The sequence below is a fragment of the Vanessa cardui genome, chromosome 19, assembly GCF_905220365.1.
Source record: "Vanessa cardui chromosome 19, ilVanCard2.1, whole genome shotgun sequence".
NCBI classification, from domain to species: Eukaryota; Metazoa; Arthropoda; class Insecta; order Lepidoptera; family Nymphalidae; genus Vanessa; species Vanessa cardui.
The window spans coordinates 5,271,518-5,846,033 of record NC_061141.1 but is presented as its reverse complement, the minus strand read 5'-3'; the positions used below and the strand labels follow the sequence as shown (position 1 = coordinate 5,846,033).

The window sequence follows — 574,516 nt, the reverse complement described above, 5'->3', positions numbered from 1 at the left end:
TATAGTAACAATTTACAGTAAAAATTTCATTATAGGCCATCATTAACGCCTCTGATCAATTTAAAAAAGGAACCTTTTTGCTAAGGTGTGGGAACACAGATAGCCCTAAGTATAAGTCTGTGTAAGAGATTTTAACTCGCTGTTAGTTTGTTTAATTAAGTCAAGAAAGAGAAGCAAAAATAAATACTTGAAAAAAAAAAAAGTTTTGTTGTTATATTTCGACAAATATATGTAAGCTTACAATCGGACTTGAGTCAATTGGCGCATTTTCATACGAAAAGTCATTTTATATAAAAATGGACCAGTTTATTTTGTTAGCTGTTATTGATATAATTTTTTTTATCATATTATACATATTGGATCCGGATCAAAACGAGTATAATATCAATGCTAATTGTTATTATTGTTTCTCAATATTAAATAAGAATTGGTATATTTTAGAGATAGCAGAAAAGTTTATTTATAAGATTTAGGAATAAAATCTCGATCTTAGGTCGCTTTGGCTTCCCAGGAGGTACCACTAAAAGCATCACATATTTAATCACCGATCAGAAAAACTTAGTACATATTGTTATATTCGAAGGACTTAACATGAGGCCGCTGATCTTGCAATCCGTGGTTCTAACTTCAGGTCGGGCAGATTTAAATTTATTAAATTTCTCTTACTTAATATAGCCCGAAGTCTGGAAACTAAGTACGGAAGTCTAGTATTCCGGGACCACAGAAAGCAAATAAAGTCCGGTGCATAACCATAAATGAGGTGTATCGGATTTGAAGTCTCATCGTATCATTAAGTTCGTCGCCAATCTAGAAATTTGGGCTGTCAAAATTACCCTTAAACCGAGAACAAAATATTGGTGTGTGGCGATTTAATAAACAGCAAGAGGATGGAATCCTAGAGCTTATGTAAAACCTGGCATTGGCAAAAATAAACATATACAAGAATATAATATAACTTTGAAAACAGCAACAACATGTTATTTTATGTACTTCGATATCCATAACGTAACTCCGCATATTATATAACTTTCAAGAAACTTTACGTGAAATCACGCGAAAGGATTCACCTTTAAACAAAGTAAAACTTACAAGCAAATATGTACAATACAATTATTACGTACAAATAAACGCAGTAGCGTATCTGAAAGTATTTATTATTAAATATTAAAATACGAGATATTATATGAATATTTAAGTTTGAATAAAATATTCACTATATTTAAACTACTAAACTATTGTAATATTTAATTTACGTACTCACCAAACATTTTATGATAATCAAATAGGATATTGTATATATGTATCATTTTACTATCACAAAACTTTGAACGCTTGGGTAACATAATTCTTCGTTTGATATACTAATATTTTAACACGGTTTTTTCGAATTATTTTAGTCGAAGTTGAAAACAAAACTCTAAATACTTTATAAATTAATTATTTATAAGAATACTTCATAATTGTAAATTACTATTTCTGAATAATAAACCGAGGAGACCGAGGCAAAAAGCAATATTATAATAATGATTTCAAATAAAAGACAATAGACATAATGTTCCATTTTTAAATTATCATTTAACCGAAAAACTGACAACAATGATGAAAGTCGTCATTCGTTAACGAAACGTTCCAATACACGTTAGTCGTTAATCGTAAGATTACTGCTCGCATTATCTTTATTGCAATAAATTTAGCGTAACTAAAAATATGTACTATTATTAAAATATTTTTTGTATATAAGATTAAGTCTACTTAGGGTTTAATTTCATTCTATAATATGTAAAAGTTTTGATTTTACATTGACATATAATGAGCATGTCATATTAAATTTTTGGGTAGTGTCAAAACTGTCAAACACGTAGACGTAGTTCATTACCTAGTCTGAGGATTAAACACTTTTACAATATTTATTAAAAATGCCTTCAAGTGATAGCGAAGATTTTGAAAGTGCGGATGAAGGTCATAGCAGCCCTAGCAAGAAAGAGCGCAAGAAGCGCTTATCCTCATCAAACTATAGTGATAATTTGGAGTTAGACCACGAACCTCAGAAACCTCAAGATCAACAGTCAACAACATTAAAAGAATCAACAAAAAAACAGGTTAGTGAAAAAGTAATCCTATGCAAAAGAAAATCAAATAAAAACTATCTCGTCATTATATATAACATGAGATTTATTTATAAATTAATAGCATACTATTGTTTCATTATAATATAAATAAAAAATTAATACACTCATTTCTTAATTATATAACGTAATATTTATATCTTAAGATATCACTTTTATGGCATATTTTATTATTATATTATTGTTATCTGATATACTACTTTATTTCCATCATTTTGAAGGCTAATCCAGATGGTTGGGACGATTTTGACATTGATGAAGAAGAAACTGAAACAATTACTGCACAAAAAGAAAGTAATATTTCAAAAAAAGAATCAACTGCTAAAGCTGCTCCAACACAATCAGGCTGGGAGGACTTCGATGAATGGGGAGACAGTAATGTCAATGAGGAATCTCAGGTATATGATTACAAAATTATTTATTAAACAGACATACATAATCACATTTTGACTTGTAAAATGTGTACCGTCGTTACTTCTGATTTCCATAACACAAGTGCTTCAGCTACTTACATTGGGATCAGAGTAATGTATGTGATGTTGTCTCATATTTAAAAAAAAAAAAAAATATGTTGTAAATTCTTGTGTGATGGAAATCTTCGTTCAAAAATTCTGCAATTAGTTTGACTTTTATTTAATAATATTGTTGTGCTAGTCTAGAAACTTTAGTTGTAGTTAAATTCTTGACTCAGCATAGCAAAGAACTTTGTTAATCTGTTGCATCTCTAACCTTATACTCAGAGATTCTTTATTTTAAACATTCATAATAAAATGACAATTATATTAATGTTATTGTAAGTATATAAATATTGATAGTTACTTGTTTTCAATTTAATTTTGTATGCAATGTAGAATATTAAAATGAATTTATAGTTTTACTCTTTTTTTTTTTTACTGAAGTATATTACTTCTAATGTAAGGAAAAATATTTATTGGATTTAAATTCAGAACTGCTAAAAAATTAAGATCCATTATACAAATTTTAAATAAATTTTCAATATTCTATTTTTAAATAAATAAAATATGTAAACGTACAGTATAAGTCTAAAGCTAAAAAAAAAATATTTTCTAAAATAGTATAAGTTATGCATTCTCTGTAAATTTGCAGCCCTGGATACTTGCTTACTTACAGTATACAGTAAGCCTTGTGTAAATCCAGTGCTGATCTTTAATCATCTTAAGAAAACAATACACATATCAATATTTATACCAAAGAATTATGAAACCACACATTAAACCACTCTCGAATTTTATTTCAGGAAACAATGAAACATCAAAAGCGAGACGAGCCACAAGCTGTGGCAAGTACAGCTCCTCAACCTAAGAACGAAGGATGGGGATGGGGTTGGGGTGTTGATTCCCTCCTCAGCACAGCTACAGCCGGCATCAGCAATTTAACAACACAAGTTTCACAGGTATAAAAAAATATTAAAAATTTCATAACCCTATCTCAATTTTGTATGCTTTGTTTTATTTAAAAAGTTAAGAATATTATTTTCATGATCTATTAGTTGTAAATTTTAGTTATATCACACACACACACACACACACACACACACACACACAATCAAAAAGGTATTACTATTTTTATCTGTGATTTCTAATTTATAACTTAAACTGTTTGACAGTACTTAGGCTTGCCTAGCAGTGTATATATATATGATACTTATGGGTATAAACTGACTATTTCTAAACAATATATTTTTTTAATTTAATTTACAACATCCACAGGCTCGTAGATGCCTGCGCCTTTTTTAAATTTTATATTAAATTACATTTTGGCGTTTTATATTTTATATCATCAGCAGATCTTCACTGGAAATCATTTTTGTTGTCTTCTGGGAGACGTGGCCCACACTGATATATATATATATATTTTTTTTTTAAATAATATATACATAATCTATAATAAATTATATATAATAAAAATATATAGCAGTATATGTGTAATTCGTTTCTAAACAATATTAATCTTAAATACTTTTGTTTTAATTTGCAGGGAATATCAACTGTTCTTGAAACGGGTATTGGTGCCCCAGATCCTGAAGAACTGGCAAGGAAATCTGTGAAAAATTCCGAAAGTAAACTGAAAAGTGCTGAGAGTGAAGAAATTCAAAATGCAGAAGCAAAGTCAGATCAGAATGTGAACGATGGTGCTTTTCAATTTGGTAGCTTATTCTCTGGTGTTACCAAATTTGTTGAAACTACCGGTGAGTTGATATAACTTTTTTCTCATTTTCATATATAATATAATTTCATATATTCCAATGGCAGGAAGCAAAATTAAACACATTAAAAAACCTTACATTAATGGCACACCTTCGGTCAAGGTTTAAATCATGATAGATCTGAAAATGATATTTTCATTGTCGGTGGACTAATTTTTAATATTATACGTATTTAGTTATGTGGACTAGTTATATTAATAATAATATTCATCTTAAACTGTATATAGCAAAGGTCTTATATAATAGATATCATAATAATTCTAAGATTGATTTACTGACATTGGCATACAGTATGCCTTTTTGGTTTTGTTATAACATTATGAGGCTGAATGGGAAATTTCTGTAAAGAAATTTACAGTGGCAACACATACCAATTTTATGTTCCTGTCCAATAGAAATTTTATCCTGTCCTGAAACATTTTTGGACTATAAAGTCCCCCCCCCCCCCCTTCTGACTAATTAAACACTGAGAATGGTTAGTCTGTATATACTTTTATCACTATTACATATCCTGTACAGATCTTGTTATATATAATATAATATATAAAATAACCACTGACCGAAACTAGTCAAAAATATAGTATCCTGAAAATCGTACTAAAATATATTGAATTGGTCATCTTCAGCTTGAGTTAATGAAATTCATATTTTTAAAAAGAGAACATTGCTCCTTGTAAATCTGAAATAATGTCAGATTCCGTTTTATTTATTTTAAGGTACAAAAGTAATAGCAGGTGGACTGGATACCCTAGAGACTATAGGTAAAAAGACAATGGAAGTTCTTCAAGATGGTGATCCAGGTCTGGCCAAGAAGAGAGCTATGCTCGGTCTAGATTCTGGTGACAAACTCGTACTATCTCAGGTCTTGAGGGAAGCAAAAGCGAAGGCTGATGAAGAGGATCTTATGAGGGAAGCCAAAAGGGAGGCGAAAGAAGTCCATTATGAAACACTGTTTGATGATTTTGAAGGTACCATTCTTCATAAATGTTTAATAACTTGTTTAAAAAATATATAAGTATTGTTCATTAATAATTATATTAATTTAGTTTTAATCATAGTTCTATAACATGTTAATTTTTTCAAAATAAACACACTGTTACATTTAATCTTAAATGGAGCGGCAAATTGAGCCATTTGGCAATGTGTTTGTATGGGAATGGCCCTCCTAAGTGGTGATGACAATTTCCGACAAGTTATCCTCAGTGTTTTGAACCTGTAATTATACTAGTACTATATACATTTACAACAGAAACAACAAAACTAAGTATTGCACAAAGCTCTTCCACCAAGTGAAATATACCATAATGTCGAGGAGAGTCGAGATGGCCCAGTGGTTAGAAAGCGTGCATCTTAACCGATGATCGCGGCCAGGCAAGCACCGCTGATTCATTTGCTTAATTTGTCTTTATAATTCATCTCGTGCTCAGCGGTGAAGGAAAACATCGTGAGGAAACCTGCATGTGACAAATTTCATAGAAATTAACACATGTGTAATCCACCAAACCGCATTGGAACAGCGTGGTGGAATATGTTCCAAACCTTCTCCTCAAAGGGAGAGGAGGCATTTAGCCCAGCAGTGGGAATTTACAGGCTGTTGTTGTTATTTGTTTTTTTAAAATAAATAATCATAAAATCAACGAAATATTCATTACATCTAAACTTTAAGGGCGCGGCAATATCAGCCATTTGGCAATGTGTTTGTATGGTAATGGTCTTCCTAGTAATGATGATTAACAACAAAACTAAGTATGGCACAAAGCGCTTCCACCAGTGAAATAAGCCATTATATAATAACTTGTTCTCACGTCTCGTTCTGAGTAGAGATTGATAAGAACTAAATGTGTAAATATAATCACGTTTTTCAGGTCTAGTGCATCTGGAAGCACTGGAGATGCTGTCAAAGCAGGTGAGCATGCGTATCGACGAGCGACTGCGCAACGCAGCCCCTGAGAAGCGACACGACATCAAAGAGACACTGCAACAGGTTGCAGGTTAGTTCTGACACATTCATACACAACATTTAATCAATGTTATAAGTTAAGCCAGTGTAACTACAGGCACGAGGGACATAACATCTTAGTTCCCAAGGTTGGTGGCACACTGACGATGTAAGGAATAGTTAATATTTATTACAGCGTCATTGTCTATGGGTGATGGTGACCACTTACCATCAGGTGGCCCATATGCTAAAAAAAGTTTAAGTTATATCAATCAATCAAAATACTCTTTATTGCACATCAGTAAATAAATCACATAGACACGGTTAGGATAGATGTACAAGAGGCGGCCTTATCGCTAACACAGCGATCTCTTCCAGGCAACCTTAAGGTAGAGGAAAACAGATATAGAAAGAGTTAGAGGTGTACAAAGCGGATATAAACATAATATATAAATACACACTGTATTTATTTATTATGTTGTAATATTAATATATTTAAGTTGTCTCTGGGAAGAAATAATCGACATGAAAAAGAAATAACCATACAAGGTCATTCAAATTTTCATAATGAAACTTCAATTGTGAACTGTCTGTAAAGTAATTGAAGGATATGTACAGAATATGTACAGAAAAATCTATGATGTCATATTACTTTAAAAAAACAATTATTTATTAACAAATAAGTTTTTATTGAACAGAATATTTGTTTTATATATAACTTATGAATAAAAATACCATTACGACCAATACAAAAATACCATAAGCAAAGGCTTTCACAATACATGTTTAGCAGTAGAATATCTGATGAGTGGGTGGTACCTACCCAGGCGGGCTTGCACAAAGCCCTACCATATAACTTATAATATTAATAGTTGTTATAAAAATTTGCAGAACTCTGTGAAATGCCTGAAGAAGAAGATGATGATGAAGAAGAGCAAGAGGAAATATCAGAAGACATATCCAAGCCTGATGCATTCCACGAACGACTGCAACGGGCTACAAGAGACATTGGCTTAAAGTTACAATTCCAACCTTTAATTAAGTAAGTTATAAGACCATATCTAGTGTAGAATTCTACTTCTCTAATCTAAACCAAAAGAAAATCTCTCCAATTTGGACATTTACGTTCAAAAACTCTTATAAGTTAAAATAAATAAATTAGTATGAGACAACATCACACACATTACTCTGATCCCATTGTAAGTAGCTAAAGCACTTGTGTTATGGAAAATCAGAAGTAACGACGGTACCACAAACACCCAGACCCGAGACATCATAGAAAACTAATGATAATCTACATCGACTTGGCCGGGAATCGAACCCGGGACCTCGGACTGGCATGCCCATGAAAATTGGTATACACACCACTGGGTCACGGAGGTCGTCAAATAATTTATAAGTGTGAAAGATACCTGCTACATCTAAAGAATAATCAGTTAATAAACTGTTTATAGTCTAGCCTAGTGAATTTCTGCCAAATCAAAATCATAAATAATAAGGAGTAGCAAAGATATAACAATACATTTAACTAATTTTCAGTATGAAAAATCAATTAGATTTTCTGCTATTGTAAGATACATACAATATTATTGATTGACAGTGCCGTAAATAGCCTTTTCTGCGCCCTGTGCGAGCTTCCATAACTGCGCCCTATTTAAGCAGACCCTTTGCCTTTTTTACTGCCTCACTCACTAAAACTTAACCGCAGGTTCACTACTGTAAATGCGTTGCCCATTAACGATAAACACTAAAAACAAATACGCTCGTGCGCTGCCAAAAAAATTTTGTTGTTCGTAGTATGTTTTTAATGATACTAGCATGTAAGTATAGTACGACACAACTTAGATGTCGCATCGGCAAAATTCGTAAAACCGATCATATCCGAATTGAGTACACTATCCCAAACTATCAATAATTATTTCTCATGCGAATATGATCTTTACACAAACCTAATAACTTGTAGTATTATATGACCTTATATATTCGTCAATTTGACGCGTCGATTTACTTGCACTTGCTTTCTCTGACGCGTGAATCTATAGCGACGAATAGCGTCGAATGGCGGGATAGGGAGCTGTTTCTATTGGTTATGTAAATCGGTAGTAATCGGTTTTATTTTCATTCCATTGCATTTTCCGATGCTACATCTAATTTGTGTCGTACTATACGTTTGTATTGGAATCGAGTACTAGGGGCTCAGCGGAATCTTAACAAGAGCAAAACGAATAAACAATAGTTCTGCCTAGTCTGTCTATTTTTGCGCCCCGAGAGTCTACGCCCTGTGTCTGGACACCGGTGGCACCACCCTATTTACGCCACTATTGATTGAATGAATGTTGTGCTAGCTACTGTGATTAATTCTTTATTGTTTCTTAAAATCTATAGACATATAGCAATGTATTATGTCCAGACTGTTAAGGTCATTAAAATATTACAATATTAGATTATTTTATTCATATAATAAATGTTTAAAATTGTTATATTGATATGTCGACAAAAATAGAATCCATCTTTGTTTAATAATATTGGAGGTATTTTAATATTTATTGTCAAATGGCAAAGAAAAAGATGCATTCATAGACCTCTATGTCTAAAGCTCTCATGACAGCTGCAGATTTTAGCAGATTAGAGCAGGACCATTACAACGACAAAACATCAGACTTAACAGTTATAATGAGAGCGAGCACATAGAAGGATGTCTGTCTGATTTTGAATAAAGTGAAAAACAAGTTTTCGATGTTTAAATGTCATTTAATTTAATTTTAAATTTTAATTAAAACGGTATCTAAAAGCTAAAAATATTGGTATAGAGATGAGACATCAATCATTGTTAACTAAACTAGATGGCGCCAGCGCTCATAAAAATGTCATGTATCAATTTAAACCAGTTTATTTAGATATTTTTAACGTTTTTTTTACAGACAGTACACAGAAATTCTAACTTGGTTTGAGGAAACAGAAACAGATATAGCTGGAAAGGCAATATACAAGAGGGCAGTTAGCGGCCTCGCACAAACAACGGCACTATGCGTGGAACTGTACCACAAGACAGCTGAAATGCTGCTTGTCAAGAACAGGCGCTCCACAGCGGATGAAGCTGATGCTCTAACGCAGTAAGTAAAAGATTAATTTTTTAGAAAATAGGCTATTTGAGTGGTTTTTAAAATCCATTTTATTTTATTTAGTAGAAGTTAAGGAACCTAGTAAAAGTTGTTTTTTTTATTTCTAGTACATATTTGCCGAAAAATATCATATTAAAAATTCCATATTTAAATAATGCGCGAAAACGCTACTTGGACAATATGGCGCTGCAATGGGGTCGGTGACGTCACTTTGCTGTATTTTAATCTGTGGTACATATAGTAGAAAAGCAAGGTTTACAAGAAAGTGACTTCATCATAAGGCCGGCCAATCAAGAGCATTTTGTGTCACGTGACAAACGTTTGAAAAAATGCATTTTTATTTATTGATTTTTGAATAAATTATGCATTATTTTCAACTTTCGTTAGTAAATAACCATTTATAAACTCATAATATACACTGATTACAATAATTCACAATTTATTTTTCGCATTGTCAAATAGCCTATTTTACAAATCCAAACTCAGCTCGATTAGATATAAATACATTTTTTTTATCATAATAGGTTCAATCGGCATAATTCCAAGTTGTACAATCAATCACCCTTAATTTTTCACGATAACCCCGGATTCTGACCATCGACCGCTCTCTTCTGTTTTTCTTCTTTTATTTTTCCTGTCACCTCACAATCTGTCCAGTCATCCAATTGGTCAGCCGATCAAAGTCGGCTTTCTTTAACAGCCAGCTACGACGCAACAGTGTTACCATCTCTTAATCAGAATAACATAATTAAAATCATCACAAACATTTATGAGTCTTGTCCGTCAGTAGACAATGAAATTGTTAGAAGTGTAAACCTTGTGTGCCAGTAATTACGCTGACTAACTCACACATACATTTAGTTCTTAATAGATGACGAATGTCTTGAAACAAAATGGGCAATTTTGTCAATCTTAAACTACAGTGTTTTAATGTAATCTTAATAATATTATATTGAAAACATATTCATCAAGAAATATTCAAAAGTTTAAAATGATGATGGCTGTAGTTTGATTGACATATGCCAGAGCAAGTGTTGCTAGAAGGCAAAAAAAAATAAGGGAAAGAATAGATATGCTTCGTATTAATATATTTACTGTGACGGTTGCGCACCCAAACCTCTTTGAAAATAGTCTTATACCGGCTTTTATGACATTATTGGAAAGTGACACAATAACATACTTCTTTCAGGATGACAGTAGTATTGACAAGGCATATAAGCGATCTAGCGACACAGTTCACAGAGAAACTAAGCAGTCATCCATCAGAAAGTAAGGAGCAAATAAATGGTTACATCACCAATGTGTTCTTAGAGGTAAGCAGACTTTATTTTTTCTCAAAAATCATTCATTAAACTGACTATTTAAATTTTTCTATACTAGAATAAATTACATTTTGATTTTAATTTTGAGAAAATCAATTGGCATTTCTGGTTTATATCAACAGAACTACCATTTATCTGATAACCATGAATGTTAGGAATAACTCGTTAAATCATTCGTATAAAGATTATCATATAATCCACTAATGAAACACTCGTTGAGTTTTTACAGACTAAACAGTTTTTATTTGAACGGAAGACACAATGACACAACAAATAGGGTTGACATACCTAGAGACAGATATCGCTAGTAGTAGTTTAATAGGCTATTTGACAATGCGAAAAATAAATTGTAATCAGTGTATATTATGAGTTTAAAAATGGTTCTTTACTAACGAAACTTGAAAATAATACTTAATTTATTCAAAAATCAATAAATAATAATGCATTTTTTTCAAACGTTTGTCACGTGACACAAAACGCTCGTGATTGGCCGGGCTTATGATGAAGTCACTTTCTTGTAAACTTTGATTTTCTACTATATGTACCACAGATTAAAATACAGCAAAGTGACGTCACCGACCCCATTGCAGCGCCATATTGTACAAGTAGCGTTTTCGCGCGTTATTTAAATATGGAATTTTTAATATGATATTTTTCGGCAAATATGTACTAGAAATGAAAAAATCAACTTTTAATGGGTTCGTTAACCCCTACTAAATAATATAAAATCGATTTTAAAAACGAGTCAAAATAGCCTATTTTTATTTCGTTATATAAATCTAACATCCACATAGTAGTGAAGTTAAAGTGACAGTATACCGTCTGACCGATTACTGTAACAATTGCTATATACAAAGTATATGCAACGGCAAAATATCTGCTGGGTTTTTGTAGTCTATCCATACAAAGATATATATAATGTGTTTGTCATAGTTATTTATTTTAGTATGTAAAATTAAATCTGGTGTGACATTATTAATTATTATTTAACATGACTTAATCTGTCATTAATATTATTATTGTTATTTTTTAATATTTAATATAAATATGGATTTTATAAATTGATGGATACTGTTAAATTACATGTAAACGGAGGAATTATTAATAATATGTTAGTTAACTTAACTAAGGTAGTGGCTTCCTGTAATGTTAATTATAAGTTTGTGTTTTGTAAATAAATAAATAAATGTTTTTGTTTCAGGCCGGTAACAGTTCTAAGTATATAGAAAATGCATTCCAGTTAACATTGCCGATTATTCAAATAGGAGCAGTATAAAGTTTAAATGAAAATATATTAATGTAATTATTGTGTATAATATTTGTGATAAAATTGTTTTAATTATTCACAATAAAAAATATTTTATTTTATAATAATCTGTGAAAATGTTTCTTTGTCCTGTTTCTTTATCCAGATACTAAAAAAAAAGTTATAGAAGAATTATATTTAATACATAAGTTTTGTAATTAGTATATTTTAATTGTATAGTGTATGTCTGTATATGTTATTCCAATCAAAGAAGGAGTAAAGTCAAAATAAAATTAGATTTACAAATTTTTATTTTATTTCGATTTAATAACAGTACTCTAGTTCTACTATATTATATACTGATATTATTATATATGCTTAATATGTCTTAATCATTATCATAACATAGTATAAAACATAGTTGCTTATCTGCTGTCACTGTCTGTCCCTATGTATGCTTATATCTTTAAAATTAAGCAACGGATTTTGATGTGTTTTTTTTTAATAGATAGAGTGTTTCAAGAGGAATTTTTTGGATATAAAACATGAGCAATAGTTAACAAACATTGATAATTTTATAATTGTCAATGTAGTCGTCAATAAATAAATTCTGTAGTATGTTTAGTTTCAGTATTGCAGTGTGCGAAGCTAGGGCAGGTCGCTATAGTATAATGTTAATTTGACTTATACCTTTTATGTAAATTTCTCGCGAATCCATAATGAATACTGTAGTATACACAGATCTGTAATAATATAATAAATATTATTGGACTTATATTGTGTATGGATATATATATTATCTGTGTATTTATGTATCTGTCCTCTCGAGTGACACAAATCGCGGAAAGCGCGGGAATATAAAATATATGATTTGGGCGCGGGTGAAGAAGTGTGTGTGCACGGCGAGTGGATATTTAAATATAATATATATTTGTATGTTTCTTGTAAATCGATCTTACAATCTTATATATGACCATTACAAATACCATAGATTATTCGCGCTCTGGACCAATGACATCGCGTTCAAAGACAAAATTGTTCTATAAGTTTACTCCTCCTGTGATCGGTATAGTCTATGGTGTATTTATTGCTCGAAGTTCAAGAAGACAATAAAACTTTTACACAATACAATGTTTTATTTAGTACATTTGACAGTTTTGAAACATCGTGAGGAAACCTGCATGTGACAAATTTCATAGAAACTCTGCCACATGTGTATTCCACCAACCCGCATTGGAACAGCGTGGTGGAATATGTTCCAAAACCTTCTCCTCAAAGGAAGAGGAAGCCTTTAGCCCAGCAGTGGGAATTTACAGGCTGTTGTTGACAGTTTTGAAAGTACTAACACCACCTTAAATATAACTAGCTGTGCCCGCGACCTTGTACGCGTTTGTATTTAACAAAAATAAATATTATTGTAGCCTATGATACTCCTTATTGTATCAGTTATCTGCTAGTGTAAGTCCCATCAAAATCGGTTTAGCCGTTCCAGAGATTTGACGACCTCCGTGGTCGAGTGGTGTGTACACCGGTTTTCATGGGTACGCCACTCCGAGGTCCCGGGTTCGCTTCCCGGCCAAGTCAATGTAGATTATCATTAATTATTTTATGTTGTCTTGGGTCTGGGTGTTTGTGGTACCGGCGTTACTTCTGATTTCCATAACACAAGTGCTATAGCTACTTACATTGGGATCAAAGTAATGTATGTGATGTTGTCTCATATTTAAAAAAAATGAGATTAGCCGGAACAAACAGACAGACAAAAATTGTAAAAAATGTTATTTTGGTATATGTACCGTGTATACATACACATGCATTGAGTACAAAAGGGCTATTTTAATATTACAAACAGACACTCCAATCTTTTTATATGTATAAACGAGGAGGTAAGCATAACTTCGCTATAAGACATGAATGGTTACAGAGATACCCTAGCCTTCAATACGGTGTTATGAAATTTGATTTTATGTCATAATTTAAACCACACTATTATTGCATATTATGAATATAGCAGGGGCTATTGAATTTACTTTATTAGATACAATTATTATTTTAATATATTACAGTATTCAATTATTTGTAAAACTGTAATTAATATTATTTATACTGGCATGAGCTGAGATGGCCCAGTGGTTAGAACGCGTGCACCTTAACCGATGATTGCGGGTTTAAACCCAGGCAAGCACCACTATATATATGCTTAATTTGTGTTTATAACTCATCTCGTGCTCGGCGGTGAAGGATAACATCGTGAGGAAACCTGCATGTGTCTAATTTCGTCGAAACTCTGCCACATGTGCATTCCACCAACCCGCATTGGAACAGCGTGGTGGAATATGTTCCAAACCCTCCTTAATGGAAGAGGAGGCCTTATATCAGTAGTGGGAAATTTACAGGCTGTTACTTTACTTTACTTTACTTATACTGGCATGTAACACTATTTCTTATTTTAAATATGATTGAGCTGTCATTAGAAAAAATTTGGACGATAGCGGGGCATTGTATCAAAAGATAGAGAGTTTGGAGCATCATTGTAAAACGATAATATTATTTTGGCCATCCCGAACTATCAGTAGTAGTATAAAAAAAAAATGTAATTTCAGAATTACACATGATAATATTCGAAATATACGTCTAGTTGTTAACGGTAATATCTCCCCTTTCGATATTCTTCGAAATATGACTTTTCAGCTGTCATGTATTCTACATCATACTTACGTTGCCAGCATGTACGATAAAAAAAATAAAAAATCCTAATTAACCTTTTTGTTTCCTCGACATATAGATTTTGTAATACACTAATAATAAAAAGAATTGCCGAGTATTATTAGTATCGATAGCACACCTTGGGAATGAAACGATCGCCTCCTGGCTATTTCATCTCATATTAAATTATTGTATATAATATATGAGACAAACAAAAAAAAAATAAAAAAAAACTAAAAATAGTTTTATTGAGAGAATATATTTTTTTTTATATTCTCTCAATAAAACTATGATAACATAACTGCTGCTGATAATTATGTTCATATCATAGTTTTATTTACATTCAAATAATCTTAAATATATACTTTTACATATTCACATATATGCTATTAAGATTATGTATAAAGAAAAACTTCAACGAATAGTTTGGAAAATAATTAAAAATTCAATTGTTAAGTGATTTAGGAGTTGATTATCATCCGTGAGGTATAAAAAAGCCTTTATGTTTTAATGGATTCACGAAATAAGTCCAGTCCAGTGGTTTGGCTTTGAAAACGTAACAAATATAGGCAGAGTTACATTCGAATTTAAGATATTAACAAACCAGAATCCTATGCAATTAAGTCTATAACGAAAAACTGTAACAATATATATATATAGTATATTCGTAGTTAAAAAAAAGAATAACTTAAGTAAATATTAAGATAGAAACATTTTTTTATGGAATAGGTTGGCGGACGAGCATATGGGCACCTAATGGCAAGTGTCACCATCACCCATAGACAATGACGCTGTAAGAAATATTAACTATTCCTTACATCTTCAATGAGCCACCAACCTTGGGTACTAAGATGCTATCTCCCTTGTGCCTGTAGTTACACTGGCTCACTCGCCCTTCAAACCGGAACACAACAATACTTAGTTATAGCTTCTTTATATAATAGAAAATATTTAGCTATAGACATATATCAACATATGGTCGTTTAAACCAATCGAATATATAAATAGTTTAAATGTTCTCTATATATGTATATTATTAGGTAGACTAATATGTTTTTAATATATTCTTTATAATACATGTACCGTTGTTATACAATCATACAAAAAGTATTAAGATGAGTATACATACTACACTTACAAGGAAATGAAACAATGCAGATAAAATGCGAACGCTAACCGGACCACCTGTTATCAAACTGTTGAAGGTTTACATAATATGGACATGCCACAATAAATTATTTTAAATATTCTTAAATCTTTGTATTAACATTGAACTACATTATACTAATTTTATTAATGCGAAAGTAACTTTGTCCCTTACCAGTTCACGCTTTTACAGCTGAACTTTAAAGGTGAAAATTAGCATCGATTCCCGGGGAAGGAAGGTCGTAAATGACAATCAATTCTAGCCTATCACAAGAACGTGCTAATCAAACGAATATTATAGAACTATATACATTAAATTGATCTCATAGTTCGGTAGAAAGGCAACCCGACACGAACGGGAAGAAATACGAAAGTAACCTGTCATCTTTGTAACCCTATCTTACTAACATTTATTCTCCTGACGTTCGGATTAGCGGTGATCAAGATACAAGCGAGGTATGTGCTTTATTATCTTGACTAAGGCTGAAAACTAATTTCTATAAGCTCAGCACGAAAACAAAGGTACAAATTGTTTTTTAACAGTTAATATGCATTCTCGAATCTAGTGCCAACATAATATTTTATAAATATTGAAATTATTTTATGAACTTTGTCATAACAAATTAGATCCTATGGTTGGTATTCCATTGACGGGATTAATAGTGGTTTATACTCCTTGTATTTGATGTGATTTAAGTCAAGATTAATTTCATACAGTTATATATTGTTAAAACAATATAGAACTCTTCCACATTATTAAGTAATTTTCTTAGATTATACAAACAAAAAGAAGTACTTAGTGGTAGGGCTTTTTGCAAGCCTGTCTGGGTAGGTACCACCCACTCATTAGTTATTCTACCGCCACATAACAGTACTCAGTATTGTTGTGTTCCGGTTTGAAGAGTGAGTGAGCCAGTGTAACTACAGGCACAAGGGACTTAACATCCTAATTCCCAAGGTTGGTGGCACATTGAAGATGTGATGAATAGTTAATATTTCTCACAGCATAATTGTCTATGGATGATGGTGACCACTTACCATCAGGTGGAATATATGCTCGTTCGCCAACCTATACCATAAAAAAAGTATTATAAATAAAATCTTATCTATATTAAACTAGCAACACAAGAATACGAAAAAGGCGAAAGCAAGCGGTATTCGCAGGATGGCCCACATCTGCTCAAAGGGGTCTCTCGGTAATATCACAAGAGTATTCGGTACCATTGCAACACGTATGCATGATATGCGATGCGGTTTTTGTAAATATTTTCGGAGAAATTTTAACTTGTTTCATTTTTTTTTCCCGTTTTTATTTCGTACCTTTGGGTATTTCGTTCAAAGTCTCTAATAGAAATAAAGTTGTCAATTATTGCCAGTATAATTTATTACATATTTTTTAATTAATTTACATTATATTCTTTTATTCAATCAAAAAGCTGCTACTTAACATTAATACATATATGTAAAAACGTTAAAACCTAACCGAATGATTCTTAACATTAATAGCTACATACATATATGTAAAAACGTTATAATTATAACTAAACCTACTGATGCTTGCTTAGATTGTAACTTACCATTTCGATTAAGATCAAAGTGTTTCTCTAGCTAACCATTATTACATATTTTTTGTAAGTTTATTACATTTATGTAAACTTGCGATTAAAATATTGCTAATAGACAATATATTGTTGAAAAAAGAGTAACTACTGAGTCTCTCCGGTTCTGCTCGGTAGAATCTACTTTCAGAACCAGCGGTAGCTTCACTTAATTGTTAAATGACGATTCAAAACTGATTGTAAAAGCCTACTTGAATAAAGTTTATTTTAATTTTATTTAACAAGTGTAATATATTTTCCTATCAATATGTGAGGCTACAGCACTATGAGATTCTGGATCTAAATTAGGTTTCTCTTTTAAGGATTTCTCGGTAGCAGCCCAAAGATTGTGATACTAATATATGATTTCTTTATTAACCTAATCTAAATATTAATATAATCTTCTTTTCACTAATTACCAACACGTGTAATTCACGTGTTGACATTATTTGAATATTCTAGATATACATTAAATTCAAATTTAAAACATGTGTTAACTATTATTTTTACGTTTCATTACACTGACCTACAATTACATCGACGCGTGCGCAGTATCATTACACGCATGTAAAATTAATATTATCGCGTGACGTAATAAAAAGCCGAGTTATTATTAATAACAACGTTTCCTGTTATATCGAAACTATTATTAAAGCGTACAACTATTTGTCACTCTGACTAATGTTATGCTTGAACGGACCGGGTATAACATTTCGAAACCTGGTAACTGGCAAATTTAACTAAGTAAATAATATAAGTATAAAACAAAAGTAGATTGCAGTGTCCTGTAATAAAGTGCTAATAAAATTTCAAAATATAATTTAAACGTAACGCTACTATTTATAAATGCGTTCATAAATTAAATCCTTAGTTAAATTTAATGCAATACGACGGAAGAGAAACTCCCTTTTGCGTTAAAAACGTTTGATATGAAAATAATATTACTTTTATATAGAATAAAATATTACTCTCATGTAATCTAATGAATGAATATCACTTCTGATATTATATTTTAATTAAAATTAGAGCAAAACATCTCGAGTTCATTGTCACAGCACAATTTAATTATTGTTTTAATGAAAAAAAAAATGTCAGTGTGGGCGACGACAAGCTTGAAGTCCTACTAGTAAGTATGTAGTAGCCTAGTAGGTCTGCTAAAGTTCAGTATAAATATAAAATATAAAAACACCATCAAAATGTATTAAAGTAGAATGTAAAAGAAGCAACTGTGAGCTCGTCCATGTTGTTTAAAAACAATTAAATTCAAAAAGCTCAACAACTAATATATATACATAAGTATTATTGCTAAACATAAGGGAGACTAATAATTAACTTAACTTAGTAGGATTATTTATCTAGAAAAGTTTAAAAAACACCAAAAATTAAACAAAATGTTGTCTTTTACAATGTTTTGAAATTGAGTAGACGTATTAAGTAATAGCCAAGAGTGTCACGTTAATTAATTTATTTACGAAATGCATTGATGAATGCTATGCGACACCTGCAACGTGCAAATTGAATGACTGTTTTAAGTGTACCTTGTTATTGTCGCCGACTTCATAAAGCAACTTCGCATATGGTTCTATCTTAAATATTCAAAAAAGTAATACATACATTTTCTATTTAGATGGCCAAGTGGTTAGAACGTTTGTGTTTAAAATTCATCTCGTGCTCGGCGGAAAAATCGTGAGGAAACCTGCGTGTGTCTAATTTCATTAAAATTCTACCTCATGTGTATTCCACCAACCTGCATTGGAACAGCAAGGTGGAATATGTTCCAAACCTTCTCCTCAAAAGGAAAGGAGGCCTTAGCCCAACAGTGGGAAATTTACAGGTGTTGTTGTTATCCAGAATTAATTAATTCTTAGACATCGTATGTTATATGCTGTATATTGTAGAATTAATATGTATAATTGTATCACTATAAGCTTGTGATGTTACCCTATGTAGTTAAAAAAATATATTTAATCTGTGCACTTTTTAATGAATACTTGTATTACTGCTATAAAACCTCTTTTGGGGTTAACGTTTTTATTAAAACTCGGTATTGTCTATTTGCATCGGTACAATACTAAAAAGGATAATTTGAAATATACCAAAGATAATTAAGAGATTTGTAACGAATAATTCTTAGTAATCGTTATTTTTTATCAAAATCCGTGATATAAGAACAAATATTAGAAAACATAATTGGTTTAATAAAACTTTAATGAAATAAAAACATTCTATTCAAGGATTAATGGAATACAGTTTAACTTAGGAATAATTAAATACTGTGTGTGACAATAAATATATAGAATATGATCTCGATTCAATTCTTTTTGATTTGCTTTTGATTTGATTATGTCAAGGCGAGTCGCAACTGCATTAAACAAATGCCTTATCTAATATTACAGTTTTGACATTAATTACCTTTGTATATAATTCATTAATTCCGTAGATATATTTCGAATATCTGTTTATATTTAACGAATATTGTAATACTATGTGTGTTCTGTATATATAATGAAGAATTTGTAAACTATATCATTGAATAGTAATGTCATTTAATGTCATGTAAAATGTGATTTGAATGATTGTTTTTGAGATCGATTGTTTATCGAGTAAGGTAACTTTAACTGCACACCTATAAGGAACAGTACCTAACCAATAACGCTGAATTATATAAGTTAAATGTATAACTATAATTAAAATCGATTGAATGGTGAACTGACTTGAACGGTGATAAATATAATAACATTTTCTTTCTAGCGAATACTTTGGTACATCGGTTCGCACCAACTTATAGATTCATAAAACACCTTTTGCCGTATTAGGACGCTGTGTCCGCTTTCAACACTTGAATGGCAATGAATCCTTTTAGGAACATAAACAGACGCCGATTTATTCAAAACACACCTTTCGCAAAGGTGTCGGGTGCATCTGGGCTTATTATGTACATGAAAGGGTCGTCGGATTTTTGATTTATTTGAACTATTGACGTTGTATTTATATTTTATTTAATTTAAGTTACATTTTTGAAAAACGATGTAAAATATAATTAATATTTTACTTATTATTTTATTTTCGGTAAACACTGTACACAAACATTGATATCAAAATGTGTTTTACATAAGCCAATAAAGTTTATTACGCAACGGATTGTGATGCGATTTTTTTTTAATAGATAAAGTGATTCGAGATGAAGGTTTTTGTATATAATACATGCACAAACATAGTAAAGAAACACTTATCTTTTTAGAAGTTCCTAATGTGATGTCGCAAATAAATATAGTTGTACAAAATTCGTAGTATATTTAGAATCAATATTGTTATATTACAGATAACATTTATAGGATACACGTATCGAAATGACGTATCCCTGTAAAACGCTTGTCAATATTATAAAGTGAGATACGAAGTGATTTACAGGATTGCACTGCATTAAGTTAATAAAGGGCTACCTAAAACTGCTAAACTTATTTAAAAAGTTATATCATTGCATAAAACGTCATGTGTAACGGCTACCATTACTATTCGCTAATTATACTCACAAATTGTCACTTTATGTGCAATCAAATCGTTTTCCTATTATACTAACACGGAAATCCAGTTGCAGTTCGGTCTTATACATCGAAATATAATCGAGATCATATCGATATAAATGAGTAGAAAGGCCCTCAATTACGATAAAGCCGTGCTATATTTTTGTGAAAAACAATCGATGTTGCATCGAAATATAATCGAAAAAGTATGATAACCTTTCTTCGTTATAAGTTGCAATAGAAGTGTATACGTAAATTATCACAATAAAACATGGTCAATTTGGATATAGCTTTATATATAATTAATATCCTAATTGATAAGATAGTATGGACACCCTACACTGCTTATAATATACATGAAAAAAAGTCTTTACAATCAAGTATTAACAATTATAACGTTACGAATACGCAGCAAAGAAATGTTTCCAGTTGTTAAACGCAATTTTACGTTTATTGGTGCTGGTATTGTTTGCCGAGAGGCACCGCCGTTATACAAGATTTACGATTTGTGCTTAGCCTTTTTTAATCAGCTTTGAATTTCGTGCTTACAACATTCTATTAATATGCTTGCTTTACTCAACATTCGATTTATAAATGTATAATATTCCTGACATAGCGTAATTATGTCGTAGCTTAGAGACTAACCTCCAGAATTTAATTCTGTTTGTGGGTGACTCAATAATTTTTCAGTAGCAACCCGAAGTTTAGGAGTAGATAGTGTTAAACAAATGCCTTGTTAAAATATTGTCACTCCATCTCAACTCTTGATTAGAGACAATAAGCAAACGCTAGAAGCGAGTGCATGATATGTAGGTTCAAGAATAATTGTATTATACTTAATATGTTCCGTGCTGTTAACGGGTGGTCCTCTCCGGATGTCTCATATTTCAGAAATGTGGAAATTGCTGATATCATCATTAACACTCTCAATCTTATAAAACTGTCCAAAAAAAGAGACTTAATAATTATTAAAGATTTGTAAAACCTTGTTGTTATTTTGTTACATATTAGTTTATTTATATATTATTTAATTACTGTTTTTATATTGAGGTCTAACGACAAAGGAAACAATTTTTAAACGCATTATTTTAAAGATCTGCTTACCTAAATGCAAACACCTAAAATACGCCTTTATCAAATCCGAAAATTATCCTTAACTAAACATTGCATATGCAATGAGTTGTGCACACAAGTACGTGAGTAACAATTGATGCATCGTTCTCTCTCACCCCCATAATCACATTGGGCGACAATCCCAAATCCAAAAAATCTGGAGACAGTTAAGCACACCATTCTAGATGGCCTGTTTATCGCTTAGCATTATTAAGAAAGGGAAACGAAATACTTCAAATTAATCAAAAAAAAAAAATCAAAATATAATTCATTCAAGTAGGTTTTTACAAGCAATTTTGAATCGTCACTAAACAATGATATTCTAATAAACAGATATGTTATATCCATACTAAACAACAGAAAAAAGTGTGCCGCGCCGGGGACCGTTTATTTTAGTTTATTTTTACATTTCGTTAAAAGTAAAAAGGGTAGCTTGATAAAAACAATAAGTAAAGGGATAACTAGATGTTTTAATTACCCAAATGTATTACTATCTGTTTACTAAAACATCATTGTCACTAAACAACTATTTTAAGTGAAGCTACCGCCGGTTCGGAAAGTAACTTACCGAGAATAACCATCAAGAAACTCAGTAGTTACCCTTTTCAAACATGTAGAATTCATTAAGAAATCATTATTAGTAAAAAAAACATAACGTGTAATGTATCGTGGTCGAGTTACCTGTGTCCGGAACGGGAGTATTGTTTAGAACCAAACAATGAGACAATGAAAACGGAATGGCTTAATTAATTACAAGAAAAGTTCTGTAAGCTGTTACGCTGTTGACGATTGAAGCTATTAAAGCTATGCAAGGCGGCCTTAGAAAAAAACATGTATGTAAGTCCAAGTCAATGGTAGGAGTTGTAAATACATATTAACAACTAAGAGCTGAGATGGCCGAGTGGTTAGAACGCTTGTATCTTAACCGTTGATTTCGGTTTCAAATCCAGGCAAGCACCACTATATATATATATATGTATAAATATGTGCTTAATCTGTGTTTATAATTCATTTCGTGCTCGGCGGCGAAGGAAAATATCGTGATGAAACCAGTATGTGTCTAATTTCATTAAAAATTCTGCATAATCTGCTAAATGTGCATTTCGCATTGGAACAGCGTGGTGTAACATATTCCAAACCCTATCCTTAATGAAAGTACTTTACTCTTTTTTACTTTTTATTAACAACTTTGACCTTAAAATTGGTATTACATCCATTGGTTAATATTTTCTTTATTTATTCATTATGAATTAATAATTGTGTTTTTTTAATATCGATGGAGTCGTTATCGAAATCGGTAGTAAGATCATATTGGAGTAGTATAGCAAATTAAAGTAGTAAATTGGAATATAGTTGTATTATGGTAACAGAAAAAATAGTCAAGAATTGCTTTTATATTGATGATAATATGTATAAATATGTATGTATGTAAATGTACAAAATTGTATTATTAAGTTTATTTTTACTTCTCGTGCCATTGGAATGTAGTATAAATATACTACAACTTCAGCTTCTTGGTAAATACTACAACTAAATTATCTAAGCAATAAGTTGTTGAGAACAGACATTAATAATTAAATTATACACACGATTGATGATACAGTAATAGTTATTACGTAAAAAAGATAAAATAAATTTTTAGTTTACTTTTAAGTCATGAATACAATATTTATACTATGTACTTAGGTCATCTTCAAATATGTATATAAAAATAATAAATCAATTAACCGACGATTTCGGGTTCAAACCCAGGGAAGCACCACTATATATATGTGCTTAATTTGTGTTTGTAATTCATCTCATGCTCAGCGGTGAAGGAAAACATCGCGAGGAAACCTGCATCTGTCTAATATCTTCGAAATTCAGCCACATGTGCATTCCACCAACCCGCATTTGAACAGCGAGGTGCAATATGTTCCAAACCCTCTCCTTAATGGGGGAGGAGGCCTAAGCCCAGCAGTTGGAAATTTACCAGGCTGTTACTTTACTTTACTTAACTATGTTATATAATAATTATTAGTTCAATAAAAGTATTAACAGTTTGAGTGTTGTTTATATACTGGAACAATTTATTTGAACTTAAAAATATTTAAGATAAGTTTATTGATAAAAGAAAAATACACTTAATCTTTTAAAACGACATTGATACAAATTACACTTTCAGAACTAACAAAAAACGTGTTGACATTTATATATAAGACCATAATTAAATGCTTTAAAAGTATATTAATTAGAAAAGATAACTTTTTTTCAAGTTGCACAAAGAATGAAAGATATAGGATTGAAGCGAGACATTGAGATATTTCCTAATTAAGATGAGCTAGACACGACCGGTCTCTAGGGATGATATTTATCGAAAATACCTTGATATCGACATTTAATAGTTTAAAATAGCCCCCAATAGCATTGGTATGTAAGAAATGGTTAAAATTTCACTCGGCGCCACTAGAACACTTACTATTGGATGGCCCATTTACATATATATATGCACTAAAAAAAAATATTAATATGTAAACAACATGTAAACTTTTTATATTATATATTTAAAAATAGATACTTGAAATCCGTGCATACTAAGGAAAATTTAAAAAGATTCTTAAGAGCGAATGGCATAAATACCTAAGTATTGAAACATAAATTAATTTAAAATAAATTGAGTGCCTTGTAACAAATGTCAATTTAAATAATAAGATACTGCACGTAATAAAACTGCTACAATTAAAATAATATCAGAATGCTTGTCCAAAGCAAAATTATTTTTAAGAACATAGTTGTTCATGATTACTTCTTGATCTTGTACCAATGAAATAAATATTACTGCAAGGTCTGCAAGTATATTTACTACAATTATTTCGATATTTTTATACAAGTTTTATTAGCAATCAATAGATGCCTTGTTTGCTAATATGCTCGTTGTAATAAGAAATCAACTGTAATAAAAAAAAACAGTTATAATTAAAGACAATTTATTTCGATAATTATCGTTAATTGGATATCGATGTTATTTTATATCGTACATCTCTATCCTGGAGTGAGAACGGAACTGAGTATCCGGACATCTGTCGACTGTCCTTAGGTAGAGTCCAGACGGAAGACAAGTTTATATTATGAACAGACAGATATTTCGTGATAACTTTCGCTTAAGAGCACTATAATATAAATCTACTTATAATAACCATAATTGTATAGAAAAAAAAATTGTGTTAATTAGAGAACAATTTAAAAAAATTTAGTGGTTCTTATGGAATTAAAAAAAAAATCTTGTAGCTTCATCTAAAACGAAACCTCTTTCGAAATAATTTTACAGAATCAGAACTAACATACGATTTAAATATCTAGATTGCTCCAAATGACAGTATGACGTCACTCATGTCATTCAAATCAAATCAAAATGCTCTTTATTGCACACCAGTAAATAAATCACATAGGCCTGATCACTAATACAGCGTTCTCTTCCAGGCAACCTTAAGGTAGAGGAAAACAGATATAGAAAGAGGTAGGGGTGTACAAAGCAGATATACAGATAATAAACAAATGCAGTGTAGTATTCATATATTTAAAAAATAAAATAAAAAATAATGTACATTACCTGATATCTAAAATGCAAATAATTATTTTTAATTTTGCCGTAAAAGACAAAGGTATTATTTAAAGGTGTGCACACCCTTATTACAAAAACGTAATACCGTTTTTAACGAGGGGCAAAAACGTTTCCCGTCCTTCAAGTATTTGGATTTGTTTTTATAGATGAGACACCTCCGTCTTGATTTCACGTTTCAATAAAAAAATAGGACATGACACTTTAGTTAAAAGTTAAATTAAAAAAATCAAAGTTCTATTGTTTCTTATCTATCAATAGGATACGTCAAAGCCGCTTTCGCCTTTTGGCTTGTTCGCTATTTCTTCGGAACAATCGTTTCTTTTGATAAGGCTTACACCGTGATTTAGGTTCTTATTTTTTTTTAGTTACTAAAAATAATAAATAATGTATCTATATATGTGGATACATATATCTAATCTTCTTTAAAAAGGTCTTTATAATTATATCTATATATGGCTCCTGCTTTTACAAAGCCTTCCTTTATGAGCTTAGAATAAAATATAACTTTCTAGGTGGAAACACTGCTCCAATGATACGTATATTTTTATTCGACACGTGCTATCAATCTCGATAACGATCTTACGACGTGTTTTTCCAACGCTGAGAACGAGAGTTGAGACTATTTGAGAACTAGAACTATTTATCGAAAGGGCTTCGTCCGACAAACCCTCATCTTAAAAATTCGTAACTATATATATTTGCAATAATTGAACATCTTAAAATAATAGTGAAACTAATATGATAACCGCTTCTCCGTTCTGGTCAAGCTTTTTTGTCCCATAAATCTTATGCCCTCAATCAGATTAAAGCTTTGTCAGTCAAATTGGATTAGTCAGTTCGGTGATTTAGATGTCACAAGATAACAAACAGACTGACAATGTTACTTTTGCATTCATAATATTGGCATATATATAAGTTTAAAAACAATTACTATGTAGGTTATAAAACTAATATGTTTTCATTGAAAATAGTTATTTTAAAAAAAATTGCAATTGTATTAACTTGGTTTAAGGCTTTGTGCAAGCTTGGCTGGGCAGATACCACCAATTAATGAGATATTCTATCGCCAAGTAGCAATACTTAATATTACTCCGATTTGAAATGCAAGTGAGCCAGTGTAACTACAGGCACCAATAATATAATATCTTAGCTCCCAAGTTGGCGTATTGGATTGATAGAAGTAATGTTTATTATTACTGACAGCGCCAATGACGAACGGTGAACAATTACCAAGTCTAACCTTCAACCGTATATGTATACAATAAATAAAAAATAGCTCTATCATTTTAACGCCAGATAAAGCACTTAATTAAAGACTATGATATTTTATTTAAGATTTTCTTTTAACATCAAATGTCCAAGTGTCTAAAGTTCCAAAAAACACTATAAATGTTAAGAGAGAATGAGTAAAAAATATTGTGCTCCATATGATTTTATATTCCATCCACATTTTTTTTATCTTTAAGATATCCCATCATATATATCCCATTCAAGACGATGTGACGGAAGGTGCAAAACGCACAAACTTCGCACAAAGCGGTAGGAAATAGTAATAAAAGCAGAATAAGAAAAAAAAATCGCATTAGTGTTCGAGTCACAAGGGCGTGAGACAATACTCGTCCACTTCCGAGAGCCACAGGTAGAGTCGGAGAGACGGGGAGAAAAGTGACAAGTTTAAAAAAAGCTTTCTAAAAGTTCTTTTTTCAAATATTTGTTAATAAAGAGTCCGTTATGTAAAACTGTGGTTGAAAAAATTGAATTTTTAAAACGCTGCTTAGAACATATTCAATATGTTGCAGGTTTCTGATATTCATTAGTGTTATTTGGGATTGTATTATTATTTATTTCAGTTTAAGGCACTTCCCATTAATTAAATACATATTTTAGCACATGAATACTATATTTTTAATGTTATTTACGTAATATATTTGAACAAAGAATCGAAAATGAATATTTCTTGCAAGTCTCTCAGTTTCAGCAGATTGAAATCCATTCCACAAAGAACATATATACTTAAAAATGTCTGTTTACGAGAATTGACTGAGATTCGTGATCTAGGCATCATTATTGACAAAAAATTACGTTTTCACACTCATATTGATTCCATTTGTTCAAAAGGATTTAAAAGTCTTGGTTTCATTTTACGCAATTGTAGTGATCTGAAAAATCCTTTGACTTTGATCACATTGTACAACGCTTTTGTCCGTAGTGGACTTGAGTATGGCAGTGTAGTCTGGAACCCGCACTACGATGTTTACGTCAAAAGGTTGGAAAGCATTCAAAAACGTTTCTTATGGCATCTCTGCTTTAAATTCGGCTTAGCAAAAAAACTCCCTAATTACAAAGATCGAATAGCCTTTTTCAAAATGAACACCCTTGCCGATCGAAGACGCTTACTGGACAACATGTTTATCTATAAACTAATTAACGGCACTTTGGATTGTCCAGACTTATTATCGCGGATACATATTTCTGCACCTTCCAAGTCATTACGCACTAGCAAACGCACGATTTTTTCAGAGCATATGTCTAAATCTAATTTGGGTCATTACTCCCCTCTCAATAGAATTATGAGAGCCTATAACTCAATAAGCGGAGACAGAGATTTAGATATTTTCGGTAATATAAAAAAATTTAAAAATAAAATATTAATTGTAAATACTCAAAATTGTTTAGTTTAGATAGTTTACTTATGTTATCTTTATTTTAATTTATTGTTGTTATGTAAATTGTCTTTAATTAGCTTTTTTTACCTTCTATTTGTTGTCGCTTAACTTTAATTTATATATATATATATATATTATATATATATTACCTATAAGTAAGATACGACTAGTCTTATTTTTTATTCATGTATTTGGAATTTTTATAGTGTGTATTTTGTTGGTGATCTAATAAATAAATAAATAAAATAAATAAAGTCTCAAAGTAAAAAGACAGGTGTATTCATACCACGTTCTCCTCTCGACTGTACCGGAAGCCGGCATGATGTAAGTACTTATTGTGACCATTTCCGCCATTTTTACGGTGCAGGCGCAGATGAATGGGACTCGGTGCCCTAATGCACTTCATGTTGCAAAATATTTTAATTTAATTAAAATATCATTAATGGATCTATTTTACATTTCAAACGATATAATATATTAATTAATATAAAGTAACAAAGATACACATTAGAGTAGCCTGAAGGGATACGCTCCAAGCCTTATCCTTAAAAGGAGAGGTTTAGGATATTATCATATTATTATTATACCAGAATTATACCAGAATTATTAACAACCCAACTCAATTGTTGTTTGCAATACCTCCTTGTTTGTAAATACATATTTTTTAATCTGTCTAATGCAAATCCTCCAAAGGTTTGTTTTTAAAACACTTTATTTTTAAATCCTATTATCTTATCCTACTTTGGACGAATGTGATAAGAAAAGGATTGTACCTGGACAGTTGGACACCACTGATCCTTATCCTCAAGATTTGCATGAATGAACATAATTTGACAAAGTCTGTTAGTGAGTCGAGATGGATCGATACGAAAAGTGATACGAGATTCTGGATACGAGCTATTGTCCCTGAGGAGAGACGTTGAGAGATGAGATGGCCCAGTGATTAGAACGCGTATATCTTAACCGATAATTACGGGTTCCAATCCAGGCAAGCACCGCTGTTTCATGTGCTTAATTTCTCTTTATAATTCATCTCGTGCTCAGTGGTGAAGGAAAACATCGTGAGGAAACCTGCATGTGACAAATTTCATTGAAATTCTGCCACATGTGTATTCTATCAATCCGCGTTAGAATAGCGTGGTGGAATATGCTCCAAACCTTCTCCTCAAAGGGAGAGGAGGCCTTTAGCCCAGCTGTGGGAATTTACAGGCTGTTGTTGTTGTTGTAATTTGTGTTTGTAATTCATTACGTACTCGTCGATGAAAGACACGTCGTGAGGATCCCTGCATGTGTCCAATTTCAACGAAATTCTGCCACATATCAATCCACCAACGCAGATTGGAGTAGCATGGTGGGTACTCCAAACCTTCTCCTCAAAGGGAATGGAGGCCTTAGACCAGCAGTGGGAAATTACAGACTGTGAGGCATGTTAAAATAATTCCAAATTTAAAATTTACTCTACAATGATATTCACCTGTTCCATCCACTGAGTCTCGCCCCAATATTGTACATGCTGTATAACAATGTTCCTACATATTTATCCCTGTCTGTATAGGTCTAATGTCAAGATTTTATATTTAAATCCTTAATGTTGAGAGAATAAGATTCAAAATTCGTTATCCAACGTATTTAAAGTTAACAGTATAACAGCATAAGACCCTAATTTCACGCTACTGACCCCAAACATTGGTTTCCATTTTTCAATTATTAATTTTTGCTTGTAATGATTTCCGATATAATTATTTTGACAGTTGAACGGTTTTGTAAAATTAATAAGTAATTTACGATCCCTTATTTGAAAACGATTGTGTACATTGCTGGCTTTTTTTTCGAGTTTTTTATGATTTTGAATTTTATACATAAACTAGCGACCCGCCCCGGCTTCACACTTGTGCATTATTTATACTAAATATACTACAGTTTTTTCTTGTTTCTTTAATATATTGTCCATGTATTTTATACAAAACCGTCGATTGGAATCACTCCATCTATCAAAAAACAAACCTCATTAAAATCCGTTGCGTAATTTTAAAGATCTAAGCCTACATAGGGACAGACAGCGGTAAGCGACTTTGTTTTATAATATGTAGTGATAGTAATACAAACACCGATCAAACATTCTTACTAGCAAATTCAAATTGTGGATAAAACTGAACTCGTTGCATTTATGTGATAATTTGTGTCAATAATAAGGAAACCAGCAACTGTTTTAAAAATCTGAAACATTTGTATCCGCTTGTTTGGAGCAGCGGCGGTGGATTAGTCACCAAGCCTTATTTGCGAGGAAAAAAGAGCCTTTATATAAAGGGATATATAAAGGTTTTCGATTCTCTTATTCAAAAATAAAATCAAAATCAAAATAAAATCAATTTTATTCAAGTAAACTTCACAATGAAGCGTTTTTGAATTGTCAACAATTAAATACTACCACCGTTTCGGAAAGCAGCTTCTAGCGAGAAGAAACGGCAAGAAACTCGTAAGTACAATAAGTACAGTTAGGTGATGTTTTTTTATAAATATTATTGGCAACATAATATTGTCAAAATCAACATCAATATCAAATTTATTCAAGGATCATAAAAACATTTTTGAACCGTGTAACAATATTTAATCTATATTCAATATTATAAGATGAAAGTAATTTTGTCTGTCTCTCTGTATGTCCGTCGCTCTTTCACGACCAAACCAATGATGAAATGAATGTGTTTTGTGAATGAATTTGAAGAAATCTGGTGTATAGCAAACTTGAACTCCAAGAAAGGTTACCGTTTTTGCCTAAAACATGGCTACCAACCCCCTATAACGCAAGCGACAAGTAGTATCACATAAACCCACTTTAATATCACTGTTATTTTTTATTATAATATTTGAGTAAGAAACTTGATTTATATACAAAAGAAACAGACATATACAAGTTTGTTTTATTGACTAATGTTGACCAAAAAATAGCTTACCAAAATAAAACATACATCTATATCATTCCTTAAAACTGCAGCAATGTACACACAAAAAATTAATTGCTTTTCGAGCCAATGTGCGTGTTGTGCGTTACCGGTAAACCAATTGATTGTTGGTAATTTCGCTGACGATTTCCGAAAATTAACTCGTAATAACCACCACGTGCTAAATTGTATAACAGATGTCACGGTACGAATAACCTTTTTTCAATTATAGAACCCCATATTGTTTTTTTTTATAGCGTTTCAATAGAAAAATATTATCATACTGTCAAAAGCAAAAACCTCATCAAAATGCTCTTTATTTAAGTACGCTCAAATAATCTCCATTGAATTGCTGTTTTATATAATTAATGTTACAGTACTGATTCAAGATAATGTACTGAGAAGAACGAGCAAAAACTCAATACATAGTTACTCGTTTCTACACATTGGTCATATTATCCAAAGTAAAAACAAATCAAAATATTCTTTATTCAAGTACACTCAAATAATCACATTTGAATTATTACAGCACTGAATTGAATGTAATGTACCTACCGAGAACAACCAGCAAAAAACTCAATAGTTACTCTTTTCCACACATTTTAATTACAGAATATGTTATTAACATGAAAGAAATTCCCAAGAATTTTAATGGCCTTTGTCGTGCGGAGTCTTGTCTAGGTTATGAGCGAAATAATCTAGCAAGGTATTTATTATTATCTGTATTTGCATAGATTAAAAATACAAGATTAAATTATTTATTTTATTATTAATATTTAATATTAATTAGTAGTTATTCCACCTCCCAAATAACAGTACTCAGTATTGTTGTGTTCCGGTTTGAAGGGTAAGTGAGCCAGTGTAACTACAGGCACGAGGGACATAACGTCTTAGTTCCAAATGTTGGTGGCACATTGACGATGTAAGGAATAGTTAATATTTCTTACGGCGTCATTGTCTATGGGTGATGGTGACCACTTACCATCAGGTGGCCCATATGCTCGTCCGACAACCTATACCATAAAAAAAATAGCCCTGGGTTAAAAGTCATTTTTTGTCCATTTGCTAATAAAAACACAATAAAAACAAAGTTTATTAATATCTAACTTCCACTTAAACGAATTCACAAATACTTAAAAAAAAATATGTTCGTATACGAAAGATTAATTTAATCATTATTTTTAAACCTTACGTTATCTGCGCTTACGCAAGCTTCAAGATTCAACAAGCATGCCCACGGCCCGTCATCCAAGGATTAATTACCTTTTTATATAAAAAGCTTAATTTATATTTAAGCAAATTTGAACAGTAGATTATGAACAACATATAAAAATAGTTTTAACTTATTTACTAGTTGACAAATTGTTCCTTGCGGTTTTACCTGTTTTATGTATATATAACTGCTTTACCACGTGGGTTATAAGCATGATGGTGTATATTTGTCTTTTTGTAAATAATGGTAAATAGGACAATAAACGTAAGTAATTAATACAAAAATTCCGATAAAATGCTTTATTTTAGATATTTCAAAAAGTTGCTAGATGCACGCAGTTCATTGTCATCTCCTGTAGAAATCTTTAGAAGCTATGTATTAAATTATTCCAACCAAAGAGGATAAAAGCCAAATAAACAACATTTGATACCGAATTGAGAGAATATTAAGGTAGGGTTCAATAATCTATGATATTAATCATGGATATCGTAATAAAAAATTTCGAAAATTTGGAAGCGAAATTAAAGTGAGTATAGTTAGTTGGAAAAGTGTTGTATTATAAGTAATGATATATTTGTTCATGTCTATGTTAATCGATTATTTTTATTAGTCGTCATTAATAGATGGCATTAGTAGGATTTTAAATCGCGCTATAGTTGTCTTCGTTTTGTTATGATATGTAAGGCATTGTTCAAAATAAAATTTGAGTTTCCTTTTTTTTATGTCATAGGTTAGCGGACGGGCATATGGGCCACCTGATGGTAAGAAATATTAACTATTCCTTACATCGTCAATGTGCCACCAAACTTGGGAACTAAGATGTTATGTCCCTTGTGCCTGTAGTTACACTGGCTCACTCACCTTTCAAACCGGAACACAACAATACTGAGTACTGTTATTTGTCTGTAGAATAACTGATGAGTGGGTGGTACCTACCCAGACGGGCTTGCTCAAAGCCCTACCACCAAGCAAATTCCTTTATCAATAGTTCTTTCATTCGTCATCTAACAATATTCATCAAGAACATTTGACAGCGCCAATGCCTCTGGGTGGTGGGGAATTACCCTAACGTGGCCTAATTGCAAATCCGCCAAACTTTGTTAAAAACTGATCATATCTTGACCAGGATTTCAAACCCATGACTTCAACATCGTCGTTCAACCAAAGGAGGTATATGTATCACCATATAAACTGCTAACCGCCTCGCGTTATAATAAGCTACATAAACATCCTTCTCAATTTATTTGTCGGAGTTAAACAAAAATGTGGGAATATATGTTTAGATGTAAATCATGTGTTCTAGTTTTGCTTGTTGTCTGTCAGACGTGGACTTAAGTCATTATATGAGCAAACGGACTCGTAAAATACGTTATCCTTTCGTTTACCTTGAGTACAATCGAGTAGAAAACGCTTATATTGAATAATAAAAGAAAGTCCTATTGGCTGTAATACGGAGTAGTTTTTTTAAGTGCTATTATGGTCCATGTATTTTAGTGGTAAAGCCATAAATAAATATAGCCCTTGTATTATTAGCAAATAGAAACTCACACACCTAAACTTCATAGAAAGTAAAAACCAGATTATTCAAGTAACAGTATTCATATCGAGCTACCTACCATTGTAATTAAGACCTTAAGTTAATAACATAAGGTTGATATTGAAAGTTTACGTAATATATTTTAGTATTGAATTTAAAGGCAGTTTTAGTACCTATTAAATATAAATTATATTACATAAAAATACATCGCTTCGTACGTATCGAAATAATATGTTTTTTATGTATATTACTACGAAAGCTAAAATTGTTTCAAAATAATAACATACTGAGGTGACACACATATATATTCATGAAACATAGCCCTTAGTTTGCGATGCAAGGTGGATGCAACACAACAATTAATTTGCAAATTATATACATTTTAAAATAAATTTACGGCCCGCTCTGGGTTTGTAGTGTATATTTTTCAATATTCCATTTTACATTACATTTTAGGTGACATAGCTCTTAATATTGTGAATATATTCACTGACTATTTGTTTACAAATAAAACTTAAAAACACTTTACAAATTCTAATAAAATAATTAATAGTCAATTACAACCTAAAAAGTTTTTATTGACTACATTTTATATTTATTTCTTACTTTTTAAAAACAGCACTGCATTTTTGTCATACAACAATTACGCCTTCGAACATAACAGTTTAAAAAAAAAAACAAATGTCGCAAATGTCAAAATTATTTTTCTCATTTAATTTAAATAACCTTTTAAAAAAAGAACCGTCTTAAAAACACAATAGTGTACTAAACACTTCTCGGGAATACTTCAACGTTTATAGTAACTTCGTATTAGCATATTGCATTCAATGAATTTCTCGGATCAACGCATATAGATGCGTTTTTCGTGCTGGGAACCTAGCTTAAAGCGATTGACACGTCGATTATTCTCGTCAGTCTTGAGAAATTTTAAATACTTAAATATATATCGGCGATGTTAATGTATGTATTATACAATTAATAAAAGTTTATTGTATACACGACAATATAACAATTACAAATGTAAGGAATACTTTAAACAAAATATAAAAATATTTATAATATAATCTACTATTCACAATAATACTATTAACAAACAAACACAATTATTTATATCTATACTAATATTATACATTTGAACGTAACTTTGTCCGTCTGTCTGTCGCTCTTTCACTATCAAACTTGGTAAAAACTGAACCGAATTTGGTATGAAGCAAATTTAAACTTCAAGAAAGGGCATAGGCTAGTATGCCTAACATGATAACCAAACTCCTAATAAAATATTCTTTTTTAAATATAACACCGACTTCAAAGTGATCACTAAAAAAGTAATAAAATAATTTGATTTAAACACGTATTATTGAAATCGGCCGATCGTATGTTCCCTCCCTCGATTTCTCCAGGATCACATCATCAGACTCTGATATCCTCATCATGGTACCTTTCCAGGAGTATCTTCTTACTAACAAAAAAAAAAATCATCAAAATCGGTTCATAGATGGCGAAGGGATCGGCGAACAAAGATAAAAAAATATATACATATACCGGTCCAATTGACAACGCTCCTTTTCTTGAATTCGCTTAAAAAGCGAGCGAAGCCGCGGGCTACAACTAGCATTGTATATGTATACTTTACCAAAACATAAATTTAACTTACAAAAATAAAGCAAAAAAGTAAAGCAAAAAATTCGTGTCATAAATATTTGAGATAACTTTACTTCAAGACGCATCCGCAATCTTTGCTCATGAGCTCGTTATAGAAGTATGCCGCGATGGGAACTGTCGAAAAAACGCTAACTATTCCCGGTTTTCAACCCTCGAAAGACCACACAAATTTTGATCAACATCTAAATAATTTTCTTGATATTTATTTTTTCAAGTTTAATCTGAAAGGATTATAAAAAAAAATGATTCGTCATTATGAAAATATTTTTATTGAAAATATTGTTTAACTGAAAGGGAAGATAAAATTAATGAAAAAATTTAATTACAAAATATTGAGTTTTAAATTTCATTCCTATCAAGGGAAACTTTATTTTAATCAGTATCGTGCATGCTTTCTTGAGGGGAGGTAATTTTTACATTAATTTCATCTTCCCTTTTAGTTATTGACATAGCTTTTCCACATAGGAGTATAATGAAATTTTAAAGTCAATATTTTGTAAGATTAAAAATTGCTAGTTTAAATTATTATTATGAAAATGTACTAAGCAATTATGTACGGCAGTGTACACGGTCAGCTTACTGCGGGTAGCACATTACGTCAGCTTTGTCTAAGCAATTAGAGACTGCCGTTGTTTTTTCACTGTTTCAAACGTTAGGTACGTTTTTTAATATTAAATAATATCATGTCATTATCAATTATTGTTCAGTCACGACTATAAGCATGGTAAGTCACTGTTTTCTGATCATCCTCAGGGACAACAACAACAAACAACAACAACAAACAACAACAACAGCCTGTAAATATCCCACTGCTGGGCTAAGGCCTCCCTTGAACAGAAGGTTTGAAACATATTCAACCACGCTGTTCCAATGCCGGGTGGTGGAATACACATGTGGCAGGATTTCTACGAAATTAGACACACGCAGCTTTCCTCACGATGTTTTCCTTCACCGCCGAGCACGAGATTAATTTATCAACACAAATTAAGCACATGAATATTCAGAGGTTCTTGCCTGGGTTTTAACCCGCAATCATCAGTTAAGATGCACGCGTTCTAACCACTGAGCCATCTTGTCTCTCAACGTCTCTCCTGAAGAACTATACGATCTATTGGCCCTGAGCCAATAGCTCGTATAGCTCTTCTAGTCAAGAAATTTTCTGTTGACGTCTACCTCACCTTTGCCTTGATGAGCACAGACTATATAATTCACAGAATAATTTATTGATATATGATATTCTACTATTTTAAAAAAGGACTTCAAAATGTGAACAATCCTAAAATGAAGCAACAAAGAAATATAAATCAAAATAATAAATAAAATTTTTGCCATTAAATTTAATATAATTTTAAACCTTATTTATCCCCGATAAAACGCTGTCAGTCTGATAGTGACGTCGCATTGATAAAATCAACAGTTGTGTATGTAAGACTGACACTCATTTAACGTTAAGAGTTATAAGTATTTGGTATTTTTTGAGGAAAATAATGAATTAAAATTTATTTGGTGGTAGGTCTTTGTGCAAGCCCGTCTGGGTAGGTACCACCCACTCATCAGTACCGCTCATTCTACCGCCAAATAACAGTACTCAGTATTATTATGTTCCGGTTTGAAGGGTGAGTGAGTCAGTAATACTACAGGCACAAGGGACATAACATCTTAGTTGCTAAGGTTGGTGGCACATTAATGATTAAAGGAATAGTTATTATTTCTTACAGCGTCATACCATACCATAGCCGCTCGTGTTTTAATTGTTAATTTTAACATAATAAAATAATAATGCTGTTTTATGACTCCAAATCCAAATATTTAAGTCCATTACATATATTTTCACGTTTATCAAATTTCGTAATTTATTTTTCAGAATGATATGCTTAACCTTAAATAAGTTTTTGTATAAGTATTAATATTGGGTTCTCATTCTTGATTTTATACTAGTTATACCTTACTCCTACACGTATTATAAATACGCCTCATATAATCATAGACAATGAGATTTAGACATAGACAACATCATTACTTTTAGTAATAATTATATATAGTAGATAGTAAACATTAATAAAAGTTTTACTTCAGTATTATTAATGAAACTAACAATATAAATGAGTTGATACATTTATCATGACAAATTAAATAAAAAGTCAGAAAGCACTTTCATAATTGCATTCGTCTGATCGCGATTGCGATTGAGAATCAACCAATCAGAATCAAGGATTGTAGAACGAATGCACATTTGCGTACTCTCATTTTCCTGCGTGCTGTTGAGTCTGTCTGGCTTTAAATTGGTCAAGAAGTTATCCGTATATATTTTTGGTAGTTACATACTTGTATTTCTATATGTAACGCCAATGATATTCTAATAAACAGATATGTTATATCCAGACTAAACAACAGAAAAAAGTGTGCCGCGCCGGGGACCGTTTATTTTAGTTTATTTTTACATTTCGTTAAAAGTAAAAAGGATAGCTTGATAAAAACAATAATTAAAAGGGTAATATTAATAACTAGATGTTTTAATTACGCAAAACGTATTACTACGTAATTATGATGTATTATAACGTATTACTACGTAAAACTAAAGGAAAACGTCCCAATTAGGACGTCTTCTAGTCTTCACTTTTTGCGCGATAATAACATATCTGTTTACTAGAACATCATTGTGTAACGCCCACACCTACTATTGCCAATTTAAATATTATGTTTAATACTTATATTTCTGAATCAATTATTAATATCAGTGAATCATTTCGTCTCCCATTTATTAATAGTCTCGTCTGTCAATTTATTATCGTTATTATTATTTAGAATTCTGACATAAGTGCGATATTTTATTGATTAAATTCATCAACCAAATAATAATTAAAATATTCATAGTTTTTTCTTTAACAATTAGATTTTAATTTTATGTCACAACGATACAACAACTATAGATGTTGAATGTGTGTGTGTGTTTAACACCGTATGATAAACCGGGGGATTACCTAAATGATAAATAAAACCACTAAAATTTTCTCTACATATATTTTAGAGGAAACTTGCGTAGAATATGAATATATTTACAAATTAACTTAAAATATTACGTTGATGATTGGTATACACAGAGGCCTTACCCGCTTTGTTTCAAAAAATGTCTATTCGCTTTCCTATGTTCTAGACTAGAACCTAGGAAAGGGCATAGACATTTTTTGAATCTAGAGTCTGTAATATTGACCAAATTTTCTTAGAATCGGTCCAGTAGTTTTGGCGTAAAAGCGAGACAGACAGACAGACAAAGTTACTTTAGCATTTATATTATTAGTATCTCATAAGTTTTAAAGATAAGTCGGTACGTTCGATATTCTTCTGTCGTAATTATAATAAAAAATAAAGACGCTGTACATAATCTATACCTACAGTAGGTTCTAATTAATTTCGATTTTGACGTGTATAACTTTGGTGGAAAGGCTTTGTGCAAGCACGTCTGGGTAGGTACCACCCACTCATCAATTATTCTACTGCCAAATAACAGTACTCAGTGTTGTTGTGTTCCGGTCTGAACGGGTGAGTGAGCCAGTGTAACTACAGGCACAACATAACATCTTAGTTCCCAAGGTTGGTGGCACATTGACGATGTAAGGAATAGTTAATATTTCTTACAGCGTCATTGTCTATGGGTTATGGTGACCACTTACCATCAGGTGGCCCATATGCTCGTCCGCCAAGCAATAACATAAAAAAATATAAACTGCGATTTAATCAAATCTTATTTAAATTAAATTTTCTGTCAATTTTTTTACACTTGTATATTAAATATGAAATGTTTGAAGAGAAACCTTTATGCTTTCCTATAAAAATAAGTCATCATTTCTATGAGTGTAAAATAAATAGTTATTGTCCTCCATATACTATTTTATTGACATATTTATATTCTAACAATTCACGTTATGTTCAGGATGTATAATTTTTGCAAATTAAGTGTACTTTGTCCGGTATTCAGCTTTCAACACAATGGGCTGTAAAAAATCGTGTCTCACACTGTAAGATTACCTACTTCTGTATAATTTGTAAGTGGAATATTTTACGAATGCATAATTTGAGCTGGGATGGCCCAGTGGTTAGAACGCGTGCATCTTAACCGATGATTGCAGGTTCAAACCCAGGCAAGCACCACTATATATATATGTGCTTAATTTGTGTTTTAATTCATCTCATGCTCGGCGGTGAGGGAAAACATCGTGAGGAATGGCATGTGTCTAATTTCATCGAAATTCTACCACATGTGCATTCCACCAACCCGCATTGGAACAGCGTGGTGGAATATGTTTCAGACCCTCTCCGTAATGGAAGAGGAGGCCTTATCTCAGCAGTGGGAAATGTACAGGCTGTTACTTTACTTTACTTTACTTAATTTGACATTCACTATTTAGTGAAATATGTTGTTATTTGTAATTCTAAATGTTTCCTGATTTGTACGTTTGAAACTGTATCATTACACAGTAAAAAACAAAGTCGCTTACCGCAGTCTGTCCCCATATATGCATCGATCTTTAAAATTACATAAAATATTTTGATGTGGTTTTTTTTTTAATAGAAACTATGATTCGAAAGGAAGGTCGAAGGCGATGGTCACCTCACCTCACTCACCGTCACCAATAGACGCCGGCGCTCTAAGAATATAAAATATTAACAATGTCTAACCTCTGCTGGTGCATAACAGCATACGATCACACTGGTTCACTCACAATTCAAACCTGATCAAAACCAATTAAAAAATACTAAGTTTTCCCGTCTGTAAGTGTCACTTGATTTGTGAAAATTGATAGGTAAGAACTAGCGCGCACTGGTAACTCTTGTCACGGTGACTGTTTCGTCACTCTTGTCGAGTCCATGAATATGTATGGAGGTGCCCGTCACCGTGACAAAAGTTACCAGTGCGCGCTAGTTCTTATTGTAAATTTATCAATAGTGCACACCTTATGATACATTTATTATCATTAATACTCCTTATAGGTACACAAAGTATTGGCACAGAAGCTGTACAAGAGGTCTTATCACTAGCAACCAGTGACCAACTAGGGAGCAGCCAGGTAACCTTACTGCTTGAGAGTGAGCACGCATAATTTTAAAGGCTTTCTATAGCATAAGGACACGTGACGCCCGGTTAGAAGACCTCATTCTCCCAATGACCCGAGAGGCAGATTTATTGTCACTGTATTATATTTATTCTAGATAAATGTAGCATTTGTCAATCTACCTACATAAATTAAAATATCAAATCATCTCCATTTTTAAATGGACAGATTACTCTACATAACGTCGAATTTTGTTAACTTGAAAGGTTCCGAAGTATCAACCTCGGACATCGATACCACATGTTCAAACGGTATCAGATGTTGACACATCGATACCAAAAAAATATCGACTTCTAAATATCGATACTTCTCAGTAAAGCGATAAGTGATGCCTAAAAATTAATATGGTGCAACACTTAGCTATCGATATTATTAATCAGCTATAGTATAATAATCAATTTCTAACCGATTTCAATGGGGGGTATTCTTAAGTGCGACTAGTCTGTGAGGAAGTTATTACAGTACATAAATGTGTGTGTTACTATCACAATACGTAGATGGAAGGGCAAACGACATCGCCGGAGAAACTTACGGAAGATCAACTTTACTTTCTTTTCAAATCTCAGCCGAATTATAATTCCGGTCTGTTGCTAAGAATTCCTTCTCAGAAATGCTCAATAACTTTTAATTTACTGGGACACAGTTTTAATTACGGACCTTAACCTCTTTGAGCCTTCTAAGCCAATTACAAAACCATATAGCAAAGATCACAAAGAAAAATTAGAATTATAATATTAATGATTGTAATTAATACTCATTACGAAATATGTACTTTCAATAAAACAGTAAAATTAAAGTAGAAAAATAAATAAATGAACAAATAAAATGTTATATAATACATATTATTTATCATCGATATTATATTCCGATGGAAGGAAGAGTTACATAAACAGCTTAGAACTTGAATTGTTTTGACTACAGTACTATAAAATAGAATTCTGAATATCGGCGATGATGTTATCGTAACGTTAGAAGCAGAATTGAAATTGATATAAGTTATTAAGTGATAATATAATATTAACCGAGAACTGTTTGTTATGCATAAAGCGAAGGTTTGTCCATCTTTAGTCCTTCTAGAATATATTAAAGTTGTAAATGGACATTGCGGCGAATATAATTTGTTAGTAATCAATCTTAAAGATATATTTTTTAAAAGGAATATAGAAGCAGCACTTGATTTTATTTATTGCCAGAAATCTACTAGAGGTTTGGGAAAAAAAGGAACTGAAATTGTGATCTCAGAAGAACCAACGGAAATCGTTCTTTTTTTTTAATGCCGTCATTAACATTTATTGTCTTTATACAATAACAAAAGATATATCTTCGTTATTTCAAACGCAGCTCCACTGGCAACGAGTTCCACTGGCTAATGTCTGGATGAAGCCGTTGTATTTTATGATAAATTACCATCTCGCTAAAATCCTTTCCACATCACAGTAGTTCAAACTCTGTCTGCAATTGTATGTTTTAATTTATTTATTTGTTCTAAATATAAACAGTAGGGTTATTCTGTAACAAGAAATTCGAATCTCACCGCAGAACACGATTGTTGAATGTCAAAAGATGGTATGTGATATTGACTATAATAATTCTAAAATTTAAAATATTCACGTATCGAAATGGCGTATCACTGTAAGTCAGTTGTCAATATTTCATCAGTGTATAATATACGCATGGAATTCTTACAGAATCGCACTGGATATACTCTACATATCAAAGTATTCATAATAGTAAGTTAATTGCAATAAAGTTTAATTGATCACTTTTTTCTTTTGTATCGTTTAACGCAATCAATAAAAGTTAGCAATACGTCACTATAAATTTTACTGATTTGTAAAAACAGCGGCAAAAGCCTGCAAAATATTGACGAGGCATAAAAGTCATAAACATTTTACGAGATCTCATTAGTGCATGTTCGTGAATAAATTACAAACGAGAAACAAAATGAAAACTTTTCTTTCTATTCCAGGAATATCTTCGTGAGAGAAAATGAACGTATGTACAAAGAACCTCCTAATTATAAAGACTGCTTGTATTTCCGAAACTCTAACAATTATCCAAACCAAAATATACTTGGTTTAACTATATTAAGTGAAGCTATCACCGGTTCGGAAAGTAGATTCTACCAAGAAAAACCAGCAAGAAAAGCAGAAGTTTCTCTTTTACAAAATTTAAAAATACAGTTATATTAGTTAAAATATGGACGCCTTAGCCCAGCAGTGGGAAATTGACAGGCATTGTTGTTGTTGTTAGTTAAATGCAATTATAGGTATATTATATCCTGCCTGGAAGTCAACGAGTATTAATTCCACGATTTTGTGTCGTCTATATAATCTTGTCATTACTTGAGGGTCTTGTATTAAATATTCTGTTAGGTCTGCACCAAATTCTTAAGTTACTCTTACAAGTAATTCTCAGCTGAAATGTGATGATCTCCATGCCTCAGAAGCATCAGCGATTGACGTTTCACCGGTCTTCATGGAAATTGTACCAATGTTGGCGCTTATATTTGATGTTTTTATACACTGCGCTGATGATTTATCCTAGAGATTAACAGTCTTGGCCAACGTTTGGTTAGTTGGTTTGGTCTTTCAATTACTTAAGGTAGACTAGTGGGTCTCCCGCGAAATATCGCGTTTTTTTCTAGTTATTCGATGAGGTATTTCAACTCTCTAACCGTCTAGTAATTTTGTACACTCTCTAATATATTTTTTTGTTGAGTCACAAGTTAGTACTTTGCAATCGAGAATCCTCTTTATTTTTATGCACATTTATGGCTAGCTCTTTAAAATGAGAACAAAACCAATTTTCTATGTGCAGCTACACTCCCATAATCACTGGGTTAAAAATGGAATTACGCTATTAATATATAAGATTAAGAGCAGAGATGGCCCAGTGGTTAGAACGCGTGCATCTTAACCGATGATTGCGGGTTCAAATCCAGGCAAGCACCGCTGTTTCATGTGCTTAATTTGTCTTTATAATTCATCTCGTGCTCGGCGGTGAAGGAAAACATCGTGAGGAAACCTGCATGTGACAAATTTCATAGAAATTCTGCCACATGTGTATTCCACCAACACGCATTGGAACAGCGTGATGGAATATGTTCCAATCCCTCTCCTTAATGGAAGAGGAGGCCTTAGCCCAGCAGTGGGTAATTTATAGACTGTTACTTTATATAAGATTCGGAGTGTTATCATTCCACGAGACATAAAAGTATTTGGTAGATAAAATCAATAAGCTTAAACGAACATTCTGTATGAAATAATTTTCACTAGTTATATCATTAAGCAAGAAGTATGAAGTCAATTAAAAAATATAATTGAAGTCATCAAAAATCATGTCTCTTTGTATGAAATTATTTATATTTTTATTGTAATTTGGATTTTGTATGGCTCTGTATGTAATATTTATCATCATCTATACAATCAGGTTACGACATAAAATAAGTGGAATGTATTACAGAAAATATTTAAAATTTGCCTTATTTTTATGGTCAACAATTTATTGGTGTTATAAAGGTTATACGAAATTCATTTTTATAACGTGTCCAAAACGTAATCCAATGTATTGCTGCAGTCATTAAATCCTTCCTCATAAAACTTGTGATTTAGTTCCAAACATTTTACTGTTGAACACAATAGTCAATTAATCATTGTTGAAAGTGTTAAGTATTCTTTTTTATCTACACTTATTTCCAAATAAAGTAATATAGTTATTCAACACTATGCTATAGCTACAAAATTAAATAAAGGAAAAATTGGTCTTTTTCTATTGGGTAGGTAAATAAGCAAGGCATTGCCATCGTTCGAACCAGTTTTCGAAATCCACCAACCCTTAAATCGCTAATGAATCACTAACCTTGAGGACTAGAATGTTACGCCCTTTTAATAAACGACAACAATAATATAAAGTTTTGCTGTTCGGGGGTAAAATGTTATATAACGAGTGGGTTTTGCGATTCACCAAGAATAAAAATAGATACGGTTGATAAACAGAAGCAAACGGGGTACCGAGCTGTGTAGCCTTTGTTTAACTATCTATATTTTTTTATATAAAAAATTATTGTATTTAACTAACATGACTTAATATATTAATATTAATTTAAATTATTGTATTTAACTAACATGACTTTGTATTTTTAAATGTTTAAAAAGACTAAAGTTAAAGAAGAAACTACTGAATTTCTTGCCGGTTCTTCTCGGTAGAATCTACTTTCCGAATCGGTGGTAGCTTCACTTAATTGTTAAATGACGATTCAAAAGTACTTGTAAAAGCCTACTTGAATAAAGTTTATTTTGATTTGATTTGATTTAAAATTTTGAAGGTTCACAATATTCCTCAAATTACGACAATGACATTTTCAATGCATCACAGTTCTTATTCTGTAGAAATAAACTCGGAACTCTACTTACAAATCGATCATCAAATTAATTGAAATTGACTACAATATATACCTAGCACAGTTGAAGGATACGAGCATCTTCAATTCAATTCAATTCAATTCTTAGTTTAATGGCTTTTAGTTGTGCCGGCAGGGCACAGATTATTTTGCCAATCTCAAGTAGGATGGAGAAGACACGAATGAGATTGATCGGTACGGTTGAGATACTAAACTCAATTGAATTTTAAAGCCAAGAATAGTACTATTAATTTCCTTGTTAATCCTTAACCTAGAACAACACAAACATTGAGAGTTAATAATAAGATAATTGAAAATAGTTGTTAGTATTCAAAACTATATATGTAGATAATAAAATATGAAACTAAATTGGACTATATACATGAGCATTTTCGATGATCGAGCGAATCACGCTTTGGTCGATCATCGATTGTCAAATTTGATTGAGTCATTCATTTTTAAAATCTTAAAACCAGATCTGCAACAACCTTTACAAAATTTTCTAGATGCTATGACTAATACGAGTACCAACTTAACCTCAGAAATATTGTTTAATACATTACTACTAAATTCTTCTAGATAAATAATATATTTACGAAACAAATAAATTTTAAATAAGTAATATAATTATTATTTCACTTCAGTCTTATGTAACAACTACAATAATAAATCATGTCTCTTAGTTATCGCTGTGATAACGACGTCACAGTACAGTGTCTATTTGTAAATTGTAAATCATTGAGTCAAAAGGATCTTACGAACGTCATTGATACACAACATTTTATTTTCGCCCCTTTTAAGAAGTACACCTGTATCCCGAGACGTATAAAAAGCGTCCTTGGGACTATTGTTGATTCGAGGGTTTGCGCGCCAAGTGGCTGCCAAAATCGGCGCACGCGGCGATGCGCGGGAAACGAAGCGTCAGTCGTGTAAAGTCGGCAAGCGCGCGCGCACGCCACCGTGTTTTAGGTTAGAATTGGCGCGGTTTCGCTGGCCAGGTGCACTCGCCGCCCCCGCTCGCACGCCGCGCTCCGTCTCTCTCTCGCTACCTGACAGCTGTTTTCTCTCGGGAGATTATTAGTCAGATGTTTCTGTGAACCAGTCGGTGCTCACCTGACGCGATACTATGGCAGCGGGCGGACGTACACCCAAGCAACGGAGGTTCGAGATAGCTTCTAGTATGGCTCTGAGGACTGCAAATACTCCAAGAAGGAGACGAGGTAGCTGCAAGTGTTTATTTGGAGCCCCGGATAGAGACGAAACAAGGCGTCTCATGGCGGAACAGTACGCTAGAGATAGAAAAAGATTCATCCGTCGATTCAACTTTGACGTCGAAACAGAATGCTCATATAAGGGGAGCAAATTGGACTCGCCTGTTAAGTTTTGTGAGGGAGATAAGGAAAATGGGAGTCCTAGGACGGGAGCAGAGGCGTTAGCGTGTGTTGAAAACACTGATCTCCGGATGCTGGGGTCGCCATCGAGGCGCAGTGCCGGAAGCTCGCCAAGAACCCCGTCGAAGACTCCCCGAACTCCGAAGACTCCTCGTGCATCAAGGACTCCGAGGACCCCGCGTACTCCAGCGTCTAGAAGACAATTGCAAATGACAGGTTAGTACTGACACTGAAATAGCATTACATTATATATAGAATCGATATTAGTCACAAGTATGCGTATTTTTTCATTCTTTCATCTCATTAAATAACCTTATATATGAATAATATAACTATTAATAAACTACTTTCGCTTCTGCGTGCAGTGTTTTACGTATGTGTGAATTATGAGTACAAAATAAGATACATTTTTGCCGAACACAGGCGATATAGATGACTTATTAAATGATAGTTGTAGATGTTAAAAATACAGATAATATAAAGTGCAAATAGAAATAAAAAACCCGGTAAAATACGCAGATGGACAGTTCGTTCCCGCGCTTCTCTTCATTTGTATTCGAGGCGTATCCGTATATCTTTAAGCTGATCGGCCTATTGTCAGCTTATGAGGTCACATTAGGTTAAACATGCTCGCCGTAACTTGTTTGATTTGATAAACCAATATCGATCATTAATATTACACAATTATTCTCAACACGTGCATACTTATTTCACCGATGATTTAAATAATATATCATAAGCATTGTCGCCTTATCTATATTGTAATGTAATGAAATAATCTTTTAAGTAATAAAGTGAACAAATTGTCAGGGTCAAAAGGTTCGATTCCCGAGTCAGCTAAGCGTTAAGCGACAGGGGAAACTTTACGCTTACATGAATGTGAACAGAATGGCTTTGGTGTTCAACATTATATTATTATAAAACACAATTAGGTATATAGAACTTTTTGTTAATTATTTAAATATCTAAATTTGTTTTTTTTTTTTATAATGTGATATATTTCGTTGATATGGATTAATAAATAATTGACCAAAATATTAGTATTAAAATTCAAATAGGTATTAAATAAATCATACATCTAAGGATAATTATAGTCGCGTTTTAATTGAAATTGTTATTATATTTTTATTTAATTTAAAGTTGTTTAATAGCCACGATTAATTTATCTTATTATAATAATAATTAAAGAATTAAAAAAAGGTTTTAGTTGTAAGCATTTAAAATAATTATTCATGTTATACTCTGTATAATATATTTTTAGCTTAGATCAAGTCTAAATCTAGCACATAACACGGATATCATGAGCGTAGTTCAATGATCCTGACGAGATATGCATCTGTGGCTAGCATTTAAATAAATCTAAGGTCTGGGTTACCTGCTGTTTGCGCAAGTGCAAGGGGAGGCGAGTAAACTTTGCGTAAATAATGATAATAATCATTATTGTTTATGTACGTGATCGCTTTCATCGCTGTTTCGATTAAATCTACAACCAAATATATACAAAACTAGCTCTGCCCGCATACTTGTACGCGTTTGGATTTAACAAAAAAAAATTATTGTCGCCTAAGTTATTCCTTATTATATCAATTATCTGTCAGTGAAAGTTCCGTCAAAATTGGTCCAGCCGTTTCAGAGATTAGCTGGAACAAACAGACAGACCGAAATACAAAAATTGTAAAAAATGTTATTATGGTATATGTACCGTGTATACATACCATATGCATTGAGTAAAAAGGGCTATCTTGATATTACAAACAGACACTCCAATTTTATTATATTATATGTATGTATAGATATACAATCCGATATTAATGTTAAAACCAAATCAAGATTTACGAATTAAAAAGCCACGTGTTACCAAATGCGTTTATTATGTATTTTCTTTTATATATTTAAATCTATTTTCTATCTATTGTATAATCTTATAATATACGTGAAACGAATATATGATTTGTCTTTACAGGAAGGAAGTAGCTCTTTCCTAATTTCTATGTGATTATTTAAATACATTTGTACATTTGATATTCATACCATGACCGTCCAAATACGACTCATGGCTAAGGGTCATCGCTCCGTTACGTCATTTCAGTCCACACCATTAAATTTTTTTGTACCACCTTCTAATTCCCAGCTTCACTTACAGCCGTCAAAATTTTTTCATCGGTTACTGCTTAATTACTTGTTTGCCGAACGACTTTCTTAAAGGATCGTATTTAAGACTTGTGCGTTGAGTCCGGCTTCTCGTGATGACAAAAAAACCCATAGATCAAAGAGGGTATCATTACTCGAGTTTAATGACAGAACAGATTCCTCACAAGTTATGGCATCGGTTAATGAACTCGTTCCTATGATATTTAGAGTACTGTTACGATTAGTTTTGTAAGAAAATGTATTTGATATCATTATTAGCAATCTTCAATAACCACTTGGTAAAAATCATACATTATTTTAGACATTAAAGTAGCATCATTTAAAGAAACTTTTTTTTTTAATGGCAAAGGCAGCAACTGTCAACTAAGTTTTTTTTTTTTAATTGATATTATTTTCGACTAAAAACATAAACAATTTTAAAAATCGAACGTCCTCATGATTGTAATGGCTTAGTTCAATGTATACCGCATTGTTCACAGACCGTACGAAGGAGCTTGTATTTTAAATGTCTTCGCCCCGTTTCCTATTTCCAATGCAGCGTAAATAATGTTATATAATAGTCTATTCAGAGTTGATTTGAGAGCGTGCATCGAGGTCGTTGTACCGCGCCGAGACGAATGCGGCATCTCCGTTCTTGTATCTTAGGTCTAACTTAAAGCTGTCTATACCAAGTTATAGATAACTTAGTGCTTGAATATTTGTATCAGGTTTTTATTACGTCTTTGAATATAGTTTTTTTAAATAAATCATAAGATTAAAACATTCATCTATCTGACAGGTTTGCATCATGTGTTGCTTGAAACAAAATTAATAACGCGATTTATAATACCAGTGGTAAAAATATTATAAGTGTTACTAATAATAACCATGACTTATTGCTTTTTAGTAACTTATCCTCTTCATAATAAGAGGGTTAATTTTTCATTAAAATATTTCAAATCAAGACCGAAATGTAATATAAGCAATATCAACTTTTGATTGAATTCCATTTTTGAAAATTTTCATTTACTTGACGTCTATGATTTTTTTTTCAAAGTAGGTTCTATATGTATTTTTATACGTGTAAGTTAAAGTACAGCAATCTCATCTAGAAGTAACTAGTTCATGTCGTGACGATGAGGGATACCGCAATTCAATACGTGACTGTGACGAAGAAAACACGTGTGAACAGTTTAAATCATTTCGAAATACTTCTACAATACATAAAAATAACATGTGCTTCCTATGTGCACGCAAAAACTACAACTACTACTTTTACAGTCTGCTATTATCAATTTTAAGACATAATAAATTTTCTTTTGATAGGATTTTTATTCTATGTAATAAGAATAACTAAATAAAAAATAGCTGTGTATATATTTGTATGTATGTACTTACATGTCAGTAAAAAAGAATTTGCGTTTCTATGTAATAAGAATAACTAAATAAAAAATAGCTGTGTATATATTTGTATATACATGTCAGTAAAAAAGTATTGCAACTCACAGACGCATTAACTAGTTTCGAATATTTTATTAAACCATTTTTTATATTCTAGACTTCATATCAGAGCGTTGACTCTGTTTTTTTTTTAATTTTCGAATAGTATCAGATGCATGCTTAAATTAGTAAATATAAAATGAGTTTTTATAACAAATAATTTATAAATATGACGATTTCAAAAGTTCAGCGACCGAATGTTATAATATTAATAAACATCGCTAATAATGTGTTTTTTTTTTGGGGTTTCTTTAATTCTTTCGATCTTTTATTTTCTATATTAAGAAAACATTATAATACTAAACTCGAATAATTAAAACAAATTAAATATTTGACGATGCAAGCATTGCGTATTTTTTACAAATATTTCATTTTATAATAATTAATAAGGCATAATACTATTTTCTTTGCCCATTTAGATTTATGGGGATTTATTTAAAAAAAAAACATGGAATTATTTGTTACCATATCAAAATTAGAACAGTTAAACATTCGAGTTATCATTTTCTTTTATAACCTATATTCCGATAAAATCTAGACAACAAGACGACGAACATTAGGGTAACCAAACATTTGATATTTTTTTTGATAAAGATTTTCAGTGATTGTTATTATAAAATGCGATTGTCTTACAATAATAAAAAAATAATAATTAAATTGTCGTTACAAAATTCCTGAAATTTTGTTTGGGTTTATGGCTGAAACTTAAATTATTTATAATTGATAGTTATACCAAAAACAATATATCTGTCAAGATTATAAGAATAAATTATCGTTTCAATTTTTAGTTATTTTTTAAAAATGGAACAATATTCATGAACAAGAGCTAAATATACAGCATAAATAAAAAATATAATGTTTCATTGGCTAAAGTATTTGAATAATTTCTTTCAAATTCGGTGGGAAAGCAAAAAATTGCGAGATATTTATGAGCAGGAATTCTACATATCTTAAACATATTTAAAATATCGAATGTATTTTTTTTTATTTAGAGAGTCAGGACAAAGTCTTAATCTTTTTGATAAGTTCCGTGGCGATCAATTTACATATATTTTTAATTATGAACAATAAAATTTGTCCTAATTAAACAATAATATTGTACAACTCGCCTAAGCGCCAAAACTTGAATATCCAATAGTTGCATTACAGAGTTAATATTTGACACGATAAGGATAGTAGGTTACATTCCGATGGGGGCAAATAAAGGCTTGGCCACTTGACACCGATCACCTTGCTGAAATACTACAAGTTGATTAAGTATTTTTTTTGTATTTACAAAATGTGTGTTTTTTTGTGTTAAACAAATATTTTTCTCTGACTTATGTATTAAATTTTCGGGTTACATAATGTCATACTTATTGTTAAAACATAAAAGTCTTCTTAAAAATAACAGAATATATTAGTACTGTAAAACAACGAAAGTGACTATCTGGGATTTGCCCACTGTTGGGCTAAGAGAGGAGGCTCCCTTTTAAGACAAAGTTTGAAGCTAAGTCCACCATATTGTTCAGTGAATACAAAAATGGAAAATTTCATTGAAATTAGGCAATGCCAGTTTCCTCAGAATGTCTTTCTTCAACGCTTAGCGCGAGATTAATCTATTTCTAATTCTAAACACTGGGCCATATTGGCTAAGTGTTAATTGTTAGGCAATATATATTTTTACTTTCATTCTGTTGTCAGTATCTACGTTCTGAACAGCTTGTTGTTACAATATTATTATAATTCTTAACTTGGTGGTAGGGCTTTGTGCAAGCCCGTCTGGGTAGGTACCACTAACTCATCAGTTATTCTACCCCAAGTAACAGTACTCAGTATTGTTGTATTCCGGTTTGAAGGGTGAGTGAGCCAGTGTAACTACAGGCACGAGGGACATAACATCTTAGTTCCCAAGGTTGGTGGCACATTGACGATGTAATGAATAGTTAATGTTTCTTACAGCTTCATTGTCTATGGGTGATGGTGACCAGTTACCATCAAGTGGCCTAATGCTCGTCCGCCAACCTATGCCATAAAAAAATCTGAAGAGCTTTGAAGTTTTGTCATTTCATTCTGATATTAATTGCACCTTTTGTTCTAATTATAATTTTATTTAAACGTATTCGGAAATATCGTTTATGGTAAATAACCAACATCGCCTATAGCCATATATTTGATACGTTAACTATTAAACATTTGAAACAAAAACTCGCATGATTCACATCACAGGTTCGATCTTGTCCATGGCATGAGTCATTTTGAGTCAGGTGTGGTCACTGGTCACTCATTACGGTTAAGTGACGTAATTATTAGTTATTGATGGGTTATAGCCTTGGTTTGTTATACATATAAGATTAGTATTGTAGGTACTATCATTCTCTTATTTTTATTTAATTTTTATAATTAATTTGTGTCTTGCATAATGAACTGAGATGGCCCAATGGGAATGCTTGGATTTTAAACGAATATGATGATTAGAATGCAAATAATGCTTTTGTATACTTGAATACGTGACTCCATAATAGAGGAAAATATGTGTGTATGTGTTGCAATATTGATTTACAAAATTCCCCTATATATGTGTGCATGCTCTCACTGGATAAAGCTTCGTAGAAACAGTAGCAGAAGAAGCTATAAAGAAACAGGGATATATAAATGTAGAATGACAAAGTTGTTATATGTCTGTCTGTATGTCTTAAAGTTGTTGAGTACAACCTACGTAATGGTTTAGTTTACGCGAATTATTACAAGTGTTGCCAACATTTTCTTTTAAAGAGTAACATAGTACCCTTAATTTTATTACAAATTCAATGAATTAAGCTATACTCGTCGAAATGTTTTATTTCAAATTAAATGCCGGGCAATATCCTTTTGGGAGGAAGGCTGGGAGCTTATTTAAGGAGATTACTCTAATGCGGGTTAGTCAATACACGTCATCTCACGAGCATAAGATAAATTCAAATTCAAGCATATGCAAAGTGCTTGATTTTATGACTTCATTGTTGTGGTGCTTCGCTGAGGTTGTGGTGGATTTTTTTTTCGTAATTAATTCTGGAGTTGATAAACATCACAGCGATTGTTTTTCTAGCTTAAAGACTACTCGTCAGCTTGATGACCACAGATAATATACATTTTAATTCAGCATTCTCAATGTGTATTAAAAAAAAGTATTGACATGAAGGTTAATGTAAAATGGTATTTTAAATAATATAATATACTATGTTAGTGAGAATTTTTTTCGGTTTCACGTCTTAACTACTCAACCGATCATTATGAAGTTTTGCATGTACGTTGTCAGGGGTAGAAAAAGGATAAAGGGTACCTAACACCTGTCCCCTATCCCGAGCGCGGGAGTTGACTATTATTAATTCTTTTTGCATATTCATATATATACTTTTTTGTGAAAAAAATTGTGATTTAAGTAAAAAATAACATACATTTTTAATAGTTAATATTTGGTCTAGTAACACTTCAATTTTATAAGGTCAATAATCTCTGAGGTCTAAATCCCAATGAAATAGAAATAGACTGACGGACAGACGGTCGCTTCCTTGTATTGTTCTATTGTTTCCTCCTTGCCGAGTTCGTGCTCATTTTATACATTTATAACCTACTAATATGTAGTGTATAATTGAAATAAGGTGGCCCACCTACGTCAGTAGTTGAAAACTTGAATCTTAACCAAAAACCTTGCTTCAAATCCAAGTGCAACTGATTTCCATACTTCCATTTTGTGTTCAGCGTTGAATCTTAATAGAAATCTTCCATATAATATTTGTATATATAATCTGCATTGGACTGTTCTAATTACAGTATAACCTCATATCTGTTTTCTTAAATGGAAATGGCTGTGGGGCTTTTACAGGCTGTTACTTTACTACGAATGGCCTAAATTACTAAGCCGAGGTTTTTCCCTTAGTCGTTATTCATGCTCTTTTTACTACAAATTTGTGAAATGATATTGTAATAAAAATAAGCTGTTACTTGCACTTCAAAATTTAAATGCAACGGTATGGAACCAACTTTAAACAAAAAAAAAAAAAAAACATTTATATTCCGTTGTGACGTCAGCCGGAACGATCACGGGCCGTGACGGGAGGGAGACCGCCGTGGTCTATGGGAGAATTTAAAATGAACCTATTTGGTATAATTTTTGAATGTTTAAAGGAGGTTTATGGCTATTTAAAAAAAACTTTAAACGTTTTAGTTTTTAGTACACAACATGTTTGAATCGAATAGTATTTTGTTAGTGTATGTTTTTATTTTATGTTTTATGCTAAGGACATATTGTTATTTATTGCAAATGATTTCAGGATGACTTAGTTCTTTTGTTATATTTACTTTTTTAATGAATGCAACGAGGCATGCAACAAGGAGGATGCATGCACCAACAGATCATTTGACACCTCTTTAATGGCGTACCTCCCTCCCTCCTGGGTTAAAGAGGATTGACCTTTCAATTCGACTTTTTTTTTATCAAAACACGTTTTGGCAACTCTGTTGCACACAGCGTATAGAATTGTAATGTATTCTAAATTTAAATTTCGACATCTGATGTAGATTAATTCACTTTAAATTATATTAAAACGATTATGTAGTTAACCACCGGAAACGATATTATAAATAATCTGTAGAATTTCTTCGAAAATTTTCATTATACCAACAGCGAACAGAATAAAATTTGAAATATTCCAATTTTGAAAATTTCTTCACGCGATAGCTTACATATATTAAAGTCACATTATAAAAAAGACCCTAAAGGGCTAGTAACAAAGTCGAAAGTAGCGCGGATTAAAATTTATACAAAGAGTTTCATTATGATACGCAGAATAATGTAGTAGCATTGTCAGCCATTTTGTTTCATCTGACAGCCCGCTATTCATTACCTTCTGTTGACTGATAAGTTGCGTGTCATGCCTTTTAAAGGAAGCAATGAAATGCTGATTATCAACTTAATAAATATAATCTGAAAGATTGAAGTATTACAATTGGCGATTTACGTGTGGAACTTTGGATATGAAAGCCGCATTTTGCATTGATTTCTGTAGACACTTCGTCATTTAAAAATAAAACTGTATGAAGTATAAAGTATAAAAACGTACTAATATAATTTTTATAGTAATGATTAAGTTCCAAATTAAATTATTAATTATCAAAATATTTTCCATAATGTATGATTGGTATATCATTGCATTAACGTGATAAGTAATTCTTTAAAGTTATTTATTGTGTCATTCTCACAATTGTACTCAAGAAATATGTTAACTTTTGATTTTGACGGAAATCGTTGTATTACAATTTCGCAAATGACATATAAATGTGCAAATATTTTGCAACCTTTTTTACTCGAGTGTGCATAATGCAATAAGCACGGGCCGGTGAATGACCGCCCGTGCCCTGATAACGTCTGCTTTGGGCTTATCCGATAACAAACAAACTCACGGTATAGTTTTATGTGCATAGTTTTCTGTGTTAGTTAAAGTATGAGACACTGATTTGAGAAAGAAAAAAATTACAGCAATTCTATTTTTGATATATTGATATAGACTATACATAACATAATACAGATAAAAAATGCAATTTGACATTTGATGGAATATTTTTTTAATTATGGCAATCTTATTAACTTTTTTTAATGGCCCTTAAAATAGTGGCAAAGGACATTCTTGAACACAATATGAAGGCGAAAAAGACTATACAGTTTTTTATTTACTTTTTCATGTACATGGCCAAGTATTAACAGTTGTACTTACTAATATACTCTTTTAGCTATTTAATTTGTCAATCGATCATCAATGTTTGTAATGGTTTTATAAAATCTGTGGATTAAAAATTCAAAACCGGTATATAATGAAAAATATCTTGATCGTTAAAATAATTATGCAGTTAATTGTTTATTGAGCTTTATGGAACAAGCCATTATCTATTTAAACGATATAATTTATTTATGTATTTTATGAAACTTAAACTTTACGTAATCTACTGAAATATAAACATTTTAGTATGCTTTTATTATAAATTAAACAAAATATCATCTCCAGTGAAGTATAACAACAGCTTGTAAATTTCGCACTGCTGGGATAAGGCCTCCTCTTCCATTAGGCAGAGAGTTTTCAACATATTCCATCACGCTGTTCCAATGCAGCTTGGTGGAATGCACATGTGGCAGAATTTCGATGGACGCGTTCTTACCACTGGGCCATCTCAGCTCTCATTTCCAATAGCAAACAATAAATGTATTTCATATATAGATTTTGTTATATATAAATATATGTGATTATGCCCTTACAATTAATCCTCGACGTCCAAATATTTAAATTTATTTGGATTTCAATTTTAATATAGGCTGGGTTTGACAATTTAAACTCTTAATTTATTGACTGTGTATTTAACAACACAACTTTTTTCTCAAATCAATCGAAATTTAAAAAAGCTTTGATTGCAAAGACATTTTGAACACATTGTGATACATTGAATCCGCCATTGTATTAACCAGAACCAAAATGTCAGCTAAATATAATAATTACGCTGAATTTCATTATTATCGATTTAGTAGAACTGATTAAAAATTCGCAGCGATGTAAGAAGTCACTTCTCACTTCACTCGTTCTTCACTCACACTTATCATGATAAATGTAACCAATACACGCCATTTTGCTGATCGAACGTACCACTGAATTTTAGGTGCTACATTTTTATTTATAACAATTAATATTAAAACGTGAGGAAACCTGCATGTATCCGACAGTCAGCCTTTTAATATGTAAACGTTATAGTTGATATGTTTTTTATGGTATATATGTTGGTCACCATCACTCATAGACAATGACGCTGTAAGAAATATTAACAATTCCTTACATCGTCAATGTGCCACCAACCTTGGGAACTAAGATGTTATGTCCCTTGTGCCTGTAGTTACACTATATATAAGTCGATATATTTGCTAGTATACAAGAATAAGTGCACGTACGATGTACATACTGTACCGCTAATCGTACATTTATATGTATATATATTTGCAATACTATTGACATTCTTTAATTCACAAGTTCCTTAACCTATAACGGTATATACAGGCTCTGTTGATAAACAAATGTTCAATATTTCGTTTTTGCCATAAAGAAAATATATTTCGCGATTTGTATTTTAATTGTCTGTGGTATAATGTGTTTTTTTTATTAAGTCTATATGTTAAAATCTATTTTAAAATGAATTTATATATCAATACTATTTTTAAACATTGTATAATATTTATTTTTATAACTCAATTCGATAAAATTTAATAGGTGATGTAAAAATATATTTATTGTTTTTATTATAAAACTGATGAAGTCGCTTTTATCGTATATTTCGTTCATAAAGTAAAATCTAAGTACATAAGTAAGTATATAGATGTAATATTAAATACCTGAGCTTAACGCATATGTATCTATTGATATATTCTATAATGTTGCCACTTACAATATATAATAATGCATTTATTTAAATAAATAAATAAATTACACTAAACAAAAGGCAAAGTAAACTTTTTCTTGTTAGTCTGTTTTTCTTTCCGAATCAGGGTTACTTTTATCTTGATAATCAATAAGTAAGTGTGATACTTGTATATAGAATTAATAAATAAATAGTTGATACAGATTATATTGATCTTGGTCATAGGCTCGAAAACAATTTGAATATAGAACGACTTCGTTGTTTTATAAGCTAGTCACGTGATCGAAGAGCTTGTCAATAATGCCAATCAATAGAGGCGTGTAAATAAAAGTATTCTAACATGCAAATCCCAATATGGCATGACCAGCAGCAATCTTCAGGCCCTCATTAAATTACAATCGTAATTTACGAAATGATTTGTGGTTAACATCGCTCAAGGCACTTCTTGGAAGGCGAGTGAACCCTTGCTTCGAGGAATCTAACGACTTACTCTAAATTAAATGTAACGTAATACCCGAATTGAATACAGATTAAAAAAAAAACCTTTTTTTTTTTGTTCGAAATGATTAAGTTATGTGTTGAAGGCGTATGTTTATATGGTTGTTGCTTGTAAACAATTCGGAAAAGTATGATGCGACTTCAAATTTATTTTTAAATATAAAACGACGATCTTTTAATACTAACTATAAAAAGCATACGCATTAGGGATTAAAAATGGTTTTAGGAAAACAACAATTAAAAGGATTCATAAGTCCTTTTTATTGTTGTTTTTTTTTCTCATTTATAATTTGATTTATGTTATTTTAATATGCCTGCCTGCATGTAGTTAATGCCAGGGATCACAATCTAAATTTAAATTTGAAAATTAAAAACAAAAATTTATCCTGAAGCATAGTTTGAACGCCAAATACAAAATTATAAACCGCATTTGAAAATTCAGCATTAATTGAACTTGGACTGAACCTACGGTCTTCGGTGTATCCTCTGCCAAATAAAAAAAGCCTGTAAACATCTCCAGGTCAAAAGCCTCTGCTTTGTTACGAAGATATATTAGGAATATCCTTGTACCTCTATTCGATTCTGCATACAGGTCCCACAACTTCTCTAAACACTAAAATCAAACTTTGTTTTTAAGAATTATAGAATATAGACAAAGGTAAATCAATTTACAGTCTAGACTTTTATAGCATACCTATAAAAAATCAATAGGAATTCAATTTAAAAAGTTATTAAAAATCACCGCTTTCAGTATTGTAATTAAAAAAATATATAATTTATTAAAACTTACCTCTTATTATTAAAAACTACCTTAAAAATATAATTATAAAAATCTTGTCGAGTAATTTACGATAACATCTCCATTTTTCAAAAGTTAAATAGAACTCGAAAAGGTTTTTTATAATGTAAACACGAAATTAAATTAAATCCATTCCCATGCACAGATAATAATAACCAAATATGTGGAGCGTACAAAATTAAATTTCGAAATTCAAATAAAAACATCGGTAAACCACAATGTGTCTTTTAAAAAAAACCTTATTTCTACCAACAATGTTGCAGCGTAACTCAGGTAGCGGGGCTCAATAAAATACCTTCATGTATCTTAATATTTTTTTCTTCGCTTTTTTACGCCATGTCAGACACCGGGGCTTGGAACAGGTTACGTGCTGTCTCGCTCTGACCAGGTTAGATAGTTTATTTGTTCCTTTAATCAAATAGACCTTGTAATTGTTTTCTTCGTGTTCGCTGTTAAATTATAATGCAATATATAATGCGGGGGAAATTATAAATGTCCTATTGTGTACTTATTCACTAATACACAAAGGTACTTTACATTTGACTGGTTTAAATTTTAGAGTAAAATAGTTTTACTTTACTAAACTAAATGAAGGCAAAGAATCGAGAAGACTAGCGCGGATTGATTGATTGCATTATGACTAAAACATAGTTCATTAATTACTTATTAAATACTTATTATTATATGTTCCAAACCTTCTCCTCAAAGGGAGAGGAGGCCTTTAGCCCAGCAGTGGGAATTTACAGGCTGTTGTTGTTGTTGTAATTACTTGAACCTAAGTTCAAGTTAACTTAACTTGTACGAAATATGCCTTTACCAAAAAAAAACAACAGACTAACAATGAAATTCTGGTACAGACTGTAACTTATATAAAATCTCAGTTCGACACGTGTTAAAAAATCCATACAATACAAGCCCTTTAATATATAATAACTTAACAATAAAATGCATGTATTATGTAAATATATTGTTACAAGCATTCACTCAGCGTACCCACGATGGATCACATATCAACAATACGTGTAAATCAAAGACGCGTTGATTCCGATAAGATAAACATAAAACCAGCGGCGAATCAAAGTGAGAAATACTCAAAGCTTACGCATCCTTACATTACAAAAGCTACAACTTTTGTCGTGCACTTATCTACATATGTTTGGCACAAAAATCAACCTTATAGTGTTGTGTTAAGAGTTAATTCTAAATAAAATGTGTTTACAGATAATACTGTGTGGTGATGTTATCGGATAGGAAAATTGCAATAGTTTGCAAATGTTACCATGTCGTTAAAGTAAATACTGATTTATTTGCCACAGATGTAAATACTTTATGCGGAAAATTTATTTCTATCTATTTTTGTAAACATTGCAATGTTTTTTATTTTTAATTTCATTTTAAAAATGGAATAATCTTTGCCTAAAATAGTATAGTACAATCGATAATAAGTTCTTATATTTTTAAATAAAACCTCTTTAGTGTTTTCTTAATAAAATATAATGCATTCCCAATAATATGCATAAATATTCGCATCGAAATAATATAAGTGTTCAGGTTCTTGCGATATACGGCGATATCAGAATTCCGTCATGCAAATTACATGACACAAAATTATAGACAACTTGTGTGTATACGATATTTGCAAATGTACATGACAGCTAAGTAAACAGTACGACGTTAATTAAAATTCACGAAATGACATTGAGATAATAAGCAACCTGAGTCAGTCTGCGACATCGCCTGTGTTTGTTAGGGGAGGATTGATCTATTTGCAACACTAAATTCTTTTAAATAATTTCGAACGTTACTCAAGATACCAATTGAGAAATCGTTGGCGGTAGTTGCAAATAATATTTTCTTTTGTTCTTCAAATAGACAAATGCCACCTTAGTCTACCCGTGGCCACGAACGCTGTAAAGTGCTCGAAACGTCGGGATGTCCAAAATAATTAATATACGCGATTAAAATCCGCAATAACTAGTTTTATTTAAATGTGTAATAATCGCGAAAATTTAAGTCAAAACTAAATTCTTTTCTTTACCACTGGCAACATCTATACAAAAAATCATGACTTTTTATTTTTGTAATTAGCTGTCCCCATGGATCGGTTGTTAGGTGTTAAGTCTGGTTCAAGACTCCTTCCGATGATTATTTATATATCTAGATAGTGTATTACAAATTAAAATAACAACTGTATTGGTACGTATCGTATTCCACCACGCTGCTCCAATGTAAACCTACATTGGAGCAGCGTGGTGGATGTGCATGCACATGTGGCAGAATTTCGTTGAAATTAGACAAATGAATTTCCTTCACCGCCGAACATGAGATGAATTATAATATAAATTAAGCACATTAAATTCCGTGGTGCTTGCCTGGTTTTAAACCCGCAATCATCGGTTAAGATGCACGCGTTCTAACCACTGATCCATCTCTGCTCACCCTTCCTTCATCGGTTTCTTTCACATTTATTATATTAACTTTGATTGCAATCCCTTAATATAAGACCTTTTTTATATACTGATCCCTAAAAACAAAATGTCAAATACATAAGCAATTAATCGACGAAGATTGTGATCAGAGTTGTAAAATTTTACGAGTTTTTATTGACAGTTATCATTATTTATAAGGTTGTAAAGATAAAAATAATAAACATTTCGTATTGATGTTTAATGCAATAGGTGTATATATTTAAGAAGTATTCAAATATTTTTACTAATTAGGTATTCAAAAATATAATTAAAATTCGCATAAATTAATATGTTAAAAAAAATGCATCGGTCCTTTATCCAATCGATTTGAAATTTAAATTCCATTTTTAAAATAAAACCATCGCTTCATTTTAAAATAGGTCATAAGGTGTATATAGGTTATATGTGTATCTTGCAAAATATAAAAACTTCTTTATATTTAAAATTTGAACGCCTACCCTTATTCTATTGTTTATTTTATTCTGTATTTAAATTTTGCTAAACTTTTTCTTTTTTTTTCAGATTACTGGACGTTAAGAAAACATTCGGATTCAGCGTCGAGTGACAAAGAAAATTAATTTAAATTTAAATAAAAAAAAATATTGATATATGACATATCATGTTCTAAATTATTAGAGAGAACCAATTTATTAAATATTTAATATAATAAGTGTAGTGTAGGTCTTTACTGATTTCATACAAAATGCATTAATAAACATTAAGTAGTTTGCTTGGCGTTTCTGTTAAATATAAGTAATTAAATAAATAATGAATGTATTTAAAAATATTTTGTAATAATTCTGAAGAAATCTACTATGAACTATGCTTAAAATAGTTTGTATTGCAAAAATATTAGGCATAAAATTAAAAAAAAAAGATTTACATTTGTAGTTTAGAGGCTAACAATGTACTAATTTGGAATATGGAAAATTTTCAAGTAAAATTGTTTATATAATTATATATTGAATATTATAAATTTACATTAACGAAAATATGCAAGATTTATGATGAAGTCCATTAGAACTAGAAAAATAATTAAGTTCCCTTTATGTAGAATCTAGTCTGTGATCTCTGCAATAATATTTTTTTAACTTTGCGTGAAACTTGAATAGGTATAAGATATCGTAAACCTATGAGAACATATTAAAGCTTCCTAATAATTTCTTAGTTTTAAGTTATTTTATGTTTAAGTTCTTTTTTATATAATAAATCAATTGACACAGATAAAATTATTTATATTATCTGTGGTCACAACTTCATGTAATAAATCCGAAAGAAATTGAATTTTCGTTTCTTTTCTTTGTTATTATAATTATCATTTAATATATTTTATTAATGTAATACATAATATGAAATAATCCACCGTTATCATGCCTTAGGCAATATGAACCACCGAATATTTAATCTTAAATATAAAAGTGGCACTTAGCAAATCTTGTCTTGTGCAGGGTTACCATTTCACGAAGTTATAATTGCAATATAAGAAAATTAAAACGATTTCATCCCGAGGTTTTTTATTTTGTAAGTGGCCTGTACTCTCAGATTAATAATGAATTATTCTAAAATAATCCAATGTGTGAGGCCAAATCTTAATTGAATTAGGTGAAATAAATAAAATTTTATAAGGAAAAACTAAATGTTGTAATACGCTTTTTAAGAATAATAAATCATTTTAATAATTATTATTTGTTTGTTTAATTCGTCAATAGCTCAACCTACCTACCTACCTTTAGCCAATGATGGTTTACTTTTTAATATGACTAAATTTTTTGTGTAATAAAACCTTTTAGTTGAGTAACATAAGAAAATATATCTGATATTTACTAACATTCGATAAAATTGAATTAAAAAATTAAAAGTTGACAGTAATTTAGAAACCAAGAACACTTATACATTATTAAAAGTATTGATAGATTCAATGATAAATCGAATTTAATTTAAAGAGTTATGGTGAACATGAAATAAGAATACCGTTCGTCCTTTGTCATGGATTGCTTGAAAAAAAAGTAAAACTTGGCGGGAACGCGTGAGTCACGAAGTGAAGAGGGATTCCGTTCCCAATGATTCATAACTTAGTTAGGGTTACTATATAAATTCCTAAATTTACAGCCGAAGAGAAAAATATCCCTATACTTACCTATTGTATTAGTTTTACTTCATGTACTATCTAATAATTTTCGTGTGTAATATAGTGTAGGACGTTGTGTGACATATATTTTCTTGTATTAAAAAAACAAGAATTTTTTTCGATTTTATTATGTTAGTATTTTAAATATATTATGTAGCTGGTTAGTGTATAAAAAAACAAAAATAGATTATTAATATTTCAAATCCAACGCCTACATAAAACATCTTAGCAATTCCACGGATCGTCTTAAGATAATACTGTGCATGAAAAAAACGTAAGGCGTTTCGTAATCACATTATATCAATAATTATTAATCAGTCACATTATAATATAATATTGACAAAGAATTCAAACACATTAAAATATTACGTTTTACTATTATTGTCAATATATCCATTAAAATTGGTTTCAAATAACTTTCTTTATTTTAAAGTTTTGCCCTAAAAAATATTTATCTATTTTGTTATTATCTTAACAAGTTAAATGTCGCTTAATTAGTTAAATATTTAATAAAATTAATAAATTTACCATTGAACTTTAAATAACTTTAAGTAACCAAATTACTAATAATCTACAAAAATCCCAGATGAACGCTGCTGCGCCTATACAACAAGCAGTAGCAATTAAATGAATCATCTTTATGCTATAAGAAAGTTTAAGGCGTTCAGAATTTTCATATTAAATTTGATGAAAATAATAAGAATAACGTTTTTTAATTCACATATTTAAGACACTACATCACAAATAGATAAAGAACGTGAAAGATTATTAAATAAAACAATAGAAAAATATTAGATTTGTTTTATTGTTTTCAATTCAACAACAAAACCGTTGAATATCTCAATAAATTATTGTGACTGAATCAAGAATATTTAGGAATCGCTTTCATCATCATCTTCTACCAGCGAACACTGATCTTGGAGAAATGTTCTTCTTTCTTTGAATGGTTCCACCTAAAATATAAAAAGGAAAAATTAATTAATATTCCAAACAGACACTATCATTTTTGGAACACTAAAATGGTACAATAATTTTGAAATAAGAAACAAATCAATTCACAGATGAAAAAAACTATTGAACCTCTTTACTACAAACAAAACTACATTTATAAAAAATATAAATTTAAAATGACTACCTTTCATTTACACTAACAAAGACTAGATTCTATTAATTTGTGTTTTTAATTCCACAATAGAAGCCGTGTCCTATTCGCAAAGCGTGTCTTGCCGGGAATGAGGTAGATTTAATCCCGGGCAGCTTTTATAGGGGAGGTATCGCGCATATTTTACGCGCATCGATCAATACACCCCCACATGTTGGGACCAACACACAGGACAATATTGGTAATCCAATTTTTTACATATTAAACACATGTCTCGAACATTTAGCCAGCGAAATTATGATTACTCCATAATAGGCTTGGATATTCTGTCGTAATTATATGTACTTAGTAATCATGATATTTTAAGACGTTGAGAATTTAAAAATGGAATAAAATAATTGTTAGTTTTTACGAGGGTATTTTTGTTATAGTTGATATGAAGTTAAATGCTTTTTTAATTTTTGTCTTAGTCAACAAACAAAAATTTTAAAAAATGTAATCAATATAACGTTCTATTGCCAGTTACCAGTGCCAGACTAACTACTGTCAAAATTTGTATTTCTTTGTGGTATGACAAAATTGATTTACCTGCATAGGTAAATGTTATTGTAAATTCATATTTTATTTACAATTGCATAACATGAGTGGTATTATTTTTTAAATACCAGAACTATTTTAAAATGATTGTGTGATTCGGTGCTTGCAAAGATATGAAAATAGTTTCATATTTAATCATGAGGCTGTTTTTATCACTTCCATAAACCTGCATGACATAAACAGAATGGAATACTAAGTAATAAGTTTTAATAAATTCTATCTTAATTTTAAAAGAGGTAATCCAAATGTATAATGTATGTTTTTCTTAAGTCTTGCATTCAAAATAATAGTTTCACTCATACCCTAAAGTTATTAATAAGAATAGTAATGACATGACATTTAATATTATTTAATCTGTAAAACAAACAAAAACAATCTACATGCGTCGCTCGCAACAAGTTGCTATCGTAATTGGAGCCAATGTTGGTGATGCAGGCCAATCATAGGAACCCTAGCTCTCTATAAATGTATTTCGTTGTAGGGTGGTCTGTCTGGGGAGGTGAACACCACCCAAACCTGGATATTGATCTGCACTGTAGTAATAAATATAGGCACATAGAAATAAAAAATAAAACAAGAACATTATTCTTAAACTAAAATGTACCTATACCAATTGATTTATTCATAGCGTTTTTATATATTTTTGTAGATAAACAAAGAGTTCACACAAAATAATTTTGATTGAAACAAACAGATGTGTAAAAATACTGGTACCATTTCTTTAAAAAAATAAAGTACACCAGATTATACACACCTTGAGTTTTAATTAAATAATGAAACCTGCATACAAAATATTTTATATTATCATTATAGTGTAATCGATTTTATTATTAAATGGATAATGCATATGTATATTTTAATTATTTCACAACGTGACCTAAAATTAACCTAACTTAGGATTCCTAAGCATCAATTGAATTCTAAAAACATAATTGTCAGTCATATCTTTTCAAACAATTATAATAACATATTTCATTGTCTACTTCTATTTATTAATTTCAACGAGATAACACAAAATATTTTCAATCCAATAAGAAATATTGCTGTAAATTATGCTACGAATAAACGAACGAATAAATTAAATGACAATAATACGAATTAAAATTTTCAAAGCATATCGTTAAAATATTTCTGAATACAGAAATTTAAATCAAGTTTTCTGTCCAACAAAGAGTCTCGTGTATCACCCGTGCCAGCTCACAATGAGATTTAGCAAAAAGTTTAACAATTGCCCAATTAGGAGTTATTTTAAAACCATTTATATGCAAAATGTATAAAATTGACATTTAAAAACGACGTCATTGCATGCACCATTGTTGACGAATTTAATTATTTATTCAAAAACGTATTTTAAGAACTTATATATACCTATAATGTCTAGATATTGAAAGAGGTAAAATAATACATACATTAACAGCCTATTTTCCTTCTGCTTGGCTAAGGAACCCTTTTGAGGAGAAGGCTTGGAACGTATTCCATCACACTATTCCAATGCGGGTTGAAAACACGTGTGAAAGAATTTCGATGAAATTAGACATATACAGGTTTCCTCGCGATGTTTTCCTTCAACGCCTAGAACGAGATGAATTATAAACACAAATTAAGCATGTGAGTATTCAGTGTATACTATATAGGTATACATATATATTATTTGTTTAAAGTGCAGGGATTCCTTAAATGATAGGTATTCCAGGTGGAAAATATTTTTCTCTCTTTGTTTCGTTAATAGTCAACAGAATAAAGGCACTAATCTATCAGTATATGTGTTAACGATGCTACGGACATTAATATATCTTACAGTGCCAATTATTATTGGCGATGGTGACCACTTACCATAATTTGGCCCATTTCTATGTATGTATGCTTACTATATAAACAACAATAATACATCACTATTAAGGATAAAAATAAACATAATATAATTGGGTATGATTAAAGCCAGTTTATATGTTACCAACACATTACTATACTTACTTGCAAAGAAATAAACATTAATGAAATAAAACGAAATGCTGAGCAAAATGTTATTAAAGGTAACTAAGAAACCCTTTGACAGTGAGCTATGAAGCAGCGTGATGATTAGCTACGAAACTGCTTTTGCTTTTTATAGTCAGAGTAAGAAAACCCTTCGTCAGATTTCAAATTCATTCTTTTATCAAGTCTTAAACACTTAGTACCTTTTGAACCTAAAAATCAAATCATTGCGACGCAATACGTCATTCTCAATCGGTAAATCAGATTTTCGCTCATACTGAGCACACGAAAATAGATCTTAAGGTGACGAACCTTTTCTTATCTCGACAGAACATACAATACGAATATAGCAAAATTCAATGAGAATCTTCAAGCTAGGTTCAATTATGTTTGACCACCTAGCTTTCTAATGCCGTTTCGAGCTGTAGTTAATTAATATCCGAAATAAGTAATCCTTAATTTTCGTAAATATATTTATTGTTTATAACATTTATTGGATATACTTCCGAAAAGCCCATACCTCTGATTGACCTGAATTTTGGTATGTATATGTATTTTGTGACGCTGATAATGAATATGATAACCAAAATACCCGCAAATTTTATTTTCAAGGTCAAATCTAAAGAAATACAAAAAAATGGATTTATGTTTTTCAAGCATATTATAATATGAAATACATATCCATACAAAAATTCAGGTCGATCAGAGGCATACCTCTGATCGACCTGAAAGCCCATAGGCTTTTCGGAACTACACCCCAATTATTTTCTAACTATTATGAAATTATTATAATTATATCTACTAATATGAAGACTACAATGATATTTTGTATGTCGAACGTCTTAACAATTTTCTATAAACCGAAAAAACAATAATAAATTATAAGGAGTAAAACCGCCTGTCATAATATGTATACATATAAAGTTGAAATTAAATTTGAAAGTCTTTTCATCTGCACAAAAACGTTTAATTAAGTATTATCAAATATGGGGTTAGATGTATGAATGATGAGCGCATGCGCCGCAGAACGTTTTTGATTGGCTATTGTTTGTTGCAGCTTGTCTGTGCATCTGGTGCATTGTGTACATCTTAAATGTTATTTTATTTATATATTTTTGACTTATGAAATCGAAATTTTCAAAACCAGCTTGTATACTACGCGTAGCAACGAATTCATTATTCGTACATTTTATTCATGTATTAAATTAAAAAAATATCAGAAAATTGTTATATACGTTTTTTTTCAAACGTTCATTTTTTGAACTTTATCAAATAAACATTGCAGAAAAACGAAAAAATGCATAATCATGATGCTAATTCTAATTATTATTTTCTATTACATACACATAAATAATTTATTTGATTTAACCGTATGAATTAAATTAATTAATTGTTTTTTATTATTTAGTATACATATATATAAAATTAAGTTTTCACTGCACAGGTAAATTACACAGTTTTATTAAACTAACATTGTCGGTAACTAACATAACGGTGTCAGATTTTGTACTTAAAATAAATGAAAACACAAACAGCTTAAAGCTGAGCTCAAAATTTTACATGAGCGTTTCATTTCTGCATTTGAGATTCACAATGAATGTAAATAAACATAATTTAATATTATATATTTATAGTCATATATTTTAAGTTTTCTCTCAACCAGCTTTTATATAATAAAATTTATAATAAATTACATATTTACTCTTGTATGTCTTTAGTCTTATAACAGATGGCGCTACAAACACCCCATCAACTTTTGCTTCTCACTACGAGATGTCTCTAAAATACTTGTGCTTTAAACTATAACTTCACTGAATTATAACCAAAATATAAGAATATGCTATTGTGAGGAATTATGAGTAATTATTTGACACGATTAAATTAAATTTAAAGAACCGACAAGAAACTCAGTGGATGCCCCATTTCCAACATTCTAAACTACCAAAACATAGAAAAAATTCATTCGAAAAAAGTTACAGTGTTGTAAAGGCTTTTTTTTATTTGTGTTTGAAATTTATTCGTTGTTAAAGGCATTAAGATATTTCACCATAGAACAACCTAAAGAAGAATGAATTGACTAGGAAACCAGATTAGCCATACCATTAGTATACCATAGAAATAAAAATATAAAATAAAAGTTTGTTTTTTTTTTTGTATTTAAATATAATTTGGAGTAGAACGGCTCCGAGTAAGTTAACAATAGCAAGTTTATAAACTGACAGTGATATATCAGTTCTTTTTTAGACCACAAATACGAAGTACGAACGGACATCCGGGCATCCTTTCCAAAATGAAAACACCTAATTGACAGCGTCGCGTATAAATTATTCGCATCGCTAACCGGGAGATAGTATTTGTGCATATAACGTACAATTCAAATTAAGAATATAATCAGCTGTGCCCGCGCCTTTGTGCGTGTTTGAAATTAAAGAAAAATTATTGTTAAGTTATTAATACAACTTATTAATTTACAGAATTAATAAGTATAAGCAGCTTGCGTGCGCGAGAGCTGCACGCGGTACTCGAATGTATTTGGATGTTGCAGCGCTCTTTTTTTGTTCTTTTTTTATATAATTATAAAATATAGCCTAAGTTACACCTTATTACATCAGCTATCTGCCAGTTTAAGTCTTGTCAAAATCGGTCCAGCCATTCCAGAGATTAGCCGGAAAAGACAAAATTGTAAAACAATGTTATTTTTTAATATGTACCATGTACACATACACATGCATTTAGTAAAAAGCAGTTATTTCGATATTACAAACAGACACTCCATTTTTTTTATACGTAAAGAGATAAGTAATGTACATACATAACAGCGAATAGTAAAGATTACTACTCGTTATAAATATTTATAATACATAATTAAACTAAATGCACGTAAAATTAAGTACTCTATTTTATTATACCGTTCGGAAATGAAACAAATGTTTTAAGTATACAACATATTGTATCTAATAAAGTTTCTTTTAAAATTATATACGAAAAGCTGTACCGAAAGCAAGTCCTAACTGGTTAATTATTAGTAGAAATTGCCACATACATTGAAAAGCAGGTAAACACTACTCTTCAGACTGTTAGCTACTGAGAATACTTTTTACTGACTCAAGCTTTTAACTCAGTATTACAAGTTCAAGAATTATATTACCTTATAAACTACCCATTTTTTCAAGAAATTGATACATTTCTAAGTGCCTTAGGGTTGGGATTCTGATCCACTAAGACCACAACGATGGCTGTCTTTGACACGGATCGAAGAGATTGTTTAATCATGGCGATAAAACGCATGCGTTGTCTGTATTCCACTTTTAGCTCTCTATTGCTCTTCTCAACATACATATAAAGGTAATGCTCCCCCCTCTCTAGTGCGTCCAGCGCATAGGCCATCCCAGCTGTTGTCCTCATTAGGGTCATCTGAATGAGGATACGTTATTAATCAAATCAATAGAATAACGAGGCTACCTATAAATATAAACCGTTAACAAGAATGAATGTTACACAGCTTATACCTTAAGTTATAATTTATTTCTAAACCTTTATCCCTCAAGGTGTAAGGAGGTTCGTTATGGCCATAAATTTCAACCCCAAACGTCTTGGTAAGGCACGGTCCAGGTGGGTGCCTAATTGGAAAAAAAAGTAATTTTGTACAACCCTTGTGTCTTCCGTATAAAGACTTGGCATAGAGTTAAGAAAATAATGTTAACATTTATTAAGATTTTCTTAGAAGTCCGATGTGTGTTTATTTTAGTCTATAAATAACCAGATTGAACCAGTTTTTATGAATCAAAGATAAATTACTAACATGTTTTCGATGAACTTAAAACCCATAAATATAATTGAATTTCATAGAATTTCTAATTCAATTAACAACTATAGTTATTTCTATTCAATTTTTGTCATAAATTATGATGGACTATTGCCTGAATTTGGAATATTTGTGACATTATTTAGTAATTGCCAGTTCTGTAGATTTTTATGTCTTTATGATATGGTTAACTACCAGTTAAATATGCACCTGGGTGGGGTATGACGTCATTGTCTTAGATATAAGATAAAGATATTATGGTCAATTTTATGCGCAGCGCCGGTACGTTACCGGGTAATTTTATTAATTACAATACACCCCTTATTTTGTTCGGTTAAATGTTGTGTATGAAAGTTTAAAGATTATCATCTTTTATAGAAGATTTAAATTAACTATTTAATATGATCCAGTCTTATTAAAAACTTTTTCGTTTCACACTTGGTGGTAGGGTTTTGTCTAAGCCCGTCTGGGTAGGTACCAACCTTTTATCATATATTCTACCGTCAGCAGCAATGGCAGAAAGGTTGACTGAGCCAGTGTAGCTACAGGCACAAGGGATACGACATCTTACCTCTCTTATTTTATCTATCTGAGACCTTTTTATATTATGTATGTAGTAGGGATGTACTAGATTTGATTAATCATAAATAAAAATAAACTAAAACTAAGGATTCTGGAACTTATAATAGACCATTATAGCGAATACCATTTGATTATAATTTGATTTCAATTTCAACTGTTGAACAATTTACCAGAGTCAGTTATATATATTTATGTGTTATCTATACACGTTAAATGTATTTTCCCCCAATTTTTTACTTTCAACTTTTTTTCTAATGCTTCTTATAGACTTAGGCAAATCACCTTAATCTAAATAAACCTACTTAAATTCGATTGATCAAACCGCATGTCATCGTGGTTTCGTAACATTTACATTATCTGTGGCCTGTCCATCTGCCACGCCACCTGGCGGGTGCTGAATTAATTAGGACAGTATTGAGTGGGCACGCGCTGTTCAAATCATCTATGCATTAATTCAACTGTATTATTATATCAAATAGAACTATTAGTGTTATGTAGTGTATAATTTTGTATATTTGATAGTGGTATATATTTCCTGTAACTATTGCTCAAATTACACACATTTACTTAATAGGCTACCTGATGGTAAGTGCTTTGGTTTCTTAAGCCAGAGTATTTTCATTCAGTGTAAGTTTAAATGCGGCAACTATTTTTGAATTAGATTCATAGTTACGCAGATTAGCCTTTAGATATAAACAAACAAATTGTATCTCTTTATAATATTAGATTTTATTTAAAACAAAGTCGTTCCTGTAAGTTTTACGTGTTTAATTGTAGTCACTATTGTACAAATTTCTAATATTATATAATAATTGATTTTTTTTTACTAAAATATATTTATTGATTTTCATTATAGAGATAATAGGAATAAATATTAAAAAGCACATAGGTATATGCGATGACGAAAAATAAAAAGGTTTCGGAAAGAAAATATTTTTAGCTTGACATATTATTTAACTTAAAAAGAAACTTAACGGTCGTAATTAAGAATGCCTTTTTAATTAGCATGACATTGCATTAGCCCAGATGTTATAATGCGACTTTAAGGTATGGCAGTGGGTTCATTTCCCCCTTTGATCGTTAACTTGATTACTGTGAAATAATTATTCTATTCCAGAAAATACATCTTATTCACTTTCACTTTCATTGAAAAAGTGTAATAAAACGCTTGTATAAGCAACTAAATATGGTAAAAAATAGTGAGTAACATTGTGACCTCTTTTCTTCTATGATTTTTAAAGTTTTTCTGAATATTTGGGTAAATTTACGTTTTGTTCTTACAATTTACTATCTATAAATATTATAAATGATTCTGTTAATTTTGAAATCTATTTAATTAGTAGAAAAAGTTATCTATTAAATTTCTTTTGCTATTATCATCAGTTAAAACAATAGTCTAATTAAGACTTAACAAATTTAAATTAAGTTATTTAAATATTTTAAATTTTTTCATATATAAAATATTCTATATTTGTTCGTACAATATTTTTGCGACGACTACGCTTATATAAATGTTTATTTGTAATTTGTTTTCTATATAACTCAAAATTTTAATAGCTATGTGTTACTGAGATAAATTTCTGAAGACCACACCTTGGCAAGCGTATCGCAAAACTTCAACCAGCTGGCATAACGTTAAACTTAAACGGCAAAGTACAGGAAACTGGTGGATGGAAGTTCTGAGATCTGTGGAGTGCCATTAGAGAGGTTTATGTCCAGAACAAGACGAGATGATGATTTGCATGACCGTGACGGTACTGGCCCAAAACGTAACAATATTTTTTTATTACCCTCAAAATACTTTGACTTGGTATAATCGTAATACAAATGAAGAAATTTACATTTTCTATGCAACTAAAAAGCCTAAATTATAGGGTGCGCACGCGCCGCATTTGCATACAATGACCGCAATTTACTATATCCGATGTTCTAAATGACTTCCATTGAAATTGGTAACAATTATAGTATGTTTAAATATTTGGAAACATATGAAATTTATTTTAAATTTCAGAACGCTACTGGTAATCGCTGAAGCGAAGATGCTGGCATCGACTTTGAAACTGTTATGCATCCTAACAGTACAGTTACAGTAACAGCCTGTAAATTTCCCACTGCTGGGCTAAGGACTCCTCCCCCATTAAGGAGAGGGTTTGGAACATATTCCACCACACTGTTCCAATGCGGGTTAGTGAAATACACATGTACCAGAATTTCGAAGAAATTAGACACAGCTTTCTTCACGATGTTTTCCTTCACCACCGAGCACGAGATGAATTATAAACACAAATTAAGCACATATATATTTATATATATATAGTGGTGCTTACCTGGGTTTGAACCCGCAATCATCGGTTAAGATGCACGAACTCTAACCACTGGGCCATCTCAGCTCATGTATCCTATGCTAAGCTTAGTATAGGAACAGTTAGATTGCACACAATAAATATTTATCTTTCAAATGTTTTGTTTCGTTATATTTTAAGTTTTTTTATCTTTTACCGTTGCCCTGCGTGTGTTATCTATTATCATTATATCTGTCTGTGCATAAATTAAAACAGTTGTTAGTATGAAGCGACACCTCCACCTCTGCGGGACACCGTCAACATGTTTCAACTTTGAGCACGTACCATTTGTTAAGGGAGAGCGCTTACATTTCACTTTTATTTAATTTAAAAAAAAGTAACAAATGAAAAGCTGATACTAGAGTATTATAGTACGACGCAATTTAAATTTGAAATCGAAAAACTAAAAAAAAAATTTGGTTTAATTCAATTTGGTTTAATTATAAATATTTAGTATTACATTGGACAGTACCAATTATTACGTTTTCATAAAGATTATTATCTCATAAGAAATAAAAGAAGATTGACAATTGGGCAGAGGCAGCTAATTCGGATGTGATCAGTTTTACGAATTTTGTCTATGCTTCATCTAAGTTTTGTAGTACTACACACAACACTATTTTATTTTATTGTCATTTATTTATTTTTGTACGACGTAATGAAATGTATTCTTTTATCGTATTATTAATTGTTATCAATATTATTCAAGTTTTGTTGTTATCTATCAATTTTTTTTTTATATGATTGTTCTCAGTATCAGAAATGTGACACTAATTATTTTTAATATATCCTGTGAGTATATTTATTGTAATAATTGAGTAAATAAATAAGTATCCTTTTGATTTATTCTAACATACTATAATCACACTAAGAGTAACGTAATTATTTATATGTCTATAGATCTTTGTTTGTTAATACCCAATGTCAATTTAACCAAAATGCTTTAAGTATTTTATATTATTTTAATATTTTACTTAATAATTATTAATGTACTATGTATACGTAAAATCTTTATTAAAATTGAAATTACTCATTAATACTAGTAAGTCATAATAGAAAGAAGAAGATTTTGATACCAGGTTGAAGGCAGAAGGCGGACAAAAAGGATTTTGGCGCATCTTGGAAAAAATGCCCAGCAGTCAATTACGTTCTAATATTTATAATATATCATTAAGTATTTAAAATTAAGTTAAAATACAAATAACACATATAAAGCTACGAAATAATATTCAATAAGGGAATTAACTTCACCTTAAGTGTATATTGACATTCGGCGCGTGCGCATCACGCATGTAGAGGGCGCAGATAACATCGCGCATCTGCCATTGCACCCCCATGAGTTGAACAGAGATAGATAACGGAATTACTACTAATTGTCTATGCGGTTATTTCAGTTTTAACTATTTCGTTTATAGATAAACGAATACGTGATAACTATAACACTGTTTTATTCGACTATAAACATTTAATGAATATGTTTAATATTTTTATTACTCGTAAATTAACTGTTTGTGAAAATCACACATAGTATACTCATAAAATTGTTCTCACTAATAATAATCAACACAAAACAAATTACGGAGTCTCGTTACTTGACATTTGGAACATAGTTTTATAATAAGGTTAGTTATGCGTAAGAAAAGATTTTCGGAAATTTCAACAATTTTAAGGGGGATGTTTGTATAATATTTGTAGGTACGTGACGTAAATGTAAAATATTTTCTTACAAACACCCGGAAAAGTAAAAGTACTCAATTAAAACAAGCAGTAGGTATATTGTTCCATATATTTGTACTCTTCTTAGTTTATAAAGAGCCATCAAGTCATACAATATTCCTAATTGTTAAAATTAATAAGTGCATCTAATGTTACACAACAACAACAACAGCCTGTAAATTCCCACTGCTGGGCTAAAGGCTTCCTCTCCCTTTGAGGAGAAGGTTTGGAACATATTCCACCACGCTGTTCCAATGCGGGTTGGTGGAAATATGCTATATGTTAAATCAAAAATATAATATAAATAAAAAAAATATGTTATATGCTAAATCAAAAGAACTACTTAATTATGATTTTTCTTCTTACACGTCATTTTGTGTTCTACGGTGAAGGAAGCATGTGTCTGTAGTAAATGACATCCAACCCGTATGCTGGAATAAAGTTCAAACATTCGTCGCCAGAAGAGAAAGCTCCAGTCCAGTTATGAAGATTAACTGACTGTGATTTTATAAATCATCTAAATTAATCTCGATATCTTATTTAAAAAAATAAAAACTTAGCTGGGGTACAAATTATATTTACTCTAGAACGCTCAGTGATTTTTTTCTTAGAACTGGATTATACATTTCAAAGACTACCCCAACATACAAATTCTATTTATATAACTGTATTTGTATATATATAAACGTCTAAAACAAATCTACAATTAGGAAAAATTAATATAAAATTTCTGCCACGATATAATCTTAAGTGACTTTTATTATTTATCTTCGGGAAGCCTTTTTTTCACTTTTTAACAATGAACAGTGTACGTCTATTGATATTAATGATACAGCTTAAAAAGCCATTATTCATGCCATAAAACACATGGCTATCGATTTGTTTGATAAGGGGTTATGGAAAAGAATCGTCGCAGTTTACGTTTTAAGTCGCCTGCATTGTTTAATTTACGTTAAAAAATATAAAAGATTGTTAATACCGTGTTAATATTTTAGTAATTGATTAAATTTGTTTTAGTGAAATTATCATAGTTACGTATATATTTTCAAAACAATTAGTATTTTTATTTTATATCTATACTATAAATTAGCCGAGATGGCCCAGTGGTTAGAATACGTGCATCTTAAACGATGATTGTGTGTTCAAACCCAGGCAAGTACCACTGATTGTTCATTTGCGTATTTGTGTTTATAATTCGTCTCGTGCTCGGCAGTAAAGGAAAACATCACTGGGCCATCTCGACTCAATACAATCACATTAGTAATTAAACCTTGTTACTCAGAATCAGATATATCCCTGATTATGTATTACTGTACATGCTATTGAATGAAACTACATATTTGGGTACGTACATTTGTTTTTTTTTTTAAACTTTATTTCTTACCGAAGGAGTCACTACCAACATACTGATAACTCTATTTGAATTTATGCATATAGGTAATATGTTGAGCGATTTAATTTAAATAAACCTTCACCGAGAAGAGAATTATGCTAATATATAACGCTCCAAAGGTCTCTCGTTTTTAATTTCGTTTTTAAATTTAGAACTGAAATTATTTTAAATATTATTTAAACCAATGAACTTTGACCACTCGAACGTCGTGAGAACCTTTTCAAGCACCATTTTATTGTGAAGAAATGGGGCTACGGCCAAGTGCCCACATGCCCGCTTGGTTTATCTCAAATATATTAGTTTAATCAATAAAAATCTCACCAGCCCTTTTTTAACCATGCGTTACCGCAAAGCGCCCTTTAGTATCTTCACAAAATACGGGCATATTCTGTTATAATTTAACTATAATCTTGATACTATTATTTATATATAGGGGTTCAAAATCGTAGCGCCTTCTATAAATCGACACTCTAAAATATCTGAATTTTAAATATTGGACAACATCACATACATTACTCTGATCCTAATGTAAATAGCTAAATCACTTATGCTATGGAAAATTAGAAAGAACGACGATACCACAAACATCCAGACCTAAGGTAACATACTAATACACATTACTATAACATAAAACTGACTAACTTTTCCTACATCGACTCGGCCGGGAATCGAAACCGGGACCTCGGAGTGGCTTACCCAAATCGGTGAACACACTACTCGATCACGGAGGTCATCAGAAATATCGCTCGTAATAAGACGAAAAAACTATTAAAAAGGCAAGACACTCAAGTATAACGCTGGTTCTCGAGTCAATTGATCTCATACATGAGCAGACTTTCATGGGAAGGCTTGAAGTGTTCCACTAAACTGCTCCAACACGCCTCGATATCCATCAACGCTTGTGGCAGAATTTCAACCCATGTATAATGTTTACATTCGCCAACGAATACAAAATTATAAATGCTAATTACTCGAGGTTATGTAGTCTTTGTCCAGGATCGAATCTGTAATCTTTGATTGAGACTCACGCCTAACGCACTCACCATCGAAATTGCGAATGAAGTTAAAAAAAATTGGATATATTTATCTATATAATAAAAATTGGAGTGTATGTTTGTAATATTAAAATAACCGTTTTTTTACTAAATGCATATGTGTGTATAGACGTGACATAATAAATACCGAAATAACATTTATGTACATGTGATCATGTCTGTTTGTTCCGGCTAGTCTATGGAACGGCTGAACCAATTTGGATGGAACTTTCACTAGCAGATAGCTGATGTAGTAAGGAGTAACGTAGGCTATTTTTTTTTATTAAATTCAAATGCGCACAAAACATTGCAATATTTTTTATATGTATCGCTTTTTCGGAATAGTAGAATTTTGTGTCAGTCATCTTGTATTGTATACGTGAAAAGAATAATGAAAGAATATTTTATTACTTGTATGAGTATTTTCGGTACGTTTGTATGAAATAATTATATAGTGTGGTTTTAGTTAAAAACGGTATTTTATTATATCTATTCGACACTAGATGTCGCTAGCCTAAATATGACATTGAAATTTTTAACCGTTTACATTGGGTAGATAATAAAAAATTGCAGACGATGGAAACATTTCTTTACATTCTTTTAAATCTTTATGTTTTATAAAAATTTGGAAATAATTTTACTATAAAAGTCCTTTATAATTAACCTATGTACATAGGTAGTCTTATTAATCGAATCAAACAAAAGAAGTTTTCATTTCATACTAGCAGTTGCTTATATGTTATATTTAGCTTTGAAATGAAACAAATAGTATGTTTACATATTTACTATTGCCATACAATCACAATCATGATATATTTTAATTCAAACATTTTAATGCGTCTCTATATAAGAATCAAATATGAATCTCTTGTATACTCCAATAGACAATCAAACGATTTACGAATTTAAATTATTATTAATGAATTATTAATAAATATATAAATCCTTTTTCATTTCTGTTCTTTTTTCGAAATCAACACATACTTATTACCGGAGATGTTTATAAAAAGTTCGCCCGTTTCAATCTGTGGTCTCATAAATCATGGCGAAAACCAAATGGTTCGACAAAAACCCCCACAAAAACCTGCCACGGACCATGGTGTCAGGTTGTGCGACATCTGGAATGTGTAATACGCCAACCGCATGTGCTATTCATGTAAATATTTATAAAAATCTAATATTCAAATAATATCAATACTTTTATTTATTTAAGACTACAGAGTAAAGAGTCTGTTTGATGTTATTTGTTGAAATCTTCTTTATCAGACAAAACATTGGTAATTAATTAATAATGTAGTAATGTAGAGTCGAGATGGCCCAGTGGTTAGAACGCGTGCATCTTAACCGATGATTGCGGGTTCAAACCCAGGCATCTCGTGCTCAGCGGTGAAGGAAAACATCTTTACTTTTAACAAGTCTGCCACATGTGTATTCCACCAACCCGCATTGGAACAGCGTGGTGGAATATGTTCCAAACCTTCTCCTAAAAGGGAGAGGAGGCCTTTAGCCCAGCAGTGGGAATTTACAGGCTGTTGTTGTTGTTGTTGAATTAATAATGGTATACTGGACCAGCGACTCCGACCTTACGAAATTAATGAAACTTTTCCTTTTAAAACCATATTTTTAATCACTCAAGGTCAATTTTAAAAAAATAGCCTACGTTTTTCCCCTTGACTCAAACTATCTCCACACCAAGTTTTATCTAAATCGGTTCAGCAGTGTAAGCGTGTACAGGTAACATGAGGAGATACTTTCACATTTATAAAATCTATACTAATTTTATAGGTGTGAAAGTAACTCTGTTTATCTGTGTATCTTACGCTCTTTCACTACCAAACCGCTGAACCGATTTTGATGAAATTTGGCATGACCTGGTGGTAGGGTTTTGTGCAAGTCTGGTTAGGTACCACCCAATCATCAGCTATTATACCGCCAAATAACAGTACTCAGTATTGTTGTGTACCGGTTTGAAGGGTGAGTGAGCCAGTGTAACTACAGGTACAAGGGACATGACATCTTAATTCCCAAGGTTGGTGGCACATGACAGCGACATTGTCTATGGGTGATGGAGAGCACTTACCATCAGGTGGCCCGTATGCTCGTCTGCCAACATATATAACAAAAAAAAAAATTGAACTTTAAGGACATGACAGACAACCCCATAAAATACGAGCCAAGCTGGGGGCAACAACTAGTATTAGTATAAATCCAAATTTAAGATTTACATTACAGACATACACTTGTCAACATCTTAACATATTCATTGATCGCAAGTGTCAAATCTCTCGGGTTTCAATTCGCGATCTTCGTTTCAGACTATATAGATCCATTACAACCGCTGAGTAATCAAATCAAATCAATTTTATTCAAGTAAACTTCACAAAGAAGCGTTTTTGAATCGTCAACAATTAAATACTACCACCGTTTCGCAGCTTCTAGCGAGAAGAATCGGCAAGAAACTCGCATAGTTGCTCTTTTTAACCGACTTCAAAAAAAGGAGGAGGTTCTCAATTCGCCGGGGCCTTTTTTTTATTTTTTATGTATGTTACCGAATTACTCGAAGATGGCTGGGCCGATTTTTTAAATAAAGAGATTTACAATGCTGTTGTAAATGTGCAATTTATAGTAATTAGTGTCCTATGATAGAACCCGGCGTTCTTAAGCCTATCTCCAGGCGTTTCTTTCTAAAAAGTGCTCTTTTAATGAATAATAATAATAGTAATCACGGCCAAGTCTTCTCGTAAGGAGGTATTTTCATTTTTGACCGCACATTTTTGTCACGGCTACCCTTAAGTTACCCTGTTGTGCTTGAGGGTAGTATGGGTTTAATCGATTTGACTTGGTATCGGGGTTAATTGAGTTTCGAATGATTTTACTCGAATAGTTTTTTTGATGAATATCGATTTCACTATAAACTGGATTGGGTCTTTGATACCCTATATAATAAAAAAAAATCAGGATATGTTACGAGTATCTACGCGATGACCATACAAATATAATAGTTTTAGAAATGTAGTGTCTTTACAATAATATACAATAAATGATTTTCTCTTTTTCATTTTCGGTTTCGCTCGGGGGCTATATCGATATAATGATAATGTGACTAAATATACTACAGAATTTTTTTATTTACATTACATTAGAAACTTCGAAAATGATCAGTGTTTCTTCACTATATTGTCCTTTGTATTTATATACAAAAACCTTCGATTCAAATCACTCTATTTATTAAAATCAACACAACAATATCCGTTACTCAATTTTAAAGATCTAAGCATACTTAGGGACAGACAGCGGTAAGCGACTTTGTTTTATACTATGTAATGATGAAAAGTGTTTCTGAGTTGTCGTTCCAATTTTAATTTACGAGTAACTTATAATTAATGTTATCATAGATTTTTTTATGGTATAGGTTTGCGGACGAGCATATAGGCCACCTGATAGTAAGTGGTCACCATCAACCATAGACAATGATGCTGTAAGAAATATTAACTATTCCTTACATCGTCAATGTGCCACCAACCTTGGGAACTAAGATGTTATGTCCCTAGTGCCTGTAGTTACACTGGCTCACTCACCCTTCAAACCGGAACACAACAATACTGAGTACCGTTATTTGGCGGTAGAATAAATGAGTGGGTGGTACCTACCCAGACGGGCTTGCACAAAGCCCTACCACCAAGTAAATATATCTATAACTTACATTTATATTATATAGTCGTTTTCATAAAAGAAATGCGACTCCTATCTATATTAAGTTTTTAAGTCCGGCTTACACGTACTAAATGTAGTAAAGCCATTAGTCCCGCGCCTTAATTCTCGGTCGTGTCGTATTGCAGTCTCATCGGATTATACGAGTGACGAAATGTGCCTATACATATATAACATACTTGTGAATTGTATGTTGTACAGTACGATACATCACACAACTTAGGTGTAGCATGGGCAAACTCAATAAAATCGTTTACTGCCGATTCTCACAACCAATAGAAACAGCTAAACTATAGTCAGTAGCAAGATCACAATTATAGATAATTATAAATTCCGCAATTATAGATGATAAATATTATTAATAAATTGATTGCAGTGACTCGATATATAGCACTTTTTGTAAAATGTTTTAGCTTTACTTCTTAAGATTTCAGTTGGGAAATCTTTAATTAACAAGGCGTCTTACATAGCGGGATAGAATACAATTATTGTACACTATTCTACAATTATATTTTTGACTGGTTAACAGATAAGACTGATTATTAAACGTCTCTTCATTTACGGAAGAATATACATTCTGAATCGGTAGTAGTTTGAAATTTACTTTAATCCTGGAAAATGTAATTTTTTTATTATTCGGTTAGGCGGACGAGAAAGTCACTATCGCCCACAGACAATCGCGCTGCAAAACTATAAGTCATTCCTTGAAGAAAATGCGCCAACCTTGAAACTCAAACTCAAACTCTAATTCTTTTATTCAATATAGAAGCATGACACTTACTTATTGATGGTCAAATTAAACACTACCACCGGTTCAGAAAAGAAAACACCCTGACCTGAGAAAAACCGGCGAAAGAAACTCAACAACAGCCTGTAAATTCCCACAGCTGGGCTAAAGGTCTCCTCTCCCTTTGAGGAGAAGGTTTGGAACATATTCCACCACGCTGTTCCAATACGGTTCGTGGAATACACATGTGGCAGAATTTCTATGAAATTTGTCTCATGCAGGTTTCCTCACGATGTTTTCCTTCACCGCTGAGCACGAGATGAATTGTAAAGACAAATTAAACACACGAATCAGCGGTGCTTGCCTGGGTTCGAACCCGCAATCATCGGTTAAGATGCACGCGTTCTAACCACTGGGCCATTTCGACTCGAAAGAAACTCAGCGGGTCTTTTTTTGTCAAATTAGATTGACTTGATTTAGACTAGATTAAATTCACTTGAGAACTGAAAATAAACTAAACTAAAATAAATATATATTTAGTTTCAAATTAAGTCTGATTTCAAATAATACATTATCCGTTAAGCCAGCATCCTATAATCTCGAAGTAGTAAAATGTGCGATAAAATAAATTTTTATTCGTTTTACATTGGCCGAGCCCGTAATAATATAATAAATTAGTCCCCCGCTACAGTTTGAGTCGGTTTCAATTGATTTAGGGCTGTTATATCGATAACGGTATCCCTATCCCTTTGCTGATAACGCATTGATTCAAGTCTTCATCATAATATTGTTTAAAAATATATAAGATTATGGAAAAATGTAACTATCGTTTGGGTAGGTTATCATCTGTTCAGAGCGTCACGGTAGCATGTGTAAGCGATCCCGTGGCGTCCGCCGGGTACCGCTGGTTTTTTAGTGGGTAGTGGTAACCGGGGAGTCGAACACCCGCCCCCCCACTTTCTATCACGTGGGGGAAGCGCGTAAAGCGTTTTTCCAGTGAAAAAAAAAAGGTTATCACCTGTTAGGCAAAAAAATCGCTTACGTTCTTCCTTGGACTCCAAGTTTGCCTCATATCGAATTTAATCAAACCCAATTAGACGGTTTGGTCGTGAAAGAGCGACGGACAGATAGACAGAGTTTGTAGTACACACACACAGTTTCACATTTGTTATATTAATATATTAAATTTGAGTTTAGTCATGTTAAAAAATATAAACCTACATGGCTTAATGGCTAAATTTTCAAAGGTTATCGTACAAATATTTGTGTATTGTTTCATGTAAAGTTATGTAAGTAAGGCTGTAAATGATTCACTATTGGAATGAGACCTACTTTTTGAAGTGAAGGTTTGTGGGTAGTGAAGTTTGGTGGGTATGTAGCAGTGTAATGTGGCAGATTTTCATCTTATATATGGCGGTTTTCATCTGATTCCCCTTCACTATCAACGTCAGTCTTATCTCGCAATCTAAGGTTAACTTAAGATGTTCTAATTGTTGCTCGTTGTAAACAAAAGATCAAAATAAAAATATGCTTTATTCAAGTACAACAACAACAACACAACAACAGCCTGTAAATTCCCACTGCTGGGCTAAAGGCCTAATCTCCCTTTGAGGAGAAGGTTTGGAACATATTCCACCACGCTGTTCCCATGCGGGTTGGTGGAATACACATGTGGCAGAACTTCTATGAAATTTGTCACATGCAGGTTTCCTCACGATGTTTTCCTTCACCGCTGAGCACGAGATGAATTATAAAGACAAATTAAGCACATGAATCAGCGGTGCTTGCCTGGGTTGAACCCGCAATCATCGGTTAAGATGCACGCGTTCTAACCACTGGGCCATCTCTGCTCATTCATTCATTTATTCAAGTAGTCTGATAAAATCATTTTTGAATCGTCATATTACAGGGTAAAGCTACCATAAGTCCATAGTTTTGCATCATTAATTTCTACAAGTAAATATCAAATTACCTTAAAAGTAAAGAAGCTCCTGAATGGATGTTTACTTCCTTCATTACAAGATGTCGTTTTACTTTGCACATGCTGACGAAACCTTAGATGATAGTATCCGGACATCCGCTTCCAGTGTTCTTGTATTGGACGAGTTTTTGCTTGACTTGTTTTTGTATCGAGCTGTAGCTTTTCTTTATCTATTTAATATAATAAATACGAAGGTATTGTACGACGCAACTTAGATGTAGCATCGACAAAATTCGTAAAACCGATCACATCCTAATTAAGTACGCTATCCCAAATTGCCAATTTTTATTTCTGATGTGAAAATAATCTTTACACAAACGTAATAACTTGACACGTCGATTTACATGCAGTTGCTTTTAAACTGACGTGACAATCTATAGCGATAAATAGCGTCGAATGGCGCGATAGGAAGCTATTTCTATTGGTTGTATAAATCGGCATTAATCAGGTTTATTGAATTTGCCGATGCTACATCAAATGTGTGTTGTACCATATGTCTGTCAGTCTCTATGTTTTCTTTCACGGCCAAAACATTGAACCAAATTTGATGAAATTTGATCTGAAGCAGCCTATAACTCCAATTTTGTTAGTATCTGGCAATGTGTTTATAAAAACATGTTTATTAACAATTTTCTATTTTTCTGAGTCGCAAATTAAAAATTTTATAATTCTTGGTTTTAAAGACATATAATGCAATCTGCACTAGTAACGTAAGTAAAAGAGGTTTAAAAAAAAACACATAATAGGTCTTTGTGAATGAAATAATTCCAGAGTACGTTGGTCATAAGATTGTTTCAAGTTAAAGGAGGGTGTTCATTCAATCCATCTACCTGTCTCAACCCTTCAGCGAAAAAAAACGTTAGCATTTTTATATCCCTTTATCGAAAGATTTGTCCCGGGTATCGGACCGTGGCCAGGATTTCCTCTTCATTACTATGCATGAGATTCGAGTTTTCGTGGTATTCTGATGCACCAGTCTTTCCGCCGATAGAGGTTACTAGAATGAAAGTGAATGTGACTTGATTCATCGTCCAGACGAATGTCTGTTTGAAGATCGAATTCGAATGAACTCTTTGTTACTTACAATAGATTCAAACTGATAGAATCCAATATTTAAAATTCGAATTTATCTGTGGAAATATGACGTATTGTTTAGCATTTCATTTTATTTGAATTTGGAATGTTATTATAATTATTTTTTTAAAATTTTCAACCTCAAATAGTATATCATTATGCCAAATACAATTTTTGGTTTAGAGTAAATGACATACATTTACTCTAAACCAAAAATTGTATTTGAGTAAAATGAGTAAATGTTTGTTAAATTTGAATGTTAACCACTATTGTTCCTTACATATATTTACAGTGTGGTAGGACTTTTTGTTTGTGTGCATTTTTGACTTAAAGATTTACTCCGTCTAAAAGTGAGTGGATATAAAGTCAGTGATGCAAATAAAAATTTAATAAAAATCTATAAATTTAAAAAATATCTATTGTATCTATAGATTTTTATTATTTTTTTTTTAATGGAAAGTAAATAACAGGAAAGTGAGTAGCAGCCCAAAATAACTGTAACTATATTATTTTTATTAAAAATGAATTTAACATTTGCATAATAAAGGATATCTTATGGATTAAGTAAACGAAAACCTTGTAAACATCCCACTCATTACCTGATAACCGCTTCAATGCGGTTTTGGTATATCAATGGCGGAATTTTATCCGGCACCAAGATCCCTGTCATCGAGATGAATTACATACATATTAAACACATACAAACTTAGGTATGGTTGCCTGGATTTAAATCCAAATTTTCTGATAGTGTTTTCATATTCTACCTACTGAACTATTTTTTTTTTTTTAATAAAAGTAGACGGATATGCAAACGCTCAATGTGCTTCGACAAATTAAAAACGAATAAATATTATTTGTTTTATTAAAATTTAATACCAAAAAGATCTCATATCATAATTGCAAACTCAATTAAGGATTTATAAAAAATACATACCTAATAAGAAAAAAATCTAATTTTCTATAGATGTAGAAAATGGTCCGAGGTTTGAGCTCTGAATGCACTAGGCCAGTGGTGAAATAACGTACATCGTTATCAGATGTAAGCAAGTCCGAATAACCTCATTTAAATTTGCAGACAGGAGCCAGGGCTGCACCACATGCTCAGTGGCCGTGACGCTTAGATTGCATCGCCGGTGTGCGGGTTCGGTCCTGTTCCCACGGGACAGATTTAACTGTTGTTTATTAATGTATCCGTTTGTGTTGATACATATTCATCGTATGTGATTGCTCATTGCTCACACCAACAGTATCTCACGTTTGAAAATTGGGTTTTATTAATGCCACACATTTTCAATTTTTTTTTTTTATAAACTTTTACTTAACTATCAATTCTATGTGTTGGTTTTACGACCTAATTTGAAAGTTCGAAGAAGTTATAAAGCACTTTTGAAATTGTTGAATGTACTCAATTTTATTTTCTTTGGTAATAATTTTTTCTTGGTGGTAGGGCTTTGTGCAAGCCCGCCAGGGTAGGTACCAGACAATCATCAGATATTCTACCGCTAAACAACAGTACTCAGTATTGTTGCGTTCCAGTTTGAAGGGTGAGTGAGAAAGTGTAACAGGCACAAGGGACATAGCATCTTAGTTCCCAAGGTTGGTGGCGCATTAACGATGTAAGGAATAGTTAATATTTCTTACAGCGTCATTGTCTATGGGTGGTGGTGGCCACTTACCATCAGGTGGCCTATATGCTCGTCCGCCAACCTATTCCATAAAATAAATAAAAAATAAAATAAAAAAATATTTAGTGTTTTAAACGCTTTTAATATCAATATTATTTAAAATACGCTCGAAATACGCAGCCGACTTCTCACGGGTGCAATTTATTCATAAAGAAAATGATGAGATAATTAATATAATTTACACCTTATATAAATTAGGAATAATTAAGCTTCCTATATGAGAAACAAAATTTAGAATTGTATTCATAGTTCAGGAGGTTACTCCCTAAGTACAAATAAAAACAAATTACTTTTCTTTAAAAAACATGTTATTGTAAAGAAATATTTAAGTTTTTATATTTACATAATTAATCAGAAATGAATGAATTTTGCCAAACATATTAATTTTTTTAAACTTTTAAAAACTGCTACTTCAAAAATAAATATTCATTTCGTAGCTAATATTACACCTACCCCCCACATAGTATAATTCAAGGATATATATACGATATAACTAAATAAAAAATATTGTCATAACAATACACCTTACTTATTTTGAAGAATTTTATATGTAAGTAAACAATTAATTAACATAGATTTAGTGTGCAACAGTAAAATAGATAAAAAAAAATTAAATTAAATTAAACAATTTACTAACAAACCAAAAATAGTTTTAACTTCGAATTTATTTTAGCATAAATATAGAACCAAATCAGACGTTGTTTACTTACTCAGTTAAGTTTACAATTCCAAAATAAAACGCAATAACACTTATTAAAAAAATAAAATTCGCGCCAATATTGACCTTACAGTTCGCGCCCAAAAAGAAATATACCTAATGGCGGTTTAATTCAGTTTCGCGCGCTTTTGTTTTTTTTTTCTTCTAGGCAGTTTTATGGATAAAGGGATCTCTTAAATATAGATAAATTGCCGTATACGTGTGTTTTATTGTTGAATATATAAAAACCGTCCACAAGTCCCCCGTATGTGTGTAAAGTTAGCATCTTAGCTATGAGCATCACATAAATAAACTTCAGTTCTTTGGACATCCAGCATCGTTCTACAGATTCATTGTATCCAGTCCCATCCTGTAAGAACTTCAGCCTCTATACTAATATTATAAATGCGTTCCGCTGAAAAAACCTATAAAGCGACTTTGAACCCCGAGGATGGTCATGGGCTAGTTATAATTGACCTGACCTGATGACTAGTCCTTAAAAAGCAAGCGAAATCCTGGGCATCAACTAGTCAGCGCATTATTCATAAAATATCAAGTTATGAACTGAGTCATCAATTGAATCGGATATTAATACACGAATTATATTATTTTAATGATAAACAAATCGTTTTGTTCCCTATTAAAATGTAAATCGGTTCCTAAACGCAAAGTCCTTGACCCGTGGGGGAAATAGACACAATTTATTATAATAATATTTTATTAGATACAATTGACGCGTTTAAAACAGTAGGGGCAACATACCGGATACGTGAGGGAAGCAAAAATCTAACATTCCTTGTTAGACTATGACCATCGTAAATTTCGTGTTAAATTTTGGTGTTGCCACTTAACAAAAGTCCCTAATAATGTCACCAATAACCAAAAAATATTAGATAATTGCATGCAAATTACATTTTTATTATAATGTTTAATGATGTTATTGTTAATAAGTATTTAGTAAGAATAAAAAAAAATAAAGTAATTTTATATGCCATATCTTACTCTTCTAGTTTTGATAAACAAAAACAGAAAATAAGCATTAGTAATTACGAATCAAGCTTATTAAACTTAGAAAAAGTAATTTGTGAATGTGTGAAAAAACTAAAGGTTACTTTTGATTAGATAGGATAGGATAGGATATACGTTAAAAGATTTAAATATAAATGCAGAAAAAAAGCTGAAATCCAACCTACACCCAAGGTACAGTACAGGTGCACTCTGATTCGAAATTTAAAAGTATAGCTGTCAAAATGATTGTGACGGAATGCGACTAGTCTTATTATTAGTGAAGATATTCATTTCTTCAAAAAACATTTTTTATCTGATAAGAAAATGCTATTGCAGTAATGCGTCTGAAACACCTGCGTTGACATTATTGTCTATTTATTTTCAAAAGCGCTTTTACTACTGACTTCCTCTTTACTCATAAATGTATACTTTAATATAACACCTCGCCTAATTGCCTCTACTGGTGACAGGAGGGCTGGTTCGTTTTTTGCCCAGAGGATCGGTATTGCGATTCAACGGGGAAATGCTGCCAGCATTCTTGCCACCATTCCACGTGGTCAAGATTTATACAGTAACTAGTTTTAGTTCATATTTGTATATATATATATATATATTTAAGCATTTAATGTTGTTAATTCTTATGTTAATAAAGATATTGATGTATGTCTTTAATATTGATTTCCATATTTCTAACATCGTATATTAATTTCCATACATACTTTTATCCCATAAGATTTCAATTAAGGAGATGAATATTGAATATTCTCGTTAGATGAGGAAATTCTGCCAAAAAGGTCATCTTATAAGATCCAGTGACTCAAGATGTGCGTTCTATGTCAGTAATTATTTTAATATTTAATAAGTAGACATACGTAGACGCAAGTACAGCCGAAGCATTATATGATGCAATGATAAGCATATTGCACAATAGGTATCCTAGCAACAACAATGTTAATATGCGATAGGACTAAAGCCCATTACACAATGAAAAAAATAAGATATAAGAGATAAGGAATAAGGAACAAGTAATAAGGACTAGCGGAATCCACCGATGGCAAACTCAAACTCAAACTCAAACTAAAAGAAAATTTCCGTTACGATGGAAATTTGTTTCTTTCCTTACCTTTCTTCCTTTACCTTATTTCTTATCTCTTATTTTTTTCATTGTGTAATGGGCCTTACTGATACAACACTTACGTAAATAAACGAAGTCTATGAATAGGTTTTCAAATTGCACGTAGATTAAAAGAATTTACTTTCAAAATTAAAATATTACAGACAGTGATGTTGTAGTAAACAGATATGTTATTAACGCGCAAAAAGGGAAGACTAGAAAACGTCCTAATTGGGACGTTTGCCTTTAGTTGTTTTACGTAGTAATTAATACGTTATAATACATCATAATTACGTAGTAATACGTTTTGCGTAATTAAAACATCTAGTTATCCCTATTACTTATTGTTTTTATCAAGCTATCCTTTCTACTTGTAACGAAATGTAAAATAAACGGTTCCCGGCGCGGCACACTTTTTTCTGTTTTTTAGTATGGATATAACATATCTGTTTATTAGAATATCATTGATTACAGAACTATTTTTTTAAATAAGATTCAACGCAGTGTCGGATTCATCCTTACCGCGGTTTTGGAAACAAATTTTCACTAATATGTATATCTCCTGTATATCTCCGATATCGCAACATATCGCAGTACCGGACAAGATGCAAACATAGGGGAATAAATCGTACAATTTAACTATTCAATCCGTACTTGGAGAGTAGTAGAGATTTTCGAGATTTTCATGAATTTATGTTTTTCTTCACACAAAATATCTTTAAATATTCATAGCATTAAAAAGGGAGTAAAAGTCATAGACTAATAATGTTATTTTTGATAGTAGAAATAAATAACATTTTATCATGCTGAGTCTTCTACGGTTAAATTACGGTCCACTGTGCGCCGGGTCTGGGCTGTGTAAATGAAGTCCATTATTGAACTTTTGCTGAAAATGGATAAAGTTCGATACACATTTAAATTAATTTAAGGAGCTGAAATGACCAGTGGTTACAACGCGTGCATCTTAGCCAATGATTGCGGGTTCAAACCCAGGCAAGCACCACTATATATATGTGCTTAATTCGTGTTTATAATTCACCTCGTGTTCGGCGGTGAAGGAAAACATCGTGAGGAAACCTGTATGTGTCTAATTTCATCGAAATTCTGTCCGCATGTGCATTCCACCAACCCGCATTGGAACAGCGTGGTGGAATATGTTCCAAACCCTCTCCTTAATGGAAGAGGAGGCCTTATCCCAGCAGTGGGAAATTTACAGGCTGTTACTTTACTTTTTTATTTTTTACACATTTAATATGGTTTAAATGACTCATACATACTATGTAATATAATAATTTTAAATATTTTGAAATGCTGCGATAATTGAATATCACGCACACAATTATTCAGTCTCTTCTAAAATTAAGTATAAATAAAAGAAATAATATCAATGCCAATAATTTAATTACAAAATCAATTACAATAAATAAATTCATTATTAAATTATAAATAGGTCTAAATTAAAGACTATACAAAATATCCACGTCATAAGCGACAATCAATAAAATACGAGAAATTTTAATCTTTACTCCATCGTGGGAATAAGTACATAGAATAATATAAAAATATCTTATAAACCCAAACTACACGAATATTCGAAAATTTCCTCCAACGAAATGAACGGTCTTAGCTTTAAGCACATATGGTCATTTTCTATTTCACAGTCTGGATTTGAAATCGTGATCAGATCACGGCTTCAGATATAAACAATCAAAACAGCTATCTTTAGTAAATAGCAGTGTTCAATGAGGTGAGGGGTGATGTACAGGTTTAGTGATAAGTTTATAATTATATAATATGCATCCTTATTATTTCTACAAGTTTACGGACTTTGGGTACAGCTGTTTAAATATTACTTACATAATGTATGTTAGTGAGTCATTTGTATTGACCAAATCGGGTATTACAATAATACTAAGGTTTCTTGATAATGTGATTTTTAAAATCGATATATCAGTAAATTTAAATAATTAAACTAATTAGTAAATATTACAAGACTTAAATAATGATGTAAATATTGTTATTCATTAACGCGTTCTTATATTGGATGCAGAATTATAAATTGTTCAAAACTATGATATACATTAAAATAGAAGTATTTATAAAACAAAAGCAGTAACTGTATAATGAAATAATTTCAATAAAAGAAGAGATTTAATTATAAAACTCAGTGCTTAATTTATTTCAAATCAAATTAAAGCTAGAACAGACCGCTATAGTTAAATTTCTCCAAACGTAAAAAGTATTAAATACAATATGACTTAATTTTTAAAATACAATCAATCGGTGATCATATTCGTCCTTTAAGAAGATATTAAAACTAAAAACTTGAAAGAGATCAAAATTTTAGAATATAAATTGTTAAGTTTCGAAATAGACAAATGTTAGTTACTTAAATTAATTAAATATTATTACAAGTGACTTTTAAAGTATTGTGACTTTAATTTATTCGTGAAATATGTGGAATGGTTTTAAAAAGAACCTAAATCTAAAAATACATACGATTAATTTTGTTTTAAAACGAACAGTCTTTGAGAATAAATATACACATCGAAATAAATTGACTAAAATAATAATAAAACTTAAATAATACTATAAATACATTTACAAACTAGAAATTATATCAAAATCTGGCACATAGAAAATATTAAAAATCGACTTAGTGATTGCACATTATAATCCATTAGATAAATTTTCTTCAACTAAATTTATACTGGCACTAGTAGAAGGCAACGTGAGTTTGTTACTTTAAAATAAATATTGTGTATTTACAAACATCGAAAACAATCAGATTGTTATTTAAAAAATTGATTGTCAATTATTTGGTGCTAAAAACACTCGCAACTTTAATTGTGACACAATCTAATCAGTGTCAATGACACTTCATAGAGCAGCATTCGTTGCAAGCAGTAAGAAGTCATTGCACAGACATTCCACACAGCACATAAATAAGTCATTTGCGACTACAATTTTAGTTTTCAGAAATTATACAGAGCAATATTATAGAGCAGAGCAGTTCTTTATCAGTTATGTCAATTGGTTTTGGTTCATAAATACGATGTTAGCCGATGCACAATATTTAGTTCTAAAGTAGCGTATATTTCATATAAAAGAATACAGACTGACAGTGGCAAGTATTGCCATAATTGCAACTTGCAAAATTACTATTGAAGAATTCAAAACAAATATTGTCATTACTAAAACTTTTGGTCATATACGATCAGGAGCATTTTCAAGGTGAACATTAGCTACAAATTTTAAACTAATTTAAGTTTTGGGTTAAAAGAAATATCAATTTTGCTCAGCAAGATTACTTCAAATATCTAGTCAAAGCTGATCCTACGCCTAGCTGTTGTGTCAGGCATTGCGTCGACATTCCTTCTCCGCTTCCTCAATATTGGTAAAGTTTTTCCATCTGTCGTTCTCGGTGTAGCTTCATTTTCCATTTTCATAGCGAGACATGAATTATCTTCACTATCAGTATCCTCTTTTTCAGATTTAATACCAATCCAATCTGCTGTTTCATTACAAGGATACCATTGGTAGGTGCCCTCTAAAGGTACTTCTTTTTCGAAATCAAAGTTCCATTTTTGGGACTTTTCTATTCTATCCCTGGTTATCGATTCCTGGAGGATATTGGCAAAGTTGTCGATTTTAGCTTGGTCAGTTAAGTCATCAGCTTCGAAGAGACGTCTCCTGACACGAGAGTTGTTCGAAAGTCTGAGCATCTTTGGTGTGGTGAGGTAGTCTGGAAAGAAAGACAAAAACAAATTATTAACAATTATTTAAGCCATGTTTGTATCAAATACCCTTTAAAGTTGGTTGGTTGATTTAGTAGGACATAGAAAAGAAAACAATTTACAAGAAAAGTAATTCGATTACAAATGTCATATTCCTTTTCATCGAATCAAAAGCCATTCAACATCAATTTGATTTATAAATAACAACATCAATCGTCAGTTCAATTAACAATTTCACTCTATTTATAAAATTAATTAACGCAGAGTCATTACGAGTATGGACTCGATTGAAAATTAATTCCGATAAACCAATTGAATCGATAGCATTTATCGATTTGACGGCTCATCTTTCATCGAGCTCATGAGTGTCTTTAGAGTCACTTGACGTCATCGAGACATTTGTTTATAGATTGAACCATACACAGATGACACGAATGAGGCTGAAATGTCGTGTTATGAAAATATCGATTCTTCAATATGTTCAATATTGTCGGCTGCAATACTCGAACCCTGAGAAAATTATTTGGTATAGTCGTATGGGCTTTCTGCCTCTCCTCCGCTCTAGATATATTTAAAAATCGATTGAGTTGTTTCGTTTTAATGAAAGCGTCTGTTTGATTAATAGACTGCGATAGCAACTGACTATTAATCATGTTCGTTATCGTATGTTTTCATGAAGATGTTTTATAATATAGAATTTATTCCAAATGGCTGTTGCCGTTTCAACATATCAACTTATGTATCGTTCAAGCATTCGCCTCGACTATTCATATCTATTTGCGGACAACTCATCGTTGGCTGGATTTTGGTAGTCTAATATAACTCAAATCTCTAACTCAAATTATTTTATACAATATAGAAGGATAACACTTCTACACTTACTTATTAGTAGTCAAATTAAACACTACCGGTTCAGAATAGGACAGCCTGATGCTGAATATCTCAGCATCTGAAGGTAACAACAAATCTGATTAATTCTTTGTTAGCAGATGTCAAAATCTGGCTACATGATATTGAAACAATGACTCATGTAATTATTTGGCAAATTGCATTTGTATTATATAATTGCCCAGGAGAAATAAACCAGTTATCATAAATACATTGTATTGCTATGTTCCGCTTTGAATTTTAGGTGAGTCAGTTTAATTACAGACACAAGAGACACATCTCAGAACTAGCGCGCACTGGTAACTTTTGTCACGGTGACTTTTTCGTCACTCTTGTCGAGTCCATGAATATGTATGGAGGTGCGCGCACGTTACGACGTGACAATTGGGTGACATTTGTGTCTGCATCTGTTTGACAAGAGTGACGAAACAGTCACCGTGACAAAAGTTACCAGTGCGCGCTAGTTCTTAGACCGATGAAAGAGTTTGAATTTCGAACACTTGGCTCTTTTGCCAATCTGGGGCGGTCTTGGAAATTCAGCAAACGTGGTATTCATATCAATCTTTTAAAGTCAATCATGCAAAACTTCTTTTATGTGTCCTTACCATATGAAGCCGGTCTACTATGGAATTCGGTTTGTAAAGTATACAATGTCATACATTTATTAGCGGTATTCGGTCGGATGTTTGGTAAACATATCTCTACGCTCATAAGGCGGTGTATACACGAGTGACCACATTTGATGATAGACGTTACCAATACGTAAACAAGGGCTGCGTTCAACGTGAATAGAAATAAAGCTATTTTGGAAGATATATACGAATATGCATATACACTCAGCGGCAGAAAATGTGGCCCAAACTCTAAAATTCTTATAACATGCAATTTTGGTGTTGCGTATGAGAATTTTAAGTGGCAGCGTATCGTGGCGTTAGTTTTTGTTAATTTATGAGTTTCAAAGTTATAAAAAAAGGTTATTTGTTTAACGTAAGTGGCACTTAACGTTATTTAGTGTAAAAACGCCCAAAACTCAGTTGAGTTAAAGTTCGATATTCAAACGGTCGTGCATTTAACCCTTATTGTTTTTTTTTAATTTAATCTTTAGTCATTTTTCTTACTAAAAACTGAAAACTATGGCCTTAAGTTCAGCACAAATCGCTCAAACTGTGTTACTTCGGAGTCAAGGTTTAACGCAGCGTGAAATCGCTGTATCTTTAAATGTACCACGTACAACTCTAAGATATGCCCTAAAAAGATACGATGAGACCGGCCTATACACGAGGAGACCAGGAAGTGGCAATATCAGATGCACATCAGCTCGAGATGACCGATTTATCATCCTCGCAATATTGAGAAATCGTTTCCTTACTGCGGGTGAAATAATGCAGCGTCTACAAACGACAAGAGGCGTCCGTGTAAGTGAGCGAACAATAAGAAGAAGAATGGAGGAACAAAACCTGCGTTCCCGAAGACCAGCACGAGGTCCAGAACTGCTCCGACATCATCGTGTAGCTCGACTTCAATTCGCTCGCGAACACGCTAATTGGACTCACGAGCAGTGGGCTAAGGTCCTGTGGACCGATGAATGCAGAGTAGCCTTAAGGCATCCAGATGGTCGCGAACATGTGTGGAGAAGGCGAGGAGAAAGGTTTTTACCCACCACTACCTGGCAAACCGTAAGTGATCATGGTGGCTCTGTTATGGTCTGGGCAGGAATAAGTTCAGACGCACGTACGGAGTTAACAATAATCGAAGGTCGCTTAACAGCAGTGCGATACATCGAAGAGGTCCTCCAAGAACATGTTTTACCATAAATGGAATTTATTGGAAGCCAGGAATTTCTTTTAATGCACGATAATGCGCGACCTCACACAGTATTTTGCGTGAATAGCTACCTATCGGAGGTAGGAATTTTAAAATTGGACTGGCCAGCACGAAGTTCGGTTTTAAATCCAATAGAACATGTATGGGAGATGCTTAAAAGACGCATCAGATCCAGCATCAACCCTCCAGAGTCTACCAGTGATTTAAAAACCGCCTTGATAACCGCCTGGGAAGAAATACCCCAGGTTGACATAAAAAACATAATTAAATCCATGCCTGATCGCATGCAGGCAGTCATCAAGGTTAGAGGAGGCAATACCCGGTATTAATTTTAAGTCCCGTAAGTTTTTGTAATTTTTTTTTAAAACTTTCTTTTGTTTATTTTTTTCCAATTTTAGAGTTATTTGTTATTTTTAAGATAAAAAATTAATTAATTTAGATATTACTTTTTTTTTACTTAATATTCACTTTAATACCTTTAAATTTTATTCACAAAAAAAAATACCCCTATTTCGTGTTTAATTTTGGTGTTTAACCACATTATGTGTTTGGGCCACATTCTGTGCCGCTGAGTGTACTAATATTAAATTATTTTTTAAACCTTTTAACATATTTTAGGGGAGTAGCTACACAGTCAATAAATGCCGTGTCTTTTAATATAACAAAATGTTTATAAACTAATTGCTAATGCCTGGAAACATTTACAAAATATTAATTGAAATTTGTAAGAGATTTATTTTTAATAAATCTTTAATTAATCTGACGCAGATTTAATTACAAAATTCGTCTTCTATATCGAAATATAAATCATAGAATGAAAACACAAAATATCAATTAAAAAAATATATTAGTATCGATTCCAATACATGTAATATTCATGATACATCATTCAAAAACATGAGTGCGAAAGAGCAACATCTATTATGAATATTTAACAATGGTCTGTAACACGGCAGCGCGGAGTTAATTAGCGAGATTAGTCAAAACAAAGTAACAGTTAACCGACCTCTACTCAGACACTAATCGCTCGTTTCCTCTTGAGTACCGCTTCACGAAAATAATAACGGGCTCAGGGTTCATTTGTAAGCCAGTTTAAGTTAGCTTGTGTAATTACAAAGATGAATTCATCTACGTACATTACATCAGACAAGATATTCTAAATTTAAAACAGTTTAAATCTGCGAAACTTACTATAATATATATAAGCTATGCCCGCGACCATGTACGCATTTGAATTTGACACAAAAAAATTATTGTATGCTAAGTTATTCCTTATTATATCGCTTATCTGCCAGTGAAAGTCCCGTCAAAATCGGTGCAGCCGTTCCAGAGATTAGTCGGAACAAACAGATAGACTGACAGACAGACCAATAGATAGACAGACAAAAATTGTAAAAAATGTTATTTTGTGTATGTATGTGTGTGTGTGTGTGTGCGTGTATATGTACCGTGTATACATACTTATGCATTGAGTAATAAAGAGCTCTTTTAATATTACAAACATACACTCCAGTTTTATTATATTTATACGTATGTAAGTAACAAAATTAGTGATTAATACAATAATTGTCTCAATGTGTGTGTACTTTCATTAGTCAACAAAAGCTTTTTTCTGTAGAACTCATGTCCGAACCGATGATAAACTTACTAGTACTTAATAAATATAAATTTAAAAAACGATTAAAAACTCCTTAAAACGATTAAGACTACGTTTATAACCTATCAAGATACAAAATGAAAAATGCATTAACTGCTACAAAATAATCCGTAAATACATAATCTACAATTATTAAGTTCAAATCAACAACTTTTTTAAATAAACTTTTAATTCAATTGTAGAATTCAACAAAAAAAATACACAAAATAATTAATATAAAATTCTACTATTTAAAATTATACTACCTTAATATAAAACATACAGACACATCAAAATAATAGAAAGACAATAATGACGTATCTATGAGGGTCTATTAATTTATAAAAAACTAAAGTAACCCACACACTAACACGCGATCTTAAAACTTACAACTCCATATTTGCAGTGAATTAAAAAAAAACAAAGCTGACGGCGAAAAGATTAAAATGTCATAAGTGACTTACTCATATGAAAATAATTTATCATTTAAAATCTTCATTACATCAAAGTACGCGAAGAACATTACTGTTGCGCAATAAACACACTAGCTATGCGCCCTGTCTTTACACGGGCAATTTATTTTTATGCTATTGGTTGGCGGACGATCTTATGGGCCACTGGGACAATGGGGCTGTTCCTTACAGCCATATTAACCATTCCTTTCATCGCCAATACGCCAACCCTGGCAACTAAGATGTTATGCTCGTGCTTACAGTTACACTGGCTCACTCACCCTTCAAACCAAGTACAGTTGTTTGACGGTAAAATATCTAATGAATGGGTGGTTCCTACCCAGACGAGTTTGCACAAATCCCTACCGCCGAATAAAAATAAAGATAATTAAATTTTCAGTCGGTATTAATTTTTCGCACAAAACACTTTCCCTTGATGAAAATCCTATGAAACCTAGCTTCAGTTTATTGCGTTCAGACGGACAGACGCGACGGCTGATTTTATTTAATAATATCTAGTGATTAAAGTCTGCCAGTACTGCAACTATTACGAACCGGCTTGACAATCATTATGCATGCATTATGGTGTTCAAGGAGTGTAAAAGTAATCGTAATAGTCGTTTCGAAAATGTATTTTCATTTTCATATTGGATATTCTTCTTTATATTTAAATACTACCCGCCCAGGCTTGGGTGCAATACTGATACTAAATATACTACAGAGTTTGTTTATTTACGACATCACGTTACAAACTTCTAAAATAATCAGTGTTTCTTTACTATATTGTCGATAGTGTTATGTACAAAAACCTTCCTCTCGAATCACTCTATCTTCTAAAAAAATCGCATCAAAATCCGTTGCGTAGTTTTAAAAATTTAAGCGTACAAAGGGACAAAGGGACAGAGAAAACACCTTTGTTTTATAATTCATATTGAATGAAACGGAAATGTAGTTTTTTTAGAACTTTTAATTTAAATATTTAACTAATAATTTGCTAATAATAATAATTAAAATCACGTCAAATTTATTTCTATAACAATTAATACTTCTAAACACAATATAAACTTACGATTATAACATTTGCCTTCAGAAAGAAATAAAAAAAAACTCAGAGATTCCGTTTTAATTGTCAAAAATTTACCACCAAAATACCTCGCACCTCAAAAAACCCACTGAAATAAATTAACCAACCAATTGTACTTTATTTTCCGAACTGATGGTTTTGTTTCATTTGGCAATCAATTTTATGATCAAAAAAGGAATTGAATTTGATTTGAAATATATATTATAGTATATTTGTTATAAAAATGCACACACACACACACACACACACACACACAAACGCACACAAATATTAAACACAGTGGTACTGCTAATTGCACTATAAAAATATAGTATAAAAAGTTGAAGAGTAAATGAATAACTTATATTACACTTAGCATACGAAAGTACATACTCGTACTTAAGGTCAAGCATTAAATACTTCGTAAGACTTATAAAATTAGTATCCAAATGTCAATCTTTACGCTTAACAAACTCGAATTACATGCGTAGATAATTTTTTAACTGTTTACATCGAAAAAGAGAGTTATTTTCAACAAAATAATATTTTTTTTTATTTCAAGTTACAATTTGCATACTATTAACCAATAATGAAATATGAATTAAAATTATATATAATGATTATATCTTCATAAGATTGCTATGAATATTTTCAATTCAAATGGAAATGAAATTTCAATAAAAATAAAATGAAAAATATTTTCTACAAAATAAAGACTGACGAAGTAAATAAAAGGCCTATAAAAATCAATTCGATGAAATATTTAACAAATTACATATAGTACGACACAACTTAGATGTAGCATAGGCAAAATTCGTAAAACCGATTACTGCCGATTTATACAACCAATAGAAATAGCTCTTTATCGCGCCATTCGACGCTATTCGTCGAATATATAAATCGACGTGTGAAATTGACGAATATATTGGGTCATATGATATTACAAGTTATTAGGTCTACGTAAAGATCATACTTACATAAGAAGTAAATATTGATAATTTGGGATAGCGTACTTAATTCGGATGTGATTGGTTTCACGAAGTTTGCTACATCTAAGTTGTGTCGTACTATACTTATTTTAATAAATGTTTATTCCTTTGTCCATTTATCAAGAACTATCAGTTCCTCACCGCACTTATAGAACAAGGGTCTAAATTAAACGGTTTAAATATAATAACATTTTTTTAGACATTATTGGTCGGAGTATATTTTTCAACTTCATCGTCCTATTTCAGCCAATTAACACGATACCCTTAATGAACACATTCCTAAACCGTCCTCATGAAACATTCCATCCTACAGTGAAAACCGTATAAAAATCAGTTTGATAGTTTCTGAATTAATCGCGCACAGACGCGGGGTTTTATTATAACATACTAACGACCCGTCTCGGCTTCGCACAGGTGAAATGCTAATTTTTTTTTATGGTGTCGATTGGCGGACGAGCATATGGGCCACCTGATGATAAGTGGTCACCATCACCCATATACAATGACGCTATAAGAAATATTAACTATTCCTTAAATCATCAACGCGCCACTAACCTTGGGAACTAAGACATTATGTCCCTTGTGCCTGTAGTTGCACTGGTTTACTCACCCTTCAAACCGAAACACAACAATACTGAGTAGTATAGTATAGAATAACTGATGAGTGGATGGTACCTACCCAGACGGGCTTGCACAAAGCCCTACCACCAAGATACTAATACTAAATATAGTACAGAATTTGTTTATTAACGACATCATATAAGGATCATCTAAAATTATCAGTGTCGACTTTACTATATTGTCCATGTTCTATTTACAAAAACCATCCTCTCGAATCACTCTATCTTTAAAAAAAAACGCATCAGAATCCGTTGCGTAATTTGAAAGATCTAAGCATACATAGGACAGACAGCGGTAAGTGACTTTGTTTTATACTATGTAACGATGTTCTTGGGGCTAGTGATGTTAGTACAATGTTAATTTAAAAATATTTGACTATCACTATCACACATAGCAAGTAGTGACTATTTATATCATTCGAACAAGATATATAAACATGTAATAGATAATTATTATAAGGCATTAAGAAAGCACTTACTGGTAATGTTAGAAAATAACGGAATACCGCTTACAACCAGTTTTAACCGGTACTAACTAGTAGGATATCCTGTTTTGGGTGATGATTACACCGTGTAACGTCGCGGCTACTCTTACCCTTAACGAGAGTTTGAAAGATGACTAATAATATGAAAATAAGTAGGAAAAGTAAATAAATAAGAAGCGTTAAAGTTAGTACTCTACACAATTTGTGATTAGCGTAACACCTTTATGAATTAATTTAAAAACATTAACTAATTAATCATTCACAATCTTTACTAATATTGTATAGAAAAGCGAATGTCTTGTCGTGCCCTTAGAGGTTTGTGAGCAAATCACGATTAAACGAAGAAATAAGGTAAAAGATCGAAGCACAATTCGAATTCGAATTTAGTTTTTCCAAAATCACTTCGACGCTCATCTGCATTATTTTATTTAGTTCGAAACATTAAATTAATTCAACACACGTACGTATATCCTACACGATTATACCCGTAATACCCTGTAGACATATAAGACGTGTAATAAGAACCACCCCATCACAGAACGTGGGTGTCCTAACAACGAAATAAAGGGCTTTTGATTACGCGCTGCTAGACTTATTATCAAGTGTTAAAGCGCTTCCATCACTTGTATTGTAGCGCAAGACCAACCCATAATCAATGATCAAGAGTGTCGATGCCATGGTAAATAGTCACTACCCAACTTCGTGATGGAGACTCCGAGCCTATACTGAACAGCGTGGCACCACCAGTGGCGGTTACTTGAAAAAAAAATTGCAATTCCTTATATCATTAGTCTGCGTGGTATAATTATAAATTCCCTGTATATATTAAAATCGATACACATCTGAATATAGTTCACGCTTACTTAGTTATCAATAAAAATGTATATTTTAAGATATACTCGCAAAAAACATCGTTTTTATAAAAGCTACTTTACACTTTGTCACAGTCTAAAGATTCCGGGGGGACGCTTACTCGACTGCTGATATTTTGCAATCTATTTTGAATATTACTTAATAAAAAATTTAAACATTATATATGCAAAGCTTTAAACTTGCTGCAATTGAATATCTCAATAACAAATAAACAATTATAATATTTTTATATTTAAAATAAGCCAAGATGGGCCATTGGTTAGAACGCGTGCATCTTAACCGATGATTGCGGGTTCAAACCCACAAAGCACCACTGATTATTTTTGTGTTGAATTTGTGTTTATAATTCATCTCGTGCTCGGCAGTGAAGTAAAACATTGCGAGCAATCTGCACGCGTCTTATTTCAACGAAATTTTGCCACATGTGAATCTATACATCCGCATTGTAGCAGTGTGGTGGAATATGCTCCTAAAACCAAAACCTTCTCCTGAAAGAGGGAGGAGGCCTTAGCCCAGTAGTGGGAATTGAAAATTACAGGCTATTGTTGTTGTTATTATATTTAAAATAGGTAGGTAGACTATTGTCACTAACCAAAAATAATAACAGGCGGTAGAATAAGTGATGATTAGATGGTACCTACAAAGGCAAACTTGCACAAACCAAATCAAGTAAAACATAATTCTAATAGGTATCGACTAACTGGCTCTTAAACTTTGTCAAGTTATATAAAACGCTTATAAATTTAAAAGTCGAACAGATCCATATAATAGTGCTTGTATGTTTAGTAATACATGTTTAGCCGTTAAAGATATCCACACTGTAACTCAACACCTTGTATCCTATTACGTATCTGTCGTATATCAATATCACATGCACTTGTTCGAGTTCACAGCGGAAGAGGTTCGTTGGGACGCCATTTTGCATCGGCGCGTGCGCAGCGCAATTAGGACCCGCGCCCCGTTTTGAATTTGGAACGCTTCCGCGCCACGCTGTCAGTTGTAGGATGTAGACAAACATTTGAATGGATTCTTCCTTTGACGTACAGAAATGTCAATTTTGGTTTCGAATTACGCGCAAACGAACGACAATTGTTTTTAAAAATACGCTGCGTTGTTTACATTAGCGGAATATTTACTCATCATTTGTATAAATACTATATTATATAACAATATAAAGAAATAATTGTAACATTTATATGTTATATATTATGCATTTATTATTATTATTTATTTATTATTATATGTCTTGAATTAGTCTCCTCGCTGATATTAAAGTTTTGGTTCCCGTCTCTCAGTGACAATGTAGTGGTAATCAATAAAATTTAAAATTACGTTAATTTTTTTTTATCTGCTAAAAATAAAGATAGCCGGGAGAAAATAGCTAGATGGTCTCATATAGTTGTCAATAGTTTAAATAAATTATTTTAAAAAATAACAAACACAATAATTGAGTATTGTAATTTTCATTATCAAAGTATTCTTACTGCAATGTATATGTATGTATTTAGTTTCATGTATGTTAACAAATATTTTGACGAATGCCACGTGATCAAACACAAGATTACAGTTGCGTAAATAAAATTCAAACTTCGCAATGTAACGATTAACAAAATGTATGTTCATGAATTTGATATTTAAATACTCCTTAAATATTTTAAGTGTATCTATATACATTTGTATTATTTTACGATTTCAAATCGAACTATTTATAATTATATATGTCATGGCAGTTTATTGCAATTATTAACCGCAAGTAATAAACGAGTAGTATTATTTACATCGTTTTACACGTGTCATGTATTCGCTTGGTACATTTATAAATCTCAAATTCTGTTTTATTTAAATGATAATAAACAAAAACCAATGTAATTCCAGAACGTAAACATGTATATATATATTTTTATTATCAAGTCATTCAAATCTTTCTTATTTTCTGATAAATAAGGAAATTTTTAAGAACTATAAAACTAATGCACTTAAAGCTTATACCAGGAGAATCAAAATTTACCAGAAGAAGCAACGCATTTCAGACAATCGAATACTCAAACTTAGTATTTAATATTAATAACATAAAAACATTGTATTTTATTTCTTATAAAAATACGAGTGACCTTGGGGAGCAAGTAAGGAGCCTATGTATAAATAAGATCAAGGATTGCAAGGATATATTCCAAACCTATTTAAGCATTCATTTACGGCGGCATAAAGATATTTACATACATACATAAACCGTCAAAACTTTACTCTTCTTTTTTGGGAAGTCAAATAATAATTAGGAATACTTCGCAGATTCACTCGATTTAAATTTGAATCATTTATGTGACAAGCGTGAATTTCATGTTCTCTTAATTAGATAAAAGGCAATGACCTGAATGACTGACAATCAACGCGCTCAACTTGGTGGTAGGGCTCTGTGCAAGCCCGTCTGGGTAGGAACCACCCACTCATCAGTTATCCTTCCGTCAAATAACAGTACTCAGTATTGTTGTGTTCCAGTTTGAAGGGTGAGTGAGCCAGTGTAACTACAGGCACAAGGGACATAATATCTTAGTTCCCAAGGTTGGTGGCACATTGACGATGTAAAGAATAGTTAATATTTCTTACAGCGTCATTGTCTATGGGTGATGGCGACCACTTACCATCAGGTGGGCCATATGCTCGTCCGCCAGCCTATAACATAAAAAAAAACAGTGGATGGGTCACATAAACTTCAAACCAGAATACAACAAAATTGACACATATTTAGTAGTAACCATTTGGCGGTAGAATACTCTTAATTGAACATAGTAGGCACATTAAAATAATAGACAAATGTCAATCCAAATTTAAAAAAAATATATATATACCGATAGCTCAAACGAAACTGCGGAGCGAAATCGAAAAAAAAAAACATCTAAATATGTTCATCAATTTAGAAACAGGCGGTTAATCTCGTTAAAAAAACATTCACGAAAACGTTTAAACAACTAAACGTGCCAATAAATGTCGTCATTATTTTATAAATGGCTATTAATAACGAACGGCGGCAACTTATCATTTTGTAATAGACCATTATAGATAAGCTCGCATTGAATAGATTTGATAAACTAGGACAGAGAGAAAATAATATGTGCTAATGATTTTAATATTACGGATTTGTTAACCTATAAATAATAAAACAAAAGAAAAATATACAATACTTTTTAAACGTGAATTTTGTTGCTTGTATTAACGAATAAAAGTCACTCTCTAAGTTTTTAACACATTTCATTGAATTGATTATAACGTAATGCAGATATTAAAATTTATGGGTTCACAAAACCTTAGTTATAATAAAAATTTTTGCAAAAAGAAAAACGACTTCATTCAAAACACTATTTTAAAACTAATTATGCACTAATAAAAATAATTGCATATTCAAAATATTTTTTAAAAGTCCTTTTAAATATAATGAAATAAAAAATATTAGACTACTTAAACGTCGATTTACGATTATACAACGTAGTTATAGTTATTGTTATATTTGGAATCGGTGTCAGCCGAGAAAACCCTACAGCATATCTATCAAAAAACAATACGAGAATACTTTAAGAAATATATTTTTTACAAATTTTACACCCAGTTATGATGGAACAAATAAAAAAAAATTCAGACGAATTGATAACCTCCATTTTGAAGTCGGTTGAAAAACATTCACTGGGTTTGTATTAAGTCATAACATGCGTACACGCATGCTAACTTCGAAAATGTTACGCGGCGGGAGAATGTTGTAAATAGAAATCCGAAAGCACGTAGATCATTGCGAGCGGTCGTAAATGACAGATTTAGCAACGTTACTTTTGTATCTTCAGGTCAAGTCCACGGGAGATTTAGGACTAAAATAAACCGAAAGTATTTTAAAGTCGACTATTCTTTATTAGCGTTTGTTTATTTGGAAATTATGAAATATTTAATACTCATGTATTTCTTTTTTTAATATTTTTTACTTTATATTTATAATAAAAAGGAAAATTGGTTTTGATAATATCACCATATATTTTAATTAAAACTTAACATTCTTAAATATATCCTTGATATTAATAATAAGAGCTAAGGGCTGTCCGAAATGGATCAGCGTAGAAAACGCGTAGATTCGAACGAAAGATCATTTATATCTGAAGTCTGAACAACACAAGTTTTCACTTGCTATTTAATGCTACTTCATATTGCGCTTAAAATTATTGTAAAGGAATCTTCCTAAGCATTGGAAGATGATTTTGCCACCAATTTGTCTACAAATTCCACTCATTAGAGGATAAGGAGCCACTTCAAATTTAACTCAAACAGCAACCAAAAAAAACATCTGTATGTCGTGTCAGTAAAAGAACCAAATTTACTTTTCTTACAAAAATAATACGCAATATAAATGATATACAAGAGTGGATGAATTCAAAGTCAGATAAAATCAAAATATACAGACGTGATCAGATACGAAGGGACTGAACAACACGTTAAAACAGTTTAACGACGCGTAAAAAAAAACTAAAAAGGGCGCAGTCACGTGATTAAAAAATTCCATTCAATTTACGTAAAAACGAATTGCCCAAAAGTCTGTTAGATCTATTGCCTAAGAGCAAACTACAGCTAACAAATAAATTGGTGACCAATTTATAGCTATTACTTGATCGTAACCTATGTCGGAATTATCGCCCGCATCCAGCATCCCTCTCGAAACATACCAATTTACATATGACAGCCTGGGACGATGATTAAATTGTATTTTAGCAAGTCACTGTTTGTACAAATAGGATTAACCTCATAGGCCGTGCAAGTGTACGACAAACTCAAGCCCAAGTGTAGGGAGCGCTGTAAGATGTGTCTTCAATTTCGGTTACAGATATAAGGATCATGTGAACCGTTACTGAGTATTTTTTTTCTACATAAAAAAATATATGATTTTTAAATAAAAAAAATATTTTGAGGATTTCCTAAATCAAATTGATTACTTACTTTTAACATCGCGCTATTTTGAAAAATTAAGCAAACTACATTTCCTTTATCATACTGTGTAACTAAATACACGCATTAAACTACACGTGAACCATAAAAAGATAGATTGCGATATTCTTATTATTATCTTGAAAATTCCCAAAATGAAATCAATCTTAATAAAGTATTCAACTAAATATTAAGATAAATATTAAGACGAAATATTAAGATTTCATTGAAAATACCCCACACTCCTCGTGGTATCTGCCAAAGATACAGGAAATAATCGCGTACTAATTTAGGGTTTAAAAAGATTCGAAAGAGAAAAGAATTTTTAGTTCCCTAAAATATCTATATAATGAGCCAAAAACAGGTATTGATAGTCCCCGAAATACTTTACATAAATAAAATATACTTATAAAAAAAATAACAAGAATAGTTTAAAACCATTCTCACGGGACCATCTTTGGACGGGAGAAAATATGGTTTCAATTCACAATTACGAAAAATAAAACGATATTACAGCATCTTAGATACTACAGCCGAATGAGCCAAAAATAGCTCAAATATTCTCACAGTCCCCAACTCCCCTAGACGAACGGAAGCTGCGGATGCATCCCACATCCTCGCGTGAAGGGCAACCTCTTATGCTTCGTTCGAATGCGGTACAGTATTCAATCGAGTGACTAGGATCAAATATTTAAATGTTCTATTTAAACTACAACAAATATACAATATTAAAAATTAGTAATCATGTCTTCATTTTAATTTTACTTATTAATAATTATAACGTACGTTAATATAATATTATAATCATAATTAATTTACAGACAAACTTCCATTGCACGCTACTTATATAATTTTTTTTTATATTAATTTTGATAAATCGTTATATTTATAATCGCTTCATAAGATATATTGATCATACGTCTATCTTACTGTCCAATATTATATATACATTATATGTATATGTTTATTCATATAACTAAATTCTGGTTTAGTGTACGGAGAGAGAATTTTGCTTTATGTTTAATCTTGTAAAACGATATATGAAAGGCGCTTCGTAGACCCCATTTGTAAACATATAATACATGTCCTGGGCTCAAAATATCTACGTAATAGTCAAGGTCAAAGTCAAAAACCTTAATTCAAAAGAGAAGTGTTAACACTTTCTTATTGATTGTCGAAAATCTACCACCGGTTCGGAATGTAATACCTCAGACCTGAGAAGAACCGGCGAAAGAAACTCAGCAAATAAATTTTATCAATATCGATTTAGCGGTCTAAGCGTGAAGAGGTATCAGGCAGAGTTTCTTACGCATTTCTTAATATTCGTTTAGATTTAAAAGAATAAGATGCACCAATTTAATTACACATTGAGATTTAACAATATATTTACTACAAACACTTGAATTTAGTATGTAATAATATGTTATGAGTAAACAATTCAGTATTTGTCAAAAAATAGTACAATTGACGAATTGCTCGCACGACTTGAACGTTCAAAGGCAGCACAGCGATAATGAGTTACCGTCATGATTTTGAAAGATGTTTATTATGATATAAGTGCACTAAAACAAATCAAAAACATTTTTATGTGTTTTTGAGTGACTTATAGATTCAACATGTGGCTTAATGGACCATTAAAATCTGATCTACGACATTTTCAGATCTTGAAGATTAAAAAATATACATTTTACATTTAATTAAAGTCAATTTTGAAATGTTTAGAATGCATACGATTACATATTATCGCGGATGAAAACTCGTGGATCTGAGCGTAAATGAAAATTAACTGATTAAAAATAATTTCCTGTTTGTTGTTCTTACCTCTTAACAATTGCAAATCATTTATCCAATGTTATTATGTTACCGTCATGTATAAAAAAGATATATTTAAAAATATTTTGGTAAGAGGTAGTTTAAGAACTACACATAAGTATTGCTTAGGCAATATTTGGTATTGATATGTTGCGTTTTTAATTTGACAATCATAAAAGGAGAGGCACATTGGCGACGTAAGTATCTTTCCGGCCAGTAATTTTTTATCGTCACTATTTTTTTTTTAATTATAACAATTTAGTAAACGCAAATGAAGAATTTTACTGCACGTCTGCCTCCATCTAACATTCCATTATCACTAAGAAAAGACGAATAAAGTCAGATGCAATCTTATTACAAAATAATAAAATTCTCACTGCAAGCTACTAGAGCTAGTAGAGCTGGTATATCTAGTATTCTAACCATGAAATCCTATCAGGCAGGCAAGTGGCGAGCAGTAACCTCGTAACGTGACACCGTAACACTAGACGGGACGGGAGCGCCCTCCACACCCATCCGGGCTCGGGGCTTCATCCGTATGTATTTTTTAAAGGAAGGAAGGTTACCTTATGGCACGCCATCTTTAACATATCGATTCATAAAACAATAATAAAACAAACTGGCTTATATTTGACTTCAAGTATTAGTTGTAAGATTAGGAACAGTATTAAGAAAATACTTTTCTAACAAATTCAAATTTTGTACAATAGCGTTCTTAATTAATCATACAATTATATACAATTTAAGTCTTTTTAAAATACAATTATAACATGTGCAAAAACACTACTTTGATATTCAAAAAATTTATCTAAACGTAAGGACGTATGTAAGCATGTCTACTAAAATCATTTCCTATCTCACAAACGTATGTAATTCTTAGCGATCTCATTCCAGTGCAGAAGAGAGTCTTACTCAGCTCACAGACTGTGGGTGGCATAAGTACCCCATAAGTGTCTTTTGTTTGGCGCATCTATGTAACAAACACCTAAACCTACCCATATCGTAGCCGTCACGTCGTCGGCCCGGTTGTTAGCGATGCCTATGTCTTAGTTAATCACACAACGGCTTCCTTTAACAAATATTTAAAAGATATTGGCAAAATTTGCTCTTTTATAAATCACCAATATACAAGCTTATAAAAGGGAAATCAGAACTTAGTGACATTTTCTTATACGTATATTGTTTATGTATTTATTGTACATATTTATTAGACATTATAAAACCCAGTAGTGCATAGGGCTAAATCACAATACCACTTATCCCTGACTAGGAATCATAAACAATTATAACAGTATATAATCAAAGAAAATCAAGTCTGCATAATCACGGAGCATAAAATACAAGCTAGAGCCATACAAGTCGAGACAATAGGGATGCGACACTATTGTTTAACGTCGATTGTTTCAACGTACCCACCCGTGAACAGGAGACGCAAGCGCAGCTAAGCACGACACTATCAATTTCACTCGAATGAATCTTAAAATTCATACAAACGGTTTTCTCTGCTAGTACTTGCATATTTTCTACTAGCTTTCGTTCGCGTTTAAGGGGTTTGGTTGCCATGTGTTAGGCCAAAAATGTCAATGTCCTATCTTGGTGTTCAAATTTGCTTCATAACAAATTTCATCCAATTCGATTCAGTGGTTTGGTAGTAAAAGAAAGACAGAAAGATATTCAGATAGACAGAGTTACTTTCACATTAATAATTAATATTAATGTAGACTATAGATTATTGAATTACCTTCATATTTATAAATCTATTTTACTGTTTGACTATCAGCGCACATCTTTACGCAGAATTAGACTGAAACTTAAAATCAAGAAGCGACCAAAAAAAGTGACGACCTGGAAAGATTTTGGCTTATTTAAATTGACCTCTTATGTTAAGCAACAACAACAACAACAACCTTAATTCGAGAGACCTTTATTAAGTTATGAGATATTAATGAGTTATTACATATATCACACAATGGAAATCGATAGATCATAAATAAAATTTTAACAAAAAGAAAAACCGACTTCAAACAAAACACTATTTTAAAACAAATGAATATGCACGAAAAAGTAATAAAAATAATTGCGTATTCAACATATTTTTTAGAGTCTTCCTAAGTTAAATGAAATGAAAAATATTAGACTACTTAAAAGTCGATTAACGATTATATCATGTAGTTATAGTTATTGGTATATTTGGAGCCGGTGTCAGCCACGGTGCCCTTGCCCCAACAATCAAAAGAAAGAAGCGATACGAGCCCCTTGATTGATCCAGTATATTATTGTGTAAAAGGTAATTTGTAAAAAACATATTTGTTAAAGTATTCTCGTATTGTTTTTTGATAGATATACTGTAGGGTTTTATTGGCTGACACCGACTCCAAATATAACAATAATTATAACTACATGATATAATCGTTAATCGACTTTTAAGTAGTCTAATATTTTTCATTTCATTTAACTTAAGAAGACTCTAAAAAATATGTTGAATACGCAATTATTTTTATTACTTTTTCGTGCATATTCATTTGTTTTAAAATAGTGTTTTGTTTGAAGTCGGTTTTTCTTTTTGTTAAAATTTTATTTATTTTTTGATTTTAAGTGAAGCTGATGTTGACTAACTAATTTTTTTTAATATGGATAGATTAAGCGTTCCGTTTATATGAGTCAGAAACTACTTCGAGGACAATTTCAAAGGAAACTTGCGAATAAAGCAAAAATAGACTTTCGAAAATGCGGATTTAATACGTCACGCGGCGTGAACTACAAGGATCCCTCGAAAGAGCTGTAATCGAACTCAGCAAAAAAACTTTGAAAAAGACCAACTATATTTCGTACATCATATGACATCACATCACATACACAAAATTTGATTAAAGATAGTAAGAAATTCTGCCCCATATCGCAACCCTAACTGCGAGCCGTATAGGAGTTCCATCACTACATAATATAAAACAAAGTCGCTTTCTCTGTCCCTATATCTTTAAATCTACGCAAAGGATTTTGATGCGGTTTTTTTTAAAAGATAGTGTGATTCAAGGGGAAGGTTTGTGTATATAATACATGAACAATATAGTAAAGAAACACTGATAATTTTAGAAGATTGCGATGTGATGTCGTATATAAACAAATTCTGTAGTATATTTAGTATCAGTATTGCACCCGTGCGAAGCCGGGGTGGGTAGCTAGTTGATTATAATATTCGACTATGATAATTACATAAACATAACCACATTACGGAAGGTGACTCAAATATCCAAATAACCTATAAATAAAAGATTCGACCGAGTATCGCTAACGTGCTCCTCAGAATTGTTCCGTTCCCTTCCGTTCCGTCACTTTGTCATGGATCCTGTGCTCAGAACCTTACCAAACTTTCACCAAATTACCCTTGAAGTATATATTTTATAATCAAAAAAGAATTATCAAAATTGGTTTACGTGATTTTCAGTTATTCACCTATTTGTCGCGCATATACATAACGCAAATTTAAGACTTATGTCGTTTTCACATGGATACCATCATCGGAAAAAAAAATAAAAAAAATGGGACCCCACGGGAAGCACTACCTTTCAAACAAAAAAAAATTATCAAAATCGGTCCACCCAGTGAAAAGTTATGAGGTAACAAACATAAAAAAAAAAAAAAAAATACAGACGAATTGATAACCTCCTCCTTTTGGAAGTCGGTTGAAAATATCACTGAATATTTATGCTGATAGTTCGATCGATTTTAATTTGCATTACCTGTGGATCCGCTGACTATTAAATAAAATTATATTTAGCTCTGTACTTTTGCTTTCGAAATAGTAAATGGGAAAGTATATTTCGTAGCTTTTTGTTCATAAAATTAAAATCAACAACAACAACAACAACAACCGGTAAATTTAAGGAGAAGGTTTGTAACATAACTGACCACGCTGTACAGTAGGCATTGTAGCAGTGGCAGAATTTCGATGAAATAATTGAATAATTAATTAATTCAATGGTGCTTCTTAGATTTGAATCCGCAATCATCGGATGAGATGCACGCGTTCTATAAAACGGTCCATCTCGGCTACAAAAAAAATCAAATACTATAAGTCCGGACCAATATAGCTTAGTTTTTATGTGTTTAATTTATATTATAATCCATCTCGAGCTAATTAAATAAGCTCAGGGAGCGAGCTTAGCCTAGCCGTTGGATAACGTCTTATTTATATTATATATATACTATTTAATACATTATTTCTTTACAAGTGAAATAATGCTATAAATAAATGAAACAAAACTTTAATGTAAAATATCACCTTTTACCTTACAAAAAGAAAATAAACAATCAAAGTGTCCGTAGTCATTGTCTCAAATAACAACATCACATCCTGCGGTGATTGTTCAGAACTATTCGAGCGTTAACAGGGAATCGAACTGACGGCCGTTGAGGATGTGTCGATCCGGTCGATCACCTCAATGGGACATTGTGTGTCGGTTCAAATGTTAATGGACGAAATAAAAACGTTCGGTTATCTAGAGCGTGAATGATGACAATAGTTAAAATTGGAGCTAAGTTTTTATTACGTTATTTATCTAAATACCTACTTTAAATCTATTACAACACCTGTATCGTCGTTATTGTCACAAACACTTTTGCCAAAATTATATTGAAAGAAAGTGAAAGGATTTCTATTGATAGATTGGGTATCTCATTCGTGAAATATTTAATGCCGATATACGTTTGTATGATATTTTGATGCGTGTATCACGTTTTTCAAATGTTATTAATTATAAATTTCGCTAATGACTACCTGACGTTTCACGATCGTGTTCTGTGATGAGTTTCGATTTCGTTATCAGAATAACTCCACTTTTGTTATTCTTTAATTTGATACATAAAAGACTAACGAATTGAGAGAGTTGTGCTTGCAAATGCGTTTTTTTTTTGTAATGTACAAAACCATAATACCTTTATAGACAGGTCAATAAATAAGTCAAGTTCATTATATTTATTTATTGTATTTTCATACAATATATATTCAAAACTATGTAGTATAAAACAGTGAATAATAAATGAATATAATATATAATTCAATATGTGAATTTTTTTTATTTCTTTAAACTGATTAGAGTACTTGCCGATCCGAGTGGGATATAATTTAGCTTTTACTTTATATTGTAAAATAAAATTAAAAAAAGAAAAACTGGTTTGAATTAAAATATACTTTATATTTTGTGTGACATTTATATATCTGTGACATTTAATTATTATTTGTGTTCTATATAATAAACGGAAAAATGATCGGTTCCCATCAAAGAAAACTTTGTATTTCGAACTAGCAAATGAGTAAAATTCAATTCTTCAGTTAGAAAAACGAAACATTCAACCCATTAGACGCAACACTAAAACAAATGAAAACATCCCGCAAACAGTCAGTCTTTATAAAACAATCCACGGACGGTTAGAAGAGGAAATAGCTTCATTATCAACACTTAAATCATCTCGCACGCATTCCTCGTGATATTAAGGTAGGTGCACATTACGTTACGAAAATTACATGTGTCGATTTTTTTATAGATATAGCCTATAAAAAAATAGGACACAGAGTGGAAAAATAGGCCATCCGATGGTAAATAGGAGCACGAGGGGATTTGACATGCTGTAATTTTCAATGCATTGGCTATCTCGACTGTGATTGCTGTGTCTGGAACATGACTCCTGCCCGTAGGAATTTTATTACAAATTGTTTACTTCACTTTCACTAGCGCTAACAATGTTTCCACTTTCAGAGATATTTTATGCGTATTTTTAGTACGGAATATTGATAAAATCTAAACCAACATCAGAAAGGCCTTTACGAGCACTTTTGTATTTTAATTTTTCACGATTAATTAAACGTAAAACCGGTTTGGTATGTACATTCCACGGAGAAGAACCGGCATGAAACTCAGTAACGCACGCTCTTAACACATTTATATGATAAATAATGATAATTAATAATTAAGAAAATTGACATTGAATACTTTTATTTTGCTTAACACCAATTTTTTTCAAATAATGCCTGAAAAATACTCAGAAAAACTACGTAATAAAATAATTATTTACGCTCGTAGCGAGTCAGCGATTATGAACTAAATCGATTAAATCGTCACATTCAATGACACCTACGATTATTATTATATATTATCGATTTGTAAAGAAGAATCGTTTTATCACTCTATTTAAATTCGGGTTCCGTAGTGATATTTTCCTTCATCAGCAAATCGATATTAAATACATACCCATATAAACATAGCACAAGAAAACTCAATAATTCTTGCTAGGATTTGAACCCGCCATCCTAAATTTCAAATGGAATACTCAACACGTTCAAAACAATTGACCATACCGACTCACATACCCACTATATACAGATCATCCTAATTATCAGTATATACTAGGAAATAATCAAGATGTAAACAAAAAAGGTTATGTTACGACGAAATTCGATTAAAGTATCCGATGAATGCTAACACGTCGTAATGGCGCACGCGCAGGTAACGAGCAATTTGCGGTGACCGTTGCGAGTGCGATCACTATTATCATTTTAGGGTTCCTTTGTTGACTTGACGTTAATATCAACCTTGATTCTCTGCTTCCTCCGACATAAGAAACAGATTGCCGCATTGTGTTTTGTTCGCCGAAGGACAAAGAAATGGCTTCTATATAATTCACCTGTTTGTCAGAATAAATAAAATATTGCCTCTTAAAAGTCAGTTTTTTTTAAATAGATGCAACGGACATTTTGTGTACTCTTTGGGCAATAAGTACATTTGAATTCAATAAAAACTTATTACTATGCTTTGTTATCGATACTAATATTATAATAACGAAAATAACTTTGTCTATCTGTTTGTTCTTGTCAAGGAATAACTGAACCGTATTTGACGAAACTTAGCAAGCTTGAAAGTCCCAGAAACATAGGCTACTTTTTAAACCAAAAACTGATAACTGACTACCTTTTATAATTAGAAACATAACGAGCAGATGTTTGATATGAAATTGGAAAAATTATAACGTGTGAATCAAAACTAGTAATAGTTAAGGAAGAACCCTTCATTGATATTATGTTTCATCTATAATCTGTACAATTACCCCCTTCCTGGTATAAGGTAATTGATTATTTATTACAGCCTTCTGCACTAATACATTGCACTTACGCCGTTTTACATATTGCGTGCCGCGTGGTAATATTGACGTAATACTGAACACTCTTCTTTATAGACTACTAGCTGTGCCCGCGACTTTGAACGACTTTGAATATAACAAAAAATATATATATTATTGTAGCCTATAGGTTACTTCCTATTATATCAGTTATCTTATAATAAAAATCCCGTCAAAATCGGTCCATCCGTTCCAAAGATTAGCCGGAACAAACATACAGACAGACAGACCGACAAAAATTGTAATAAATGTCATTTTGGTATATGTACCGTGTATAAATGTGCGTTGACTAAAAAAGGGCTATTTTAATATTACAAAAAGACACTCCAATTTTATTATTTATATAGATAACTATCAATCTGAAGGTTAAATGACAATAAAAATAAATTAGATCAACATTGCTCCTATTTAAATTTCCGTAGCATATATAGAACCTTATCCTCCTTACTCCGGAAATAAAAAGCATATTAAAATCAATGAAATCGTGGACTATAATGATTCTGTTATTATCAAAATCTTTCTTATTACCAACCTTAAAAATACATAATTTATTAAAGCCACATTAAAAAAAAAACTAAACTGAACTATCAAAAGATTCAGTCTTATTTTTTTTATGGAAACATATCGACTTAAAATTCTAAAAGGTAACATATTAGTATGACAACATTAACAAATATGACAGTTTAAAAATACATATGTTCGCTATGTTTTGCAGAGTGTTGTTCATGATTATGTCAGTATTTTTTGCGCGTAACAACTTACCGCTCGGTATGCGGCGTTTGATGAAACTAATTGCACGATTGTGACGGAAATGTAAAACATCTAGTGAAATAGGAAGATAACGATTATATATCTTTGAACGAATGTATGTGACGTCTATTAATTTATGTATTTATATATTTTTTTAATCTCACTAATAGTCAGATTTTGTGGATGCAACTTTACTAATTCATAACAATAACGTTACATCCCATACACAATATAGTAAACAACAACAACAACAACATCAGCCTATAAATATTTCACTGCTGAGCTAAGGGCTCCTTTCCCTTTGAGGAGAAGTTTTGGAACATATTCCACCAGGCTGTTCCAATGCGGGTTGGTGAAATTCACATGTGGCAGAATTTCTACGAAATTTGACACATGCATCCTCACGAAGTTTTCTTGCACCGCCGAGCACGAGATAAATTATAAATACAAATCAAGCACATGAATATTCAGTAGTGCTTGCCTTGGTTGAACTCGAAATCATCGGTTAAGATACACACGTTCTAACCACTGGGCCATCTCGCCTATATATTAAAGGAACACGGATAATTTAAGAAGTTTTTACTGTGTTGGTTGTTTATACTGCCATGGCTTTGTGGGCGAAGCCGGGACGTATCGCTAGTATTGAAAAGTTCAAGACATATATCATAGCTAAATAAAATGTCGTCGCGTCTGTTCTGCTACGAGTGTATCCTAATACGTCACCCGTAACTCTCACTCGATCGAGTCGAGTCACGGACTCACGGCGGCATTACGAGCATATCGCGTGACGGCAGTCAGTGCATCCAAGAGCCGTGATAAAGAAAATCACCAATTATTATGTTACTAGCGGTTATCTCGCGAAATTCGCGTTGATACAAAAGACTTTTTAAGGTAGTTCGAAACTTGTGACAGGTTTTGTTATGATTTCATTTCATTGTAAACTGCATATCAATTGTCTACATTTGGCGCAAAAGTGATGCAACCTCTTTTAAATAAAAAAATATTTTTTTAATGATATAATACTATATCTGATTAATGTTTTCATTTTCATTTTTTCTTATATAGCCAGCTTAGTAGTACAGCACTTTCAACGTGCTAGTCACTTTTTCGTTTCAAAAATTAATTATTTTTTAAATCGCAACGATTTAATAAATTGCAAGCAAGAATCCTCTTTATTTTTCTTCACATCTACGGCTGGGAACTTCCAAATGAAATCATAATCAATTTCGTCCATAACAACGGACACAAATCTAAAAAAAAATCGGCTTACGTCATTAATACATAAGATTCAAAGCCAAGTTCCAAATTTCGAATTGCTACCGTCAATTTCTCGACAAAAAAGTCTAACAACTATTATTACTTTTAATCCGAAATTGAACTTGGGATCTTTGGGTATCTATATTAACCACAAGACGTGATATTCGAAGCTATAGTTAACCATATGTACATACATATACAGTACAACAATACATACACGGTATATAATAAATAAAAATTTTAACAAAAAGAAAAACCGACTTCAAACAAAACACTATTTTAAAACAAATGAATATGCACTAAAAAGTAATAAGAATAATTGCGTATTCAACATATTTTTTAGAGTCTTCCTAAGTTAAATGAAATGAAAAATATTAGACTACTTAAAAGTCGATTAACGATTATATCATGTAGTTATAGTTATTGGTATATTTGGAGCCGGTGTCAGCCACGGTGCCCTTGCCCCAACAATCAAAAGAAAGAAGCGATACGAGCCCCTTGATTGATCCAGTATATTATTGTGTAAAAGGTAATTTGTAAAAAACATATTTGTTAAAGTATTCTCGTATTGTTTTTTGATAGATATACTGTAGGGTTTTATGGGCTGACACCGACTCCAAATATACCAATAACTATAACTACATTATATAATCGTAAATCGACTTTTAAGTAGTCTAATATTTTTCATTTCATTTAACTTAGGAAGACTCTAAAAAATATGTTGAATACGCAATTATTCTTATTACTTTTTAGTGCATATTCATTTGTTTTAAAATAGTGTTTTGTTTGAAGTCGGTTTTTCTTTTTGTTAAAATTTTTATTTATTTTTTGATTTTAAGTGAAGCTGATGTTGACTAACTAATTTTTTTTAATATGGATAGATTAAACGTTCCGTTTATATGAGTCAGAAACTACTTCGAGGACAATTTCAAAGGAAACTTGCGAATAAAGCAAAAATAGACTTTCGAAAATGCGGATTTAATACGTCACGCGGCGTAAACTACAAGGATCCCTCGAAAGAGCTGTAATCGAACTCAGCAAAAAAACTTTGAAAAAGACCAACTATATTTCGTACATTATATGACATCACATCACATACACAAAAATTGATTAAAGATAGTAAGAAATTCTGCCCCATATCGCACCCTAACTGCGAGCCGTATAGGAGTTCCATCACTACATAGTATAAAACAAAGTCGCTTTCTCTGTCCCTATATCTTTAAATTTACGCAACAGATTTTGATGCGGTTTGTTTTTAAAAGATAGTGTGATTCAAGGAGAAGGTTTGTGTATATAAAACATGAACAATATAGTTAAGAAACACTGATAATTTTAGAAGTTTGCGATGTGATGTCGTATATAAACAAATTCTGTAGTATATTTAGTATCAGTATTGCACCCGTGCGAAGCCGGGGTGGGTAGCTAGTTGATTATAATATTCGACTATGATAATTACATAAACATAACCACATTACGGAAGGTGACTCAAATATCCAAATAACCTATAAATAAAAGATTCGACCGAGTATCGCTAACGTGCTCCTCAGAATTGTTCCGTTCCCTTCCGTTCCGTCACTTTGTCATGGATCCTGAGCTCAGAACCTTACCAAACTTTCACCAAATTACCCTTGAAGTATATATTTTATAATAAAAAAAGAATTATCAAAATTGGTTAACGTGATTTTCAGTTATTCACCTATTTGTCGCGCATATACATAATGCAAATTTAAGACTTACGTCGTTTTCACATGGATACCATCATCGGAAAAAAAAATAAAAAAAATGGGACCCCACGGGAAGCACTACCTTTCAAACAAAAAAAAATTATCCAAATCGGTCCACCCAGTGAAAAGTTATGAGGTAACAAACATAAAAAAAAAAAAAAAAAAAAATACAGACGAATTGATAACCTCCTCCTTTTGGAAGTCGGTTGAAAAATTAAGGGGTAAATTAAAAATTATAATAAAGTTGCTTGTTTTCTTTCGTGTGACTAACTATCTGCAAAGTAGTGGTTTAAGTGCGAAGAGATAACCGAGTTACTTTCGCGTTTATAATATAGATACTTAGTTAAATAAATATTTTTCTGTCTGTCCAAGCGTCAGCCAATAAAACCCTACAGTATATCTATCAAAAAAACAATACGAGAATACTTTAACAAATATGTTTTTTACAAATTACCTTTTACACAATAATATACTGGATCAATCAAGGGGCTCGTATCGCTTCTTTCTTTTGATTGTTGGGGCAAGGGCACCGTGGCTGACACCGGCTCCAAATATACCAATAACTATAACTACATGATATAATCGTTAATCGACTTTTAAGTAGTCTAATATTTTTCATTTAATTTAATTTAGGAAGACTCTAAAAAATATGTTGAATACGCAATTATTTTTATTACGTTTTCGTGCATATTCATTTGTTTTAAAATAGTGTTTTGTTTGAAGTCGGTTTTTCTTTTTGTTAAAATTTTATTTATTTTAGGTTAGGTTTTTGTTTTATATACAAACCCCTTAGGTTTTTGTTTTATAAACTTCATATGGATCTCAGTTCAGATAGTGTGTAATATATAACTTTAAATTCGCTACTGATTGTTCTAATGAACCTGACGTATGAAACTATTTTTAAGTAGTTTACTTGGTGGTAGGGCTTTGTGCAAGCCCGTCCAGCCAGTGTCCCAAGCCAGTGTAACTACAGGCATAAGGGACATAACATCTTATTTCCCAAGATTGGTGGTACATTGACGATGTAAGGAATAGCTAATATTTCTTACAGCGTCATTGTCTATGGGTGTTGGTGATCACTTACCATCAGTTGGCCCGTATGCTCGTCTGCCAACCTATGCCATAAAATAGTACAATAAATATAACAATACCATGACATGACTGTGATATTGGTTCCACATTAAACAATTTTAGGGTATAAAATTGTTTCCTCGCTATAAGAAATAAAATAAATCTGGATTATTGTTTACAATAGTTGCGGCGCGTCCGTTACTGATTGTATTAATTATTCATCGTCATTTAGATTGTCCACGGAAGTATGTCAATGCCACACGATATAAAATTATAATAAGCCGTATAAATTTATCGAGTAATTACAATATGCATAAGAAAACCAGCACAACGCTTATTTTGCACATTTTACTTCATATATAAGTTGTTTATATCTTTTTCATAGTAATAGGCTTCAACTCTGTTGGACCAATTACCACGATTGGCAAATGTATTTTTTCTCTACAGTTTACGATTTAAGGTTTTGGCAATCTTTGTGTTTTCAAGATGGCGCTCGCGCTCTGTTTCTATACAATAACGAATTCCATAACATAACGTTTTTTCATTTTCAACTTAAGACCTTACTCATTTTATTTATATTTTTTGTTTCTAACTTATGAAACATAGGTGATCTCATGTGAGGACTTTTCGAAATGAAATTCTCAATAATATTAAATGAAATTGTTTGATTGAAATTTTATATGGAAATTCTTCATTTGTGATGTTAGAATAAGAAATCTATATTTAAGCATCAATAAGTTAAAAATATATGTTCAAATTTCTTTTGACAGTTCATCCCCTAAGAGATTGAAACTTAAGATGAAACTATTAATATACGCTACTCCAATACGGATTGGTGGATATACTTAAACAAATTTTCTTCTAACATATGCAAGATTCCTTATAATATTTACTATTATTCATGATAATTCAGAGGCGATTATCCTAGTTTTAACCCGCAATTATTGGTTAAGATTAATATGTTCTGGCCACTGGTCAATGTATTTTTAAAAATTCAAAGACAGTAATTCACACAGACACAAACACACACACACACACACACACACAAACACACACACACACACTATAAGTGAAACTCATTTATTTAATCGAATTTCGAATCGCGATTCTGAAAGAGGTTTCAATTTTAAAACATCACATAAATGCTCTTATAGATCTAAATAAATACCAAATTTTCACTTACCAATTTTATTCATTAATTACCCATTTAATGACCATGCAATCATTCAAACAAATTTCATACAACTGCTACACAAATAAAACTATTTTACATATAATACTATGACAACGGCTTGCTATATTTAGTTTAAACATTTTAAAATAAATCCCTTTGATCGCATACTACTTTCACAAAAGCAATAATAAAATCACCTACAATTATTACAGAGAGCTATTATTATTATTAACTAAAATCCACCCCAAAAGTGATTCCAACCCCTCGGTAACCCCACGCGGAATGTATAAATCAATACGGGGTTCAAAGATCGATATTGTCTTTCCTTCGCCCCTTCACATCTGGTACTCCCGCGCACCCCATTCCTATTACGGATTTGTGCGCATGCGCGGGGAACTTGTGTTGTGTGTCATGCGTATTGAATTTAATATGACACGCGACAGGGTAGGTAAAATATAATTTTCTGGTGATTAAATATTAATATCAACGACGAATATTGATAAATCAATTTCACATAAAGTAAACTAACAGATTATTTTTTTGGTTGAAATAATTCTTAGCACTTTTTTTATATTTTAAATAATTCTCTTTGTACAGGAATTAATATTTTATAATACTTATATCTCTCTCGTATATCATATTGGGTAGAAATTTGAAAAGGCCGAAGATCGGACTCAGTGGCCTTACCAGGGCTATGTCCAGAAGTGGACTAATACAGACTTATCACGATGATGATGATTAATGCTTATGATGCATATATCTCATAACATTAGTTCTCTACTACGAGCTGGCGATCCACTCCTTTACCACACGAGTGCTATACACTCAAAATAAAGCACATCAAAAATTCGATACTACGGGCTAACTTAATCCCCTTCATTTTCGGATAAGTATATTCCATTTACTGGACAATAATTATTTCACAAATACCTACAAAACATTGTTTTGCAATAGCTAATAAATGAGTTTGATTCTTCGATCCTTGACAATGGAACGATCGCCTCCTAGCTATTTCATTTCTTATTAAATTGTTGATATAATGTATGAGACAAAAGAAAGTCGGTTCTTCTCGGGTCAGGTCTTCTTTTCCAAAGCAGTGGTAATGTTTCAATTGACCATCAATTAGAAAGTGTAATACTTCTATATTGAATAAAGCAGATTGATTTTAAGTTAGATATTTAAAAAAAATGTATCATATCTTTACTAAAGGTACATTTGTTATTTCTCAATTTATATAAGTATATATAACTATCTTATTTTTTTTCGCCCCTAGCAAGCTAACTTATATTAAATTATATTTTGTAACATTTTATAATTTTAATTATTGATAAATTGCAGTCATTTAAATAGAATTTGAATGGAAATAGATATGTGTAGATATAGCTTTATACTTTTCAGTAGCTTAACGGGTAATTCTATTTTTAATGCAACCTTATGTGCAATGCACATCTTAAGCTTTACAAGGGTGGTGTTCCGTGGTGTTTACAATATCCTGCGCTATTTCTGTACAGGGTGAGGGGTGAGGGTGTGAACCCCATGCTTTGCTTTACTTTGAAATATCACCGACGATATCTTACTTCCGTTGGATGTTTTGTCTGTTGCGACAGGTTTCAATTTTACTTGAGAAATGTGTTCACAAACACAGCACACATTTCAACTTTTGAATTGAGGGATATTTTACACGATATCCTGATACGAAAATACAGGATATATCTATTCAATATTTTAAATGTATAGATATAAATATACTTACATTATTAATTATGTTTAAACACAACAGCAATCTGTAACAAGAAAAAATCTTATTAATGATTGAAAATAAAATTAAATATAATAATATACCAGTGCTAGGATTGATTTCTATATATAAGATAGATACATTATTAGTTCTACAGCACCTATGGAGCATACATGATAAATTTAAGATTAAAAGAGTAAGGCATTACGTCAAAAACATAGGACTTTCATACAAACTTTCAGGTCCAGTTTTACCCCCATAGAGATAGAAATTCTTAGAATTCTTAGCGGATATCCACACCCTATAAGGAACCTACGTGACAAATTTCAAGTTTGTATGTTCCAATGTATGTAGTTTCTGAGATTTCGTGATTAATCAGTAAGTGGTATATCGCTTTTATATATACACATATACAGATAGATACTATGATACTTTATATCTATCAGCTGAGCTAAGATAACGTTTTGACGTATGATGTTTACCTTCGCTGACAATCAGAAAATGAATTATAAGCATACAAAGGAAACTCAGTGATGTCTAGAATTGAACCCGCGATCTTTATCTCCATCGACGCCAAATTGTCGTTATTTTATGGTCTGTTAGTGACCTAGTGGAACTACAGGCACAAGGGTGTTCACAGTTCCCAAGGTTGGTGTAGCGATATGTACGAGATGGCTAATATTACTTTTAGTGCCAATGACTGAGCACGTGGTGTATTTTAAATAAATAAATAAATATTTATTTATCTTTAGTAGACATATAAGTATTTACTACTTTTGTATTTTCAATGAACTGACTTACATTAAGTTAATCATAATCATTTATAAACATATATGTTACCTGTGTGTTATGTATTGTACAGAATACCTCAATAACACAGATTGACGGTAACATATATAAGATTTTTAAATTAACATGGTTATTTTTATTATTAAAGTTATTAATTTCGGGAAATAATGTCTTGTTCACGCGACATTCGCAGACAATGTCGCAATATCGAGCTCCACCGAACAAAAATAAAATCATGGTAAATATCCCGAAATTAATAACTTTAATAATAAAAATAACCATGTTAATTTAAAAATCTTATATATGTTACCGTCAATCTGTGTTATTGAGGTATTCTGTACAATACCTAGGCGATGTATAGAATACCTAAACCAAAGAAGTAATGTACGAAATATCCCTTATAGACTTTATTTAATGATACAATTTCTAGAGATTGTATAGCTCTGCTAAGCTGTTATTTGTATTATGAATAAAAACTTTTTCCACTGAGAGATGCCTCTCCTACCTACATATTATGAAAGTAACATAAGATATTAATTTCAAAACATTATAACAATCTGCACTGTAATACTATGCTTACATTCAGTATAGGTGGTACTAGTGTTTTAAGGCAAAATAAATATACAATCGAGCTAGGTCGAGATTGCTCTGTCGTTAAAGTACGCAATTTTAGGTAAAGATTGCAGGTTCAAAACCAAACAACCAACTAATTCATTCATGAACACGATAGTAAAAATAAAAGTTTTCAAAATTCTGTACATTTTCTGTTCCAAACTCGTTTTTCCTTTCGCGAAAATGAAAAAAAATTACGAAAATATTGCCGTTTAACTTTTCGATTCAACTTTAAGTTAAGTTACCAAAGAGCTGAACGACACTGAATACATGAAAAACAACAGTTCGGACGAATCTGATCGCGTTATCACAGCTATTGTTTTACGACGGAAGTGTGAACGCAGCTTGAACATATTTGCTCTCCTTAGATGGATGTTTTTATCCTAAAACATAATCAGTTAGTGACCCTAGATACTGTGGAAGATTAAGACCTTTCTAGGTAGAGTTTCCGGTCAAATTCTTTTATCTCAATGGTAAATAGATACTATTTTGTACGAACTAAGAACATTTTCGTTGTTAAGGATTGAATACGCTTCGTTAAAAGAAATATACTCTTAACTGTTTTAAGTATTATAAATTATATTTATAATTAAAATAAATATATTTTCCTTTTAATCAGAAAAATCGATTCGAATCGATTATGAATGAGAATTTATTAATAACAATGTATTTTTTGTACAGTTTGTTCTGATTATTCGTCCAGAATAAAAGTAGTTTAAAGAATTATAAATTTTAGAAAGTCGCCGGACGTAAATATAAAACGTTAGCCTTTGTTTTGTCTTGGGGTTTAAGAGGTTGCTTTATATCAAAATCATTTTTGAGATCAATATAATAAAGATTATAGATTATATTACGTTCTATTATTACATTTAATTATTCTTATATGTTCGTGAATTATAATTTGGTAAGACTATTTTTTAAGCGTTGTTTTTTTAAATGTGTCTATTTTGCTGACTGTACCAATTTACATGCATATTGCAAGAAATAAATATTTGATGAACTGATTTTGATGAACTTATTTGATTACCTAATAATCACAGAGGTGTTAGTTCGAGATCTCGACTTAATATTTTATTTAAATTACTATAACGACTTACGATCGATTACAATCCTAAACATTAAACAATGCTTTTGGGGGGCGATGATAAGTACAATCAGAAGGCCCATTAAATCAATATTAAACAAAAAAAAAAACATATATAAATATAATATTCACCTTGAAAATTCCATACATTTCAAGAGTTTACTTTTTGTTTTAATCAAACCCGAATTTAATTTAAACAAAACGCCGCAGATCGGCGATCAGCTAAAATCACTCGACCGCTATCACTTCCCAGCGACAATTAGGGCCGTGAGAATATGTGACATCGAAGTAAAAGTGGAGATTAGCATCGTTGCTTGTAAAGCGTGACATTTCTCAAGGACATCGCTGATGTGATTCTTTATCTTTCACTTAATTGTCATCGACGGTTGTCAACCAGTATTGAACATTGTCTAATATTTGTCGAATAAATTTGAAGTAATCTTTAGAACTAGCGCGCACTGGTGATTTTTGTCACGGTGACTGTTTCGTCACTCTCGTCAAGTCCGTGAATATGTACAGATGCAGACACAAATGTCACCCAATTGTCACTTTGTGCAAACGCGAATGGGTAGGTACCCACTCATATTCTACCACAAAACTACAACAATTAGTATTGTTGTGTACCCATGGGATGTAACATCCCAAGACTTGTGACGCATGGGCGATAAAGGATGTTCATAATTTCTTTCAGCCCCAATGTGACCTAACAAGAGATGAAGAGAAATGGCCGCCCGTGTACCAATAACGTCTAAAGACCGTTTATTCCATACGAAAGTCAGAATATAAAACAAGACGAAACAAATATATCTAATGGATAATTTCGTATTTTTATTAAAAATATTTTTCAATATTTTTCATATCAATATAACACTCGAAGTTTTACAAAAAAAATGTAAATAATATTTAAAGTACTCTCAAAACTTGTTTACGATTGTTAAACAGATACAAAGTCAAGTCAAGCTCGTGTTTATATACAGTGTTTAGGAGATATAATGTCACAAACGTTTACATTGATAACGTTGTTAGAAGTGAAAGAAGTTGTTCCTCAGTATATATCCGACAGGTGCATTGCATGCGCGTGCGCAATGTTTATTGAAGGAACACCTGCTAGGGGGTTATTTTTAGGTTGTGTTTGATTATTTCATGGTGAACTCGAAAGCACTCCGAAAAAGCTATAGCTTAAGTTCAAACACGCCTTCGTTCATTTTAAAAGAATTTTATACAATGAAATTCCATTCTGTCAAACGATTGGTTTTAATTATATAAGATTTAATGTTAAGAACTGTAGCATATCAGAATCATAAGAGGATTAAAATAATTTATAAATACTTTAAAAATATATAATTATTCGATATAACTTACAATGTTTACATAACAATGTGTCAATATTTTTGCTACAACCATAACATTATTAAACATTAACCGCATAGTAGTTAAATAATTATTAGCGATTGTCATGTACACGTATTTTTAAAATACATGTAATTAAACTTGAATAAAAATACAAGAAACGTATCATAAAATATGTCAATGTGTTCATTTATTAATCCTGGCATAGAGTCACGCTCTACTTTTGGTTTATAACCAAATTGAATTCCAAAATAGATTCAGATTTGAGAAAATAAAGTTATATATGTATATGAAATACCGCACGTTTAAGTATTATTGTGTAAAAAAAATTTGTAAGACAATAAGAGGCTGGTATGAAACTTCGGATACTAACTTATATAGATGTTATCTTTTATCTATATTTAATAAAATGACTCACTCAGTCCAATAATATAACTTTCACAAATCACAATAATAATATCTCACAAATTCGTGTAAATATAACATAACGCGTTTCCTTTCAGCTCATAGTAGCGACTGTCATCAAACGTATGACAGCGAGAGAACGAGACAAAAGATTGGATCGATAAATTGATTTGTGAGTGCGAAAAAGAGGGGAAATGCAGATCAATAAAGTAAGCAAGGCAACTGACAAATTACATACAGTAATAGATTAAATATTGTTAAATATTAGGGTACGGAATTATATAAAACCTTTGTGAGTATTATTCGATATTCGTATTTAATCTGTGGTATATGTATTCTACGCATGCGTCACATCTTGCACATGCGTATTGCTATTATAGAAACACGCTACGGTTGTAAATATTTTATGTCACAAGCGTAATGCATTTTTTTATGATCTTAAATTGGGATTAAGTGTGATCGAATGACTTCATGATAAAAAAAAATAATTACGTTAATTTAAGGACTACCTTCAACTACGGGATGATGGATCCTTTTTTTTTTAATTAACTTTTCTCAATATTTAATAACCATCGTAGAACATGAAATAAATTGTGAAATGGTAATTTTTTTTAAATTGAATTACTGCAAATATCTCATCGTTGATCTAATAGTCTATAACAACTGTATTTTAGACGGCTTTAAAATTTACCTGAAAGTTTGTAAATTTATGAGATGTATATGAGCAAATTTTTCGAAATTACGTTATATATATTTTAAGATATTTTTTTTACTTGGATTACTTATAGCAATATTAACAGCTTATTTTCTAAATGTGTATGACACCAATATGTATAATTAATTATGTAGTTGTGGTATGTATGTATGTATGTATGTATTATAAAATTTACTCCAGGGTATTTCAAATAACGAAAATACATTTGTATTACTATAAAAAATATATATTGTATATGTAACATGATACGAAAACAAAAAATTGATTCCGCTGAATTTCTTTCGCCGGTTCTTCTCAGGTCTGAGGTGTTAAATTCCGAACCGGTGGTAGATTTTTTGACAATCAATAAGAAAGTGTAATCACTTCTATTTTGAATAAAGATTTTTGACTTTGACTATGTATGTACATATAAAATTTATAAATATAAATTTTAACAAAAAGAAAAGGCGACTTCAAACGAAACACTATTTTAAAACAAATAAATATGCACTAAAAAGAAATAAAAATAATTGCGTATTGAACATATTTTTTAGAGTCCTAAGTAAAATGAAATGAAAAATATTAGACTACTTAAAAGTCGATTTACGATTATATAACGTAGTTATAGTTATTGTTATATTTGGAGCCGGTGTCAACAAACATAAAAAAAAAAACATACGAATTGATAACCTCCTCCTTTTTGAAGTCGGTTGAAAATAGGTGGGTACGCTGAAAAATTGCCATAGTGTAAGAACTTAAACCATTTTTTCAACTCCAATACGCCAATCTTGGTTAACAAGATTTATGTGTGATGAAAATTTATATCAACGGTCAGGCTCAACGGGCTTCAACATTATTGCGTGCAATGTTTTTTATATTTATAAAATTAAATACACAATCAGTCGACCTAATTTATATGTTAAATTAAGATGAATATTTCCGTCCCTGTGTGAACGACCGATTAAATTTATCATTTCAAACTGACAGTAGTAGTCATTCTATTCATTGATAACAGTAAATATATTTAACATCTTGAATATATTACATATGTACAAAGTAATAATCGTTCATTTGCGTATTTTATAAAATAAAATTAAAAGAAAAATCATTTCAAACTATTTTAGACTTCATGGTTCAAAAGTGATTTTAATGTCTAACTAGCTGCGCCCGTGACCTTGTACGCGTTTGAATTTTACAAAAAAATAATGCTTGTAGCTTAAGTTACTCCCTATTATATCATTATCTGCCAGTGAACCGTCAAAGTCGATTCAGCCGTTCCAGAGATTAGGCAGAATAAACAGACATACAGGTCAAGGTAAAAATATTTTGGTATATGTACCGTGTATAAATACATATACATTCAGTATAAAAGGGCTATTTTAATTTTACAAACAGACACCCTCATTTTATTATATGTATAGATTCGGTAATTTGTATCGTATCTCTATACTCTAAGCCAAGCCGAACTAAGTCAAACAAAGCCAAATCTATGCCACGACAGCATTTTAAAAATGTAAAATATAAATGTTAAAAAATATAACGTACGACTTTTTATTGACTTCCGTTTAATAGTTTACAATTTTCAATATGATACCAGAAGCAATCGTTATATTGACAAAGTGTGATATCGTCTTTAATAGAAGATATCATAATGTCAAAAATACATTTAGCCTTTGCCATTTACTTATGTATTTTGCACCCAAATTTTCCCCTATGTTTGTTTTTGTTCTAGTAGTTTGAACGCATTTTTGAGATCCTATTGAACCTTAATAATTGTAATAAATTTAAAGTTCTATCTACATATATTAATGTTATAAATTGGTAAAATTTTATTCGTTAGCTTATACCCCTTATAAGATGCTGATGCTGATGATTCTATATAATAGCTTATACTCCAGAAATAGATACCTTTTCTTTTCTAAGAATTAAATATATTTCTAGATTTAAATGCTACTAATATATGGCTACTTTTCTCTTCGGTGTTGTAGTTATATTATTAATAACGCACGCGTGCGAATCCGTGGTGTATCCCTAGTCAACAATACTTTTTATCCCAGTATCTTACTACTGTGAATAACCCAACGTGATTACAAGAGGAAAAGACATCATTCATCCCACGGTTAGTACCGTGACGTAAGCTATGACGTAAGAACAACGTCAGGGATGGTTGTGGTTACAGAAGCAGTATTTATGGGCGAAGGGCAACCACTTACGATTGGTTTGGCTTCCCCAATTATAGCTATACTAGCTACCCATCCCGGTTTCAGGCGGATACAATAATGCCTTATGTAAAAAGTAAACTTGAAATTGTCGGCTTTTATCTACTATACAACAACAGCCTGTAAATTCCCACTGCTGGGCTAAAGGCCTCCTCTCCCTTTGAGGAGAAGGTTTGGAACATTTTCCACCACGCTGTTCCAATGCGGGTTGGTGGAATACACATGTGGCAGAATTTTTATGAAATTTGTCACATGCAGGTTTCCTTACGATGTTTTCCTTCACCGCAGAGCACGAGATGAATTATAAAGACAAATTAAGCACATGAAACAGAGGTGCTTGCCTGGGTTTGAACTCGCAATCATCGGTTAAGATGCACGCGTTCTAACCACTGGGCCATCTCGACTCTTATCTACTATAATAAAGTTGAAGATTTTGATGCATAATAAATATTTATCTACTATAATAAATATTTATTATGCATCAAAATATTCCTGTTGAATCACTGTATTTTGATGAAAACCACATTAAAATCTGTCCCGTTTTTTAAAAGATCTGAACATACAGACGGCGGATAGCGGTTTTGTTTTAATACGATAAGTTATTGGAGTTGTAAGTTCAATCAATGGTATTAGACGTATGCTATGTATATGTCAATAGTTATATTTTGTGATTATGATTATTGACTACGTATTCTAATGTGAACAAGTTAATATAAGCTGAACTTAATTCAATGTAAATGATAACAATGAAAGGTCAAAGACCATACAATGTCCTGAAACGAAATATAATGTTTAGATATATAGGTATTTTTACTTTGAAACAGAATATCTTTTATATAAGAAACGTTTGAATTTTATATAAAATTATTACAGTATAAAATTGAATAGTTTTGTTTTTTGTTTACAGGAAAGGGCTAGGACTAAGAATTAAGTCAGATTGGGAGTACATTTAATAGATCACAACATGCACCCCCTCAAGTTAGACATGATGATATAATGAGGAAACACTGATAGCTTCGCATATGAGTACATATTTATAATTTTGATAACAAATACATTTGTGCATCGAAAGATATTGTACCTTTATATTATTTATTTGACTTTCAAGAAAATGTCAAATTTTATTATTATAAAATATAAAGATATTAATAATAATAACTCTTTATAAATTTATAAAGAAGACGAGAAAAAGTACGGACTATAATTAATAAGAGTCCAGACACCCTTCCCCCGCCCGCCCAGTCACTCAAACGTGGGCGAAACTGCGGTTGGATAGCAAGTTTTTCAATAGGAAAGTGAAATATAAAACCTTCTTTATTTTTAGTTTTTTTTTTTTTTTGTTATCGCGCGTGTGGCTATCCTAATTCTTTTTTCAAAACTTCTTTCATAGGACTAATATAACAGAACACTTATATATCAATACGGTATCGAGGTCTGTACGTGTATAAATCTGTAACATGAATGTCAGCTAAACCATACAATGTTAGTAAGGTTTTGTCGGTCTGCCTGTATATAAAAGTGATGACGTTTGAAAGTGAAAGCGACGTTAATTGCAGTCATGGTACACTCGATACAGTATTACATTTCAAGTCACGGGAGACGAAAGTGAAAAAGTGTACTAATTGATTTCATTGTAACGGAAAAATGGTTACGTATAATATTATAAAAACATGGATTCACACGTATTATTATATTTATTATTATTAATATCAGACACGTTATATATAAAAGCCGTTTACTTGATTTTTTTGCGTGAACTCGTTCGGATATTTTATATTAATGTAATGGATTCATATTTTGTAAAAATATACATTATCTGTGTAGTTATGCAACAGTCATCGTGAGTGACACACGTCACAAAAGCGCGGGAAAATGAGATATACAAAAATGAACGCGCGGTGAAGACTGTGTGTGTGTACAGCGAACTGACATTTAAATGTAATAATAATAATATCTCTTTAATCTAATTGCTAAATCAACCTTACACGTTTTTCAGTTTTTGAATATATAACATCTTAGCTCCGTAGGTAACCCCACACAAATACGGTTGAACGCTTTCGTTGATTTTCCTCTATTAGAGAATTTCGGGAGTCCCAAACTTACATTAAATATTTACAAAGATTATAATAATTCAAATGAAATTTAAAAATAAATCGCTGTAAAATCGTTTGGTAAATAGACACGTGCTTAGGATGTTATCGTAACAATAGTCAAGGTCGTAATGCCCTTGCCGATAAGACACGATGCAGAATGATTGCGTTCGCTCATGCATTTGTAATGGAAAGATTAAATACTATGCAGCTTGCATTTATGAAAACGATTTAATAATAATGTTTCAAATTTAAATTTATTTATTTATTTTTTATAATCATAATTATGAAAAGGACGACAAACTGACTTACCTAATATATAATACCAACATTTAAAAATTAAACGATTATGATTGTTCTGACTTTTTTTATTTGTTCTATTTTCAAAAAATTAATAATTTATTTTGCTTAGTTTAGATAAATGAGTTTTCTTATTAGTTGGCTAGCTATGTTTTACCGTTAAATATTTTGTTATTTTTGCATGTATGATTTATTAAATCGTGTATGATATATAAAAATAAAGGAAAACTTTGCGAAATCGTTTTCATAATTTAATTTGTCTTATCAATTTCTAAAATAAGTAACAAAGTGCAGTGTTGTCAAAATAAAACAATTTCTCATTATCTCGCGATAGCAAATACATTTGTGCATCGAAAGATATTGTATCTCTATATTCTTTATTTGACTTTCAAGAAATGCATTATCACATTTGAAAGGTAAATACAATCAGATTTAATGTCATTTTCTGAAAAGTGTTACAAAAATTTGTAGTGATGTATTGTGATGTATCATGGCATCGTAGTTTTTCATTGGAAAATTACAAGCGTTCCTCAAATTTGTGTTATATTTTGTGGTATAGTATTTCACTAGTCTGCCTGTCTTCGCCCCAAGTAGAGTGGCATAAAAAGTATAATTCAAGACTATAATCTATCCCTGTTTCCAATTTAATTCAAATTCAGATCAGTCGTTCTGGCATTTATTATTAAGATTAATATAAATAATAATTGATAAATTAGCTTTGCTTTAACAAGATTCAGAGAAATTTGAATCACAACAATGTAAAAGATTATTTTTTATTTTGGGTTCCACAGAAAACAAATATTGGTTGCTCCGTGACCTTGACAGCTTAAGAATCGATATAGGAAACTATTTAATTTCTTCTGTTTGTTGATCGGAATAATTAAACAGAGTAATATACGGTGGATGTAATAAAAAACAAAACGTTAACAAAAGTCGAAAAGCTTCTACCATCTACCATCAAATTCGACAGCAATTTGTCTCCCCGTTACGAAGTGAACTGGAGCACTCTGTTACGAACCAAAAAAACCGTCCAAGCGCGAGTCGGACACGGTTCCGTACCAATATTCATAAAAAGCGACAAAAAAACAATTCTGTTTTATGGGAGCCCAAACTTAAAAATTATAATTAATTTATATTATTGTGTTTTTGAAACATTTCAAGTGACTAACTATTTGGTGAGAGAAAATAACAGTGAAGATATCGTTAACCATTAATTTTTCACTAAGAGAAATATGCTTTCGTGAGATAGAGATACGAACAGCGGAGTCTTAATAATAGGGTCCCGTTTTATCCATTATATATGAGACAACATGAGACAACATCACATATCTGATTCCAATTTAAGTAGCTAAAGCACTTGTGTTTTTGGAACATCAGAAGTAACGACGGTACCACAAACACCCAGACCCGAGACAACATAGAAAACTAATGATGATCTACATTGACTCGGTCGGGAATCGAACCCGGGACCTCGGAGTGGCGTACCCATGAAAACCAATGTACACACCACTCGACCACGGAGGTCGTCGACCATTATTTACGGAACCCTAAAAACTATACTCATTATGATAAAATTGTAAATGGTCGAGTAACTCCGTGACTCGTTTTAGAATGGTCGTCACATTCCGCTGTCCGTTTTTTTACACGATCATGTTAAACACTTTCGTTTTCTTAAGGCGAAATGGAGGGAATCCTGTTTCGTAGAAAAAAATCGTTCATGTTTCGAAACGGTGACGGAGGCGTGCAATAATAATTATTTAACGCTTTTATAGGTGTAATAAAATTATATAGTCTTCTTGAGCTGTAAGGAGTACATTGTTTTACACTTTAGAAGTATGATGAGAATCATTATTGCGCTGTGATTATATTTTTGCCCGTAATAAGACTACGTGGGTGTCTTCATATTAAGCCCACGCAGAGTCTCATGAAAATATGCTCATACAGAAATACATACAAGTACACACATACATAGAACATGCAGACGACGATTAAATACTATGCAGCTTGCATTTATGAAAACGAATTATAATGTTCCAAATTTAAATTTATTTATTTTAATTATTTTAATGAAATTTACATTTGTCTAATATTATATATGGGAACGTAACTTTTTCTATCTGCCTGTTGACTTACACTGTCAACCCACTGAACTGAATTTGATGAAATTTGGTATGAAGCTTAGAGCTACAGAATAAAGGCTACGTTTGATCTAAAAACTAACGACCTACCCATTAATCTTGGGCTATAACTGACTTATCATATTATCTGAAATCCCAAACATTAACAATACTACACTATACTTTAGACTCCATAGTTCCCCATAAAATCTTATCTCCAAACTCAAATCGAATTTGTTTATGCCTGACAGAACAGATGAATGGGTAATTTAATCAACAAAAGCGATTGGCTACAACAAACAAGTAACGTCAACAATGGACGATTATAAAGCAACGAATACGACAATAATTGACAATTGTGCTGATGGAAGTAGGACGAGAATTATGTATTAGAATAGGTTATCTTTTTTAATCATACAACGACCTAAAAAGGGATAGACAAGTCAGAATCAAAGCATTATTTATTCAAGTCGACTCTACCGCAGAACTTACTCCTAGGGCACGGTATACACTAACTATATATATACCACTCTTTTTTGTAAATTTTCTTAATCTTAAGTATAAGAAGATATACGTTTTGAGCTAAACGAACGTAACTACATTAAACGATGAACGGAAATATAAACCACATTTGACATTTGCCAAAAATGAAATGATAAAAAAAAAGGCTTAATCTCCATAAGCTTAAATGCTAACAATTTTAAGAACTACCAATCCAAGTATAATTCTTATTAAACATTTAACGTCGTATTTTAAAAATATGATGATAAGAATATGTATTAAAAATATACATAATTAGCCCAAAAAATTTACTCCTAGGATGGTATAGAAAGTATCCTGGTGATATATGGTCACCGTTGTCAATAAACCCTGGTACTGTAAATCGTAAACCACTACTTAGTTCCTATGCCTGAACCCTACCACCGGCGTCCACCATTCGAACCGGAACAAAGTATCACAAAGTGGTAGAATAACTATTTCACCATCAACACAACCACGTTACCACAGATTTAATTAATACGTATCTATTTTCACAGGAAACAAGCCTAAACACAGTTAACGTTTGTACATTTGGAAACAATGGATTCACTGAACCGATTTCTATGAGGTTCGTTGTTGCATCACTTATTGTTTTAAAATTAACATACAACTCCACAATGGAAGTACCGTAATATATATGTTTTTGTTACGGAAAGTTAAATCGATATCATATAATAGTCATTGTAAATGGCTGTTGACAGTATTTTCAATAGAAGAATTATTAACCATTTGATGAGATGAAAATGTGCTCACTATATCCTTAATATCTAATATTAGAAATAGGTTGCTCTCAGTTCGAAAAGAGCGCACTTTTATAACTTCTTTTGTTTTATTTATTTAATCGTTTTATATTGAAACGAATATTTTTGACGATAATATTAATTTAACAAACAAATTTATTTATGTAATGAAAGTCTTAGCATACTACGTTTGTGTACTGACAATAAGTGTAATAACAGACCTTTATTCAAAGAATTTTCATTCAATTAAGAGAAACTTCGTAAGGTAGTCTGTATCTAAGTACCTCGTCCCCTCTCCTTCGAACAGCGTGATAGAGTATGTTCCAAACCTATCCCATATCTATATAAGCCTGCAAGACTTTTACGAACGTGTTTTATTCTTTTTGATGTTATTGTTTATTATTATTCCTGACATGTTGTTTGGTTTGTTTACGTTTTCTCGCGACACGAATCATAATCTTACATTTAATTCCAATGTTGCAGCGGTAATAACGAGATATAATCTCACATTCTTAGAAAACGCATTCATATGCTTGCGTAAGCGCATCTCGGTAAAGTTCTAAGCCGAACAAGGACGTTGACCCTATCTCGTCTTACCAGATGTCAAAGTTTCCGGTTACTCTTATTATAATGATATGAAAAACTATGCGGTGATAGAAAGACTACGAGCTGCGAGAGACGTAAATCTACTTGACTGTAAACAGAGGTGCTCTGTATTGAGTTCCGTGTTATACTGGTTACGTGTGACATGGTAGAAGTTACTTTTATTCTAGTATGATATTTCAAGTACCCTAAAATTAATGTTGCCATAGTGAAATTATTTTCAGTCAACTCGCATACGTTTTTTTTTTTAATTTGCTACTTATTCTATAGCTGCTTGATTAGAACAATATTTTTGGTCCCTGGTTTTATACCAGTTGTCTGAGTACCACCAGCTCTTCACATATTCTGTGATTTAATAGCTAGTTGTTTCCTGGCTTGAAATATGATTCAATAATCAGTATACTGTATACATTCTGTAACAAGTGACATAACTTAGTCCAAGGTAAGTGGTGCATTGACGATGTAATTGATGGTCAATATGTCTTACAGCGCCTATGTCTAGGGGTGGTGACCACATTACATTTGGTGGCCATTTCCTAGTATACCAAACTATTTGAAATTTAAAAAAAATCATTACTAAAACAAGCAAAAGAAACCACCTACCATATGAAACACTCATATATAATCCTACTTAACATATAAACTTGTAAAAATTTGTAATATAGGGTTCATACACGCTATAAGCTCATATTTTCTAAACTATGTCAATGGGACAATCTTATTGTTGTCATGGAATGTACATGATCACCGCCTTGACCCTAATAGGAAGATTGGGGAACATTGTTTTTTTTTTCGTTAACGACTTTAAGCTGTGCCACCAGTATTTAACTTTAAGGTAGCCTATAATTTCATGGTTCTTGGTCAAGATTTTTTTTTATTTACTAAGTAGATTTTTCTTTATGCAAAGGTCTTACATTATACAGCCCAATAATTATTTTACATAAAATAATTATTAAAATATGATAAAATAAAAAGGTCTCGTAAATATTTATTGTCTTTCCTTAATTTTTTTTATTTTATCAGATAATCTAAGGCGATACCAATAATCACTTTAAATAAAAAGTAACGAAAAGGGCAATAAAACGTCAAAGCAATGTCAAATGACGTAACAGCGTAAGATAGATTGTTTCAAAAATATTCTAGTATGACTATGAGCGTACTGAGCAAGAAAAATACAAACCAGTTATATCGAAACGTAGAAGAATATAAATACGAAAAAAATTGAATAATATATAATTTTTTTCGTGTAATAATATAATCTTGTATACATACTATATAAGTTTCATAATTTACAATTTTTCAATGAATATTACGAGAGATTTACTAATGGAAAAAGACGTAGTATCTCATGACAATCGATTTATATTTCAGTTACGCCATGCATATCTCAATAACGATTAAAAGGAGGTTAAAATTCATGGGACCTTAATTGTAGAATATAAAAGATGCAACAAAAAAGTATTTTATCAAAATTTCCAATTTCCATATCACGTGATTTTCTAAAAAATTGAATCCCACCCTTTTTTGAAGATGGCGCCGAAAGCACATAGTATTTCTCAGCTTATGTTTTGTATATCATGACTGGACTTTAAAGCCGTACGAAATACCTATATCATCTACATTTTGCTATATCATTGTATTCACTTTAAATTTTACTTACTACGTATTTTTTATTTAAGTAACTTATAAAGAAGTAATATATTAAAGTTATTTTTAAATTTGACAAATGATTTTCAATCATTCTTTAAATAAATTGTCAAGAATATGTAGAGTATCATAAAAAAAAGGGAAATTAATGATTTTTTTTTTATTAAATAATTATTTATATCACATAAATAAACTTACCAGCTATTCGATCTGATACATGTATAAACTCTTTTGTAAAATTTTCTAGTGATTCACGTTTTCCGAACGCACGTCAAAATTTAAAAGCGCGGGAAATCTAACTCATCGCCCATGAAGCGCGCGCAGAGTTCGCGCCACAACTGACAGATGTAAGCGGACTACAGCAGCTGATTGTGATGTACTTATTTTATCAACAAATAAATCTAAACCTTCTCTTGTGACACTTAAAGTTGTCTTTTCATTATCGTTTTTATTAATCTACGTGACAAACGATTTTGAGCCTTAAGTGAATGACAGAAAGGCGAAATGTTGGTCTTGTGTCGAGGCTGAACTCGATTTATGAAAGAGCATCCAGGAATTGCTTCAAAGAGGCTTAGGTGTCACATTTACATTTACTGTAATTCGATTCGATGTTTGTCTAACAAGTTTAACATTTCTGTCTGTTTGGTAATCGATTGGTCGTAAATGATTTACACTTTGATCTGGAATAATTAAAATATAAATAGCTCAAAGTAAAATAAGAATGAGTGATAAAATTGGAATACATTTTCATCTTTGAGCCTAGATGGTCCAATGGTGCATTTGTATTTGAATGTTATTATTAAAATACAATTCTTATTTATGTGTCACTCGATTGATGACGAGTATGTCAAAGCCTTCTCGATTTCTTTTCAGGGATGAGTTAAATATTCCTTATTTACTATTTTCCACTTATCACTAAAGCTGTTCTTTATGATTATAACTTTCACTGCTGATCATTCTATTTACCGAGAAACAAAAGTGAAATGATTTATTCGGTAATATCTGGATCACTTTTTATTTGCACTAACAAACGTTTGGAATTTTGTTTAATAACCTTTTATAATCCTGACTTTTTTTTTACTCATATGAATTCTTTAAAATTGCTTGATGAAAAGTCCGGTATCTCATTCTTGACATGTTTTAATGGTAAATCTAGTAGGCTATATCCCTCAGAATTTTCTACCAGAATATCCTCAATCTGAACTCGATCTTAGCCAAAAGGTGCCATGGATATCAATTTATGCTTACCTTTTTATATATTTATTTTATTATATTCTTCATTCTGACACCATAACCTGATCAGAAATTGGTCTTTATTTAAGTAAATTACGTATATATGCAATTTAACATAATTTATGTTTTTCGTGACACGACATTATCTGATTGTATTCTTGCCAAAAACTAACCAGATATTCGTTCTCGATAGGAAATATTACACGTCGAAAATAAACCAAGTTTAATGAACTGTATAGAATTTATAAATAGATTATCTTATTTTTTGATTTACCTTTGTAGTAAAATCGATAGCGTTCAGGCGTGAACACTCATTTCCGTACATCGGACAGCACCTGACGTCTTTCGAGTCGGATTTCCGTCCAATCAGAATATGAGAGTTCAGAAATAGGGCGCACTTTTGTTTCTGCACTATCAGATCTTTTAAATTTACGTTTTCTCCTTTGAAAATATACGTAAAGCCGCACTTTTTAAATTAAAAATAATGGACAACATCACATACATTACTCTGAATGTAAATAGCTAAAGCATTTGTGTTATGGAAGATCATAAGTAACGACGGCAACACCCAGACCCAAGGCAACATAGAAAAAGTTGTAGATCCTCGGAGGCGTACCAATGAAAACCGGTGTACACTTTTCGAAATTCGAACATCTTTGCTGTTTTGTTATTAATCTCTTAATTAAGATGAAGACGTGACTTATAAATCGTAAACAATTACATACTTAAATAAACAATTTTTAATCGGATCATTTTAAAACAATATTAAATCGTTCGTTTATTTAATCTAGGTTGGCAAATACGCCAAATGTTGGTAAGTGGTCACCATCGTCCATAGACACAGGCACTGTGAGAATGATTAAACCAGCGTTAATTTCCCGACTAACTAACACTAAACACAAGTTACAAGTCACTATCAAATCAAATCAAATCAAATCAATTTTATTCAAGTAAACTTCATAATGAAGCGTTTTTGAATCGTCAATAATCAAATACTACCACCGTTTCGGAAAGCAGCTTCTAGCGAGAAGAAACGGCAAGAAACTCGCATAGTTGCTCTTTTCAAATAAACACATTTACAATGCTGTTATTGACAGTAATTAGCGTCCTATGATGGAACCCGAGCCTAACTCCAGGCGTTTCTTTCTAAAAAGTACTCTTTTAATGAATAGTATGATTTATTTATTAATTTAGTCTTAATAATATTTTTAAATTTTGAAAATGGTAAATTGATTATATTTTCCGGTATCTTATTATATATGCGTATACCATTGCCCAAAAACGTTCTATTTACCGTATGCAAACGGAAACTGGGGGTTACAAGTTTATTCTTATTTCTTGTATTAATAGTATGTACATCAGCATTGATAGAATAATTTTTAATATTCTTTTGTATAAAGATTATATTATCATAAATGTAGAATAAAAACAACTTCAATCTCTGCTGCATTACCCCATAACAATACTAATATACTTAACTAATACTATATACTTAATATATGAAATATTCTTCAAAACACCAAATTTATCAAAAAAAATCCGGATATAACTAGTTTTGAGTGCGCATCAACACATTCATATCATCTACTTAAAGGGACTCATCTTTCTATTAACGAACTGGGTCAAGGCAACCATCTCCCTTCCTCGGCTCAATGGGATCCTGACCGAGTAACATAGTCATGGTATTCTCGAATCGGTACTATATTATCGCTTATTCCGTCGTAATACTATATCTTTTACCGACCGTAATATTCCCGCGGATCTTATGTTTATATATCCTGCATATAAAATGTAAATTATTAACGATAACTATCTTAAAACATAGATTAAATGTTACATTTCTATGTTAATATTCTAGGTAATTAATTATTAACATATATTACACTGTCGAGATGACCCAGTGACCCATCTTAACCGATGATTGCGGGTTCAAACCCAGGCAAGCACCGCTGATTCATGTGCTTAATTCGTCTTTATAATTCATCTCGTACTCGGCGGTGAAGGAAAACATCGTGAGGAAACCTGCATGTGACAAATTTCATAGAAATTCTGCCACATGTGTATTCCACCAACCCGCATTGGAACAGCGTGGTGGAATATGTTCCAAACCTTCTCCTCTAAGGGAGAGGAGGCCTTAAGCCCAGCAGTGAGAATTTACAGGCTGTTGTTGTTGTTGTTTATATATTACACTGTACATATACGTATTTTAGTGTATATGTATATGCATTCAATCACAAGCCCAAAATGATTGAAAAAAAAACACCCAATGATCTTTTTGTAATATATAACATACTTTATATAAACCAATACATTTTAAAAGTATATTTCGAGGTTTAAAAATAAACCATTTCTGGTATCTACAAGATTTAGTACGCGTAACGTAACGACCTCAAAATTAAACCTTTCTTTTTAATTACAATTTCGTTTGTAATTCCACTTGTATCTCAAGCTCGAATCTCTAAATCGTATCATTTGAATCGGTTTCACAATGACTGAACTTCCAAAATAATTAGTTCATTAAGTAGACCGTATCATCGGGTGGTAAGCATAATCGCGACCTAATTTACAAATGACTTAATACTTAAATAGTAAATTAACATATTAAAAAACTCTCTACTTAACAGAAGAATGTGATAACCGAATATTTATTTACTTGGTGGAAAGGCTAAGGTAAGTATTCATAAAAATAGCATATTCTTATCATATTTTCTACCGCCAAAAATATTATTTAGTATTTTTATGACCACTTACTATAAGGAATCCTATTTGCAACCGGCATATCGTATCCTATTATATAATAAAGAGATCCATTATAGTGCTTAGTAGATTTCGAACTATTTATTTTTATCTGTTAATAAAAGGAATTTTTGCAGATGAAAATAAACAGTTCGAAATTTAAATTCCAAATCGAAATTAGGCACACGCCCTAAACTAAACGTGACGCAAAAGAAGCTATAGTACGACACAACTTAGATATAGCATCGGCAAATTCGTAAAACCGATCACATCCGAATTAAGTATGCCGTCCCAAATTATAAATATTTATTTCCTATGTGAATATTATCTTTACATAAACGTCATAAACTTGTAATATCGTATGATAGTATATTCATCAATTTGACACAACGTTTACATGCACTTGCTTTCCAACTGACGCGAGAAGCTATAGCGACAAATAGCGTCGAATAGTGCGATAGAGAGCTATTTCTATCGGTTGTATAAATCGGCAGTAATCGGTTTTATAGACTGCGATGCTACATGTTGCAGTGTCGCAGCGTCAAAAACAAGCGGTGTCGTTATTCTTACAAAGTATATTTAAGTTTCGTTCATTATCGTTATCGTCATTACACATGAAGCTGGCCGCTATACGGTGCCGCTTCTTTTGTTGCGCCATTGTGTCAACATTCTTACTCTCTTGCTATTGCCCACATCACATTGCGACTAAAACATAAAGGACAATAGCCAAAAAATACGATAAACCAAAAAAGCTATAACTAAAACAGTCAAAATACATAGACAGTAATGGTTGTATGTACAGTCAGGGTAAGAAAACCTTCGTCAGTTTTCAATTTATTACCTTTATCAAGTCTTAAACTCTTAGTACCTTTTGAATCTAACCATCAAATCATTGCGACGCAATATGTCATTCTCGATCGGTAAAGCAGATTATCGCTCATACCGAGCACACGAAAATAGATCTTAAGGTGACGAACCTTTTCTTACCCCGACTATACGTAAAACTGTATCTATCTTTACGAACTATCTTTACGATAGATTTGATAAGTAAGAAACCTATTTAATTACCGTTAAATGTCTAATAGAGGCTGTAATACATTATATGTATGTTTGTATTTTAACCCTTCTCCAAAATCAAATACATACATGTGTATTTGATTTTATGCTGTATGCGATTTTAAGCATTGATCATTTTGAAGTCAATTATGAACTAAGATGTTATTATACTGTGCATTGTTGTCGCGCACACACCGTGACTGGCAGTTCGCCGAAATTTCGTTATTATAACGCTATATTTGAACGTCAAATCGCACCGTCGACAAATAAATAAGGACAAGCGAAGGATAATAATCATAGAAACATCAACAAGCCGTTCACTTCAAATAATATTTCACTTGGTGGTAGGGCTTTGTGCAAGCCCGTCTGGGTAGGTACCACCCACTCATCAGTTATTCTACCGCTAAACAGCAATACGCAGTATTGTTGTGTTCCAGTTTGAAGGGTGAGTGAGCCAGTGTAACTACAGGCACAAGGGACATAACATCTTAGTTCCCAAGGTTGGTGGAGCATTGACGATGTAAGGAATAGTTAATATTTCTTACAGCGTCATTGTCTGTGGGTATCAATGAAAAAAAAAAAAACTCAACAAATTTGTTGTTATCTTATAAATCCGCTGATCCACAGGTTATATCTGAAAAAGGTATATTACTCGTTTTCCCTGAAACCCTCGCAGTGGGATGTGGAAATCACCAGCACTGAGGAATATCCGCTAAAGCATGTTTATGATATCTACTCCATCATTGGTTGAAACGTCAACACCGTTCATGGTATGGTGCATAAATATGCCAATATTTGCACCACACTGGTCTCTCAGTCCTCTCTTACGTCGGATATTAAGTAGCCGAAGATGGTAGCGGCGTGGATGAACTTGTGCTCAGTTGAACAAAGTGCTCCATCTAAAATCCAAGATAAATGCGAAATACTTAATCCGCAGGAGGCCAGGAGGACTTTATAGTAAGCTGTTATTATTATTAATTTTAATTATCTTAGTAGTAGTAGTAGTAGTAGTATCGTTAGTTCACCCAAACTAAGTTTTAAAAAATTCCAGAGCCCATCCTCTAACTTGTTAAAAACAACCTGGAATACAATACTTACAATACATATATATACATTTGACGACCTCCGTGGTCAATAGGTTTGTACCGTTTTCGGTAGGTCCCAGGTTTGATTCGCGGTCAAGTCGATGTAGATTACCATTACTTTTCTATGTTGTCTTGATGTTTGTGGTGCCGTCGTTACTTCTGATTTTCCATAGCACAAGTGCTACTTAGCTACTTACATTGGGTTCAGAGTAATGTATTTGCTGTTGTCTCATATTTATACATACAAACATAATGAAAATGACAGCCAAAAATCCAGCAGTTTAGGAGAAGCTCAATAACATATACCTAAATTACAATTATGTATATTAAAACAAAACTATCTAACCAATCTACAACGCAAGAGCCGTTATCTCAGTCGACTTGAGCTTCGTTTCCCAAAGAAGAAATGTTACCTATAATTTGGACACTATAACCAGTAATTATGAACTTAAATGTGGGCAACAGTGCGAACATATCACTTATGTCTTTGTTTTTATTAGTGAATTATTTGTAGGAACAGTTAATGGAATGCTTCATGCATTCCACTAACAGTAAGTAAGAATATTAACCAGAGATAAATATAGAAAAGAAGAAGATACGGCCCCAAGTGAATAAAGTTCAGGATAATGATTATAATTATTGGTGTATACAAATTAGCTGAGATGGCTCAGTGGGTAGAACTCGTATATCTTAACAGATGATTGCGATTGCTTAAATTGTTTTTATAATTCATGTCGAGTTTGTCGGTGAAACAAAACATCATAAGGAAAACTGCATGTGTCTAATTTCAGAAATTTTCTGCCACATGTAAATCTACCAAACCGCATTGGAGCACCTCGTCACTCACCTCACCAACAGCTGGAATATGCTCCGAACCTTCTCCTCGAATTGAAAGGAGGCCTTAGCCCAGCCGTGGGAAATTTACTTCTATACGAATTAGACAGATGCATTTTTAAAAACAGCTTTTTTTCAGAAAGTATATGTACCACCCAAAGCATCTTCCAACATCAAACAGGCACCTCCACATTTTATACATGAGCTCCTCCTCACCGATTTTGGTCAGGACAATCTTGATATTGAGCATGGATCAGCTCAATATACACTGCATATCGTGCACAAGTCTGTTCGTAAAAACATACGCAATGTCAATACCTCACTCATAACTTCTATATCACGTTGGGACGTTCAGAGCAACTATGTGAGTTTCCTGTCGTTTCTTCTCGCTAGAAGCTGCAATCCTAAAAGGTGGTAGTGTTTATTTATAATAATTGATAGATATATAATTGTTGACGAATTAAAAGCGCTTCATTGTGAAGTTTACTTGAATAAAATTGATTTGATTTGATTTGATAACTCCTATACAAATAGAAAGAGTTTAATCACATGACCAACAGCTTTTCGGGCTTTCCATGACCAGAAGTGAACACTGAAAGCAATTTAAGTGCGACTAAATTTTTTCCAACTGAAAATCACAAAAACTCCTATAGTTCCGATTCGCCTTTGCTAAGCCTCTAGCCTCTTTCTTTCTCTTTTGAATTTGACCCTTTCTTCATCATCATCTTAAACCTTCAATGCCTACAATTACAGAGAACTAAAAACATAAAATAGTTGTCGCTTTAGTACTGTGAAAAGTCCTGTCATTGTCAAACTTATATTCTCAGATGGACAAACATAATTCCCATGTATTGGTAATTAATAATAATAGACAACTACTTGATAAGACCATAACAATTGTAATTGATAAAATATCCATTCTAGAATTGTATTTCTATTATTTAATTGTACTGGAAACTTAAAATGCATAACATAAACAAATAAACATGCGATAACGTAAACTGACCTATCAGTGAAAGGTCAACGTGCCCTTATCGACGCGAAGGTCCATGCACTTTTATGTACATGGTATAATTAAGCTAATGTAATATTAATAACTAATAATTTGTCACTATCCAGCCATACTTGTCTAGTATTTTATGAGTAATCAAGTTCTGAAGTAAGTGGCCAAATAGCGAATTTCCGAAGCGAAGAAATAAAATTGAGCATTTAGATTTGGCAATTTTTACACATGTCGACCCATAATTTTCTTCGAGCGTTTTGGACTGCTGACGCATATATTATGAAAGTGAAGTATTCTAATTTCACATACAGGGCCCATCTATGTCAGCGCTAATTGTTTATCACAACACTTTCCCCCGCCTATGGCTAATATACCACGAGAATGCCAAGGCTGGTGGCACAATATCCTAGGAATGTGTTCTATATACAATTCTACGTTCTATTTGCGGGGGTGACCATCAATTAATAAATTTGCAAGTTTCCTCAAGCGCTCAACGTTATCAATTAAAAAGGAGAACATATTTACCAAAACATAAAATACCCAGCTTAATTTGTAATATATTTCTCTTATATCTTGCAAAACAATTTAACTTATATATGTCTCAAATGAATAATATAAAATTTATAAATACAGTCACAAATGTTAAAACGTTCTGTTTTAAAGTTGGTGGCATATGAGCGATGTAATATTTTTAATATCGCTGATGTCTGTGGGTGGAGGTGATGGTTATAATCAGATAGCCTATTTGCCTATCCGTTTGCCCGAAAAATATACGCATTTCTATTATAAAACAAATGTCAAAATGAGGCAACGTAGCCCCAAATCATGTCATTCTGTTCGTTGGCTTAATACAGAACAGTAACTAAAAGTATTCTTATTTACATGTCCGATTGTTGTTTCATTTTGATATAGATGTTAATAAATAAACGGGAACATGAATTTGTTTAAAATTGTAATCATTTTATAAAGTGTAACATAATTGCTTTTTTTTAATAATTTCTTCTTCGAACTTCTAAATGTATAACATTTTTATCTATCAACATATAACCATAACGTTTCACTGAAACAAAACATTACTTAGCATTCAAAAAGTAATGTCATAATTTGTTACAAATATTGTCTAAGCCATTATTAATAACTGTATAATTCTAACAGAATACATTTCATTAAATCATTGTAACGGCAATTAAGATGCAATCGCAGTAACAACTAGGTTGTTAACTTGTTAAACATTTATTAAACAAGCTTTAATAACTTAATAACACAATGCTTAGTCAAGGAATAAGCATTAATTACCCAGGGGAGAGAACTGGAGGGCTAATAGATTCAACGAATTTGGATTTGTGCATATTTTAATACTCAAGTTACGTATCTATACATATAATAAAATTGGAGTGTCTGTTTGTAATATTAAAGTAGACTTTTTTTTATTCAATGCATATATATGAATACACGGTTCATATACCAAAATATATTTTCTTTACAATTTTTATTTGTCTGTAGGTTTGTTCCGGCTAATCTCTCGAACGGCTGGACCGATTTTAACGGGACTTTCACTGGCAGATAACTGATATAATAAGGAGTAACTTAGGCTACAATATTTTTTTTGTTAAATTCAAAATAGTACAAGGTCGCGGGCACACCTAGTTATAAATAAGTATTTAAGAATAAACTTCTGTTTTTGTTTAGTTTTAATTTACGTACCAGTTTTTTTTTTTCTTTTCAATCTTATATTTTGATTTAAGGATTATGAAACTAACTTAAAAGTTGAAATAGTCGCTTAAATGGATACCCGGTCTGCAGGTATTATTAAAATGTTTTACAAAATAATACTATACATACATATACAATAATACTATGCAATCGTGTATAACTATACTATATACTCGTATCGACTATGTACTATAGTTGAATATATTCAGGGCGTGATTGGTATTCTGTCATCACTTTCAATTGTTTACAAGATTCCTGAATGTCTGATGATAATATATATTAGATGTATGTATGTGTGTGTAAAAGGCAATGTCCTAAATATCTATCAGCGCCTTAACTACCCTAAGACGTAAGCGACTTTAACAGATGCTTGAAATCAAAAGCACTCTCTTTATTTTGAACATTTCGGTTATAAAGTCAAAAGAAAACACCTCATCTATTTACCAATTGATCGAATCTTCATTCAAAATATCAACGCTATGACATTTATGATAATTATATATTAGTACGACACAACTTAGATGTAGCATCGCCAGAATTCGTGAAACCGATCAGAAATTACACTACACCGAATTAAGTACGCTATCCCAAATTATCAATATTTATTTCTTATGTGAATATGATCTTTACGCAAATTTGACACGTAGATTTACATGCACTTGCTTTTTCAGGTTCGAAATAATGTCGAAGGGCGCGTTAGGGAGCTACTTCTATTGGTTGTAAAAATCGGCAGTAATCGGTTTCATTGAATTTGGCGATACTACATCTAAGTTGTGTCTTACTATACACAATTATTTTCGTGATTTAATAAAACTATCGCCTTGGAAACACACGTGTGTGGTTAGTTTAATTTTAACTTAAATTTCCAAGAGCGAATCTACTTAGTGCAATGCCAGTATTGATATAGCTCATATGTGGTATAAATGAAGCCGTTCCATTGTTTATAAAACAATGTATTGTATTTAAAGGTTGTGATTGAATTTAAATTTCGTATGTTATTTTTTCTCGCTAGAAAGGCATACATATTTAAAAATTAGGCATCAGTAATGAGGCGATCCGACAGAGAACAAAAGTGATCGAAATAGCCCACCGGATAAGTAAGCTGAAGTGGCAGTGGGCTGGCCGTATTTGTCGCAGAACCGATAACCGTTGGGGAAAACGTGGTCTAGAGTGGAGACCGCGTCTCGGCAAACGTAGTGTAGGACGTCCTCGGGTACGATTTACGTAAGACGGCTGGCAGGAGATGGTCGTTCATCGGCTACCCGAGCCGATGAACGATCAAAAGATCATAAAAACGACCATAGTGGCGTGCAATTGGAGAGGCCTATGTCCAGAAGTGGACAAACATGGGCTGATGATGTATGTATGTATATATGAACACATTTGAAATATACATGAGGCGGCTAAACTACAAAAAAATATAATGGTAATGTTTTAACCGGCTTATTACATTACAATAATAACATTACATTATACTTAACCGACCCACGGGTGAATACAACCCTTCTTTCGTGTTTGAATTTACTAGAGTTTCTTCCACCAAGCTAATCCGACTTGCATAAGTTTACTCACATGTCTTACTTCACCATCATGCACATGACGATACAATATTTATGTCCCACTATTAGGCTAACACCTATTCCTGTCAGTTTTGGTGCCACGCTGCTCTAATACGAGTAAGCGGATACACATGTAGCAGAATTTCATTGAAATTAGATACATGCAGTTTTCCACTCTTTAGTTTTATAAATACTAATCAATCACATGGAAATAAATTCATTAAATGCATCCCATGCAACCTTGAACCCGCAAACATCGGTTAAGATGCAAGTGTTCTAACTATTAGGACATTAGTTCGTAGAATTCAGGATCAAATCTAGATCCTCCTACCCTTGACCGAGTATATATGTATGTGCTCTATCCATTGGACCGTTTCGGCTGTTTAAAATCTTAACATCAAAATCTCAACAAAAATAAAAACAAAAGTATATGAACACTCGCAACGTTTGCCTATAAAACTGACTTAAACCAGCGTCTACTTTAGAAATGGTATGTCACTGCATAAAATCTGAGTAACACAAATAAGATATTAAAGAACTTAAGTAAATATTCACATATTATAGAAAGACAGACAAACAGTCCTTTAGACAACATGACGGTAAGTAGTCATCTTCAGCCAAAGATAGATACTGTAAAGATATATAACACTTATGCCTCCATTGAGCCACCAACCACTAGGTCTGAGATGTGAATGGTATGTGCCTGTAATTATATTAATAACTGATGGCTAACAGTGTGGGTAGCCACAGTTATGTAAAACCGAACCGGTGGTAGCTTCACTTAATACAGTTTGTTAAATGACAATTCAAAAGTGCATATAAAATTCTACTTGAGTAAAGTATATTTTGATTTTGACGAGCATGCACAAAGCTCTCTCACCTGGGTATTTAAAATATATAACATTTTTAATTTAATATTATTAATCGAAACTTTATAAATATAAACCAATTTTAATAATGCTACGTAACAAGATATAAGTCAATGAGTTTATTGTTATTTTTAATTCAGACGTATTACTTAGCTAAACTTAATCAAGAACAAGAAAAGGACTAACGACCTACTTAATCCATGTCAAATACAATCGAATTTGTACTTTATTTCTTCGACATTAAAAATCAAATTACTATCGACATAAGCATTTAGTAATGGTTAATTCTGATTCGTATGCTTATTAGTTTTTAATTTTGTAATCGATACGGCTTATAACATATACCTAATGAGACGACGGTAAACTACTGTTATTACACTAATTTCAACGTATCCACTGAGCAAGTGATGACCTATGAACTGATGCTTACTTAGCTGCAAAATTGATCCTAGAGATTCAAACAGATCAAAGAGACAAAGATATATTTTTCTTTATATAATAATCAGTTATCTATTTTTTTTTTTAAATATTATAAAAAAGAGGTTGTATATAAAGTTATATTTCAATTGTTTAATGTACACGTGTCATTTCCAAAGCGTTTTTGTTCTGTCTAAGGGTCCAATTTTACCATTAATCTTAGTCGACTTAGGACCACCATGCTAGCAAGTTTCGAAATGATTCGATAAGCCTATAATACCGTTACCGTTATATAAAGATAATAAATGTGGCGCAGTACGATCTTGTTACTCAAACAATTTACATCGCCCCTTAATAATAATAGGTATATTTGTTTGTGAAAATGTTAGTCTTTTTTCACAATCGTCTCTCATCGAGTGTGTGTCTCCTTAACTCCCCATGTACCCTACATTGTTCTGTACCCTTGACATAAATCAAATTTTACATAATACTGAATATTTTTGACGATTAGTTAAGCACATGGAAGCCTAATTTTCAATAAACAGGCAGCAAACCCACTAATAATAATGTTAAGATCTAAATTTTGAGTATATAGAAATTAAAAAAAAATGTTGATGTATATCGAATTCAAAAAAATAACATCCATTCCAATATGATTTAAACATAAACACTAAAAACAAGAATTGATCCACCTGAATTTTAAGCAAAATAAATAATTTAAAGGTCTTAATTTCGGGATATTTACCATGTTTTTTTATTTTTGATCGGTGGAGCTCGATATTTCGACATTATCTACGAATGTCTTGTTCACGAGATTCGTAACTTTAATAATAAAAATAACCAGGTTAATTTAAAATAAATAATTTAACTTGTGATGATGAAAACCAATCACCACGCAATAAACAGTTGTTAACAGTTACCGCAGTCAATAACCATTTTTTCTTACAACAGCCATTCCCGAAAGCCTGCAAAGGAAATATTATAATAAAAATAAAAGGCACATATGCATCGAGATACCAAATCTAGCATGTTCAGTAATAATTCAGGCTTTTCGTGTAATCTAAGGCACGGGCGTGTGATGACTACAAATTCTGAGCTGTTATTGAAAAACAAAAGAATCGCTCATCGAATATAATATGCGTGCGTGTTAGATTTATTACATTTGGATATTATTTAAATATTTATTTTATATATAATTATTACTTTAAAATAAAATTGTTAAATTGTAACATTTCACGCACAGGTTTGCGGAACAATATTTTTATTGGGCGCGTTGCCTCGTTCAAATTTTATTATATTAATCCTGAGAATAAGATTTATTAATACACAAAAGAAACATTTATACAATTATATATTAAATTTGTCCAACGACGAGACTTAAGCTATAAAGAAATTAAAGAAGATTTAACATTTATTCTAAGAAAATCGACCAAAAAGAAAACATAAGTAACTAAATGCCATCACGAATAGAAGCTTTCTGTGATGTATAATTATATCTAACGTAATTACTTCCAACGATATACGGACCGAAACGCATCACTCAAGCACGCATATAAAATAAAATAGACAAACATTCTCGAAAAATCCACAAAGGATTTATGGGAAGATCTAAAGGTCAACGCTCTAAGGACTCGGGAACATAAACACGTGAGAGCGTTCCGGCGCAACACTTGTCTTTTTATGATAGTCTTATCAAAAAAAGTTTAGTGAAAGAACAAATCGCCTTAGGCCATTAAAATGGTTCCTTTGATAAAAGTCTATGAGTAAATGGGGATGTTTTGATTTTTAACGTGTTTTGAACTTGTTGAAACGCGTTAGCGTTATTTAAGTTTTATTCACATCATAATCTGTTGCACAGAATAATAAAAAAATCTTAAAACTAAGGAAATTAATAGAAGCAATACTACGTTAGTTTTATGACATAACGATATAATTAAAAAAAAAACCTGTTATTAATAGTTATTGTTGATATTATAGGTACCTAAGTAATTTTATGTTGATATAGCTTTGAATCTGATTCTAATGAAATAACTTCGAAACTAAATAACATTGGAATAGAAGGCTATTTTGTCTAACCAAGACTCTAAAACTCGAGATGTAATATACTACACTACTAGTATATTATAAGTACATACTATTTTATTGAGTTACCGTAACTTAGTTTTAAGAAGCCTTCGTCAAGAAGCCGAGCTATTTTGTAGGACCAAATAGGTTAACACTATTGAGAAGTGCCGTAGTAATTTACGATTACCAATAATAATGATAGATTTTACAAGATACAACTCTAAGTCGGTTTCCAATATCTGTGAGTTACAAAATGAGCCGAGGATGCTCAGTAGTTAGAACACGTTAACCTATAATTACAACGGGTACAAACCCAGACCAAAGATAATTTGTGTTTATAATTCATCGCGTGCTCAACTTTCAACGACATTCTGCCATATGTTAATCCACCAACCGGTATTGAAGTCGCATGGTGGAATATGCTCCAAAGCTTCTCCTCAAAGGGAGAGGAGGGATTAGCCCAGCAGTGAGAAAATTAAAGACTATTGTTGATTGTTTTTTTGGTATAGGTTGGCGGACGAGCATATGGGCCACTTGATGGTAAGTGGGTGCCATCACCCATAGACAATGAAGCTGTAAGAAATATTAACTATTCCTTACATCGTCAATGTGCCACCAACCTTGGGAACTAAGATGTTACGTCTCTTGTGCCTGTATTAACACTGGCTCACTCAACCTTCAAATCGGAACACAACAATACTGAGTACTGTTATTTGGCGGTAGAATAACTGATGAGTGGGTGGTACCTACCGAGACGGGCTTGCTCAAAGCCCTACCACCAAGTTGTTTTTGTTATTGTTGAGTTACATAATATCTGAATGATGATTTAAACATTTCCATGTACAAGCTAAATAAGTGAAAAATAATCATTTTTGGGTATTATGTAATAAAAAGCATACTCCGTACAATTAACAAAATACATCTGTCCTTAAGTTTGTGTATTATGTAACTAAATATCATGTAGATAACACTAAAGATATTAAAAGGTGTAAGGGTAAGGTCACTGAACTTTTCGAATCAAATAATTAATCTAAATAAGACGCACGTGTCAAAAACAAAATATAACTTTGTTGATATTATATAATGAAGGAACAAAATATATAATAATAAATAAATATGAAACAACATCACATACACGACTCTGATCCCAATGTAAGTAGCTAGAGCACTTGTGTTATGGAAAATCAGAAGTAACGACGGTACCACAAACACCCAGACCAAAGACAACATAACTAATGAAGTTTTTCTACATCGACTCGGCTGGGAATCGAACCCAGGGCCTCAAATTAAAGTGTTTTCAAATTAAAGTGGCGTACCCATGAAAACCGGTGTACAGAGTACTCGACAACGGAGATCGTCAATATTAATATATTTTGAATAAAAGGCGAGAAACCTTCGGAGTTTAGTGAATTTGGATATGGTTGTTTGATTTTGAACTTAGAGATTATGTATCGAAAGATTCGTGTATTAATTAAGTACAATAATTAACACAGAAAATTTAATTATATAAAAAAAAAACCTGCCATCTGCATCCTTTAATTTATATGCTTACAAAAAATCCCCACAATTAATACCAGGGTCAAAATATATGAATAGCTAACCTTGAACAAAAATTCATAATTACGTAATATTTTTCAATAATAATTATTAGATTCTAATATCCGAAAGTCGATTTCAATGTCAGTCACCTCTTTATCTGTAATCGCTACTCCAACGGCCCTGGAACAGGCACCTGTCTGAGGCAATGCCCTTTCATTAAAAAATATTTCATAGTTTAATCGGTACGAGACAATTCACGGCTTCATTAGTTTATCTGTATGTTACAGAAGATTTTCAATTCAAAGTTAGCTGTAATTATAAGTTACTATTTGTTTTCTTAATCTTCTAAGATGAGATGGTCAAGTGGTTAGAAAGCGTGCATCTTAACCGATGATTGCGGTTCAGGTGCTTATATAAAAGCCTGACGCTTGGCGCTTTTATAGAAAATTGACCATTTTATTGTATTTGACGATAAAATTGGCGATTTAATAAATAAAAACTGGTTTGAATTAAATAATATTTAACGATTATTAGCGATAAATGACCCAGATTCAAATTGAAAACTCACTCTAATTTTGTCATTATAATCACTTCTTTACGCGTCAAGGAAGATTTGTTCAACCCAAATTTCGAATTGATTCGATCTATTTTAACGTTTTCAAAGTGAAAGCCTTAGATACATTTATCCCGTTTAATTTACTAACTATAAACTATTTGTTCATTATTACTAATTGCCTCTCCATTATAAAGGTTTTTTTTATTTATTTATTTTTTATGGTATAGGTTGGCGGACGAGCATATGGACCACCTGATGATACGTGGTCACCATCACCCATAGACAATGACAATGTAAGAAATATTAACTATTCCTTACATCGTCAATGTGCCACCTTGGGAACTAAGATGTTAAGTCCCTTGTGCCTGTAGTTACACTGGCTCACTCACCCTTCAAACCGGAACACAACAATAATGAGTACTGTTATTTGGCGGTAGAATAACTGATGAGTGGGTGGTACCTACCCAGACGGGCTTGCACAAAGCCCTACCACCAAGTTATTTTTATCCGTTATTTATAATAATAAAAAAGTAATTAATCTTATTTTTAAACACTGTTAAGATTTTTTCTAGTTATATAAAATTACAATTCTTAAGGGCAATTTTGCCGATTTGATATTTACAGTATACCGAAGTTATAGCCCGAGGTTTCACTCAGGATAGGTATTAGGCTTAAAAACGTAGCCTATATACGTAGTCTGTCTGTCTCTTTGTTCCGGCTAATCTCTGGAACGGTTGGACTGATTTTGACATGACTTTCATTCGTAGATAGCTGATCTAATAAGTAATAACTAAGGCTACAAGAAAAACTTTTTTGTTAAAATCAAATACGAACGAAGTCGCGAGCACAGCTAGTAGGTATTAGTATTAATATGCTTAGTTTCAATTATTCAAATAAAATAACCCTTCTGATCGTTAAATTCGATAGGAAAGAAACAGATTTAGTCGTAATTAATTTCTATAGCTTACATAATATCAGGTGTTCCTGTGCTGCTAATCAAACAACCTGTGGCCAAGGTGTTCGCTTATCACAATGTCGTTGACCTTTCCCTATAAACCTTGATACACGTACCCCATTAAATTACGCTTATTTAATTACTTTATTAGTAACAAGCCCTTTATTTTTTAATTATACATGTATGTATTTTTTCAAGATTTGCTTTGTCATTAGCCTATTCATGTACATTATTTTCATTACTAGAGTTCCGTCCCAGCTTTACAAGGATGCAATGCTGATACTAAATATACTACAGAATTAGTTTATTTACGATATCACATCAGAAACTTATAAAATATATCAGTGTTTCTTTACTATATTATATACAAAAACCTTTCTCTCGAATCAATATATCTATTAAAAACACCATTAAAATCCGTTGCGTAATTTTAAAGATGCATATTTTATGCTATGTAATAATGATAAACTTTGGAATATATATTACCCATATCCACTAAGCTATAATAATAACTAGATAGTAAAAGTTTTTATTACTTGGCCTGTAGAATATGTTAGACGTTTCTTAAAAAATATCCAAAAAAGTTCAAGACATTATTGATGTTCTTTGCGATGTCTTCGTTCATGACTTCTGCCACTTTGTTAAGAGTTCATTGAGATCGGCTCACACGACCCTCAGGATATTCCTGTTGGTTATAAGATGATGATGACAACTAATATCCAAAAATATATAAAAATTTAATTATTACAAGTATTTTGTAACAAAAATAGAGATACAGAGCCTAGGGATTATATCGAGGCTTTTATCAAAACAGCCTCACGCAAACTCGGAAACTTATTCTCTCTGATTCCTGCTTCCCCTTTCCTTCACAGATCCACGCGTGCTGGCTCGCGATGTCATCGCCTAACTGTGACATCTATCCAAACGCGCACAAAGAAATTTGGCAACTCTTTTCTTTGTCGCACCGCCAAAAAATGGAACTCTTTGCCAGCACACGTGTTCCCCTCCTCTTATAACCTGGGTGCCTATTGCAGCTCATTCTTGCTGTGCGTAGTATTCTTCTTCGCGTTTAGATACCATTTCCACTTAAATGTAAGCAAAATTATTGGGTATCCTTATTTGAAACCGATAGAAATTATTTATTATAATGTTATTTGCAGGATTTTATATTTAAAGAGAGTAGGTAACTGTATTTTAACGTTATTAGTTTTTCATTTGTTTGATTATACGAGGATTTAATACTAAATAATAGCCAAGTATGTTTTTCGTTTACAATTTTTAAGTAATGTTATATCCTTGACAGGCAGAGCGTTCTATCATAATATCCGTAGTAAATATACTAGAAATTGTACCGTGAACTCTAGTGTTGCCCATTATGCCCATATGCAAGACCAAGACGAGACTTAGCCAGTCTTGGTCTTGGTCTTGCGCCAATACGCCTGGTCTTGGTCTTGCACTCCCAGTCTTGGTCTTGGTCTTGCAGCAAGAGTCTTACAAGTCTTGCAATTACCTATAAGTCTATTACTATTTATTAAAGTTTATTTTAAATCTTAGAAAAACGTATTAGAATTGGAACATTGTGAGCTTCAATTAACATAGCCATAGTAAAGATCAAGCAGATTAATAAATTACTGAAGATTTGATAAGAAATTTGAAAAATCGACTGACCTTTATGTCGTTTAAAAACTTAAGAAATATAAAGACTGAATGTACAATAATAGTACCTAAGTAATTATTTTAAAACCATATAATCAATATTATAATATATACTTACTAGAATAAATTATTATGACATCTACTATCTATCCTTACCATTTTATCGTAGTCATAATACTACTTGCGTGATCATTATAATGTATTCATTTTCATTCTAAGCACTCTAAAACTTATTTATCCTGTGGGTACTCTTAAAATTCGAAATTATTTTGCATGAGTATACCTACGCCCTGTGGCGGCTATAAAATAGTGTCAAATGTTGTGATTTCGGCGCGGCGGCAACGATTGTTGTATATGATTTCAAAAGAAGCCGCCGGCGCGTGTATCATAACCATGTACTTCCGAAAAACGGCAAATTTATTTGAGAAATAAGTACAAAACCTTTGATGCCGCATTATCAAAGTGCCGATGATTAAAACATAACTATGCATGCACTCAGTTTGATTTTAATGGATATTTTTTTATTCGCTATGTAGGTATGTTTATGGTATTAGTCATAATGCGCATAGGTCCAGTTTTTCATATTCTTTGATACAGTTTTTTGCGTCTCATAGAATTCCTAAGCGTACCTATGCACCGAACTGTTACACCTAACGACTCCGTGAAATAGCGCTAAGTCCTACCTGCAAGACGCAAGATTCTTGCAGGCTAAGTCTTGTTCTTGCTCAAGTCTTGCACGGTCAGTCTTGGTCTTGGTCTTGCTAAAAATAAGCGGTCTTGTTCTTGGTCTTGGTCTTGCAAAAACGCAAGAACAAGACCAAGACTGCAAGACCAAGACTGAATTTGGGCAACACTAGTGAACTCTGATATTGAAAACCGAATCATTTCCAAAATTAAAAAGATAGTAATGATTACGAAGGAAATGAGGAAATCGTCGATAATTCATAATGACCATGGATCACACCTTACCATTCCTATTGACACATTCGATTTAAAAATACATACAGCTGGACACAAGGTGTATTGACTATCTGTGACCTCATTTCATCAGTAGTAAAGCTTTGGTTGTTTTACGTGATTTGGGTTCATCTATATATGTATATAATAAAATTTGAGTGTGTATTTGTCATATTATAACAATCTGCTTTTCACTAAATGCCTATGTATGTATGTACGGCACATACACCAAAACAATATAGGAATATGTTTTTATCTTTCAAATATCATTTTTGTCGGTCTATCTGTCTGTTTGTTCCGGCTAATATCTGTAACGGCTGGACTGATTTTGACGGGACTTTCACTGGCAGATATATATCAGCTATCTGGCGATATGACCTGTCGTATTGAAACAATTAACTAAGATTTCCACGTGCCAAATTTATTTTTACAATTCATCTCGTTAGCTTTGAAGCAAAAAATTTGTTATGTTATACTAATACTTTCAGGTTTCCTCACGATGATTTCTCTTTTTCTTTTCTCTTCGAGCCGTTATTGTATTATGCGTCCTCTGCAAAAGATAACAATAAAATTGCAAGATGAGTAATTATGAGTCGAGATGACCCAGTGGTTAGAACGCGTTCATCTTAACCGATGATTGCGGGTTCCAGGCAAGCACCGCTGTTTCATGTGCTTAATTTGTCTTTATAATTCATCTCGTGCTCAGCGGTGACGGAAAACATCGTGCGGAAACCTGCATGTGACAAATTTCATAGAAATTCTGCCACATGTGTATTCCATCAACCCGCATCGGAACAGCGTGGTGGAATATGTTCCAAACCTTCTCCTCAAAGGGAGAGGAAGCCTTTAGCCCAGCTGTAAGAATTTACAGGCTATTGTTGTTGTATGAGTAATTATAGGCGATAGGTAATGATTGTAGCGCATTTATGTGACTTTCACTAACCTTCGCCTTCGTATGTACCGCTTGTATTTAACAAGGATTTAATGTGATACTAAAAACGACAATTTCCAATGATAACTTATAATAACACACCTCATACTAAATAATACTATATGTATATGGAAATTTAATTAATTGTACGATTTATTCTATACCTGTAATGTCATCAAATAGCCTATAGCTGATAATTTCTTTGCCGCTCAGCAATGTAAAGTCTCAAATTTCGTCGCCTTAATCACTCTTTATATAATATAACCTCAGTTAAAAATAATTAAACAATTTGTTGAAACAAAAATACAGACGAATTGATAACCTCCTCCTTTTTTAAGTCGGCTGAAGAAGTTTAAGTTTTTTTTTATAAATACATTATAAAAATTTCGATAAAATATGATTTATTTATAAATATCTATAATCTACTTTATATTTTATATATTAGTATTTTTTGTATTTATGTATTTGCTATATTTATTGAGTTGTATTTGTTATTATTTCATAATGTAAGTTTTTACTGCACCACCATATTACCGTCTTCCATACACATTATCCTTCTAACCCAAAGGTTGTCTGGAAGAAATGGCTTATAAGCCATAAGACCGGCTTTTGCTTGGCCAATTTTGTTTTAAAGAAAATATATTTTCTACCTTTATGTATATTTGGTGTGCAATTAAGAGTTAAATAATAAATAATAAAATAAAATAAACACGTGAAAGAATCGATAAAATATCTCAAGAAATAAGAATGTTATGGGACTTTGAAGTTGCGGTTGGTCGAATGATTTTGTTACACGCGGCGTTCCGTAGTGTGACGTCATCCGACCTGCGCCCCAGTGGGTGTTCGCCGAGTACGGGACACGAGTAGTCTTGTTTAGTTGCTCACGCCGTTCGATTCGTATTTTGCTTATTACTCGATGGAAGAAGCTAAAAAAATTGCCTACAAATATTGTATTGTTCCTATGTGTCAAAGCACAACTGTTAAAAATCCCGATAAAATATTTTTTCGTGTACCAAACAATATGACAATAAGGAAAAAATGGTGTAAAGTAATGAAGCGTGATTTAATTGGCCCTAGAAGCACTAAATACGTTTGTGAAGATCATTTTGATGTAAGTAATTATTAGTAATATATCTTTGGTGTCGTGAGTAGAATAACTGATTCAGTAAATATAAATATACATATATATAATTATAATTTATTTACAGGTTGAAAATGACACAGAAAACTTAGTAAAACATCGGCTAGTTGGGGGAACATTAAAGTTAAAACCCGAAATATATCCACATAAATTTGAATGTCAAAAAACGGCGACACCTCAAAAAGAACGAGGAGCATGTGAAACAAGACGTCAGATTGAATTTCATGAAAGTCTTTTAACAAAAGAAGCACCGTCGACTTCATCTTCTTTTCAATGTTCTGAAATTATCGACTGTGATGCCATGGAGTCAGATGAAACAGAGAATCCTCTATCAGAGAACCTTACATTTCCAGAATCAGATAACCATCCAAGTAAAAAGAGACACAAAGGAGTTCAAGTAACCATCAAAAGAAAACAGAAAAATCAAGCAGTGCAAACAATTGTAACAATGATCAGTGCGAAAGACACAGGAAATAAATGTTCCTAAATCGTTTACGAATATCCTCAGTACTCTCCAAGAATATCGATATCTTCTAAAAGCAGCTCTCTAACGGTACCAGTTCAGCTAGTTCCTTCTTAGTCACAATCAAGCTTCAATATTGCAACGATACCCTAAATAAAATTACTGAAAACGTTATTTTTATATGGGGTCACCAGAAGAAATTTATTTTCTTGCGAAACTACTTTCTTAAAGTAAAGTCTAGTAAGAGATATTCTAATATCATTAAAGAAAACTGACTTAGACGATTCCTACGGGTTCCTACTCTGCCTATAGATTTTGATATATGTAAAAGCTAAGTTAGTAAAATATTCACTAAAACTGTTCCCTTAATAGCTCACTAATTGAAAGAGTTTATACTATATTTTCCTTTTTTGGCTTTGACGTGATCCGAATATAAACATTGTAATACAATGAAATATTTGATTTCCATTACACCTGATGGATTTAACTATACATCATTTCTAAAGGTTATGGGGTCAGAGCTAGCGACACAATAATATTTGAATATTGTGGCTTTTTACAATATATATCACCGACCTGTTGTGTAATGGCTGATGGAGGATTTAAAAATGTATCCCACTTGTAACAGATGTCATCTAATAAGGCCTCCTTGCGTAATCGTAGGTACCTAAAGCTATTTCGAAAATGGAAGTCATAGCAATGTTGGAATAAAAATCGACAGATTAAGATTTTTTTTCTATGGCAGCACCTCATGCTTGCATCGATTCTAAAGTGATTTATTTGTTAGATTCCATCGTTGTTATTGCTTGTGTTATGGTGAATGTTCAACAAAAATTAATAAATGCGTAATCAAAGAATATTGACTTATTTTGAGCTTCACATTTTGCTGTCAATGTTGCATTATTCATGTATTTTTTCATAGTTTCAGTTTTTAGTGGACATTTAATGTCCATAGTATGTTCTCCTCTTATGATGTCAGGAGAGGCCCCTAACATAGGATGTTCCTTTGACAAAAAACAAAACCCTTTCCCATTTTTACTTTTTTGATAGTTTCTATTTATCTTTTTCTATCAAAACGCAATGCTCTTCAAAAATATTTTCCATGCAAAATTCTATAAAGATTTTGAGACTAAATGAAAACTTTTTAACTTTGATATTTGCAGATAGTGAAGTGAAACTTTCATCTCAATGTCTATGTCTTTCAAATTATCACTTTATCCTTCGACGAAACCTTCTTCCATTGCAGTGAAATAAAAACTAAACACTAATAAATATAAATATAAATAAACAAACGACTTTACGTAAATTTGGGAATGAAACGATCGCCTCCTGGCTATTTCATCTCATATTAAATTGTTTAAATAATATATGAGACAAATAAAAAAAAAAAAAAACCCGCTGAGTTTCTTTCGCCGGTCCTTCTCAGGTCAGGGTATTTTCTTTTCCGAACCGGTGGTAGTGTTTCAATTGACCATCAATAAGAAAGTGTAATGCTTCTATATTGAATAAAGTTATTTGAGTTTGAGTAAAAAAAAACAAAGCAAGCGCGTTAGCGTGACCCAGAAACTAATACTTGAATGATTCGTGGTGCAGTGATATCGAACGGGTCGAATGACGCCACAGGCGACCCGTAAACTGCAGACGTTCCGTACTAAAATACGTAAACTTTAATAATCTATTTCTAAGTAATTTATTGATGATTTTCAAAATTTTTTTTTTCAATAATGGATTAGTTTTGATCTATATTTTAATACCATTACGTTAAATATAATATTAACAATATCATGAAAATTTCTTCATTAGGAGATCAGAGCATTTCCATATTTTTGAAATAATTAAGAATTTAAACTGATCATTTATTAACATAAGAATTAATAACATTAAATGCTGAAATTTATACAAATATGAACTAAAACTAGTTACTATTCTAAGGATGGTCACGTGTTTAAACAACGATATTCTCCCAGATTCATTTATAAGCACTATTTTCACATTCATTTTATCCACTAATTCGTGTTTTACAATACATCAAGTATTTTATTCCTAAATTTAGCCTCTCATTCTCATTATTTCCAAATTAATAAAATAAATATCACCAAACATAGCCGCCGCGTTCGATTTCTTGACATTCTCTCTCTTACCGGCCAGTATCAGACAATCGGCCAGTATTAATAGTGAAAAATTAAAATATTACATTATAACATATTCTAAAAATAGTCAATCGACGTAATATTAACTAAATTATTCTATTAAATTATAGTTATACAACGTGCAACAAAAAATAACTCTAACACTGTACATATAATTCTTGACCGCGTGGAATGGTGGACGAGAACGCATATATTTATGAAAGCCACACTTAATAAAATATATTACAAAAGATTAATCATGACGTATACGCGATGTTATTCAGATCATTACCCTTCAAATAAGGCGAATAATTCAAGGGCGATTTGATAGATAATGTTCGTGAATTTGTAGGTTTTAGCAACTGCCAATAAAATAAAGCTAAGCATAGCAGATGTGTATATTTAAATAGTATGTTGTTGATTTATGTATTTTGTTGTGTAAAAAATCTATATATAATGAAACCTATTATGGTAATAATAAAAAATATATCTACTAAAAAATAAGAGGTCGTTTTTATTACTTTTATAAATAATCCTTTAAACCAATATATGTACATATATACAATACGTACACAAGATGCAGCGCGCTATGAAGAAGGTTTTACTATATACATAAAATATTATTATATAAGCTGTGTTTTACGATTTCATTTGATTTCAAAGACGCCACTAATACGAATGTCATTCTTTAGTGTATTACCATTAGTTGATAAAATATATATATATATATATATATATATATATATATATATATATATATATATATATATATATATATATATATATATATATATATATATATAGGTTTGAACCCCAAATCATCGGTTAAGACGCACGCACGCAAAGTTCAAATAAATGAACTGGCTGCATTATAAAAACATACATTTGAAATAACCGATCAAAAACGGTTACCAATAATATAACCGTCGAAGAAGTCTAAATCACAATAAAATAAGCAGCTTCATCAAAATCATCAAAAGTCTATTGACCACTGGAATCTAATGATGCAGCTGCATAAAAACAAAAGACATTTACCAAATATAGGCCCATTCACATCCAACCATAGACAAGACTTTTTTTTTCTAATGCAATCAAGCGGTTTAATGAGCGCATATTGTTTTTGACAGTGCGTTGACCCAGCACCACGTGTACTTACACGTGCAAAGCTTCCTTTGTCCAGATCTTTGTGCTTTTTAATATCCTTTCTAAGTTCTAAATTTCGTGAGGAGGGCAAGGATGATGATAGAACAAGGGAATGTGTGGAATCGTTATTATATTATTTTTTTTTACTGAAACTGACTTGCTTCGTAAAAGTCTGTGTTGTTAAAATATTTCTTTTCATTGCACTATACAACATTGCAAATAATGAAGTGGTATCGTAAAACACTCATTTAACTTTGTCTAGTTTTGTTTATTTACAAAATTTTCCATAATGGTCAATAACATTACTGATAAATTACCAGCTTATTTGCCGTAAGAGATTTTTCATTACTTATTAATGTTATTCTTTCAAAAACCTAGGAAACATACATTTTATATGCTACCGTAATAATCTATAGTAAATACTTATAATATATATTTTTATCGTTAACAATTTTGCTTCCACTCCACGGCGTTCTCTATTCTAACCCCAAACCGTGTGACCCTCTTGTAAGACTGCACTTGTTACTGAACAATACCTAACCCTCTGATTTAGCCCCATTCAACTTTGTCACGTTCTCCTTTACATAACAAACTATATATAGGTTTATATAACGTGTCTGATCTTTCATTGTTAACTTCGGTAGCCTGGAGCCAAAGTTGAATGCATGTCAATTGTGTTACTTTTGAAAATGTGTTTTGTCGCAGTTTAACTTTTATATTAATATATTGTATGATCTGACTTTATTTATTTTTTGATTATTATAGTAGATTTTTTTAATGATAATCTTGGTTACCTACAAACTTTATCACCTCGAACAACAATACTATAAAAAAAATTGATTTTTTTTCTTTATTTTAATAACTATAAAAAAAAATCGACATTTTTTTATCATTTGTAACGGAAAGATCTTCGGCTGGATTCCTTCTCTCTTTTTGAGACAAAGATTAAAAAGTAATTCCGCAAAACTATTCCAATTCTAATTGGTTCTCTTTTCATTATTTTCATCAGTAATGTTATTATTTCAATTTGTACAGCGCTAATGTAGGATAATACCTAATGCGTTAGTTTATAATGAAAGTCGCTTGTTCTATTATTTATAGACGTATGGACGAACGCAGCCGACCATGTTTCAAACAACAATGAGTCGTTAGTGTTACCGCGAGTATCAAAAGCCCGGTGACCTGGAACGACACGGTATGACATCTACTGTAGCTCACTGTGACACTAATTACGTTAAAAGTATAATTTTCTTATATAATTTCAATAACCTCCAACAGGACAGTGGTATATCAGGAGTAATTTAAGTATAATTAAATTTGAACGTTCTTAATTTGATTTTCGAGTTCCGTTCGTTAGATTTCTTTTTTTAAACTTAATTTTTTTTTATATATTGTGTTTTGGTGTATTGGTGTCGGTAAAATTGTTGCCAGTACACGGAAAATAATTATAATGTGATTTATAAGGAACCTAATCTAAATAACTTTCTTTTCCCGATAAAAAAGTAATTAAAAAAAAAAACGACATTTTATTTAGGTAGTCTGGTACTTGTCACTTGATTCGATAAGCAATGATCAAAGCATACAGTTTGATCATTCTTATAAAAATATGTAATAACTCATTGCCTGCAAGATAACAAAAGGACAATAACATTGTGAAAATATAAGATTTGACTAAAGTATAAAATAAGAGGCAAACCACTACAAAATAATATTCACAAGTTAATTGGCATTATGATAAAACATCTTTGTCTGATAGGCCACAAAAAATGAGCATAATCATAAAGAGACCAATTACGTTTGGGGAGGCTAAGCAAATTCGATATTCAAATTTTCGAAGCGATTTTGAATCATCAATCCTGTAACAAAGCGTTTGTTGACGTCACTTCCCCATTCATAATTAATCGATACTTTTACAGATTCACTTTTCCTAAAAAATAAATTATTAATCGTCATTGGATTTCTTCGCCCGCGTATGTATATTTATAAAGTATAGTTTCTATTTTTATTACTATATTTCATTTGACGTATACTTAATTAATTAACTTATAATTATAATCAAATTTACCAATTGTATGTAACGTAAGAATATACCAGTACAACCAAATTATATGCATAACCCTTCTGGTTGGGCAGTCTGGGAAAAAAGTCTGGTTATCAATTACCAAATTAAACAGCCGATTGAACAGATTCATTGAATCTCGACCTCACTGTTTTTATATAAACCTAATTATTACGCTATAACCCTTAAATAATTAAACTTCTTACCATCTTCAAGGGACTTTCGACCCTATTTTAATTTATAGACATTCGTATTTTGTTTGGCGTTGCGTCAAACATTGTTTACGTAGAGTTTAATGCAATTACACGTTTAAAGATTCTTATTTATTTTGTTCAAGCAGTGGATAATGGGAAGGTAAGGATGAATTTCGAATCGATTTCATTAGTAGTACACTTTTACTTCTGTGTTAAACCACATTGACAAATTATTATAAACGTTATAATATTTTCATATTTAAATACATATTTGTATATGTTGTAAGAAGTAACAGTCTGTAAATGTCCTGCTACTGCTACTGATGGGCTAAGGTCTCGTTTCGAAAAGATTTGAAGCTTATTCCACCACGCTGATTCAATGTCTCGCTGTCGTAATGTCGCTGAATTTCGTTGAAATTATACACACGGCCAAGTACTAATTAAAAATATAAATTAAGCACATAAAAATTCAGTCAAACTGGGCAGCTTCAGAACCCATAATCACCAGTTAAATGCACGCGTTTTAACCACTGGATAGTTTCGGTTATGACTTTATTTAAAAATATTATTTAGCGGTTTGTTTCAACACTGATATGGTACAGAATACTGAAACTATAACTTCATCAGTCTGCTCGGCGTTACAAAAAAGATTTGAGTGTGTTTCTTGTTTATTTGGGTAAAACATTTTTATACTGCAACAGTTTTTATACATTGTATTTATGATTGGCCTAGAGCTGAATATTTTTCTATTCTTATATTTTCAAATTGTATTATAAACAATGACATTTGAAACGAGAACTTCGGAATGCGGTTTTAAACTGATCTAACGAGGCAGATAATTAATATTATATTTATATATGCAACAACAACAACAGCCTGTAAATTCCCACTGCTGGTCTAAAGGCCTCCTCTCCCTTTGAGGAGAAGGTTTGGAACATATTCCACCACGCTGTTCCAATGCGGGTTGGTGGAATTCACATGTGGCAGAATTTTTATGAAATTTGACACATGCAGGTTTCCTCACGATGTTTTTCTTCAGCGCCGAGTACGAGATGAATTATAAAGACAAACTAAGCACATGAATCAGCGGTGCCTGCCTGGGTTTGAACCCGCAATCATCGGTTAAGATGCACGCGTTCTAACCACTGGGCCATCTCGACTCTCTGTATATGTACATATAGATACTGTAAAATGATTCGGAAAATTCCCACTTGAATAGAGTATATTTTGATTTTTGATTATTCCATAAGGCTGATGTTACCGATCTTTTCTCCGCAACCGCAAAATTTATAAACGTGCATCCCGATTTCCTTCAAAATACAATTTTCGGTAATTCAATCTCACTGCGGTTTGAAGTCCTTTTCTCATCAACACTAACATTTAGTGCGGTCAAGAGTTGTATTACGAGTTCATCCTTTTTTATTCTCAAAAACCACCCCAATAAAACGCGATATAATTTCCTCGGAAGTTTTTACATCAGCTTTTTTGGAGCAATACATTATCTCGTAAGGAACGTGGTCGTATTCACAATTATCACCGCTGTTTGATTTTGTTAAAACGCGATAAAAAATTACGTTACCAACATCCAAAGGTTATATAATACTCTACACTTCATTCGACTTACTTCATTTTTTAATTAACTGACTCTCATTTTACTTCTAACCAAAAAACGAAACAATAACTGATGTTCATACACCATGATTCTTTTACTTTGACGAAATTTGAGTTACAATTTATTTCGGTTGCAAATCTTAGTAGTCTATTTAAAAAAAAACGCATGGACTTTTTTTAATGTCAAAGAAAACTACGGACATTACAAACAATTAACATATTTATTTATTATTAGTAGTCTGATTTTAAGGTGTTGATTGTCATGTGTTAGAATAACAAAGTAATTCTTGGAGTTCAAGTTTGTTACATACCAAATTGCAACAAATTCGGTTCAGCAATTTGGACGGACAGACAGAGTTACTTACTTTCATATTTATAATATTAATACAAATTATTTGTTCTGAATACATATTTTAAGAGCTCCTATCAAACGAAATTAATAAATTTATTTGCAACTAGTTGCCATAGCTTATATTACTAAATCTTAAATAAGTCACAATATAATACAAAATTTAAATCTCAATTATACCGTAATACAGGTACACTCAATACGTACGTTTTCGTGTTCCCTTTCAACTAACGACAGGGAAAGTTGGATGATGTTACGTTTTGTGGACACTGATTACATTTTTTGTACATTATCTACGGTCACATGATGTTTAAAAAGTAAAAGTCATAAGGACAGGAAGGTCCTAACCTTACATAAAAAAAAAAAACATTACAAACGAGTTGTAATTGAAAATTTTTTGTAATCGAAAAAATAAAATATGTTGTTGTATATTACATTCATATATACATACATGAGTGAGATGGCCCAGTGGTTAGAACGCGTGCATCTTAACCGATGATTGCGGATTCAAACCCAGGCAAGCACCGCTGATTCATTTGCTTAATTTGTCTTTATAATTCATCTGGTGCTCGGTGGTGAAGGAAAACATCGTGAGAAAGCCTGCACGTGACAAATTTCATAGAAATTCTGCCACATGTGTCTTCCACCAACCCGCATTGGGACAGCGTGGTGGAATATGTTCCAAACCTTCTCCTCAAAGGGAGAGGAGGCCTTTAGCCCAGCAGTGGGAATTTACAGGCTGTTGTTGATTGTTAATTGATTGATTGATATTACATTCATAGAAGTTTGACTTGTGTCAATATACGAACAGTCATACATAAATACATACACACATAAATAATACTTACACACCAGTATTATAAGCATGAGGAACATCTTTGTTTGATCTCAGAATGTACCAGAATCTACCAACTGTATTGTAATCAAAGAATTTTAATATTCAATCACATACACTTTCAATATGATATATCAATATAGGCATGTGTGACGTCACAATAATATAAAATAATACGTACTTGTAATAATTGTCTATTGACACATTCAGTACTTATATTTCTTTATGTGATACTTAAAATGACATGAAAGATTGCGTACTATCCACAGATTACATAATTATAATTAAAACTTTTTATATAAAATATTAAATAACATTATTAAAATAACATAAAATACAAACACAACAACCAGACAAAAATATATATGTTTTGTTTATTGAAATAATTTTATTGATAACTTACTTCTATACATATCAGTGACTCACTGTGTTAGCATTGCATAATTATGGTTTTAAAGTACATATTAATAATTGTAACTAATAAAACTAAATTTCTGAGCCGAAAGCATAGACAACTTTTGGTTAAAATTAGAACTACCTATAACAATATAATATAACTATAACATTTAAAAGTCCTAGGCTATAAAGAATACATTAGCAAATAATATTTAACACAAATTCTAAGATTCACATACCTGGACGAGTTAGCAGTTATCGGGAGCAGGAACAAGGGGTCCTTTAATGGGCGGCATCCTCCGCAATCACTGCTAGGGTTTGTGACGCGTGAACTCATTTATGAGCTGCGATACACGAAGCGTTTTGAAAATATATTTTTTTTTTTATAAAAATGATTTCACAGATAAAATAAATAATTAGGATGAATTATATGATACCTTGTTCAGCTTCAACAACACATAAACAAACGTGCAACAAAAACAATGAAAGAATTATTACAGGCTAAGTAGATATTGTACTGATCTGGTTTTGTATGACGACAGTGATAAATTTCAGACAAGGTTTACGAGAAGCAACCCAACTAAGAAACAGTATCAAATATCTATATCTAAAAAAATCAACTGCCATAATCATACCAAATAATCAATTTAGAAATAAATAGTATCTTTGTATATTGAACTTGTATATTACGTCAGATTAAAAATACAAATACCATGGAGTTGTAACCCGCAATATTATTTGCCAATTAGCAATTTTAGAGTACAATTAAAGTATTTCGATTTTCGCAACAAACCATCCAATATTATTTCTAAAATAAAATTGAACAAGAACAAATAAGCTCATACGATAATGATACATCAAATAAATCAATTAATGAATTATAGTTTGTGCATGGCTAATCGATTACTATGAAATAAGCGCTATTAATAGTATGAAAATTTAAAATTAAAAAAAAAAAAATATTTCGATCCTGAACTAAATTTTCCTTCCGTGTGCATCCCATGGCTGCGCGCGCGCACGTATAAGATTGGCACCTGTCAACCTCCGACATGCTGCACGAACACGATCGCATTATTGCCTCGTTACATATACCACAGCAAGGACAATTCCACTAACTCGGTACACACATTGAAGACTAATTACCATATTATACACTGCTGTTGAATAACGAATGGGAATTTGCTGTTTAGGTTATAATAATCAAACGATGAAATTGTAAAGTTAAATTATATTTCGGCCAGTCAAAAGACATAACAACAACATTTGTTGAAATAAAAATAAAAACATTGAAAGACCAAAAAGGTTTTAATGGATTTCAGATATTACGTTTTGAATTTAAGACATTCAATGAATATATAAAAGTAATTTGTAAGACAATATTTTAGAGATTCCACTACATCGCCCATTGTACTTAATACCTGACAAATCCTTGTTACATAGATGAAGCCGCTGGTAGAAGCTAGTCTATTATTAACTTTATAAATATTATGTATGCGAAAGTCACTTTGTGAAGTCTGTCTGCCTGTTGCTCTTTCGCGGTCAAACCAAGTAAAACGCGAACGAAGCCGCTAGCAACAACTATCATTACATATTATAAAACAGTCGCTTACCGATGTCTGTCCTTATTGAGCTTAGATATTTAATATTACGCAACGGATTTTGTTGCGACTTTTAATAAATAGATTGATTTGAGAGGAAGGTTTTTGCATATAATACATGGACATACAGTAAAGAAACGTTTTAGAAGTTTATTATGTGATGTCGTAAATAAACAAATTATGAAGTATATATAGAATATATCAGTATAGCACCCGTACGAAGCCAGGGCGGATCGCTAGTTTATTAATAAAACACAGTAAACAAGTGGAATCGTTACCATTTTTTATAATTTACGATTCGAGATTACATGACGAATCGTAATTTTTTCTTCGTACATATACAACGTAAATGTTTGAACTACAATCAAATGAAATGGATTTAAAATGTGATCGTTATTCAGTACTCGTATAGCACAACACTTTTGTATCGTCACGCCCGATTTACTGCTTTGTAAAAAATACAATTCGACTTATGGACGTTCAAGTGCTGTTTTGACTTAAATTGTGTATTCAAATCAGCAACTAGTTTATATACCTATGTTACTTTAGTATTTTTAATTTCATTTGTGTTTTTTTTTAGCTTATAATATTCTTTTTAATTGTTTCTTTATTGAATATTTAATGATTTTAAATTTTATCAGTAATTTATACCTACTTTATTTAAAACTAGCGGTCACCCGCGGCTTCGCCCGCGTAGATAACGGTTCATAATCAGTCTTCTAATATCCCTACTGCTGAGGCACGGTCACATTTGAAGAATTACTGCAACCGGCGCTTGGATCTATTGTGATAAACCTCAAATTCGTGATCACAACACCTCAGCCAGACCAATATCAGAAATAAATCTGATGAGGTTCTTAGGGTCGGAGGCCATTATGCCCTCTAAGGACCGGAGTTAGAACATTTTATTGTTCTATCTTTTATAGTTTATGTATCATACGCAAAAAATCAACTTTTTTGGTAGATTTTTTCCTTTTTTGTCCGAAAAACCCAAAATGTCTTACGGAACCCTATTTTTTTTTTCAAAATAAAATTTAGCCTATGTTATGCGGGATTAATTTAGCCTTCGAATGGTGAAAGAATTTTTAAAATCGGTCCAGTAGTTTTTGAGCCTATTCATTACAACCAAACAAACAAAGTTTTCCTCTTTATAATATTAGTGTAGATTAAGTATTACACATATTTTAAGATACGTTGAAAGTCATCACTAAATGAATTTTATGACACAATTAAATTTATTGATTAATTTTATTACACAAGTCTTAAATAACATACAAAATCGTACATAAGAACGATTTTGTTCAAAAAACTAAAATAACATAAAAAATATATATTATATATTGCTAATGTTACTTTACTTAGTTGTAATACAAACATTCTTTAAAAACATATTTTTTAATTTTGGAATTTATAACGAATAAATTTACCTGCAAAGATTGATCTAATTAATTAGTAACATCAATCTAAATTAATATTATAAGCTTCACGCTTAAACCGCTAAACCGATTTAGATTAAATTAGTTTGAGACCGTCCCCAGGACTTTTTTAATTCGCCCTTGTGTGAAGGTACAATTTTTGACGAAGATTGCTATAGCTAAAGTTTTATAAATCACTGTTGTTGTCACAGGTTATGTCATTATATGATCCTTTTTTTCATGAAGTGGAAACCTTAAGAAAGTCTCGGTTCCCTGGGGTAAACCGGGTTAAAACTCGGCATGGATTGGAGAGGCTGCGAATTCTGTCGGTACAACGATCGTAGTTCAACGGAGCTCTCCTCAGGGTGACCTTACCCCCGGCAGTGACAACGGGACAATACACATGTATTTTCATGTCATGACATGTAAATATAATAACATTCCTTGAAGTACTATTTTATGTTATTTTCAACGATCAATTATCTTATCTAAATATTAAAAAGTTTATTAAAATTAATATAGAGATAAATCAGGAATTATGCCAATATGTAATCAATGTACATACTTATATTTATAATTTAACACTGATTGCTTCAAGAAAATTTTTATATTGCCAACATAAAATATGTCATTCTATTTATAAAAAAGTATAAAATTACCTTTGTCGCTCGCAATTGCTATTAACGCAAACTAAAAATAGTCAAGGGTTTTTATCTAAGGGCACCAGTGAATACTCTGAAAGCAAATCCATTATGAGTCGCGCTTAATGTTCGAAAAATAAAAAATATTTTTAAGATTAAATCTTACTCCTACTTCTTTGAAATCGTCATTAGTCCCGCTCCGAGACTTTAATGTAATTGTCTATGAATGATAAATAAAAACTCCTTGGGTAAGGTCAGTTATGAAGGAACCGTGTGTTAAGAATTAAATATATCCGTCCTTGTCACTCGTGATGTAGACATTTTTTTTTTGTCTTCTTTCCGCCCTTTGTAATGAAAGCGAAATTGTTACAGGAGTAAAAAGTTCGTGTACTTGATTCCATGGCGGTCGTCGTAACAGTTTTTTATTTATGCGAATATCCTTTTAACTAAGCTATTTTTTGAAGTTAGCACGACAAATTGAAAATTGATCTCATCTATCGACATAAATATATATGTATATATACACGACGGATTAAGGAAATGTCTAAAAAATAAATTTTGGAAACCTAGCTTTAATTATCTATCCCGAAATAATAATAATCTAAAAAATAAACATTTCAATTTTAAACATTTTTATGTCATTATATTATATATAACTTTTACTTTTAAGACAAACCAGAAATTTTGGAAATATTCAGAGATATTTATTTGCGAAAACTAACCAATTTAAAGTAAGGCAATTAGTATAGTTTATTTCTATTGTGATCACAGAATAAAATTATAAAAACGAATATAACATTGTAAATCAATAATAATGACTAAGGTTACATAAAAGTAAATAAATTTTCCTGTTAATATGTTACGATTACTCAGCGAATGATGACAATTTTATATCTGACCGGAAATGAACACTTTATAAATTGACACAAAAATAGATATTATAACGTTTAGTAACAATAAATACGTTGACACACTTTATTTCAAATTAATGTCTGAAATAAGAGGAGTCAATTTTTTTTTAAGTAGTAACTTCTTATGGGTGGGTCATTCGCTTCGTTACGTAACGCGTTACGGTACATATTTAATCAATGCTACTATACCAATATTATAAATGTGAAAGTAACTCTGACTGCCTGTCTGTATGTCGCTCTTTCGCGACCAAACCGCTGAACCGAATTTGATGAAATTTCGTATGAAGAAATTTGAACTCCAAGGAAAAACATACTATTTTTTTTACTTAACACATGACAAACAACCTCCTAAAACTAGGCTAGTACTAAATAGTTTAATTATATTAATTAAGTTATCACTTTTATTGGCCGTCCCGGGATGCACACATTTTTTTTAATATAAATATTTAATATGTTTCATTAACGTTTTTCTGTTATTTTTTAAACTCTTGCCTTTAAAACTTTTTTTATGGCTTATATTTGTACCAAAAAGACACAGATAATTTCGCCAATATCATGTGCGAAACCTTTAAAACTGAATATCATGTCAATTCAATGTCATAGTTTATTTAGATATTTTTTGGTTGTCATTACACTCACCATACAAACTCAATATACTGACACTGAATTGGTAATTAATAATAAAAAACAACATTAAGTGCCAACCAGTGATCGAATGGTAAGTACACATTTACGGTACCTTTTGTGAATATCGATATAAAATTTTATAATTATTTAATTGACAAGGAGTTTATGCCTTTAAGATAAGGGTATTAATTGTTATCAACAGCGTGGGCAAAACTTTTCGCGAACCCATAAGTCTCTGTGTCTAAAAATTGCAAATATCTCGAAAACAAATGAGAATTACATTAATTATAATATACATAAGCAAAATTACATTCAAATCAATTAATCCTTTTGAAGATAACCATGAACGCATAATCGGACGCAATCAGCTTTGTTTAATACCAAACCAACTAGCGTTGATAATAGGAAATCAGAACACACGCGTTTTGATAAGCGTTATAAAATAATTAACGCTTTCGATAGAATTTCAACAATTCCAAACTATTAAAATAGCTTTGAACTTTACGCCGGCAACCCTCATTTAACAAAGGATGCGCCTAATGACCGCACTTGCGCGTGTCTAAACTTTGGTCCTGCGAGATTTTGGGGTTAAATCGATCACCCCGTAAACATTTTTTCGGGTCCTTGAGATACAGTCGGAGTCAAAACAGCGTTGTAGAAAATCCTTACTAATATTAAAAAAGGGGAAATTAGTATTTTTACTTTATCACGCAAATACTACTAAATTTATGTCAATGAAACTTTACAATAATATATCTTAATCATCAGAATAACACACAGGCTTTAGATAGATTGTGTCAATAATACCTGACAGCCATGACCTAAAATGCGAGCAAAGTCGCTTGCAAAAACTAGTGCGCTATGTATGGTTATATGATGAATACATTTAATACTTAATATTTTATTACCATCGTGTTTTCTCCATTGCACGTGACATAATATTTGGCTGGACAAATAATTGACCTCTTGGCACAAATAGAAGCCATAAAAAAACATAATATTTTATTATAAATTTGCTTGATTTAGCAAGCATAAGATAAAGGGTAGTCACTTATGACAAGGCTACCGTTTATGATAAAAATATAGATGAAAACACCTGGTCTATTTTTAAATATTTCATCAAAACAGTTGCCCTAGACTTGTTCGAACTGACGTGATAACTAGACTTCAGAACTCGAGCAGATCTGATAACCAGTTCTGAGCACCGATAATCCCGTGCAACTTTGTTTTTCTAACAATAACACACACAGTCTCATGTCCTACTGTCTCATGTCCTACTGTACGTATATTACGTACTATTGGATTTTAGTTTAAGTTTAGTCCTCATAGCTAAAAACTGGGATACCCAAATCGTCATAATCTTGTTAAGAAGAAATGCCAAAGTGCTTGGTGCTTCGTAATATGTATGTATTTAGATCGTCTAGGTATTCTACGCCAAATACTAACACTTAATAAGGTTGATTAGTTGCGCAGCTTAAAATATAGAAGCCGAGATGACCTAGTGGTCAGAACGCAGACATCTTAATTGAGCACCACTGCTTTTTCATGTACTTAATTTGTGTTTGTAATTCATCTCGAAATTGGCAGTTAAGAAACAATTCCTAAGGAATCCTACATGTGTCTAATATTAATGAAATTCTGCCGCTTGAGTATCCACAAACGCATTGAAGCAGTGTGGTAGGATACGCCTTAAATCCTCCTCTAAAAAGAGAGAAGAGGCCTTAGTCTAGCAGTGGGACATTTACTTTTGTTTTAAGAGCCACCATAAGTTTATTGGGTTACGATCGTCAATACCATCAGCTCAAAAACACCCTCAGGTAGGGTTAGCGTCGATAGATATTATGTTTCCTGAGAGTTAATTACATAAAATAAACGACCTTGACCCCAAATAAATGATAGAATTTCAATGGAATTATGCCTAACCGTCAGATCGTTTATATTATATATACATATCTTTGAATCATCATTGTTATACGCGACACAATAACATATTATATGATACAAGAGCGTCATTTATTTGATTAGATGTTTACACTGGTTAACGATGTCACTAACAAGATTAATAATTATGTTATACTTCCTACACCTACACATAATAATTATATATAGCCCTTATATAACATACCTATATATTACACTATGTTTCCTGGTTCAATAAAATAGATACATATGATATTTGCATAGTGGGAAGTCACATGCTTAATAAACATTGATTGATGACCACAGGAATTGTTTGCATTGATTGTATTTGTTTACATATACTAAACTAGGGTATAAGTACACAACTGTACATAACATATCATTACATAGTATAAAACAAAGTCGCTTACCGCTGTAAGCTATGTATGCTTAGATCGATAAAATTACTAGATAATTAGATAGACGGATTTGACAGAAAGGTATTTGTAAATAATACATGAAAAATGGTAGTAAAGAAACACTGATAATTTTAATTTTAAAAGTTTCTAATATGATGTAACAAATTTTTAAAGTATTTTTATCATCAGTATTTTACCCGTGCGAAGCCTGGCCGGGCGTTAGTTTAAATATAATAATATATTTCTTACAAATATTTCATATACAGAAATCATACTTTTTTGACACAATTAATTTGAAGTCATTATTATCGCATGATATGATGACGTTGCACAATGTGTGTCAAATTAAAAGCCAATTCAGTGTCAATAATTATTACTTTATTAAAAATAAATTAAAATTATTTTTAGTTACACCGAAGAAGCAAAACTTCGCGTACATAAGTAGACACCAATACTATACATTTTTTTATAGTAACATAATATGGCTATTAAATGGTCAATAGCCAAAAGCATTTGTGTAGAACTTGCAATTTGACCGACACCTACATATTACCAACTTAAGTTTAAAATACATAATAGCCATATCCTCATCCCCATCATAGACCTCCGTAGTCCAGTGGTGTGTACACCGGTTTTCATGGGTACGCCACCCGGGTTCGATTCCTGGCCGAGTCGATGTTGATTATCATTAGTTTTCTATGTTGTCTTGGGTCTGCGTGTTTGTGGTACCGTCGGTACTTCTGATTTTCCATAACACAAGTGCTTTTTAGCTACTTACATTGGGATCAGAGTAATTTATGTGATGTTGTCTCATATTAAAAAAAAATAACCTACAAATTTTAACATAGTGAAAGGTAATCGATGTATAAATGCTATAACTTTCTACGCTTTATAAGTAGGTTCGCATAAATTGTTCATCGTATCTGCGTTCCATATCCGGCGAAACATATACTTATAACGTATTTCCGTGTAATTCAGGGCAGATGAATGGGACCAACGAACTTGTAATAATGACGAATACATACTTGTATGCCATTAGATATGTTCAATATTGAATTGGAATAACAAAAGATATTATGACTATATGTTTACTGTATAACTAATTCACTAGTACCTACGTATCAGATAGTAAACTAGTCGATCGCCCTCGTGATTTTGGTTTTATTCGACAGATTTATGAAATCTATGTTAGGATACTTTTTTATTTCTTTTCATTGTAAAATGCAAGTCACTCGTTTACATTTGGCGCCAAAATTATGCAATTTAAATGAAATTTTAAATGTCAAATGGTAATTAATATAAGTAATATAATAATAGTTCTGTTAGTATTGGAGTTTCTCACCCAAGAATTCCTTTACGACACCTTTGATCCAAATTCCAAAGTACATTTTTAATAAATTGTAATAATTACTTTTAGAAATTAAACAGTATATTTTTATAAAAAGGATATCTATCATATATTATTTTCAATGTTAGTATATTTGTTTCACAGATGGGTAAAGATCTCTTAAAGTGAACCTATTCCATTACACTGGTTCGCTGTGAGGTTGTGTGTGAACTTGGAAGGGATGGTTATTATATCCTTATCTTAACCACGAGATCAATTATCCACATTAATAATATGAAACTAATGAAAATAATGAATGTATTTGCCCGAATTCGACTCCATTGCTTGGGATTGATCCTTTTTGCCCAAGTTTCCATCAATTGGATCTTTTAACAAATAATTTAGACTCATTACACGTGTAAAGATAAAATAGAATACATAACTTTTTTTTTTTATGGCATAGGTGGCAAACGAGCAGGAGGCTCACCTGATGGAAAGTGACTACCACCGCCCATGGACACCTGCAACACCAGGGGACTTGCAGGTGCGTTGCCGGCCTTTGAGAAAGGAGTAGGCTCTTTTCTTGAAGGTACCCATGTCGTATCGGTTCGGAAAAACCGCCGGCGAAAGCTGGTTCCACAAGGTAGTTGTGCGAGGCAGAAAATGATTAGAAATCAATTATTAAAATGTTACTAAAATACGTTAAAAAAATGTAGAATCTCACTAATACAAATAAATTTAGTGCTTTAAATCGATGATAGCAAAGCGGAATCAAATTATTATCTCTTCGGATGCAACTAAGCATGTAATTGTATGTAAATTATCATTCAAAATACAATTCGACAACGAATTATACGGCCCATCGGTTACACGAAGATTCAACATTTACTCACGAAGAATATGAAAAACGCAGCTGCCAGTTTTGAGCTTGCGATTTTTCCGTTGAAATAGATAATTTCCATAATAATTTCCATTTTAAATAAAATAATTTATACTTTTTTAAAATTAAAATGCGTACCAAATGAAGGAATTTTATACAGCTCAATTCAAAGTAATAGTCTATTTTTATTTTTTGTTATTTAATTTAAATATGTAGGTTTAGCTATAACGTGAAAAGGGCCAAGTTATGGTAACTTATCGCCATTGCCAATAAGCTAAGCTCTGTAAGAAATATTAGTCATCCCCTACACCCTCAATATGCGACCAACCAAAAAGATACAGTTTTGCGAGGCAGTTGGTATTTTTACAGTAGGTACTCTGACCCCAATGTTATGTTGAAGATTTTCAAGTTACGGTCCCTTTGCACCCCGAGGCCGTGGCCTTAAGCCGCCACTGCAACCAACCTTGCTAACTAAGCATATACCTATCAATTTTTTCCCTGTAAGAACACTAATTCAGGCTTCAGTATACAACAAAACTATAGTGAATCTATTGTGTGCGCTACCTAACCAAGCGAGATTAGTAATAAAATAAAAGTAGAAAAAATCTTCAACAAAATTATCTGACAACCATAAAAAAACCTTGCAAAAAATGCCAAATACAACTTTTCATTAATCAAAATGTGAGTAGCTTTCAACCTTTGTTCTTTTTCAGAATAAAAACTGTCTTATATTATTCAATTTAAAGAGAGATGCGATCGACTCGTCCGATTTTTTGTTAATGTTTATTTTACTAGATATCTTTACCAATTGAAATTTCGTTTCATTTTATTGAATAGTCTTACTTAGTTTTGTAATCGAAACGGCCAAGAAATCGATTTCGGTACATAAGAAACTATTACAAACAAGCCACTAAGATTCATACAATTACAAATATAAAATTCATATAAATAAGTAACATATTAATTTTGTGAATAAACATTGCTTTTTTTATAGTATAGGTTAGCGGACGAGCATATGGGCGAACTGATGGTAAGTGGTCACCATCACCCATAGACAATGACGCTGTAAGAAATATTAACTATTCCTTACATCATCAATGTGCCACCAACCTTGGGAACTAAGATGTTATGTCCCTTGTGCCTGTAGTTACACTGGCTCACTCACCCTTCAAACCGGAACACAACAATACTGAATACTGTTATTTGGCGGTAGAATAACTGATGAGTGGGTGGTACCTACCCAAACGGGCTTGCACAAAGCCCTACCACCAAGCAAAAGCTTTACTGCACCTTATAATTTGGTATGAGATATAGATATATGCAGGATGTAGGTATGTATAGGTATATTTTATTGAAAATAATTACAAAAGCGTGTACATATTTATTTAATATATAGGTACCTACATGTACAATCTTTCATCACCAATTTTACCCACGGATGAACTTTGAAAAATACCCACACTTTGCCTATGCATTATAGTCAATCAGCTATTTCAATTTTGTATGTCTGTCTTTACATTATTGTCAACCAGCGATATTTTAATCGTAAAAATTATCAAAACTTTTATTAAAATTTGATCTACTACAAGTTCAATATTTTTCTTGAAAAACGTGTATATAAAATTTTTAATTACGTATTTCAATTTTAGAAATAAGACACAATTTTGCCTCCTTAAGATAATTTCAAATTAAAACAACACAAAATTTCAAAACTTGAATTCGATTTTATTAAAGTTTTAAAAAATTGTGAGCGACTGTACAAAAGTTCGACCCACGATTACACGGTGATTTGGCATGGCGAACTCACACTGGTTCCTTTAACATTTGATTGCTTGCTCACAGACACGCTTTGCTTTTAATTTGACACACATCGAACGATCTACGTGTGTTTTAATTGAGGTCTTAAAAAAACGAAACTGATTCTTTGTAGTCCTCGTTTGCTTGTGAGAATCATCCAAAAGATTGACTCATTGTATATACATATAATAAAATTGGTATGTCTGTTTGTAATATTAAAATAACCCTTTTTTATTCAATGCATATGTATGTATACACGGTACATAGTACATATACCGAAATATATTTTTTTACAATTTTTGTCTGTCTGTTTGTTCCGGCTAATCTCGGGAACGGCTGGACCGATTTTGATGGGACTTTCACTGGCAGATAGGTGGTATAATAAGGAACAATTTAGGCTACAATATTATTACTTTTTTTTAAATTCAAATGCGTACAAGTTCGCGGGCACGGCTAGTTTGTTATTAAGACTGCAATTATATTAAATTTTTCTTTGTTAAATGATTTTTTATATGTTAAATAAATATTGTTCAGTATGACCCTGTGTTTGGTCTTCAATGGTTTAATAGCTTATAAGGTTTATGTTAATTAATTAATAGCTGATAAATGTTTTTGGGTTTTTTCTTTAGATAAAGTCTTAACAGCAGCCGAAGTTACAGTTGCTTCCGAAATCGTATCAGAATTTCTTTCCCATCGGATTATGAGTGAAGGAATTAAGAGTGCACTTAATACTGCACTTGTGTGTGGAGTGTTTCTCCCTCAGATTTGGAAGCTGTAGCCGAAACCAAACGTCATTTAGTAAAAGAAAAAAATACTAATGATAAAATAAAATAACAACACTAAGCCAATGCATTGAATAGATGACTATTTAAAGTAGAACACTAATGTTATATTTCTATTATTGTATTCTCGTGTAAACGACTTATGTCTTTTTGAGAATAAATATCTGTAAACCGAAACCTGAACCTAAAATTTCACTTTTCATCAAAAATTCAGTCATAAAATTTCCAAAATATAACATAACATAATAATAAATAAAATAATAATCTATATTAATATTGTATATGTGAAAGTAACTCTGTGTATACGCCGCTCTTTCACGACCAAACCGCTGAATCTAATTTGATGTTATTTTAAGAAAGGACATAGGCTTTTTTGCCGCACACATGACAACTCCTTAAAACAGGAGCGAAGCCTTGGGCAACTACTAATAATAAATAAAATAAAATATAAATAGTTACAAGTTCTATCAACATCGAATTTAATTATTTATTATTTGGTAATATTAATTTCCAGACTGTATCGTAACCTGAATAAGATCTCAAGTGATTTCAGTAGTTAATACAAAATCAAATGCAGTTTTTGCTGACCCTGGCTTGCTTTTTGCTCGCAAAAAATAATAGTTATCCGATCTCCGAACAGGTCGTTACGCGATTATAGCTCGTAAATAGATATGTTACGGGTTGTAATTACGTGTATTAAATTGTCTATTGATATTTGATTTGGTGTTGTAAGTCACTACTAAAGATTTTTGTGCCATCAATTGAAATCAATTACGCGTGGACGATACGCTTTGTATACAACTTGTTTTCTTCTTTAATTCTAGGCTACCTATATTTTGATTTTTGATTTAGGATCTGATTTCGCATGTTATATAATATGATATAAATACCATATGGAACTTAACAATTTGGAATTATGTAATTTTATATAGGAAGCTTACTCCTACATACAAACAAACAATTTTTATCTCTTTAGAATATTAGTATAAATAAGTATATTATTATCCTATTAAGGTTGTCAGGGTAGTACGCATAAGCGACGTTATGGCGTAGGGAATAAGTATACTTGCTTTTAGTTTAGTTGTATAAACTTTTGCGTTGCAATTAATATATTTCAAAAAAATCTAGAATACGACCCTCATTGCTCTCAACACGATGAAAACATTTCATTTTGAGGTTGTGCACAAATTAAAAAAGCCTTTACTTCTCATAAACGACATTAAAGCGTATGAAAATCCAGAAGTCCAGATTTGAACCCACAACCTCCACGTTAATATTCATATTATATTATTACTACTGAGTCATCAAGAGCATCTGGAATACCAAAAACAATTCACTTAACTATTTAGTACTGTAATTATGTATTAAAAATTAACACAGATATATTTTAAGTATCTACATAAATTAGAATAGATTTGAAATATATGTAGTCATTACGCTAAGTTAAAGTAAATATCGATGGATTTCCAGTTCCAAAAATAGTTTGACTGCATCGGAAATGCGCATTCGTTACCAGGTGTCGGTTAGGAGTTTTTGTGTAACGCAAAAATGTGTTCTAGATCAATCATCCCGGGATAAGCGTGAAATGGGAGGTTTGTATTATTTTTTCCATGGCGAGAAATAAATGACTTAATCTTGGATGATAATAATAATTCCTTTATTCAAATTTCGAAGTCCAATTCGTTAGTAATATAAATTCATAAAATGAAAGTGTTCGTTATTTAAATAGCCTTATAAAATTACTTTTAAGTTTCTTTTGTTCGGGAGTAAATCGAAAGTAAAGGCGATGCGCTACTACTACAGCTTTACTGATTATATTTAGATTATATTTAACTAACCCACCCCGGCTTCGCACAGGTGCAATACTGACACCGAATATACTACAGGATTTCTTTTATCAATGATTACTGACTATGACTTTGACAATATTGTCTATGCTTTATATGCAAAAACCTTCCTCTCGAATCACTTTATCCATTAAAACAACCAGATCTAAGCATACATAGGGACATACAGCAGTAAGCGACTTTGTTTTATACTATATAATGATAACGATAGGTACATGTATTCACACTGAATACAACTTCTCAATCAGTCAAAAGCAAAAACGCAGTTGAACCGTAAAAAAATGTTTAAAAATCTGGCAAGCTCGAATGCACCTGCAAAGAAAGCATTTTTTTTAGTTATTCTAACATCTGCGTCGAACGGAAACACTTTTTTGTACACCGCAAACTCTACGCTGGTTTCCGTTATATATAGGTCAAAATGTCACTAACGTACAAACAGTAACAATTCAAACCACAGAACAGCTATCTTTTTAATTTAGAAATATATAATGCTATCTAGATAAACACATGTACTAAATGCTGACGAAACGGACCGACGAAAAAATTACAATAATTATCATTTGAGGTTTAAAAAATATGTACATATATATATTTTAATAAGATATAGTATATTTGTACAAATAATAACAGTATATGTTTTAGAACGGAACTTTATAATTACTTATCGTAGTATAACCTAACTTAATCTAACTGATTCAAGCGAGCTTTTTTTTAAAGACTATATGTAGGTACCGTTACTGTCTCAAAAATAAAAAAAATAGTCAAATTCAAAAAACTTCGGAAAGCTTTAATTTATAATTGTAAAAGAAAATTGACTAATTAAAATCCTACGAATATTTTTAATAAATACAAGCCGCTTCGCTTCGGAGGGACTTCATCCGGATGAAACAGGAATATTATTTACTCCCTCAACGCAGCGCCCCCTACCGGGTCCAATCTAAACCATCCAGGGGTCCACACAAATATATCCATCATAATCGGTGGAACCGCTTAAAATGAGTTTAGTAACATACACTCATAAAGGTGACTTTTAATTTAAGCATTATTAAATGGGTTAATTTAAAAAGGGGCATAGCTATATTTACTGAAAAATAAATCAAAAAGACTAGTGTGGTCTTAGCTTTACCTTCGTCTAGTTTAACTAGCCAGTGGAGTGAATCCCAAACTGTATAACAAACAAACAACTAGTTTTCTGTTTAATAATGTATAACTAGTAAACAACAGATATATTAAAAACGCGATACTAAGAAGTAAGTTTCTGAAATAATCTTATATATTAATACCGTAAGTCAATTTTAGCCCCCGTGGTTATCAGCCTTATGTGCAGAAAATTAAAGAGGATTATTGATTCCAATTTACTAAATTGTTACGATTTAATGTTTACGATTTAATCATGTTTAGAAAACGGGGAAAAGTCACTGGCCCAATAAGCAGCGCTATACAGCCATGTTTAAAAAAAAATATAAATCGTGCGAACAGACGTCATCACAAAACAAATAAATTATCACTACAAAACCTGTCATAGGTTTCAGAGTTTTTAAATACCGTTGAATAGATGTGAATTTTCGTTTGCGATTCACCAGTTATATACTTATAAGAATATTTTGCGATAACAAAACATAATATATAAAAATATAGATTCAATAATATATTATATAATAGTTAAGTAGCACATATAATACGACGAAGGCGAAGACGCGCATATTGGCTCATAGCTTAGAAAATGAAAGGTGAGATTTATATCGAAATTTTTTTTTTAATAATTCTACGCGAACATCAGTTGCAGATGCATACATTTTCCAATTACTTAGAATACTGTTTAATTTTTGCAGTTCCCTCTAAAATTTTCATTTCCTTGTTTGAATTTTCCATTTTATAGTTGATTTTTCATTTAAATATGATACAATCAGATGGGTTCTGAAAATTTCCTTTAATAAAAAAAAATGTAAATTGTTTAATGAAAATATTTTTTTTCTTTGAAAACATATGGAGTATAAAATTACAATACTCTTAGAACACAAGTAAACAGACCAATGAGAAGAATTCTGAAAGTCTAGTGAAGTCAATAAAAACTTTAAATTTAAGCCTTATCTTCACGTCCTTTTCATTAATATAAACCGTTCTCTTCTTTCGTCAAGAAATTCTTAACAGCGGCTAGTAATAAAAACAAGTAACTCTGGAAATCAACCAAACGTATAACTCTTTATGTCCATTCCAAAAATCTAATACGTTAGTGATAGAAATAAATAAAACTATACAGCCTCCAAAATCACTTAGGCTCGAAAATGTCCACCCGATTAATCATAGCACAAAAAAACACAAAATCTCATAGCTAACCAATCCCGAGAATATACAACCTCTTTTTAAATAAAATTAAAACACATTCATGCATTGCAAAATATATATAACTAAAATATGTTACGTCATCTATTATAAAATCTTGTATAAATAAAGTACCTAAATTTATGTTATAAGCATTAACATAAATTTGTAATGTATTACGTATTAAATATTGAATCAATTATAATTTTTATAATAGTAGTAAAGAAATGTTAAAAAAATAAATAGGTACCATCAGTGTTTAGGTAACACAAAAAAATAAAACGCAAGGCGAGATATTTGAAAAATCGAGCTTAAAGACAATCTCAAACGAACCTGTCTCTTATTTTTCAATTTAATTAATTTGTGAAAAAACATCTTGATAAATATATTTTAAGTTAAATTACGTTTCTTTTTTTAATAAATATGCAAGATAAAATTCAAAATTCTCTTAATATATAACGAATTGGAATTATAGTCTATATATAAGCGGCACTTATCCACCTACACATACGATCTTGTAAGTGTTACCGAAATAAAAAGTAAACAAAGCAAAAGCAAAACGCGCCAAACACAATTTTCCGTAACAAAACTCGTGCGCACCGGAAAGTCGCATTTATTTCCCGCCATCCGGCGCCTCGACCAACCGAAATTTGCCGCCTAAAATCGTCCAGCCAATGAGAGCAATGGCCGCCATTTTTAACCAATCAGCGACGAGCCCGCGCTCTCGCCATCGCGTCATTGTCATACCTCGAAAAATAGTACGCCAGTGCAGTGAACCCCGACGGTAAATTGACGATTTTCCGTGTTTTATCGATATAAAACTAAGCAGGTAAGTCTACATTTATGTTTATGTACAAAAATAAGTATAGTTTTATCCATTTACAACTTACTTTTGCAATGAAATCAGTCCATTTAATTTTAATTTCGCAATTTTATTCCATATCACCATAAAATCAGAAATGACGCTTAGCAAAAATATATCTTAATTTATAATAATATTTATAAATTACGTATTTTTCATACAAATTATCCAATTATTTGTGTATCTGTAATACTTATGACAATCATCGTTTTTAATCGTACCCTAAAATTCTAGTCTTCGTTAAGCAAAATGGCGGCGATGTTGTGTGCTATTAATATATTTCCCGTCTTTTTTCACGCAACGCAACTGAGTGCGAGTGCGATAGGGACGGCTATATTTCTGATAAGAAGTTTTAAAGTATGCTGCACACGTAACTAGACACGTCTTCGTTCTTCGTAAACAAGCTCCATTGTTGTGTTGCCATGATTATGATTTTATATTCCAATAATAAAGGGAACATTTTATATGTCTTGGTAGTCTTATACGAATTATAAACATTTTTCTAATTAGGTGGTGATGTAAATATCTATAGAATAAGTAGTGGTGTTTTGTATTTAATAAGATTGTATATTTAATTGTAAATATACATAATTATATTTTCTTAATAAAAATATGTTAAGTATATTAAAATTATAAATAATTACTTACGCAGTTTTAATTTCTAAGGAAACAAATATACTACCGGTAATTGATATTTTTATTTAGTTTATTATAATTTTCTATTAGGAAAGTAAAATACTCATGTGCTAACAGCAGCTTCAATAAGTAAGCAAGTTAACTATTTTTTAACAATAAGACTAATATATAATTTTTATTTTATTTCCTCCTGGTGTTATTTTCGGTAGAAAACGCTAATTTAGTATTTATATGAATTTCATAAAAACTAAAATGTCTAAAACAATATTATCCACTTCAAACAAACAATCTTAATGAAGAGAAATAATATTCTTGTCACTATATCAGAAAGTTTTAATAAAATTTCACGCAAACAAAATCAATTAAGAATAATAAAATAGATCGTAAGGAAATGATGCGATTGTAGCGCCACACTGTATCGAGCGGTGGAACTACACGCGTGGAGCGACGCGTTCGACCTGGCGGCGCATGAGGCGAACGCTCGCTCACGCGCAGACGCAAGCGCACTCAGCCACTCAGTCGATGTTTGTCCGTCGTCCGCGTGGACGTAGAGCGTCACTATCGCGTGCGTCGCGTCATATCGTTGTTTAGTTGTTTACAATCGAAACTAATCATCAAAAATCTTATTGGTGTACTATAATATAAACGTTATTATATTTTACTAAGTGAACATTTTATAAACTATTTCGTACTCTTCTATAGGGTAGCGTCGCGGATGCTATCAAAGTGCGTCGTTCGTGGACTGTTTAGAGATTGAAGATGTCCGCGTTGAGTGTGAGGGCACCCGGCCTGCAGGCCACCACAATGCTGGACACTAGATCGTTACGAGTTCGTGGTGTGACCACTCTCGAAGGTGTGCGAAGAAACTTGTTCGGTTGCACGGATAGAGAAGAGAACAGACGGTTCGTTGAGAGAGAGTTGGCGAGGCAGCTGGAACTGGACAGCCAAAGATGGGGTTTCGACTTCGCAAATGAAAAGCCTCTGCCTGGTACGCAGAGGTTCGCTTGGCAGCTCGTCCCAGCGTCGACTATTCCCGCCGCGTTGAGAAGGTCCCCCATCACGATAACAACACCAAAACCGACGACGCCAGCCCAGGAGTCTAAAGTATCGAGTCCAGAGAACAGTAAAACGCAAAAGAGAATAACAGGTCAGTATTATTTATAACCTTTATTTATTTCATTTACGATTCAATATCGAATATATTGCACAACTATCTTCACCCAACATAGACTACGATAACCTGACAAGCTAATTATTACTGTAAATATAGTTATCAATAGTTCACGCAAACTGTAATATTACTAGCTATTTAACAACAATAATTAACTTTATACATGCGATAAGATAGATCGTCGTAAAATTTTACATTGAATGATATTTCTATAAAACCTCCTTTATAGAAATGAATTGTGTGACTCACGCGATTGTATAGGATAAAATATCATTTCATAAAAATATAAAAATGAGTTATGTCAATGACGTGTTATCCAGAACAGAACGCAAGGTTACATTGATTGACAAGTCCTTTGACCGATGTCTTGGCTTTATACAGAATATCTTTGAACGGAATGTTTGTTTTTTCTTATTAAAAAAAAAATGTCATACTTAAACTCGATATAATTTTGTTGAAATCCAATTGTTCGTTGTTCTAGATACAAATAGTGCTTTCACTACTTATGTAAATAGTGTTACGTTATAAATTAGTGTTGCACAATTACTTACCACAGCTATTGAGTTTCATTAGACTAAACGGCGTCTCGAAAACACAATCGGTAATTGGTAGTATTTGACTACGTAAAACGAAATGCAGAATTCAACATACAGACAGTATAATAAAATAAGTAAACAATACTAATTCTTTTAATACATATAGCTCCCAGAACTTTTTAATTATTTACGACCATTTTAAGTTATATATATTGCACAAACAACTAATTAATCGAAATCATTCGAAAACCAAACATATTTTGTTAATAAAAAAAAATACAGTCGTAAAATTTGACACCACACTCTTAACTTAATATTTTAGTTATTAACGTAAGATTAATAATTAAGTTCCTTTCTTATATATTTTTTTATTTTAATACGCTTCCTTGTTATTCTGCTAACCCTAAAAGGAACGCCTCGTATTCTATAGAGGTTGGACTTGCAATTTTTTGTCCACCATGGTGTCAAAAAGTTCATAAGACGGGCCCTTATTAAATAATTTAGTAACGCGTAATTAAAAATTAGGCCTCAATACAATCTTAAGAAGTTAATTTTTAATGAAGGATTTTACGTTGTAATCTAAGGGGCGAAGTTTTTTGCAAATGTTGAGGTACTTATTAAATTGTTTTTATTTTCTTTTTAGTGTTGATTAGTTAAAACATTTTTGAAGCATTGTACAGTTGTATACACCGCTGACCTAGATCGTGTTATTTGTTTTGACATATTACGCAGTGAGTACGAGCCTCCCACATTTGTTCCATTTTAGATTACACATGTGTAGCAAACTAGAAACGAGATATTAATAAAGTTACTATGTAAACAATCGCGTACTTAATGCCTATATAAAAACGAAATTATAAACATGCATCTTCAATAAAAATAAATTATTAATCAACAATCAAATATCGACACAATATTTTACATAAGCATCGTAGAACATTATCTATTAATTCGTTTGTATTCAAGTAAAAATTATAAACAATACACGCATTGTCATATTTCGAGGCGTTTACCGATAGATTATCGAAAAACTTCCAAATCAATGAGAGGTGATTAATTCAAATAGCTACTGAGTTACGTCGTATCTTCCGTCCTTGTCACACCCACATTGATACGAAGCAGACGTGAGACGCGTCATTTTGCCACCTACTACGCATGCGCAATCTTCATTGCAAAATGGCGGCTACTATTGAATTACGGTGTCGAAAAAAATGTAACATTGTCCGATGTTCTGGTAGTTAGTATTTACTAAATTTTCATTCTACTATTTCATTTATACATATTTTTTTAATTAATTTAACGTGCATGTAATTATATCTTGACTGGATCATTTTTAAGTATGGTCATTTCAACTGAAATTGTACAGCTGGAATCGAAACGTCTATGAAATCATAGCATGTTATTACCCGCAGATGTAAATTCTAATCGTTTAAAGAGTTCTTAACTAGAGAAGGGTCACAAATTGCATTGTCTAAAACTGACCAACCGTATATACGAAGTAGGGGGTCTAAGAAATAACCGGGTCACCCAATTTTCTAAGATCCCTTCTATTACTCGTAATTACACCTTTTCTAGTGTCGTTGAACTGCAATGTTTTCTTCGTCGTGTACTTAAGTGGACGTAACTGCGGGGTCCCAGAAATTCTATGCACATTTTAATAGCAAATGTTACAATTGTAAAATGAGTTGAATCAAATTCATTGACAGGGCTATCGAATTGCATTTCGTACTGATTACTTATCGTATTTAGTAACATTTGTATTTGTAAAAATAATATTTATCTTTGCAGATGTACAATTGCATTTCGTGGTAGCTTCAATCAATTTTATTAGCGAAAGTAAATGCGTTGCACTCGTAAATCATATTATTGCATTGTGATTCGTAATGCACAAAGCGACCCGTGCGCGTGCGCACCCTTTTGTGTTGCACCCTCGCGGACACTGACTCTAACGGTTATATTGATTTTTTAACTGTCACTACCCCGACAACTCATTACAATTTCCTGCCACTGTAATAAAAGTGTTTTATTAGTATTATTTTCCTGTAAGTAATTTTAAATATTTAATACTATTAATTGTATCGAATCATATTTAATTAAAACTATCACAACTACATATATAATTTAAATTAAAATCAGTTTTTATAAATAAGGCCTGGATAATCGATGACTGGGTTAGTAGGATAGATATTTGGTTACTCGGTCGGCATTTATTGAAAGCGAAACACACTCGCGAAATCGGAACTATGTGGGTGATTAGAAAAACGTTGTCAACACACGTGTTCGAATTTCAAAATTTTTCGTCAGATAGGGGAACGGTAACGGCCGAAGCGGCATCTGCCAACCCCCGCGCGTTACCATATTTATAGCACCCTCCATACATTCTGCATCGGGTGACCGAAGGGAGGCATCATCTGTTTACAGATCGATTTCAATGCGGGATAGCACGCAATTCTGTTTCAAACACGTCATTATTTAATTGCGTGCATTCCACAAAATTCCTCAAACATTCCCCGTGTCATACATAATATATCGTAGGATGTCAAAATATTCAACCGTAAAAAATAATCGGAGCAATTATCCCAAACCGTCGTTTGCTTGCACTTGTTACTGCAGAAACGCACTTGCCCACGTGCAAATGACATTTTTAATGGAAAACGTTGCGTAGTTCTCACGGAGCGGCTCACGTGTGTAGAAACCCTAAGGAAACAGAATGTAAGATATGGTTCAGTGCTCCCAACGACTGCTAACGTACTCGGATAAAAAATAACCTTTCACAGGGATCAGATCCGGATACAAGAATTCTATCGATGTCGATAAACAATGTTAGCTAAGATGCCCCAGTAAATGGCAAGCTTGACCAAAGACTTAAACACGTGATTTAAACATGTTGGTCCATTTGAGGTGTATCTTTTTTTATTTAAATGAGAATGCAGTTTTGCGTCTGCTGTTCGCGTTACTTGACGCACTTTCTAACATTTGAATGAGATGAAAGTGGCTTCCCACGCACACGCCACGTCTATTGTAACCATTCGTAGCTCTATGACAGATTTAGATAGTTTTATAAACTTCATAAATAAAATGTGCATACTAATTTGCTATCGTTTTTATGGTGTCTAATTACGACTTAGACAAAAATACTAGGAACAAAATACAAACTTGTTTATTAAAACTAATGTCAAAGCCTTATAATATGGCATGCTTTTATTTTGTCCGCCGTACGATAAGTTTATAAATAATAACTTATTTATATCGTTCAAAATCAATTAACATGACTAAACGATATTATGTATTTCATGGAAAAAATAAGGAAAGATTCTATTAAGGAATCAAGAATCGGAAAAAAAAAGACAAAAAGAAACGCCTTCATCTCTGCCTCCAAAATTACAAAAACGAAATATACACAGATCTGATAAAGTAAAAATACGCTAATGAACCAAAATAAATACTGATATTTTGATAAGACCTCTCGTTTAATGAAGATCGAAACAGGTTCCATTACATTTTCTTCCAAATCTTGGTACGTTTGATTACCAAACAGCGAGTATGCTACTTTTGTCACGGCCGGCAGCTCATCACATTTTTCTATGAATCTCCACTCCGACCGTTAAATGTGGATCGTTATATTCCTGTTTGGAAGACTAGTGAAAGTGCTCCAAGACTTTTGCTTTCGACGAAACATTGTATTATCACGGGATAACTTTCGATCAGATTATGTAGCAAAAACTTGCATTTATATTGTGCGATTAATACGTAATGTACTCTTTTATTTAATCGCATTATAACTAATAAACACATTATAAATGTATTATTCTCGTTACAGTTATAATACGTTCAATTTACGTTGGAGCAAAAAAAATAGCATCAATTTAAAACTGTTCCCATTTAATTTGAAGATAAACGAAATGCTCAATAATTAACAGGTATATGGCGAGCTGCTTGTTTCCCATGGGCGTTTGCTGTTATTTAAACAGCGTTTTAGAACGATATCTATAATTTACCAATAACGGTTGAATGGATTGTGTTCCCGTTGATAATTGGCTATCAGTAATATATCACCCTTGTTAAATGTTTCCCATGACGGTCAGTGAGAACGCACGTGTGATGAACTACTTAACGGCCATTATTTTGGTTCGCAGGTTTTTGTTTACAGTTCATCTGCTAATTGATGCAACCAATAAAAAAAACCTTTGTTCCTAATTATTCATTAACGCTCATTGAAGGACTAACACGAAAACGCATAGGTATTTATAAGATCAAAGGATTATTATTGTTATTATTATAAGAACAAAGGTCCTAACTATAAATGCACAGCCACGACTGCGACTAGATGTTTGTAGCATAACTTTATTTGAATAAAAAAAAATTATTAATCATATTTAAAAACTAAAATTCATACTTTAAGTATTTTCGTGATTTAAAAAATTTCGACGAATTCCATCAATCACATTTCATTATTTTCAATTTACAGCTCGGCCGGTTATTGTTTTAAATGGAACGCGTCAATATTAATTTAGAAACGCACGGGATTTATATTTCGGCTTGACAGCTGTCCGAGGAGAATAAAACACACGAAGAAAAAACCGCATTGTCAATATATCACACGATCACGCCGATAAAAATATATTGACGTGCTAAGGTTATTGTTTAAAAAGTTTTTGTATTATAAATTTGAATAAAAACGGTAACGTTCCGGATAGTGCGCCCGCGCAGATAATGGGGGGGGGGTCGAGTTAAGTGCAGTTTTAGACGAAAATGTAACGGTCGTTCGACTTTCGGACTTATTGTTGGTCTTACAAAAAAAAGTACTACCGATTGTTTTAGTGCCGCGTCGGACTTAACGTTGACTTGTCAATTTGTATTTACAAATTTACACCCACATTATTTCCCTTTGGGATACATCATTGGTCCAGCGACAACTGCGGCTCGGAAGTCGCACTAACGACTTGTTCGTGGGAACCCATACCATAATTGCACCCGCAAGGAGTACTTTGCTAGGAATGTAAGGTGCATTTTGGTCCTTTAATGACAGTCCTACTTCCTTGATGATATCTTCACATGAAATTACCGAAGCGTTTCATATAATAGGACCTCATTGGCATACCGTATTTATTACACCACCGACCGCAGTCGAAAGATGTAATTTTATACGGTTTGATATCGTTCGAAACAAGAAATTGAGACGTGGAAACCACAAATCTATTTCTGCATGTACAGTTTGTAATATCGCGATATAATTTACACGTGCTTTCTCGCCAATCGCTTGGATTTCAACGTTAAACATCACTAATGCACATTCTTACAAAAGAGAGCCGAGTAAAATATTTCCATCATTATGCAAATGGTCTTTGAGTGTTGTCACTTAAGGAAGGGCGTGAAAACCGTGATGTATACCTTCATTATGCGTTCAATACAAATGTCCAGGGTTATATTTATAAATCAAACGACTCCAACACATTACTTATTCGGATATCTCCACATCAATTGAAAAAGGACAATCGTCCACTCGAGGCGCGGTCGGATTAGCCTTTTCGATTCATACATTCTAATGTATATTTTATTGTTATTCCTAAAATCTATTGTATTTGATGCAATGGAATGAAGTGATGGATGGACTTCAACGCTGCATTAAATTATGTGTAATGGAGTAAGAATTGTAACAGTTAGTTACATGACCCTGGGAAATACTACCATAAGTAAAATATCAGCGTCACTTTCTTAAGTAGTAAAACTAATTCCAAGGCAAATAAGTAAACATATGTCCACATCATCGACAAGCCCTTAAAGGTCAAATTGTTTGCATTAGATTATTTGTACAAGAAACTCAACAGTACGTGATCTCAAATAACTACGGCTTAAGTGCGTAGGACGTAAAATATTGTCGAAATTTTCTAGAGTGTGTTCACCTGGCAGCTTTCTCTTATAGCTCGAGTCGCTTATATGAAATAATAGAATTAAATATATATTTAAATTTGGTACTTGAAGTTGAATGTTAAGAAAACTGACCAAACCGATCATTAATAATATCATATTCACCCCTGCACTGTACATACATAACACGTGTGAACTTTACCTCTTGGACAATCCTCTATTATCAATGTAACGCATTCTTCGTGACAATTCAACTGTCACAAACGTCAAAGACATCTTGAAACGTTCCCCGAGATGACTGATGGAATCCGATGAATGGATATTTATGTTAATATCTGATAGAAATGTTAATACGTTATAATTATCGAGGCGAGTGCGTATACATCTGAATAAATAGCAATCATCTCTTCAATTTTCACACATTTGTTTACCTGTATCCATTGTTATGGTTTCGTCGAATACTTTGAATGTGATGTTTATGAAGGCGGTCGTTAAACAAAAATATTAACAGTTTTTTTTATAGTATGCATTTCAAACAAAGAATCCAGTGCGCTCTCAGTCGGAACGTTTTTTACGTTAATAAAGTACACAAATATAGAGGCATCATAAATATTTCCTATATAAGTGCCAAAGTAAACATAAAATGTACACGTTACTCTAATAAATGCCAAACAAACCCTTTGCCACGTACTCCTGCATCCCTTGATAACAGTCTTCGAAGCATTCCTAGAGGTCACATCACATGAGTATCCTTAAAAAACCCTTCACAAAGCCCTAAGAAGCCACGATAATAAAAACAGAGCATTGTAAAGAAAAATTAATATTTCATTTCGTTATTTGAGATTAATATTAGTGATATAGGGTTACAATTTGAATAACTAATATTATATTGTTATGAATAGGAATGTATAATGAAGCTAATTGTGTGTGAACGGACATTTGTAAATATGAATATTGATTGAGATCTTATCGTGCTGTTGAAAACCTCTCAGGAGGGTTCAATATTGATCATAACATACTTATGAACCATACGAGAATACTGCTTTAATACAGTTATGGAATATTGCTTCATTTAGTTTTATAAATTTTATGTCTTTTATATTTGTATCAGTGCATCTTAAAACTGTTGAGAATTAAAAAGTTAATTTGGTAAGAATATTATTCTAACCAAATGAGTTTTTATAATAAATTAAAACAAAGTTCATTTTTTTTTGTAACGAGTAATTATTTCATAGAATAATTTAAAACTTTCTAAATGCTTTGTAACATTCCTTGTTCATAACTAGTTTAAAAAAAAAAGTAAGACGCTCGAGTATGCCAAACCAGATTATGTACGTGTAACTAAGAGCCGTTAACCAAGAGGCCCTACGGGTTGCCATAAACCTTATAACGGTATAAAAATGACCACAGTGTCCTATCTACCACTATCGGAATCATATATGGATGTTGTGAAGGAATTCGAATTTGGAATCGATAGAAGTATTTTTTTTTTAATTTTTATAAACAGCCTGTTTAAAGCTCACATTTATGATGCACAAAAACACAGATTATGATACACGTATATCCATTTTGGAATCGAAAAATTTGGACAAAAACGTAATTTTAAAATAGTCTTAAATTTAGCTCATTTTAATAATCATAACAAAGATTTACAGTAATCTTCGTAACAATAAAATCGTTAATGTTAGATTCGCAGTGTCGCCGACCACTGTCTTTGCGGCGCCTGCGCATGAGGTCGACGAACTGACGACGCTCGTGTTATTGAACGTACGCAACTAAAGCACACATACCAGTGACTGAAGAAAAAGTCAAAATTAAAAAAAAAACAACTTACATATTTCGTATATATGTCACGTACGAACTAAATATCCACGAAAAGTCAAAAACTCTTTGATTTTCGAAAAAATATATTTCCCCCATTGTTGTTAAGTTATAAAACCCATTGCCTATAAATAACCTACATGATAAAATAAGTACATAATAAAATTTTGCATTGAACATTTCACAATCAATGTAATACCATCAATATCGATCGCACGCACAAGTACTAAGTTTATTACAACACTGCATACAATACTTGTGACAACTTTCGCAACATTCACAACAAACGATACGTCAGTGTAGCTACGACCTAATATGACGGTAGCTCAATTAACGGTACTATGACAACGCCTTTCGCGAGGCCTTATTCCAAATTTAAATAATGCGCGTACGCACCTCGACGACGTAAACATTTTTTTGTTTGTAAATAAATAATGTTTTGTTACTTCACATTTAAAAAAGTACAATAAAGTTGCTCAATTAAAACGAACACATTGTATAAACTAAAAGAACAATACAAGATTCCATATTATATAAACAGTCTGAATACACATCTGTTGTTTATAAGATACTGTTTTAAAAACATACATACGGTTTACTGGTTAAATAGTAACAACTTACGTCAGTTATTATAATTTCAGACTAGACCCCAGCTGTCTATTTTTCCCCCTAGATATAAAAATTAAGGCAAATTTCAGTCACAATGTTATCCAAATGCGCACGCGCACGCCGGAAACAGAATAGCAATTTGGAACGCTAGTTTTATCCTCAAAACATAGCTGTAAAGGTTATTGAACTCTAAGTGTTTAGGTACCTAAATCTAATCATATAAGTGCAACAAATTGCATTAACATGTATCAATTTAACCCTTATCGGCTACTCAGCACAGATAAAATATGAAAAAGCCATTGTCATATTAAACCTCCTTATCGGCAACATAAGTGCACCTATCTAAATATAACCACGGGTGTGTTTATTTATTATTTTTTAATCGATATATTGAAAAAAAGTTTATGATATTGCAATAACTAAATTTGGTTACGGCTAAGTTTACAAACAAACAATTTCATCTCTATCGAACTGAGTAGAAATGAGTGAGACGAAAACAGTATACGCGTTGAGGACGGCGATCGTAAGGTTATTCAACTTTAAGCAATTTACGGTGAAAATTGCAATAAAATTTTCATGTTTTACTTACATTTATTTCGAGATAATATTTGACTCTATTACATTAAACATTATTTAAATACAATTTTAAAAAAATAGAAACAGTTTTATAAATAAAACTGTTGATAAAGAGTATTTAACGTAATTGTAATTGTAAAATAAAATATATGTGCTAAAACATTATAAAGTCGAGCTAATGTCATTACTTAAGACTAATTACTTATCTATAAATGTTGCTGAGTGCGTGATTAATTGAACTATGTTGTCCTCTTCTTTCGAATGACACGTCTTTAATGTCAGACAGAGAGAAATATTTTTTCAAACGCACACCCATTAAACGTTTGAAATAATTCTTCAATAGATATAAGTGCCAATTGTAAGTCTATTGGCACAAATTTTTTCTTTACCCAAAGGCGCAATTACTTCAAGAAATTCTTATTGATATTGAAAGAAGTTTTTATTGGAAGCTATGTAATTAAATTATCTTTAAAAATACTGTGACTTTATTCAGATATTACACTGATTATGGTGTTATTCTTTTTACGAACAAATTATTATTTTCAAAAGGCGTCCACACTGACAAAAACGCTGTTCAATATAATTCTCTTTTTGTAGATACAATTTAAAACGCAATAATTTACATTCAAGTTGTAATAAAAACTGCACACAGCTTTGTTGTTAACTAAAAATAATATCACATTGATTGCAATTTAAAAAAACATGTCATTAAGTATTCAAAGGATGATAAATGAGAAAAAAATTAAAAAAACGGCAACACCTATCTTGCATCGTATATATTAAATCTTACAAACGCGTTTTTATTTTAATTCTGTTTCAAGCCTCTCAAACTAAATATAAATCAATTCTAAATGTATGGTCATGTCTTTGTCAGCTAAAATTAATGTTGTAATTTAAAAAAAAATAAACAAAAGAACCAAAATCGACTTGTAGCAATTTAAACAGCTCATATATATTTTAATTTTTTTTTATAAAAATAGAACAAGATTGGTTTATTGCCTTTCTGGTCAAACTGCTTTTAAAATTTTTATACATAAAGTAATCTAGCCGTTCGATTGTAATCGAATGATTAAATAATACAGATACACAAATGTCAAGTTTTGTTGTATGTATGTAGGTATGTTGATCCGATGTCCATAACCGGTTGTATTAGAAATCTACTCAATCTTCATTGCAGCAGTCTTGGGCATACGACTCTGTGATTATTTTAATAAGCAGTTTATTTGTCTTGCTAGGATAATTGTATCACGTAACCTGAATAATTTCATATAAAAAACGTATTCTGTAATCGGTTTTATATGGTGATAATTTGCAATTGAAAAACTGAATGACCATTATCGACCATTAATCACATAAGTGCAATCTTATTTATAAATATACGTATACTTAACATATCATTAGTTTTCTACGTTGTCTTGGGTCTGGGTGTTTGTGGTACCGTCGTTGCTTCTGATTTACCATAACACAAGTGCTTTAGCAACTTAGATTGGGATCAGAGTAATGTATGTGATGTTGTCTCATATTATTATATATTATATGAAATCATCTTTTTCTTTAACATACAAACATTTATGTCTCTATATCTAATATTATATTAGAGTCACTGTTTTTTTTGGTTTACGATTTATATATGCAGCTTCGGACTAAGTATATAATTTTAAGAATTATCATATTCGTAGTTGAAATTCCGATGCTCTTCTTACGAACTTACCAAATTGTAGGATAATTTGAATAAAATTGTCTAACCAAAATGTATACGTAGCGATCTATAATTTGTTACACTATTCGTAATCGCTCCATCTGTATAAATACAGTAATTTAACCCGTTCGTAAATATAGGAAATTAAATTTAAGGAATTTCATTTAAATTTTAACTAAAACGTTTTGTGTTTAATCTATGTAACATTGGTGTTGCCAGTGAAATAAAATTTACCCTCATTATGTTTCATTTAATGAAGATATCAGTGTGTCGTATACGTGTGTGAAAGCGACACAGTAATAAGTCTCCTTAACAAACTTTTGGGTCAAGTGCGTCCACTTGAGCATAAATGCATTTTAAACTACATCGCTTTGAGTGGCAAATTCCACAACCTATAGAGTTATCTTGAGATTTTTTTCACCGATTTTAAAACTGCTATTTTGAACGAGCTCGGCATGGTTTGTTACCGCAGTTACCCACATTATTCCGTGGTATTGACCTAGACCTACTAACCTTTAGGGCTGCTTAACTGTAATACGTTTTAAAATTTTCTAATTTGAAGTTTCTTTATCAAAATTAAAATTACTAACGAACTAAGTATTTTTGTATTCAATTTATATCTTAGATCTTTATCATAAGTTTAAGGGTTATCGATTGACTCCAAGGTCGCTATTTCTAAACCTTTTTTAGTTTTTGTTCTACTAACCTACGACCCGAGATAAGGGCTTTCCAAAAATAAAGTAATAACATTTAAAATATATGCGTCGCAAAAAAATATACCAGTGAAGCAAACTAATTTATTTTTAACTACAAAAAATAATACACAATTTTAATTAAGTAGACTTCATCGTAATGTATTCAATAATGCGTTTCATTTAAATTTCTGTAGTGAAGACTAGTCCTCGTAAAAATTTCCCCATCAAAGTCCATTGAATAAAACAAAAAACTAAAGGCATTAAAATAAGTCCTCTGATTTTTAATTACGTGCGATCAAGATCAGACAAACAAAACTCCTTGTTAAAAACCTTACGAAAATTGAAATAAAGAACGATTAAAATTAAATCCCATACATACATCTTCATCGTCCAATTTATTTATTAATAATACATACGATGTTGTAAGTAGACTAGAATCAAGACACCTCATTCGATAAAATGTACTTACCTGACATATGTCCGGCGTTAAGTCCAGATAAGCTACATATATTAATAGTATCAGCTTGAAAATATCCCACCGCTGGGCTTAAGCAACTTTAGAGGTAGGTTTGGAAATTGTTCCACCATCGTCGGGGTGCTTATGGCTTGAGTTACACACATTGCCTCACGATGCTCTACAATACCTACTTAAAGGTGACTATATTTCTTTATAAAACCTAACAGTGTTTTATGTACAAGGAAACATCTAAAATTAGGTCAAATATTTATAAGAACATCAAACTAGTATGGTTATCAAAAACAAGTGGTCCATTTCTTTGAACTTGAATAAGAGATGAAAGATTAACGCAACATGTTCCTAGAAACCTACAAAGAACTATTAATGCTAAAGGATCAGGTTTTGTTACTCCTGTTAGAAGGGGATGGAAAGTAATCCGTCCCTTTCATTTACTATTCGAGGCCGCTCGTAAAAGATTTCGGTGCAAGAAAAAGTTGTTTTGGTTTTTTTTTTCTCTTCAAGACTAAGCTTATCTTTTTTGATATTCTCTACTACGCCATAAATAAAATACTACGGGACGTTGATATTTTTTATAGTAATTTGAACCCGATCCAACGGTCACTCGCTTAGGATAAAGGCATATCGCGTGCGCGCTTTGTCGTAATATTGCGTTATATTTTTTTCTCTTATCTAACCTAACTGGGTCACAGATAATCTATACTTCGCAAGAATGCTTCGAAATCTGTTTATTGATTCCTATTTTAAACATGATTTAACGCAGATGAACTGTCAATAATACCGCGAATAAAATCATTTAAGATTAGAAAATTATCTTTTAATTGGTCAGAAATTGGTTCTATCTGGGGGAAGCTGCCTGGCCACTAGATGCAATCTTGTCGGAGATGCGCGGCCAATGACCTTGCGAGCAGGACAGCACTATAACGATCGCAACGGGTAGCATGCGCGTACGCACCGAAAAGGAATGAAAATCATTGTATTATTGTTTGTTATCCTTGTGTACGATTGTGTTAGTCTATGTGTGTGCGTGAGTCTAATCCTGACGCGTATGTTATTGTTTAGCTTAGTATATGTTACCCTTTCTATGATATAGGAATATTAAAAGGTTAAGTTCTTAGAAACTTTTTGTATGTATGTTAGTTACAATATTAATACCGAACTCTAAGGCTCGCGTCTTACATACAAAATAAATCTTTTATGCTCGAGATTTAAAGGAACCAAATGATCGACTATTATGCGAGGATTAAGGCAATTCTGTTTCTTATTCGTGTTCCCAACGAGTTGACACGTCTCCATTGAATCGAATCGGAAATAGGTCGAATAGTTATTAAATTGTTTAAACATAATAGAGGTTAGACTTTAATTGATTAAATGTTAAGATTTCGAATAGTCACGATCGATTCAAATGAAATCATTTTAATATTAGGTTTGAAACACACAAAGACGTAAAAAATATTTTTTCGATACAGGTTAGAAATAAATTAAAACGAAGCATCACTTCTCCCCCCAAACGAAATGCAATTCCCATGCAATATAGCACGCATTCCTGCTTCGATAATTTCTAATGATTATGCATCTACGGTACCTGCGCACTGCATCCACGAGCTCGCACAACGGACAATGTGCATTCAGCCATTCAAATTTAAATTTCGTGAAAAAAAAATATAATCATAAAATGCACTGTTTATGGCTCAAAATACACAAATAGGACCCGCTCCCATGCTCTCCATGGTCATTGAGGGTCAAACTGTGGCCATTGTGATCCTAAGTTGTCTATGGAATAGGTTACGAAGGGACAAAGGTGGTGACATGTCTAAGAAAAATGCCCTCTGTTGCTTTATGGTAATGAGATTTAATTGAGTTTATAATGTATTTGATGATGAATTCGCTGGTCTAGCAGGGCGCGATAATTACAATGATACAGCGCTTTCTCTCGCTGTGGTTTTGACATCAATTATTTTCTTATTAATAATGTAACGGTTCTATGTACCTTTCGTTCGGGCAAAAGGTATCTATTTGACGTGTAATCAAGATAAAACAGATACTTTCATACTTGATATTTCGATGTTTTTAAAGGCCGGTCGGTACTCGTTGAAAGGATTTGAACAAAACTCACGCTGTAGAGCCGTTACGTGCTCGACGACCACAGAAGACATTGTCTCTTGAAATCAGTTAAAATGAACGAATGAATGGAAATGAAAGAAAAAGTAAATCAATGCGTTTAAAAAATTTCAAACTGAACTTTGTTCTTACTTTCTTTTGATGACGTCAAACATACCTTAGCGCTTTACATTACTGTATTCACGTATGTTACCTTTCATTCAATTTAATATAAGATCTCACAGTGTTTTAATAGACAAATCTAAATATTTATTTATAATCAATTCAAAAAGTAATAAAAAATCTAAGTGTTATATAAACCCGCGCAAATGTTTTTTTTACATACGTCATCTATTGTCACTCGCAGCAGCCATTAAGTCTAACAAAGGTAATTGACTTTTATTGCTCAAATTGTACCTAACAGGTCTGACAAAGCATTTCGCAAGACCCACATGACATTCAGTAGGGAACCGGGCCAAAGGGTCAAAGATCTCTTCTTTGTTACTGTTACCCTAGTACCTTGCACTCTCAATTGTTACTATGCTATTGTCGTTTGAGAAAGTCTAAAGATTTTATCATAATATTATAATGGCAACTTTGTAGGTTATTAAAAAAAATACACGTTCGATATTTAAATTACTTTAAAATTGTACAAGCAATGTTACAAGATAACTCGATCAAAACAAGTGATAATCATAAATTATCTTCATATATATTTTGTAGTCAAACTGATAACATAGTCTTTTAGTATATGTCGCATAAATTATGACATATGTATATTAGCTGTACTGATTTCGTATTTACAGTGAGGCGACTGCGCGTCTGGCTTATTCGAAATATATATTATGTATTATATCAGAAGTCTAGTGCATAATAAATGTTTTTTTCTTCTTAATATCACGAACAGTCTTTTATATTATCTATATATAATAGACAAAGATCAATAAAAAAATTAAAATAGTAGTAGGAAATTTGCAAATGAATAAGTTTTTCTTTTTAATAATTTACGTCAGATGCGCGATCTCTATACATAATGCAATATTAGGCTGTTTACAGTAGGGTGCATGCCTCGATAAATATTGTTCGCGCATGCGCAGTGTGCAACGTTTACATTTGTTTACGTTATCTGTCATCTGCGAGATGTGGGCGGGAATTCATTGTTACGGGTTTGCACAGAAACAATAAACAGTGGAAATGTATGAGAACTCTTAGCATATGAAATCAATTAAATCCTAAACTCGTGAGTTCGACACTGAGGTCGAATTTAGAGATCATAACGAGCACATTTCAATGTTAAACTTTAATATACAATTTTAAAAATACTCTATATACTTTGTAGTGACGATACTTAGAAAAATATTTTCTTCTCTGTTGTTCTAGAATATTTTTTGAACACCAAAACTAAATAAACATACTTCTAAAAAAAAAGTAAATCGGATGACACTCAGAAAAATTGTTACTTAAATATTTCGTCATTACCTATTCATCTATAATACATATATACTATGCTAATTGTTAATTATGCAGCTTGTTACATTATCTAATAAAAATATCAACAATTATAACACGAAATGTCATAGAAAGCGAAATCAGTTCCCATACCACACCTATTATTTTGCCTATTTTAATCAAAGCACTTGCAACCCTCTCGTTATGAAAGATTTTCGGCGCCATAATTTGTGGGAACTCACGCTTGGTGATTTCAAACGCTAACAAATTAATGGTCTTTGTTTATTTTACGTACATTTCGTTTTGACAGGGTTCCATGTGTATTAGTATGATTTGCTTGTTGTTACAATTTAAAAACATTAAACAATTAATTATAAACAAAGTACAAACATCCGTTTCGTTATTATTTATGTTACAATCACGTTCTTAGCGATATATATTTTAAATTGAAAAAAAATTAACGTAACAAACAATATCTTATCTCTATTGATTCTTTGAAAAAGTTTATTGGATCTATTTTAGTTTGTATTTGTATTTATAGAGGTACAGTCAAATAGATAAATTATCAAAAAATGTTTGTAATAAATAAAACGTACATTACATTGAGTTCCATATAAAATATGTTATGACTTTCAGAAATTAGTCAATAACCGTTAGCGCAATTTCAAGGTAAGCGTTATATTTCATTTCCTAACTGTACCGTCCAAAAAATTGGTGTTGAAAATGAATTTATTTTAACTATTATACGGTTGTTACACTGACCGTTATCAGCAACCTTGGACGACATAGGTCGTAAACGACTAAACGTAAACAATACACGATCGTAATGCTTAAAACGAGGAATTTTTTTATCAGAACGACTATTTTTTTTTTTTTTTTGATAAAAATAGTTCAGTGTATTTAAGCTTAACAGTTTTATTGAATGTTTACTTTAGTTACGTTTTGCGAAAGTCTAAAAGTAGTATCGCAATTCATAGTGATGTTCTGTAGATTAAAGTAGTCGTCAACAGCAAACATTATAGTTAATATGTGCTTTACGTGATGCATAGTGATGTAGACCCAGTTAGATCACAGAAATTTTAACCGAAAGGATTTCAAATCTGTGTAATCTATGTATCTGAAATAAATCTGTCATTAATTCAGATGAGAGTACTAAAAAATTTTTAAGTATATAGGTTGATTTCCATTTAAAAAATTATGAGAGCTAAGATTACCGTTTCCAAAACTGTTTACCCAACGTCAATGTTTCTAACCGACAGTTATAAATAACAAAAAAAAATATACACATTTACATATGATAACTAAAGGAGTCGTATCGAAACAAGGAATTTATTTTACAGAAACAATTAAATTTATAGACGTTATAAAGGTCTTAATTGCTACACTCGAAAACACTTTTATAATACAAGAATTTAAGGCGTCTCACCTCTTATTTTATGTACTATTGTTTTATGCAAATTCGATACAAAATAATTATTAATGTAATCATGCAATTAAACTAAATTATTGAGACGGAATGAATTTATTTTGCATTATACGTTACACAGCGGGATGTTAAAATTGATTGCGTGAAAGCAATATAATCCAAAAACACAAGACTATAAGGTTTATTTTGTTTTAACAGTTCAAATATTGTGGTACGTTTTGTTTTGATATTTATAAACGGTAAGCTTTTAACAATATAATATATGCGAAAATTGTTACTACAATCTTGTGGGAAAGACTACTATTAAAAAAAACAACGAATGCCCTGTGTTGTTTAATTAAAAAAAAATAAGTTTTTATTTTAAATTTAATAATAAAAAAATAAAAGTCGCGGAGGCTGATTAAAACGAAACGAAAGTCAATAAACGAGTATTAGTTTATATTAAATCGGATAAGATCCAGTTTATACGAGCTGTGTAAATCCGAATCACACGATATTTGCATATATGTGCATACGCAAACAGGTCCGTTCAGTTTTCAGCGACCCGATGTTCCCACGGGTCACATCACGAATTTGATAGACATCTAAATTATCTTAATATCACATGCATTTGTTAAAACATTATTTAACATTTTTTTTTAAACTTTCTCGATTTGTATTCGATTTGGAGCTAACCAACTGCATTGTTGTCTTGTCGAAACTATTACACACAGCTCGTACCGTTAGATTGATTATGCTGCAACACACGTGCAGGACAGTGTCGGCTGTAAAGGTCTAGCTGTAGGTAAAAACAGCTATCTCCTCGTAATGCGTTCATTACCTCAAAGTACTCTATTACAGATCCAACATAAAATTTATAAGATAATTGTGTCCGCATTATACGATCCTATTAAACCCACGTCAAAATGTAATTAGCTCTGTTTATAGTGCTGTTATTTATTAGCACCCAATAATGGTAGAAAGTTTCAGTAAATTTATCGAACATTATAGATTTATGTTACATATAAATAATGTCGATACTTATTAGACTAACGATATATTTTATCGCGAGTGAATGTTTCCTATCCGGTGTCCAAATCGTCGTAGCATACAAATTGCATAGCTCCTATTACGAAAGTTGCTTTTCGATTATTCATAACTCGTAACAAACAAACTCGTAACAACTTTAGTACACCATTTCCTTTCCCAAGACCGTCGCTGACCCATATTCATAATTCCTTTTCTTAAATAATAATCATTTTATTTGATCCATCAATGCTTGACCAATCGTTTTTACTATGCGACCCCGCCCGGTCTGCGCGTACGCATAGTAATTTTATGACTGGTGTCAACCTCGACCCTTCAATGTTTTGCTTTCACACGTTTTAAAATGTGGAAATTGTCCAAACGAGTGTTCAACTCATAAATGTTAGTTAGTAAAAATTTTAAGAACCTTACGCGCGGCGCATAATAATGTCGTAAAAATATTATTTATGAAAAATTATACAGTTAACGAAATGTTTTGTACGGTTACGATTTCATTGTACCGTTCGTGTTTTATTTTGATTCCGATTTAGTTTCTCATCGTCAGACAAAACGAGGGTATACGTCGAAAGGTGTTGATTATTGGCACAATACCTTTTTTAAAACTTAATCAGAAATCGTGACGAAGTCAGGTTTTGAGGAAATAGATCGCACCTACCGGGTGGTCCTGGCTCCTTGCCAACGTCGATTGTATCTGCTCAGATTAAACTTTTTTTATAGACGTTCCAATGAACTGTGTCCTGTATACTAAATATTATAAAATGCATTTAGTAACAAAAAAAAGGACACAAATTTTTATTACTTTTTAATGGACTACAGAACTTAGTGAAGCGATCACTGTCCTCGGATAGTGGAAAAAAATTACATGTTACAAATTCAACCTCTTTTTTAGACGTGATAAAAAAAGTCCTAAATGAGATCAAAGCGGGGAAACGCGTTCGTAATAGGAAAAAAATCACCGCCACTCATTTGAAAGATTGCAAGCTTTCGCCCTCGCCACTTAAGATAAGCGTAATCTTTGGCACTTATGCATTTTAAGGGATATCTCAAGAGACCATTAAGTAAAACGCTTTTAATTCCACGTCCGTAAACCTAGCATGATGGAACTGAGCTAGTAACTCGAGTACCGGCGCGATGCAACTTAATACGCGGTGAGAGTTGCTAATTCGCACCAGATGTGCCCGCAGATGCCGTGCCCCGGACTTCTAAGCCACTACACCGATTATAATTGCTTAAATAGCTGCATCTACCAAATGTCGATATTCGGGGTCTAAATGAGCAAAAATACCCAACTATCAGCTGCTTTAAATTGGATCAAAAATAACAAAATCTGTTACAATCCTCTTCTGAAGAAGTACAGAATTAATTAACCACTTTACATTACAAATAATATTCATAATAGTATTCATAATAGAAAATAGCAAAAGAAATGTAATTTCGTTAATTTGCGTAACAAAGACGCACTATTACAGTTAGCAAACGTCTAAATAGACCATTTAAAAACGGGATTACAAGCGATCTCGTCTCCCTAAATATGCACGATTTAACTTGAAACGCGAATTCGTTATACACGTAGACTTATCTTGAGAATAGTCGTATGAATCTGTTGTACGAACTTATTAGCATAGCATCGGCTATTGTGCATTATATTCCACATTCATGGGTAAACATACACCAGTCTTTGTGTCTATTGTTCGTGTAATACTTAGCAGCTTCTCCCCTCTCTGATCCCATCTTTTCTATCCATTGTATCGCACAATGCGTGATGAACAACAGAAGCTGTTCCCAAATTTGGTCCAGAGGTCGAACTAAGTCACCTTAGGTCATCTCCACAATGCGTTACATCTTGTCGAGCATAGATAAACCAATGTTTATATCTAAAGTGGTCCAGACCATCAACCCGTTTGTCTCCATTGACAACAATACCCAGATCTCGGAATAATGCGTCGCACAATACAGACATTGTTCTTTACTAACTTAGCTACCGTTTTACCCGTTACCTGTCTTTGGTATTATCGATCTCATTGTATTCCCGATTTATGAAGCCATTTCGGCTCCTGTTTCTAAGTATTTAAAATTTTAACGACCATGGGAATAAAGATTGCGTGTCCGTTTTAATCTCCAACCGTTTCTATTCGAGCTGTAATTTCGTTTGTCCAAATTGGTCGGTCTTTGCTAACGTTACCTAGAATTACGTCAAAACACAATTGGACGTTACGAATATAATCATTCTGTTAAAGCTTTTTGGATGTTTTTAATACTTTAAGTAGTGAATAGTTTGTAAACATAATCTAATAGTAAAGTATTACAATGTGAGTTTTTGTTGTGCTACAAATGTTCTTAAAACAAAAATGACATTAATAACGTTTGTTTTATGAGATTTTAAATTCTTTTAAACTTAACCAAAACAAAAACTCTTCTATTTAATAAATAAATTTAACAGAAGCGTTTACACAAATCATAAAAAAGACCACTTTACCTAGCAATAAAAACCTCCAGCCCTCATGGGAATGCATTTGTAAACTCGAAAACGAATATCGTATATAGATTATAAAGATACTGTGTACGCCGGTAGCTACCTCAAAATGAGAGCCATCCATGATAGTTCAAGTGGCTGATAATGGCGGCGCTTTGATCGCCTCTGGCTGATGCGCCCGCGCACACGGCTGCTGTGTCCGTACCTCCCCACCTTGCTTTGAACTTGCCGCCCACCGGGTGTTCTTTATTAGCCGTTCATTAAGGCTCCTCATTCGTTTACTGTGCACGTTTACCTCTCCGAATGATTGTTTTCAATGGAAACGCTGTTCAATCTCCTGAATACGTTTTCATTAGCGCAATAATACCATTTACTGTTTCAACTAACAAACATTTATACATTATACTACGGGCATATTATCTCATTAATACCAAAAACGTCATTCGACCATAATTAAGATCTTATAAATAACAATTTATTAAAATGGTTACGGTCGTCTTGGGTCGTAAAAATGTATTACTATTGGGGACGTTATTATACGAATCCCCGGACCTCGAGATATAAATTCAATCAATACGATTAGAAGTAACCATTTTAAATGCTATTATACAGCTTATAAAAGTTTTTCATTGGATCCAAAGCTATTCGATGTAATAAACGAGATTTCGAAGTCGAACACCTGCTCCTAGAACCTAACTAGACAGGTCGTTGAACCTCCCGTAACACCCACGGGCTAACTCTAGAGAAATCAGGTAAATAATTATAATTTGTTTTCCTTTTTTTTATTTACGTATCGTTAAACAAAACCTCGAAAACCTGAGCAATATTTCATCGCATTCTTTGTTTTTTTTTTAAGCGTCGGTATAATTCTTGTTAGCTATAATTTATTTAAATAAATAAGAATCTATTGATGTATTGGTTTTGGTTCCTGTTAAATTTTACATTTCAGTTACAAATGAATTACGACAAATATTTTTGTTTAAAGCTTTTCAACGCTAAATAAGAAAATATATTAATAAAAAAATACATTGATCACATATTAAGCATATAAAAATAAACGATTTCGCCTAGGTTTGAACGCTACCTTCGATTAAGATTCACATGTTTTAGTTACTGGGCTTAAAACAATTCTAAATATAACACTTGTCTAATAATACAAAAAGATGTTTGTAAAACTTGCCAGTAGGATAAATAAACAGCGCCATTACACGGTGCGTCATTAGATATTCGCCATTCACTGTGTTTACCACTTGGACACGCAACAATGGCTTCCTTCTCACTTACTTTCACAGTTACGACGACGTTTATCTCTGGTTTCTATGCGCTTTCTGAATAAACCACGATCATTGATACTGTATTACTTTGTATTTCGCTCGGCGATTGTTTATTATCGATTTAATCGAATACATTCATGATGCTGATATTCTAGTTTCGAATGCGCCTTACGTAAGTCGATCAACATTCCACAATCTTTCTATTCATGACATTCCTGTTCTCGTCTAAAATTAAACACACATACGTCACATAAACCCGTGTATGTCTTTCGGTCAAGCTATAAATCAATTTCAAAGGTTTTGTCAAGTGCAAGCAAAATCACTATCCAAGCGAACGTGTTTCACTTCGGTGTTGATATTATTGACAACAACGTGTAAACTGAACACACACTCAGCAGAGCATTTTAGTCCTTATTCGTTACAATGATTTCGGACTTCGAAGCTATTTTCGTTTAAAGTGAGTGGTAACTTACTAATTTTATACCGTCCCGTCTAATGCAACAAAAAATGCACTCGGACAAAAACGCTAATTCGATGTATCAACTCGAATTCAATGCTGCGAAACATCCAATTTACGACATCCTGTTTAAGAGATCAAATCTGAATAATTGCAGCGAACGAGACAGGCTTCTAGACTTGTCTGAATTACCTGTTTGATACCAGATCGCTTGTAGCTTGTAATTTTGATCTATTTAGTAGCATGCATTTTATGTATATTTTAGAACAACGATTAAAAAACATCGATCGTATTTTTCATCGTGTATTGACATATTAATTGCTTGCGATAAAACTAATGTGATATACAATTAATTGTATATTGATGAAAGTGTTTAAACGGCACTCGAAAACGAAAGTAAGGAGAGGTAACTATTGTTTGCACAACATCACCGCTACGCTGAGTAAATGGGCTAATAAACAAACCTGGACGCGTCCCGTGACTCACTTGGCCGAGCTCTATAATGACTACAATGGTATTTCCTGCGAGAGCTTTGTTTATTCACGATATAATTTATTTTGACGGAAATGTAAATTTAATTAAACTATCATTTCGCCCATCGGATTTTATTTAAACTGAATTCTTTAAATTTTATAACAACTATGAATGCGAAAGATCATAAATTGAAATGTCTCTTACGTCGAGTAAATCTTTCGAGAAAGCCGAGGAAGTATATTTGTCACGCTCGCTATCTTCATTCCAAGCAATAAAACAAAAGGCCCTCTCGTCAAGACGGGGCAAATAAAAAAGATGACAGTGACCACAATTTAAATAAACTATATCAGATAATATTGGACAAATGTTAAGAGGGATACAATGCCCGCTACCTGCCTGTCACTTGTTTGTTTAGGCTTCCACGTCTCAAAACCAGTAGCCGCGCACCAGATATAATATATATACAGCGACGATATACGGATATTCGAGCTGCACACGATTGCTTTTTGTAACTCTTTTTATCTCGAACGTCCAGTTGTGCTAGACTACTTGTTTAGGGCTGTCCACTGATTAAAAACACGTTCGTCTACCACAAATAGGAACAGAATATCTTTAATCGATTTATTTTTACATCAAACGTGACTGAATAAAATCGTAGATTAAAACATTCAGTTATAGCCACGGAGGAAGAAAAAGTCGTCGGTGTGTCGGTCGCGTAACGCAATGTATCCGCAATAAGCAGGCGTTTTGACATCGAATCGCCTTTCACTTGACCTAGATATTTGGGAACTGGTTCGTAATCACAATGCAAGCGAGTGGCATTCCCGTTTCGCTATCTAGCCGTCATTGCCATAACAATTATGTTTCCTGCCAAAACTAGATGTATGGGGTACGATATTTCTCGTATATAACTTAATCAAAGCTAATAACTCGTTATGCGAGGTAGTCTGTGAACTACATTATTCATGTGAATGTTGCATTTATAAATTATGATGAAACTTGTTATAAAATCTTAGAACTAATTAGGTCTGAAATATTAGCAACGATAGTAACCCTGTGGCATAATGTAGAAAAAAACGTCAGTATGCGCTAGGGCAACGAGGCGACTAACCTGTTTGGTTGCGGTGCGCAGTCGCCGCCTACGCCTGACAAATCCGCGCCCGTTTTTTTCGATAAGTCCCCCCCACCCCCTTACGATCACTATACACACCTACCAACGAGATTACGTGTAGCAAGTGTAGCGAGCACGGGACGCGCACGATCAAGTTTAGACTTGTTTGGGAGCTATACGTCATTAAACCAGTCTCGAGCTCCACAGATTGTTAGAAATGTTTGTAAAATTGGCCGCGTTTAAAAAATATATTTCGAAATACACGAGTGCTGCGGACGACTACAGAGCGCGTGGGCGCAGTCTATCGTCGTCTTATTCACGTGTATTCATTATTACGGCCGTTTACACCACATACGTCATCCCCTATTTGTTGGAACAACTTTTCACACGCGATGGACCTGACTAATGATACGTCTAGAGTATGCCTTTAACGCACCAAAAAGACAACTGCACAGCAGAATTATTTTTCGAATCGTGACCAGAAGCTCATTCGTCATTCCCACGAGCCGGCAGAAACATCTCTTGTTCCAGCATTTAGCAGCTAAACATTTTTCCCTCCTCACGAAATTATGCGTGAAACCGTCGGTGCAGTGATTTCGAGGGTACAATGTAATGCAGTAATTTTTGTTACTCGAATGTTAAATTAGTTGAAATATAAAGCACTCTTTTTGCTGATATTCTAGTTAGTAGTAGTTGTCGCTTTAGTCACTGAACCCAGGCTGCGTGTTACTTATTACGTATTTTGCATACGTGCGACAAAAACGAAGGGAAAGTGTCAAAGATGAAACTATTTGAAGTCCGGAGACGATAGTGATAGAAACGTGACTAGTGAGATAATATGAGGATTCTCAGGATGAGAGCTGCACGTATCGTCTCTGTATCATAAAGATATTTAAATTTTCATATGCATTTTTTATCATTTGCCATAAAAGATTCAACTCGGGTAAGAACGACTCCGACGGATGTCTCTCCAGCATACGCGGCCTTCGATGCGCGTGCGCAGCATTCGTGCATTGTTTAACTACAGTCACAGTACTTCAGTTGTTGCCAAGCGAAGATATTTCTCTTATTCTTTCATTACGTTTCAATTTAATTACCTACCTTTAGTTGACATTGAAAAATAAATTTGTCTTTACTTTGTACACAAGTTGTGCTAAATTTATCTCACAGTAAAATTATTATGTATTTTTAAAGTGAAATATTCGTTTTATGTGGTAAAATATTATAAAGTACATAACTAACAATACGAAACGAACGTCGTGCGCTGCCCGTCGTTCCATGTAGATATTTAGGTCGCCCAAAATAACCGAGGCATTCCTGTAACTCAATAAAGAGTTTGCTGTCGTATTCGAGTGACTTGTACACACTAAGCACCGTTACTAATATATACTTCCACAATTGTGAAATACATATATGTACATAGGTTGTACTCTTTTCAATGAACTCGATTCGATAAAACTAAAAAGGAAAAACACCCAAAAATACTTTACTAAATACTAAATTTAAGCAATTGAAAACTCGTCCATTACTAAAACATCCATTATAAAGTAATAATATTTGAAATAAGACCACGTTAGCTGTTGTATTAGTCTGCAAAAGATAAAATTTGATAATGTTCAAAGCATTGATAACTATGTGCGAGTTTTGAATAGAAGCGACGCGACACGACCACGCTCGGCGCACGCGCACGATCTCCAAGGCCATTTTGTTTACGCATACACCCGCATGTTTACGCGAACCCAATCTAAGCATTTATAGACCGACGAAACACATACGAAACCACGGTAGATTTAATCTCATATCATGAGCGCGCTCTGCAAATCGGTCGCATTATATTGCTGAGAAAATGGCGCGAAATGCTTCATTGAACGTTTGGCGGGAAACTATTGCGTAACATTTGTGAAAGTGTTTTTCTCGTTGTTTGCATCAGGCAAGCAAATTTAATGAGTTTGTGCTATTTTATGAATGCAAAATATTAATAGAATTTTTAAAAAATCGAATTCGTATTTAGAATTAGAGGTTACTTTTTCTCTAGCACGTTTTCAATTATATAATCAAATAATTTAAATGTTTAATGTGTTTCAAACATCCGTAAAGTTACTAGGTTGACTTTAGTGAATATATTAATAACGTATTCATTGAATATCGAACACGCGGTTCGTGTCATTTTGGCGGGAAATCTTTGATCTGCAGACCTCGTGGTCAGCAGGCGGCCTTGATGGCCGTGACGTCATTGACATAGTTCCCGATTGCACAAACTGACGCCCCATAGTTTTTTAGCAGTGATTTCAACGAAAATATATTCTTTAGTCGTTACGTGAACTGGTTCCATCGTATTATGTATGTACACGTTTAATATCACAGTTTCCTTATCGAGATTGTTTTAGTCAAGGACATTTGTTTTGACCATAAAATATTTCGATCAAAATATAAAATCTTCGATAAAATTAGCCTTGATAACTGACGTACGACGATAATAACATTATAACGTTATATGATTATGAATATAACTTTACATGTTTGACATAGTATTTCTTATCACATTAACAAGCGTAGTACGTTGGGCGACCACGTGGTCAGCGAAGACGAAGGCAATCAATGTTTTTGACCTTCAGCGAGCAGATCGGATGTTGCCATGCCGTTTTTGTACACAACGTCGATCGAATTACGTTTAGTTATTTTAACTAGATAGATGTATGTCCATAGTACAATAGGTAATCGAATGACCGTTAAATACTAGGAAAGGTACAAGGATGACCGAGACTGAGGTTCAATGTCTCGCATATTTCCAACATGCGTGTGTTATCTAATCTCGACGCTCATGAACTTTGAAATTTACACGACGTACTGTAAAATAGACGTTACATGTAACCTATAACAATCACAGCCATTACAATACAGATTAAACAGCCGTAAAGTGATCGTTAAACTTTTATACATTTATTAATGTTATGCTTCTCAAAATCACAAATATTCCGAGATATATTTTAAAAAGAATTCGGTGCATTAAGTGCGCCAGTGGGACTCTTTTACGGTTCTATCCCTGCGGATGGAGTCGTAAAAATGTCAACTGAAAGGGTCTTATGAACAGCCATCCGGGTCTTAACGAAACTCCAGTTTGTGAGGTCGTAAAATTTGGCCCAAATCACTCTGCTGCTGCCTGCCCCGCCTTCGGTAGATTTTACGAGCACTTCGAATGCATAAGTTGCTCGAAAAAACTAATAATGCATGCGTTCTAGTTTTACGTTTTTTAAATGTATATTTTTTTCTAAGCACCTACCCTTCCCACACCTGCAGTACATATTTTAATGGAACAAAAATAATAATATCAATTAAACCTTAACGTCACTCATTCAAAGCGTATTCAAGAGACATTTGTAAACCTCCATGGTCGAGTGGTGTGTACACCGGTTTTCATGGGTACGCCACCCTGAGGTCCCGGGTTCGATTCCCGGCCGAGTCGATGTAGATTACCATTAGTTTTCTATGTTGTCTTGGGTCTGGGTGTTTGTGGCACCGTACATTATTTCTGATTTCCATAACACAAGTGCTTCAGCTACTTACATTGGGATCAGAGTAATGTATGTGATGTTGTCTCATATTTATTCATATTTTATTTAATTATTAATTTTTATTTTCAGATTTCCTGAAACCCCGCAAGCGGCTACCGACCAGCGGGAAGAAATCGCCGGCGCACAAGCACAAGCACGAGTGCGGCCACGGCGCGCACATCCGCCCCCCCAAAGTGGCGCGGCTCGCGCAGGCGCACTTCAAGCGCACCAGCTAGGCCGCCCGCCACGCCGCGGCGACCGCGCCACGAACGGGGACACATGGCCAATGGCAGCTCGCTGGAAAGGTTATATTAGATTGGCATAAATAGAACAAACTCCTGCCAACGAGAGTCGTGCGAGAAGGCTTCGGTTGGGTGATGGATTTACCTCAGATCATGTTTGAATATATTTCCCACGTATCATGGCGTCGTTCGACTCGCGCGCGGGTCCTGTAAGGCAATTGTGCAAATTTTATTTTATATCTCTTAATTTATTTTGATTGTCGATGATGCAATCGCATTGAAGAACAATATAATAACGTTAAGTAATTTGTAAGATAGTTTCAGACATTTATAATAGCATACGATTTAATAATATATTACTATGACCCGATAATGTCACTCGAAAGCATCACAAGATTATTTCAAATTTTGCTCAATAACAATTATCAGGCAAAAAAATTTGTTATTTCACAACTTGCAGTAATTTAATACTTAGTCCCGGGCAATATATTTATATTATGTGACAATTAATTATAAGTTTATTATGATCTCTTTGACAAATAAATTAAGTTATAGTAGTCGTAGAGATAGGTTTAGTGTTCGGTTTAAGGTACCAAGAAATATAAATATTCGGAGCTAATTTATACACGCATTAACTGAATTGTTTACAACGAAGGTCACAATCGTCGCCTCGGGAAGGCGACCGCGCGATTGGAAATTAAATTTTCACCGACGCGGTCGTATTCTTGACGTGTTTCGTTGAGCGATTACCAGGCTGTGCTTGCAACCCCCGCACTCGCGAGGGATGCAAGCACACCAAAGGTCATGGAAACATTAAAGAGCAAGTTAGATTTAATGAAATACAAATACTCAAAGGATTGTATCGTTACCTCACCGTAACATAATTATTGCCAATTTAATATTAAACTAGATACGAATATTTTATAATGAAACGTTGAGTATTTGTGTTTTAAATAAGAGTTCAATCTATAACTTTTAAAGTGTAAGCGTATTCGTTTTGTTGTTTTATTTTAATGGAATATATCTTTATGATTAATTAATTAATTATTGTTTCGATTGGACCTCCAAATTCATTTTCAATTGCGATAGAGGCCGCGATCCCTTTATTAAAGTACAAATTCACGTCTGTTTAGGTCGAAGGGTCGCGGGGGTTATTTAAAAGACACTCATTTTCATTCATCTTTACGATTAAATTCGCTAGGTTTTATATGTTAGTGCCGGCCCGCGCCGGCGCCTGCTGCCAAAGTGAGAGCTCTGGGTGGGTCTGACTAGACTAAATGAAATTATAAATGAATTAACGGTTGGACGATGTTGGGGGAGCGCCGGGCGCGCTGGAATCGCTGCGAGCGCTCGGTCGCATATGACTTGTTTATAGAGTTTGACGTTGTTCTTGATTTTATGAATTGTGTTTACGTGTGATCTCTGAAACAGACGCGACATACATAACTACCAACAGATATAAATAATTACATATTGAAATTCGATATTTTTTAAGATACAATGTGTTAGAAATAGTTGCCCGAAAACCAGTAGTTTTTGGACGAGTATTTGTAACCGCGAAGGCTTTTGTTGGAGAGATCACACCAAGTGTTTGATATAATTTTATTGTTTGGAAATTCTATTCGGATGTCGCTCGCTCGTTGCGACGGGCGCGACGTTGTTCTTTGTGGATAAAGAGATTGTATTCGTTTGATGGTTTGGACGTGGACACAGAAAGCGCTTCGTTCTTATAATTTTAATTTAATATATTCTCTTTAACACCTGTGATGTATTAAATATGATCTCAGAACATAATTTTACTGTATGCAATTTGTCATATTATATATATTATTTTTTTGTTTAAAATAGTGTTAGTTACTGAAAATGGGCGTTAGGAAACTTGAGTAACTACAAAAACTGTATCCCTGGCTGATAAAAGCGAATGAGAAATAATTTAATACATCAAATATAATTTTTATTTTATTATTTTTTTGTTAATATATAAAGTTTTCTTAATGTATGATTTGTGTAAATTTTGACTGAGTATTTAGTCTGTTCGAGTCCGCTGGCCGTTCGGTCGACTCGCGGCACTGTACATATTGCGCACATATGTGTATTTATTAAGCGGAAAATAACAGTCAGCGAGACCTTGGGATACGAGAAATATATATTGTGAATTATTAAAGCTCCAGAGGCAAGTCCGAGCCGAATAGTTGTATGTCGATATGTATCACGTTTACTTCAATATGTCTGCCTTGATTCTGTAAATATTCGGCCACTGTTGTCTAATTAATGTTTTATAGTGTATCGAGTTCCATATCATTATATTGTGTAATGTATAAAACTTAAAATTAGTTTTAAAAAAACTTACTTCATACGGTATTTGTTGTTTTTTTTTTCCTATCCTCAACAACCTTACTTTAAAGAAACCACACAAAAAATCTTATTCTATTTAAATTTGAAGTTTATTCAAAATATACTTACAGTAAATTGTTTCTCAGAACAATTTTGCTCTGTAATATATGATTACTAAAGAATAATATTATTCTATGCTCAATACCTTTGTTTAAAAAAAATATACTGTCAGAAAGACATTCATTATAAATTTGGAGTGTATGATAACTTTTTATACTTACAATAAATTATATCTTCGAACAATTTTGCTGCATCATATAAAAATGATCTTACAAATATTTATTTAAAACTATAAGCAATTCCAATGAATTGTGATTGGAATCATTAATCTTAAAATGTGGCGGGAAAACAATAAATAAAACTCCATTCACCCGTAGAGCGTTCGATTCGACCTGCGATCGCAAAAAATAAGGAGAGGGCCATGATTAAAACAGTCATTGGATGCTCGTATGAAAATGTTTATTGATATCACAATCAAGTCTACATAACTACCGATACCCATTATATTCGTGTACACGGCGAGTATAGATGATAAAATACAATTGCTCGTCACTCGTACATAAACACGGCGTCAATTCGTCCGCGATTCAAACATTCGATACAAAAAAACTGACTAGGTACAATTATTGGAAATGCAAAAAATCCTGTGGCGTGCTATAAAAATTTGGTAACTTCTAAGCTAACATACCATGAGTCATGACATCAACTACGTGTCCACAACAATTTTATCGTGTTAAAGTAAGACTATACCTTTGAATAGAAAACAGTCTACTTCTAGTCAGTACAAATATATTCTGAAGTGTTAAAATTAAATCGACAATTTTCGAACGAAAAAAAAAATAGTAAAATGTAGCTCTTTACAAATTACAATGCAGTAAAAATTTAGACGCTTATGTAGATCAAAATTTAATTATATTCAAATGCATTAAGCAATTACACATCAAGGACTACAGTCAGTGGCGTACATTATACAGACAAAAAAAAATTAATAATAATTGCCATCAATCTCAATAAAAAATAACACAGGTACTATAACGGCGCTTTTTAAGAAGCATCGTTGGTTTCGTAATATTTTTGTTGTCTCATACAGATGGTCAGTCGAACAGATTATTGTAGTGATTAGTTGATTAGTCTTGGCACTGGTACGTCACCGACTGGAGCAAATGAGAAGTTATTGTCTTTAAAACACTTCTGAACCAACATGCAATAAACACGAAACATTATATATAGCTAACACGGCGTCGATCCGCTAATATTCAGTCCGAGGACTTGAAATAAATATACTACTCATTATATTATATACATTTACAATAGAGTATTACACTTAGGCACATCAATTGTTATAAAATTACGATTTAATTCGAAAACGTGATCCTGTCACCGATATTCAACTATGCTACCACAAATCTAGTACATTTAAGTGATTAACAAATAATTTATAAATTGTGTGAGGTTAGGTTTTACAAATTTTTAAACATTTTATAATATCACTGAAACTTGCAAATTATAAAAATCGAAACTTTACGAGTTTATCTAATACGACATTTATTTAACATTCAAAACGATTTCAATGCAACGTCTTTGTCTTATATATTACTAAGTATATAAGAAAAGAGCTTAAAGCGTTCGAGACTGGGGAACGTTTGATAAATTTGTACTTTCATTTCCCCTCATCCTACATACAGTGCTAGTCACAGCGTACGAATACCGACTTCATAATATTTGTGTTCCGAGATAAGTATATTTAAATTACCAGCTAATTTGGTCGGAGACCTACATTTACTGAATCTATTCTAGCATAAATAGGTGTAGGTAATTACGTTTGCGACGCGCTATTTCGCATCACAATAACTTTAGACACTGATAGACAAAATCTCACTGGACGCTAATAGGATATTCTTAAACGTATGTAATATAGAAGACAGCAAATATCGAATAATAATCTGGACATTTAAATCACATTTTACAGATATAATCCTTTTAGATATTCTATCTAGACTGGCGTCATCTAATAGCAAAGGCGACATGAAATCTTAAATTTTAATTATACAAATGTTTCTAAATTAATGAGTAACTGTTAATTTTTTTTAAATCACTTTTACGAAATATTTTATAACAAATTTTAATAATGTTCATACAAAATTAACATACAGCCGTAGCCCTAACATTTAAGTATGTATTAGATTATAATAAATTTATTATATTTGAAGACAATTTTTATGAGAAAGTTGAAAAGAGTCGACCGAATTACTAATGAAAATAATTTCGCCAGTGCTTGAAACATTAAATTCAAATTTTTTGTAACTTAAAACAGCTGTTGTATATTCATATTCGAATGAAAATTAATAAAACAACATTACATTATAGTTTAACCTATGCGTTCAACACTACACCCATAGCTTTTATAAATCTTTGATAAGTTAATTAAGACGAAAAGCTTCTACACTAACATCTCCCTGATATAACTTGGGTTCAGTGACTTGATTGCTGAGTCGTACCTACATATCTTAAATTTGCGAAAATGTGAACAAGAGTAAGTTGCCATGTTAATGAAAAAAAAATTACAGAAATCGGTCATTATTTATTACTTTTTTTTAAATTTGCTTTTATTTTAATTAGTTATGTTAACTAAATAAATCCTTGTAAATTCTAAAACGAATATGATGGTATATATATGACATGTTTTGATATATTTTGTAACGTTTGGAACGATTTACTATACACAGGTACGACTCAAAGTTCAGTTCACAGCTTATTTTAAATCGACTACAGCCCTAAACCCTCTATAAGCTCTATATGAATATAAAATACTTAATCATATAATATAGAATTTTAAAAATCGGTTTGGTGTCGAAATATGAATTGTAATTCAAAATTAAATATGTTAAATAGTAAATAGAGCAGTCCAGCTGTCTGTCTGTCGTACGCGAAAAGGTACGAAACTTGGACGGCAAAATATTTTGGTAAGAACAGACTTGTGATGCGATTTTGAACCTTAACGCTATTGGTATATAAACACAGTGAAAAGCATTGGAAAAACTATTACTTCATCGTGACGTATCGAGATATTGTAAACATGGAATTAAAAAACTTTGCATATCCCTAGATTAGTTTACACGTTAGACACCGGAGCGCAGCTTAATACTTATTGAAATTGAATTAGAGATATATCGACGAACTGGACCGCGCAATAATCTAAGACGTTACAATCTACAGACAAAATCACATTTATATTAATAGACAGTGTAAAAATAATATTTATAAACATTGGCCTATGAGATAAACATTAGAATTCATTGTACTTCATCTAGTTGAAAGCTTAACTTTATTATCACACATACCTATTAGGTAGATATAGAACGTCGAATATATAAAAGTTACGACTAGAATAGAGCTAGGATCCGCAGCGCACTACCTATCGAATACTACAACGTACCTGAGATCAGACTTGTGATTGCCAGAAATACCTTATTATATTGTGAACGACTTACGTCCCCCTGTAAAACGATGCCTTTACTAAAACCGCAGGCGTTTTGATCTGTCTTTGATATTGTTTCCTTTATGCTAAGACTTTATAAATTCAATACAACACCATTTTGACCTCATTCAGAAGTTATGGTGATTCGGAGGCAGTCATAATCGTAATATTATACCTTTTATATCAGAAAATGTGCACATATTTAATGAATCGTAGAAAATCACTTCACTGAGCCTACTAATAAGTGCGTACATCTAGTAAACGGTTTCTTAAAAAGCTGCTTCTAAGCACTTAGAGTAGGTAACATTCAGTCAATATTAAGGTACATCAATGATAAATAGTTTGTTATTAAATATCAAATTTAAATTCTAAAATGAACATTTATCAATAACTTACCAATCTCTCGTTAAACTTATTTATAAATACTAACGATAACTAAAAAAATGTAAGTACTTTACGATTTGTCACTAATACATATATATTTTTTACACATATTTAATTGAAGTGAATATCTTTCAAAATATACGTATTATTTTAATGCAACCACTATACGTTTCACTTTTCATTCCGAATTAAAAGAAGTATTCTCACAATCGTAAGTGGTTTTATTTTATTTAGACTTGTAGATTTTCCGCAACTAGAATGATGTAGTTTATGAATCGCTGAATATTCTAAACTTCTAGAATGTAGTTAACTATGTCACTAATAAGGGGCGATCGGAACTGACTACTAATAGGCAAATAATAAGAATGATTATTGTCTGACACTGGGTTATTGTCGAGACAGCAGCTCAGGCGTCGCTCGCCACTATTGACTAGAGGGCCACGCGACTACGGGCGCAGGCCAGGCGACCTTAGCCTTTATAACAATGTGTTTAGGTACAAATATGCGGCGCAATATTCAACTACTAGTATTTTATGCAGTATCGGAGGGCGAGAAAGACCACAATGCTACAACTTGTGTAAAAATAAATCATTCGAGACAGGCCCAAATAATAAAGTAAAAAAAAAAACAAACGTAAATAAAGGAAAAGGAACAAAAAATAAAAGTAAAATAAAAAGGGGTATCTGGATGTTTATTTACAATTCTTTCATAATAACTATGTGATTATTAATGAAGAGAAACCTTAAGCAACATCAGTGCTAGCCCCTGATCACCAAATTTAAGTTATGTTAATGGTTCACCGCCTGCAAAGACACGAGCGCCTACAAACTAAAATTAAAACATAAAATACCCATTATTATATATAATTAGCTCTCGGCTCGTACCCACAGGTACGCATACTTCGAAGGTTACATGAAATCATTTAAATAGCAAACGTAGCCTTAAATTAATTTATACGGAGATGTGTAATTAAATATAAAAAAATATTTTAGTAGTTTCATTAGAATCACAGTGAAATCAATAAAAAATAAAACACAAATGTGCGTTTGGGGTGATACGAACTAAAGCAGCAACCGCGATCCTCGCGCTTAAACATATTGAAAGAGAAATTAGTAAAACAACTTACAAATATGTCGTATTTGTACATCATGTCGGCCGTTACATAATTATTGTCAATAGTTAACATTACGGGTGTACAGCTGAGGCGAAACAGACTACAACTAAACAATCGTACAGTCGGGGCATGACTACGTCCGGCTATTATAGCATTTAATTTGTTTTCAGTTAAAATTTATTGCAACAACCCAAATTTACAATAATCAAATTTTTCAAATTACTACGATCGATAAAAATCACAGAAAAGACGGACTGATAGCATTTGTTTTATGTTTATATATCGAATATGCCCCACGTAGACATATGCTTAACATTTAATTAATAAGGCAATAATAATTCACGATAAACAATAAAAGCTGGTCCTATACAAACTAGGAAAGAATACATTCAAATAAAGTTAACAATACATTTGTTAATACACTTAAAATAAACCCCAAAAATTCCGCAAATAAAACGTATTAATTAATAACAAATGAATGAAAAATAAAATTAAAGGATATAAGACTATCAGAGTAACACATTATTTCTTTTATTATATAAGATTAAAAACTACATTATATAATTGAAACTAAGACACATTATAGGTATAGATTATATATAAAAGTAAAATAGTAGCAGTATTCGGAAATATTGATTAGCTTAAAATAAATTGGACATATTTTTTTATATTTTGTTATCATATGTTACTTGTGATAGTCGAATATCCAATTTCAATAATGCTGTGCTTATTGACGCGTGTGGGGTCAAGTTTTATATAACGTATGTTGAAAGCCTTTAGGGCTCAGAGATCATTGATTTTGCGTGATCACCGATAACTACTCAAATCATATGACGCGTCTCGTAAATAATATACACGTGGATTTTTAATAAAAATACATCATGTCACTTTGCAATATTTTTTGTTAATATTAAAACCCTTCATTTGTCACAGTTTAAATGCAAACTTTGGTAGAAACTTGCTTCTCATTGTAATGTATTGATTGGTGTAATCATTTTTTAAGATTTGTAATACTTTTATTATACATAAAAGACGCGTCATTAACAATAAAACAAGCATTGCACAAAATAGACGAGAATTTTATATGTGAGAATTTGAGTAAAATACGGAAATTAAAAAGAAAAAATATATAATTAAAAATGAGGTTAAGAAATTCAAAAGTTCAGAATATATGATATACCATTTGCATATTCCGTACAATGCTCGAAAATATTTAAAATAATTAAATATAATTGTCTACAATAATATTACAGGGTGTATTAAACTATAAAGTTATTGTCAGGCAGCAAACCTAAAATACTAACATAAAGAAATGTGTGTTGTCATTTCGAAAACGTTTGGTAGGACATTACATCTGCATCGATTACATTATAATGAAATCCTAAATAGTACCACAATGGTCGCTAATCATACAAGTTAAAACTCTTAAATAACTAATAAGCAAAAACTATCGACAAACACTAAGTGTGAAGGAATTCAGGATAATTTTTATAATAAAATAATAGTATACTTCTAAACTTATATACATTAGCAAAAATCAATAGTATAAGAAATCTATGAGTAAACCAAAGTGAAATTATACAAATGATATGGACGATGTGGGCCTGTCAGTATGGCAGGTCGTGTACCCAGACTGAGGACGATTCAAGCGAAATGTAACAGTTAGCGTGTCGGAGTGCGAAAGACCAGAACAAAACAAGTTTCAGCAATAAATCCTCAATGACAAAGAATATTTAACAATATTGTTCTATCTAACTTTAGCGTACATGCACATTAAACATCAAGTAATCTATAAATGTTTATTCCGTACTAAATATTTTATAAAACTCTTAAATAACCATTTTTTTTATTTTGTTTAATATTGAATCTAATTCTATACAAGTTATCCATCACCGCGCCCTACACACGTTACGATTATATCTACATAATTCCAGTTAATATGATTAAATAGGTAATAAACACAGCATGTTTGTTTGTTTGATTAAACAGACGGGCGTCGAGCCCACTACGCTACATGATATGAAACGTAACATAAAACATCGATAAATCTCATACCAAAGCGGATACGCTATTATACAATACAAATAAAATCTATATGTAATTGACAAAATCAGTGTCACGTAAAAACTAAAATACCTACAAAAATTATACATATCGCGTTGTGTCTAGAAAGTAAGTCAACGCGTCAGTGCGTCCGGCGATCGCCGCCGTAATACAATAAAACTCCCCAACTTTTAAATGATTTGGTAGAAACGTTAAGTCTACGATAAAATATTAGTAAATGCAACCTACTCGCTTCGCTCTCGCAGCAAAATTACTTAAAAAATAATTTACAATCCATATACAAGTAAAATAAAACTTTCGTCACTAAATCTAACGCATACATTGCGTATCCATTTAGAAATAAACACTGTTGTTTTTAATTTAAAAAATTCTTGCAATTAACTAATTTCACATCTAGAAAAGGAATACATTAAAACAATAAACACTCAATACTCACTCAAGCTAACGCGAACACGTATATAGGTCGCGTACAATGTGAACAATATGGATCACATCTAATTTGTACAGAAATCGATTAACTATAACACAGAGCCTGCCGGCTGCGGTACACAAGGAACTGTATTGAAACACGCGAGCGAAACACACTAGTCACAGTTTTGAATTAAAAATTGCAGTGTGAATAGAAACGGTCGATTATGTTCCTCGAGGGACACTCGACCGCCCTTATGGACAAAGGGGTCGATATATCCAACCATATATTGGACTCGTTCGTCGATAAGGGCAGCGAGCGTGTGCGTTACATTAAATTCTGTGCTCTTAAATCTAAAAAACGTCTTCAACACTTTCGTACTGATACACTTTGTCTATATCACAATTCAACTCTTCTATGTCTTCCAATGTCGATTTTCGTTACAAGTTTTGCTGTATCGATTCGCGTATACCGCCAGCATTTTATTAATCGCCGTCCGATTTCTTCAGTATTGGATTATTGATTATATTTTATGAAACTCGATCGCATTTTAGTTTCTTATTTGGAGATGACATAATCGTTCGACGTAAAGTCGATTATTCGATTAATCTCGCAACTCGATCGCTAATAACTTGACCCATATCTGGTCGATGACCCAGCGAGATTTCGTCAGTACATATTTGATTATTGATTATATTTTACGAAACTCGATCGCATTTCAGTTTCTTATTTGGAGATGACATAATCGTCCGACGAAAAGTCGATTATTCGATTACTCTCGCAACTCGATCGCTAATACCTTGACCCATATGGTCGATGACCCGAGACGGCAGCTCGACTACCCCAATTGATGGTAAGGGTTCTGCAACTGATGGTGAGGGTTCTGCAACGTCACACGGTCATCCCGGTCGAGCGAGCCGGTAGCTGGCGCTTCTCAGTCGGTGTACCATAAGTGCTGTTGCGGGTGCTGCGGCACGAGGTAGGTTGGCGAGTAGGGCTGCAGGTAGCCGGGCAGCCTCGCGCCACTACCGTGGTGCGCGGGCGGCGGACCTGCCACACCTCCCACCCCACCTACCCCTCCCACACCGCTGACACCACCACTGAAACACGTTGAGTTTTATGTTAAAATTCAAAGTTATACAAGAATTAAAATACAAAGAATATATTGTTATAAATCATACAAATAAGCTCAAAAAGAAGATACTTTATATCAAAAAAAATCAAAATCAAAATAAACTTTATTCAAGTAGGCTTTTATAAGCACTTTTGAATCGTCATTTTACAATTAAGTGAAGCTACCACCGGTTCGGAAAGTAGATTCTACCGAGAAGAACCGGCAAGAAACTCAGTAGTTACTCTTTTTTAACATTTAAAAAATACAAGGTCATGTTAATTAAATACAATTATTTCAATTAATGTATCCTGCTTGGAAGTCAACAGGTATTAACTCCACGCTTTTTTATCATCTACAAAATCTTGTATCGAATAATATGCTTTTTCTACCAATGTATTTTTTACAAACGATTTGAATTTACTAAACGGCAAAGTTAAAAATTTCTGCGGAATTTTATTATAGAAACGGATACCTTGCCCCAAGAAGGATTCATTGACTTTGCGGAGTCGGAAACTTGGCTTTATAAGTTTATCCTTACTTCTAGTGCATATACAATGATTATCACTAATTTTATCAAAGTGATCAATGTTACTGTGAATATACATGATATTGTTGTAAATATATTGCGACGCAACAGTAAGTATTCCTACTCTGTTAAAAACATCCCGAAGAGAGTCTCTAGCTCCAAGATTATAAATAAACCAAATTGCTCTCTTTTGTAAAATAAAGACAGATTCAATATCTGCAGCGTTACCCCAAAGTAATATATCATATGACATAATACTGTGAAAATAACCAAAATATAACAAGACTATGCACCATGTGATATAGGTGGTACTCACGTGTGGTAGTGGTAGGTGGGCACGTACAGCGGCGGCGGCAGGTAGCCGGGGGACACGCCGCCCGGCGACAGCACGCCACCTCCCGCAGCGCCAGCGCCGCTTCTGAAATAACAAAATACATACGTGTTGAAATCCTTATTCAATTACAATATAGTAATCTAAAATATAAGTAACAGGCCATATATTTCCAAGCGGATTACTTGATATACTTCATGGAATAGTTTATAATCAAAGCAAATGTTAGGCTAGCTTACTCAATAATGACACAATCACACACACACGCACACACAAACACACAATTTCACAAACATACGCACACACACACACACACACACACACACACACACAATTTTCACAAACATACAGTTTATGTAGAGTACCTATACCTACCACAAACTGTTTAACTTCTATAAATAACTAGTAAAAAAACTTTCTATTGTAACTGCTTTTCGAATTCATGTTATAATAGTGTAATCCTTCTTTGGTCATAATTTTTGCATTATATTGTTAAATTTAATAAGATTGGATTGCCAAATGAAACAATAAATAAATAATCTATTGAAATCGAAAAAGAAACAAACCTCAGATTTATTATACTATGGATTTAGCATCGCGCATTTTTAAAAATTTCTCATACAAATGAATATTAAGATAATTGCATAGCTAGGGCGTTAAGTGAGGCTCACTTGTAGTGCGGGTGCGGGTGGTGGTGCCAGGCGTGCGGCGCGTGCTTGTGCGCGGCGGGCGGGCCCACGTTGACGCTTATGCCCATTCCGCTCACTCCGCTCACTCCGCTCACCCCACTCACTCCGCTCACTCCGCTCACCGCACCGCTCACCGGCAGATATTCTCGACAGCCGCCGCTCTGAAATGTTATAACGTCTCTGATCACAAAAGTTCAAACCACTGTTTCGTTAACAAGAATGTAGTATCCACGTAGAATACTTTGGGTCAGATATGTTATATTTTAATAGCTTATTCAAAATATTACTCCCCTGAATCGCGCAAGGCGAGGCTAACTCTTATGAACAATGGAAAGGAGTCCTTTTTCTATTTGATTACATTAATAATAAAATGATTACCTAAGTATTATTTAGTATGTGATTATTACAAAGAATTATTGAATTCATGGCAGAATCGTTATTACTTACGCTATCCCTCTTGTTGTGCTGCGTGGGAACGTATTGATTACATTGATAGTCATTCGTCTGGCGTACCGTCGAACCGCTCTGTAATAAAATAAAAACAATGTTAGCATTCGTAAAATTCGATTGTTGATGTCGATTTAGAATGACATATAAGAAGTTGTAGTTTTTTATGGAATAGGTTGGCGGACAAGCATATGGGCCACCTGATGGTAAGTGGTCACCATCGCCCATAGACATTAATGCTGTAAGAATTATTAACTATTCCTTACATCGTCAATGTGCCACCAACCTTGGGAACTAAGATGTTATGTCCCTTGTGCCTGTAGTTACACTGGCTCACTCACCCTTCTGACCGGAACACAACAATACTGAATACTGTTGTTTGGCGGTAGAATAACTGATGAGTGGGTGGTACCTACCCAGACGGGCTTGCACAAAGCCCTACCACCAAGAACTATGTTTATTTTAACGTTTTTAACGTTGATTGTTAGACTCTCATTTAGTGCAGATCTGATTAAGTTTGAAATAGTTGGAAGTGACATAATTGCTGAGAAACAATCTCGCGCTTGTGTTCGCGTGGTGCGCGTGGTGCGCGTGGTGCGCGTGGTGCGCACTCACATTGTAGTGCGCGGCGGCGGTCGGCGGGTGGTCGTGGTGCGGCTCGAGCTTGGCTTGCGCCTCCTGTTGCGCGAGCGCCAGCAGCCGCTTCTTCTGGCTCTGCGGCGTGGCCTGCGGGGGCGCCGGCACGGCTTGGCGCTGCGGCGCCTGCTGCTGCTGCTGTTGTTGTTGTTGTTGTTGTTGAGGGGGAGGCTGTTGCTGCTGCTGCTGCTGTTGTGGTTGCTGCTGTTGCTGCTGCGGTTGTTGTTGCTGCTGAACAATAAACAACAAAATATTAGATCAAATTTTGTTTTATTTAATTATATTCACTTTTGAATATGATAATACCGGTTAAAAATGTCAGCCTCACACGAATGACTAGCATTAATTTTAGACATTTTATAAAATCAAAATATAAAAAAAAATAGTACTTTAAAATACTCTTATACTTAATATACTTATTTGATTGACCGCAATTTATCTAATGTTGTCTTAAATTTTCGCGACTATTACACATTTAAATAAAACTTAATTATAACGGATGAATCGCGTATATCACGGGTAGACTACCCGCGACCACGAACACTGCAAAGTGCTCGAAACGTCGGGATGTATAAAAATAATTAATATACGCGATTCATCCGTTATAATTAGTTTTATTTAAATGCGCAATTTATCTAGCTTGAGTAATGTTTTAAGAGTTTAACAGCATATGCAGCAGTCTCACCGTGTGGTGGTGGTGGCAGGGTTGGTGGTGAGGTTCGTGCTTGACGTGGCGTTCGTCGCGCGGCGTGCGAGCGCTGCATATGACGCCACCGTTGCTACTGACCGTCACACCCGTCGCCGTTGTCGTCGTGTTCGTGTTGCTGTTATTACTGTTGTTAGCATTGTTGCTGCTGACGTGAGCATTTGGCGGGCACTCGCCACTTCCTATACGATAGTTAAACATGATTATTTTTGTCATAAATGTATATAATAAACAATATATAACACACTTGCTGTCGTGGCTACAATAGGCTATTTGACTGGTATTTAAAATCCATTTTATATTGTTTAGTAGAAGTTAAGGAACCCAGTAAAATTTGTGTTTTTTTATTTCTAGTACATATTTGCCGAAAAATATCATATTAAGAATTCCATATTTAAATATGCACGCAAAAACGCTACTTGGACAATATGGCGCTGCAATGGGGTCGGTGACGTCACTTTCCTGTATTTTAGTCTGTGGTACATATAGTAGAAAAGTAGAGTTTACAAGAAAGTGACTTTATCATAAGCCCGACCAATCAGGAGCGTTTTGTGTCACGTGACAAACGTTTGAAAAAAAGCATTTTTATTTGTGGATTTTGGATGGAATAAATTAAGTATTATTTTCAACTTTCGTTAGTAAATAACCATTTGTAAACTCATAATATACACTGATTACAATAATTCACAATTTATTTTTCGCATTGTCAAATAGCCTATTCGAGTGATATTATTGTATGAAGATGGTTATCTCATCCTACCTCTATTGGTGCGTGGTTCCGCGTCGTCGTCGGAATCAGAGATGGTGATGACGGAGACTGCGGGTGATGGCGTGTCTCGGATGGTGATGGTGTGCGCGCCACAGCCGGCCTCCCACGCGCCAGCACCGCCACTCGCCGCTGTGGTGCCGCCACGCACTCTGCATTTGGAAATGTTTGTGAGATTTATCACATGCTATTTTACTAATAAGTTCATGCTAGTGAAACTGACTAGTATTGTACTTGAAGATAAAAAAATATTTGTAATTAAAAATATATATAAAAAAAAGAGTCGAGATGGCCCACTGGTTAGAACGCGTGCATCTTAACCGATGATTGCGGGTTCAAACCCAGGCAGGCACCGCTAATTCATGTGCTTAATTTGTCTTTATAATTCATCTCGTGCTCAGCGGTGAAGGAAAACATCGTGAGGAAACCTGCATGTGACAAATTTCATAGAAATTCTGCCACATGTGTATTCCACCAACCCGCATTGGAACAGCTCGGTGGAATATGTTCCAAAAAACCTTCTCCTCAAACGGAGAGGAGGCCTTTAACCCAGCTGTGGGAATTTACAGGCTATTGTTGTTGTTGTATAAATAAAAGAATTTAGAAATCGAAAGAAAATTGCATTATTGTTTATTATGAAAGAAAATATAGAGGTATAGTACGACACAACTTAGATGTCACATCGGCAAAATTCGTAAAACCGATCGCATCCGAATTGAATACGCTATGCCAAATTATCAATATTTATTGCTCATGCGAATTTGATCTTTGCACAAACGTAATAACTTGTAATATCATATGACCTAATATATTCGTCAATTTGACGCGTCGATTTACATGCACTTGCTTTCTCTGACGCGTGAATCTATAGCGACGAATAGCGTCGAATGGCGCGATAGGGAGCTATTTCTATTGGTTGTGTAAATCGACAGTAATCGGTTTTATTTTCATTCCATTGCATTTTCCGATGCTACATCTAATTTGTGTCATACTATATGTACGAGAAAGTGTTTTTTTCCTATTGGAAACATAAATATCATTAAACGTCCAACATACGTGTGATCGTGATGTCTGTGCCGTGAAGGCGGAGTGCCCTCCTTCACTCGTTTCTTGACCGGCGACAACTGAGTCGTCTCCTTCTTGCCGCCACCGCTCGCCATACTGAACAAACAAAAACGGTTCATTTAATCTTCAACGCAAAATTATATCACACTTAACATCAAAAGGTTTGGTTAAAGGGTTTGTAATATTGTACTTGTATAATAATACAAAGATTCCTAGACATATAAATAAAATTTATAAGACATTTGTAAATTAAGAGAGTCCTGTATTATCCTCCCTATGCGTTGGATTTCATGATTTTTTTCAAGATCATAATGCCTATTGTTAAGAATATAAACTTAACTGAGAAGTAACCCTAATATAAATATCATACAAAGTAAATTACAATAGTTTGTTGATTGAATAAAAAAATAATGAAGTTTCATTTTCAAAATTATATTAATAATATATACATACATTATACATAGTAATGAAAGTTATAAATAAACATAAAAAACACATTGTTATTTTAAAAATAAAACCGTCCTGTCACATTTCAGACTTAAAGTATTCAGTGATAACCGTGTAAATAATGTTAATTTAAGAAGAAAAATAAGTATAAATAAAAATAAATAATGACTATTAACTTCCACCGTAGTTTACACTATGATAAAAGAATTGAATTGATATATACTATTTTTATTATTTATGAGACTTGCGACCTGATCTTGCGTACGGATTAATTTTTTAATTAATAAAGAGAACACTGAAAAACTAAATAGATTTGTAACATTAGTGTCGAAAATATATAAAGATGTATCTTTATAATTTTAGTATAGAGGTCTATAGATTTATTATATAAAAGTTAAGTTTGTTCTAGTGTGTATGTACCTGTACTGATGCGCTTGGTGATGCGGTTGGTAGTGCGGCACGGCACTCGTCTGCTGCTTTGTTGATCTGTTGGCAATCGACCATATTTTAACATTATTTTTATTTACCTAATTTACATACGTTCCATATTACATCACTCATTTTTTTTTAAATAATTAAATATATTTACAGTATGTAAATATATTTAATGTATGATAAAATGTATTTTTTTCAAACGCAACTTTAATGTATAGTACGACACAAATTAGATGTAGCATCGGAAAATGAAATGCAATGAAAATAAAACCGATTACTGTCGATTTACACAACCAATAGAAATAGCTCCCTATCACGCGATTCGACGCTATTCGTCGCTAAAGATTCACGCGTCAGAGAAAGCAAGTGCATGTTAATCGACGCGTCAAATTGACGAATATATTAGGTCACATGATATTACAAGTTATTACGTTTGTGCAAAGATCATATACGCGTGAGAAATAAATATTGATAATTTGGGATAGCGTACTCAATTCGGATGTGATCGGTTTTACGAATTTTGCCGATGCGACATCTAAGTTGTGTCGTACTATACACGGTATCTATATATTTTACGACATCCTCTCCAAATAAAATACTACAAATAAAAGTTAAACTACTGACCTCTTGTGCGGGTGATGGTGATGTGCGTGGTGAGGGTGGTAGTCCCACACGTCGGGCTCGGGCAGCGGCGCGGGCTCCACGATAAGTGGTGCGCGCCACTCGCCCACGTCGCTGACGCCCACGCCCACTCCCACGCCGTGCTGGTGGTGCGCGGCAGCGGCGGCTGCGGCGGCGGCAGCCAGCTGTTGTACCTGTGATACGCAGATAGTCGGGATTGTTTACAGATTTAAAAAAAAAATCCTATTATTATTTTTTTTTTAAATAACTTATTCGATTCTATTAAGCATCAAAGCTCGGGAGTATTACAAATATCAAAAATGACTACAGATATTCATTTAAACATTTAAAATACAATATTATATGGGCATTAAAGTGAGCTTTATTGTAGACTATCATAAAATCAAAAATCAAAGTATACTTTATTCAAGTGGGCTTTTACAAGCACTTTTGAATCGTCATTTAACAATTAAGTGAAGCTACCACCGGTTCGGAAAGTAGATTCTACCGAGAAGAACCGGCAAGAAACTCAGTAGTTACTATTTTACAACATTTAAAAAAAATACAGTCATGTTAGTTAATTTTGAAGTTAATACAATTATTAAATTAATTTATCCTGCCTGGAAGTCAACAGGTATTACATATTTCAATTAATCAGCCGAATAGAATGAACAATTTGAGAGGAATCAGTGGATTTCCACCCCAAGAAGAATCTCGGCAGGTACCTTTGACGACCTCCATGGTCGAGTGGTGTGTACACCGGTTTTCATGGGTACGCCACTCTGAGGTCCCGGGTTCGATTCCCGGCCGAGTCGATGTAGATTACCATTAGTTTTCTATGTTGTCTTGGGTCTGGATGTTTGTGGTACCGTCGTTACTTCTGATGTTCCATAACACAAGTGCTTCAGCTACTTACATTGGGATCAGAGTAATGTATGTGATGTTGTCTCATATTTATATTTATTTATTTATTTATTTACCTGGTAGGCAGGCTGGCACAGGATGGAGGACACGAACTGGTGCGGGAAGGGCTCGGCGGCGCGCGCTGCGTACTGCCTCGCGCCGCCCACCGCCACGCGACCCCCGCCGTACAACTGGTACTGCGCGCACGGGGATCATGTTATGTTGGAAAGTAGGCTTCGAGATTGCGGCGGGACGGTTAATTTCTTCCCCGCCGCAATCGGTATTTAAAGGCGTTTAATTTTAATGTAAAACAATAGGCTATTTGACAATGTGAAAAATAAATTGTGAATTATTGTAATCAGTGGATATTATGAGTTTAAAAATGTTTACTAACGAAAGTTGAAAATAATACTTAATTTATTCAAAAATACATAAATAAAAATGCAATTTTTCAAACGTGACAATTGGCCGGGCTTATGATGTAAACTTTCTTGTAAACTTTGCTTTGGTATATGACCACAGATAAAAATACAAGAAAGTGACGTCACCGACCCCATTGCAGCGCCATATTTTCCAAGTAACGTTTTTGCGCGCTATTCAAATAGGGAATTTTTACTTCCGAATTCCGCAAATATGTACTACAAATAAAAAACACAACTTTTACTGGATTCCTTAACTTCTACTCAATAATATAAAATGGATTTCTAAAACCAGTCAAATAGCCTATTAAATTGAAATGTCAACATGTCAATGTGTTAGTTCAGGTTATCGTACCAGGTTGTCGTATGGCGCAGCTCGCAGCCTCTGCTGGTTGATGGTGAGAGCGAGGTGGTGCGCGGAGGGCGCGGCGGGCGCCACCACTCCACTCACGTACTCGCCTCCCCCCACCCCCACTCCGACGCCGCCGACCCCCACGCCCACGCCGCCCACGCCTCCGACGCCGCCCACGCCACCCACGCCGCCCACGCCGCTGCCGGAGCGACGGCATACCTGGTAATGATTATAATTTAATAAAGAAATACTCATTCATCACTATGGCCGTTTCACTCGCGATATTTCTTTTCTCTACACATAAAAACAACTATTTTGTAATTACTTCTTTTTTCTTAAAACAATGGTTAGGATTTTTTTTTATATTATAGGTTGGCGGACGAGCATATGGGCCACCTGATGGAAAGTGGTCACCATCACCCATAGACAATGACACTGTAAGATATATTACCTTACATCGTCAACCAACAACCTTGGGAACTAAGATGTGCCTTGTGCCTGTAGTTACACTGGCTCACTCACCCTTCAAACCGGAACACAACAATATTGAGTACTGTTATTTGGCGGTAGAATAACTGATTAGTGGGTGGTAACCTACCCAGACGGGCTTGCACAAAACCCTACCACCAAGTGATAATGAAAGTGTAACTAAAAATTTGTTTATACTAAACAGTTTTGGAGAATATTGATACAAAATACACAAATATCACCTCCATCATCTGCACGGAGGCTTTGACGTTGTTGCAGTGCGCGTAGTCTACGAGGTGCGCCAGAGTCACGAATGCGTGGTTGAGCGCCTCGCCCGGAGTTATCCTGCGCTCCTGGAAACATTCATCATAAAATTGAGTATTATTTTTAACAATAACAAACAATATTATTTGAAGCAAATTACTTAATATACCTATTATTTCTGTAAATACATAGTGCAGTGATAAAGCTACAGAATATCTTTGTTGAAATAGACGCAGTAATTAAAGAAGACAAAAATTAAAATATATCATGATTTCATTAAAGTGGTTTTAAAATATTCAAAATCCACAATTATAATTAAAATTTTGTCGGACTTAATATATAAAGAAACTCGTAGTAATTTTTATGAGTTTTACTATTTCTTTAAATGAATCAGAATATAAAAGAGTCGAGATGGCCCAGTGGTTAGAAAGCGTGCATCTTAACCGATGATTACGGGTTCAAACCCAGGCAAGCACCGCTGATTCATGTGCTTAATTTGTCTTTATAATTCATCTCATGCTCAGCGGTGAAGGAAAACATCGTGAGGAAACCTGCATGTGACAAATTTCATAGAAATTCTACCACATGTGTATTCCACCAACCCGCATTGGAACAGCGTGGTGGAATATGTTCCGAACCCTCTCCTTAATGGAAGAGGAGGCCTTATCTCAGCAGTGGGAAATTTACAGGCTGTTACTTTACTTTACTTTTTACTTTACTATTTTTAACATAACAAACAATATTATTTGAAGCAAATTACTTAATATTCCTATTATTTCTGTAACTTTTTTTTTTTAAACAGTTCTTAATCATTTAATAAGTCAATATTAGAATTAACAACAATAAATGCTTAAATATATATATATACAAATATGAACTAAAACTAGTTACTGTATTAACTACATATTTCAGTGATAAAGCTACAGAATATCTTCGTTGAAATAGACGCAGTAATGACAAAACTTAAAATAAATATGTCATGATTTCATTAAGGTAGTTTTAAAATATTCAAAATCCACAATCATATTATCATTTTGTCGGACCTAATATATAAAGAAACTTGAACTATTTTTTATGAGTTTCACTATTTGTTTATTTAAATGAATCATAATATAAAAGAGTCGAGATAGCCCAGTGGTTAGAACGCGTGCATCTTAACCGATGATTGCGGGCTCAAACCCAGGCAAGCACCGCTGATTCATGTGCTTAATTTGTCTTTATAATTAAATCTCGTACTCTGCGGTGAAGGAAAACATCGTGAGGAAACCTGCATGTGACAAATTTTATAGAAATTTTTCCACATGTGTATTCCACCAACCCATATTGGAACAGCGTGGTGGAATATGTTCCAAACCTTCTCCTCTCGGCCTTTAGTCCAGCAGTGGGAATTTACAGGCTGTTGTTATAATATAATAAAGCTTAACGCCGTGTCAAGACGAGTGACACGTATAACACCAAGTGAATGGCTGTAGAGTGCTTGCAGACTTGTGACGTAATAAATAAAATGTATCAACTCACTTGGTCCATTGTAAGCATCCTCTTCAGTAAATCAATGAATTCCCTTCTATCAGCTTTCTCGGCCAACAGTTGGCCGCCCTCAAGATCCGTTGGTACGTTTACCTGACAAAAAAAGTAGATATACACACTTAATTATTTGCTAAATCTTATTACATAATACGTTTGCATGAAACGCGTACGATGGACGGCTAATGAAGTTCAAAAATAAACATCAAACAAAGTATCCACTGAATTAATGATGTATTTTAATTAAGTCTCTATCCGGCATTGTTATTAAAATAATTCACATATTACATTATACTTAGCAATTACATTTAAATAACCACTATGTATTAAAGTAGCACAGTCTGTGAACTGTTATTGTATATATTCTTTATACCTATTCAACAATTAATAGACATACTCACAGCCTAATTTTTTTTCTAATAATAATAATGAGGTTAGTTACCTATGTAACTCTTTTATCTTAATTAAATATACTTGATTTTTCACAACACTCTGTGACCTATTTGTTGATTTTTAAGTTTATTTTAATTCAGATGTCATTAATCACAAATTAACTTATGTTTATGATTTATTATAGTGGCAGGCAAACATGCCTCCTGATATAAAGTGATCAAATCCATAGACATTGACGCTGTAAGAAATATTAAACATTAATTACATCAAACTTGGGAACTGAGATGTTATGTCACTTGTGCCTGTAAAGACAGTGGTTCACTCAACTTCCAAACCAAAACACAACTATACTAATATTGTTGTTCTATCCTCTAAATTTAACTTCTTGTCTACAATACAAGCATTCTTTTCAAAATATTTCAAATCTATAATAACTTCTGAATATTTTTGTTTGATATTCTGTTTAAAACCAGTACTGACTTGTCCAATGTCGTCGAGGCAGTTGAAGATGTACTTCCTGGCTTCCTTGCTCTTGATGCCGGTCTCCAATTCGTGCTCCTCGGGTGTCTTGAGGCGCCAGAACGGATATGTGCTGTCCACGTCGCGGTAGAAGAACTTCGCTGTCTTCGACGCACTGTAAAAACAATTGCATATTTAAAATCAATGATTATTAATAAAAATACTAGCTGTGCCCGATGTGTGCTTGTACGCGTTTGAATTTAACAAAAAAATATATGTATATATATATATTGTAGTCTAATTACTCCCTTTTATATCAGTTATCTGCCAGTGAAAGTACCGTCAAAGTCAGTCCAACCGTTCCTGAGATTAGCCGGAACAAACAAACAGACAGACAGACCGACAAAAATTGTAAAAAATGTTATTTTGGTATATATATACCTTGTATTAATATATGTATTGAGTTAAAAAGATCTATTTTAATATTACAAACAGACACTCCAATTTTATTACATGTATAGATGTCATCACTTTACAGTCTACCCGTGACCACGAACGCTGTAAAGTGGTCGAAACGTCGGTATGTCCAAAATAATTAATATACGCGATTAAAATTCATTATAAATAGTTTTATTTAAATGTGAAATAATCGAGAAAATTTAAGACAACATTAGATGTCGTATAGACACGTATGAGTAATAGCGCACCTGTTGAGCATGTGCTCGGTGGGCAGGCCCTGCGTCTGCGAGATGTACCGGATCTGGTCGTACTCCGAGGAGCCAGGGTACAGCGGCCAGCCCAGGAACAGCTCGGCCACCACGCAGCCCAGCGACCACATGTCGATCGCCTCGCAAAACGCCAGACCGAGTATTATCTCCGGCGCCCTGCGAATTAAATGAAAATTTCAACAACAAACAACAACAACAACAGCCTGTAAATTCCCACTGCTGGGCTAAAGGCCTCCTCTCCCTTCGAGGAGAAGGTTTGGAACATATTCCACCACGCTGTTCCAATGCGGGTTGGTGAAATCTCCAATGCGGGTTGGTGGAATAATGAAAATTTGCAGAGTTAAAAATAATTTTAATTAAATTGCTTCCTTTAACGAAATTTTAACCATCTCGAAATTATATTGAGTTATCAATGTTTTGTAAGCGGTCGCTATCTATATCAGTTTTCAAATTTATCCTGCTGTATTTGTCTTTGTATATATACCTTGTTTCTTTAACTATTGGATTTGTTGTTTTGTATTAGGTCTTATGGACGTCGACGCAGAATTGTCGTAGCGTATAGTAAGCGTACTCCCACAGAATTTTGAGTGTTCACTTTTAACAGAAGAATGTCCCAAAATTGTCTTGGACTCTACCAAGTCGCTATCTGTATCAGTTTTCATATTTATCCTACTGTATTTGACTTTGTATATGTACTTTGTTTCTTTAACTATTGGATTTGTTGTTTTGTAGTAGGTCTTATCGTACGTATATACGTCGACGCAGAATTATCGTAGCGTATATTGAGCCTACTCTCACATCATTTCGAGGGTTTGCTTTCAATAGAAGAATGTCCTAAAATTGTCTTGGACTCCACCAAAGTTTTGAGGGGAAAAGCTTCTTGAATTGAGTTATGTTATTAAAGCCCCCTCATACCGGTAGTATCTGCTCTGCAGGTAGGTGTAAATCATACCGGTAGTATCTGCTCTGCAGGTAGGTATTGCAGACGGCTTTGCTGACGTGCGAGGCGCTGCCAAAGTCGATGACCTTGACGCGGTAGGGCTGCCGCGCCGGCTCCACCAACATTATGTTTTCCGGCTTCAGGTCCGCGTGGATGAGGCCCAGTTGCTACATGAACATAACAAGAGAACATTATTAAATATATTCCATTATTATTTTTTATGAGCAAACGCAAAAAACTATTTTTACAAAATATAAATGATCTGCACGAGAAAAGTATATTATTGATTTGGGTCAAATGCTATGAGTTATAAAAAAAAATTACAACATCGTTTTTGACTTTAAAAGTATTTTTTTTATTTATTTTTTATATTATAGGTTGGCGGACGAGCATATGGGCCACCTGATGGTAAGTGGTCACCATCACCCATAGGCAATGACGCTGTAAAAAATATTAACTATTCGTTACATCGTCAATGCGCCACCAACCTTGGGAACTAAGATGTTATGTCCCTTGTGCTTGTAGTTACACTGGCTCACTCACCCTTCAAACCGGAACACAACAATACTGACTACTGTTATTTGGCGTTAGAATAACTGATGAGTGGGTGGTACCTACCCAGACGGGCTTGCACAAAGCCTTGCCAAGTAATGTTTTACCTAAGAAATACAAATGCGAAAGTCACCTTAAGTTTGAGAAGCGCCGTCAGGACCTGCTGCAGTATCGGTCGGATGTACTTGAGCGGCAGCGGCGAGAACTTGTTCTGCTTTAGGAAGTCGTAGAGGTTCTGTTCCAGCATCTCGAACACGAGGCACGTGTGCGAGCGGTGCTGGAAGCACTCGTAGGCGCGGACGAAGTTGAACTCGTCCGCCGACTCTTGAGACAAGCGAGAGAGGATGGACACCTGCCGGGAAAAACGATCATGTTCAAAACTTTATTCCTGGTGTACCCCAGCGCATATTGTCGTTCGGCAATTCTAGTTAATATAGAGTTTGCCATATGTTTTATATTTGTGTTTACAATTAGAAGGATTTGTAAACTTCAAACTATATCCCCAGCGCGTATTGTCGTTCGGCATTATCCTAGTCAATATAGAGTTTTCCACATGTTTTATATTTGTGTTTACAAGTAGAAGGATTTTTGGCCTCATGTCTGACGCCAACACCGTTTGGCGTTTCATTTTTATTATAATTAAACCGCATACAACTAATCGTATGTCTTATATACTAGATAGCTTTTTTATATGATATAAGTAGATAAACGGACAATTATGCAACCTGGTACTTGGTCACCATCATACATATTGGCAATATGAGCAAATTTCACTTTTCTTTATGTCGCCAAGGCGCCACTAACCTTGAGGACTGAGACACAATAATATTACTGATTGTTTATTTCAAGACCTTTAAAATTATAATCGTCTTAAAAAAATCTTACTTATTGTTTGTCCGACAATGTAACAATTTTAGTAACTTTTCCCGTCGAGATCTTTTATTCCAAAATGTTCAATTAAATAAAAAGATAGACAAAAGTGAACGAGAATTATTAATTCCATTAGATTAAAGGAATACCTAAAGAAAACACGAATATTTGCTTATTTCGTCACCATTGAATATAATACTATTTCTTTTCAATCTCTACAAATAAAATTGAGGACGGCGACTTATTGAGTTAGTAAGCTTCATCGTATCTCAGCGATTCTGAAATGTTTCTACATATTTTCGCATAAGAGTAATATCAATACTTTATTTTATTAAGTTAATATAAGATATTAATAAAACTGAAACGAGATTCATATAATATTTTTAAAACATTATTGTCATAAAGTTTATTCGTCTGTTTATATATGAAGATTTGATTACTCAATTATCGGGGCGCATTGGGATCTTCAAAGCGATTCATTCCGCGGCGAGAGCGCTCGGTCGAGTAAACACAAACATTCCGATAACTGGACCGTTGCCAAAAACAGCGGCTATGTGTAACGACGTATGTATAAAAAATAACGTTGCTTTTGAAAAACAACATACAATAACTAATATCTATACCTAAACTAAGGGCACCTAAACAGTTATCAAGTATGACTTCAGTAATAATTATTGCGATTTATTTCCTTGTTGTCTTTGCTAGTATAATTCGAACACAAATTGTAAGTCTATCTGTTATATGCAGACTGAAAAATGAGCCACCTAATGAGCAAGTGTTCAGCAGCGGTTTGACCTTGGCACTGTAAAATGTTAACCACCACCAATGCGGCACCAATCTCGGTAGGTACCTAGGCAGAGTCGGATTTAAAGGTGTGGAGGCCCCGGGGCCACAAAGCAGTGAGGGCCCTAGACAAACAGAAGCGTGAACACCCTAATAATTATATTATTATGAATGAATTCGTTTTTTTTATTTCAATCAGTAAGCTATGAATTGTTTCGTATTTGTATCGGTAACTTTTAAAATATTAAATACTATATCTCAGTATTTGTTAACTTGCTGAAAACTGTGGCCCCCTCTCATGTGGAGGCTCTCCCTCTCATGTGGAAGCCCCAGGGCAGTTGCCCCGGTTGCCCTCCCCTAAATACGGCCCTGTATCTAGGTATGTATGTAAGTAAGTATGTTCCTTAAGTCTGTAGTTTCTATGGTTTATAAACCCTTCAGACCGAAACATAGCAGTATTAAGTATTGCTGTTTGGCAGTCCAATGTGTGATGTGTTTGTATGGGTGGTATATACTTAGATGGACTTGTGCAAAAGTCTCCGAGTATAACTTACTAGTTATCATCTGTGATTTGAAGTCATTTACTTATTAATACACGTATGGAACTATTTGAAGCTACGTTTAAAAGTACACGAATATTTGAATTAGCCTGGTGTTACCAAACTATGTTATATTAAGGATTATTGTAGTATCTATGTTTGATGTAACCCTTACCTCAATCTGCCCCTGGCGAGCATAGCTGGGATGGTTCTTAAGGATCTTGATGGCAACTATCTCGTTGGTGCCCTTCTTCCAGCACTTCACCACCTGTCCGAAGGTGCCTCGCCCGAGAAACTCCAACACCTCGTACCTATTACAAACATAAATATATAATATAAAAATTTCTATGTTTAAACAGTTCTATGTTTCTATGCATCGAGTGTACCGTACGAATTGTCGAAGTACCCAACAAAATTTTTATAATTGTATTATTGTTTTAAGTGAATGTAAATTCTTTAAATAAAGTTCTTAAACCCGAAAAATACATTGCGAATAAAAAAATAAATGCAATTGATGTCAATTACTAGTAATGACGAAAAAACATATAAAGATACTACAAATATACAAAATTGTTATTGATACTTATATTATTTAATTATTAAAATATTTAATTATAAAATTTATACGCAGTCGGTATGTAGGACCTCAACAGACAGTTGAACATTTAGAGAATGGTACTTGGAATTGTTAAATGTCATACAATGCGTCACAAGCCCGCACTACACATTTCACACCATCCCTTATATAAGTATATTAAGTATTTATTAGATACATAGTTATCTGTTTATTTAGCTCAAGTATCATTATAATAAAACAATATATATATTTTAAAGAAAAAAGTAAAACGCCTTACGTTTACTGATACTATAGTATTAGTTTAATACGGCGTCAGGTTTAAGAAACATTACCAGATAACAGATAACAATAGTTACGTTTCATATTAGAAGAATACCATAAATTCCTGATAAAATTTTTAGTTTATCATCTTACCTATTCGACGAGGAGTAGAGCACCTCGTGCTGCACCAGCTGGTAGTCGCCATCGCCACCGCAGCCGGAGCCTGTAGTGTCGCATCGCATCGCAAGACATCGTGTGACATCGCAAGGCATCGCGTGACATCGCATCGGTCGCGTCACGACGCCGCAACGATACCGCACCCGCATGAAAACATAACGCAATAACATTAGCCACGGAAAATTTAAACTATAGAATTATATAATTTAAATCAAATCAATTTTATTCAAGTAAACTTCACAATGAAGCGTTTTTGAATCGTCAATAATCAAATACTACCACCGTTTCGGAAAGCAGCTTCTAGCGAGAAGAAACGGCAAGAAACTCGCATAGTTGCTCGCATGTTAGTCGCATGTATTACTAGAGATTGTTGAGTTCATTTATACTTTATTATTAATATACATCTTCAATTCCTTTCTATTGCGTCTTTGTAACAGTGAATAAGATTTTTGACATATGTAATTTATTAAATTCGTTTAACGTTCTATTTAATATAAGAGCGTTGCAGTAATGTTTCTTTATATTTGGGTATGCATTTAATTAATATTTATTACCAAAGTCATATGCAAGATTTGCGGTCAATGTTATCGAAAATTATCCTTATTTGATCTTAAATTTAAATGATTTACTTTTAAACGAGAGAGCAGAGATGGCCCAGTGGTTAGAACGCGTGCATCTTAACCGATGATTGCGTTCAAACCCAGGCAAGCACCGCTGATTCATGTGCTTAATTTGTCTTTATAATTCATCTCGTGCTCAGCCGTGAAGGAAAACATCGTGAGGAAACCTGCATGTGACAAATTTCATAGAAATTCTGCCACATGTGTATTCCACCAACTCGCATTGGAACAGCGTGGTGGAATATGTTCCAAACCTTCTCCTTAAAGGGAGAGGAGGCCTTTAGCCCAGCAGTGGGAATTTACAGGCTGTTACTTTTACTTTAAACAATTAAATTCATGTTTTGACTGTGAATCTTGCATCACCAACACCTGGTAGAGAGTAGTGCATTAAAATTCAATCAAGCTAGAGGTACGACAACTGCTAGGTGCTGTTACCTCCTACTAGGTTGTTTGAAATTTATACAACTCTCCGCTATCCCTGCGCAGGCGCAACACCTTATACGGATAACTTGTCCTTATTTCACTACGACATAAGACTTGTTTTTATTTTTCGGTACATAATTAAGTTGTTGATTACATACGTAAATGTAATGTAATATGTCCTTGAAAATATTATGACATTAAAAAAACACTATCGGTCATGATATATGTTTTATGTACTTAAGAAATGTATATATTTTTTTCATCAATAATAATTAATTACAATGATAAACGAATATAAAACTGTTTTGATATGCGACTTAATTTAATTACTTTTGGAAATTTACCATTTTTCGTATGATATTGAAGAAATCGTTCGTTACGTCAAACATCTGCGTATAAATTAAACAAAATATAGTTTTGCGTCATACTGTCGTGTTTATACAAATATATATATTTTCATATTAATGAAGGCTTTCACTATGGTGTACACATCTTGATAATACTACAAGCAATAACGTAGTTGTAACTGAGGCTCTCTGAGTGATCACGGCATCGCTAAAACCTTAAACTATTTTCAGATTTAATGACTCTGCATCGTCTAAGACAGACATAGAAACCTAAAATTTACTTAGAACCTAATATAAGGAAAGGAGCCACTGCATGCGTCTCTTACATTTTTAATTCCATACAATGAAATCTTTTAAAGTGTCATTGTTTTTACACTAAGACAGACTACAAATGCACAAACGTAATAATATTCTATGTATTATTTTTTTAACTGTTCGGACAAAGACGCGGTGGGCAGTCATCTACATTTTATACATTAATATCACAAACGTACACTTGTTGGCAATGTAATAGTGATTGGCACTTCTGACTTTTAAATATATACCAAGGTTATCAATAACAACAATATATTATTTATGTATATCGTTTTAATTCATATCAACGTGCCATTTACTTTTATTTCAGACAATTCGTTTTTTAAATGATTTTATCTCTTGTTTTGCATAGTGGTTTCTTAATTCAAGGCATGCATGTGGCAGCTTGCTGCGTTCATTGTAAAAATTTAATTTAATTAATTAAGAAATTGTGCCGTTATGACTTTTAATCGTAGGAAGTAGTTCAGATAACTTCTGTTTTTGTTTTCTTATTCAGGCTATTCATTTTCAATCGAACCTCTCGTATCAGCATAAACTTTTACCACCAGAACAGTCATTTTCCTATGGACTTCAGACGGGCCAAATATTTTGACGTTGAATTAAAAGTATTGTATTCATGAATATCGATCGACGTATGTATATACCTATAAATTTTAATATTCCCAGCAATAATGACATATATGAAAAATAATATTTCTTCTAGTGAGACGATAAATATGAAAAAATATAATTGTGACTATAATATACACATTATCTCATGTTTACAATTCTTAAAAGCTAGTAGCAAATAAAAAAAAACCTCAAATCCCAAAAACCTGCATCACTTGACATTTTATTTTTAAATACTGTCTCATTAGATTTTGTAATATATATTTCCTTTCTACATTACGATTACTTTACTCGAAGAGATTTAGAATATTATTAAAATTTAGTTGTGTGTGTTTGTTGTGAGTGTGTGTGTGTGTATCTGTGTGTATATAATAATAGGAGGTAACAACAATTGGGTGATCATACGTTTGTTACCTTGCGGCTGGGCCGGGTGGTTGGCCCCGCCCGCCGCCAGCTGCTTGCTGTGCGCCGTCGTCGTGCCGCCGTGCCCGCCCGTCCTGTGCCGCGCGCTGCCCGCCGCGCCTCCCGCAGCCGCCACCGCCTCGCGACGTGATCTGCTATCTCCCACACTGCGACAGACAATTACCATATTTAGAATACCAGCGGTAGGACTCAGTGTAAGCTCGCCTGGGTGGGTAACGTCCACGCGACAGTTATTCAACCGCAAAACATCAATACTTTAGCTTGCTCTGTTCCAGATCGAAGTGCGAGTGACCCAGTGTAATAACAAGGACAAGGGATAGAAACTTAGATCCCATGACTGCTGGCGCATGTACTGAATATCCCAGTGGACTTTTAGGTGTTGGTAAACTCTAATAACATCTTATTAAAAAATCGGATACCACAAGGAATATGAACTAAAAATGTCACTGATATAAATTTAATAGCTTACGAAATATCATGTGTCACACTGAAAAATAATAATGACTTATTCGTCACACATTAGGTACTTTTTACACAATCACGTGAATAGATTTTACAGAAATATTAATCGTATTCATTTCAAATTACTATTACGTTTTATCGAAAAAAAAACACAAATTTTTCCCTCTATATAAATCTGATAAATTCGTTGCAACAACGTTTTTTTAATTGCAACATTATAACCTCTTTCATGTGACGTTTGATAAATTCCATATCACGCATTTTGTATTTTGGAACAATAAAAACTTACTGATATAGAAAATTAACTATATTATAAGAAAAGTCTGATTTAATTCGCATTTAAACCGCATCTTATTGTCGTAAGAATTACAATTTTATCAATAAAAATAAAATAATTGTTTTATTGTTTGTGAAGCGATACTATATTATGAACAATAAAACGTTACAACTCATACAATAATAACATATAATCAACACACTGTACATGACTGCTAAATGGATATTTGAATTGACAGTGTTATATACTCGCAAATATTAATTTACATAAGTGGCGAATCGAGTGATTCGTCACACTAACAACTATGACTATTATTTGTCTGTAAAAGAAATTAATGTTGATTTTTTAATGCTATCCCATTTTTGAAGACATTTTTTTCCGAAATAATATCGCCTAATTATTGGAATATATGTTAAAATATATAAATGAATCACAAACACAACAGAGATTTATTTTTGTTTAATTTTAAACAAATTACATTTACATACAACAACAGCCTGTATTTTCCCACTGCTGGGATAAAGGCCTCCTCTCACTTTGAGGAGAAGGTTTTGGAACATATTCCACCACGCTGTTCCTATGCGGGTTGGTGGAAATTTACATGGACATTTACCTAAGTAGTAGGTTACAGGATACATTGTTTTGATTCAATGTTCAGTTGATATTTACGAGTACGAAAAACTTATAGCCATACATATCATACCGCTGTACCTAAGGCCTTCTCTATCTGAAGAAAACATTTGGAACTGATCCATCGCTCTGCTCTAAGTGGAGTGGCAGATTCTAATCCGACACGTGTATCATCCGATACTTTACAATGTTTTTCTCTACCGCTGAGCAATAAGATGAATTATAAACAAAAACTGATCAGATGAAAATCTATGGTATTACCTATTAAGGTACGCTGATTGATGTATACAGCAATAATAAAATTGTGAAGATAAAACTCGATAGATCACTGGATTTTGAAACTATTCTTTTTTTTAGTTTATTCCTTCAAGGTAAAATAATAATAATGCAATACAGTAACTTATAAACATTTTCAATAAGTACACAGGGAAACTGCGATCAAAACTTAAAAACAATGCTTTATAAAATGATACTTTATTCATCGGATGTACCGACGCTACACTACGTAACTGTGTCATTCCCAATTCCCAGGCCAATCTCGTTGGTGTCAACATATTATACCCCTGGCAAAAGTTCCTTTGAATTTCGCGAGCAATTTGTATTTTGGCTTTTATCTAGTTGGCGCTAACAACTAACTTAAAATTATGTTTTAAAAGGTCAATAATCGAGACACACTACCCGTTCGAATGTTAAGCATAAAAACTATTTGAAATCCTGTGAAACCGATTTCTGATCTGTTTACAACTAAGAGATAAAAGATAAAGAGACAAAGCAGTTTGTATTTTACCTCAACTATCATTGTCTGTTTTATAATGATCCTTATTAGAGCTAAAGTCGTGTTCTATGCAATTCCAAATTTTGAGTTTTAATTATGGATATATTATCTGTGATTGGTCACTTGCAGTTCCAAAGATAGAATACGCGTTTATACAATTTGCATTTTACATATACGGTTATCGTTTCGTTTATTAAAAAGATTGACTTACGCTTCTTCGAGATTAAATTCGCCTTCGAAATATTCTTCAGCTTCAAACTTAATCCTAGGTATGGACAAATCCATTTCGATCACACACACAATCTATCTACACTATATACATTTATAGGGTTACATTATAACCTTATATCGAAAAATATTTTCAAATAAACTACACTGCACTCTATTCGTCTGCAACTTGTCGAGCTGCGCAGGCGCATATTCGAGGGTTGGGGGTAAAATGACGCCATTAAAGAGCACCGGGGGTGGCAAGGGGAACGCTTAGAGTAAGCGGAGGGGGTACCAGGTAGCTAGGGGTCGCATAAATCCCGAATTCCTCGTATTATTTAGTTAGTAATAATAAAAAGAAATGCGTACGCGCAGTTAGCATTGCCGACGGGATTGTAAGGTAGTTAACTGTTTATTTCTACTTGTTTGCAATGACGATTCAATGGAATAGTTTACATATATTGTTGACTTGTTCTCTTTGCGCGGAGTATAAATAAAAAAAAAACATCGTCATAAACTACTTTTCCATGTCGAAACATACATTTAATTTACATAATACTATGACTTTACAAATACATGATTAAATAAATTAAACATTTAAAAGATATAATCGCCTGAATAAATTGTGTTCGAATATTTTTATGTACACAAATACATATTTATAAGAATAATATATTTTACTAAAAGCAAAGTGCTTTAAGCACTCGTAAGCATTTGTTACCCTCATACTCATGTAACGGGTTCCGTTATCTTTCGATAGGGGTAAATGGTAGCTTATCAGTAGACGATAACGGGCACACTGAAGTTTTTATATGCATGAGAAGCCGCTTTGTAAATTGATTTTATGAATAAAATAACACTCGGCCCGGTTCGTATTATACTAACAGCCGATTCACATAGCATCACTGTTAATTAACATTACTCGGCTTTCCGTAGTAATGTTAATTAAAAGCGGCGTTAACTCTTTCGCTATGCTCGGAGTTTCTCGGAAGGTCGCATCAAAAATGAGTTATTTTGAAAGGAAACTAAAGTAACCGACACAGCTCAGCGAATTAACGAGTTCAAGTGGCAATTGGACGGTTATATCTGCTACAGAAAACAGTAGCCGATGGGGTAGAGTTCTTAGTGGAGGCCATATATCTTGGCCAACAGTAGAGGAAGTCAGACTAGCTGGTGGAATAACGACATGCGCATAATACCCTACCAGCCATGGAAAACTAAAAGACGTAGCTAGTGGCTTACTAAAAGACCCAAACACATATTTTTTTATTTAGCTACATCAGAAGAAATTGAAAGAAGTAGGTACATTATTAAGTGATGAATATACGATACGATGTGTGGGAAAAGTTGAACGAACTATGACACGATTTGTCCGAGTCCGTTTGAACATTAGGTACAGGTGGTGGGTAGTTACAGGTCAAGTGTACAAGTCCATATAACTGAAAATATATAAAGGGAAATTATTTTTTAATGTATTAGTTCGTAGACGGGCAAACAGGCCAATGATAAAGTGGTCGCAATCATACATATATTTAGCGCCGTAATAAGTATTAACCATTACATATAATAATACCATTGCTCTTCAGTAACTAAGATATTAAGTCCCTGCCTTTGCAGTAGTTACACTGGCTCACTCACCCTTCAAACCGGGACACAACAATACTATTAATGCTGCTTGCGTGCACTCGCACACAAATTCTACCGGTACCTATCCAGACGGGTTTGAACAAAACCCACACACCAAATGCTGTAAGTAGTAGTTTTAGAGAGATTATGTTTGTAGACCTAATGACGTTTCGGTGGGTATTCTGGCGCCGTATTGGTGGCTGCTTACCATCACGACATTGATTACAAAGAAAATGGAGTCCAAAAATAATAATAATGTAAGCTTATTTAATTTCATAAGATTCATAAAAGTGCTCATTACCTAAAGACTGTCAGGTAAAGTAATGACAATTAACTAGTAGTTATACACCGAGAAACGTTAATTATCTAGTTAAAAAAGTTTGGACTATCTTAGTATAATTTTTAATAATACAGACTAATAATTAATGAATATTTAAAACGAAACCCAGTATTGATTTACTTCATTAAAATTCTTAGTGTAATGGCTTTAAGTTGTGCCGACAGGGCATAGATTATTTCGCTAATGTCACGTAGGATGGAGAAGACACGAATGAGATTGATCGGTACTCTTTGATTTACTTCGCAACTGATTAGTAGAACCATCATTATCAAACTCAAAAGGTTCATTCAATTGTAAGATTTCTATATTATTAACGTATATTTCGACGGGTCCCAAGAACAAAATCGTATCTGCGAAATTCCTACTTTACAGTGTGATGGCTTAAAGTTTTGTAAAACTATGTTTATGAATAATTTCGTTTGATAAATAAATTTCGAAGGTTTTTTGATCAAAGGTCATTCAATCAAATCAAACAATCAAACACACTACCGTGTAGTTAACGTTATACAGGTTAATAATTAAGAATAAAGTCGATTTTGTCTTATTTTTCCATAAGATTATGTTCTTGGGACCCGTCGATTTACGTTAATCAATACGGATAACGGATACAAAATAAGACAAAATTAGTATTATTAGGGCGCATTTATTTTGTTGTCGCTTACTGTTTCTAATTATCGAGATTACAAAAGCGAAATATTTTTCAAAACTGAAAATACTATTTAATTTATTTCTATAAGTATAAATAAATAATGGACAACATCACATACATTACTCTGATCCCAATATAAGTAGCTAAAGCACTTGTGTTATGGAAAATCAGAAGTAACGACGGTACCACAAACACCCAGACAAAAGCAACATAGAAAACCAATTACTTTTCTACATCGATTGGCCGGGAATCGAACCCGAGACCTCGGAGTGGCGTACCCACGAAAACCGGTGTACACACTACACACTACTCTTCCACGGAGGTCGTCAAATTCTATGTTTATGTTCTTCTAATAACCTATTCAGCGTCGTTTGTCGTCTTTAGTTGAAAATAAAAAAAACCTTCGTATGTTACAGAGAGTAAATATAAAATTCTGAGATAAATATTAAATATTCATTATATTAAATATAAATATACAGACGATGCGACCTTTTTTTAAAATATATCTTAATGGTGCACATAAAGCAGCAGGGGTTTGATGTATACCTACATAGGTACAAACAAAACGAACGAAAAGAATTCACTTAAAACTATTAAATATAGTAAAAAAAATACATAAGCACACATAAACTCAGCTGGAAACTTTAATATAGTTATATCATAAATTAGATGAGATTAATATAGTCATTGTTAACATCGTGATATATAAACATGTACAAATGTATGGTTAGCGAAGGTCCGTTAATATCAGACATTTAACGTGGCAGACATGTGTTTGGGTACGTTCATATCTACAGACAACAACAACAACAACAGCCTGTAAATTTCCCACCGTTGGGCTAAGGCCCCCTCTCCCTTTGAGGAGACGGTTTGGAACATATTCCACCACGCTGTTCCAATGCGGGTTGGTGGAATACACATGTGGCAGAATTTCTGTGAAATTTGACACATGCAGGTTTCCTTACCATGTTTTCCTTCACCGCCGAGCACGAGACGAATTATAAACACAAATTAAGCACATGAACAATCAGTGGTGCTTGCCTGGGTTTGAACTCGTAATCATCGGTTAAGATGCACGCGTTCTAACCACTGGGCCATCACGGCTCTACAATATCGTTTATTACATACATCGAAGCGTGAAGCGTGTGATGCGTCAATGTCTGTAGATATAAACGGACCTATTTTACTTGAAGCATTGGACGTGATATGATAAAGCAGGCAGTGAGATGAGATCGTGTAAGTGTTAGCTTTACTACGAAATGTAGAATACATGTAATATGTTTATAATAAGGTTTAGCTGATTGTTTTTTGTGATAAGTTAATAGATGTGATTATAAAATTCGTTACTTTTTTTTATTAGTGATCATTAGCTAACACACTGAGCTCTAATAAAACAGTTGTTAGGTTTAAATAGCACAAATGTTTATGTAAGTGTTATTATAATATAAATATTAATATGCTCGAATGTGGACAAAAAATATATTCTCAAATTGTGCCTAAACCTTGTGTTCGATAAACATGGTGTCATGGTCGATCTAGTGACTATGCGAGCCGACAACCTTCTAACATTAGGCCATTACAGGTATTTGCGTAACAAACACCATTTTCGTTAGTATTTAATGTATTTATCACTTGTTATAGTTTAATATGCCTTTAGTTTCCGTAGTTTCTAATGACACAGAGAATAATGGCCTTGATATTGACAAAAACTTAATAAGTGATTTATTACAACAAATAGAATAAGCACAAAGAACACAGAAGATGTTATGGTATCCAAGTGTGTCTAACAAAGATGCAATAATACCTAAGCGACCGAAGATAGTTCAGAGGACCAACGGAACCCAGACTGCAGCCTAAAGAGCTTATAACTATAGCTGTGTGTCAGTAAAATGAGTTTCGTTTAATATTAATAAGGCACTCAAAAATATTAACTGAACTGAAACTGAAATTGGCATTCTCTTTATTCTTTAATAGAACATTGCCGATCTAACCCCTACAAGCAAAAAGTAGATATTCAAAATTTTAATTTAATCCAGTTTAAAATTTATTGACATTCCAAAAGTGTATGAGCGGTTCAAAAGATTCGTTTACAGTGCTGAGAATACTATTAAAACATTAAGTGCCTAAATCCTCATAATAAACATCATTAATAACAAGAAATAGTAAGCAACATGGATCAGAGATTAGCTCACTAACGAGATTTTTTACATGTTTCCAAATTCATGTCATCAGGAAGTGCGACCTAGACACTAGTTTAAATTAACTTTAAAAACAATATACATGACTCCCTATAGTGACTTTATTCTTTGTAAAATAGAATACATGTATTCTATACCTGTATGTCTTCAACAAAGCGAAACTTCAAACAATGAATTGCTAAACCGAATATAAACAAAACAGCTTCCGAATCACATTACACAAATGCCTCATATCTCGTATATGATATCGTTTTATATTTGGTGGTCACTGCAACGATCTCTTCCCATTAAAGCATGACACGTGCACATCTCGAATGATCGTTTACAATGAATTGCCACGTTAAACGACAATGGATACAGTAACGAACCTTTACTGTATACTGACGTGTTGTCGCTAGCGCAGCAGGGCCTGGCGCAAGGCAGAGCGGGCGGGGGCTCGGGAGGCGACCGCTCCGCATCGCACGCGCGACTCGGCACGGCGGGCGCGCAGCAACCCGCCCCGGCTGATGACCACCACGCGTCCTGGAATATACGATATTTGTTTACATTTCGAATCTATCACATTCACTTAATACTGTATGCCCCCACTAAGTCCCTTCGCCCCTACACACATGACATATAATTCACTTGTTTCTCGTGCTTTCAATCGCATTAACATAAAACATAAAAAACACTAACAAATATAAGAATTTTAAAAGTAATAAGGGTAATTAAATATAAATATTGTATAACTTTCCATAAAATACCGCTATGGAAGTTGTCTTCGTATTTTTTTTTTATTATAATTTCGTAAGAACAAGTTCGAATCTCGAAGTTGGAATATGTACACCCAGTATGAAATGAAACTATGCCATGCATTTTCATTAAAATTCGTCGAGTCATTTTAACATGATGACCACACGTATCTATATAACATTACCAAATCGTTCTTTTATAGCCTGTCCAACATAATTACGTATTACCACATTTTTTTTACAATAATATTGTAAGCATTTAAAAAAACTAGTTGTCCGTCTTTACCTTGTAAAGTTATCATACAAAGTGTAGCCCTTACCATTTTCCTTTCGAGTTAACATATCCAAAAACCCCCAGTTGGACCTGCTAGCGTTAAGTGGTAATTCGCTTATAAGTGCAAAAATATTCCTTATTTTATAGGATATAGCATTAGCGTAAGCCCATCTGATATCAACAATTAATCGTATCATATTCTAATTACTGGCACAAGGGACACATAGTGCATCAGTTGCGTCCAAAAAGAACCTTTTTGAAAACAATATTAAGGATTATTTTATATCAAAATATGTCAATCCGTTGCAGACTATATATATTGAATAAATTATTTTCACTCAAATAAATAATCTGAATGAAAGCCTTTTTTCAAGAGAAGTTAGACCAGCTTCCCGAGGGAAATTCTGGAAAACACAGTGTTATTTATTAATAGAATACAAGGTCAGATCGCCGGGAAATAATAAAGTGATATTACAAAATATCGAACTGTACTTATTTCTGAGGCTTGATAGATATGAACCTTTGTGACTGACAAATGGTGCTTTAGTGACAGACGTATTACGCTTAATTTGAGCAGTGCTTGTTGATTTGTTGTAAGAACTCTCTTCGCATTACTTACGCTGATACGGTTTAAAACCCTTCATTAATGAAATGTTATAATTATTACATAAATGGTACATAAAATAATATGCAAACAAGGTTAACAAGCAAGTGACTTCATCATAAACCCGGCCAATCAGAGCGTTTTGTGTCACGAGACAAACGTTTAAAAAAATGCATTTTTATTTATGGTTTTTTTGAATAAATTAAAAAAATAATTTCCTTTGATAATAAAAAATCATTTTTAAATAGTGATTATAATAATTGATACTTTATTTTTGGCATTGTCAATTAGCCTATTCCTGTTAAGGCCAGTTAGTTACAGAGTGAGCATCCGGTGGAGGTTCGTTTCGAATTTCGTGTAATCATAATTTATCTCTGATAAGGAAATTTAAATAACAACAACATGGTTTCAGCTGGACTCTTTTCATAGAAAGTAATTAACATAAATGATGTCTGATGTTATCGAGCGGGTTGGCGATAAAGGTGTTAAGATAAAAAATATATCAAAATCAGGAGAATGGTCAATCTAAAAATAAATAAAAAGAAAGCAATTAAGTTTCAGTAAATTAAATAATTCTTTGATGAAAATTCACAGACGTTATAAGCCCTGGAATAAGTTACGAGGTATTTAGGTCTCATTAGGTAAGGTTGTATTATATAACTTACATACGTCGTATTATCATTATCATGGTCATTGTAAGGCGTCCTTTATCTATTATTACTGGAAATTAAACACCAGTGCTATCAATGCGCAAGTGGCGCTTTACAAAATCTTAGTCGAGAGCGGGCGGCATGCTTTCGTTATTACGCTTACGCTAGTCGAGACACAACTTGCCTGGGTACAGTTCAGGTTTTTCGATACTGAATGTTTATTACATTCTGGGTCTATTTGTATGTATACTATGATTATTTAGTGGCAACGTCCTCTTATTTTGCACTATAACTACGTACCTATACTTATATCAATTTTATTTATCAAAGTACCAAGGTTATCCTACATGCATTATACATTTGTACATTTAAGTAACCAAGCCAGTTCCAACTACGAGTTCAAAGGCAATTATTAAGCAATTAGGTACCTGATTTTGTCCTCTAAAATTATTTATTTTAAAAAGTAGCGACATATAGGTATAAAAATGTATTTAATTTAAATCTTATATTTTTTTCTTATATTAAAATCATTTTCTTTATATATATAATCTAGTAATATATCATTACAAAAATGTTGCTTTCAATTGACTAATGAATGTTGCGTACAGTAAAATGCTTTAGGATGAGATCGCAATCTTCCACTGCCCTAAACTGGGTATAAAAAAATATTACGTATAATGTTTTTATTTAGTATTTTGTCCTAATATTAAAAACAGTAATATATCACACCACTGACGTCATACTGACCAAATGAGTAAATACAAGCTCATATCAAACTGACAGATAACCTTCCTATCTTTGTATTTATCTCTTTACATATTGTAATAAAATATTAAGGTAAAAGCGTATATGTACATGTCCGTACAAAAAAATCTTATTAAGAATTAATAAGGTGTTATTCTTACATTTAAACATTAATGTTTATTATAATACAGTATTTCAGTATAATTTACTTGGTGGTAGGGCTGTGTGCAAAGCCCTTCTGGGTAGGCACCACCCACTCTTCAGTTATTCTACCGTCAAGTAACAGTACTCAGTATTATTGTGTTTCGGTTTGAAGGGTGAGTGAGCCAGTGTAAATACAGGCACAAGGGACGTAACATCTTAGTTCCCAAGGTTGGTGGCACATAGACGTTGTAAGGAATAGTTAATATTTCTTACAGCCTCATTGTCATTGGGTGATGGTGACCACTTACCATCAGGTGGCCCATATTATGCTCGTCCGCCAACCTATACCATAAAAAAAAAAAAATTAATTGTCGCAATCAATTTGTTTGTTTAATGTTTCCAATGTTTCAGCTCAATCGAATAAGTGGTCCTGGTTTAAAATTCGATCTACACTTTCTAACATTTGAAGTCAAATAAAAGCTCGTAAAATAAATGTATACGACATTCGTGTCGCAGGCTATTGAATAACACATAATGTATGCAGTGCTCTCGATGCTTTAACAATGCGGAAGATTGAAAAGCAGAGAATAGTTGGTATAAATGTCGAAATAATATTCGGTATAAACAGGATATTTTCCTTTGAACTGACGATCCTTCGCACGTTTTCTTTCGTTCTATAAACTTCTATACATTAGATTTACTTGCTTCACAAACTTAACGGATTTCCTAATAATATTCGTTAACGTATGTCAATGATGTAATTATAATCCCAAGCGTCAATTTGCTTTTAATGTTAAAAAAGCAGAAAGGTATATATTGTTAATGGAAACCAACGATCCAAGCGAAGGGCATATATATATTTCATTTTCAGCGAAGGGCATGCATATATATAAATATATAATTCTTTATAAAAATCTGTGATTGTCAAGTCTTCCGATTAAATAGTAGGCTATCTTGATTTAATTAATTATTAATGTGAAACAAAGATAATAAATAAATATTCCACTTCAGTTTTAATATATTTAAATTTAATATTTTATTGTATATTTGGCGAATGAAATATTATTTTACAATATATTTAGAATACTAATCGTAGACATACATTGTCTGGTCTTTAAAGACGAGACGTTTTCAATATTATCATAAAGAAAACGAACCAGTTATATGAATATACGTTTTCGTTTCTCCTAATCTTACTCAAAAATATAAGTGAACGAAACCTTATCCAGAAAAAGCAAGTTTTCATCAGGTGTACATTATACGGTATATAAGATTAACGGTCCGATGTCGTCGGTTCGAAGCCCGGCGAGCTGCAACGTACGCGACAAGAAATGTTGCGATGCAATAATGGAGGTCAAAGTACTTTGTTACTAACTCTGTTATAAATCGAACGACACGTTGAGCATTAAAATATTATATGAAACATGAACCCGTCTTGAACTATCTGCTCTTACTTCGATTCGAATAATGAATTTAAATTAATTTCTTATAGGTAAGTTTCTTGTTTGTAATTGTACCCGTGAGATTTCTCAGTAAAATGCAAAATTTAATATAAAACTAAACGAATATAATCTTTCTATTTATACGAGAAAAAAGCGGTCATCCAACATTGATACAGATTTGAATCGTATTTTTCGAGGAAGCGTCGAATTAACTGTAAAAAGTATTCATTATTAATTTGTATTTATTTAAGATTTTTCAGTAATAAAAACTAAAGATTTTTAATGACAAAAAAAACCACTTAAAACTAAAGACTTCTATTATACAGTAACAAATAACAAGTTAATATTTTGTTAAAACACGCTTTCTAGATAGAACTAACGGTTAAACCGTGGTTCAATGTGTCGTGGCAAAAACATCATTAATCAAATATCGAGGACCGCATCACGTATGATTTATTACATACCAACATATCTCTAGTAGCTATCACTCATTCTAATTTCTATCATACAATCGTTATTTCAATCTCTATAAAAACATTTAGAGGTTTTTAATTTCCAAACGTATGAAGAGCATATCAGAGCCAAGACCAAAACTTATAAAATTTGAACAAAATTTTAGAAACACGTATTGTAGAAAAATTAAACTGACAAAACCACATGTTGTATGTACATTATACATCGTTTAGTTGGTGGTAGGGCTCTGTGCAAGCCCGCCTGGGTAGGTACCAGCTATCATCCGATAATGTACAACAAAAATGCGATATTGAGTATTGTTGTTTTTAGGTTTGAAGGGTGAACGAGCCAGTGAAACTACGGGCATGCGAGACATAACATCTGATCTCACAAGTTTGGTGGCACATTGATGTGATGTAAGAAATGAGTATTATCTCTTACAGCGCCAATGCTAATCAGATGAATCATATGACTGTCCGCCTACCTATTACATAAAAAAACACACTTGGAAATAACTTTAGTATAACGCTGAGAGATATTAATGGTAATATAAATACTGTTGTTCAATATATACGTTCCACATCGATGTTGATACGTGACGATACAAAAGTGCTTATACTTAAAGAATATTTATTTCTATACTCATAGTTTATACTAGACTAAAATAAAGTCGTGGAAATAAACTCGGACGAGTGACGAAATTATTTACGAACGATTGTTTTAATAAGTAGCATAGACGTATCTTTTTTACAAAATAATAAATAATGAGGCATTACAATGCATGCCAGTTACAAAGCAATATATAAAGAAGACTGACAGTATTGCGATAAATTACGAAAGAGTCGTACGACTCGCTACTTCAATAACTGCGCGATTATTTTAAAGTTGTAAGTAACAATAGCATGTTGGATTGCGAATACATACTTTTCTATCAAAAATAAAATAAATAATAAACCCACATACATATATTAAAGAGCCGAGATGACCCAGTGGCTAGAACACGTGCATCTTAACCGATGATTTCGGGTTCAAACCCAGGCAAGCACCACTATATATATGTGCTTAGTTTGTGTTTATAATTCATCTCGTGCTCGGTGGTGAAGGAAAACATCGTGAGGAAACCCGCATGTGTCTAATTTCATTGAAATTCTGCCACATGAGCATTCTACCAACTCGCAATGGAACAGCGTGTGGAATATGTTTCAAGCCCTCTCATTAATGGGAGAGGAGGCCATTAGCCCAGCTGTGGGAAATTTACAGGCTGTTACTTTACTTTTACTATATATTAAACTAGTGATCCGTACCGGCAACACACGGGTGCAATGCTGATACTAAATATACTACCGATTTGTTTATTTACGACGTCAAAATCTGTTGTGTAATATTAAAGAGCTAAACATACATAGGGATAGGCAGCGGTAAGCGACTTTGTTTTATATTATGTAATGATAATTATAATAATTATTTGAATTACATACGTTATTTCAATATAATTTCCTGTGGCTTATGTTATAGAATATACTAGATTTAATGCTATATATCCTATTTAGCTGTATTACATACTGAAATATATATATTAAAATTATAAGGAAACAACAATAATACCTACTACAAGCCGTATGTAATTATCGGTGTCGATTTGCTATGTTTGTATATTATGAGTACAATATCATAAATTAATCAAATGAAAATCCCAAACTCTGAGACTTAAAAGGAATTTTACATTCCGAAAACTATAGTATAGATTTGGAATTGAATTCGAATATAATAATAAATCCAGTATTGAATAATTTATAACTCATATATCGATTTATTCATAAATCTATTATCGAATTAAATTCAAAACACCATCACTGTACATTTTGTGAACCTCTTCGAATCGTTACCTGCTTTACACTGAGTACTAAATTGAGTATTTGCATTAATCTTTAAAAATCGTATATTCTGATTCGAAGTATTCTTTAATCAATTACCATTGATGTTGAGTTAAAGAAAAGAGACATTAATTGAGTGTTCCGTCTCCGTGGCCTCAAACAGTCATTGATTGTCTAAACAATCTATTTTTTTTAAATCAATTGCTTTCGATTGTTATTATTAAAGTTAACCGATCAAGGTCAGTCGCAGCACTTTATCTCGCATCGATGTTGATTCGCTACGTGTGTACTGACTGTATATAAATTAACATCGACTGCGATAAACAACAACAACAGCCTGTAAATTTCCCACTGCTGGGCTAAGGCATTTATCCCTTTTTTGGCGCGAAGGTTTGAAACATATTCCACTACGCTGTTCCAATGCGCATTGGTGGAATACACATGTGGCAGAATTTCTATGAAATTAGACTCATGGAGGTTTCCACACGATGTTTCCCTTCACCGCCGAACACGAGATGAATTATAAAGACAAATTAAGCACATGACTATTCAGTTGTGCTTGCCTGGGTTTGAGCCCGCGATCATCGGTTAAGATGCACGCGTTCTAGCCACTGGGCCATCTCGGTTGCTGTTGCTCGACAGCGATAGTTACAGGGAAAAAATGCAATCGAATATTTCGATTCGATTCATATTTTCGCCATATTATGACGTCACTCGATTGCGAGTATTAATACTGATAGAAAAACCAGAATAAAAAAACTCATTTAAACATGTTATTAAACACAAAGTGAATATATATTTTAATTAATGTTATTGTATTACGCAACCGAAGGGGTTTACGACCTGATGACTTTAATTAGCATTAATAACACTGTTGTAGTACCTACGCGATGAAGAAACAAAAAGAAACACAAAAATTAATACGTAAGTATCGATTGCATCTAGCAATACTAACAATCGCCTTGTGCCAGTTTTCAAGTTTGGACCTTGATTTAAAATAATCATTACGAAATTACAAATAAATTACAATATAATTGATGTTATTTTTTACCGATCTCAGGGTACTGAACCAATCAAATGACTTGATAACATATCATAGCTTTTCATTGGTTAAACTAACTGTTAGAGCTCAAGACTTTAACGCTTTTAGAAGAATCCTGTGAAATGAAACTAAATCAGGCACGTATAATGTAATATCTTCCCGAATACATATACATACATAAACACGGATACTGGTGTGCTCTTTCACACAGGCACAATACGGCTTAATAAACTACGTCTACTCAATTGTACGAAAATTACCAACTGTACTGCTTCTGACTCCGCTTGAAAAAAATAGTTCGTAGAGGTCATACCGCCTAGTAAAGTGATCATCGATCGTCTCCTGCATTATAGATGGCATGAACCTCCACCACCTGTCCAAACAATTGACATAATAATCGGCCTTCGAGCTTAACTATTCAATATTACCAAGTTCCGAGGAAGTTCTAAAGAACGATACGGTTTACAATGAAATACGAAAATTACGAGTCGAATGTTACCACAATTAGTGTCTAGGACAATATAATTTCGTAGTAATGATATAAAAACAACAGAATATTTTATTTCAGTAAGTACCTACAGGTAATGTTATTTAAAGCTATTTTTTTCAATTTAACTTTGATGCACTTTCTTATTTATTGAAGCGAAATATCTTGTATTAAAATTTAAAGTAAAAATATGTCCTGAAAATATATAAGAACAGTGCGTATAAAACTCACTGCCTATGATAATATAATTTCAGTTATAATGTCGCGCCGTAGGAATCTGCCCCGCAGCGATAGACACTGCGGACAGCTAGTAATGACGCATATATGATTTAGAAAAATAGCACACAGTGAATAAGATGAAGAAGGATTTTTATAGAATTAAAATAAAAAACTAAAAGTGCATATACTAGAGCTAAAAATAATAAATATGTTTACGTAGTTGCAATAATATCACAATGTGATCTCTTATCTATATCTTATCATCGAGATACGAGATGCAGATGAAGCAACAACAGCAGGTACTTGTAGAACATTGCAATTTAAGAAGTATCGATTGATTTAAAAATATCTTACATTACATATTTTCATAACCAAGTCAGTAATTACAAGATATTATTCGTTGAATTTAAAACATATGATTTTCTATCCTATAATTATGAGACTGAGTGTTTATTTTAGAAAGTTACATAAAAAAATGTTTTAGATGTATATCGCGATAAAGCGAAATTAGTCCGTGTATTACATGTCCCAACATTAAGTGTGAAAACAAAGTTTTTTCGAGCGTATTGTGCGACTGGCTCCCAAGCAAAACAATAGCGACTTGGCAGAGTACTAGTTTACCTACTGCGGGCTGCAGTTTCAAATAGACACCATTAAACCAACGTGCACAAAATGCAATGCTGCGGTATTATGATTTTTTTTAATTATTTCTTCTTTTCTAGCAACATTGACCTGTATAAGACGCTGAGCAATGTGATTATTTATATTTTAAAATACAATACTCTAGGTGTCGCGGCTTTACACTTTTTACGAGTCTATTTATACAACCTACATATACCACAAATCAAATTTTATACAAATTAAGTTCACAGAAAGACTGACCCAGTCGCTTTCGCATTTATTACATTAGTAGGTATAGATTAAAACACTTTCCACTCAATATTATCATTATTTTCAACAAACGATTACTTGACACACATAATAGTATCTTATTTATATTTCTGTACGAGTAGAATCTCAATATTTCCATTTGATGTTTACAAATTTATTGTTTTGTATAATGTGAAGAGGATGTCAGCGTGCTAAGAATTGTTGGCGCGCCAACCAGGTCGCCGTTGAAGTCATGTCAAGACACGTCGCGCGTCGTAAGAAACGGGTTCAGCTATTTGACTCTACACGCCCTTAAACATCGATTTTAAATATATTACATACCCTTTGTGTATAAATAAGTTTTAATTGGTTTATGTGCAATTAAAAACTAAATTCTAAAAATAGTTTTCTGAATACAAGTGTGTGTAAACTCGGATATAATAGGTACTTGGGTGGAAATAGAACACGGTTGAATAGTTTCAGTTTTTCGTAATTTTCACCAGAGTTACTTTGTAAGTGCCATGCTGAGTACGAGCGGAGACGCGGTGTTAGCGTGTCAAGGATCGCTCGCGTGCCATACAGGCCATTCCGAGTCTGCTCTAGACTAACCTTCCAATAGATACGTAGCGCCGCGGAATGCTTTCCTATTCAATTTGCCTAACACACTCTCTCTCTCTCTCTCATATTTTGAAAGCATTCACCTTGCTTGCTTACACAGCAGCTTGGTGTCTCCATAAATTACCGGTCTAGGATTAGAAACGTTAACGCTTCAGAGCGGTGACTCCACTGGATGGGTAGTCTAAAAGGTCCGGTCGTTCACCCGCCTGACCTCGTAAAACTTAGATAGTATGAAGTTATCTATAAAGCCACACATAGAGTCTAGACCCTTTGATATAAACTTAAAAAATTAACACTATATAGTAAAACGCGGACACCAAATATCATTGTAAATGAAACTAGTAATTATTAAATATATTGAAAAAAAAAATTAGATGAAAAATGAGATCGCAAATGTGACGTGTTAGGTGTATTTAAATAGCTATCATCGTTTTGACAGCAAGGTGTCTGCACCTGCAGATGTATCATATCAAACCGGTTTAGAAGATATTTGAATGGACAACAGTGCATTTTAATTGAAGTATTAATCATTGTGGATTTCGATGTATTGAATTCGAATTTGTAAAAATATCATACGGTAAACCTGTTAAAGAACATACACATCGATAAGCGTCGTGCCTGCAGTCCTTAAAGGAGATTGTCGGAAGTGAACCCCGAACCGCAAACAATCACAACTTTCTACGCGTGAGAAGCTTGCGACACGACCTCATTTCTTTGTCTGCTTGCTAAATTGTGTATAACCTTAATAATATTTGTTGCATTCCAGTTCGCACATATCAATATATTTCATATGACTACCTAAACTGTTTATCTTATAAAATTATTAATAGACATTTTCAATCCATGCATATGTCTAGACTCGAACAAAGAGTTGAAGTTGTAAAACGAGTATTTTATTATTTCCGGCGCCGTCACAATTGTGTACTCACAGCTTAATAAGGAAGTCGATGCGTTTTCTACGCGAATCAAATAATAGTTATGATCAAACATAATTGTATAATTCAATAGAAAAAATAAATAGTTAATCGATATTCGAAAATCATTTATCATGTTTTGAAGCCGATTGTACCTACTTTATATTAAAAGGTTAATTCGGAAAAACCGCAAATCGCTTTTGAATAAACAAACGCTCGTTACAATGAATAAAACAATTTCCTGGATCCATTACGTTTCGTTCATTTCAGTGTAATAAACGCGAAAGTACGTAAGATATATTTTAAGCAGCTTACTATTTATGAGTTTCATTTGAAAGCAAAAATATATGCAATTGCGAAAAGAATTAAAATTAAATTCATAAGATGCTAATCTGAACGTTGCCCATGCAAACAGGAAATGACTTGCATTTCTTTCGAATTAATGGCTTCTGTTTATCCTATTTTAAAACGGGAGCAGGCATTTATTTATTTACTTAGAATTTCGTTAAAGTTTTCAAGAAACATTTGAGGCGTTGTTTTTATTCTTAAAGTTCTTTTAATAAACTACAACAACCCCGGCCATGTTAAAAATTTGGCATAGTGTAGTCGCAAAGATGCACTTGCTTGATGATTTGAATACCTACCAAACCTTATCATTATCATTACACAGTATAAAACAAATTCGCTTACCGCTGTCTATGTCTATGTATGCTTAGATCATTCAAATTACGCAACGGATTGATGCGAATTTTTTTTATTAGATCGACTAATTCCAGAGCAAGTTTTTTGTCTATAATAGGTACATGGACAATATAGTAAAGAAACAAGAAAAAATCTGTAGTATATTTAGCATTAGTACTGCACTCATGCGAAGCCGGGGCGGGTCACGAGTAAATTTGAGATTTTGATTTTGAAATTAAAAATACAGAGACAAGTGAGATTATAACATTGATAATCTCTTCGATTAATTTAAAATTAAAGTATGTTTATTATTTGTAATTAATATTATAAAATAACTGATTAAGTTGTATCAAGGCTTCCACTAGTGGCCTACGGGCGCGGCCTGCGCTATCAACCTTGTGCATTGCAAACCTACCAACAATAAAGTTACAGATAAATTAATTTTTATCAATATTACTTCCGTTACGTACTCGTTAATAAAGTGACATTCCTGTTGATATGGCTTACTTCACACAAAATGCGTTGCAGATTTTTTACCCATATATTACCTTCAGTGTGACAGTTCATTAACTTTTAATTGATCAACTGTATTTTATAAGCTCAAAATGTATGTAAAATTAATTAATAATGTTTTATTATGTATTTTATGTTGATTTTAAATTCCAGTTTGTGCTAAGACTTAAAAATGTACTCATACTTAGGGCTAGGGAATTGTGAAGGTTCCGCCAAACTGCAACGATACTTATTATTGTTGTGTTCCGATTTTAAATGTAAGTGAGCCAGAGAGACTACAGGCACAAGGGACATAACAGTCTATGGGCGGCGGTGACAACGTCCTTTCAGATAACAAGGAATATAAATTAGTAGAAATTCATTTATAGCATCAGTACGGTATCCTTGATCCTTGCACGGTAAGATTAATATTGATTCTCAGAATTACTATAAGTATGATTTTTATTTAAATTAAGTCACGCCAAAATTGTATTATTACAATTACTAAAATATTTTACTTTTCATTAATTATTTAAACTCTACTATTTTAAAATGTATGACAATTATTCGTCGTTTATAACATATTACATCTTTATATAACAATTGCGTCGAAATCCGAGTAATGGAGTATTACCTAGCTCAGAAACTTCCTATCCCAAAGACCTCATTTCGCCATTGCAATTCATAATACATCTATTCTTCTGTAACATTTAATATAGCGATTGTAGTTTAAATAACACTAGCAGTTCCCAATGTACACGTAAACTGCAGACCTGCTGTATTAAACAAATAGAAAGTTGGTCTTCGTACGTCTTTTTAATTTATTCGAATAACAGATGTGTCTTTGTGTGTGTGTTTATTTCAATTGACAATCATGTAACATTTATATTAATTACGATACACCGTTCAGTATAGGTTATCAAAAGCAGTGACAACCGTCAGAATCAGTGCCTGTCAGTTAAATATGATATTATTTACGGCTGCTTTGCGCTGTGGCTGACATTCTCAGAAAATAGTTTGACATTTATTAAATATACAAGTATTAATACATATATTACGTAATTGAATAAATATTAGGAGATAAGGATTTATGTATCGTTCGATTGCAGTTTAACAATCAGAAACAATGTCATTAAAAAAGGAAATATATTACAATGTAAATCCAACTACATAGATAATCTATGTAGATGTTAATTTAAAATCGGAAAAAGTACATACTTTGTTAGTTACTTTTGGTATTTTTATTATTAAAGTTGTTGATTTCGGGATATTTACCATGTTTTTTTTATTTTTGTTCCGTGTAGTGTATTTCGACATTATCAACGAATATCTTGTTCACGAGACTCGTCTCGTGTCTCGTTAACAAGACATAAAACAACAAATAAAAAACTTTAATAATCTACATACTTCTTTATAAATTGCGTTACCAAAACTTGACTCATTAATACACATATATTAATTACCTGATCATCTTGACTTAAATATAATTGTGTTTGTGCGTCAATCAGTCAAGATAATGTATAATTAATTAAAACATATAAAAGAATGATTCCTTTCATTGTTAAGTATACATTTAATATTAGCCGTAAACAATAATAGTTCAATATTAGACTATGAAACGGCAGATGAGTATTGTATATAATATTAGCCTTATAATAGACAATGAAGAAATTAATTGATCACCTTTTAGTCGCTTGTCGACAAGCCAAATGAGTCACGTATTGCAGATATAAGTCACTACAGACGTCTGCATACCGACGGACAGAGAATTGTCAAGGTACGTCGCTAGATTAACATCTGAGATTGTTCATTTCTCATTACTGTAAATATTTTCTTTTATACGTGTCTAACGATGAACCAAGACATACCGTATTACTTTCTATTAATAATGTGCTATTAACAACTCATAGAGTCAATGATATATAACTATATAGGCTTTATAAAATATGCGATGCGTTAGGCTACGTTACACATATTATTATCATGTTGAATGCTACAATGATGTCAAATGCGTCACCGGGGGATAAGTTCTATATTTATCAAAGAGAATGTCTTGAATAAATACAAATGCAGACTAAAAATACAATACAAAACTCGAATCAAGTCATCAATCTGAAGTATGAATGAAAAATATTAAAATGCAATCAATTGATTGAGACCTTTCTATTGCTAAGTTAATAACGTTTCGACTTTACCTACTGTCACTTTGATGGTAGCAGGATATGTTTAAACCTGGCTTGTAGAGATATCACAGATAACGCTACGGTAAAAATAAATCTCGATGATTACTTTTACCATCAAATAGAAATTCACCGAACACTATGTATCAGCTAAAAGGGTTAGATACTCAGTCTTACTTTGTTATTGCTTTTTTGTCTCGTACCGTGGTAACACACTAACGAGAAGAGACGAGAACGTAATACATACGTCATAAGTACTTTCACACAGTTTCGTCCTCGTATTAGAGGGCCATCGGGGTTCATGTCAAATTTCATCAAATTCGGTTCAGTCGACAGTGAAAGCGTATCAGACTGAGTTACTTTCGCAATTTTTATAATATCAGTATAAAAAACAGTATAACTTAATTCAATGTTTCATTTCGGTATAAATAAGCAATAAAATGTTGAGTATATATAATAAATGTTTAAATAAAATTTATATTCATCAGCAAGAAGTATAAAAAAAATAAAAAATAGAAAAAAACGGCACGGACAACACGCCCGTGAACAAGTATATGGGAAAAACAAAAGGAGTTTTAACATTATAATATTACCAGTTTAAAATATTCATAAATTGCTATTTTATATAATGTTTGTCAATATGAAAATATGTTTACTATTGTTTTAAGTTCGTTTACCTTTCACAAAAGTTATAACGAAATGGAATATACATAAGTGTCGCTGCCATAAGAGCTCTCGTACAAACCGAGCCAACGGTTATTTTTACGTGGGATTATTTCATCCCGACGTAGGCAGCGAATGATTCAACCATACCCGCCATCTGACAAACCTTAAAATACTTCAAACCAAGACATGTTTAAGTAACTTACGTATTAATATAACTAAAGACCTTTATAGCGTCATCCTTCTCATTTCGATTGAGGAAATGTTTAACTTTTCATATTATTATATCATCTGTGCCCTCAATCGTTTGCAATGAGATACGTTTTATTTTTGATAATCACCTTCACGTGGAACTCATTAACGTGTAAAACGTGAGATATACAAAATTATTGTGCTATTAAGTCTTAATTTATAATAAGAGTATCATGATGGTCACGTGCCGATGGCGACGTGTATACCACTGATGTGATCAATTAGATTATTGTCGTATCCACTACTAGCATAACTGTTACGCTTGATTAAATGGAAATAAAGTATACCAAAATAATTCTTAAAACTAAATAAATACAGCTAAAAACGTATCTCTCGACTGTTTCTTACTTTTATTTCAATTATTGATATAATTAAAACCGATATATGAAAGAACAAAAAATACCCGCACACAAATAAGTTACTTAACTATATTTCTAAAGTAACCTAAATAGCTATGTAATAATTTTTCATCATAACAAAAGTACGAATTCCGCGCGAACGAGGTCGCGGTTAGCAGCTAGTTACAAGAATCAGTTTCAACTGGCACAAAGGTTGACATGTAAAATTAAACTCGACGAGTGCCAAATATGGCTCGTGTAATCGAATACGGAGCGAAACATTCCTGTAAGTATCTAGTTTAATTTCGATGTAATAAAAACGGCATTATATAAAATCACTTGTATTTTCGTTCGGGATTGTGACGTCACTGTTTCGTTCCGCATACGAGATTAATAAATCCCAAATTACATAACAGCAGTTGCCAACGAACTTACTAGTGTCTCGCCTACTTCCCCCGTTATTCAGTGGCTTCTCCAGACCCCCGCATCGATGAGTCAGAACAGGAAAGCCCGACTTTATAACGTCATCGCTGAACGAAGTTTTTTTTGTTTTCTCTGTTGGAACTTTATATAATTTAGTTGATAAGGTACTTTCGTTTTCTTTATAGTCTAATTACAACAAACAAAAACAACAAACTTGTTGACAATGACTATTGTTGTATTAAATTTATAAAATATGAATAAGGTTTACAAAGGATTTTTAAGTTTGTTATTCATATATTTTGAACTACTCTTACACATTTGACAGCGTACCATCAACATACATAAAAGAAAAAAAACAATTTTTGCAACTTATTATGTTAATTATGCAACAATTTTTGTGCTCAGTTTTTTTTTTTCATTCTTATGTAAGTTTATTAAATGTTAATTAATTTTGTACATAGTTCAATTAAGTGTGATGTTTTATTATTTTATATATTCGTTTAGAATAATAACAATTATTTTTTAATTTACATTATAATTAACTCCTAATAGTGTTGCTCTAGGTTCAGGATTAAATTGCTTCTACTATTATTGTCTTCAAAATTTAATTGATTCTGTTATCTCAACCGTACTCATCAATCTCAATCGTCGTTTTCTTCATCCTACGTGACATTGGCGATATAATCTCTGCCCTGAATGAACAACGAAAACCTCCTAAGAATTTTATGTAATGAAACAATGAGAATAATATAGACGAGAAGTAAATGAGATAAGTATTAGTGTTAATTTTATGTTAACGATAAAAGACCAGCCATACGCGCGATATTCGAGTGCACAAGTGAGTGCGGGAAACACAGATGCACTATCTGTACCCTCACTCAAACTGCGACGCGACGGAAATCCGACCCGACCGGACAGTTCAGGCTCTGGACCAACGGCTTTACTTTTGTAAGGGATTGTAACGTTGCCAACTTCCTAACACTGCGCTTCTTCTTGACACAAAACCCAACTCTTATTGACTCTTATTGAGACTAGGGATGTGCAACCTTTTAAATTAAGTAATAGGAAAACAAGACATTAATCGATTGTAATATTTTAAACACAAATTACCGAACACAGAAAAAATATATGTATCGAACTAAAATATTATTAAAGATAAATCTTTTATCTCTGTTCTCAAAACTATGTTCGTTAAGCATTCATTCATTTTATAACAATGACGCAATGCATGCGTTCTACATGTGATATGGTTTCTAAACATAATAAACGTACCGTAAAAAAAACGTGTGAATCAAAACCATCGATGTAGATTTTTCATAAGAAACATAGTCTTAACTGTGTTCACGTGTATCTTTAGACATAATACATATTACGTAATTAATGACGACAAGTCGACCAAAGAGACGCGAGGAAAGGTAGAAACGAGAATAACAACATCATTACGTAGCCTTACTTGATCAAGCTTCGTATCATATAAAATATCAGTTTTTTATATTAAGTTTCAAGACTAAATTTTCAAAAACTGTTTTCATAAACCGCGAACAATGTTGATAGCAGCTGGACGGAGGACGTCAGCATGTTAATCATATTAACGTCACTCCTCTTTAAACAACTCTGTCAGAATTATCTTTTAATTTGTACTTGTTCCAATATTTTTGACGTAAATATATTTACGTAATGTTTGAGCAGATGACATAAACATAAATGGTACGAGACGAAAAAAATAAACGATAGAATATATAGTACAGCAAAACGCCGATTATCCGAACGGCGATTAACGGAATCGCCAATTATCCGAACTGGTCCTAAGTGTAATGTAAAAAATTAAAAGCAAGTAATTTTTGTTTTGCTTTGTTGTAACAAGTTGGAAATAGCTGGAGTCCAGATATATTTTAACTGTTATGGTTGAAAACTAGAGACAAGAAACTACATGTATTGTAGAACTGTATTTGTTAAAATGTTCGATTATCCGAATTGACCGAGGACCTAATTAAGTCGGATAATCGTGTTTATATGTTACCGTTAATTATAAATATAAATATAATAATCTAAAACAACGAAACAAACGACAATCGTGTCGTAACAATGGCCATTCATATTATTTGACTAAACTTATTCTCCTTACCCTACTACTATATTCTGGTGCTGTCATTTCCAATTTACTATGACAAGTTTTCATTATGTTTATCGTGCTCGGATTTCATCTCAGTTTGATATAATTCAAACAAATGGTACAAATTGGATTGAACCGGATTATGACAAACGAAACAAAAAGTTGAAGATAAATTACAACCTCTAATATTACCTCAGCAGTATTAGTTTATTCATCATCCATCTCCATACATATTGGGCCGCTCGTAAAGTGTTCTAGCTTTGTTTATATCTGTAATAAACTCGCACTTTTATCTTTTCTTTTTCAGAGGACATGCAGAGGTGGTCCGGAGGTCAACTTTACCGCAAGGATATTCAACATACAAATATATTGCGATTTCAAGATGAATTCGTTTATAGACATAAGACAACAAGAGTAAAATAGACCGATTTCAAAAGATTGCTCACCTAACAAAAACATTTATATTAAGTTAATTTCGTTATCTGTCCCAATTAACATTTCAATTGTACGAATACTCACGGAGGTTTACACAAAAGCGCCTAACAATCCAGTTAATTTACGTGCCTTAATGATAACACATTAACAAGAATCACTTGGAAAACAATAAACAATAGTTTAAATTCTTATATACAAAAACTATTTATAAAAATGGTATAAAACATATTATTATTTCTATCTCAAAAATAGTCTTGTTATTGCATCCAAGAGAATCATTTAATGTATTGCTTATGTGTATATGTGAAAATCCAGTTTGAAATTGTAAAACTGTACAAAGGTTCTTTAAATTATTTATATAAGGTAATGACACCAATTTCCATTCCCACGGATTAAAGTCATGCATTTATCGATCGACGAAACTCGAATTTTAATATGAGGACAGCTTGGACATAACAGCGAGGTTGAAATATGACACGAGTGTAATGAGTGTAGCTGGAGTATATACATGTATAAATTAAGCTGTTTTAATTTAATAACAATAAATTAATTTCAAAAAAGAACCTACTGAATAATTTAATTAATGTTTTTTGTAAATGCTTATGTTACGAATTGCGCGTCTACATTTGTGGTCGGAAAACTTCACACATGTACCAATAACAACTGTACAAAGTTTAAATGGGTAAACGATACATCATACATGTATGTACGCATAGGTTACGTAAAAACATATAATATACTTCATATATTATAAGATAAACAGATAAATATTATTTCACCACAAACCCTGGCACAGATTAATCACAAACAAATTGATCAACATTTGATTAATTAATACAATTTTACAATGACAAATTGACATACAAAGTACAGCTTAAAGCAATGGGTTTAACAGGATGAAATGTTGCACAATAATTCCCTATGAAATGTAGGTGATCACTAAGGTTTTAATCTCTTAGATTTAATTAAATATAGAATAATTTTTCAATGTTAATTGTCAAATCTGATGAGGAGATATATGAAAATCGTTATGTAGACTTCGGTTTTTAAATATAATGTAAATTTAGGTTGAAAGTTTGACATTTTTGATTGAAATATATATTTCAGAAATAAAAATTAGTTAATTAGAATATAAGAAAAACCTATGGGTTTTTCGGGGTGTTTTCTATTATCGGATATTCTATCAGGTACTCGGCCACTGATCATTCATATCTTAGTATTTTTATATCCTTTTTTATTATGTTGATACACGGTATGTATTCTCCATACCAATATAAGCATGCGAGTTCATAGCCATTTTAAATATATGATAAGGTCTAGGAATTTGTGAAATACATATTTACATTTACAACCTCTCGCCCAAAATTAACATATTAAAAGCCGCTGAATACTAAAAGGTTATCATTTTATTGTTCATTTAACCTTCAAATCATTGTCAATTTCCTTATACATATTATTTATTTTAAGTAATTTCAAGAATTCGGTAGGTAGTTAGCGTCAGAAGTAAAAATATATCACATTGAACATTTTATTGAGGTATCGATTTACGCGATTAATTACGTCATTGTAATAAAACTGTTTATTTTGCCTTTACATACATCAAAGTATAATTACACACATACTGAAAGTAGAAAAATATATAGCACAATTATTTTATGTTAAAATTTCTTAAAAATGATACATAAATAATGAAGTAAAGATAGCTAATATTAAAACTGGTTCCTGTGATACTTAAATGCCGATTTCCATAATACGAACATGCAATAAACGAATTTAACAAGCAGTGTACTTGGTATGATTATACACTATACAGGGTATAAGATTAGAACAATAAAAAAAATGGATACGTCAAGTTAGATACAATTAAAGTCACATAACGAAGCAATAGACGAGACCTCCTGTACTGATCCAAAAAAAGGATGCGAGGAAAGAATGATGACGAAAATAATTTCATAACTTTGTACTAATACCCTATATTTTATATAAACCGTAAAGCATTAAGTTAAATACGATTTATTGGCAATATTTTTCTCACCAGCATCGACTCGCTGTAGGCGATTGTTTAGACGTCGGAGCCAAATACAGATTTCTGACTTTATTATTAGATAAACAGGGATGCAGCTTAATTTTGGCACTTCGTATGCAGCGTTGTAATAAATTCACGTTCTCCTCATCGTAAATTGTAACCGGCTGTCGTGAATTACAACTGATAAATTCATTACTATTTTAGTTGTATCTTTTGCTAAATCTATCTAAAACACACATGCATAGAAATATATCCTGAGATATCTTCGTTTCTTCCACAATTGTATTCTAAAATTTAGGAGTAAGTAAGAGCATACATATGAAAAACTGAGTATGATGATCAAGCTCAAATAAACGAAGAAAGGGCTGATGAAAACAGTTACGCTAAATTAATCATTACTGTATTCGTTAATAATTGGAAACAAAATATATAATAGGTAGGTATATCGTTTCAAGAAACAAAACTACAGGATTTCATATATTTTAAGAGAAAAAGAAAAACTCCGTACCGGTTTATCTAATTGCATTTAAATTCAATCACAAAAATGCATTCAAAAAAAGATCTCGTCCTGAGCGCGTGTGGTACATGAGACCGTTAAATGTTATGTTTATGGTCTCAGCTAGACAGATAAGGTCGTACCTTCGGGTCAAGTCGACCGGCGACAACTGGGGCGTCTACTCTGTATAGAAATGGCTTTAATATAATACAATTATATGTGGGTTGGGTCTCTGAAGTGGGACGAGGGTTATTATAGAAACATTTTTTTTTCATTACTTATAGTTTGTTAAAATTGCATACTCGTAAAAGCGGTGAATTAAAAGTAGAGTGAGTATTTTTAATTCGTTTACCTGTGAAAGAGCACTTTAAAATACGTCATTAGTTAATTAAATTTCTTTGAATAAGCAAATTATATGTAAGCGTCCAAGTGAAAGTGTCTAGTATACATGATACTAACTGAAACTGAGCATTGCCAATATTTCATGTTTAGGTATACCTTGTGCTTCTATTTCATATAGTACTCTATGATAGAGAAACCAAACAGAGAGAGAGAAATCAGGTTATTACAAATAACTCAAAACAAAGAAGAACTTTACAATAAAATGAAAACGCCATTATGTTCATTATGATTATCGAATAATTTTCGTGCAAAATAAAATAAATAAACTCATATTTGATAATGCGGGCGACAGTGAAATTGAAAGACAATATAACAATTGTTACAATCAAGTTGACCCGCATTTAGGTTCAACTATAAACATCCCACGGAATGCCGTTATTAAGATACATTACTGTTGATTTTATATTTTATTTTGGCTACTACCACTGAGGGAACTCCCCTTTCACATATGCTACAAATTTCCTTCTAATATAACGCACATGTATTATTGTCATAATTTACCCAGGGGAATAATACGATTCATATTTAGCTAGACGACCTCTTTTCAGTGTTTATATCATAGTAAAGCAAGACCAAGGTTTCTCTTATCTTATGAATTATAATAAAGCATATTTCACAATCGAAAAATCTTTTGAAATTTTGACAGTTTCTTATAAAAAGCAAAACTAATTCTGCTCATGTAATAAGTTAATTGACAATATATGTAGAAATATCTACATATATTGTCAATTAATAAACATTAAGATACATATATTTGTTCGATATCTAGCTACAATTATAATAAAAAAGAATGGTAATGCTTTTTGAGTAGAATTCAATATTAATTTAGATTTTTATATATCGGATTTTATGCCACTATATTGTACCTTTCCTGTTGGTTCATTGAAAAAACAAAATATCTTGCTCGATTTTAATTGACATACATTTAAAAAATAGAATAACGGTAGCAGTTTAGCCGCATTTATTTTTGGACAAATAAAAACAATTCATTTGTATAAACCGGTTTTTAAAAGGAGGCGTTCAAATTTAAAAGAAATCACGCTTTAAATTTGTAATTCAAATAACAAGGTTACATGCAGAATCACAGAGAAGAATATTCAAACATTAAGAAACATTTTTAAATGTTAAAACTAGATTAGCACATTTTGTTTATACTATTTAATTTGTTTCCTAAATTTACTAAATTTAGGAAACAAACAAAACCGAATCAAGGAAGCGGTAGTGTACAAGTCCAAAGAGGTGAAACAAACAATTTTTTCAACAACGAGAAAGCGTGCAATTATTATCGTCGCGATTGGTAAAATTGATTAACCACTGAATACTTATAAATGGCGTAAAGCGACTGTGCTATTTGTGTGTGCTCTTTCATTTCGCTGTTTGTTTGATTTCTGCTAAAGCTATATAGAACACAGTTTAAGGAATACAAGCTTTGTAGCGACAACATAAAATAATAAAACAGTTTCAATTGTTTAGACACTAAATATTTTTTCATAAATTGATTCAATATGGTAAATTATCCAACTGATTAGTATTTTAAAAATATTAATTATAATGTTTATTAAAAAAAACTGTTACAAATCAATGAATAAATAAAAATTATCTAATACTCCAGTTGCGGGATAATCATTCACGTGTTTCCAGGATAACAAAGTCGTGACTGGCCTTCTAGTCTAGCCTAGTAGAGAACCTTGCGTTTATTTCAAACGAGACTTCCCCTCGACCCTCTAATTCGATAACGCGCACATTTCCTTGAGAATTTTAATCAAAATTCTTTTTAACTTTTTTGTCTAGAAAGCTAGAATACAGCGTTAATTAAGTGTTGAATTTTTTCTTTGAACAAAATCTACCGTATGCATATTACATTCACTAAGAGCCTATATTTATAATTTAGATAGTTGAAAATCCGTTTCACGTGACAAAACCTTGAGATTGAATTGTACAATGAGGAACGGATCAACTCGTGACTAGCGTGAAACGAAACGTGACTCCAAAGCACAGCGAGAAACGGGGCAAGCGGGTACAAGTATGGACACTAGGATACAATTACTAGTCTCTAGCCTAACGTCGAACGAGCAATATTAGTCTTTGTGTCGTTATAAATAAGAACTAAACAACAGGTGCATTCCGTTTTCAAGTAACTCTGACTTATAACGGACTAGTAAATTGAAGAATTTTCTTCTATAAAAACCCTTTCCATAGTAACTGTTGCCGCTCGTTACACCCAATTATAGTTTTTGTCGATATAATTTGTACGATGGAAAATTGTTTAATTAAACTACAAACGTGTACTTGGTTAGAGAGAAATCGATTTTCATCTGACAACTTAATTTGTCGAGAACACACACGCTACTTAAATTCTATTGATATAACACTTAATTATAAATTCGTGTCACGTTTTATTTTCGTAACGATTCTAGTTTAACACATATTGTTTTTAAAAGAGTATTACTTAAATGCTAAAGGCAACTTATAAATAGTAAGAGCGTAACACGTGAAATACGATACAGAATATTTTGAAAGTGGCGAGGCGAAGCGACGAGACGCCGGCATTGTCATTAAAAGAAAGGTCCGTTCGTACCGACAGAAGGAAAGTAAACAATGGTATTATTCACGGGATACACATCGCTTTCATCAACCTGTATATAAAACGAGACTTCATACAAGATGTTTTAACTTAACGATATATCATATTACGTAACACATGTCACTGTACTGTTGAACTGGTGATAGTTTTAAACGAAATTAAAAACAGGAATTTCATACATTTCTAATGTATAATAACTGTGTGAAATAAAACAACTTATGGTAATCATTATTTAAAAAAAATTCAAGGTATCCAGGCAAAGTAAATAAAGTTTACAATTCAAGATTACGTAAGGTGAATAGATAAAGATTTGCAAATAAATAAAACGGTATTTGGAGGTCATTTCCGCGTTACTATTATTAAATATTAAACAGCAAAGCAATTACTATAAAAGCCTTAAAACCAAGAAACTGTAAATTCTAAATATAATGATGATTACATTTGTTCGAAATTTATTTTTATCAATGAATCTCGATTCAGTAGTCAATAACATTATCGTGTCCGCGACTATTAACTGCTATTGGCATCGAATGGACAGAGTTTGGCAGACTTCGTACTTTCGTAACGGCCCACTTTCCTATACCACTACTATGTCCTTAGAACAGAGAACAATTGAACTAGCTTGTCATGAGTTTCTAGGTTGTGTAATATTAATAAACATATTCACTTCACATAAAGTTGATTCAAAAATAAAAGGTACATTTTATACTAAGCTATAATACCAACTTGTAGTGACGTGTTGCTTGATGGTATTTCTAGACTCTCTGTTCTGTGTGTCTATTAGTAGATTAAAACGCATTGTTAACAGATTCACAACAACTAACGTTCACACTAGCCTTGGGTGACCACGTATCGTAATAATCTATTGTTTATTGTTCCTATATTTAATGTCAAGAACAACCCTTGTCAAACATTACAATTGTTCGACACGGGCTCATTAAACGTACAATGGATATACATACATCTGACACCTATCCCGTGAATATCTTCTATCTTTTTGATGTAAAACTATTTTTTTTTATAGCTTTTCTTTGTGTCAAGAGGGCACAGATTATTTCGCCAGATGTAAAACTAGCTCTTAAATATTTGGACGTATGTCACATAGCGTGATTTTTATGTATACCCTATTATTCCTCAATAGATTATGCGACTGAATTAAAAATATTTCTCCAAATGGGACAGGTGGATCCTGAAGAAGACGCATCAAAAAACAAATTAATTTTATAATTAGATTAAAATATTAAAAAATAAATTAGATTTAAACGATAAAAAAAACGCATCATTTTAATATCTCTTTGTAGATTACAGGTAGAGGACGTTATGGCGATTTTGATTCATATCAAATATTATTTTGTTATTTGTCTACAATCTTTACAAAATAAATACAAAGCTTAAAATATTATCGATGCATTGAGATAGGAGACTTAGATAAACGTCTACATCGACAAATTAGCGTTATTTCGTTATGTGAATTTCATTATCATTAATAATTCAGCGGAAAAGAACTTATAATCTCTTATTCCAGACATATTTGCCATCATACTTACAGCTCTAAATAAAAAAAATGAATAAGGCGGAATGTATATTTAAACACCGTAATGTATATTGCGACTTCATGTATTCCATAAACCCTTTTTTTATTACGAGGATTTTAGGTCTTAATACATCAATCATAAAGGTCAGATTTGCGCGTTTTGTTTGAAAATTGTATTTTCGTTAGGTCTCAAAATATCGCAGTGTCACGATAAATCCAATGTTCGTTTGTGCGTAAATTCGATAACTAATCGAAATTCGCTGAAGTTGACAAATTTCAATCCAAACAAATTGATAGGAGCAATTTATAAATTCGTAATGTTTGACTGATCGTTGAACAACTTAGGAAAGTTAATCTAAGTTATAGTAATATTCGGTTTATAAATGTATCTGTTGAGATTCGTTTTAAAGGGCTAAAGGACTTAAGGGGCAGTGTAATTACAATCACAAGAGACATTATTATCTCAGTTCACTAGGTTGACTACAATGACGCTGTCAAAAGTGATTTACGTTTTAATGTTAGTGTTTATAGGGGAAGATGACTTACGAGAGGGGCACTTTCTACGTCTTTCCTCAATAAGTTAAAAGAAAACTTACTGCTGTTAATGTTAAGTATCTATCATCAGTGATGTTGTTTACCTGAAACAGAAAACAATAACATACATTTATTTGAAATTAATAATACAGACAAATAATACTAGATATTGTATTTATACTTATATTCAGACGCTAATCGCAAGGACATGTGGTACTTTGACCACTGCGCTCGGGTTTACACAATTAAGGCGCGGAATATACGTCGACCAATACGGCAAATTATAATCCAAATTAAAAAGTATAAAGCAACCACCGTTGCTTCGAAACGAAATACATATATAACAGAATTTGTTCATTTACACCACAATTTTTTTTTTTTACAATAAAAACTTCTAAATTATCAGTGTTTCTTTACTATATTATCTTTTCAATCTTTTCTTTATATATTCAAAAACCTTCCTCTCGAATCACTCTATCTAATAAAAAAACCGTAATTTTAAAGATCCAAGCATTCATAGGACAGACAGCGGTATGAGACTGTTTAATAACATGATAATGATACTATACCTAACAATACTGTCTTAATATTATAATTCCTATCATTAATATGAAATCAAGATTGTTTATGATATCCACTTTAATCATGATTGAACATTTATGTTAATTAGTGTCAGTATATATGGTATAATACATATGGAAGAATACATTATTCTTATACGATTTTTTTTTTTATTAAAAACAAGAATCAAATGTTAGTTGTCATTATATTAAATGTTAATAAAAATAAAACTTTAAATTAAAAAAAAAAGAAACTTTGCAATACAGATTATATAAGGCCGCATGTCATATCTCTACCGACGGTAGTATCTGACAGACAGTATATGCCGTGAAAAAAGTTGCGGAAAAGCCGACTGACAGCAGAATCCACTCGTATCTCATCAAAACCCGGCAGCGGCTGTAATGACGCGGCGCCGGTGCGAGATTGCCTGCCAATTGAGTTACCAATGGGAAATGGACGCTGACAAGGCACAGGATTCCGCACAGATGGACTCCGATATTAAGCTGAGGTTAACCGAGAAATATTTACGCCGTGATAAATGTTCATTATAGAGATTTTTACGTGAAATAAATACTATAAGCTTAAGTGTTAATCAGGCAGCTGTTGTAAAGTAAATATATAATTATGTTTCTTCCATTATAGTTTACAATATTGTAAAATATTGAAATACACTTGAAAATGTATTTCTTCGAAATCTATTCAGCAACATGTAATTAGCTAAAGAGTCATTAGTTTTGACAGGAAACGAACGATGCTTACAGTAAATCATCTAATTTCCTTCTTCGATGAATTATTAGTTATTTAGTTTCAATTATACGTATACTAAGTAACTTCTAACTACATATTACAGGTAATAATCATGATTGAAAATTATTTTATTAATAACATACAAAGCGCTCTTGTCGACACAGAAACAAATAACAGAAAACAATACAGTGAAAAATGTATAGGGTTATTATAGTAAGTTGAACTAGTAGCTTGATAATTTGGGTTGAAGTTTTTACTTACGTCATATTTTAAGGACATCTTTAAATATGATATGTTTTTTTCGTATTGATAGATTGAGATAAGTTCAAAACAATTCTTTCACATTGTTATCAAGTTTTCTTCCCAGAAAGTGGTCCTCACTAATCATTGAGAGCACGATACAATTGAAAACAGTCAATTTATTCATTCGTTCATTGTATTTCGTAGATTAATCCAAAGCGGTAATTAGTTAATACGTTTCGTTCTGAGAAATAGTCTCACCAAATTATTCTTGTAGAACAACAGAGTACAATATAATATCGACACATTACTGGTTTCTTTCAATTAATGTTACGTTACATATTATATGACCTTTGTTGATACGTTTTAACATTGTGTTAACACAAAAAAACATATTGAATTAAGTCTACTTGCTACTTACTTTTTATTTTTTTCTTCGCTTCGTTGTAAATTAGGTTTAATTAATGTTTTATTTATAATTAAAAATACACCTATCCTATTCCTATACACATATATCCTATTCCTTATAACGATTTATATATCAAATTTTACTAGAATCTGCCCAGCTGTTAAAACGTAAATCTAAGCAAAATTAGTATTTATATTGAAATATCGTTGTAGATATATTTTTTTTAATTAGTTTTTGTCATTAACTAATTTGATAAAACAAACGTCGGTATAATTATAATATACACATAAATATAAATATGATAATCTTAAAAAGCACAATGTAGTGCTTATATTTTATAAGGGAATCTTGCCATTTTCTAATCACCCGTTAGTTAATGAATACAAATTAATATCTTAGAAACAAATCGATTTTATAGACTATCATAAAATAAGAATTGTCCTAAGAAAATTGCAACTTACACTTAATAAGAAATATAGGAACATTAATACACAGCTTTTTATTTTTATATTAAATTATAAATCGTCATATGTATTTGTACATTGTATAAAATTGGACTAATGATGTGTTTCTTATTTCTGTAACGCGTTCGTTAATTTTAACATTTGCATTTAATTACCAATCTAAAATTCTCCAACGTTTATTAACATTCATTTCTAAGTTACTAGAACATTTCGTTTGATCTCGACTTCGTTTAGCAAATGGTTTGATTAATGTATGTCAGCGACACACTTCTCCAAAGTCCATTTTAAATGGTCTTTGGTTTGAGACACACATGCGAGTTATAATACTGTTTCACATGTAAGCCATCATAAGTGCTTCATTTCGAGTCTTCTCAGTATCTATCTCAGTAACATTAAGATTGGTTCTATTTTTAAAATATTTTATAAAAATAATTTATACAATTTAGGGGTTGTCAGACGTTCTGAGGCAAAGTGTGTGCATCGCTCTGGACTACTAAACGATGCATGTTGCCTAAACAACAGATTAAGAACAGTTCCTTAAGACGTAGAAAGTCGGAGACCTCTCCGGTACTAAAAATATCTCAGGAAATGATTAAGGGTACCTCCAGGTCAGATCAATGCTACGGAAATGTGTTAGCACTATGTTGGACTCTATGAATATAAATACCAGGGTATCTAAGGCATACCAAAATTTCTAATTTGCAACTCGTAGTAAAACACGCAAATAACAGGTAAATTCTGAAGCACTTTAATTTTAACGTTGACGAAATATTTAACATATTTATGGATCAAGGTCATGAATCATTTCGAAAATACATTATTTAAAACGTCTACTTCACGTTTTAAGAGTATATTTATATTCGTTGCATTATATTGTTTAGTTATGTAATACGAGGAATTCACAAAAATCTTTAAGAAGATGCAAAGGCGATATAAATAACTTCGTCCCCTGTTATTTTAACATTTGATATATTCGCTCTGGTGTCGGATTTTCTACCAATGAAATCAAGTGTGACGTGTATACGTTAAATTACATTTGGACTCTGAATATAGCAAATTGGAATTATTATCAATATTGAAGTAACATCTCTATACAAATAAAAAATAAACCTTTTGTAAATAGCCTTTCTATGTCTCGTAATATCATTACCATCTCATTTTTCTCTACGATATCACTACATAGTATAAAACAAAGTCGCTTTCTCTGTCTCTTTATCCCTATGTATATTTAAATGTTTAAAACTAAATAAAGGATTTTGATGTGGTTTTTTTAATAAATAGAGTGATTCGAGAGGAAGATTTTTGTATATAATGGACAATATAGCGAAGGAGCACTGATAATTTTAGAAGTTTGCAATGTGATGTCGTAAATAAACAAATTCTGTAGTATATTTTAGTATTAGTATTCAGTACTGCACCCGTGCGAAGCCGGGGCGGGTGGCTAGTGTTTAATAATAGATGAAATATAAGTATTGCTTGTGTATTTATAAAAGTTGAAAGTTACATTAGCAGACAATAATGCGTCTATTGTATGCGTATGTGTGGGGAAGCCTTATGGGGGTAAAAAAGTCGGTACTAACAATAACTACGCATGTACAATTCACATAATTAAAACTGTGTTTTGTTACGTCGTTTAAATTGTAGTTTATGAACTTCGAAATTACAAAAGGTTTATACTGTTACAAAATTACCGTGTCGATGTACTGTAGTCTACCCGACAATAGAAAATGATTAATAACGCTTAAAATAGAAGAACACGAGTATTATTTCTATTGTTTGAATTTCTACGGACGACGTATAAGAATCATACATAATTAGATACTCATTGTTTATCTGATATTATTTCCAATATATTATTCGAGGCGATATCGTAGTAACAAGTTTGTCCAACCCGGAATTTGAACCTGCATTCTTGATGATCACAATGTAAGCTACAACAAAATAATCTCAAAAACATTAAACAATTACAAAACTGTAGAGATTCATAGGTTTTTAATCTGGAAACATTTCATTCAAGCGTGCGCTGCATTAAACTTCGATTATCAAATTTTGTTCTTACCAACCCAAAAAAATGTCACTATAAAATATACTATTGGGGACTAGCCATCTGTATTCCTTAACTATCATATGAATCAATTAATCACACCAGTTATATTGCTGTACTGGGATACATAACTACGTAGTATATTTCAGCCATGACAGGAAAAATAGGCAAATAATAAATTTGACAATAAATTGACGCGATTTCATTGGTCGAGAGTTTAATTAATCTATTATATTCAATATGGATTCGCGAAAAAGTGGCATTTTGAACGTCGACGAAACTGTTATCGGAATTTTGGAAGCAAAATTAAAGTGTAAATAAAATGTTAAGCACAATAGTGTTTTATTATAAATATAGATATTTTAATCATAAACTCCTAATAGTGGGTAATATAGCTGATAAATAACTCAGCTTATTACTCAGTTATATTGTGTAGTCTGCTATTAAGCAAATCACATTAAATACCTAAGTCTATGGTTTGTTTATCTTTTTTGCTCTTCATTGGAATAGGTTATAAGTATTAATTTTAATGATATGTTTTAAAGACGTTTATGTATTAAGGAATGAAAATGTTTATTTAGTTTCATAATACAACTCTATTTATTAATCCTCATAACTCTAAACAACAAATATTTTCAAAAGTATACAAGTCAACAACAAATTATTTTATGATTAAAAATTAAATATAAAAGCGAACGAATGAATGATATAAAACTGAAACGGATTTATGGATTTAAGAATCTCGACATAAATCATGCCGCGCACCGTACGAAATTTCTTATAATTCATTATCGAATGAAATCGATTACACCATGGATGAATAGCTAAGGTCTTTCATATAACACTTATTACTGTTAAATAATAATAATATATAGATAAAGATAATATATACATAAATTTTATTTTAGTCGGATCTATGTAGGTACCAGACACTTTAATCATTGCTTATACACTTGCGAGTGAACTAGTGTAATTATGGACATACAAATGTTTACATGTGATATAATCATACAATCCTCAGATGCTGTAGATGGCGACACATTCACGGAGTAAGGACAGCTATAAGTATATATCATTCAGTTTTAAAAAAAGTAGTCAAGACGGTTGAATCAATTTGTTAAACCTAAATAATGTCACTAAAAATAAATAAATAAACTTGAACGAATAATTTAGAAAATTTAATCTCTAGAATTTAATATAAAAGCACTTGATATTTCACGTTAAACTCCAGAAAGGCAAAATTGTACTGAATGTGGCACGACAATAGCCTAAGGCGGGGTTGAACTTACGACATCTACCAAGGTCAATCGTATCTGTGTTTTATTTTTATATTATTCAAACATATAAAATAACTACTTTCGAAATAAACTTTTGTACTGGGAGCCGGGTCATTGTAATATGATAAGTTAGTCTGCAATTTATAACCATAATGTTCTAAGCGACATAATTTTTTTTTAGAATTAAACACTTTATATGAAATCTCATTGTTATGATATGAGCAACGAAAACTATACATACGACAATTATTCATAAGTAGCCAGGCAAAAATTAATAAATCGAGATAAAGATCTAGACATTATTTTACTAAATATTCAGACGGCATATAATATACATTTTTACGTTTACATATATCTATATAATATATTACACAATACAATATATTTTTATGGGTCAGACTTTTTATATGAGAATTATTTAAATTAAAGCCTTAATTATATTCTATTATGCCGTTAAGTCGTAATTCCGATTCTCTGGACGAAAAATAAACTTCCTGTCACAAGCAATAAATTTATACAACACGTATTTACGTTTAATTACAATCATTACTATTTAATTTAGTTATAACTTATCGTTTTTATTGATTGCGTTACAAAATAATTACAACTCTAGCGTAATTATTGCAAGAGATACATATAATATATATTCTGATTAAACGCGTAATGACATACAAATCCGGTAAAAACCTCCGTTATTTTCTTAATACCAACTGTATTATGCATAATATTATTATGACGAGAATTGCACATGTATAGCCAATGGTAGCAGTGAATGTGACCACGGACCAATCCACTGTTCTACTATCGTATTTTTTCATACTTCTCATTACATTCATATTATTTAAAATATACATCTACGTACATAATGTAGGGAAAATTTTCCGATTAGTTTAAAATCTTAATAGCCATTAACTTCAAAACTGGGCGCCATTATCGTACTGTGGAATGTTTATCACATTTCTTCAAACTCGCATCATATAATGAGGCAGTTAACTTTCATAATTGCATAAACACTGTATAGTTTAAGATATATTTAAAATGCGTGGATATTTAAGAGGAAAATAAAATATTTTATGTGCAAAAAACATCTAAAATAACTTTAATGCCATAAGAATAACTCGTCATCTTAGAGATAATTCGAAAGGAGCTAAAAATTTAAATGTATATAATAATGCTCATAGCGCAAATAAATGGCGAATTAACAACGTTCATTAAAAGTATAAAATAGAAGAACATATATTAATTTTAATGTATGCATTTAATAATATAAAAATATATATTAAAATTTTATGATCAAAACACTAAACTCGAATACAGGAAATCACATTCGCTAATGTTTATTCGTTAATGAATACACATACATGCAAGTAAGGTTTTATTATGATTCAAGTAATATACAAAAATATTCTTATACAGTAGAAACAGGCATGACATCCATGCAAAAATAGGAAATTCGAAAATGAAAATTATCAGTGTACGATCAGTATATAAATTAGTGATGAAATTTGGGTATAATTTCAAACGGTTATTGTATTAGTAATATAGTATATAAGTAAGATAATGTGAACTATAATCTGGGGGCAGCCAAGTCACTATAATTATAATATAAAGAAAACTATTGATACAATTACTAAATGTTGATTAACACTACAAAATAATTTGAATAGGACTTGGCTTCTAAGAGATCTCAAAACTTTTTACGATGGAAAGACTGCATCGAGAGACTTGGCATTTTCTTACATTTAATGTTTTGGTGGGATACAGTTATTTTAGAATTAGCTAAGCAATTAACATTACCGAATGACTGTCACTTCTTAAAGTATCTCATATTTGACTAAACGAATAAAAAAACAAGTTTCACAACGCTCCTATTATAACATAAGATTTTTTAATTAATTTTATCATATAAATGAAATAAAATACTGTATTCATATAAACGAATAATAAAATAATTTTATTAACAATTTTAACTACTTTTAAGGAGTTACTTCAATGTAAAAAAATAGGTACATATAAATAACGAAAAAAAAATACACGTAAAAGTTATCACGCAACGAGGCGACGATAACAATATCCAACGTGGTAAGTAGCGCGAGAAATAAGAGCCTGTTTTAAAACAACATTGTTGTACGGGTTGCTGGTGATTTTAAAAACTGGACGCTTATCTGATTACCTCAAAAGCAAATAAACGTAATGATTGGATCATTACTTTTTAAACGCGAAATCTCGTGACCCTGGTGGAGCGTAATGAGAATTACGAAGTGAGATTACAGATATTTTAAGATAAATTACTTTAGAAAGTTAAAAGAAACATTTTATTATGCTTAAAAATTGAATTATTTAACTCCACGTGATAACGACGAATATGAATATAAATTTAATATTCATGTAAAAAAAAACTTTTGTTTGTCAGAAAACCTACAAGGAAAAGCTACTAATTTGGCTAATAAGAAACTTTCATATTATTTTAGTTTACGGTTACAAGATTGTCCATTATTGTATGTTTATTTGCATGTGTGTTGAGATATAACAATAATTTGATTTTAACATATCATTTTTTAAAATAGTTGGCGCGGACAGATCTATTCATCGACGCTGATTGATTTTATTATTTGTTTATATCTCGTCTTCATTCATCTTACTTTTTACCACTAACATTTTAAAGAAAAATAATCTTAAACTATTCTTCGTAAGTATGATTATGCAATAGCTTACAGACTACCTTTATTAATATTTACAACGAAACTTCAAAACCAAATAATTAATATCTTGAATAAAATAACTTTCATTATTAAAAAATAATTTTCAAATAATAGTCTTATTTGGGAATTATTTTTTCCCAATTCCCAAAAACGTCTTTATCAAGACAAATAAAGCCAGACCGTTCTTACGCCCACAGGTAACTGCGTATAATTATTTCTATATTCGAAGCTATAAGTGGACATAACATATGTATATAAGGAATAAACCACTATAATCAAAGATCGGATCTTCTATACGGGTTACTAATGCCTCCATACTCTTTTTATTGTTCCGATATTCCGAAAAGTCTGTAATAAAAAAAAAGTAAAAAGTCTATAATTTGTACTGTAATATAATATTATACAGCTTAATATTATAGCTTATATGGATGAGAAAATTATCACTATTATTATGTATTTATTCTTAATACATAATAAAAATGCAATATTGCATCACACAATGATATAACTTATAACCTTTTACCGGACCTACAGGTTCGTATTACAGATAGTGTTTAAAGAGAACCGAAAGCCGTCATCCTGTGTAATTATTTTCCAGTAGCTCCAGGTGTTAACATCTCGCAATCGAATGTCACGACAAAATCTTCCACTCGAGCGCCAACGCCTACGAGTCCACTCTAATATTTCTAATTAATTGGCGACCTCCAGCTGTCCATCGACCAGTTGGGAAACTTAAAGCGTTTCAAAACATTACGCACTCCTGCCATACGTACACACATACTATTATACATATCACACTACATATTATAAAATAAAGTCTCCTAGCCGCGGCTTTCTGTCTATATGTTCGCGTTAAATTCCAAAACTACTGAACTGATTTTCATGCGATTTTCTTTCAAATACAGAGTAATTTATGAGGAAGGTTATAATAAAAGTTACATAATTTATTGAGGTTTTTCTGTAAATAACTTAAAATCGAACGGCAATTGTTAAATATGTCGGAAAAAATCAAGCCAGGGGGTTTGAAACAAAAATATGTACATGAAAGTTAATAATATTAAAACAAGTCTTATGTCAATTCATGCGAAGCCGGGACGGGCCGCTAGTAACATATAAACCACTTGATTATTGAGATGTTAATATTCTATTATTCAAGCGTTATTTTTATTTATTTAAGATCTATAATCTTGTTTCAATGTATGCATCAATACAAATATCGTTGACCTCAAAACGATATCTTAACAGCTTAACGCCCACTAAAAAAGCGCATAACATCTTACAGTTACCATCGACACGGTTTGGTATACTTTTCGTTACGCGTACAATCTCTAATCGCGGGATCGTGCATGTCTAAGCAAATAATTTTACAGCTGTATATATTCCTTATATATTTTATTCCTTTTACCAATTACCAAAACTTATTCAGTAATTACTTTGTTATCATTACATAGTATAAAACAAAGTCGCTTAGTACTGTCTGATCCTATGTATGCTTAGATCTTTAAAATTACACAACGGATATAGAAGTGTTTTTTTAAAGAAAGTTGATATGTACATGCACAATATAGTAGAGAATGGCTAAAAAATTTAAACATTGTAAGACATTCTTCATTATATTTAGTATCAGCATTGAAAACGTGTGCGATGCCGGGGCGGGTCGCTAGATCATTCATAAATATAATCACAAATTCTAAAAAACCTAGCGTCGTATGTTCGCCTTGCTTAAATTATAATTGTTATATGTATTGATATGGACCTATGTTAAGAAATAACATTCCTTTCTAGCATTAGTTCCTTGTAACCTGTCCACACCTGTCGTAGATGTGGCCTTAGTTGAATTAGTTTCAGTGGAATAAACTAGCCGTCCAGCAATGCTATAGCAACAATATTTTTTCTTTTTATTTCGAATTCGTTAGACATTGATTTATCGTTGGCTGTTCTCTCACGTGCCAAATCGTTTTAACGATAAATTGTATTTCTATATTAAGTTGCCTCAAATGTTGTACTTTGGTTCGCTTTAATCACTCTTGTAGTTTTTAATTAATATTGTAATTATAAACCGAGTAAGGTTTACCTCATCGCATGGCATATCACGTGACACGCCTACACAAGTCAATTTCTACGTGCTCTGTCACGATCGCCATAATAATTATTTATCGATCAATACTTCAACGTGTTTGAAAAGAAGGTATTTCGTTTAAATTTTCCTTGTTATTCCTGAAGCTTTACTCGATTTTCATTAAACTTAAAGAATATTTCATTTTCCATGTTTTTATAGTAGTTGAAACGTCTATAAAAAAAAACTATTTGACATTTTCAGGACATGGTCGACATATATCTGGACGTAATATTATTTTCTCGTAGTCTGTTAAAAATATTTCGTTTCGTTTAAATCTGTCTGAGACGATGACGTCAAATCATACACATTCAGTAGCCATACTATAACAAACACTAGCTGTATGTAAACAGGCAACATTTCCTGGAACTACTCGTATACGACATTTCTCAAAAGCTTATGATTTACCTTACGGTGAACCAATAGATGTGTAGTGTTAACTTTTTGCGCTAGGAATAAATTTAGCATATTATTTCACCTATCTTACAAATCTTAATTTGAAAAATAGCTTTGCCTTAGATCACCAAGTGTATTTGTATGTATATTTTCTTGGGTTATACTTTTAAATAAATCTTTAATTTAACTGAGCTATTAGCTCAATTGTCTTTAAAACTTTCATTTCCTACGTTCGCCTTTTCTACTGTTCGCCGTTCCTACGTTAGGGATTAATAAATACATAAATATTCCTCAATTATAACATACCTATATAAATATGAAGAACTTTGTATCAAACTATATACAAATAGAAGTAGGATCCTATCAGTCCAAGCTATGTAATATTGGCTATACAGTCAGTGCTATAGAAGTCTTTATAAGAACATATAGGATGATATAAAATCCTTTTATCCTCCTAGCTCTTATATTGTATTAACTGTATGTGCCACGTGTATATGATAATTACAAAGAGCAATAAATCTCTATCATTAATCAAAGCCACGACAGAGACAGAACTAGTTTAATGAGAATCATTCAGTCTGACATTCTTAATAATGACGTCTCGACCAGGAATTGTCTCGTCAAGAGTGACAGTCTGTCAATGTACCTCGTTAACATTCATTAGTAATCGGATGACAGCCCTTACAAGGCTAACTCTTTTCCTTGATGTTTAAGTCAAGCTATTGACATATTTGAGATAGTTAACCTAAATTACGTTTAATATATGTAAGAACAGGTGAGTTTCGTTTGTATATTTCTATACAGGAGCAAGAATGACCCTTGCTTGACAGATACTGTTTCTTATCTCAAGAAGATTTGGAAGAGATATACATCAGATTACGAAATAAAAAACAAAAAATAACAGAAATTTCACTGGTTTAAAGATTTTCAAGCCTGAAGAGCCGGTTTTGCTATTCACTTGTCTATTTTAAATTACAAGTTTTTTTTTTAATTTAAAAAAAAAATATACAGCAAAGCAAATAAAATATTTTAGTGATAAATAAATAAATGATGCCAAAAGTTGTACACAAATGCCCACTAGCACAGAAATTCAAATATGTATACTAGTGACATTTAATACCAGTTTGAAAATATTATTATAACAAAACTGTAATTACAATATTTACGCATAATTTTCATTTTGATTTATCCAGTAGCGTGTTTGAAGTGACATGTTTAATAATGTAGTATGTTGAATAATCATTATTTTATATATTAATTACAACGTAACGCTATAAGATCTAATGAATGAAGATAAATATGATTTTGCCATTATTTAACATGGTGCACATACATAATTCACATGATATTATTTATTACGGTAAATAAGAAAAATATTGTAGATAGCTATCAAACTGTACGGAATCGGCAGCAGCTCCTCTTAAACAAACTATCAATATCGATAAATACAATTGAAACGAGTAAAGTTGCGCTGTACGCCATACCGTATAACAAGTTAGAAGCCTTAGAAAAACGTTCCATTGTTTGTGTTGATTTAGACGGTGCTATAAAAAAAGCATACAATAGCCTTAAGGATGTGAGAAAGGAAAGCAAAGGCGGTGTTTGCGAAACAAAACATGTTGAAACGAGTTCGTGTGGACGCAAACTAAACATCGACAAGAAACACGATAATACTACGGCCAGTTGAGAAATAGTGCGGGCCGTGGTGAAAAATACAATACGTGATAAAATTATAGCTTCGCCGGAAACGCCAATCTATTGTCGAACAACCAAACTGACAGAAATCATCAATGCAAATATATCATCAGCAGTCAGATCAAAATATAAGGAGATTTGAGACACAACAGCTCAATCGCTGTACTTAACTTTCCATATATTGATACTCAATAGTTTTAGTTAATAGCTACTCATTAATCACGAAATCAATTATATTTTTAACTTTACTTGGTGGTAGGGATTTGTGTAACCCCATTAACCTACCTAAGTGAAGAATATATAATGACTGGGTGGTATCACCCACTCATTATGTACCTACCGCCAAGCAGCAAGACTTACTATTACTGTATTAAGATTAGAAGGGAGAGTCTCTCAGGGCAACTAAAGACACATAGTACATAACATCTTACTAGTCTATGTTGCTGAAGCATTGACGACGTAAGAAATTGTTAATATCTATTCACTGAAAATGGTCTATTGGTGCTGAACACGTACCAACTAGTATCCCTTTTGCTAGACTACCTACCCATCTGAAATGTAAACCGGATACTTGATTGATATTCATATGAAAATGTAAATATTTTCAAATCAAAAAAGTCTTTTCTTCCAAGCTAAATTAAAATCACTTCATCTATTCAATCGAGTTTTTGTATGACAATGTATTTTTTTTTTATATGCATGGTCCAAGAATTAGCGACATACTTCTCTTCAATCAACAGAGTATACAACATATTTGGTAAGTATAAACTTAATTTTTAAATATGATTTTATTATACACTGGAACTATAACAAACAGCAATAAACATAAAATAAATCATTGGAACGTCGTTGTTTATTCTAGAAATCAGAATAACCGTTATAATAAAAACTGACCGAAAAATTATTTCATTAATTATAACCAACATTACAAATTTTAATTGTACCCAAATTATATTTAATATGAAGGATGTGGATTTTCTTTCATATTTTGAAAAAAATATTATATGTTAGCCAAGATACTAGCTAGTAAAAAAAAAATCTTCTTTCGAATAAATCCGTATCGAGTAGGTAATTTCTCTCTTGTTAAGGAAAAAATTAACTATTACAAGAACTGTTTCTGAAACCGTGAATTATATTAACAAATAATTTTACCTTTTCGCTTAGCTATTTGTTACGATATGGTTGATCGATGTTTATTACCTGAAATAAAAAAAAAATTAATTAGCAAAAAAATACATAATTTATTCATAATAGGAAACGTTTAATATCATGCTATCGGATATACAAATATATCCTGTACTCCTGAATGGCTCTCATATTTTAGGTCAAGTTTGTATAACAAACATTTCACGTAAGCTCATACATAAATTTTGTATGTTCTATCTGCGTTGGATTGAAATTTGAGATGTAAACTTAGGTAAGCGAGTAATTTCGTTTTGCTCTCTACAAATTTAATCTTCCACACATACAATACATTGAATATGCCATTGTTTGATTTCGAAAGTAGTTGTATACGAATGAAAAATCTATACATGAAAGTCTTGCTTGAAAACTAACCTGTTCGCTTTATAACTAGCAGCACAAACTACTTTTAAATACAATCCTAGCGAATCTTAAGAATTATACTACTCACAATATCGTGATGAAATATTCGGCTGAATTAGCCAACTATTTATTTCAATTTTTTTTAAATATATAAGACTTTGGAATATAATCCAAGTTGTAGTTGCATAGTTTATCTCTTCCAGCCTAAGTGCACCATATTTGCTGTGTACATAGAATATTTTCGCAACGTGGTCCTTTTGTTTTCTGGACTCAAACACAAAGAAAACTCGCTAAAGCCCATTGCGAAGGTGACTAACCTCTCTGGAAAATAGGACACCTCACAAGCTAAAGAATTTATTCAGCGGAATTTCCTATTATGAGATTAAGATTTTAATTCATGCTAGTTTAAGCACTTTTATTGCTTTACGTAAATTAAAAGATCGCGATATATTATAATCCTATTAATGAATAAATTGAACAGCACTCGTCGTCTGAAATTTATGAATATTTTAATCAAGTTTGATTTATATACGTATTAAAAGTTAATCTATTTATTTTATAATGAAGAAAAAGGATGTTTTTATATTTGAATTTAGAGGAATACTTAAGTATTCCTCTAAATTCAATCTTATTATAGTTAAGATTTATAATACATTTTAAAAATGTCTACATTAAAATACTAACGAGTAATTACCCACTGTTATAAATTTGGAATCGTTTTCATCATATAAAATATTTAATTACTTGTAAGTTTTTTTACTTATATATTACTTATTGACATAATGAATACGATATAAATCTTTTGTAGGGCTGATTACGCTAAGGTTGATAACATTTTTATTTCATTTGTTAGTTATTATAAAGGTATGTTTAAATTATGACTTATGAGTCTTCATTTCTACGAGGCCAGCAATAATGTTGACAGTGGTTGAAATATTTAATCTGTTTACACAAAACAAAATTATTCCTTAGCAAAACAAGTTCATGTTTTAAACTAAACATAAAATTATGAACACGTTTGCTGTAAATAATGATGTCATTATAATTTAATACTTTAATAAAAATAATTTTCTTGGTTTTTGGTCACGCAAATTTAACAGTTCTGAGTTTAAGAGCTTCTTAAGCGATATTTCATTTTATATAGTATACAGAGTAAGTTATATTATGAAGCAATTAGACACAAAAATAAAAAAAAGCTTTTGGTTTACTCATATTTGATTTATGAATAAAAAAATCATCAAATCTGTACTACAATAGGTTCATTAAATAATAACGTATGAATTTCAACGATAATTTTATACGAATATAACGCATTGGAATATAGCAACGAATATTAGTCATGAATGTAATTAATTTACAAAAAGGAAGGTTATTTTCAAGGTAAAAGGATTGTCAATAATTTAACTGTAATGGTTCCATGGTACACAAAACATTCGATCATCAAACACAATATGTGATTTGTAAAAAAGAAATCTATAGATCGGAACATAAAAGAAGTCATAAGTGGAACCGCACAGGATTGAACCTTGAACTTATCATAACATAACACATTCATTAGTATTTAGTACGTCATCCAAGGCCACTCGTCCATCGATTGCCACGTCACCGGAGGCTTCAAGCAGACCCTATAAAAACGCCTTTACTATAATCACGTAACTGATGAATCATACATAGTATGAACTTAAAGTGTATTTATTTTAGTACAATATAATAGTGAGCTAGGGCGACAAGATTATGTAGTCTGATCTGACACCTTGATATATTATACGTGACAGGATTATAATGTACAATAACATCTATTAATACACTTGTTGTTTAAGTTATTTTTAACTTTTAATGTCATATACGACTACGACTACTTTTATTTTTATTATTCAATAACGATCCGTTATAACTAACAATTTAAAATGTAATAAATTTTGAGTTAACCTTTCTCATACGAAGAAAATACCGATCCAAAATAAGCAATTATATTTCATCTCTAGACATTCTATGCAGTTAACAAATGAGTACAATATAATATACATAGATAGAGAACTAAAGAACAATTACCAGTAGTTTACGTAAACATCCGCTCAAATAAGTGAAAAAAGTATCTTATATCAAGTAGTAGTCTCTTTTATGATGTAGAGAAAACGTCATTGATTATAAAAGACAATTCAATTATCTTTTTAGGGCAATGTAGCAATTAAATTATAACTACAAATACATCGACAGGAAATAACTCATCATCCAATTAGAAGATTAAAGAGGCCTCAGGAGTAGCTACCACTAACGACCAAATATTTATCTATTTTAACTTGACCGCAGTTTTGCTCGTGGCCACACAAGAAAAATAACACAAAAAAATACCTTTTAAAATTATTCATTCATTTTATATTTCAAAATACAATTATTTACCTACTATTTTGAACTTGATTAAGATGAAAAAAAAAAATTGAACTGTGGTTTGTATCTTTTCTAGGGGCATGTATATGATGTAATTTTGTAAACTTGTACACAATAAAAAAAGCTGATTATAATACTTATATCGGCTGAGACACATTTACGGCAAACAAAAATAGCTAGCCCGGACACCTACTGCGCACCTTTTTAATAGAATGCGGTAATCTATTTTTAGTTTTAGAGGCGATGTTTCCGTGTTCCTATGTAAACTACTAAACTTTTAATAGTATTCGAGTTAAAAAATACAATTAAATTATATGTACCACTTGTATACTTCTAATTAATCATTTTTAAGAATAAATTTATTCAGCCACTATAAGCTAAGGAAGTTGGGCTCATATGTAACATATTTCTATTGTATTATTTTTTTAAAAGATTAATTTAACTCACAGCGTAAACTGAGAAGCGTGTACGTGTATCGTCCGTTAAAGAGGTCAGAGAATAATAAATACTAGTACCGTAAGTGATCAAAATTCGCCCCATTGTTTGCACAACTATCCACATTATAATACAATAAGAGATAAAACTTTTCGAACGATATAAATTTTATACTTTTCCATTTACAAGTGAATACAACTATACAAATATATTGTTACATTTTTATGATATAGTAGGCTGACGAGAGAATCGACCACCTGATATTGAGTGGTCACCACGGCTCATAGACTGCTGTACATAACATTAACCATTCCACCATCAATCTTGGGAAATAGGATATAATGTCCCCTGTGCCTGTGGGTAAACTGGCTCAATCAGGCTTCAAAATGGAACACAACAATACTGAGTAATACTGTTTGTTTAGACGAACTTGTACAAAGCTTTACCATCAAATATAAAGTTATTGTAACGTATCTTGAATACATTGAAACGGTTTTAAATTATGTTTCGTGTAGTAAATAATTTGTCATGAATGTTTCCTGCGTTTGTTGGTCGTGCACCAGAGCCTCGTAGCGACACACCCGCTCTCGAAAATTGATTGGAAAACCAAATAAAACTCGAAGACAGCGGAACTAACAACCATATGAATATGAAAATTGTACATAATTTGTTACCATGTAAATTTTACGCTTCGAACACATTTTTTTTATCTTTTAACTTGCCTTTATTTCAAGACAAATATTTTAAATTATATAAATACGTTCATTTAAATTTCTTATTTTGATCTAATTCACTCAAGGTTTGAAAAAAAAATACATTATGATTTTAGCTCTAGACACTATTAAATTTATTACACTTTCTACGTAATTGGACGATATAATAAGATTTTCTTTGTAAGAGTTTCATTACATAAGATAAATAAGTCTTAAAAGGAATAGTAGGCTCAAATCACGTAATGTCTATTTATTGATGTCGAGGCTTTGACAGCGTCTAGCGTTTATCGATCGTCCTAGGCGACTCTTATCTTACGTCTACCTACTATTCACAATATTTTCAATACGATAAACCTTTTAGCTAAACTTAACGTTTTTACAATATTTTTATATTCTTTATCTACAGTGACAGTTACCAGCTCAATGGGCCATGTAACAGGATCCCTTTAGAATGGCGATACATTTTCCTGACAGCGTCGTTCGATGGAACAGATTGGTTTTCACAAACAGCAATTTCTTATCGATCACCGACTGTTTCCGTAATAACCGGGTCAAGGCGTCACTGTCCAACTCCTACGCCCTTTAAGGGAAATTTTACTGTCTATATGTAGGTTGGAAAGAAAGTATCTTTCATTTTCTCTCCTAGATTTCTGCTTTCAAACCAAACTTGAAATTATTCAAATAATATTTTACCATTAAATACAATTTAATTTAAATATATATGTGGTATGTGTATTGGTTTTATTTTATCGTTGAAAGTAAACAACTTTCTCAGTAAATATTTTTGAACTCTCTAAATACAAAATTATATTTCGAGATCAGTTCACCGCATGCGAAACGAAAGGACACTTCAAAATAAGTATAATTGTTCATTAGAGTATTTAACAATAACGAAGTCAGTGAATTTCTATTATTATCGTTTGTGAAAATTTTACTTTGATATAATCACGTACCTATGCCAGCAGATATACATAAAAATATATAAATAAATATAAAAGTCTTTTTTTTTCTGGATTATGTTACATACTTACGTTTAAACAAATATGTGGTTACAAGGTTTCTCTGTCAGCGAGCTGGCAGGTCGCCTGTCTACGCGGACAACGGCAAAGTAAAACATTATTATGCGATATACGTTTTAAAAGGTCGCAGTCATTAGTTGACTTAGTTTAAGGCGAAATTTATGTTGTAATCAAAGGCAATAAAATGCTATCTATAACAATAAAACTATATCATTTTTTAATTTTAACAAAAATCATATTTCAAAAAAGTCAAGAAGGATCACTCGCTCTCAAGAAAAAACGACCTCCCACATATTTTTAAACGTATATGTATACTTGAGATTTAAAATTCGACGCATCGTGCAAGCGCATACACGCATGTGCGTGCTTGACCGGCCGAACTGACGAGTCGAGATCTTGACTTGTCCACTACATCCTGATCTCTCGTAAGTTAAATAAGTGTTACGGTAATGTTTGAAGGAAGGGTCTGGTTAGAATGGAGGCGATCAGCGTCGATGCAACCGGTTCCCGATCCGGCCGTGCAAGGCTGAGATAAAACGTGATAATGTTTAACATTTGTGTTTCAAAGGAAAGACCAACACGACTTTGTACTTTAAATTGTTACAAATTAAGAAAACTTAGTAAACAGTAATAAGGATTAATCGAAGAATACAAATCCTAGCGCTATCCAGAATTAATTAAGCTTATTTCGGATTTTTTTGCAAGAGATGGAAGGATGAAATTAAACGCACAGCGTCTCTAATACTAAACATATATAACCAACAAAAACATTTCAACTCTGTAAACAAGTATTTTCTAATCGAAATAAAAGGTTTTTTTATTTTATTTATTTTATAGTTCTGATTTTACTTAAAAAAAGTAAAGAAAATTATGATACATATTTTTGTGTTTTTTTTTTAAATTATTTGTTTTAATTATATATTATTATCACATCACACAAATTGCCCAGTCCCTTAAAGAAGGATGTACTTACATTTCAAATCGATGATATAACACATATAGTAATCAATTATTTTTTCAAGTCTTACAAAATCACTTATATCATTTAATAAATTATAGAAAAAAGTCGCGATGTTTTTCTGCATTTAAAATTAAGAAATCCGGGTCGACTGCTTTCCAAGAAAAAACCCACTTGTCATATAAATAATATTGCGACAATAATTGTTAAGAAAATACAATACAGAGACATAACGCGATATAACTACTCAGTACATCCTAGACCGGGCGTTTGTTTCAAATATAGCGTTTGATGGTCTGTTTCCTATAAAAAAATTCTATCCGGGCAATTGACATCGCGATCATACACAAAATATTAACTTCGGTTTAAAGCTTCTCGCAACATGACGAGCCTCTGATTAACTTATACGTACTCATTTGCAAAATTTGAATTAGTTAAATGTTCTGAACAAGTTTAACTTCACAAGCTGTACTGCATATTCTGTATTCTGGAGTTAAAAGGACCAAAACACATTTTGCCAACACAAAAAAGGCGTTTAAACGGCAAAGATCTCTGTTTGTTTCTATTCTATATGGGTAACTGATATACGCTCATTTAACATTAGGACACAAGACAGTAAGTCAAGCAAGTTTGTGGCGAAAAACTACGTCGTTAACGCCGCCTAATTTTTTTTCTTCCTATAACGTTGATCTCGTTTTTTATCATGTAGAGTTATTCTTTAAGAAGAAACAGAAAACTTATCTCAGAGCACGAGTAAAGTGTCAGAATAGGAAATGCAACATTGACTATAAACAAAGGACAATTTAAAGGATATACGTATCAAAATCGCGTATCACCGTAAGTCGTTTGTCTACAATTCTGTGCACTGTTTGCTCCAAACAAGTTGGCCGCCATCAAGAAGACAATAGAATATTTACATGAGGAACAGAAACTGGACCATTCCATGTGTTTCTTGAAACTAAATATGATTTAAGAAAAGCTTAAATAAATTGATGATCGCTTAGAAATGCCGTTATATTTAAATATCCTCATCCTCATCTAATTTAAATTATATTGGATTATTTTAAAATATACAGGAAAACGTTTCAAAATCTAATTTGCACTTGTATATGATAATATCTTAAATTAAACGGACTAGTCTTATAAAAACTTAGAATGTTTGTCTATAACGCAATTTGTGTCGACAGAAAATCTAGTCAGGCATATAGCTCGACCGGTCTCGGCGAGCGGGCGTGCTCCGTGCTGTCCTCACATGTCTAAGATTTCCCAACGTGGCCGCAAGTGGAGGTGAAGATAGAAGAATAAGACTAGGCACGCCATTCAGCTATTATTAACATCAGAATTATTCCCAGCGGCCTCCAACTGACACGGTATCGTCTATTTTCGTTTCAACTCGCGTGTTCGTTTTTGCGTCGACATAATGGTAAGAGTTGGGTGAAATGTTTCACAGTTAACTAGTATTTTTATGAACATAACTACTTCATAATGTTGAGCTCTTTCAAAGCTAAAGCAAATTTCATATGAAATAATAAACTAAAACAGCAATAAACTGTCACTGGTGTTTAACTTACGTATTTGAAGAAAACATTTTTATACGAGTTAGCATGTTTTATTTAAAAATAGTTTTTGATATTTATGAAGATATATGAAATAAACGCGTGATATTAAAGCTAATTTAATCTTTTGTGTTAGGATTACTTTAGGTTTTTTTTCGTATAGTGATCGATTATATAATGGAATGTTATATATGCTTTTAGCTTTATAATTGTACAAAAGTTTAATTTCCATTGAGCGAATTGCGGTAACGGCTAGCATTCATAAATATAGGTAATTGATAAACATGAAGACTAAACAAGCGCCCGTACATTTGATACGTTAGTAATTCCAACGAAGGCACGTCTGCTATAAAAAGACGTCCGCTTATCAAGCAAACATTACAAATACGGCCTCGGCAATAATTTATAATGCAACATTAAAAATATATTTAAAAGTTAAACGTTTCAATTATAAATGTGGGTCAAGAAACTCGCAACGCATGATACCCGTATCTAAACACATAACTGATATTTTTCGCAGCAGGTATTATGAGTTATTGCGAGACCCAGTTTCGTATATAATGTACCTACATTTTATTTATATTTAGTTATTAAGGATGTTGTACGTGTACAGGGGATGTACAGTAATTTAAGTTTTTATTAAGATATATAGATAGCTGATAGATACGTAGGGTAACCGTATGTGAATATATATTATCTTAATGCTGCTTAAAAGCACTTTAGCGTCAAGTAATGAAGAGAAAGCAATTTTTCCTTAAATTAACTCAAATAATCAGTTATCTCGGTCGGATTTCTTTTATAATATAAAAGTTAAGTATATAAATTAAATGATATTTAAATTTAAGAAAGAAACAACTACATAAATTCAGTAGGAAACCTACTAGTCATAATGATTACATAATATATAACAATACATATAATAGATTTTCTTAGAATAATGATAATTATATGGATTATTAAAAATAATACATTATATTTCTTAATAACAGTATTTACGTACGTAAATTACATTTAATATATTTGACATAAGAAATAATGTAATTGTTTTTATGAAGATGAGTAATAGAAATGAGGAGAGGTATACTTTCGGATGCCAAGAATGCTCAAGTCATAATGCATACGATATATTCGGACGCTGTATTTATTTAAAGCACGATTTTTATACAAACGAACATGTGTCATTTTGTTATAGCTATACCAAATATGCTTACTCGTTATTTCATTGGCTTGCTTATAAATTTGCAAACTTTGAGGTGTTGTGAGTGATCAAAACTTGGATCGAAGCATAAGTTATCTTAGTAAAGTTTGAGAAGCAGCTCAAAGTTTGAAAGTAGACAATGCTCGCACTAGCATGGAAAGCACATTCTGCCGGGCGTACGCCTAACTCTCACCGATCGTATCGCATGGCGGCCGCATCTGATAATGAGAGTGAAAGATTGAAACAATGTTTACGCACACACTTGGGCGCTGTATCCCTTACGACGTTCTTTAGTCTCCCTTGACCTCCTTGACCGAATCGGTCCGATGGAGATTATCATCAACGCCATTAAACGTGTGCCTATCTGTTTTGCTCTGTAAGTGAACTGGCAGAATAAAGATATAACAAACATGATTCATGTAATAACATTATATATTTCGGAAGAGTAAACATTCACCTCCTAACTTTTATTTGTTTCTTTACTTTTATATCATATTTATACTAACAATTAAATACTAAATAGTTGTTTACAGACGCGTAGCTGGTTTTATCTCATGTCACTTTTAATGCTATGTCCAACAAAACAATTCTCAATATAAGATTACTGAGGTAGGTAGTCATTGAAAATATACACTCCACCGAAGACCTGACACCTACACCCAGATAAAATGAATATCCGAAACGAAAGGATTCAATGAATATTTGTTTTGCATATGTTACGTACTGGCCATAGTTAAGTATGTATTTTATTTTAAGTTGACATAATCTAAGTTAAACAAAGAAAATAAATTTAATTGGAAATTGAAAGACTAAACAACTACCTACCTACCGAGAGAAATCTTACTAACATTTTCACTAGAAAAACAAAAAAATAAAATTAATCATATAAAGTACTTACAAAACAACCATAAAATTTAGTCACAACATCATTGGATGAGATAAAAAAATATTCTAAGAAAGAGCGAAAGGTAAAATTTAATCACGAACCAAATACCAGCAAGAAAAAGCGATGCGCAAATTTATTTTTAGTACGCACATGGGGAGGTGGGGTATATTTGGGAGGCGAAAATCAATTTGGGCCCCGTGCGTGGCCGGGGTGAGAGGGAGTCACGGCCAAGGTCGGTCGTCCCCCTTCCACCCTCGGCTACGTCGATAGCGATACCAAGCCGTCTAGTAGGGCTGTTACTTCTGTTACTTTTTAAAATTTGATACGGACTTTGTCATTTAGGACCCAATTTTATAAAAAGATTTATATACATGTATTCAGTTATGTATACATTCATTTTTTGTTTAAAGATATTCAGTTAAGCATATTGAAATGGTAATACATAAAATAATAGATATATAGTATTATCGTTTAAAAAGTTATACAATATATACATGTAAAATATTTCAGTCCTGACATAATAATTACTTCAGTCAAAATAATAGAACATTCAATTTATTGAAAGATGAACGAATAAGAGAAACTGAATAGCGACATCCCTAAATCCGACTCAATGAGTGCGCACTCACACAAGCGTATACCGTCGCGTTCAATATCGTTGTTATAATGTACTTTATTCCTTTACAATAAGGCCTTTCAGTGTTCGTTCACACACTAATGCGCGCGTAGGCTGCAATAGAGCGGCACATATTTACCGCAGAGTACTGTGCCTCTATGACCTTTAAGATACGGGAGACGAAGCTGTCACAGGCAATTGATCGTTAGCTTATTACTCGCAAACTGCGCATGTTGAAGCAGTAAATTGTCACTTGACAGAGTTTATATAACCTATAGAAAAGAATACATGGAGGCACTAAGGCAGAAATATCGACTGTGCAACTTGGATACAAGACAAGACAGTACTGTACAAGGGAGAAAGAGCGGACAGATATTGTTTAGAACACAAGACAGTATACGCGGTCAGTAACAAATAATTATATATTGCATTATACGAAAATAAAACAGAAGATGAGTATAAAAAATTATATCAAAATTCAAGGAAATGTTATCGATTTTGATTAAATTGCTATACAATCAGAAAATTAAACTGGCGCAAACAATATATATCAAGTATATTAAAAAAAGACAAGAAACGGGGTTATAAAAATACTGCTTTTACTTTAATAACACGAAAAAGCACTTTAAGGAAAAAATTAAGATCGTAAATATATTTGCATTAGTTTGTACCGTTCATAGTCGATATTTGCAGTCTCGAGACTTGAAAAATATGCATTAACTGGTTCATACTGAGTGTGTTTTTATCTCTCTGATATACTTATTTTATTATCCTTAAATTAAAAAAGAAGATAATATCTAATAAGGCTAAGTGAATATTTATTTCTAGATTTTTCGGTTTATATGGCGGGTTGCTTATACGGTTGCAGGTCGAAATCCCGGTCGCGACAATAAATGGTCGAAATCGACTTTTCCGTCATAATATTCAGTTGTAACGCGATTGGGAGTCAATAAAAGTGAAAAGCCAAAAAAAGTATATTTCCATCTCGTCGCATAACAGAAATAAGAGCCACTTGTTTCAGAAATTGGACACAATAGCAAATTTTTAATTAGATAAACTTTCTACGTTGTTATTTGTAATTTCAAACTAAACTATATTTTTTATGTCAAGAATATTCTTCTAAGACCAGAGAAGGAAGACATCGCCCGATAATATAAAACCAAGAACACTCTGTTCGTCGGTGCTCGTAAATAGATAACATTATCAGTAAAGCTATTATTCGAGCGTATCTCGACTGATAGAGAAGATAAAACCGTTACTTTATACTTCAAACTGCTACAAGAAAATTTTTTTAATGGAACGTAAACTTTATTCATTTTAACATAAGAGCTACACCATATACATTCAAGTAAATGTTTCCGAAATAAATACTCTCAAAAGTTCTAAGTAATATAAGTACTATCGTGGACTATTTTATATAAAACTCAAAGACCGTTATTTCTATAAAGAACTTTTCTGTTAATCAATTACATTTTTTACCAATATCACTTAATTAATATTAAACTAACAATGGACTGAAACTTAGATTATAAAAGCTTTTGTTTAATGAGCTCTTAAAATCAAAAACTCATGACCAAAAATAAATAAGATGGTTACAACTAGGCCTACAAAGTTTAATGTGTATATATTATGAAACTTGTAGAAACTGTTAAGGCTATAATATGCGTTTTATTAATATAATTTAGGTAATATATGTATATCTTATTGCGTATAATATAAAGATGATAACGTTATTAACGTAGGCGTACACGTAGAACGGAAACTCGAAATATTGAGCAACAATCATCTAAACGAGGCCGGTTTCACCTTTAGTTCTGTGGAAACTTGCACCTAATTTAACAACGGAAAATCGTTAATTGTTTACAAAAACTTAATTACTTATTGGAGGGAATAAAATGAACTCAATTATGGATGCTCATGTACAAAGGATTTGATAAAATGTTTCATACTATTGTGTATACGTTGAAAAGCCTATGCTATGTTTTTCATTAAATTGAAATGTCTAAGTTATGAATCTAGCTCAAGGCGGATTCAAACAAACAAGATTGCACTTGTCGTATTTTCCTTTTCAAATATTAGACTACTATAATAAAAAAAACTTCTTCGACACATATTATTGACCATTCACACAGATGCAATTCTTGTTCTTTCTTTTTTAAAATCCATTCAACAAAAAATGACACTGAAATGACTATGACAAAAACCTCTTGCCGTTTAAAATTTCAAATTGAGCGGCGATACATCGGATCGTACCTAATACATTCACGACACGAGGGGACGCGGTATACAATATGTATGAAGGCCTATGAAATATATTTTAAATTTTAAATTCGAACACAATCTCTCAATTTTGTCATATCGATACAAATATAGCATTATATTCTGATGTTACATGACATGGTGAGGAAAATATGTTACATAAGCAATCGAATCAGCCGCAACTACTGAGATGATTTTATTGTATATGTGTGTTTTATGAAACAAACTTATACAACACTAACAATTGCGGTATAATTCAATGTTGAGTGCAACTTGCTCTAGTCCTCTCTTTCATACTAAGAAGACCAAGAAACTCAAACCTACAATAATAACGAACTTCGAAACAAATTTTCACTCTTAAATGAATATCCAAAAATACTGACTCAAAATCAACACCTACCGGAAAAACGGAAGATGATTAGTCAAAACAAAGAAATAAGAGTTGAAATAACATTCGTACTGCATTTAGTATGAACAATTATAAAGAGGCTCATAACGGTTTAATTTTAAAAACGTTTAAAATTTTTGCCTCTCATCACGTCACAGAATAAATATTTAAACTTTTCACAATTCAATTCACAATACTGTTGAGTGCTATTGTTTCGGGCGGTATGCGATGAGCCTTGCTAGCGACTGACAGCAATACCTTTACGAAATACGTTTTTTTTTTTTTTTTTTTATCAGAAATAACTACTCACTTTATTTATATATAGCCTATCTCAAAATTTACTAAGGGGAAATATTTTGAAGAATACAAATCTATAACTACTCAATATATTTATATATAATATAATGTTCTTAAGTAGGACAATTTTATTATTCGATAGGATTCAAGCATCACCATTTGATGGTTAACACCAGAAATCTTCACAACAGTAACAAAGTGACGCAGGCAACATATACAGGCGACGAACGAACGAAAGACATACATTATTTTTTTTAAATCTTTAAGTTCATTTACCCAAGATAACTAAGTCCAGTTAAATTAATTGTAGAAATAATGAAATCTAAATTAATGCAATTTTTGACGAGATTATTTTTAATATTTAATTAAATAAACAAAAAATATTGCGTGCTACAATTAAAATACCAAATATATTTATCGCAATTTTGAAAATTCTTTAGTCATTTTATTCTTAGAAATCTTAAGTTACATTAATTATAAGTATACACTAAATACACTGAAATCAATGATCACTTCATGTAAAATATTTTTCATAAAATAAGTGTATTAATATAATAAAATAATAAATACGAGTAATTATACAGCGTCAAGTATTTGCACGCCGCTTATTTCCACTACGAGAATACGAGATGGAGTGCAGTACAGTTTTTACGTGCTGGTGAAAATATAATTACAGCTTATGCCAGTGTACAATTTACATTACTGAATGAAAGGGGGAAATTATGCGACGCCATTTTGAAATACATTGTATAAGTGTTGCTTGCAGTTATTTCATATCAATTTTTACCGGAATGGCAGTTGTAATTTTTTCCTTATTCGTATTTTTTATGTAAGTCTGCGTATACTTTCCTTAAAAAAAGTTTATAATATATTTTTTTTTATCTATAAATATAAGTTTTTATTAAATTTTATCTATAGGTTGTATTAGAGTATTGTATGTATCTCATTAAACTTTTGAGCGTCATACATTCACAGCTATATCTACTACGAAATCGTTCTTTGAGACCTTCAGACGTGGAGGTCACCATTAAGCGATACCCGGCCGTCTATTTTTAGGGGCAAAGGAGAACCAGGATAGGGGGTTGTGACGTCACGCCCCTTCCCTCCCCAACTCCCCCGACGGCTCCTGAACGAGACGAAACATGTGTTAACTTTTCTAGCTTAGCGCTGTAGTAGAAAAATTGCTTTCTGATTGGTCTGATACTGTTTAATCCAAAGATGATTATTAGGAGCGCTTATACATCGACTTTATTTTCTGTTTCTTCTTTGTCTTCAATATTATTAACACCCACCCACTCAAAAGCCTAGCATAGCGTTCATCAGTGGAATTATTTCAGTCAGAGGCCGAATTTAAAACATGCATATTTTGGATACAGCAAATAATTAAAAGTGATATTTTAGGTACCTATTAATTTGTTATAAGCAACAAATATAATATTATAAGTATAATTTCATATTTACGACGATTTAATAAAGCCGAGTAAGGTCTTCAAGTAAATTGGAATATCCATTCATGATCAATATTTTAACAAAGTACCTATAACGAGTATACTTTATCTTGTTTATTTATACATTGAAAATAATAAATTCCATAGAGTATTTTACATAGACATATTTATGCTTCAATATTCTAAAATGAATAGAAATATATTATCAAGAATCACATTCAAACGAAATGCTCACTCAATTTATTTAAAATGTATGTCTAGACCGAAACAAATGTCTAAAAGTGGGTGCGGGCGACGACGTATAATCGGATAAAAACCTCTTTTTAAATGATTTTACGAAAACAACTTGTATTATTTTTCTATATTAATACAGGCAGATAATGATTTATTACATATTATCTATATATATACTAATATCATAAATGTGAAAATATCTCTGTGTCTCTGTAAGTCTGTCGCTCTTTCACTACCAAACTCTACTGAATCGAATACGATGAAATTTGGTATGATGAAAATTTTAATTCCTAATAATGACATAGGCTGCTTTTTTGTGCCTACCACTTAACAACCAAACTTTTAAAACGCGAGCAAAGCCACGGGCGATAATTAGTACACATATAGATAAAAAAATGATAAACATTTGTGAATATGAGGTGTAAGCCCAAACTATTGAAATCTCCAACCTTATATATCTGTATCTATTCACTTGGCCATGAATGCCATTTTAGTGTTGTAATTTTGGGAAACAATTTCCATCTAGAGTAATATGTATGACGCTTTTAGATAGAGAATTTATAATTTCATTTTACTAAACAAAAATCGTTTAGAATACATAATATAGAATTACATTTTTTTTTCTTTCTTTGTTATAGGTTGGCGGACGAGCATATGGGCCACCTGATGGTAAGTGGTCACCATCACCCATAGACAATGAAGCTTTAAGAAATATTAACTATTCCTTACCAACTTTGGGAACCAAGATGTTATATCCCTTGTGCCTGTAGTTACACTGGATCACTCACCCTTCAAACCGGAACACAACAATACTGAGTTACTGCTATTTGGCGGTGAATAACTGATGAGTGGGTGGTATATACCCAGACGGGCTTGTAAAAAGCCCTACCACCAAGTATTTTTACCATATTATTAACAGATCGCCGGAAATATGTACCTCATAATGTGTCAAAGTTTTTTAAATATTTTCCTGCATCAATAGGAATGGACTCTATATTGTGCTATTGTCTGCTTTGTGACCTTAGCTCGGTATTTTATTTTAACGACTAACTAGGTGGAATATAATCACCACACGCGAACAGTTATAGTATATATCTCAATGCATCGTTGCAAAAAAAACCAGACAAAAAATATTAATTGTTTTACCGTAATTGGTCTATTAATCTGATGAAAGCTTTATTGCACAAAAACACAATACATCATAGCGTGGAATATACTGAAAGAGTGCAAAGGCGGCGTTACATATGTATACGATTACATTGATCTCTTCCAGGCAAGATATTACAAAAATAAAGAAAAATAAAAACAATTTACTGTTTCCATTATACAATTTAAAATAATATAACTGACGTTACAGTATATCCAAGTCGGGCCTCCAAGTCGGGCCCAGTCGTTCAGGTCCAGTTCACAGGACCATATACAAGTGATAAATAGTTTTATTTGTTAAAAAGTAACATTCAAGCAATAACACATGTACCACACGATTCCCACACTCGGCGCGGCGGCGAGAAACACTTTGAACTGTATAAACACCACTTGTATGGAATTTACCTAAATGACTTGCCTTTATTATTTATATTTCAAAACAAAATACAATTAAATACAAAGATTTTATAAGTTATACAATTCGTTTTTCAAAGTATAAAAAAAGAAACCTATAAAGTTATTTCAATTAAGTTTCGAGTGGAAATTTTGAAAGATGTTGATAAAACTTTACTCCGGCTTCTTTATTTGTTCAATTCAGAACGGTTAAACAAAGATATATAAACATACCTATGTATATAAAAATTACGTAAACGTAAATACATTGCTATGGGGCTAAAAACAGAAAAAAAAAATCAAATTTAATCTGACAGGTCCTTATATATTGCTTAGTAGGACAGGTATTGTTGTTTACTATCCTTAATAAACCTAAATGGGAAGTTAGTGTTTATTCAAAATGTGATATAATGATGATATCCGTATACGACGCGAGCAAAACAGGGTAAAATAATGCAATCATGACTCAGACCTACGACACTACACTATTAACTGTAAACGAACAACCGATACAACTATAAATGGAGCATTGAGAGCGAAGTTTTCCGTCAATAAGAGACGGTATATAGGACAAATGCACATACATTATCACATAAACGTGTTACACATAATACGACTTATGTATACTATTATTTAGTAATAGTGACAATAAATGAAATATGACGACAGATGCAGAATATAGTTTAGTTTAAGATACGACAGGATTCCTAGAGCATCTTCCTTTTTAAAATCTTATCATAAGAATGTAGCTGAAGTCTTACAGAAGAATGCATTGATTTCAATATTTCCAACTAACATTCGTTATTTGCATGTATTGCAGTTACTTTTCACATAAGCTCCAGCACTCATTATGTAATAAATGAAACGTATAACATACATTTACAACGTTATAACTATAATAATAAGCGTTTTGTAAAAATATAATTATGTGAACATGTGAAAAAAAAAAACATAATAAAAATATATATTTCTACTTAGACCAATGTTCAAAAGGAATCCGCCGTGCTATTCACACGATTCATTTTTATTATACTTGAAGAACGCAGTTCCTAATTTATAATGTTGATTTGTTTATATCAGAAAAAAATACATTTACTACTAACCGACCAACTAAATAGATATAGAATACATTGCGGAAAAACTCCATTCCACCTTTGTCTTGGATATATGTGTGTGCGTCAATGTTTTTCATCTGGTAAAATGAAATGTTCTAAATGTAATTCTCAACGGGAAAGCATTATCTTGTAATCGAACGCAAAGCAAAAGACGCGATCATAGCAGGTCGTATTATATACGTATATAATATACTTGTATATATACTAAGACGTTGTATCGATCGCAATATGTTTTTGTATTCAGGATCAACAGTTAGTGTATATGAACGAGAGTAGAAAGACGGCACCGTATAAGGAAATCATTACATTGTATTTATTCACATCTTGAATATATCTCCAAAACAAATATTTCATTCTGATGGTTAATTATATTTTTATTTATAAAGAAGAATGATTTTTCCATTGAACAACAATTGTATCCCATCACCCCTACAACTGTCCAATAACAGAATAGAACCATGTCAGGATAAATAGCATTAGTTAATCCTTTTAAACCGCTCCAAATAAATCACTTTGTACACATGTTCTCAATTCTACAATAAAATTGAACGAACTGATTGGAGTCCTCGATACTTACAATGCAAATTAGCACAATCCAATTAGAACGAGCAATACGTTTTTATTTTGTTTACATAGCCGTAATGTATTTTATCTCGCTACTTAATTAATTTTTTAATTGTTCTTTAATCCATTAAAAGAAAAAAATAATCTTATGTGGTGACTTCGTTGTAAATGTTGTTCATAATGAAATGAAATCAAAACAAACATACAAACCTGCCATAGGTCGAATATCCATATTTTTTTTTTAATTTCACGAGGACGCTTGTTATTAATAAAAAAACATACATATGTTTTTTGACTGTATTCATAAGTAAATTTCCAAGAGATTATAACATCGTGTCACTGTTCGTTTAAGCTTCTAGACGTTTAAATTAACGTTACAAATGAAATTATACATAACATTCTGATCTCTACTTTGTCCCGTCTCTCACTAATCGTCTACGCCAACCGTATTGCATTGTAAATGGTAAATAATTTAATTAATTTCACATGTCGGGAGACAGCGAGGCACAATTTGTGTTGTTGTTTACTGACCTCAATCTCGTTTCGAAAACTGTTTGTTTGTATAAAACAAGTGAGCATCACAAATCTAGATTGTTTATATACCATTGTGATAATTTTTTTAGTTACAATAAATATGATTTGGGTTTCTTAAAAAATCAAACACACCCACGTCTTTGCCCTTTCCCGTCCAACCTATAAAGTGACATCGATCGGAATGTAATAAGGAGAGCTATTGGCCAGTCCGACATGTCTGGCTAAGGAAAAATCCGGCTTAGCCATCGCTAAGGAAAAGTGCGGCTAGGTTATTCATCGGCTAAGGTTTTATTGGTTCATTTCAATGTATGAGACGCAATTGCGACGTTTTCCTCTAACCAGCTGCATTGTTTACCGCTTATTTATATCAGAGTTTAATGGATACGAGCGTTTTATCTACTCTTTCATATGTTGTACATAACGAAGCAATAGCGTTGATATATACAGGGGCAAAGATTTATAATAGTTTAAAAGTTTTAGCAACAAAATATATCACCAAACCATTGAACAGAATTTGATGAAATTTAAGTAGAAATCTAGCTTAAGTATATTGAGAAACGTATATACTTTTAGTATGTTGTAAGGGAAGAATATATCCTGCTTTTTGATGTCTTACAGCTGATGACCAAACGCTTAAATGCGAACAAGACCTACTAATAATATAACGGTTTTTATAACACAACATCGCATAATAACGCAACAACATTTAATAACACGACATATAGATAAATGTTATTTACAACTACGACGTATACATATAAAATTTTAACTAATTATAAACAACTTAATCATCTAATAGTATTGTAGATAAATATTTATACTTATATCATCACTTATTATAAACTATTTTATAATTTATAAATGTACTATGAAATGTATTATTTTTTATATAATATGAAACCTACAATTAAAACATATAACTTCTGTAAGAATACCATTCAAATATATGTACAGAGATAACATTAAATCTACGATGAAATCTAGTTTAAACTGAATAGGACCAGTGAAAACAGATTGTACTATTTTAAGGCCAGGTACAGACTATGCTAATAGTGTAATAGATACTTAGCTGAAGTTGTTTTAATGTAACGTATACTTTCAAAGTATAAAAACTAAATGGGGCAATATAATATTAAATAAAAGGAAACTAATAATGTATATCTGTATAACAAAAAACGTGGTCAAAACTCAGTTAATACTTGATGATCTATGTAATATATGTTGTATCATGTTGGTGTTCAGACTAATCGAATCGCGCTCGATAAAACATCGGAGAAAGCAATTAACTGCATGTTTTGTCTGAGGGTAGGTTTACAAATATTTTCTACTTTAGAAATGGGTACTTTTGTTTCGAATTTAATGTTGCTTCAGTTTTTGCCAGAGGAAATTGAGATTTCGTCCAAATTGGTTTGCTTTATCGCATTAAGCTATAGATTTCATCTATGCTGTAGAATAGAAATGTCGTAAAAGATGTTTTATTCTATTAAAACTGGATTATCCACTAACATTTAGTTAAAAAGTTAAAAAAGGACTAATTCTAATTTAGATTTATCTTGCTACGTCTATTGAAGTTTTCGTAGGTTTTTCAATTCCATGAAACATCCTTCGAGATCCTTAAATATATTTATTGGCGAAAAGTTCAACCGTTCTATAATCAAGTCATATAACTCAACAATCGTCTAATACATTTATAACTAGTGTCCGTCCGTCGTTATCAACGAACGTAGCAAATAGACAAACATGTACTAATTGTCGGTGAAGTGCATTGCACTATGTGCAGCGGCCTCGACGACGTGCGTCATAGTTAACAATACTGAACTATAATTTACTTGAAATTGTTAAACAACGAAACTAGTACCAAGTATCCTTGGTCGCGGTACATTGACGTCGCCGGCAATGTTTTCTGACTGTGCTAACGACGTTTCTACTTTTATATTCAACAGGTAGGTAGAACAGGTCATTCAATAAAATTAAATTGAAGGTAAAATAATTAACTATAATAAATATTTAATGAACAGAAATTTCATCAGCTTTCGTATAACCCACGCATTGAGCTTTCACCAAATAGGCCTGATCCTACAAATAAGTGTACGGACCACATTCACAGCACAATAGATAACCGTCCACCTACAGCGTACAAATTAACCAACGCATACGACAGACGAATACTTCTGAAACATCACAAATTCGTTCCACATAGATACATTTGTAGTCCTTATTGCATTAACCTAAAGACCATAATGCTAATGAACATGGGCAGCTAACGTGTTAGATACAAGTACAAGACACGTGATATACGTCAAGCTCCTGTGAAGAAAAAGTAAAGGCTCGAACACTGCTCTATGATGTCCAGTCGTACGGTAGGAAAACCTACTCCTACCTAAATAAAAAAGTCATAAGCCACGTCAGTTTAATCATAAATACATTTAAACATTTATAAAGCTGAAAGAACCGTCAAGAATTTTAACATAAAACATATAATTGAATTTAAAGTTGAAATATAATATATTAAGTGTACATATATTATAGTATCAATAACCTCAATCCACGATATCAATTGCTAAACCGGTGGCAATGATCATGCCTCGGTTACACGAGAGACGTGATCGCCATCGTGATATAGTCACTTTCGATACATCGAAACGCTTAAGGCTCGTGGGCCCCATTTTTATTTACACAACGTATTGACACATAAACGTTATGAAGACCATTTTAATTTATACAGCTAACAATGTTATTCCTATCATTTGCCGCTAAGACGTTTTACAGATAATATATTATATGAAAAAATATTTTGAATGAAATAATGCATAGTAAGATACTATGTGTTAACGACAAGATCGATTTTTATAATTTTATGTAACCTTACGTAATGTGTAAATTATGGCCGTGATTAATAGTTGATTTCCTAAGCTTATCTTATTCTGTAGAATTATTAGCTTGTCAAAACCGTTATTAACATAATAGTTATTCATTAATAATAATCGTACCATCGTAAAAAACTTGCTTTAGGGAATATTTCTAACACCTGCTTACGATTAAATAAACAACCGTCTCAAGACGTAGGTGTCGTTAGAGGCAAGTAAGACAATTCTTCCAAAACGCATCCAGTGTAAGTGCCACCAACGCGCTAATGGTGGGGGGGAACCATGCTTCCAACAAAACATTTCCCACGAATGATTGGCGTCAGACAGGCGGCGAGCCGCAAGTCACCGAATCCTTTCCATCACACATTTCGCCGATCACAAACACAACACTACAAATTGATTATTGTACACGCTATAATTAATCAAATAAAGTTAACATGCATTAAGACTACAAAATATGTCTTCAAGTATGTATTCTAATAGAAAATAGAATCTTCACGATTTCAAAGAGGTCGTCGTTCGTTAAATTAACATAAAGTCTATAGTAATTAATGTCTAACTCAATGGGTTTGTTTCTAATTGATTACTTAAGTCATTAACCTAATAATGTGAATTGAACGCGTGCCTACTTGGCCTTAGTACCTTCATTATTTATTAAACTTGGATGTAATTACATGCAAACTTACACAGCAATGGTTCTGTGTGAGTTATACAATAAATACATACACAAGATAGAAAATAAGAATTATACCTCCTTTATCTACGTTACCATATGGTCTTGGTTCCTTCACCGGTGAAGAGAACTCCGTACAAGACCGCCTAGATAAGCACTACCCACTCATCAACTATTCTACCGCCACAGCAATAGCAGCAAGCTGTGTTCCACTTTGAGAGGTGAGGTAGTAAGTGAAGTTATGGCCTGAGGCGGTTTATTGTCGGTACACTTAAGGAACGGTATTTTTCAATGCAGTCTATGGGCGATAATAACCCTTAACTATCAGGCGATAAATTTGCTTTTCTGCTTTCCAATTTAATAGACAGTAATAGTTGTTTTCCAATTCAGTAGTTGAGTTATACGTCTTTCTTCTTTTAGTCGCAAATAATAATGGTTATTTCTATTTCGGCCAATTTTATCGCTAAATATGTCCCCGAGTTCTACAAATACAAATCATATACTAACCTACATTTTACATGTAATATTCGCTGTCGTGTCGTGTATAGACAGTAGACAGGTAAATGGCATACTTCGAAGTTATTATGGTGTACCTGCAGGCAACGAATGAACACACAGACGAGTTGGAACATGTTACGTCCTTTTTAATCTAATCTTTTTAGGTTGCATACATTTCTAGACCTTTCATCTCTATAGAATCAGCTTTCCGAACCGGCAATATTTTATGTCGATTCAAAAGTGCCCGTAAGAACCTACTTGAATAAAGTACATTTTGACTCTAGAGTAACAAAATTCTACTACCAAGCAATATATTTTATAAGTTGACTTTACAGTGAGATCGACTTACGCCATATTGGACTTCTATTCGTGATAAATAACACTTCTACGAATTGCGAAAAACTTCTATAAATAAAAAATCAGATCAAAACATCAAAAGTTTACGCGCTGGGTGATTGGACACATATTATGTGTATATGTAAACATCATTATTTAGATCTTTTTATTTTGTATATTAATAAACAGTTTTTTAATCGAATAATTAAATACTGTATGTAATCATCTGTGTGATTATAAATAAAGGGCTTTAACAGTAAATACAAAAGTATATATATCGTTTTCATTCAATGCATCGTTAAGTAGACAATAACAAAAGCAAGTGTTGATTAGAGGTTCAAATGAACGATAGGCACACATATACACACATATACACATATAGCGTACGAGGCTACGGGTTGGTTGTATCATTAACTCCACAAGAGGGTCAACTAACACGATAGCTGATGAACGAGACATTATCCAAGCGTGGAAGGGCGTGTACAAACATATTGTTTTCGCTTTTGTAATGAATACATACGTATTGATAAATACTGCCACGGTTTGTTATTCGTAATTCAAAGCGAAATTTTTCTATGAAATGGCAACAGGCTTTCCTCATTTCATTCCACAAACTATTTTATTACAAATAGAGAGAATACTGGGATCATGACAACTAAGGTACCTAACTTATAAATAAATACGTAATAGATTAAACATTTTTAGTTTCATATGGAAATTAAAATATGAGCTATTCCGTTAAACAGTGCAACTAAACTATATTATGTCTTACGTTTTTACCAATCTACTTTTCAAACCATGGCTTTACGTTACTACATTCCTCTTAAATAGATAAAAAAGACAAAAACCGTATATAAATATTTATTTAAATTTAAAAACAACTATACATTATGTCGTTAACGTTTTTTTTTTATTTATAAATACAAACAATGTTAACTTTCTAAACGGAATGTTCATTTAACAACGTTCAATATTTTCAAAGCATGTCCAACAACGTATAATCATAGAAGATCGACATGCGCATACAACATTACTGGCAGATGTAACCTCAATGTCTTGCAGGCATGTTTGACACAGACTCGTCTGGTTACAACGATTAGTCTATTATTCTACATGCATATAAGAAAACTGTCATTATAATTTATTTTTTATTATAAACTGACAAAGATCTCGGGATAAATCCTAATTTTAGTAATAGTAATCTTTAAGAATGGAGAAAAAAAAAGTTAAATCAAGTCTTATCTAAAATTATTTTCCATTGTTAAAAAAAAATATATATAAATCTTAGAGAAAATCAAGCGTCTGTTTTAATAAAACTGTTGTGAAAGATTTTGTTCGAGTTGGCCAATTGTTCACGGTCGATGTCGAAATTAGCGGACGAAACGGCTTGTTTAACATATGGGAACCGGAGCTAGATATGTGATATCAGTCTCAAGTCAAGAGGCCACACAACAATGACCGATGTAGAAGCTTATCGTCAACCATACATTCAAAAAAAGCAAAGAGAAAGTTTGTGACAAACTCTATTCAATATGACGTCCGTAGTTTGGTCGATGTTGCCAAAACTTTTAAACGAATGATGAAACGATACATCATGAGGTTTATATTGAACGAAAGTTTCTTGTGTACTAGTTAGAAACGATTTTTCTTATTCATGTTACATCAAACTTTATAAATATTTCTTACAAAAAGACATATCGGAAAACGAGGCTCGGTAAATACAAATACAATTCACTTATAAAATACAATTGTATAAATTACAGATCAAACGAATAGTTCATACTATTTAATTACGTGTAACTACAGTAATAAAAACTTAGTGCTTATAAAACAATTCCATCCCTGCAACCATTCTCCGTATATGACCATTTAATTATGACGCTGGCGTAGTTGTAACAGCGGCAATGTTTATATTTTATTATCTTATTACGCCTCTTCCACGTGATGGCACTAACATTAAACAATGTTAGCTTTGTTATTATTGTTTGCACCGACAAAATATTGTAAGCCGCAATGTCGTTTTAAATACGTATCAAATATTTCAAACCGAAATATAAACATGTGTTCATTTCGTCGGCTGAACCTTAATATTCAAACGCAGTAAAACCCATATAAGTTTAGTATTTGCCGATTAAAACAGCTGGATGGATTAAAAGTAAATTTATTGTTGTTCAGTACAGTAGTCCATTAGTGTGCTGTTTTATTACGAGGAATTATCATCAATTAAAATTGGTATCTCCATAACTGTCAACGCTAACGAATTGATACCATGTAACTCGTTATAATATCGATACGCTTGTGTTAATAACAAAACGATTACATATAAAACATATTACAAAGTGTGGAGACAGTAAAGACCGTAGCGGCAAGTACCAGGCTCAAATAACAAACGAAGACTTTGGCAGTGTCAGTATGGCAACAGCGCGGTTACGTAACGCGAAACGTGGAGCGGGGGAAAAGGGTGACTGACCTGTATGGTCCGCCTGCCAATTTGCCCATCGCATCACATCACGAAATCTGCGCTGCATATAATGCAAAATGTACATGTTACGATACAACAAAGTCTCGTGGTACGTGTTAATATCAGTCTAATGAGGACGAAATAGAGACGAGTATTAACTGCATATACAACAAGTATGAGCAACAATGCGTTAAGTATTAAATAAACAAAATGGTACACAAACACAACCAACAAAGTATTTTTAAGAACATACTCTACATATGATTAATACGGTCTCATTTAAATCAAATCTATTTAAAAGACGTAAATTGATTGAATAAGAACTTTGAAGTCTTTAAATGTTACATGTTTTACAATATACAGGTTAAAAAATGTCTAACCCGATAAATTATCTGCAAGAATATTTCATAACACTTGTTCGGTGGCAAAGTAGCGCTCTCGTTTGAAACAAATCAAGCGTTTCAATACATTTCCGCGTGCTTTACTCTTTAAGATCGAGACCAGCCGAAATATAAGATAAAATAATTGACCGTTGATCAAAATTCACGTCCGGAAGACATATCCTTGAGTGGGTTCCGCTCAATGATTTGACGACAGACTTTTTGTCCATTTTTCCGCAACATGGCACAAAGTACCAAAAGGGGACGCAAGGCAATTAACAAAAGATCTATGTCACTAGAGTTAAGAAACGAATGATAAAGGAAAAGTCACATAGAAATAGACGCCGTATAAATTTGATACCTTTTCTTATTAATATACATCAGTGCTGACATGATGAAAAACGAGATCGTATCAAAACCCCATGCAAAAAATACGTTGCGTCGTTGCGGTCTTGTTAACCATCGCCGCGCCAAATTTGGCTCAACAGCGACTTGGCAACGCCGTGCCGGTCGCTCATGATATGCACGTAGCCACTTTACTGGGCGTAAACAAATAGTATTGCGTCATAACGCCTAATCGGCTAAATTGCACCTAATGTTGATAGCTGTAAAGCTGAAATTTCATCGAGTGCTATGAAGTTGTTATTCACGATTTTCTTGCTATATTTTTGAGTAACACTTAAGTAATTTCTGGATGAAAAAGAATTTCGTTTGACGAAATTACGCAGCTAAATAGCAGCAAAAACAACAATATATCCGTCGCTTACATTTTTCCTCGTTTTCAAAACCTTCAGATAGATTTAATCGCGGCATAGCAAATTTGGCGCGGTACATTCATTGTTTTCACATTTCTGACTAGTAGCTAAACGACCTCGTTACCATAGATTTCTAAAAGAAAAATAAGCGTCTTTTGTCCCGTGCTCGATGGCTAAAATATTCCAGAGTCACGTTATCCTGTCACGAGGCCCAATCTTTGTTCCACGTGCCCGCCGATCTGTTACGCAAACACATTATATTTTCCATCTCGAAATGTGTTAGGAAGCGTGGCTTGAAGCGTGATGTTTTACAAAACCCTGAATACATAATTTAAACTAACGAAATGTAAAGAGTGCGCGGGCCATATCGACTTCTAACAATGCACGTTTATCACCTAAAGATTGCACACTATTCGCGAGTGAATTTTGTAAGATACAAAATCGACACGTCTTATCTTACATATTATGCAACCAACAATTTTTTTTTAAATAAATTCAGTCACGCTTATATTTGCTTTAGTCATTGTAACTGTTTAGTTACACTATTGCAAAATACGATTGATATCATTGTATCGATAATATAATGAATGACTAATATAAAGAACTTATAAATACCTTCTAGTTCGTTTGAAATCATTTCATTACGATAAACATATTACTCGAGAACGGCCTGAAACAGTAGAACGGACTGAAAGTATCAAATAGCGACCAGTTTAACACAATAAAGGTTTGCAATCCAATTTCGGTTGGCGCGTAACAAGAGCCGAGTTACTTTCAAAACTGCCCCAGATGTTAGCTAACGGTAAAGACCATCTCGCGACAGATGCACAGGTCTTTTAGTTTAAGGTGAAAAGGTTTTGGAAGGATATTATTGATCCAATAAAAAAAAATATAAATACAATTATAAAATTTAAAAAAAAAAAAACATGGCAATAATATACTTTTTTCCCGTTCGGCATTATCTCAACGCCCAGTATTTTAGAATTCAGCCTTTGTCGAAACTGTTCGAAATTCAATTAGTTTGCCTATACAATAAAACCTTAAAATCTATATCTTTTATTCATATTTGTACGCCAGTACGAATACGTAGTTATATACATAGTTATATTGTGTTTAATTTTATGTAAAAATATCCCGTATTAAAATTAATTCGTATGTATTCGATAACCGGGCAAATTTATTATCAATTAACATATCCAGATAGACAAATATTCGTTACTTCTAATCGTAACTTATGACATAACAACATCATATCGTTATCCGTAGATACATTTTTTTGTTATGTATTTAAATTTTTAAAAGTCACGCAAGAATAATGCGTAATACTTGTGATAAGGCGAATTCCTAGCAAGTAGACGGTGGAGAAACAAACAATTTATTATTTCGTTTAAAAGCATTTATAAAATACTTCGTTTGCTAACAAAGTGAAGTCTTGGAAAATATTTTTTTAAGACTTCAACAAAGTTTTTATAATCATAATATTGAAAAAAACAACAGCTATTAACACAAATTAACATGAAATTCATGCTTCATTTGTCTCGCTGCTACTTCCAACATGAATATTTATATTATGTTGAGATTGTTAAATATTCATTGAATATTTGTCATTTAACGTTACGTTCAATTTCATTTAACGTTGCATACGTAGATAACATCAAAATGCATTGTCTTACGTTTGAGGCAATATTTTAACTATTTATATTAATCTTCACAGAAAAAAATGCGTGTTAACCTATAGCGTAAAATTTTGGTTTAATGTTATAGTAAATAGATTACATAAACATCAACGCTATACATAACGACCATGATTATAAAAATGACCCTGCTTCTGGTGTCGTTATCAAGAAAACATTTAACCGCAGACAAATTTATCTTACCGCGATAAGTCCTGGTGGTTGCGTATCTCGTTTTGATATGCGTACAACGTACAATCAAGTCTTTAAATTATATTTTATTGGAAATTATAAACCGCGAGTGAACCTAATGTCCATTTCAGTTCGACGCATGATAATCACGCGTATTACCGATTCAATATATACCTACCCTAAAAAACATATTTATAAGTAAAACTTATTTATGAGATAGATGATACAAAATGAATGATATATTTTTTTAATTACTTAATACAATACAAAGAAAAGGAATGTTTTATATCTGCTGTAACTGTATTTAAGTATTAAAATGTGTAGGTAACGTTATAAATCAATACAAGTGATGTAAGCCTTATTTCAGTATGATAATATATAGAGATAAATGATTTGAATATAAGAAAACTGGAAATCGATAACATAATTAGTAATTTAAATATTTCTAAACCTTGATCGTATTGAATGCATAGAAAGCTAGCTTACCTTGCAACGAGTGTTGTCAGATATCGTATGTTGCGTTTGCTGGTTGTGCTGTTGCGGACTCAGCACTCGGCGCTTCTTAGCTGGTTGCGCCGGCGACTGGGCCGGGTGGTTATCTGACTGATGGAACTGACTGTTGCGATACTGGGTCGGCTCCGGGTACATGACATGCATTCCCTGTAATCGAACGAAAAAAATCAACCACTAAACCTTGTAACAATTTACAATCAAGTAAATAACGAGAATTTTATATCGCAATTATACTTTAATTACAGCATAGATATTATTTAATAGTAGAAAACCAATCGAATACAAAATTAATTACGCTACAAGACGAAGATTGGACACTCCTAATATTTTCGGCAACTCGAACGGTGTAATTTCGCTAAAAGCGTCATAAAATTGAGTTTTCATTTGCTAAGAGCCACTATTATTGCGAAGTATGCCAACGTACCCTCAATTCTCCGGTAAGGAGACCGTGGCACGAAAGGTAAGAAAAGAGTGTAGTAACGTTTCTTTTATTCAAATAATCATAAAACAAACAAATTGCCATGAAAATAAAGTAGAAAAAATACATTTTTAGACCTTGATAAGAACCGCAAAAAACGTTGTAAATTATTTACATCATAAATAACGAAACAGGCTGATATGATATTCATTTGAAAACACTGAAATATGAGTAGAGCTACACAATCTCGAATAATATTGAAATACGATTCGACGAGAATAATCGACGGGCTTTAAACCAACTTAACTTCAGTGTGAAATCCGCTTATTATGATAAAAAAACTAACCGACGAGAACTTGTAGGTCTTCACTTACACTAATTGTGCCCTAAGGTTCTATCGACTTAATTTATTAAAAACCTATAACATTTTATTAAGGACGTATCCTAAAACATACATCACTTGTTTTAATTACATTGAGTTATTTTGTAACGTGGAATTGCCACCCATTTTGATAAAATATAGAAAATTAAATGTTAACAATCATAGCACAGTTATGTAACAAATGTTCTAATCCTAGTAAAGCTATTCAATATGCCCAAATTGCCTTTGTGTTAGTTTCCTGACTGCAAAGTTTAATGTATAATATTCATCGTGTTTAAAATTTCATTTTGCAAATTAAACTTGTTTATTGCGTTATTAATAAGTTTTCACATCAGAATTTCCTATTTAGAACCTATACAACTGCATGCAACCTATGCAACTTAACGCTTCTAAAAATAAGATTGTCTTTGTGAAATAGAATAAAAAATCTTCATACTTAAAGGATGAATTTAAGGAAAACTCTGCATTTCTCGAAAAGCCAGTGGAATAAGATTCGCAAGCTTTACGACGGACGTGTGTCTTTGGAAGCGAAATTTCATCTTTGAATAATGCAACTAAATGTTCTTGCTGAATACATTCGCCACATTTCTTGGACGTGAAATGGTTAAATTATTTGGGTCGTTTGAGGCGAAATCACTTAAATTAAACAGGAAATTAGATAACTATAAATCATAGGCTATATAAAAACAAACCTTGAGTGTGTATAAGTCGTAACTGTGCTCAATTATCATTCTAATACATTTTTAACACGCTAAGACTGAAAAAAAGAACCTAGTTGCTTTTAGAAAATAATTTCAACAAAATATATCAACATTTATATTTATTAAAACAAGGTTTTATGTGGAAACATAACGTTATTTTGTTTACAAAAAGAAAATTATAAGAGATATTAAAATTTATTTCCTAACGAGTTTATAATTAATTCTTCAACCAGAACGACAATAGTATACATATACATTTGCTTTTGAGATTCCTAAGAATAATTAAGATTATGAAACCATATCAGTCTTCTCGTCAGAGACAGAAACGTATTTGTAACGCGTATTTGTAAACGTTATATAATTGAATTTTCAATCGCATAGTCGGTTCTATTATTCAGCCGAACAATACACTATGTACCTACTATTAAGGGTTATCGCCAAAACTATCGTAACTTTCTAAACCAAATTACGTAGGTAGTGTTACAGTAGAATAGGCAGTTAAGATGGAAACAGGAGATATGACCACGCAGCGGACGTGTAATTTGCAAATATATGTTAATTTGGAAATATAAAAAAAAATCGTTCGGCTGTTGCAATCGGAGGTCGCTTGCGTGTTTTTATTTTTCCATTAGCAATTTACCAAACATGGTATTATTAGCTTCCGTCTCGTTCTAGTAGTATACTAGAATCTACTTACTTAAAAGTAGGCTTAAAGTAAATGAAAACACGCTTTTTAGACTCTGTCTATACTAAGTTCCACCTAATGATAAATGTTAACAAATCCATAAAATAAGCTTACTTTCATAACCTTCCATATGTTTTTAAAGCAAAAAGCATAGAGGTAATATTTTATATACTTTGTAACTATATATAAAGTGAAACTTCTTTAGATTTGGTGATTTAAAAGTTGATGAAAAAAATATTTAATTTCATTATTAAGTTTAACTTCTACCATGTGTATATTGTAAAAATAGATATTTTTTTTCTATACTATGCAAGTACAACTAATAAACCACTTGAGAATAAGAGGTTAAACATATTAGTTTGTAAGGCCTAAGAAAAAAATTAAATCTTTATATATTTAACTTATTGACAACATAGCCATCCTTATTTGGCAGTGCAGTGAATGTAATTTGATGATATGTAACCAGAACAGCAAAACAACAATCATACAAATAAAATGAAACATATTCCGATTTCAAATTACTAATATTAATGCAGCAATATAAATTTCTATATTGCAACAGTCATACGCTAAACTGTATTACAGTATCATAATACATTTTCATATGAAGTATAAATAAGTTTTTATATACTTTCTACGTTCAAAATTACAAGACTCCTTCAACTAACGGCATTAACGGCAATCGGTATCCCAAAAACATTACATTACACGTGAAAAACTTTATAAACTATATAAAAATGTGTGTTGATAAATTGTAATATTTAAATTCATTAAATATGTAAATGAGCCAAGAAAACAATGATATAAAGTGGGTAAAGCGTAAGTAGAACAATGTATCTTGGGTATTTTACTGTTGCGGTTAATAAAATGCCTTTATTGTTTGTCTATTACATAAATATGTATAAAATTGTATTTTATATTTAAATACATTAAGTTTTGGACTGTAAAATTAACTTTTACTTAAGAGATTTGATTTCATTTAGTTATTTTACAAACAAAGGTACACAACAAAATCAAGTACATCTTTTTAACAACAGATAACTTCTCCTGTCGAAAATTTTATGAAATTTCTTTTATTTCGACTTTGATTTAGTTGATTTCGAATTTATTTAAGAGACTTCTTAATAGGAATGATTTTCACTTACAACAGATACCATTTCATTAGCAGCTAAAAATATACAGAGCGCAGAATATGTATAAACGAAACCTCGTTTTAACCTTTAAGATTCGACTTGAGCGACAATAGTTTGCGACATCGTGCGTGCTCGCAGTACAATGCCGTAAGTTTGCCGTTACGCGTTTCGACTGCGCCGGCGCAGATAGCTAACGGTGCCCGCGACATTTCACGATCGACCGAGGTTCGATTTAGCACGACCTCTGTTCAGAAATGTACCTCGACTTTTGTGCTGTTGAATATGCAAACAAGACGCGTGTGACCCTGGCAGAACAAATCTTGGCAATAGGCTCTATATATATCCTGTCATTATTAAACATATATAATTAAAGATGCTTACATTTTAAGAATTATATGCCCAATCAGAAGTATATAAGTACATACTATATTCAAGTCAATCCATTACATATTAAGCAACATTTTTTTTTTATTATATGAAGATAAAAATAACAGTATTATATTTATTAGGTAGGTACTTCAAGAATTTCAACTGTAAAATAACTGGTTTCAAAATTTATCATCATTATTTCCTTATTAAAAATAAAACTACTAATGAAATAAAAATGTTAATAAATATCATAAAACTGAATTTAAATTTTTTATTGATGAATATTTTATAATATTTTCATCAAACTTTTTTTATCATTATTGGGTTATTAATTATTATTAAATTATTTTGACTCATTATCTGAAATATTATGATTAGATGATGCAAAAAGAAAGTAGAATACTTGCCTCACTAAGTTTAATCATCAAAGAGATCATTTTTATAGTTATTTTAATATATTCAGATCTAAAGAAATGTTTTAATTGCTATTAATTATAATTATTGTAGCTTTAATATCTTCTCTAGAAATGTGAAGCTATTATAAATTCACCAACCTATATAACTACATATATACATATCTCAAATAACTTATTAAACACTTATTCCATAAAATTTTAATATTCAAAAATAAGGGTGCCAAAAAATTAACACCATTTTGTTTAAGTGAGAAAAGATGATAAATAAAATAAGTTAATCATTTATAAGTAAAAATAACAATGATTTTATTCATATCTAAACACCAACAGGAAAAATGTTATATATTAAACATATGAGACGCAAAACTAACCTAAAACTTATAATATTACCTAACATACATATTTTGGTTGAAAATATCTTGTGCAAGTAAGTTATCATTTTCCACTTACTTAAGTGATTTCAAAGTGTTCTTAATTAAGTCAGATACATATACAAATCTTATAAGATAATACGAAGGATTTATTTTTTCCAATGTCATATGCTACTTGCTAGTAAACATATGATTCGCTTCATTGCTGCATAACAAATCTAGCCATAAACATTTCAAGTACGAAGTAAGATTAATAAACTATTTCCAATATCAAACAGAAATCGTTCGCTATTACGATATAACAAGCCTCGAAACCAGATTCAATGTTTTTAGAAACACGTAGTGAGCGGTATCATATCGCCTGTATAGAAAGCAATAAACGACGCCACATTCAACTGAGAACCAGTAATTTTCCACTCAACTTTTTCACTCCGTAATATATATGGGAATATATCTCACCTTTCAAAGATAAACTTCTGTCTGTATGATCCCACTATCATGCTGGAGAAGCACACGAAAGCGGACAAAGGGTCCTTCAAAACACAGCCATTTTGAAACCGTTCATATATAATGTTACGTGTACTACGTTAGCTTATAGTTTTAAAGCTGATATTAGATACTATATTATCCGTTCGCACTCATTTTGGTTTTACAGCACAGTAAAAACTTACACTAAACATTTCACACACTATTAGTACGATTTCACTTCATACTTTCGCACACACCCGTACACGTCGCAAAGTCCGTCGAACGGAAGCGACGAACTCACACGAATGGCGCTTCTATTCACGAATGGCGGAGCGACGGTACGATGCTCAGTGTTGCTACTACAATACAAAATTTGATACCATAACCTTGTTTATTTTTAGTCTGTTCAAGAAAATCAGAAAATTAATGTTGTTTTTTGAGGACTTTAAAACAAACATCATTACATTTTACTTCAATTACATTATAATATTCAAAATAATGATTTTATTTTTATTGATAAATCCGATTATAAAGATAAATAAAGTTATTTGATTTTATGATGTATCATAAAATATATTCATCAACACAATTAATAGAAATATTGGATCCGAAACTATAAAACATATGTATTACTTATTATTCGTAAAAAACATGATGTTTAAGTTGTTATACTTAGGTCAAGCAACCCATATTTTATAATTTTATTTTTAAACATATAATTATAAAGATACTTATTTATTATAAAACAAAACAATTGAACAATAATTAATTTTATTAATAAGAAGTAAGAACTGTATTTTTACAAAAGTTCTATACTTAATGTTCTTTGCCGTCTGCGTTACTAACATTTTGACAGATAAAAAAAAATTAAATGCCTATGGACGATTGCGCGCGTGATTCAATTATGTTGCTTAGCAACGTGTTAATAATTCTAAAAGCACAGTAGTGTTCAGGAGATTAATACAGTAGGCTGGTAAACGCGAAGATGTGTTTTTCTCAATTATTTACGAGTGATAACAAAAATATTGCTAGCTTTTCCTAATTTCTAGTATTGCATTAATAAAAATGAATTCTTTGTTGTGTTCATATATTACGAAATACCAAAAATATATTTTATGATAATTAAATAATTTCATGATAAGAAATTCTAAACATTATAAAAGATAAACAATGTGTATTTTTCACTTTTTAGTACTAAAATTAGGTTTAACTCTTGTCTCAAATACTTTTGCGAACGAATTGGAAAATGAAGATAAAAGTAAGTGTTTTATAAAATTTTCTCATACATTCTATTATTATTCAAAAGAAAATAATTAACCTATTTTCTTAGTTAATAAATTCTGAATATCTAATTATTTATTTTCTTACATAAAGTTTTAAAATAATTTACATTTCATAAAATGTTAAGAAAACTTGTAATTAATCAATATGACAGTATTTGGTCTTGAAAGTATATGAACTTGCGTTTTATACATTTAATGTGTTAATAATGAAAAAATAATACATTTTTAACCTTTTTAGTTATGTTCGAAATATTATGTTTGTGATATAAATAATCAATTTACGGTTGGTTGCGCGTGCGCTAGTGCGTTGTCATCCATCCGCTGCATGACAATAGGTTGCTGAGTACCCGCATGTAACCGCCGAATTAAACCGCTTTTATATGCATGTTTATTCGATTGTGCGAAACCCGGTTATGGACAGGAAGTTACAACCTACAGACCCACCTACCACTTTAATGGGTTTTAAGTGGTTTAATTGCTATAAATATCTGTATACATTTGTTGCTGCATATACATATAACATTCTCTGATACTCTGATTAATTAAGATCTGTAGAGTACTTCCAGTACTATAGGATATGGTCGACAAATCAAATATTGAGTATCGTAAGAACAGACTATTTTTTAAATTAAAAAAGGAACACTCTGACGGTATAAATTCTCCTAAACAACAAAATAATTATACAAAATACAGTTCTTAAGGGACGGTGTTATGTGATAACAAGCTAAAAAAAGAAATACATATTTTCCAATTATACTACATTATTCTGAACTTTCAAAATCCGTTTCATAAATCTTCGTAAAAAGATTATGGTTCAGAAATGTTACGTTGAGGATAAAATATAACAATATTGAGGAAATGCGTTTTCTTTTACCTGAACCGTAGTTGGTACGGGGTGGTGCGGAAACAACTCCTTTCTAACAAAATATTGTGGATTAAAGTAGGAGACCAAACGTCTTACAATTATGAAACGCACTTTTTTACAATCAAAATATAAGATTTTTAAATTAGAATGTGTAATTGATACTTGAAACTAGTCCGAGGAATCGGATGTGTTGATATAAATATAATGATTCATAATATATGTATGTGGAAATTTGTAATATGGAATAATACATAATTTTGAAGATTTGATTTTAAAAAATGTATCTAAGTACCCTATGATAAAGTCGGATCGGGTAGCGAATTTTGATTAAGACAGATAGGTAGGTTGATAGGTATATGTTGATAGATTTTTTATATATTTTCCGCTATCTTTCATATCTTGTGCCGTTCAAAGTTATAATAGCTTACAGTCTACAGGCCAATAAACTGTAAGACCCCATTATTCGGGAGATCACGCGATTCCCTGATGTTTACCATCTTGTCATTACGTTAACGTTTTCCTTTAACTATCCCCTTGAAGTTCCCTATTTGATTTTTGAGGTATATCGATATAATTCATATATATATTTAATAAGTTTATTAAACATAATTCTATAAATATGAATTAAGTAATAAATGTATGCACTATTTCAAATCGAGCTTGATTAGGTCGAAGTGGTTCTAAAGTAGCGACAAAAATATACTTTATATGCCTTCTTCTTCTTTCTATTTCTATAAATTAATAAATAACGTAAGCAGGAAAAATAACCAAATCTAGATTAAATAATGTAATTAAAATGCTTTATTGATTTTATAATTTTGACATTATTTAAGAATATCGTGTAGTTAATCGAGCATAAAGTCGTAATGTCATACAACGATAAAGAATCAATTTACCTGAACTTTATCGTTAGTTATTTAACACAGAAACAAAACCATTTTAAAAGACTCATCGTGTAGCGAAAAATATGATTTATATTTTTAGTGTACTTACTGGTTTCCCCCGATCAACACTCGCGAACGCCTCGCTTGGAAGATTTCTTCTGGACAGGATCTGGAGATGGACCCCCACCACCCGACTTATCCGAGCCTATGGCAACACCGAGTACACCAATTGTGCAAACTACGACTGTTCTTGCTACAGTGTACTTGGATTCATACCCACCACAAGTAAGTACCACGCAGTAGGTGGCAGGTCCTCGTAATTAGCGAATAACAATCGTGAGGTAATCTCCACGTGGTAGATGCATGCAAAAGGGAAAGGAATGCCTTAGCCCAGAAATGGGACTTATACAAGTTGACACTTTTTTATTATATTTTATTTAGGCGGTGACAGATAAATCAAGCGGGGAGTGCATCTTGAACTGCGATGTCACGCCAGATAGTCTGGAAACCGAAATCCCAGAAGACAGGCGTTATTGGCTCCTAACAGTCATCCAAGGCTCCACTCCTGACAGCTTACAGCTACGACTTGCTAGGCTATATCAAAAAGCATTTCTGAGGTAATTAAAATTACTTGAATCATGAGTAACTTTCCACCCATTTAAGGAAGGAGCGGGACTTAAGACCTTTTTTCATTTTACAGGATTCTGTCGTTTTATGCTAACAGAACCATTTGTAGCTCACAATAAATATATAGAAACTCCTTACAGGCAACAAGAACGACATCTTGGCATAATAAAATCTTTAGACGCACCGACGGCAAGAAAGAAACACGAAGTTCATTCATTCGTCGTTAATAAAGATAACAAATTCAATGATATAAGTACCAACATTACCAAAACACCACAAAAGATGTATGATATCCAAAGTTCAATGGTAAAATTGGAGGATTTAGCCGTTAACTCAGCTTTGAAAATGGAAAACGCGGGTAAGAGCGATGATTTGGAAGACGTAGAAATGTTTCCAGCTGATGACGACGCCCAATTTATTTCCACCAAATCTGAAATCAAACCGACGAAATTAGCTGATATTGAATCTTGGATACTGGTAACACCAACGGTTATAAGAAAGAGAAGTGTGGACGATGTCTTAGAAAGTGATAAAGAAGATTTGATAGATCTTCCACTTGAAGAGGAACCTAACAACGGTACAGTGTTATATAAAAGGGAAATCATTAAACCCGAACAACAACCACCCGTTCAAGTTCATATACAAAATATAACGGAGGTAAAGTATAGTAGCTATTTTATAATTAATAAACATTCGATTATTATTGATTTTTTTTTAAAAGATACATTAATAACATAAATAAATTACTCTAAATACTAAAAACGTAAACATCACATTACATATTCATTAATTCGCAGTATAGCATATCAATGAAGAATGTGTTCAACGTCTTGACTAATTTAAAAATATTTTAGATAATAATACATCAATATCATTACATAGTATTAAACAAAGTCGCTTATCTCTGTCTATTCCTTTGTATGCTTAGATCTTTAGAATTAAGCAACGGATTTTGATGCGGTTTTTTTGTTAGATAGAGTGATTCGAAAGAACAGTTTTTGTATATAAAACATGTACAATATAGTAAAGAAACACTGATATGTTTTATAAAGTTCTAATATGATACCCTGAATAAACAAATTCTGTTGTATATTTCGTACCAGCATAGCACCCGTGCAAAGCCGGGTCGGGTCATATATAATATAGGAAAAGACATGGAAATTACTCATATTAATAAAGTGTATTCCATGAAAAGAGACCGAGCCGAGATGGCTCAGTGGTTAGAACGCGTGCATCTTAACCGATGATTGCGGGTTCAAACCCAGGCAAGCACCGCTGATTCATGTGCTTAATTTGTCTTTATAATTCATCTCGTGCTCAGCGGTGAAGGAAAACATCGTGAGGAAACCTGCATGTGACAAATTTCATAGAAATTCTGCCACATGTGTATTCCGCCAACCCGCACTGGAACAGCGTGGTTGAATATGTTCCAAACCTTCTCCTCAAAGGGAGAGGAGGCCTTTAGCCCAGCTGTGGGAATTTACAGGCTGTTGTTGCGTTGCGTTGTTGCATGAAAAGAGATTGGTTCATAAATCGATGGGTCAATTGTGTGTATGTGTGTATATGTGTGTGTGTGTGTGTATATGTGTGTGTGTGTGTGTATGTTTGTGTGTGTGTCGCAGTCGTCGGGCAGCGTGCAGATTGTGTATGTGGTGCTGGTGGGCGGGCGCGCCGTGCCGGCGGCCGTGGCGGCGCGCGACATGCGCCTCGTGCGCGACGCAGAGGTGGCGCGCGAGCTCGGCGCCGCCGTCACCACCAAGGCAGAGCGTGAGTCTGTGCCCCACACTGCACTCCGTCATGCATGCAACTAGCTCTCATACAGCAGTACTCATTATTGCTGTGTTCCAGCTTGAAGGGTAGTGAGCCAAAACTACAGGCACAGGGCACGTCATACACTGCACTCCGTCATGCATGCAACTAGCTTTCATACAGCAGTACTAATTATTGCTGTGTTCCAGCTTGAAGGGTAGTGAGCCAAAACTACAGGCACAGGGCACGTCATACACTGCACTCCGTCATGCATGCAACTAGCTTTCATACAGCAGTACTAATTATTGCTGTGTTCCAGCTTGAAGGGTAGTGAGCCAAAACTACAGGCACAGGGCACGTCATACACTGCACTCCGTCATGCATCATGCATGCAACTAGCTCTCATACAGCAGTACTAATTATTGCTGTGTTCCAGCTTGAAGGGAAGTGAGCCAAAACTACAGGCACAGGGCACGTCATACACTGCACTCCGTCATGCATGCAACTAGCTTTCATACAGCAGTACTCATTATTGCTGGGTTCCAGCTTGAAGGGAAGTGAGCCAAAACTGCAGGCATAAGGACTGCACTCCGTCATGCATGCAACTAGCTTTCATACTGTTATTGCTGTTTTCCAGCTTGAAGGGTTGTGAGCCATAGCTACAGGCAAGGGCACGTAATATCTTAGGTCCAAAGTTCGGTTGCGCATTGGCGATGTGAGGAACGTTTAGTAGTTCTCACAGCGCTGTCTATGGATGATGATCGCTTACCACCTGTCCGATCCGCATGTCCACCTATAATAATAATAATAAATATGAGACAACATCACATACATTACTCTGATCCCAATGTAAGTAGCTGAAGAACTTGTGTTATGGAAATCTGAAGTAACGAAGGCACCACAAACAAACAGACCCGAGACAACGTAGAAAACTAATGGTAATCTACATCGACTCGGCCGGGAATCGAACCCGGGACCTCGGAGTGGCGTACCCATGAAAACCGGTGTACACACTACTCGACCATGAAGGTCAACTATGGACCTATAATAAAATATATATACTATAAAAAAATACACTCGACGAGCTTTCTGCTGTATATTTGTTCATTCCAAACAATCGACTAAAAATGACCTTCCTCCCGCCAGCAGCGTACCTGAAGGCAGCCGAGGGTCTGGAGGGCGAAGCGGGGACGGGGGTACGGGGAGCGGAGCTGTGGGCCCTTGCAGTGGGCTCGGTCGCCGCCCTGCTACTGGTACTGGCTCTGCTACTGCTGCTGTGTGTGGCGCGCAGGTGAAGACCCCACAAATACTTAGCCAAACTCGTGGAACTTTGTCTGCAATTCTTCATCATATTCTTCTCGATTACAGAAGGAAGTCAATGAAATCAGCAGCATCTCTACGAGCGTACAGGACGGAGATGATAAGAGAATCAGAACGGAATCAAATGAAGCAAATCAACGACGATAAAGATGCTAAGGTAAATATATCTTCATATTTAACTATAATTGATATTTTGGTGTCGGGAATCTTACTTACAACAACAACAGCCTGTAAATTTCCCATTCCTGGGCTAAGGCCTGAGAAAGGAAAAGGAAGAGGTCCTTTTTTGGGGAGTAGGTTTGAACATATTCCATCACGCTATTCCAATCCAGCTTGGTGGAATAAACATACTTAACTTCAACAATTTAAATCAAATAATTTTGGTCTCCATCCTTACTGAGTATTTTACTGACGGCTCTATCAAATCTAAGACCTTGGTTACTTAGACTTTCAATAAAACTAATTAAACTAAAGCTTTTTGAAATGTTAGAAGATAAAATGTGATTTTCCAATATTTTAGTTGGTAAGTGTGGTGTCCCCAAGCAGAACGAGACCCAGCAGCGTCCTATTGCCCATTTATAGAGCCGGCAGTGCTTCGGGGTGAGTGATATTCACTTTAAATAATTGCAGTGCCTTTTCAGAACTAGAATAATCTAGAATAATCTATATATATAACGGTTATCCGTTCGGTACAGCTAGCAAAAACCTTAGATAAAACATAGTATCATTATTCTCGAAATAGGTGGAGCAGCGTTATAAGAATTGGCAATGTTTCTAACAGTTTCAATATCTATGGATTTTGATGACCGCTTTTAGTGACCAATTTGTACATATGCTAAGTTTGAATAAAAAAGTGTCAGCTATCTCCTTCCATAATTATTCAAGCTGTAGGAATATGCCAGGCATTGCTCACAGCATGAATACGTCGCTGAGTATAAGGCCAGTGTTGTATAGTACGACACAAATTAGAAGTAGCATCGGAAAATGCAATGGAATGAAAATAAAACCGATTATTGCCGATTTAGACGACCAATAGAAATAGCTCCCAATCGCGCCATTCGACGCTATTCGTCGCTATAGATTCTCGCGTCAGAGAAAGCATGTGCATGTAAATGGACGTGACAAATTGACGATAATATTAGGTCATATGATATTACAAGTTATTACATTTATGCAAAGATCATATTCGCATGAGAAATAAATATTGATAATTTGACATAGCGTACTCGATTCGGATCGTGATCGTTTTTACGAATTTTGCCGATGCGACATCTAAGTTGTGTCGTATTATACATGTATTACAATTTGTCATGGTCGACACTAATGACACTCCTGATCACTTCGATTGACAATCGAAGACATAAAATTGTATCAAGCAAAAACCACACGGCATTGAGAAATTTTGAACCGTACATGAAAGAAACATTATAAACAGCTTTTCAAGTAACTTAAGTAGATTTTACTAACAATTGATTCTTCTGGAAACATAAATCCAGAAGTTCGTCCACCTCGTCGTCTGGCGTATCAGAAGTAGCAGCTGCTTTGAGAAGACGCCAGAAGAAACCTCACGCCTTAAGGATGCCACAGAAAAAACGAGGTTTGTTTTTTAATTACAAATAAAATATTATTTTACAAATTTATTGAAGATTTTATTTGAAGTTTTAATCTGATACACCGGACCCATCTATTGCGTTGAAATTTTACTCGCATTTATGGTACTGGTGACAAAACAATTCTTATACTAGATATCCTTACCCTTCTGTCTGCGCATTAATTAGCACAAATATTACATATTCTGCTCAAACTTTATTTTTCTAAATAAATAATTATATATTGGTTTTAATAGAAAGTCTTATATACAAATAGGGTAGGGTGGTAGGGCTTTGTGCAAGCCCGTCTGGGTAGGTACCACCCGCTCATCAGTTATTCTACCGCCAAATAACAGTACTCAGTATTGTTGTGTTCCGGTTTGAAGGGTGAGTGAGCCAGTGTAACTACAGGCACGAGGGACATAATATCTTAGTTCCCATGGTTGGTGGCACATTGACGATGTAAGGAATAGTTAATATTTCTTACAGCATCATTGTCTATGGGTGATGGTGACCACTTACCATCAGGTAAACCATATGCTCGTCTGCCAACCTATACCATAAAAAAAATGGGTAACTAATAATTTTACATGATAATACCATATGTTTGATTAAATGCTATAAATTGTTAGTGACTTAGGAGAACTTTTCACTCCACCATTGTTACTAACAACAATTAATGCTCTTCTTAAAAATGTGCCAAATATATTTGTTGTTAGTGGGCACGACGGACAGTTTGCTGGAAGCTGCGGGAGTCGACAGCTCTGACAGCGGCCAGCGGTCATCTCCGCCGACACCCACCTCTTATCTCTCAATGCCCTCAGTCAGTGCTTTCCCCAGGTAACTTACTAACTACCCGTTACATATACAGACTGCTTATATATGTACGTATGACTGAAAGACAATTGCATGTTGCGGAGATGAGAATGCTGAGAGGAATGTGTGGTGTTATGCGAATGGATAGAGAATGAGTACATAAGAGGAAGTTTGAAAGTGACACCGATAGAGCTGAGATGGCCCAGTGGTTAGAACGCGTGCATCTTAACCGATGATTGCGGGTTCAAACCCAGGCTAGCACCACTATATATATGTGCTTAATTGTGTTTATAATTCATCTCGTGCTCGGCGGTGAAGGAAAACATCGTGAGGAAACCTGCATGTGTCTAATTTCATCGAAATTCTGTCACATGTGCATTCCACCAACCCGCATTGGAACAGCGTGGTGGAATATGTTCCAATCTCTCTCCTTAATGGAAGAGGAGGCCTTATCTCAGCAGTGGGAAATTTACAGGCTGTTACTTTACTTTTTTTTACCGATAGCCGAGAAGTTATGTGGAAGGCGGCTATCATGGTATGGGCACGTAATGCGGAGGAATGAGGAACATATTGTGAGGAAAGCCTTAAGCATGGATGTGGTGGATATAGAGGTAGAGGACGACCAAGGAAACGATGGATGGATTGTGTGAAAGACGATATGGCTAGAAACAATGTTACTTGTGAGATGACGTCTGACAGAGAAGTATGGAAGGAGAAGACATGCTGTGCCGACCCCAAATAAAATTGGGATAAGGACAGAAGAATGATGATGATGATAATATATGAACGTATGTATGTATGTGTGCAAGAATGTGCTCAAACACAGGTTCCCTCAGGATCATAATGCAATGGGCACATTAGGTATGTATATCTCTGATATACAAAGGTATTGCGTATTTGTATTTTCATACAAATCATAATATAGATAAATCGACATTAAGGTAAAGTAACAGCCTGTAAATTTCCTACTGCTGGGATAAGGCCTCCTCTTCCATTAAGGAGAGGGCTTGGAACATATTCCACCACGCTGTCCCAATGCGGGTTGGTGGAATGCACATGTGGCAGAATTTCGATGAAATTAGACACATGCAGGTTTCCTCACGATGTTTTCCTTCAGCGCCGAGCACGAGATGAATTATAAACACAAATTAAGCACATATATATATATATATATATATAGTGGTGCTTGCCTGGGTTTTAACCCGCAATCATCGGTTAAGATGAACGCGTTCTAACCACCGGGCCATTAATTGGGAATTGCAATTTTCAAAAAATATTTAAGTTGATAATATTTTAATCAAAATCACATTTATATGCAATTTTCAGGGGAAATATGGTAGAACCGCTCTCGAAAATCCTCGAACCGGTTTCCGTGAGACACCTAGATATCGATTCCCCGCCGTCAAGCCCAAAGCAGACCAGACTGAGCCAAGCTAATGTAGTGCCAAGGAGACAAATGCCATCACAATTGGTACGCCTCGGCAGCATAGATAAGGACCCTGGAGTTATCGGGCCTCTGGTGTGGGACTTGCACTGCCAGAGAATTAAAGATGGTGAGTCGCTTAGTTAAGCGAAACTAGAATAGAATGCATCGTTTACATTGCATTTCCATCCTAAATGGATTTTAGTAGATTACACTTTTGCTGAATCTTGAAAATATTGGACATGAAATTGATTGCTTATTTAAATTAGGTGCGATGTATGAATATTTTACATAGATACTTTAATAGGCTATTTGACAATGCGAAAAATAATACTTAATTTTTTCAAAAATTAATAAATAAAAAAGCATTTTTTCAAACGTTGTCACGTGACACAAAACGCTCCTGATTGGCCGGGCTTATGATGAAGTCACTTTCTTGTAAATTTTGCTTCTCTACTATATGTACCACAGATTAAAATACAGCAAAGTGACGTCACCGACCCCATTGCAGCGCCATATTTTCTAAGTAGCGTTTTCGCACGCTATTTAAATATGGAATTTTTTAATATAATATTTTTTGGCAAATATGTACTAGAAATAAGGAAATCAACTTTTACTGGGTTCCTTAACCTCTACTAAATAATATAAAATGGATTTTAAGAACCAGTCAAATAGCCTATTACTATTTTTATTGTAATTAAATTAAATATGAAGATATCCTTAACATTTACTAGCACAATCTATATTCAATGAATTACTATTTTTATTTGATTATGAGTGTATGAGTTAGGTATTATTTCGAAATTATGGAAACCGGTGCCTCTCCTTAATAAAGGGAATAAGTCAAATATATAACTTTTGTAATAATGTGCTTCAGATGCTGTACAAAGCATTGTAATATATGCCGTATTTAGGGGAGGGCAACCGGGGGAACTGCCCTGGGCCTCCACATGAGTGGGGGCCACACTTTTCATCGAGTTAACAAATACCGACATATAGTCAAATTATAATAATCTTACTACTTAATGTGTTAAACGTTACCGATACAAGTAAATAAAACATAGCTTACAGATTGAAATAAAAAAGTAATTAATTCATGATAATATAATTGTTAGATTGTTCACGCTTCTGTTTGTCTAAGGCCTCCACTGCTTTGTGGCCCGGGGGCCTCCAGACCTTTAAATCCGGCTCTGAATATATGTGTGCCTGACTAATTTATCTGTCTGGTACTTCACTGCTGTTTCCAGTATCCAAGCCCTCCAGTCCCGCTAGGTCCACAGCCTCAGCTTGCAAGGAACCGTCGTCGTCCAGGATGAGGAGACGGTTCAACGAGCTGATGGATGACGCCTTCACGCTCTTCGGGAGTGCATCCAGTGCCAATTCCCACGAGACGTTCACAATCGATAAACAAGATAGTCAAGAAAAGAATGGTAATATGTTTCATTTCCTAGTATTATATCTATTCGCATCGCACTCGCGAAGTAGGTTAGATCGTTTTGTAGCGAAATGGACCATCATTTTTATGGTGACAATGATCTTATTAAATTATGTATATACTCATGTAACTGAAAAAAGAAAACGATGGATGGAATGTGTGAAAGACGATATGGTTAGAAAGAATGTTACTTGTGAGACGATGTCTGACAGAGAAGTAAGAAGGAGAAGACATGCTGCGCCGACCCCAAATGAAATTGGGATAAGGGCAGGAGGATGATGATATGACTCATGTAACTGAACTACTACTATTTTAATCTATATTAATATTATAAATGTGAAAGTAACAATGTCTGTCTCTGTCGCTCTTTCACGACCAAATCGCTGAATAGAGTTTGATGAGATATCGTAAGAAGCAAACTTGAACTCTGAGATAGGACATATGTAGGCTATTTTTCTTTTATTTTATTCCAATGTATTTTGGTTTTAAATCTTTAAAAAATTCTATAGTGTTTCTGTTAGTTGGTATATTATACATTTCTGCACAGCACAACAAGTTTCAAATGTATCATATAATAGTTTGAAACGTAATCAAAAGTGGATAAGTAACCTGTATCCCCCCCCACCCGCAGTGCTGCAGGCGCGCAACCGCGACGTGCGCGTGCCCCACTCGGCCGGTCCCGGGTAGGTATTGCACAATTACTTTATATTTAATATAATTATGATAACATTATTAAAGGCAGGTTAACTTATAACCTAATAAAACATTGTTAACAATATTAGCGTATGAATGATTATTTTGTTTATTAAGTTATAATGTCGAGGTCAATCTGATATCGACTTCTGGAACTTTCATCGAATTTACACGGGATATATTGTGGTCGAAACTTGTACGCGCTCACTACGTGACACTGACTTTTCCATCGCTCTCATAGTTCAATGGGATAGAAATCCAACACGACTGGGGATAGTACAAGTTTTCCGAGACACAGAACTGTTACCGTAGTTTTACAGAATTATTCATATGCATATTGAACTAAACATTTTTTCTCGACGATATAACATTGATTGACTTTATCCAACGCCGAAGCCTTTTCATTTGTAACCGTGTATGCTAGCTACTATAAAACGAGGTAGGTTAGGTATATGACTAGTACGCGGATTTGAGTGAATAAAGCATGCCCGTGTGCGCAGGCGCGTGCGCGCGGGCGCCGACGCGGCGCCGCGGCCGCGCACCGCCGCCTGGCACGCGCATGCGCACGTGAGTCCGCTCGCATTTTAGCCTTACATGCTTAGTAGCCCTCTTAGGGCCCTCGCCCACAGAGACTTTTTGTAGCGATGCAGTCGCGCGTTTCGTAAAAGCGATACTAACGCTCGTTAGTCGCATTTGCAACGCGCCACACCATCGCAACTGTATCGATGCAAACGCGCGGCCATGTAGGACGACATCGGGGAGAGAACGTTGGGGGGATGGCGCGTGAGTAGAGAAACGAGCGAAACCACCAAGTAATCTCTCTTTGTTAAATGGGTGCATCCAATATTGACGCCGGTTTCGTTGCCCTCGTTTCGGCTGCTCACAAAGCAGCACCAAAGACAACGTGACTAATGTTGCCTCAACGGAGTCCATCTTGCAACTGTAGCGATCACCACAGGCAATTTTGTGCCGTTACTGAATCGCATTTGCATCGCGACAGAAGCGCGACAGTATTGCGTTGACATCGCGACTGAATCGTGGTTATGTGGCACACTGCCAGCGATCGCAACGCGACTGTATCGATGCGAATATGCGACAGAATCGCTACTGCATCGCTACAAAAAGTCGCCGTGGGCGAGGGCCCTTATGTTTAAAAATCGGCTAAGATAAAAATATTTTCCATTCTTACGTACTCAATGTAAGAGTATAACATAATTTGCCAAACATTTAACATAACATGGAATTAATGCCATTTATACAATCAAATTATATACTGAAAATAAAGAGGTACTAACATTTTGCCCCTGTGGAAGACCTTTTATTGTAGAGATCCAAAAGATTTTTGAAAATTTTGATGCTCCTAAAAATGGTAAAGGTATATTCACTTTCGTTAGATATAAATTAAATTACAATTATTTTGTAAACCTTTCAAGCAGTACTAAAGCAACATAGCTTACAATCGATCGCTTCTATAACGAGTTATTAATTAGTCTCTATGATTATTTTTTATATTTTATTTAATTAATGAATTGAAATATCTGGTCAGTCTACGCCAAGACTGCCAGCTCCAGTTGTGAACACGACACTGATCACCGCTGAAGGCCGACTCGCTCCGGACGACCCCGCTCTGCCGCTCATCTCGGCAATCAAAAGCGAAATACAGCGTATTAAAGATAACGCGAAACCAACTTAGAAGTGTTCACACACTCATTACACTGAGCTCAATGACATTTTATCTCTAAACACTCAAGAAAACAGAGTCAATTCACGCCCACTGACGACATAGTTGTGTTCATCTAATTGCAAAATAAATATTAATAATTTATATATATTACTATACAACAACAGTCTGTAGATTTCCCAAGCTGGGCTAAGTCCTCCTCTCCCTTTGAGGAGAAGGTTTGGAACATATTCCACCACGCTGTTCCAATGCGGGTTGGTGGAATACACTTGTGGCAGAATTTATATGAAATTAGATACATGCAGGTTTCCTCACGATGTTTTCCTCAACCCCCAAGCACGAAATGAATTATAAGCACAAATTAAGCACATATACATATATAGCGGTGCTTGCCTGGGTTTGAACCCGCAATCATCGGTTAAGATGTACGCGTTCTAACCACTGGGCCATCTCAGCTCTTACTATATTCTATACTATTTGTCTGAACTTTGATCTTACGTTCAAAAAACTGTTTTGAATTAACAATTAAAAACACCGTTAACAATAACTTAATCTCCACCAATGTTTCATATTAATTGAAGGTCGAAGTTGTTGTTATATCTTGTGTCACTTGTAAGTTGTATATTCTTGACACTTAGCCCATTACACAATGAAAAAAATAAGAGATAAGGAATAAGAAGGCTTTATACTAACTCATACAAATAAGTTTTAACAACAGATAATTTATCAATGCAATATTATGTCAAAGAGATTTATAATTGTATGTGATCAATTCTGTAAGTGCTTAAAGATAAAACGTCAAACTGAACTTTTTGATAGAATCAGTAGTCTAATATAAATTATTAGTAGTTTAGATAATTAACAATTAGGTGATTTGCATTTTATGAATAAGTTGGTTAAGTCACTTTGTTTTTAAATCTTTGCACGTTTTTATTGAGAGCCATTATGGGACAATTATTGCAATAATCCCAGTGAATGTTTTATTTGTTAATAAATTTAGTTTTTTTAGCATTAAATAGAAATAGATACTCATAAGATAAGATAACGTCGTATGTCTATGAAATCGAATTGTTTTCTCATCGTGTACAATACTCAGACTAAAATATATTCAATAACATTTTCTACGTTAATGTTTTTTGTATTTTAATAATAAATTTAGAATTTACAATAACGTTGTTGTATCATTCTACCCTTTAATTTCCGAATATCTTCATACCACAGGCTGAAAAATTATTAAAAATGAAAAAATAAAAAACATTCAGAAATGACAGCTAGATACAGAATTTAACGTTATATGTGTAACATTAAAATAGTATTGGATAAAATAATACATTTCAAGTAATTTTTTGTGTTAATCACAACATAACTAAGTGATGTCCGAAGTGGTAAGGTTACAAGTTGAATGGATTATTCGAATTTTTAATAATAAGAATACAATATTGTGCAATATGTTTATTTTGTACTTTGCAATATAAAAACCATACATACTTAGATTTAAATATATTTAGATATTTACATAAATACACATTACACTAGACATACCCCGCCATAGTTAATTAGACCAATGTATTTTCGACTTATATATTATATGATATTTTTGTTAAAATACTACCACATCCATCATTTACAATATATTAAAAAAATATACATGCAATCATTTTACGAAAAAAATACAATGATTTAAAAGAAAAAAAATCTGAAACATTTTACAATTAAACTTGGAATACAAACAGTTGCATTATCGGAATCCCATACTTATTACATAGACACCTATTCTTTTATATTACTAGAAAATATTCTGTCTTATATATCAGATATGTGAAAAGTCAGAAAAATATTTGACCAGTCCATATAATAATACAATAAATTTGTGTTTATAAAACCAGTTCACATAACAAACAAACAAAAAAAACTTTTTTTAAGACAGGGCCCCATATAGGTTCTTAAATACTTTATCAGAAATTGTACGCATAAATAAAAAATAAAAATAAATAACAATTATATTTAAACTGGGACCATTACCTTTCATTTTTGGACATTATTTTCTGACAGTACAAGGTCATCTGCAGTAATGAATAAATAATTGTCTCCATATACTCCTTTTAAATTGTAAACACACTGTATAATATGGAAAAACATTTAACAATATTATAAATAAAAACTTAATACGCTAATTATTAAAAATACCATGTTTTAAATCTATTATTACTAGGAATTCGTTAAACAAACCCACATACCTATATTGCAAAACTTCTTATCTATGTTCAAACTGATTGGAGATTAGTGTTAAGGTTATTTTTTGGTAATGTTATTGTTTATCTAAAATCTATGTATATATTTAATTCAATGAAATAATATTACATTAAGTTAAAATAAAGAAACTTGTATTTTTATATATATTTAACTAATTGAATAAGGGTTCTTTAGTTATGACCCCATAGTAGTCGCAGGTTCGAATCCTGACGGCATATCAGTCTTATAAGAGCTTTTGAAATAAACGTCATATAAAACTACAAATTTATAAAAATCAACGATACATACATACCTTTTAGTATAGATATCAAAGTAAAAAAATTAATATTTTTCATATAACTTAATTACAAATTACCAGTATTCGTAAAAATTCAGTTCTCCAATATGTCACTTAACTATTTACAAATTAATTGTGATTTCGAAACTCGCAAATCCACAAATGCACACTGTTATAGTGTTCCTCTGTAATGCTCATCCAACATTGGCAACAAGAGCCCGTTTATTTACTTTGGTTGGTGATAGGCCACTTCGAATTGCTATGTGGACGTTAGGGGTTGTGGTGCAAGGCGCCGCCATGTTGTTTGGTTTTCTTGTAATTCTTCATCCTATGAATATAATAAAAAAACCATAATTAATATTTCAATAATTTATATATATACATACACCTAAAGTTAAGTAACAGCCTGTTAATTTCCCACTGCCGGGATAAGGCCTCCTCTTCCAATAAGGAGAGTGTTTAGAACATATTCCACCACATTGTTGCAATGAGAGTTGGTGGAATGCACATGTGGCACAATTTTGATGGAATTAGACATATGCAGTTTTCCTCACGATGTTTTCCTTCACCGCTGAGCATGAGATGAATTATGTATAAACACAAATTAAGCACATATATATAATGGTGCTTGCCTGGGTTTGAACCCGCAATCATCGATTAGGATGCACGCGTTCTAACCACTGGGCCATCTCAGCTCATACACCTAAGTTTATTATTAATAATTCAAAAACATTTCTATTTAAAGGTACCTGAAAAAGCCAATTGCTTTTAGATGTATACAAAAATCAGATTAAATTACCTGGATTATTGTGATGGAAACTGTATCTGGCTTGATGTCTTCCAGCATCTTTTGTGTTGCAGAGGTCTGGTCTCCTTGCTCCATGTTCCTGTAATTAATTAAACAATTTGATCAAACTAATTGTATCAAATTATTTGTCAGTCACTGTTATACTACGAATAATTAAAATTACAAGGATAATATTAATTCACAAATTATAGTAAATTTATATATACTAACTTTCTGCTGCCGGAATTGAATCGACCACCTTCTCCTCGTATTCTATTCATTGCGTGTCTATGTCTGGACTCATGGAGGTATTTCTGAAAATAAAAATTATAAAAATTACTAATTTGCCATATCAACTTTCGGTATTCATTAAATTAAATTCTGGGTGGTAGGGCTTTGTGCAATCCCGTCTGGGTAGGTACCACCCACTTATCAGTTATTCTACCGCCAAATAACAGTACTCAGTATTGCTGTGATTCGGTTTGAAGGGTGAGTGAGCCAGTGTAACTACAGGCACAAGGGACATAACATCTTAGTTCCCAAGGTTGGTGGCACATTGACAATGTAAGGGATAGTTAATATTTCTTACAGCTTCATTGTCTATGGGTGATGGTGACCACTTACCATCAGGTGGCCCATATGCTCGTCCGCCAACCTATAATATAAAATAAAAAAAAAAATAATAATTTTAAATATCTTACTCACAGGTCTCTCTTTAGGTATCTTCCCCTGTTCATGGAGCTTAGCTCGTGCGGCACGTCTCCTCAATATACGCTTATACTGTCTTGCATTCACATACAGGAGGGGTTCTTCATCCGAGCCTGCTGTGGAGGACGCAGCTCCCTCTGATGATGCTGTAGAAGTTGTTGCACCACTGTTACCATTCACCATCTGCAATTATTTTCATTGCAATGAATTTGATGCATTAAATACATTGCTTCCAAGGATTTTCAAACATTTGTTTATTTTATTGTTATGATATAGGTAGGTATAGAACGACACAAATTAGATGTAGCATCGGAAAATGCAATGGAATGAAAATAAAACCGATTACTGCCGATTCACACGACCAATAGAAATTCCTATCGCACCATTCGACGCTATTCATCGCTATAAATTCTCGCGTCAGAGGAAGCAAGTTCATGTAAATCGACGTGTCAGATTGACGAATATATTAAGCCATATGATATTACAAGTTATTACGTTTATGCAAAGATCATATTCGCATGAGAAATAAATATTGATAATTTGGGATAGCGTACTCAATTCGGATGTGATCGGTTTTAGGAATTTTGCCGATGCTACATCTAAGTTGTGTCATACTATAGGTAAATTTCCAATGGGTTACTTGATGATATTTGGTCACCACTGTACTTAGAGATTACCAATGTACGAAATTTGGATTAAAACTAATACATAATGATATTTCCTAGATTGATTATTATCTAAGGAATGAATGTTTAATGATACCTAATAGTTTTTTTTACGGCAATCTTTTTGTAAATCTACTTTACTTACCATTACAATGTTGGGTTGATTTACAATTTGCTGTGGTTGTACCGCATTTCCAACACCGGCAACTTGGACAAGGTTTCCATTTAGATTGATAAGTGTGCCTGTAATTACAAAAAATATACAAATTTAGTTTTAGAGAAAAATTACTACTTGTTTAGGTATCTAAAAATTATGCTATCTGTTCAATATGTGGAGTATTCTTGTATATCTTTAATAATTAAATCATAGATCAATTTTACAAGTTAAATATTAAAAATGAAAAATTATCATTAAAATGTTTTCAAGCTAGTTTACCTGGCTGGTGTATAATCTGGTGCTGATCTATCTGTGGTTGGGAGGTTCCGGCTGTCGGTTGATATATATAAGTCTGTCCATCTGGTGTCTGTACAAGCTGCATTGGTTGGATGTTACTGCTTGTCCCTGCAAATAATTATAAATGAATAAAATATATTATATTAATAAATATAAATTATGATACATAAGCCAACAGTCTAAAATTATATTTATTAAATTAATAAATAATAATAAAGTTCAAAGCATTTATATATAAGCTATTGGTTGGTCGCTTACCTTGAAGACTTGACAATGGCAAAACTTGTAATTGTTGTAATTGCTGACCATTTGGGGCTGCCACCTACAAAATAAACATACTTTATTAAACATGGCAACATAATTATATTATCATATTCATAAATGAATTATTAATTGAAAATATTAGCTGCAATTAATGTGTATCTCCAATAACACAATAATATTACAAAACTGATACTACCACCTGGATTTGAGGGGCTCCAATCTGATTGCATGTATAAAAAAAATATATATTTAATATTACAATATAGGATTATATGGCATAAATTTTAATTTTATAATATATCAAAAAAATTTGCCTACAGAACCATAATAATAGTATATATTATTTCACATCAGTACCATTACAATCATAGCAATGATAACAATAATTGATAGGAAAATGATTATGTTTAAAGAAGGCGTCAATAATTAATTAAAAATGGAAATTTATTTATTACTAAAGTTAAAAAAATGTTGCTTGAAACAGAATGTACACTCTCTACTCTGTTAATAAAATGGCAGTGTAATGCATACATATTCAAAACAACATTAATTATATTCAAATGATAAGGACTTAGTTTATCAATACAGCTGTTTCAATTTATTATAGCAATAAATTGCAAAAAGTAATGATTAATAATTAACAATTACCTGAATCGTAGGTGCTGATGATGGTATTGAGTGAATGACAATATGCTGTCCATTTGGGCCCTGTATCATATGTGGGCTGTTATTCATCTGTAAAACTTGAAGCTGTTGTCCGTTGATGGTCATCACTTGTGAACCATCTGTAGTTTGAATCTGAGCATGCTCCATTGTTCATCACTGGAATTAATAATATAAATTTATTAAAAACTAAAGTAACCTATTAATATACACTAGAATATTTTTATTTGTATAATTTCTACAATGTTTGCTATGCTACAATTATTTATTTATTATTTTTGGAATATAAAAATAGTGCAAGAAATGTTCTTAATGTAGTGTCTAGTAGCAGCATCAATCTAGATTGAACGAGTTAATATTATTTTAAAATAAACAAATAATTAAAAACAACTTGTGAATTAAAAAGTTTATTGTTGAATGTTTAATTTTTAATTTTTCTGAACGAAGAGCTAACTAAAGCGCTATCTCTCTGTAAATATCTTCGGAAAATTAGAGTTAGATGTGTAGAAGACTTGGCACATTATTTGATGGTGATAAGAAATAAGTGGTATTCCATTACCTCAGGAAATTATTATCTGAGAATATGCCATACGTCATTCGGTCGAGGCCAGCGAAGCCAACGTAACCAAGATGGCTGCTTTTTAAGTAATTTCATTATACATATCCAAATCTAAGACTTTGTAAAGAAAATTAAAAGTAATATTGAATAATAACATCAACTCAACCATCGCGAATAATAATCGTCAAATATTGTGGACTTACATTGGATATTCCTCACTGGTTTTTCAATGATTGGTTGACAAAGAATAGACCAATGGCCGATGTCAATGATCACAAGAACGCAGTAGATTGGTTCGACACATTACCACTCCCAAAGAAGCGCGAGTGTTCTGCCATCCAATGCTCTTTCTCATAATTAAAATATTGTCTATAGTCCGATAAGTAAGGATTAAGTTCTAATTTAGGTGTAAATATCATTAAATTGCATAATTATTTTTATTACTTTGATAAAAAAATATTGCTAAAGCAATCAGAAAATGAAGGCACAATTACTATACAAGGACCAAATTCGTACAACTTCATATACATCAATAAAAATATTTAATTAAAAATCTAATAAATTAAATTAGATTTAGAAATTATTTATAACTTTTATAAAAATAAGAATATAATATGTGGATGATATTTAATATAGATTATTTGTTTGTACAAACGTATTCGTATGTAAAATATAAAAGATATTTTTTTTTATTTCTAAGAAATCGTGTTTATTGAACTAAAAACATTGAATTTATTTTTGATCCTTCATTTGATAATTTGAGACAACATGTTGCTTTTAGTTGTAAGGTATAATGACTGTTTGATAATAGGTTTTGGTGTCTTTAGCTTTAAGAGTAAAAAAGCGACGCTTTAGTTTGTCTATTTCTGTCATTGTCAAACAAGTTTGTTGTGTTGATCATAGATAATTCTGGTTTTGATTGCTCGTCCGTTTCATATATTAATTAAGCCGCATTTTTGTTTTATTTTAAATGCAATAGTTATAATTGCATATGTTAATTTAGTTATTTACGGAAAACGTAAAATGAATTCTACAATTTCTGACGACCTAAACCGTGAACATTTGGCATTGGAAGCATCAAAGTGTTTAAGTAGGTTAAGATTGTTTGAAAATAGAAACTTGTCAATTTCTTTTGTTTTCCATTTGTTTAATGTTTATTTATAAATTTTCTTCCAGAAAATATACTCTCAAATACTCAAAACGTCACAGCTCTACATAAAGAAATTTTGGAAATAAATTTATCAATCACTGCATACATTGAAGAAAGTAAAAATCGTTTAGAAGGTCTTCGCCTTGAGTTAGCCCGCCAAGCGACAAGCTCGCATAGAGTTGTAGATATACTAAGTGAAAAATGTGAGTAAAAAAATAAAAAAAAGTGCTTTTTAAAGAATAGTATTTTTTGTTGATATGGTTTTAACTAATCAAACTTTTTTCAGAATAAAATGTCAAATTTTGCAAAAACTCCTCAAAACAGAAAAAACAATTACAGAAGTATTAATAGCACAAATAGAGAATCTAATAACAATACAAATACTCAACATTTGAAACAAGAGTCAGCCAAAAAGTTTATTTTATGGTATAAGCAATTGGTTGACAATGATCGCCAGAAATTCAGTTTATTTTTGTCAGACGATGTTACACTGGAATGGTTTGGGAGGACTATAAAGACTAGGAAGAAAGTTTCAGCTTTCGTTAAAAATGACATACAATGTTCCAGACATGACTTTACAACTGTACAAAGTATTGAAAAAATTGAGACGAGAAATACAAGATTACACAGGTGTTTGACTTGAATAATTAATATAATTTTGTAAAATATTAATATTTGTAAATACTCAATTACTATGTGTATGTAATTATAACATTCTTTAATTATTTTACAGGAATAGTGAAAATATTTTAAGCAGTCCCTTACATTCCCCTGAAACTAACATTCCAAAATCACAAAAATCAGGTAAAAGAAAAATTCAAACTAATTGCAACAGTCCTCAGTGGGCTGAAGGATGCAAGCCTGATGATGATGATGATGAAATTGAGTGTAAAAGAAAAAAGTCAAACCTCAACTGTGCAGTAAATGAACAGAGATATCATATAAGAGAAATTCCTGTAGTTGATATTGTCATAAGCAATAATGGTGATGGAATAACAGATAAAAGCAGGCAACAAAGTTCATCCATAACGCCCCCGAATATGGAGTGTGGTCAGGGTGATTGCCTTCCGTCTACAAGTGGTACAGGTTCTGAGAGTTCGCATGAGGCATTAAATGCCCAACTACCTAAATTAGCTGTTGAATGTGATGGTTATGTTGAATTTAATAGAATGAGAAATAGTCGTAGTTCTGATTGCATGAAATGGGATAGGAAATGCAAAGTACAAATTAGTTACTCGGAGGATCCTCTTAATGTAGGAGAGTATATAATTTGGGCATTAAGATACAGTGATGAAAGTAAGTGTCGTAGAAATTTACTAGCTGCATTTGAAGAAGCAGCTTCAGATTAATGTGTTGTGTACTTTTGTATACACAAATAATTATTGTTTATAGTATAAACCCTAAAGGGTTTATTTCTAGTATTTTAATTTCCTTCGAATAATTTTATTTATCATGACAAACTTACTTATGGATTATTATGAAGCATTATGTACAAATACTTTGTTAACATGTGCCTTAGAATTGAACACCAATGTTAAAATTTAAAAGTAATCAGTATAAGCAGAATTATTATGATAAGATTTAATATGAATTTGTGTAATTTAATTTTGGGCACAAAAGAAACTCAAAGTAATATTATTTTACTATTAACAAACAACATATTTGACAAATAAAAACTATATACATATATTTTTAAGTAATATTTTATGTATCTGTACATGAGAAGAACTGGATGAAATATATATCAAATATACCTTTCATAACAACTAATCAAATCATTACCACGCAAACAGTTGGAAGTATGACATAAGTGTGCCTTGACAAAATATATAATATACAGATATGTTGTCTAAACATACCCTATATAATATATACTTTTCATTGTCGACAAAATAACCTGTCAATTCATTCTACACCTTGCCCAAAATCTGTTTATACCAACATTTGATAAATGTTAAAATAGATTTGAGAGATAGATTAGATATGAGAGAGATATAGATGAATGTACCAATGCATTTTATCTTAGATAAACCACACAAAAGTTAACTTACTTGTTCTGTTCTGTGTAAAAAAAAAACGTAGTTATTAAACAGCCACAACAATAAATTTAGGTTTTGAAATTAGATAAGGATTTTAAATATAAATGCCAAGTTATGTAATTTCTAAGTATAAATAAAATCTCAGTGAAATATCACTGACACTGTTCCAACTATTTAGGTCTAGTGTATTATTTATCGATATTTTAAATATCATGAGAAAATGAACACTAACAGAGTTATTATATGAATATTAATTCAGTGATTATCCATTCATTATGAACACAAAGAAAAAAATATCAGAATGTAATGTAATTATTTTTTATTTATTTATCTTGTTATCATCACAAATATCATCATATAAAATTACAAAGCATTTTTTTGTCTCTTAGGAGTAGTATAAATCGAGGCAAGACTGAAATGCTTAAATTTTGCATGAATAACTTAATATTGGAAAAGGATGCCGTCATTAAGACGTATCAAGTTTCTTTACCTATCAGTAACTAATATGAAATCTTATTGTCATTCTGTCTGTGGTAAAAAAATAGAGAATAAAAATAAGTTATTTACATAAATACAAACAAACAACATGTTTCAAATATTTTTCGACACAAGACGTACGTAAAATTGTTATTGGTCATTTAAAATTGTGAAAACTATTTTTTAAGTATTTTTAAAATTCGTGGCCATAGTTATGTTTAGCTATTAGTAATAGTTGGGGCTGCATGCAAAACTAATTTAGTGGAATCCAGTTTGCGCTGCTCAACAGCCAAACAAAAGAAAATTGGCTTATGTTTACAGATTTTATTGAGAGAACAACAGCCGAACAGAAAAATTCATCATTTATTAGCCATTCAAGTGTTACATAAGTAGAATTACCTATCTCCATACGTCATAAGGCTTTACTTTTTGCTTGTCCAACTATTGACCACATGTTTTATCGATGCTTTCTTAGACTATTCAGACGTAAAAAAATAATCAAATTTATTAGATGTTTGACAAAGTAACAGATCGAGAGTTACTTGTGCAACTAACAATTTTTGCAAAGCAAAGGGACCTTCTAATTTGTATGTAATATTTGAATGGGGACCCGTTCATTCACAGTATTATACTGGCAGAAAGCAAATTCAAAACTAAAAATATATCAAACAACTTGTTCGCCGTGTACATGTTCGCGGTGCGCCGGTTTTATGGCATAGCTTCACAGTCTACGCAAACTGGTTTGTACTAGAACGAATTGATATTTGATCGTGTAGCCTATCTTATATTATTCGTAAGTCTTTACCTATTTTAAAACGTTACTTGTGAAGTAATAAGTTTTTGTTTTTCGTTTTATTCTTAGCAGTTTTAAGAAATAAAGTTGTTTAGAAAGTCAATTTATATTTTTTATTTCTTTCTCATAACTTTGGTGAGAAACCTTCGTGTATTTTCACTAACTGTATTGCAGCCGAGGGGTGAGATAATATCCAAGCCTTGTTCCCAAACAGACAAGAGTCCCGCTATTGAGATATTTAAGGACAGTTACTTTACTTTTGTTTATTAATCAGATATTTTCCTGTGTACTAATGTGGTGCTATTACGGTTGTTTTATAACAACTGTTGCTATCGAAAATTTGTTGCGGAACCGTAATAGCACCACTGGTATGGGAAATTAAGTTATACTGTTACAGTAATCAAATAAATGTCTAATAATAACTATTCGTAGTTTTTGATCGTAAACGTTTCCGCTCAGAGAGGCGGACTGCGATAAATAAACACTCGCATCGATTACAAAAATAAAGTGTATAGCAAACGGTTCGCGCGAAACCAATTACATTTTATACGATTTAAATAGTAGTTCTTATCAATAGAGAAAAAGGTAATGAAACTCAAAGAATAAAAAGTCCTATATAAAATTTAATCTTCAATAGGTACATATAGAACTAATTAAAATAAAAATTGTAAATATCTAAAGATACGTCAAAAAACATCACGGTGTATTTACGATTTTTAATAAACTATAATTTAAGAAAAATGCCTCTATTGTGTAACGTTAATAATAAAGTTAGTATATACATAATAATACGACGAATTCTTTTTTTTTATTATTACATGTGGCGAAAACTTAAAATAATTTAACACCTTTGATCAAAAACGAATTTGACAATATTTAAAAAAAAAATAGCTGAACTAAATGGAAATAGATAAGTGCTATTTATAAAATAAGTAACTAAATCAATCATTGTATTTATATAACACAATACTTTTATTCCGCGCAAATGTAACGTTTTATATATTTTTATTATAACATTGTAAAATTGATTTTCTAAAATGCGATATTGGAATTATGTTTGATTTGTGTCAAATATAGTGTTGGAAAATAAAATTATTAAATTTTCAATATGCATTTGAAAATATAAAAATCACACAAACTTAACATAATCTTAGAGATTGGAAAAATTTACTGTTTACAATTTTTTTTAATTACATCTTTAACAACAAACAGCTATTGTTTGATTGTATGAACTATTTGATAAATTACATTAACATCAGTGTTTACAATGCAGAAAATATGAAGTATTATTTCATAACAGCATGCAAAATTGAGCAAAAGTTTGATTAATTTCATTTGTATTTGTACAGAAACATGAACATATTCATTGCACATTTAAGTTTAAAAAATATGTAATCATTTAGATTTGCCTACATTTTGTACAAATTCCATTGAGTATTAAAACTTAAATTCTCAAATTTAACATTGTGGCACCATCATGGCATAATTAACTTAATAAAGGAGCAAAATATCTAAAACACAACTAATGTATTTAAATCCTTGCTATTTTATACAAAAAAATGGTAACTAAACAATGTTAAGTGTTAGTTATTTGATAAATTTGTGATGTTTATACTATAAAAATGCAAAAAAATTATTGCACCAATTTTCTTAGTATACAATATTAACTAAGTTATTAATAATTTGTTTCAAATAAAAGACATAATTATTTTTGATTTGAAACAAATGAAGTAATCAACAAAGAAAATTTAGTAAACAAACACTTGTTTAGTATGAAATGCATTGTTACATTAGTATTGGTATATGGATAGGTGAATATATTGTTATGAGATAATTAAGAATTAATTTGTCTGGTTGTGTAATGTAAATTTTAAATTACTCTTATTAAGTAAGGAAATTTTTAACAGTCAATTTTGTTTAAATAATATCCCAATAATATAAAAGTACTTCTACATTCCAGTATTAGGACAAGAAATCAAATAACACAGTTGTTTTGGTAAAATAAACATTTTAAAGTTTCACCGAGTGGCAAATTTTTTAAACCATTATCATTATTAGTTATCACATTCTATTACTAATATTCAAAGTTTGTGAGAGATTCTTCTTTCATATACAATTCTAACAGAATATAAAAGGCTATGTTTTCATTTGTAGCCTTTAGTCATCATACACATGAACCAATTTTTATTCCATTTGCAATTTTTTTATTTAATAAAATGAATATTGCTATGGAATTTGCACCATCATCATTATATCTATAAGGACTAATAATATAATACTTATTATAATTATTTTGCATATTTCTCTAATTATTGTTTACATTTTATTACATTATTGCTTTAAAAAAAAAAATATTATCATCAAGTCAAACAATAATTTTTGGCATAATTTTTGTAGATAAATTGTGACATTTCAAGTAAATTTTATAATACTTTGCTAATAATACGAAAATTTATAAGAAACTATTAATTAGACATGTCGAAAAACAATTTATCATAACCGATATTCATAAATCAAATTGCATTTTAACATAGCATAGCAACACCTTACTATGTTAAAATAATATTGTTACAATAAAGAAATTTATAATAGTACTAATTTATAATAAAATATATGAAATGCTAGTTTCAGATCAATATTGTACACAACATTAGCTTACCACAATTCAATAATAGCAAAAAATTACTAAATGTATTAATTATACATAAATCCTAGATTACAAACTCTACATTATTCATCCTTACACTATTTTTTTTTGACAGTTGCTCTAAACATTGTTTTAAAATAACAATTAATGTTAACATTTAGTAATTTAATGCAAGTGATGAGTTGCAGTAAGCCAATGATAGCTATTAGTTTAAAATCATACTCAGATGTAGATATCACAAATTTGAGGTGATTGTTTGTTGATCAATACTATTTTTGATCAAAGTTATCTACATCATTCAGGGCACTCGGGTCCTCTATATCTTCCTTGGCATTGTTCTCTAGGACAGGCTCATTAATGGGATTATTAACATTTAAAGCTGAACTGAGTTTTGGTGGCTGAGCTGCTGGTGTAACTTTTGAAGATATTGCTGGGTTTGGAGCACTTTTGGTGGCCATTGAAGACTTGAATCTGGCAATTTCTTTTTCGAGATCATCAATTTTTTTCTTTCTTTCTTCTAATTGGGCTGTTAATGTTATTTTTTCTAGCCTTAAGGTTTCTATTGTAGCTGTCTTACTAACTTGCAAGTTTTTCAAAGACTGTAATTCAGTTTTACAAATTTCGACATCTACTAATGTTCGATTCACTTGAATCTCCGACTTTGCTAATTTAGTTTTTAACTCTGAATAATTGGTGCTTAATTTCATTTTTGAACTTTCTAAATCGCTTACTTTCGTATTATAAATGTCTCGTTGTTGCTGGTACCGTAGTGACTCTTCCATACATGATGTTTGTTGTCTAGAACACTCTTGTAGTTGTCCGGTTAACTCACCAAGTCGGGTTTGTAATTCGGTTTCCATACTCCAACTATTGAGTAGTGAAAGGGTAAGTAAAATGCATACGGCGAAAACAATGTACATTGGCCAGCGACGCATGTTTTCTATACCCATATTACTTATGCACTACACTAATTTAATGGCTGTTTCAATGACAACACTATTATTTTTTTTTTATGTTTTTCTTTTCGGCTATACTTAATTGAACTTCACGAAGAAAGCTTCAGCAAGTTACCTACTCGTCAGACAACTCAGACATCAAGCGGTCAAATGTCTTATGTCATTGACATTTCAATTTCTCGTAAATTGCCATCTTTAAAATTATTTGTATTATTAATTATTATATTAATTTTCAATTTGTAAAGATAATTTACGTATGGTCATTGAAAAAAATTAGCAATGAACACAAATATAAAACAGTATTCATTATAAGCAGCTTCAAAATAACAGGTAACGTTTTATTTTAAAACAATAGTCCAAAATCTAATGTTCTATAATTCCAAAATCAAAATTATGTACTATGTCAGGCATTTTATTTTAGAATTATTCACGACAGTTAATATTAATTAAAACTATAATATTGATTTACAATTCTACCCTTCTAAAGTGGCAATATTGTTAGACAGGTCACGTGATCAGGTTGCTATAGACTAAAATCCTTCATCGACTTCTTTGGTTTATAGCCACGAGGTTTTTAGCAATATTTCAATTTATTAGTGAAATAATAAAAAGAGAATTTGTATTCTTTTGGGAAAATGCCACCCAGCAATCCATTGCCGCCTAAAGAAAATGCTCTTTTCAAAAGAATTTTGGTAAGTGCAGTTGTAAACATTCAATTCTCTTTCGAGTGGCTTGTCAATCTCACCTATTATATCCAAATAAAAAATAATACAAATGATATCAAAATTTCGCTTGACTATTATCTTGTCGCAAAACAATGGATTAATCCAATAAACTTTTTTGTTATGACATGAAACCAAAATTTATTTTAAATAAAAAAGATTCTATGTGCGCTTTTACAATATTTGAGATGCGTCTTTTAATAAATAGAGGTTAAAGTATTTAAATTATAATTATACCTTTTTCAGCGTTGTTACGAACACAAACAATATAAAAATGGGCTGAAGTTTGCAAAGCAAATATTATCCAATCCAAAATTTGCAGAGCATGGAGGTCAGTATGAACAGCTTTATTATTAATCGTCTTAATAATAAGTTAAATTTATCGTACAATTAATGTAAATAGTGAGATATTTATGATATATATTGTTTTTGAATTTTTAGAGACTCTTGCTATGAAAGGCCTAACACTGAATTGCCTAGGCCGCAAAGAAGAGGCATATGAGTATGTTCGTCGCGGTCTGCGTAATGATCTGAAGTCGCCGGTGTGCTGGCACGTATATGGACTTCTACAACGATCTGATAAGAAATATGATGAGGCGATTAAATGTTACCGTAATGCATTGAAATGGGAGAAGGAGAATATACAAATTCTACGTGATCTCTCCTTACTTCAAATTCAGATGCGAGATCTGGAAGGTTATAAAGTAAGTAATATTATTATTATTGTAAAGAAAGCTGATATCAAAATATAACTAAATTTATAAAATATAATATAAAATGTAAATGTTTCTATATTCTTTGTATAAGAACTCTTACAATGAAATTAAATTTTAAAAAACGTCTGTAACATATAATTTTTAGACTTTACCTTATGTTATAAAAGATTATTTTTAATTTTATAAAAATGCTTACTTATACTTGATTTAAGTATGTAATTATTAGACAAATTAGCATTATTGAAGGCTAAAACTGACTAAGACTAGCTTTAATTGTTTGCTTTATCAGAATGCATGAAAAAATTATGTACTACTTGAATTGTTTTATTCCAGGATACTCGATACCAACTCTTTATGTTGCGACCGACACAGAGAACATCATGGATTGGGTTTGCTATGAGCTACCATCTACTAGGAGATTATGAAATGGCGAACAGCATCATTGATGCTTTTAGAACTAATCAGATGAAGGGTCCCTATGATTATGAACAATCAGAATTGTTATTATACCAGAATATGGTGTTAGCCGAGTCTGGACAGTATGAAAGAGCTCTGCAACACTTGCAAAAATTCCAAAATCAGATTTTAGACAAGTTATCTGTTAAAGAAACCTCTGGTGAATATTATTTGAAATTAAAGAGGTATGTACTCGAACTGAAATGCTTTATAAGATTTAATCTAATCTAATTATAATTATAGATTGCAAAAATTTTATTTGCTAAGTTAAACAATCCTTGAAAAAATTTTAAAATTGAATTAATAGTTACTATGGCGATCTTTGCTTATTTAAAACATGCTATATTTTATATTTATTATCATTCTTCTGAATTATATTTCTTGCGTGTAGGATATGTCTGTTGTGTTTTGTGTCATAGCAATGTTATGCTAGATTGTGTAAAAGAAACATTCCTCTGGTATTCTAAAATGTTATGTCCCTATAATATAAATCACTCTGATTGATAAAGATAAATTTAAATTACCTGATAAAACTAAAAAAACAGTTTTATGGTCAGAATGACAAATAGGCCACTTGATGTTAAATGGTAACTATACCCATAGACATTGGAGCTGTAAGTGATATTAACCATTCCTAACGTCACCAATGCTGCCAACCCTGGGAACTAAGATGTTAGTTGTTTTTGCCTTGGCCTGATTGTTAGACTGGCTAACTTACCCATTTAACCACAAAACAAAAGTTAGTATTATTAGAATATGTGATGAGTTTGTAGTATCTACACGAACAGGATTACAAGAAAAGTGCGACCAAGTACTGTGGATCAATTAAAAAATATGTAAATAATGTATACTTAAACTTAGTATTAAATATTTTCAGGTTTAAGGAAGCTGAAGCAGTGTATGAAGATTTGCTCAAGAGGAATCCAGAAAATGTGATGTATTATGAGAAATTAGTTGAAGCAAAACAGCTTAGTAATGCTGATGAAAAAGTGGCCTTCTATGATGAATATAAGTAAGCATGACTCGTTAAGTTTTTCCACATCTAAAAAAAATACTCATGTACCTCTAAGAATTTGAGTTATAGGTTTATTATCTGCCGAAGAGGCTTCAAGTAAACTCAAACTCAAACTCAAATAACTTTATTCAATATAGAAGCATTACACTTTCTTGTGTTCATTTTCTAGTGTTTCAATTGACCATCAAGGTCAATTGAAACACTAAGTAAGTTAAGGGAACAACATTTTTTGAGTTATCGAGGTTCGATTTATAAAAGTTATACTGTGTATGTAGTCCTAGCGATATAGTTTATAAACCAAACTGTGATGAACTGTAAATTAGTTGAAATTAAAGTTTTTGCTTATTAGTAATGGTAAGTTGTACCTTTCTTTAAAATATAAATCTAACTAAAATGTTATTATATACTTATATAAATAAATTATTCAATTATGTTATTACATTGATTTTTTTTTCTTAATTCCAGGTTAGAGTATCCAAAAGCAATAGCCCCCAGAAGGCTTCAGCTTACTGAAGCTTACATGCCTGTTTTTGAGCGGCTCATTGATGAGTATTTGAGGCATGGTCTGCATAAAGGCATCCCTCCACTATTTGTGGACTTGAGGTGAGATTATTTAGTGGCTAAAATGTATTAAACTTTCATAGCAAATATTTTGAAGCATAAAATTTCATTTATTTATACTATGAGTTGCATAGAAAGTACTTTTTATATTTAATAACTTGCTGTTCCCGGGACCTTGTTTGTGATTGAATTTAACCCTTCGGGTGCCTGGTGGGTAAAACTTACATGGCGTGCCTGGTGGGTCTGTGGGACCCGGTAACAAAATGCTTGTTTTTTACTTATTTCATTAGTCATAAAGCCAAATAATGTGTTTATATTTATTTTAGAGCCGTTTAGTTATATGAATTAAAAATAAAATGAAACTAAAGTTCTTCTACAAAGTCTAATAAAAAAATTAAAAAGACTCTATTTTTACGTAATAAAAATAAACACTTATGTTTAAATCAACAATATCAAACTTTTTAAATGCGATCAACAATCGGACTTCACATTAATTTAAGGCACTAATTAATCAACTTACAAACTATTATATTTTGATCTCAAAGTAACAAAGGTATTGCTTATAACTAATCAGTATTTATGTGACAATTTTCGCAAACGAAAATTGCTTGTTCCAAGCAAATATGACTTGTGCAAGAGGCACTGATGTATTTAGACTTGAGATCTTTTTGGCTAGGACATACATAAGAACACATTTTTCTACCAGCATCATGTCTTTTGGGTGGTGGCTCTGAGGGTTCCCCTAAATGAGAGCTGATTCTCTTACGTAAAGATTTTGTTTCTTTCAACTATTACGTCGTTTAGTCTGATGTGGAGCAGTCAATACCATGCCCCTTTTTTTATAAAGTTCCTTCTAGTTGTAATTGTATCAGAATTGTTTAACATATTACTAACTTTTGCGTTTATGCCAGTAGTGTTGAGAATCCAGAAATAATAATCAAGAACTTTATATATTGATCTGTGACCAAAATTACATAATGGTTGGGACATATAAATCACTTTCATTTGGTTGTGTATATGATATCACTGTTATTTGGTTAGTTATAGACCTTTACTTCTTCCTTGTCATCATCAGAATCATGTGTCTGACTCACATTCACTTTCATCAAAAATTACATCCTCATCTTCATTTTCTTCAAAAATTCTCTCTAAAGCTTGGCGAATTTCATCATTTATTAATCGTCCAGCCATTATAACTGTATTCATATTTTTTCCACAAATTATTTACCACCCAATATAAATTAAAGAGCCAAAACAAAAATAATAGCTTAAAGATTAAAAGTTACGCCGCGTGCCTGGTCGGGTCCCTGAGACCCGAGCCCACACAAAATGCGTATTGTTCGGATGGGTGTACATTGCGGACAGCGGGAGAGTAGTCAAAATAGCCGTTAGTTTGTATCGCGAAGCTACTCAGGAGTGCAGCGGGTTTGCTCCGAAAATTTAAAAGTTATCGTTGATTTTTTGAAGAGACGGGTCTGTCAGACCCACCAGGCACCCGAAGGGTTAACAAAAAAATAGTATAGCATAAGTTACTCCTTATTATATCAGTTATCTGCCAGTGAAGTCCCGTCATAAACAGGAAGGAAGACAGACAAAAATTGTAAAAAATATTGAAAAAGGGCTTTTTAATATTACAAACAGACACTCCAATTTTATTATATGTATATGATTTTTTATGTAAATCAATTATATTTTAAACAATTCAATTTTTATCAGTTTAGAAATCTATTGCAAATAAAATGTTGAATACAAATAGTAGTTGTAATATATAAATTATATTGTAATGTGATATTTTTGATACAATGCGTTATCAGAAGTTATTATAATAATATCTTTTTAAATATCCCTGTTCCAATCGCATGAGAAGTTTCCATGATACCAAATTTTCCAAGGAGAAAAAATGTTTAACAGTTTTCCTGTACATCAATCAACATTATATATATTATATAAGTTAAACCCCATTTAACTTTTTCCAGGTCGTTATATGTAGATGAAAGCAAAGCTGACACAATAGAGAAATTAATATTACAATACATAGACAATTTGGCAAAGACTGGTGTGTTTAGTAGTAAGCCAGATGAAGTGAAACAGCCAGCGAGTGCGTTGCTATGGGCGTATTACTTCGCAGCACAACATTTCGATTACAAGCAAGATACAACAAAAGCTCTATTTTATATAGACGCGGCGATAGAACATACACCTACATTAATAGAACTATTTATTGTCAAAGGAAGAATATATAAGGTAAATATTATATGGAATATATTTATTAAGTGATGTTTATTGATGAGCACATATTTTTGGCCTCAATCATCAGTGAAAGCTTTCCTTAAGTACGTCAGGCAGGCCGCTGGTCGTAAAAATAAGCTTAATCCTTTCTATACAGTTTTATTTGTTTACGATTCAGCCAAAAATAAATAGCAAGCGAATGTTTATGTTGATGTATAATATGCTTGGTCTGTTAGTATTTTGTAAATGAAATAAAAATTAGCACAGTCAACATGATATATAAAGTAACAATTAAGATTACAAAAAACAAAGAACCAACTAAAGTGATAAATAGTATACAAATAAAGTTGACTAAATATTTAATATAACAATTTTGACCACATCGCTCACATTGTTCATAATAGATAAGAGCAAGAATTTTGTAAAATCTATAAGTATCTCTAATAGTTGTTACTAAGGATGGAAAGTGTCCAAAAGAATAGTTGAGTTTATGAAAATTATTTATTTATTTAGTACATAAATACAGTGCAGATTATATAAATTAAAGCTTCTAGGTGTAAATAGCACGGATTTTTTTAATAAATTGAATCGAAAGCTATCAATACACATCGATTCTATAGACTTAATAGTTAAAAATTTATACTAGGCAAGATACGATGGCCGTTTTGACACATTAAAAAAGTGATGTGAAATGTAAATTTATTATCGATATAATATGTTCGAATCCTTGTTTTATTGCAAGTAATTTAATTCAAGGTATGTTCTGTTGCCTGTTCTGAATACTAATATTATTTCTATTATCATTTTCTGCAATAAACATACATAAATAAAATAAAAAAGTTATAAAACAGATAAAATATTTACTGTCAAAACAAATATAACACCGACTCGACCTCATCGAGTGCAAGAGTATGACGTACACGTTTACGCAAAAAAAAAAAAATTATCTTCGCGGTACTCTAATATTTGTAGTTTAGAAATCACATTTGATAAATTTTATGACTAACTGCACGTCACTATTGACAATAAAGAACAACAATTTGCGGGCAAACGTCAAAACGGCCATCATAGCGTGCCGCTTCTATAGCGATGTAACAAATAACAATAAGAAATTAAAAGGAACCGTTAAGGAATAAATTTAAAGAAATCAAGATATTGACTGTTGCTTCTCAATATATATTCTCTAATGTTATGTATGTACGAAAAAATATTAATGATTTCATGAGAAAATGTGATACTCATAACATTGGTACAAGGAAAAAACACAAACTTGTTACTCCTGTTACTCGACTGCGTAGAGAAAGTAACTTCCTTTGTGGGGCAATGTATACGGTTTTACAACAGGATCCCAGAAAGCGTTCAAAATGCCTCTGTTGCCAAATTTAAGAAAATTATTAAGGAACGCTTGTGTGCAAAAGGTTATTATACAATTAATGAGTTTATGATCGACAGCACACCTTGGGAATGAAACGATCGCCTCCTGGTTATTTCATCACATATTAAATTGTTTATTTATATAATACATAAGACAAACAAACAAAAAAAAAAAAAAACCCGCTGAGTTTCTTTTGCCGGTTCTTCTCAGGTCAGGGTATTTTCTTTCCGAACCGGTGGTAGTGTTTCAATTGACCATCAATAAGAAAGTAATGCTTCTATATTGAATAAAGATATTTGAGTTTGAGTTTGGAATGTGCGCTCATGTGCGTGTGTGTGCGAGTAGCACGCGGGCGACCCGGTGTCGGCGTACGAGTGGCTGGAGGAGGCGCAAGCCATGGACACGGCCGACCGCTACGTCAACAGCAAGTGCGCGCGCTACATGCTGCGCGCCGGCCACGTCAAGCGCGCCGAGGACATGTGCGCCAAGTTCACGCGGGAAGGTACAGCGACACACCTTACTGGCTCTCCTCTAAGGGGTTGTCCATTAATCACGTGATCCTTTGACGTGATCCTGTGACAACCCCTAAACTTATGAGATAACACGAGATGTACAGGGGGTTTTGTAATTTTAGTGTTTATATTTACATTTTTTTTTAAATTTTCTCTCAAATAAGATGTAAAAAAGTTTAGGGGTTTTAAATAGAAATTAAACCATAGTTAGGGAAAATTAAAGTTGGTTGGTTGTATGTAGATGCCACGCTAATGATGTTATTGCTGGGTACAGTTAATCTCATACATTCCTCTCACGACATCTACAATTTGAGATAGTTGGTTTCTTTCCTTTGCTACATACCATACGGCAAGAGAGGGTATTGCCGTGTCTTATCTGTATGTTTTGAACTGATTGTAAGCAGTCACTCCGTGATGATTTCTTGTTAACTCTTTAAGTATAAGTAAATGTGTCATTCTATACTGTTTATAAATTAAAATGAATAGCGAGCTTTCATTCATTTTATTCAATTGATTAGTTAGTATAAGAAGTATATTTATATTTTATGAGAATTTCATATATATTTTCCAGGTGTCCCAGCGACAGAGAACCTGAACGAAATGCAGTGCATGTGGTTCCAGACGGAAGCAGCGGCTGCTTATCAGCGCTTGCAGCAGTGGGGTGAAGCGTTAAAGAAAGCTCACGAAGTGGACAGGGTAAGATATTAATAGAAAAACTAATCGATTACTCTATGAAAGATATTTGACGCCAACTGATTTATTCGCCCCTATTCTGCTAGTAGTTCCCACGTTTTGTAAATGCTCTGTGGAAGCTAAGCTCGCAAGGCGATAATTTTGCGGTCTTAGCTCAATAACGACGTGGCAAATGAAATTTTCGATTCGAGATGGCCCAGTGGTTAGAACGCGTGCCTCTTAACCGATGATTGCGCGTTCAAACCCAGGCGAGCACCGCTGATTCATGTGCTTAGTTTGTCTTTATAATTCATCTCGTGCTCAGCGGTGAAGGAAAACATCGTGAGGAAACATGCAGTGACAAATTTCATAGAAATTCTGTCACATGTGTATTCCACCAAACCGCATTGGAACAGCGTGGTTAAATATGTTCCAGACCTTCTCCTCAAAGGGTGAGGAGGCCTTTAGCCCAGCTGTGGGAATTTACAGGCTGTTGTTGTTGTTGAAATTTTTTTTTAATTTTTTTTTATGGTATAGGTTACGAGCATATGGGCCACCTGATGGTAAGTGGTCACCATCGCCCATAGACATTAACGCTGTAAGAATTATTAGCTATTCCTTACATCGTCAACGTGCCACCAACCTTGGTAACTAAGATGTTATGTCCCTTGTGCCTGTAGTTACACTGGCTCACTCACCCTTCACCCAAAACACAACAATACTGAGTACTGTTGTGGTACCTACCCAGACGGTCTTGCACAAAGCCCTACCACCAAGATAAATGAATGAAATTAGTCGAGCGTTTGTAACGTTTGTAACGTTCTTCCCGCAGCACTTTTCGGAGATAATCGAGGACCAGTTCGACTTCCACTCGTACTGCATGCGCAAGATGACGCTCCGCTCGTACGTGGGTCTGCTGCGATTGGAGGACGTTCTGCGCGCGCACCCGTTCTACTTCCGGTGCGCGCGCGTCGCGATCAGCGTCTACCTGCGGCTCTACCAGCAGCCGCTGCAGGACGCGCCACAGACGCAGGAGCCCGACACAGGTCAGTCGCCACGCACGCCGACCACATCACATTGAATAAAACTAATTATAACATGGATGGTTGGATGAATCGCGTATATTAATGATTATAAACATCCCTACGTTTCGAGCACTTTGCAGTGTTCGTGGTCACGGGTAGACTAGAGAAAAAAAAAAAAAAAAAATAAGAAAAAAAAAAAAAAAAATTAATATACGCGATTCATCCGTTATAATTAGTTTTATTTAAATGTGTAATAATCGCGAAAATTTAAGACAACATCACATCCCTTTGATTTCGTATTCACTCGATATCATGAACCGATTGCTCGAGACATCGATGGATATACTATCGGAATTTGAGAATGTATCAGTCAAGACATCTTTGTAGTACAATGTAGATACACTATTAGAAAACCGTATGGAAAACATGTTGCCAATGTGTGGGGAATTCCCCAAGTTGCGGGGAATCGCAAGTCGATCGGGGATTGGTGTGGGGATTGTCGGATGTGCGGAAAATGAGGGGTAGGGAACGATCGGTAATTGATTTTTTTACCCGTGTTTTAATCAGTACAAAAATTTGAATTGTAGTTAATTATTAGTTAGCATTGGTAGCAAAAACACACTATGTTTAGACATTAACCATGACTAGTCTGACGAAAAAAAAAAAAAAACATACAAAAATGATTTTTTCCTTTATTTCTGTGTGGGGAATTGGGACATTTGTTTTCCCCAATTTGGGGAATTTCGCTAAGACTTTTGGGGAATTAGGTGAATAGGCATCGGCAACCCTGATGGAAAACGCAAATCTACAGTTTGCTTATCTTTATTTCCTCTACGATTGGAATAGGCTAGTAACATCAATAATAACTCAGGTGGAGTTGAATAGAATCGACAAAATAGAACATTTAGAACGGCCAGATATTGCGTTTTAGGTGAATCGGTATAGTACGACACAACTTAGATGTCGCATCGGCAAAATTCGTAAAACCGATCACAGCCGAATTGAGTACGCTATCCCAAATTATCAAAATTTATTTCTCATGCGAATATGATCTTTACACAAACGTAATAGCTTGTAATATCATATGACCTAATATATTCGTCAATTTGACGCGTCGATTTACATGCACTTGCTTTTTCTGCGTGAATATATAGCGACGAATAGCGTCGAATGGCGCGGTAGGGAGCTGTTTCTATTGGTTGTGTAAATCGGCAGTAATCGGTTTTATCTTCATTCCATTGCATTTCCCGATGCTACATCTAATTTGTGTCGTACTTATACGCGATTTCGTGATATAATTACAAGATTGTCGGTTATTTTTATCTGTTCACAAATGTTACGTACGTGCGTTGGTACGTGTAGTAGGGTGCATGAGCGTAAACTATGATTTTTTCATATTAAACTTAAATTTAGAACACAAATCTATTAAAAAATAAAATAAAACACTATGCAATAAGAGTTCAATAACCTGTAAAAAAGACAACACTACGCAGGACGTAGGAACTTACTCACCCGCTCTCCGCAGTCCCCTTTGACTTCAGCCGACCTTACTTTAGGTTGATAATTTTGTGAAGTTCGGAACGGTAACATTTGACTTATTTTGCCCGTAAATCATTGACCCTCTACTATTTACGTAACAATATATTCGATAATGTTATGCAGGATGGAGTAAATTAATCAAACGAAAAAAAAAAACATGTGGCTAAGTTACTTACGTTTGATAGTAACAATAAAACGCCATATATTATTACGGGTATCATTTAATGCGTTGACGTTAAAGCCACATTGTGTATGTTTGTTTGTCAAACGTACCACACGTTGTGTGCGTGCTTTTTATGTATTTATTAATAATGCATATTACATAATAATTTTAATAATTAATTTACGTAAATAGGTGTATAAAGATTATATAAGTAATTGAATAAATAATACCTATTCATGCATTTTATATACATATTTCGACAAAGATACGTTATTACATCACCTATCACATGCCTATATATTTAATATCAATAATACTTTTTCATAAACTGTTAACCTCCTTGGTCTAGGGGCTAGAAATGAGGCCATTCTTATTAGCATCCAGGGATTTGAAAGTTGGAAGTGTGTACTCTACTAGAAAGTACGTAAAGATTATGATCTTACTCTTGAACTCTGAAATACCGTCCCATCGGATTAGGACACACACATGATATGTTCTCATGTATATAGGTCATTTCTCTCACTTTTTTATTGTGTTTCACAATACTTTGATGACGTGATATGGCAACGCGGCTGCGAGTCCCAAACACAGCTTACAACCATATCGGACTATTATTTTCCTATTTTGTATTAATATCAGTTAAACAGTACGGAGTCCGTCAATCTTATTCTTTGGTCAGTTGTTACGTATTCTGTATCTGTAACAGTATTGGCTCACTCACACTACGTGACTCCATACAAAGCTTTTCAAGCGAAAACATTTCTGATCCAATCTATTTTAATTATTATATAATAAAAAAATATATATTTATTTATATTTTTTTATGGTACTAGTATGAAAATTGCAATAGGTACCAATTTTCCATTCGATTTATTTATTTTATATTATATTCTAAAAATTAATTGATAAATTTTCATTAATAGTTTCTAATTTCTTAACTGCTATTAGTTTTCTTAATAGCCAAGTAATTAATTTGTTATGCAATATTTTTAATCACTATTAATACCGTAAGCGTTTGTGATCTAGATAATATAGATTTTTCAAACCTTGTACAGTATATAAATTTATTTTTCTTTACTTTATTAGGCAATTGAAAAGTTTCTTTGCGAATATGTCATAATATTTGATATAAAATATTAGTAAGAAATTGGAAGATAATTAATTATATTAAATTATTGGTCTTAAAATAAACAAAGTGTATTAATTATTAAAATTTTTATTCTTAATTAATCTTTTGTTTAAAAATACGTACAAAATCACATTTGCTTGTTATTATTTAGTATAAGTGTGAAATATAATAACAATTTGTATCCATCATTACATCCGTAACAACGCTCACAACATGCCCACACGCTACAGTATCACATCTCATGAGTTCAATACTGACATACATTAATAAATTACCTAACGCTAAGCTTGCACCACAGACACTTAACAATAATTTAATAAATAGATTTATAAACTAATCAGCGTTCATTTGTTTCACAACACAGACGCGGCTCACTGCATTTCAGTAATGCCTTAAATATTATGGCAAAGCGGGCGGTCCCGCTAGTCTTTTAATTCTAATACTACTTAGGACACTTAAACATCACATTTGCTTTGTATTTACACGATAACGTCGATCTCGACGGCTGTTTTAGTTCAGACTAGAGCTTTGGTTTCACCGTCCGTAACCGGGCGACCTGTATCTCTCTCGGGTTGCGTGTGCAGCCTGCGGTGTTAGGAAATACACGTGTGCGCCCTCTCCTGGCAGTCTGTACGACACGTACGAACCCGGTCTTCCTTCGCCGGCAGTGTTAACCGGACCGATCCATTCAGCGTTCGGATTTACAGGCGGCAAGGGTCTCCTGTAATTCACGGCGGTGTCTCCGGCTAACGACGGCCTATTCAAGTCATACTGTTCACCAGTATACTGAGGCCGCTGTACCTGCGTCTGTACTCTGTACGGTTGAGCTTTTCTGTAGCCGGGGTTCGGTATTGGTATGAACTCGCTGTCGGGATTTATCTCCGGTCGGGGATATCTGTCGTTCACTAAGGTATCGTCTAGTAGTGATGGTGGTTTTGACGATTGAACCAGTCGAGCATTTGGTGATCCTTGTTGTATTGATTCGCTGTATGGATTAACATTCGGACGCGGTAACCGATCATTGACTTCTGTATCTTTGTACAACGATGGTTCGTTAGGACTTTGCGAGTCGACGATTTCATAGGCGTATTGCTGGTTTAGATTGTTATCAATAGGTGTTTTAACAGTTTCCAGTGGAGGTGTAACTGCTAGACCATTAATATCATGAGTTCCATCTTCTAGTTTCTGGCCGAAAACATCGAAGGAATTTTTGGTTATATCATCAAAATACTTTTCATCTTGCTTTGTGTAGTAACCGTTACTGATCGGGTTAGGTGTAGTACTGGGGTGCTTGTGTGTATTGGGTTTGCCGGTTTGGATTGGAATATGGTTTATATTGCTATTCGGAGCAACGTCTTTGTTGTACAGCGTGTCTTCGTAATCTTCTTCTCTCGGTTTAGTTTTTGGATAATATCTCGATGATGTTGGGTTTTCTGTTGTAACTTGTAAATTTTCAACTAAGTATTGTTGATGGTAACCAGGTGAAACGGTAGGAGAAATAGCATTAAACTCGTTTTCAAAATTAAATGGTTTACTGTAACTGACCATTGGTCTGAATGGTTCGGGGTCTAGTTTTGGAGCTCTGAAGGTTAATTTCTCTTGCCGAGGTTTCGTGTCATAACTGAATTGATAAACTGGTCGGGCCGTTACCGGTTTCTGTTTATTAGAATGGGGCCTATGAGAATGACTCTTTGGTCTCTTTGTTGTGTATAACTCGAGGGTTTGTTGAATGTCAGCTATTTGTTGATAAAACGGATCTGGTCGTTGTTTCACTTGTTGCACGTAAACCTGCGGTCTAGGTTTTTGTACGCTAAAATATTCCTGTGTCAGTGTTCGAGAACCTTGTTTTTGTGGCCATAAAAATAGAGCATCAGCTTGATCAATCGATCCGTATGCAACATCTACCGATGGAGAGAATCCAGATTGTGAATTCGCATTTTGATTTTGAATGTGTGATGTTTGACTTGGTACAGTTTTATAGTAATTTCTTCCATCAAAGTATGTTTCAGGTGTTGGAGAACTTTTAGGTTGCTCGTCGAAGAAATAAAAGGAAGCAATTGCATCTTCATTTGGCCTTCGGTTATACACAGGCTGCAATTTAGTTGTAGGTTCATCGTTTTGAGTGTAATAGGATCTTAAAGGCACCGACGTTGATGTTATATCTTTAGCGACATCATTAGATATTTTTTGTGGGATTTTGTAAATAATGTAAGGTTTTTCAGTTGTTGTTGGAGTCTTTGTATCATAAATTTGGTCTGGATAGTCGTAATATACTGACACCGAGAGAGGTTTCGATGTAAGTTTCGTCCGTGTTTTGTATACTGGTTTTTCAGTTTTCGGTTTTGTTACTATTTCATCTGGAAGGTTTTGAACCCTGACAGGATTTCTAACTGGTGTTGGTGTAACACGTTGCGGCTTTCTCTGTTTTGGAGTTGTGACAATTTCTGTTTCTATAGTTGTAGGTATATCTGTAATTTTTGTCGTCTCCGTTGTCGTCGGTCGTGTTTTATATTTGCCTCTGTGTACCACAGGCACTGATGAAGGCCGCTTTGTGGTTGTTTTAGACCTAGTGTTTGTTGTAATAGCAGGTCTGGTCTTAACAGCTTCTGTAGTTGATTTCTCTTCAAGAGGCGCAAAGAAATCAGGTGGAGGTGGTAATATTATTCCAGGTACTAAAGGTCCAGCCGGCACACTACTCTTGTAGTCAGTGTGATAAGAAAAATTGTATGGCGGCGGATAATAAATCGAAGGGTCGTCTTCGTCGTATAGGTCTGTTTGGTTGCTGGGTGGTGGTAGAAATGCTGCGCCCGGAGGAAAGCCTTCTGGAAAAGAGCCGTTTATGGATGCGAAGTAAGGGAATCCTTCGCTCGCATTCCCGGGTAGGAATGGGAACGGAGGACCTGGCAACGGCGCTCCCCCGGAAGTAGAGTTTCTCTGATTATCACCCGGGGCGTAGGACGCTCCCGCTGAGTAAATGAATGGCGGAGAAGATAAAGTGCCTTCGCCTTCTCCTGCAGGGAAGGGTGGGAAAATGGGCGCAGGGATACTGCCGTTCGGTGTAAGGAAGATAAGCGGTCCGTCGTCGGAGAGTCGTACTGGAAAGGGCGGTGGCACTTTAGGTTTCTGTGGTAGTTTTACTTGCCTTCTAGGCGCCTCATAGTTATCGATTGGTGGCCAAGGTCTATTTTCGGTTTCTTTTGTACGCTCTGGGAATGAGCCTCCTTTTAAAACTAGTAAATGATCTTCTGCAAGCCATATTTCATCTTTTTTAAGACCTCCAAGACTCTGCAGATTATCTTTTGACCGAGTTTCTGAGTTAGGTTCGTAACTCAAAATTCCTGGCCGCTTAGGATCTTTCGAAAATATCTCGTTTTGTATCAAGCCATATTTTCCTTCGGCCACCTGATCAGATAACGTCTTTTTGTCCTCTTCGTCCTCTTTCATTTTTCCCGTGTCACCCTTTCCTTCGCCGGCGCTTGACATGAGCATGCCGTCATCCCAGATACCTTGATTCCATCCTACGGTTCCGCCCGACAATTCTGGCACAATAACTCCTGCAAATTTACCACTTTCACTTTTTGAGTCCAAGTTGATAGAATTTTTGGATTTTCCATATTCTCTTTCTGATTTAATTTTCATATGTCCCCCTATTAAACGTTTAATCATCCGCTGGGACTCGGCGGGGTCGCTGTCGGGTCGTGGGCCGAGGGAGCGTTGATCGCGCACGAACGAGTCGGGCGGCAACACGTAGGTGGGCACAAGGACGCTAGCTTGAACGATGCACGCCCATGCCAGCGCTAGCGTAAGCACTGACGTCGCCCCTCTCACCATCTGAAAGTTTAGAAAACATCACTTCTTAGTTTTATTGCACACTTGACACTTTATTTAACTACATATCACATGCACAGATAATGAACTCATCTCAGATAGCGCTTATTTCTTTGTTACTTCGATATGCTCTTTTGTCGGTCATGAGCATAAGCGCACGAAGTGAAAGGAACTTGAAATAAAACGTTCGGACAGTGGTTAAAGAACTGGCGAGCCGCGCGCAACCACCCGCCTTTTATTAATTCGTACGAAGTGACCACCTCCGAGCTAGCTGGCATTGAGAATCAAGCGTTTAATTTGGAAATTAGCGAATAATCACCACGAGGCAGGAAGGCCGCGGGGCCTGCGACAAAATCGACTGTCATGTTTTAATTTAAGGCTGAATTACTTAATCGACCATTCTTTTGTTTCTGCATGTAACGTTAAATTAGTTTGAGGTTGTACGACTTGCTTGTTAGTTGAAATCGGCAACGGAATGGACATTTGAAATGTTGGATACAATAATGTGTAACAAATTAATTATTTTGCCTACGTTCCCGATAAACATGATCAGTTTTTTGTTTTATTGAAAGTTAAACCCCGTAGTAAATACGTATCCAGACAACGAAATATTAAAGTTTTAGTATTTCACGAGGCCATTTAGGGTGTGTCTAGGGCCATGTGAAAGGCGCTAACCTAATTTCATTTTACTTTCGATACGAGACACTTGTTTGTCAATGAGTATGACAAAATATAGACCAGAACACGCTCAGTCCAATAGCCTGTGCCTTGCGAAACATTATAGATATTTTAATTATTTTCGATCGTATTCAATGCCATCGATATTGAATCTCAGTAGGCTATCGTGACCTTTATTATTTATTTGTAAGCATTTTTTTTACTTTCCATTGTATATTAAATATATGTAAATGGTTATAGTCATTCGACTCATTGGATTCCGGATTCCTGCAGAATTTATCGATGTGTGATCAAAATGAAAACTTTAGTACCGGCTTCTTATGTATCTGAGTCATATCAATGTAAATAAAACGACCTTCGTTTGATTAAATAATGATGTGTTGATATGATATATTGATTTAAATAATGTACAGCAGTACATTTACATCATTGAATTAACAGAGGTATTTCAATATTGCAATAACAAGCTGTAAGTTGCAAAGTTCAAAGTAAATGTTTTATAAAGTTTGACATTTGCGGGGATCATCTTGAATGTATCCTTTCGTTTGTATCACTAGTTAACCTTCGAAAAACATGCAATTGTTCCTAATTACGTAGGGCTGCCGTTGAGGATGCAGAATGAAACCGAACGAATTTAACTTATACGTTTATTTAAATAATTTAATTTAACAATTAATTATTTCTAATTTATAATATACGTGACAGTCTGTTCGATGTTAGAACAAAAAGTGAAGTTCTGTAGTCTGAATTACATATTTATATACGAAATCGGTAAATCACTGAATGGTCCCCACGGTATGGTGATTCTTGGTAGCGCTCGATGTTCGGGAGGTCTTGCGAAACAAAGCAGCGACGCTGGCAACAGGTGGTAGCTTCAAGGAATGCATGGTGTGATTATTTCTCACGGTATGGTAATTCTTGGTAGCGCTCGATGTTCGGGAGGTCTTGCGATTATTTCTTAACAACTCCCTCCGCAGGATCAGCAGCTATTTGGAGACTTTTGTCGAAAATAGTGCTGATAGAGACATAGGATCTCTGGGGCTGTCCTGGACTTCTTGTGTTCTGGTTGCCTCATTGTCCTTCTGGTTGGTATTTCTTAAATGCATACATTTGCGACGAATGAGGACGATGCTAATAGTGAGTACTGATGCACCGATGAGTAGGTAGACAGGTATAGTCGTGTGATAGAGCGTGTCTAAGTTCGACAATTCCAAAGTCACTGGTTCTTGAGAGGCAATCCTGGTATTGGTTGAATGTAAGTGAGTCAAATCTATACTGTTCAATTTCAAGATGTTCTTCGCTGTCGCTTTGTATGGATCTTCATTACTATATTCTATATTCAACATTTTCAAAACTTGTCCTTTTACTTGATCATGGTGGTTAGTGATGGTGAAGATGGACGTTTGTAGAGCACACCCTTTAGGTATTTCAGCTAGATAGCTTCCGAGAAGGTTTTTGTATTGATCTTGAGAACAGGTTAAATGAACTTTCGTTAAGTTGGGAAAGCTCAGAACATAGTGACGATCATCCAATTGTTCCATGGCTTGAGAAGATAAGATTACTGGAGTAACCCGACAGGTTTCATGGATATGTTGCTGGAGTATAAGATGTTGAATGCAGCTCGTTTGCTCTCCATAGTGTCGGTTTAAGTTGTCCTCGCAAAGATGACCGTGACTGTACTTCGGACATTCTGTCTCTATATACAGTAGATCTTTCTCGTGAATTGCTACGTATGGATAGGTAGGGATTATAATTTTATCATTACTATTAGGGGCTAAGGACAATTTGTAAAGGATGTAGTTATTGGGATTCATGATTGGAAACTTAATTACCAAGATTATATCATTATCTTTATAATAATATCCTAATCTTAATAGATCTAAATATTCCCTAAAATTAATATCTAGCACTACATTTGAATTGTATAAACCTTTTAGTTTATTTAACATAACTATATAAGTGTCGTAATCGAGAACGGAATAATGGATGCTTTTAGCTCTTATGAATGCCAATAGATTCTGTAGTTTTGACAACTCTTGTGACAAATTGTCTATGTCATCACCTAGTATTGTAAGTAGCTGGGCTAAATGAAAATACTTAATTGCATCTTCTTCTTTCCTAACATCATTATCTAAGATGGTTTTAATAATGTTCTCTATTTTCCTCTGGTTTTCTACTATCCTATCTGTAACATTTGAACTCTGAGATGCCCACTGCTTGCTTAAACTTATTTGATGATTTATTTCAATGGCTAAGTTATTTTCGTTCTTTTGTAGAATAGCAATGGCATTTTCGTACTTTAGTGCGTCCGTATAATCTAAATTTCCGGAGATTAGGTACCCGTTTCAGGCGCGACTTGGGTACGGGTCCTCTCTTTCTCTTTGTATAAATATGTATAGGTAAATCTGTTACAACCGTATCGTTCGTATAGCGGGCAGCTAATTTCTGTCTATTAGCTAGGGGATTTCTGACATAGATTCGTTGATCAGGTGCATATGTTTTATTTTTTATGCCATTTCTATTAATGTTCTCGGTTATTTCAGTACGACGCTGAAGGGCGGTTTCATTAATGATTTCGTATACCTTTAACATTCGCTTACGGTGATCTAGTATATATTCCTGCAATAGGTGCTCTGTTAAATAAGGATCGTAATAATCGGCATATTCATCGTATATAGAATTGTCAATGAAACTATTGTAATTTACTTCTTTAGATTTAAAGTAGTTCGTAGGGGGTGGGTTCCCGGATTTTGAACCTTGCGATAAAATAGCTAAATCGTTATATAGAGCGGTTTCATCTCGTTGGTCCGCGAAGTTGTTCACTAAAGCAGTTCGAATGCCTTGCCAGTCGGATGGAATCCCATTAGAATTAATTAAGCGAGCAGCAGAGCCTGTTACTTTGTTAAGAATTCCGTTGAGAAGAGCACACCTACTTAATTCACTACTACTATCACTACAAAACTGTCCTACCAATTGATCACATAATTTTAAAAATCTAGTAAGTACATTTGGGTTCCCGTCGAACTCGGGTACCAACCTTAAGGCTTTATAAATGGTGTCTAACTCAGACATTTCCGTTTGTTCTTCTATACTACTTAAACTAATATCTCTTCTATTATCTACGAAAGTTTGCCTACTACTAATAACTATCCTAGGTTCCTTCGATTTTCTTAAATGAAAAATCTTGGCAAATTTTATTAACACACAGGTTAGTTAGGCTAGGATTGAGCAACCACTAAAAAGAATCTAGTGTACTCACATGAACATGTTTCGGTCTCTCTGCGTTATCGATGTCTGGATACCTCTCGTGCAGCACTACTCGTAGATTCGGATGCTACGGATGCAGCAGCTAGACAAGCTACGGCGGGGCTTCACGCGATTACGGAAATCTTCTACGCGAAACGTTCCGCGAGCATCCTACCGACTGCGCCAATTACGTAGGGCTGCCGTTGAGGATGCAGAATGAAACCGAACGAATTTAACTTATACGTTTATTTAAATAATTTAATTTAACAATTAATTATTTCTAATTTATAATATACGTGACAGTCTGTTCGATGTTAGAACAAAAAGTGAAGTTCTGTAGTCTGAATTACATATTTATATACGAAATCGGTAAATCACTGAATGGTCCCCACGGTATGGTGATTCTTGGTAGCGCTCGATGTTCGGGAGGTCTTGCGAAACAAAGCAGCGACGCTGGCAACAGGTGGTAGCTTCAAGGAATGCATGGTGTGATTATTTCTCACGGTATGGTAATTCTTGGTAGCGCTCGATGTTCGGGAGGTCTTGCGATTATTTCTTAACATCCTTGTAAATATTAACATCTTTCCTCAAGTAGATTTGTATTAAAAAAAAAAACGCTCTTAGACTTTGTTAAATGTAAAGTACTCGTAATTATTTAACATGACCGATGGTATCGATGAAAAACGCGTGACCTTGCCACGCAAGGTGCTTGCTATTTTTGCGGTCACAAAAAGCGTTATATTTATTACAAAGTTCTCAAACGACCCTTTTTTAGGTATAAATATCTAGGTGAAAACTCGAACGGAAATATCTAGAACGCTAATCATACGGTTTCGTATACAATAAATTACAAAATTAATTACTACAATTTACTGAAATTAACCAATATTCGTTTCCGATTGATGAATACATAATATATCGTGTAAGATAAACATGAAGGCTTTCTTAATTCATTTCGCTGTAACAACGTTGAGAAACTTGTATCATTGTCGATGATTTGTATTCAGTGCTCGACAACATCAATCAGACAACTTTCCATCGCCTTTGTTTGTCAGCGGACCTTAAGATTATGCTGATTGCATTTTCACTGTTTTATAACAATTTCTAATATATAAATTGCACTTTAAAACAATAAGACATATTACAGTTTATAGTGTCGTTTATGTATCTGTATTCATAACAGGATCTAGGCAATGTTTTACATCGAATGCGATATTCGATAGACGTACCGAGTTGCAATTTACGTAATTACCTATATCTAGCCTTCAACATTTAACTTATAGCTACTCTGTAATTGCATATTGATCTCCTTGAGTTTGCGGAACAGAATAACCCACATATTAGACTATGCATATACCGAACTGTTTTCAAATGTCTCATAAGGAACTTTTGCCGCCTATTTATTGCTGTAGTTGCCCCCGGCTACGCTCGTTATAACTTAATTGCACCGACATTTCGAAATAACTAAATAGCTATACATTTCGTAACACATAGGACAGTTTTTGTTGTAACCTTTTTGAATATATTACATGATTTATTAAAAACATTAAAAAGTTTATATTTCCTTTAAAAATTATCTTGTAGTAGTAAAAAATGTGATAAAAGTATTGCCAATGGGTATATTGAAATTGGAGAGGCTAATTCATGTGTCGAAATTCAAACAACTTGAATTCAATTTTTTAGCGCAGTTTTGGCACGTGTCAAGATGATAATCATAGTAATCGGTTTAAAGCTTATGAAACCGTAGCGTATTACGGCCTTACTTATGGTTGATTAACGGGCGATTAAATAAACATTGATATAAGAAGAACACCAGTATTGTTAAGAGAAGCTTTTTAAATCAAATGCAAGACTTCTGATAATCTTTTAATTGGTTAGCCATTTGCAGTATGAAATTTGTTTTGACAGTATTTACGGAATTCTTACAAGAAATTAACACGTTACACAATGTTAATTGGTTTTTGTCGGTTCAGTATGGTTGTCGTAAGATGTACTATCTACTAACTGTTTTAATGTTTTAAATTTTATTTTTGTTTTTATATTGACATTCATAACTAAAAACTAAACATTTATCCTATTTTTTTTATTGATTTTGTTTTTGTAGAAATGTTTTTACAATAATTTCCAGATCACAACGCAATCCATTGTTAACTTCGGTGTGCTTGTATTGGCAGTTCTAATGATGCATAATTATCTAGCGCGTGCCTGTTCTTATTAACTGTAATATTGTAAAGGTAGAGAATAATTACGTCGCTGATAAACAGTTTCGTGTTTTTTTTTTTATTTAAATCAAAATCGTAATTATTATTCGTTTCTGTTTTTCATTTCACCAATGGTCTAGATTTTTTCATAAATTTTTTTGCCATAGAATTTGTTATTTACCGTTGTAATTATATTTTATTATAAAATGAAGAAAAGAAAAAAAAGATACATATCTTTAACGTTTGATTTCTTGTGCTTTGTGTATCTCGATATCGACAAATATTAAAGAAATGTCAGGGCTCGTTCTATAACCGTTAGTGTTCGGTCAAGGTGAAGCCTTCTTGACAACTCACTTGGAATAGTTTGTGGCGCCTTCAAAAGCAAACCCGTACATTCGGCCATCTTAGTAATTACTCTTAATGCGTAATTGGAATGAATGAATAGATGTTTGTTACTAAATATCACCAAAACCCTTTCCGAAAACGTGTACCTGACATCAGTAACCCTCCGTTTTCTATTAAAACCGCGCGCGGAAACTAGTCTTTTATATACTGCAAGATGTAAAGATAATTCCGAAATTAAGAGCCTTATCTCGTAACCTTGCGTTTTTAATGTGAGAATTTTTCACGGAGCGACTTGTTATTAAGTTTCATATAGTGTGTCTCAGTGGCTACGAATACGCTGTAGCAATGTTTATTGTATTTAAGTATTTTATCGAGTTTAGCAATGTTAACATTGCGTCCATATATTTCGAAGTTTTGTTATAAAAAATATATATCGTTTATTATAGTTTGTCAGTTTGTAAAGTGTTTTTGATTTGAACATTTTTTTTTATTTTGTAATGTCAACTTCTCCATTTTTATACGGCTCGTTAAGGTCATTTTACAAAAAAACTGCTCCGGTTCATAGTCGTGACCGGCGGTAATACAGTTGTGAGTGCGCACGCGCCGCCTCGGGGCCGAGTAGCTAAGTATTTCGAAGTTTGTCTATGTTCCTGTCATGCGTTTCATTGTTGGTGGATTTATGATTTATAATACCTACGCTATATTTGAAACTTACAAGGTTAATATCGTTATTGTGCAAGCATTTCGCGGCTGCATGCCTAATAAGTAAAAATGATTATTGAATATATCTGTTTCTAACATATGGATAATGTAGTTTTTGATCGGAATGCTAAACATGCCATTTAGGAAAATACATTGCTATTGACGTTTTAAATTGATTTTAAAGATTTTCTTGACTTTTCCTAACCTTATTTTTAGAACTTTTTAAAAGTATAACAGTCAATTATCTTCAAGATAAGAAAATATGGAGTAAAAGTAATTTCCATAATAGTTTTCCATATATAGACTTCCTGTTATTTTAAGATGACATTAAGATTCCATACTATGCGTATTTTATTATGAAAATGACCATAAGTTTGTATTCCGAAGCGGTGCCTCTTGTAATGGGTGTGCGCTTTCTTTTCTTTTGTTAGTTTGCGACTTTCTTGATTCTTTGTTTCGTAATTCCTCTGTGGACACATTAGTTATTGCGTGTAATCTTCTATGTAATACTAAGTTGTTTACTCTCGTGTAGTTTGCCTAGTAATTGCGGTTACGACATCGAAAATTTTCGTATTTTTCACATAATTTAAAATGAGCTTTGTAAATTGAATGGCGCAGACGTGCCCTCTTGACGACTCTCAATTACGCTTAAAAATTATAAACGTACTTTATTTCTTATATAATCAATTAACCTTATTACTTTTTTGTTGCAGGTAAGAATAGTTATGTATGCAAGGTGCACGTAAGTCGGTAAGTACAAGTAGTTTTTATCGAGATAGTTTCAATCGGATGGACAGGGGAAGCGCTATGGAGTAAATAGCAATTAGTTGATTTTAGATAGATAAAGACTATTAGTTTTATATTGTTTAATATGAGTTGCTTGTGTAATAAGTTTCAAAATTTTTCCGCCGCTGTGGGCGCTACCTTTTGATGATTTTCGGAGCGTGGCGGATAATAGGCAACCTTAGATTGCGCCCGAGTCCTTCGCTCGTCGTGCAAGGAAAGCTGCATATTTTAAATGCGAATTTTGTAATTTTGAATAATTATTCCGAATGCTTTATAATTATCTGATCGTAACTTGAGCTAATTATTCTCAAGGTGTTTTTATTTATATTCGTTCATTAAATGTTTCGCGACACATGATTTTGGTACTTAACGACTCGTAACCCGTTGCGGACGAGTCATTGTTACACTTCAAAATTTAAGATTCGTACACATTGTTTTCTTAACACTTCTTGGTATATATAGTTTAATATCGTGATAAAATGCTCATCACGACGTATAAGCCGGATTCGTTTTTTATACAAACGTACATGAGCGGTGACGCAATCTTTAATTTGTATACACTGACTTTATTATTATAGATTCAAAATGTTTAATAATTTGCACGAGAATATAAACATTGCACGCTCGACTGATAACCATTGTCAGTTGTAATTAGTCGAACGTTTTAGACAAATATATCTTAATTATGAACTTAAATGATGTCATATATATTTTAATAATATTGAATGGGTTAAAATTAGCTTATTGGGTGTGACGTGTCAGCTTTGCATCCTGATTCATAGTATGACCGTCTAGACAGGGACGATGTGTTGGACAGTCCGATAGGTTAGCCTAGCAGGTGATTGTTGTGTCATCGTGCGTGCACCGTAGTTGGTTATGCGACATAGCCGACATAGCAGTGTACACTTTTCTTAATGCCAATCTTATTTTAGCTCGGAACGGTATGCTATAAAACTGGTTTCTCAGCTAATGGCATTTGATGGTAGCCTTCGAAGTTTCAATAGAAGGTGAATAAATGTAACATTGAATTTTTCTGTGACTACATTTATCCTTTGTGCCTTTGTAATCTATGTAGGTATGTTCGGATTTATATTACATTCATAGGAACTATTTTTGTCTAATTATTTACTCTTTGTATACAAAATGTCTTGATGGTAATTAATAACGTTATTTTTATCAGAACGACTGTATTAAAAGCAATCACATCTATCAATCTGGACAAGGTTGTTATTTAATTTGACAGATTTGATTATATCTTTTATGCATTGGTAATGTAACTATTTAATTCGTCAACTTCTGAGATATTAGAACTATAATATTCACGTTCGTTTCCAGCATCCGCTTTCGTAAATATTGTTATTTTCACACGATATAGGAATCGATTCGAAATATCTTTATCGATATATCGAATGCCAGTACTTCCTTCGCTTGTTGCTTGACTAATCTGAATCGTTTCCACTGTCGGCGTTAACGTGTTCGAAGCAGTATGTGTCAATTATTAACGGTATTATGTCATCGTATCTGCACTGATATAACTCGGTACACTTTCATAGCCCGTGCTACTTTCATCTCGTTTGTTTATCGATTTACCTTTATTAATGCTGCTTCATTTCATTTAATTACCGTATTTATTATTGGATGTTAATATTTATACGATTGAATTAATAATTTATTTGTAATAGTATTTTCTGAGGTGTTGATTTTGTTTGCTAGTATTGAAAAATGATAGTTTAAATGATATAGGATGATTTAAATGAAATCGTCGTAAGTTTTGGCTGAATTAAACGTATAGTCACGTAATAATTGATGATACGTCAAATTAGTATTTCTCGCGCGTCTTGTCGTGTTTCAAACTCCCGTTACGCGGATGCTTCAAATTTGTTGAGAGCGAATTTTTTTTTATGTATCACACGATATTTATTTTAATTATGTATTCCGTGAGTATCGTCGGAAGTTATTTTGTGGTATTCCCCTGCTTTGCGTTATTATTTGAATGTGATGCTTACGTCGCGAATTTGCTAAGTTGGTTGTGTTTATTTAATGATACATTCGGCTGTGAATAACATGTTTTGAAATAGAATGATTACAGTGAGTTAATTTTTCACTCGAAGTCCTTTATTTTATGACATCAGTATTAATGCCGCGTGGGCCGATCTCTCTAGTACGAGTGGATCATAACAAGTCTTACGAGATACCGGTATATTATATTTAATCTGAATATCACGTTTTATTTATTCGAAATAATATTCCTGTACTAATGTTCGTTCACAGAATATTTAACTACACACGTAACAATTCATTGAAATGCTTTTGTTTACTTTTTCTCACAGGTGTTTCTTTATACGCGGCCGTCAATGACTCTCATGCTTTGGGCTAGCTGCGAAATTTAAATTTAATATTTATGTCACGATAGTACAGCATTGTTTCTGGAGTTATTGTCAGTCCAGCGTCAGCTTGTACCCCGTGAGATCTAGGTCGAACGCCTATATACGTACTTGTACTAGGTTTTTGTAAAAAATATATTAATCTTACATTTACTGTTAACGGTAGAGGCTGCGACTGAAAAAACACTTGATGTACACTCTTCAGCACATATCACGAGGGTAGTGGTAATGTCACTTCACTTAAATCACTGGCGTTCAGTCACTGGCACATAGTATAAGCAAATGGGTTGTTTTAGCTGTCTCGTTGTGTCGCAGAGTCGCAGGGTCACAGGCTGTGGTGGGGTGCGCGTGTGTTCAGCAGGTCGCGCAGCGCATGAGTGGCGGCAGTGGTAGGGGCGCGCGCGTAAATACGCCGGTGTAAGCGCGTGCGCATTGCACGCACACTAACACACAAAGTGACACACACTACGCGACGCCATGCATCCAATTTAATACATATAGATATGATACTCGGCCCGGGTTGTGTTCATCCCACGAAAGTACCACATCATTTATCGATTGCTATTAAATATGTAAGAATGTAAGTACCTAAGTACTTTACATACATTTTTGATATTTATGTAGATCCGTGTGTATTTATATATGTTACTTTACTGTCGATTTAACTTTTAATTATGACAAGTATTTAAAGTTACGTTCGGTTTGAAGCCGTTAATTAATTCCTTAATTAGTGTGAAAAGTTACAAGTTTTGTCAACGTTAGAAATTTATCATTCATGTATTAATTGTAAGTAAAATATCAAATGAAAACGTCATTTGGTATTTTTCGATATGTCGTAAGTTTTCTTGCTTGATTTCATAAATCACGATTAACCTTTAAAACATAAGGGCATTTTCGAAGATCTAAGATACAGTAAAGCAACTATTAACAGGTATTAAAAACAGTATTACTCATAAAGTTTATTCATTAAACTAAATCTATTTTTCAATGTGAGTTTTCGATTAAAGTTGCTGACGACATTGTCTACTATATTTTTATACCGCTAAACATATTATTTATAATATATGTCGATATTCGTTAAAAATATTAATTAATTTCGTAAAAGCTTTTGGTGAGCGAACGTCCTAATCATAGTGTCATCGACATCGGCGCGTCCTCGGAAGGTCGCCGGATGAGAACGGGACCGAGAGGCAAGCTGACCGTCCATTGAAAACATAGCAATGTGATACTCATACAATTATATATCTCTATAACATATTTACAAGACGGTTGTAAATAATTCATTATACTATAGTAGTTTCAGTTCTTATTTTTTTTTTTATGGAATCTATATTTTTTATTGCACTTAATGTTAATTCGTTTAACATTTAAATGTAAAGATTATATTGAGATTAAGCTGACACTATGCTAAAAAATATTCTGGGATACATAAACTTACAAAAAACTATACATATAGTTCAATGAATATAACCGGTAGTTATATGAGAGTATCTTTATCATTTTTAATATAATAATTATAAGATATATAAGTTCCAATATAATGGTAAAATATTATTATTGTTATTAAAAACGTGATCCGTCTAAAGTTTTGAAAACGTTTCTTTATTTCATTTTAACTAGTAATCCTTAAAAGTTATATCTTATATTGTTGATTTGCGAATCAATGTAGTGGTGCGTCAACTTAATTCCTAAATTCTTTATTTTTCCTCCGCGATTGGTATTTAATCATATTATTTCTACGAGTGGCATCCCGGATCTTTTTTTTGCATCTCGTTTGTAGAATATTTATAATTGTTAAGTTCTCCGAACAAGTTGTGGTTTTTATATTACGATGTGTTTATGAATATATATACATTATACATACCTATAAGATGTAAATATTTCTTTTTGAAATCTCTTCAGCTTAGTTCAAGTGATTTTCTTTAGTAATAGTTTTACAAGCGTCTGTTAGAGGAAGGAAAACATGGCTTTTTTATCACCTTCAATCACAATGATTATCTGCACAATATACAGTTTTCATGTTATAAATATAAAATTTCAAAGTCATTATTAATAACAACCTAATTATAGTGTCGAGAGTTGCATCCTATCTCGTCTAGCCTTCTGCTATAATTTGACTAGAATAACACAATTTAAATTTATCAGGATATTGTTTTTTTAGTAATATAAGAAATATTAAATATAAGTAAGTCTAAATCATTTCGCGCAGCGGTACTCTTTTTTGAGTTAAAGAAAAAAACATTTCCTAAGCATTTGGCAATATTATTTATGCAGCTACATTCCACGATTTCGAGGCGATTAGTAGATCTTTAACATTTTATAACTCAAATGTACACTACATTGTAACTTATAACATATGTTTGTAAAATGAATTAAGAAAATCGCTTCTAGCTTGCATGACATGAAACTAAGTAATTAATCTGGTATGTCGTATTCGAATTTTCAATATGTTATTTGCCTTTCTCATATCCAAATATTACGTCCTAGATAATTTTGCTTACCTACTAGTAAGTGAGCTATACATTATTGAAGATAGCACTGTGAAGAAAAAGATAGTATTACAGATAGTATTTACTTACTGAAATATTTAAGTAAAACTTTCATTAAACAAAGCATAAGCTTGACATTTTTACAATGTTTATCGAAATGATAAATAAGTTTCGTAGTATATTCGCGGGTAAGGGTCGCGGAATGCCAGCGCCGGCGCCGCAGAGTGGGCCGGATGCGACCGGCCGGCGCGTCGTCTGACCGCTTGAATTATGTAATTTTAAATTCATAACGCTTTTTATATTTATTATAGTATTTTTCCTTTGTTTACGAATTTTATCTCACATTTAAATCGAACTACTGCAAGAAATTCAGAGCTTTCTTAATAAAATAAAAGCTGGAAATATTGACGTTACTTGCTTGTCAGCTGATCCTTTTGATTGCTCACGATTACTGATCATTTATCACCTCAATCAATATTTTCAACTCACCTTACTTAAAGAAGAACTATAAAAACAAATTATTTAATAGTAATAAATGTTGATGTAATTAAAAAACAAAATCGAAGATATAAGAAGATGATAATAATTAATAATCATATTAAATACTGTTATTTTTTCTATTATTACTAAGTTTATACGTATTGAGTTATTTGTAAATATTGTGTAAAAGATTCGTATATATTTTTATATATAGAATCGATCGTTTAAAATCGACAAGGTCGTCGCCTGAATTAATCGAATAGCTAAATTAGCAAATATTACTTTTAAAAAAACATAATTCTAGATTCAATGACCATTTTCTTGGCGCCGTCCGTATATCAAAATATCGCTCGACAAACACTGTCTCTGTTATTGTTTATAAAATGAGATGTTTTATAATAATATAGCAGGTTATTTAGTATCTATATTTGCGTGCGGTTTTCCTTGACTAAATTTTGGTACAATTTTTTTTGAATTCTTAGCTAAACTTTCGACATTTCTATAGAAATTTCTTGTTGTAAATATTCAAAATATTTTGCGTACTTTAAACTCGTAGGTAAACTATGTAAATGTCAAGGTTATATCTGGACCGTTCATTGATATTTATAAATCTATCAATCGGACAGTTTCGATGTATATTTTATTTATATAGATCAGAATTTTATTTAAATCAATTAATGGCGACTCCTTTCCAAATTATTCCTTGACGTCTGCCAGATTTACGACGGTCCCACTATTAATTTTTAAAACGGATTTTGTTTTTTTTTCTGTGACAGAATCTCGGCGTCGAAGCGTCGCGAGATTCATAAGATTCCGATGTTTTGTACTTGTTTCGATAACTGGTTCGGGGTACGGATTTTTGTATTCCATCAATTTTCTGTTATTTTATTTTATTTATCAGAAATAATTGTTAGAGATTCAGGATAAGGAAACAACATTGTGACCTTGGAGTTTTGTGTGTAAACAAAGATAGGTTAATTCAAATTAATTGATTGATATAAATTCAATTAAATTACAATGTATCAAGTAAGTCCTATATAATGTATAATTTACGTATTAATTTTTAATAACAAATTAATTCAGATCATTATAAAGCACTTCATTATGAAATATAAATATGACTTCTGTTTATTAATAGTATTTGTTTTTGTAGGTATTTTGTAGGTATGTATTTACGTGAATAGTATGTAATTTGCACGACAATATCAGAAACGTTACGCTAACGTGCTGTCTACATATTTCAGTGACAAATTAAGTCTTTCGTATCGTAAGTTGTCAATAAAATCTTGTACAAAATTGCATAATTGTTGATAGTATTCTGAAGAATTTTTAAAACAGTTTCGAACACAAACTTTTAACGAAAACTTATATTAATATTAATTAACATTGAACGCATCCATTTTGTTGCATTGATAGTTCAATAACAAGGTGTTTTTTTAATATTGAATAGAAAAAATGACCCGACCATGCAAATTATGATACTTCAATTGAATTGTTTGATCGTTGTATGCGTTCCGACATTTCTCATGATCTGTTGCAATTCAGGACCTTGCTCTAATTAGATTGGTTTTAGCACTTCTTCGATGTGAATATTAACATGGTCAGTTTCTGTTTTGTTATGTAATATAAATTATCGCTCCATGAATGGAACCCTTTTAAATAAGTTACTAGAGTATCAGTAACTGTATGATGTGTGTATATATTTTGACCGGCATATAATTTATCCAAATAATCGTTTCTAATGTTTGTATTTAATTTGTGTGTTGTTTAATAATAATTTAGAGCTGAGATGGCCCGTTACCCGTTGATTTCGGGTTAAAAAACAGGCAAGCACCATTATATACATGTGCTTAATTTGTGTTTATAATTCATCTCGTGCTCGGCGGTGAAGGAAAACATCGTGAGGAAACCTGCGCATGTGTCTAATTTCATCGAAATTCTGCCATTTGTGCATTCAACCAACTAACATTGGATCTCCTTAATGGGAGAGGAGGCCTTAACCCAGCAGTGGGAAATTTACAGGCTGTTACTTTACTTAATAACAATTTAGTGCTTCGATTAACGAAACGTAATGTTAAATTTTATTTAACTGGTAATGTGAGTATATTAATCAATCAAAATTTAAATATTTATATTTATCAGTTTACAAACAAAAAATACCAGCACGTTTAAATAATTAAGTCTTTAGTAACATTACACTGTAAAAACTTTAGCAAAAAGTTAGGTGTCTGATAAATTACCGACGAATAATTTCGAAATCGTACCAGACCTTTAATTCATTATCATAACGCATGTCTTTATGTAAATAAAACAATTAATTCTAATTATTGTTACGTAAACATGAGTGTTTAAGTGGACAGGAACACATGCCCTACAATCGCCTCGAATGTACGGGTTTTCTCACGATATTTTCCTTCATAGATTAGCATGATATGATAGATTTATTGGCTATTATACTTCGTGACATGACCAGATATACTCAGAATCGATTACACTCTTTACGTAAACTTGGAACTTTTAACCGCACGAGGCTCGTACAATCAAAATATAATATGTTTATGTATTGAAACAGTGAATGCTTGCCTTTTACAAGATTAAATTAAATGTAAAGTTCCTGTTCGACAATTAAATTGAATACAGTTTAATAACGATATTACTATTTCTATATACAATGCAGATGGTATCATAATATAACATGGTTGTTTTAACAATAAAAACAAAGTCTATAGGATTTTTTATCAGCTCTTTGTATAGTAATTGATTGAGTTGTACGCTATTTTTGTATATTTTTTATCATTGTTTTAACGATTTAAAATTATTATTTGATGTCTAAATGTGTCTGTTAAATTTCATTATGTTAGCAACACCGTGTTCATAGAAGGATAAATTGACTTTGCCAAGACTAAAACTTGGTAATAAAAGATTATCATAATCTTTTGTAAGTATATATAATTTATGTTTCAATTGAATAACTGATAGTGAATAATAAATATCACTGTTAGTATCATAAATTTGCCAAATATACATATACCTTTCCGAGCTCTGATTCGTGAATACAACAAGTATTACGACTAGTACACTCCTTGAAGAAATTATTTTCTTCGTAATATCCACTGTGAACATGTTTCTCATGAAACGACTCAGGATATTTTTAAGTTTTGAAATAAATTTAACAAGTTCCAGTCGTCATCCCGCGGTGCCCTTGCTTAACTCAGCGCCAAGGTCGTCGCACTGCTAAGATTGCGGATTTCGCTTTAAATTACTCGGTATATTTAACTACCGACGCAACGTCCATAAATGTTATCGCGTCGTAAGTTGAAGTCGCACCGAAATTCCTCGGGGAACTTGATTTCATGGGATTTCCTAATCAAATGGACGAGATAAAAACAAGTTTCAAAATTAACGATCAAACGCTGACCTGACGTCGGACTGTTGTTGTTGTTTGGAAAGGATGTAGCGAACAATTTATCGTGTCGTAGCTTTTATAAGGTATACGTTAATTGTTTGTTTATCCAATGTATTCTGTTTTTATTGGATCGATTATACTCGACTTAGCGAAACCTTGATCAAATCCAAATTAACTAATATAATTATTGTTTAGTGTAAACGCTTATTGGTTGCCTATAGCGTCATCGGCTACCACCTATGACCATTCAGATTAAATCCAAATTAGTTAATTTGTCTTTCAAGTATATTCGGTTTGAATTTTTCAAGTTTCGAACAGACGCGTCAAATGAGAATCAGTCAAAGTTGACAGTTATAAACGATGTTTATTTATAAATTTTATATAAATATAAATAAGGCTTTTTATTAACTTTAAAAAATGAACGTTTAAGTTTAATAGGAAGGCTTGTTGTATATTAATATATCAATTATACAGACGTTTCCTAAAGTTGTAAAATTACAATTAGTCGATTATTGTTTGATTGTTTCCTGTATATTTTTTTATCTCGTTCTGTTAATGATAAACGTTAGAAATATTATAAAGATATTTATCTTATGCATTTAATATATTACATCCATTTATAATTGTCACGTGAATTTATTATGAGTTTTGGATGCCAGTTTATCGCGGTGTGTGTTAAGCTTTATCTCTAAATCGGTGGGATGTACGCGGATTCAGGTAGCCTTAATGAAACATGTAGGTTTATATGTATGCAGTGCTGTTTGTAATCTGACTGTTGCGGGCCGACTGTTACCATAAATAAACAGCCTTATCAACTCGGACTGCAATTTTACATTTCTGCTTTCGCAGTTGTAAGTGAACGTTTGTTTAAGCGGCAGGATATAAATAAATCACGATTGCCTTTGTAAATATACTTTAAGAAATAGTAGTAAGAGACGTCGGGCTGAAGTACAGTTTTAATTAAGAAAATAGTTGGTAATAGCAACTGCTATACATAAATAAACAAATGTATTTGTGGACTCCAAGTCAGACTGCTTGGATTGCACGTTTTGTTTTTGACCTACAAATTTGCGTGCACAGCTTTATAGATTTACGATTATAGTTTTATAATCACAGTAAAATTGTTGGATTTTTTTTTGAGGTTATTTCATTTTATATATTAATTACTGCGTCTTCTACTCAGTTCCTCAAGGCTGCGAAATTTAAAAATAAATCTGAACAAAATTATAAAGCAATGGATATATTTGCTGCACATATTTTTTTAGCGATATGTTAGTTATTGTTTCCATAATTATATAGATATAAGAAGTAAATATTAATCTTTCAACCCTATGTAAGTTTCTGCTTTATTTACCAGAGACAACAACACCAGTTTAACTGTCAAGATTTTTTCAACACGACAATCAGATCTCCAAATAGATTTCATTCCGAAACAATAAACTAATGTTATGATTTTATCATTACAATTCATCTTAATATAAATGATAAATGAACTATTAATCGCGCTGTTGTAATTCATTTATGACTAGACGAAATAGATCGTTGTTTAGTGTTTGTTTGAAACATGTATAAAGGGATATTATGTAATGTAAACTAGTAAGGCGAGTTCCTGCGGTCTGTCTTTGATATATAGAAAGTAGATAGATATAGATAGAACTTCCAGTCGAAAGGTACCTATTACAATCTCCGCTCCGTTTACGAGACAACACTTTATTTATCACACTTCGTATAGCTTCGATGGTCTGTATAGCAAACGAAAGTGATATATTCCATCGTATCCCGTCGATTTGAAAGTGGCGGATACGAGTGTTAATTATATCGCTTGTTTTGAACGATTGATAACTCGAGTAAGTTTGTTTGCTGATGTTTTATTTATAGAGATGAAAAGAAAATCGATGATCGACAAGTTATTGCTATATTCTCTAGACACCTGTTGTGTCTACGATAGTGAAACTTATACTATATGTAATAGTATATCCGTACCTACTGTTGTAACACATAACAATCTGGTACTACTATAGAAAAACTATAATATATTTCAATGCATAGGCATATTTCATACAAATAAATAGCTTTGGATTATATCCATATGTCAATATATTTTCCTCAAGGAGTTTTATATTCTAATATTTATCGAAATCACGTGCCTTTTGACGTTACTTACGAATGCTAAATTGTATTATCATATTTTTAAAATATTTTATGCATAATTAACTCGACTCTATCACATTGAACATGTAAAAATTATTCAAACATATATATTTATAACGGAAAAATATTTTAAATATATCTCCGACCGATAATTATAAATACATAAATTAAACTTTGAACTATATACCCCATATAACCACATTCGAATTAAAGAAAAAATTAACTTAATTAAGTTTACGGCCATGAACCGTACGCCAATTAATGTAACTATATAACAAACAAATTCAAATGGCAACGTAGTCTCGTGCGAAACGAGATACAATCGAATTCAATATACTGTAGATTGTGATTCGACGTCGGTTATTATAATCAGATGTTTTTTTATAACTACGTCAATCATCTAATATGCGGGCGCCGACGCGGCCGTATGCTAATTACGAAGGTAAAATATGCCGAAAAGCGCGGTCATCTCCGCATTCCACGCGGGCCACAAGCATGCGACGCCGGCCGGCAGGAAAACCCACCAAAAACATATGCGAATAAAATTCGAATAACAGCTCTCTAGCTTAAATAATACGATTCAAATTCCGATGAAAACATTATACTATCACCAAAGGACAGATTCTACTATGACACGCGAATAAAATAAAACTTTAATCTAATATATTTAGGGTGTATTGGCATTCGTCGAGTCGAGTGGCGCCAAGATTTGTAAAAAATGGAATCCTATGATCGGTACTGTTACCGATATGGTTAAAAGCGATATCACACTGTTGACATAAACACCGCTAAACCAGATCCGCTCGGTAGGACGGTGGACTCCGATTATATTAGCATACCTAATAAAATATAATATTGTTATTTTATGAGCCGGCAAACAGGCGCCTTTATAATACATTTACATATTTAGGTGCAATTTTTCACGCGGAATCTTTTTCTAGAAAATACTTCATTTAGTTATAATTTCAAAGATATTATTTATAAAACGATGCCCATACTGTTTATTCTTATTGAACAGTTACACTACCTATATAAAATATGAGATTAATAATTTTAATAGGGATTATACACTTAATATTTACTATATTATTATATTTGGATGTCCCTGACCTTTATTATTTTTCGTTTTTTTTTGTGATCTTTCGCTCCGTTAATTGCGAATTTAAGTTTTAATACACAATACATCTACAATAAAATATCATATACATTTAACATTATTTTCCTTTTTTTATTACTTGGTATATCTATATGCAGATAAATAAAGTCATTTAAGATTTTTCGAATTATACGAACGTATCGCGCTGAAAATAAAACGTTCTTTTGTTTTTGTTTTATATGTTGGAGTGTTTCTTAATTTTTATTGAGTAGATGTTTTTGAATATATGATAATAAGGAAAAAAGAGATAGTTTTTAAGTTTATGTATAATATAAGAATCATAACAATTGTTACCAAGTATCTTCTCTGATGTGAACATCAAACAATTTGTAGTGAGCTGTTTTATTCTTTGTTAAAAATCATCTTTGCTAGTCGAGATAACAGATATGAATAAAGGAATACAAATTCACACAGAAATATAATGAATGTAATTGAATGAATAATAAGATAAGCTATTTATTTATATCAAAATGAGCCATCCTAACCCGTTATCTAAGATTTTCCATGAGAACAACATCATAATAACACGGCCTTCGCAGTGACAATGAAACACCACTTTCTACTTTCCCGCTTTTTCCCACAAGATGGCGGCGTCGCGAAAAGCGCGCGAAAAAGTATTCATTATGATTTCACTAAACATTTAGAATGTAATGTGTCTTTGACATGCTCTTATTGATAAGTACTATATAGTACGACACATCTTAGATGTGTACAGAGTCGCATTTGAAGGTCTGGAGGCCCCCGGGCCACAAAGCAGTGGAGCCCTAGACAAATGGAAGCGTGAACAACCTAATAATTATAATATCATGAATTAATTACTTTTTTAGTTCAATCAGTAAGCTATGATTTATTTACTTGTATCGGTAACTTTTAAAATATTAAATAATAACATTATTATAATTTGGCTATATTTCGGTATTTGTTAAATTGCTGAAAACCCCCACTAATGAGGGGAGGCTCAAGGGCAGTTGCCCCGGTTGCCCTCCCCTAAATACGGCCCTGTATGTGTAGCATAGTATATATAGGAAAAATTCGTAAAACCGATTACTATCGGTTTACACAACCAATAGAATCTATCGCGCCATTCGACGCTATTCGTCGCTGTAGATTCTCATGTCAGTTCAACCCGAGAAAGCAAATCGACGTGTCAAATTGACGAATATAGGTCATATGATATTACACGTTGTTACGTTTGTGTTAAGATCATAATGGCATTAGAAATAAATATTGATAATTTGGGATGACGTACTTATTTCGGATATGATGTATAGACATCTGTTTCATTTGAATCTTTAAACGTGATCAATATATCGACTGATTTAATCGCCAAGTTAATAAATCTTTCCCGAGCTATACGTATTTTTTTCTTATATCCTACATTAGTTCGTATTTTATCTATAATCAAATTCGCATATATTTTTAACGTCGCTAATTAATAAATTTAAATATTATATTAAAAAAAACACTAATAAATAAGCTATATTATTAAATACAAGATTTGATAAAAGATAAAAGAGCATGATGATAGTATTTATAATTTTTTATGTAAAATACTTTAAAAAAAGACTTGTAGTTATTTATTACCAAATCTTAATTTAATTGGCTACTCTATCTACTAAGTTTTTATTTGATACCTCACACTAATTCTTCGGGTCTTTAGTTTTATTATTCTATAAAATCACGACTTAAAATTGTTTTAATTTTGATTATTATTTGGGAATGCCAGGAAGGTATAAACAACAAGTATTTGTTCCTATATATTTTGGTTGTATGAAAAGACGCTTTTGCGACGAAAATATTTCGCTTATATGTTTTATGTTCCCTTTTTAGTTCGAATTTAAATGGCATCGCTTCTCATATCTTTACAGTATCAATGAATTTGACAATTACAATATTATGACCATAGTTCTGTTATTAAAAATGATTTAATACATTGTTGGGATTACGTCGATGTTGCAATAACGATACAAAAAGTGTTTATGAACGTTTCAATGATAACTTTTTTCTGTACTATCTCGAAAAAAAATCTATTATGCAGTGGTTATAAAATCCCTTCAATTACGTGATACCTTTACTATTACTTTTTTTTACACGTTTCAAAACATTTCATAGCGTTAGTGAAAGATGACGTACTTCAATTTAGGCCAGACCTCCGATTAATCTGAGTTTTAGTATGCATATGGGTTCCGACGCTCTGTCAACGAACATGATACATCATACCCGTAAATTTCCAATGGATTCCAAACTTTTACCAATAACAATATCGAAATTAATGGAGTTTGGTGAAATAGTCACACTATGGGACATCTATTTTATATCCCAGGCACTGTATTTACAATATCATAACTGTACGTAAACTCAGATCAATCGCAGCGATAGGCAAAGCGGAAGTATTGGTCAAGATTATATAAATTTACACTATCAAAACTTCAATTATAAAGAGGAAAAATCATATTGTATTCAACACTGGTTCAATTCATAAAGATTACTTTTTGAGTTGGCCAATTCCATTCAATAGATACAACGACTTTTATAAGTCATAGAAATAACTCTTAAGGGAGAAGATTTAAAATGTTATTTCAATGAAAAAAAACGATGTATAAATTCAAATTACAAGTAAAAATAGTTGATGTGGTACTGCGTTTAAAAAAAGTAGAAAAAAAATTTAAAAGGTAAAAATATAAAAAAAAAAACATGTCCACCCGTGCGAAGCCGGGACGGGCCACTAGTAAAGCAATAAAAATAGTAAACTTTATAGGAAGTTATGTAATCACTATATTCATTGAAGTCTTCGTAGTATCTAAAGGATAGATTATTATGTAATTTTCTGTCAATAGTTTTTTTTTATTTATTTATTTACATCAAAATTTAGATTTAGATTAAGGCCATAAATATTATGATGTTTGATTGGTTGATAAGCTTTTCTCAATATTAACTCTGGAAAGCTTCCAATTGGTTTAATGGCAATTGGAAGTGTTGCATTAATAGTAAACGATTCGAAACTTATTTTATATATCATATAACTAGGTTACCTACAGGATATGGCTAAGTTGATCCACTGCTGAACTCAAGTCAATATTTCTTTCAAAAATTTTATTTCAATGTGCTGCTCCCTTTACGATACATTCCTTTATGGGTTCGATTTACACCCTATGATATTTATAGGATTTAGCATGTAAAATGGATCTGAAGGTCACGTTCTATTAGTCTGGGTTACGTGTTAAAAATAATCATATTTATAAATACGACGTACAATTATAGGTGACGATTTTCTAAAAATATTCGGTTTCTCGGAGGATTTTAATCGCATTTAATAAATTTTAACATCTGAGCACAATAAATCTGTGAAGATGATACATATATGTATGTGCCAAACTAATATGTGCTTCGAGCGGTTTGTCAGAATCGTTCGTATCATAATTATATACAGACTTTAGTTCATATGTAAAATATAGATCATTTCTTAAGAATTGATTTTTAATTTGGTATGATTTATAACTTTTTTCTAAAGAATTACAGACGGTAAATATACTTTTATATATGTGTGGTAGCTTCACTTAATATAGTTGTTAAATGACGATTAAAAAGTGCTTGTAAAAAGCCTACTTGAATAAAGTATATTTTGATTTTAATACATATTACTTTTATTTAATCGACGAATAGTTTAACCTGTAACCACTCGTTAAAATGTTTTTCTTTTTTGATGTGAAATGTAATTTCAATAAATAATATTCATATGTTTTTTATTTGAGCAAAAACATTTACAGGTCGAGTTTCAAGTGCGACGTTGTAATGTGAAACGTTTCTAACGTAAAGTATTAGTTTTGTCACGTGTAGTGATTTGCACGTGATCTTCTGTAAAGTTATTGTTTGCAATAACAAATCAATCTGTTTTGTTTGAGACTTAAAATGGAAGACCAATTATGCTATCGAATTGACACTTTCAGTGTTACAATTGTTGAAGTTTAACCGTTTTCTGGTTTTACTAACATAACAATCACTTTCCGGTTCGGTCGAAGTTGTATCGAATTAGAATCGATTTGATATCGAGATTTTTTTTCTCCCTCTCTCAGAAGAAGAGTCGAGATGGCCCAGTGGTTAGAACGCGTGCATCTTAACCGATGATAGCGGGTTCAAACCCAGGCAAGCACCGCTGATTCATGTGCTTAAATTGTCTTTATAATTCATCTCGTGCTCAGCGGTGAAGGAAAACATCGTGACGAAACCTGCATGTGATAAATTGCATAGAAATTCTAAAAACCCGCATTGGTACAGCGTGGTGGAATATGTTCCAAAACCTTCTCCTCAAAGGGAGAGGAGGCCTTTAGCCCAGTAGTGGGAATTTACAGGCTGTTGTTGTTGATGTTGTTTGTTGTTGATATCGAGATGAGGTTTTTGTTTCTGTGGAATAGAGTCAGGAACGTTATCGAAATCGTTTTAGACTATTAGAATTAGTTAAGGTGATTGATTGAGTTGTGGCTATGTTGTATATAATAAATGAAAAATGTTTGACCATGAACATATTTGTATTGATATTATATATTATATAAATAATATCAACACAAATATTTAAAAATCAGGTTATAGACGAGTATGTAGTTATTGATTTGTTTACGTATTTTTTGTGCCGTGAACTTGAAATGTATCGATGGGTAAATTATTTTTCTTTTATTTTTAAGTGTACGATAGAATACGTTTTGTTTTTCATTTAGATTTTCTTAATTATTCAACATTATCTGAAGTATTCACATGAAATTGCGTACATTATTGAAAACTTGAATACACTTTATATAAGAACTAGTATCACACGTGATACTAGTTCTTATATAAATTGTCCAGCTATTTGGGATATATATTTATTCAAAATTACTTATTATTTTGAACATTAATTATACTACGTTTGATTTTCTGTTTCAGATTATCGTATTGTTCCATATATTAAATAGATTTACAAAAAAGTCAATTTAAATTAAAATTCACGTAATTTTCACACAGTTCTACGATATTTCGAATAACCAGTGAAATATATTATGTTATAAGTATATGAGAACAGTGTGTTAAACATACATGCAATAGCAGAATTAATAAATTTAACGCCAATTCGTTCGCCTCGTACATTTCTAGTTACGACATTTAATAACGGTGTAAACACCTATATTCCTCCCATACGATGTTACACTTGGTGTTTCTACACATCATCTAATGGTACGTTACGGCGAATAATCTAGACCACTAAGCATTTCGTACTTTATTTACGTAATGCACATATGTATGCTTGTGTATGAACAAATGTTGTGTTCCGTTTCGTTCAATGTTCATTTGTATTTGAGTTGCGTTCTAAGATTTTTCCAAACATTTTCTTAATCTTTCATACGATTGTGGTTGCTTATATGTTTTGGGAGTCCGTGGATACGCATAGGGTTTGTACGATTTGAACGGAATTAGTTAGCAGCTAGTATCAAACACGATTACGAATGTATACTACCTGTACCTGACCACGTATTTGAGGTATATGTGATTGACATCGTGTTCAATTTTGTGCATTCTATTTACTACAAATTGATTGATTTTTTTGTCAATATCATGAAATTTTCTCTTGCATATTTTTTTCTATGTAATTCTTCAAAACTTTGATAAAATTTGAGAAAATTGAACAAAATCATTATAAGGACTGTCGAATAAAGAAAAGTTGTTGAGCAAACGTTTATAGACCAAGACTGATATAAGAATTATTAATAAAAAATCTTGAATTGGACGTGTTTTATATAAGTACATATTGTAAATATATTTCTAATTTGACACTTTACTAAATCGCTTAAAAGTGATGAATAAACAAGTCAGCGATCAAAGTGCAACGCGGATATATATTATTACAAAATTCCATTTCGTTGCAAAAAATTCAAAACATTCATTTGCTTAATGATATAAATGGTAAAACCCGCGTCGAAGAGGGGATTTTAGAAAAAGTACTTCAAAATTAACACGTATCAATGTACCTACAGTATATTGACCATGATTTTCATAATAAATGTTATATTAGGGGAATACCTTTATGGTATGTAAAGAAAATGTTTTGTGTTCTATTTTCAAATTAATGTGTGTGCATATACTATTTCGTTTTGATTGTGCGTCAATGAAATGTGAGAATGAATTATTTGATTATCAAATTTAGAAGTTGTGACGTTGATAAAACCGATGACTGAGTTCATGTTTGATCAGAGTTAATTGACAAGATTTGTCAGGTGAAACGTAATTCATTAATAATAAAAGGATTTAGTAATATAAAAAATGGTGATAAGCTATTTTGAACTATACATGAATTGAAATAATTAATATTTCGAATTTGACAATTTCTATCAAGTCCCTTCGCCTGCAGACAGCTTCTGATAAAGACTATATTATTTATAGCTTACTGGATTAAATTAGAGCGCAATAATTATTAAAAAAAAACTTACTAATTTTTCTCTTATTACAATTTTTTATTGATGAAATAAAATGACGTCAGGAGAGAATTAATAAGGGAGGTAAATTGAGGTGAAATAGTTACTGTCCTGTTTAGTCCTATATTATGTGTATTTAAGTGTCGATTTTTCAAAGTTATTTTATAATATTTAATTGTGTTTGTACACACACACACACACACGTATCTATATGTATATTTACTCATTATAGCATTGTAATGGTACCTGTTAAACAGCTGTTTTATAAAACATTGGAATTTCAAAGGCATGATGTCACGATATGACGTAATATATGTAAACAATGAATGTTGATTAACGAACAATTGACCTTTTATTTGTGTTACTTAGAAAATGCCTTAAATTGTACTCGTAAGTGATAAGCGTGCTACTGTAACATGTTTTCATGATAATTGTTTACTGTTCGTGACTGTATGGATGATCATCGACCTCATATTATAAAATACGACGAAATATTTATGCAAAACAAAGAAAATTGTTGTTTAAAAATGGAAAGAAAAAAAAAACTAAACTATACTTTTCTACATTCTTGACTTCAACTAAAACAGTTCTTGGTATTAAATTCCCGGGTGTATTTATTTATCTTGTATTTTTTTTATAAGAAATGATGTACTTTTAAAAGTTTAATCTTTGCCAACATGCGAAACACAATGGATAGTTTTTCAATAATTCGTCAAATACTTAGTTCCCCTGTGGCATTAATATAAATCCACTAAATAATATTTTACGGGAAAAATTGTGTTCTTTCGCTAAGGTAATTTATTCATATAGTTTGATATATAGAGTCATGATAAGTCAATAGTTTGTTATTTATTTTAACCGACGTGCTGAATGCAATGGAATATTGGAAATAAGTTGTTTGTCTTATGTCATAAACAACTATTTAAAATTGATGTTATGCAAGTACTTTTTATTCTATATTTTTCAAATGTTTTTACAGTAACCTAAGGTTTAAATATTTAATAAAAAACTAATCAATAGAGCTTCAATACAAGTTATACGACCGTAAAATTAATAGTCAAAGGCCAGGCCGTTTGAAAGTGTTAATGGATTATAAAATAAAGTTAAACGATTTACCGCTTATAGATTATATTACGATCAATTTTATAACGCTAGTTATGTACAAACGGGGAAACAGTTTTCTTTATTATATAATGACATCTTTGCTTACTGATTATAAAAGGAGAAAGATCCCTTACTTCACCTACGTTACACGAGAGGGAAGATCGACTGGTCGAGTTATTCGCAGCTGTGGGACACAATGCTTTAAAAAAACTATAATTATTTGTTACAAGGCCCCTGAGGTTTACCTCGGAGGCAATGCTCAACATCTTAAATTTAAATATTTGTGTCAAACACAACAACAAAAAATTACAAAGGAATATCAATTAAATAAACAAAAGACTAAGAGTATACTTTTATTTTAATGTGTTTTTAAAATTATAAGATAATAACCATACAACGTGAATGTCATTCGCGGGAATAACCAAACAAGAAAATGAAATACATGTAATAGCTTTTAGACAAAAGGTGTGGCGTGTGACCCTCATACGCGTCTCGGTTGACTAGTTTCTAATCTTAACAATGGCGTAGGAATTCCATCTCGGCCTTTTTGTTCCTGTTGTTATATTTCAATAATACAATTTATATACCTATCTTGAATGTTTTAAAATTCTTGATTTTACTTTCGTCAGTATAAAGGTTATTTTTAAATGGTAACGTCTCGTTCGCTGCTACCGATTGTACTGAGACTCGAGAAGTGGTCTTGCCTTTGCTGGTTTATTGGATACGAATCCAAATATGTCGACTGCAATCATTGTTTCGTAAAATTGCTTTGTTTAAGTCGCTACTAGCGTGGGAGTTCAAGTTTTTGAAGGTCCTGCCGCTGTGTTATTTGGTGGTTTTTTTAATTGTATTCATTGCTATTAAAATCTGATATTTTTTTTGCATTCAGTTTTGTAAACATAAATTATTGTATTTTCGATAAAGTCAAAACAAAATGTCACGATCTTGTTTTCGTTTAAAAATATAAAATAAAGTTTTAAACGAAATGAGATCAATTTTAAAATCAATTTCACAAACTTAAGGATCGATGCAAATACATTGGAAATCGATAAATAATGAAGTATGTCTGTTATATGAGTGCTCGTAAAGAAACCTCAATTCTCATAATACGGTTGTAAACGCTCGGGTCAGAGATGACTCGGTCAGCGGAGCGTGGTGCGCCTTGAACTTGGCGATTATGATGCCTCGACTCTCGCCGCAGGCTATGGAATCTGTTATCGTAACACATCAGAGGAAATACTGACCTTTGATGCTGCGTCCATTAAAATACTTGAAAAGGTGATTGAGAATGATGAACTTGAACTAGTCAGAAAAGATTTAACTGTAGGATATGATTTTTGACGTCAAATGACCTTACGAATCGTTTTTATGAAATTGAAGATGGGTCAGTGGACACAGCTCACCTTGTAGGTGTTCTTTGAACTTAACTTCGACGGTAAGACTTCGATCTGGGGTCGTAGTATATTGAGTTATATATTTTGAGATTAATAGATACGTTGACCTCAGTACTTCCTAGCATTTATCTTGATCATAATAAAGTCATAGCTAATTATGTGTAGCACGTCTGGGAACTGAGATAATACGTACGATGATAAATTGAACTTAAGATAAATTGAGATTTCCACTTACAATGATGTCAGGTTATAATTTGCCTTAATTCATTGTAAAGGGGAAATCTTTCTCTTCACTACTTCATAGTTAGTACTAATTTTACGTAAGTGATGACATTTCTTCTCGTTTGTGATGGTATTGTTAAAATGACAAGTCTAAGTCAAGCACGAAGCTAATAAGCGTAGAATTTAAATTCAAATTTTAAATGAAATTCCAATGTATGTTATTTTGGTTCATATTTTGTGTTGATTTTTAGAGTTATTAAAATTATCCATGAAGTTTATACATCCATATAAGCAATGCTTTTGTCTGCAGTTTATAATCCAATCTGTTTTGTTTATTTACTTCGATATACGTTTGTTACTTTCAACTATTAGTGATGTATATGCGGTTCCAAAACGTATTTGAATGAAATCTACGAATTCATATGTATCGTATAAATTGAACGTTTTCCTGAAAGTACTTCTGACTTTCGTCAAATAGCAGTTCTGTTATTGCGATAGAGTCACAAACTGTGTGCAAAATAAAGAACTATAGTCCATTCCAATGACAAAAGGAAACATTCAAAACATACCGTATTTTTCAATATCACAAGTGTTTTGTTGATAATTCCGCTATAAGATTAACTACAAACAGTTCTTGATTAATATATCTTCATTTGTAATACAACAATATTTCACTAAACTACATAGATCCACTTTAATTTCACTTCCAAAGTAACGTAAACAGTTTTGTCCACATTCAAGACGCCATTTCTCGATGACGAACATTAAAAATAGAGGCCTCAACTAGGCATGTTCGCTAAACGAATGTAGACGAATGAATTTATACAGATAAAAAATATATTATTTTAGTTTTAAAATTCATTATAGATATTTTTTTTAAATATATTTATTTAATTGGTTGTAATATATAATATGAATTATTTATTAGAAACGTAAAAAGTTACCTAACGATAGATAAAAAAGTTATTTTTATACAGTAAGGTTTTTACATAAAAATAATATTTTTACCAAAAATGTTAAAAGAATTATTTTACTTAAAAATAATCTCTTATTTCAAAATGTAGATCAGTTTTGTGCATAGCAATTTTATAGTTTTGAAAATAATACAATGTTAAGAAAGACATTCGTCTCTCATCTTTCGTATCATATGCACGGATGCATATTCCGAATTCTCTGAAGTTTTTTATTACGACCTGACTTTGTTTAAACGGAAAATTACTTTTAAAATCAAAAAAAATGTATCGTTCTTTAGTATTAATTACCCATTCATTCAATTATTTTCACCTCACTAGTCGAACGCAAATGACATATCAATTCAAGGTCAAAGTTGTTTATTTATCTTTTCTCCTCTTCCCATTGGAATAGACTATACATATGATACAGGTACAAAACGTATATGGTAATTACTGATATGGTACGTACCTCTCAGTTATTTAATGGGCGAGTCCTCTGTTCACAAGATAAAGATATTTATGTTAATCGACGAAATCTTTCATGTATTATTATTCTTTAAATATATTCAGTTCCTTGAGTTGACATTTGATTTATAATATTGGAATGTTATGGAGTCGTAAAAGAAATTAGTTCTCTTGTTTCGTGTGATTTATAACTTTTGTTTTATCTTGTATTAAAATGCAAGGTCACATATTTGCTTGGGTTTTTATCGTATTAATTTATCGATAAATATGTATGTGGCATATGGTTTTGTGCGAATTTAACGTAGTGGAATTTGTGATAAATTATTTGACACAAAAAAAAAAAAAACGATTGTAATTAATAACTTTATGATGTGTGTTGCTGTGTGAGTTTATTTTACAGTGTTTATGTATTGATTATGTAATATCGAATGCATATAAAAAGTTAAATTAAGTTGCCTTGTGGAACGATGACCATATTTGATGCGCAACACAAGCGCCGTGAACTTGACCAATTCGACGGATGCGCGTGCGCACCGGTCGGCCAACTCCGAATACGGTGATCAGCGCCGGCGCATATCTGAAACGTCTATTAAATGCGTTCGAAATAACTTCGTGTTTTTGAACTAGAATAAAATTATGAAATATAATCAATGTCATAATAGTTAGTCTACTAAATACGTGCATGCGTCTTTATAATGGTACCAATATATCTGCCATCATATCTCGTTCATATCAAAGGTCGTATCAATAAATTCATTTAATGATATTGACAATAAATTTTCGCGTAATTGGGGCGCGTTTATGATTTCCATTGTATTGCTTTGACCTATGTTCTTGTTTGTTTTGTAGTCATTATGTTATATTGATTAGTAAATTATATTTTAGTGACTAAAAATATATTCATATATATTAAATTTAATTATGCAAGTAATTTTTATTTAATACCTCTTTCTCATTTCCATATTTTTACGTTTTTAATAATACCATTGCACTCAATGATAAGTTTATATTTATATGGTTGTACTGTTCTATGTGAAAGTTAGAACACCACCGAGGTATGCTTACATAGAGATTACTAGTCTTATGGCGTGATAACGTTTGTAATTGCTGTGTAATCTTATTGTGATGTCACTCAACTATAATTCCATGGTTTTTAAATAATTTATCGCATAATATAAATTAAGAATTAACATACAAGAAGTCATATTTAATGGATATGTGATTGAACAACAAAAATAATACTTCAAAATTTATTTACATCAAAGCAATTCTTTCGAACTCACAATAATGATCATAGATTATTAACATATTTTACAATATTACACAATATTTACTCCATATTTTGCGCAACGTGTAATTTGTTCTCGTAAATCATTTAGAGCAATGAATACCGATAAGCCTGTGGTTTTATTACATTCATTGCGCTACAGATTCAAATTCTTGTTACAAACGGCTGGGCTGGCCTAGTAAACTTAGTGCTCTAGACAAATAAAAAGAGTTACTCTAGAATGATTCAACAACTGTTAATTTAAATAATAAAAATAATTCATGAAAATTGATTGCTTAAGGCTTGTTTCAAAAGTCATTTCATAATTTTAATTTAAATGCAAGCATGTCTTTTACCTAAAATTGCGCTTAGCTAAAATATCATAACAGCTTTTTTTTAATTACTCGATCACTAAGGCAAAATAAATTTATTTGATCTCAAAGAAAATACTGCTTCCAAATTCGATCGTTTCGGTCGGTCTTGGGCTTACTTACTTATAGTGCTTTGTATATTCAGTCATTACAATAAAGATTCAACCAACAGTTGTGTTAATATTGAATTATTAAAATCTAGGCATATCGAGAAACCAATAAAGATCTAGGAATTTGAATGAATTTTATATAATTCAATAATGTCAGTCCTCAATATAAATCAAATAAACAAAACAAGTGCGTATTTCTCAACGACAAATGTTGCTAAAATGAGAGTCGACTTAAATGTAGATCGGCAATCATTGGTAAATCACTGCTGTTTGTATTTCCGAGATAAATAACAGGTGTGTTATATGTGTGCCAATGTCGGCAGCAACGTTAATCCGCTATTACTGACAGTTACGTTAATTAAACGCCGTCCGAGTCTCCGTTCCCACAGCCGAGCAGATACGAGTGCTCTCACTTGTCAACTTTCCGTTTTCTAATCTATCAAAATCAATAATTCATCGAAATATTCATGTTCGGTTACTTTTATAGGTAAAATAGCGACCCGCCCTGGCTTCGCAAGGTTGATACTAAATATATTAAGGAATTTGTTTATTTACGACGACACATTAGAAACTTCTAAAATGATAAGTGTTCCTTTTCTATATTATCCATGTATATTATATACAACAACAACAACACAACAAATTAGTTGTATTATTATTTCTACTCGATATCATATATTGTACCTCCAAATATCATTAATTAGTATTCTTCAAGTTCCGTTTTGAAGGTTGAGTAAGCCAGTGTATCTATAGACATAGGGGATCGCTCCTTATTTCCCATTTTATTTCCTAAGGTTGATGGATTATAAGTGTTATGAGGAATTATTAACTCTTAAGTTACCAATGTCTATGCAATGTTTCACACTTACCCTCAGAGAGATAATTTGATTGTCCTATATGACATAAATAAAAAAGGTTATCACTTATCACTAATTCCATGCTTTTCAATAGTAGTTCAATTAAATTTTAAATTTATATTGAAACTTTAATAAAATAAAATCACGGTTTAATTTTTAACTTACACGACACAAAAACATTAAAATAATCATTTCGATAACATTGACATCGTTTTTCGTTGTCAATCGAGATGATTAAGCGAATGTTGTGTTATTAAATAACAGATTAATTGCTGTTTTCCGTGCAAATGGTCAGACTCGCTAGACCTTTGATAAATGCTCTAATAAACCTTAAATTGTCTCCGAACGCATTACCTACGTGATATAAAACGTTCCAAGGTTTGTGGCGAGTCGTTGACCCAGTAAGACGTTAGAAAACGTGACGGCCGACGTAACGATACGGTACTGTTATTTACTAAGAACGAATGTGTTATGGAAGTGGCATACATACAATAGCTCAGCAGCGTGATTTCTAAAACATTTTCTGCCTCGCACAACGACTCAGTGGAACCAGCTTTCGGCGGCGGTTTTTCAGAAGCGATACGTTTTGGGAACCTTCAAGAAAAGAGCGTTCACTTTTCTTGAAGGCCGGCAACGCACCTGTAAGCCCCCTAATGTTGCAGATGTCTATGGGCGGTGGTAGTCTCTTTCTATCAGATGAGCCTCCTGCTCACTTCCTACCTATCGCATAAAAAAAACATACCTACATACCTCGATCGATCTAATAAGGTGATAGTGTGAACTTGATTAAATATTTGTATTGAATATTATTATTGTTGTTTATGCCGATAACAAAATCATTGAAAAACTTTCTTTTTATATTAATTTCTGTGAATTGAAACAAAAATATTGTTTGAACATGATTTGATCAATACCAATTTGTATGAACAAATTGAACTATAGCGATTTCGACATGAAATATTTAAGTAGGTATACCATTTCCAAGCAATTTAAATTCCTCTGTTCATTCTATCGTAATTATTCGACGTGGTTTGATTGCAAACGGGCCTTTTTTGGACAAAAGTTGTCGTTTTATCACAAGACATTTACGAAATAATTGTTGCTGAGTATGGTATGCCTTGATTTCATATCTGGATGAAGCTTTTGTTATACATATTATGCGAGTCACTGTACACGATACTATAATTCATAATAATTATATTTTCATTTTCTATGTATGTTACTCTAATTATTCATTTTGTAAAATAAGTCTGCAACTTATAAAGCTTGGTATTGATACATAGGATAATTTGATACAGCGAATTTCATTTTATAGAAAAATACACCAATTACACTCCTTTTGTTTAAATGTTTCTTATGTTTTAAAAATAATTTAAAGTATTGCCACTTTTCTGTTAACTGTTTCGTGAGATAGTTACAAAATTTTGAATTTCAATAAAATATTGCAATAAGAATCTTTCATTTGATCTCTATACTTAACTTTCAAAAATGTAATCTATAGGTTTATATTGTGTATTAAGTATTTGCATTAAAAGTGTGCGCAATATTTCAGATCAATAGGTATAGGTGGGTGGAACTGGTTACCAATTCAGTTGCACAATTTGACCCACAAGTATCACCAGGTGAAGTTAAATAAAAGCTCAAAAAGGACCAAATGTCATCCGATAATCAACAATAACTTTACCTGAATCGTCGTTTTAATGTTTTTATAGGTTAAATTTTAATGCAAGTATTTTAATTTTGTTTTGTTAAATGTCATACAAAAACCTTTTTAAATCATCAGATATACTTTTTTGATATAAGATAAAATTAATGGTTTCCGTATTAATGAATACATTCGCTATTATATGTAAAAATTGGTCGTTGCAGTTACGTTTCAGATGGTTACAGCAAAAGTTTTAATGATGTATTTCCTTGATATGTCAGTTTGAATGCGTATTGCCTTTACGGGTGATTAGCAGTAACGTACGATGTGCTTATAATAGATCATTTGAGGGCCATGTTATGATCTTGAAATATTTATATTATTTAGAAGAGTAATGTGATGTCATATCATCTAAATTGACAAACCTTCTTGTGACTAATATAGATGTGAGTTTGTTTTTGATAATCTATCAGTGTACAGGAATAATTAAAATAAATAATTAATTAAGTTATTTTTAACTTTAATCAATTTGTAGTCGTGTTTGAAATGTATGTGTTTCATAAATTTATTACAGATAATAAAGTCTGAAAGCACAATTTTGTGCTAAATGTTTTAAATAGTGCAACTAATAATTAATATATTTTCAAACCTTGACTGTACCGATAATCTCAGTCACCCTGGACGTATTCCAAATAAAACAATATTCTTGGAAACCAGATGAATGGTGAAACTATTTAAAGATGAACTTTAACGTTAGCTGTCGCATTAAACGATATGACGATGACTAAAAACGAAACTGAGTGTCACTTTAATAATAAATGATTATTAGTTAAGCTCGTCTAGTCCACGGCTAAATTATAGTGAATTGGACGTGAATCATGCGAATAGATTGTAGGGTCACGCAAGGTTATGAAATTACCTTTTGTCTCGAGGAGGCGTAATAAATAGATGTGGCACGGTAGGGCCCTCTCGAACGAAACGTATCAAATTGCTTCATGCCTTTTTATTGATATCATTATTATCAGCGTATAATTCCACCGTTATTATATTATTGAACAAAATGCGATACATTGTAAAAACATAATATCACAAAGTACCTATTTTAATAAATTATTCATGAGTATATTATATGTGTCATAGATATCAGATCTAAATTGATCAATGGTGTTAAAATTAGTGTTAAAGTCTGTATATCATAGTTATTTGTTTTTGTTTCATTAAACTATTGTTGTAAACTGTTTTTAAAATTGGATCCGAATTTTATACACCGTGTTTAGTAGTGGTTAATAATGTCACAGACGAGATGTAAATGAATTCAGATGTAAGAAGTCACTACTTAAATAAATTAGTACTAGTAGCATTTGCAAATGATCATAGATCATATGATCATTAAGTTTAATGCGTTGTGTTTTTGACATATTGTCGATTATGTCCGAAACCAATGAGATGAACGAAATGTTTATCAGCTATGAGACCATTTATTTGTGACGTAAGACTATTTTTACTACTTTTTGATCCCCTCTCCTTTCGAAGATACTTTTAAATTGCGTATAAGAGGTTTTTTCCCTAAGTCTTCGTTTTCAGTTATTATAAAAAACTATGTTTATTCTAAAAAAATGATATTATATACCAATAACTACATTCAAGGTTCCTCTTAATGCTTAAATTATCCGATACATTAACTATTAACATTTAATTCTTTAATCACATAATGCGGTCTAATGCTAATGTTATAATTTTAAGTAAAATTGGAGTAATAAAATAAAAATAATTTATATATTTGTTTGCAACAATTAACCATTCAATGAAATAAAACAAAACATTTAGAACGAAGTTTTCCCTCTATGTCGTTTTATAAACATGTTTACGTATAGATATAATGAAATGCTAAATATTATTATTATTGTTACTAAGAGCCGAGATGGCCCAGTGGATAGCTAGTGTGATTAGTAACAAAAGGTCGCGGGGTAATTCCGTCCAACTATTTACAATTGAGTCTTGAAGTATTTACAATTGAGTCTTCATGGTAATTTGGATTCATAAGTTTTGTCACATATTGCTTCGCAAACTTACAAAGAATTAACTCCATACTTTCGTCGTTATAGAAACGGTTATTAACTCAAATGATTAGATGTGAAAGAAGCGCCTTCACAATTTATAACAATGCCTTTAAAGTATCTGAACGTAATTTGACCTCAAAATATTTGTTTTCGTGTCACGTTTCAAACCAAACCGCAACTTTTCCGCACAGGAATTCACTTTCTTCATGTCACTTTAACTTTTTGTTGCCACAATTGAGGTAAAATAATCATTATTATCGATCGATCACAATATATATTTTTTTTTATTTAATACCGTATAGGTACTGTTTGTTTCTATATATTAACGATAATGTTATTAATTTTCAAAAGTCTTAATTTTGCTTAAGAAAATGATATATTGTAAATTTGACTAAAAATAAAGTAATGACAAACATAAGAGACAATGGAACTATTTTGTCTTGTCCATAGATATAGGTACTAGCTAATCGTCCATACTTTCCTCGGCTACATTACAGATTCTGTCTCAAATGACTTTTGCGAAACCTTACCGTTTACGCAGCCCAAGCAACAAAAGCTTTCCTTCTAGCTACCTTTTCCCTTTTCTATTTTTGCATTACTTTGAAACAATGTTCCTATTGGTCGTAGCGTGAATATTGCCTTCCTCGATAAGGAGACCGGTAGTTCCTGAGATTAGGGCGTTCAATCAAACAAACTAGTTCTACAGTAATATAAAGTTATTATTATATTTATAGAATATTCATTCCATTTTACCTGATATGCCGTACATTGTCCAGTGTGTTATATAACTAGATTATATTGTTCGTTATTGACATTTACCTGTATCCTGTTGCCGTTTCAGTTACTATTATATTAAGGCGTGGTATTAATTTCCTTATATCGATGCACGATTTAGGTTTTAAACGAAATGTGATACGAGAACAAAAGATTTCGTTTCGTTTGTGTTACTACGAGTCTCAGTTTAATAAGAGGTAAACGAACAATTACATTACTGGCTAGTGATTATGATCAACGCTTATAGAGATCTTAAAGTGAAGTCTTTACCGTAAGTCTCCGTAATTGCAACGGTCAAATAAATGTCTTCCGAGGAATGTCTTGGGACTTATTCTGTCACTGCTCGATGCAGATTGTGATGCAAAAGAAGCAGAACTTTATACAGAACGTGTTTTCTGTAATCGCAAAATATGAGATTAATTATCGCTGACCATCAGTGGTAGTACACGGGTTCAAATTCGGGACTATTGTATGTTTATACGGCAGACTCTCGGGTACTTGTTACGTATCGTTAAATTATAACCAAATTACATAACATCATTATAAGTAGCAAAACACATGTAGCCTATATGTTATTCTGTGTATTACTGTAAAATTCATCCAAATCCGTTCAGTGAATTTTTCGTGAAAGATGAATGTCTGTTATTTATACATCTATCCTCACAAACTTTCGCATTTATAATATTAGTGGGATATTTGTAGAACAGGGAGTTAGGTAAAAACCTCAGCAACACGCTGAAAATTATGGCTGAATGTTAAGTGTTATAATTGGCGTGAAGAACATTAAAAACTTATCTTATTTAAAATAAATAATTAAACATGTACGCTGAAATATTAATTGTACCGAGCACCTGTCAGTGAGCCACTAATTATGTGAACTAAGTAGTCCCTCTGTCTATAACAGAGCGTACTTAAATAATGATTCGTTAATTGTAGTTTATAATACAATATTTCTGTCAATTGAATAATATGGCTCATATGATTCATTCATATGAGCCACATAATTCACAGCGAAGTTTATACGACACATCTATTTAACGTTAAGCGACCTCGATGTAGACGAAACTACATATACAGTTGCATTGGTTTACATTCAATATTTTGTTGCCGTCAAACGTCTCTTTGATTATTTTCGACCATATCAAAGGAGTGTTTCTTTTGTAACGTTATATTTATACTTATATACTATTATTATAAATGTGAAAGTATCTGTGTCTGTTTGTCTGTTGCTCTCTCACTACCAAACCGATGAATCGAATTTGATGAAATTTGGTATGAAGCAAATTTGAACTCGAAGGAATGACATAGGCTACGTTTTTGCCTAACGCATGACAATCAAACCCCTTAAACGCGAGCGAAGCCGCGGGTGACAACTAGTCTTATATATTTCTCATGCTTAATTGTCAACAGCAATAATCTTGTCTTCTAATTTTAAAATGAATAGATGACAGGCAATAAAGTATCGATTGTATTAAATTATGATTTGTAGGGTCCATCGCCTTCATAAAAGCAAATCAAATGAAAATAAACTTTATTCAAGTAGGCTTTTACAAGCATTTTTGAATCGTCATTTTACAATTAAGCTATCACCGGTTCGGAAAGTAGATTCTACCGAGAAGAACCGACAAGAAAGTCAGTAGTTACTCTTTTTCTCCATTTATAATACACATCATATTTACATCGTATGAAACAAAGTCGCTTGCCGCTGTCTGTCTGTCTATGCTTAGATCTTTACGATTACGCAACGGATTTTGATGTGTTTTTTAATAGATAGAGTGATTCAAGGGGAAGGTTTTTGTATATAATACATGGCCTATAGGTATAGTAAAAAAAACCCTGATAATTTTAGAAGTTTCTAATGTGATGTCGTAAGTAAACAAATTCTGTAGAATATTTAGTATCATTATTTCTATTATTGGGTCGCTAGTTATACAATAAAATGCAGTTAATTATATGTCTTAACACTATCGAGAGGTTTTTTTCTAAATATAGCCGGTATTAGCATAATGGTAATGGTTAACGGATGCATCGACGACCTTGAAAACAGCATGTGCCACGTTATAGGTGCATGGTACGACCGCTTTTCTTACATAATTTTTGATTATAACGATTTTCCTTAACATTCATCCTGTTCGTGGTTTAAGAAACCCAGAGTATATTATTAAACGTATTAGATAATCAGATAATGTATAGATTAACATTAAATATAATCGACTGTGAGTTTTCCCTAAATTATACTATATAACTCATATATTTATTTACTTAAATATATGACTTGGAAGTAAGATGTAAAATCATTAATCATCGAAATATTTATATTAAAAGTGAGCTTTTAATAATATGAATGTATATTAAATGTCATTATTACATTTATATGTTTGATGAGAAAGGGGTATTCCTGAGTTTTGACTGGTTATTTTTGGTAGAATCTAAATTCTAAACCAGTAATAGCTTTATGTACAATGTAAATTTACGATCCAATATTTTTAAAGTCCATGTAATCTTCATTGTATTTTACAGTATATTGTTTTGACGGAGTTGACATACCATGACATGAGTGGTCCATTTATCCGAATGGTGTTACGAAAAATACATGTTTTAATGAGTGAAAACTAAAACTATATATATATAGTTACTATAGTTATAGTTGTAGTTAGTATATTACGTAAACATTTAGTTGAGTTTTTATCGTATTATTATCTTATACAATAATCTATCTTATTTATAATATTGTTTTGTATGGAATTTTTCGGATTGCAATTTTATAATATCATCACGAAACTTTACTGCGACGACTCCTTCATTGACTCGGGAGTTTGTCTCTATTAAGTACTCTTGACTGGTGTTAAGTGTCTTCGTGGGAATCATCATTTCTCAGCTGGTCTGGATGGTATTCAGCCAATCTGTTCATATACATATGTTTAGGAACGACACTATTAAGTTGTAACCTAGAATCTGTTTGGAAAACGCTATTTGGGACACAAATTGTGTTTGTAAAATCACAAATGTGTGTGTTGAGCTGGTTAATAAATGGTTTAGATTTGATCGATTTATTTGCGTTTAATAAATATATTTCACCTTTATGAAATCGGAACAGGCAGCTGTTATATGTCTTAAATGTGGCACTATGTACCGGTTTGGAGTAGTGCTCTTTATATACTTGTCTATCAGGTAAATAAAAGTGTCTTATTAGCATGCGTTTGTCCCCTTTTTTTAAATGATAATGTAATTGGTACATAAAACGCTCTATACACACGTCAAACAAGAAGTTATCAAGTCGGTTGATAATAACAGTGTTCCTGTCAGACTGGTATGTTAAACCTTACACGTCCGCGTTGATTCACTTGTCTAATTAAATATTGTTACAATAATGTGACTTTTTTAATAGCGATTTTATTACATTCTATTGAAATAGTCGTTTATTTAAGCAAGATAATAGCGTATTTAGATAAGCTCTTATAAAAACCTATATGCCAGCATTCATATCAAACATTGTAGTTATGACTATATATATGTATTTAACACTCTAGAATTTGTTTGTAAAATTAATTTAATTTAATGTTGTAATTAACATTATAATGTTGCTAATCTTTAAATCATAAATAGCAAAGTAACAGTGAAGATTGCATTTTACTTGTGGGTCAGGTAAATGAGATTCTGTGAAAGTTTCGACTTTCTATCTGATCCGTTTTACGATCTTGACTTTTGTTTATAGCTTAAACTTTACGTTTAGACATTAAGTATAGACATATTGTCGTTATATTTAAAAAAAATTATAATAGTTAAGACAACAAGAGCCTTATTTACAATGATACAATATGGAGGCTTTTCCATTAACAACATTTTCAGAATATTTAGTTAACGAGTATGATGTTATACAAACTTTTCTGTTAACGTTGATTTTTTTAATACGTTTTTTGTATGTGTATATAATTTGATTAATTCCATAATAGACAAAATAATATGAATATAACTAATTGTACATTCACATTTGGATTAAAATGTGTAATGAAATGATATAAAATAAAAATAAATTATGTCTAATTTCTCGATTATAAGATAATATCCTAAAGGAATACTAAAATATTAGCTGCCCTTGACTTTTTCAGTATGAATTAAGATTTTTGTTTACAAATCATCATCATCAAATCAAATACACACTAAAAAAATAATTGAATTCGGTTAAACCGTTTAGAAATAGTTCAGTTATATACACACACGGATAGAATATATATATACATATTTATAAAAAAAACATGTATCTGTGTTTTATTTAAAGTTAACTTTAGCGCAAATCATTGTAACATTCTTTTGTTTTCAAAACGATTGTAACATTGGATTAATTAGATCCTATTACTCTTTCTAAGTACCTCCGTGTTGAGTCAAGTATAAAAATGTGAAGCTAATTATCATTTAGACTGTTAAGAATTGTTAAATAACTGGTCTATTAAAAAAACTGCATGAAGGAATTCCATAAACGTCGTATAAAAATACAAAATCGACTTTTATTACCGCATTAAACAGATTTCAAGTCTAAAGTTTACATTTTAAACGATATTCATAGATCAAGTATGTTTTTTTTATGGTTAGGTACTTAGAATGGAACAATTAACGAGTTACGCAAGAATGTGTCAAGCTCACAAGTATACATACCGGTTTGACGAATGCAGATAGAATCTACGAACTATGGGAGCCGGTTTGTATAGCGAATTTCGTATCAGAGAAATATACATAACAGATATATATCATACATACATAATCTAAAATCATTATCGTTTAAAATTTTTATATCTCTAGTGCTTTATTCGACCTTGTCTTGAGCTTTTTTTCACCATGTGTGCGTTTTGAGGTGTTGTTCCACTGCATTTCAGTACCGAAATTAAAATAAACTGTGTCAATGGAAATCTTTCCCATAGAACTTTAAGCTCTATATAGATTATAGAGCTTGGTCCTGCCTCTACTTTTTTATATTTATCTGGTTGCTTAAAGTAAGCGATTTTAAACACATTGTTATCGGCTTACAATGTTGACGTGTTAAACTACAATAATTGAAAAAAAAAATACACTCAGCGGCAGAAAATGTGGCCCAAACTCTAAAATTCTTATAACATGCAATTTTGGTGTTGCGTATGAGAATTTTAAGTGGCAGCGTATCGTAGCGTTAGTTTTTGTTAATTTATGAGTTTCAAAGTTATAAAAAAAGGTTATTTGTTTAACGTAAGTGACACTTAACGTTATTAAGTGTAAAAACGCCCAAAACTCAGTTGAGTTAAAGTTCGATATTCAAACGGTCGTGCATTTAACCCTTATTGTTTTATTTTTAATTTAATCTTTAGTCATTTTTCTTACTAAAAACTGAAAACTATGGCCTTCAGTTCAGCACAAATCGCTCAAGCTGTGTTACTTCGAAGTCAAGGTTTAACGCAGCGTGAAATCGCTGTATCTTTAAATGTACCACGTACAACTCTAAGATATGCCCTAAAAAGATACGATGAGACCGGCCTATACACGAGGAGACCAGGAAGTGGCAATATCAGATGCACATCAGCTCGAGATGACCGATTTATCATCCTCGCAATATTGAGAAATCGTTTCCTTACTGCGGGTAAAATAATGCAGCGTCTACAAACGACAAGAGGCGTCCGTGTAAGTGAGCGAACAATAAGAAGAAGAATGGAGGAACAAAACCTGCGTTCCCGAAGACCAGCACGAGGTCCAGAACTGCTCCGACACCATCGTGTAGCTCGACTTCAATTCGCTCGCGAACACGCTAATTGGACTCACGAGCAGTGGGCTAAGGTTCTGTGGACCGATGAATGCAGAGTAGCCTTAAGGCATCCAGATGGTCGCGAACGTGTGTGGAGAAGGCGAGGAGAAAGGTTTTTACCCACCACTACCTGGCAAACAGTAAGTTTTTATGGTGGCTCTGTTATGGTCTGGGCAGGAATAAGTTCAGACGCACGTACGGAGTTAACAATAATCGAAGGTCGCTTAACAGCAGTGCGATACATCGAAGAGGTCCTCCAAGAACATGTTCTACCATACATGGAATTTATTGGAAGCCAGGAATTTCTTTTAATGCACGATAATGCGCGACCTCACACAGCATTTTGCGTGAATAGCTACCTATCGGAGGTAGGAATTTCAAAATTGGACTGGCCAGCACGAAGTCCGGATTTAAATCCAATAGAACATGTATGGGACATGCTTAAAAGACGCATCAGATCCAACATCAACCCTCCAGAGTCTATCAGTGATTTAAAAACCGCCTTGATAACCGCCTGGGAAGAAATACCCCAGGTTGACATAAAAAACATTATTAAATCCATGCCTGATCGCATGCAGGCAGTCATCAAGGCTAGAGGAGGCAATACCCGGTATTAATTTTAAGTCCCGTAAGTTTTTGTAATTTTTTTTTAAAACTTTCTTTTGTTTATTTTTTTCCAATTTTAGAGTTTTTTGTTATTTTTAAGATAAAAAATTAATTAATTGAGGTATTACTTTTTTTTTACTAAATATCCACTTTAATACCTTTAAATTTTATGTACAAAAAAAAAATACCCCTATTTCGTGTTTAATTTTGATGTTTAACCACATTATGTGTTTGGGCCACATTCTGTGCCGCTGAGTGTACTAATGCACATGCATAAAATGACAAAAATAAGTTTAAATAATATCTAATTCAGACTGAAATTAATTTTATTTAAAATATTTCTCTTCTCAAACCATAATGACCGCTTATACCGCTTCCTGGATTATCATTACATAGTAAAAAGTCGCTAACTGCTGTCTGTCCCTATGTATGCTTAGATCTTTAAAATTACGCAACAGATTATGATGCGGATTAATAGATAAAGATTCAAGAGGGGGAAGTTTATTTGAATAATATGTGCACAATATAGAAGTAATATAGTAAAGAATCACTGATAATTTTGGAGTCGTAAATAAACACATTTTTTGTGATTACATTGCAAACCAGATAGATCAAAATAACATTTTTGGAAAGGTCTTCAAAAGAGTCAGTCAGACATTCTGTAGTATGTTTTGTATCAGTATTGCACCCGTGCGAAGCCGGGCGGGTCGCTAGTAGAAAATTGATTCAAAAATTTTAACAGATCGCTAGATGCTATATAACTTATTACTTCAATCTTTGAAAAAACATGCGCAAATTTTACTCGAATAAATATGTAAACATCACTTATCTTTGTTTTCAGTAAGATTGATATCCCTTTGTTGATAAAGATTTCCCGTTGAAAAAAAAATTAATGATATTGACGTGTTTCTTATACCATAATAAGTGGACCTAATCAAATAGTTTTACTTGATTGACGCAATTTATAACGTCTAAGCTCCTATTAATTAATTATCCAATGATATCGATTTTTTTTTATCAACGCTAATTGGTGCTCTATAATTTTCTGTAGTAAGAATCATTACTTAGTTGACACTTCCTAGAATCGCATCTCAAGATGTCCATGTTATCTTTAATCATGTGTTTATTAACTGCATTGTTATTTTCTCCATTAAAATAATTATTAATTTGCTCATATTATGTTTTAATCGCGTAGTATTACATCCATATTTGTTGATGTAAACAGTTGAAATATATTAAATATTTATCGAAGTTAGTTTATAAAATATTTATGTAACTGCACCTGTTAGTATATTTGGGTCAAAATTTGCAACTGAATATTTAAACTAGTTGTAACTTAATCCATTAAAATTTTGCTCACACTTTTAAAGATTGATAGATATTAATGTAGTGTAGTTTTACGATTCTTATATTTTTTAATATTTTTAATGCAATTTGTATCTTAATTTGTTTAATGTGTATTCTGTATGTTTGTGTGGTCACAGCTTTTAAACTTCACGAGTCTCTTATACTGTATGTTGCTTGTTGTATGTGCATTTGGTACGTAACGCGAAAGATGAAAGAAAGTTAACAAAAATAAATTTTTGTTAACTTTCTTTTGTCTTTGCAAAATACGATATTATATTGTTTCGAGAAATTAGTGACGGATTCATTCTCATTGTAGTATGTATCATTATCCGTTATTTTTTAAAATATTTATGAAAATAAATGTTATATAACTATAAATACCCACAAAATCTTAATTTTGTTTAAAAGTACATTCATCATCAAAGTTCATCAAACTTCCACAGTGTCTATAAAACTCAGCTTAGGTATCGTCCAACATAAAACTATTAAAACATTGATATCATAAAAATGATAACCTTTCAACAGATAAATTTAAAACACCCAAAATCCAACGCATAGAATAATTATAATACTTTTTATCACTATTCTGTAGGTATTAATCTTGAGACAAATCAATCTTACCAAAAACATTTTCATTCAAAATGTTGCCTTATGCATATGCCGAAAGTTAGTTATCAGATCTTATTTAGAGCCAAGATTCTATCTATATACGCCCTAACTTTTCAAGGCTTAACTTCACAAACTCTCCGCCTTAGTCATTATCTTGCTTGGTCATTTCGCTACATTCACATGGGTGAAAAATGGGCCCACTATCAATTACTTTTCTGTTACACAATAGTAACGAAACTGTACCCATCTATAAATGGCCTACACTGTAAAAATTCAAGAGATTTATATAGACATTAATAATGTTATATAAAGTACTAGCGAATTCCCGACGTACACAGCTTCTTTAAATTGATGTTCTCCGTGCTCAATTGTAAACAATAGAGAGTAACAACAAATGGATGTATAAAACAAAACTTTCAGAAAAATGGACCAATTTTCATGGTTATCGAGTAACAGTCAAAAGTATAAGTGAAAGTATAAATACGAATCGCGTGACGAGGTAACAGAACTGAACTCTCGGGTAATCCGAAAAAGGACGAACATTACCTGTTGACTTCCAAGCAGGATATATTAATTTAAATAATTGTATTTAATTAACATGACTTTGTATTTTTTAAACGTTAAAAAAGAGTAACTACTGAGTTTCTTGCCGGTTCTTCTCGGTAGAATCTACTTTCCGAACCGGTGGTAGCTTCACTTAATTGTAAAATGACGATTCAAAAGTGCTTGTAAAAGCTACTTGAATAAAGTTTATGTTGATTTTGATTTTGATTAACTCTGATTACTTACCCAACTTTTTCATCATATAGTCTTCACGAAATGAATGCGTTCAATGCATATGCAACTCTTGCATATCTATTTCGTCAATACTAAAATAGTTTTCATTCATCTTTTATTTACTTTGTTTCTGTAATAGAATCGCGTTTCGAGATGAACGTATTTTAATTGGGACCTTACGTAACTGTGTGTGATGGTATTTTTCTCATTATTATTCTATTGTTATGTTAACTATCGTACGATTTCTTATATGTATACCTTTGGATAGTTTAAAATTAGTTGTAAAAAATTGTTTACCCTGTAAAAGTACATGTTATGACGGGGAAATGATTTTCCCGCGTATTTAAATACAATTAAATGTTTAGTTATTATATACTTATCATAAAGTATATATATGTCATTAAAATTTATATAAATTTACAATATTTATTTATTTTACTGTCATCAACATGTGTGTTATGTTGTCTATAAGTAAACGAGTTATTCAAATTATGAAAGATTTCAATAGATATTGCTTAATTTATTTTCACACAGTACAATTTCTACAGTGTAAAAATAAGTTACCTTGATATTCTATTCTTTAATAATTCCTTTTATATGTGTTTTTCTTAGTCAAAAGTAATTATTTATTTGTCAATGTATTAATAAATTCACAATTTCGTTTCAGGTACGATAAAATCGCTTAAACATGCTACTGTAATACTGGTAAGTTTTAAATTGTATATGTCGTTATCTCTTTTTGTATACGTCAATTGCCTAGGACTATTATTGTAATTTTATTTCTATTAACTGTTATTGCGTTTGTTCTGATAAATCAAAACAATCATCAATTTGCATACATTACCTTTGATTTTTTTTTTTCAAATTAATAATCAGGAATAATTTATTCTAATGAAATGATGTTGTATGTTAGTATATCTATATTATATATAGTAACAGTCGAATTGAACTTCGCGATGGGACTGACTATGTATGAGTCAATGACTTATTGCTTTTTGGGTATGTTTCATTTTCAAGAAAGAAAGTTATTGTTTGATGGTTTGTCACTTTCACGCTTGAGCGAACGGATGGATTTCGAGAAATTTGGGGTAGAGACCAACTATGTGATTAAGTTGACTTTTTGGTAAAGTTTAGTACTCTCTCATTAAAATACTACCGCTGAGCAATATTTGTTTTTGAGTTTCGTTTTGAAGGTTAAATGAGCTAGTGAAATAAGAAGTATAAGGAAAATAATATCATAGTTTTCAAAGTTATGGACGCATTAACGATGTAAGATATGATTGGATATCTCCATATTTGTATATCGAAGGTGGTCGCCGATTCTGCTGTTTGCTTGTCTCTTAGAAATACGTAACATTAAATAAAGTACGGGATTTTTTTTAAATATATTTTACTCAATAGGTTTTTTAGGACTTATATATAGGATTAACTTATGTCTTATATAAAATATAATAATTCTGTGCTGTAAAATTGTAATGGCGTAATAATTTACAATAGATGCGGATGTTTAGAATAATCAATTGGTTATGTTTATTGTTCATTTTATTATTTACATAAGTAACTCGAGTTATTTATTTCATTAATGTATTGCGAAAATACGACAGAGCTTTACCCTTAACGTACGTAAAGGGTAAATATTTTCCATGAAATTTGTGAACATGTTATATTGTAGACGTGAACAAATCATGTATGATTAATTTAGTCATTTAGCAAATATTTTTCTCAAATGGAACAAGGTCTTCTCATATTTGTTTATAACCGCGATATTATTAAAAATATACACAGGTCTTTAAAATAAACTTAATCAAAGAGCTCATGTTAAAATATGTCAGAGCTTAAAAAAAAAAGATTCAAATTTGTGTATAAATGTTACATATATTAGTACTTAGTACTTATTCAATAGCAGCAAAACCCGATAAGTCTATTATTTAGAGTAAAAATAAATTAATCAAGATGTTTATGTAAAATAAAGTTATATAATAAACAAAGGGCTGTTGAAGCCCCTTGATTAAGTTATTCCGAGTTGATCTTGATAAATTTGTAAAGGCTATTTTCTTTTAATTATAAAATACTAGTGTCAGAAGGACTTAAGTTAACTTTCTCATTCAACATACAAGTTGAAAGCTCGCCGTCTCCTTATCGACTGAATGAATTTAATACTTTACATACACTATTATTATTAAAAAAAAAAAAAACAGTATAAAACATTAGATCGAACAACCATGTTAACTTTTTTTGTCCTTTAATGTTTTCCAGTCGATCGAATCGATCAATTCCTATCAACAAATATAAGAAACAAACACGAATGTTTATTTCGAATATAGAAAAAACGATATTACTTGATACGCTATTATGATACTTAAAATCTTTAATTATTATAATTTTTGCATTCAATGTCGCATGACAATAGGGTAAATTTTTTGTGTTTCATGCTCGTATTAGACGGCGAATTTGTTTTTACAGAATGTACTCGCAAAACTTGCTCGAATACTCGATTGACAGGTTATTTTGCGGTCAGTTCGTATGAATGTTTATCAAAGGGTACGGGCCTTATGTAAGTCGATGCAATGCCGTTAAACTTGATTGAACACGCTATCTCATTATGGGATACTGTTATTTATAAATGCATAAGTAATAGCTAATACACACACACAGACGAATGGAAAGTAATTAGATTTTCTCTTATATTATATTAATATAAAGACGCCTCGTTGGTCGATATGCCTACATTGATATATTGCCGACCTCGAGGTTCTAGGTTCATATCCATCGGAACCTGGAAGTTTGTTCATCTGGAAATTAATTCATCCTTTTCATAATCTTACTAGTAATCGAATGTATGGTTATTTTTCATTTTCCTCTATGTAAATATATGCTAGTCGTTAAATATGGAAAAGTTTATTTTTACAACGACACAGCGAGAGCGGAATCTTAAGCAAGCGATCTCAGGCATCATATCAGGATGCGATTTCTAATCAGATCGTATCTTATCTAAATATAATCACCATACCATTTGGCAGGCGGCCATCGTTAATGTTAAAATGGCAGAGGCGCCAGCGACACCGTCTTCCGCTTATGTTGAGGGTTATGTTGTCATCTCTGTACTTGTAAAATTTGTCTAGAATAAAGACTGATTACGATTTACATGGGACTGCGTATATCTATCGTTCTATACATCCCCTTTATTAATTGTGTTATGACTTTTCATAGTAGAAATACGATCATGTCATTTTCTTCAGTGGCGGACATTTATTTGTTTCATAAAATTTTCTTCGGGATGTTCACCCCTTTCTTTCTCTCCTTCCCTTATACTCGTCATTGCGAAATAAAGTCAAACAAAGTCAATTCAAGTAGACTTAATCGAAAATCCTCGATTATAGAACTACTGTCAGTATTTAGCCAATATGATAAATGATTCGTCTGGGAAAATGTCTGTTATTAGTTATTCTATTATCATTTCATGCAATGAAATGGTATTTAAGATCCTAAACTCCTTGTGAGTTTTAAATCACAGTCCACGCGAAACGGTCACGTCAGTTACCGCTCATATCTTGTAATACTAAGTCAATTATTGAAAAACTAAAACACGGTTATACTTAGTACCTATTGCTCTTTCGTAGTAGAATATGTGTTCAGCGTTTAATTTCTACAAGAGCTTGCACAAAGAAAATTTTACGAGAGTTGTTAGTTTGTGCCTTATTTATGGTTCTATCGTGATGATTAAAGGCATTAAAAATTTTGTTCAATTGAAACTATGAATTTATTCACTTCCGAGTTAGGAGGATCATTACCTACAAAAGTATTTATTGAAAACATTCGTCATGTAACATCATTAACACTAATACATGATATAAACATTGGTTACCGTAAACATATAAATTAGGTATAGGTACTACATCATGTTAGTTGCTAATTGCTACATTCGAGCATTAGTGCCCGTTGATTTTTTTCTATAAACGTCGGTATCTTTGCCTTTATCGCATGTTAATGAGACACAGTATCTTGTCAACAAGGTATCAGCTTCCTCACAAAAAATATGTTTAAAAAAAATTTACATCCGTTCGTAGTGTTTACATATATGGTGGTAGAATGTTAGACTCGAAACTAACCTGTAATTGTTGAATTTTAATTAGTACGTTTTGCGCAATATCGATTTTGTGACGTTTTTTTTTTGTTTGTTTGTGTATTTTTTTATTCTGAGGGATTTTTCATTTGAGTCTTAGATTATGTAATATGTATCATTTAGATCGGGTAGGTATCCCCTGGTCGTCAGACATTCTACCGCCAAACAGCAGTAATTATTATTTCTTGTGTTCTGGTTTGAAAGCGAGTAAGCCACAAGGCACAAGGGACATATCATCTGAGCTCCCAAGGTTTGTGGCGAAATTAACGTGTAAGTAATGTTTAATATTTCTTACAGCGCTTATTTCTATAGACTGTCGGGACTTACCATCAGATGGCTAATTTGTACGGCCGTCTAATTCCATATAAAACTTACGCAAAAAGTCGTATTTATTTACACTTCGAAAAATTACCAGTTACTTAAAGCGCTCCTTAGTATAAATTTTACTAGTAGAATTAGTCTATACAAAATAGTAATGAAATGATATTTAAGATATAGTCGTGTATTTCATTGATATAATATAATAAGCCATAACTATAGCTTGGAATCAGCTTAAGGTTGCGGTAGTTTAGCAACAACAGGCTTTGTTTCACGCACATCATGGCTGACTGCTTCGTGATTGCGCGTACGCATGTTGTGCGCACCTTAATTTTACCATTTGATATTATAGTTGCAACTGTGCCTCAGTTGATCATACTGAATTATATAGAAGAGTATTTATGTCGGGTATTGTATTTGTCGTTTTTTATGGAACGAATTTGTAATTTTAAGTTGTAAAAGTATTCTTTATAAGAAAAAATAAAATTATTGTTTTAACACATTGTTTTTATATAGAATTTTAGACATGTATTGTGTGTTTCAAAAGCAAGTAATGTAAATGGACACATATATAATGAACATACAGATATTATTTTAAGTCCTGCACCGATGTTATAAAACAATTAATTACCTATATAAAATCTGAGTAGATTTTATTTATTTTGGCTATGCTTAAGCTATAAATAAAATGTATGCCCAAGTATGATCCAATATTCACAGGATTTCAGTCGCCTCGTCTAATTGCAATGACAAATTATTATAGAAAGATTTATTAAACACGGATATATTTCCTTATTTCCCAACGGCGGTAATCCGTTTCGACAAGAAATAGATCAGATGCTGGACCAATGACTTTACATACTTGGAAAGTTCTTAACTCCTGAGCTGCTACTAAGACTTTCTCAAAAGAAATATGCGACAACTTTTGACATAAATATTTTTTATATCTATATACATACATATAATAAAATTGTACTGTTTGTAAAATTAAAATAGCCCTTTGTTACTAAATGCATATATAGCATATATGCATATGCGTATGTATACACGGTAGGTACATGTACCAAAATATAATTTTTTTTAAATTTTTGTCTGTCTGTTTGTTCCGGCTAATCTCTGGGACCGATTTGACGGGACTTTCACTGGCACATAACTGATATGAAAAGGAGTAACATAGGCTAAATTTTTGTTAAATTCAAAAGCGTACAATGTCGCGGGCACAGCTCGTTTAAAAAACATATGATACGTGATATAAAATAAAAAAGTATGGTTAGATATATTGCAATGTTAAGCCACGTCGTGACATGCGCCGTGCGAAAAGCGACTGACCTCCAATCTATTCGTGTCAGATTCTTCGGATGTTTTAGTCAGGCGACGATAACTCCATTGATAACAATTTCAAGTATTGCATTCGATTGTTTTAATATAATATATATTTCATTTTAACTGCCATTTAAACGCCCTTTTAAATTTTTTTTTATTGCTTTTGGATTTTAATATTTATAGAAATATATGAAGGGCGATAATGTTAAGGCTGATACTGTCTTTCTTTTTTTTTTAAATATCTTTAAAGTGTAAAGGTTCTTAAAGGAATATTTACGTACTCATAGTTTGTAAATGTATACTTTAAAATCTTAAAATATTTGGTAAAACATTTAACGAATGATTTCAGTTCCAGTTCGATTTTATATATAATTACTATTTATGTACGTTTCTTAATAGTAAGATCTTATCTAAAGTGTTACAAGTTTTGTTTAGCTTTATATTAAATGGATACAAATTATGTGAAACATATCCGCAAATAATCAAGATTTAGATAAATTTATTGATCGAACCAACCGGATGCAAATGCGTAACTATGTACATTGTCTGAACGATCTTGACTTCAACTAGAATATTATAATACTTATCCCTTTAATCTTAAAGACATCCGTTTATGACTCGTTTTATAATGTATAGAAAATGACTTCGCTGTTTCACTTGCCAAGAGATTACCTTATACTGAATATATAATTCATTTTAAATGTTATGTTATAAATACAATTATATTATTCTCGGGAAATTGTAAGGTTAAATTGATGAATAAAGAAGTTGTGATCTGAATGGAAACGTTGAAAGAAAAAACCTGTGATGGTATCGTCGACGTGACTTAATTTTTGTGGTAAAGATGACGTTATTAATTCTATATATTATCAGGCAATGGAATTCAAGCGAGGCCTTTGTGTACATCAACATACTTTACAAATTAAAAAAAAATAAACAAAAGAAAACGTTTAGGTAGTATGGACTTACTAACCTTTAAGGCTACGCGTTGTTTGTGTTGTGATAAGGGAGCCAGTGTAATTTAAGACACGAGAAACATATGCAATTTGGATTGTGGAAATGATGTATGCATTATTTTTGTAAACACGGTTAGTAGACAAATACCAACACGTAATCCTTTGCTCCTATCCATGCGTTATAATGAAAACAAAAGGTTTAAATTTAAAATATATGCAGATTCTGAACGCTTATAAAATATTCAAAAATATAATTGATGTGTTGCATATCGTTGATGACTGTTTATTAAATATTCTTTAAGTTTCCATATGTTTAAAAACATGTAACAGACTGTGGAAGTCACACTGTTGGGCTAAGGTCTCCTCTCCTTTTGAGCAGAAGACTTGAAGCTTAGCCATCGTTGCTCCAACGATGCTCCAATTTATACTGAAAGCAGAATTTCATTAAATTAGATACATACATGTAGCACGAAATGAATTATAAACACAAATAAAGCATTTAAAAATCAGTGGTGCTTGTTTGGGGTTTGAATTCGTAGTCATCGGGTAATATGCACGCTTTCTAACCCCTGCACCAACTCGGCTCGTTACATATTTAATTTAAAAAAAAAACAGCATAATTGAAACCTGCACTTATCTAATGAAATATCAGTTTTGACGACCTCCACGGTTGAGTGATGTGTACACCGGTTTTCAGGGGTCGCCACTCTGAGGTCCTGGGTTCGATTCCCGGCCGAGTCTATGTAGATTACCATTAGTTTTCTATGTTGTCCTGGGTCTGGGTGTTTGTGGTGCCGTCGTTACTTCTGATTTTCCATAACACAAGTGCTCCAGCTACTTACATTGGGATTAGAGTAACGTATGTGATGTTGTCCTTTATTTATTTTTTTTATTTATTTACAGTGGATTAAGCTCCTTTTATTCTTATTTTTCTATCAAAGAAAAATAGCCACCACTTATGGGAAGATGAGGTTTGCTTTACTTTTTATAAGATAGTGACGTAGGTTCAATAGTTATATAAAACGTGGTATCAATTGATGCACATTAATTAGTGTGAGATATCAATAGAACAAGTGAGATTTATATGGCTGTTTATGAACTATTATTATATTTTGATCAAAATTAATTGAAGTGTTTTGATCATAAAAGATCGCCTGCTGTTTTGTTAATATATAAGAATTAATAATAAAATTGTTAATGCAAATTATATACATATAGATAGAATAATAGCGGATTATGAATACAGAAAGATTAGTAGTAGTGATATTTTATCTATTGTTTTAGTTTTAACTTCCGTTATTCTGAACAAGGAAATGCAATCGATCTTTGTGTCGATACAGAAGTGCAGTGAAGTAATCATACTGATTTAAAAGAATAACAAACCTATTTACATGCGGGGAAAAATTTAGATGCCAGTTTTAAAAATATAATTACAATAACAAGTTTTAAGCATACTTGGAATATATAGATAAACGAGATTTTTTGTAGTAAACTCGGTTAGAATGAAGTTATTTTCTTAATAATATAATTTTATAAAGTACATATTGAGTGTGTGCAAAATTTAAACAATATGTCTTTTAATTTAAATTACTTTATTCTTTATATATATATTTGGTTTTAAAAACAAAAAAAATATTAAAGCTAAATATTTTTTTTTTCTGACAATCAAACGCCAACTTACGTTAAAGAAGTTACTAAAAACTTTGCGGCCTTTTTTTTTTTTAATATTTATTATTCCTTAATAGTGCTATATTAAGCAACAAGCATTCTTTGAGAGCATATAAAGCATCTCATCCGCCTAAGATAAGCTTGCCGCTCGTGACTCGATTTAATATAACAGAATAATTCTGAATTTTAAACAGATACAGAAAAGTACATAGGGCTTAAAAATATTGGTTTATACGCACTCCTCCATTTTAAATTACAGACACATTAATAAAAAAAACTTAGCTTATTATTAATTACACTTATAATATTTATATTTTTTGTTTTCTATACCCTTAGTCGTGTAACACACAATATGATCTTGTAAGCACGAACGTCACTCGTTAATAAATAAGGTAAGGTAAGGTGGAAAATGTATCCATTGTTCATTACTTACCTGTTATATAATAGTTCTTGTAGTAACGAAACGATCAAGCCACATATTTTGATTAAGGTGTAGAGTTTGTGAAGTTGGGCCTTTGATCGTGAGTTAGGATTTGTAGAGTTAAAAGTTTGTCTCTACATGAGATCTGATAACTTTTCGACAGTGTAAGTCATATGGTTTCGCCTTGGCAATATTTTACATTAACATGTCTTTGGTAAGGTATTTATTTATCGTGGAGGGGCGCGCCTTCGTGAGTTTATAGATGTATGGTAATTGCCAGCCTGCTTACAAAAATTAACTTCCAATATAGCAAATATCTCTAGGCGTTGTGCCTTTTCTTTAGATATATTTTTATGTCTGTCTTCGTATAATAATAACTTCGTATAATAAATTAAAAATATACAGATCTCTTATTATGATTTTGTTTTTTCTTTGAATAACACTGTAATTATTGTTAATGATTTTGTTTACATGTGAATCAACAATTTACAATTAGCGTTAAGTTTAATTTTCTTATCTCAGTTTAATTTCAATGAAGTGTATGCAAACGATTCGTATGATTCATATTGTGTGGGTCGATACAGTGAGTCCTTTACTGTTTAAGCCGTTTCTGTGCCAAGGGCGGCAATGTAAACACTTTAAATTATAAGTACAAGTTATCTTTGAAGCTTTGTGTTCATGTCATTCGAGCGTCTCGTCTCGTATCGGTTATTTCATTTGAAAAATATGACATGTTACGTTATTTAAAAAATCACGTTTTGCTCAATGCCACAAATGTGCATATCATTGTTTTATAACCATGAAAAAATTAAGGGTTCCTTATATTGCCAATGTGCTACAAACGTTGGGATCTGAGGTGTTATGTCCTGTGCCTTGCTAAGCTATACTTGCTTTAAGTGCCTGTAGTTGCACTAGATTATTTACCCTTTTATCCGGAACACAACAATACCTAGTCATGCTGTTTGGCGGTTATGTATGATGGTTTTAACAACTCAGACGGCAGTAAAAATCCTGCTACATACCAAGTAAAATGTCTAGGTGTACTTAAAACAGATTCGATTGAGCGCTTCTATTTAATATAAATTTCGTAAAAATATTTCTTAATATTTGTGTCTGAGGTGTTACGAAAGATATGGTCTGAGTGTTAAGTATCTATATATTATGGTTAAAGACGTGTGGTAATCGGTCGGAACGTTGGCATAGATTATATTTTTACGATGTGTTTGCGGACATTATTTTATTAATTGATTATTTATTCAGTAAATTATTTATCGTTTCCTTAATTAGCCCTTAGAACACATTTACGGATGCCCTTAATGTTTCGTATATTTAATAAAAACTTGTTATATCTCTTTCAAGAGTTTGGATGGAGTATGTAAATGGAGTATTTAAAGAATAACCTTAGGTACTTAGGTTTCCAATAAAACGATTTGTATCCTATTTTTAATTCAAGAATCAATTTCTGAATGTAAATATATCACGCAGAAATAAAAAACTAAAAAATAACCAGTAACATGTTTTCAATAATGTAGCTCACAATTTCTGAGTCTAACTTTTGCAATTGTCCGAGACGCAGCTTTTGAAATATTTCACTAGACTATAAGGAAGACGATAAAAATAAACAATATGTATTTTACGCTTTAAATAATGTTATTTTTATACAAAAGTAAACAACATAATAATTTATGTTACCATTCGAGAGGTTCTGATGCTTGAACGTTGGTTTTTAAGATTATTTTATTGATTTATTATTGTAATAACATTGTAATCATGTATATCCGTTATATCCGGGTACGAGATGGTACTCGCCGTTAAACAAACTCTTGTTGTTCATATTTTTATTGAATGAATATTAAATTTTATATAAGCATGTTAAAGTTTATGCATATTATCATTGTTATTGTTCACATCGATTTGATCGACTGGTTTATTTGTTTTATGATTATAAATTCATTTTTTATAGTATAGTTTTGCTGAACTGTTATAATTTATAAATAAGTTTAATGTTATTGATATTTTATTATGTTAATCGTTATGCTTATTATGTATGAGTGGGTGGATGTGGGTGACATTTATTATATCGTAAAATTAAGTGCAATGATGACTGAGTCAATTATAATTAAATGCGTAAGTGTATAACAGTACGAAAGCAAAAGTAGAGGAAATTAATAAAATGCTAAATATTTGAGCAGAGTATCACATTACAATCCGGTAACCTATTTTCCGAATTGCAAATCAAATCAAATCAATTTTATTCAAGTAAACTTCACAATGAAGCGTTTTTGAATCGTCAACAATTAAATATTACAACCGTTTCGGAAAGCAGCTTCTAGCGAGAAGAAATGGCAAGAAACTAGCATAGTTGCTTTTTTAAATTAACAGATTTACAATGCTGTTGTAAATGTGCAATTTACAGTAATTAGTGTCCTATGATGGAACCCGAGCCTAACTCCAGGCGTTTCTTTCTCGCATTGATGGAATAATTTTTTATATTCTTTTGTGTAATCATTATTTGATGTTTGCTGTTGTGGTTTTCATAAAAAACGTATTATATGTTATAGTGAGGCAAAAATAACACCCGCCCTAAGTTTTTTATAATTATACATATATAATGCGAAAATCACTCTGTCTACCTGTCTGTCATAGCCTGTTCACGCAACCTTCGTATTATTAAGTCTAAATTAATTTTTGTTTCACCCCTAAACGAAGTTTGCTCTCAATCACGCTCAAACGACTGACGTATTATATTAAAATGTTTAAAATTAAAAATATATGATGTCGTGGGATGAGACAGATGTATTAATCAATGTATAAAAATACATTCGATTTTGAAGAAATTGTTGAAAAACAGGAGGAAATATGAATCAGTTTAATTGGTTGAGAGAATCTGCTTTGATATTCAGTAGCAAGATCGTACTCACACCCACATACTAACATGCGATTTAAAATAAAATATACGTAAATCGTACTTGTACATTGTGATTTCCGCCCAACGAAACAGTCATTTCATACTGATTTTTATATTACTTATCTGGATTTTCCGTATTAAAGGAAACCAAACCTCGCTACTCTTTGTTGTATGTAAATTATAGCACTCATGTCAAACTTATGGAAAATCCTTTATTGTAATAACCGTCTCAAACAATGACATGGTCTTGTCAATGCGAGGATTTATTCATTCCCACCGACAACGCCTGCCTCGGTATTCGAACCGTGTCTAATGTTCTATTCTTCAACAAGTTCACAAGCAATTAAGACTTCCTCGAACCGAATTACTTGTAGTTTTTATTCGATTAACTTAACTCGTAAACGGAGATAAACGATTGATATGGTATCGATTCTTGGTATTTCGATTCAGTCAATCATTATCAATTGCTGGATATAAATCTTTTAGCACCTTCTCCAATTTTCGCATGCTTTTAATGTTATTTCGGACACAGTGCTCTCAACATTAAATGATGATAAGCTTATAAGAAATCTAAGACATAAAAACAATGCATGCTGGCCTTCAGTTACTGATCAATAGAAACACAGCGATAGGAAATTAAAAAAATATTTTTATGTACTGTATTCGTTAAATATTTAACATTTGTATCTTATGATGTAATGCCATAGCGTTATTGAACATAATCCTCAGGGTCGTGGGTTCTGAGCCTCAGGTTATTTATTAGACGCATTCTTTAACTTGTTAACTAAAAGCGTTTTCACATGAAACCGTTTCGTAACTTTTCAGACAGGTAGAAAAAAATTATAGAAAAAATATCATCATTTATATGAAAGGGAATAGTCAAGTATTCTTTAATTTTTATGATATCTCGGGTTTATATAGAAATATAGGTGCAGTAATTCTCTAAATGCATTCGCTGACGCAACTAATGTAGGGCTCCTTAAAAGGGACTGCACTGTTTGATGACGGAACATGTGACATTCCTTTCCGTATTAGTTTATTTTAACTCACGTAAATACTTTGTTTACCACAAACTATTTAGCGGGGTTTTCATCATTGGGATTTTTTTAATTGCTCGGTGAATAATCGATGGTGCAATCTCTTAGTCTTTGGACTTCATTAAATTTTTTGTAGTTATATACTATGTTGCATGTAGGAATGAGCAGCTTTAAGTAATTCACGTTCCAATCTACCAGTCATTTAAGTTATATGAGGGTAGAATAGAAAAATATTAATACATAAAAAGTTTCTAAAACTTAACGTTCAGAGGATGTACTGGATACGCATCTCGGCTTCGTATCAGTAGAATAAAGGTTTTTATAAAATATTTATATTAAATAACAAACATATAAAAATAGTTTTAATTGAAATAGCTTTGGAACGCATAGAGGATAAATATGAAAATATTTTCAGACTAACACTATGCGAACATTATCAGAAATTATAGATTGTATATTCTAAGATCATTCATTGTCTTATAAGACCATCATCCATCCATCCATACATATAATCTTATTTTTATGAGCGCCTCTGCATACGACACGAACATCTCCAAATGTTTAAGTCTCAATGTATTTTCGATTTATATCTCCGTTTTATACTTCCTTCTATATATCTTAAGCTAGGAAGTGGAACCATCGAATGAGTGCTAAACTAGAACATAAAAACTTGATTGATGACCACGCTTGATTGATAGCTCATGCCCGACGATTTATCTGCAGGATTCTTTTGCTGAAAATATTCTAAACCCTTACTGGCAAGCACGGCGTCATCATCTAGATCCTTGTTTCTGTTTAACTCAATCAATAAGTGTGGCTACATCAATAAGGATCTTTAGTCAAGTTAGTTAAGTAAGTGTTATATGTTTAATTTTCACTTTATTAACCAAACCGTATCCAATCATTAGAGAAATGTATTTTTTTTACCGTCTCCGTTCATAAAACGTATTCTTCGCATTGTTATCTCTTATCCTCGAGTATGATAATTAGGATAATAACAGTCATTATGGACCCTCGTCTTTGTACTTCCGGTTCCTTTATGTCGATCCCCCGCCACGCAATGACGGTCATTTATCACTTAAGAAACATTGCAAATTAGTCATCAATGACCATTAGCGATGATCGTTACAATGCTAACCCGTGGTTATTATTTCGATGATTCAGTCGGACCCCTGTTTGCGTTATGTTTGAGGTGCCGTCTGTCACATTCTTTGTCACCGTTTTGCTATGCCATGACGTTTCCATTCGAATCCTCTTAGCCTCGCATGGCAATGATGTCATTGCGGTTTTGCGAGTGAACGATTATTTATAGCCACACTTGCAAATATCTCGTGTCGTCAGTGTTACGTCGAATTATGTGGGTGTCGAAATTGTCCTCTACCGGAAATATGTCACTATCGCATAATCTCGGAAATTACTTTTTCCTAAGAATATAATAAGATAAAATCATCAATCTATAAATATTAACATTTTACTGGTATCATGGTGAAACAAATATCGATTCGCTTCTAAAATAAAACAAAACAAGAAGGGTCCATTTTTAATGTTACGATGCGTTTACTCGGAGTCGTTTAAGTTATCTTGATCTTATTCCTGTAAAAAACATATAAAAATAAATTAAATTAGTTGTATTTTTTTAGTCATTGTAAATCTTTGCTTTTATTTATATACATTGCGCGTAACGTACGTCACGCCTACGTTTCAAGTTATTAATTCTTCCCTATGAGGTAGTACTTAATTCTAGGCATGCGGCGCCTACGCAGCCACGTCACCGGAGCAACCTTTGGGCATGCGTCTCGTATTCGTCACAACGACTCGTTTGGGTTTTTCTAGACAATGTTTACGCTTTACCGAACATGTAGAAGAATGCGACTATAAATTTAATTAGGCATCAGGTACCGGGTACATTGATAAAAAATGTTATGTTGCATTTTAAATTGGGTAATTCATGGGTTTTTGTTGTTATTCCGTCACTTGCGAAACGATACATGAATAAAGTATAATATATAAACGCACTGTTATTGCAAAAATGTAACACCTCATAAAATTTGAAATCCACTAAAGTATTGCTGGTTTAGAATGGTAGTAAAGTGGCGATTCTAATTGGCAATTATAATAATGTTTGCATTAACTATGGAAAAACTTAACGGTTTACAAACTATCTTATGTATGCAAGTGTGCAATCGATTTTAAAGACGTACATGCAATAAAATGTGTAGCATATAGCCGTTAGATGGCAATAAAGTTTATGTTAGCATGTGAAACGCGTTAGTCGTTACAGCTATGTGAAAATTCCTCTTAGATTTACTCTTTGTTTATTTATAAGGTGCTAATCATATGTTCGGGTTCAAGAACGTTCATCGCGCTTTTAAAATAAGGATTGTGCTAAATAGACGTGCCTAAACGAACGAAAAGCGACAGTTCGGGCTGAATGAATAAGACTGCTCTATTATGTTGTTTATAAATGAAAAAAAATATATCTATTTTTAATTTTATGCCAAAATACTTATGAATCTGGTAGAAGTCTGACATTGACGTCAGTGATGCTGAAATTAAAGTTGGATTATACGAATATCGTATTTCGCAAATATCTATAAAACTGTGTCTTAGATGCACAAAAAAAACACTGTCAATTTGAAGTTAACATCGGGATGTAATTTGCTATGTAAATTCTACCAGATATTACAGCCTTATTCCCTTTCAAACAAGTATTAGTTTCGTTTAGAGGTAGTCGAATTGGCGGTGAACCGGTATTGACATAGACGAACTCTCAAAAAATACTTACAAACTGTAGTAGGTATGTTTTTATAGCTTAGCAATGTTTTTGCTCACAGTTTTTCTCATGTCCGGCGGTAAGGAAAACATCGTGAATATAATATTTATGTATCGCAATCATCATAGTGATTCGCAAATACATCTAATATATTGTGTCAACAAAGTGCGTTTCTTGCACTGCGCTTTAAACTGGCATTCAGAAGATTTATATGACCTGCCTGATGTCAAAGCTTTTTGGAAATGCTCTTGCAACCATTTCTTTAAGTTTGGTTTGATACAGGCAATGTAAGGCTAAATGTTGATGAACTTAACAAAACATATTTAGTTAGCTTATTATACGATATTCAATTCTGATAAAGAAGTAGGACGAAAGCACGCGTTATGTAACTATATGCCGAAAATATAACTATTCTTTTCAATGTTTCTTTCCATATCAACTGTAGTTCGATTGGACCCAACACACCTTTTTACCAATGTTTAGCAGTTCAATGTTTTTTAAACTCAAACTAAACCAAAAGGTCAAAGTCGATTTTGAGTGTGTGTGTTCGAATAAATGAATTGTTTCTGCCAGAAACTTTGCACTCGCTTTGTTTTTTGTAACATTATGTTAATACAGTACTGGGTCCGTGGAATTAATAGTTAAATTTAATTAGCAAGACGCCCTTTGTGGTTGCACGAAACTGGTGTAAGGCTATAGCTGTTGCTATTCAACCCTTCTAAGCATTTCTTTTATTTAATATTGTTTCCACTATTAAACAAAAGAAATATACACATACATATCTATAATGATATGATACCTTGTATTGTATTTTGAGTCGCAAATTCCAAATTCACAATATAAATCTCGATTACTACTTATATGTAAAGATATTTTAATGTTATCTTTATATGACTATGATTGTTTTATTTATAACAAGTTATACTCGTATATCTGTAACTATAATATTCTTATATTTCTATTAAGTTTGATAATAGTGCATAGTGCAATTTGACCAACAGTTATGATTTGGCCTAAAGAATTTATTCGCTATTAATTATCAGACGTGACATCTAATCCTCAATCCTATATCCTGTACCGGAGATATATTCTCAACATAGATCCGGGTCGGTCGCGTTCGTGCAAACTGCTATTTTGTGTATACATTAATATATTGACATATTGCGGCAATCGGTAGCGCTACAGCAAACATCAACCTCTTATGTAACTATTATTATGTTTTTTGTTTAATGTTTCCTTTTGAAACGAATTAATTAAATGAAAGTCGATATGGCCGTGGAACACTTGAATTTTAGCCAAACAGAGCGAGCAGATTCGAACTCGGGCAAGGTTCAATGCGTTTATGTGGAATGTTAATCTACGTCCTCAGTGGTGAATTAAGAAATTCTGACGTATGCGCCCGTGTGTATCCAGTGACACATTAGCAGCATAGTAAAATTAGCTTCAAACCTCTTTAAGAGAAAATGACGCATTTGTACCACAGAGAGGTATTTACAGGTTGTTTTATCCCATTCATCACGGTCTGCTCAGTTTTTTTAGCACTGCAAGGATGATTTGGAAAACTTTGGGTGGCCGTCCTATGTTTCGTTATAATCTATGTGTAGAAAAATTTTCCACGGCACAGACATTTATTATCTTTGACTGTGAATCATTTTATTTAAATTGAATTAGAATAAGGAGTATTGAATTTAATTAGAACACTACATATACTTCTTATTTATTTAGAATGTTGTTTTTTTTTTAAGAATCTTAAAAATACTTGGTGCCTTTTTGAAATAATGAAGTATTATTCTCCTGCTTTCCCTTTTCCCTGACCGTTTGGCAAATATTGGTCGTGTGCCAGAGATAACGAAACGAGAAATTGGTACACGTGAAACGTGAGTCGAATTACGGCGTGTACTTGGTGGAGTTATCTTAACACACTTGCATATACATGATCCGATACCGATATCACATCCGTTGCAGTTTTAACGGCCCGTTTATCATCAGCTAGAATGAGAGCTTTAGAATAGATCTCAATTTAATGAAGCAGAATACAATTAGGCCAAACTTGATAAGTTAAAAGTGTTCTATAACAAAGGGAATTAAGTTCATTTTAAATCTTCTATGGTATTGTTAGCTCGATGCTCAAAGGAAATCTCAACGAACAATAATTAAAAAAATATTCCACATAATATAATATTATTAATTCTATTTCAAACGGCGTTTTGGAATAATCCTGCGATAAGCGATATCCATCTTTTATAAATATGTTAAGATTACCCAACCGTATAAAACATATAAATATTTTCAAAACGTTCACAACGGTATGTACTGCCCTAATGTGATATATATTCGCGATAAGCAACTATTAAAACATTCTTTACATATATTTATTTCAGGATGCTATAAATTTTAACGTTCTGGCCACATATCTTACGTTTTACTTAAAATTATTTAATACAAAAACTTTAATGATTTCAATTTTGTTATAATTGACACGTACGATCTCTCTCCTATGCGCATATCTGTTTGAAAACAAAAATATTCGAGTTTACCATATGAGAATGAGGTCGCTTTGTGAAATACACGTAATGCTACGTGAATTTTGTCGAAATTAGTTGAAAAATGTATTATGACTTTGTAGGATAACGTTGCTACCTAATAGGATTTATATTACCTTGAAATCAACGAGGTGAATTTTTATTTGTAAGCAATTTATCGAGCAATCGATTATGTGGTTTAACGTGTGCAATTCTAAAAAGCTTGACGTATTTTATTTTACAGTAAAATCAATTCAAAGTTTAATTTTATGCTACATCAAATGATGAAATTATCACAAATAATGTATTCTTCTTAACTTCTACAAACATAATCTCTTTCAGAAACCCTTCTGAAATGAGAGATGAATTCTTAAAGGTATACGCGTAGAATTTAATCTATAATCACGAAAGCCTAGTAAGTTACTAGTAAGGTTATCTCATACTTGTTACTTTTAACGGGACTCCGCTTGGATACAAAAAAAGTGATAATTCAAAGACGAAACATAATACTTAATACCTTTTACCATTAATACAAACAATAAATGTACATATAAATCAACATAAAGTTTAAATATATTATTAAAGTCTCTATTTCATTATTTTTAATATATCGACCAATCATTTAAGGAATTAGCTGCAGAATATTTCATATTATTTTTGTAGAGAAATTAATTTTCTGTAACAACTATTTTCTGTAATCAAGATATGCTATTATCTTATAAGTGAAACTCATACTTTGTACGAGAGGAAAGAACACTTTCCCTATTCACGATGTCCGTGCTATATTTAACGCGACCAGCTCTCTTTGAAACCTGTTCGGAGCAGGCTCACGATCAAGGGCAACAGGAACACGATAGTTATATTAATATATGTATGTGTCGCAGAGAGATGGAAATAACAGTGATATAATCGAGTCCCTCGCTATGTATATATAATCATACGGAAGATAGTTACATCGAAGTAATCGTAACGATTGAATTGTTTAATGCCTAGGGTAATACCATTTGAATATATATTTGTTTAATGAATTTATTCGACTACATACAGGTGTTTGTTAATGTATTTACTTAACCAACTACCGTCGGTTTCATTTAGGAGAAGCTTCGCTTGAAATCTAGTAGTATCTTTTAACATATTTATGATAAAATAAATCGTATCCCTTATAAATAAGAACTGATATGATACCAATTGATATTTTATATACAAAGTACCTAGTCGTTCCGGCTTACGGACGCAAGCCAGTGAAGGTTTTAGGATTTTTTACAACGTCTCCAATAAATATCGTCAAATTTCAGCCAGTGTACGGAAAACTTTAATGAATTATAAAAAAAAAAACTCATTCATTCATACTTCCCAATGCGTAGTTATGAAATTCCTATGTTTATTGGATAGTTATTGAGTTATTTTTTTCAGTTAGATGAAGACACGGTGAAGTTGACAATGTTTTACAATACATAGTTCAAACATTAAATCAAAGAAAACTCAACTCTTGGTAACATTTCCATACAACTCATCGTTCTATGTATTAAACCATTTAATTTCTAAGTGATTACATACAAAGTATAGGAAAAACATCGTTTCGAATAGATTAATAACATACGTATTTAAAATTCCGCCCGAACGTAATGTCTTTAAATTAATTCCCTGGTTTAATTAAAATGTCCTGGCATTAGCTTACAAATGCCATTAGCGCGATCGAGTCATTTGTCATAAGACATGGGGGTATAATTACATTCGATCATATCATCGTGATTGTAAACTGAACTCTCAGTATGGACGCAGCCATTAACACGATGAATCAATTTGTATTACAATAAATACATAGTTTATATTCATTAATATTCATATCAAATGTTATAACAATCGTTGCCTATTGTGTCAATGCTAAGGATTTTTCTTCTATATGGGAGACTACCTATCTATTTCGAAAGTTACTATTAATTATGTCACAGATGAAAAAAGACGCAACGATTAAATGAATAATAATAAAATATTTTCGTGTATTCAATTTATTCTTACAAGTATTTTATAAATCGTAGTTTTAAAAGATTAAACTAAATTGAATACTGTTTCTGAATGTCGATTATTCTGAGACAATCGTCAAAAAGTAGAGTATTTTCCACAAATTATAGTCTGCCTATTTTTTTGTCAAGATATTCTCAGAAAAAGCCTCGTTAAGAGTTGGCGGTGAAGCACATACCTATGACTGTTCTTTATGTGATCTCTTGAAGATTGTTTCGGGTCTCCATCCCATCGCACAAGACTGAACGAATAGAGAGTATCTACTTGCATACACTTGTGAACTTATAATAACTTCCTTACATTTGCGGCTGTGATCGAAAGTCACTTATTCATCATTTGCATCTTCGTAATAACCATTTCATAGTATAAAACAAAGTCTCTCCTGCTGTTTGTCCCTATGCATGCTTAGATCTTTAAAATTAGCGGTTTTTTTTTAATATATAGAGTGATTCGAGAGGAAGGTTTTTGTATATAATAAAAAATCTGCAGTATATTTAGTATCTGAATTACACCCGTTCGAAACAGGGGTGCTAGTTTGCTAATAAAACCGATTAAAAGTTGAAAATAAAAGTAATAAATTATTTGATATATTCAAATGTAATCTAGATCTATGTATGTTAATTACTATATGTTAAGTGTGTGTATTTTATCATTATCTTGCTATTGTTAATATTTTGTGTAATGGTGTATTGCGATGTACTAACGTAATATTGAATAATATGCCGATGATGTTAGTTATATCATAAAAAAATAACAAAATGTTCTTATAAAATATTATAAGAAAATTAAAAATATTATAAGTACAAACAATGAATACATGGTTTGGATCACACGTTCGTTGTAATTCTTAAACCTTAAGAGGCGAGTGCTTTGGTAAATCTGATTTTATTAATCGTAATAATCCATTTAAGGCATTACATTCATTACCCAGTTTTCATAGTCTGCTTAAAGAATGCGTTGGTGCAATCACGGAAATTGTTCATTTTGATTGCTCTGTGTCGCTAGAATACCTAATATTGCGATACAGTCGGCTGACGGTGCGACGGGAAAGTTTGTTTTGTTAGTAATATTTAACTTTCGATACGATATAGTTGCGTTCGCCCTTGACCGGAGAAAGCAGACATTTATAAACTAGTCCTTTTAAAAAACTATATTTAATAGAACATAATCGATTTTTGTATGTTATTTTGTAATTGAATGGATCGAGACAGTGGTCAGTGACCTTTTGTCAAAGTATTATAATGATTAATGTTTAAATAGTCAATGTCATTCACTACTTGTTATAGTGTTGAGTTTTCCATTGCGTTCAATGTATGTATTTGAAAGCTGTTTTAACTTGCTTGCAATTAGATTCCGCTAGATTTTTAGAATGACTTATTTATTTATTTTTCTAGAGATTTTTCTGTAGTGATTCTATTCTTTTCTGGACGCTGATTGCTTAAATACTGTTACGTCATATTAATGTGATGCTTGTGATTATGTATTATTAATCTTATGCTTTTGATTAGCTGAACCAAACAATCTAATATTTACAGAAATAATATACAACGGAGTATGTTATATTGCCTAAACTTATCTAAACGACTAAATGTAGGTACTATAAATAGACAAGGCATATAAACACGTATCCGCTAAGATCACGATTTCAAGACATTTAGATATTCACTGAGTCATAAGCACCCTTTCAAAGTACTGTTCGGTTCAAGGTGCGTTCCTATGAAAGGTCAGAACGTATAGTAATTATGTCAATGCGGAAATATCCGGAAAGATTCTAATAAGCGGAAGTTGTTTCAATCTTGTAGGACATATCTGATGGATATGTCACGACTCGTTCATTGTCACTTGTAATTACTTAAGGTAATTATTTAGTTAGTGTACTATTTGAAATTCATGTAAGTACACGAAAGTAAATCGTTCAAAATTGATACGAGGCATTGCCTATCATAATTAGCATTTATCGGATAGATAGATAAAGTAAAGTAACAGCCTGTAAATTTCCAACTGCTGGGCTAAGGTTAGGAATATATTCCAGCACGCTGTTCCAATGTGTGTTGGTGGAATGCATATTGTGGCAGAATTTCGATGAAATTAGACACATGCAACCTACATCTGTCTTATTTCATCGAATTTTCCTCACGATGTTTTCCTTCACCGCCGAACACGAGATGAATTATAAGCACAATTTAAGCACATATATATAGTGGTGATTGCCTGGGTTTGAACCCAAAATCATCGGTTAAGATGCACGCGTTCTAACCACTGGGCCATCTCAGCTCTCAATATATAGAGAGATTAGTTTATTATTTATAGATAATATAGCATCAAAACAGCGTATCATGAGTTATCAAAAGCCCGAGTGAAATACGAAGTGAGTTTTTACAGAATAGTAATGCAGCCATATTTTGCAATCCTTATTTTGATTCGTTTTTGTTCTAAATACTTGATCATTATAATAAATATGCTCCATCAATCTCGATACGTAAGGCTTATAAAACTTGAAATAAGTGATTTTTCAAAACAAACTATTCTTTGACTTTTAATATAAATTATATGATTACACGATATATCTCGTCGTGTTTAATATAATGTTAAATTATATGTCCGCATTATTTACCGCGCATTCCTGTCTAAAGGATTAACAATCGTGACCAATGTTCGTAACGCAAATTCGAGCCAGAAAAGGTTAATTATATTGCATACTTTGAATATATTGTCTTTATATTTTTATACACCTTATTATTATATGTAAATGAATATTATCATTATTACCATAGATTAAAGACTTGGCATCCACTGTCATAAATCAATCAATCAATCAATCAATCAAAATGTGCTTTATAAAAGTAGGCTTTTACAAGCACTTTTGTATCGTCATTTAACAACTATATTAATTGAACCTACCGCCGGTTCGAAAAGTAGATTCTACCGAGAAGAACCGACAAGAAACAAGAAACTCGTCATGGCATTCAATGTAAACGTAATTCCGGTTCACAACCAATATTTACAAATCCAGTGAATATCGTAAAAGTAATAAAACCTCTAGAATAAGTATTCACTTTTTAAAACTTAGTTAGTAATTATCATTCTTATGATTGCTTATGCCTACGCACTGCTGCTCCAAAATTACTCAATTTAAGCAGGTTTGGTAAGGTCTTTAAACATAAATTAAGCACATTAGACTTACAAGTGATGCTTGCTTGCTATATGAACAAACTGTCCATTGGAGCGTCTTCACTAGGCTTTCACTAACCGAGCTCATTAAAATGTCACATGTATGATGATAAGGAAGTGACGTAAAGACCTAAGGATTGGGGTTTAGTCATATTGGTATAATTATTCCATCGGAATGAATTCCACGATTCGAATTAACCTCGTTACAATAAACACAAACAATTTTTATGAAACCGATTCGTAATCGATACTTATTAATAAAAATAATAGTATTGTTGTCCGCAGGTGGTCCGATTTCGTCATTCCGATGGCTTATCATTAATCTCGTAATCGTAATGATTATACGATGTTAAGAAGTTAATGTCTTGATTTTATTGAGATTAAATAATGAGATTGAATTGCTTCATACAAATATATTTGAATGTTTAAAAATGAGGAAAGGATGAAAATATTTATTTTAAAACCAGTTATAATAATAAATGTTTGGCTATTTATATTGGTGGTTATGTTTTAGAAATGTTTTTGAATTTTCATGTGCTTGATTTGTGTTTATAATTCTTTTCCTACTCAACGGTGAAAGAAAATGTAGGTCATCTGAATGTGTCTACTTTCAAAGTAATTCTGTCAGATATGGGTATAGCCAACTCCTATTCAAATTGAGACGAGCTTTAGTTGTGGGACATTTACAGGCTCTTACTTTATATGTTATTGAGTATTCAATAAATTCGAAATTATGATGTAAAGTATGATGTTTTTCAGTATAATAACTGAGCATTTCCTATTTCCTTTATGTAAACATGAACAAATCAATTTTGCATTAATAATATCATAGGCGTATACTCAGTCGTAATTTTTTCAATGACAAATAACACCTTACGTAAGACGCATTAAGTCGACTATTATTAAATAGAATTATGTCATCATTTATAACATTTAAGATGATCGTTGAATGCATAGGGCAGGTGTAGTCCGTATCGAATAATTAATTTGTATCGGCGCGTGCGCATGTCGCAATCTGTCGAGCGTGATGAACGCAACATAAGTCATCAATTTGTTGATAAAAGCGGTCACATATGCCCGAACGTGCTTCTTGCGTAAGGTTATCTGATAGATATCTAGGGCACGTGAGCCAGAGTAAGTATTTTTTTTTTAATTCAGCGATGCAGTTGAAAACCGAAGGTCATTCGATGCTTTGAATATAAATTCGGTACTTTTACTACTGCTCCCTGAATGCTACGATTGAAAAGCATTCTCGCTTAAATAATTTAATCTATGTGTCACTGGCTGCGTTTAATGTAGACGGTTGCATGATTGAGACAAAAACCGCAAGCTTACATAATACGGGGTTATACTGACGCGCGAGAGTTGCGTCTCTATGAGAATATTCAAAGTTTTGCAGATTCAAGATGACGGCGTTTGATCTATTTCAACATACATTAATGTTTTTTTCGATTTACAAAAGGCAGAAATCGAAATAAATCACAAGTGACAAACAGCTTTAAGGCTTATTCGGTATGAATGCGCGCCACATATGGAAAGAGTCGTATTATCTGCCATGTTTTAAATTGCAAAACTTGAACCATTTAGCACAATCAGCGCACCTTAAAAAGCTTACCAATATTAAACATATTCATTGAATTATTAAACTTCATGGTATACTAACGGAATAATCATATCAATAATTTAAAAGTATACCAAATTTACTATGAAACCATACAATTTTGTTTGACTGTTTGTAAAGAAATATTATGTGAAGCATCATAGGTTACTAATTCTTTGTTTAAATAAGGTCCAAAAAAATGGGCCTCGATTTAAATTGAAATATTTTAGAAATCGTTCGTGCTTACTCCAAAATAGCCTGTCTATTCGCAAAGTAAACGGGAAACCTGACAGAGCAAGAACTTGTTTGGTCTAGTTTCGATGTTGCGACACTAGGGCGTTGTCAGGGCTACTATTGTATATGAAATACTGATCGGACTGCGCGCGTTTAATAATTTCCGAACGACTTTTGGGCCTTTGTACTTGTTTAGTATTTTAGAACGCCTAGTGCTTGCGAATGCCTTGTTTCGAAATTTCTGCCGGCACCTGTTTCTCAGAACGTCAGTCTGCTCTAAATGTCTAGAGAATTATTGTTTCTTTTATAATAATAGACATAGATATGATCTTGAAAAGATATAAAAGGCGCCTTCTTAAGAGCCTTCAAGGTCTCAAACTGTGATCAAATTCGTTTTAATTATATTTTAATCTCAATAGTTATTAGTCGAGCGGCAGATAACCAATGAATGTTTTTTAAAACTGTAGTTAATAATACAATTTGAAACTAATAAATTCAAGCAAAACCGTCGGTAGAGTTAGTCTTGCTGTGATATATACTAAGACATTGCCTGAAATGCGCGTGCATATTATAGTACTTATACGTTTCGTGTACATTGGTTTAGTAGTGTTTATAAGGAAAAAAAACTCTTCATTCATTAATATATTCATCGAATTTATTTCCCATAACGCAAAGCGACATCAGTCTAACTAAATTAACAGAGTTGATTGGCAATGTAAATAACAATAATGTTTCCGTGGACAGTAGGATTAAGTAACTGGCGTGTACCGTCAGCATTTGCATTTACTATATTTGTTTTTTTTTTTTTTTGTATATAAAGATACATTTCACGCAATATTTTTCGCAGTTATTTAAACTATTGATGATAATGACAAATAAGATTGTAGAACTTTTTTGAAGACGTTGCTCTAATGGTGGACGCTTGCAGGTTCACTTCTTGCACCGCGAACGAGATTATGAACAAATTATGAGCATTTCTAGATTAAAATCCCCCTTTTTTATGGTATAGGTTGGCGGACGAGCATATGGGCCACCTGATGGTAAGTGGTCACCATCACCCATAGACAATGACGCTGTAAGAAATATTAACTATACCTTACATCGTCAATGTGCCACCAACCTTGGGAACTAAGATGTTACGTCCCTTGTGCCTGTAGTTACAATGGCTCACTCACCCTTCAAACCGGAACACAACAATATTGAGTACTGTTATTTGGCGGTAGAGTAGCTGATGAGTGGGTGGTACCTACCCAGACGGGCTTGCACAAAGCCCTATCACCAATTATTTATACAATCAATATTTCTCTTGGTCTTCTTTATACAACATAAAATTCTTATTGTACATTTAAAAAAAATCATTTTAGGCCAATTATAATTAATAAAACCGATATTATTAATTTCATATTTCCTGATTTAAATGTCACTTAAATATAAAAGGTGACATAAATGCATGTAAATAAATAATTTTGATCAACGGGATAATTACATTTGTCAATTATATTTAAGAAATGGCATCGTATTATACTTGCGTTGGATTATATTATCATGACCAAACGAGTCTTTAATTAAACAGGTCACTGTATGTTGTTCACATTTATTATACCCAATACTATTTTGTCCTTCTGCTGGATACATTATTTTTATTCTTTATCGGACTATTACTTTAATCAATAAGGGAACATTGGTTAATCTTAGTCTTAAGTTTATCTGTATTCAAAATAATAACACCCTTTCTGAGGCAAATGGAAGTTCACATTTATCATTGAACATTGAAATATATTTAGGAATTGTTTTAATTGGGAGCAAAATGCTCCCACTGGCTTTATTTAATGGCAAGAGCAAGCGGACTACTATTATGTCAATTTAGCAATTATAAATTATTTTTAAAAAGTCAATTTATAAGATTAATTCAAATTTAAATTGACCTTTGGTTCGAAATGTAGATTTTTACTGCGAAGAACCGGCAGTTTAACTTGAATGCGAAAACCTAGGACTCTCCTCCCTCCTACTCTGTACACCTAAAATCTGTTGACACCAAGTAAAATTACGTAGGTAATTTATTAAACTATCCATTATTAAAATAACATTATTCGTTGTTTATAGAATAATTTTGGATGGAACTGCAATAGACTCATAAAGCAAATTTTCCGTTACTCGTCCTCCCTTAGGGCTCACATAAGGAATTCCCTTTATAAAATTAATCTTGATAGACCAACCAATTAGGTGTAAACTGGCGCTGTTTATAATTTAGTTAAATTTTATTAAGTAGAAGATAATATATAGTTAATTGTTAACGTGGTCGAGCTATGACAATATACGTAGTCGACCCTTGCATCCGGTGCAAAGCGCGGCGCACGCCTCGTGCCAGGGCCGCGATTTCATTAGTTTTGCGAAACCGGTGAATTAGAGCTGCAATTTGTGTGTGCGACGTGTCTTTGGATTAAGGCACAATGATATTACGTAATATGTCCGCTTTTATTAGCTAGTTGACTTTTATTATTTTTGATTCAAGGGTTGTCACGATTCTTCGTTTAAAGATACGTACTAAATATTGTATACCTATTAAATACATTCATATTATTGCAACACTGACATTAATATTGTATTGCGTGAACCCATGCAAAGATTGTAATAAAATTAAAAATCAATATGGTATAATATTACCTATAACAACCGTTTTTGTATATCTCTAATCTAAGGTTTGTTCAATACATTTTTCGATTTCAAAGACACTTTCAAATTTATGTAATTCTTTAAATATTATATCGCTATTGCCTAAATTTTTATGATTTCATTTGTAGATAATTATGAAGATAATTTGGGTTCCGTTTTTGCGTCTTGCGTTCTTGCTTGCGACCATTTTTATTTTTCTAGCTTAACGTATAACTGTTCGTATCCTCTTAGAAAACTATTAAATAAATGATATATTATGGCTATATTAACATTTCGACGATAACCAATCAATTATTTAAATACGACAATCATAACTAGAACTAAATAGTATTTTTTATAATGTAATTGGGTTAAAAATGAAAGTCTGAACGTCTACAATTATCTAGGTGGGCCGGATGCAATGCAAATCCGCAGGTGCGTTAATATTGTACCTCAATACAGGTCTAGTTCCTAAACAAATCGAGTATTGACTCTTAAATTAACTCGACGTTAATTGAAATGGAAATCTATAAAGATATTTATATAGTTTACATAGCTGTTTATAGATATACGAACAAGGATGTGGTCAGGATCTTATTTACTTAAAACAATACCAACATAATTGTATAAGCATTTAATATAAATAAATATGAGACAACATCACATACATTACTCTGATCCCAATGTAAGTAGCTAAAGCACTTGTGTTATGGAAAATCAGAAGTAACGAAAGTACCACAAACACCCAGACCCAAGACAACATAGAAAACTAATGATCATCTATATCGACTCGGCCGGGAATCGAACCCGGGACCTCGGAGTGGCGTACCCTTGAAAACCGGTGTACACACCACTCGACCACGGAGGTCGTCAAATAAAAAAATATAATGATTATATGAAGTTGAAGTTTATAAATAATAATATATACCTATTACTATATGACTGTTATACGTTGCTATTAGAGCTTACGAAAATAATTTAAAAAAATATTCCAATATAATAAAGCTTTGTGCAAGAAATCAATAGCGAGATATCGATCGTTGCAAAATTAGAAATGTACGAAATCGCTGGTAACATCTTGTTTCTAATAAAAAGTCTCGTTAAAGCGTACGTGGGGTGTTATGTACTGAATCACGTTGCAAATACTCGCGTTTCTCATTAAGCTATGCATCGTTACTTAAACGTGACTCGGTACATATTTATGAACAATGGTCTGCTGTTTCGATCGCCGATTTCGACAGGCGTTAATCGAAAACATGACTATAAAAGAACATTCTGCATGATCGCATACATATTTGAAAGATAATTTTCAAAGTTTTTAATTTGTCTAGCAAGCGGTCTTTTAATATAATATATAATAGTAAATGTTATCACAACTTCACACTTTGAGGTAACCTAGAGAAAAAATTATAAATTCTCAACTCCTTTATTCAATGTATGTTATGTACCGGTTCAGAAAAGGAAATACCCTGACCCGAGAAGAACTCCCAATAGAAACTCAGCTGGTCTTTTTTTTGTCGAATTAATTAAATACGTATGGAATATGAATAGAAATAGCCAGAAGGCGATCGTAGCATTCCCAAGGTGTGCTATCAATTATAAACTCACTAATTATAGTAAGCAACCTTTCGCACACAAGCGTGCCGTGCCTGTATTGCGAACAATGTATATACCCATATGAAATATAAGAATATAAATGACATTTGTCGGGAATCGAATCGAGGAATAGCTGTGCAGATTAGTATAAGGTATAATTATTGACGGGAATATTTGTGCTCCGAGATAAAAGTCAAGGTCATTTTTGAATGCAATGTTTCTGATACATGAAACTGACTTGCACGCGAATTTTTTGTTTTGATCAATTTAAGTGGTCTTTTTGAGTATTTTTCTACGATCACGGAAATACATTAAGGAGCTTATTGTGTAAAGTGTTTATTTATTAAAACATTTAAAAAAATATATTGGATTTTATATAATGAAGTCAAACAATCAATCACAACATTGTAAGTGGTTAACACACCTTGTAAACAATGGCACTATAAATAATTCCCCAAACCATTAGTCCTATAATCACATTGGCTGACTCACCCTTCGAACTTTAATAGCAAACCCCAACACAAAGCATTGGTCTTTCCGTTTAATGGACGGTATACGTAAAGAAGTTCATACAAAAAGTGAAAATGAACAACTTATTCCATACAATCCTTGTTGATTGTTACTTTATAAATTACTAGTAGTCGTCTGCAGCTTCGTTCTAGTTTAAGGTTGTTGGTAGTAGCCTATGTATTTTCTTGGAGTTCAAGTTTGCTTCATAACAAATTTCATTAAATTCGGTTCAGCGGTTTGGTCGTGAAAGAGCGACAGACAGACAGACTTACTTTCACATTTATAGCATTAAAAAATTTAGATGAATTCTTAATCTATACCAATAATATAAATGCGATAGTGACTCTATCTGTTATCGACTCTACCTTTATGCTGACACTGCTAAAACTGTTTCGATGTAATGGTTTGGTTCAGAGAAGAATATAGGCTCGGATATTAATCTACCCTTCGAAGGTTTAAAGTATGCTATATGTTAAGTTTTAATAACTATCGCGCGGGTAAAGCCTCAGTTTCAGCTAGTAGACTATATATGACAATAATGAGTAGATTGATGTGTATTTAATTAACGTCTCTCAGCGATGGTTTGTCCTTTAAGAAATTGATTTGGAATTGGATCTTTTATTCCGGTGATTACCCCTTATTATATTTTTATACAATTTATACAAACAATGACTTTTTCCTCTTTACAATATTAGTGTAAAATACTTCCGATACTAAGTGGAAAATACCAGCGGAATGTAAGCAGGAGATCGAGCACAGTGACTTATGTGTGCGTGATATTGAATGGGCCGATAATCTAGACGGAAAACAATATCTTTGCGGTGCTTCATGAAAAATTTTTGAGAAACTCGAAATCACCCGAATGACCGTGAATAAATGATAGTTAAACACAATATGTGTGATTTATTTACTGATTCTAAAACGATTTTTAGTAAAATGTTACAAAACATAATTTTATTTCGAAAATAAATTTATTTGATCTACATCGTTACCATTCTGGTAACACAGATTCTCATCTTAAACATATTCATTACCTTTCCTATGCTCGTTATTATACAACCTACGCGGGGCATGATAAAACTTCTCATTACATAGTATAAAACAAAGTCGCTTACCGCTGCTGTCACTACGTATGATTAGATCTTTAAAATTACGCAACGGATTCTGATGCGGTTTTTTTAATAGATAGAGTGATTCGAGAGGAAGGTATTTGTATATAAGACATGGACGATAGAGTAAAGAAGCAGTTACCATTTTAGAATTTTCCAACGTGATATCGTAAATAAAGAAATTATGTGGTCTATTTAGTATTAGCATTGCAACCGTGCTTAGCTGGAAAAAACTAAATATGATCTTTCCCATTTTCCTACATTTCTTAAGAAACGCGTTTAATATACGATTCATGTGTATTTGAACAACGTAAGCATGAATATAATTCTAGCTGTTGTCATACGTCGTGATATTCCGAAATTAGCAAATAGTGGTAGTTAATACCACAATGGTCAGTGACCTCAATGAAGTTTCAATCGTTCCATTGTGTTTGCAAAACATCGGTAACGCGTGCTGGCAGGTGCTCATTTCTGTGTAGGTGTACCATTATTAAAACTAAGAAAAAAATATACGTGATTATCTTTTACGATTGTAGTTATTTATAAGTTGGTTTATTGGTTCACTGAATAGATCAGACTACTACGATAGAAACGTGTTTTCGTATGGAATTAGACTTTTTATTGTTCATTGTGATCGTCTATATCTATGCTCGTAAAATCATGCCGATCGTAATCTGGACACGATCTTTAAACATTAACTGGGCTTTAACCCCGTACATAGGAAATAGAGATATATTTTCAGGGCTTAAATTTATTTGGAGTTGAGTTCTGCATTAAATATTCATTTTATTCATATTATCTGTAATAATCTCCCTCTCAGCTGAATATGAGATGAAATAAAAGTATAAGTAAAGCTAAATTTCTATATTATTGAAGTTTTCTTCCAGAATTTTATGTTACATGAGATGACAATTAAACGATGACGAATGAAAGTACCCGTGAATTTATGATGTCATAGCATGACAGCAAAGTTTTTTTTTATGAGATCGGTATGTGGTCGAGCGAATGGGCCACCTGGTGGTAAGTGGTAACCACAGCCTATGGACAATGGCTCTGTAAGAAATTTAAAAATTCCTTACTGAACTAAGACGTTACGTTCCTTGTGCCTGTATGTTACACAGAGCCCTGTAGTTTGGTGGTAGAATATCTGATGAGTGGTTAGTGCTTACTCAGACGAGTTTGTACAAACCCCTGCCACCAAGCAAAACGTCTAAGCAAATACACAACTATGATAATATTTTAATATAACAGTTAATATGTATATCTATCACACATGATGTCCTAGTATGGTAGGCAGTGTACAATATTAATTGTAAGATTCAATTTGTTGTGTCAAAATAGTATTTTTTTAATAACAAGAACAACAACATACTGTAAATATCCTACTGCTGAGCTAAGGCCTCCTTGAAGAGAAGGTTTGGAACATATTCCACCAAGCTGTTCCAATTGGAATTCACATGTGGCAGGAATATCTATGAAATTAGACCACCACCGAGTACAAGATGAATTATATACATAAATTAAGCATATATATATATATAGTGGTGCTTGCCTGAGTTTGAATCCTCAATCATCAGTTAACCACTGTCCACTGGACCATCTCGGTTTTTAATTTAACAATAACGTTAAAATATATACTTTATATAAACAAGTTAGTGTTTATAACATTGTATAAATGTCTTAACTAACACTATACTTTTCATAGCACTCGCGGCCTCGTATGACAATCAAATCATAATTCCGCGCGCGCAGTCCGCTCTACTTCAATCAAAGCCGACCGGATCTGATGTCACTCGTGATCACCGTTTGCAAAGCACTTTTGTACAAAATGTAAACGACAGTGGCTGGGCCGAGATGGCCGAATCGATTTACGAGGAGATACATTTTTATTGAATTAATTTTAATTTTAGACGTGAATCGCGATAAGTCAACCGGGGTGGGAAAGTATAAAAGAAGAATAAATAATAATAAGTTTTAGATACTTTATTTTTAAATGCAAATACTGACATAACTTTCAATTAAAATGGTGGATAAGAGTAACTCAGTAGGATTTCCTGGTCGGTCCTTTTCGGTAGAATCTATTTTTCGAAATTGTTAGCTTCACATTCAATTCATCAATGTAACATGACGAATCAAAAGTGTTTTTATGCCCTGCTTGAATATAAATATTTTTGATACGATTAAATTAAGAAAATTAAAAGTACTTACAAAAATATATTTTTATTTCTTTTTTTGTCAGCTTAAATTAATTTAAGAAATACAAAACCTATATTTTTTATTAATAACTAGTACTACTACTTTCAGGAAATACATATAACCTTTACGTTTTGATGTATTCGTATGAGCTCTATAAATATAAACATCAGACGTATGCCTCTTCTTGTTGGTTATACTATCAATTTTAAAGAATAACATCGATGTAGTATTTATGTATTAATTATTTTCTTACCATTCACATTGTTAGAAGGTAATCTGTACTTCTATACTTAATATCATAATGCGAAAGTAACTCTGCCTGTAGTTATTTCACGGCCAAACCATTAAACTAAATTTAATGTCATTTCTTATGAAGCAAGTATACGATAGTTCTTTTATCCTAACACCCGACGACCAATACTTAAAAACGCGAACGAAACCGCAGTGTATAACAAGCTACACATAAAAGTATTAGCACCTAGCTGGAATTATAATTACCTACATTATTTTATGTATTCACATCATATGTGTAGATTATTATAATAAAAATCATATCTCTATTCTCATCATGTGTGCAATTACATCAGCGTTTATTATTACATTAAGATATCGCTCAGTGGATAGAAAAAAATGATTTTAGCTGAAAGGTAATGGATTCAAATTTGTAAAAGTTTTCAAGTATCCCCTGCGTTAATCATGAATAAAATCCGCTTATGACGTATTTCTTCTGTCGCCTGTTTTTCAAACGGAGCAGCGTGGTGGAATACTCTCCGATCTCGTCAACGGCTCACGTCCTCTTCGAAAGGAAGTGAGGTTTATTCACAGCATTAGGGAGTCGAGATGGCCCAGTGGTTAGAACGCGTGCATCTTAACCGATAATTGCGGGTTCCAACCCAGGCAAGCACCGTTGTTCATGTGCTTACTTTGTCTTTATAATTGCTCAGCGGTGAAGGAAAACATCGTGAGGAAACCTGTATGTGACAAATTTCATAGAAGTTCTGCCACATGTGTATTCCACCAACCCGCACTGGAACAGCGTGGTGGAATATGTTCCAAAACTTCTCCTCAAACGGAGAGGAGGCCTTTAGCCCAGCAGTGGGAATTTCCAGGCTGTTGTTGTTGTTGTTGTTGGTGTAGGGTACAACAGGATGTTACTTACGCGACCGATCGCGTAATTCAATTCATCTTAATATTAACAATTATCTCAATTATTCGTAATCTCTGAGTGTACTTTGGATTTGTATAATGGAATGCAAATTGACAATTATCGTCCGTAATTTTTGTTACACCGGAGGCGGACCTGATCCTTATATCGTGGAAATAAATCTCGTTTCAATGTGTTTCGTCCGCGTTACCATACTTTAGTAATTGATGTGTATGTTTAACTGTACGTGTAAATTATCACCTGAAGGTCGCGTAATCGGCGGAAGTGTTAAGAAATATATGTATTTATGGAAGATTTAAAATAATTATAAATTCGTTTCATTATTCTTAAAAAATAAAATATTTTTTTACATAATGTTTTTTTTTTTGATTCATCAACACGTTTATGATATCAGATGGTTTTAATTATTAGGGATTTCGTATTAAAGTTAAATTTAGTTTCATTATAAACACTTTTTTTTTTATAAAAATTTTAATAATTTCTCCAAAAATTGTCTTTGTATAGCACGTTATTGAGACTTAAGAGTATTTGTAATGGTTAAATTTTGTTCTAGAACAAATAATATATAAAAACCAGTATTAATAAAAATATCGTTTCCTTATTACAGAAAATCTCGCGCCATCGGAGCTAAAGAAACTCAGAAATAAACAGAGGAAAGCGAAACGCAAAGCCGAACAGGAAAGTGCGCTGGCGGCACAAGTCCAGGTGAATATATATTATCTGTATTTATGTACTTATATTATAAACTGGCTGTGTTTGCGACCTTTGAATTTAACAAAAAAATATATATATATTGTAGCCTATGTTACTCCCTTTTATATCAGTTATCTGAAGGTCACGTCAAAATCGGTCATGCCGTTCCGTTCATTAACAAACAGATAGACAGACAGACTAAAAATGACATTTTGGTTTATGTACCGTCTATTCATATGAAAAATTTGAAATTTGAAAAATGAAAGGCTTGAGTTTGTTGGGTCGAAACTGCAGTGGGTCCAAATTTGTGGCATACAAATACTAGCAAGGAAACTAAGTAGTGCCATTTATGCAATAAAAATAATTAGAAAACTCATGGACATAAGTACTGCTAGACTAGTTTATTTTAGTAATTTTTACAGTCTTATGTCATATGGAATGTTGTTATGGGGTAATGCAGCAGATATTGAAGTTGTTTTTATTCTACAGAAAAGAGCTATCCGTCCTATTCACAATATTAGCTCCAGGACATCATTACGCGAGAAATTTAAAGAAATTGGTGTATTAACGGCTGCTTCACAATATATTTATGATAGTATAATGTTTATACAAAATAATATAAAAAAGTCCATCAATGCTGATATATATACTATTAATACAAGAAATAAGAATAAACTTGTAACCCCCAGTTTACGTTTGTATACGGTAAATAGAAAGTTTTTGGGCAATGGTATACGCATATACAATAAGATACCGGAAAATATAATCAATTTACCATTTTGAAAATTTAAAAAGATTATTGAGACTAAATTAATAAATAAATCATATTATTCATTAAAAGAGTAAGTACTTTTTAGAAAGAAACGCACGGATTAGGCTAGGGTCCCATCATAGGACACTAATTACTGCAAATAACAGCATTGTAAATCTATTTATTTCAAAAGAGCAACTATGCGAGTTTCTTGCCGTTTCTTCTCGCTAGAAGCTGCAATCCGAAACGTTGGTAGTATTTAATTATTGACGATTCAAAAACGCTTCATTGTGAAATTTACTTGAATAAAATTGATTTGATTTGATTTCATTTATGCATTGAGTAAAAAAGGGCTATTTTAATATTACAATCAGACACTTTAATTTTATTATATATTTGTATAGATGTGAAAGTAACTCTGTCTGTCTGACGCTTTTTCACTACCAAACCTCTGAACCGAATTTGATGAAGTTTGGTATGAAGCAAACTTGAGCTCCAAGAAAGGACATAGGTTACTTTTTTGCCTGACATATGATAACCAACCGCTAAAACATGAGCGAATCCGAGGGCGACAACTGGTATAAAATACGTTATTTAAAAATAATATGGTCGATTGAATACTAATTGAGACTGACCCGATCGGGATCCGCGTCTTTTAAGAATAGTGACGCGGAGATCTTACTTCTGATGAAGGATAATTATGAGGTCATTATGAGAAACAGCCATTGTGTTTGTGAGTATATGTATAAATAAAAAGTAAATGTTTCATGCCCCATTGTAGAGAATGACTGTGCTTATTTCTATATTTTGTTTCATCTGAATTACCGTAATTATAAAAAAGGATGACTTTCGATAATTTATTTCTTGGAAGACAATTTTGTTTTTATTGTTATATGCAGTGTCGTAGCTAGGTGATGAAGGGCCCCAGTGCATAGAAAAATAAACATACCCTAATCCCCTCTTTAACTAATAATTACACTTAAAAATTATAGAAACCAAACAAGAAATCTTGTGCGTAGGGTCGTGTTTTTCTAGCTCCAGAACCTTAAGGTTTTGGTTTAGAGGGCCCCCTGACTCCAGGGCCCCGGTGCACTGCACCACCTGCCCTACGATAGCTACGCCACTGGGTCTATGTCTACGTGTCTGTAATAATATGTAATGATATAAACTTCCAGGTGAAACGTGAACAGCACCACAAAGCGAGACAGCAGCAAGAACAAGGCGATCCAGAAGCTCCACAGCTCGACGAGCTCGTTCCGGACAAACTTGCTAGAGTGAGTCATTTCACCTAATATATATATATTTTATATTTGCATTTAAATGTATTATAATATACCCCAGTATGATATATATTTCAAGCGGGTTCAAGCCCAGGCAAGCACCACTATATATGTATGCTTAATTATGCTTATTCATTAAATGCTCGGGTCTGAAGGAAAACATCGTGAGTAAACCTGCATGTGTCTAATTTCATCGAAATTCTGCCACATGTGCATATTTCACCAACCCGCATTGGAACAGCGTCGTGGAATGTTCCAAACCCACTCCTTAGTAGGAGATGAGGCCTTAGCCCAGCAGTGGGAAATTTACAGGCTATTACTGTATTGTACTGTGCTGTACTGATATATATTTAATTTTATTAACAGTAAATCAATACAAGAGACTATTATTGCAAAGTTCTTAAAGTAACTTCTAAAACAATTGTACAACTTACATAGACCGTTCTAAAAAAACTAGCTGTCTGTCACGACTTCCTACAAATGAAATAATAATCACGATTACAGCACCACCTACCGGGTACAATCTTAAAAATAAAGTAACTCTTAAAAGAAGAAAAGAAAGAAACCTTACTTTTATTTCAAGTCTAGACAGTAATTGTCGCGCAATTACTTTTTTTATTATTCCTTCAAACAAAGACTGTTCATTTGGTAAGTCTGAATAAATCTATACCAATATTATAAATGCGAAAATTAAGATTTACTGTTGCTCTTTCATTGTATTAAATTTTAATAAATTTTGTTACGAAGCAATCTTTGTCTACAAGGAAGGACATTGGTATCGTTTTCATGCTCAACATCTGACGGCTAACCCGAGCGAAGTCCGAGCCGATAAAAAAAAAAGTAAAGTAACAGCCTGTAAATTCCCACTACTGGGCTAAAGGCCTCCTCTCCCTTTGAGGAGAAGGAACATATTCCACCACGCTGTTCCAATGCGGGTTGGTGGAATACACATGTGGCAGAATTTGTCACATGCAGGTTTCCTCACGATGTTTTCCTTCACCGCGGAGCACGAGATGAATTATAAAGACAAATTAAGCACATGAATCAGCGGTGCTTGCCTGGGTTTGAACCCGCAATCGTCGGTTATGATGCACGTGTTCTAACCACTGGGCCATCTCGGCTCTCCGGGCCGATAAGTAGTTATTTATAAAAGCAAGCGAGTGCAGTATAACTCTACGAGTTGCAAAACTTTCGTTTTGTAAAGCTTTTTCGATAATAAAAGAAAAGTTTGAATATTACAATAAAATAAGGGTACCTAACATCAATTTAGTTTGAAATATTTTCATTTCTGTCATTTCGAGTAACAATCATTAATAATAAGATTTTCGACGTTGAGGTGTGTAACGTGTGATTCGTGACCCACTTTTACTTAACAATGCATGTTTATAAAACGTGCTGTGGATCTCATGCGAGGCCCGAGGCGGCTGTCTGTCTGTCACAGAGATAACATCGATATGCAGTTGTATCAATTGCCTTCTTGCCATACATAGATCACATATTTAATCGACGACGACGCAGTAAAGCCCGTTCGCTTTGAACCGCCAAACGAATCCTTGATCGTTACATGTTGACCGTTGATAGCGCATAAGTATAGCCTGTAATGTGAAGCTTCTTTGCGCCTCCCAAGACAGGAACATCTTATATCGTTTCACATCGGTTTTATTTGATACAAAACCAATGATACATAATGTACATACAATATTGTTGTCCTTTTCCAGGCAGAAGATCCGTTAGAGCAAGCGTTAAAGTTCCTGCAACCATTGCGGACGCTCGCCGCGGACCGAATAGACACTCATCTCATGGCCTTCGAAATATACTTTAGGAAAGGTGAGTCCACGAGTCTTTTTTCTGTTTAGTCATGTAAATATCGACGACTTGATAACTTGAAATATTTTATATATGTAGTTTATTTTTGATGATCTTAATTTTTTTCGGTCAATGCGTATATATTGATGGGTGTCCTACAGAAAAGCCGCTCCTGATGCTGCAGAGCATAAAGCGCGCGTGGAGACTCGACAGCCAGAACGAACACCTGCACGACTGCCTGCTCCGCTTCCGGACCTGGCTGGACGACAAGCAGGCGGGGCTCCCGGCCGGCGTGACCACCGTCATCGACAAGGAGACGCAGCCGGTAGGTGGCCACCTGCGAGCGCGCCATCGCGGTAGAGCGCTAGTGACGTCATAGGTCGGCGGGCCTGCGAGCGCGCCGTCGCGGCAGAGCGCTAGTGACGTCAGCGTCCCGTTGCTGTTCGCAGATGTTCCAGGGTCGCAGCCCGCTGACGATGGCGGAGGAGTTCGTTCGCGGGCCGGCGCTGCGCTCGCAACGCGGCGCGCTGTGGGGCGCGCGCGCGCTGCGCCGCCTGCAGCCCGCGCCCGCGCCCGCCGCGCTCGCGCTCGCCACGCGCCTCGACCTGCCCGGCCTCTCCATACAGGTACCCTACCCGCTACCCTACCCGCTACCGATGGGTAGGTACCACCCACTCACCAGTTATTCTACCGCCAAATAACAGTACTCTACCACCAAATAACTAGATTCTGATGTGGTTTTTTTAATAGATAGAGTAATTCGAGAGAAATGTATTCGTATATAAGACATGGACGATACAGTGAAGAAAAAAATATCATTTTAGAAGTTTCCAACGTGATATCGTAAATAAACAAATGATGTGGTGGTATATTTAGTATCAGCTATGCAACCGTGCTAAGATGGACCGGGTCCCTAGTAATTAATAAAAGTATATTTACATAATGAATGGTAGGTATGATTTTTGCTAAATAATTAAAACTAAATATGATAATAAGACAGCTATTCTTCCGCCAAATAACAGTACTCAGTATTGTTGTGTTCCGGTTTGAAGGGTGAGTGAGCCAGTGTAGCTACAGGCACAAGGGACATAACATCTTAGTTCCCAAGGTTGGTGGCGCATTGACGATGTAAGGAATAGTTAATATTTCTTACAGCGTCATTGTCTATGGGTGATGGTGACCACTTACCATCAGGTGGCCCATATGCTCGTTCGCCAACCTATTCCATAAAAACAAAAAACAATAGGCCAGTGAAAGTTTAGCGCAATTCCGCGGCTCTGGCGGGATTATAGAGAAACGTGGATTATATGTGTTACCCCTTTTGTATTATCCATATGAGGAATATTAATATGATTCTCTTGGTTCAAAATTATATGGGCCGTTTATAGTCATTTTATTTTTTTGTTCTGTATTAACAGCAAGTAACAATCTATGGTTGAGCTGATCATCTAAGATCGGTAAAGTTCATCATTTTTAATTTCAAACAAACCCTAAAACTACTAGGGATACGCAAGATACGCATATATTTACAGATAAAAAAATATATTAATATTAAAACCATTAATGGTTTTACAACGTTGTATATTGTTACTTTCCTTAAGAAACTACTGTTACTGTCATGTCCTTTGAATAATAAAACCACTTAAGATGATCATCTTAAGTGGTTTAGTTTGTAGTGGTTTGCTTTAGTTTAGATCTAAAAGAGCTAATAATTACAATCGCCAAGCCTTTAGATGTCTTTAATTTCCGAGATCTAAATGTCCTGCTAGATCTCGCAAATACCTGGATTTGGATTCCCTAGTTAGGTCGTCAATGTAAATGAGGTAGATAAAGAGACCAAAAATTGGTCCCTGCGGCACCCCACGCCAATAACCTGAAAAATCTTCTGCTTACGTCAACCGTATGAAATCAGTTATCGTGAAGATAAGAATCGCTAATACATGCGGGCATCATGTAAAAGATTGAGCGCTTAACTCTTACTGAAATAGACAATAGGCTATTTGACAATGCGAAAAATAAATTGTGAATTATTGTAATCAGTGTATATTATGAGTTTAAAAATGGTTATTTACTAACGAAACTCTAAAATAATACGTAATTTTTTCAAAAATCAATAAATAAAAATGCATTTTTTCAAACGTTTGTCACGTGATACAAAACACTCCTGATTGGCCGGGCTTATGATGAAGTCACTTTCTTGTAAACCTTGCTTTTCAAATATATGTACCACAGATTAAAATACAGCAAAGTGACGTCATCGACCCCATTGCAGCGCCATATTGTCCAAGCAGCGTTTTCGCGCGTTATTTAAATATATAATTTTTAATTTGATATTTTTCGGCAAATATGTACTAGAAATAAAAAATTCAACTGGGTTAAGGAACCCACTTAACCTCTACTAAATAATATAAAATAGATTTTAAAAACCAGTCAAATAGCCTATTAAAGACCAGAGCGGAAAAGTGTGTAGTGTATAATGAATATTTCCAGGGATGCGTCGAGGTGCTGGAAAGCCTCCGCGCGGGAGACTTCGGCGAGTGCGAGAAGGAGACAGAGCAGTACGTGCAAGCGTGCCGCGCCAAGTTCCCGCACGCGCTCGCCTTCAAGCCCGACGCCCCGCCCGCCGACGACGCGCAGCCCGGGGACTTCGCCCTCGACAACTGAGCGACCCCGAGCCGCTCTCACCCGCACATTGGAGGCGTCGGTCGGTCGGAAAGGAGAAAGAATCTGGCTTCTCGGTCGATATGAACCCCGATGTGCCCCCCGGTCCCGCGTCACCGGACATCGGCGGTCGTTTGAACTCATCTTTAATAGTAATGTCTCTCATTGAAAACTACTAATAAGCTGAAACGGTTTGGGTGTTTTGTCATATCAGTGTCACAAAGACTATAATTGGCCAGTTGAAAACCCGAATTTTATTTCTTACAAAATAATAACTTATTGGTGTTAGTCGACGACGATGAAGCATAATTTTTTTGTGATTTAAAAATTTTTGAATTACTATATTGAAAAGTATACATTTTTTCTGCTGTCTCAAATTTAATAGGCCTTATAGAAGACTGTAGATTTTCGATTCCGAAAGTAAATTTTATTGACTATCCTTACTGTAAATCTTCATTTCATTACAATATAAAGTATTACTTTTACAATAACATTGATTTTCATTTTATAATGAAATGGGTCGACATGTTCCTTCTTAGATTTAAGTCCCTTTCGCTTAAAAATTTGCTGTTATTGTTATTTTTTTGTAATAAACGAACGACTCCATTTACGTAAATTTATTTATGTGTCAAGACTGTAAGAACAAAAACTATAATATTTTATGACGAGATGATAAAAAAATTGTAGTTTTTTTTATTCCATCAACAAACCTTGTGTTCATCGATAATCAAATAACGTATTATATAATTAGGATTTATTAAAAATGGCTGGTTTTTGTAAAAAAAAGTGTGGCAAATTCTTAAACCTCATGCAATATTAACTAAACTGAGGTTTGCTTTGTAAATAATTCTTATAATTAAGTTTTTATTGTACAATAAAGTTAGAATCCCAAAAGTCTTTGTCAACGTAAAATTTATTGACTGTGTGGGGCGTAGAATGAAATTTGTAATCATTTGATTGACAACATGGACAACTGTAATTGCCTTAGGTTTTATTGTTTTTAATTTCATTGTAGATATGTGTAAAGTTTGGACAATAATTATAATTATTGAATACACGAAATCTTCATAACCACTTTACTGTGTGTAGTTTGAAAAGTAAATGGTTTTATCTAGTGAGATATTTCAGCTATCTTCACTGATTGCAGAACATTAGGGCTAAATTTATTATGCTATCAAACATTTCAGATACAAATCATCGAGAAAGAAATGTATTGTTTTTTAAATATTGCATGCCATCCTGTTCTGCACAGAGGAGTTGCATCGCATTCAATCTTTCAATGTTTCCTCGGAACAACCATGTTGATTTTTGTTTAGTTTGTGATTGGAGTATTTTGTACCCCCGTCATCTTGTACATAAAGTAATAAAATTTTATTTTACAAATTTATTTACATGTCTCTTTTATTTATTGCATATCCTTACAAAAATATATGAAGTCAAAACTTATAATTCATATGAAAATATGTCCAACAAACATCACAATTGCTTTTAAAACTTATACAATATATTTATTATATTTATTGACTTGTATTCATTAATACATAACTTCGATGAGGTCCCGTTTTTCTAGTCAATTCTTTGTTGTAAAGTTGATTACAATGGGGTCATTTTCTGGTATAAACTGCCTGCAAAGAGTAAAAATAGCATTGCATTAATTGTTTTGATAAAGTTTAATAATGAAAATGTTTTTCAGATTCATTGATAATTGAGATATCGCTACATTCTTATTTTAATTAAAAAAAACAGGATATTTATTCAAAAGAAAAACGTGATATATTTTCTGTTACAAGTTATGAAGCAATATCTCTATGGTATTGTGAGTGAACCAGTTATAGGCAAATTCGAAAACTCCATAGCGGCTGATACATTGTGTAACAAATCTAGAAACCAGTTCAATTTCATATTATTTTAATAAATATTATCCCAAGTCTATAACTGCATTTAAAAAAAAAATAACTTGTTTTTATATATTTAGATGGTTTTTTATAACATAGTTGTAATAGTAACAGCCTGTAGTCTCATTTCCTTTCCTCTAAAGGAGGTTTGCTTTTACGCAGGTAAGATACAAATGTGGCATAATAACATCTGTCACATGCAAGTTTCAATACAAAGTGTTTCCTAACCACTAATGAAATTTATAAAAACAAATGCACAACTTAGATGTCGCATCGGCAAAATTCGTAAAACCGATCACAACCGAATTAAGTACGCTATCCCAAATTATCAATATTTATTTCTCACGCAAATATGATCTCTGCATAAACCTAATAACTTGTAATATCATATGACCTAATATATTCGTCAATTTGACGCGTCGATTTACATGCACTTGCTTTCTCTGACGCGTGAATCTATAGCGACGAATAGCGTCGAATGATGCGATAGGGAGCTATTTCTATTGGCCGTGGAAATCGGCAGTAATCGGTTTTATTTTCCTTCCATTGCATTTTCCGATGCTACAACTAATTTGTGTCTTACTATACATGGTAACTGGTCTTCAATTTTTGACTAAAATTTACATAACATAACTGGTTCATGTTAGCTCAACAAATTATTAATTGACTATTTTATAAAAAAAAGCTTGAATTTTTATTATTTCTGACGTTACACAATACATACCCGTATTTTACACCAGCTGCATCAAACATTTTCTTAGATGCTATATAGATTGGCTTGTGTGCTTTTTCATCAGATAAATATACAACTTCCTTGATGCCAGATTGTATTATAATTTTAGCACACTCATTGCATGGAAAGAGGCTCACATATATTGTGGTGTCCTTTAAATCAGCAGAATTTTTATTCACTATCGCATTCATTTCTGCATGACATACTGAAAGAGTAACAGCATTATAAAAAGATAATACTAAAAATACACTTGGAGGTAGAGCTTTGTGTCAATCCTGGGTAAGTAAATCCACACATCATAAATTTGTTTATGGGTTGTGATGAAGTTGTACCATCAGGAGGCTCTTTTGCCAGTTTGCCTATATAAGTTAATAAAACATGAGAAAAATTAAAAAAAAAAAGGAAATTGTATGTTACATGATGTATATTAATTACGTGTAATTAAAAATACTTTTTAATTGCACCTAATTAATCACAATAAAGCAATAATAATTGACTTATTATTGTCCCTTTTTTAGTACTACTAAAACACTTACTAATAAATTTTATTATTTACAACTGAAATTTGTAATAAAATAAACATTGTAAAATAAGATAAGGTGCTAAGTCATCTATTTCATGCAACATGACATTATTTAGTGGGTTAGCAAGCAAGATTATCATGTTGATTTTATTTTACCTCTATACAAACGCAACATAAAAAATCAGTCTCATTATGTCATAATGCACTTATTATAAATAAGTATTATTTAAAAGAATAATAAGAAATATTTTGATTGATATTTGATAAGATAACTACATATTTATGTTTGATTAGACGGATTGCATAAAATATTATGAAAAAAAATATTTATATTTTAATTGTAAGTAAGCAAAGATAAAATGTTTACAAGATTTATTTTACAATAGTTCATTCAAATGTTATGTTTCATGATTTACATATTAAACGCACTTATAATTTAAATTACAAGTAACTACAATACGCTGTTGATTTTATTATTATTATCATTAACAAATAAATTGGAAAGTTACCAAAATAATAACAAATCATTATTTAGTAAATGAATGTTATCATGGTACTAAAAATGAAACAGACACAAAATGATAAATAATGATTTAAAATCAAATAAAAAGGAGAACATAAAATTTCATCTTAACTTACCATAAAGGAATTTACTATCTAATGGTGATGATGTATTTTTACCCCATGGAAATTCATCATCATTACACCCATTTGGGAAACCATTGTAACTGAAATTAATCAAAATCAAAATAAACTTTATTCAAGTGGGCTTTTATAAGCATTTTGAATCGTCATTTAACAATTAAGTGAAGCTACCACCGGTTCGGAAAGTAGATTCTACCGAGAAGAACCGGCAAGAAACTCTTTTTCAACATTTAAAAAAATACAGTCATGTTAGTTAATACAATTACTTAAATTAATATATAATAATAATGTAAAATATGTATTTTATTTACTAAGAAATTATATTTTTCTTTATTTATTTTTCACAAATATTTAAAGAATATGACATGTGCAAATTAAATTTCTCAACATGTGCTCTATTATAATTAAAGTAAAATAATTTCATATTGTCACAGAAACTTAACTTGAATTTGCATTTTACTCAACATTTTATATAAAATTAAAATTAATATAAAATTCAAAGTTTAATTATATAATTGTTTTCTATGAATCTATGTTATTACTATTTTTAATGATAATTTGGGCACTCTTTTTTTCACTTGGGTAAAATAAAGAACAATGCAATAAATGCAGTCCTATGAATAGGCATTGGGTATTGTACCCAATTAAGGCCTTTTTGAGTTATTTACCAATAATTTACTTTGTACTGGTACAAACTTCATATTAGTGATACTATGTAAATCCAGTCTGAGCTAAATAAATTAAAAAAAAAAACAAACAAATAATACAACACAACAACAAACAACAACAGCCTGTAAATTCCCACTGCTGGGCTAAAGGCCTCCTCTCCCTTTGAGGAGAAGGTTTGGAACATATTCCACCACGCTGTTCCAATGCGGGTTGGTGGAATACACATGTGGCAGATTTTGTGTGAAATTTGTCACATGCAGGTTTCCTCACAATGTTTTCCTTCACCGCAGCAACAAATAATAATTACAGCGATATTCAAATATATATAATGATTTAGATATATATTATTTATACATAATATTTATATATGATGAGAGTGCACTGCACACAGAGACTACAATAGTTGCATAATAGAATAAATTTCTAAAATTACATAAATGTAAAATAGTGATTGTTACTGATAAATAATTTTATTATTATTAATTGATTTTAGTATTTAATTGTTAAATTAACTGGTTTATAATTTATTTTACTATTTGGTAATGATTTTAATGTTCATTAATTAATTTTAATGTTTAACAATATTTTTTTAATAGAGGATAGATACTAATCAATTGAATGAGAAATTATCATATTTAAATATACAATTATGCACACAACTATTGCCGTAATGTATTTAAACTTAATTTTACCACTAATTATATATTAGTTAAACACTCTTTATATTTATTATTATTATTTTATAATGTAGAAGTGTATGGAATTAAAAAGGATTTTTTATTATTATTTATATTATATATGTAGTAAGTATAAGTATTAGTATGTAAATATTTGTATGTAAATTTATGACTGCACCGCCTAAGCCAATGGTTTTAAAAATCTCTCTCTGATTGGGTTGTCTGGAATAAATGGCTCATTAGCCATAAGTCCGCCCGTTGTACAACTCTTTTAATCTAATTTTTTTTTTTATATTTTATTTTATGTTTTTGTAAGTTATTAATTTTGTGTTACTTTCGTTTTTTGTTTTGTTTGTGGTGTGCAATAAAGTACAATTCAATTCAATACAATTCAATAAGTAATAATTATATTGTTCAACGTCATGGAAAATATTTTTTAATTATTTGAAATATTTACCCAATTCCAAGTATTTTGTTTTCTTTATTAACCACACAGGCTCCCACTTGATAGCTTGGGTCTTTGCTTCGCTTCGCAGCTAAAAAAGCTATGGCCATAAAATATTCTTTCCAACTAATATAACCCTCACGTTTTTTTTGACTGCTGGGTTGATCTCTAAAAGGGATAGGTAATTTAAGTTAAGTTATAAATTATCATATTATATTTTCACCATCAAAGAATTTTATAATACTTATTCAACGACAGGTCTTCGAACTTTTCCGGTAAGTCCATATTTATATTTTTTGGTTGGGTATTTTTTTTTTCACTTAAACTAGTATCATGTGGAGCAAAGTCGGAAATATTTAATAAGTAATAATCGAATACAAGTGAATAATTGATTAACGGTTATACGCGGGTTATATATACTATTTCATCTTTAGTCGATAACATTTTCGTAATTCGTTGTTTCTGTTTCATCGCAGTTATTGACAATTCACATTGACAATGACAATTGACATTTCGTCACTGGAACAGATTATAAGATCTTATCAGTTTAGTGCAATGTTGCTGCTCTAATACCACTATAACTACTTTGTTGTTAAGTAAATTCCAGCATCGAAAAATAGTATATCCTATTAGATAACATAATGTAATAATAATATAATTAAAATATATATTATAATATAATAAAGACGAAGTAAGTATTTATAGACGTTATGTTATATAAAAATGGTTCTGTCGGATTGTCACATCTTTGAATCTTGAAAGTAAACCTATGTTTGTCATACACTTGATAGACTTATGCAATATTTCTTCTGCACATTTGCCCGCCCGCCTAGATAGGTATGTCATAAAAAATTAAGCAACTATATATATTTTAAATAAACAAGTAAATTTTTATTTCACATGACAATATACAAGATTTACACAAAAGTTCAGTTCAGTTCTGGTAAAGGCCTCACTGAAATACAAAGCCTAATAATGTAAACCTGTTGATCTAACAGGATGTTGCATAGTCATTTATTTTAGAACGTAGATAACGTTCTAATCTGTTTCTTCTACATATCAATGATATGATATTCACGGCTATACAGACAACGGTTTGTATGCAGCGCTAATTATAAATCGGAACAAACTTGTGTAACTAAAAGCAAGTCTTGTTTAACATAGTCTCAGACTGGGTCCGGCCCATTGTATTAAACTACAGGCACATTCGACTTCACATGGACGCTCTTCTCAATACCAGCTTCTTCCACTGGACCATATTAAACGCAGAGTGGCTCGAATTGTAGACGGTCAAGTCGTTTCCGACCTGTTTGATGTTTTGGATTTGCATCTTTTAAGGCAGTTTTCACGGAAAATGTTCCGAAGAATTGATTAGATACATCCTTGCTGCTGAAGTGACTTTCGGACTTCGCCTCAGAATTACCTAGATGTCCGAACATCCACACCAAGATTTTTAAGGCATATAATTTTTTGGGTCAACTTTATGTGGAAACAACTTTCGGTGATTCCCGAGCCGATACGTCTTGGGAACCTTCTTGAAGAGAACGTAGTCATTTCTTAAAAGCCGGCAACGTACCTACAAGTCCCCGGGGGACAAAAAAAACATTTGTCAAAATATTATTTGAAACAAGTTTTTATAGATGATAAAAAAGCGTGGTGTTACCTGTTGACTCCCGGGCACGATATTTTGCATACATATATAATTTTATATAACTTACATGACTGCATTTTTTAAATGAACCAAACATTAGGAAAAGACATACAGGAAAGAGAGTAATTAAAAATGTGACAGATAATAGGTGCTATTTCGTCGAGGACAAGTACAATCATTTTGCGACTAATCCCGATGCTACCAGTGGCATCCGATGAGATAGAAGCTACATTCTTATAAATGTCATCGGTGGTTATAGGTTCAAAAGTAAAATTGGGATAGTTGGGTTTGATCCGTGACTTAAGTAGGGAAATGGTTGACGCTTTATTGTAATTTTGTGAGGCAATATTGGCAAAATGATTGTTGAGGGAATTTAAATCAGTGTCAGGAGAAATGGTTACCCTGGATCGAACAATACCCATTGAGTTTAAAAATTTTCAAACATCTGATGTGCTCCTATTATTTATAGAAGCATGTACATATTTTCTTTGAGCATCTCTGCAAACCCTATTACACCTATTACGCAGTCTTTTATATGTATTAAGGGTTTGTTCAGTCGGTCTAGATTTATACTTGGACTTAGCAGCATTACGTTGCGTCATCAGCGTTCTAATATCACCATGTGCCGGAAGATGTTTAAGCTTAATTGGTCTGAGGGGAGCATGTTTGTCAAATAATTCAATGAGAAGTGAGTTGAAAATACTCAGCTTCTCATGTATCGTTGTAGCATTAAGAATTGCATCCCAATCCATAGACTGCAAGTCTTGCATAAAGTTTGCATTATTAAAATTTTTAAAAGTGCGGCGCATGACTACCGTTGTCTTGATTTTAGGAGGACGAATCTTAAATGACAGGTAGACTAAATCATGATATGAGAACGCATCTGCTGAGAGCTGACCATGTGTACTGACAAGCTCGGGAGAAGACACAATCATTAGATCAAGAAGTGAAGGGGAACAATTAGGGAAGAAATGTGTAGGATTAGTTTGAAGAAGATAAAGATTAGAGCTGGTAACTATATGATTGAGTTGTTTGGCACGTGAATCGTTTTTAACCAAACAAGTGTTAAAATCACCCATTATGATAGTTTGTCAACATTAGGTAAATGGGTCTCAAGTAAGATTTCAAGATTGTGAAAGTAGTTAATTTCGAGTGATGGGGAATAAAAAGCCCCCAAAAGAAGTTTTAGCTTGCCGAATAGTACTTCCAGAAAGATGTGCTCAGATGACTCCGAGTAGGCGGAAGGAGATTTGCTTAAAATAGAGAAAGGAATGTGGCTACACAGATAGAAAAATAGAACAATTTATATTTTTTTGCGTTTCTTGAAATTGGTGGATACATCATATATAAATAGGTAACAGATAACGATTTCTAACACGTATTTAATATAAAAATATAGTATATAAATATGTGTGTCGGTCTAATCGAGTTCGGTCACAGAAACCAATCTGAAGAGAGACCAGCCAACGCAGGACATATTATTTAAATTTACTCCTACCAGCTTTTCGCGATTCATTTCAAAGGTATTATTTTCTCGTTTGCGACTGACGTAACTATTTTATTTGATATAGAGGTAGCGTTTTCAAAAATATGTATGTCGTGTAATATATAACGTAGCGGATTCACATACCCTATCGTCCTCTTAAAATCAAAATATACTTTATTCAAGTAGGTTGTTTCACGCACTTATAAATCGTCATATAACAAACTATATTAAGCTACCCCCAGTTCGAAAAGTAGATTTTACCCTGAAGATTCGACAAGAAGCTCAAGTCATTTTAGTTAAATACAATAATATATGTACGTAATATATCTTGCCTTGAAGTCAACCAGTATATACATATAAAACCTCTTAATTCGATACCCTTGTTTACAATTATACTAATAAAATGTTGTTAGACAAAATTTTCATCTCTTCGACGAGTGCAAAAACATCTTAATTACACAAACTTTTTTCAATAATTACTTTGATTGCGAACTAAGAGATTGATATGTTATTTTCTGGTTTGTTTTATAACCTAACTTTAATTTATTTAAATTATATTTAATTAAAATTGCACAGTAAATAGTTTTTGCGTAATAATTTATACTCGGTAAATACAATTAATTCATTTTTATTCACTATTAGTTTCAATATAAAATATATAATAAAAATTGACCCCAAATTCGCCGCTTCTAAAATTTGCCGCCTTAGGCTTCGTCCGATTCAAGCTGCTGGTAAATTCGTATATGAAATATGTAAATAAATGTATATGAAGAACATATAAAATGTCGATTAATAAGACAATTGTTTGGTTATCTTTCCACATCTTGGCACTTAGTTCTGCGTCGATTAAAACAATGAATACAATTAGCGACAAAAAGTAATCACAAACTAAGTGGTGAAACTAATTAAAAGTCTAAATAATATTTAGCTGAGATGTTGGGAGTTATGGATCAACATCACCGAAAAAAGTATTTAAAGTAAATGCTATCCGAAATTCCATATGGAACGCTGAACTATATCATGTTTTTGTTAATTTAAATGAAATATATTCATAAAACGATAGACTTTGTGGTAGGGCTTTGTGTAAGCCCGGCTGGGTAGGTACCACCCACTCATCAGTTATTCTACCGCCAAATAACAGTACTCAGTATTGTTGTGTTCCGGTCTGAAGGGTGAGTGAGCCAGTGTAACTACAGGCACAAGGGACATAAAATCTTAGTTCCCAAGGTTGGTGGCACATTGACGATTTAAGGAATAGTTAATATTTTTTACAGCGTCATTGTCTATAGGCGATGGTGACCACTTACCATCAGGTGGCCCATGTGCTCGTCCACCAAACTATACCATAAACAAAGACAAAATACATTTTTTATACTGAGATGTAATATTGCTTATAAACATAAAGATACCATAACATATAATATAATTTAATTAAAAAAATAAATTTAATTAAAATAAAAAAAATCTCTTAATGACTTTTTGTTACTAGGACGTAATTTTTTTACACGCTTAGAATAATAACTAAGTTTGATCACCTTCGCCATTTTATTCCATTTCATTTATAGAATGAACGAGCTGTGCCTCATTGTTTTACTCGCGTTATTGTTTTTATATAAACATGGAATAATTAAAAAAAACCTTAACAATATAAACAGGAAAGACAAATCATGTATTCTACCAAATATACATTATTATTGATATTGTATCAGTAAAACCAAAAATTAAATCAAATTAATTATTAAGAAAATAACAGTATTGTTGTTTATTATACTCATATACTTCTTAATATTATTTAATAAAATATGGTTCAAATATGAAACATGTTTCATTAGAACAAAAATAATTTACTTAAAATTGTCTTTTTTATGTTATAATAAACATGGATTTATTGTATAAACTTAGTAGACGTAAAGGAGCAGACAGACGCGTATCATTCGTAAAGTTTTATAGACATTTAATTTATTCACTTAATTCGGGTCGAATTAAAATTGGTTTTAAATGCAACACATTAATCGCCTTAGTGGGTATAGTGATTCCACACGCGTATTCCAAAGCAGTTGTTTTAATTAAAAAATAATAAAAAAATAAATGTAAGCAGAGAACAAAAAAAAAGTGAAGTGAACTACTGGATAGAAATGATCTTAAATGTATTTGTTAATAATTTCCTCGGTTTCATTCAGTCCGTTAGGGATATCCCATGGTTGCGATGGCTCCTCAGATTACTGGCACTGTCACAAGCGATAGGGCCAGTGGGATGGCCAACATCGTTCCCGTTAAAAGGTAATTTTTACAAGATATCATATTAAAAATAACAGTGAGCTATAATTGTCTCGTGAAAAATAAAGTGCTCTATTTTTTGTTCTTCTTTTAAAAATATATTGGCGCCTAGTTTTTCAAAAGGAGTTATAGTGTTCTTAATATTCTTAATATACTAAATATTTTTTTACATTTTGAACCACAAAATTATTCCCCGTCTACTGGAGCCAACCGTAGTTTTGCGAGTGAAATTATTAAAATTAAGCGTTTATTGTCTGTGGAAATGTAAGTAGTCTAGGTTGGCTTTAAAAAAAGGCAAGATGGAAGGAAAATAAAAAGACAAAATAGTTTGTAACTGATATCAAAGAAAATATAATGAGTAGATGAGTGAAAATTTAAACAAACAATTGAAGTATTTTAAAAGGATTTTCTTCCTATATGTAGGTACATTATTTTAAAGTCGAAATAAATAATAAATTAACAATAAAAGGCATTGCATTAGTGTTATTTAAATTTTATAAACATAAATTTATATTAAATAATATAGACTGTCTGCGTATTTTTTTCTCAAGAACATGACTACGTACGGCGTAAACGTTTAATTCAATACCAACAACTTTTATTTACAAGTACATCAACATAATTATTATTACAAAACTGTTAAGCTGTGTTTAATATTATACGTTATACCTATGCACTAACAATGGAATGCGATTTTCCTCATTATTTTACGTCTCTGTTAGAGAATTAGTTATAACATCTTAGAATCCAGGGTTGGTGGCCCATTGGCGATGTAAGAAAAAGTAAAGTAACAGCCCGTAAATTACATTAAGGAGAGGGTTTGGAACTATTATATAATATATTGAGCTGAGATGGCCCAGTGGAACGCGTGCGTCTTTACCGATGATTTCGAGTTCAAACCCTGGCAAGCACCACTATATATATGTATGTGCTTAATATGTGTTTAGAATGCATCTTATGCTCGGCGGTGACGGAAAACATAGTGAGGAAACCTGCATGTGTCTAATTTCATCGAAATTCTGCTACATGTACATTCCACCAACCCGTTTTAGAACAGCGTGGTGGAATATGTTCCAAACTCTGGTGATGTAATGGTTAATATTTCTTAAAGTACTAATGCCTTTGGGGTGACCTCTTCTCATCGCTTGACCCATTTGCCTGTCTCCCAAAATACATAATAGTATATATATTATACACAACATATTATAAAACAAAGTTCCCTGGCCGCGTCTGTCTGTCTCTATGTTCGCGATAAACTCCAGAACTACGGAATGGATTTTCATGCGGTTTTCATTAACAGACAGTGAGATTCACAAAGAAGGCATAGGTATATTATTTATTAAGGTTTTATGTAAATAAATTAAAAAAGAAAGACAATTGCTAAACATGTTGGTAAAAAACAACAACAAATATATATGAAAGTTAAAATTGTAGGTAATAAAAAGCTTATGTCCACCCGTGCAAAGCTGGGACGGGCTGCTAGTATGTATATATTGACTACCGATGACGCCTATAAAATAAATGAAATTCAGGTCGAGATTTTAACAGATTATGGTTAGCTAAATATAAGTTAAGTATTCAAAACAATACATAAATATTGAATCGATGTCAGTTTGTAGGTCATAATCTTTTCATTAAATTATTCTTACGACTGAAGGTTATTACGAAAATATTAAGTTATTCTTGCGTAAACAAAAATGTATATTATTATATGTTATATAGTACATATATAAACATTATTAGTCCGCATAATTAATTTATGTTTTTATAATTCTTTAAGAGCAGGGCTGGGTCAGGGATGACGTCGCTAAATTCTGGCTAAGTATAGATGTTATCCCAGCTGTGAGAAATTTACAAGCTGCTATAAATAAAAATGTTCTTATGGTGTAAAATGTTATATTAATTATTTTTTTTTCATAGATGGCGACACATTCGACTTCATAGTTGTTGGCGCAGGATCTGGCGGCGCCACTGTCGCTGCTAGGTTAAGTGAAATTTCGCAATGGAAGGTTCTGCTTTTGGAAGCGGGAAGGGATCCCCCAGTTGCTAGTGTGGTAATAAAAAATAATTGCTATAAATTCACGTAATAGAAAAAAATACATACGTTAAAGATGTTTTTCCAAGCAAACCTAAATGGACTAAATATTTGAAGAAATTCCAAACATTTTCCATAAACTGTGCATCATAATATCTGGATTTTAAAGATTTATAGTATTAAAATACTACGAGGATTCACAATTTAATGTCTAGATCTTTATTAAATGTTATTAAAATTTATATATCATACTTTAAAATGACAAAAAAATGTTTATTTATCGATAATATTGAGAAAAAATTCGCTTTGCAGATACCCAGTTTGTTTGCAACACTCGCTCAAACAGAGTATGATTGGGACTATAGGGCCCAACTCGATGAAGGAATTGGACAAAGTCATCCCGACGGGAAAATTTTCATGACGCGAGGAAAAATGTTAGGAGGGTCATCTTCCAATAACTATGAAATTTATGCTAGAGGAGTACCACAAGACTACGATGAATGGAGTGAAGTGGCCCCCGGTTGGGACTGGAATAATGTTCTATATTACTTCAAAAAACTTGAAAATATGACAGATCCAGTAGTACTCAGCAATCCATATAATGCTAAGCTCCATTCAACGTCAGGACCCGTCGCAATATCAAGACCAAAAGCAAACACTGTATTTGAAAAAATAAACGAAAGAGTCCTTAATGCTTATGAGGAAATTGGAATAAAGAGAGTTTTAGAAAATAATGGCCCAGAAATTGTAGGTGCTTCTCGACCACATTTTACCTTTGCTGATGGTAGAAGATCGAGCACAGCTGAAGCATATCTACGACCAGCTCAAGACAGACCAAACTTTTTTATTACGAAATTCGCCAGAGTTATTAAAGTTTTAATAGACCCTTTAACTAACAGAGCATATGGTGTTCGGGTCATGCTTAATTCATGTGAAAAAATAGATGTTTTTGCAAACATGGAAGTAATTTTGTCAGCAGGATCTATTGATACACCAAAAATTTTAATGCTGTCTGGAATAGGGCCTTCAGAAATATTAGAACCGTTACACATAAATGTTATTACTGAACTTCCAGTTGGTAAAAACTTACAAGATCATAGTTTTACTCCGTTAGTTTTCACTGGACAAAGAGGTATTCAGACTGCGATTCAGAATGTATTTGTCGCTTCTGAGCTTGACGCATATCCAACACCAACTCAATGTAGTTTTCTCAAAGTGAATTCATCTCATTATAATCACAGAAGAGATAAACCAAATATTCAAACTTTCAATATTCACGTCGGCGCCACTGCGGCTCCGATCATTTTATATGGATGTCGAACAATCATTAACTACGATGAAGATTTTTGCTTTTCGATGAGCAAAGCGAACGTTTACAATGAGATAGATGTTACTTCCGTCCTTCTTCTACACCCATTATCTAGAGGACAAGTAAAATTGAGAAGCAATAACCCGTTTGATGCTCCCATTATAGAGTTAGGATATTACAGAAATAAGAAAGATATAGATGTAGCAGTTGAAGCCGTCAAATTTATGCTGCGCCTCGCCAAAACATCCTACTACCAAAAAGTCGGTAGTAAAGTAGTGAAACTAAAAGTAAAGGGTTGTGAAGGTCTCGAATATGGAACAGATGCATACTGGAGATGTTATGTGGTGAATAGTGTTAGTTCAATATTACATCCAGTAGGGACGTGCGCGATGGGACCGGGTGGTGTTGTCGATGAAAGATTGAGAGTCTACAATATTGAGGGGTTACGGGTCGTAGATGCTTCGATAATGCCTCTCATTCCCAGTGGCAACACTAATATACCAACTATAATGATCGGCGAAAAGGCGGCTGATATGATTAAAGAGGACTATAGCTTTACTTGGCGGTAGGGTTTTGTGGAAGTTGTTCTGGTTAGTTACTAAGCGCACTAATAATGTATCTATGTACTCGACCTCCGTGGTAGAGTAGTGGGGTCACCGGTTTTCATGGGTACGCCACTCCAAGGCCCCAGGTTCGATTCCCGGCCGAGACGAGTTTTCTATGTTGTTTCGGGTCTGGGTATTTGTGGTTACATCGCTACTTCTGATTTTCTATAACACAAGTGTTTTAGCTACTTACATTGGGATCAGAGTCATGTATATGATGTTTTCCAATATTTTTTTATTGTTGTATTTTAATTTGAAGTGTAAGTGTGTTAGTAACAAGCATAGCTTAGGTCCCAAGTTTAGTTGTATTGTCGACTTACCTTCAAGTGTCCAATTTGCGTACATAATTAAAAAAGAGGTATTATTACCGCGCTTGCACGCAATCAAAGGCTGAATATCTGGAGTAAATATATGCACGAATAGAATATTGCGTGTGTACAACAAATATATGCATAAGTACACCTTCATAATGACAATATGCGACACCATTTTGTTTTTGTTTTCGATGTCCTCATTAATTAGCAGTCCAAAAATTAATTTTCATTCTATAATATAATTTATAAGCAAGTAGGAATAAGGTTTAAAAAAATGTTAAAAATTATTTCAATACTAAAAGTATTATTACTTTCATGATTCATAGATTATGTTATCTTCAAGTATTGACAATAGTATAACTAATTGTATGTACAAAATATATTTTCTGAGCGATATAGTATACGTATCTATAGAAAATATTCTGTAACTAGTCATAATTATATATAACACCAATATGATCATATATAATCTAAAACTGAAACGAGTCTCCCAAGATCTTACACTCTTGTTTAGATGATAATTTTAAGGTTTCGTAGAAACATAGCAGCAAAGGGAGGGTATGTATTTTCATAAAACCTTTTTTCTTAAAATCTCTTTAAAAATTGTATAACCAACCTCCTTAGATACTTGAATTTGATTTAAGTGCCACGCAACATTTTAAATATAGAACATGATATGTGCTATATAATATAGTAGTTGTTTATTTGGCTTTGCTCGCGTTTTCGGTATTGATAGGCAGGTAAGCCTACCTACAACTGGCAGATTTTCTTAGTCGCTGCAAAGTATAGATAGATAAATAGACAGACATTTCGCATTTATAGTATTAGTATAGAGATGTCATATATTTTTCTGTTATTTATTATTATCGTACAATTTGCTTTCAATAGTTTTAAATTTAATTTAAGTTCCGTGTTTTGTAAGTCTTATTTTATATTTAGAGTCATATCGAATAGCTAATAACACCATAAGATGTTTTTAAACGTAGCGATAGCTGTACTAAGAACGAGCGAGCTTTTGAGAATCTAAGTTTAACGTGTATTATGTATTGTGTAGAATATATTATCCGAGTGCTATACAAACTATATTTATATATAATTATTGTGATAACGTAAATGTAATGTAAACTTAATTACTGCAAGAATATTATACATAATCTAATAAGCAATACGAATTTTATTTGATTGTTCGATAAAAAAAATATTGTGTTTATATGCACTTTGTTATAATCTAGAGGTCACATCGTTATATGCAATTTTTATCATTTAATATATCAATAGAACATACACAAGCCGCCTCAGTATTACGTCAGGTTTTTTAACAAAAGATCTATCTAATTTTACGTATGTACACAGTGATATACTTTATGATTAGAGGGCGTTACTTTATTATTTACTTGGTGGTAGGGCTTTGTGCAAGCCCGTCTAGGTAGGTACCACCCACTCATCAGTTATTCTAACGCCAAACAACAGTACTCAGTATTGTTGTGTTCCGCTTTGAAGGGTGAATGAGCCAGTGTTACTACAGGCACAGGGGACATAGCATCTTAGTTCCCAAGGTTGGTGGCACATTGACGATGTAAGGAATAGTTAATATTTCTTACAGCGTCATTGTCTATGGGTGATGGTGACTACTTACCATCAAGTGGCCCATACGCTCGTCCGCCAACCTATACCATAAAATAAATTAGGCATCGTCAAAACGGCATTCAAACAGTTTGATGGAAACTTTCTTGGTATGTTTATAATTAGGAAAGGTTTTTGCCCAGGAGTGGGATTTTAACAATCTATACCCTCATAAATGTATAAGGGTCAAAATTTCCATAACAAAGAAAATATGATAATGTATCTTTCCTACTGAGTGTTTCTTAATGTCTGAATATAATAATCCTTATTGATGCTGCCGTGAAGTACATTGTTTATATAAATACTCAAAGAAATGTTTGTCAGCCTACTATTCAGGGCAATATGTACTGACAAATGCTTGTAATCAAATTAACGTATTAAGTGAAAGGTAACATGTAACATAATTAACTAATTTGTAATTTAAAAACAGAATAATTTAATTTATAGTCGATTTAGAGCAAAATAATTACAGAAACAATTTAAACAAGGCTAATAGTAATGGAGCGATAACGAAAAAACCGGTAATTTAAAACGTCATCAGCTTCGATGTGTCGGTAATGAAAACAATGGAAACATTAGTAAGCGAATAAAACTCACATAACACTCGATACAAGATGTAATCAAGGAAATAAAGAGGCGATAAAAGTGTCCCTACTAATTATTAAAACAATTACCAATTACAGCACGAGAGTACTTGACTTCTTTCCATTAGAATTAGAAAGAGACTATGTAAGTATAGTACGACACAAAATAGATGTAGCATCGGAAAATGCAATGGAATGAAAATAAAACCGATTACTGCTGATTAACACAACCAATAGAAATAGCTCCCTATCGCGTCATTCGACGCTATTCGTCGCTATAGATTCTCGTGTCAGAGAAAGCAAGTGCATGTAAATCGACGTGTCAAATTGACGAATATATTAGGTCATTTTAAATTATATACATTGCAACCATTATTTAATTACCAGAGTAAAGGTATCTCGAATGTATCTGAACTAAATGACGACCTCCGTGGTCGAGTAATGAGTACACCGGTTTTCATGGGTATGTCACTCCGAGGTCCCGGGTTTGATTCCCAGCCGAGTCGATGTAGAAAATTCTATCTGGGTGTTTGTGGTACCGTCGCTGCTTCTGATTTTCCATAACACAAGTGCTTTAGCTACTTATATTAGGATCAGAGTAATGTATGTGATGTCGCCTAATACTTATTTATTAGTATTTATAAATTCATCAAATATTTCGAGGGCTATTTCTAATGGTAGTAAAATCCGAGGTACAGGATCGATCTAATGACGCTTTTGGATTTTTCCGTCTCGCTATCACTAGAAACCGGAACTTTAGGTCCAGATAGTGTGGCAGGCAAATTTATTCGTCATGCACCTAATTTATCATATGTCATGTGATTCAACATCGTGAGGAAACCTGCAATTGTCTAATTTTATCGAAATTCTGTGTGAGCATGTACATGTGTAAGCATTCCTCCAACCGGCGTTGGAACAGCGTGGTGGAATATGTTCCAAGCCTTCTCCGTAATGGAAGAGGAGGCCTTTTCAAAGCAGTGGGAAAATTACAGGCACAGGCACATGCAGATTTCCTCACGATGTTTTCCTTCACCGCCGACTAAAAGATGAATTATAAACACAAATTAAGCATATACAATTATACATATATTGGTGCTTGCCTGAGTTTGAACCCGCAATCATCGGTTAAGATGCACGCGTTCTAACCACTGGGCTATCTTAGCTCCATAACAGGAAAAAAACCATATAAACAACATTTGATCGCAAATTGATGCCATATCGAGGTCGAGACCTTGGTTAATCTACATTCACTACGAATGTGCGAAAAAATGGCATTGCGAACATCCACGAAACTGTTTTGGGAATTTTTGAATCAAAATTAAAAAAGAAATATGTTAAGTGCAATAGCGTTGTATATATAAATAAAGATATTTATCACAGATTCTTAGTAGTACATAATGTGACGGAGTTATTAGAAAATCGCATGAAATGCCTATTTAGGCAATATTATGCCATTTTCATTGGAATTTATATAAGGTAAACTACATAAGGAGGAAATAATTTTCACCACCACAAATGTTATGTCAAAAATATTTCTATATATGTATTTATATACATAGTTTATTAGAAAGATATCGTACATTAATATTGTACGTCCAATATTAGGCGTATGATGATTGATGGTTCTCCGAGCAATGTCCTCCCTCCAGACGTCGACAGCATCCTAATTCCTAAGCCCTGATCCACAGGATATGTATACTCTCAGCCCTTCAGTGGGCTCTCAACATCAACCAGAGTCTTTCACAACTCGACCACTAGTCCGTTGACGATGTAGAGGCGACTTTGGCCAACAGCGACTGTAAATTCGAAAAAAAAAAATGTGTATTTAATGGCGTTATATTGGCATTAATAAATTTACGATTATTATACTTATATACATATCTGTCAATAAAAGAAGTTTTCAAGGTCATATATCCCAATCCAGTATAATCAATCCATATATAAATAAATATATATGAGACAACATCACATACATTACTCTGATCCCAATGTAAGTAGCTGACGCACTTGTGTCATGGAAATCAGAAGTAACGACGGTACCACAAACACCCAGACCCAAGACAACATAGAAAACTAATGGTAATCTACATCGACTCGGCCGGGAATCGAAACCGGGACCTCAGAGTGGCGTACCCATGAAAACCGGTGTACATACCACTCGACCATGGAGGTCGTCAAAATGTTTAATTTCACAATTTGACCTTGACCAATTATCATGGATGGATAATCCTTTAGAATTATATCGTTAACAAGGTTACTATTTAAATTTTAATAAAATATTATAATTTGTTGTAATAAACGATCGTAGCCTTGGTTTTCATCCTTAAGATGTGTCTTAGTCCGACTAAGATTATTTATGACGCATGTTGCTTGTATTCATGTCAGGGTTCAATAAAAAATATTCAACATTTGTTTTAGAAGCATAACGATTAAAACATAATTTATAATATTATTTACAGACTTATTTTTCATCAATTTGTGCCTTTTTTATACCAAAACAAATTTGACTTATTCAATTACACATATTTTGGTCCAGCTACCTACTTTTACTTACTTTTGCTTTACATTAAAATTACAAGACAAATCATGAGCCTTGAGCCATTAGAGGATGATGAAGTGCTTCATTAATTTAGGTGTATATTTCTTTCCAGGAACAGATTTCAAGGTTTGCAGTCATGGAGGAAACAAATGCATGAATAACATTTTTTTTACTTTTTTTTATGGTATAGGTTGGCGGACGAGCAGATGGGCCACCTGATGGAAAGTGGTCACCATCACCCATAGACATTGACGCTGTAAGAAATATTAACTATTCCTTACATCGTCTATGTGCCACCAACCTTGGGAACTAAGATGTTATATCCCTTGTGCCTGTATATGAACTAAAATAAAATAAAATCCAGTCATGTGTCTTGTTTCATCTTTAAAAAGCAAATAACAACTAATTTTTCAGACCCCTTTCTCGAGCATTACCCTGAGTTAATCGGTAATCATTATATTCCTGCTCTGATTTATATTTTATTATTTAAAATTTAACTAAAAGTGGTGCATGATCGTGTAAAATCGAGACTAAATCTATTCGAATGATAATACTTTACATAAATACTGTGACATGACTATATCTCTTATTTTTTATTCGGGGCGATTTAAAAATAATTATACGTTTTCTTGTATAGTATACTTGCTAAATAGTAGCGGGCTGGGTAATGACGCGTCGATTAAATGCTACTTGGGTTAATGTTCCGAACAGTTAAACGCCGTCTGACACAAAAATGATATTTACCAAGGAGTTTTATACGTTAAGAGCCTATTTATTAATATTGCTTTTAACATATAAATAAATGCGTCATAATTATTAAGAGTTCCCTAAAAGATTTCGTTAGTTTATAAATTTGAAGAACGTTCAGAAACACTAGTTGTGAAAGACTGGACCAGTCACTTTCCATCTGGTGATTCACCTGCTCGTTTCCACCTACAATTAACCGACCGATTGGTTGAGCACGTCCAAACTGCTACAGATTCCGTGCTGCAGCAGACTCCATCCGCAGAGATAATGACTCTGGGCGATTGCAATGCCCATCATACAGATGGCTGAGTCAACTGGTCACCTCGCCAATGGGAATACCTGACGTGGAGGATCATACACCTTCCCTGTTGGACCTTCTGCTGACTTCGCATCCGGATGGCTATCAGATTATCGTCGATCCCCTCTAGGCTTGTCGGACCACTGTCTCGTCCGGAGTACAGTGCCGGTTACACGGTACTCCTCGTTCCTCGTTTCGCGCGCTGCCGTCGCGTGTGGAACTACAAGCCAGCCGATTGGGATGGGATGCAGTCCATCTTTGCATTTTACCTATGGGGGCGGGTTTGTTTCTCTATGGATGATCCGAGCGTTGTTGCTGAATCTGTCGCCGATGTGGTGCTTCAGGTTATGGAACTTTTCATTCCATATTCTGCGGTACCCGATGGCATCCCTCCAATCGTTCTATAGACATGTGCTCCCGAGTTGGCACCGGTCTTAACGCGTTTTTTCTGGCAATCCTACGCATTAGGCGTTGTCCCAAACTCCTGGAAGACGGCTTTGGTGCATCCGATCCCTAAAAAGGGCAACCGATCAGATCCGTCCAGTTATAGGCCTATATCCATCACCTCCTTGTTCTCCAAGATAATAGAGTCCATTATTAACGCCAGTTCCTGCGATATCTAGAGGAGAACCAGTTTCCGTCGGGGTTGGTTGGCTGGTGATCTTCTAGTTTACCTTACTCATAGATGGGCTGAAGCAGTCGAGAGCAAGGGTGAGGCATTAGCAGCCATTATGGAAATAGCGAAGGCCTTCGATCGCGTGTAATACAAAGCGCTTCTTTCGAAGCTTCCTTTCTGTGGGCTTCCCGAAAATAATGCAATTAGATTACCAGCTTTTTGGTAGATCGGAGCATCAAGGTCGTTGTCGACGGTGCATGCTGTGACTTAAAATTCGTCAATGCTGGTGTCCCATAAGGCTGCGTTCTATCACCCACTCTGTTTCTTCTGTATAGCAATGATTTGTTGCAAATCGAGAACATTCACTGCTGTGCAGACGACAGTACCTTTGACACCCACACTCCCCAGTACCAGCTACTTCTATTTGATCGTATCCTTTCCGATCTCCTTGATCCTTTGGCATTGCGTACAGATGTTGTATCACTCTGCATCTTCTACCGAATTTTTCACGGGGAATGTTCCGAGGAATTGTTCGCATTAAACCCGGCTGCTGAATTTCACCTTCAGACATCTCGTAAAAATTCAAAGTTTCAGCCGCACCACCTTGATGTCCAAAAATCCTTTTCTACCTCGCACGACCACTTTGTGGAACCAGTTTTCGCCGGCGATTTTTCCGAACTGATACGACTTGGGAACCTTCAAGAAGCGAAACAAAGAGCGAACTCCTTCTTCAAAGGCCGGCAATGCACCTGCTAGCCCCCTGGTGCTGCAGATGTCCATGGGCGGTGGTAGTCACTTTCCATCAGGTGAGCGTTTACAACCTATCACATAAAAAAATGTAGTAATGCATGGCATTTAATTATATATTTATACGTTTCAGTTGTGGAAAGAGGTTCGTCGTTTAAATATTTATTGTTTCTCTAATCATCACATTAATAAATTATCGTTACATCTAATATCCATTTTGATAATTAGTCTAAAAGTAAAAACAAAGGCATTTTGTGTTATACGTTATTTTCGAAACGAGCCCATGTTTTCCCATTACACGAGGCCGGAATTTTTAAAAGCTACACGGCTTATCCACAATCTCATTTGCGTGAGCCGTCGGGTTCCCAGAAATTATTCAATTTAATGCACAATCCGCTATTTTTCGCCCATTATCGCCTTGCCGACTTTAACATAATCCCAGTAATAAATATTCCGAAAATTGATTTGGGATCCACTAAGGACGGTGATATTTTTCTGTGGAATTATGTTTTAGGTTCGAATAGATAAATATTTTAAGGACTATTTAATGTGACCCAAATAACTAAACTATCCTACTAAAGTTAGCGGATTGTTCGTATATTGTGTTAGGTTACGTCCTAAAAACACACTTAAGAATTACATATGATTATGATTAAGAAAGATTTATCTGTAGTAAGATATTTAATACAGCTCATCTCAGCATCAATCTCAATGCACATCAATCAGCATTACTCCTCCTATTTACTTTTCCTATAACAACGGAAACAAGAAAATTTAAATGAAACATGATATTTCTTTATACGGAGACTTATTGATGTACTTTATTCATCTATACGCTACGCTATAATATTACAGTAATAAATATCAGAATAAAATAACTATTTACAAAAACAATTTAAACTAATTAATCGAGATGAATTATAAATCGCGTAGAAAAAAAAGGACGAAGTACAGTTTGCAAAACAAATATATACTAGTCGGTATTTATTTTGCAAACTGTACTTTTTACGTTTCATTTGTCAGGCCTAGTTTATGGACTTTCATATTCTAATTTGTAGTCAAAGAATAGTGTTAGTGACTGAAGAAATCCAAAGGTATTTGTAAATATCAGCTAGTGGGTTAATAAGGAAAAATATTAAGGAAATATGAAAACTGATTGCAGTTTTTATCAATTGTAAATAATCTACTAAGTGATAACATCAGAATGCATTTTTGAGTGCATTTCCTTGCCCTTCAAAAGGTATATAAAATTATCTGATAATACCAAGTAATCAATTATAAGATAATAAAGTACTTTATTGCAATGCAATTTCTATTTTTGCAAATATTATCTATGCAGTTCTTAAAACTGTTACGAACTGTGATAGGCGAAGGTCATATGTTATGAAAATAAGGTCGTTAAAGGCAGTTTAAGGTCGTCAATAAAAACGAGGACCGTAGGACGTGGGCAACATAAAATATTTTAAGAAAATTTTATTCATAGCTACTGTTTCTTACAACAACAACAACAGCCTGTAAATTTCCTACTGCTGGGCTAAGGCCTCCTCTCTCTTTGAGAAGGTTTGGAACATATTCCACCACGCTGTTTCAATGCTGGTTTTGGTGGAATATACATATAGCAGAATTGATATGAAATTAGACATATGCATGTTTTTCTTTACCGCCGAGTACGACATGAATTGTAAACACAAATTAAGCACATGAATATTCAGTGGTGCTTGTCTGGGTTGGAATCCGCAACCATTGGTCAAGACGCACGCGTTCTAACTACTAGGCCATCTCGGATCTATGTTTCATATAGAGCGATGTAGAAGATTGGATATGACTATTAACATTTGAATATTAATAACGGTAGCAGAAGGCCTTCCCCATTGCCTCATTTTTATAAGCAGGTTTAATGCAATAACTAAGTTGGCGGGTAGTACAACTTTGTTGCAACGTTTCTAATAATATTTGAAACAGTTGTGTCATTGTAAATTTTATTAGACGTGTCGCATAATGTTACCATACGAATTTTCTAGGATATTCTGTTGTGGGAATTTTTCACTTTTGCATATTTTTGAATTTTTCCCTTACACGAAACGCAATAAAGCGTGGCCGGTGGCTGGTGAGCATTCTCAGATGCACGCGGCGCTGCGCGGAATACGTAATACTTCTTAAGTAATGTTCATCTCTATGTAGCGAGACTGGCGAGTTTTGGTCCTCGAAGAACAATTACAATTGTTTCCAGGATATCCTGAACAAAAAACTATTAACGTTACTTTTGCTTGAATCTCAGAAGACTTCGACGAAAATTCTTTGAAGGTTGCTGTTATAAAAAAGGAATGGTAATTTCAAAGTGAAGGATAAGTATAATAAAGAGGTTATATTAGTGAATTATTATAAATTTATATATTTTTTTTGAAGATTGCATTTGATCATTTAGCGTTGAGTGGGTGAGCATACAGTCCATATATATTTTACTTGGTGGTAGGGCTTTGTGCTAGCCCGTCTGGGTAGGTACCATCCACTTATCAGTTATTCTATCGCCAAATAACAGTACTCAGTATTGCTGTGTTCCGGTTTGAAGGGTGAGTGAGCCAGTGTAACTACAGGCACAAGGGACATAACATCTTAGTTCCCAAGGTTGGTGGCGCATTGACGATCTCCCAGTCCGTCTAAAATTGTCTCAAATCCGAGTAATACCACTTCAACATCGACATCGAGAAGTCTTGAGGTTAGGAATCGTAGAATTAAAGCATAATCACGGATAACCTCAGATAATTCCGATTGCTTGATATTCTTTGTTAAGCTACTTCAATTCTAAGCTTAGTTTTCATTTTAAGTAAGTAAATAATTATATGTGAAGTATTTTCGTAATAGTTTTACTAAATGTGATAGAAAAAGACGGTACCAATAAGGTTTTTACCAATGTTAAACCTTAGCCCTACATCATGACGGTAAATGGAATTGCAAATAGGTTTATGTATAGAAGTACTTACTCATTATTTTATAATGAGTCTAGATAAGTTGTTACAAGTACTCTTGAATCGTCATTTAGCAACCACATTAAGTGAACTTACCATCGGTTTTTCGTATTTATTTGCTTATTCGAAGTGATCACGTTAGCCTCTTTAATCAATGGTTAAAATGTAAGGAAAGCTAGTAATAATGTTGTAAGTTTCTGATAAACATTAATGTAATAAGATATTTGAAATAAAATATATTTTATTGCTGTTATAAAACCAAAACAGTCATCAGAAAATCATTCGTTCCTTTCTGTACTGTTTAAATCATCTTAATCTATATTACATGATTTAAAGTAATTTAAATTATAATGTTTGTATGTATAGATGATAAAAATATATTTGTGATTTTGTAAGTGTTTGAAAGAAAAAAAAAATGACCACGCGCCATTTCTCTTGAGACGAAGAAGTTTTACGTGCTTCAATAGTCAAGTGTAGCATATAAGTGAGTTGCGAGTGAATGCAATTCGTTTCCTTGCGAAGCAAATCGAATATTTATCAATACGTTAGGGACTGGCTAACACTTGTCGTAGATCAACGTTGCTGCAGAATTCGTTTACATATAAACGGAATGTTATGCAAGTTTGAATATGAAACAAGGTCACAAATACTAAAGGACGTGGTGATAGGGCCTCGTCTGGGTAGTTACCATCCACTCATCAGATATTTTACCGCCAAACAACAGTACTTGATATTGTTGTGTTTCGATTTGAAGGTTGAATGAGCCAGTGTATCTACAGGTCTTCGTAACATTTTAGTTCACAAGGTTGCTGGTGCATTGGCGATGTAAGGAATGGTTAACGTTTCTTTGTCTATGGGCGTTGGTGACCACTTACCATCAGGTGGCCCATACGCTCGTCCGCCAAGCAATAGCATAAAAAAGGCGAATTGTCAACCATATTGATAACTGTATCGCTGTATATAGGTTGTATATAAATATATTATAATCGACCATTCAGTGACCAAGTTTTAGTTATTATCAACAAAATATTATCAAATACATTAAGGATTTAATTTAAAGTCACAACATTTGTAACCACCGTGACAAACCAAGGTGGATGCCCCTTGCTTTTACAACGTCTGAATGGTGACGTCACTTCCTTGGTCATGCCTGTGATATACATGTCACAAGTGGCATCTATTGCTTTATCGGACACTCAAAATTACACTATCGTCTTAAAGACGATTTAGTGAAAAAGATTGACGGGCTGGATTAGCCCTGGTCAAAGTTCGCCCTCACTGGAAAATAAATGCTTTATAAAAAAAGAATAAATGATAACGTCTTATCCATTTAATTACGAAACAAAAGTATTACTTTGAGGCGGCATAATATGTGATGACTATATGGTACATATCAAGGGTATGCACAAAACTTTACCAGCTAGAAAATTTCAACAAGATGCTTAGAATCCAAAACTAATATAAATAATACTGAAAAGTGGAGCATAATAAACACGAAAACCTACTGACCTAAAAATAAAAGATTCGGCCGAGTATCGCTAAAGTGCTCCTCAGAATTGTTCCATTATCTTCCGTTTTGTTACTTTGTCATGGATCCTATGCTCAGAACCTTACCAAAATTTAACCAAACTACCCTACTATGTCCTTTGTAATAAAAAAAAGAATCATCAAAATTGGTTGGCGCAATTTTGAGTTATTCACCTATTTATTGCGCACATACATAATGCAAATTTAAGACTTATGTCGTTTTCATACGGATACCATCATCGGAAAAAAATAAAAAAAAATGGGACCCCACGGGAAGCAAGAAAAAGTTATGAGGTAACAAACATAAAAAAAAAATAAAAAAAATAAAAAATACAGACGAATTGATAACCTCCTCCTTTTTGAAGTCGGTTGAAAATAAAACCGATTACTGCCGATTTATAGGACCAATAGAAATAGCTCACTATCGCGCCATTCGTCGCTATAAATTCTCGCGACAGAGAAAGCAAGTGCATGTAAATCGACATGTCAAATTGATGATGCTACATCTAAATTGTGTCGTACTATACTGTGATGGCATGGCAATCCGACCCAATTTGAGAGTTCAATCATCAAATGATAAATATAGAAACGATTTATTTGTTTATCATTGTATTAACATCAACAACCTCGTGTCCGAAGATTAATAATTTAGAGAATAAACTCAGTCACTCAAACACACTCAGTCAGACAGTCAGATTGATATGTAAAAGTCGCATCTACAACTCTACGTAATAAATACTCTAATTAATGTTTTGCCTTACCTGTTATTTTTTATAGACTATTTTGTGTTTGTAATTTTTTTATGGCTTTTAAATAAATATGAAAGTGTTTTCTTACAGCTTCTTCCAGTAAGAATGTTGCCAGTCGACTTTAATTCTTTAAAAGTGTGTTTAATGTTTAAATTGAACAGATAAAATATTATAGGAAAATATTATAGACGATATTTTTCTTAGTTACCACGGATACATTTTTATAAGGATGGTTGTGTAAATATTTTATGTAAGTCTTGCTGCAGCGTTCTGCTATTTATTTGAATATTTATTTTCGGTCTGCGTTAAATCTTTCGGCTTTTTCGTGCATTTTTAGAAACGTCTTATGTCAATACAACATAATATTATCATTTGCTTATTATATATGTTGAAACTAGCGAAATGTACATAGTTTCTTTTGTGTAGGTCTCAGCTAGGTGTATCTAGGTGATTTAGTTATTAGGGCACAAACATTTCGAATAAATATGAAAATATGGTACCAAAATGTTAAATCAAAATTAAAACATTTGCTTATGGCAGAGTAATCAGATACTATATACTAATATTGAAAAGAAGAAAAAAAATGTTTGTTTATATTATAAAATCCCCGGAACTAATAATCCCATCCTAAAATGTTTTCACTTCTAGATAGAGCTGCATTATTCCTGAGAGCATAGGGTATAATTTACGTTTATTTTTTTATATATTTGTTATTTAATATCAGGTTGTTTCACAATTGTGAAGCCGTGGCGGTTGCTAGTGTAATATAAATTAATATTTAATAATAAAACAACACTGCATAATGACTTAGTATTCGAAAAGTCATCTTAATTTTAATTTGCCTATCTTTATTTTGAGGAGAACGCTTAGAACGAATTCCACCATATACTCCAATGCAAGTTGGATGCACAGGCGTATAATAAATACAATTATATTATGTTACGAGAGTAACCTTAGCCTTCAATACGGTTTTATGACATTTGATTTTATATCATAATTTATATCACATTATTATTGTATGTTATTAATATAGCAGGAGCTATTGAATTTACTTTATTATATTTAATTACAATTATTATTGTAATTAATTGATCAACAATTTGTAAAACTGTAATTAATATTATTTTATATGGCATACCATTTAATACTGGTATGTAATACTATTCCTTATTTTAAATATTATTGAGCTGTCATTATAAAACAATTGGACTATAGCGTGGGGCATTCTAACAAAAGATGGAGATATGGAAGCATCATTGTAAAACGATAATATTATTTTGGCCATCCCGAACTACTGGAATTACAATTATTAACAAAAGATGAATGTGGTCTAAATTGCTTTGTATATATTTTTTGTATTTGACGTCGATAATCAATTAAAACTAACCGACATATTTCGTATGCTTCAACGATTTGATTAAACAATCGTTCGAATTGACTGATGCTAATATTGTTAACCTACTTTGGAGTTAATAGCGTGTTTACAAGTTTAAGCCGTAATTAACGAGGCAGTCAAGATCGTGAGACTGTCTCTATATGCGGGATTACTTGACGCATGGATGTTGTAATCCCAGTTTTAGGAAACCTTTTGGTATGTTTATTTCTGTAGATATATTTTAAATTGATCATTAGGTACATGCGAAATAAAGATGATTACTGTTAAGTCCATAAATATGTATAAATAGGTGTTAAAATAGTTACTTTATAAATCTCGACCGCCTGGAATGGTGGCAAGAATGCTAGCAGCTTTACTCGGTATTTTTTTGTATGCCATCGTTGGCAATCGAGCAAGAGGCTCTGTGGAGGACCTGATGGAAAATGAGTACCATCGCCCATGGACATCTGCAACACCAGGGGGCTTGCAGGTGCGTTGCCGGCCTTCAAGGATGGAGTACGCTCTTTTTTTCTCCCATTTCCCATTCAAATTGCAATTCCGATTCTAATTTCTGATCCGATTTTTAAAAAACGAACCAGTCCTGCTGTCACTAGTGTCAACGTATAGCACGTTGACACTAGTGACAGCAGGACTGTGAAAGTAGTGTGTGAAAGTAGTGTAGTGAAGTGAAAGTAATTATTATCATACCCTGCATACGAAATTCTTTATCCACAGACAAACATACATATACACCGTGCCATAATTTTTGTGTAATTATGTAACACGCATAATTAAATTTTTGAAAGTATACGTCTGCTTATCAAATATTTTTCTATACTTTTCGTAACATATTTTTAGGTTTTGTTCATATACGAAATTACAAATAAAGTTTAAATAAAGAATAACAGCATTAAAGTGAGTAGGTTCGTGTTAGAATAAGTCCTCGTAGAAGAGTGAGCGTCGTCGTTTTTCAATCACACGCTAAGTGTATTGTTTCGCAAAACCATTTGTCTGGCCTTACGTCCAATTTGAAGAAACGGGAGATTTTCTACACGTGCCCTTTTATAGTGAAATTGTAGACAAAATCAATAGAGAGAACTCTACGTTTCAAGCGCGTCGGTGAACTAGAGTAATAGCTTGTGAATGTGTGAATTGGTATAGAATATGTTGCAAAGGAAACTTATTATTATTTGGTTGGTACACATGTAAGGCAGACTGATACTTGAGCAAAAATATCAAACAATAGTGAAAACAACTACGACAAACAACAACAACAACATCCTGTAAACTTCCCACTGCTGGTCTAAGGCCGCCTCTCTCTGTGAGGAGAAGGTTTGGAACATATTCCACCACGCTGTTCCAATGCGGGTTGGTTGAATAAACATGTAGCAGAATTGTTATGAAATTAGACACATGCAGGTTTTCCTTCACCAACGAGGACAAGATGAATTAAAAACACAAATTAAGCACATTAATATTTAGTGGTGCTTGTCTGGGATTGAACCCGCATTCATCGGTTAAGATGCACGCTTACCCCTGGGCCATCTCAGCTCATAACATGATAACAACTAATTAATGTTAATTAATTAGGTACTTATTATACGTCATAATAAAATGTTGATGAAATAAATACCTACATCAATTTATCGTAACGCATTAAACGATTTTATATTCGAATAAATAAGAGATGCAGTGCTTGCATCCTGTAGGGAAAAGGAGCATGCAAAATCGCCAGGGAACTTATTTTTTTATAATAATTAATTAATTTAAGAATTGTAAAGGGATTGGTGAACACAAGTCACAAAAAGTTAGTATATTATTTTTATCAACATTTTAATGTCAACGTATAATAAGTACTTTCGTTATGATAAGGATATTTTTTACATAAGTATCAATCTTCTTTATGTGAATATATATGTTTATAAATGGTTTGATCATTGTCAATTATTTTTTATGTGTTATTTTGAGTGTATCTATGATATCATCCCATGTATGATCCCATAAAATGTTTAACTTTATTTTGTAATAATTGCAATAAAACATATTAATTAATAAAATAACTCACAGTTCATAATTAATTAATTTGATTGCGTGGAATTCATTGAAAACAACTGTTATATAATTGAAGCATTGAAATGCACAATCAAATTATTGCTATTTTTTATGAACACTTTATTTCATTTTTATTTATTTATAGGTATAGAAATGGGGCATCTGATAGTAACTGGGTACCAATGCCTATAACTAGATATACAAAAAATATTCCTTACGTCGACAAAGGGTCACTAGCCTAGGGGACTAAGATGTTATGTCCCTTGAGTTTGTAGTTATGCTATCTCACTCACCCTTTAAACTGGAACACATAAATACTAGGTATTAGTTGCTGCCCTCGTATTTGCTCGCATTTTCTGAATTACAATTTACAAGCCTGTTAAATAAATTTCAGCAATTTTGGTTTAGTGTTTCTGTCGTGAATCATTTAGCAGAACAGACGAAAAGAGTAAAATTCGCATTTATAATATTAGTATACACTCCTGTTTTTTAGTATATTATCCCTGATACTTATCCATTTGTAAGCAGAAATGAAAACTTAATGAATGCATATGACTTGATAAAAATATATACAGAAATAAATATTTTTTTCTCTATATCGAAGTGTCAAAATGTTTCACATCTTTTCTACATATGGAATAATCTCTATACACATACCACAGTCAGACGCAGACCGGGTCATCTATAGCAGTCCATAGCAATATATCCTGGTGGAGCCATCGTCGGAATGGGGCCCGACTAGCGTTATTTATGCACGCGCCCTTACGATATCCTGCCCCTTGAAACTGATTGAATTTGCTGGTTTGGATACGTTCACAGGATGAGCGATGAGCGATATATTTAGACATATGAAATTAATACACAGCAACGAAATCAATAACCATTCGTCGAAATTTAAGGTATTATTATTTGTGTTAGCGAATTTTTTTGATACGAGATGTTTCTTGTTTATTTTTCCGCTTCTCTCAACACAATGGTCTCACCTATCCCGTGTGTTATTCTGTAGTCTTGTATTATTAACCTGAAGTAGAGAGCTGCGTCTTTCCTACCTCGTTACGACATTCCCTCACTCTGAGATAAGTTTCAATTACATTAAGGCTCCTATACCGATGGTGTTGTGTGAAAAATACGTAGGTATGTATTTATTTTGTGATTTGTATAACATATAATTCGTTCGAGAAAATAAATGCATATCATTCTCCATTTTGAAGAATATAAATGTTGTATGGTACCCAATGTTTGTTCCAAGGTTTATATAAGTTTTCTATATACGTGTGTGTTTGTTTACGCAACCATATACAATGCGTGTGTATTTTTATCTAGTTATAAGTCCGAAATGCCAACTTTAAAAAAAATTCAAACAATATTTGACATTTGAATTGACGCGATTTCATTGGTCGATGCCCTGAATAATCAATGACATTCATTGCTTTTACAAAGGGCATTTTAAACCTCGAAACTTTTATCGGAACTTTGGAATAATAATAGTAAAATAATTATAAGTAATATTTAAGTACATATAACTAGTTTAGTAGTAAAGTAAAGCAAAGTAACAGCCTGTATATTCCCCACTGCTGAGATAAGGCCTCCTCTTCCATTAAGGAGAGGGTTTGGAACATATTCCACCACGCTGTTCCAATGCGGGTTGGTGGAATGCACATGTGGCAGAATTTCGATGAAATTAGACACATGCAGGTTTCCTCACGATATTTTCCTTCACCGCCGAGCACGAGATGAATTATAAACACAAATTAAGCACATGAATCAGCGGTGCTTGCCTGGGTTTGAACCCGCAACCATCGGTTAAGATGCACGCGTTCTAACCACTGGGCCATCTCGACTCTGAAATACCCTGACCTGAGAAGAACCCCCAATAGAAACTCAGCTGTCTCTCTCTGCTTTTTGTCAAATTAATGAAATACATATGGAATATGTATATAAATAGCCACGAGGCGATCGTACCATTCCCAAGGTGTGCTATCAATCATAAACTCACTAATTATAGTAAGCAACCTATATACGTACCCATATGAAATATAAGAATATAAATGACATTTGTCGGGAATGGAATCGAGGAATAGCTGTGGAGATTAGTCTAAGGTATAATTATTGACGGGAATATTTGTGCTCCGAGATAAAAGTCAAGGTCATTTTTGAATGCAATGTTCTGATACATGAAACTGACTTGCACTATATATATATATATATATATATATATATATATATATATATATATATATATATGTCGGATCGACAGCGACATCAGTACGATAGTCAGGCATCATAGGGGCGTATTACTAGGGTGATCGAGCAAAGAGGAAACCGCGAATACAGGAACACGTTTATTCTACGTTTAAAGTACTTTATACACTTAGTAGGAGTTCAGTATCACATTGTATCACACTTGGCAACGAAGCGAATGACAGTTCCTAGGATGGAGGTACTGATCTTCACGAGAGCGGAATCGTAAGTGAGTCGTCTCTGAGCGCCTCCACCGGGTAGGCTCCGTCGTAGCACGAAGTTAGTCGCGTCGTGACGTCACGATAGTGCTGCCGCCACGCGGGATTCGTGCCGCGCTTCGTTACGCTATGGAATTCATGACCGTCTCCGACACGGCCATCCTGCTTTACACACGTCCCCGTGTGTTATTCTGAAATAATGAAATCGTAGCACAGTATACACCGTTCGGCCACTTCTGACACTAAACATTACAACTAACTTGGCATTGTAATGGAACTATAATAAACTTCCTGGCTTATGTAACAATTTTGATTTATTATGATTTAAGTTTCAAAAGAAAACAGAAAGAAACAAATCATCTAATGAAATTACAATTAAGACAACCAGAAATGCTAGAGCAGCTAAGTACCGCTTGTGTCACTACCCACAATCATTAAATCATTAAAATTTACTGGACTTGATCTGACTTCACTATACATGAATCTTGAACAATGAATCTTATTCGTGGCCTGTGGCTTTTCCATAAGCCCATCCAACACACCTTGTGTTCTTTCTTTTGCATTCTACCAATGCCGACTCTCCCAGAGTCTATGGTCTCTACAAGACCCGACCTCCGCCAGAGCCACTCGCGCACCGCGTATCCACGGACTACTTAAAGCAGATACCGATTTCTAACGGACTACGGCTACGAAATGGCTACTGGTACGGTCCGACCAGCCGAACTAAGATGCACCATCATTACCGTCATCACTCAATTCAATTTCTTCAACTTCCAGTGGTACTTGGCCCTCGGGCATTCGACCTAATCTATCATGCGCGTACTTGTAAGTACGTTTACAGTTTAGTGCTCATAATTTATGGCGTATCCCATCTAACACGTCAACAACTTTAAGTGGCCCTTCAAATTTTGGGTCTTATTTATTTTGGTTGAATTCTTTGTTTTGTAACACAAAGCCATCGACAGAAAACTTATTCAACCTCGTCTTAGTACTGTCAAACCGTTTTTTCCGTTTTTTTGTCATACTGAGCCGCACTTGAAATCGATAGAGCTGCGTTTTCTCTGACTCGTTCGATATCTACGTCCTCATTATCGTCATAAATCTTTAAATTAAGAGGGCGTGCGACTTTACCGATAAGTAATTCGAGTGGACTAGCTTTTCGTCACCCTATTGACTGTACCATTTAATGCAAGCTTTACGTCACTTAATGCATCCTGCCACGACTTATCGCTCGATTCAACCGCGATAAGCTTCAATTTTTTACGTGCGAATTTCAATTGCCTCTACTTCAAACCCTAGGAACTGTACACGCGTTTTTAAAAATGAACATTTTTTAGGGTTAAGTGAGAAACCTGCTTTAGATAAAACTTCCAATACTGTTTTTAATCTCTCTATGCCCTATTCTCCAGTTTCCGAAATAATCAAAATGTCATTAACATACACTACAATGTAGCTTTAGCTTAAATCATCCAACGCAATCATCAAAGCCCGCTGAAAAACTGAAATAGCGTTACGAAGACCAAAATTCATAGCTAAGAATTCATACTGCCCATTAGGCGTTACAAACGTGGTTCGTGCAATTGATTCTTTATTTACCGGTATTAAATGGAAACCACTAGCGCAATCTAATTTTGTGAAGATATTTGCACCAGTAAGTCGCGAAATCTGATCAAACATTAACGGTAACGGGTACCTATCCGAGACGGTATTTTTGTTCAGCTCACGGTTAGCTCTATTAGCTGGGCTTGCAAAGGGTGAATTACTCGGTCGTATAATTTTGGCATCTAATAACTTATTTACTCGTTCGCGCATTACTTTTCGTTTCTCCGGTAAACAACGATACGGTCGTCTTTGAACAGTTTTAGTAGCACACGAATTAATAAAGTTTCTTTTTGTCGGAGTCAGCTTGATCGTTCCAATGTTAACAACAAAACCCGAAAACAAAATCTTGCGACCTATCATAATAATATCGCTACGCAAATACTCATTAGACAAGGCATGAAATAAGATTTCTGTCGGATACTCGTTAATCATTATACTACACAACATTCGTACAGTGCTCTTAACAACGTAACAACATTGTTTACACGTTTACTACACAAATTCTTAGCACAACTTTCTTGTACTAACGAGCACTCGGCTCCTGAATCAAAGTGAAAAATTATTGACTGACCGTTATGCGTTAGTAATCCTGAGGGAGTCTTGACCATGCACATGTCGACTCAGCGTTCAGCTCGGGGCACGGCGCTTGACGTGACAGAAGCAGCGGCAGGGGCGTCGCTCCCGCAGCGCGCGTGTGTCCCGGTTGTCCGCACTTGAAGCAGATGAGGGCTCCTTTCGGTGTTGACTGCTGCATTTACCGGGCCTGTGTAGTCACTGGCAGGGGGTGCTTCTTAACTTGCTTCGCTCATCGACTTGCTTGTGTCCGAGTTTCCCGCATACGTAGCATTTGAGCGGTAACGTTGACACACGGGCTCGCTGCGCAGTGTCCGCCGCGTTGTTTACGTCTTGTGACACTTTGCGTTTCAAATATGATTACGCTTGTAATTCTTTCTGTAGGTTATAGCGTGTATAAATCTCGGTAGTGTACGCAAGTCGTTGTAATCTAGTATCGATTTGTGCCAAATGAGCTAGCACAACCGATACCGCAATTTGTTCAGTACTTGCATTCTTCAATCGATTCATCAATGACGACAGTACTCGGCTAGCATAGGCGGCGTAGCTTTCTCCATCGTTAGGCTTGCTGGTGTTCAACTGCATGAGGATAGCTGGGATGGTCTCCGTCGGAACAAACCTCGATGAAAAAAGCTCTTTGAGTTGAGTCCATGTGATTCCGGAGTAGGTAACTTGTGACAGCCAAGTCGACGCGACTATTAACTGAGATCCTTCGAGTGGGTTGTCCGAAAGGCACAGGTCTGCGGTTGCACACCACGATTGAGGGTCCGCTTCTGGCTTGTCAGGATTGAACTCGGGCAGAGTCACGTTGTTGCTGGATCACGACGTATTCAATATTTGTATTAGCGCGCGCATTTGCTCATTTTGCATTTCGAGCATCTTCTGCCATTTACTTGCTTGAATGTTATCTTCATTTGGTTTCTCATTTACTCGATTGAATCCCACTTCTGATGTCGGATCGACAGCGACATCAGTACGATAGTCAGGCATCATAGGGGCGTATTACTAGGGTGATCGAGCAAAGAGGAAACCGCGAATACAGGAACACGTTTATTCTACGTTTAAAGTACTTTATACACTTAGTAGGAGTTCAGTATCACATTGTATCACACTTGGCAACGAAGCGAATGACAGTTCCTAGGATGGAGGTACTGATCTTCACGAGAGCGGAATCGTAAGTGAGTCGTCTCTGAGCGCCTCCACCGGGTAGGCTCCGTCGTAGCACGAAGTTAGTCGCGTCGTGACGTCACGATAGTGCTGCCGCCACGCGGGATTCGTGCCGCGCTTCGTTACGCTATGGAATTCATGACCGTCTCCGACATATATATATATACATATATTTAGTGGTGCTTACCTGGGTTTGAACCCGCAATCATCGGTTGCACGCGTTCTAACCACTGGGTCATCTCAGCTCATAGTAGAATTGTGTTGTTTTATAAAGTAATATAATAATCATGAACATTGATCTCTCACGTAAATCTAAGATGTGCTTATCTTTATTCGAATGGAATAGACTACATTTTGTCCGAAGAATGTTGCCATCTATCTGTGTATTGTACGACACTATTTAGAAGTAGCATCGGCAAAATTCGTAAAACCGATGACATCCGACTTAAGTACGCTATCCCAAATTATCAATATATATTTCTTATGCGAAAATGATCTTACACAAACGTAATATTTTGTAATATCATATGAACGAGAATCTGTATCGACGAATAGCGTCGAATGGCGCGATAGGGAGTTATTTCTTTTGTATAAATCGGCAGTAATCGGTTTTATTGAGTTTGCCGATGCTACATCTTAGTTATGTCGTACTATATATATACTACTGAGCGTATTGATATCAGAATATCACCAATTGGTACGGTCTCGTCCGTATATTTATTATATGTCTTCCATTAACCCTAATCCTAATTCGTAATTAAATATCAATATTATACCGATAACCGTTGAGGTAAAAGTGTTCTAGAGTGGAAACCGCGTCTCGGCAAACGTAGTGTGAGACGTCCTCGGGCACGGTGGAGTGACGATTGACGCAAGATGGTTAACAGGTGCTGGTAGGATGCGAGTAGCCCAAGAATGATCACAGCGGCGTGCAATTGGAGAGGCCTGTGTCCTGCAGTGGACGAACGTGGGTTGATGATGAAGATGATTATATCAATAAAATAATTTCAATATTCAAATACAGTCGTGTCTAGTCAGAGCGTCAGTGAAACAGTGATGTCAGGATGAAAACAATTAGTAAAAAGTGGTAAAATTATTTATGTCTAAATTATATTGTCTTTGGATATTCTTTGAGTTATATTCAGCTGTACATCAGAATGCTATGTTTGAGTAGGGTTTGTGCTGGAGGGCTCTGTAATAGTAGCTAGAATAATTAGTTTGTAAACAAGATAATAGCTTATTAATACATATAATAAAATTGAAGTGTTTGTTCGTAATATTAAAATAGCCCTCTTTTACTCGATGCTTGTACATTGTTACATGTTCCAAAATAACATTTTTTAAAATTTTTGTCTGTCTGTCTGTCTGTTTGTTCCGGCTAATCTCTGGAACGGCTGGACCGATTTTGACTTTCACTGATAACTGATATAATAAGGAGTAACGTAGACTACAATAATATTTTTATTGTAGTCTAAGTTATATTTTTTAGTAAATATGTTAATAGGCATTCTTTATAGTCATAATAATATATTTTTATACCTAGGAGGTATGTTTTATAGTATATCTATATATATAGTAAGTACTACGTATTCTAACTATATAATTATATTTGATTTATGGTATATTGGTGATAGTGTTTGTATTTATCTGTTCCTCAATAGCGACACTAATGAGCCCAGATAATGTCACGAGCGATCGAAGATAAAATGACCATTTGTTTCCAAAATAACAGGCTTCAAGCAGACATATTCTGAATTATTTATTATCAAAACAAAATGCTTAGAGTCTACTATAGATAGACAAAATAACTAGATTTATACTGAGTAATATTAACAGTTCAAATATGATTACCAGGACTTATTCAATTGCTCCTCTTCTTCTCGATGGCGCAATTCGATTCTCTATTTCACTCTCTCTCAAGCTTCTCTTCCGAGAAAATCCATCTTCATATCTCTATGGCTCTGTGGTATAGTTTTGGTATCTTGAGAGGACGATTTAGTTCCACTCATTACCAATTTTTAGCATTGGTTAGCACTCTTGCCTCAATTCCAAGTCAAGATTTATACAGTAACTATTTTTAATTCGTATTTATATATGGATTTAAGCATATATATAAATACGTATCATTTCTCATATTAGTAAAACATTGTTCAGTTCAAGTTAAAAAACAATTTAGCCCTAGTTTTCTAGAAACAAGTAAGTTTTACTTACAAGATGGAAATGTAGCTGGATGGTGTTAGTAACCAATTTTTTCAGTACATTTTTTACGTTCGACCAAAATGTTTATTTATCAAAAATAATTTCGATTCTTAGCTTGTTTGATCCAACAATGGTACTGTCAGAGTAAGAAAACCTTCGTCAGTTTTCAAATTAATTCCTCTATCAAGTCTTAAACTCTTAGTACCTTTTGTCGTCGTCTAAACGTCAAATTATTGCGATGCAATATATCATTCTCGATCGGTAAAGCAGATAATCGCTCATATTGAGCACATGAAAATAGATTAAATCGTGATCGAGAGGCTTTGTATGTAAGTATTGAAGTCCTGTTAAATTCGTTTAGCAATAGTTTCAGATACCACGGAGGACGGCAGCTGGGTTGGCCTTGTGCTGTTGTATTCAATGGAGAAGAACACTGGGGCTCAGATCTTCGGCCCTTAAGGAGAGCTCCGACGAGCCACGAGCAATGCACGGGAGAGACATTGAATGCATCATAGTAAAGTAAGTAAAGTAACAGGCCTCCTCTTCCATTAAGGAGAGGGTTTGGAACATATTCCACCACGCTGTTCCAACGCGGGTCGGTGGAATGCACATTTAGCAGAATTACGATGAAATTAGACACATGCATTGTAACATGAATTGTAAACACAAATTAAGCACACATATATATTGGTGCTTGCCTGGGTTTGAATCCGCAATCATCGGTTAAGATGCAAGCGTTCTAGCCACTGGACCATCCCAGCTCCAGAATGCATTATGTACAACTTTAAAATGTTCTAATATGAGGGGAATTACAACTAAACCTGAACTATTAAAAATTTAAAGCTCATGTCTAAAATAACAATACGTATTGATTTTACTCAATAGCAATACAAGATTATATTAGAGATAAAAAATCACTTAGGACTTAGTATTCATTGATTTCTAGGCCAGATTTATGAATATTTAATTGTAACTTACTGACACACTGTAATTAAAATTGTGGAAAAGAGTGACTACTGAGTTTCTTGTCGGTTCAGTTTTAGCTTTAATTCTAAATTCACAATTAACAAAATTAAAAAAGTGGAAATCTGTATGTGTTGATTAAAAATCTGTCACATTTGTGCCATTAATGCACATAGGAGCAGTGGTGGAAAAACCTCCAAAACCTTATTCCAATCATGCCTTAGTAATAAGACTTTCTTTTTATTATATCAATTTGAAAAAAAAGATATATGATATATATAAATGGGTAGGATATATTAAAATGTGAGGAGTGAGGCGAAGGCATGTGTTATGGTATAAATTATTGAAAAGTCTCGCAATAAAATCGGGTGTAATCCGAGTGCCGGCGACACGTTGCCAAAATGTGCGAAGTTGTGAATGTACTGCGTGTAACTGCTTGTATTTAGGTATGGTCAAATCACGAGCGAGTAGCGGTAAGCGGATAGAATTTAAAAATATGTTTGTTTGCAAATATCTTTATTCAATCTACATCGTTAATTTTATTCAATATATGACAATAATAATATTACAAAAGACGAAACTTGTATATGAAAATATATTGCTGGTGTTTTTTAAATTATGTTTCTGTATTTTAGAAAGTCAATGTCATCTCTACACACTATTTGGTTTGACCGGTTTACAGCTGTTGAACTTCCCATCAGAACTAGAAAAGAGATTGTGTCACTTTATCAGTGTGTAGTGACACACTGATAAAGTGACACAATCTCCGCCTTCGAGGTGACGTTTCCACCATTTTCAGTTCTAAGTTTAATAAGACAGATTACTTCTAAACTTGCAAGCGAGGAACTTCGATCCTCGATTTATTCGACAATAGCCTTGATATTGGAGCATCGGAGATTGTCTCGTGACAGCTATCTAATAGTTCTAATCTGAACAAAAGCGATGGTAGTTCCAGTCATCTCAGCTGAGACTTTTGATGAACTGACTCTTGTTCGTACATTATTACGATCAATGTATCAAAATTTTTTGGTCAATGCTCTCTTTTTATAACCTTGTCCAGTTTTACCATAATGAGTGGGAGAGTAGACCTTATCATCTGGGATCTTTCGGCTTTGAAACAAAAACTTAGAATAAGGTTAAACCAAGCTATATTAGCTCCATTGAGTAATACATATATTTTATTAAACATATCACGCTGGCCGCTTATTACTTCAGTCCGTGCATTCCTATAGTTTTTTCTATAAGCATTTGCTTTACGATCAATACTGTAAGCATATGACAAACATTTGGTTAGGGATATAATCAAGGTAATATGAGTATCGTGTGGAACGAAATGTATCAGTCCATTACAGGTGGGGATATTTTATTGTTGTACCGTTTGTAATAAATTTTCACTTCGATTGAAATGACCTTATTGATGGGTGAGTTATATTTGATTTATAAAATTGTTTATAATAAAAATACATAAAACATTATGATATAATGTAGTAAAATATGCTACCTTTGCAAAAATATTAAAAAATATGTAATAGTAGAATTTAAACTGTATTTATACTTATGTGTTATGGCTTCGAATTATCATTGCCAATAATTATAATAATCTCATTTAACTATTTATCCATGTTTTCCATACGAATCTTTTTAAATTTTAAAATAATTTATTAATAATCTTTAAATTTAAGTATATTATATTTTTAATCGACTTTAAAAAGGAGGAGGTTATCAATTCGTCTGTATTTTTTTTATATTTGTTTCCTCATAACTCTTCACTGGGTGGACCGATATCGATATTTTTTTTATCCAGTTCTGATGATGGTATCCCTATGAAAACGATATAAGTCTTAAATTTGCATTATGTGTGTGCGCGATAAATAGGTGAATAACTCAAAATTGTGCCAACCAATTTTGATGATTCTTTTTTATTATAAAGGATATAGTTCAAGGGTAGTTCGGTGAAAGTTGGGTGAGGTTATGAGCATAGGATAGCATCAGAAGGGAACGAAACAATACTGAGGAGCACGTTAGCGATACTTGGCCGAATCTTTTATTTACAGGTTAATTTGCATATTTAAGTCACCTTCCGTAACGTGGTTATGTTCATCTAATTGTCAGAGTCGAATATTATAATCAACAAGAGACTCGCCCCGACTTGTCGATTTTTATTTTTGTTAATTTTTTTATTTATAATAAAACAGAAAGATGATGCAAAAACCAATGCATAAGTTATAGGAGAAAGAAAAATATTGAAAAAATAAATTGACTGGAAATTCACATGTACTTAAATAAAATAAACGATATTTAAAATTTTAAAGTATTTAGAAATGATATTAGAAATAGGAATATCAATAAAGCAATGGTATGTCTTAATTTTAAATTGAAATATTATTGTCCGGCTGGAACGTAGTCTAGGTGGCTAGAGGCTGATAACCCTGAGGATTGCAGAGCTATTCCAAGCTATAATAACAATAACATAAAAAACCGGAAGAAAGTAATTCAATATACTAAATTACTGACTCAATAAATAATACTGAGCTGAGATGGCCCAGTGGTTAGAACGTGTGCATATTAACCGATGATTGCGTGTTCAAACCCAGACAAGCACCACTATATATATGTGCTTAATTTGTTTATAATTCATCTTGTGCTCGGCTGTGAAGGAAAACATCATGAGGAAACCTGCATATATCTAATTTTATCGAGATTCTGCCACATGTGCATTCCACCAACCCGCCTTGGAACAGCGTGGTGGAATATGTTTCAAACCCTCTCCTTAATGGAAGAGGCAGCCTTATCTCAGCATTGGGAAATGTACAGGCTGTTAGTTTACTTTTACTTTTTTTTAATTAAAACACAGATGTTTCCTATAATACCGTTATCATTTCCATAGTCAAGTCTCGCGGATAAATGACGACAAGTTAGGAGTCATGTTCAATTTATTTAACAGATTCAATTGTAAATAATAAATCTGACATTTCATTAATTGGCTAAATGACATAAATACTGTGACTCTTGTGAGTAATGAATTCAACATGAAGGATGTGAAATAAACATTCCTCGCTATAAATGTCAGTCCCACTTGTAAATGGCGATTCTAACTTGCTTGAATACGTTTTGATTTGGAAATGAATTACATCGAACACATGAAAAATTATAACAAAATGAGATGACATTAAGATACATGTGTAATTTTTTTCCGAAGAATTTATCGGATTCAAAATTATATACCAGCTATACTAAGTTTTTGTTTTTGTTTTTTTAAAATAGCAGAAACGTTAAGTTTTATACTTTATCTTAAAGATTTACCTCAATCTCTATTTATTTATTATTAGCTTGAATGTAATCGACTTAAAATTCAGTATTAGTTAATTCAATAATACTGTCACAAAATGAATTAGAAATTTAAGTTCTTTAAATAAATCGTTTTTTTTTGTTAATGTAACATAATTGTAAAATCTAGAACAAAGTCGCTTACCGCTGTCTGTCCCTATGTATGCTTTGATCTTTTAAATCATGCAACGGATTTTCATGCGATTTATAGAAAAGAAACATGAAAGATTCTGTCGTATATTTAGTAGTTTTGCACCGGTTTGAAGCCGAGGCGGATCGCTAGTAAAAGTATAATAACAATGTTTTACCTATTTTATATAAGTACTAAATAAAACAGCTAAACATAGTGATTTAAAAGCAAAAATTAAGAAAATTAATTCATACATATGATACTATAACAACTATACTTTAAGAGCAATTATAATAATTGAGGATAATTAAAGGTCATACACTATTTCTAATTGTTCGGCTGAATGTCATTCAGACGAATTAACTACTTTGTGTAATTGCGTCTGGACGACTAATAAAATGGCGCATGAATTGAAACAACAATCAACAGCAACAACAATACTTATTAGGAAGTTTTACGTACAAATTTATCTAAATCTATACATATAATAAAATTTGAGTGCCTGTTTGTAATTTGAATATAGCCCTTTTTTACTGAATGTATGTGAATGTATACATGGTACATATACCAAAATGACATTTTTTACAATTTTTGTTTGTCTGTCTGTCTGTTTATTCTGGAACAGCTGGACCGATTTTGACGGACACTTTCAGTGGCAAATAACTGATATATATAATAAGGAGTAACTTAGGCTACAATAATATATTTCTTTTGTTAAATTCAAACGCGTACCAGGTTGCGGGCACAGCTAGTTGCGAATAAAGTAACAAAGCGAATTGTAGCATACAGCCTTCAGTGAGTAGTTAGTTTAATCTAGGAATCCAGTCAAAAAGCCCATAAGCCGCTTACACCGCCGCACCGAGGGGCTCTCAAATTTATTGTCGTGGGGAAAATTTTGCTCGGCAGATCCTTTTAGTGTTTGTAATTGGACCATTGTCAGCTTTAAAGCGGTTCGTTTAATTTCTATAATTGTCGGCTTGTTCTTGTTTGACGTTCGCCTTCATTTACTTAAAACGAAACAGTGCCAAACGTTTTGATTCTTTGAACAATACTGTCTGATCTGTTCAAGTATATTGATAGTTAATTAATTCTACAACAATGCTTAAAAACAAACTTGAAATAATTGATCCCAACAAAAACATAAATGTAAAATGAGAGCCCAGTTCAGTATAATGATATATATATTTGATATGGTAGGTATATAACTTGACCACTTTTATGTCAGATAGTTTTTGAGTTATAAGGTCAAAAGTGGCTCCAAATACTGCTCGCCAGTTCTTTTACCTGAACTTGGCTGGCGCGCAAACGCGTGTCTAAATATATTGTTTTAATTTTTTTTAATGTCATGTCATTTTTTCATTTGTTATCTGGAAATTATTTTTCTATTGTATAAGACTATCTGAACATATTCCAAAACATTTAAGACGTATAAAACAATGGCTCAACAAAACAAACAGCCGGTATCTCAATAGATACGTCATACAAAGCGGCGGCCAGTCAGCCCAGTGAGGATTATCCGCAAAGATTTATTGTGCCTCAGTCAGCATCCCCGGACCACTCTCCACCAGATTACAAACCTATCCCTTGGCTTGCAAGACTACTTTGAGAGGATATCTTACTTCTATTGTCAATTGATATTTTGTTACATATTATAAATAAAATCTTTATTTATTTTAATAATTGTTAGTATTGCTATAATATTTTTTAGATATAAATATAAATAAATGGTTTAAGCTGTTGTCTCTCCGATTCAAACCAAATGTTTTAGTATAAAAGTAGAATGATAGAATCTTTATTAAAAGAAAATAAATGGTAATAATACCAATTTTAAATACATATTAGCAGCAGAAGTGATAAATTAAACGATATTCTAGTTACCCTGATAGGACCGTGTGAATAAAAAATTCAAAAGAAAAACTGACAACGTAATGAAAAAGTAGCATTATGCTTTATTTAGTACTTTAAAATAGAGGTGGTGCGGTGGGTGATATTTGACAATGAGAAAAATATAAATAATTTTACGTTTAGGGGTTAAGAGATTAAGAGGTCAATAAGTAAACAAGCCTTATCAATTTTAAATCTCAAAAACATAAAATTCACGCTTATCACATAACAAACAAAAGAATAAAAATATTATGTACTAGCTGAGACCGCGACCTTATACGCGTTTGAATTAAAAAAAATATATTTAAGCCTAAATTACTCCTCATTATATCAGTTATCTGTCAGTAAAAGTCCCGTCAAAATCGGTCCATCCGTTCCAGAGATTAGCCGCAACAAATAGACAGACAGACAAAAATTGTAAAATAATTCATTTTGGTATATGTACCGTGTATACATACATATGCATTGAGTAAAAAAGGGCTATTTTAATATTAAAGACACTCCAATTATATGTATAGACGTTCTTACGCCTTCTTTGAAACACGCTGTATTTGCGTCTGATGTAACATAAAAAAGGTTTTAGATAAATTGATTTAAAAAAAGACTATATATTTATTAGTGCTGATACATTGTGAATGTACAACCATATCTTGCTATATTCCCTAGCCGTCATTCTAATGCATTAAAAGTTTCATAATATCCATCGTATAGTTTACTACACAACTATTTTGCCAGTCGACCGTTGTATAACAAATGTAACGGAAGTTTCGACGTCTACATCCTGCCGCTATAACTGTCGTGAAACGTCACATCCGTTTCGGTATTGTTTACAGGTTCATTTCTGTGTTGATTGTTGCGAATACCAGAAGTAATATTTAACAAAAACACTCCTTTATATATGTAGGAGTTACTTTCTAACATATAGTCTTGTAACTTTTATCTATACTAATATAATAAAATAAATGACGACCTCCGTGGTCGAGTGGTATGTACACCGGTTTTCATGGGCACGCCACTCCGAGGTCCCGGGTTCGATTCCCGGCCGAGTCAATGTAGATTATCATCATTTTTCTATGTTTTCTTAGGTCTGGGTGTTCGTGGTACCGTCGTCACTTCTGATTTTCCATAACACAAGTGATTTAGCTACTTACATTGGGATCAGAGTAATGCATGTGATGTTGTCTCATATTTATTTATTTACAAAAAAAAGCGAAAGTAACTGTATGTCTGTATGTCTGGTCTATATTTTTATACTAGCAACTAAGCCAATCCCTGATACGCGAGGCATAATTGGCTTAAGATAAAGTAGACTAGTTATCACACACTCTTGACAGGTGTCAGGAATAATAATATCCTTTTTTGGAGTTGAATCTTGTTTTATACTAAAAGTAAAAAAAGTAACAGCCTGTAAAATTCCCACCGCTGGGATAATTCCTCTTCCATTAGGGAGAAGGCTTTGGAACGTATTCCAACACGCTGTTCTAATGCGGGTTGGTGGAATGCACATGTGTCAGAATTTCGATGAAATTTGACACATGCAGGTTTCCGCACGATGTTTCCCTTCACCACCGAGCACGAGATGAATATAAACACAAATTAAGCGCATATATATAGTGGTGCTTGCCTGGATTTGAACCCGCAATCATGGGTTAAGATGCACGAATTCTAACCACTGGCCCATCTCAGCTCTTTTATACTAAATTTCGTAAAAATTGGTTCAACGTTCTGTACGGGAAGTCTCTTCTTTCTCTAGGAGAGGTTTTCAGCTTATTTAAGGTTCAACTTACATAAGCTGAAAACCTTCTTTTTAAAGGAAGAAATGTCAAATGACCACGCTTCTCCAATACGGATTGGTGGATTTTTGGAAGAGTTTCATTGTAACTGAATACATGCATGTCTCCTCACGATGTTTTCTTTCATTGCTGAGCCGGAGATGAATTAAATTAATAGGTGCTTGCTTCAGTTTGAGCTCGCAACTTTCGGTTAAGATGTGCGCAATCTAATAACAAAGCCATCATCAACGAGCATTTATAAAAATATATGTATAAACGATCTCTGTACATTTCTCCTTATTATTAGAACGCACATAAATTTACTCTACCATAAATTTGAACCCTCAATAATATCTTGAATGACATATTTTTTTGAATAATATTTTAAATTCCTTTTGTAAGAAAACCTGGACGATGCACGGCCATTGTTATGTTAAATTGAATTCAAAATACGTTCCCTTATTTTACAAGGTGAACACCTTGTATTGACTACTATACAAGACTTACAGAAAATCTTTCAAAGGATTTTGAGTTTTAATGTAAAGAACTAAGGTAGACTATTACTTGATACATTTAATATATTTATCTTTGAATTTCTGTATAAGGACGGCCATTCCTTTATTCTTTGTAATCGTTTGTCCCTTTATTAATTTTATAATATACTATAGTTGTCGCCCGGAACTTTGCTCGCGTTTTAGAGGTCATCAAGAGAAAGGCATCAAAATGGCGTATTACCCGATACAAGATTTTGTAGATGATAAAAAAGCGTGGAATTAATAACTGTTGGCTTCCGGGCAGGATACATTACATACATATATAATTGTATTTAACTAATACGATTGTATTTTTTAAATGTTGAAAAAGAGTAACTACTGTGTTTCTTGCCGGTTCTTCTCGGTGGTACGTAAACGTGGTGGTGAACCGGTGGTAGCTTCACTTAATTGTTAACTGACGATTCAAAGGTGCTTGTAAAAGCCCACTTGAATAAAGATTATTTTGATTTTGATTTTGAAAAGTCTTTGGAGTTCAAGATTGCTTTGTATAAAATTTTATCAAATTCGGTTCAGTGGATTGTAGAAAGAGCGACGTCTGTAAATTCCCTCTGCTGGGCTAAAGACCTCCTCGTCCTTTGAGGAGAAGGTTTGGAACATATTCCACCACGCTGTTCCAATGCGGGTTGATGGAATACACATGTGGCAGAATTTCTATGAAATTTGTCACATGCAGGTTTCCTCACGATGTTTTCCTTCACCGCTGAGCACGAGATGAATTATAAAGACAAATTAAGCACATGAATCAGCGGTGCTTGCCTGGGTTTGAACCCGCAATCATCGGTTAAGATGCACGCGTTCTAACCACTGGGCCTCGACTCTACACATATACTCTACATTAAGATAAATATATGAGAGTGTGAAGTAAAATAATTACGGCCTTATTTATTATACTTCACCTGTATTAAAGTGGATTGTTTTATTAAATTCCTATGATAATGTAACTCCTATACAAGCGATTTATGTAATCTATCCTAGACAGAGGGGGCGTATTAACGATATTGTAATCACTATCAAAACGTAAACGAGTCGGTAGTTTATTATGTACGAGGTCGGTCAGTAACTTTGTTTGGGTTTATTTCGTATATGGGTACAATGTAGTTTTGACATTTCGAACGATCTCCTTTATCCCGGGATAGTAATCATATCTATATTAGGTATAAAAAGATAGTTTTTATATCATTGTTTTTTTTTAAATTAACTATAAGTTAATTTAAACACATTATGTGGCAGTTGTACTTGGATCCGAACTCGTAATCTTCTGTTTGACAACCGTGGTCGAGTGGTGTGTACACCGGTTTTCAAGGGTACGCCACTCCAAGGTCCCAGGTTCGATTCCCGGCCGAGTCGATATAGATTATCATTGGTTTTCTATGTTGTCTTGGGTCTGGGTGTTTGTGGTACCTTCGTTACTTCTGATTTTCCATGACACAAGTGTTTTAGCTACTTACATTGAGATCAGAGTAATGTATGTGATGTTGTTGTTGTCTCTGTTCATATTAATGTAATTGGCACTGGGTGCTCTCGGTATGTGCTTGATTTATCTATTATCAATGCAATGTATTTTTTAGAATCATTTCACGATTATGTTCATCATTATCATCATCATCATCAGCCTGATCTTGTCCACTGCTGGACACAGGCCTCTCCAAGTGCACGCCACTGTGGTCTTTCTCCGGCTACTCGCATCCAGCTTCTGCCAGCCGATTATGTTACTATATGATATTTAAAACATGTTAGTTAAGGTACTGTTGTGAATACTATCTCATTATTTTCTACGGCTTTCTAGAATTGTCGCAATTAAGGTGCAGTTTAACTAACTCTTAAGAGTTAAGACTGTTAGTCGTATAATTCCAATCATAAATAACAACGGAGTAGTGAGTTTCTTAACTCTAGTAACAAAATTCCGTAGGATTATAAATTCAACTTGTTTTGGAAATGAGGAGAATATCTTTTGAGTGTAGTTGTTTTTTGTTTTCTATTACGTTGAAATATTCGGAGACCGATTATAAATAAAGTAATAAATAAATATGGAACAAATTAACAGATATTATTCTGATCTCAATGTAAGTACCTAAAGCACTTGTGTTATGGAAAATCAGAAGTAACTAAATAAGAAGTATTACAAATACCCAGACCCAAGACAACATAGAAAACGAATGAACTTTATCCACATCGACTCGGCTTGGAATCCAATCCGGGACCTCGGTGCAGCCTACCCATGAAAACCGGTGTACACACTATTCGACCACGCAGATCGTCAAACCGAGTTCTTTATTGAAATGATGTGGTCATAGCATATATAATCGGTTTCCTTTTTAAATAAACAAATGATAATTATTCTTAATTCCTGGGTTCATGTTCCAGATAAGATTAATACAAAGTTATTTAGATTTCCCCTCATAAATATAAATATCAGCCTAGCCTGGTACATAGGCTTACTACTCCACAGAGCACAGTAAACAGTTGCTCTTGTGAGAGAAAGAGAAAGTGTGATTTTTTCCTCTTCATATAATAAAACGCTCGAAATTTAAATAATCGGGTAACGGTAATTATAACTAATTAATTGCGTGTTACTTTGAGACCACTTAATAATAACGAAAGCAGTGTGACACGCAAATTATTAGTAATAACTACCATTTATTAATCAGATAACGGCTTGGTTAGTAAGAACCGGATAATTGGAACAGGTAATAAGAGTCAATGAAATCAGCACTTGAATGCTTCATTCTTATAAGGAATTGTTATTTATGACGAAAATGGCTGTATATGAGATTAGTATACAGACGTGTTTTTGTTGCTTAGATTTCTTAAATACTTTCTAACATAAACTGTAGGAGATTTTTTATTACAACTACCCGCCACTACTACGCACGCTGACATGAAATATACTACAGATTTTTCATTGTTTCTTTACGATATTGTTAATGTATTACATATAAAAACCTTTCTCTCGAATCACTTTATCTATTAAAAAAAACCTCATCAAAATTCGATGTGTAATTTTAAAGATCTACATAGTATATAGCATAGGACGAGACAGGGGTAAGCGACTTTGTTTTATACTATGTACTTGGGTGGGTTTTGTGCAAATCCGTCTGGGTAGCAGACACTCATAACAAGTTTTAACGCCTAACAGTAATAGCTAGTATTGTTGTGTCCCAGATAGAAGGGCGATTGAGTCATTGTAACTCTAGGCACTAGGGATAAAACACAACATGGATGTGTTATAGCCCTTGAGCCTAGTGGTGTCAAACTCAAACTTAAATGCCTTGATTCAATATAGAAGCATTACACTTACTTATTGTTGGTCAAAATAATCACTACCACCGTTTCGGAAAAAGGAACACCCTAACCTGTAAAGAACCGGCGAAAGAAACTCAGCGGGTCTTTCTATTTGTAGTAGTTGTGCAATTTGCATGGTGGTGAAACATATAAAGTATAAAAGCCTGTTTTTATAAGGCAAATGTACTATAAAAAATCCTTCATAGTGGTGTATTTCAAGCGTCAATAGCGCAATGGTTACGGGTCATTCATAGTCACGGGTTATACGGGTCATCATGGCTACTGCCGATCCCCACTCCAAACACAAACGAAAAGCTTAAAAGGAGGGGTAAATAGATATTTTATTAATATCCTAAATAATGTGGGACATTATCTGTTTCCTTTTTTTTTCAATGAAAAAAAAAATAACCGTGTTATTTATATGAAGTTGTAAAGTGTTGTAAATAAGTTGAAAGAACATACACATACATAAAAGTAAAGTAACAGCCTGTAAATTTCCCACTGCTGAGATAAGGCCTCCTCTTCCATTAAGGAGAGAGATTGCAACATATTCCACCACGCTGTTCCAATGCGGGTTGGTGGAATGCACATGTGACAGAATTTCGATGAAATTAGACATATGCAGGTTTCCTCACGATGTTTTCCTTCACCGCCGAGCACGAGATGAATTATAAACACAATTAAGCACATATATATAGTGGTGCTTGCCTGGGTTTGAACCCGCGATCATCGGTTAAGATGCACGCGTTCTAACCACTGGGCCATCTCAACTCTTCTGGGTATCATACATACACGAATCGTATCCACGCTATCGGCACTAATTTTAAAATACGCAATATTCGATTTTATTTATTTATTATTTATTTATTATTATTTAACAGTTTATTAAAATTTGCCAGATACAGTACAGATACAAATATATAAGTCACAGGAAAGCAAAATTTAAAAGGTATGCTTATCCCTATAAGAGATTTCTTCCAGCATACCCAGAAGAGTGAGAATAGACAGAACAGTGAAAGGTAGACAGGCAAGAGTTTACAATTACAAAATAAAACTAAAACAAATACTAAACTAAAAATGAGAAATATATATATATAATACATTAAAGTTTACATATATAAATGCTTATAATATACATACATATAAATACATATACACTACTTAATATGCCAAAATTAGGATACTGATAAGAAATGCTCTTTTAACTTCTTTTTAAAAATGTGAATTGAATTAGAAGTGCGAATCGTGCACGGCAGAGCGTTCCACAAACGCGCTGCATGCACTGTGAAAGCGGAGGTGTAAAAATTAGAATTATGAGAAGGGATTTGTAGTAGGAGCTGGACATTAGGACGGCAAGGAGAACCAGGAGGATGCAAGAACTTGAAACGTTCTCGAAGGTAATTGGGATATAAGGGATTAAAAAGTATATTATAAAGGAGACATAGAACGTGAGTATCCCTGCGAAGACGTATAGGAAGCCACTTGAGTTCAGCTCGAAATCTAGAGACATGATCAAATTTGCGTAGACCAAAAATGAAGCGGATGCATAAATTTTGTAGCCTCTCAAGTTTATCAAGCAGTTCTTCAGTAGCGTCGAGAAAACAGGAATCAGCATAATCTATCAGAGGAAGCAAAAGAGATTGAACGAGAAGAGTTTTTGTTTTTGTAGGAAGGAAATATTGAAGAGGTTTAAGGGAGTGAAAAGAGAAATTAATCTTTTTACTTACCTCATTGATATGCTTGGACCAGGACAGGTCACTACTGAAAAGAAGACCCAAATTTTTGGCATGCTCGGTATAATTAATTGGTATGCCGTTATATGCCAAAGGAGGAATGCTATTTAAAGAGAGACATTTATGCATATACCGACTTCCAACAATTAATGCCTGCGATTTTGCGGGATTCACGACAAGGCCAAAACTGTTAGCCCAATTGTGAATCCGTTTGAGGTCTTCATTTATACCAGTAATAGCCGTAGTAACATCCACAACACTAAAGTGGCGATACAATTGTAGATCATCTGCATAAAGGTGAAACTTAGAAGAAATTACCGCTGATATAGTATTAATGAAGACAGAAAATAAAAGAGGGGATAGCACACTGCCTTGAGGAACGCCCGAATTAAGCGCGCTCCAATTTGAGCTTAATTCACCCAACTGAATGCACTGCGAGCGTCCTCGAAGATATGATTCAAACCAGATACACGCAGAGGATGACACGTTTAAAGATCGTAAAACGCATAAAAGAACATCATGATCTACCGAGTTAAATGCATTGCTAAAATCAAGCAATACAACTACAGTAAGTTGACGATTCTCCATAGCGTATCGAATGTCCTCCGTAACCTTTAGAAGCGCTGTAACCGTGCTGTGACCAGCTCGAAAACCAGACTGCCAAGGGCTCAGGAGACGATTAGACACGAGGTAAAACGCCAACTGTTCGTGAATGATATGTTCCAAAACTTTAGAAAGGAAAGGGAGGATTGAAATTGGTCTATAGTGTGAAGGAGAACTAGGGTTAGGTATTTTAGGTAGAGGGATAATGTGAGCATTTTTCCATACTGATGGAAAAGTGCAGGTATATATGGAGTAATTATACAGATGCGTCAGGACAGGAAGGAGCTCAGAGAGAATAGGGAGAATCATTCTGGAACAAATCGAATCACTACCAACTGCAGCTGATTTAATCGATGATACATGTTTCTTTACATCATCTTCGGTAACTGGCTGAAGAGAGAAAGAAGAACATTGCGGTAATACATGTTTGGACAAGTCCGAAATAGTATTTGATTTAATTACATCGTCCAAAACAATAGGAGATGTAGAAAAATGTGAATTTAAAGCATTGAGATCCACTAAATTGTCACCAGAAACGGGAACTTTACCAACACCGAAAGTTTTTACCGATTTTAATTTTCACCGATTTTAATTAGTATTTTTGTAACGTACGTTCACATAAACCATTTCAACTGTAATTGAGATGTGGAAATGCCTTAATGATTAAAACGAAGCACAAAGTAGGTTAGAAATGGCACGGAGCATCGGTGGATTTCCAAGAAAGGCAAAGACTGTCTGTTCGTTTAGTTATCTATGTTATATATCATGGGTTATTGCATTCAATTTATAAAAATAAATAAACGTTAGCTAATTTTATATGATCAGTTAATGTACATGTACAAAGTGGTAAATATTCAAAAAAAAACTTCTTACCAAGAAACCTCTTTCCATATAATAATATTCGTATATTTGAAAATTGTTCTTAAAACCTAGACAGTTTCTAGCAAGGATATGTGCCAAGGAGTCGAGATGGCCCAGTGGTTAGAACGCGTGCATCTTAACCGATGATTGCGGGTTCAAACCCAGACAAGCACCGCTGATTCATGTGCTTAATTTGTCTTTATAATTCATCTCGTGCTCAACGGTGAAGGAAAACAGCGTGAGGAAACCTGCATGTGACAAACTTCATAGAAATTCTGCCACATGTGTATTCCACCAACCCGCATTGGAACAGCGTGGTGGAATATGTTCCAAACCTTCTCCTCAAAGGGAGAGGAGGCCTTTAGCCCAGCCGTGGGAATTTACAGGCTGTTGTTGTTGCTGTTTATGTGCCAAGTGGTTGTGCTCTATATTTAACAGTACAAAATAATATAACAAAAATTAAAAGTATCTATGAGGGTTGTGAATATGTATGTCGGCGTGTCTATGTATGTGAGTTAATAGCCCTTAAAATGAACATTCCATTTCATTGCAGTTTGAATGAGTATTTGTATTATTAAAATTTCTTATATAATACATTTAAATGTGGCGTCTTGCCTGCGTAAGTGTTGTAGTAATTAACAGCGAAGGTATATTATATGGTTGTGTTTCAGATTCAGTGGCACCTTAAGCAACGTTCGTATTATTTGGAACTTAGACGTAGGTCAGGTGTACATCCTTACAAATATTTAATGTTTTCTCCTGACAAATTCTTAAAGACCAGAAATGGGTAGTCTTACACTTCAAAATGTAATGAAAAAGTGAAGTGTCCTGTCAAGTTTCGGTACTGTCATAGATATTGTAAAGTTGGATATGTCTTGAGATTTGATAACGCAGTCGTTTGGTTATGAAGACAATCTATGTATTTTATCGTTAACGTGCTAATGTATATTACTAGTAGTAGCGCAATATTTTATTTTCCTAATTCTTTCTAATATTACAAAAGCGAAAATTTGTAGGGATCTATGTTAGTTACTCTTTCACGCAAAAACTACGACATAGATTTAAAATTTAAAATACCTCGCCTAATTGCCTCCACTGGTGACGGGAAAGCTGGTTCGTTTTTTGCCCAGAGGATCGGAATTGCGATTCAACGGGGAAATGCTGCTAGCATTCTTGCCACCATTCCACGCGGTCAAGATTTATACAGTAACTAGTTTTAGTTCATATTTGTATATATTTAATGTTGTTAATTCTTATGTTAATAAATTTAGTTGTATAGCTTATACATTAAACATATAGGCTATAATGTATAAAGATATTGTCTCAATAATACCTTAGAACCAATCTATAAAACGCAAGCAAAGTTGCGGTAACTAGTTAAGATTTAAAACAAGTCCAATGGAACTTCTAATGGTATATGTTCTGTAACATATGTATGACAAATCCTTTATACATAGTTGGCAGAATACTAGATTCAAGGCGGTTTAGTGTTTAGCGCTGCGTTGTAAAAATAGTGTGGTTTTGTGTGTGAATTTTATATGCAATGGTTCATTGTTAATCAGGACATTAGCTAATCTTTATTTGTTTTGATAAGTAAAATGTTTATAAACCATTGTGTCGTTTTTATTTGTTTTTTATTATACGTAAGTATGTATATTTTATTTAATATAAATAATATTGATTGTTAAAATTTGTATCAGATCAGTGGCTGTATACATTTATACCTTCGACCTAGTGAGTTAAAAGACAAAACGCTTTTTAATATCATAAATTACAGTAACTGAATATAATATTTGTGAGGGGCTAATAAATTTAGATTTTACTCTAAAAAATAATATTAACATATGACAATAATATAGCAACAAACGCGGTTTATTTCCTGATATTTATTAAAGAGATCTGTGGTCTCTGCGAAAGTCATAAACATAATTATCTTAACGAAATTTGAAGAATAAAAAAAAAACGGTTTTTTTAGAAACCGGTCTTTATGTATATGAGGGAGTTATTTAGACTCGAATATTAAAAAAAAATAACATTCAATCACTTTATTTTTTGGATTCTAAAAAAATTAAAGTGTAACAAAAACGTACTTTATTACGGACATACTTGTACGGTTTTGAAATGGGCAGCATCATAGAAAAGTTGAAAACAAACGAGTATTTCTTTCTACAAATACTTGAAATGCATTAAAACATTTTATTTTTATGACCGTCTGTTATCTTGAATACGAGATTTAATTACTCGATTTGGACTGAGCGCGAGAACTATTAATCCTTAAATAATACAAGAATTTAATCTAAGCACACAAAAACATTGAATTTGATTTGTATGGGAAATATTAAATTGCACTACTTTTGTATGTGTGCGTAATGAGTTTGTTACCAAAACGTGTAATTAACCAAAAATAACGTCACTATCCCAATATATACTATTATTATTACTTAATTGATATTTATACAGATAAGGTAACAATAAATATCACTATAGTTATACATATTCATTTATTTAAAATTTTGTATTTAATGGTAAATAATCAATAATGAAATTTTTATTTTTATAAAGGACCTGAATATTTTATTTTTAGGGGAATAGAATTTCATAAAAAAATCCTATTAAAAATTATAATGTTCTGTTTTAATAAACAAATGGTGTTACGCACTTTATTTATCTAAGTACTTTATTATATTCCATGTCGCTATATATGAACATAGAAAAAAAATCGAAAGTCCAGAATTATAATTTTTCAATGCTGGATAGCAGATAGCTATGTCATAAGTTCACGGTCTATTGACCTTGAAAACGTCAGTTGCCGGGCGTGCGCCGTGCTAGCCCATGCTCCATCCGCAGAGAGGGGATAAAACCATTCAAAACAAAACAAACCTCAAATTACAACACGCAAACGCGAGTGAACACCTTTAATAAATAATAAAACCTATAATAAATTCAATTCAATGTTTATAATAGTGATTCCAGTGCTATTTTCAAGATATTATTGTTCCAGAAAATGATATTTCGAATTCATTGCGCATGCGTAAACATACCTTACTAAATTAAAAAGTCGTGCTAACGGTGAATCTGCTTGCTGTTCTTTTGGTTGGATTATACGGATACGGAATGTCATGGCGTAACAACAGGTGCGCTTCATGGTTTAAGAGCGAAAGTCGTGTAAACTTCTGGAGTATTTTATTTAAATATTTTAAGTATAATAAATTTTTTTGAATAAAAATTTTACCACAGATAAAAAAAACATTCGAAATAATTAATAAACTGTGTAATAATATAATATGGTTAGAATATAAATAAAAAAATATATTATTAATATAATATATATTAGTATTCCTTTATGTCCTTTTAGGTAGTGGGAATATTTTAATTTTAGTGACTTCAATTTTAAGTTTAAGTTTAGTAGCTTCAATTTGTTATTTTTAACATGTTCATTGGCATAATAACTTACTACCTCATCATAAATATGAAAAAAAAAAAGATTTATATAATAAAAGTAGGTTATGGAAAGTCGCGTCAGTTGAGTATGTGCATGGAATCATGACCCAAATTTCGCGGGCTTTTCGCTTTACCTTGACTACTCCTAAAATAAAAAAGTTGCGGTATGCCGTGTCAGTACTTACTTTTATACTTCAATTTATTTTTGTAAATTCTCGTCATATTCCAGATTTAAAAATTTACATATTGTCTGACGTAAATGCGATCGCAAATCTTATAGTAAGTTTATTCTACTGACAATAGAGGTAAATAAATAACTTTGGCCTTGAGTCCCCGTGAAATCACTGGTTGAGATATAAAATAATAATCTACGGTATTCAATTATTCATTCTGCATGTGTGTTTATAATAATAGTGTGTTAATAATTCGCGTTTGGAATTGTATCGAATATGATATCATAGCAGCTATTCTATTCAACAAAAAACTTGAATCTCACCGCAAAACACGATTGTAGAGTGTCACAATATGATAATTATGTGACATTTATTATAATAATTATACAATTTAAATCAAAATATACTTTATTCAAGTAGGTTTTTACAAGCACTCTTTAATCGCCATTAAACAACTAGATTATATTAAATGAAGCTACCAACGGTTCGGAAAGGAGAGTATAAAAATGGCGTATCACTTAAAGTGACCAAATTTCACGAGTGAGAAACGAAGTGAATTCTTGTAGAATCGCACTGCTGAACATTGAAAGTAAATTTAAAGATAAATGCTCACTTCCAATTTCTATTTTCAATTATATGTATCTAGTATCTTTTGTTAGAAAAGTTATTCTGATTATTCTAATAATGTAATTGGGTACCAACATTTTGTAAGTATAAGTTTTCTTTGCGTCATTTAGGCATACCTAATTATATTCATATTTTGAATTAGAAATAAAAATGAATTTAAGTTAAAATATTTATCATACCAATATTATGAAGCGGTTAGTTTAAAGATTAACTTTTTTATTGGTATTTTTGTTATTAATAATTATATAATAATTTTATAGTTTCAAAACGCATTTCGTAACTATTGTATGTTTATATGTTGTATATTATACTATGGTATGAAGAAAGATCATATTTAATATTTTTATGTTTCAATAGTAATGTAGTTTATATTTATTTATGTCCTAAGTCACACAGAATTTATTACACTCAGATAGTACATAACAATAAAGTAAAATTTAAATGGTTACGTTTCAAATTATGAAATAAAAGGCAGATAGAGTGAGAGTCAGGGTAACTACAGGCACAAGCGACATAACATCTTAGTTCCCAAGGTTGGTGGCACATTGACGATGTAAGGAATAGTTAATATTTCTTACAGCGTCGTTGTCTATGGGTGATGGTGATCACTTTCCATCAGGTGACCCATATGCTCAACCTATACCATTAAAAAATAGAGCGCCTGGTACATTATAGAATGCAATTTGATGCGACTCTTTGTTAATTCGTCAAAAGTACTGTAATTTTGAATATTAATTATTTACCTACTAACAACTTGTTATTTTTAAAATATAAAACAAAAACTTCTATCGACCAAATTGATCGTAAAACGACGTCAAAGGATTCATTACGTCATTGTACCGCAAACACACTTTCCATGCTCACTTCACAAAAATAATTCTATATATCTTCTGTTATAACGTTATTAGGCAATAGAACAAGATAGTTAAGCATATTTTTTAATGATACTAAAATAGCCTTCACTTGTTTCAGATATAACAATCAAAATTTCATCATTAATCCAAAAATACTGGCGAAAAACTCGTAGGAATCAAAAATTAACAAAGTTGCTCGAACATGACGCGAAGAAGATGCCTCGTCCCACATCCCTGCGCTTGCGCCTCCTGACGTCATTAAGGCAATTTCTCTCGATTAGATTACTCCTAATTATAACATGTATAAGCTTTATGATATCTGTTATTTGGATCCAGTTGATAGATAAGGATAATTTAATTATTGATAACGATAACTTAGTTAACGAAGCACTTGAAAATGTTGCTCGAGATCACAGATACGCAGAAGTGTATAGAAAGGTCGGTAGATTGCAAAAAGATGTTAAATACATACTCCTTTGGACTCCCCATAACTTTGCACCATTTTATTATTTCGGAGACGGTCAGAGAGCGTTCATCGATAAAAACTGTTCAAAGATAAATTGTTACGTCACGAGTGATAGAAATTTTTTTGACGGTGACACATCAAAGTTCGATGCGATCGCTTTTAATGGGCGAAATATTGAAACACTTACAAAATCGCGATTACCAAAAATCCGATCGCAGCGTCAAAAATTTATATACTTCAACATGGAATCAGCAGATAATTATCCAGTTTGCGATGATATTTTCGATGGCTTCTTCAATTGGACTTCGACTTACAGACTTGATTCAGATATACCATACCCATACATTGAAATACGGAATTCTGATGGAGAAGTTGTAGGACCACGAGAGAAAATGAATTGGGCTGTGAGCAGGACTTTAAATGATGAATACATAGAAACAAAATTACAAAATAAAAGTAAGGCTGTAGCTTGGTTTGTGTCACACTGCTCGAGTAGAAGTGGCAGAAGAGAATATGCTCATCAGTTAAGAAGAGCGCTACGTGCCTATGGATTGACGCTTGACATATACGGAGCATGTGGACCACTAAAGTGTCCACGGCATCAGAAGAACAGTTGCGATTCTATTTTAGAAAGTGATTATTATTTCTATCTTGCTTTTGAAAATTCGTTATCTAAAGATTATGTTACGGAAAAACTTCTAACAGCATTGCAGCACGATTCAGTACCGATTGTTCTTGGTGGAGCTGATTATTCTAGGTAAGTTTGTATTTTAGACAAAAAAAAAAATATCTATTGATTTTATCAAAGTGAGATGTACAAAGAAAAAAAGAATTGTAACGAGTTTGATGTTTCCATTGAAAAGTATGATAGTATTCAACACAAAAACAATAACAACAACAGTCTGTATATTTCCCACTGCTGAGTTAGGGACTCCTCTCCATTGAGGAGAAAGTTTATAACACATTCCACCACGATGTTCCAATGCGGGTTGCAATATACACATGTGGCAGAATTTCTATGAAATTAGACACATGCAGGTTTCCTCAAGATGTTTTCCTTCACCGCCGAGCACGAGAATTATTAACATAAACTAAGCACAATAAATATTCAGTGCTGCCTGGGTTTGAACCCGTGATCATCGGTTTAGATATACGCGTTCTAACCGCTGGGCCATCTCATCTCTTGGACTTTAACACAAATAAAAAATGAACGATCATAAAGATACTGCAGAAACTACATTAGACACAGATGATATTTCCAATAGTACTGATTTTTTACATGGTATTTTCTTTTACAGATTCCTTCCACCGAGATCTTACTTAAACGCTCGCACTGCGAAACCTTCTGCACTGGCAGATATGATAGTTAAACTTATGTCGAGTAAAGAGTATAATCAATTCTTTCTATGGAAATCGTCTTACACGTATTACGACCCGACCGAAACAAGTAACGTATGCGCTGTGTGTGCAGCTCTTCATAACAAGGAAATGTTTGAGAAACCAAGTGTTTATAGGAATTTAAGAAAGTGGTGGCTTCCAAACTATCAAGATAGATGTAAAACGTGATAACATATATGTATGTACATTCTATAGTTAATTACCGATTATATTATACATCCTATCACTGCCAAATATTTAAGATTAGTGGATTAAATTTTTAGTAAATCATAGAATTTCAATTATGAAACTTTTGGGGCATTTAGTGATCACTGCTGATATATATGATCATTGATCTTTTAGTTTGGTTTAGAACACTAAAAGAAGTTTTGTTGTAAAGAACGAAGTGTTGTCGTTTAAAATTTAGATTTTATAAGGTTAAGGTTTTACCTATAGCCAGAAGGAGTGAAGACTAATAAAGAAATTTGATTGGACGATAAAAGATGCCATTTAGAATATCAGATAAGTTATTCTTGGAAATTTGGAAGAAAAATCAAAGTAAGTATTATTATATTATAAATTATTAGTTTGAATAGTCTGTGGTGAATATAGCAGAGATATGAATGAGTCATATGGAAATTATAAATGAGAGGTTCGTTTATCTTACTCCTTCGATTGGACTATTCCAATGAAAGTATTATAAAAACTATATCTATTTTTTTTGAGATATTCTTTTTCATACAGAGTCGGAGAAAGCACATATCGATTTATTTTACTTTTTTTCTTAGTTATAGTCGACGAATCTAATTCTGAAATAAAAATTACGGGTGAATGAAACTTTTTAGTAATTAGAGACATAAAATTTTGGTCCCTTTTCATTTCCAACGACTTAATTACTATTGTTTTTACTTATATTCATTGTACTTAAATTATTAAGATGTATGTAGTTTTAGTTTGTAAATAATTATTTTTCAAGTACATTTGTAAATTGATTATGATGGGTGCTAAAATATAATTATATGTGTGTGTTATAATACTGTATAATATTTGTTACTGTGTGCTGCTTTATTGTACTTAATAATAATTAAAACACGTATTTTAAGTTTCGGGAATTTCCCACCAACGTTAATTTTAATTTTGTATGAGGGTAATTGTATGATTATCTATTCCCTAGTTTATTTTATAAAAAATGACATAAATGAACAGTGTCCTATATGTTACAAGAAATATAGACATAGTAATAATTATTATAATAAAAAAAACACATAAAAGTTCACAATTACAATATGACATGACATGACATGATATGATTATCAGACGTGCTAAATAGTCCAGTTAATAAATGTATAGCAGATACTATCATTGTAGAGCATATATAAAGCAACAAAAATGTATTTTATCGTAACTCTTGTATCACGACGCACAGTCGAGTTTGCGCAAAAAATAATTCAACCCTTTAATTAGACGGTGGTAAACGCACATAGGAAATCAAAGTCGACATTTTCAAGTATTGCTTTCCTAAGCCCTGCCCACAAAATATCCAAAAATAAGCCTTTTTCATGTATGTGAATTTAACGGCTTTTTTTGTAGAAATTTGTATGTAATAGTGACTGGACTAAAGTCGCCATATTTAAGATAATGTCCGACATTGCTTTCGTGAGACTTACCTCGGGTAGGATGAACTAACCCATGTTCAAGAAATAGGTATGTCAATAATAAGGCTTTTCTTTTCCACTAAAAAATAACATATTAGAGTCTTGTTTCCTTTACTATTTACGAAGCAATGACTTAACTGCAGTAGCTTATTATCAGGAGAGTTTTTGGTCCTCAGTGATAATTCAATACCGGATAATCGGATTACATACACATTTTGATAGCTCCAAGATTAAACAGAGGCTGTATATATTGTGAGAAGAAACATATATGGCAACGAATTGAGCTGAAAATCTCACAAATGTTTTATATGTGTGTGATTTTAGGCAGTATTATAAGTTTATTTGTTATGTGTAATGTAATTTTGATTACCCAAATAATGTTTAGTTATTGGAATAAATAAATATGAAACTAGAATTTTCAAACTTTGGTAAGGAACAATGTTTTTTTAAAAAAGGCTTAGTATGCATTGTATGAATGCAAAATGTTGATTATTATTTTTATCTATATAAATTTAGTTCAAGATTTCCATTGATTATAGTTAAGTGAATATTAGCTTAAGTTAAGTTATTACTAAGTAATTAAGGTGAACAAGTTGAACTCAATATTTTTACATTATTATATCCAGTGGCGGATTTACCAATAGGCTAAGTAAGCTGGAGCCTAGGGCGGCAGATTAAGAGGGGCGGCAAATTTAACCCAAATTTGTTATTATCTTACAGAAATTAAAAAAAATCTTGCATACACATTACGCCCGATATCCGTATACTCGTCACTACATAGCGGGTTGGAAAAATAATCTAGTAACTGACAGAAGTATCACCTAGTTTATAATCATAATAATAACAAGAAAAACCGATGTAATGAGGACGATAGAACACAAATAATAAATGTTGCAAAAAAAAGTAGGGGCGGCAAAAATTGAATTAGCCTACTAGCCTACAAGCGACAGATTTCCAGCCTTTCAATATAATATTGCTATTTGTCTTTATTATCTGTGTTACAAATAAGTTGAATTAGTCTTGGCTTATATTTGTATTCTTTAGTACCTATTATGTTGTATTAAACTGTGTTATTGTTATTTTTTATGATTTCACGAAAACATATTCATTTTATTTTCATAAAACAATGTTTAATAGTGTATCACATTGTGTATTAAGTGAGACTGTTCTTGAAACCATTAAAGCTCTTTGTACGTGTAATCTGTAGAAAACAATTCAAACTAAGATAATGTTACAAGGAAATTTGCTCTTATAAATAAACTAAAATGAATAGATCTTATGAAATATTTTAAAAGTATTATTATTTGGTGTCTCAGTGTAAATATATTTAAATTGATTTGAGTCAAATTTTTAAAGAATTATCCTTGTGGATATTACTTAGTACTAATTTTACCGCCATTGTCTGTAGCTAGCTGTACTTTGTCTGTTTTATTTAACTGGATTACATAAACACATAGTATGTTTTAAGATATAACATAATCAGTAAACGCCTTATCTTGTTGATATATGATTAAGCATTTGTGATCTAAACGAATAGTGTAAACGAAGTGAGTGTTAATAATGATTTTGAGAGTTGATAACTTTGTTTTATTTATACATTTTATGCCTGAGACAAATAAATAAACATACTTGTAACTAAATAAGTAACAAATAATAAATATTCAATAAACATACTTGTAACTAAATAAGTAACAAATAATAAATATCCACCAACCAGCATTGGAACAGCGTGGTGGAATATGTTCCAAACCCTCTCCTTAATGGGAGAGGAGGCCTTAGCCCAGCAGTGGGAAATTTACAGGCTGTTTCTTATATCTGCTTAGGTTAGAATTAAAGTTAATAACAAATTTATTTAAAGTCTAATCTTAAATGTCCAACTCAGAAAGTTGAGCTCAGTTAATCACAAAAACATTTATGAAGACGAATCCGTAGCTTAGATAGAATTCGACGATACATTATACCTACAAAATATTTCTTAGTATATAGAATAAATTGTCAATACTATGAGACAACATCACATACATTACTCTGATCCGAATTTAAGTAACTAAAGTACTTGTGTTATGGAAAATCTGAAGTAACGACAATACCACAAACACCCAGACCCATAATAACATAGAAAACTAATGATAATCTACATTGACTCAGCCGGGAATCGAACCCGGGACCTCGGAGTGGCGTACCCATGAAAACCGGTGTACACACCACTCGACCACGGAGGTCGTCTATATAATATAGGTAGTAATAGATATTACAGATTAGTACATTAGTGTAAACATCTATTTGTTCCTTCACCGCCGAGCTCGAAATGAATTATAACACAAATTAAGCACATATCGATTAAGATGCACGCGTTCTAACCACTGGGCCATCTCAGCTCAGATATAAATATAGTACAAATTTAAAGAAGTAGTTCTAAGCATTGTCAAAACATATAATTAGTTTTCGACATGTGAAAAAGTTACGTAACTCCAAGATGAGCTAAACAAGACGCAAACGTGTCTGAGAGAGCTTCGAGACAACGAACTACAAAAGCCACTTCGGTCCGAACGTCGTTAACGAAAAAACTTTTAGCCAAGTTAATTAGAAAAGTTTCGCTCGTTTCAACACACACACACACACTGGCAGAGGGCTCTTTGGCTACTATCGGTCTGATGTCGAGATTCTCTAGAAATACGACTGCATTTAATGATGATATTGCAAGGAAATTTATTTTTATTCAATTGTTTTTTTTTGTATGGTAATTTAATTAGATATGGTTCTATCTACTATACAATATATAATATTATTCCTATCTGTATTCCATCCACAGTATCAAACCCATTGGTGTTTGAAACTCTTTATTTTCTGTATCTCTTAAAACAAGTATGTAAATTTCTTGATAAACAGTTGAACAGTAACAGCATAAAAGAGAAACAAACACACAAACCAACTTACGAATTTATAATATTAATTAGGATATTGATAATGGTGAATATGAGATATGGTATGCTGATACAACTATAAATAATATATTCATATTCATACATATATCATTGATTTTATATATGAATATTATTACTAAAACATTTAAAATTGTCAAAAATGAAACTGCGGCTGTTGCAATTAGGCTTGATAATACAATCAACATATCAATTAATAAAAAAAAAATACTAGAAATCGTAGTCGCTACAATCAAGCTCAGTTGCGTGTACTGCACTATTGGCGTAAAGTTTCCGAAGTCGAAACATAAAACTTTTTATCGAAGACTCGTGGTTAAACCTCGAAACGTGTCAGGCATACACATTTTTTACAAGAAACCAACTTGAATTTCCGACTTTAAGTTTATTAAAACCTCTTTTAATAGCAGTTAAAATTTTCATAGTATAAAACACATTATTATTTTACATACATTACCAGTCGATATATCTTAGAAACTGTTATTTATCATCATTAACCCCAATGATATTCTAATAACTGTTTATTAGAATATGTTATATCCATACTAAAAAACAGAATAAAGTGTGCCGCGCCGGGGAATGAACGAAATGTAAAAATAAACTAAAATAAACGGTTTATTTTAGTTTATTTTTACATTTCGTTAAAAGTAAAAAGTAGAGCTTGATAAAAACAATAAGTAAAAGGGATAACTAGATGTTTCATTTATGCAAAACGTATTACTACGTAGAACAATTAAAAGCAAACGTCCCAATTAGGACGTTTTCTAGTCTTCACTTTTTGCGCGTTAATAACATATCCGTTTACTACAACATCATTGATTAACCCATTATTTTTGACGAGTCATGAAAAAATAAAGTCAAATACGTACGTGAAGGTTAATAAGAAACTTTTTTATAGGTAATGAATTACGTCTTGAAGAGAACTCTCATTAGATGCAGTGCCAGAGAATTTCGATAACAACAAAAGTTTTGGTTAATATTTTATTCATAAGTAGGTTGAATTTAAATAAAAAAGTATTTATTACATTTTTAAAACCTCAATACCATTTGTTAATACATTTTTGTCATGGCATGGTTCATGTCATGTGGATTTAACAACTTTATAAACGATAAAATAATTAAAATTATGCCAATCCAAATGTTCAGTAAAAATATTGCGTCCTTAATCATTCCACATTTTCTGAGATATATCGACAGCATTGGACTAGTGCCGTTAAGATTCCTGTTTCTTTCATTTTCCGACCGAAAAGACGTGAAGTATTCGAGGCATAAGAGTCGTGCGCTTAATAGGTTTGGCTGGAAATAACGTAATTACCTAGTTAGACTATCTAATATGCAATGACCACTGAACAAGCTAACTAGGCAAATATGCAAAGGCATATAATCCGGCCTCTTATAGTAATCTAAATTCTGAACTAGGGATTTTATTTAGTACAAATGAGAAATGAAAATTCGAATTATCTAGATTGAGCAGTTCTTTATTAGTTTTCTTTTCCACATATACCCAAGCATAAATTTAACTTTAAGCATTTACAAAAAGCAAATTGATGTAAATGACTGCGATTGGTCCTAGAAGGACCTAGAAGGACTCTATTCTAAAATAACATATAACGACTATTACAAAACGAACCAAGTAAAGCGGAACCATTTTAATTCCCTTGTTTATTTTAACTCCGAGCGTTAACACCTAAACAATATTGATGTAAATTCTATTACGTTTTGGTTTTGCTTTAGTTTTTCTTGGTTTCTGTCCGTTAAGTATTAAAGCGCTTATCGTAAGCAGCTATCGATAGCTATAAAAACCGCTGTGTGAGTATAACATTTTCGATAAAAATCTCTGGATGCGAACGGGAGTGCCTATCGCACTGTGATGTCATTACGAAGGCCCCAAGGCGCATAAGCGATATACATTCATCGCAAATTATTGGATACGGTATTTTATCTCGAGCTGGATCATTCATTGGTCGATTAGGAAAACTACCATATAAACCTTCTTTAATCTTACTTGTTTACTTTTTATCCGTGTGTAGTTAAGGTGCTAATGTTAATTATTATGTAAATATCTTGCATTAAATTCAACGAATTCAGACAAATATCACATGTTCAATGTGTTTATTATTATAAATATATACTGAATATTTTTTGTTGGGAAACTTGGGAAATCATTTTATGTTCCTATATTTTTAGTATATTTTGTTATAGTTTACTATATGTAGAATCATGATATATTGAATTTATTTTTTTAAACAGAATAGTTGCTAGTAAATTCTGTTATTTATTTTAAAAAATGTTCTGGGTCGGTTTCGTGACTGAAGGTATCGCGATAGTCAATACAAAGAGGATGTAAGTAGATTTGTGGAGCTTCCGCAAACGACACGCGCCGCGGGCTGGCATCATTCAATTACTGGCTCAAGTGACTCTGTGTAGACTGGAAAACTGCCTGCCTGTATTACTTAACAAAAGTGCTTGGGTTACAAACATCGTCTAGCTTGAATAAATATTACTTATTTATAATATTTCTTTTTAGATAAGATAGAATTATACGGAAGGAGTTTCTGCTAAAACCTTGTCATTTTAAGTGGTTACCAGTTCATAATACTGCGAACGCTGCGAACAATAACGGCCTTATAGTTGCTTTGATTGTAATTAGCTAAATAGACCTCTGTCTTCTTTTTTCAATTGGTGAATCGCTAATACTAGAAAGAGTTAAAGTGATTAATTACTTGGTGGTAGGGCTTTGTGCAGGCCCGTCTGGGTAGGTACCACCCACTCATCAGTTATTCTACCGCCAAATAACAGGACTCAGTATTGTTGTGTTCCGGTCTGAAGGGAGCCAGTGTAACTACAGGCACAAGGGACATAAAATCTTAGTTCCTAAGGTTGGTGGCACATTGACGATGTAAGGAATAGTTAATATTTCTTACAGCGTCATTTTCTATGGGCGATGGTGACCACTTACCATCAGGTGGCCCATATGCTTGTCCGCCAACCTATACCATAAAAAAAATTAGTATACAAATTAAATAACGCCGTGAGTCGTTTTGTTAGCAATTACACTGGACTAACCCCATATACGTTTTCATGCTTATATAATATGGTACACAGTTGTACAGAAATAAAGAGGTAAAAATGTCTTACATATAACTGTGGAAATTTTGCAACACTTGTATCCATACCTCATTGGTACAGCGTCTTGTAATAAACTCCAAACCTTTTACTCATGATGCAATGAAGCCTTTGTCTAGAACAGTGTAACATTAACAGTGTATTGCTTTATCTATATGTAATTATATTACATATATTAGTTATCAAATATGTATTATTAATACTCTTTCAAAACATTTATAAGTCAATAAATATTTCTGGTTTTTTATGATGAATTAGAAAATACAATTTTATGTTGTATTATTATTAATGATTGCACATTTATTTATATAAAGATTCATTTACCATGTGAAAATTTATTAATCCGTTTTCATAGCTCATATCATATCTAATCAATAATGATAATAACAAAAAATAAAAAAGAATCGAATTTCGAAAAAAAAACTTAATTAATTTATATATTAACGAATACCATCACAATAAACAGGTTCGATAATATAAATCCCAAAAGGCTTAACTCTATGTCACCCTTCCAATCAGGCGTGAAGGTTTTTATGTCCGTGCTAATTGTTCGAGACGCCAACAGCGGAAACGATAAAAGTTATTAATTGGTTTCCCGCCATCCCCCGGGTCGGAAGTTGTAAATACACCACCACTATTTCCGGTCAATCGGACGACCTTTTTGGAGGAAACGTGAGTGAGCATGTTCAATGGTGCTTGCTTGATGGGTTCTTTGTTTTGACCTTATGTAGGTTTGAGTGATTTATACAAACTATTACTTTTGAAAATTGTGACAAATCATGTTATTTGATGTTTATTCTAAATCATGTAAAGTCATAAACGCTGTTGTATAAGGTTCAGTTAATAAAAACAAGTTAATTTCACGGAAAGCACTATAATGAATGGAATTATGTGTAATATATTTTGAGTTGTATATTTTATCATAGCTTGTTATTTTATAAGTTAAATCTGTTTTATTTATAGGAAGTCGCGCTTTGCAAGTTTTGATTCGATTTTAAAGTTTAAAATATATAAAGGTTTTTAAAGAAATGCAAATTAAGCATTGAGTTGTACTTTTAATATTTATGACGACCTGCGTGTAAGAGTGGTGTGTACACCGATTTTCATAGATACGCCACTCTGAGGTCCTGAGTTCGATTCCCGGCTGAGTCGATGTAGATTATCATTAGTTTTCTACGCTGTCTTGGGTCTGGGTGTTTGTGGTACCGTCGTTACTTCTAATTTTCCATAACACAAGTGCTTTAGCTACTTACATTGGGATCAGAGTGTATGTGATGTTGTCTCATATTTATTATTACTATTATTTATTTATTTTTTTTTGTACAGAAATCGTGGTACTTTTATGTTTTTCCAAAAAAAGGTTGTAAGGGCTATTTAAAATCTCAGAGATCCACACACTTAGGGATATTTTTTTCCTTTGTGACTTTTATTTGTGCCAAATAGACAGATTAATTCGCCAATGTCACATGCGATGATGATGACACGATAGAGATTGATCGGTACGGTCGAGATTACAGGCTCAAATTAATTTTGAAGGCATAATAGTATAAGTCGGATTGAAAACCCATAACCTAAAACAACACAATTATAATTACATAAAAGAAAACAACTTCTATTATAATGAATAACAACAATCACAGAATAATCTACAGTTTAATCTTATTACGTTTAATATACATAGAAATTTAGAAAATGGACTAAACACAAACATTACCAAACATTCAACATTAATAGGGCGAGGGACTTTGGGAGGGAGGGAGGGAGAACGTTGTATATAGGATGGAGGAGTTTGGGCCAGGAGAACAGCATATGGGAGAAGGGACCTTCGTCTAGACTATATTCACACAAAGAGTGATCTCTAACCCTAATTTTGTGCAGATGTATGGGAGTACATGCAGGACCAAGGCGTATAACACAGATAGTTGTGATGACCCGACGATTAGCTTGCCTGTGAAGAGAAAATCAAGGTCGCCTTGGAATGTCTGGTTGAAGAAAGGCATAAAATTTACCTTTAGATTTTGATGAGGCTTTCCAAAGCGAGTTCCAGGATTATCCAGGTAAGTTTTCACTTGAACACACAAGTCTTGAGAAGAATTTTAAAAACGATCGGTAGAGCCGATGAAATAGCTGCTCTATCGAACGAGTCTGCAGTGTTATTGCATGTTATTCCAGAGTGACTTGGAATCCAGACTAGTGATATTTCCAACCCTTTTTGATGGCAAGAAAGCAAAGTTTCCCTGATTTAAGGATGATAAAAAATCGTCGCCCGCTACGAAATGGATTTTCCTTAATTGCCAGCAAACAATTCAAAAAGTCTGTCAGAATTACAGTCTGTCTTGAGTCATGGGAGTGGGCAAATAGCATTGGGGATATTTTTAAGAAAGTTATATTTCAAATAATATTACCGTTAACACAAAATTTTGTACAAAGTAAATTTTTAATACAAAGTAAAATAGTTAATTGTTGGTATAAAGTCTGTTAATCTTTTGCAATCTTAGTATTTCCAATCAGTTAGATTGAATAAAGCTTATGAGGAACATTTGAAATAAATGAACAACATTGCAAGTAACAACCAAGGCATCATAAACTCAAGCGATTCGTTTAGTTTCTTCGTTATTTCTAATAAAAATGCAATTCGATTTTAAATAACGATTCAATATAAGCTTATAAACGATATGTTTGTTCCATTCATACTCCATGCTCCAGCGGTATCTGCTATTTCTTATCAGCTGCCTTATTCCTAGTGTTTGTTTTGACTCGATCCACAAACTGACAGCGACTTTAAATAATATTAAAAAGACGTAACCTTAGTTGATTACCTCGTACCTTTCTGACTAATAATAATAAAATCCAATTGTAATTTGTCCTGTAGTATTAAAACAATGTTATGATTTTATTGTTGCACAATATATATTATATTCTTTATTGCACTAAAATATGTGTATACAATGATGGTACAGTAATATAATATGTACAGGCAAAGGTGGACTTATCTCTAATAGAGATTTCTTCCAGTCATCCTATGGAGGTGAGTGACTGGGTGATGTAGCGGGCAAGATAGTGCAGACTAGTATAGAAAATATATAGAAAAATATGAAAATATAAATAATTACATAAATAAAAATATAATACATAAACATACATACAAATACAACGCACAAAATACATATACTACGTATATTATACTATATAAATACATATACATACATATTTACAAATCGATGTTAAGATATATATAAGATATATTCATTTCTTAAAGGCTGTAAACGCACCTGAGAGCCCCCCATAGATGTCCATGGGTGGTGGTAGTCACTTTCCATCAGATGGCTCGTGCTCGTTTGACGCCTATAACATAATATAAATATAAAAAAAAACAAAAGAAAATGTCTCAATTTAGGTCATTATTTTCAAAAAAAATAATGTATTTCGTCCTAACTATTGGGTTGTTTTTTTATTATACAGGCAGACGAGCTTATGGGTCAACAATGCGGCATAAATCTTGGGAGTTAAGATGTTTTGTTTTTCGTATCTGTAAATACTATAAGTTACTCACCCTGAAAACACAATAATACTAAGTATTTCTGCTTGGCGGTATATATGTCTAATACCCAGACGTGCTTGTACAAAACCCCATCAGGTGAACAACCCCACAACACAAAAAATATAAAGGTAACACGCACTCCGTACTCAGGCCGATTGAACCCTATATATTATGTCTTTAGCGCTCGTCGCTCAAATCAAACTGGGAGACTTAATTACTTTGAAATATTTAATTCCTGAATTTTTTGATCTACGCTTAACTCATGTTACCGTATATGTTATAATGGATCATATTCATATTTGAAGGCATATCTGATTCGTACAACGTCTTATCGCTTAGACATTTCCTGAATCCGCAATCCTACTTACAGTCACAAGTAATTGCGTTGAACAACATAGGATTACCAACTATATATATTCTTGCAAAAAGATCGCGTAATTTACTAAAAGCATTCTGTTGTTGTAAGACGATGAATCCGATAAGGCGATTTCTCATGATTCTTTGTTCCGGTAATTATCATTTTGTATTCGATTTCAGTTACATTAAGTTGGTGATAAATGTTTTTTTTTAAATACGTTTTTGATAACAGTTGATATCAATATTCCAAATCATCAGTAGTTCGATTTTGATTTGTATAATTATGGTTGAAATGATAATTAAATTTGTTATTTTTGATATCACGTTTGGTGACTGATGAATTATGTTTTAATTGTTGATCTGTATTCAATTAATTTGTACTGTTTTTAGTAATCAATTAGGCACCAATTAGTTATTATAAAACAGAATGTATGAGTTTGGTTCCGATCGAGTTTTCGATTGATTAGAGCTGTTATCAAAAATCAGAATCAATAAAATCAAAATATTCTTCATTCAAGTTAACTCACAAAATTACGTCATATTAAATTTAGAAATAAAGATAAAGCTGAACCGTCAAGAAAATCAGTAGTCACTCTTTTCACCATTTTAATTACAAAGTATCTCCATAAAGCACTATTAAATTTACACATACCCTACCTAGAAATACTAAGGTCATACTTTTTTATCAGGAATATAATCTTGCATTAATTTTTTTTTATTTATGAATGTTATTTTGACATAAGCTTTAAATTTGTGTTAATTATTTAAATTGTTCAATAGCCACAACACATACGTAAATATGAAGAATAGATGCAGTTTCATTATGCAAGTAAATAAAACTGCTTCTATTGAGTAGAAAACAACACATAAAAAGTAAAAACTTACATCTGAGATGGCCCAGTGGTTAGAACGCGTGCATCGTAACCGATGATTTGGGGATGATTATTTTGGGGTCAAACCCAGGCAAGCACCACTATACATATATATGTGCTTAATTTGTGTTTATAATTCAGCTCGTGCTCGGCGGTGAAGGGAAACATCGTGAGGAAACCTGATTTTACAGAAATTGTGTCACATGTGCATTCCACCAATCTGCATTGGAACAGCGTGATGGAATATGTTCCAAACCCTCTCCTTAATGGGATGCCTTAGCCCAGCAGTGGGAAATTTACAGGCTGTTACTTTACTTTTGCTTTACATAAAAAGTACCCAGTACTTACCCCATTGCTGATCTTTCTCCAACTCACCCTAATAGTTCAAAATCATAGTTAATTTTATTTTGATTGATATAGTTACATAAGCATAAGTATTAAGTATTTTTCAGATTTTGTTTATTCATAAAAAAATGTTTTACACTACAAACAAGAATAGGCTAAGTTATCGCTTTGCTTACTGACTACAACTGCCGATCGTAAATCGTAGACCTACTGTGTCTTAAAGTTTTGATAGCTCGACGGACCAGCTGGCCATCCTTTATAGACGATCAGATTGCAGCCACAGCTTATAGCTGTATACTGATTTGTAAACTTCGACGCACCGCTCAATTTATTTTCAGGTAAAATTTGTATATTATGTTATACAAGCGAATCGCCCCGGCTTCGCACGGGTGCAATTTAAGCAGAGATTTATTGTGATCAAATTCAAATATTTATATTATTTGAAGTAGGATACAATCGGGTACATATCACAGCTAATATAATTTTTTAGAATTTACCCCCAGTTTAATTATGTGCAAAAGGGATTGAAATTGATTTGAAGGAAATATGTCGATGATGTAAGAAATGGTTGCCGTTTTATCACAATTTTTATATCTATGGGTATTTATATGTATAGATTAAACCTTTAATTACCATTACAACCCAATAATGACGCGTCAAGCTAATATATAATATTAAATTTTCTTCAATGGAATCTGCATGCAGAACAATAACAGAGTAGTTTTTTTTTATGGTATAGGTTGGCGGAGGAGCATATGGGCCACCTGATGGTAAGTGGTCACCATCACCCATAGACAATGACGCTGTAAGAAACATTAACTATTCCTTACATCGTCATATGCCACCAACCTTGCGAACTAAGATGTTATGTCCCTTGTGACTGTAGTTACACTGGCTCACTCACCCTTTAAACCGGCACACAACAATACTGTGTACTGTTATTTGGCGGTAGAATAACTGATGAGTGGGTGGTACCTACCCAGACGGCCTACCGGGCTTTGTGCAAGCCCGTCTTGTCCGAATGGTGGTAACAAAGAATAATGTCGATTCAAAAGTGCTTGTAAAAGCCTACTCGATAATACATATATATAATGTTAATAGAGTATACTTTTATATATCTTAAAACAAAGTTCCATTGTGTGATTAAGGATGACACATCTATACCAGTTTGTTTAATTAATTAAGCTTAAAATATATATTCTTCACCGGGATCAGGACTATATGATTGCATTGTTATTCTGAATACTTTGATAAAATAAATTACGATAATATTTACCTGAAGTCCCATGTACTCAACGCGAAACAGATTCTTTGATCCCGCGGTAAGTGAGCGTCGCTACGTCAGGCGAGTGTCGGAAATCACTGTAATGGATGGGGGTTAGGCAGCAGGGCTGTTGTTTGTTTGCGAAAAAATATGACATTTTTTTTAATGATTTGAACGAATATTTCATTCTAAAGTGTGTATTTTGTGAAACAACGATAATTCGTTTTAATTATAATGATCATACAATTCGTTTGCTATTAATTTTTTTAAATAATCATTGGCTATTTACAGTCATATCATATTAGTAATTACTAATAAGAATATATATTTCTTTTATAATTAAATAAAAGTTGTTTAGTTCATATTTCGTCATATTCCAAATAAACGAACCAAATATCAATTCGCTATCAATAGTTTATCACACAACTTGTATGAAGGTTACACGAATTAATATACACTAAATGTATTTTATATTTTAAAAAAAGAACGCCAGCCCTATCCCTTGGTTCTGCGGCTAATAGATATCCATTACTGGGCACTTGTCTCTTGAGTCGAGCACGGAATGCCCTTACAAAAAGATTAAGGCCTCCGAGTTACTAAAACGCACTCCCTCTTACTCACTTACATTTATTCCCGTTCGTTGGCGGTTTGCGGGAATGAATAAGTGGACTTTCTTGATTACAGAAATCATGAAACATCGTTAAGATGTTAACACGAAGTTAGCTTTTAAGTGCTTCTTTATGAGCAGAAGTTTTTATTCTATGTGATATTGATGCTAGTTTTGGCTATTGGAAGAATTATTTATCCAATTAGTTGCTCAAACTACTTCTATCGCTGAATGTAAAATGACTGATCAGAAATGTTTGTGTGCCATTAGTTTATAAATGATATCATATTTAGGTAATGAAAAGATTTTTCTTATATTGAAAATTATAGATTTTAAAGTATTATTTACTTTGGCTAACACTAAATAAGTGTAATGTTTATATATTGAATTATTTATAATTGTTATTACTTTAAAACACTGCTAAATACATTTCATTAAGGATTTTTATTATTTAGGTAAGGTTTAGTTACAAACAGAATACTTGAATAAAGTGGTCAATATAATAAACATTGACGGTTTAAGAAATATTAACCATTCCTTACATCACCATCGCACCGTAAACTTGAATATCTACGATATAACACCCATTTATACTGGCTCACTCACTCGTCAAACTATACATACACAATACTAAGATTTGCTATAAGGCGGTTGAATTTAAAGTGGTCTCGATACGGGCTCTAAAGAAGCCTCATCAGGTAATAATTTATATTATTATTATAAATGTGAAAGTAACTCTGTCTGTCGTTCTTTCACGACAGTCCGCTGAACTGAATTTCATTAAATTTAGTATGAAGCAAATATGAAATACAAGGAAGACAAAGCCTATTTTTTGCCCAACACATGACATCTAAAAGCATCTAATAATTTTTATCATATATTATTTATTATAGATTATGTATATATTATTAAAAAAAAGTCAGTGTAGGCCACGTCTCCCAAGAAGACGACAAGAATGATTTCCAGCGAAGATCTGCTGATGTTTAGTATAAAATACAAAACGTCAAAATGTAAAAAAGGCACGGGCATCTGCGAGCCCGTGGATGTAAATTAAATTAAAAAAAAGACATCTAATAGCCTTAAACTGCTAGTCTATAATATACAGAGAATAAAACATGTTTACCTTCCTAGAAAACACATCTGCTTAATGATTTAAGGGTTGAAAGTCGACTGCTACGGAAAGTAACTTTTTTGATACGACGTCCATAAAATGAGTGATCTCTTTACGCTGATGTTTGTTATGCTAACAGTGGATTGTAATGGGGAATATATATTATGTAATTTATGTTAATATATTATTAAAAATATAATGAATATTTTATATATAAAATTACAATAACAATATTTTAAGATTAAAATAGTCTGATATATATATTGTTTTATTTAAAACTACATTAATTAAATTCAAAAAAGATATTTAAAAATTAGAAAGTTATTTTTAAAATAAATGAGATTTAAATCTTAACCGACGTTAATTCATGTTTATAATTAATCTCTTTCGGTTTTAATTAAACTGGGGCTCTACGAATTTATATTAGTTGTGATACATACCTGATTCAATTCCGATAAAACTTCAAACGAACGAACGACATATTCAAAGTTTGATCTTATTCACCAAAATAAACTTAAGCATAAACGTAACTCGCAACTAATTCTATTCATATATGAAGACCCAATGAAGATCCATCCAATTGCAAAAGCAATTGCAACGGGACCCGCGAAACAGGGGGCCCGCATTTTTAAACAAAGCCCATCTTTGCCTAAGAATTTTTGTTTTTTAAATAGTAATTTGTGTCATCAGTCTTCAGTACAGCTATCTATTAGACTATTAATTAATAGTACTTGACTGGGACCTAATTATTAATCTCAAAAAAAAATCAAAATAAACATTATTCAAGTAGGCTTTTACAAGCACTTTTGAATCGTCATTTTACGATTAAGTGAAGCTACTACCGGTTCGGAAAGTAGATTCTACCGAGAAGAACCGGCAAGGAACTCAGTAGTTACTCTTTTACAACATTTAAAAAATTCAAAGTCATGTTAGTTAATATAATTATTTAAATTAATATGCTTGGAAGTCAACAGGTATTAACTGCACGCTTTTTTATCATCTATTGAATCTTGTATCGAATAATATGCTTCTAATCTAAGTCTAATTAATTAAACCACTATAATGAGCGTAACCTAACTGATAGATATCAAATAAACCTATTGAGTATTGAATTGTTTTTTACTACTTGATACTTTAGCACAAAGCTGATCAAAGCATTGATTAAAAGAATTTTCTAAGGGCCTCGTGCTCGCTAAATCCTGCTCTGATATATATGTGTATAAGATCTTATTCCAGCAGTGAGATACTGGCTGTTACTTTACTTTTGAATAAGAATACATACAACAAACAACAACAACAGCCTATAAATTCCCACTGCTGGGCTAAAGGCCTCCTCTCCGTTTGAGGAGAAGGCTTGGAACATATTCCACCACGCTGTTCCAATGCGGGTTGGTGGAATACACATGTGGCAGAATTCCAATGAAATTTGTCACATGCAGGTTTCCTCACGATGTTTTCCTTCACCGCTGAGCACGAGATGAATTATAAAGACAAATTAAGCACATGAATCAGCGGTGCCTGCCTGGGTTTGAAACCGCAATCATCGGTTAAGATGCACGCGTTCTAACCACTGGGCCATCTCGACTCTAAGAATACATATATTTTTAATATTATCTTAACGAGTTCAATGTGCAGTACCTCTATACGCTCGCTAACTGTTCGTTCAACGTTGGCGTAGGCAAAAATCTCATTTCCTGAGTTACAAGGAGAGCTGATAAAGGCACGCCTCGACTCGTTTCATTTAACATCGTATGTGTTAACTTTCAAGTTGAAACGGTTTGTGTTTGATTATAAAACGCTTTGAGTCAAATTCATTTTTAATTTGTTTTTATTAAGATTAAACTGTCGTTGGAAATTGTGATGACTTTAATTCTTTTCGGTTTTGTATTGTTAGCATATTTATTTTAATATGATCATATTTTATTGTTTTAATGCATTAAAGTATTACCAGCATAAATAATTCGATTTATATAGTTGTTACAAATTACCTTGGTTGTCAACATCCGGTTTTGACTAAACTAAATGGTTTCTTTAAATAAATCAAAACCGGATGTCGCTACAGTCGGAGGAGGGGCGTGTAAATATTAAATACTAGGAGTAAGCCTGGTCATTCCTACTTTAATCGTCGAATTGGAAGGATTGAGAAAAAAATCAATCTTATACCAGTTTTGATTGTGAACCACTTCAGGAGAGATAAAGTATTGATTGTGAGGAGAGTTTTTGTATTATTCCAACAGTATGTTATATTTATTGTGCTTAAATAATTTTTTTTTTTGAGTAATCGTATGTTCCGAGCACAATACAGTATTTAAATTGTCTTTTGGATATTTTATAGAGTAGGTACTTTCGTATAAATAAGTTGTGCATGTTCTGTACCAATATCACATTTTAAGCACACATAATTATTACATATATTTAAAAGGTAACAACTTATTTTATGTAATAATAAAGAACGTATATGTATACACATCAACACCGTCTAGGGATATTTTGAATAAAATTCTTAAACTCAAAAAATCATAGCAAGTTTTAAAATGTTTTGATTAAAAACTATTTTGTAAACCTTCTTGGACGATTCTAAATTTGAATTTGAAAAAAATAAAAAATAATAAAATAGTTACTCGACATAATGGTAGCGATACCCGAGAGTTTCGTTTACCTACAGTCATATTGAGATATTTTTTTGTGTCAAATTTAAGTTTTATAACAAATTATCGATTAATTTCGAGTTAAACCTATTGTGTGCATCATCCAGCGGCGCCATTTAACGAAAGAAGAAATGCTAAGGGCAGTAGACATGCTCCAACCTGGGGCTACTCAACGAAGTATAGCTGAAGCGATTGGAACAAGACAAAACGTTATATCTAGGTTATGGTCACGCTACCGTGCTACCGGTGAAGTGACGGAAAGATATCCAGGTGGCAAGCGCATAACCACTCAACGACAAGACCGATATTTGCTAGTTATCGCGAAAAGAGAACCAAATGTTACGGCACTGCAATTTCTTCAGAGGCGCCAGCCAGAGGACCAGTTGCTTGTGAATGACCAAACTGTAAGGAGAAGGCTGCATTAAGCTAACCTTCATTCTCACCGCCGCTTCGTCCTCCAGCAATACGCTAAGGAAATCGTGGGCGATGTTCGTGTAAATTTGCTCTCGGAAGATAACCAGTGGTCTGTAATGCTGCTTACCGATGAGTCCCGGTTCGGTTTCCATCCCGATACACGTAGAGTACGTGTTTGGCGATTCCCTGGTCATAATATCCGACTGCAACATCTTCAGAAAGTTCGTTCATACCACAGCGGGATAATTATGGTTTGGGCGAAAATTCATCTTGTTGGAAGAACAGACCTCGTTTGGATCAGAAACACCATGGTGGCCGAAACATACCGTAACGAGATGCTTGTGCCAATAATTTAGCCCTATAGACTAAAAATGAGCCAAGAATTCACGCTCATGCACGATAACGCCCGTTGGCACACAGTGAGAGTGGTGACGAGTTGGTTGCAGGAACAAGACGTATCGGTCTGAGGCTGGCCCGTCCAATCACCTGACCTAAACTCCGTAGAGCATGCATGGGACATACTCCAAAGAAGGGCTTTGAGGAATTTCCTTGCAAATATTGCGACGGAAGAGCAACTTTTTTTGCATCTTAGTCGGACCTGGGACAATATACCGCAGCAAGACTTGGATAACTCAATCCAAAGTATGAAACATTTTTGCAGGACCGTTATAAATGTCCTAGGCGGTTTTACAGACTACTGATTGTTAAAATGACTGTTAAAAACAATAACTTTTCTATATTTTTCATATTTTCTTGAGGCAAACATTAATTGTTAGTTTTACCATTATTTTACGTTTTTTTTCTATATTTAATTATAAAATGTTTACGCAAAATAATGAGGTTTATTTTTTATTTTGGAGTATAGTCAGATAAATGGGCTTTATAAATATATAACTATGTTGCATGTTATCTCTAATAAATTTTGAAATAATTGCGTAAATGCAAAATATCCCTAGACAATGTTGATGTGTGTATATTGGGACAGATACTACGATTCTTCTTCTTAATTAACCTCTTGCGCATAATTTATTAAGTCTTTATAAATAAAAAATGACAGTATCATACAGTAATATTTTGTCTCCGTTGCATCTTTTAAGCAAGAAAAATGAAGTGGTGGTAGGGCTTTATGCTAGCCCGTCTGGGTAGGTACCACCCACTCGTCAGTTACTCTTCCGCCAGATAACAGTACTCAGTATTGTTGTGTTCCGGTTTGAAGGGTGAGTGAGCTAGTGTAACTACAGGCACTAGGGGCATAACATCTTAGTTCCCAAGGTTGGTGACACATTGACGATGTAAAGAATAGCTAATATTTCTTACAGCGTCATTGTCTATGGGTGATGGTGACCACTTGCCATCAGGTGGCCCACATGCTCGTCCGCCAACCTATACCATAAAAATGTAGCTATATATATTACTTTAAAATTTTATTTATTAATTAGTTAATACTAGAATATCATAGATGTTAATATAATATAAATACTGGTTTGAGTTATGTTATTCAACGACCAGTTTAATATTTTATTGTAAAAGCCAGTTCTATTTAAATATTCGTTTCGTAGTGAATGCTTTTTTGGAATCGGTGTTATCTGTTAAAATTTTCATTCGAATGTTTTTAAAAAGTATAAATGACATTTTGAATCTATATAAATAATATATAAATACCGAAGACATATACTCATGTGAATAACGATAATGAATTAGAGTTCGCGACAGATTTTCTTTTTAACTTATTTGTGGTGGATGAAAGTAGTTATTATAATGACCTCTCTTATAACTTACACGCTTGTAAAAACTTTAATTTAGACTATTCAAGCCATATTTACATACATTCATTCATCGTTTTTATTTTTAGTAACAACAACAGCCTATAAATTCCCACTGCTGGGCTAAAGGCTTCCTCTCCCTTTGAGGAGAAGGTTTGGAACATATTCCACCACGCTGTTCCAATGCGGGTTGGTGGAATACACATGTGGCAGAATTTCTATGAAATTTGTCACTTGCAGGTTTCCTCACGATGTTTTCCTTCACCGCCGAGTACAAGATGAATTATAAAGACAAATTAAGCACATATATATAGTGGTGCTTGCCTGGGTTAGAACCCGAAATCATCGTTTAAGATGCACGTGTTCTAACCACTGGGCCATCTCGGCTTCTTTTTAAAATATTTAACAGATTGTTTTAACATTTGTAAAGTAACTACATAAATATATTTTGACGCAAAACAAATTGAACTCCAATCAAATACTGAAGTCTATTCGATAGTACTTAGTCACAATAATATTGGTGGGTGGCGTTCATTTCTCAGCTCCGGTCGTATTGATATTGCTGGATATTACGCGCCGAAAGCTGTTGGCGATTCGAAGACTTGCAATCGCATAGACATGAACCGCTATTTAATGTGGTAGGGTTATAATTTTGAATATCAGATTAATAAAAAGTAGTACATTTGAATTAGTATAAATCTCTCTCTGAATAGATTGATAGTATATAAAACCTATGTTGTAGTAGAGTTTATACTGGGTTTAGAGGGTTATGTAGTATATGTAATAAAATTAGTATATAATGAAAATATAAACTAAATAATATTAAGAACTTAGTAAAGATAGTGATAATTATACGATGTGAAAATATAATATAATCGCGAAGTATATAAGTATATGTGATTTTTTTAATATATTACGATCTGTTTCGAAAAAGTAGCGTTGTTCCAAGTCATAAAATACAATAACGTCGCTATTTTAAATTTATTAATGAATATACCTTTAAATTATTCTTATAAAAATATATAATTACAATAAATTAATAAATTAAAATTTATTTAAAAACTATGGCTATTGCCTTATCTCGTAGTTTTCTTTTTAGTTTTGAAATAAATAAAAACTTACTGTATAAAATAATTATTATTGCGCAAATTATTAAATTTTATTATGTAAATTCTGCAATGTAATAAGTGTATGTCTTTTGTTAATATCTTATGATTTACCTCCAAACTCTAAACCATTATGCAATATGTAAGCAGATTTTATAGGCACAGGTAAACTTTGAGTATAACTTTTTAAAACAAACTTATTTTATAATCAGATTTCATCAAATTCAATTAACTGGTTTGGTTGTGCAAGAGAGACAGGCAGACAGAGTTACTTTCACATTTATCATATTAGTATGCATAGATATGTGCCGTGTCTATACAATTCATAGGTGCACATTATCACGGGGTAATATTTGTTTAATCTGCAGCGGCGGCATCAGCCACCACTGCGACATAATCTAAGCTGAGTATATTTAACACTCGCTTATCGTGCAGCTGCGGTTTCTATCTTTTCTAGCGTGAAATTTTAGTATGTAGATGTTCGGATGTTGAGGAATATTAACTGCGAGGGAGGATACATTTTACTTAATTAAAGAGGCGTTAAAGAGGTCATTGCTATTAGACAAATGAAAAAAAATTAAAAGATTTTAAACAAAACATTTTTAAAATATTTGTTTCGATTATACTTTGACGACCTCCGTGGTCGAGTGGTGTGTACACCGGTATTCACAGGCATGCCACTCCGAGGTCCCGGGTTCGATTCTCGTCCGAGTCGATGTGGATTATCATTAATTTTCTAAGTTGTCTTGGGTCTGGGCATTTGTGGTTTGCTTTAGCTACAGAGTAATGTATGTTTTGTTGTCTCATACTTATTTATTTATAGTAAAGTAACTACACAAACATACTGGGTTTCACCAGCTATGGTAATTTTTTGATTGAGTATGTACGTATTTATATATATATTTAATTAAAATAAAAATACAATGTACGAAATACATTAGAATCTACGACGTATATTTTCGAAACAAAAGTACATTTTAAGAATAGCGTCTCAATTATGCAGATGAAAAAACAATTACTGCAGGTCCACTTATACTCTGGGGAAATTAGTGAAGGCAGTTCGTAGTGCACTAGAGCTGAAAATATTCCTAAAAATTTTTCCCAGCTAACTTAAAACTTGAATTTTTCTATTCATACGATATTTGATACTTGGAATATTTATGTTTATTTTTTTTATAAAATGATGTCAAGAGATTTTAAAAAATCAAAATGATAAATTAAAAAACAGAGATGAGGTGGTCCAATGGTAAGAACGCGTGCATCTTAACCGATGACTTCGGGTTCAAACCCAGGCAATCACCACTATATATATATATATATATATATATATATATATATATATATATATATATATGTGTGCTTAATTGTATTTATAATTCATCTCGTGCTCGGCGGTGAAGGAAAACACCGTGAAGACACCTGCATGTGTCTAATTTCATCGAAATTTTCCCACATGTGCATTCCACTAACCCGCATTGGAACAGCGTGGTGGAATATGTTCCAAACCCTCTCCTTAGTTGGAGAGGATGCCTTAGTCCAGCAGTGGGAAAATTATAGGCTGTTGATACTTTACTAAATAAAAAAAAAACTTTAATGAACTGGAGAGCTTCATGCAAGACCTTAATGGATTAGTAAATAAATAAATAATAAATAAATATGAGACAACATCACATACATTACTCTGATCCCAATGTAAGTAGTTGAAGCACTTGTGTTATGGAAATCAGAAGTAACGACGGTACCACAAACACCCAGACCCAAGACAACATAGAAAACTAATGGTAATCTACATCGACTTGGCCGGGAATCGAACCCGGGACCTCAGAGTGGCGTACCCATGAAAACCGGTGTACACACCACTCGACCATGGAGGTCGTCAGTAATACCACCCACTTGTCATATACTCATATTCTACTACACAACAGAAATATTTAGCATTGTTGTAATCCGGTTTAAACCCTACAGCAACAAGCACAAGAGAGATAGCATCGAAATTGTCAAGGTTGGAGTTGCATTCGCGACTTATGGGAAGGGTAATATATCACAGTGCCAAGGTGGTGCCAGTAGTCTCACTTGTCATAGGAATTATGACAATTTTATATAAGGGGGGAATGCAGCTAGCATTACAAGCGGTCCTGATTATCCAAACTCCAAAGCACTAACTTAAATGTTATATTCGAATAATTTTAAGGTTTCAATGTAAATGATTAGTACGTAAAACGGACCAAATGTTTTGAGCATTTTATACACCTATTTATTGCTGTATAAATAAAATTTCTTATAAAGTTGTTTAAATAACATATAAAATTATGCTCATCTTAATGGTATTACCGAGTGTTCCTTAGAGGGGAAACGTAGAATGCCCTACATGGGGCATTATTAAATTGGCAACGCCAGCCTGCAGACATTTTCAGCTCTATTCAGAATCACGAGAAAAATATAACGGAATTACACGCATGTGTCCCTTACTACGAAACCTTACGTTGGAAAAATCATTAGGTATATTTTTTTATAAACATTTTTAAATGAGCATAACTATGAGTATCTATGTTTTTATTAAACAATGAATACTTTAGTATTTTTTCTATCTCATTCTTGCAATTTGGATGAATGATTGGTGAAAAGGGACGGAAATATAAATGTAGCGAGGAGAAGCTGGGAAAGCGCGTGCAGTGCCTGTATTTGCTGTCATATAACTTTAATGTTTCTTATTAACAATGGGAGATGTCAGATGTCAAACATTACAGGTTATAAAAAAAACTGTCTCGTATGAGATTTCATAACGTAAAAATAACGCATATAACATATATTTTTCTACTCAATGGTATTTATTCATTGAAACTGGACGTCGCCAAAAATGTCAGCTGGATGATACTTGGGGGTTATGGGTTCCGTAGTCTCAGCCACGTTTGAAGTTAATTATAACTAATATAAACAATTAAATATTTAAGATTGATAACTTTTAAAATTGATAATTTGAAGTAAAGATTTGCATTTAAACCAAAGACTGTAGCCGTAACCATTGTTTAATTTTAAACTGGTTGCAATAGTAGGGGTAAGAATTTCGTACAATAATATTTTATAGCTGTAATTTGTAAAATATAAAGTCGTGTGTAGACGCTTTCTGAAAATCAGCCCAAGCTAAACCCAAGACCATTTCAACAGCATTTTTGATGTATTCTTTTAATTTCATTACAAAGATAGAGTCTATATTTTCATTATTTTATTTTTGATTGCCAACTTATATATAATGTTGAAAACTAATAAATTTGTTTATTCAGGATTGAAAAATTTATATAATATAAAGCTTCTAATTTAGAAGCGATATAAAACTCTTTAGTCACCTTTTTTCTTATTTGAAGTATGTATTAAGTACCAAATACAATGAAGTTTATGTGATCTGTATTATGTTCAATGTACTTGAACTTTGTGTAAACATATATATTATAAGATTTTATATTCTTTAATGACAATAGATTTTTTAACGTTGACAATAAATATTATTTTTTTGTCCAACAATTAACACTGCGCATAAAAATGCAATAATGACCTAATAAAATTTTACAGACACATTTTTAATGTCGTATCTTATATTCGCATATTCAATATTATAAATATTCTATAATAGATAGGTACCACCCACTCATCAGATATTCTACCGCTAAACAACAGTACGCAGTATTGTTGTGTTCCGGATTGAAGGGTGAGTGAGCCAGTGTAACTACAGGCACAAGGGACATAGCATCTTAGTTCCCAAGGCTGGTGGCACATTAACGACGTAAGGAATAGTTAATATTTTTTACAACGTCATTGTCTATGGGTGATGGTCACCACTCAACACCAGGTGGCCCATATGCTCGTCCTCAAATCTAGTCCACAAAAAATAAATGTTTAATCAAACTAAATTTATTATAAATTGTCTTAATAGCGCATGAAATAATAAAAAACGTTTCAAGTATAACCAAAATTTTACAAGCATAACCACTTACATTTATTTAGAGGCCGTCGGATTCAACTTGTGTTTATTCATTTGTTTATAACTTTATCTTTGTACTGTCGTAAAAATTCAATCTGAAAATTGCTCTCAGGCCCGCGTTGTAAAAGCTAAGGAACGGTAAAACGCGCAATCAACACAGCAAGATACGAATGAAAAATTTATCAACGGCGAAATGTTTAATTTTGGATTTATACCGCTGTGCCGTTGTACTGTGCTGTGAATTTTTATACTTCAACTTAATTTTTGGACTTATTAAGTTATGAAATATTCAAATTAAAAGTTAATTAGAGATCCGTGGGCAAAAACGAGGTTTATATATCTTTTTTTTTTGTTTATTAATTGTTACCTGACATTAAGATTGTTTATGATTAAGATTTAAATTCATATTATTATTTATCGCAATAATTACATTTCCCTGAATAATATTTTACTGAAAATGTTATTAAGTTAAATTAGAAAATACTGAGAAATTAAATATTACATTACGGTTCAGCGGTTGGTTCGTGACAGAGCGACAGACAGACAGAGCTACTTTCACATTTATATCTTAATATAGATATAAAAACGGTAAGTATAAAGCGTTCAAACAGGAACAAACAATGTTCCTCTTTGAGCCATCTGCTACCACTCAACCATTTCGGCCATCCGATATTTTACTCCTCAAATACGTCGACATTTCTCGATAAGTCTAACAGTTCGGACCCTATCTGAAAATATCACCGACCCTAATAAAACTTGATAGGCAAACCGCGACAATTGTTTTTATCTACCCTCAGACATCGGTTTGCAAGTAAAAATATCGCTCAGGCAAAACCTCTAAGTCACTCTACGTTGTAGACGCTCGGTAAATAAACAAAAAAGTTATTCAAATAAATCAATGTAATTTAAATAAGAAAACTTGTGAATCAAAAAGGCTTATGATTTTAGTATATACATATATTTTAATAAAATCTGTATTCTATGTTATAAATAATAAAAAAATAAATATGAGACAACATCACATACATTACTCTGATCCCATTGTAAGTAGCTGAAGCACTTGTGTTATGGAAATCAGAAGTAACGACGGTACCACAAACACCCAGACCCAAGACAACATTGAAAACTAATCGTAATCTACATCGACTCGTCCAGGAATCGAACCCGGGACCTCAGAGTGGCGTACCCATGAAAACCGTTGTACACACCACTCGACCATGGAGGTCGTCAAAGATATAAAAGTAGTAAGGTCTTTCGCGTTGTTAAAAATAATTCGGGTGCTTTTGCTTAACTTTAAAGTTAAAGTTACAAATGAGTGTTGATCAATATACGAAAAAAGAATTGCAAGTTTTTTTTAAATATCATTTCTTTAATTTGGGATTCACTATTTAATTAATTGTTTTTTTAAATGGTTGAATATTATTATTTTAAATCTGTATACAGATATAAAAAACTATATTTAATAACGATACAGAATGTTTTAAAGACCAAATCCATACTGAATGGGTTCTTCTTTAATTAATTTTTAAGCTAAAGATAATAATAACTATAAAGAAGAAGAAAGACGTAACTCCTAAATGCATTTGCTGACGCCGAGTCATATTGAAGCATAAACTGAAATTTTTGTTCATTAATCATTTCTTGGTGGTAGGGCTTTGTGCTAGCCCGTCTGGGTAGATACCACCCACTCATCAGTTATTCTACCGCCAAATAACAGTACTCAGTATTGTTGTGTTCCGGTTTGAAGGGTGAGTGAGCCAGTGTAACTACAGGCACAAGGGACATAACATCTTAGTTCCCAAGGTTGGTGGCACATTGACGATGTAAGGAATAGTTAATGTTTCTTACAGCGTCATTGTCTATGGGTGATGGTGACCACTTACCATCAGGTGGCCCATACGATCGTCCGCCAACCTATACCATAAAAAAATAGCTCTATCAGGCTCAGAAGTTATAACTTTATATTTGTTCAAATGTACATTCGTATCTTCTGTCAAGTCTTTCGAATATGCCACAGTAGTATTAAGTTACGTATTACTAGATGAAATTTCCCATTGATGACGATGATGATTCATGATGACCCAGTGGTTACGAGACGTAAATCTTAACCAATGATTCTGAGTTCAAATCCAGAGCATGTACTTTTGAATTTGTATTTATAACTCAAGTCGTGTTTGGCGGTGAAGAAAAGCATTGTGAGGAAACCTGCATGTGGTAGATGAGAATCCGACACGTGTGGAGTAGTTCCAAACCTTTTTCTCCTAAGTGAGCGGCACAATAACTGACAGATTTACTTTTTGCTAGAACCTCCTTTCGCCTTGAGGAGTTTGGACGACCACAACAACAATAGCCTGTAAATTCCCACTGTTGGGCTAAAGGCCTCCTCTCCCTTTAAGGCGAAGGTTTGGAACATATTCCACCACGCTGTTCCAATGCGGGTTGGTGGAATACACATGTGGAAGAATTTCTATGAAATTTGTCACATGCAGGTTTCCTCACGATGTTTTCCTTCACCGCTGAGCACGAGATGAATTATAAAGACAAAATTAAGCACATGAATCAGCGGTGCTTGCCTGGGCTTGAACCCACAATCATCGGTTAAGTTGCACGTGTTCTAACCACTGGGCCATCTCTGCTCTACTCTGACGACCACAGAAGTCCCAAACCGAGTCATTGGATACAGCATACACTTGGGGTCAGATTTTATCCAACATATCAACCTTCCTTTTAAGGATGTATTTTTTCATACAAAACGAGATTAACACAAACACAAATAAAGCACTAGTGCTTACTCGGGTTCAAACCCGCCATCTTCGGTTAGCAAGTGTACGTGTATGTGGTATGGTTACACGAATTCGGAATCACAAACAAGTAAGAGAGAAGTCGAATAAGGAAGAGCAATTTGCTCATTGATTGTTCCAACACGCGTATCGATGTTTGATTAGCAAACGAACTGGAACCACGGACGACTGATAAACAATTACGTGAGCTCGGACGTTAAGGCTTCGCACACATTAAAGCGGAAGCGGAAGCGGGAGCGACTAAACTTTTAAGTTTTTGTAATAGCGACCCACACCGGCTTTTAAAGTAAAAGTAAAGTAACATCTTGTAAATTACCCTCTGCTGGGCTAAAGGCCTCCTCTCCCATTAAGGATAGGGTTTGGAACATATTGTACCACGCTGTTCCAATGTGGGTTGGTGGAATGCACATGTGGCAGAATTTCAATGAAATTAGGCACATTCAGGTTTCCTCACGACGTTTTCCTTCACCGCTGAGCACGAGATGAATTATAAACACAAATTAAGCACTTATATATAGTGGTGCTTGCCTGGGCAAGAAACTACTCATTTACCCGAAATCATCGATTAAGATGCACGCGTTCTAACCACTGGGCCATCTCGACTCGGCAGGGATGCAATGCTGATACTAAATATATTATAGAATACTTCTAAATTAAAAAACTGTTTTGTCAATAGACACTATTTCCATGCATTTTCGAAAATATCAATTTAAATTGTTTGCTTTATGGGTTACTGGGCCGTTATTATATGAAATGTATGTAGTGCTAAGTATCATGAATTATATTTAAAATGTATTTATGTTCAGGATTCCTGCTTAAAACTCCTAGGTACTCAATAATTATGAGTTTACTTATGGTGGGAGAATATATAGTCTAAAAATTTGGGTATATATAGTTATAATAATAATGAATTTCTAATCTAATATAGTGTAATCTCTATTATTATTATAAGCAGAATGTAAAGTTATATTGTTTATTTAAAGTTAAGGTAATGGAATACACGATAGAGAAAAGTTATTCTCTGTACATATAAAACCTTCTAGGAAATTAATTCAATGTGTATGTCACATTAAGTAACCTTGTGATAAAAGCTTTAAAGTTAAAAGAAAAAGAAAAACCGTCCTGAAATAGCTCTTGTACCTGGAAACGGGAATGAACCAGTTGCGTTCTAATATTTGCCAGCGGTTTTTCCAAACCTATACTTTGGCGACTTCAAGAATAAAGCGTGCTTCTTCCTTAGAGGTCGGTAACACACCACCAAACCCTTGGTGTTACAAGAATGAAATCCAGCGAAGATCTGCTGATGTTTAGTATAAAATGTAAAACGCCAAAATGTTTAAAATAAAATGTAAAAAAAGGAACGGGCATCTGCAAGCCTGTGGATGTTGTAAAATAACAACAACAACAGCCTGAAAATTCTCACTGCTGGGCTAAAGGCCTCCTCTCCCTTTGAGGAGGTTTGGAACATATTCTACCACGCTGTTCCAATGCGGGTTGGTGGAATACACATGTGGCAGAATTTCTTTGAAATTTGTCACATAAAAATTGTAAAATAAATAAAAAAAAACCTTGGTGTTGCAGATGTCCATGGGCTGTGGTTAGTTACTTTTCATCAGATAAACCTGCTCATTTGTCACCTGTTAAATAAAAAATAAATAAATAATATGATGCTATTGGTGTTGCAGATGAATAAATTGCAGGCTGACTGGTAAGTCATTAAATGATTAGTAGTCAAAAAACCCAATTTACAATGCACCAACCTTAGGAACTAAGATATGATGGTCTCTTGTGGCTGTTATTATTTTTCCATACGTTTCCATAAAATTGACTTTGGATTCAATTCATAGGTATTTACTCATAGACTACATGCATGTTTCAAAGTTTATTGTCAAATACTATTAAAGTAAAAAGCGAAACTGAATAAAATCGTCCTTCTCGCACGTGACTTGATCGCAAACGCGCCCCGAACATGTCATTGCAACCTAATCTAGCTCTATTGTGACAAAAAGGATATTTTGTTAGAGACTCCATTGAAACGTTAAGTGACGAGCGTTATGTCTAAAAGGTGAACGGATCTCGTAATCGTTTCGTTCAATACAAGTTTACGTTTTCATGTTAAGTCTGAAGAGGTTTTTGTACAGGATTTCGAATGCGTGTTAAATAAACAAATATATACACAAGAAAATCTTATGTCCACGCCACGTATAGTATAAGCACTAAGACTCCTACCATAATAAATTAGTGACGCATTTTTTTTTAACCTCACATACAGGTACCACGAACACCAAGACCCAAGACAACATAGAAAACTAATGATAATCTACATCGCCTCAGCCGGGAATCGAACCTAGGACCTCGGAGTGGCGTACCCATGAAAACGCCACGGGGTACACCACTCGACCACGGAGGTCGTCAAATTATATATAATAAAATTGGAGTGTCTGTTTGTAATATTATAACCGCTTTTTACAATACAACGATTTAAATATAACTATTGACCCTCGTTATCGAAGTTGAAATTATATCGTTTAATCTCGATATATTAAAATTCTTCTATATGTGTCACAAGATATATTTTAAGATATAAGTATAACATGAATAAAACGATACACTTTTCAAAAAATACAATTTAATATTTCCAATTAAAATTATCAATTTCAGCATAATTTAAAAACAAAATTCAGTAATGTTTACTTTACGTAATTAAAATTTTTTGACTTACATTTGCAGTCAACATTAATAATATAAAACCAAAATATTGAAGTAAGTTATTACGATATTGAATCATCATTTTAAGTCAATTTTATATAGTCGATTTGTAGCAAAAGTCTTTGCTATATAAGACTTTAATAGTGATCCAAGTGCACAACTAAATATACAATATTTCAAACGAATATTTCACATTATTTCGAACATATCATCTCGGAGCCCAGACGAGGTTTTACGATACTACGCTAGGATTACGTTCGACTAGAGTGCATTCGGTTTTGTGATGTTTATTACAGGATGAATTTAGTATTTTATAAATTTAAAACTGCACTTTAGAATTCAAAAGTATATACTATATATACATGACTTGGAATACTAATTTAAATGGCAACACGACTTTTATAAACATTATTTCCATTAAAAGCTACCAAACTATTATTTAGAATCGTGGGCAATATTTTCTGTCTGTCCATGTTTTCAAAACTCAAAACCTCCGAAACGCCTTGCATTTTTAGTTAGGAAACACAAAATAACTCCTTCATATATGTATTTATCTATTCGATGACCTCCGTGGTCGAGTAGTGTGTACATCGGTTTTCATGGGTTCGTCACTCCGAGTTCGATTCCCGGCCGAGTCGATGTAGAAAATTCATTAGTTTTCTATGATGCCTTAGAACCAAGCCCAAGGTTTGCGGTACCGTCGTTACTTCTGATTTTCCATAACACAAATGATTTAGTTACTTACATTGGAATTAGAGTAATGTATGTGATGTGCAATAGTTATTGTTCATTTATTTATTGATAAAGATAAAACTAGTTTATATCAACTAAGAATATTACGACACTAATTATATCTCATAATATATTAATAAACTTAATCCTTACAAAATGTCTGTGTATCTGTATATACAGTAAATAAGGAATGTTGAGACGCCGGGGGCGGGCAAATATTTGATTACCCGCGCGGCCGCATGTGAACTATGTTAAATTATATTAGCTAATAGGCTGTCTTTATTTTGATGAACTATATATACAGTACTTACATCATATATACTGTATTGTTGGTCTAGTGGCTGGAGCTTAAAGCTTCATGTGTATATATTTTTAAGTTATATACATATATCTGTGGTATCAGAAATTAACTTTCGTAAAATGATATAAGTACTCACAAATAGCTAGGACTGGGTGACAGAATCAAAGAGACAAATCTGTATAAAATCTCGGAAGAAGCCTACACATGGGAGGGATTCTTGGTATAAAAAATTTAGTAATAATAATAAAAATGCTAAATAGCAGTGTCGGATTATTATTGTCTATAAATTATAACTTAATATAAATAATATACAATTTTAAAATAGTAAATAATTTATTTCATTACATAGTTAAATATTATTATTGAGTTGATGAGAAATAAAAGCCTTTTATGCTTTTTGTTTATTTACTTATTTATTTATTAAAGAAATAAACATAAACTTGTTACCTCTATTACGCAAACCACAGAGTATGTAATTATTTTATGAAACAGAGTATACTAACGCAATGGGATCACCAGAGAATGTTTAAAGATTTACAATAGTGAAGATAAAAAAAGGATTTCAGTAACGTTTGCGGGATAAAGGTGTATAACTTAAATTAAGGGAATATCACCAAGGTTACTTCTACGTCTATTAATAAATCTATGTAATTGATGCAAGGAACATTGTAATAGTAAATATTTATTGTATATAAAATGGAAATAAAAAAAAACTTCAATTCGATTTATTTATTTATTTAAGATTCACCAGTGGTAAATACAATCAACACGTACAAAGGTATACAATTTTAATACAACTTAAAACTAAATGCATTACCTATTAAGGTGAATACCACTTGCAAAGATACAGTTGGAGATGACGAACTTACAAATAATTAATTGTTAGTAGGTAATTAAAGGTTAATTAAAAATGACAAGAATTAACAATAATAGTAAAATAATAACATACAAACAAAAAAAAAAATAATAAATTAGTTAGCCGACAATTTTGACAATATTTTTTTGTGAAACTTGTTTGATGAGTCTCCAAAAGGGTCTAGAACAGCGCTGTGCTCATTTAAAATTTTACATAAGCGAGATACAGGTGAATTGCTTCCTAAAACAGTTTTGCGGAAAGGTCTTACTAATGGTGTTATTGGTTTACGTGGATATCTAATGTGAACATTCAATTTAATTTTTGATATAAAAAACGAGTTATCATAGTTGTTGTTAAATGTTTTATATAGAAATGTTAAATCCAACAAATCCCTCCGATCACTTAGTGAAAGAATTTTGAAAAATTCCAATCTTTTTTTGTAAGAAGGAAGCATTTTCCCTTTACCTAACGAGAAAGCAAGATGATAAAGAAAACGTTTCTGTATCCTCTCAAGCCTCAGGCAGTGGGCATCAATATGAGGTCCAGGTCCCAGGTCTGAAATTCTGTCCACAGATTTAATAGGGGCACCAGCTATGTAATAATTTGTTTGAGATTCTTTTAAACTCCTGGTGAATGATATCCATGAACATTTTACTGAATTCAGTCTCATGCCGTTATCATTACACCAATGGTATAATCTTGTCAGATCATCTTGTAAAAGAATAGTGTCATTTGGTTCTTCAATTATTTTAAGAAGTTTGACATCGTCAGCATACAGAAATGGTGTAGAATATTTAAAACAATTAGGCAGATCGTTTATGAATATGTTGAAGAGCAGTGGACCCAGGTGTGACCCTTGTGGGACTTCAGATTTTACATCGCATTCAACCGATTCATAACCGCTGGCAACAACATAAAAATGTCTTTCTGTGAGATATGATGCTAGAAATCTCATTAAAGATCCGACAATACCATAATTGGACAACTTCAAGACTAGTACTGAACACGGAACCAAGTCAAATGCTTTACTTAAGTCTGTGTAGATAACATCCACTCTCTTGTTCCTATCAATAGATTCAAATAAGATTTCGGAGTAATTTACTAGATTTGTGCATGTAGATCTACCGGCTATGAAGCCATGCTGGTGGGTACTAAGAAAACATTTAACATGACTGTAAATATATGGATATATTAGAGACTCCAACACCTTACCAAAGATAGAGAGGATTGAAATAGGCCTATAGTTTTTTACATAATTTTTTTCTCCACTTTTGAAAATAGGGACTACTTTCGCAGTTTTCCACTTAGAAGGAAATATTCCGGTGACTAATGCTTTGTTAAAAATAATTGTTAGTGGTACAGCAAGACTTTGGGCACAGTTTATAATAAAATTTGGCGGAATATTGTCAGATCCAGCACCCTTATTCACATCTAAATTCTTTAATTTATTAATGACTTCAGATTCATCAAGCTGGATCAAAGGTAGGCTATTATTGCAAGTGACTGTAGCATCCATGGTTCGAAGTATTCTGTCAATATCGTACTTGCTCTCGTTTTCTTCATACAGCGAAGAGAACTGTGACGCAAATAGGTTACAAATTGCTAAGCCATCAGACGCTACACTTTCATCATTTTTCATTGATTTTGGATAGGTGTTAACATTTTTATCGCGTTTACTTTTCATGTATGACCAGAAATAATTACTGTTGGATGTAATCTTTTCTTCTGCACAGTTAAGATAAGAATTATAACATTCAATAGATAGTCTATCGCATCGTTTTTCTAAAAGCGTTAGTGACAAACCATCCATAGCATTTTTGTATTTTTTAAATTTCAATCTTAGTTTTTCCTTTTCTCTTATTCTCTTTATTAGTGTTTTGTTGAACCAAGGTGGATATTTTAATGGTTTTGTTCTTTTGAAATTCGGCGTGTAAAGTTCTATAGCATGATATATCTTCGTATATAGGTAATCAACCATTGTGTTAATATCATGAAGCTCTGCAAATTTTTCACTCCAGTCTATACTTTTAAGAAGTTCATTTATAGCTACAAAATTGGCCATAGCGAAATTATATTTTTTCATATCTTGATTAATCCTCAAGTTTTCCTGCAAATTGTGTGTTACTACAATATCAATATTAAGGGGTGGGTGTAGTGGATCAATGCGAGTTAATTCTTTAGGAGCATTATCTACTGTAACCGTTAACGATTCACCATTAAAAAACACTAGATCGAGTACTTTATTTATTTTATTATTATAAGAATTAATAACATTAAATGCTTAAATATATACAAATATGAACTAAAATTAATGTTGTCTTAAATTTTCACAATTATTACACATTGAAATAAAACTAGTTATAATGGATTTGAAACGGGTAGAGTCTACCCGTGACCACGAACGCTGTAAAGTGCCCGAAACGTCGGGATGTTAAAAATAATTAATATACGCGATTCAAATCCGTTATAACTACTTTTATTTCAATGAACTAAAACTAGTTACTATATAAATCTTGACCGCGTGGAATGGTGGCAAGAATTCAACAATTCGATTTCCGATGTGCCGGGTATGTGGTATTTCGCTTGGAATTGATTTTTTTTGATACGTGCTTTTATTTGGATTATTACGTACTATATTATTTTATTTCATTGATTATGTTTCTGTGAAAAAGATTTCAGTAAAGACTCAGAATTCGTAATTTCATGTAGTATTTTAACAGTCCCGTGCCGGAGCTCTCTTTGATCGTTTCAGACTCCCATAGGATTGAATGAGTGAGGAAACAGAGTGTGTTTGTTTTTGCGCACTAAGAAGGATATACTAAAGAGTAGTCCTTACTCTTGAATAATTTACAGGCGCACTGTGCCAGTTTATGGGAAACTATTGGCGCTTGGAATATGTACCACTAAAATATCATACAGTATTTTTGATATAACATTCAAAAAATAAATGATTTACATATAGAATAAAATATTTTATCGGTGCTCTCAACTAGCAAGAGAAGTAATCATTTGACCTCTATCTGACCTTCAGCCAGTAAATAATAGTTGCAGTGGTATAGCTAGATGAAGAAGGGCCCCGGTGCATAGAAAAAGAATCGGGCCATCACCAACTCTTTCCCATCCCTCTTTAACTAATAATTACCCTTTAAAATTAGAGATACAAAATAAGAAATCTTGTGTGCAGGGTCGTGATTTTCTAGCTACAGAAACTTAAGGTTTTGTTTAGAGGGCCCCCTCAACTTCGGGGTCCTGTTGCACTGCACCTCCTGGCCTTACGATAAATATGCCACTGAACAGTAGTGTATCAGTGAGCCTGTGTAATTACAGGCGCAAATCAGCCACGGGACTTATTAGTATTTGTGTAATGAGTTTAAATTTCTTAATACGACATCAATTGGTGGCGGTCACAATACTCCTTTCCTTTTAAAAATAAATTTAAACAACTTTAAAGTGTGTGTGTTTTTAATTTCATTTGTATTTTAAGATTATGAAGAAATGTATTTCACAGATGCACGAGAGTTAAACTAATTTAGATTTATTAAGATTTATCGAAAGGTTAAAGAACGAAAGTGTATTGAACGAATAATAAAGAAAGGACAATCTAATTGAAAATTCAAAGGCCGTAAGGTCACGTGTGGCCCCCTCGTAATACCCCCCGTAACACAATACTCGGGGCTAACACTAAACTGCTATAAGTATTGCAAGTGGGTCCGGCATTTGAGGGTTACGTCGCGCATACTAATGTGAAATGGTTAAGGAGCTACGTTTTATTTGAAGGTGAATAGATGAGTTTCAATCAGTTTACACGAAAGATCGAATTCGAATTCGAATCGAAGGAATTGAATTCGAATCTTTGATATTCACCAAACGAAAGTTTCGATGTCTTTTCAAACCTATGCGATCATACCTTAACAGAAGAATTTACTACACACTTGACAAAATTATACCTACCAGGGAGTAGACTAGTTGAATTATGGTTTTAAAGAAAAATGTTTTATCAATATAAATAATAATAGTTATACGGGTCACCATTGTTTAGGATTAAGTACTATTCTCTAGTATAAAGATACTCTGGATGATTCAATACTTTTATGCAATATTGTAAGTACAAAATTACAACATTAAAAATGCAATAAATTTACCGCATCCAATTTTCTCTCGTTCATGTCTCGCGGGTCTTAACTTAGCTACTTTATTTGTGCGAGGTGAGATGGAGTCTCGTTGAAAGAGATAGTTCAACTGTTTGTCAGGCGCGACACGTCGCAACTTTTTAACTTAAGTTTCGTGCCGGTTTTTAGTGATTATCTAAGTTACCAAGTCTCTTTTAAGTTACTAAGTTTTTTATGAAATTATGTTAAAAATACACTATTCCTTTTTAAATAAAAGTTAGCTTAGAAGAATAAAATCTTTCGATCTGTGTTAACTTATTTGACCTTGAATAATTATTATAAATACTTATCAATGTAATAAAATAACCATTATGATAAGAGTAATCACGATTTGTTAAAATATTTACTTTGTTAAATGGAGGCGTATTATATAGGGATCTATAGATAAATCTTTACAGCTTATCATATTTGAAATGTACACTGTATTTGTTCATTATTGAAAACATATTACATTTTTATTTATATTTAAATTTCTTTTGTCAAAAAAACAAATTATAGAAATGCAATTTATGAGATTAATGTAAAATTGACACACAGGAACACTCACGGCACGGTTAGTCCACCAGTTTGAAGTCGCTCAGCGTGCTATGGAAAAGGCTATGTTCGGCGTTTCTCTGCGGGATCGCATCAGAAATGAGGCGATCCGCTAGAGAACCAAAGACAAAGCCCACCGGATAAGTAAGCTGAAGTGGCAGTGGGCTGGCCATATTAGTCGTAGAACTGATAACCGTTGGGTAAAACGTGTTCTAGAGTGGAGACCGCGTCTCGGCAAACGTAGTGTAGGACATCCTCGGGCACGGTGGAGTGATGATTTACGCAAGGCGGCAGGCTGGACGCGAGTAGCCCAAGATCGATCACAGTGGCGTGCTATTGGAAAGGCCTTTGTCCAGTAGTGGACGAAAGAAGGCTGTTGATGATGTAAAATTGAATAAAAGTCTAGCGATATATTTTTTGAATCGCGCTAACGTTTGGTTCGCCACAATCTATATAGTCTCGGTGTTTTAAATATAGAGGTGGCATTATCGGAACGTTTTGTTTTGTGATTACCAACCACAAAGCGGTAACAGGTGTCAACCGGAAGTGGTTTTTACTGTCGTTAGTAATTAGTATATAATTAACAATAAACTATTGTAATTATCAATATTATATAATTGATATATATGCTTATAACTTTAAAATTACGTTACGGATTTAGATACATATTTTTTTAATAGATAGAGGTGACGAGAGGAAGGTTGTTATATATAATACAATATGGTTAATACAATAATATAATGTAAATAAATAGATTCTGTAGTATGTTTAGTATCAGTATTGCATCCGTGCTTGTATTATATTATATATTTGTATTTTGAACTACTGGAAATAAAAAAACAGTAGATATATAAGCAATGGTTGTATTTCAAAAAAGTGATATGCGACATTTATTACTACCAAAATATAGTATGTATATAGGCACAATAATTGCGATAACCGAGCTTTATCTAATCGCTAAATCGCTTTAATAATTAAGTTTGTAACAAAATATTATTTATTGTAAGTTTGTAACAATATATAATTTAATACGACACTATTAAATAAAATTATTAAACTTGTAATTATTTATTTTAACAGAGTTACTGATTGTGTTATAATTAAGGAAAAATTAATTACGTAAAACGATTCGAAAGGTGCGTTGTAAATTAAAAATAGTATACACCTTCTATTTGAAGTTCATCAACTGTTGCTATAAAGCGATGCAATATAAATGCTAGCAGCGCTATAGTTTTTACTATCCCTGTAGGGTGCCATTTTCAGATTGGTTATTTATGAGTTTGGGTGTGCTCTTCATAAATAAATCCATACACGATACCGGACCAAGGTTATTGCTGTAGTAAACTAGAGAAAGTATACGGGGGTTTCTGTTATGATTTTTTATGAAATTAAATGTTAACATAATAAAACATTTAACGATCGAATATTTTAATGTAAAGCGCTGTAGCGCTTCATTTATTGATATAGGAATGAATTGGTTTATCGAGACGTAATTCTAAGATATGTATGATATATTTATTGAAAGTGTTTTTATCAAAAGATATTACTAAAAAGTAAGATAATATGCAGTTTTGTTGCACTGATTGCTTTGAAATTATTATTAATATAAATTTGAACTAATAAAAATTACTATAAATAAAATATTTGATGATTTTTAAATATTAATATTATTCGTCAGTAGTAGTAGGCTACTTCCTTAACAAAATCAAATCAACATGTTATTTAGCCAAGGTTTTTTATTACAAGCATTTCAAAATGTCATGTTACGAGATTAAGTTGAACCTGCAAAAAAATGTTGTTATTTATTTTGTCGAATAAATTATCTGGTCAAATGCATACATTAACATGTCTTGTATGGATTTCATCTAATATATTATTGTTTTGTGTAAGCCTTGTCTAATAATGTTCATCTTAGACATTGGCTCCTTAAATTTTTGTTCTTGTTGAAATTTCCAATTTTGATATGTAATATTGATTGTAATTACAACACTTATACATACGTATTAAAATAGCGTATCACACTCAGAAACTTTTAACTTATAATGAGTGAGAATCGAAGTGAGTTCTTGCAAATTCTTATTACGTCTTGTTCCTATTTCTGACGTTATTTTTCTTTTACTTTGATTAAATATCACAAAAATCTTTGTTGATATATTCTTATTAGAATTATGTGGTTATTATTATTTTATTAATTCATTCACTTTTAGTCATAAGGCAGATATAAAGTAGTATATTCGTTGTGTTTTTTAAATAAATAGGTTACAGGTATGTTATGGTATTCTGAAAGGTAAATTAACAATATATGGCATTGACAACAGATTAGGAGAGCTGATGCAATTTTTTAAGGGTTTGATTAATTCAACCAAAAATTCTATATTTTGATGTGGGTTTCATTAAAAATAAAAAAAGTCATACAAAAAGTATAGTTTGTTTAATTTAAGAGGACACGGTTATTATTTTTTGTTATTCGACTTATATGATAAGACTCGTTAGTATAAATTAAAAAATAAACTCTACATCTACTTACGATAACCTCCATGGTCGAGTGGTGTGTACACCGGTTTTCATTGGCACGCCTCTGAGGTCCCGGTTTCGATTCCCGGCCGAGTCGATGTAGATTACCGTTAGTTTTCTATGTTGTCTTGGGTCTGGGTGTTTGTGGTACCGTCGTTACTTCTGATTTACCATAACACAAGTGCTCTAGCTACTTACATTGGGATCAGAGTAATGTATATGATGTTGTCTCATATTTATTTATTTACTTACACCGATAAACTATCGACTATGATACTTAGATGAAAGGGGAAATTATATAAATTTTGATATTCTGCTACTAGTACAAGTTTGCTATTGAAACTAATAATATAAAATGCAATATGATCTAGAGTATTCTCCCATCGTTTCTAGGGCTCGTCCAATATTTAATGCACGATATGGCAAATTTTCCGAAATTCTCTGTAATAAAAGACGTCGATATTAACATTCGGAGGGTAAAGCTATCCTCGCCCCGAGCTAAGATCTATTGGTTTCGTATATAAAATAGTTTTATCTGTATATTGTAGAAGTCATATTGGTCGGATATCAAGTCACGTTCATATTATCCTAACGTCTTTTGAATTTAGGATAGTAGTTTTTTTATGTCGAAATATATTAATGTCATTACTTTAATGTGTAACTTGTATATTTCCTTGATAAAAAATGATGAGTATTTTTATTCGTCTACGAATTAATGCAGAGCATATATACAGATATGTATCGGTATCTAGAACATTTGAAATTAGAATAACGTGTTTAAAACCAATAACTCTTTTGATGGACTTAATTTAAGGTGATTAATTTCATTGTAAGGAAACTGTGAGTAATACATGCATGTATTACTCACCATTAAAGGAGCGTTTTGAAATAAGTGCCAAAGCAACTTACCAAAGGTGGCCTTGGTCAGCGGTACTTTTAAACATACAGACTGGTCGCTTGATCTTTAAAAGGCAAAATATATCGTAAATACACGTTGATACCGTTTGAAGTATATCAGTCATTTTTACATCGGCTACTTAATAGAATCATCAATAGCACAATGGCTTACGAGTCGCCTAGTGGTGTAAAAGTTGCAGGATCGATCCTGACACCTTGGGCTATAATATGGGATCAGTTAATCTACATCCAAATAACAGTGCTCAGTATTGTTGTGTTCCGGTTTGAAAGGTGAGTGAGTCAGTGTAACTACAGGCACAAGGGACATAATATCTTAGTTCCCAATGTTGGTCCTACGATATGAGGAATAATTACAGCGTTATTTTCTATGGGTGATGGTGACCACTTACCATCAGGTGGCCCATACGCTCGTCCGCCAAGAAACACCATTTTATACCATAAAAAATGTGGGTTAGAACCACTTCTAACACAAGTGATAAGCTTAAATGGAGGGGTAAATAGCAATATTAGTAAAAACATAATTAATTTAAGGCATTGACATATCTTTTTTTAATTTTTCTTTGGTAATTATGACATCGAACGTGTTTCGCTTTTTAAATATATTTCAATTAATTTAAATTATATTTATTTCTGTTCCTTTGAATGTTTAAGAAAGAATACACTACAAGTTACCTCTTCTCTCTTAGCAGCAACATTTTACGTTTTTAAGAAAAAAATTCAATACTGACAGCGTAAGACTTGCTATTCATATATACCATCATATGGCTTGAGAAATTCACTTTGCAGCGCTTTAAGCGTGGTCAATATTGACACATTGCTCTTTTCCTCAGCGAGCGAACAAAAGGGAATCGTAACTTGGTCGAGTTTCGTTCAAACAGTTGCTGGCTGCACATTTTTAGCGCTTTACATTTTTAATGTCAAGGTAAATCGAAATTGAATATTACGAACGTTTAATAAAAGTAGAATATTTTCACGGCATTTTTTATAAATGGTGTGTAGCCGTATCTATACTATAGCTTTACGTTTAGAGGAAGATTATAATATTATCTGTAATTCTATAAACAATCGTAAAACCCAAGTTAGCGAATTGGTTCAAACCCAGGTAAGCGTCACTGATGTACTGATGAAAAGGAAAACAATGTGAGGAAACCTGCATGTGCATTTCAATGAAGTTCTGCCTCACATGTAACCTTCCATCCTATTTGGTGGTCATCTGCAGCGTGGTGAAATAAGAACGAGATTTCGATCTCTATTTTATTTTGTATATATTACTAATATGTCATTTATTTTTGATTTTGTAATTATATTCAAAACATGTAACCTTTTTTTGTTCCAATTGTCAAAATTGGAAACAAGGTATACTACCTTGTTTCCAATTTATTATGTCAACAGGATAGAATACGGAGACTCAAAATCGAAGTTGAAGAAATAAGGAAGACTCGGTCGGAAGTAATGGTTTGGCTACGTCGAAAGGTATTCTGTGCGGCTTAAAATGATTAAAAGCAGGAAGACTTAGCTTAGCACGCTTGAACATGTGATCGCGGTTTCAAATTATGATCAGGGATGACCTGTATGAAATGTAATTTGTGTAATAAATTGACACCGCTTTCGATAAAATATTAGTTAATCTTAGGTTTATCTGAGTTTTTGGATAGCTATGTGTTTTTATATGTCAAAGAAAAATATATTATAATTAAACTTTTTTAAATTATAGTTTTATTTCGTACATAAATAAAAAAGGAATATAAACGCGTCGAATGTATTACCATATTTTTTGAAAACGTTTAAATAATAATAAATGTCACATTATACCTTTTCTTTTATATGTGAAATGAACTGAGGTCATGGAACATAAAAGCAATTATATTAGCGTTGGGTTTTTATTTCTCACATTATAAACGTCGTTTCATACTGGACGCGCCTTATTCTTTACGACCGGCCGATATCGTTGCATTTTATCGTAGTTTTATTGACGCCATGCGTAGCGGTGCTACGGCTTCTACGACACGTGCTTATACAAAATTTCACTTGGGTCCGAATTATCCTCACACATTGTTTATTATAAAAAAAACAAAAAAAATTTATTAATTAAGTATTCTTAGTTGTAAGTAATATGTAGCTACACTTTAATGAAAAAATATTTTGCTGTAATTGTTTAAAAAAAGACATAGAGAAAAGGCAGAAGGTCTGCACATACTTTAAAACCAAAATAAAAGGAAAGTCTAGGAAATATCTAAAACTGATGGTTGCGACAAACCCAAGCAAGAACCACTGGTTTTTGTTTATTTTTTTTAAATTGATCTCATGGTCAATTTGAAGGAAAATATCGTGAGTATACTTGCATATGCTACATAAAATATTCACTTATATAAAATAAATTGGACTTTAAAAAACATACGAAATGTTATCGAACAAGCGCTGCTAATAAACTTCGGTGCGGTGCATTGAAGCTGCCATTGGAGGAAATTGAATATGGAATGTGGGCGGAATGCTAACCGACATACTGCTTACCTTACCTTACCTTATTTTACTCGTTTAGAACTTAATAACTAAGTTAGTCAAAGTAAGCATAGAGCATTTGTTATATTGCTTTAATAATGATTATTTATTACTATTTTAATTTTTTTATTAAATATGAAGGAGGATGGGCTGTCCGACTATCCGATGGTAAATGGTGATCAAATTGTTATCTATAAAAATTTTAACTGCTCCTTACACCGTCAATGCGCCACCAGCCTTGAGAGATAGATGTTATGTCCTTCTTGCTCACTTTATCCTTTAAATTGGAACTGTAGTATATATTGCTATGTTTCCATTCGAGCCACTACGTACGTAGTATGTAGCTACAGCCATAACACTGAACGCACGGGAAATCGTAGCACGCCTTAGATCCCGTGTTTGATGGTGTATTGATGACGCTGGAAGGATACTTCTACTATAATAAGGAGACCCCTCCTTATTATAGTAGATCTTTTTAGATAGATAGTAGATCTTTTTTCTTCATATGATTTTTATATATAACTTTAAGTTTTATTTTTCATTCTATGCAAAAACTCATAAGTATCTAATATATGTCATTGTTGCTGTCATTTTGCGTGTAGCAGAAAAATAACGAAATGTAAAGTAAAAGAAAAAAAGTTAAGTAACAGAATGTAAATAACCCACTGCTGGGCTAAGGCCTCCTATTCCATTAAGGAGAGGGTTTGGAACATATTCCACCACGCTGTTTCAATGCGGGTTGGTGGAATGCACATGTGGCTGAATTTCGATGAAATTAAACACATGCAGGTTTCCTCACGATGTTTTCCTTCAACGCCGAGCACAAGATGAATTATAAACACGAATTAAGCACGTATATATTTTGGTGCTTGCCTGGGTTTGAACCCAAAATCATCGGGTAAGATGCACGCGTTCTAACCACTGGGGCATCTCAGCTATATAATAATGATTACCAGACTATTTATTGGTAAATTATAATATGCAACATGGTGTATGACACATACATTATGTACATCTTGTTGCACTTGCAAAGCATCGATTGGTTTATTTACATAGTATATTACTAAACATGCAAATAAATAATAACGTCGAACTTTGATACTAATAATAAATATACTTTTCCTAATAATATACAAAAATAATATATATAGCAATAAAGTATGTAAGAAAATAGAGAGCGGCGATGGAGAGAGCGCATTAAGAAATAAGAAAGTGTTATGTCGTTTGTCTCCACTACACATGATACGGAACCCATGACAAGCTAATAGATTTTCCTCAAAAAAAATAACTTATACATCTACTCTGTGGACGAATAGTATTTTTACGACTGTGTCGTCTAACGCCATCTATCAGCAGAGATTGGAAACTGTCTGAACCCTAACAGAATCACACTGAGTTGATCTTTTATAGTGACTAAAGTTGAGTAAATAAAATTTAAGCGATGTGGTCGTTTGTAGAACTCGTAACTATTGTCCCAGTGTCTATAAAAGTCCTTGGCAGGAGTTAGTACACTTTTATTAGACTTTCTCGTTGATTAGATTTCTAAATCCAATTTATCTCTTTGTTGCAATGTGGATAAATAAAAAAAAACCTTAAAATACATCTTTGCTTGTTAACTTATCGTAACTGCGAGCTGGTGAAAATGTTCATGTTTAAGATGAATTTACAATGTTACAAAAGTACGTATAACATTAAATAGTATTTATCCATCAAACAGCATGTATTGCACGAAGCTCGGGTATTTAAGATGTTACCTCCAAGTGTACAGGTAAAATTCTGAAACACTTTTATCCATCGAATCGGAATTATTGCTTAAAAGAGTTTTTATTTGTAGTGATACTTGTATTCTCACAGACAAAATAAAATAAATTGTTTCTAATTATCATTATTAATTTAAACTTGTTGTGTCAATTTGATGTGTATTTAGTTCAGTCTATACTCTAAAGGTTTGAAAGGGCATTGACCAAATTTCAGTGTTTTGTACAGTTTTTTTTTCGAATTCTAGTTTAAGCGCCAATATAATTGTATGTTTATTATGAATATTCAATGGTAAGTATTGGCCCGCATTTGTTATCGGGTGAAGATAAATAAATAGTAATAATATTTAAAATCACAGGAGATACTTTTATATACTGGCAACATTTTCATTGAAATATTTTAATATTTACTGTAATAGAATCTGATGAACAGAAAATCCAGTCATATATTTAGAGTAATAAAAGTTGTTCATTTTGAAAAGTACGGAATAAGTGTAAAAACATACCTATTCATTGAAAGCCCACAAAGGCGTCTGCGGTCAGCCTTTATAAAGTGGACTTTTATATCGGACCCCGCGAAACACGACCTCTCCCACTAAAGTATATATATACAGAGATATAAAAATTCTAGATGTCTTTCTATTATAAAAGCGAACACAAATTTGAAATAAGAATCGTTTCCAATTTCAAATTGTTTGCGTCTTAAAAATTCTAAATTATTTTACTATTGAAAAAAAAACGATACTCGTATTTATAGTATTTACGTTCGAAATAACTTATACAGATGTCAGGTGGCACATTTAAGCAGATATATATGTATATGTATATTAGTTACCAACTGGGAAATATAAAAATTCGACAGCAATTTAAAAGACTGTGTTTACATTTTATGTGACGTGAGGCATATTTTCTTTTTTTTTTATAAAATATGATATTTTTGTTAATAATTGTTTTTTAAGCAAATGAACTTGGATATTCGTTTAGCCTGGCATACTTAGGATATGGCATAGATGGCGTTAAGTCCACTATACACTTCGAAGTTAGATTTTGTACTGGAAACTTGTTTTTAGATAAGATAACTAAAATAAATGAAAAAAACTTAACTCTATGGAACTTTATAGAGTCTTATCTAGAGACTCTACATCCGTGTACCCTTTCCCCCGGAGATTGAATAAGGCTGGAGTGAAGTCGACTCCGGATTTATGAGGATTCCTCCGCCTGCACTCCTCCCTGATTGCCAGTTTATTTCGTGTCAAAGTGCGTGAGATCTGCGACGAGACCGGATTAATGGACTGCTTTAAAACGCTACTTTTTAAAAGATTTATCTTTGTATAGCTATTTTAAAATAGCGTGGTTTTGTTATTGGTTATCAAATAAGTAAATTGAATATTCGTTAGTAACTTTACTAATTATTTTTGAAAGTCCATCTGATACTGTTCAGCAGTTCCGTATAAAAGTTTGAGGTCGAATATTGATAGTTAAGGACCAAAAGAATATTCATTTATTTATGTTGTTATTGGTATATCTTTGTTTGGTTATTTTTTACATATGAATAGGTTCACTGGCAAATGCACCATGCGATGGTAAGAGGTCACCATAATATTTTTTAGTATTTCAATTTAGCGGTTGAATAAATGATGTGAGATTTTTTCCTATATAGACGGACAAACAAAATAGTCGACTATGTCTAGAGTCATCTTTATCCTTAGGGTATTAAAATATATTCCCTTTTCTAATATAGTATTTTTTTATAAAAAAATAGACCTACCGCTGTTAGTATTATTATATCGCGTTCGTGTATGACAATTTCTTTATTGTAAAATAATAAAATATACTGGTATTATAAATTATTAATTATTCTTTGTGACTAATTAAAATGTACTGTTATTACTACAGGCGAATTAATAATGTTCTTAGGAATGTAATCTAATTCAAAACTATCATAAGTCTTAAAATCTTTAAAGCTTTACCGTCAAGCTACAAGTATGCAGTCATTATAATTTACACTTAAAATCTTTTTATTTATAACATTAAAGGTTTTTGTATTATAAGTTGTTGTAAACAGATTTAAACTTTAATTCTAAGCTATCTATAAACAGTACTAATGTACTTTCAAAGAGACACTTAAAGTTCAATCGTGGATCATACATATTTGAGACAAGTAAGAAAGTTCAAAGGCGGTCCGGTGTACAAGACCGGCGATAGTTCGTTCAGGGGTTTTATTGACTTCATAAAATAAAACGCAGGTAAGACTTGGTTGTAACGCACGGCTGTCGTTTATGAGTTCAGGTTATTATTATAGCCTAACATCTAGTAAAGACTAATTGAATAAAAGTATTAAGGGTAATCATTTTTTTATTTGTTAATTGTAAATTAAATATTACTATCTTTACTATTATTTAAAACAAACTCTAAAGATTTTTCAAACCTGTATCATATCCGTTTGGTCACCGCTCCAGTATTCAGTAGCATGACGATTTAAGCATCATTTTTTTTAAGAAAAACCTTCCCTTGTAATATGATTATGGAATTTATCTGATTAACTTAAAATACTGATAACAAGTTCCATTTTATTTCGTTAATAAATAATTAAATACATTTATTAATGTGCGTTTATATTCGATATCATTATAATGTTGTCGCAAACATTATTTTAAGATACCCTCTAAAAAGTACCCCTGGTATCTAATCTTCCAATAGACGTAAGGGTGAATTTTCATATGGGGAATATTTTTTATATCCCTCAAAAGTGTCGACGAAGGATCGGCTATTTTCCGGTAATTCCGACTGGAAGACATTCAGAGTTATGTGTGATTGTGTAAAGCATTTTACGATGGTTCGAACGAAATAGCTTTGAGACCCTTTTCGGCAATTGATATTCGAGAATTATTATATGAAATTTATACTATTTATTTGTTATAGGAAATTTTAATTTCCATACATGAAAATTTTGTCTTTAATTGATTGATGATGGTCATGATTAAGAAGAATAATTGGAAAATAGAATGGAATGGGTCTAAAGTTTTCACGTCTTCAAATTTCATCCCTTTTTTATTTTACTGGTAAACATCAATTAACGTTGTACGAACAATTTCAGTATTAAATAAATACATAAAATATAAAAAATGTACAGTTGATAGTAAAATTAAACTGTAAGTAAACTATTAAATACATTGAGAACCGAGATGGCCCAGTCGTTAGAACGCGTGCATCTTAACCGATAATGGCGGGTTCAAACCAAGGTAAGCACCACTGAATATTCAAGTGCTTAATATTTGTTTATAATTCATCTCGTAATCGGCGGTGAAAGAAAAGATTGCCAGGAAACCTGCATGTGTCTAATTTTGTTGAAATGTTTCATGTTATACATAAACCTAAGCGGGGGCTCTTTATTTTTTATATCTCTTAATAAAACGTGTAATGTTCTGATTATTATATTAAATTACACTATATCTAGTATCATTAATAGAATACCACTTATAGATACATAAATAAACACTAGTGTCCTCGTAACATTCTTGAAACTAGCAATACTAAAATCGTTTTAAGTTGCACTGATAAAAAGTTGCGAGAAAATTTCGTAGACGTAGACGTAGTTGTTTGTTTGATTTATACCACCTACGCTGCTCTACGTCGTGGAGTAGCAAATGCTACGATTTTCATGTACATATTAAATTATTTCTTTTCATTTCAAGAACCATACGCTTAACTAAAATATAACTTTTCATTAGTGTCATTTCAAGAAGTTTTTACAATATAATTATAATGGTTAGATTGAACTTTCAACCTTATTTTATTTATTTTTTTTAGAATTAAGCGTAAAATATATAGTAGAGACTAAAGCCATCAGATTTTAAGATCGATGATTCAGCATAATGGCAAACGAGACGGTCTATAAAATCGTATATCGGGTCGAAGGGCGGATTCGTTACGCCCTCAACAGGGCGAATCTTGCGCTATGTCCTACCATTTGATTTATTATCTGTGGAAAAAGTAATTATGGTATTCTTCAGTTTTCTTTGTTGACATTTCGCATTAAGGTTTTTTTAGAAATAGAGAAATTTACAAATACACAGTCAAGGGATTGTTTGCTGTGAATTTATTGTGAAATATAAATTTATAACTGGCAACCCGTATTACAGGAATATATTGGAGCAATCTTCCAAATTATTAGATTTTATTATGAGTGGTGTTTATTGTATAACCAATCCTAAATGTAATGTTTCCTATATTACGTCCTTAAAATTATATAACTTTTTGAGAATAAAGAGTGATAATTAGGAAAGATTCATTAACTTAGATGGTTTTAAACATGTGTACATTTGAAGATGGAATCTTATGGTTGAATAAAATAAATAGTATGTTCGCTCAATAGTATGTAAATAAATGTGAATGCCATAATTGTAATTAATAAGCAAGCGAGTATATATTCTACATTAAGTCTAGTTAACTCTTTGAAATTGAAAACTTAAAGTACACCTTACATCAACAAAATGCCACCTCCAAGGGTAACTGGCATTCCAACATTTTATGATCCCTTGTGCTTAGAATTAGATGAGTTACTTTCATTGGTACAAAATTGCATTACGTTTTATTGTTTTATCGGTAAAGTCACTGAGCTACCTATCCAGACGAGCGTCAAACCCCTGCCGTTAAAAATGCTTATTTCGATTTACAAAACACACGAGTTCGACTTATTTGCGCCACGATGTCTCACGCTACACGTCAAACTTTAAAAGCTGCATGTGTTTCAACTTTATTGAGAAATGGCTCTACGAATTGATTCCGACGTGTTCACACCCATTTTAAAATGTACTAAAATGTCTTACGTTTCGATTGTCAAACGAAATTTAACCTAGATTCGTTGTTATAAAGTTGAAATTACATTAGCGGCGTCACAAGACTTTGTCTAAAAAGACGTCGACCATGTTTATAAGTGCTCTTTTTGTGTGTAATGGATTTTTAAGTGAATAAACAAGGAGAAAAGTGGCAATAAACGGTAGTCTTACAAGACATGATTACTAAAT

At 32.6% G+C, this 574,516-nt stretch overlaps 14 protein-coding genes across 21 annotated transcripts; 9 read left to right on the top strand and 5 right to left on the bottom strand.

The window, feature by feature from the left end:
- The first annotated feature begins 1,822 nt into the window (after positions 1-1,822).
- Positions 1,823-13,108, top strand: LOC124537913 (protein FAM114A2). The gene is made up of 10 exons (XM_047114873.1): positions 1,823-2,099; positions 2,348-2,524; positions 3,385-3,540; positions 4,125-4,335; positions 5,070-5,321; positions 6,219-6,344; positions 7,184-7,334; positions 9,214-9,405; positions 10,604-10,727; positions 11,938-13,108. The coding sequence occupies exons 1-10, from the start codon at positions 1,917-1,919 to the stop codon at positions 12,010-12,012; spliced, it is 1,647 nt and encodes a 548-aa protein (XP_046970829.1). The 5' UTR covers positions 1,823-1,916; the 3' UTR covers positions 12,013-13,108.
- Positions 13,109-45,972: 32,864 nt separating this feature from the next.
- Positions 45,973-62,686, top strand: LOC124537933. The gene is made up of 2 exons (XM_047114896.1): positions 45,973-46,810; positions 61,925-62,686. Exons 1-2 carry the CDS (start codon positions 46,330-46,332, stop codon positions 61,978-61,980), a joined length of 537 nt encoding a protein of 178 aa, XP_046970852.1. The 5' UTR covers positions 45,973-46,329; the 3' UTR covers positions 61,981-62,686.
- Positions 62,687-161,537: 98,851 nt separating this feature from the next.
- LOC124537975 lies at positions 161,538-163,079 on the top strand. Its single transcript, XM_047114975.1, has 2 exons — positions 161,538-161,758; positions 161,856-163,079. The coding sequence occupies exons 1-2, from the start codon at positions 161,564-161,566 to the stop codon at positions 162,273-162,275; spliced, it is 615 nt and encodes a 204-aa protein (XP_046970931.1). The 5' UTR covers positions 161,538-161,563; the 3' UTR covers positions 162,276-163,079.
- A 25,046-nt stretch (positions 163,080-188,125) lies between these two features.
- On the top strand, positions 188,126-220,324 carry LOC124537809 (cyclin-dependent kinase inhibitor 1-like). Of its 2 annotated transcripts, XM_047114718.1 has the most exons (3): positions 188,126-188,261; positions 189,633-190,077; positions 217,812-220,324. In XM_047114718.1, exons 2-3 carry the CDS (start codon positions 189,690-189,692, stop codon positions 217,955-217,957), a joined length of 534 nt encoding a protein of 177 aa, XP_046970674.1. In that variant the 5' UTR covers positions 188,126-188,261; positions 189,633-189,689; the 3' UTR covers positions 217,958-220,324. The 2 variants fall into 2 exon arrangements, with proteins under 2 accessions (XP_046970674.1, XP_046970675.1); XM_047114719.1 differs by lacking the exon at positions 188,126-188,261 and having other exon boundaries at positions 189,427-190,077.
- Positions 220,325-224,891: 4,567 nt separating this feature from the next.
- On the bottom strand, positions 224,892-329,889 carry LOC124537881 (homeodomain-interacting protein kinase 2). 3 transcript variants are annotated; one of them, XM_047114834.1, is made up of 25 exons: positions 329,547-329,889; positions 324,586-324,759; positions 256,085-256,221; positions 248,518-248,681; positions 245,775-245,844; positions 244,959-245,094; positions 242,725-242,943; positions 242,052-242,206; positions 241,079-241,255; positions 240,393-240,546; positions 239,514-239,615; positions 237,974-238,084; positions 237,267-237,482; positions 236,570-236,689; positions 235,593-235,783; positions 234,954-235,019; positions 234,078-234,182; positions 233,016-233,173; positions 232,235-232,437; positions 231,529-231,780; positions 230,914-230,991; positions 230,449-230,627; positions 229,763-229,864; positions 228,504-228,906; positions 224,892-228,335 (listed from the first exon to the last, which is right to left on the bottom strand). In XM_047114834.1, exons 2-24 carry the CDS (start codon positions 324,754-324,756, stop codon positions 228,741-228,743), a joined length of 3,432 nt encoding a protein of 1,143 aa, XP_046970790.1. In that variant the 5' UTR covers positions 324,757-324,759; positions 329,547-329,889; the 3' UTR covers positions 224,892-228,335; positions 228,504-228,740. The 3 variants fall into 3 exon arrangements, with proteins under 3 accessions (XP_046970790.1, XP_046970791.1, XP_046970792.1); XM_047114835.1 differs by having other exon boundaries at positions 231,529-231,777; XM_047114836.1 differs by having other exon boundaries at positions 248,527-248,681.
- A 1,526-nt stretch (positions 329,890-331,415) lies between these two features.
- Positions 331,416-344,034, top strand: LOC124538115. Its single transcript, XM_047115117.1, has 15 exons — positions 331,416-331,443; positions 332,688-332,872; positions 333,029-333,204; positions 333,355-333,871; positions 334,837-334,981; positions 336,110-336,254; positions 336,332-336,440; positions 336,804-336,883; positions 337,783-337,880; positions 338,592-338,712; positions 340,015-340,241; positions 341,359-341,541; positions 342,178-342,229; positions 342,740-342,806; positions 343,786-344,034. The coding sequence occupies exons 1-15, from the start codon at positions 331,416-331,418 to the stop codon at positions 343,930-343,932; spliced, it is 2,280 nt and encodes a 759-aa protein (XP_046971073.1). The 3' UTR covers positions 343,933-344,034.
- Positions 344,035-345,357: 1,323 nt separating this feature from the next.
- On the bottom strand, positions 345,358-350,911 carry LOC124537932 (nuclear transcription factor Y subunit alpha). Of its 3 annotated transcripts, none has more exons than XM_047114893.1 (9): positions 350,754-350,911; positions 349,977-350,150; positions 349,323-349,386; positions 349,047-349,172; positions 348,756-348,853; positions 347,943-348,128; positions 347,469-347,551; positions 347,250-347,337; positions 345,358-346,778 (listed from the first exon to the last, which is right to left on the bottom strand). In XM_047114893.1, exons 2-9 carry the CDS (start codon positions 350,139-350,141, stop codon positions 346,710-346,712), a joined length of 879 nt encoding a protein of 292 aa, XP_046970849.1. In that variant the 5' UTR covers positions 350,142-350,150; positions 350,754-350,911; the 3' UTR covers positions 345,358-346,709. The 3 variants fall into 3 exon arrangements, with proteins under 3 accessions (XP_046970849.1, XP_046970850.1, XP_046970851.1); XM_047114894.1 differs by lacking the exon at positions 350,754-350,911 and adding an exon at positions 350,551-350,740; XM_047114895.1 differs by lacking the exon at positions 350,754-350,911 and adding an exon at positions 350,383-350,493.
- A 503-nt stretch (positions 350,912-351,414) lies between these two features.
- On the top strand, positions 351,415-353,383 carry LOC124538009. The gene is made up of 4 exons (XM_047115012.1): positions 351,415-351,640; positions 351,727-351,903; positions 351,987-352,330; positions 352,434-353,383. The coding sequence occupies exons 3-4, from the start codon at positions 351,993-351,995 to the stop codon at positions 353,047-353,049; spliced, it is 954 nt and encodes a 317-aa protein (XP_046970968.1). The 5' UTR covers positions 351,415-351,640; positions 351,727-351,903; positions 351,987-351,992; the 3' UTR covers positions 353,050-353,383.
- Positions 353,384-355,610: 2,227 nt separating this feature from the next.
- On the bottom strand, positions 355,611-358,745 carry LOC124537852. Its single transcript, XM_047114799.1, has one exon. The coding sequence runs from the start codon at positions 358,604-358,606 to the stop codon at positions 357,926-357,928; it is 681 nt and encodes a 226-aa protein (XP_046970755.1). The 5' UTR covers positions 358,607-358,745; the 3' UTR covers positions 355,611-357,925.
- Positions 358,746-359,129: 384 nt separating this feature from the next.
- On the top strand, positions 359,130-464,228 carry LOC124537802 (N-alpha-acetyltransferase 15, NatA auxiliary subunit). Its single transcript, XM_047114712.1, has 16 exons — positions 359,130-359,304; positions 359,581-359,665; positions 359,776-360,038; positions 360,384-360,691; positions 361,384-361,518; positions 361,987-362,124; positions 364,059-364,326; positions 366,032-366,188; positions 366,770-366,894; positions 367,703-367,916; positions 456,258-456,355; positions 458,270-458,368; positions 460,093-460,201; positions 460,342-460,505; positions 460,630-460,806; positions 462,671-464,228. Exons 1-16 carry the CDS (start codon positions 359,248-359,250, stop codon positions 462,842-462,844), a joined length of 2,571 nt encoding a protein of 856 aa, XP_046970668.1. The 5' UTR covers positions 359,130-359,247; the 3' UTR covers positions 462,845-464,228.
- LOC124537801 (adhesive plaque matrix protein) lies at positions 370,798-385,299 on the bottom strand. Its single transcript, XM_047114711.1, has 2 exons — positions 385,045-385,299; positions 370,798-374,557 (listed from the first exon to the last, which is right to left on the bottom strand). The coding sequence occupies exon 2, from the start codon at positions 374,555-374,557 to the stop codon at positions 371,261-371,263; it is 3,297 nt and encodes a 1,098-aa protein (XP_046970667.1). The 5' UTR covers positions 385,045-385,299; the 3' UTR covers positions 370,798-371,260.
- A 180-nt stretch (positions 464,229-464,408) lies between the features above and the next one.
- On the bottom strand, positions 464,409-468,937 carry LOC124537803 (deoxycytidylate deaminase). Its single transcript, XM_047114713.1, has 5 exons — positions 468,673-468,937; positions 468,441-468,596; positions 466,632-466,720; positions 465,461-465,674; positions 464,409-464,466 (listed from the first exon to the last, which is right to left on the bottom strand). Exons 1-5 carry the CDS (start codon positions 468,711-468,713, stop codon positions 464,412-464,414), a joined length of 555 nt encoding a protein of 184 aa, XP_046970669.1. The 5' UTR covers positions 468,714-468,937; the 3' UTR covers positions 464,409-464,411.
- Positions 468,938-473,481: 4,544 nt separating this feature from the next.
- Positions 473,482-477,900, top strand: LOC124538049 (ecdysone oxidase-like). The gene is made up of 3 exons (XM_047115059.1): positions 473,482-473,845; positions 475,763-475,896; positions 476,190-477,900. The coding sequence occupies exons 1-3, from the start codon at positions 473,701-473,703 to the stop codon at positions 477,753-477,755; spliced, it is 1,845 nt and encodes a 614-aa protein (XP_046971015.1). The 5' UTR covers positions 473,482-473,700; the 3' UTR covers positions 477,756-477,900.
- Positions 477,901-518,510: 40,610 nt separating this feature from the next.
- LOC124538050 (alpha-(1,3)-fucosyltransferase C-like) lies at positions 518,511-524,360 on the top strand. Of its 3 annotated transcripts, none has more exons than XM_047115061.1 (3): positions 518,511-518,680; positions 522,251-523,355; positions 523,897-524,360. In XM_047115061.1, the coding sequence occupies exons 2-3, from the start codon at positions 522,349-522,351 to the stop codon at positions 524,162-524,164; spliced, it is 1,275 nt and encodes a 424-aa protein (XP_046971017.1). In that variant the 5' UTR covers positions 518,511-518,680; positions 522,251-522,348; the 3' UTR covers positions 524,165-524,360. The 3 variants fall into 3 exon arrangements, with proteins under 3 accessions (XP_046971017.1, XP_046971016.1, XP_046971018.1); XM_047115060.1 differs by having other exon boundaries at positions 518,511-518,684; XM_047115062.1 differs by lacking the exon at positions 518,511-518,680 and adding an exon at positions 519,856-520,171.
- The last annotated feature ends 50,156 nt before the right edge of the window (positions 524,361-574,516 follow it).

What these genes read in the sequence shown, in the direction of transcription:
- LOC124537913 (XM_047114873.1), top strand. Translation starts at nt 1,917, where the DNA reads ATGCCTTCAAGTGATAGCGAAGATTTTGAAAGTGCGGATGAAGGTCAT. An exon ending in AAGAATCAACAAAAAAACAG is followed by an intron (nt 2,100 to 2,347) that starts GTTAGTGAAAAA and finishes ATCATTTTGAAG; the next exon opens with GCTAATCCAGATGGTTGGGA. An exon ending in CAATTCCAACCTTTAATTAA is followed by an intron (nt 7,335 to 9,213) that starts GTAAGTTATAAG and finishes TTTTTTTTACAG; the next exon opens with ACAGTACACAGAAATTCTAA.
- LOC124537933 (XM_047114896.1), top strand. Translation starts at nt 46,330, where the DNA reads ATGGCAGCGGGCGGACGTACACCCAAGCAACGGAGGTTCGAGATAGCT. An exon ending in AAGACAATTGCAAATGACAG is followed by an intron (nt 46,811 to 61,924) that starts GTTAGTACTGAC and finishes TTTTTTTTTCAG; the next exon opens with ATTACTGGACGTTAAGAAAA.
- LOC124537975 (XM_047114975.1), top strand. Translation starts at nt 161,564, where the DNA reads ATGGAAGAAGCTAAAAAAATTGCCTACAAATATTGTATTGTTCCTATG. An exon ending in TTTGTGAAGATCATTTTGAT is followed by an intron (nt 161,759 to 161,855) that starts GTAAGTAATTAT and finishes ATTTATTTACAG; the next exon opens with GTTGAAAATGACACAGAAAA.
- LOC124537809 (XM_047114718.1), top strand. Translation starts at nt 189,690, where the DNA reads ATGTCCGCGTTGAGTGTGAGGGCACCCGGCCTGCAGGCCACCACAATG. An exon ending in AACGCAAAAGAGAATAACAG is followed by an intron (nt 190,078 to 217,811) that starts GTCAGTATTATT and finishes TTTTATTTTCAG; the next exon opens with ATTTCCTGAAACCCCGCAAG.
- LOC124537881 (XM_047114834.1), bottom strand. Translation starts at nt 324,756, where the DNA reads ATGCATGTCATGTACCCGGAGCCGACCCAGTATCGCAACAGTCAGTTC. An exon ending in GGATGCTTACAATGGACCAA is followed by an intron (nt 238,085 to 239,513) that starts GTGAGTTGATAC and finishes GAATGTTTCCAG; the next exon opens with GAGCGCAGGATAACTCCGGG. An exon ending in CCCACCTACCACTACCACAC is followed by an intron (nt 228,907 to 229,762) that starts GTGAGTACCACC and finishes AACGTGTTTCAG; the next exon opens with TGGTGGTGTCAGCGGTGTGG.
- LOC124538115 (XM_047115117.1), top strand. Translation starts at nt 331,416, where the DNA reads ATGGTCGACAAATCAAATATTGAGTATC. An exon ending in CAAATCAAATATTGAGTATC is followed by an intron (nt 331,444 to 332,687) that starts GTAAGAACAGAC and finishes TTATATTTTTAG; the next exon opens with TGTACTTACTGGTTTCCCCC. An exon ending in AGAGCCGGCAGTGCTTCGGG is followed by an intron (nt 336,884 to 337,782) that starts GTGAGTGATATT and finishes TAAATCCAGAAG; the next exon opens with TTCGTCCACCTCGTCGTCTG.
- LOC124537932 (XM_047114893.1), bottom strand. Translation starts at nt 350,141, where the DNA reads ATGGAGCATGCTCAGATTCAAACTACAGATGGTTCACAAGTGATGACC. An exon ending in CATCAGCACCTACGATTCAG is followed by an intron (nt 349,387 to 349,976) that starts GTAATTGTTAAT and finishes TTTATTTTGTAG; the next exon opens with GTGGCAGCCCCAAATGGTCA. An exon ending in GCCATTGTCAAGTCTTCAAG is followed by an intron (nt 349,173 to 349,322) that starts GTAAGCGACCAA and finishes AATTATTTGCAG; the next exon opens with GGACAAGCAGTAACATCCAA.
- LOC124538009 (XM_047115012.1), top strand. Translation starts at nt 351,993, where the DNA reads ATGTCAAATTTTGCAAAAACTCCTCAAAACAGAAAAAACAATTACAGA. An exon ending in AGAAATACAAGATTACACAG is followed by an intron (nt 352,331 to 352,433) that starts GTGTTTGACTTG and finishes ATTATTTTACAG; the next exon opens with GAATAGTGAAAATATTTTAA.
- LOC124537852 (XM_047114799.1), bottom strand. Translation starts at nt 358,606, where the DNA reads ATGGGTATAGAAAACATGCGTCGCTGGCCAATGTACATTGTTTTCGCC.
- LOC124537802 (XM_047114712.1), top strand. Translation starts at nt 359,248, where the DNA reads ATGCCACCCAGCAATCCATTGCCGCCTAAAGAAAATGCTCTTTTCAAA. An exon ending in AAAATTTGCAGAGCATGGAG is followed by an intron (nt 359,666 to 359,775) that starts GTCAGTATGAAC and finishes TTGAATTTTTAG; the next exon opens with AGACTCTTGCTATGAAAGGC. An exon ending in GAGATCTGGAAGGTTATAAA is followed by an intron (nt 360,039 to 360,383) that starts GTAAGTAATATT and finishes GTTTTATTCCAG; the next exon opens with GATACTCGATACCAACTCTT.
- LOC124537801 (XM_047114711.1), bottom strand. Translation starts at nt 374,557, where the DNA reads ATGGTGAGAGGGGCGACGTCAGTGCTTACGCTAGCGCTGGCATGGGCG.
- LOC124537803 (XM_047114713.1), bottom strand. Translation starts at nt 468,713, where the DNA reads ATGGACTTACCGGAAAAGTTCGAAGACCTGTCGTTGAATAA. An exon ending in AACAAAATACTTGGAATTGG is followed by an intron (nt 466,721 to 468,440) that starts GTAAATATTTCA and finishes GATTAATTTCAG; the next exon opens with TTACAATGGTTTCCCAAATG. An exon ending in AGATAGTAAATTCCTTTATG is followed by an intron (nt 465,675 to 466,631) that starts GTAAGTTAAGAT and finishes TTACTCTTTCAG; the next exon opens with TATGTCATGCAGAAATGAAT.
- LOC124538049 (XM_047115059.1), top strand. Translation starts at nt 473,701, where the DNA reads ATGATCTTAAATGTATTTGTTAATAATTTCCTCGGTTTCATTCAGTCC. An exon ending in AACATCGTTCCCGTTAAAAG is followed by an intron (nt 473,846 to 475,762) that starts GTAATTTTTACA and finishes TTTTTTTCATAG; the next exon opens with ATGGCGACACATTCGACTTC. An exon ending in ATCCCCCAGTTGCTAGTGTG is followed by an intron (nt 475,897 to 476,189) that starts GTAATAAAAAAT and finishes TTCGCTTTGCAG; the next exon opens with ATACCCAGTTTGTTTGCAAC.
- LOC124538050 (XM_047115060.1), top strand. Translation starts at nt 518,636, where the DNA reads ATGTTTATAAACCATTGTGTCGTTTTTATTTGTTTTTTATTATACGTA. An exon ending in TTGTTTTTTATTATACGTAA is followed by an intron (nt 518,685 to 522,250) that starts GTATGTATATTT and finishes CACTTGTTTCAG; the next exon opens with ATATAACAATCAAAATTTCA. An exon ending in GGTGGAGCTGATTATTCTAG is followed by an intron (nt 523,356 to 523,896) that starts GTAAGTTTGTAT and finishes TTTCTTTTACAG; the next exon opens with ATTCCTTCCACCGAGATCTT.